The 576,716-nt window shown below is 42.5% G+C and overlaps 2 protein-coding genes and 1 pseudogene across 5 annotated transcripts; all 3 read left to right on the forward strand.

Moving 5' to 3' along the window:
* The first annotated feature begins 40,321 nt into the window (after positions 1-40,321).
* On the forward strand, positions 40,322-379,586 carry LOC126354265 (glycoprotein-N-acetylgalactosamine 3-beta-galactosyltransferase 1-like). Of its 4 annotated transcripts, none has more exons than XM_050003793.1 (9): positions 40,322-40,557; positions 213,396-213,472; positions 321,345-321,480; positions 335,554-335,663; positions 348,343-348,495; positions 350,592-350,730; positions 353,016-353,239; positions 371,663-371,820; positions 372,416-379,586. In XM_050003793.1, exons 2-9 carry the CDS (start codon positions 213,454-213,456, stop codon positions 372,626-372,628), a joined length of 1,152 nt encoding a protein of 383 aa, XP_049859750.1. In that variant the 5' UTR covers positions 40,322-40,557; positions 213,396-213,453; the 3' UTR covers positions 372,629-379,586. The 4 variants fall into 4 exon arrangements, with proteins under 4 accessions (XP_049859750.1, XP_049859753.1, XP_049859749.1 ...); XM_050003796.1 differs by having other exon boundaries at positions 335,557-335,663; XM_050003792.1 differs by lacking the exon at positions 40,322-40,557 and adding an exon at positions 211,806-212,240.
* On the forward strand, positions 135,412-135,529 carry LOC126357283 (5S ribosomal RNA; annotated as a pseudogene).
* Positions 379,587-498,299: 118,713 nt separating the features above from the next.
* Positions 498,300-561,576, forward strand: LOC126355375 (uncharacterized). The gene is made up of 4 exons (XM_050005670.1): positions 498,300-498,405; positions 523,774-523,970; positions 550,987-551,147; positions 561,325-561,576. Exons 2-4 carry the CDS (start codon positions 523,823-523,825, stop codon positions 561,574-561,576), a joined length of 561 nt encoding a protein of 186 aa, XP_049861627.1. The 5' UTR covers positions 498,300-498,405; positions 523,774-523,822.
* Positions 561,577-576,716: the final 15,140 nt, after the last annotated feature.

The following is a 576,716-nucleotide window of genomic DNA, read 5'->3' on the forward strand; positions in this document are numbered from 1 at the left end:
GTTAGATTGGACTATTTGGCCACACCTCTTTTATGTGAACTTTCTGGAAAGAATTCTAATTGGTGTTGGGATGAGGAAGCTCAATTAGAATTTGAACAACTTCGTGATGCTTTCGTTGCTGCTCCACTTCTTCCACACTCGGATTTACCTAAAGATTTTTGTTTGGCAACTGAATCATCTTACAAAGGCCTAGGTGCACACTTATTTCAAGAGAGAGAAGAAAACGGCGTTGTAGTACAGAAAACTATTGCATTTGGAAAATCGTGTTCTCTCAAAATCAGAAAAGAATTATTCGATCACAGAACTGGAAGCTTTCGCTGTTGTCTGGGTTTTCACAAAATTTCGCATCTTTTTGTATGGCAGACATACTAAGGTTTACACCGATCTTCGACCTCTGGAATTTCTTATGTCAACAAAATTAACTCATGGAAGATTATCACGATGGGCACTGTATCTACAGGAATTTGATTTTATTATTGCTTGCATTAGAAGAATCTAATATTATTGCTGATGCTTTATCACGTGCACCTATGGGTTTGAAACAAAGTGCTGAGGAAGACTGCAAAGAAAACAATTATTGTTTGCTGTATATTCAAGGTGTTGCGTTTGAAAATTTCATTTCATATTCGCTCCAGGACATCACTAACGAGCAAAACAAGGATCCAGTCTGGAAGGACATTAAGGAGAAGTGGCGGAGAAAGGAAAGCGTAGCGATTAGACAGTATTATTTAGTTCATAATGATATTCTTTTTAAACGAAAATCGGTTGACAACTCTGGTTAGTTTGCATTCCTGATGAGGGGGTTAATAAACTGATTTGGTATACACATTTGAGCTATGCACACTTTGGTACTAAAAAATACTTTCATAAATTACGAGAAAATTGTTACTTCAGTAATATGGAAAAACGTATTACATTTTTTCTTGCCAAATGCAAATTATGTCAAAAGGCTAAGCCGCCAACTATTTCTCACAGAGAACCATTGTTTCCTATCATTCCAGCAAGATTAAAGGAGATGGCTGCAGTCGATATGTTCGGTTCAGTGGTTCGTTGTACTAATGGTTTAGCGTACATTATGGTAGTAGTGGAATTGACATCAAAATATGTATGTTTTGCACCTTTACGCAAAGCAACAGCTCGTTCAGTATCTAATGCTTTCATCAAACATTTTCTTAAAGAAGTGGGTCTCGTTGATGAAGCTATATCAGATAGTCGATCACAGTTTCGCTCTAAAATTTGGCTTCGTACTCTACGGCTTCGTAAGGTTAAACCAATTTTCATTTCACGTTTTCACCCTCAATCTAACACGTCAGAGAGATGGATGAAGGAAATTAATAAATTGTGTCGTCTTTATTGTCATCATAATCACAGAACATGGGATCAGTATCTTCATATTTTTCAAAACATTTTGAACGAACTCCCTAATGATTCAACTTCTTTACCGCCTATACTGATATTAGAAAATAAAGCACCGACAAACGTTCTTTTTCGACCTACACAGAAACTGCGGCATTCTGAAGCTGTCAACCTGGCTCTAGAAGAGAGAAATCATCTAAACGTCCTGGTCGTTTAAAACTTTGTCAGTTGGTCAAAAGGTGTTAATTAAGTCTCATCGTTTGTCCCACAAAGGGGAAGGCTTGTGTCGCAAATTTTCTCCGCTTTATAACGGTCCATATAAGGTTCGTAAAATTATCGATGATAACGCTGTTGAAACACAAACTCTTAAATCACGACGCTCTAAGGGAATACATCGTATATCGAACGTTAAAATTTTTGTGGAATGACGTACTTTGAGAAAATTAACAGTTACACGTAAACACGTAGAGAACATAGGGATATCGCGCCGTGTTCTAGCGGCAGCACATACACAAAGCGACAATCAGTCCGCGCACCGCACAAGGGAACCATTGACCGCAAAAAATTACTTCCTACCTCACGCCTACCTACAGCTGATCGAGGGCTCAGTGCAAATGCACTGACAGCCGTAAACAAATACACAGTCTAATTTCTACGGTTAAATTCAGTATAAAGCTATAGTGATTTGATAACTTATCATGTTATTAATGTCCAGTTTTTCCAGGATACAGTTGTATAAAATCTTTTAAGAACTGCAGGTAAATTCTCTGTGTGTCAGACATTAAGAAGAATTGCTATCGAGAAAGTTTCAGGAAGAATGTAATTTTTAGGAAGAAAGTAATAAACTAAAAAGGTAGCAATAAATTGAGTTTATTTTTCAGCTAACATATTTCTACTTCGGTATGTACTTCATACGTAATTTGCTGCTCGCGATTACGTAATTCATACTTTATGTTGAATTTTATGCCCTATGGATTTACTTGTGAAGCGACATGTTTGTGTACATTTGCTGATTTTGACAATGTTTTATTAATGAACAGGGTTGTTACTTGTGTATATTATGCATCGCTTGGCTGCTATGCTTATTCACTGATGTCATATTTTTCATTACGTGCCTGCTGTGCCTATTTATTTAAATTATATTTGTCACCTGATTAGTTGTGCTGATATAGTTATGTATGTAAGTTATACTTTGTGGTTTATCTGCTTGCGCCTTCATGTTTACTTATTAAGTTTACATATGAACATTTATTTGCTTATGCTGATATGATGCTAATGACTTATTTATTATGTAAGATATATACTTGGTGCTTTGTGTATGGATTGCATATTTACACATTTTTGTTTTGTTGTCATAACTACTCTTTAATTTAGTATATTGAAATGCTTATATACTGTGTACGAACATAGAGTTTAGGTTACACTATGGTATTAATTATAGATTATTCGTTTGGCGGAGCCTCGTTGTAGGGACTGTGCTGCATCCACTTGTTGACATTCTGTTCTCTACTGGAATATTTACTCGCTATTGCATGTTTTGCTTACGCTCAGCGCTTTACATGTTAAGTTAAGAAAATGAACTGCTATAATTCTACGAACTACATGGGTACTTAAACTTCATTGAAGTCACATGAACTGGAGGTTTTATAGAAGCTGTATAAATTCATTATTATAGAAAGGAAGCTGACGACATGAAATACCAACACTAGCTTTAGACTATTGACATTTATTACACTGCATTCTTCTTAAGCAATTGAAATAACAAGTAACACTTGACACAAAGAAATACTCCACATGTTTGCTACTGTTTTGCCATGATTCTTGAAGTGGTGTACGCACTGTGAAATATTACGATTTATTCATTCAAATTCTTATGTGATTATTAACACTATATACTTACACCTATTTACTAAAAGTTATTCGAACTGAAGGCCGTTAGAGGTCATGTATGCATTTCTTTTGTTTTACGATGAACAAGGTAACTAAACTATATTTTATAATTCATAATGAGTGGAAGATTTGGCTCACGTGGATTAAACAGTGGCTGTATGTGGACATTGTGTCTTCGGATTGTATGGGATGATAAATTGAAGTCTGCACTAGGATTTTATCTGTACTTGTTCGAGGAGACTGACTAGAAGAAAGAGTTGTTATGGAAGTGAAGTGATATTGGTGATAAGGTTTATACACTCCTGGAAATGGAAAAAAGGACACATTGACACCGGTGCGTCAGACCCACCATACTTGCTCCGGACACTGCGAGAGGGCTGTACAAGCAATGATCACACGCACGGCACAGCGGACACACCAGGAACCGCGGTGTTGGCCGTCGAATGGCGCTAGCTGCGCAGCATTTGTGCACCGCCGCCGTCAGTGTCAGACAGTTTGCCGTAGCATACGGAGCTCCATCGCAGTCTTTAACACTGGTAGCATGCCGCGACAGCGTGCACGTGAACCGTATGTGCAGTTGACGGACTTTGAGCGAGGGCGTATAGTGGGCATGCGGGAGGCCGGGTGGACGTACCGCCGAATTGCTCAACACGTGGGGCGTGAGGTCTCCACAGTACATCGATGTTGTCGCCAGTGGTCGTTGGAAGGTGCACATGCCCGTCGACCTGTGACCGGACCGCAGCGACGCACGGATGCACGCCAAGACCGTAGGATCCTACGCAGTGCCGTAGGGGACCGCACCACCACTTCCCAGCAAATTAGGGACACTGTTGCTCCTGGGGTGTCGGCGAGGACCATTCGCAACCGTCTCCATGAAGCTGGGCTACGGTCCCGCACAACGTTAGGCCGTCTTCCGCTCACGCCCCAACATCGTGCAGCCCGCCTCCAGTGGTGTCGCGACAGGCGTGAATGGAGGGACGAATGGAGACATGTCGTCTTCAGCGATGAGAGTCGCTTCTGCCTTGGTGGCAATGATTGTCGTATGCGTGTTTGGCGCCGTGCAGGTGAGCGCCACAATCAGGACTGCATACGAACGAGGCACACAGGGCCAACACCCGGCATCATGGTGTGGGGAGTGATCTCCTACACTGGCCGTACACGTCTGGTGATCGTCGAGGGGACACTGAATAGTGCACGGTACATCCAAACCGTCATCGAACCCATCGTTCTACCATTCCTAGACCGGCAAGGGAACTTGCTGTTCCAACAGGACAATGCACGTCCGCATGTATCCCGTGCCACCCAACGTGCTCTAGAAGGTGTAAGTCAACTACCCTGGCCAGCAAGATCTCCGGATCTGTCCCCCATTGAGCATGTTTGGGACTGGATGAAGCGTGGTCTCACGCGGTCTGCACGTCCAGCACGAACGCTGGTCCAACTGAGGCGCCAGGTGGAAATGGCATGGCAAGCCGTTCCACAGGACTACATCCAGCATCTCTACGATCGTCTCTATGGGAGAATAGCAGCCTGCATTGCTGCGAAAGGTGGATATACACTGTACTAGTGCCGACATTGTGCATGCTCTGTTGCCTGTGTCTATGTGCCTGTGGTTCTGTCAGTGTGATCATGTGATGTATGTGACCCCAGGAATGTGTCAATAAAGTTTCCCCGTCCTGGGACAATGAATTCACGGTGTTCTTATTTCAATTTCCAGGAGTGTATTATCGACGTATTGAAGAGGTATTATTGAAGTACTGAGATTCTGTGATGCTGATGATTATTGGAGTTTTTGTGGATAAGAGGTAAGGTAAGTGAGAAGCATGTATTTTTTGTCGTTGTTGTTGGTTTATATGGAACAAGAAGGATGAGGATGGCAGACTAGAACACTCCAGTGCAAGGAAGATTGTCTAAGATTGTACACACCCATTGTTAAATCAATAAGCAGTATTTGCGTATGTTGGCAAACTGACAGCTGTTCAGAAGCCGTATATTTTGATGTGGCTTGGCAAACATTGGTCTTAACATGATGACTATGACGTTGACTAACTACTAATGGCTATTATACACTGCTGCCACTACTAATCTTGATACACATGTTACACATGAAATTTTGACAGAATTTACACAGTTAACACTATTCAATTACACAATAGTACTTAGTATGTGGATGAAAGATGAGTGAGTGTGTTTTGTGTGTTTTCCTTTCCTAACCCCAAATGATTGGTACCGACTACCTCCTAAATATTATTTTACTTATTTGTTGTGGCTTGTACTGACACCCATAAATATTATAAGTTTACTGAAATTTTTGTATTTGTAATAATTAATATGATAATTATCTGATATCATTTGTGCGTTTATTATAATTTGTATGTTTAGTGTAAGAGCATTGATAATAATTTTGTAAAAGCAATTGTGTGTGCATTCAAACTGTTGTTCGTGCTTACACCTATTATCATTTCTGGGTGCCACTCGGAAATGTTTAATTTTCTGCTGACGAAATGTGATGAACTGTTCAATTTCTGCTGATGGAATGTGATGGACTGTTTATTTTCTGCTGGTGAAATGTGATGGACTGTTTAATTTCTGCTGATGAAATGTGATGAACTGTTTAATTTCTGCTGATGAAATGTGATGGACTGTTTAACTATTGCTGGTGAATATTATGGACTGTTACCTGCACCTGCTCGCCATTGCTGGGTGCCACTGTTGGAACTGTTTGATTACTATTGGTGAATTTTATGGGACTGCTGTCTGCACCTGCTCTCCACTGCTGGGTGCCACTGCTGGAACTGCAACTGTTGGTGTGACGTCACTCATTCTTGCCTGCACCTATTCGCCATTGCTGGGTGCCACTGTTGGAACTGCTACTACTGAGATGGTGTAACTTGTTGCTGTATGCACCTGTTCAACATTGCTGGGTGCCACTGCTGGAATTGCAACTATTGATGTGATGACACTCATTTCTGCCTGCATCTGCTCGCCAATGCTAGGTGCCACTGTTGGAACTGTTCAAATACTGCTGATGAGATGTTATGGGACTACTATTTGAACCTGTTGACCATTGCTGGGTGCTACTGTTGGAACTGTCAACTACTTGTTTATTGAAATATTGAAAAGATTTTATGTGAATATTTGTGTAAACTGATTTATTGTGTATTTACTGTTTATGAAATGTTATGAGACTTTTATCTGCACCTATTCGCCATTGCTGGTGCCATTGATTGAACTGTTTAACTACTCTGAGACGTGATACTTGCGCAACCTATTATGTAAAATCACATGTATGTAAGCATTTGTATTCCTTACTGTATTTTTGTAATTATGTTAGGTTATTGAAGGGTCAGTGAAAGGCCAAAATTTATTTAGTTATGTGACACTTACTTATTAATATCTTCTTTTATTTTTGTCTGTGTTTTCTGGACGAATTTGGTGGTATTTTCACCACCATTTCTGGCAAAAATACCAACAAATTCTAGCCCGTGGAGGAGGGGCATGTGAAAGGTGGCTACACTGAGTCACAGCCCCAGGGATTGCGCCAAAGATTATTATACTGCCTCGTCCACTGGCGCAGTAGGAGTTCAAAGGATGTCGAGAGCAGTCGTTGTTCTGTTGGGCGAGAGAGTAGACGATCTGTGTGTTGACTGAAATGTTGTACTGTTCGGTTGGTGTAATGCATAGATGGAAGAAGATGCAATTGTAAGAATATATTTGAGAAAGGATATGGGATTTTGATTTATGATGCTGGTGTAATGGAATATTTTCGTCAATATATAGTGAGGTAAAAAGGTATTACAGTTTTTTTAATAACAATCCCTCTTGCTCACAGGTACAGTCAACAAAGCATCTGACTCGTGTTCATTTATTAGACTTGTAATTCTGGTTTCTATGTGCGATTATGGTATTTCGGGTTTTTCAATTAGTTTATTGTAAATGGTGTTTAAAATATTTTGTCGTATTGAGGAAGAACCGAGTCAGATACAGGAATGTTGAGTCACACACAGAAAAGTTACACTTTTCCTTTGTTGTTTCGTAGCTTTTATAGTTGCAGGGGCTTTAATTAATCAATTGTGTTAATAGAAATTCTTTGTCATTCTTTATTTTTATTTTATGCAGTCAGATTGCGTGCTAACACCAGTCAGGGCCAACCGGTTACGAGACTTCGTAATCGGTCACACAGCTAGTAAAATTGTTGCATTTATTCATTAATATTAGTCTTTTCTTTTTAATTAAGACCCCTTGTAATATTAGCAGTGCGTGTGGACTCTCGAACTAGCATCTCCAGCCAGTTCTCGGAATACATGTTCAAAAGTACTGCACAAGGCTGCTGTCCGTACCCACTGCAATGAATCCGTGTATACGTCCCACGTCCACATTGGGTAAGTTAAAGTCGCCGCCAATCAATATTGCGTGACCTGGCTATGCTCTAAAACTGCCTCGGCGGAACTGAGTGGAAAGTAAAAACATCCAGCAATTAACTTGGTACCACATAGACTTTTGTACCAGTCCAGATAATACATTGAACACTTCCGCTCCTACGGCCAGTAATCTGTCTTTTCGATAATCGTTCCATGACTCCCTAAATATTTCAGAGCTTTCTAACTCGGGTTTCAGCCCGTTCTCTTTCCGAGAATAATTTAAGTGCGGCAGATTTCCTGAACAGCAATAAAATCGGTAACTTCGATACGAATTCTGCGAAAATTTACTGATAATTTTGACATTCGAAATGTAGTTACTCGGAACGCTGTCTTGTTTCGCATCACAGTACCTCTAAGTACCGCCTTGCCTAATAAAAATCCCATGTGCACTCCACAAGTGCTCTGCACCCGAGTAGCTGCTTCCTTTGTGTAATTTGCCCCTGACGTACAAAGGTGTGTCCATAAATTCTCCACCCGATAACTCAGGCCCAGAAATCTTCAGCCAAGAGCGTCACAGAGAGAACGAAGCCTTTGGCTAAGATCCTCCCCTTGGTTCAGGAAGGCAACATGGGTCATTGATGACGCTGCGAGTCACAACTTGCAGACGTCTGCACCCGGCACGCTCGATAACGGCAGACATGGCACCCTCCGCACCTCGGATGACGTCCCCGGCAAACATATCGATGGCACATTGGCGTTCGTTCGGCCCTGAACGCTATTTTTCCAAGCGACTCCGTAACGTGCATAACACTGTGGCTCCCGTAACGAGCAGACCTCTTCCCCCGTGTGCTTGCTCGGACCTTGCTGAAGGAGCGGCCATCTGTCCGTCCGTTGTGTGAATGGGAGAGGCCAGACTGTCGTTCTTCACATTCCACCTCGAGTGGTGAGTGCTGATCCAACGCATCGAATACATTGGAATGTGCCTCGTCAGCAGAGGCCATGCACAAAGCAAGCGATACCTGAGTTGTACCATGCGGCGCACCTGTTACCCCGCCACCGCTACCCTCTGAGGCAGCAGCCTGAAGGTGGCTGATAGTAGCCAAAAGCGTCTTCAACTGTTCCTGAAACGCAGGCAATCTCCTCCAGCGTGTATACATAACTGCACACAGAGTTCACATGTCCTACCCAAGAACTATAAAAGCACACAGAGAAACCTATATGCAACTTGCTACCATCTGCTCTCTCCCTCCCCCCCCCCCCCCCCCCCTTGCCCCGAGTTGTCAACAAAGGAGGTGGACACCTTACTGAACTTGTGTAGCCGGCCGGTGTGGCCGTGCGTTTCTAGGCGCTTCAGTAAGGAACCGCGTGACCGCTAAGGTCGCAGATTCGAATCCTGCCTCGGGCATGGATGTGTGTGATGTCCTTAGGTTAGTTAGGTTTAAGTAGTTCTAAGTTCTAGGGGACTGACGATCACAGATGTTAAGTCCCATAGTGCTCAGAGCCATTTTTTGAACTGTGTAGCTGGTTGTTAAAATGAACTCCAAAAAAAAAAGAAAGAAAAGAAAGAAAAGAAGAGAAGAGAAGGAGAGAAGAGCGCCTAGAACCGCTTGGCCACCGTGGCTGGCTCCGAGTTTACAAATCTACATTTAAGAATTAAACAAATGGGAATTTCTCCGATGATATAGAAAGATACAAGCGGAATTTAAGAATAATACTACGAAGAAAACACAGAAAATGCTAAGTAAGTGGTATGCTAGTTTGCTGGTACATAGCAACCGAGAGCTGAAGTCTAACTGACAGACTAGGCTCAAACAAACGGTTGTGGGCTCTTCAAAAGTAACAAACGTATAACAGCTTCGCTGCAGACCGCCTGAATCTAAACTTTACAGTTACAAAAACGCAAGATTGCACTCTTAAATTGAAAAATATGCGAGATCGCCTCTCTCAAATTGGAAAAAAAAACATGCTCGGAATTTAAGAATTAAACTACGCGGAAAACACAAAAAGGTACATTCTTAACTTTGTGGTTTGCTGGCGCGTAAGAGGCGAGAGCTGGAATCTCAAGCTCCTCTAGCGTTACAGTGGGATTTCACACCAGCTTGCTATTGAGTAAAATATAAGTTGCTTTATTGGCAGGTACTACAAGTTCTTATTGTGAATACCATGCTTGGATTAAATGGAGTTCGTCAAAGGATCGGTTCTCATAGGCTCGGTTCTCTAGCTTTTTTCTGGAATCGTGATATGCAACCACCATTATGTCAACAGCATATGTCATCAGCGAATGAAGTATCTTTAACAGCTGTTCTGTTGTGATATTCCAAAAAATTAGGCCACACATTGAGCCCTGTGGGTAAACTTTCGCAATTCTTCACGTATTTTTTTCTGTGTTTGTTTCCCACTGCATTGCTCTGTCTTGACAGTAGTCCGTAAAATTACAGTAGAGGGATGTAGGAACAACAATTTCCCTATAATTACCCGGCCGCTGTGGCCGCGCGGTTCTAGGTGTTGAGTCCGGAATCGCGCTGCCGCTACGGTCGCAGGTTCGAATCCTGCCTCGGGTATGGATGTATGTGCTGTCCTTAGGTTAGTTAGGTTTAAGCAGTTCTAAGTCTAGGGGACTGATGACCTAAGATGTCCAGTCCCATAGTGCCTAGAGCCATTTGAACCATTTGAACCCCATAATTATCGAATTCTCTGGCTGTATCTCTTAAGATTCCAAGCACATATTTTACCCCTGTGTTGTCAGTATCAGTCGTGGCTAACTAATCGCATACCTATAGGTTTACCTTTCCTAGCCAAGATAGATACTACGCCAATAACCACACATCAACATAAATTTCGTCCATCACTGAGTGGCCAACGCCGCAGTATGCCATACAACGGGGCACGGGCTCAATTCCCGGACGGGTTGAAGATTTTCTCCGCTTGGGAGACTGGGTGTTCTGTTGTTTTCTTCATCATTTCATCCTCATCGGCACGCAAGTCGCCGACGCGAAGTGCTGTCAACTAAAAAGACTTCCACAAGGCAATCAGTTTACTCGACGGGAGGCCCTAGCCAACACACAGTTACACTTTTACATAAATTTCCATGCTTATTAGTTCCTCAGATGATGAGGCTGAAAGGTTCTATGACGAGATAAAAGAAATTGTTCAGATAGGTCAGGGAGACGAAAATGTAATAGTGATGAGGGACCAGAAATATGCTTCCCTTCTTGTGCCTCTGCTCCGCACCAGTGCAGGGTCGGCATGGTTATTAATGAATAGGACATGGTTAATGTAAAGGGTGACTGGATGCTTTTACTGTCACCACACTTTTATCCACCGGCACTAAATACTTGTACCGACGAGACGTGAATCATGTGAGAGTGAGTGAAAGTTTTCTAAATGTTTGCAGATGGCGGGACTTCGGTACTGGCCTGGTATTCACATAGTCGGATGTGGAAAACCCTCGAAAACCCACATCCAGGCTTGGCCCGCACATCGACCCTCGTCGTTAATCCGCCTGGTGGATTCGATACGGTGCCGGCGCACTTCCCCACCCGAAAGCGTTGCTTTAAAACGCACTACTATCCAAGCGGGTGTAATGAGAAACTGAAATTCAATAGCAGAAAACAGAAGAGAAGAAAAATACAGTCATGGTCACAAAAAAAAGAACAGAATACTTTGACCGACTAGAGATAGGTCATTCATATTCACAGGAAATATAAATTGATACGTTTTGCAGAAATGATTAGCATTTCAGTTACTTCGGTTCAGCGTGTGTCCTGTTGCCTAATAGGCACAGGATCCGCCATGAGCCCTGATGTGATGGCATCGACGTGTATAATGCGCGAATGGGTTCCTGTGGAACAGCCGTCCATGCTGCATTCACATGGTTCAAAAGTTCAACTGTGGTGGTTGGCATTTGGTCACAATGCCGCACCCGTCGATTCACCATATCCAACACGTTTTCTGTTATCGACAAGTCTGGTGATCTGGTGGGCCAGCGCAAAAGGCTAATGTAATGTGACTCGAAGACGGCCGTTGTTGTTGCCTTTTGCGGATAACGTTCTTTTCTTTCTGTTTGTTTAGGTGAAATGAGTGCACATCATCGCTTAGACGACGGTATGAGATGGAGAATCGTCAGTCAGGGTGCAAGAAAACTGGAACACCAAAAGCCATCTCGAATTTGTGGAAGCAGTTTAAAACCAGTGGAACAGTTACCAGTAGACCAGGACAAGGTCGCCCGAGAGACATAACGGCCAATGACGACTGGTATTTGGTGCTTTAAGCCAAGCGACAGAGGACATCTACGGCCACACAACTCTCCCGTGACCTTACTGCTGCCAAAGGAACATCAGTCTCAAGAAAGACGGTTCTCAGAAGCTCCATGACACGGGGTTGCATGCCAGATTGCCGGTCGTATGCGTCCCACTCACCCTCTCCCACAAAACTGAGCGTTTACAATGGTGCATACAACACAGACAGTTCAAAATGGCTCTGAGCACTATGGAACTTAACATCTATGATCATCAGTCCCCCAGAACTTAGAACTACTTAAACCTAACTGACCTAAGGACATCACACAACACCCAGCCATCACGAGGCAGAGAAAATCCCTGACCCCGCCGGGAATCGAACCCGGGAAGCGAGAACGCTACCGCACGGCCACGAGATGCGGGCACACAGACAGTTGACACAGCTTCTGTGGGCTAATGTTCTCTTCACGGATGAGTCCATATTCATTCTACGACGTGATTCTCTGCGAATCTTCATATGGAGGGAACTTGGGATGCAATACCACTACCGCATCAGGGAAAGGGACCCATGTGATGGTGAAGGGTGCTGATTTGGGCGTGGATCATGCACGATGCAGCACGTCGCTCCATCTGTTTGGCACTGGCTCCGTGAAAGCCCTGAGGTACGGGCAGGAGATCTTAGAGCTCTGCGCAACTTTTCAGGGATACTGTCGGCCCTCAGTTCATTTTTATGGACGACAATGCAAGACTACATAGGTCCCGACTGGTTAATGAATATCTGTAAAGCTAGGATATTCACAGTGTGGCCTGCCCGGCTAAATCACCTGACCTGAATCCTATTCGACATTTCTGAGACGCTCTTGGGAGGGCAGTTGAAGCACGCTACCCCCCACCCAGAACCATTCAGGACTTAAAAATCGCGCAGGAGGAGGAGAGGGTTCGACTTCTGGAGGCACTCCTGAACTCGCTTGTAGGCCCACTTGTCCGTGCTGTGTGTCTGTCCGAGGCGACCACACACCATACCAGTCACGTTTTCACAGCCATTTTGTGACCTGTGATTTGGAATCTTGGGGGCATTGCTCATGCTAATCGATAACATTTGAACTGTTGTTTTCTACAAATGATTGCCATACAATAAACTATATCCTTACCTGTTTTCATGTATTTGTCTCCAGTGTTGCCCTCGATATTAGGGTAAATGTTACCTCTCTCTTAATTTTGTTCACCAGTGTAGTTAGAAATATAAAATCTGCAAGAGTTGCAATGGCACTCATCAATGAAGAACAGGCTTTCGGTGAGAATTCCTTTCGTTTATTCTGAATTTTACACGGTTGATGTTTCTTCTACCAGTAGTCTTCTGTTTCTTCTAAAAAGTTAAATAACCGGTCTTTCAGTCTACATGTTCCCTGTTTTCATTACCATGTCCTTGTAAGGTGTAGTCGAAATATAGTTGTTTGTTTTTTGCTGATGCATGTGTTCCCTAAATTTAATGTTGAAATGTCATGAGAGCGAAATGCTATCAGAATTTCTTCCCGTCTGTTCAATATAAAATTTATCACAGTTATTGCAATTTTTTTAGAAGAGGCCAAATTTTGAAAAATGTATTGTGTTTCTTGCATATATCGCACCTAAACCGAAATTTCTGAGTACTAGATATTTGAAAGCTGCAGCTGGCGGTTTTGTTCTTAAATTGTATCTCCCTTTGTCGAAACATTTTTACATAATATATCATTAGGACAATGTTCTTGTTTTCCGTTGATATCGTTTGTGTTCCTGATTATATTTTACGGGATACGGAGAAACAATGGCTTGTTTTAAATGGCGCTCTTTTGTTCCTAGAGAGCAGTGGGTAGTGTGGTTCAAAGCGTTACCAGTAAGCATGAGTCGTTTTTCAAATGAATGTCTTGCGTTCGCAATTGAAACGTTTTTCAAATGTGGTGATAGTGTTGTACGAACGCCGCGTTTTTTTTTCTTTTGGCAACATTTTGTCACTGGTCGTTGTTGTGTTGGTACTGGAGGTGGCCAATAAACATAATCAGACATCTGCAAAAAGATAAAAAATTAATATGTTTATTTACACTATATACGCTTAATACCTTAGTTGCATTTAACTTTGAAGGCTATAGGTTCCTCTGTGGTAGTGAGGTATACAGGGTGGTCCATTGATAGTGACCGGGCCAAATATCTCACGAAATAAGCATCAAACGAAAAAACTACAAAGAACGAAACTCGTCTAGCTTGAAGGGGGAAACCAGCCGGCGCTATGGTTGGCACGCTAGATGGCGCTGCCATAGGTCAAACTGATATCAACTGCGTTTTTTTAAAAATACGAACACCCATTTTTAATTACATATTCGTGTAGTACGTAAAGAAATATGAATGTTTTAGTTGGACCACTTTTTTTGCTTTGTGATAGATGGCGCTGCAATAGTCACAAACGTATAAGTACGTGGTATCACGTAACATTCCGAAAGTGCGGACGGTATTTGCTCCGTGATACATACCAGTGTTTAAATGGGCCGTTTACCAATTGCGGAAAAGATCGATATTCTGTTGATGTGTGGCTATTGTGATCAAAATGCTCATCGGGCATGTGCTATGTATGCAGCTCGGTATCCTGGACGACATCATCCAACTGTCCGGACCGTTCGTCGAATAGTTACGTTATTTAACGAAACAGGAAGTCCTTAGCCACATGTGAAACGTCAACCACGACGTGCAACAAATGATGATGCCGAAGTAGGTGTTTTAGCTGCTGTCGCAGCTAATCCGCACATCAGTAGCAGACAAATTGCGCGAGAATTGGGAATCTCAAAAACGTCGGTGTTGAGAATGCTACATCAACATCGATTGCACTCGTACCGTATTTCTATACACCAGAAATTGCATGGCGACGACTTTGAACGTCGTGTACGGTTCTGCCACTGGGCAGAAGAGAAATTACGGGACGATGACAGATTTTTTGCAAACGTTCTATTTGGCGACGAAGCGTCATTCACCAACAGCGGTAACGTAAACCGGCATAATACGCATTATTGGGCAACGAAAAATCCACGATGGCTGCGACAAGTGGAACATCAGCGACTTTGGCGGGTTAAATTATGGTGCGGCATCATGGGAGGAAGGATGATTGGCCCCCATTTTATCGATGGCAATCTAAATGGTGCAATGTATGCTGATTTCGTACATAATGTTCTACCGATGTTACTACAAGATGTTTTACTGCATGACAGAATGGCGATGTACTTCCAACATGATGGATGTCCGGCACATAGCTCGCATTCGGTTGAAGCGGTATTGAATAGCATATTTCATGACAGGTGGATTGGTCGTCGAAGCACCATATCATGGCCCGCACGTACACTGGATCTGACGTCCCCGGATTTCCTTCTGTGGGGAAAGTTGAAGGATATTTGCTATCGTGATCCACCGACAACGCCTGACAACATGCGTCAGCACATTGTCAATGCATGTGCGAACATTACGGAAGGCGAACTACTCACTGTTGAGAAGAATGTCGTTACACGTATTGCCAAATGCAATGAGGTTGACAGACATCATTTTGTGCATTTATTGCATTAATGTGGTATTTGCAGGCAATCACACTGTAACAGCATGCGTTCTCAGAAATGATTAGTTCACAAAGGTTCATGTATCACATTGGAACAAACGAAATAAAATGTTCAAACGTATCTACGTTCTGTATTTTAATTTAAAAAACCTACCTGTTACCAACTGTTCGTCTGAAATTGTGAGCCAAATGTTTGTGACTGTTACAGCGCCATCTATCTCAAAGCGAGAAAAGTGGTCCAACTAAAACATTCATATTTATTTACGTACTACTCGAATATGTAATAAAAAATGGGGATTCATATTTTAAAAAAACGCAGTTGATATCCGTTCGACCTATGGCAGCCCCGTTTAGCGGGCCAACCATAGCGTCATCTGGTTTCCCCCTTCAGGCTAGACAAGTTTCGTTCTTTGTAGTTTTTTCGTTTGATGCTTATTTCATGAGATGGACCCCCTGTGTACAGTTACAGTAAAGTTCTCGATTGTAAGAAACCGTCTGGAACACTGAATATTAGTAACGTTAAGTAGCGCCGTGTTACATTGGTGTACTGTCCTTACTGCTGTCTTCCGTACTAATGTCTTCAAGTCTATATAGTAATGGAAATTAGCACAAATGCATGGATATCTGTATGAAAATTAACATTTCGGTTGGAATAGTTGTGCACAGTGTATATGCGATAGTATGAAGTCCAGTACACCGAAAAATGCAGTCAAATGGTATCTCATGTGCTGTAAGTAATACAGTACATAACAAGAGACTTTTACGACTCAGTTGGTAGAGGGTGGAACTCACTATAAAGGCAGCCGGCACTGTGCAGTGTCATTGCGTGCATAGGTACGTGCCTTTAGTGCAGACAGGAAACAAACAGTGAGTATTGTGTACATAAAGCACGATTGTGACACTGCGACCCGGAAAATAGATACTATGTGATGAAACAGCCGAAATCGGCACGTGTAAGGAAATGGGACTCTCTACTCGTCAAATTGCCATGAAGTTGAACTGTTCAAGTACAGCTATTGATGATTTCATTGAATTGGGTGCACTATATGGACTCAACGGAAAATATATGCAAAGTAGTAAATTATCTGAGGCATCGAAACGGCTACTTTTGTTCATAGCAAGGGCTACGAAGCGTTACTGTTCTCAACTTTTTGCTGATTTACTATTTCCAGTAACTGACGGATGCGAACGACAAATTTTGTCACATGAAGGTATCTTGCTTTCAAGGAACGACGCGAAACATAAACAGACTAGATTGGAGTTTACTGCACGACATATGTCGCGTACTTAAGAATGGGATCCTCATAGATGAGAATATTAATTTAGATGGGCAGGCCAGATTTCAGTATTATTGGCAGGATCTGAGAACACACCAACAGAATGAACAGAAATTTTGGGGATGAAAGTGTTATGATTTGAAAAACCTTCTGCGCTAAAGGCAGTAAATCATGCATTGGTTGACAGAACATCAGAATTTTACACTGAGATACTAGAGAGAGAACTGATTAGAATGTATGAGGACACAGGGGAACGAAAGTCTAATATTTCAATAAGATAATGCATCTGCATATGTTTCTGCTACATCCAAAAAGTGGTTTGAGGATAAAAGGTATAGATGTCTTTCCCTGGCCTACACTTAGCTCGGATTAGAAACCTGTGGAAAATCCTTTGGAAATACTTGCAAGTCGGATTTATCGCAATGGAAGGCAATTTTTAGGCCGTGTGTGAGCTGAAAAGAGCGACACAAGAAGAATGGCGACAGTTTCACTGCAAAAGCTAACAAAATCAATCAAGAAGAGAATTTTTGAGGTAATTAGGAAGAACGCAGGTTAGACAAAGTACTAGCAGTGTGTAACATCATACCTTTTGTTGATTCATTTAGCTTTCTGTTTTTTCAACATCCCATCGTTGACCTCCTGTAATTAGTGTATGATTAATTCAATACTGCAATGAAGTGTAATCTCTGTAATATGCACAATATGAGCAAATGATATGTTTTGTCTTTCTCTCATAATCTCTTTGGTTGTCTTTAATTTTATTTAAATAATTTTGTGTAGAACTACCAATATATGCAAAAGTTCTATTTTACTTAAAATGTTTGTTTGCTGTTATGTAAACTGCTGACCTTCACTTAGGGTTCTTAGTTATTTTGTATGTAAAAGGTGTTGTGGTTCCCCTCGGAAGCGGAACTGTGTAGCGCTCACAAATTGTGGTTGGCCTAGGTAGAAAAGGTGGAACAAAGAGTCAGTCGGGGACGAGCTACCAAACTACACTCCTGGAAATTGAAATAAGAACACCGTGAATTCATTGTCCCAGGAAGGCCTGAGAAAACATATAAGAAGAATGAAAATACAAATCCAAAAAGATAGTTTAAATGAATCCCAGATATATGAACCAGCTACGCCACACGTTCATGATGTGTTGAGTGACATATGCCTCCCTGCTGGAGAAAACATGCCAGACACAGAATGACGCAGAAAGCAGTTTTAGTGAAGGAATCTACACTCCTGGAAATTGAAGTAAGAACACCGTGAATTCATTGTCCCAGGAAGGGGAAACTTTATTGACACATTCCTGGGGGTCAGATACATCACATGATCACACTGACAGAACCACAGGCACATAGACACAGGCAACAGAGCATGCACAATGTCGGCACTAGTACAGTGTATATCCACCTTTCGCAGCAATGCAGGCTGCTATTCTCCCATGGAGACGATCGTAGAGATGCTGGATGTAGTCCTCTGGAACGGCTTGCCATGCCATTTCCACCTGGCGCCTCAGTTGGACCAGCGTTCGTGCTGGACGTGCAAACCGCGTGAGACGACGCTTCATCCAGTCCCAAACATGCTCAATGGGGGACAGATCCGGAGATCTTTCTGGCCAGGGTAGTTGACTTACACCTTCTAGAGCACGTTGGGTGGCACGGGATACATGCGGACGTGCATTGTCCTGTTGGAACAGCAAGTTCCCTTGCCGGTCTAGGAATGGTAGAACGATGGGTTCGATGACGGTTTGGATGTACCGTGCACTATTCAGTGTCCCCTCGACGATCACCAGAGGTGTACGGCCAGTGTAGGAGATGGCTCCCCACACCATGATGCCGGGTGTTGGCCCTGTGTGCCTCGGTCGTATGCAGTCCTGATTGTGGCGCTCACCTGCACGGCGCCAAACACGCATACGACCATCATTGGCACCAAGGCAGAAGCGACTCTCATCGCTGAAGACGACACGTCTCCATTCGTCCCTCCATTCACGCCTGTCGCGACACCACTGGAGGCGGGCTGCACGATGTTGGGACGTGAGCGGAAGACGGCCTAACGGTGTGCGCGACCGTAGCCCAGCTTCATGGAGACGGTTGCGAATGGTCCTGGCCGATACCCCAGGAGCCACAGTGTCCCTAATTTGCTGGGAAGTGGTGGTGCGGTCCCCTACGGCACTGCGTAGGATCCTACGGTCTTGGCGTGCATCCGTGCGTCGCTGCGGTCCGGTCCCAGGTCGACGGGCACGTGCACCTTCCGCCGACCACTGGCGACAACATCGATGTACTGTGGAGACCTCACGCCCCACGTGTTGAGCAATTCGGCGGTACGTCCACCCGGCCTCCCGCATGCCCACTATACGCCCTCGCTCAAAGTCCGTCAACTGCACATACGGTCCACGTCCACGCTGTCGCGGCATGCTACCAGTGTTAAAGACTGCGATGGAGCTCCGTATGCCACGGCAAACTGGCTGACACTGACGGCGGCGGTGCACAAATGCTGCGCAGCTAGCGCCATTCGACGGCCAACACCGCGGTTCCTGGTGTGTCCGCTGTGCCGTGCGTGTGATCATTGCTTGTACAGCCCTCTCGCAGTGTCCAGAGCAAGTATGGTGGGTGTGACACACCAGTGTCAATGTGTTCTTTTTTCCATTTCCGGGAGTGTATCAACTGCTCATGTAAAAATTGTGTATTGTGTTGGTTCCGACAGAGTCTTTTCCTGACGCTTTTCAGTGCTTCGGATGGATGGATAAAGAGCCAGAACTATTCTGGAATTGATACCTATTATCGCCACCAAGAAATGACAGAGTCCAGCAATTCTGCCTCCAAATCCACCTACCAACATGCAATCGCCATCACACTGCGCAATCACTGTAATAGGAGTTACTGTAATGCACAGGGAGAGATCAGCTCATTGGATGTGTTGGTGTACTCAAATATAAGCTAATTTATAACTGAATTTACGTACCTAGCTTGATTTTTTTCTTATCATAACACCTCTCAGGTTCCTCTCCATTTGAACTAAAGTGATTGCCGAGTGTCCTTTATTGAAAGCATATTAAAATTAATACGGTAATAGTGCATTTTGTTATCTGTTATATGTATGCAAATAGTTTGTTCTGATCTGTTAGCTCCAATCTTAACGTCAACATACTGTATTCAGGAGCCAGAGTTCATTGCACTCTCGTGTGGCAAAGTATAGGCGGCGTTTGTCCATTAAAGTTACTCATACCTATTTTCTTGAGCGATAATGTCAATCATTCTCTTGACTAATTAGGCTGACGACCGTTTTCTTTATTCTTTGAACAGTGTAGCTAGGTAAAATATTGTTTGTTACTGATTAAATATTTACGTAATTCTGACTTTCACTTCCGATAATCCACCTCCTTTAGGTATATCACGGTCAACATAACGAAATTCCTCTCAGAGGGTAACACTGCTCTGTTGCTTTATACCACAACTGCTTTAACAAAATAATTTTATTATGCGAAATGCCTCCAACTTTAAGGTTATGGTATAGCAGACGATAAGTGTTATACGTGGCTTTTCCGTGACAGTACTATTTGTTCTGTTGGGGCATGGTACGTAATAAACCAAATTTGGCATTTTATTACATAAGTTACGTAATGCAATGTTATGAGTGCAATAATACAATATTACAGTGAGTGCCTTTGTATCAATTTACAGCCATGGAATGTAAACTCCTTATTTGTTACTCGTGTTATGAAAAAACTAAATAATTCCGGAATTATTGTTCATGTCTTATATGTATCTACTACATTCATAGTAAATTCGATACAAGTATGCTTCAGACATCGTACTATTACTTTTGAGGAAACCTACCTTAATACTGATTACCACCATTGTAGATGCACTGAGTGCGGCAGCTTAAAAACATGCGCTGATCAGTCAGAGTCGCACGCAGTGAGGTCACGTGATTTTAGCGTTTTCTGATAGCATGTATGTGTGAATCAAGAGCAAACAGCGGGTGAAGGTAGGGCGGTCTCGCCCTCGGCGCGCTGTCAGGATGTTCAAAGGTTCTGGCACCCGTGTAGCTGCGGGCGGCGCCCCGTGTGTGGTCGATGAAGATGCCGTCGATACCGCATTCCTCCTGTCCCCTAATCCCCCACCCCAAGAAACGCGCATCATCGTCGCGTAGTGAGGGTGCAGATGGCAACGCTGTTGAGGTCTGTGCCTTGGTGCTGCTAATGGGGTGGAAGATGGCACCAACAAGCTCGTGTCCGTACATTCGTCTTGGGAACCAACAGCAATATCGGCCGAGAAAGCCGATGGTTCAAATGGCTCTGAGCACTATGGGACTCAACTGCTTAGGTCATCAGTCCCCTAGAACTTAGAACTACTTAAACCTAACTAACCTAAGGACATCACACACATCCATGCCCGAGGCAGGATTCGAATCTGCGACCGTAGCAGTCTCACGGTTCCGGACTGAAGTGCCTAGAACCGCACGGCCACCGCGGCCGGCGGGTAGAGCACGTTTCCGGACTGCGCGAGAAAGCGGATGTAGGAGTCCGTCCAAATGATTGGAAAAGAGCACAGGTAGTTCCAGTTTTCAAGAAGGGTCGTCGAGCAGATGCGTAAAACTATAGGCCTATATCTCTGACATCGATCTGTTGTAGAATTTTAGATCTTTTTTCCTCGCGTATCGTGTCATTTCTGGAAACCGAGTATCTACTCAGTAGGAATCAATATGGATTCCGGAAACAGCGATCGTGTGAGACCCAACTCGCTTTATCTGTTCATGAGACCAAGAAAATATTAGATACAGGCTCCCAGGTAGATGCCATTTTCCTTGACTTCCGGAAGGCGTTCGATACAGTTTCGCACTTTCGGCTGATAAAGAAAGTAAGAGCCTACGGAATATCAGACCTGTGTGGTTGGATTGAAGAGTTTTTAGCAAATAGAACGCAGCTTGCCATTTTCGATGGAGAGACGTCTACAGACGTTAAAGTAACCTTTGGTGGCCGAGAGGTTCTAGGCGCTCAATCGGGAACCGCACGACTGCTACGGTTGCAGGTTCGAATCCTGCCTCGGGCATGGATGTGTGTGATGTCCTTAGGTTAGTAGGTTTAAGTAGTTCTGAGTTCTAGGGGACTGATGACCACAGATGTTAGGTCCCATAGTGCCTACTGCTCGTGGTCATGCGGTAGCGTTCTCGCTTCCCACGCCCGGGTTAGGTTTAGGTAGCTGTAAGTTCTAGGGGACTGATGACCACAGATGTTAAGTACCATAGTGCCTACTGCACGTGGTCGTGCGGTAGCGTTCTCGCTTCCCACGCCCGGGTTCCCGGGTTCGATTCCCGGCGGGGACAGGGATTTTCTCTGCCTCGTGATGACTGGGTGTTGTGTAATGTGCTTGGGTTAGTTAGGTTTAAGTAGTTCTAAGTTCTAGGTTACTGATGACCATAGATGTTAAGTCCCATAGTGCTCAGAGCCATTTTTAGACAGAATTTGGCACTGTATTCCTCAGGAGGGTATCCAACAACTCTGTTAATCCATGCTAATCCTAATAACTGCTTGCCAAGAGGCATAGCTCAGAGCCAAAGTAACCTCTGGCGTGCCGCAGGGGAGTGTTATGGGACCATTGCTTTTGACCTAGTAGGTAGCGTCGGAAGTTCCATGTGGCTTTTCGCGGATGATGCTGTAGTATACAGAGAAGTTGCAGCATTAGAAAATTGTAGCTAAATGCAGGAAGATCTGCAGCGGATAGGCACTTGGTGCAGGGAGTGGCAACTGACCCTTAACATAGACAAATGTAATGCATTGCGAATACATAGAAAGAAGGATCCTTTATTGTATGATTATATGATGGCGGAACAAACAATGGAAGCAGTTACTTCTGTAAAATATCTGGCAGTATGCGTACGGAACGATTTGAAGTGGAATGGTCATATAAAATTAATTGTTGGTAAGGCGGGTGCCATGTTGAGATTGATTTGGAGAGTCCTTAGAAAATGTAGTCCATCAACAAAGAGGTGGCTTACAAAACACTCGTTCCACCTATACTTGAGTATTGCTCATCAGTGTGGGATCCGTACTAGATCGGGTTGATGGAGGAGATAGAGAAGATCCAAAGAAGAGCGGCGCGTTTCGTGACAGCGTTATTTGGTAAGCGTGATAGCGTTACGGAGATGTTTAGCAAACTCAAGTGGCAGACTCTGCAAGAGAGGCGCTCTGCATCGCGGTGTAGCTTGCTGTCCAGGTTTCGAGAGGGTGCGTTTCTGAATGAGGTATCGAATATATTGCTTCCCCCTACTTTACCTCCCGAGGAGATCACGAATGTAAAATTAGATAGATTCGAGCTCGCACGGAGGCTATCCGGCAGTCGTTCTTCCCGTGTGCCATACGCGACTGGAACAGAAGAGGGAGATAATGACAGTGGCACGTAAAGTGCCCTCCGCCACGCACCGTTGGGTGGCTTGCGGGGTATAAATGTGGATGTAGACGGGCGGCTGCACATTGGCGCTGGTGTGGATGCAAAAGTCTGTACTGGTGGTGTAGGCTCGGTGTCCGTGATTGCCACTGTAGCGAATGGCGATCGACGCGGAGCGGCGGCTGCAGCAGTGGGCGCTAAGGTGGCAGCGGCGGCGTAAGAATGTAGACGTCAACCTCCATGGCAGTTTCATCGGAGGATCCATGCGCCTGAATGTCAGAAACCTGCAAGGGGTGGTCGTAGCCAGCAGGCTGGGTTGTGGGCAGTGTATCTGAAGAAACGGAAATCAATGGTAGGATCACTATAATTATGGAAACGAAGTTGATTACAACGCTGTATTCCCAGTTGTGAGGCTTGTTATAAAAACATAGAACACTTTTCCCTTTGTGCGGAACTTGGTTGCGAAGTTAGGCTTTTAAAACGACTGGCGAGGATAAAAGGGATGCAGCAAAGTGCAGTGACGACGGCCATGTAAGAATTCTGTTGGCTAAGTGTCACGAGCAGGCGTAGTGCCATAGTTGTTCAGCAACAACAATAAAGTATTTTTGCTCGAACGCAAAGCATGAAGTTTGCACACATGAGACTTGTAACTACGAACGAAATGTTCGGCTTCGCCCTTCGATTGAGGCACCTGCTCGTGAAAACTGATCAAAACCTAATAAAAAAATTTCTTTCTAGTGTATAGAAAAGGGCATTTCATGTCGATTACAAAAACGTATGTTTAATGGACATTTTCATTTTCCTTTTGTTCATAAATTTAGTTGAGACGTTTTTTGCACAGGTGTTTCGCCCCTTTGTCACTTTAAAGGGCAACAAATTGCTGTTGTATTCTTTTTTACATAGTTTTTTCAGCTTTTAGATTTATTTATTTAATAGTATGGTGATTTTATACAATATACAGTTGATATAAGGCAAATGATTTTATACAATATACATATGATATAAGACAAGATTAAACCTTAAAGTCCGTGTTTCCAAATAGTTAATTAAGCTGGGCGTGAGAGTGAACAAGTCATCAGGAATTCCAGTGTATGAATGAAGTGTACAGCGTTGGACTAAATGTTCAATTGTCTGTTCTTCTTGATGACATTCACACATTCGTTAACTGATCCAGCCCCCTTTGTATCTGAAATAGCTACAACAACCATATCCAGTCCTTAACCTGAGAGGCGGCATTAAAATTTCCTCGGTAGGTCAAAACCTTTTGCCCTATTTGTGGTATCAAGGTGATGGGCTCAAGTTCCCAATGTTTCAGTTGACCATTCATGTTTCCAGCTTTCATTTAGATCAGAACCATCCGCGATGAGTTGTCCTGCAGTAACACTTGCTGGTCTTCTTGATCGCGATCGTTGCTGTGGCGGATGACAGAACTCCTGGTGCAGTGGTAGAGGAGGTGATGCAGAGATTTTCTCGGCCTCCCTCAGTAGAGCTTGTTTCCGCCTTAAGTTAGGTGGAGGGAAGTAAGTCAGTACAGGTAACCAGTGGCATGGGGTTGATTTGCTGGAACCAGTAATGCAGCGCATTGTGTCGTTAAGTTTTGTTTCTACCTTCTTAACATGTACACTTTCCACCCAGACATGTGCACGGTACTCGGCAGCAAAGTACACAACACTGATGCCAGTTAACGATATGCTTTTCGATATGGGTTGGAAACACAAATTGCATTTTAGAAGGCTCTGACTACCGCAACCCAAGTACAGGCTATCTAGAAGACAGTGGCTTAGTTGCAGCTAAAAATCTGTTATCTTTTTCTTCTTGCTTTCGGGATTTGAAACTCGTGTGCTTCATACTTACTGCTGTCTTATTCTATAAATTCTTATACATTCTCTGTGTTATAAATGCCGAGAATAAAGCAGTTTAACACCAAACGGAGGTTCAAGCAACCAGTTCAAAGCGACGCTGAACAATTCACAACATTTGGTTCAGCAGTCACTACAGAAATTGGGTGCTGTCTTTCCAAACAGCATTCTTTGCTGTTAAGAAGGCAATTAAGTCTAAATAAAAGGGTATGGCAAATACAAATCTTCTTAAGAGATATCTCCACAGTCTCTCACAGAATTGCAACGAAAGCTTCAAGAGCTGCATGCAGGAGTGAGTACTGAAAACTGTATTTGTCTAGCTGTCAGTGTTGAAGATAGTGCAATGCACGCAGTAATAACTTTCAGTGATAGTGCAATTTCTAGGATCAGATATCCAGACTAGAAGGAACATAGTTTCACCACTAACAGTTATTTATCCGCTATGAGTAACCGAAGCGGAGAGAGCTGTACAGGCGGCTGCCAGTGAGGCTAGGACAAATACAAGAATGAAGAGAAACAGTATGCAGGATACAGGGAAGGTGACAATAGGAATATGCAGCTTGAATGTTCTAAAATTACACATTTGTAAACTAATGGGATGGTACATCGTCTTTTGCGATTTAGCAGAAAACGGAATTTTTATCATTCAGGTACAATTTTCTCATAAATGACAGACACTAACCCTTTCAGAACATCGTGCTACAATTGTGTAGATTAACTTTTACTGTGGCTTATCTTCAACAGAAGTAATTTTTCCCAAATGGAAACCTGAGCTACACCTTTGTGGATGTTCAATCTTTTCATCGTGCGCAAGTGCTGCCATCTGTTGGGCATCACTATGAAAATATCAGCAAGTCAATTAGCTGTGAACAGCAGCTCATGACCACCAGAATACACAGTTTTGGCTGGTTCGCTATGTTCCACTGTATAGCTGTATATTGTATATTGTTATTTTGCGTGGTAATATTGAATGATCATTTTATTGATTACAATAGTGATTGTTTCATAATCAGTTATTCTAGTCCATAAAATGAAGCCAAGCGTACAAAGTATGTTTTGAAAATGGGTACACATTTCTAAACAAATCATGCATCTAAAAATCACTAAAAAATAACTTAAGAGCATTACTACGTAAAAACTTTTCCTTCCTCAAGGAAAGAAATAATGTCTGAAAGGGTTAGATTCACCAAAATTGGCACTTATAATCAAAATGACCACTACCTGCCTTTCCTAAAAGTTTCATAAAACTAAAATATTATGATGTCTGTGATTGTTGATCTAAATTTTTAAATATATTTTTTACTGATCTGTATCAGAAGAGGAAATTGAATCTTTCCTGTAGCCAGACTTTTTTTGATCAGAGCAGTCAGCGGTACGATAGAAAATGGTACTTCAGTTAAACGGGGTCTGTCTTTAGCTGTTTATAAATAGTTTTTCCAACATCAAAATATAATAAATATGTAACTGATTTTCTCAGAAATCTTTTGACTAATAACCCTAACTGCGTGTACAAATTTAGAGGTGCCTCTGCTTTATAGATCAGTAATACCATGAGCGGGCTGAGAATTCCAAAAACGCATCCCGTTCAGGGACACTTCCCCTTGAGGAGAGAACGGTGCCGCTCGAGTATTTTGAATTCCATTGGTAAAAAATTCCACCGTAGAAAATTACCGACCATTGTCTGAAACAATTGTTTGTGGTTATCCTTCTAAACAAAGTACGTAACGGGTGCTTAGATAGCTCTAGCACTAGTAGTCAAATGGAGTGGAGTGACAAAAGAATGTTAGCTGCATGCATCGATGGTAATTAGCCATCTTGTGTTCCATAAAGGACCAGCAAAATCAATATGGATACGTTACCAAGGACCGTCAAGTCGAGACCAGTTGAAAAATCCTGGTGCAGTGCTGTCTGATAGTGCAAGGATGCATGGCAACGGGCGATCTTCAGTCTCTTTATCCAGCCCGAAGCATGTGCAACGCTGGTGCACTAGGTGATTTGTTGTGATTAATTCTAGTGATTCCCCCAATGTCCTCTATGTAATAGTTGCAAAACGTTTTGTTGTAGAGATTTGGGAATCAGCACTCGTGTTTGTTTATTGGAAAAATGCTGTAAGATTACACCATGCTGAAAGGAGAGGTTGTCTCGTTGTGTATGGTATTTGCGTACTGCTGTCTCTGAGAGCGATATCGGATTATGAGGCCAACCCATCCGAATTTAGTACTCGAGCTATCATAGTGACTGATCTTGTTCAGTAGCCTGTGTGGTACGAAGAAAATCACTGGGATAATCTTGCAGTGCATCCGAATCACATTAATCAATTTGCAGACAGAAGATGCTGATGCATCAAATTCCGCATCACTTCCCAGAGGTAAGCGACGCAGTGTGTCGGCGTTTGCATGCTGTACCGTATTGCGATAAAGAATTTCGTATTGATAATTGAAAAAACGTAGTAACCAGTGTTGCAGATTATCTGCTGCACGATCATTACCTTTCGTTGGATGTAAAAGAGCAATCACAAGGAAGAATCTTCTACCAGACATATGCTGATGAAATTTTTGTAACACCGTAAATTGTGACTAAAGTTTCCTTTTCCATCTGACTGTAGGTGACTTGGGCCTTGTGCAACCTCTTAGACACTAATTCTACGGAGCGTTCCCTTTTGTGAGATAAAAAGTACCCCTGTCCCATGTGACGATTTGTCAACTGCAAACGCTACTGGTTTTTGCGGTCCGATTTGCGTAAGACATGGACCACTAAGCAATGCGTATTGCGATTTCAGAAAAGATTGTTCGCATTCTCTAGTCCCTTTAAAAGTAACGTTTTTACGCTGGAGGCGTTGGACTGGATCGGCCCCTTGTGCTGCGTTTGGAATGAAATTTATGAAGCATATCAGTTTTCCTGATTGTTGCCAGCGTCATAGAATGGGATAGGAATGATGATGGAAATAGGATCACATTTGAGGAAGTGGAGAAAATGGTCAATAGATTGCAGTGCAATAAAGCAGCTGGGGTAGATGAAATTAAGTCGGAACTCATCAAATAAAGTGGAACGTCAGGTCTTAAATGGCTACACAGGATAATTGAAATAGCCTGGGAGTCGGGACAGGTTCCATCAGACTGGACAACAGCAGTAATCACACCAATCTTTAAACATGGAAACAGAAAAGACTGTAACAACTACAGAGGTATCTCTTTAATCAGCGTTGTGGGTAAAATCTGCTCAGGTATTGTTGAAAGGAAAGTGCGAGTATTAGTTGAGGACCAACTGGATGGAAATCAGTGTGGGTTTCGGCCTCTTAGAGGTTGTCAGGACCAGATCTTTAGTTTAAGGCAAATAATGGAGAAGTGTTATGAGTGGAACAGGGAACTGTATCTATGCTTTATAGATCTAGAAAAGGCATATGACCGGGTTCCTAGGAGGAAGTTAAGGTCTGTTCTACGAGATTATGGAATAGGAGGCAAACTTTTGCAAGCAATTAAAGGTCTTTACATGGATAGGCAGCAGTTAGAGTTGACGGTAAATTGAGTTCATGGTTCAGAGTAGTTTCAGGGGTAAGACAAGGCGGCAACCTGTCTCCACTATTGTTCATATTATTTATGGATCATATGTTGAAAACAATAGACTGGCTGGGTGAGATCAAGATATGTGAACACAAAATAAGCAGTCTTGCATATGCGGATGACTTAGTTGTGATGGAAGATTAGATTGAAAGTTTGCAAAGTAATATTTCAGAACTAGATCTGAAATGTAGGGACTATGGTATGAAGATTAGCCTCTCCAAAACGAAAGTAATGTCAGTGGTAAAGAAATATAAACGGATTGAGTGCCAAATAGGAGGAACAAAGTTAGAACAGGTGGACAGTTTCAAGTACTTAGGATGCATGTTCTCACAGGCTGGCAACATAGTGAAAGAACTGGAAGCGAGGTGTAGCAAAGCTAATGCAGTGAGCGCTCAGCTACGATCTACTCTCTTCTGCAAGAAGGAAGTCAGTACCAAGACTAAGTTATCTGTGCACCGTTCAATCTTTCGACCAGCTTTGTTGTATGGGAGCGAAAGCTGGGTGCATTCAGGTTACCTTATCAACAAGGTTGAGGTTATGGATATGAAAGTAGCTAGGATGATTGCAGGTACTAGCAGATGGGAACAATGACAGGAGGGTGTCCACAACGAGGATATCAAAGAAAAACTGTGAATGAACTCTATAGATGTAGCAGTCAGGACGAAAAGGCTTAGATGGTGGGGTCATGTTACACGCATGGAAGAAGCAAGGTTACCCAAGAGACTCATGGGTTCAGCAGTAGAGGGTAGGAGGAGTCGGGGCAGACCAAGGAGAAGGTACCTGGATTCGGTTAAGAATGATTTTGAAGTAACGGGTTTAACATTAGAAGAGGCACCAATGTTAGCTCTGAATAGGGGATCATGGAGGAATTTTATAAGGCGGGTATGCTCCAGATTGAACGCTGAAAGGCATAATCAGTCTTAAATGATGATCATGATGATGAAGATGATATCAGTTTTCGAAGAACAGTTTGGAGTTCTCGCCGGCCGCGGTGGTCTCGCGGTTCTAGGCGCGCAGTCCGGAACCGTGCGACTGCTACGGTCGCAGGTTCGAATCCTGCCTCGGGCATGGATGTGTGTGCTGTCCTTAGGTTAGTTAGGTTTAAGTAGTTCTAAGTTCTAGGGGACTAATGACCACAGCAGTTGAGTCCCATAGTGCTCAGAGCCATTTGAACCATTTGGAGTTCTCGTGTTGGAGAAGGTACTTTCCGCATGGCCTCCAAATGCTTAGTTGAGCGACGAGTGCCGTGGGCGTCAATAACATGTCTCATATATTTGATTTCAGTATTGGAAAATGAACGTATCTGTAAATTACACTTGAGTCCTGCATCTGTTAAAACTTGAGAAAGAGACTACAAATTTTTGAGAGAGAATTATGTCATCTAGATTATTTGAATAGGACTGAACTTTTCACGCAACTTATTCAAGAAATCAATAAAACCATACAGGAGAAGAAGTGCTTCCGATACAATATGACGTGCGTGTTAACCGCCACAAAGTTTTCTGTTCCTCTTTCGGGGGAAGCTGAAGATAAACATCGGCTAAATCAAGGGTCGAAAAGAATCGTCGACCTGGATGACCTAGGTCCATGAACTCGTAAATACGTGGAAGCCGAAGGGAATCACTTCCAGTTCAAACTTTAAATGTAGCTTTAATACCTGCACAAAGTCTGAAATTCACAAGGAGAGATGACCATTGACTTACAGAAGCATGTTCCAAAGCTCCGATTTGTTCTACTCTGTTGAGTTCAGGAGCAAGTTCATCGTGATCGGCTTCAGGTGTCGAACGAGCATGGTAAAAGAGCGTGCTAGAAGAAAGTACAGATTAGGTTTTGCATTGTCCCTGAGCGTAATGTGCGCCTGAAAATTCTTTGCATATCCGTGTGCTGTCGAACAAATGGCCATATTTTTCACACAGATGATGAATTCTGCATGGGGCAGTTGCGTATCAGTGTCAGGCACATTGTCCTGAATATCTAAGCCAAATAAATGAAAAGCATCCACGGCAGAAATTTGGGGACTAGAACGTAACTGAATGACTCTGAAAGACACTGATGTAGCCGTATTTTTATATTTTGCTTGCAACTGCACATTCCAACTACAGAGATACTTTCGCTGTTATAGGTCGTGAGGTGCAGGCGTCATATGTACAACTGAGGGCGCACGAGTTGTTCATAACTATTAAAATAATAATGAGCGAAACACCAGTATCTACATCTATATCTACATTTATACTCCGCAAGCCACCCAACGGTGTGTGGTGGAGGGCACTTTACGTGCCACTGTCATTACCTCCCTTTCCTTTTCCAGTCGCGTATGGTTCGCGGGAAGAAACACTGCCGGAAAGCCTCCGTGCGCGCTCGAATCTCTCTAATTTTATTTTCGTGGCCTCCTCAGGTGGTATAAATAGGGCGGAAAGCAATATATTCGATACCTCATCCAGAAACGCACCCTCTCGAAACCTGGACAGCAAGCTACACCGCGATGCAGAGCGCCTCTCTTGCAGAGTCTGCCACTTGAGTTTGCTAAACATCTCCGTAACGCTATCACGCTTACCAAATAACGCTGTGACGAAACGCGCCGCTCTTCTTTGGATCTCCTCCGTCAACTCGACCTGGTACGGATCCCACACTGATGAGCACTACTCAAGTATAGGTCGAACGAGAGTTTTGTAAGCCACCTCCTTTGTTGATGGACTACATTTTCTGAGAACTCTCCCAATGAATCTCAACCTAGCACCCGCCTTACCAACAATTAATTTTATATGATCATTCCACTTCAAATCGTTTCGTACCCATACTCTCAGATATTTTACAGAAGTAACTGCTACCAGTGTTTGTTCCGCCATCATATAATCATACAATAAAAGATCCTTCTTTCTATGTATTCGCAATACATTAAATTTGTCTATGTTAGGGTCAGTTGCCACTTCTTGCACCAAGTGCCTATCCTCTGCAGATCTTCCTGCAGTTCGCTGCAACTTTCTAGTGCTGCATCTTCTCTGTATACTACAGCATCATCCGCGAAAAGCCGCATGGAACTTCCGACACTTCTAATTGAAGTGGTACAGATTAATTGCAAATTAGCAGTCATATCAACAATTTGCGGTTTGCCCTATGAATGTGATCATCCATGGTGACTTTCGGAAGACTTTCTTTGCCTAAACTGTTACTGACAAAGCGTTCAGCTTTACGTCCGTTAGAGAAGAACTGGTTAGAACGAGGCAAGACTTGCACTATGCATTTCGCTGTGCGATTACATTGCTTTCGCCCACGGTTTGCCAGGAGAAGTGGGTACATGTTTAAAATGACAGATCGTATTTATTTCCATCTTCTCGAGTGTTACGTTCAAAAGAACTTACTTTGCGTTGCTTTCCCTTGCACATTTGCTGTGTGTTTTCCCGATTGATGGCAGTGCCGGCATTCCGCTTGGTGGGGAAAGCGCTTTTTGTGTTCATGCGTCACGCAATATTTCACACAAGACTTCAGCGGCTTGTAACGAGCCGAGGAAGCAGTTGCGCATCCCGCTCTGTTTTTACGCTGTTGCTTATAGCTGCGGTTGTCGCTCGCCATGCTAAACTGGGGCCGCTGCGGGTTATCCGCAGTCAGCGTTGCAACACGCACATAAAAATCAAGTGCTGCGAAGTCTTGAACCTCTTGAGCTTCGATAACTTTAAGCACGCCACTGAGACTGGGCCTGCGATGCTTCAGAAGTTCAACCCGCACTTCGTTATCAGCAAGGTTCTGAGTAATGCCATCGCGAAGGACTTCATCTTGAAATCAGGCTCTACAAGGGCAGTTAAATTTACGGTTCCTAATCATGCCCCAGAGTTCAACGATCAGTTCCTTCTAATATTGATTATTCTGATGACGTGTACGAAAAAGTTTGAAATGAGCAGGAGCTACATGAAACTGTGCTTCGAAGAAACCATCTAATGCTAGAGTAATGTCTTCATAGGGTAGCTTTGGGCTGTAACTGAGGGAACACTTGATACACAGTAGAAAAATATACACAGCTACCCACAAAAAAGAGCTTCGTGAGCCACCCGATATCTCGTATGCAGCGAAGTGTCGATCTGGCTGCAGGCCGTACTCTGTTCAGTCCTCTTGTGCGTCAAAACAGAGGAAGGGTGCAAAAGGCAGCACCTGGCCATTGACATTCTGTGCTTCAGCCGTTGGTGTTTGCTGAGGTTGTTCTGCTTCCACCAGTCTGCCAACAGCTATTAGTAATGATCCAGTTTGTTGACTCTGATTCAAAATGGTTCAAATGGCTCTAAGCACTATGGGACTTATCATCAGAGGTCATCAGTCCTCTAGACTTAGAACTACTTAAACCTAACTAACCTAAGGAGACCACACACATCCATGCCCGAGGCAGGATTCGAACCTGCGACCGTAGCAGCTGCGCGGTTCCGCACTGAAGCGCCTAGAACCCCTCGGCCACAGCGACCGGCAGAGAGTAACTATAGGATTATTCGAGACGAGTTTGCACATGGTGTAGATTGTTCAGAGCTGTTCATTGTGAATGAGGAGAGGCGGAAATTTGATGAATTTGTAAAGGGTCCTTGCGGGAAAAAGTAAACGGATGCAGAAAGCGAAGCGGAGTGCATGGCGTTCCCGGATCTGAAGGGACGTATAGAACTTGGATGGGGTGACGAAGCTTAAAAAAACGCGCTGGCCGTTCGGAGTCGCACGTAGTGCGGTCAGGTGATTGTTGCTTTCTTTGATGGTGTGTTTGAGTGGCGTCACCTCTCGGACAACGGCGAGGGAAAATAGAGCAAGCACATCCTCTGAGCGTTTTCGGTAGATTCCAAGGTGCCGTCTCCCCTCTAGCTGGGAGCGACGGGCAGCGAGCAACGTGCGTTACCATTCCTGAAGTCGATTACGAATGCGACTAGAGGTAAGAAACTGAGCGAGCACATGATTAATGTTGCGGGCTGCATACCTAGGAAGTCAAGGCGCTGTTAGTTCTTAGAGGCTTCCTTCGTTCTCACTGCAGTTCCACAAGAACGGCGAGTCTGAGAACTATGGCGCTGCGGTCACTTCATACTCGTCGAACTGTTCTCTTGCTGGAGCGTGCGGGAGTGTAAGGATGGTCGTGACTTGTCAATACGTTAGATGAGTATACGGTCTTGCTGCTGCAAAGTAGCACTGGCAATGCGAAATTACCGATTGTCGGGATCAGATGGTCATTAACAAAGCTGTGTTTTGCGACACTGTGGAGAGTTTAAGACGAAATTTAATTGAAAAACTCAATTGCAGATGTGTTCCATTAGATAAAAAGTGCTATTTGGAATAATTTTCATGTTGTATTTTGCTTATTTTCTTCATTGTTCCACACAACTTCTTCCTGTTTTCTCGATTGATCTGTGTTCAGTTCTTCAAGGCCTATCCACAGTGCCAACTTATGACTAAATCTGAAGGGGGGGGGGGGGGGTGATGGGAAGGTTCCCTTGTCAGGAAATTCATGATGTCAGACGAGACCCACTGCCGGCCGCGGTGGTCTCGCGCTTCTAGGCGCTCAGTCCGGAACCGCGCGACTGCTTCGATCCCAGGTTCGAATCCAGCCTCGGGCATGGATGTGTGTGATGTGCTTAGGTTAGTTAGGTTCCAGCAGTTCTAAGTTCTAGGGGACTGATGACCTAAGATGTTAAGTCCCATAGTGCTCAGAGCCATTTCTTTTCGAGACCCACTTTAATTTATCGGTCTATGTAAACAACCAAAACTTTAGCCACTGGGCACCCATCAGTCCTCATCAAATGCATGAAAGGCCACTCCAACATGCAAAAACTGCATCATAAGAATATCCATATGCAGTGGTTCTGGTTCAAGTAGGACGATGCAGACAGCCTTACGCTGAACGTTTCCGGAATGTCTAGTATCCCGCTTTGATGATGTCAACTGGTCCAATTAATCGGTTTTTTTTCTGTGATGATTTCTGAAATCCAAAGTGCCCGCAAACAGACTAATAATTATTGAGGACTTGAAAAATCATCCACGCCAAAATTGGGGCCGTAATAAGCTACACTCTTCGCAAGATTATGGCGAGTGTGAGTGTTCGTGCCGGAAATTGCATCGCCAACAATGGTGTACACATAAAGAACATAATTTATAAAAAGTGACGTGACTACTAAGAAACGGAATAACGCAGTATGAAATCTCGTTCTTTCGGATTTAATGCACATAGGTAGCTGTATATCTTCACGGTTAATAAGAAGTTTAAAACAAGTCATTTTTTTCTGCCACACTTAAGTTGTATTCTCTTATGCAAAATTCTAATACCGCTACCGTTGTTGATGTAACACTTAGCAGCCAAACCTCTTCATTTGCTTACGTTGCAGCTGCAAGCACAGTACACTGACGATGACCCTGCTACGTATCGTTCGCATTTGTCATGGTTTTGCTATGTTCTTACACACATACATCAACGAAAGTTTTGCATCAGCCCTTTATCTGAAAATTAATAGAACAGGACACAAAAATTGGGTCTGAGGCTACGTAGTTTATTTGCAAATTGTCCAGATCACCAGATCACAAGAACAAATAGATCTGCAATTACAGAATCGTCTATTTCCCATGGGAGGTTTTTCACACCTAAACAGAGTCAATATGTAGTTGAACGTTTACTTGCTCGTAAGCAGGCTTGAATGCTTCGTGGCATACTATAGATGAAATCGACAATCCAGCCCTGGTCCGAATTGTCCCAATCTAGGATGGTGATTCCGCATAAGTCACGAAAAATACTGGGGTGTTATGGACGTGCAAAAACATCTCTTTTCAATCGGTCTCGCAATTGTTCGATTGAGTTTATGTGTAAGGAACAGGTAAACCAATCTATTCTTGTGATCCTAGCCTACTGAAGGGACTTGTTCACGGGAACGCCACGAGGAACACGCAAGTTATCATCCATCGAGCTGAAATTGTCTCCAAAATGTTGACGATAAGATACCATTGCTGGTTGCAGAATCTCATCCCTGTACCGCAGAACAATGAGATTGCCCTCAGCAACCATGGAAGGTGAACTGTGGCCCCATGCAATGCCACCTCAGAATATCACTCCACTACCAGGTTGTTACACATGTAGGACAAAGCGTTGGAAGCGTTCGGTACTACCGGATTGTCTCCAAACAGGTTGTATGCTATTATCAAGGTACAAACAGATCGGAATCCGTCCGTAAACAAAACCAAAGGGCACTCCTGGCTCGTCCATTTTGCATTATTTCTTGCACGTCTGTAACGGAGTCCACAATGTTACGGTGTGAGCAGTGTGTCAGTACCCTCCATTACATTGATTAAATATTACATTGAGTTTCGAAAACAATGCAACCAACTTAAGGCCATTCTTTGGATTATGTAAGATATGCCTTCAGTGATGGCAGGTCTTACCACACTCAAGACCTGACTTCATTTAAAGATTTAAATGCTTAACTACATCTGAAGATGGAATTCAAGGCAAAATTCGCAAGCATAGCGTGAAGCGCAATTGCTGGGTTAGACCGCGCGGCCTAAGGCGCATTGCGGCCTCCCCCGTGGGAGGTGCAAGAAGTCTCCTTATCGTCCAAATAATAATAATTATTCTTCACATCTAATTTATAAATATGCTGTGTTTATTAAATGTTAATGTAACTTTGAAATTGAAATAATTTGTTAATCTAGCACTCATCCATTATTGTTACTTATACAGTCACTGTCAAGCATTTCGCCATTATTAATACCTTTCAAACTATCATTGGTCAAGATGATTTCTGAAGTTTTTAATTAAACCCAATTTATGAAATCCCATGTTATAAGTTATTTAGTCGTAAACAGGACCCAAGCAAACTCCTTTTTATTAAATGCATTCATAGTAACAATAAGCTTTAGCCGTTGCTGCTGCGTGGTGCTGCGAATTAGTGTAAACCACTTGGAAAAAGGCAGTCATCTAAAGAAGTGAGTGCAAAACTTAGGGCTGAAACAGAGACAGTGACACACCACAACATGTCATGTCCTCTAATCCAGTAAATTCCGTTGCACAAGCCAGATTCTGAATCATTTGTAAATTATTATTCAAATACGAGGATTGGAACTTTCATAGTGGCAACTATCACTTCTGTCTCTGTGCTGTTCATTTTTGGAACACAACTTACAACCAGCGTAGAGACAGACGTGATGACACTTTCTGCAGAACCTGATTATCATTTTGCACGACATTGCTCAAGCACGTACGGTGCAAGCTATTACTGATTTGTTTGACTGATGGGGCTGCTAAGTGCTATACCACCTACTGCACCCCTCTGACGTAAGCCCTCATGAGTTCAGCTCGATTTATAAACTGAAGAAAACACTTCACGGCTTTCGCTTCAGAACTGTTATAAATTCGTCGGGCAACAGACAGCGTCGCACGAACTGTCAACACAGTTGGCACTGCTAAGAGTATCCTACGACTTCCACATCGCTGTCAACGGGTTATGCACAACGCTGGTGACTACTTTGAAGGTCAGTAAAACTTTGAAACACGTATCTATTTTGTACTAGTTGTAAATAAATAGTTGCCACTATTAAAGTTCCAAACCTCGTAAGCAGTCAGATAGCTTAGGTATTCATTGTTACACGTTCATTTGTTCCTGTAGTTTTTCATATTCAATACGCAGTCAGATAGCTGATCCAAATGTTAGCTTTAAGTTTTTCATGTAAAGATCTGTTGAGGGCTTATTTGACAGTGAAACTGACGCTCATACAACACGCACATAGTGTTATGCGGCTTAGATTCCGATTATTGGGTAAGGTGCTTACCGAATCCGTTTTCACAGACGAACTGTCATTTGTTGTAGGTACGTTACAACGATATACGACATGATGCTCGCCATGGTCATCGTGATTGGCGACACCCATCATGCAATCGTCTGCTAACAATATGATGCGACAGGCTCTTCGAAAGCCGAACTGATTTCTGGAGAACTCAGACCAAGCTTCCGTTCAATAAAAAGTCGCAGATATCAATCATCCTGTGCACCTGTCGACTGTGGACGGCCTATACGGAGTAAATCCTCAACACTGCCCATCTACTGGAACCAATTCCATCGCCGCACTCACTTTGACTCCTGTGTAAACGTCGGGAAGCTTCACTGCTTGACAATCATTCTGATCGTATGTGATGATACGGGCACTGTCATTGGTCACAACAGTCCTTCGTGTCATGATGGATATTCACTCTGAGGTTCCACAGACGTCTCTCGTTCCTTCCTACGTGCGTTTTTTCTTTCAGCTGAAATGCCCCAGTCCATTTGCGTGCGGCGTTCTACCCGCAAGTAGCACTCACAGTAATTATGTTTATATTGACAAAGAATGTCAGGGATTACCTTCGGGGCCGTCCAGTAACAATCACTATAGCAACACGCGTGCACGACGTACGAGGATGGTGAAAACTTTTGTTGATGTCTATATTGCGACGGTGCCTACCGTGGCTACAAGTTTTTTGCGTTTTGTTTACTAGTTTAGGAAGACGAGTACCGGGTAATCAAAAAGTCAGTATAAATTTGAAAACTTAATAAACCACGGAATAATGTAGGTAGAGAGGTAAAAATTGACACGCTTGCTTGGAATGACATGGGGTTTTATTATAACAACAAAAAAAACAAAGTTCACAAAATTTCCGACAGACGGCGGTGGGCAGTAAAACGTCAGTGATTGCGCATGACAATCTTGTATAAAAGGAGCTGTAATCAGAGAGAGAATCAGATGCGCCAGCAGTCGCAGCATGTTGACGTTACCTGAAAAATGGTTCAAATGGCTCTGAGCACTATGGACTTAACATCTGCGGTCATCAGTCCCCTAGAACTTAGAACTACTTAAACCTAACTAATCTAAGGACACACACACATCCATGCCCGAGGCAGGATTCGAACTTGCGACCGTAGCAGTCCCGCGGCTCCGGACTGAGCGCCTAGAACCGCGAGACCACCGCGGCCGGCCGACGTTACCTGAAAAGGCGCTTTTAGTGAAGCTGGATTATGAGAATGGGGAATGTGCTAGTTCAGCGTTACGATCGTATCACTATAGGAAGGGGATCCGAAAGGGGAAACGGTCTGTTGACAAATGCAGCTGTGGCGAGAATGATTTCTAAGTTCGAAGCCACTGGTTGTTTAGACGATAGACCCCGTAGTGGCCGACCGAGCACAAGGCGTAATGCTGCTGAGAAAGTTTAGGAAGAAATGGACACTGTAGTGGGTTCGTCTATGCACGGGGTAGTCAGCGCTCGTGCAGTCGCATGTCGCACCGGCATTCCATACACTACTGTTTGGTTGGCACATAGGAGTACCCTCTGATGCTATCCGTACAAAATCCATCGCCATCATCAACTGTTACCTGGCGATTTAGTGAAGCGGAGGGCATTTTGCGGTGTGGGCGTTTCAAAAGATGGCGGAAGGTGACGATTGGTTGAGTAACTTGTTGTGGACCGACGAAGCTCATTTCACGCTCCGAGGGTCTGTCGACGCGCACAACTGCAGAATTTGGGCTACCGAAAATCCTAGGACTGTCGTGGAAACTCCATTGCAGGCCGAGAAAGTCACGGAATGGGTTGGATTTACCACATCTACCGTTATCGGGCCTTTTTTCGTCGAGGAAATGCCTGATTCTGGTTTTTTAACTGCTACCGTGACGGGTCAGAGGTACGCCGATATGTTACAGAGTCGCATCATCTCCAGCCTGGCTGATAAACACCTGCTGGAACGTACGATGTTTATGCAGGATAGCGCTCCACCCCATATTGCTAGACGTATGAAAGGTCTCATGCGCGCGTCGTATGGTTATGATCGTGTGCTCAGCCGCCACTTTCGTCATGCTTGGTCTTCCAGGTCCAAGGACCTAAAAAAAAAAAAATGGTTCAAATGGCTCTGAGCACTATGGGACTCAACTTCTGAGGTCATTAGTCCCCTAGAACTTAGAACTAGTTAAACCTAACTAACCTAAGGACAGCACACACATCCATGCCCGAGGCACGTAGCGGTCTTGCGGTTCCAGACTGCAGCGCCTAGAACCGCACGGCCACTTCGGCCGGCCCCCAGACCTCAGTCCGTGCGATTATTGACTTCGGGGTTACCTGAAGTCGCAAGTGTATCGTGACAGACCGACATCTCTAGGGATGCTGAAAGACAACATCCGACGCGAATGCCTCACCATAACTCCGGACATGCTTTACGGTGCTGTTCACACATTATTCCTAGTCTACAGCTATCGTTGAGGAATTATGGTGGACATATAGAACATTTCCTGTAAAGAACATCATCTTTGCTTTGTCTTACTTTGTTATGCTAATTATTGCTACTCTGATCAGATGAAGCGCCATCAGTCGGCATTTTTTGAACTTTTGTACTTTTTTTTCCAGGTATGTGTGTCAATTTGTACCTCTTTATCTACATTATTCCTTGATTTGTTCAGTTTTCAAATATATACTGACTTTTTGATCACCCGGTAAGTTGCCCTTTAGCTGCTTCTCAGGTTATGTACGTAATTGCTACTACCAATACTGTTATATACCATCGCAAAACTCTCATTAATAAGTTTGCACATACCTTTTATCTTTTCTAGATGCTTTTGAAGATCACATAGAACGAAACGGGTCATAAAAGAAAGAAATAAAATTAGAACTGAGACTGTTTTAAATTCTACAAATTCTGCTATCGGCAGCTGTATTTTAGGCAGTAGTATCGAAAGAGTCGCAGCATGCACGATCTGGCTTGTAAAATAGCTGACTACTGCCCAAACGGCGCAGGTCGGCAGCTCGACGGACCTTGTACTCGTCGAAAACTGATATCTCCGTCTTACACAGCAAGAGCTTGGCAGAAGCCGCGGCGGAGCGGCTTTCACGATATGACACGCTTAACGGCCAGCGGCATAAAGACCGCCTTTCAGTATTCGCAAAGTTACATCGGGTTGCGATAGTTTTTGTGTGCTCAGAGTAGCTTACAGTTTCTGAAGTTCTCATAAAGCCTGCCGGACGCTTCCAGCAGCGCAGACATCGATGTAGTAGATGTGACGACTGGAGACACCTTAGCCGGCACATGAAGAGATTGATACTATTTTGAAGCTGACAGGTAGGCTTAGCAAGCGCCGCTTTTGCCTAGAGTTGCACTTATCGATCTAGTTAGCTACACATTGGAGACAGAATCTGCTGCTGATTGACGTTTCTGTTCGCATTTAATGATTGGTTCCTTCTGAAACGAAGGAAAGAGAAAAATTATATGTACGGAGAGGTAGATTCAGTCTCCTAATGGAAAGGGTAATATTCTTCTACCAACAATCCTTTTTCTGGCCGCGTGTGAGAGCTGCTTAAACGTCTGTCAGCATGGAGATACTATCGAAGACAGTGCTGCCAAAGCAGAATTACTAAACACAGCTTTCCGAAATGCCTTCACAAAAGAAGACGAAGTAAATACTCCAGAATTCTAATCGATAACAGCTGCCAACATGAGTAACGCAGAAGCAAATATCCTCGGAGTAGTGAAACAACTTACATCAGTTAATAAAAGCAAGTGTTCTGGTCCAGACTGTATACCAATTAGGTTCCTTTCAGAGTATGCTGATGCATTACCTCAATACTTAACAGTCATATACAACCGTTAGCTCGACGAAAGATCCGTACCCAAAGACTGGAAAGTTGCACAGGTCACACCAATATTCAAGAAAGGTAGTAGGAGTAATCCACTAAATTACAGGCCCATATCGTTAACGTTGATATGGAGCAGGATTTTGGAACATTTATTGTGTTCAAACATTATGAATTATCTCGAAGAAAACGGTCTATTGACACAGAGTCAACATGGGTTTAGAAAACATCGTTCCTGTGAAACACAACTAGCTCTTTATTCACATGAAGTGTTGAGTGCTATTGACAAGGGATTTCAGATCGATTCCGTATTTCTGTATTTCCGGAAGGCTTTTGACACTGTACCACACAAGCGGCTCGTAGTGAAATTGCGCGCTTATGGAATATTGTCTCAGTTATGTGACTGGATTTGCGATTTCCTGTCAGAGAGGTCACAGTTCGTAGTAACTGACGTAAAGTCATCGAGTGAAACAGAAGTGATTTCTGGTGCTCCCCAAGGTAGTGTTATAGGCCCTTTGCTGTTCCTTATCTATATTAACGATTTTGGAGACAATCTGAGCAGCCGTTTATCGACTAATAAAGTCATCAGAAGGCTAAAACAAACTGCAAAACGATTTACAAAAGATATCTGAATGGTGCGAAAAGTGGAAGTTGACCCTAAATAACGAAAAGTGTGAGGTCATCCACATGAGTGCTAAAAGGAACTCGTTAAAGTTCGATTAAACGATAAATCAGTCTAATCTAAAAGCCGTAAATTCAACTAAATATCTAGGTATTACAATTACAAACAACTTAAACTAGAAGGTACACATAGAAAATGTTGTGGGGAAGGCAAACCAAAGACTGTGTTTTGTTGGCAGGAGACTTAGAAAATTTGACAGATCTACTAAGGAGACTGCCTACACTACGCTTGTCCGTCTTCTGTTAGAATACTGCTGCGCTCTGTGGGATCCTTACCAGATAGGAGTGACGGAGTGTATCGAAAAAGTTCAAAGAAAGGCAGCACGTTTTCAATTATCTCGAAATATGGGAGAGAGTGTCACAGAAATGATACGGGATTTGGGCTGGGCATCATTAAAAGAAATGCGTTTTTCGTTGCGACGGAATTTTCTCACGAAATTCGAATCATCAACTCTCTCCTCCGAATGCGAATATTTTGTTGACACCGACCTACACAGGGAGGAACGACGAGCAAAATAAAATAAGGGAAATCAGAGTTCGCACGGAAAGATATAGGTGTTCCTTCTTTTTGCGCGCTATACGAGATTGGAATAATAGAGAACTGAGAAGGTGGTTCGATGAACCCTCTGCCAGGCACGTAAATGTGATTTGCAGAGTATCCGTGTAGATGTAGATGTAGATCCACCAGTTGTCGAATATGTGTGATTTAGTCTACACGTTTCGATACTACGTTATCCCATTTTCAAGTTCGAATTACTTCTCACTATTGCGGATGCTAACATACGTGTAATGGAAGGGGCGTTCACTAAATAATGCAACACATTTTTTCTGAAAGGAGGTTGGTTTCGTTAGTGATTGCAGTGCACCATATTTTTCCGCACTGTGTTTACAACAAAACTTTGTTTTTCGACATAATCTCCGTGTAATGCGAGGGCCTTACGCCAGCTTACTGGGAGGGCCTTAGGCCCGCATGGTACCACGTCACTGCTAGTCGTCGGAGCCAACGGCTTGTTACAACAATAACCTCCTCATCATCCACGTTCTGCTTCCCGCGGATTTGGTCGATCACCCGGAATGAGAGTGTCCGTGCGTTTCAGCATTGCAAGAGTCGAAGCCGTGTGCGACCGGCCGGCGCACTAGAGATCGGACGGGTTAGCGCGACCTTGTTACGATGATGACAAACGCCTTGCCCAACGACTGACGGTGCTTTTGTTTACTTCCAGGGCTCCGTAGATATTCTGTAGGTGCCTAAGAATATCTGCGATGCTCACGTTTTCCACCAAAAGAAACTCAATGAGAGATCTCTGTTTAGAGCGAACCTCCGTTTCAGACGTCATTTTGGAGGCTACATATAACACCGCCACCAATTGGAACTTCATCAAACAGTATGGGCTGAAGCGGGAGTATTCCACGGGAAATTCCACAGTGTCAACAGAAACTGGCTAAGAAAAAAGTTGGGTTGCGTTACTTATTGCCGGCTAGAGCGGCTGAGCGGTTCTAGGCGCCTCAGCCTGGAACCGCGCGACCGCTACGGGCATGGATAGGTGTGATGTCCTTAGGTTAGTTAGGTTTAAGTAGTTCTAAGTTCTAGGGGACTGATGACCTCAGCTGTTGCGTCCTATAGTGCTCAGAGCCATTTGAACCATTTGAACCATTACTTATTGGGCGCCCTCCGTAGATCTACTTACCTTACAATTAATGTGGCATTACGTACACTCAGAAATAATAAGGAAGCAGCAAACTTGCTTTATCAGACATAGAAGATAGGTATGGTGTCTGTTCTGTCGGACATGCATGTCTGAAGGAACAGATTGTAATATACGCCTCTGATGGCATATCAATATTTCAGTACAGATACACAGTAAGACTGTGAGCGAAGAGGAATAATGGATAGAGGCTACTACTATGTAGTCTGCGGCATGTGGAGATTTGGGTCTGACGAGAGAGGTGCCTGGGTAGACGAAGCGATTAAAGGCAACCGCTGGCTTAAAGCGAGAAATCGGTGTTCGAATCCCGGTCCACAGCAAATTTTCATCTACTTATGGAATATCGCCTCAGTTGCGCGACTGTTCGTAGTAATAGACGGAAATTCATAGAGTAAAACAGAAGTAATATCCGACGTTCCCCAAGGAAGTGTTATAGGCTCTCTGTTGTTCCTGATCTATGTTAACGACATAGGAGACTGTCTCAGTAGCTGTCTTAGATTGTTTGTAGATGATGATGTCATTTACCGTCTTGTAAAGCCATCAGATGACCAAAACGAATTGCAGAATGATTTAAATAAGATCTGCATGGTGCGAAAAGAGGCAATTGACCCTGAATAAGAAAAAGTATGAAGTTTTTCACATGAGTACTAAAAGAAATCCGATAAATTTCGATTACATGATGTTGTTGTTGTTGTCTTTAGTCCTAAGACTGGTTTGATGCAGTTCTCCATGCTAATCTATCCTGTGCAAGCTCCTTCGTCTCCCAGTACCTACTGCAACCTACATCCTTCTGATTCTGCTTAGTGTATTCATCTCTTGGTCTCCCTCTACGATTTTTACCCTCCACGCTGCCCTCCAATACTAAATTGGTGATCCCTTGATGCCTCAGAACATGTCCTACCAGCAGATCCCTTCTTCTAGTCAAGTTGTGCCACAAACTCCTCTTCTCCCCAATCCTATTCAATAGCTCCTCATTAGCTATGTGATCACCCATCTAATCTTCAACATTCTTCTGTAGCACCACATTTCGAAAGCTTCTATTCTCTTCTTGTCCAAACAATTTATCGTCCATGTTTCACTTCCATACATGGCTACACTCCATACAAATACTTTCAGAAACGACTTCCTGTCACTTAAATCTATACTCAATGTTAACAAATTTCTCTTCTTCAGAAAAGCTTTCCTTGCAATTGCCAGTCTACATTTTATATCCTCTCTACTTCGGCCATCATCAGTTATCTTGCTCCCCAAATAGCAAAACTCCTTCACTATTTTAAGTGTCTCATTTCCTTATCTGATCCCTCAGCATCACCCGACTTAATTCGACTACATTCCATTATCCTCGTTTTGCTTTGGTTGATGTTCATCTTATACCCTCTTTGCAAGACACTGTCCATTCCGTTCAACTGCTCTTCCAAGTCCTTTGCTGTCTCTGACAGAATTACAATGTCATTGGCGAACCTCAAAATTTTTATTTCTTCTCCCTGGATTTTAATACCCATCCGAATTTTTCTTTTGTTTCCTTTACTGCTTGCTCAATATACAGATTGAATAACATCGGGGAGAGGCTACAACCCTGTCTCACTCCCTTCCCAACCGCTGCTTCCCTTTCATGCCCCTCGACTCTTATAACTGCCATCTGGTTTCTGTACAAATTGTAAATAGCCTTTCGCTCCCTGTATTTTACCCCTACCACCTTTAGAATTGAAAGAGAGTTTTCCAGTCAACATTGACAAAAGCTTTCTCTAAGTCTACAAATGCTAGAAACGTAGGTTTGCCTTCCTTAATCTTTCTTCTAAGATAAGTCGTAAGGTCAGTATTACCTCACATGTTCCAACATTTAAGTCACACAAATCTGAAGGCTGTAAATTCAAGTAAATACTTTGGGATTACAATTACAAATACCCAAAATTGGAACGATCACATAGATAATGTTGTGGGTAGAGCCAACCAAAGACTGTGATTCATTGGCAGAACACTTAGAAGGTGCAACAGGTCTACTAAAGAGGCTGCTTACACCACGCTTGTCCGCCCTATTCTGGAGTACTGCTGTGCGGTGTGGGATCCGCATCAGGTGGGACTGACGGATGACATCGAAAAAGTACAAAGAAGGCAGCTCGTTTTGTATTATCCCGAAGTTGAGCAGATAGCACCACAGACACGATACTTGAACTGGAGTGGCAATCATTAAAACAAAGGCATTTTTCGTTGCGACGGGATCTTCTCATGAAATGTCAATCACCAATTTTGTCCTTCGATTGCGAAAACATTCTGTTGGCACTCACCTATGTAGGGAGAAATGATCATCACGATAAAATAAGATAAATCAGGACTCGCACAGAAAAATTTAAGTGCTCGTTTTCCCCGCGCGCCGTTCGAGAGTGGAACGGTAGAGAGACAGCCTGAAGGTGGTTCATTGATCGCTCTGCCAGCAACTTTATTATGAATAGCAGAGTAATCACATACATGTGGATGTAGATGTACTTGTACTGAGTTGTATCAATGCAGCAAAAGTTGGGAATTTCTGTCGTAAGGTATAGATAACTGTTGCTTACACATCTCAAGGTGACGCATAGCACTCACTTACGGCTACGTTTACTAAACAATAGTCCACTGTCAGTCAGCTACCAAAGACTGTACTATGTTGTATAGTAAACAGAGCTATGTGTGTATGCTACGCTCTACGGTGAGATGAAGGAACTGTGTTTATATGTTTGGCGACACATGTTGCAGCTCGGTCGGCAAACAGCAGTTCGCGAATCACATGTGGCTCTTGGGTGCCTTTTTTGTGGTTCCTCTACAACATGCCACGAGCGGGCGAGCACGTACAGTGCGAGTGAAACTTTGTGGCCCAAGTGCAGGTTCCCGGCCTGGCGAGTCTACTTCGATTTGGCGTTCGACGGGGGTGTAGGTGAAATTACCATTCTCTCTCGGGACTCAGGCCGCTTTTACTACTTGTGACGACGTCTTCGGAAGTGGGGGTGAGTAATGCTTCGAAGTCAGGCCCGTTAGATAATTTTTAACGCGCTGAATTAATGCAAAATGGAGAAGCGTAAGGATAAGTTCTATTGGAGAGTGTGGAACTGTTTCCCGTGAAGTACGAAAAAATGCGTACAATCGGGAGAAAGGAGAAGTAATTATGTTGAAAATTCACTAACAAGGGATCATTTGCAAAGAGATTTTATAAGAACTCTGAGTTCTGTGTCGGAAATAATAATCACGTTTGTTATTTCAAAACAACAGTTTTGATATGAGGAAAGCTTTCCGCAACAGGTTTCAGAAATTTAGAAATAGTCAAACGACGTTAGCTTTTGCTTTTTAAAAAAAGCTTTGTATTGCTTCTGTGACAGAATTAAATTTTTTCCCCTTCAATATTGACACTGGAAACTTTGGAATGCAATTGTTGGCTTTAAAACACCAAGAATTGTGACGCTCGAAATTTGAACATCTTTGTGCTGAGATAAAAGTATCGAGGAAAAACAAATGTGAATTTAGTTCACAGCACAATTGTTGCTCTTTGAAAAACCTAGAGAAGGAAGATATGTTGATTTTGAACACCTGGAATAGCATTCCTGACTCACGTAATCGGTTGAAAAAATTAGCATTTGCAGTGCTTTCATTATTCGCTGATCAACACAGTCACGTGAAAAATCATTTTGTAGCGTCAAATTTATCAAGAGAAAATAGAGAAGTCGTCTCATTGATGAGAGCCTGGTATCGTGCCTAGTGCCTAAAACTAAAAACAATAACATACAAACATGACTTACCAAAACACAAGGTCAAAGTATACATTGGTGTTCGTCAGTCATTGTCATTAATTAATTTTTTTGATACCTTGCGATTTAACTCTATCAATAAATAATATTGTTGTTAAGTACGATATCAACTTTTACTCAACGTACCTGTAATTTAACTAACGCTTAAAACTTTAAGCAAAATTTATTAAGTTCATTTTAGCGAGTGTTGCGGAATGAAAGAAGATATAGAGTCGAATACTTCGAAAGGTGGGTTAAGATAGTTTCGAACTACGTCCAGGATGAAAGAAAAGAGACAGTCGAAACAAGTATACTACGTGAATATGGGTGGGAGGGTTGAAAGAGGTCGACTTCAGCGAATGTACCTAATTCGGATTCAGGACCTTTTCAGCAAAGTCAAACTTAGGAGTATCATAATTAAGTTAATACAATGTACCTACCTTATAGTTCAAACAATGTGACTCTCAAAAGAAATGCCAATCGTTTTACTCTTGGTACTTGACTCTACTGACTGATGAGGCTAATTGTAAGATACGTAATACTACATGACAATGTAGACAGTTTTTCATTTCGCATTTGCTGGTATGTGTAGCAATTAGAAGTAATGATTTGAATTTTCTTGTTTCATAGAATATGATAATGGGATAATCTAGCCACAAAGTGTGTTGTGTCAAATAAATCGCACATTTTCAACAACTAGTGCTTAATAATCTCAGAGCTGATATCGTGATATAGTTACACGACGGCACCGCACTAGATTATATGAATCTGTTGAAGAGCACGTGACTAATGGACGTGTTTGTAGTGTGGCGTCATGTTTGTGTTGCATGATGATGACAGAACGGGAGACCTGTATACCACCACGTCTTCTCCTCTTCCTGCACAAACTATGGTGATGAAAGTCAGGATCTGACCCGGTTATTCTCGAGCCAAACGCAGCTCAAGGGCGTTCGTTGGCTGCCACGGATACTGAGGCTGGCTGCCACTAAAATGATTACAGTTAACTCACCTGTAGATTACTAGCTGTGAAGGTAGCGAATTTGTTAAATTACAGAGATCATATTGGGAGAGAAAGGAGTTAAAGTTTCTAGCTGTCTATTCTGAGTTACGTTAATCCGTGATTTCAGAAATTGTCACAGACACCCCATTTTGGAGTGAGTACTTGGAATGAGCTACTGCCGCTTTCTTTCCTCATTCTGATACAATCTGTGTTAGTATTCCATCTTTCATGAAAATAACTTCGACAGGACGTCAAAACTTAATCTTTCCAAATTTTGGACTAGGGGCATGTTTATTAATAATGCTTTGTCTTCAGTCATAGAATTTCAATTTTTTGATTACTGTACAACGCGTTTCTGAGGTACAACTCCACTTTCAAGGACTGTATAGACACAATGGGCGTTACATCTACTTCAGATTTTTACTTAACAGTAAGAGAACGACACAGTTGTTAGATTTAACGAGATAACTGTCTCAGGAGAGATTATCAACAGAAACGCTAGAAAAATGAGAGAAATGAAGTGCTGTAGCGTCTTACGTGCATTTGCCGACATAACATTCGTCTTCTGCATAGGTGAAAAACTTCCACTTTTCCACTCATATTTTGAGCGATTTAAAATGCTTCCGACGGCACTACATGATTCAAATGACGCATACTTAACGGATATTATGATGTGATGGATTATTGAATTATTTATTATTTCCATTTACATCGATTAACGAAATAATAAAGAAAATTACAAAAATACTCATAAGAGTGGTAGTTAACAATTTTAATTTTTACATTCCTCTATCTTCAAGAAGAGAGTCGCTATCCTTATTAACGCACAACCTGTGTACCGGCTCATTTTAATGCCATAATTTTTGAGCTGATCGACTACTTTACAATACCTCTTGTGTAGTTTCTACTAGTTCAGGTTCTAACATAATTTCATTAGGAAGAGACAGTCAGTCAGAGAGAGAGAGAGAGAGAGAGAGAGAGAGAGAGAGAGAGAGAGAGAGAGACTAGGGTGGGTGGAATGAGGTAGAGATAATAGAGTATGTTTATGTTTGAGAGAGGGGTAAGGAAACTGTGTTCATTGCTTCTTGTGAGGGTGTTGTTTTAACAGACAGTCATTACTATCTACAGAAAATAATTTGTTGTATTCACTACCTGTTTCTTCGTTCAACACGTCAGTTGGTCAAAAAATCTCTTGACTGTGTATTTGTAGTGAACCTTCTAATTGAGTCTTGTGCCTGAGCTTTGTCTATGAAAGATGGTGACATCTCTATAAATGTCTGGAAGGCTGTGTTTAATATCATAAAGGTGAGCTGCATTGCAGATTCATGATGTACATTTACACTTAGTGCTGACATGTGTCCATTATATCGCATGGCAAATGAGTACTTATCAGGGTGTGCATTGTGATATTGTTAAAACCTGGTTGCTTATGTTTATGCTTAGTTGCAAATGTGAGGAACGACATGCTTTATTTTATTACCTGTGTACCGGCTCATTTTAATACCATAATTTTTGAACTGATCGACTACATTATAATTAGCTCTGCCAGTGAATGAAGTGAATGTCTTATTTAACAAAGAAGAAATTCGCCAAATAGCGGTCCAATTTAGAAGTTATTTAATTTTCACTATCTGTATCGGCAGTTCATTATGCCGTCTTCAGCCACCATATGCACCTCTCCAAAATAATTCAAATTAGCATACTGGGGCCTTATGTTTCTGGACGTTGTGAATTCGTACCTCACTTGCTGCCCTCGAAGACTTGACTGCAGTGCTTTATGGCCTTAGTGTCTGTTGGTAACAAGCGTAGGCAACGGCCTTGCCGCAGTGGATACACCGGTCCCCGTGAGATCACCGAAGATAAGCGCTGTCGGGCGTTGTCGGCACTTGGATGGGTGACGATCCAGGCCGGCATGCGCTGTTGCCATTTTTCGGGGTGCATTCAGCCTCGTGATGCAATTGAGGAGCCACTGCACCGAATAGTAGCGGCTTCGGTCAAGAATACCATCATAACGACCGGGAGAGCGGCGTGCTAACTCCACGCCCCCCTATCCACATCCTGCACTGAGGACGACACGGCGGTCGGATGGTCCCGGTAGGCCACTCGTGGTCTGAAGACCAAGTGTTGGTAACAAGCGTGTTGGTTCATGTCTATTTTGTTTCTTTTTCATGTTATTATTTCCTTTTTTCGTACCGTGCCTGAAAGAGGTGAGGTCTTTGTGGCTGCATTTGTACCTCAGTTAATCTCGATGTACAGAAAGTGCACTTTTCAGGGTGTCCATTATCCTTGCAAATTATCTGTGAATAGCTCGGTAGTTTTGAAAAAATAAAAAACGAAATCTGATATCTCCTGGTAGAACGAATGTTCTCGTTTAGAATACGAATTTCCGGTTGTCAAGATGAAGATGACAAAACCGTCCGCGAGTAATAGTGATGGCTACGAATTGGGATTTGAGCACCTAAGTGACGCTCACGTCTAGATCACTGAAGGGAGAACCCGTGGCACATTCGTAGTTGCACGCTGCCTAAACTAACAGCCGTCAGGGGCAACAAAAATATTTCTCAAATACGAAACTGTTTTCAATATTTCATACTGTTATTGATCGAATATAAAAGTTTCGTTAGAACTACTGATAGCCTTGGGAGAGCCAGCCGTGACAAAACTCTACCATCTGGTGAGCAAGATGTATGAGACAGGCGAAATACCCTCAGACTTCAAGAAGAATATAATAATTCCAATCCCAAAGAAATAAGGTGTTGACAGATGTGAAAGTTACCGAACTATCAGTTAAATAAGCCACGGCTGCAAAAAACTAACACGAATTCTTTACAGACGAATGGAAAAACTGGTAGAAGCCGACCTCGGTGAAGATCAGTTTGAATTTACAGCCTTCAGATTTGTGTGACTTAAATGTTGAAACATGTGAGGCAATACTGACCTTACGACTTATCTTAGAAAATAGATTAAAGAAAGGCAAACCTACATTTCTAACATTTGTAGACTTGGAGAAAGCTTTTGACAATGTTGAGTGGAATACTCTCTTTCAAATTCTAAAGGTGGCAGGGGTAAAATACAGGGAGCGAAAGGATGTGTACAATTTGTACAGAAACCAGGTGGCAGTTATAAGAGTCGTGGAGCATGAAAGGGAAGCAGCGGTTGGGAAGGGAGTGAGACAGGGTTGTAGCCTCTCCCCGATGTTATTCAATCTGTATATTGAGCAAGTAGTAAAGGAAACAAAAGAAAAACTCAGATGTGTATTAAAATCCAGGGAGAAGAAATAAAAACTTTGAGGTTCGCCAATGACATTGTAATTCTGTCAGAGACAGCAAAGGACTTGGAAGAGCAGTTGAACGGAATGGACAGTGTCTTGAAAGGAGGATATAAGAGGAAAAGCAAAACGAGGATAAAGGAATGTAGTCTAATTAAGTCGTGTGTTGCTGAGGGAATTAGATTAGGAAATGAGACACTTAAAGTAGTAAATGAGTTTTGCTATTTGGGGAGCTAAATAACTGATGATGGTCGAAGTAGAGAGGATATAAAATGTAGACTGGCAATGGCAAGGAAAGCGTTTCTGAAGAAGAGAAAGTTCTTAACTTTGAGTATAAATTTAAGTGTCAGGAAGTCGTTTCTGAAAGTATTTGTATGGAGCGTAGCCATGTATGGAAGTGAAACATGGACGATAAATAGTTTGGACAAGAAGAGAATAGAAGCTTTCGAAATGTGGTGCTACAGAAGAATGCTGAAGATTAGATGGGTAGATCACATAACTAATGACGAGGTATTGAATAGAATTGGGGAGAAGAGGAGTTTGTGGCACAACTTGACAAAAAGAAGGGACCGGTTGGTAGGACATGTTTTGAGGTATCAAGGGATCATAAATTCAGCATTGGAGGGCAGCGTGGAGGGTAAAAATCGTAGAGGGAGACCAAGAGATGAATACACTAAGCAGATTCAGAAGATTGTAGCTTGCAGTAGGTACTAGGAGATGAAGAAGCTTGCACAGAATAGAGAAGAATGGAGAGCTGCATCAAACCAGTCTCAGGCCACAACAACAACATACTGTTATTGATCGAATATAAAAATTTAAAATGTTGTTATAATCTACTCATCAGGCGTTATAATTTTATGTTAAAATTTCAACACAGTAAGACAAGCATTACAGTTAGAAACAGTGCATACATCTTGACAGAGTGTAACTCACGGCATGCGAATTATTCAGACTTCATTCGTCGATTATTGGAGAACAGAGAACTTAACTATACACATAATTTCAACCATATTGGAAACTTTTTCTCTCTGACACTCCTCACAAAATAATGAAAGGAAAAAAGTTTATCTCTCACTATATATTCGCTGTTCGTGACGTAATCCTTTAGCTCAAATGGCTCTGAGCACTATGGGACTTAACATCTGAGGTCATGTGCTCATGAACTTAGAACTACATAAACCTAGTCCTCTAGAACTTATAACTACTCAAATCTAACTAACCCAAGGAAATCACACACATCCATGCCCGATGCAGTATTCGAACCTGCCAGCGTAGCAATCTCGCGGTTCTCCGGACTGAAGCGCCTAGAACTGCTCGGTCACCACGTCCGGCTAAGACTTTAGCATCAGGCATGATGTTTTAGTTTATTAAATCGTTACTAGTAACTCTATTAGCAGTACAATTCGTAGACACTGTCCCCATCTATCACTGAAGGCGCCTGCAAACTTATATCATTGCACAACATACAAACCAGGAGGAATGAAGTCATAACAGTTGAGCTGTGTAAGAAACTAGCCTCCCTTACAATAAAACTAAAATCACCAGGAGTGATGCTCTGGTGTGCCATCTCATTTCATGGCAGGACCCCTCTGCTCGTCACCCGCGGCACCGTTACAGCACATTAATGCGGTATTATGCGCCCCTCTTTGCCGCACTTCATGCCAAGCATTCTCGGGCTTACATTTCAGCGAGATAATGCCTGGCTGTACATGGCGAGGGTTTCTACGGCTTGCCTTCGTGCTTGCCCAACCCTAACGTCGCCAGCAAGGACGCCGGATCTCTCTCAAGCTGAGAACGTCTGCAGCATCATGAGCAGGGCCCTCCAACCAGCTCTGGACTGTACAGATTTAACGCGCCAGTTAGACAGAATTGTCTAGCGGTTCTAGGCGCTCAGTCCGGAACCGCGCGACTGCTACGGTCGCAGGTTCGAATCCTGCCTCGGGCACGGATGTGTGTGATGTCCTTAGGTTAGTTAGGTTTAGGTAAAGTTCTAGGGGACTGATGACCACAGATGTTAAGTCCCATAGTGCCTACTGCTCGTGGTCGTGCGGTAGCGTTCTCGCTTCCCACGCCCGGGTTCCCGGGTTCGATTCCCGGCGGGGACAGGGATTTTCTCTGCCTCGTGATGGCAGGGTGTTGTGTGATGTCCTTAGGTTAGTTAGGTTTAAGTAGTTCTAAGTTCTAGGTTACTGATGACCGTAGATGTTAAGTCCCATAGTGCTCAGAGCCATTTTTAGACAGAATTTGGCACTGTATCCCTCAAGAGGATATCCAACAACTCTGTTAATCAATGCTAATCCCAATAATAGGTGGACCAACGCGTTATCCATTCGCTCAATTTATGAAGCTTTTCTTTTAAATAAGCAATTATGAAATTGTAATCATTTGTTTGTACATACACAACATTTTTACCGATTTTCGTCCCATTCGGCTAATTAGCTCTTGGTACTTCGTTTTCTTACTTTTGTCTTAAAGTGTATTTTCGATTGTCGGGGTCTTTGTGTTATCCGAGCAATCTCTAGTCTGCGTATACCCGAATAACCGGGAGCTAGCAGCATTAGGTATTTGACTGCAAAGTGACAAAGTTATGTATACAGGGTAATCCACTGATCGTGACCGGGCCAAATATCTCACAAAATAAACGTCAAATGAAAAAACTACAAAGAACGAAACTTGTCTGGCTTCAAGGGGGAAACCAGATGGCGCTATGGTCGGCCCGCTAGATGGCGCTGTCATAGATCAAACGGATATCAATTGCGTTTTTTTAAAAATAGGAACCCCCATTTTTTATTACATATTCGAGTAGTACGTAAAGAAATGTGAATGATTTAGTGGACCACTTTTTCCGCTTTGTGATAGATGGCGCTGTAATAGTCACAAACATATGGCTCACATGAAACTTCCTGGTAGATTAAAGCTGTTTGTCCGACCGAGACTCGAACTCGGGACCTTTGCCTTTCGCGGGCAAGTGCTCTACCATCTGAGCTACCGAAGCACGACTCACGCCCGGTCCTCACAGCTGTACTTCTGTCAGTATCTCGTCTCCTACCGCCCAAACTTTACAGAAGCTCTCCTGCGAACCTTGCAGCTGTGAGGACCGGGCGAGAGTCGTGCTTCGGTAGCTCAGATGCTGCCGGCACGGTAGCTCAGCGTGTTCGGTCAGAGAGCCAGTTGGCCTCTGCAACCACCGAACTTGAACAGGATGTCTTGTGACGTCCGCAACGACCAAACACAACGAACAAAATGAAAAGAAATAAAAGAAAAGAAAAAATAATAATAAAGCTGAAGGACTTTAAAAAATAAATTAATTTTAAAAAAATGGTAGAGCACTTGCCCGCGAAAGGCAAAGGTCCCGAGTTCGAGTCTCGGTCGGGCACATAGTTTTAATCTGCCAGTAAGTTTCATATCACACTCCGGTGCAGAGTGAAAATCTCATTCTGGATATGGCTCACAATTTTAGACGAACAGTTGGTAACAGGTAGGTTTATCAAATCAAAATACAGAACGTAGGTACATTTGAACATTTTATTTCGGTTGTTCCAATGTGATACATGTACCTTTGTGAACTTATCATTTCTGAGAACGCATGCTGCTGCAGCGTGATTACCTGTAAATACCACATTAATGCAATAAATGCTCAAAATGATGTCCATCAACATCAATGAATTTGGCAACACATGTAACAACATTCTTCTCAACACCGAGTAGTTCGCCATCCGTAATGTTCACACATGCATTGACAATACGCTGACGCATGTTGTCAGGCGTTGTCGGTGGATCACGATAGCAAATATCCTTCAACTTTCCACACAGAAAGAAATCCGGGAACGTCAGATCCGGTAAACGCGCGGGCCATGGTGCTTCGGCGACCAATCCACCTGTCGTGAACTATGCTATTCAATACTTCCATCATGTTGGAAGTACATCGCCATTCTGTTATGCAGTGAAACATCTTGTATTAACATCGGTAGAACATTACGTAGGAAATCAGCATACATTGCACCATTTAGATTGCCATCGCTAAAATGGGGGCCAATTATTCTTCCTCCCACGATGCCGCACCATAGATTAGTCAGTCAAGGTCACTGCTGTTCCACTAGTCGCAGCTATCGTGGATTTTCCGTTCCCCAATAGTGCATATTATGCCGGTTTACGTTGCCGTTGTCGGTGAATGACGCTTCGTCGCTAAATAGAGCGCACGCAAAAAACTGTCATCGTCCAGTAATTTCTTTTGTTCCCAATGGCAGAACTGTACACAACGTTCAAAGTCGTCACCATGCAATTCCTGGTGAATAGAAATATGGTGCGGATGCAATCGATGTTGATGAACCATTCTCAACACCGACGTTTTTGAGATTCCCGATTCTCGCGCAATTTGTCTGCTACTGATATGCGGATTAGTCGCGACAGCAGCTAAAACACCGACTTGGGCATCATCATTTGTTGTGGTTGACGTTTCACATGTGGCTGAACACTTTCTTGTTTCCTTAAATAATGTAACTATCCGGCGAACGGTCCGGACACTTGGATGATGTCGTCCAGGATACCGAGCAGCATACATAGCACACGCACGTTGGGCATTTTGATCACAACAGCCATACATCAACACGATATCGACCTTTTCCGCAATTGGTAAACGGTCCATTTTAAGACGGGTAATTTTATCACGAAGCAAATACCGCCCGCACTGGGGGAATGTTACGTGATACCACGTACTTACACGTTTGCGACTATTACAGCGCCATCTATCACAAAGGGGAAAAAGTGGTCCAACTAAAACATTCATATTTCTTCACGTACTACACGTATATGTAATAAAAAATGCGGGTTCCTATTTTTAAAAAACGTAGTTGATATCCTTTGACCTACGGCTGCGCCATCTAGCGGCCCAACGATAGTGCCATCTGGTTTCCCCCTTCAAGGTAGACGGATTTCGTTCTTTGTAGTTTTTTCGTTTGATGCTTATTTCGTGAGATATTTGGCCCGGTCACTATCAATGGACCACGCTGTGTGTGTGAGTTATTTGTAATTAACGTATGACAATGCAGCTTTGTCTTTTCTGGCAACAATGGTGCATATATATTTTTAACAGCCCGTCTTTTCGAAGTATCGGTAAGTTTTATTTTATGATCAGAATCAGCAGCCTCGGACGTGATCTGTTCAGTTGCCATGAAGGCTATCTCACTGAGATAATTACTAAGCGTGATATTTATACAGGCATGATTGCTACCTTATGTACAAAGTCTGATTCGTCAGTGTAAACCAAATTGGTGCACTTGAGGTAGTCAAAAGTCACGACCGCAGAATAATTAATCACCCAGCCACTTCTCTATCGTAAAATTTTGTGTTCCCAGTACTTGATTTGTTTGCGTGTCATAAAAATTGAGTCACATATGTTCTATAAAATACTAGAAAAACGCTATTAAATATGCACATTACTAGTACAAACGATTTACAGATTACTGCAGCAACCTTACGGCGAAGTTCTCTTTTAATAAAGGAAAAAGTACATGTAACACGTGCATGCCTAAACACCACAAATTACTCTGAAGTGATTCCTCAAAATATCGTGTCTGTTCTTCTTTTACTGGCGTAGTGCATCATCTGGACATGGCCTGGACTCAACAAGTCGTTGGAAGGCCCCTGCAGAAATACTGAGACATTCCGCCTCAAGAGCCGTACATAATTGCGGAAATGTTGCGGGTTCAGGATTTTGTACAAGACATGGTTTTTGGATTAAGTCCCATAAATATTATACGGCATTCACGTCGGGCGATCTGGATGAGCGAATCATTCGCCCGAATTGTCCAGAATATTCTTCAAACCAGTCGTGAACAATGGTTGGCACATAGTCATACTTAAAATTCCACCGTTCTTTGGGAACATTATGTCCACGGATGGCTGCAAGTGGTCTCCAAATAGCCGAGGGTATCCATTTCCAGTCAATGATCGGTGCGGTTGGACCAGAGGACACAGACCATTCCATATAAACACAGCTACCAACAGCCCCAACCACTGCCTTATTGGCAGCTTGGGACCATGGCTTCGTGGGGCCTGCGCCACGCTCGAACCCTACCGTCAGCTCTTACCAATAGAAAGCGGGACTTATCTGACTAGGTCACGGTTTTCCAGTCATCTAGACTTCAACCGATACGTCCACGATCCCAGGAGAACGCTGCAGGCGATGTCGTGCCGTTAGCAAAGACACTTGCGTCAGTCGTCTCCTTCCACAGCCTATTGACGCCAAATTTCACCGCACTGTTGTAATGGATGCGTTCGTCGTACTTTTCACATTGATTTCTGCGGTTGTATCAGTGTTGCTTGTCTGCTAGCACTAACAACTCTAATAAAACGCCGCTGCTCTCGGTCGTTAAGTGAAGGCCGTCAACCGTTGCGTTGTCCATGGTGAGAGGAAATGGTTGAAATTTTGGTATTCTCGGCACAGTCTTGACGCTGTTGATCTCGGAATATTGAACTCCATAACAATTTCCCAAATAGAACGTACCATGCGCCTAGCTCCGACTACCATTCCACATTCAACGTCTTTTAATTCCCGTCGTGCTGCCTTAATCACATTGGAAACCTTTTCATATGAATCACCTCAGTAAAAATGACAGATCCGCCAATGCTCCGCTCATTTATATCTTGTGTAAGCGATACCACCGCCATCTGTATATGTGCATATCGCTATTCCATGACTTTGTCACCTCCGTGTATAGTAACATAGTTAGCTTTGAAGGAGAGGAGACTGTCTCCTACAAAGGCGTCAATCTCTTTTTTTAAACATCGATTATTTACTTTTACTTTTGATGGATTTAGATGTTGCAGTGGTCAGTCTTGCTACAACGACCTTGTGATGTCTATCCCATGCATCTGACATGATGCTCTCAATTTGCTCCTGATTTCTTGTTGCTAAGAGATCAAGTATGTTTTTGTGGTCTTCTGAATTAATTGCTCAAGTTAATACTTGGAGAAAGTATTCAGCCAATTTCTGATGGTGTTTCACGCCTACAACTCACTTTGAGCATGTATTTTCGCCAACATATCGAAAGTAGATTGAAGTCACCACCAATTATAATGGTATGAATGGGATACCTATGTTTGGTGAGACTCAAGTTTTCTTTGAATTGTTAACAACTATATCATCATTGTTGAGGAATCGGTAAAAGGAACCAATTATTAATTTATTCTGGTTGTCAAGTATAACCTCTACCCATAATAACGCACTTGAATCGTCTGCTTCAATGTCACTGAAAGATACTATTAACAGTAACAAACATGTCGTCACCAACTGTATCTAATCCATCCTTTTGGATCACAATTAGGTCCTGTGTGTAAATTTCGGCTGATCTTTTCATTCGCTTTAGCCATTATTCGGTACCTGTAACTATTTGAACTGCAGTGGTTTCTACTGGCTCTGAGCTCTACTTCTTTCCCAATACATCTATGGCAATTTATAACTATAATACTGATTGTTGCTATGTCTACCGTCTTCCTGTGTTTATCCTGAACTGTTGGGACTAAAGCCCGCGCTGGACTTTCTCGAGATCCTGTAACCTAAAAAACCGCCATATCCATACCACACAACCCCTGTTATATGTGGCCGCCTCCTGCCTGTAGTGGACACCTCACCTTTTAAGTGGAACCCAAAACCTCACCACTCTATGACACAAGTCGAGAAACCTGCGACCTTCACGATCGCAGAACCGTCTAAGCCTCTGATTCAGACCCTCCATTCGCCTCTGTCATCAGTGCTACAGACGGTGACCTCTGCCTTCATCCCACAAGCAAGACTGTCCGTCTTTACCCCTTCAACTAGCCACCAGAAACCAAAGAGAATCTCTTCTGACTCAAAGCGACACAACGTTAGTACCGACATGAGCCACCACAACAGCTGGCTGCACTCTCTGCTCTTCATGGCATCCGGGAGCACTCTGCCCAAATATGAAATGACACCTCTCGGTAAGCTCACAAAGTTCTTTACTGGATTTATTCCCCTCATTGGAAGCCATATCCCTAAGGGGACCCATTACGCTCCTGATAATTGACCCTCCAACTAACATTAATCCCACCCTATGTGAATGCCTAGATCTTGTAACCGAGAGGCTTCCTCTGAAGCAGGACGAAAGTTCTTTGTCACAGATAGCGCTCGTAATCTGATCAACAGATTTACCGTGGTAGCCCTTCGATCGGCCCCCTCTGTAAGTCTTTCACTGCGTGCCACACATTTGAACAACCTCCCGCTTCGCCACGGATGAAAAGTAATCCTCAGTGTGTGCAGTAAGCCGGACGATCGCGGTAGTTGACCGATCGGGTGACCTGAGACACGTGCTGGATGTACATTGCATGTCCCCCCCCCCCCCCCTCCCCATTCCACGGCGATGCTCAATCGCAACAGCCTCAATCTTCATCATCGTAACCAGCACCGCTTGGAGCTGTGAACTAAGTCAACAACTCAGCTCGCATACCGATAGTAATAAAACGTAAGTCGCTTCTAGTTCTTAAAAGCTCGTTACAACACACTAACTAAACACTGGACTCTGACGTGCTGCTGACTGTGTGGAAGCTGCCGCCCAACCACCAAGTTGTACAATTGATCTTGTGCCCTGAAACGTTCATCTTTCTCACTGCTTATCGAACAAACGTCAAGAGAATTCTTTTCCAGACGAAAAAGTGGTTCAAACGTTGCTTCGCGACATCTAATTCCGAACGTCGAATCGACAAGTACTTGAGCATTTTCAGAAGGCTATAGGCGAAGTTAGGGGATATATCCTTGATTAACTTCTACTTTGACTACTGTGTCAAGAAACAACTTTTTATGATTTATTTTAGATAGAGAACTGTAATGGTTTGCTCTAATATCACGTCTCTTTTATGACTAGGAGGAGACTCACATAGTATATTAACTTGAAATACTGATGACTTAATTGAAAGGAATCCATAGGAAATGTCTCTTCTTTTGTGTTTCTTCCTTGCTTGTTACTTCCTTAGCTGTTCTCCTACTAGCCTATATCTATACGGACGTACGTAAATGTTTACCTTATTTATGGTATAATGACCATCAAATACACATATCACATAGCACTTTTCATTTTTTCTGGCATTAATGATGCATATACATTTTTAACAGCCCGTCTTTTGAAAGTTTCGGTAAGTTTTATTTCATGATCAGAATTAGCCGGCTTGGATGTGATCTGTTCAGGCTACCTCACTGAGATAACTACTGTGGTAATTATACAGACTCTGGTTGCAACATTACGTACGAAGTCCGATTCACCAGTGTTAACCAGATTGATGCACTTGAGATAATTGAAACTCTCGGACGCAGAATAATTAACCAAGCCGGCTATTTCTAAATCGTAGTATTTTGTGTTGCCAATATTTGATTTCTACGTGTGTCACAAAAAAGTTACACTTATTCTATAACCTACTGGAAAAATGCTATTGAAAATATGCACTGTACTAATACAGATGAATTACGACCTAATGCAATAACGTTACGGCGAAAGTCTATTTAAGTAAAACAAAGTACATGCAACACGTGCGTGCCTAAACAACACATATTACATTGAGGTGATTCTTCAAAATATCGGACCTTCATTTTCCGCACCACGACGTGATCTGGACTCAACTAATCGATGAAAGTCCCCTGCAGAAATACTGAGCCATACTGCCGGAAGTGTTTCCGGTTCAGGATTTTGTATACGAACTGGTTTGTCGATTGAGTCCCATAAATGTTAGATGGTATTCAAGTCTGGCGATCTGGGTGGCCATATCATTCGGTCGAATGATATGTAGAGGGAGACCAAGAGATGAATACACTAAGCAGATTCAGAAGGATGTAGGTTGCAGTAAGTACTGGGAGATGAAGAAGCTTGCACAGGATAGAGTAACATGGAGAGCTGCATCAAGCCAGTCTCTGGACTGAAGACCACAACAACAACAACTCCAGTCTTTGCCTTCCTCTACATTTCCTACCCTCCTACCCTCCACGTGTCTTAAGCAATGTTGTACCATCCTGTCCCTTCTTCTTGCCAGTGTTTTCCATATATTCATTTCCTAACCGTTTCTGCGGGTAACTTCCTCATTCCTTACCTTATCAGTCCACTTAGTTTTCAACACTGCTGTGTAGCACAACATCTCTGATGCTTCTGGTCAATTCTGTCCTGGTTTTCCCTCAGTCCACGTCTCACTGCCATACAACACTGTACTCCAAATTCCTGGCTCAAATTAAAACCTATATTTGACCCTAGAAGACTGCTCTTGGCCAAGAATGCACCCTTTTGCAGCGCTAGTCTGTTTTTTATGTTCTCCTTGCTATGTCTGTCAGGGTCTTTTTCTGTCTAGGTGGCATTATTCCTTAAGTTCATCTACTTCGTGATCACCCATTATGAACTTAAGTTTCTCACTGTTTTCATTGTGGTTTTGTGACGAGGATGGTCAGTGAACAAGGAACAACTAATCTCGTCTTTTACGATGCGATAAGCTACACTGTTCTCACAAATATGAACAGTAGAGATTATCGAGATTATTTGGAATTTCCTTGTGGAATGACCTTCACAAAACCATGAGCTGATAATCCGACGGCACAACTTAACTAAAATCACTGAGATTATTCAATGACAATGAAAATAAAATATCAAGTGACTTTAGAAAGATAATTGTGTGCGATTCAGGAAGGCACTCGACGATCAGACAACTGCCAAAGATGTTCAGCATCGTCGCCAAATTTCAGTTATAGTAGAAGCAGGAAAATATGTTTCCTAGCCGATGTAATCCTTGAGAGAGTTCATAAGTGAGCACAGCTTGCGTCTTAAATAAGTGGGCGCCGAGGGCCCGAATGCCCAAAGTATATTAGCTTTAGAGATTAGAGTGTAGTTAATAACAGTACTCAGATGAAATGATTGCAAACTCAACGTGTAAATCAAAAAGTCACAATTAGTTTTGATTTTCTGAAAACTGAGAGCTCATTTACCAGAAGTGATTCAAGTTTTTGGGGCTGCTCTAGTGGTTATACTGTTATGATCATGAGTAGACAACAGATTTTTTGATCATTACGGACGTAGAAAATGTTCTTTTTAAGAACGATGTCATTGGCAGTGCGTGGTTAACTGCAAAGTGAGCAAAGTTTAAGATGTCATACGATACGTAAAAAGATAATTTACGAAACGAGGCGCACAAAGAATCATAACACGTGCAGAAAAACTACTAAAACAGGCGATATGAAGTGTAAAGCCGTGTTGAGTAGTATTATTATTCACAGTAGTACCTTATTTCATGAAAAACTGCATCTGCAATCTGTAACCATGCGTTTGACTAATCTGCAGTATATACAGGGTGTCCACAATTAGTCTTTCACCTTTAAAACGCGAGCCACAGCTCAGACTCATGTCAAATTTGAGCAGCATATTATCGGCGCAGGACGGAAAGTCGGGCGAAAAAAGAAAAAAGAGAGAGAGAGTCTTTTGCACACCTCCGTCATTCCAACTTTTCAGCGTGGATCATTTTTATGCAATATGGCGTCCTCCGCACTTTGCACAGTCAGTGAAGTGGCTGCTGCAGAGGCGTTGCTGAAATGCTAGAATTATCAGTCATCAGATCGCTACAGCCTGGCTGTCCAGATCACCTTATCTTAATCCGTAGGGCTTCTGGCTGTCGGGTTATCTGAATCAAGTTGTGTTCACTGTACTGATTACGAACGTAGCTGAATTAAAGGCAAGCATTACGCAACGCTAAAGCGACTCCCGGGACACATTCCAATCTGTTGTGGAACATGCTGTTTCTCGATTTCAAGTTGTGGCGGAAAACGGTAGATAGCATACTGAACATGTCTTGCGCCAGTCTCAAGATGTCGTTTTGAATTTTATGCAGCTTTTGGCCCCAGAGCAATTAAAAGCCGATGTAGTTCTGCTGTTCATGCGGTTTCTGTCCTCAGGATAATTAAAAACCCATTTTTTCCATCCCATGTGGTGCCACCTTGTCGTGGTGGTTGCCCTTACCTAACTAACAGTGAGACAACTGTTGACTGCCGAACTTGTGCACTCGTGCAAAACTGAACAGTGCGTATAGCGTAATGTGCAACTGAAACCATAGCCGTTTCTAGAGGATCCCATTTACGTTAAGGCGTTTACAGCGCCATATTTTGGTAAAATTTTCGTTAATTTTATTTTATTCCATGATATTTCTTATTGCGCCATGTTATGCTGTTCAAATTTGACGCCGTTCTCAGCACTGGTTCTCTTTCTACAGCGTTTTGAAACTCGAGCTTTAATTATGCACATCTTGCTCTTATTGCATGGTCACAAGACAAATTTTATCTTTGACAGGTATTGGCTGGACGTATCATCCTCCATGTACTGTGTGGTAGCTTACGTAATATGTTTGTACACGTACACTTATCCGCCGAAATATTTTGACCTCCAACCTATTATCGATATAAAACAGTACAGGCGATAGCAGTGTCGCCTAGTGAGGAATGACTGCTGGTCAGACACACGCACGGTGCATGTAGTATCAGCAAGCGTGCTGTCCGTATGTAGAATGGGCAAGGCGCGCGATCTATCTGAGTTTGCCTGTGGGAAGGTTGTGATAGCCCAAAGGAGTGCTGTGGTGTATGTCTTCATCATGTGGTGAAACAAAGGTGAAACGACATTTGGTTGGGAGGCCACCCCTCATCACAGATGTCGGATGTTGTTGGCTGTGCGGACTGTTAAAACAGGATGAACGGCTAACCGTAGACTTTAATGCTGGGCAGAGTACAAGTGTGTCTGTACACACAGAGCAGCGAACACTCCTAATGATGGTCTTCCGCAGCCGATGACCTGTGCAAGTGCCAATGTTAACACCACGGCATCGGCAACTACGACAGAAATGGGCAACTGACCATCGGCACTGGACAATGACGCACTGGCAGAGCGTTGCATGGTCTGGTGAGTTCCGATACCTTCGACGTCATGACGATGGAAGGGCACACCTCTACTGCGGAACGGAGACAGCAGTTTCTTATGCTCTGGAGAACATTCTCGTGGGCGTCCATAGGTCGAGTGGAACTCGTGCAAGGCACCATGACGGCCAAGGAGTATCGTACACTGGTGCAGACCACGTACACCCCTTCATGGTAATTATGTTTCCCGACGGCAGTGGCAGTGCGGCATGTCGCAAGATCAGGAGTGTGATGGAGTGGTTCGAAGAGCAGCGGCGAGTTCCAGTTCATGTGCTGGTCCCCAACTCGCCATTACTGGTCCCGGTGGAACACATCTGGGATGTGGATGAACGTGGTATCAGAGTCCATCACCCCTCTCCCTGCAATTTACAGTACTAGGTCAGTTGTGCGTGCAGTTGTGGTGCCAACTCCCTCCGGTGACATACCAAGGCCTCATTGCTTCCATGCCACGGCGCTTCGCCCGGTGCCAAATGTGACCATACCCTCTATTAGGTAGGTGGTCATAATGTTCTGACTGATCAATGGATATTGGGCATAATGAACTTTAGGCGTGCTTTTTTCAAAAATGTGGAGATAGTTACCCAAGACTATCTTAGAGCCATTCATTTTAGTAGCCTGACAAATATGAACCGAATAGGTTGGTCCTTTTCGAGGTCTTACCCTTGCCAGGGTAGCGGCGAAACCCTCGACAGACTGCACAGTGCTTTCAATGAGCAGAAGATGCTCAGGCCCCATCGTGTGGAAGTGGCGTTTAGTCCCCTGGACGCCTTACCGTGCTCACATTAAGTACTGCTCCCCTCCTTGCTGCACCACGTCCACAGTTCAATGACGATGCAGTTTTGTTAATTGTCACCTCCATTTAACACTTCATAAACGGATCTACATACCTTCGGTTTAACACAGTGGCTATCCATTCCAATCAAAATCCGCACAGTTATAGGAGCTTAGGCTGTGCTGGCTACATTCAGCTATCCCTTCAGTCCCGTTCCCACTTTTTCCGGTAGTCTGAGCTCTGATGTTCCGAACTGTGTTCACGACGAGGAAGTGACCACGGGTGACAGAAATAGGAAAGCCGTCATTTGTTGTATAGTCGCAGTTACGTTGCTTATTTAATTTTGTCCGAAAAGCGAATTAAAAAGAGTTGATTATTTTATTCACTATAACATCACCTCACCCAGAGGATTCATTTGATCTACTAATACACCGAAAGCGGCCGCATTTTCAACACAGTCACAATTATGTTTTCAAATGTTACATTACTAAGGAAGAAACACATATACTGCCACAATTTACTTCTCGGGCCTCTGCAGAGATGCGTGTTAGATATTGTCACGTAAGAACACTCAAGTCCAAATCCAAAACAAGAGTCATCAACAAAGCAATGTGCTATAAAGCGTCTCGTCGACGTCTGTGAGCCGTGTCGGCTCGTAACGATTTCTCTTCCGGGCGTATTGTTGTGCTTATTTCTCCGCCGGTGGCGCTGCAGCCGGGTCGCGGCCGGTGGGCCGAATTTTCACGGTGTGCGAGACTCGTTTGGAGAGCACTGGGAGGAAGTTGGGGCTCCGAGCTGAAGCGGCAGGGATGACGGTTTGTCGATTCTGCGGAAAGTGACCAAAGGCTCCATTCCTCGAGAGGCCGATGGCTATTGGTTTTCCATCGAAAGTGTGTTGCCGCCGCGGTCCATTTTGTTGCTGTCCGTCGTAGTGATCTCTTGGTAACAAGCTGTCATTTGGCGATTCACCTGTAACCTTTTCCCTTGCTTGTGATCTTATCAGGAACGACCGTCGGTTGGTCGGTCGGCCGTCTCAGCAGACGTCGTGTATTGGGTCTTCTGGCCGCTTCTGGGTTCTGTGTGCCCTGTTTACTTGCAATTCGTCCCACTGGTGCATAGTGACTAGTTTTGCAATTGTTGGAGTTGCTTGTGGTACTTTTTTTTTGTGCATCTGTGAAGGGCTCCAACTAATAGGAGTCCTACTGGAACAGACACTCATTTTTCAGTTGTGCTTTAGAATTATATTGGCCATCCCATGAGGTGTCCGTTAGGCCAAACCGCTAGGGAGACGGCTGACATGTAGCTGGCTGGCACTATGGACGGTTGATGAATGCCCTACATTAGTAAGTTGCAGTATTTGTATCTAGAGAAATTTTTGAATGAACAGTCAATCTTAATGCTGTCCGATAGCTGGATTTGTGGAGGCAAGTTGTTGCAATTACCTTGGATTAATCTTGTGTTTAAATATTACCCTCTTGTTCTCCTGTTTAAATATTTGTCAGTACACATATAATTTTCAGTCTTCTGGGGACAAATAATAGTTTTAATGCAATTATCTTTAAGTGTTATAATCTTATTTAAGTATTTGTCTTCTTTCTTTTTTTTAAAAAAAAAATGAGGGGAGCAAATCTGTGGAGTGTTCAGGTGGTGAATTACTCTTGAGTGTGACGTGGTTATTGTCTACGTCTATCTGATACTAATATCAGGTTGTCAGTTTTGTGGGCAGTATATTGAATGCTGCCACAGCTGCTGCTTGTCCGACCGGCCAGCAAACTGTTGCAGTGTGTCTCATCATTCGAACTACTTGCGGTTCTGGGCGAAGGCTCGTGGTAACACTTCATTGGGACCGCTATTCCGTGCCCTGTTGTGTGTCGTCAGTCGCTGAAGTTAAGTTCTTATGCTTATTGCGACGCTCTGCCCAGGTATTTTCTTAGTTTCCCTTTCCTCATTAAATTTACCTTTGCGTGTCTTCCCCTCCTGAAATCAAGCCTAAAAATTGTGGAATAGGAAAATACACACACGTGTGTGTGTGTGTGTGTGTGTGTGTGTGTGTGTGTGTGTGTGGTGAACTAATATATATTGACTTGGTGCCAATTTACCAAACGTTTGTCCTTTGGGAAAATTGTAAAATATTTTGATAGGTGTTGTCTTCTTTTTAATTTTGTTGAAGGAAACATCTCTACGCCTTCTGGCGCTCTGTACTAATCTCGATCTTATTGTAATACTTAAAAATTTCAAAGCAATTTCTAAGACTTCTGGTGCTTGGTGATTATTGATTTTGATCTTGCTGTAAAGTTTTTTTCAAGGGAGAATATTAAAGTAAATTCTAAGCCTCCTGGCGCTCTGTGGCATTGTTGTTGATCTTGTTATTAAATTACGAGAAAAATAGGGGAAACTTACAAAGCAAACGTTTAAGCCCCTCTGATGCACTGATGTTTTTGGTTGTTGTGAACTGACTTTTCGGTTCGTTCCGTTGTGACAGAAAATTTTATATATTTTCACGAAATAACCAGAAGTGATGTTGAACTTAGAGCTTGGGCCTTCCATTATTTCCTGCCGCCACTGATGAAAGTACATATGTAAGTCCTGCCCTGGAGCTCATATTAAACAAATTGTGCAAGCAGCGGTTAACAATAAAAGCAAAAGTATGCCTTTCTCATTTGTGTGACTTTTTCTTCCCACATCCCGTTTCCAATGAGTTACATTGCTGTGTTTCTGTCTTGCATTAACAGCGCCAGATTTGTACCTTGTGGCGAAAATTGGAACTAGGTTTTTCCAATGTGAACTGGTTCCGCATTAACGCATAAGAATATATACCACGTTTCGCTGTCACATGATAATTAAAGCCCGCATTGGATCTCTGCGAGCTGCTGCGCTTTAAGTATAACCAACCAGTACCAATGAATTCACATGATCGTGTCATTTCATATAATTTCATTGAAAGAGATGATCGTATGTCGTTATTAACCGGGAGACCTCTTGTGGCGTATTTCAGCCGCATGGTTATTTGACGCCACTTCGACGGTCCGCACAGCGATGAAAATGAGACGAAATGGCAGAACTATAAAAACACTCAGTCCCCGCACGAAGAAAAACTCCGACCCAGCAGGAAATCAAATCCGGGACGCCCCATCCCAGATGCAACGGAGGAACTACTAGACCACGAGCTGTAGTCTCCTAGGTATTTAAGGTGAAAGGGTCCTGAAGCTTAACATTAGTTATAGGGGAAACTTACAAAGCAAACGTTTAAGCCCCTCTGATGCACTGATGTTTTTGGTTGTTGTGAACTGACTTTTCGGTTCGTTCCGTTGTGACAGAAAATTTTATATATTTTCACGAAATAACCAGAAGTGATGTTGAACTTAGAGCTTGGGCCTTCCATTATTTCCTGCCGCCACTGATGAAAGTACATATGTAAGTCCTGCCCTGGAGCTCATATTAAACAAATTGTGCAAGCAGCGGTTAACAATAAAAGCAAAAGTATGCCTTTCTCATTTGTGTGACTTTTTCTTCCCACATCCCGTTTCCAATGAGTTACATTGCTGTGTTTCTGTCTTGCATTAACAGCGCCAGATTTGTACCTTGTGGCGAAAATTGGAACTAGGTTTTTCCAATGTGAACTGGTTCCGCATTAACGCATAAGAATATATACCACGTTTCGCTGTCACATGATAATTAAAGCCCGCATTGGATCTCTGCGAGCTGCTGCGCTTTAAGTATAACCAACCAGTACCAATGAATTCACATGATCGTGTCATTTCATATAATTTCATTGAAAGAGATGATCGTATGTCGTTATTAACCGGGAGACCTCTTGTGGCGTATTTCAGCCGCATGGTTATTTGACGCCACTTCGACGGTCCGCACAGCGATGAAAATGAGACGAAATGGCAGAACTATAAAAACACTCAGTCCCCGCACGAAGAAAAACTCCGACCCAGCAGGAAATCAAATCCGGGACGCCCCATCCCAGATGCAACGGAGGAACTACTAGACCACGAGCTGTAGTCTCCTAGGTATTTAAGGTGAAAGGGTCCTGAAGCTTAACATTAGTTATGTTAAGCACAGTGTGTTTATAAAAAATGCTCCCAGTTTCATTCCAGATTTTATCTTCTAGATGAATGAACATACATTGACAGAAAAAAGGTACAACACCACAAAATAATTAATATACAGTAATGAAATTTCGTGAATACATTTCTCTAGGTAAAATGCAAGATCACAGGTTAATGCAAGCGCAAGATAAGCAATTGTAAACGTGAAATGCTGGTACATGAATAACCTGTGTGACCGCCAGAATGTTGAACGCAACCATGCAAAGGTGATGTTATAAATGTGCTTGATGAGAGTGAAATCAGATGATCAAGAGGGCGAAGGCAACATGTCGACACTCTGTAGAGCATGTTGGGTTACAACAGCGGTAAGTGGGCGAGCGTTATCCTGTTGGAAATCTGTCCCTGGAATACTGTTCATGAATGGCAGCACAAAAGATCGAAACTCCAGATCGACGGACAAATTTGCAGTTTAGCATGTGAGATTACCATGAGAGTGCTCCTGCTGTCATACGAAATCGTTCCACGGACCATAACTCCATATGTAAGTCCAGGGTGTGTAGCACTCAGCCATCTTGGTTGCAGGCTGTCAACTGGCCGCCTTCTAACCAAAACAGGGCTCTCACTGGCCCCTAGACTGAACCAGCTCTTATCAGAAAACACAGCAGACCTCACTCCTGCTTTCCGATGAGCTCTTGCTCGACACCAATGAAGGCGCAAATGGCGGTGGTTGGGGAGCAGTGGACTGCACGCTACACTACGTCTGGCGTGGAGACGAAACAACGGATTTGTAGCAGTTTGTTGTGTCATTGTCGTGCCCACTGCTGCCCACATTGCTGCTGCAGATGCAGTACGATGCGCCAGAGCCATACGCCGAAAACGTTGGTTTTCCCTCTCAGTAGTGCGACGTGGTCGTTCGGAGCCCGGTCTTCATGCGACCGTGCATTTTCGTGACCACCGCTGCCAGAAATGACGTACAGTGGTTTCGTTCCTGCCATGTCTTTCCGCAGTATCGCAGAAGGACCATCCACCTTCTCGTAGCTGTACCACACGACCTCGTTCAAACTCAGTGAGGTGTTAATAATGGCGCCGTTGTCGCTTTAAAGACATTCTTGACTAACCCTTGGCGTTACGATTTTTTCCATTAGTGTACAGTTTGGGATAAATTTTAACTTATGCGCTGAAACTTAAAAATAACATAGCGAAAGATGTAAGTTTTCGCTTGGTGTGGTTACTGGTAGGCGATCCCTGGGACGGCTATCTCTGTCCCAGCGTGCGTCGAAATGGTGATAACACTGCAACAAAACTCGTGTTACTTCTCCGTTTTGACAGGTGCAATGCAGTGACAACCGAATACGTAAACTCCGTCTACAGTTCCTGGCAGACCCTCTGTACAGACCGACCACCGTGCTATCCTCCACCAGTGGCGTCATTAGATGCGGTATGTAGGGAGGTGCGGTCAGAACACAGCTCTCCAGGTCGTTTCGAGACCTAGTGTCGCTGCCAATCACTCAAGGAGCTTCTCACTTGGCGCCACGAGGCTGAATGCACCCCGTTCCTGTCCCTCCACTAAGGATAAATCCTTGGCAGTATCGGGAATCGAAACCCAGCCGCACTCATCACTTAGCTTAAAATGTAGTATCTACGTATTTTCGCTGCCTCGAGACTAAATCGGTCGTGAGCTGCAGTGGAGTTTCACATTTAGTCATTCGCCTCCAAGGTCGCTGCATCTCATTTTGTGTGGCCTTTCTGTGGCATTTTGTGAAATATTCCGTCCATGCGCTTCAGTTGCGACAATTTTGGACGAAGCACGACACAACAGAGAAAAGCAATGAAAGCAGTAAAATCAGACATGCTCGTAAGATGAACGAAATGTATTCGCAACTACAGATTTCAGCTGTGCACTTGATTAGTGACAACGAAAATTTGTACCGAATCGACACTCGATACCGGATTTCCCGATTATTGTGAGTGGTCGCCTTGACCTTCGGCTGTCCGAGCACAACTCCAGAACGATACACACTTCCATATGTCACTGTGTGTGTCTCCGTTGACCACTAGCACAGTTGCTGTGCGTGTCTGAAGGACGTTGTATATATACACCTTGTAACACAGACACTGCACCTAGTATGATCGTAAGAGTATGGGACGAGTTTGACTATCATCTGGATGTTTTTCATGCGTCCAGTAAGATATACGGTAAGCATGTGTGAAAAGCAATTAAAGATCCTAAATGTTATTGTAAAAAGTAACTTAAAGTTGTTTGTACCTTAGGCTAGCTCTTATTTACCAGGTTTCATTTTTTATTTTTGCTACCTCTTAGAGTCTATTAAGCGAAAATCTGAGGTTGCGCAATTTGAGCTGCATGGAAAAGGAAACATGTGTATCCCTAGGAATCTAAATTTGGAAAAAAACGCATGATCACGTAAAAATATCATTTACTTTTTATCTGGAAAATATTAAACTGAAGTACCTGATTACTCGATTAGTCGCAACTCAAGTATTAAATTTTGTTTTATGTCTATAGACTGAAGCTGCTACCGAAAATTTGTACTCCTCCCCCCCCCCCCTCTCCATGGCGGGAATCGAACCCCAGTCTCCTGCTTACTAGGCAAGCGCATTAGCCACTAACCCACATTGGCACAATAGTTCACACAACTTCACATGTTACCCTGGTGCACATCTCTCCTCGATCCAAATCCTTACTGTCGCCCCAGTTTACTTAAATTTAGTCATTTCATTTGTGTAAGTACCTGCTCGTGGGTTTCAGGGTGGATCACCCATTTACGCTCGATGTTGAGGTGCTATTCGAGAGCCGGCCGGAGTGGCCGAGCGGTTCTAGGCGCTACAGTCTGAAACCGCGCAACCTCTACGGTCGCAGGTTCGAATCCTGCCTCATTCATGGATGTGTGTGATGTCCTTAGGCTGGTTAGGTTTAAGTAGTTCTAAGTTCTAGGGGACTGATGACCTCAGAAGTTAAGTCCCGTAGTGCTCAGAGCCATTTGAACCATTTGCTATTCCAGAACGTGGAGATCCTCAGTAATTCTGGACGTGCTTAAGGGGGAATTTGGATCGGAGAGGGAGGATTGATAGAGTGATCCATGTAGTTCCGTGAACCGCTGCACGAATGTGATCTAGTAGCTAATGCGCCTGCATAATAAGCAGGAGAGCGTTTCAATTCCCAGCCTTGGAACAAATTTTTACGCGCCGTTCTTGTCTGTAAGAGACCAGTTAATTCACTCAAACTGTGTTATTTCATTTATTATATTTGATGTATTAGCTTTAATGATTGAATTAGTGACAGTATTATGTATAATATTTCTGAGGTGACTATGGTGAGAAAATGAAATTATATTTTTTACGTCAACGACACTTTTACGTCAATCTCCGATACAACCTAAACCACATATTGTTTCCGTTTCTCTCTTTTTCTAAATAATTTATTGTATTTAGTTCACAATGGGACTGATGCTTCTTTCTGCCGGATCGTTTTCAATTTTTAGGTTATTCACTAATTATAGAGCGATAATGAAGTCTTCATTTTATTACTTTACGATGGATCTGGATTACGACACTTGTCACTCAAACCAGGTAAAAAAAATTCTTTTGTTTGAAAGATACTGTTCGACCTCTTTTTGGGCTTTAACCGATTCCTGCTTGAACCCTTCTAATATTTTTGTGTTACAGTACCGACTCATAACCCAACTCACTGGCCACTTCATTTTTGAATCAGAAGGCGGATTGGCATAAAATCGTGGAAAGGCGAAAGGATCAGGGGACATGCCCCATAAATGTTTTTTCATTTTGTGAAAAGCCATACGAGAAACATGACAATCGACAAACTGATATTTGCAAAGCCGTGAAAGAATTCTGAAATCTAGCTACGGTGCTTTGGCTGCAGAAGTGACACAGAACCACGATTCTACACGTACAATGACAAGGAAAATACGAATATCACAAATTGCATTCTCTTGTTGTGGTGATAACTCATCAAGAAACAAAAAGATTTTCAAGTAATAAATTCCTTTCGTTATCGGCCTTACCTCGCAGATAACTGATGGAACACGGAAAGATACTTCACGATATGAAGTTTCCCCAAGGAAGATCGCTATTAACTCTAAAAATTTCCTATAAGCCTCACTAGAAAGATACTTCACGAGATGAAGTTTCCCCAAGGAAGATCGCAAATAATTCTAAAAATTTCCTATAAGCCTCACTAGGTTGATATTCTCTTGAAGAATCTCGAGCACAATAGAGAACTCGAAACACATCGACGTGATCCAAGTGCTCCTTGAATTTTCTGTACTGGATTCCAGATCAAGCGTTTTGAAATATTTTTAAGATTCTTACAAAAATGGTTCAAATGGCTCTGAGCACTATGGAACTTAACATCTGAGGTCATCAGTCCCCTAGAACTTAGAATTACGTAAACCGAACTAACCTAAGGACGACACACACATCCATGCCCGAGGCAGGATTCAAACCTGCGACCGTAGCGGTCGCGCGGTTCCAGACTAAAGCGCCTAGAACCGCTAGGCCACTCCGGCCGGCCAATATTCTTACACCCCATCTTTTCCTCAAAATACTTTTTTGAGAATGAGTTGATATATGTGGTGCCTGCAGGTTACAAACGAGAGATCTGTGTCTAAAAAGTATTCAGTCAAAATTCAAGCAGCTTTAATAGTTCCTTGATTTGTTGCTGTTGCGCAGAAAACTAATGTTTGAACATAGCGCTGAGGACGACATTCACTTGAGGGTTCCATACGAAGTCCGCTCTCTTCCAGTCGCAGACGGCAATGCAAGCACTCCAAGAAGTTACTCGCACTGCAATTTGAAATAATCATAGGAAGTCTTTCTGTCCGTCAATAACGGTAGTATTCACCATCCCAATGGACATCAGCAGCCCGAAATTTCTTATCCTTAATTTGGCCCTTGATTTCAGTAGTCATTTTTGGCAGAATTTGTCTCGGGACTTGTAAATACAGTTCCTGGTAACTGCAACATCTTTGATATCTCGACCGAGCACTTCGATTGTTCTATCAGTATGTGAACTGCCTACCTGTCACTGATACTGCGCTTATCAAACCTAGGTTCAAGCTTGGGATTCATTACCTCTCTGATATCAGCTGACATTCTTAGAGTTTCTTCAAAATCAGGGAACTGTGAATCAGCGTTAATGGAACATTCCGTCATAAATTCGGTGAGTAGGTTTGAGATAAGATGATAATAAACATCTGAAAGATAGCAAGTTAAACGATCGAAATACGAGAAAGCACTGAATGAATAGTGGAAGTTTCCTTTTCTTTTATTTTAAAATGCATTTCTGTATAACATTTATGTTAAAAATTCATAAGGAAATCACTTACGGAATTGTTGAACTTCATATTCGCTTCGCTTCGCTCTCGCCTCTTCCTAGCTGTCTCTGCACACTCAAATGCTCTTCTTCCCTCACCAGACAGCTGCTAATCAGTTCCAAGTATGAACCCTTACCCTCGTTTCAGCCGATGGTTCATCAAAAACTGTTATCTTCTTCAACAGTAATTATGTTTAATGCTGTGGCAAAAAATCATCAAATTATTTTAACACGGTTTGCTTCCGTTTATCAACATCGGATGACCTTCCACCATGCTTGTGTATTTCCCTCCATTTTTGACACAAAGGTTGAAATTTTGGTAGGTAGTTTGTGAAGTGCTGTGTCGAAATTCGTGCCTTTTTCAATAAATCATAGCTAGTGTGGCATTTTGACGCGCAGTTAATTTACACACCCGCAAATTGTAAAACAAAACCTGTAACTAATTATGAATAAAACACACACAATATACTACGATATTTATTATTTGTTACACGAACCCGTTTTCAGCTGTTACACCATCAGGTACAAGGATAAGTATGTGGTGCAGGAAATGTTGTTGCATCAGAGATTTTAAACTAGTGGATCTACGAAGTATCTTCATTTCCAGAGATGAAAAATGTTAATGTTAGAATTAGGAATAAAACAAGACAGATTATATCAGTGTAAATGCGATGTAAGGTTATTTTTAACTAAGATAAAATATGTGACACATTAACTAATGAACTCTAAACAAATTACAACAGTTGTACATAGAAGAAAACGATTGAACAATAAACTTTGGTGACATATTCCAAAGATGGGTCTGAACAAAATAATTTTATTTTTAATAGGTCCTAAATTGCATACAATTAAGATATAATAGTGATAGCACGTGAGTGAAGCAGCTGTGATTATACAAAGTAATTTTTTTAACACAAGGAGAGAAATTATAGTAAGTGAAATAAAGAAAAATGGGACGTGTGAGAAAGAGGGTAAATTTACAACATGGCCTGGATGGGACTATAAGTACTATCTGCAGTTAGGAATGGCGAGTAAGGGAAATGTGTTCGGTCTTCAGTGCTGAGCTTGGGTTGGTGGACATATGTTTATTAACTCCCATTATTTCAAGATAGTTCATCTTCCTTCCTTTATGGATGTGATATAATACTTCATATTTCACCTTGTAACTAAGGCCTACTTTAAGAAGGCGGTATGCGGAAGCAGAGTCTCCATTTATAAGTTTCCAACTTCCGTGGTGTTCATTCAAGCGGGTATATGTTGCCCTGCTAGACTGACCTGTATAGAATTTATCATTGTTACAAGTAATTTTATATATTGCACTCTTTTCCAAAGCTGGAGTGCTCTCTTTACCATTGGGCAAAAAGTGTCCAATAGTATTGTGCACATAAAATGATGTTTTATGTTCCTAGAGCTAATATTTCTGGCTACATCCACTAAGTATGGAATTGTGCACCATTTATTGCGTTCTTGAGGTGGTAGGTCAAGGACAGGGTAAAGAATAGAGAGTACCTGTTTTTTCTGCTATTTGTGCCTTATGGAGTCCATAAACCGCAATTGTGATGGGCTACAATCCGACCTTTATCAAAGTCGGAAACGTGATGGTACGTATTTCTCCTCCTTGCACGAGGCATCACAACAACGTTTCACCAGGCAAACGCTGGTCAACTGCTGGTTGTGTATGAGAAATCGGTTGCAAACTTTCCTCGTGTCAGTGCGTTGTAGGTGTCGCCACCGGCGCCAACCTTGTGTGAATGCTCTGTGATGCTAATCATTTGCGTATCACAGCATCTTCTTGCTGTCTGTTATATTTCGCGTCTGTAGCACGTCACCTTCATGGTGTAGCAATGATAATGGCCAGTAGTGTACATACCAGAATTCTCTGATATTTGGTTTCCGTGGCAACTACATTCATGTTCAGAAAAAAGAACACCTTGAACGCGTAGAAATACGACTTTAATTTTGACAGGATATATACTTCAGTATCTTCTGCAGAAATGAGTAGTTTTTGAAGTACGCCAACCGATATTGTGGTGCAACAGCACCTAGGTAAAATACGTCTGTGGCTCTCGTTATCGCTATCAATCGAAAGTAATGGATCAGTGTGACTTGGGCAGACGTGCAAGATGCCTCGCAGACGTATACACGAACCGCACCGTCAAATCAGTGAGTTGAAAAAGGGCACATTGTTGGTATGAGAGAATGTGATGCATCCATCCGCGAAATTGCTGCTCGTGTTTCAGCAGTGCAACGGGTGTGTGCGGAGTGGTTCACTGAAGGCCGTAGAACACGAGGAGATGGTTCAGGTCGCACCACCCAGTCCGCCCTCTCCCCTGCCCGGCAGAAGACCTTACGGTGTTGGGTTCTATTGGGTGCAACGACAAAACACAATTGGTGCCTGTCCAGGGCGTTATAACTAGTATGACTCGTAGCCACACCCTTGCTACACAACACCCGAAATGCCGCGCGGAGTGGCCGCCCGGTTTGAGGCGCCATGTCACAGACTGCGCGGCCACTCCCGCTGGAGGTTCGAATCCTGCCTCGGGCATGGGTGTGTGTGTGCTGTTCTTAGGATAAGTTACTTCAAGTAGTGTGTAAGTCTAGGGACCGATGACCACAGCTTTTTAGTCTCTTAGGAATTCACATACATTTGAACACCCGAGATGCCATTTTTCTTCAATAGACGACCATATTTTGCTCCATGAACATGTGCCTTCTTCGTGTCAGCCTTTTCCCCTGACCTCCCAGATCACCAGACCTGTCGCCAATCGAAAATGTGTGGGATATGATGAAACAATGGGTGTAGCACTGTGACCCAGTACCAACGACCACAGATGAACTTTGGAATCATTTGAATCCAGCATAGATGGCTGTATCTGTAGAGGACGCCATTCCCGCCTCCCATGAGTCAAGGCCATCACGCTTGGAACAAGTTACACTACTGGCCATTAAAATTGCTACACCAAGAAGAAATGTAGATGATAAACGGGTATTCATTGGGCAAATATATTGCACTAGAACTGACATGTGACTACATTTTCACGCAATTTGGGGCATAGATCATGAGAAATCAATACCCAGAACGATCACAACAGAACTTGGATGGCGTGTACAGGTACACCTGGCCATGCAGCTTCAACACGATACCACAGTTCATCAAGAGGAATGACTGGCGTATGGTGACGAGCAAGCTGCTCGGCCACCATTGACCAGACGATTTCACTTGGTGAGAGATCTGGAGAATGTGCTGGCCAGGGCAGCAGTCGAACATTTTCTGTATCCAGAAAGGCCCGTACAGGATCTGAAACATTCGTTCGTGCATTATCCTGCTGAAATGTAGGGTTTCGCAGGTATCGAATGAAGGGTAGAGCCACTAGTCGTAACACATCTGAAATGTAACGTCCACTGCTCAAAATGACGTCAGTGTGAACAAGAGGTGACCGAGACGTGTAACCAATGGCACCCCATACCATTACGCAGGGTGATAGGTCAGTATGGCGATGAAGAATACACGCTTGCCTTGTGCGTTCACCGCGATGTCGCCAAACACGGATGCGACCATCATGATGCTGTAAACAGAACCTGGATTCATCCGAAAAAATGACGTTTTCCCATTCGTGCACCTAGGTTCGTCGTTGAGTACACCATCACAGGCGCTCCTGTCTGTGATGCAGCGTCAAGGGTAACCGCAGCCATGGTCTCCGAGCTGATAGTCCATGCTGCTGCAAATGTCATCGAACTGTTGGTGCAGATACTTGTTGTCTTGCAAACGTCCCCATCTGTTGACTCAGGGATCGAGACGTGGCTGCACGATCCGTTACAGCCATGCGCATAAGATGCCTGTCATCTCGACTACTAGTGATACAAGGCCGTTGGGATCCAGCACGGCGTTCCGCATTACCCACCTGAACCCACCGATTCCATATTCCGCTAACAGTCATTGGATCTCGACCAACGCAAGCAGCAGTGTCGCGATACGAAATACCGCAATTGCGATAGGCTATAATCCGACCTTTATCAAAGTCGGAAACGTGGTGGTACGAATTTCTCCTCCTTACACGAGGCATCACAACAACGTTTCACCAGGCAACGCTGGTCAACTGCTGTTTGTGTATGAGAAATCGGTTGGAAACTTTCCTCATGTCAGCACGTTGTAGGTGTCGCTACCGGCGCCAACCTTGTGTGAATGCTCTGAAAAGCTAATCACTTGCATATCACAGCATCTTCTTCCTGTCGGTTAATTTTCGCGTCTGTAGCACGTCATCTTCGTGGTGTAGCAATTTTAATGGGCAGTAGGATATGTGGCGTATCATGTGCCTACTAAGCAGTTGGACATATGATGAATCGAGGTGACTGAAACGCTAATGATTTCTGTGGAACATACTAATGTTCATGTCCTGTGAATAGGAATGTCCTACCTCTAGTCATTCAGGGTCTGTTTTTACCTGAACATGGGTGCACTTAGGTCTAAAGATGATCCTGAGTGATCGAAACGTATAATCTAACCAAAAATGTGCAAGAGAGACTGAATAATAAATGAGAACTATCGTAAATATCAGTATAGTAACTGACGCTCACTAGACGAATATGTCGTCCAAGCCGAAAACCTTTAACGTCCGCTGGCAGATGGCAGCTTCCTCTCATGTATTGGATAGGTAAACAAACTGTCGACAAAGACACTGTCCTTGATACGGCTAATATCTTCCCTCGAAAGCGAAATGGTTTTGGGGATGGTTCGGCTTGAGTAGAGACAGTGGAGCGGCTTAGATTGGTCTGTCCTGCCACTACCCATTATGGCGTTACTGACGCTTCACGTCACCCAGTCAATGCGACGTATGACTTGAGAACGCGTTCAGTTAAGCACACTAAAATAAACCAACTGCCTACATCGGGTAATGAAAGAATTTTGTAGTGCGGCAGTAACATTTTGCGAAGGTGATAGTTCTGTTTTTATGGATTTTCCGATTCTGAAGGCCCAGTGAACCTATTACACTTATCTTAGTGACACCAAATTTCACACATTGTTAATAAAGGAAATAAATTTCCAGTATTTGTAAGCGATCATTGTGAATATTTTGTGACTAAAACCGTCTAGATCGCTTAATTAAAAAAGATTAAAGTTTTAAAAGTTAAAAATTATTTAAGAACTTCACTCACATAAAATCTTACAATTTACTGAACGAGGTTCAGAGTCAGTATTAAAAACGTGTGTCTAATCAGGGCGTCAATTAACAGCTTGGTTCAAAGAACGATACAAAGATATAAGATCTAGCCGACATATCGCGTTAGTGCGGAGGGCGTTGCATTCAATTTTCATTTTATTTTATTTATATTTACCTCTTCATACTTATAAACATTAGAATCCTTCAAAGACAAATTACAAAACCTGATTAAAATGACTACACCTGCATACTCATAAAATTTGCTTTTTGAATGGCACCAGTTAGTGAATGCGGAGTTTAGCTAAACTTGACAAGTAATCAATGAATCTAGTAACCAACAATACTATACAATAGCCGCATGAAAGTTACTATTAAATGCGAATTGCATTAACGTAATGTTACGACCGTAAATTCGGCACTTGCTGTTGGGCTATAGCTGCAGGTATCCAATAAGTGGTAATGAAACGACTGCCTTTTATATGTATGAACGGGGAAAAATAACTAAATTAACCAAATTTGAATGCAACGTCGTCAACACTAGTTGCACATGTCAAGTAGAACTTGCATCTTTGTATAATTCTCTTGTTGTTGTTGTGGTCTTCAGTCCTCAGGCTGGTTTGATGCAGCTCTCCATGCTACTCTATCCTGTGCAAGCTTCTTCATCTCCCAGTACTTACTGCAACCTACATCCCTCTGAATCTGCTTAGTGTATTCATCTCTTGGTCTCCCTCTACGATTTTTACCCTCCACGCTGCCCTCCAATGCTGAATTTGTGATCCCTTGATACCTCAAAACATGTCCTACCAACCTGTCCCTTCTTTTTGTCAAGTTGTGCCACAAACTCCTCTTCTCCCCAATTCTATTCAATACCTCCTCATTAGTTATGTGATCTACCCATCTAATCTTCAGCATTCTTCTGTAGCACCACATTTCGAAAGCTTCTATTCTCTTCTTGTCCAAACTAGTTATCGTCCATGTTTCACTTCCATACATGGCTACACTCCATACAAATACTTTAAGAAACTACTTCCTGACATTTAAATCTATACTCGCTGTTAACAAATTTCTCTTCTTCAGAAACGCTTTCCTTGCCATTGCCAGTCTACATTTTATATCCTCTCTACTTCGACCATCATCGGTTATTTTGCTCCCCAAACAGCAAAACTCATTTACTACTTTAAGTGTCTCATTTCCTAATCTAATTCCCTCAGCAACACACGACTTAATTAGACTACATTCCATTATTCTCGTTTTGCTTTTGTTGATGTTCATCTTATATCCTCCTTTCAAGACACTGTCCACGTTCAACTGCTCTTCCAAGTCCTTTGCTGTCTCTGACAGAATTACAATGTCATCGGCGAACCTCAAAGTTTTTATTTCTTCTCCATGGGCTTTAATACCTACTCCGAATTTTTCTTTTGTTTCCTTTACTGCTTGCCCAATATACAGATTGAATAACATCGGGGAGAGGCTACAACCCTGTCTCACTCCCTTCCCAACCACTGCTTCCCACTCATGTCCCTCGACTCTTATAATTGCCATCTGATTTCTGTACAAATTGTAAATAGCCTTACGCTCCCTGTATTTTACCCCTACCACCTTTAGAATTTGAAAGAGAGTATTCCACTCAACATTGTCAAAAGCTTTCTCTAAGTCTACAAATACCAGAAACTTAGGTTTGACTTTCTTTAATCTATTTTCTAAAATAAGTCGTAGGGTCAATATTGCCTCACGTGTTCCAACATTTCTGCGGAATCCAAACTGATCTTCCCCACGGTCCGCTTCTACCAGTTTTTCCATTCGTCTGTAAAGAATTCGAGTTAGTATTTTGCAGCTGTGACTTATTAAACTGATAGTTCGGTAATTTTCACATCTGTCAACACCTGCTTTCTTGGAATTGGAATTATTATATTCTTCTTGAAGTCTGAGGGTATTTCGCCAGTCTCATACATCTTGCTCACCAGATGGTAGAGTTTTGTCATGACTGGCTCTCCCAAGGCCGTCAGTAGTTCTAATGGAATGTTGTCTACTCCCGTGGCCTTGTTTCGACTCAGGTCTTTCAGTGCTCTGTCAAACCCTTCCCGCAGTATCGTATCTCCCATTTCATCTTCATCTGCATCCTCTTCCATTTCCAGTACATCGCCCTTGTATCAACCTTCTATATACTCCTTTCACCTCTCTGCCTTCCCTTCTTTGCTTAGAACTGGGTTTCCATCTGAGCTCTTGATATTCATTCTTCTTCTACTGTATTTCTTTCCTCCATTCCTGTCAATTGTTCCCTTATGCTCTCCCTGAAACTCTCTAGAAACCTCTGGTTCTTTCAGTTTATCCAGGTCCCATCTCCTTAAATTAGCACCTTTTTATAGTTTCTTCAGTTTTAATCTACAGTTTATAACCAATAGATTGTGGTCAGAGTCCACATCCGCCCCTGGAAATGTCCACATCGCCCCTGATTCCTAAATCTCTGTCTTACCATTATGTAATCTATCTGATACCTTTTAGTATCTCCAGGATTCTTCCATGTATACAACCTTCTTTTATGATTCTTGAACCAAGTATTAGCTATGATTAAGTTATGCTCTGTGCAAAATTCTACCAGACGGCTTCCTCTTTCATTTCTTCCCCCCCAATCCATATTCACCTACTATGTTTCCTTCTCTCCCTTTTCGTGCGACTGCTACGGTCGCAGGTTCGAATCCTGCCTCGGGCATGGATGTGTGTGATGTCCTTAGGTTAGTTAGGTTTAAGTAGTTCTAAGTTCTAGGGGACTAATAACCACGGCAGTTGAGTCCCATAGTGCTCAGAGCCATTTGAACCATTTTTTTCTCTCCCTTTTCCTACTGACGAATTCCAGTCACCCACGACTATTAAATTTTCGTCTCCCTTCACTACCTGAATAATTTCTTTTATCTCATCATACATTTCCTCAATTTCTTCATCATCTGCAGAGCTAGTTGGCATATAAACTTGTACTACTGTAGTAGGCGTGGGCTTTGTGTCTATCTTGGCCACAATAATGCGTTCACTATGCTGTTTGTAGTAGCTTACCCGCACTCCTATTTTTTTTATTCATTATTAAACCTACTCCTGCATTACCCCTATTTGATTTTGTATTTATAACCCTGTATTCACCTGACCAAAAGTCTTGTTTCTCTTGCCACCGAACTTCACTAATTCCCACTATATCTAACTTGAACCTATACATTTCCTTGATTAAATTTTCTAACCTACCTGCCCGATTAAGGGATCTGACATTCCACGCTCCGATCCGTAGAACGCCAGTTTTCTTTCTCCTGGTAACGACGTCCTCTTGAGTAGTCCCCGCCCGGAGATCCGAATGGGGGACTATTTTACCTCCGGAATATTTTACCCAAGAGGACGACATCGTCATTTATCCATACAGTAAAGCTGCATGCCCTCGGGAAAAATTACGGCTGTAGTTTCCCCTTGCTTTCAGCCGTTCGCAGTACCAGCACAGCAAGGACGTTTTGGTTAATGTTACAAGGCCAGATCAGTCAATCATCCAGACAGTTGCCCTTGCAATTACTGAAAAGGCTGCTGCCCCTCTTCAGGAACCACACGTTTGTCTGGCCTCTCAACAGATACCCCTCCGTTGTGGTTGCACCTACGGTACGGCCATCTGTATCGCTAAGGCACGCAAGCCTCCCCACCAACGGCAAGGTCCATGGTTCATGGGGGGGGGGGGGGATTCTCTTAGCGAAACTATTAGCGGGCGTTCCCACTAGGCGTAAGTTTTAATACTCACACTGAATCTTGTTTAGGATGTTGTAACTCCAAACCCAAAGAAAGAAGGTGTTAAGAGATGTGAAATTACCGAACTATTAGTTTAATAAGTCACGGCTGCAAAATACTAACGCGAATTCTTTAAAGACGAATGGAAAAACTGGTAGCAGTCTACCTCGAGGAAGTTCAATTGGGATTCCGTAGAAATGTTGGAACTCGTGAGGCAATCTTGACCCTACGACTTTTCTTAGAAAATAGATTAAGGAAAGGCAAACCTACGTTTCCAGCATTTGTAGACTTGGAGAAAGCTTTTGACAATATTGACTGGAATACTATCTTTCAAATTCTGAAGGTGGCAGGGGTAAAATACAGGGAGCGAAAGGATATTTAAAATTTGTACAGAAACCAGATGGCAGCTATAAGAGTCCAGGGGGCGAAAGGGATGCAGTGGTTGGGATGGGAGTGAGACAGGGTTGTAGCATATCCGCGATGTTATTCAATGTGTATATTGAGCAAACAGTAAAGGAAACAAACGAAAAATTCGGAGTAGGAATTAAAATCCAAGGAGAAGAAATAAAAACTTTGAGGTTCGCCGATGACATTGTAATTCTGTCAGAGACAGCAAAGGATCTGGAACAGCAGTTGAACGGAATTGACAGTGTCTTGAAAGGATGATATAAGATGAACATCAACAAAAGCAATACGAGGATAATGGAATGTAGTCGAACTAAATCGGGTGATGCTGTGGGAATTAGATTAGGAAATGAGAGGCTTAAAGTAGTAAATGAGTTTTGCTATTTGGGGAGAAAAATAACTGATGATGGTCGAAGTAGAGAGGATATAAAATGTAAACTGGTAATGGCAAGGAAAGCAAGCAAAGAATTGAAGAGAAGAGAAATTTGTGGCACAATTTGTCTAGGAGAAGGGATAGGTTGGTAGGGCATATTTTGAGGCATCAAGGGATCACCAATTTAGTATTGTAGGGCAGCGTGGAGGGTAAAAATCGTAGAGGGATACTAAGAGATGAATACCCTAAGATACAGAAGGATGTAGGTTGCAGTAGGTACTGGGAGATGAAGAAGCTTGCACAGGATAGAGTAGCATGGAGAGCTGCATCAAACCAGTCTTTGGACTGAAGACCACAAGAACAACAAGCTCTTTAGTGGGTGAATTTTTTGAAATATTTTTAACTTTTCATTTTATCACCTTTTGTATCTTCATGTTATATAATAAACGTCGTCGCTGTTTATGTTCCTATAATCTTAATTTCAGGTGTCTGATGGCAGCAACAGTCGAAACGAACGAACTAGACGGTTTCATGCACAAATATCGACACAGAAAATTTTTTATACGAAATGTAACCAAACCGGATGGCAGATAAAGAAATATTATAAAAATGCCAAATGACAGCCACCCTAATGTGCACATGTGTAAAAGATGTGCCCTCGTAAAATTATAAGGTACCTTTGAAAATAAATCTTCGTTGCCCTATGCGTAAGTTAAAACTGAACCCACGAGTTTTCGTCTTCATTCATGTAGAAGGTACCTACGTGTATATCAACAACATAACACGTGCCCAGCCAGGTTCTCCGTGGTTTCCCCAAATCGCATCAGGAAAATGACGGGATGGTTCCTTCGAAAGGGCACGGCCTACCGACTTCCTTCCGTAATCCGGTGGGACCGATGACCTCGTTCTTTGGTCCCTGCTCCAAATCAACCAACCAACTAATCAACATCATACCCAGAACGCCACCTACTGGTGTGCGGCAGAACATACATCTGGTACCACCAACTGATCGCCCCATCCCTGTTCCAGTCACGAATTTTCTCATTGTGGTCATTATGCGAGATGTACGTAATATATTGTCCGACTGTTGCCAGAAAGTGCTCTCTCGAAATTTCAATAGCAGACCTCTCCGTGATACGCAACGAATCTCTTTGTAACGTCTAATAATGGAGTTCGTTGAGCATCTCTGTAATGCTCTCGTGCATGCTAAAGGACGCCGTTACGTAATGCGCCGCTGTTCGTTGGATCTTCTCTACTTCTTCTATCAGTCCAACTTGGTAAGGATACATATAATGAACAATACTCAAGAATTGGTCGAATGAGCACGTTATAAGCCACTTCTTTCGTGGATGAGTAACACTTCCTTAAGATTCTTCCTACGAATCTCAGTCTAGCATCTGCTTTCCCTACTGTTTGTTTTATGTGGTTGTTCCACTTAAGGCCGCTCTGGATAGTTACTCTACTACTACTACTACAGCTACTACTACGTGATCAGGCCCAGTGGACCGCACGCATCTACAAGTTTCCTCCTCCACTGTATTGTGTTCATTGCTGCTATCCGCCATCCGTTCACATCTATTGACACTTGGTTTAAATCGTCATGGAGTCCATCCCTCCAACGCTTCTTGGGTCTCCCTGGCTGTCTCTTTCCTGTAGGTGTGAAATGCAGGAGCTTCCGAGGATCTGTGATTCTCCGCGCCACCGCTACGGTTGCAGGTTCGAATCCTGCGTGGGGAATGGATGTGTGTGGTGTCCCTAGGTTAGTTAGGTTTAAGTACTTCTGAGTTCTAGAGGACTGATGACCTCAGATGTTAAGTCCCATAGTACTCAGAGCCATTTGTAATCCTCCATTCGGGCCACATGGCCGGTTCACTACATTCGTTTGGCTTTGACAGTTCCTGCTATGTTGAGCTGCTGGTATAGTTCTTCAAGCTCTTGATTGTATCTGATCCTCCATTCTCCTGTATCTGCATCCAGAACCGGACCGAAGATCTTCCTAAGCACTTTTCTCTCAAAAACAAGGATCTTATGGAAGCCCTGTTTGCGGATACTCCATGTCTCACAGCCATATAGAACAACAGGCTGGATCTGGGTTTTGTACAGTCGAATCCTTAATTGTCTGGAGAGATATGTGCTAGGCTGTGGTAAGATCGGTTTCCTGCTTATATTCTGGCATTGATCTGTGCTTCACATGACGAGTACTCAGTGAAAAGTGCCCCTAGGTATTTGAATTCTTGCACTCTCTTGTAGGACTGGTCCCCAACCTCCAGTGATTGTAGATGACCAGCAGTCTGACAATGACCACGCGTCATAACGAGGTACTCCTAGTCTTGTAAAATCTCTACGAAACACCCCGCACATGTGGCCTGTCCAGCAAAACCTCACGACGCCCCACTTGAGCACTGCGTACGTTCTGCAGACAGAAGTCTGCAGGAATGCTGTACGCGAGGTTTGAGGTAATGAGTGTATGTGTGTGCGAGCGCGCGCGTATGGTTGCTTCCAGTGCGCAGCACAGGCGCGGGTTCACGCGGGTTACGCAGTCGCATCAGCAGCTGATAACGCCCACGCGCAGCGTGCGTAGGAAGGTTCCCGGCGAGCAGCTAGGCAGCCGGCCTGCTGAGATCAGCTGCCACAGGGACACGTCTGCTGGAGCTGGAGCAGCAACCGCCGCACCGTTTCGCCACTCCCGTTGGTCGCTTCTGTGAGGGCATGCGGGCTCCAGAGAGCTTCTTCATCTACGTTTTTAGCCATGCTCCGCAAATCACAGTGAAGTGCATGGCGAAGTGTGCTACCCATTGTACCAAGTACAAGTTTAAGAGTGTAGAAGCTGCTATGTTTGCTTCAATACTGGTTGTAGAACTAATTCGCAATTAACAGGTACATTTAGCTTTATCTGCCAATTTACCGCGGCCACCAAAGGACTACACGTCGTTGGGGTTTCTAATTGCTTAAGGCGCCAACAGGGGAATTATGAAGTCCGACAAATCGAAAACTGCACTTGTTTTCCTTTTCTTTTTTCTTTATCTGAGTCTTCAGTCTTCTGGCTGGTTTCATTCAGCCCACGAAAAAATCTTCTCCTGTGCCAATCTCTTCATCTGAGAATTGATTTTGCAACCTACATCCTCAATTATTTGCTCGGTGTATTCCAGTCCCTGACTTCCTCTACAGTTTTTACCCTTTACAGATCCCTTTAGAAGTATGGAATTTATTTCCTGATGTCTTAACAGATGTCCCATCATGCTGTTCCTCCTCCTTGTCAGTGTTTTCAAATGGTTCAAATGGCTCTAAGGACTATGGGACTTAACATCTGAGGTTATCAATCCCCTAGAGCTTAGAACTACTTAAACCTAACTAACCGAAGGACACCACACACAGCCATGCCGAGGCAGGATTAGAACCTGCGACCGTAGTAGCAACGTGGTTCTGGACTGAAGCGCCTAGAACCGCTCATCCACAACGGCCGGCCTCAGTGTTTTCCATAGACTGCTTTCCTCGCCGATTCTCCGAAGACCCTCCTCATTCCTTACGTATCAGTCACCTAATTTTCAACATTCTTCTGCAACACCATGTCTTAAATTCTTCTACTCACTTCTGTTCCGGTTTTCCCACACTCATATTTCACTGCCATACAGTGCTGTGCTCCAAAAGTAAATTTCTTCCTCAAATTAAGGCCAATATTTGATACTTCTATACTCACCTTGGCCAGGAATTTCTTTTTCGTCAGTGCCAGTCTGCTTTTTATGTCCTCCGCGCTCCATGCACCATGGGTTATCTTGCTGCCTAGGTAGCAGATTTCCTTATCTTCATCCACTTCGTGATCACCAATTACGACTTTAACTTTTTCACTGTTCTCATTTCTGCTACTTCTCTTTCTTCGATCACTCTCAATCCATATTCTGCATTCATTATCTGTTCATTCCATTCAACGAGTCCTCTAATTCTTCATTTTCACTGAGGCTTGCATGGTCATCAGCCAATCTTGACATTTATATCCTTTCACATTCAATTTTAATCCCACTCTTGATCCTTTCTTTTATTTGAGTCATTCCTTCTTCGACGTTAAATCGAACAGCATGGGCGAACGACTACATCTTTGTCGTATATCCTTTTTAATCCGTGCACTTCGTTCTTGGTGTTCCACTCTTACTGTTCCTTCTTTGTTCTTCTACGTATTGTAAATTACCCGTCTTTGCATGTATGGCTCTGAGCACTGTGGGACTTAACTGCTCAGGTCATCAGTACCCTAGAACTTAGAACTACTTAAACCTAACTAACCTAAGGGCATCATACACATCCATGCCCGAGGCAGGATTCGAACCTGCGACCGTAGCGGTAGCGCCATTCCAAACTGTAGCGCCTAGAACCCCCCGGTCACACCGGCCGGCGTCTTTGCATATAGCTTATCCCTATTTTTCTCAGAATTTCGAACATGTTGAAGCATTTTACATTTTAGAACGCTTTTTCCAGGTCAATAAATCTTATGAACATGTGTGTATTTTTCTTCAGTCTTGCTTCCACTATCAACCGTAATATCAGAGCTCCCTCTCTGTCCCTTTTGTCTTTCCTACACCTAAACTGATAGTCATCAAACAGATCTTCAATTTTCTTTTGCATTCTTCAGCATATTATTCTTGTCAGCAACTTGGATTCATGAACTATTAGGCTGATATTGCGATAACTCTTGCACTTGCCGGCTTTTGCAATGTTCGTAATTGGGCGGATGATGCTTTTGCGAAAGTCTGATGGTGTATCGCCAGTCTCACACATTCTACACAACTACGTGAATAATCGTTTTATTTCCACTTCCACCAACGATTTTATAAATATCGATGGAATGTTATCTGTCCTTTCTGCCTTATATGATTTTATGTTTTCCAAAGTTCTTCTGCTTCTAATACCGGATGCCCCACCTCCTCTCAGTGACGTCTGATTCTTCTTCTGTCCCCCTCCTAGAGGCTTTCAATACACTCTTTCTACCTATCTGCTCTCTCCTCTGCCTTTAACAGTGGAATTCCCACTGCTCTCTTAAGGTTACCGTCCTTGCTTTTAATTTCATCAAAGGTTGTTTTGACTTTCCTATATGCTGAGTTAGTCCTTCCGACAATCATTTCTTTTTCGACTTATTCACATTTTTCATGCAACCGTTTCGACTTAGCTTCCCTGTGCTTCCTACATATTTATTTCCTAAGTGACATGTATCTCTGTTTTCCCGAAATTCCCAGAAGATTCTTGCATACTTAAAGCATTAGTTAGCCGTGACTGTACCACCCACACATTTCAGTGGACAGGAAGAAAAATTATGAAGAACTGTGAAGAGTATAACAGCTCAGATGTTGGTGAGAACATAACAAGTCAGGTATCTGGATTCACATGGATACTGCACGAAACGGTAGTAACGTAGGCTACCAGATATCATAAAAATCATGTGATGCTAAAGCATTACACTTCGAAAATTTGGAGCACTAAACAGCGAAATTTACAATTCGCACCCATAATAACATAATAAGTTACGTTTATTTGTGAATAAACAAGAATGACAAATTACTTGTAGTAACTGAAAAAACATGATAAACAGTGACTGGTTACCGTAGTTACATAGTCTTGTAGTTACATACTCAAGTGAGACATTATGTTCGTGACGTAAATCGAGTAGAACGCGTTATAAACCAGTTGACCACCGCAATAGCCGCCGTGGTGCTTTTCGTATTGCCCGCTGTTCACAGAAGATCATCTACGGGACTGTGGAACCCAGTAAATTATTCACTGTGAACGAAAATAAGCTCACTCAAGACGCCACAACGCGATTTCTAACAGAACAATCACGCCTCTAATAAAATTTCGATTCGTGCATAGTTTAAGCAGGAAAAGGTAGGTCAAAGAAAGGCAGTTTGGCAACATTGTAATCATATATGTGAGAAGTATACCGACGGAAAAGAGCACAACACCAAGAAGGAAAATGGTTCAAATGGCTCTGAGCACTATGGGACTCAACTGCTGTGGTCATCAGTCCCCTAGAACTTAGAACTACTTAAACCTAACCAACCTAAGGACATCATACACATCCATGCCCGAGGCAGGATTCGAACCTGCGACCGTAGCAGTCGCACGGTTCCGGACTGCGCGCCTAGAACCGCGAGACCACCGCGGCCGGCTACCAAGGAGGTGTGTGACATAAACTAAAGTTGGTAGGCGTGTTTCTACATCTGAAAGATGATGTCTGTTCAAATTTCGTGCCAGTTGTATAGGAATGTCACTAGTAGCACCACTATGAGGATAAAAACCGGGTTTGCTTTAAATACGAGTGTTCGCCATAATGTTACCTTTAGTTGCCTCTGAGATCGGAGGTGGGTACCTTATGTTCATGAAGAATGCCTTTAAGGCGACAAAGGAGCCATTGTCAACACTTCACAGAGTTTGTACGAGGTCGTGTAATAGGGGCTACGAGAAGCTGGATGATCCTTCTGCGATACTGCAGAAAGACTTGCAGAAATGTAGCCACTATACTTGATTACTGGCAGCGGTGGTCACGAGAATGTACGGTAACAAGAAGACCGGACTCTGGACGGTCATGTGGCACTACAGAGAGGGAAGACTATCGTCTTCGCCTTATGGCTCTAGTTCGTCGTACTGCATCTACGGCATCATTTGGTCAGCGGTTGGCACCACAGTGACACAACGAACTGTTACAAATCGGTTACTTCAAGGATAGCTACTAGCCAAACACCCTGAAGCGTGCACTCTACTGAACCCAAACCATCGCCATTGGCGACTTGATTGGTGTCAGACGAGAGCTCATTGGTGGGCAGGGTGGAGGTCTGTTGTGTTTTCCGATGACAGCTGGTTCTGCCTCGGTGCCAGTGATGAGCGTGTGTTGGTAGAAGGCAGCCAGTCGAGGATGTGCAACCAATCTGTCTGTGTGCTAGACACACTGGGTCGACATCTGGAGTTATCGTTTGAGACGCGATTTCGTATGCCATCAGGAGAACTCTCATGGTTATACCATACATCCTAATTGCAAATTTGTGTTGGCCGCTGTGACCGAGCGATTCTAGGGGCCCCAGTCCGGACTGCTACGGCGCAGGTTCGAATCCTGCCTCGAGCATGGATGTGTGTGATGTCTTTGGGTTAGTTAGGTTTAGGTAGTTCTAAGTCTAGGGGACCGATGACCTCATATGTTAAGTCCCATAGTGGTTCAATGGTTCAAATGGCTCTGAGCACAATGGGACTTAACTTCTGAGGTCATTAGTCCCCTAGAACTTAGAACTACTTATACCTAACTAACCTAAGGACATCACACACATCCATGCCCGAGGCAGGATTCGAACCTGCGACCGTAGCGGTCACGCGGTTCCAGACTGTAGAGCCTAGAATCGCTCGGCCACTCTGGCCAGCTTAAGTCCCATAGCGTTTAGAGCCATTTGAACCATTTTCAAATTTGTACGTCAGTTCGGTGATTCGAACTGTTGTGCTGCCATTCTTGAACAGCACTCCAGGGGGGTGTTTTAGAACAGGTTAACGCCCGACCACATGTCGCTGTTGTAATCCAACATGCTTCACCAACTATCGACGTGTTGCCTTGGCCTGCTCGATCGCCAGATCTTTATCCAATAGAGCACGTATGGGACATCATTGGTTGACAACTCTAGCGTCATCCATAAACAGCATTAACGGTCGCTGTATATTTCGACCGAATACAACAGATATGGAACGCCATCCAACAAACATCTGGCACTCGTACAACACAATGCATGCACGTTTACATGCGTGCATTCAGCATTCTGGCATTTGCACCAGTTATCGATGTACACATTTGCAAAGGCTTATCTCGCGCTTACATTAACCTGTGATATTGTTAAGTTAATCACTTAAATATGTTACCTAGACAAAACTGTTCATGAAATTTCTTTACTCTACATTAATTACTTTTTGATGTTATGATTGTTTTGTCAGCGTATATACACTTAATATTGTGCGGCTTTGTTGTCCAATTAGTGTAGAGTTATAGAGTTTTATATTCGAATGCGCGAGTTAATTCGATTCCGGGTCTAGGTGTATTTTTCTTAATTTTCTAATTTTTCACTATGTGGTATAGTGACTGGCTACTTTATTGTAACACAACAATTACAGCAGGTCTTACACAAGACACCTGCAGTTATTTAACGGAGATAACAGTAGTAAGCATTATAGTTGGTATTAATCGATAGGACCAATGGTAGGCGCGTACACGGAAAACTTTCGAATTTAGTTGATACAGTCCGAAATTACACTTAAGACGGTTTGGCAGTGTGATATGCATGATTGCAGGAAAGCGATACAGCATAAAAGGATAAGGGCTAGACAAAGAAGGAAGGGGTTGAATCCCAGTTCCTTTTCCTTTTGCAAAAGGACATAAATGAAGAAAAGGAAACCAATGTTGACATTTCATGACGGCATGCATGGTGGGCTGTAGTACGTCGAAGAGAACAGAATAAACTTTTAAAGGCAAGACACATCCTTCAAAGTGCAATGATAAACCAGTTGTACTCTAGTTTCTTCCTTGGTATTAAATAATTTCCTGTTTTTTGTGTACAACTTGTTGTAATTCCCATATGACAATTAAGAGGACAGATTCCATATCAAGCAGTCTGCAATTAGAATACCAATTCCGTCTGTAGTCAGTATTCAACTCTTGAACTTGAGTATTCTAACGCAAAGCATTATACACTGAACTAACTGTGCAGCACATCTATACAGTATTGAATGGAGATGTTACTACAGAGTTGCCAAACAGCCTTTGTCTGAAGTCCATTTTCTACCAAAAGTATACACGTAATAAAATTTTTTAGAGACATTTTTGGACAGTCAGTATGCAAGGGACCACACTATGGCGTCTGAGTGCGTACCTTTTGTCCAGCTCCTACTTTCCTATAGTGTGAAGTTTGGAAAGTAGGAGATGAGGTAATGGCGGAAGTCAAGCTGTGAGGACGGGTCGTGAGTCGTGCTTGGGTAGCTCAGATGGTAGAGCACTTGCCCGCGAAAGGCAAAGGTCCCGAGTTCGAGTCTCGATCCGGCACACAGTTTTAATCTGGCAGGAAGTTTCATATCAACGCACACTCCGCTGCAGAGTGAAAATCTCATTCTTGTAACATCCCCCAGGCTGTGGCTAAGCCATGTCTCCTCCATATCCTTTCTTCCAGGAGTGCTAGTTCTGCAAGATTAGCAGGAGAGCTTCTGTGAAGTTTGGAAAGTAGGAGACGACGTACTGGCGGAGTCTTGCTTGGGTAGCTCAGATGGTACAGCACTTGCCCGCGAAAGGCAAAGGTCCGAGTTCGAGTCTCGGTCCGGCACACAGTTTTAATCTGCCAGGAAGTTTCAATTATAACTCTAATCATTTACGTAACTGTCGATGATGAGTACACGTAAGAAGCTACATTGACATCCGACCATGCCTTTTGTGTGTTCCACTTTTTTGTCAGTGTATTTTTAACGAAATTACAGGACAGAACGACAAAAATAAATGCCACTTTGTCTTTGATTCATAGATTCTGAGAAAGCTTATGACAGAGTTCTAACAAAATGCATATAAACAGTGCTTAAGAAACGTTGCAGTGATCCAGCATAAATTATGCTAGTATACTGAAGAATACGCCCATCGTCCAAAGAGTTCCGAGACTGACTTTATTCCTGGCATGTAAGAACGTCAGCCTGTTAAGTACAGTGGCAGGTTGTGTAACATCTCGTATGCTTTCCGCCTCCCATCAAGATCAGGTTTTACATTCGTAAAGTTTTTAAGAAAATGTCAAGTAATTATTCAGCGATTAACGTCAGCTTGAGATAATGTTAGCCATATAGATAAGATAGTGTACTCATCACTGCCTACCTCCTTCTCAGCTCACTTGAAGACAAGAAAAAAAATTATGAAGTATCAATCTTGAGCTATCTATAACCAGAGTTATCTTAAGAGTCAGTAGAGTGTTTACCAAAAGCTACATTTCGCCATCAACAAGAAGCATATGTAAATGATAGTCGGAAAATATTGTAATAATTTATTTCTGGACCTGTTCTAATGGATGTAGAAAGATACGAGGGAAGATCGGAAAGTAAAGCATGATAATTCTGTTGCCAAAAAGTTTAATAAGTAACAAAACAAAAAATTACAAATGGACTTACATCTTTTATCTGATTTTCTACATAGTCACCAACGTTCTCACCACATTTCTCTCATCGTGATACCAGTTTCAATATGCCCTGTTCGTAGAAGTCCATTTGGTTGGAGTATACTCATCTGCGGACTGCTGACTTCGCTTCCGCATCTGTCGGCAAAGCGTTGGCCGGCCGGGATTTTCTTCATGGGACCAAACAGATGAAAGTCCGACGGTCCAAGGTCCGGTCTGCGTGGTGGATGCTGGAGCATCTCTCACCCAAATTTGGCAATTTTCTCACGAACAGGAGCAGCAACATGGGGGTGAGCATTGCCATGAAGAAGTTTGACACCGTCATCATTAATGTTGTGGCTCTTGTCGCAAAGGTCACGACTGTAATTTAACTAAATTTACAATGTTCAAATGGTTCAAGTGGCTCTGAGCACTATGGCACTTAACTTCTGAGGTCACCAGGCCCCTAGAACTTAGAACTATTTAAACCTAAATAACCTACTGACATCACACACATCCAAGCTCGAGGCAGAATTCGAACCTGCGACCGTAGCGGTCGCGCGTTTCCAGAATGAAGCGCCTAGAACCACTCCGCCACTGAGGCCGGCTAAAGTTTCAATGTAGTCTGCAGCATTCACAGTGGTCCTGTGTTCAGCAAAGTCCACCAACAACACACCATGCATATCCCAGAACATTGTCACAAGAAATTTATTAGCAGATTGAGTTACTTTGAATTCTTTCGTGGTGGGGAATCAGAATGTTTCCACCCCATAGACTCCTGATTGGTTTCTGGCGTGTAGCGGTACGCTCACCAGTGAAGATTCTTTTCAGAAAGTGATGCCTTACTGCGGCGTAGCACATTAAATGGTCCAAGTTTCTCATCATTCGCTGTCCCATGTGGTAGTCTGTCAGGTTCTTTACTAAATTCAACAAATCATGAACAGTTTCGTACACCGCATTATAGGAACAGCTGCGATAGGCTTCACAGCTGCATACACCGGTTGTCCAAAATTGCTGCTTCAAGAGTTCCGACATTTTGCGGAGTTGCAGCTGTTACCGACAGCCCGGAACGTAGCGAATCACTGAGGTTCACATTGCCCTCTTGGAGCAACGCACACCATCTGCAGACACTGCTATGCTCCATACAGTCGTACCTATGCGTACCACCCACGTACCTGTAAATTTCACTCGTTTATGCCTTTTCGTCCACAAATATCGAACTGAAAATTTAAAATTTGGCACGACTATCCTTACTCTCCCGCACGCTTCAGCAAGAGAGAACAGGTCGACGAGTATGAAGTGACTGCAGCGCCTTAGTTCTCAGATTCGTCATACTTGTGAAACAGCCGTGAGAACGAAGGAAGCCTCTGAGAACTAACAGCGGTGCCTTGACTCGCGAAGTATGCAGTTCGCAACATTTGTTCTGTGCTCGCTCAGTTTCTTACCTCTAGTCGCATTAGTAATCGACTTCATGGATTTTTTTTATTTATTTGTGGTAAGATCTTATGGAACCAATTATTGAGGGCATCGATCTTACATGTTACGTAATCTGACTTAAACTAACTTCCGCTGAGCACAACACAAACACCCATGCCCGAGGGAGGACTCGAACCTCCGGCGGGAGCAGCCAGGCGAACCGTGCCTGAGACCGCACGGCCATCCCCCGCGGCTATATAGAATTACACTTTGCTGCATCTCACAAGTTAATGACAGTAACATGCGCGCCACGTTTGTTTCGTGGCTCAGGCTTCTCTCGCTACAGCTGCACATGAAGACAAAGTACCCTCGGAAGCGCAAATCTCAAACTATATCATCGTGAAATTTCAATATTCCAGTTGCAATACCAAGGGAGAAAAAAATTATTGTGCGTTAGTTTCCGAGCCTCCCTTGTAAAAAGTTTTACACATTGCAACCTCGACCCTTTTGTGCGAGACAGAAACTAGTAAAAATAAAAGAAAACTGTATATTTATTATCATTATTTCTTATCAAATACTAATCCATCTAAAGTTGTGTTCCCTGGCGCAGCAATCCGTCTCAACCCCTGCAACGTCTCTAAATCAGCTGTTCAAGAGATTCTCCAGAATGTTTTGAAGTGAGTACAAATTTCGTCGAGCACACCTTGACTCACGAACAAAAACGATGGTGCTTGGGTGCTTGCCGCTACTTCATTTAAGTGCAAAACACGGAAAATTCTTTTCCCGAACAAATCATCACGGGTGATGCGACTTGGTGTTATCAACAGTACCAAGTGACAAAGTCCAGAAATTCACATGAAAGGTTAACGCTTTGACAACATAACCTACATTCAAGCTAATGTGGCGCGCGAGCCGAACATCACGAAGAAGAACGTTTCTGACAGTTTTACACGGTTGTATGAACGTTCTTTGCGCCGTACTCAAGTGAAACCATCTGGAACGCCTGAAGCATTACAGCCAGCGTCTTAACGCTTATCTGTTTGTTGTTAATTCAGACTCAAAACGTTTTGGACTGTCAGATGATATGTGTGTCAGAGCTGAAGCTTTTAGTAAAGTTCATAGTATAGCGAGAAAACAACATTCAATGGTAAGCCTGCCAGAGATAACCTATATCACTATCAGCAGAAGTCCCAGAGGAAAAATCCTTGTGATGGCATACCACGACCACATTACTCCATCTGATATGCAAAGCACGTTCAAATTTAAATAAGAATACAGTAATTCCAATTCCAAATAAGGAAGGCGCTGACTGGTGTCAATATATTAAGCCATGGTTGCAAAAACTGATATGAATTACTTCCAGAAGAATGAAAAGACTAGTAGAAGTCGACAGTGGGGATGATCAATTTGGATACCGTAGAAATGCACGAGCTCACGAGTTAATACTGAGCCTAGGAGCGAAAAAATGAAACGTAACAAAACAACACATTACCATGTCTAACACAGAGTTGGAAACCCACTGTCATCAGTCTTCTGACTGGTTTGAATCGGACCGCCACGAATCTCTTCATCTTAGAGTAGCACTTGCAACCTACGTCCTTAATTATTTGCTGGATGTATTCCAATCTCTGTCTTCCTCAACAATTTTTGCCACTTACAGCTCCCTATAGTACCATGGAAGTCATTCCCTAATGTCTTAACAGATGTCCTATCATCCTGTCCTGTCTTCTTGTCAGTGTTTTCCATATATCCCTTTCCTCTCCGACTCTGCGCAGAACCTCCTCATTCCTCACCTTATCAGTTCACCTAATTTTCAACATTCATCTGTAGCACCACAACTCAAATACTTCGATACTCTTCTGTTCCGGTTTTCCTACAGTCCATGTTTCACTACCATACAATGCTGTGCACTAAACGTACATTCTCAGAAATTTCTTCCTCAAACAAAGGCATATGTTTGACACTAGTAGACTTGACTGCCCTTTTTATCATTTCTAGTCTGCTTTTGATGTCCTCCTTGCTCTGTCCGTCATTAGTTATTTCACTGCCTAGGTAGCAGAATTTATTAACTTCATCTACTTCGTGACCATCAATCCTGATGTTAAGCTTCTCACTGTTCTCATTTCCGCTACTTCTCATTACCTTCGTCTTTCTCCGATTTACTCTCAAACCATACTGTGTACTCATTAGACTGTTCATTCCGTTCAGCAGATCATTTAATTCTTCTTCACTTTCACTCAGGATAGCAATGTCATCAGCGAATCGCATCCTGCGACACCTGACTTTAGTGAAAACCTACCCTTATGCAGAGATGGCAGTAGACCTTTTGAGTTGGCCATCATGCCGGTGTGGGCGTGGAGGGGCTCCACCTCTGTTGGAAAAAAAAAGTTAGTTTGACTTTCCTATATGCTGAGTCAATCCTTCCGACAGTCATTCCTTTTTGGATTTCTTCACATTTTTCATGCAGTCATTTCGTCTTAGCTTCCCTGCGCTTCCTATTTATTTCATTTCTCAGCGACTTGTATTCCTGATCTTCCCGGAACATTTTTGTACTTCCTTCTTTCATCTATCAGTTGAAGTATTTCTTCTGTCACCCATAGTTTCTTCGCAGTTACCTTCATTGTACCTATGTTTTTCTTTCCAATATCAGTGATTGCCTTATTTAGAGGTGTCGATTTCTCTTCAATTGTAATGCCTACTGAGCTGTATCTATAGCCTTAGAGAACTTCAACCGTATCTCGTCTTTCCTAAGTACTTCCGTATCCCACTTTTTTCGTATTGACTCTGCCTGACTAATGTCTTAAACTTCAGCTACTCTTCATCAGTACTACACAATTATTATTGCAAAATAGTGCCAAGTTCAAGTAACGATGACGGAGGTGGATAGCGATCACCCTATGTCCAACGTAGAACACAGAGTTTCAACAATATTGAGATCTGGTGACTGTAGCGGGCGGGGAGAGATGCCACAATTCATCCTTGCGATCAAAAAATCAGTTATGGACGTGAACAGGACGCCTGTCGCCTTTAAACACAGCTTCAGTATTAGGGCACAAACATTGTACCATGGGATCGACCATATCGGCCGAAATGGACACATAATCCTTGGGACTCATGCGACCATGAAGAATAACACGGGACCCATTGAAAACCACAATAAGGCTGCCGAAATCGTCACTGAACATCGTCATGTTTCACTCTTGTGCAGTAAGCTCGCCAGAAGTTGGAAACAACGTGAAAAAAGGCTCATCCAACCAAATGACATACTTCCATTGCTCAATAGTCCGGGTTTTATTGCTTCGACACTTCGCTTTCCGGCTATGGGTATTTGCACCACTGACGAGTGGTTCTGGAATTCCAGCTTGCTCTGCAATTCCCATCTTAAGGGTGGGAAGAATTAATTAGAATTCAATCAAATTTTGACATCATTTCATTCATATTTCGGACAGTTTCTAAAATATTTTTGGATAATTTCAGCCAAAAATAACAAAGTTACGCTGTGATAGCCGCTGAAGGTTATGAGTATAGTTCTCCAGTTGCGTGCATTATAGCCATTTCAAATTTCATCTGAAATCAAAAAGGTTTTGATTTAAATAAAAATGGTTCAAATGGCTCTGAGCACTATGGGACTTAACATATGAGGTCGTCAGTCCCCAAGACTTAGAACTACTTAAACCTAACTAACCTAAGAACATCACACACATCCATCCCCGAAGCAGGATTCGAACCTGCGACCGTAGCAGCAGCGAGGTTCCGGACTGAAGCGCCTACAACCGCTCGGCCATAACGGCCGGCTTGATTTTACATTAATAACTTATTTTTTAAGAATATGAACCTCATATCAGGTGAAAATAATAAAAATTAAAAATTTTGCAGGCGCTGGAACACTTTACTTCGATTTTCACAGTGTTTTCGCTAATTATGCAAAGAAAAATACCCTTAAAATTCATGATATCATCTCACAAGTTGGTTCATATAATTCCTAATTTTATAAAGAATCGTATATCAATTTTCATAATAATCGGTTCTATACTTTTTGAGTTAGACTGCAGGCAAATGTGAAAAACGTCATTTTGAGATAAATGCGTTTGAAAAATAAATTCTCGGAAACTAGAAATGGAAGGAAGTTAACAATAATGTAAAATGCTTACCGATTAATCTGCCATTCCAGCACCACATAGTAATCCTTCATCTTCCTCATAGGCTTCGTTTTGAGCTTGCAGCAGTGCTTTCCGAGCTTTCCGACCTTCCTTCGATTCCAATGAACTACGTCGATTGTGCCGGCTCACGCACTGGTTATCCATTTTTTCGGCATAATTGAAGCTTTGCGTGCCTACTGCAATTCCTGCCTCGTTCATGACCATAAGAAGGGATGAATTCCCTTCATGAATAAGCCCCCTGCTAAATACGATGCCAGTTTAACTACTTTTAGTCCGGAGTGCAAGTGCTTAGGAGCTAATCGCCAAATAGTGGAATTAAAACTTTCGGTCGCATTTTGTGTGTGGCCACCTAAACATCTCTCCAGTAATTCATCCCTTGATAAATCTTCATATATTGGAAGAATTTCCTTCTGTAGGTCGAGGTGCAATGGAGTAGAGTGCGGTTCATGTTCCATTCCAAGGGCTGTTCGTTTCTGCCACTCGCACTACCTGTCTTCTCCCTCTGGGCAACACTCGTGTTGGGGATTCTTGTCCGTGGGGATCACATGATAGTACATCGCCATAATTGCTTTTCTCATGTCTTGCACAGTATCTACACTCCTGGAAAAAAGAACACATTGACACCGGTGTATCAGACCCACCATACTTGCTCCGGACACTGCGAGAGGGCTGTACAAGCAATGATCACACGCACGGCACAGGGTACTCACCAGGAACCGCGGTGTTGGCCGTCGAATGGCGCTAGCTGCGCAGCATTTGTGCACCGCCGCCGTCAGTGTCAGCCAGTTTGCCGTGGCATACGGAGCTCCATCACAGTCTTTAACACTGGTAGCATGCCGCGACAGCGTGGACGTGAACCGTATGTGCAGTTGACGGACTTTGAGCGAGGGCGTATAGTCGGCATGCGGGAGGCCGGGTGGACGTACCGCCCAATTGCTCAACACGTGGGGAGTGAGGTCTCCACAGTACATCGATGTTGTCGCCAGTGGTCGGCGGAAGGTGCACGTGCCCGTCGACCTGGGACCGGACCGCAGCGACGCTCGGATGCACGCCAAGACCGTAGGATCCTACGCAGTGCCGTAGGGGACCGCACCGCCACTTCCCAGCAAATTAGGGACACTGTTGCTCCTGGGGTATCGGCGAGGACCATTCGCAACCATCTCCATGAAGCTGGGCTACGGTCCCGCACACCGTTAGGCCGTCTTCCGCTCACGCCCCAACATCGTGCAGCCCGCCTCCAGTGGTGTCGCGACAGGCGTGAATGGAGGGATGAATGGAGACGTGTCGTCTTTAGCGATGAGAGTCGCTTCTGCCTTGGTGCCAATGATGGTCGTATGCGTGTTTGGCGCCGTGCAGGTGAGCGCCACAATCAGGACTGCATACGACCGAGGCACACAGGGCCAACACCCGGCATCATGGTGTGGGGAGCCATCTCCGTCTGGCCGTACACCTCTGGTGATCGTCGAGGGGACACTGAATAGTGCACGGTACATCCAAACCGTCATCGAACCCATGGTTCTACCATTCCTAGACCGGCAAGGGAACTTGCTGTTCCAACAGGACAATGCACGTCCGCATGTATCCCGTGCCACCCAACGTGCTCTAGAAGGTGTAAGTCAACTACCCTGGCCAGCAAGATCTCCGGATCTGTCCCCCATTGAGCATGTTTGGGACTGGATGAAGCGTCGTCTCACGCGGTCTGCACGTCCAGCACGAACGCTGGTCCAACTGAGGCGCCAGGTGGAAATGGCATGGCAAGCCGTTCCACAGGACTACATCCAACATCTCTACGATCGTCTCCATGGGAGAATAGCAGCCTGCATTGCTGCGAAAGGTGGATATACACTGTAGTAGTGCCGACATTGTGCATGCTCTGTTGCCTGTGTCTATGTGCCTGTGGTTCCATCAGTGTGATCATGTGATGTATCTGACCCCAGGAATGTGTCAATAAAGTTTCCCCTTCCTGGGACAATGAATTCACGGTGTTCTTATTTCAATTTCCAGGAGTGTATATGTATTCGAATCACTAGTCCATAATAGGTGTTGAGATTTTGCACTAATGACTCTGTGAGTTTGGCTTTTCCAGCAGGTATACAAAGCGACTGTGAGGTTGAACCGGTCAATCCTACCTGAGGTAGTGCTCTGCCCTACCTGCGCTCGAGCCTGTACCCGATGTGCACTGGGTTCTAAGCTCATAAAATCTAAACGAATGCGAATTTCGCTTTGAAATTTTAACAGCGTATTCTTCGATAATTAAGCTAACGATTTATGCAGTTAAAAAAGATCTTTTGAACCTCCTAATGTGGCTGACGACGAATGGAAAAACTGGTAGAAGCCGATCTCGGGGTAGATCAGTTTGGATTCCGTAGAAATGTTGGAACACGTGAGGCAATACTGACCTTACGACTTATCTTAGAAGCTAGATTAAGAAAAGGCAAAACTTCGTTTCTAGCATTTGTAGACTTGGAGAAAGCTTTTGACAATGTTGACTGGAATACTCTCTTTCAAATTCTGGAGGTGGCAGGGGTAAAATACAGGGAGCGGAAGGCTATTTACAATTTGTACAGAAACCAGAAGGCAGGTATGAGAGTCGAGGGGTATGAAAGGGACGCAGTCGTTGGGAAGGGAGTGAGAGGGTCGTAGCCTCTCCCCGATGTTATTCAATCGGTATATTGAGCAAGCAGTAAAGGAAACAAAAGAAAAATTCGGAGTAGGAATTAAAATCCATGGAGCAGAAATAAAAAGTTTGAGGTTCGCCGATGGCATTGTAATTCTGTCAGAGACAGCAAAGGACCTGCAAGAACAGTTGAACGGAATTGACAGAGTCTTGAAAGGATGATATAAGATGAACATCAACAAAAGCAATACGAGGATAATGGAATGTAGTCGAATTAAATCGGGTGATGCTGTGGGAATTAGATTAGGAAATGAGAGGCTTAAAGTAGTAAATGAGTTTTGCTATTTGGGGAGAAAAATAACTGATGATGGTGGAAGTAGATGGGATATAAAATTTAGACTGGCAATGGCAAGGAAAGCGTTTTTGAAGAAGAGAATGTTGTTAACATCGAGTATAGATTTAAGTATAAGGAAGTCGTTACTGAAAGCATTTGTCTGGAGTGTAGCCATGTACGGAAGTGAAACGTGGACGATAAATAGTTTAGACGAGAAGAGGATAGAAGCTTTCGAAATGTGGTGCTACAGAAGATTGCTCAAAATGGTTCAAACGGCTCTGAGTAATATGGGCCTTAACATCTATGGTCATCAGTCCCCTAGAACTTAGAACTACTTAAACCTAACGACATCACACACATCCATGCCCGAGGCAGGATTCGAACCTGCGACCGAAGTCAGTTCTGTGTATCATTTATTACTTCATGATCTATGTAGCTCTTAAAATCTTTCTGCAGCATCAAATTTCAGAAGTGGTTGGAAACTAACCATCTGTTTTTTTTTCCTCACGTCTTGAGCTACAAGAAAGAGGAAAATCGAAAAAATTGCAACTTTTTTATCGTTTACTCATTTCCTCTCAAAATTGGCACATGCATGGCTGTGTCATTGGTATGTAGGTAGTTTGCAACAGAACCATAATTTTAAATTATTAAACGTAAAAGTGTAAGAAATCTCTGAAACGACACACTTGTTGGCCGTCTGGTCTTTCTGGAGACTCGCTAGACTTGAAAAAGGTTGTACTAGGCCGTCCGAGCATCGTAACTTGAAACCTCTGTGAATACCTTAGAGCTGCCAACAAAGCTAAAGTTAGAAACTGTGATATTTTTATGAGTCCACCAGATTTTACATTTTCACTATTTCAGGTAGAGTGGGTATTCGAAATTTATAGGCAGTGAAAGGTTATAATGTAACCAGAAAGTGTCACCAGTTAGACTCTGTCACGGTTTAATAATTTTTTACTGTTGAATCGTGTTACATTTATTTATTTTTCGATTTTTTAAAATTCATATTGACTAGTCAGGCCGGCCGGAGTGGCCGTGCGGTTCCAGCGTTGCAGTCTGGAGCCGGGCGACCGCCATGGTCGCAGGTTCGAATCCTGCCTCGGGCATCGATGTGTGTGGTGTCCTTAGGTTAGTTAGGTTTAATTAGTTCTAAGTTCTAGGCGACTGATGACCTCAGATGTTAAGTCGCATAGTGCTCAGAGCCATTTGAACCATTTGACTAGTCAGCACTCTTACATCAGTACAAAATTTCGCGAACTATACAAAATAACCATCGGAAATAAAGCAAACCATGGTGTTTCTGATTAGCATTGTGGATTGGTTAAAAGATCTGAGAAGTAATTGTTATATTATTTAATGAAGATATTACTGTAAATACACATTTAAAGTGAGAAAGAATGTCTTGCAAAATATGAGCTCTGCAAATGTAGAGCTACATACTTTAAGTTAGATAGCGTTTACTTCAATGCAGTGTAGTTCTGAGTCATTCTACGAAAACAATGAAGTGAAATTGGAAGAAGAAAGGATCTTTGGTCAGATAAATCAGCAGTAGCAGACAACGGTGTAGGATTAGTTGAAACAGAAGAGAGGGCCAAGAGTTAGTTGAGTGACAGAATTATTTTCATCAGACTCAACAGCAAATAATGCTAACAACAATAGTTCAAGTATATACGCCGATGTCGCATGCAGAAGATGAAAAGGTAGAGAGGGTATGAGAATATTAAAGGGAAGCCCAGTATGTAAAGGGAGATGAAAATCCAATAATCATGGGGGACCGGAACGCTATAGTAGAGGAAGGAACAGAAGATGGAATTATGAGAGAATACGGCTTCGGTAGTAGGAATGAGAAAGAAGTATTCCTTGTGTTCTGCAATAAATTTCAGCTAATCACAGAAAGACACTGCTGAAGACCCGCAAGACAACGAAGTATACTCGTACTTGGAAAAGGCCTGGAGCCACGGGAAGAACGTAAGGCAGGGATGCAGTCTTTATCCCCCACTTTTCATCCTGTACTTTAAAGAAGCAATGACAAAAAGGAAGATTCAAAAATGGGATTAAAATTCAGTCTGGGTGGATTTACTTCTTAAATTGCCATCCTCAGTGAAAGCGAGGAAGAATTACAGACCTGTTGAAAGGAATGAACAGCCTAATGAGTACTGATCAAAAGAAAGCCTTTATTAATATTACTGGAAATGAGATTAGTAATAAACGTGACATCAAAACTGTAGACCACTTAGTAGAGGAAATTAAAGACGTCTGATACATTGAAGAAAAATGATGCGTGACATGTGAAGCTAGGAGGTCCAGTCAGAGAGGGCATTTATCGCTAAAGAAGTCAGTATCAAAAAGAAGCCTTAACGTGAGAAAGAAATTTCTGAGAATGTATGTCTGAAGCACAGCATTGCATGAAAGTGAATAATTAGGTGTGGAAAAACTGGGAAAGCTGCTCGTGGAACTATTTGAGATGTGGTGTTACAGCAGCGAGTGGAAAATTAAGTGGAGTGTAAGACAATAAATGATACTCTGCAGAACCGTTTAAGAAAGGAATGTGAGGAAAATACTGAATAGAAGGAGGATAGGATAGTACGGCAAGTGATACGTCATAAGGGAATGATATCTGTGGCATTAGGAAGGAGAGCAAAAACTGTAGGGGAAGGCACTAAAGGCAGAGACCGGAATATATTCAAAGAAGTAACTGAGTTCGTAGTGCGCAAGTGGTACTCTGAGATGAAGAGGTCGACACAGGAGTGTTGGTCTGCATCAAACCAGTCAGAAGACGGTTGACTTCCCCCTTCCCAACCCCTTCCCTCCAAACAATTACTAATAGCATCTCGACCGTTACAGGATGAAAGGAAGCAAGTAGGACACAGTGTAACTCACCGTCGACAGTGAACTGATTAGAGACGGAGCACGAGCTCGGACTGGGAAAAGATGAAGAAGAAACTCGGGCGAGCCCTTTCAGACAACCCACCCCGTCGTCCTCCCTAAGCGGTTCACGAAAACCAAGGAAAACCGAAATCTCGACTACCCGACAGAGATCTGAATCGACGTTTTCTACACTACAGGACTAGTGACTTAACGAAGCGCACCCTCGCTTGGTGGGACCGATGCAGATCTCCGCCAGAGCGCATGCCGTCCCTGTCTTTAAAATTCCGAGTTATGGTGGGTACATTCCACAGAGGCGGACAGAACGTTGCGTAATGGAGGGTTCGTGCACAAACACCTGCTGTGAAATGTACACGGTCGTTGCAATGTAAATCATGTCACGTGTACACACCTGTTTATTTACATATTCATTTCCACCACCGTCACGCCTGCAGTTCCTGCATAAATTATTGCCCGTTCCGCTACCATATGTTTAGCCGAAAACATATGATGCTTGTCGTCTTCTACACTGTTCCCATGAAACACTATGCGAGGGCGCTCTTTAAATAATGCAATACATTTTTTTTCTGGGCGCATGTTGGTTTTGCTCAGAATTCCAATACATCATATTATTCCGACTCTTTTGGCTACAAAACTCTATTTTGCAACACGATATCCTTTCATTGCAAACGACCTTAAGCCCACTTTACTGGGAGGGTCTGTATGCCCACATGGTACCACTCTGCTACACTTATGCTCATAAATTAAGGATAATTGCAGAATGCGGAGCCACACAACGTGGCACTACACAAAACTGGCGCTAATACCATAGGCACATAGGAAACACACACGACACAGATCTGTAAGTCCACGGTATTGGTGATAAGTTGAGAAAACCTTCCCGAAACACATGTGCTACAAAACGCCACTGTTTCCTGTGCACGTACCCCGACATCAATACGGGATATGATCACCATGCACACGTACACAGGCCGCACAACGGGTTGGTGTACTATGGATCAGGTGGTCGAGCAGCTGCTGGGGTATAGCCTCCCGTTCTCGAACCAGTGCCTGTCGAAGCTCCTGAAGTGTCCTAGGGGTTTGAAGACGTGCAGCGATGCGTCGACCGAGAGCATCCCAGACGTACTCGATGGGGTTTAGGTCTGGACAACAGGCAGGCCACTCCATTCGCCAAATTTCTTTTGTTTCAAGGTACTCCTCTACGATGGCAGCTCGGGGGGCCGTGCGTTATCATCCATCAGGAGGAAGGATGCACCACTGAAAAGGCGGACATACTGGTGCAAAATGACGTCCCGATACACCTGACCTATTACAGTTCCTCTGTCAAAGACATGCAGGGGTGTACGTGCACCATCAAACAACGACCTCCACGCAGGTCCCTTTCAAGGGCACTAAGGGATTGATATCTGCTTCCTGGTTGACGCCAGATGAAAACCCGGCGAGAATCACTGTTCAGACTATACATGGACTCGTCTGTGAACATAACCTGGGACCACTGTTCCAATGATCATGTACTAGGTTCTTGAAACCAGGCTTTACGGGCTCTCCTGTGACCAGGGGTCAGTGGAATGCACCTTGCAGGTCTCCGGGTAAATAAACCATTTCTCTTCTGTTGTCTGTAGACTGTATGTCTGGAGACAGCTGTTCCAGTGGCTGTGGTAAGGTCCCGAGCAAGGCTACCTTCAGTACACTGTGGCCGTATGCGGGCACTGATGATGGTGAGATATCCGTCTTCTTGTGGTGTTGTACACTGTGGACGTCCCGTACTGTAGCGTCTGGACACGCTTCCTGTCTGCTGGAATCGTTGCCATAATCCTGAGATCACACTTTGTGGCACACGGAGGGCCCATGCTACGACCTGCTGTGTTTGACCAGCCTCCAGTCGCCCTAGTATTCTACCCCTCATAACGTCATCAATATGTGTTCTTTGAGCCATTTTCAACACACAGTCACCATTAACACGTGTGCACACTTACTCGCTACACCGTACTCTGCCATGAATCAATACACCTCTGCATATGAGGACTGCTGCCAGCGCCACAGTGCGACGACCGCAGGTCAAATGCACCGCATGGTCATACCGCGAGGTGATTTAAACCCGCAAACCGCCCACCAGAGCGTTGTTTCACCATGCATCAGCATTAATCCTTAATTTATGAGCATGAGTGTAGCAACGCCGGAACCAACCTCTTGCTGCGTCATTACCTCCCCATCATCCACCTACTGCCTCTTGCAGTTAATCCCTCATTCGGAAAAACTAATGGTGGAAGACGGGAGCTGCGAGATCCCGGCTGTAGGAAGGGTAAGGAAGAACAATCCATTGAAACTTTGTAAGCGCCTGTCAGGTGCGTAGCCTTGTGTAAGACTTTGTTATGGTGAAGGAGACGTTCGTTTGTATCTTTGTGGCGACGAACACACTGAAGTCGTCTCTTCAATTTCCTGACGGTAGCCCAATACACTTCAGAGTTGATCGTCGCACCATGAGGGAGGGCATGAAACAGAATAACCCCTCCAGAGTTCCAGAAATCCGTCACCATGACTTTACCGGCTGAGGGCACGGCTTTGAACTTTTTCTTCGTTGGAGAGGTGGTGTGGCGCCACTCAATGCATTGCCACTTTGTTTGCGGTCCGCAGTGGTAAAACCATAGTTGATTACCTGTGACGATGGTCGACAAAAAAAAAAAAAAAAAAAAAAAAAAACTCGTCAAGATCAGCCTCGTAACGCCCAAGCGTTTGCTCACAGATGGTCCTTCGTTTCTCTTTAAGTTCTTCTGTTAGGCGACGAGTAACCCAGAGTGCACATGCCTATGGCTACCACAACGGGCGGGCGAGTGTGTCAGCACTGCCAACAAAAATGTCCACTTGTGCTGCGAGGTATTTAATTGCGATTCGTCGATCACCTCGAATGAGTGTGTCCGCACGTTCCAACTTTGCAGGAGTGGCAGATGGGTGCGGCCAGCAGGCACGCGTTAGATTGGATAGGTTTGCGCGACCTTGCTGCAATGATGACAGTCGCCTCGCCCAACAACTCACAGTGTTTTGTTCATTTCCTGGTCGCCGTAGACATTCTACAAGCGCATATGAATACCTGCGGTGCTCTGATTTTCCGCCAAAAGAAACTCAGTGACAGCTTTCTGCTTGGTACGGACCTCCGTTACAGACTCCATTTTAAAGGCTACATATATCGCCGCCACCGATCGGATCTTTCATGGAAGCACAGGGTCTGAAACGGGAATATTCCACTATGTCACGCAACAAACTCCGCGTTTTTTCAATCCAGATTAGCGTATAAAAATGTCTTTCGTTACTTGTGTTATTTGTAAGTCCTTAGATACACGGTATCCGCTTTTCACAACAATGCTGTAAGGCACTGACAAAAGATTGAGGCAGACAAGATAGACTTACCAGGGGACCATCAAACGTGTCACTCACGGATTTTGATGAGTCTCAGGTACGTTCTACATGCATCTGTCCCGAGTACCTGGCTAGCGGCTTTTCGTGGGGTGGTCCTTATTTTCTGATAAAATCGATGTTGAAATTTTATGCGCATCTACTATACCCGGAACGGTAATCATCTTCTAACAACGTGAGCATAGAGCACCAAATAAGGTTCACGGCAGCCATGGTCGAGGTACAAGTTCAAATCATGTTCAAATACTTAGTTTCAGCGTCATCGTAAAAAATATGATTAAATAATAAATGTTCAAATGTGTGTAAAACGTTATGGGACTTAACTGCTAAGGTCATCAGTCCCTAAGCTTACACACTACTTAACCTAAATTATCCTAAGGATAAACACACACACACACGTCTGAGGGAGGACTCGAACCTCCGCCGGGACCAGCCGCACCGTCCATGACTGCAGCGCCTGAGACGGCTCGGCTAATCCCGCGCGTCTAAATAATAAATGCCATGCAAATCGCATAGCAGTCTTTACGTGTATTGACGGTATTAGTGAGTTCGCCCTTCGATTGATCATCACATTCCTCTACATCTACGCGTAAGTACTTATTCTGCAAGCAGCCGTACGGTGCGTGAAGGAGGGCACCCTGCACCACTACTAGTTGTTTTTTTTATTGCTCCAATCGCAGAGAGAGCGAGGGAGAAACGACTGCTATATGCCTGCGCATGAGTCTTAATTTCTAGTTTCTTACCTTCGTGGATTTTACATGAAATACACTCCTGGAAATGGAAAAAAGAACACATTGACACCGGTGTGTCAGACCCACCATACTTGCTCCGGACACTGCGAGAGGGCTGTACAAGCAATGATCACACGCACGGCACAGCGGACACACCAGGAACCGCGGTGTTGGCCGTCGAATGGCGCTAGCTGCGCAGCATTTGTGCACCGCCGCCGTCAGTGTCAGCCAGTTTGCCGTGGCATACGGAGCTCCATCGCAGTCTTTAACACAGGTAGCATGCCACGACACCGTGGACGTGAACCGTATGTGCAGTTGACGGACTTTGAGCGAGGGCGTATAGTGGGCATGTGGGAGGCCGGGTGGACGTACCGCCCAATTGCTCAACACGTGGGGCGTGAGGTCTCCACAGTACATCGATGTTGTCGCCAGTGGTCGGCGGAAGGTGCACGTGCCCGTCGACCTGGGACCGGAAAGCAGCGACGTACAGATGCACGCCAAGACCGTAGGATCCTACGCAGTGCCGTAAGGGGACCGCACCGCCACTTCCCAGCAAATTAGGGACACTGTTGCTCCTGGGGTATCGGCGAGGACCATTCGCAACCATCTCCATGAAGCTGGGCTACGGTCCCGCACACCGTTAGGCCGTCTTCCGCTCACGCCCCAACATCGTGCAGCCCGCCTCCAGTGGTGTCGCGACAGGCGTGAATGGAGGGACGAATTGAGACGTGTCGTCTTCAGCGATGAGAGTCGCTTCTGCCTTGGTCCAATGATGGTCGTATGCGTGTTTGGCGCCGTGCAGGTGAGCGCCACAATGAGGACTGCATACGACCGAGGCACACACAGCCAACACCCGGCATCATGGTGTGGGTAGCGATCTCCTACACTGGCCGTACACCTCTGGTGATCGTCGAGGGGACACTGAATAGTGCACGGTACATCCAAACCGTCATCGAACCCATCGTTCTACCATTCCTAGACCGGCAAGGGAACTTGCTGTTCCAACAGGACAATGCACGTCCGCATGTATCCCGTGCCACTCAACGTGCTCTAGAAGGTGTAAGTGAACTACCCTGGTCAAACTGAGGCGCCAGGTGGAAATGGCATGGCAAGCCGTTCCACAGGACTACATCCAGCATCTCTACGATCGTCTCCATGGGAGAATAGCAGCCTGCATTGCTGCGAAAGGTGGATATACACTGTACTAGTGCCGACATTGTGCATGCTCTGTTGCCTGTGTCTATGTGCCTGTGGTTCTGTCAGTGTGATCATGTGATGTATCTGACCCCAGGAATGTGTCAATAAAGTTTCCCCTTCCTGGGACAATGAATTCATGGTGTTCTTATTTCAATTTCCAGGAGTTTATGTGTTGGCGACAGTAGGATCATTCAGCAGTCAGCTTCAAATGCCAGTTTTCTAAATTTCCTCAATAGTTTTGTTTGAATACAACGTTGCCTACCCTTCCTTTTGAGTCCTGGAACTATCTCTGTGTTAATCAAACCTACCGGTTGCTTCGATGTCTTCTTTTAATCCGACCTGCTGTGGATCCCAAACACTCGAGCAGTAGCCAAGAATAGGTCGCACTAGCGGCCTACATGTGCTCTCTTTACATTTGAACCACACGTTTCTAAAGCTCTCCCAATAAACTGTAGTCTACCATTCGCCTTCCCTACCACATTCCTCAAATGCTGGTTACATTTCATTTTGCCTTGCAGCGAAACGATCAGATATTTAAACGAAGTGACTGTGTCAAGCAGCTCACTACTAATGCTACATCCGAACATTGTTGGTTTGTTTTTCCTATTCATCCGCATTACCTTTTATTTTTCTACGTTTAGAGCTAGCTGCCATTCATCACACCAACTAGATATTTTGTTTAAGTCAACTCCTAGCATGCTGCAGTCACTGATGTTGAGCACCTTCCGCTACACCACTTCGTCATCAGCAAACAACGGCAGGTTGCTGTCCACTCTGTGCGCCGAATCTTCTTTTGGCTGTCTTTCTGCAGAAACGTTTGGAGCTTCAATTTCACTCCACTGTTTTGACACACGCGGCACTTGACGATGCGTTGCGAACAACTGATGCTGGCGACAAATGCGAACTGGCGTTTTACAGATTATTGGGAATTTCGTAACGGTCCGTGAGGAGAAGAGGACAAAAAGAGACGAGGCCACGTCTAGGAAACTAAGAAAGCGAATGTTGGCCCAATATTTGGAATTTTAACTATGAATCACAAACGGAATACACATTGAAGACAGTGTGCTGTAATAATTCATTTATTAGTGAAATGACTTCTGCGAAAATGACTAGTTTGAATAATTTTGTTTGACCATACTATTTCCATCTGAATCTATATCATAGTCCACAAATCACTAACAGTGTATGGCGCAGTGTACTTCGGGTTAACCCCTCTTCCTCCTCTTTTACTGTTCCAGTCGCGAATGGTGCTGTAAGATTGATTGTCGGTAAGCAACAGTACTAGATCTACTTCCTCGAATTTCTCGACGTGGTCATTTCGTGAAACGTATGGGATAGGAATTATAATGTTGTCCGACTCTTCCCGGAAAGTGCTGCCTCGAAATTTCGGTAGTAAATATCTCCGTGACGCAGCTCGCCTCTCTTGTTACGTCTGACGCTGTAGTTTGTTGAGCATTTCTGTAACGCTCTTGCACCGACTAAACGAACCCGTTAAGAAACACACCGCTGTTCGTTGTATCTTCTCTGTACGTCTAAGGCGCTGCAGTCATGGGCTGTGCGGCTGGTCCCGGCGGAGCTTCGAGTCCTCCCTCGAGCATGGGTGTGTGTGTTTGTCCTTAGGATAATTTAGGTTTAGTAGTGTGTAAGCTTAGGGACTGATGACCTTAGCAGGAAAGTCCCATAAGATTTCACGCACATTTGAACATTTCTCTGTACGTTCTATCAGTCGCACCTATACCCATGCTCATAAATGAAGGATAATGCTGATACATGGAGAAACAACGCTCTGGGGGGCGGTTTGCGGGTTTAAATCACCCCGGGGTGTGACCTTGCGGTGCATTTGACCTGCGGTCGTCGCACGGTGGCGCTGGCAGCAGTCCACATATGCAGAGGTGTGTTGGTGTATGTCAGAGTACAGTGCAGCGAGTAAGTGAGCAGACGTTTTCAGACGTGCTAATGGTGACTGTGTGTTGAAAATGGCTCAAAGAACACATATTGATGACATTATGAGGGGTAGAATACTAGGGCGATTGGAGGCTGGTCAAATACAGCAGGTCGTAGCACGGGCTCTCCGTGTGGCACAAAGTGTGATCTCAAGATTATGGCAACGATTCCAGCAGACAGGAAACGTGTCCAGGTCCTACAGTACGGAACGTCCACAGTGTACAACACCAGAAGAAGGCCGATATCTCACCATCAGTGCCCGCAGACGGCCACGGAGTATTGCAGATAGCCTCGGGACCTTACCACAGCCACTGGAACAGCTGTTTCCAAACACACAGTCTACAGACAACCGAACAGACATGGTTTATTTGCCCGGAGACCTGCAAGGTGCATTCCACTGACCCCTGGTCACAGGAGAGCCCGTAAAGCCTAGTGTCAAGAACACAGTACATGCTCATTGGAACAGTGGTCCCAGGTTATGTTCACGAACGAGTCCAGGTATAATCTGAACAGTGATTCTCGCCGCGTTTTCATCTGGCTTGAACCAAGAACCAGTTAGCAATCCCTTAATGTCCTTGAAAGGAACCTGTATGAAGGTCGTGGTTTGATAGTGTGGGGTGGCATCTACTTTTACTGCAATTTGGTTTATGTGGTCATTACGCTTAAGGTCGCTCTAGATGATATTTCGCACGATGAAACTGAAAAAAAAGAAAAAATCGTGCGGAATTTGAATCTCTACCGCCAGCAGCCATACGCGGCAGTCATGAACCTTGGCCGCAGCGCTACGAACTCTTTATTGAAACGATGTTAACGTTACGCTCCCTTGATTGAATCGAGATAACGTTGCTGATAAAGAAGATAAGCATATAATTTCAACATCGATTTTCTCGGAAACTAGGGACCGTAGTATGAAAAGCTCCTAGCCAGGTACTCAGTACAGGCCCCTTTTACAGCACACCTAAGACTCATCAAAATCCACGATTAACAGATCTCATGGGCCGTTGTTAGTGTTACACCATTCTTACGTCAAAGTGACTCTAAATTTGGGTGACGGATAGCTCGCATGGACATAGTGCAAACAATGTAACGTAATTTATCATGAGACTTTCACTTCGTTGTTGTGCACGTTGTAGCTGGTTCACTACTTATGAAACTGGAAATCTAAGCAATGATGAGAGATAATGGGAGGCGGGTCAGAGGTTCAGAAAGCAAATCAGAGCTGATGCGATAGAAGGCCACTTTCACAATCAATATATGCAAAAGAAAGTTTCCGTTCTTCAACTTAGAAAGCCTGCTGTGACAGACTATGGGGAGCAAGCTTCCTCTCTTACATCAGAGGACACTAAAACGATTATCATTGCGCCATCGGAGTATTTTATTCATTATTTCATCAGATCTTTTAACGTCGTCTGTCCTAAGTTCAGATTTTGTGAATGAAAAGTGTAGACTGGTAGTCAGTGTGTTGTTCTGGGACAGGAATTAAGTACTAAATTTAAAAAATTGTTGTGACTCACGGAAATGTTAGGACATGTACGATACGTGCTACATCACGACGCGAATAGGTTTTTTTAATCCTAGTAATGATAATAACGAACATAATTAAATGTTTTCATGGATTATTTTGAGGGATTTTATTTATAAACTAACAACTAAAAAACAAAAAATGTATGTACAAGTTGACAAATATTGAACTACATGGAAAGAAACGTAAATTTATTACAAACTACTTAATTCGACATGTAAACTTCGTTACAGATATTCAGATTTAGGTTATGACATGTTCGATATGCTTGCCTTGATTGGCGGTGATGTGGCGCATTCGAATAGCGAAATTCTGCACAACCCGCTGACGTGTCGGAATATCGATGCTGTTGATGACCTCCAGAATGGCTGTTTTCAGTTCAGCAATGGTTTATGGCGGCGCGGAGTGGCCGTGCGGTTTAGGGCGCCATGTCACGGAATGCGCGACCCCTCCCGCCTGAGGTTCGAGTCCTCCCTCGGGCATGGGTGTGTGTGTTGTTCCTAGCGTAAGTTAGTTTAAGCATTGCGTAAGTTTGGTCTCTTAGGAATTCAAACACATTTGAATATTTTTTGAATGGTTTTGGGGCTATTGCTCCATACCTTGTCATTCAAATAGCCCCACAAAAAGGAGTCGCACGTGTTCAGATCCGGATAATACGGCGGCCAATGGAGGCTCATGCTAGTGAGCTACCCGAGAGCCAGAACGCGGTCCGCAAAGGAACATCACTTCCCGCGGCCAACCGTGCAGTTTGAACGTCCTAACGCAAACTGTTCACAGGTTATGACGATTTTATTTCATATAGTTCAATAATGTCTCCCTCTATATAAGTACAACAAAATGTTATTTTATTATTGTATCTCATAAAACAATCAGGAAATTTTTCAGACGAGAGGACTTTAAAATGTAAGTTACACATTACTATGGCAGACCAACTAACTTTTATTGAATGCTGCATTATATTTCAAAGTGACACCGAACGAGAAACTATTTTTTAACATTGTCACCAAGTCTCTGTAAACAGCGGTAGGACCTTTCTACCAATTTTTCGATTCCTTGACGACAGAAATCCGCTGGTATGTCACGGAGCCATTCGAGAACTTCTGTGTGAACGTCCTCATCTCTGGAAAATCTGCGACTGTTGCGAATCAATTCATCGATTGTTTCGACAGTAACATCTATGGTCCATGTCGGAGTCGCTGTCAATGGCCTTCTTTCCCGATAAGCGTCACCAACGTCAGTGCGGCCTTGACGAAATTCTATTTTTTCGGAAACTGACATTTTGAGACCGTGGCTGTGTACAAAAACATTGGTTGACTCTTACAGAGAAGATAACGCAACCAGCCACTTTTTATAATGCTATTTATTTATTTAAATAGCGTCGTTACCCGTTTAGAACCGACAGGTTCGTACTGCGTCAGGTATGTTGACTGCAGTCAGCAATGGAACGTAATTGCATGATTTTTTCAAAGTAAGTAACCAGAACATTTTCCCATTAATAATTTCTTTACATCGTTTAACATCGTTGTGAGCGACATTCATAGTTACACAGACGTTGTCTCACATCTCGTTTTGGTTGTACGGCACCACTACCCCAAGAAAATTTCATCATTTGGGAAAACAAAAAAATCTAAAATGTATCTTGACGAGAACGAGCCGTCTGAAGATGAACCTGTCGGTTCGAAACCGGTAACGGTACTATTTAAATAAATAACCAGAATTACGGGAAGTGTCTGGTTGCTATTATCTTCTCTGCAAATGTCAACCCACTACGCCTGGACGTGACGTGCATTTGGTCCATATACCGCCAGAATTTCACGGTGAATCTGTGTGCAATTTAGACGTTTTGCCCACAACCCGCATTTCTGTCCTTCCACTTTTGCCAGTCAACCGTCATGTTAACATCTGAAATGTTACGTGAACTCGGAATGCGTAGCGAGCAGAAAATAAAGCAACACATTACTGTGAATGGTATCTGACGCTTCTTGATTGGAATGAACAGAGTATTAAACGTAAGTTATAAAGTAAACATCAGTAAGAGCAAAACAAGGCAATGGAGTGTAGTATAGTTACGTAAGATAATATATTTTTTGACACAATCTCATGAGCATTCAATCTTGCCGTTAGTAGTTTCCACCGGCTCGACTATCGTCTTATCAAATAATTTCTATTCGTTCTCGGTACTGCTTTACTGATCTCTTCTGTCAACTTAACTGGGCTGTTATCCCTGAGTGAGGACGGTATGTCACTAATGTGAGGATAAGTTGGTAATTTGCGTGGGTGAGAGGCCGTGTCCGGATGGCCGAAGCAGTTAACGCTCTTAAACCAGGTTTTGTGTCCCGGTATGGTTCAAATTTTCAACGTTCCTTATTAATTTATATCAAGGCCAACAAGCAATCGTTGTCTGTCTTTCCTTCGATCCATATTCCCATAACTCTGCAGGATTGAACAAACCTGTCTGTTATACAGGGTGGTCCATTGATCGTAACTGGGCCAAATATCTCACAAAATAAGTGTCAAACGAAAAGACTGCAAAGAACGAAACTTGTCTAGCTTGAAGAGGGACACCAGATGGCGCTATGGTTGGCACCCTAGATGGCGCTGCCATAGGTCAAACGGATATCAATTGCGGTTTTTTTTAATAGGAACCCGCATTTTCTATTACATATTCGTGTAGGACGTAAAGAAATATGAATGTTTTAGTTGGACCACTTTTTTCCCTTTTGGCAGATGGCACTGTAAATAGTCCCAAACATTTGGCTCACGATTTTAGACGAACAGTTGGTAACAGGTAGGTTTTTTTTTAAATTGAAATACAGAACGTAGGTACGTTTGAACATTTTATTTCGGTTGTTCCAATGTGATACATGTACCTTTGTGAACTTATCATTTCTGAGACGGCACGCTGTTACAGCGTGATTACCTGTAAATACCACATTAATGCAATAAATACTCAAAATGATGTCCGTCAACGTCAATGCATTTGGCAATACGTGTAACGACATCCCTCTCAACAGCGAGTAGTTCGCCTTCCGTAATGTTCGCACATGCATTGACAATGCGCTGACGCATGTTGTCAGGCGTTGTCGGTGGATCACGATAGCAAAGACCCTTCAACTTTCCCTACAGAAACAAATCTGGAGACGTCAGATCCGGTGAACGTGCGGGCCATGGTGTGGTGCTTCCACGACCAATCCACCTGTCATGGAATATGCTATTCATTACCACTTCAAACGCACGCGAGCTATATGCCGGACATCCATCATGTTGAAAGTACATCGCCATTGTGTCATGCAGTGAAACATCTTGTATTAACATCGGTAGAACATTACGTAGGAAGTCAGTATACGTTGCACCACTTAAATTACCATCGATAAAATGGGGGCCAATTATCCTTCCTCCCATATTGCCGCACCATACATTAACCCGACAAGGTCGCTGATGTTCCACTTGTCGCAGCCATCGGGGATTTCCCATTGCCCAATGGTGCATATTATGCCGATTCCTGGTGCATAGAAATATGGTAGAGGTGCAATCGATGTTGATGCAGCATTCTCAATACTGACGTTTTTGAGATTCCCGATTCTCGCGCAATTTGTCTGATACTGATGCGCGGATTAGCCGCGACAGCAACTAAAACACCTACTTGGGCATCATCATTTGTTGCAGGTCGTAGGTGACGTTTCACATGTGGCTGAACACTTCCTGTTTCCTTAAATAACGTAACAGTCCGGCGAACGGTCTGGACTCTTGGATGATGCCGTCCAGGATAACCGAGCAGCATACATAGCACACGTCCGTTGGGCTCTTTGATCATAATAGCCATACATCAACACGATATCGACCTTTTCCGGAATTGGTGAACGGTCCATTTTAGCACGGGTAATGTATCACGAAGCACAGACCGTCCGCACTGGAGGAATGTTGCGTGATACCATGTACTTATACGTTTGTGACTATTACAGAGCCATCAATCACAAAGCGAAAAAGTGGTCCAACTAAAACATTCACATTTCTTTACATACTACATGAATATGTAATAAAAATGTGGGTTCCTATTTTTAAAAACGCAGTTGATATCCGTTTCACCTATGGCAGCGCCATCTAGCGGGCCAACCATAGCGCCATCTGGTTTCCCCCTTCAAGCTAGACGAGTTTCGTTCTTTGTAGTTTTTTCGTTTGATGCTATTTCGTGAGATATTTGGTCCGGTCACTATCAATGAACCACCCTGTATATAGTGAAGAAGAAATTACATACATAGGGATTGGCCTGCGATTTCTCATCCAGATTCAAAACAAAACAAAAACTAGCAAAATCATATCGGATGCATTTTAAAAACACATGTGTTAAAACGAGGAGCTGGCAACACTGTCCGTCGTACAGCGCATCGGAATGTACAGAGGAAAATGCATCACCCTACACCACCGCAGCCATCGAAGTTCACTAAGTAGACTGCTGTCCCATCAAACACACATCCACCATTGAGCTGTGGTTGGAATCTTCGTAAGGTGCCTTTTCTTTAGCTTTTAGACGTTCGTCACCTGGTTCTCGTTGTTTATAGGCAGGACTTTAATTTGTCACATGACAACAGCATGCATGTTTCTACTAAACGCACACTGCACAACCATAACTGGTCTAGTTCATGCAGTGTGGCTTCCCAATGGAGTGCACAGACGATGAATACGGCGATATTCTTTTGGTGCAGCGTGCTTCCGATAACCAAGCTACTAGTGCTGCTGCCCGTGCATAGATGCACGGACCCTCAAAGGCGCCATCCCGATGAGGATGTTTTTTCGTCGCCTGGGGCAATGGCTTCGGAAAACCGGTACTCTTCGTCCGCAAGTATCGGAGAGAGGTCTTCCAAGGACTAGACGTACTCCACAAACAGAGGACACGATTGGTTCAAATGGGTCTAAGCACTATGAGACTTCACATATGAGGTCATCAGCCCTCTAGGCTTAGACCTACTGAAACCCAACCAACCTAAGGACATCACACACATCCATGCCCGAGGCAGGATTCGATAAATCTGTGGGCTGGCGTCTTGGGAGGAGTACTTTTGGGTCCTTACCTATTGCCGGACAAGTTGAACGCTCCCCTGTATAGTACCTTTCTTTGCAGAACCTTGCTTGACGCATTAGAAAACGTTCCATTTGGTGTTCGGCGACAGCTATGGATTCAGAATGCTGGAGCACCGCCGCACTTTGGAATGAATGTGCACAACTATTTAAGTAAAGCCATTCCAGGGAAATGGATCGCTCTTGGAAGCCTAATGTTCAGGCCTCCACGTTTCCCAGAACTTAATCCAGGGAGATAAGGGAGAGAGGGTGCCCTGGAGGAAAAACACAGGGAGAGGAAGGGGAGGATCAAAGTTGTTAAGAGGTGAGATGTGAAAGTACAGGCACAGCAGTGGACGGGAGTGGGAAAGTATGGGAGAGACAAGCGGGTGAGGGAGATCAAGTTTGCGGGAGGTGTAAAGGATCCGTATCCGTTCGAGGAAAAGGAGGAGGTGTGGGAACAGAATTAAGTCATACAGGATCTGCATGGGGGAGGGGAGGCGGATGCGACAGGCGAGGCAGAGCGCATGGCATTCCAGGATTTGAAGGGATTTGTAGAAGGTAGGAGGGACGGCGATCCAGGTGGTATGGGCATAGCAGAGGATAGGGCAGATGAGGGATTGGTAGGTGTGGAGGACAGTGGAGGGGTCCAGACCCCATGTGCTACCAGAAAGGAGCTTGAAGAGGTGGAGTCGGGAGCGTGCCTTGGCTTGGATCATCTGTAAATGGGGGGTTCCAGGAGAGGTGACAGTCAAGGGTGATGCCAAGGTAGTTGAGGGAGGGGTGAGGTTGATAGGACAGCCATAAATAGTGAAATAGAAATTGAGGAGATGGAAGGAAGCGATGGTTTTGCCTACAATGATCGCCTGTGTCTTGGAAGGATTGACCTTGAGCAGCAACTGGTTACATCAAGTGGTGAACCAGTCAAGATGGGATTGCAGAAGATGCTGGGAGCGTTGCAGGGTGGGGGCAAGGGCAAAGAAGGCGGTGTCATCGGTGTACTGGAGAAGGTGTAAGGGAGGTGAAGGCGGCGGTATGTCTGCCATGTAAGGAAGGTAGAGAAGGGGGGAGAGGACGGAACCTTGGGGCACACTGACTGAGGGGTAGAAGGTGTAGGAATCCGTGTTATGAATGGTGCCATAGGAAGGACGGTCAGACGGACTTAGTTAATAGGAAGGGTGAAGGTTTGGAGCTTGAAGAGGAAACTGGAATGCCATACACGGCACATTCAAGGTCGAGGGAGAGGAGAGGGGAGGAGGTGAGTGAGGTGAAGGAGAAGGTCATCGGCAGAGAAGGAAGGTCGAAATCCACATTGGGTAGTGGGGAGGAGGCGGTTCTGGCTGAGATGCTGGTGGATGCGTCGGGTGAGGATGGATCTCAGAACCTTGCTGAAGACTGGGGTAAGGCTGATGGGATGGCAGGAGTAGACAGTGGCTGCAGTTTGTCGGGTTTGAGGAACATCATGATCTGGGAAGTTTTCCATAGGTTGGGGTAGAAGCTGGTGGAGAAGACTACATTATATAGTCTGGCAGGGTGGAGAGGAAGGAGGCGGGAGCTTCACGGAGGTGACGATAGGTAACACAGTCGTGACCGGGAGTGGTGTTGCGTTTCGTGCAGAGTGCAGATATGATATTTTGAGTAGTGATTGGGGCATTGAGTTCGGTTTGTGTAATGTTGTCCAAGTACTGGAAGCCAGGAGCGAGTGGAGGGGCAGAGGTGTCAGTTCGATCGCGAACATCAGAGAAGAGGGAGTAATCGAACTGGGGATCGTCAGGGAGGGAAAAGATATCGGAGAGGTAAGAAGCAAAATGGTTGGCCTAACTGAGTTTAGGCATAGTTATAAAATGAAAGATTTTGACAGAGAATAAACAATGTATTTACCTTAATAATGTTCAAAAGTCATCATATATATATATATATATATCAATTCATGGCATCCATCTATACAAACTTCCTTTTTCTGGCGGACACACTTTCTGATCGTCTGCTTATAATAACCTCTCAAAACCCTGGCATTTCTCTCTCCATACCCACCACTGCTGGCGGCTCACATCCAACTGCCCAACACTACAATAAAGAATATTCCAACAATGCAACCAGCCACAGAGAGCACACAGCACAGTCAGTGATTTTCATACAGAGTGCTACGTGGCTTTACCAACATCGAAACATAAACAGCCTACTCATATCTTGTGAAAGTCTTTAAACTACATCTTAGGGTTTATTTGATACATGCCTAGTATCTGGTCCCTGCTCTGCTTTCCCCAGTACACCTCGGAATTTGATGTATAAAATGTTTTACTGTCACATATTACATAATATTTCAGTCCATATTTCGCCGGTTTGCTAGGCATATACACTCCTGGAAATTGAAATAAGAACACCGTGAATTCATTGTCCCACGAAGGGGAAACTTTATTGACACATTCCTGGGGTCACATACATCACATGAACACACTGACAGAACCACAGGCACATAGACACAGGCAACAGAGCATGCACAATGTCGGCACTAGTACAGTGTATATCCACCTTTCGCAGCAATGCAGGCTGCTATTCTCCCATGGAGACGATCGTAGAGATGCTGGATGTAGTCCTGTGGAACGGCTTGCCATGCCATTTCCATCTGGCACCTCAGTTGGACCAGCGTTCGTGCTGGACGTGCAGACCGCGTGAGACGACGCTTCATCCAGTCCCAAACATGCTCAATGGGGGACAGATCCGGAGATCTTGTTGGCCAGGGTAGTTGACTTACACCTTCTAGAGCACGTTGGGTGGCACGGGATACATGCGAACGTGCATTGTCCTGTTGGAACAGCAAGTTCCCTTTCCGGTCTAGGAATGGTAGAACGATGGGTTCGATGACGGTTTGGATGTACCGTGCACTATTCACTGTCCCCTCGACGATCACCAGAGGTGTACGGCCAGTGTAGGAGATCGCTCCCCACACCATGATGCCGGGTGTTGGCCCTGTGTGCCTCGGTCGTATGCAGTCCTGTTTGTGGCGCTCACCTGCACGGCGCCAAACACGCATACCGACCATCATTGGCACCAAGGCAGAAGCGACTCTTATCGCTGAAGACGACACGTCTCCATTCGTCCCTCCATTCACGCCTGTCGCGACACCACTGGAGGCGGGCTGCACGATGTTGGGGCGTGAGCGGAAGACGGCCTAACGGTGTGCGGGACCGTAGCCCAGCTTCATGGAGACGGTTGCGAATGGTCCTCGCCGATACCTCAGGAGCAACAGTGTCCCTAATTTGCTGGGAAGTGGCGGTGCGGTCCCCTACGGCACTGCGTAGGATCCTACGATCTTGGCGTGCATCTGTGCGTCGCTGCGGTCCGGTCCCAGGTCGACGGGCACGTGCACCTTCCGCCGACCACTGGCGACAACATCGATGTACTGTGGAGACCTCACGCCCCACGTGTTGAGCAATTGGGCGGTACGTCCACCCGGCCTCCCGCATGCCCACTATACGCCCTCGCTCAAAGTCCGTCAACTGCACATACGGTTCACGTCCACGCTGTCGCGGCATGGTACCAGTGTTAAAGACTGCGATGGAGCTCCGTATGCCACGGCAAACTGGCTGACACTGACGGCGGCGATGCACAAATGCTGCGCAGCAAGCGCCATTCGACGGCCAACACCGCGGTTCCTGGTGTGTCCGCTGTGTCGTGCGTGTGATCATTGCTTGTACAGCCATCTCGCAGTGTCCGGAGCAAGTATGGTGGGTCTGACACACCGGTGTCAATGTGTTCTTTTTTCCATTTCCAGGAGTGTATTTGACAAAACCACATCTACCTCTAAATGCGAACAGCATCTCGTCAATTGTTGTGAATTCACCATGACTGTAATTATTCCTATAGTTGGCCAAAAACCTGTCATAAATATTGCGGACAGTTGCGAACCTGTCATTCTTTTCTCTCTCCACTGTTGTACACAGATAATCAAACCTCATTGATCGAAGCAAGAACAGGAAGCGCTTGTAACTGGATACCGCCCTTGTGATCATCATACCTGTTCCATCATATTTCCATTGCTCTCTACTGTTCGCAAGATTCCCATGCTTCATTCCAACTTGGAATAACAGACCCAAAATACACATAATCTCATCCCGTGAAGTGTCCTTAGAGTACTGATCTCTGGAGTATTTTACTTCGTCCCTTTTGATCGCAATAAAAGCGTTGGTACAGTGTACAATTGTATCAATAACGTCAAGACCTATAAATTTGAGAAATACGTCAACGGTTTTCGGAGTATCCTTGCAAATCTCCTTTGGGCTAGGAAAAATTTTGATGATATTCTTCGCTGGTACTCTTGAAGCAGCTTTCACTGGGTGTTTGCTGCACCAAATGGTTTCCTTGTCTTTTTCTATGTAGAAAAAGAAATCCACACCAGTATCATCAATCTCCATTTCATCTGTTCCGTATTCAGAAAGCACTGAACCGCTGTCACGCTCATGTACTTCTACGACCTCTTCCTCATCCTCAACATCTGAGCCGTCTATGTGTTCTTCACTATTCTATGTCCTTTCTTGAACCCGCCTCTTCTCTTCAGCGTCCAAATGCTCAATAAGTCGCCTGATCTCGAGGATATGAAGTGTCAGGTTTCGCCCTAGATACAACATACGACGTTGAAGACTAATAGACATAGATAGGTAAATATAAATAGCAGGTGCACTCATTATAAGGTAGGTAGGTAGTAGGTATACGTATTTGCATAACACTGCTGATATGAATGTAACAGTATATGGATAGATGAAATAGCTAACCCAGCATATTGTATCTTGATTTGCATGAAAAACGTTAATCTGCATACGTACTCCTATTAAATAATTCACGGTAAAAATGTTGTACCACAACAAAAACAATGAGAGCCAAAGCCTCTCACAAAACAATAAGCCCTCACCAATATTCGAAAAGCAGATTTACGTAGATAAGCGGCCGCATGCTGCACGCAGTGCTGCTGAAGTGGAGTACTCGCGTTCGACCTTGGCTGGTGATTGCTACAAGGAAGGAAAACGAAATCTGGCACATGGATTGTGTTGACAGTATAGCCGACTGCAGATACAGTATGTCCCTAGATGATTCAGACACCTTCACTATGTAACGATTCAGGTTGAATGTTACTTAAGTTTCTTCTGCCTGGTCCACTAATGAATGAATGCGAAATTTTCATGTTTCACAAAATTTATTCACATTAATTGACATCCGAACTGCACTCTCGTCATGTAAACAAAAAACGGACAGATTTCACTGATCTATTTGACTTCCAAAAGTAACTTCAAAACTGACTCCTCGCAGCATCGCTGCATCGCTTTATATAGAATTTAACAATAACTTCCAAAATAAAGCATTATTGATTTTGTACAATTTTGATGTTGCAATTAAAATTTACAAAACGTAAAGAAACTGATGTTACAGTCGAATAAGGTATAAAATACAATATTCACTGGCAATCTTTTAAAGTAATAGCTTTAGTTTTCCATAAGGAAATCATTCTGAACTTTAATTAAAATAATGTCTGTTGTATTAATTTAGTTACGTAACTAATTACAGTTAGGATTTGGTTACTAGTATTCAGTGGTAGTACAGAGCTCGTTCTTTATCCGATTACATATATAAGATGCACAATTAAGGCCTCAAATTCTGGAGTTGGAAAACTGTGAGATGTAAACAGTTGTAGAGTTAATTAGAAATGTAATTACAAACAATATGAATTACAGAGGAGGACACAAAAATAAATGACAAATGAAAATACATCGCTTGCTAATAACTTTTAAGCTGTTTCTCAAGATAGTGAGGTCTTCTGTTACCGAATTTTTAGATTACCATTTTGTTAATTAGATGCATTGATTTTTCATGCTAACATCTCTGCTGTCTCTAGTTCTTTATTGATAACGACTTATTACTTCAATTTTTTTATTAGTTACTTAATTTAGTATGTGTACATAATTTAATCAACGACAAAAATCCACCTATAATTATGACAACGCACGTACTTCCAAAACATCCCACACGCTATCGCAATGAATATCAAGTTGTTTATCAAATTGGACAGAATGCTATATATATATATATATATATATATATATATAGACACACATACAAGACCTTAGGAAGCACTGAATTGTCCGGTAAATACCCGGATCAGTATGAAAAAGGTAGTGTCAGATATTTCATATAAATTTCGAGAAGGCTGTATCTTTATAACTACCACTTATCACATGCGCATCAACGTGACAACACGGAGTGCTGCCATGAGCCCATCGGAGGGTTAAGCAAAGTGCTTATGTACTGTACAGTATCGATGGCTCGCTTGAGAGAAAAGGAAAGTAAACATTTGTGTTTGCTGGTAGCCAAACAACATAATGGACTGTGAAGAAGAGATTTATTTGCTCCAGACTTCCCACGTAGCGCAGAGAAACAGTCAGTAATACGTTTTGAGACTACATCAGTTAACAGTTGATCTTCCTTGGCACTTAAACACGGACTGTAGTTCTTTTAGCACGCCTTCTACAGTTTTGTACACTAACGTTGCCAGAATTTCAGCAATTGTTTCAAACAGCGTACAACCCATTACACTCGTCCAAAACCAACTGCCGTGTCACCCCTGACGTACAGCACTAGTGCACTGCCGGAAAACACATTCACGATCACAGTCGAAGGGACGATCCACAACGTCGGGCGAATTACGTACGTTGTTTTTTTTTTTTATCATCAGTCTTCTGACTGCTTTGATGCAGAGTAGGACTTGCAACCTACGTCCTCAATTATTTGCTGGATGTATTCCAATTTCTTTCTTTCTCAAAAGTTTTTGCCCTCTACAGCTCTCTCTAGTACCATGGAAGTTATTCCTTCATGTCTTAACAATATCATCCTGACCCACCTTATCAGTGTTTTCCACATATTCCTTTCCTCTCCGATTCTGCGAAGAACCTCCTTATTCCTTACCTTATCTGTCCACTTAATTTTCAACATTCGTCTGTAGCACCACATCTCAAATGCTTCGGATCTCTTCTGTTCTGGTTTTCCCACAGTCCATGTTTCACTACCATACAATGCTGTACTCCAGACGTATATTCTCAGAAATGTCTTCCTCAAATTAAGGCTGATATTTGATATTCCCTTTTTCAGGAATGCCCTTTTTACCATTGCTAGTCTGCTTCTGATGTTCTCCTTGCTCCGTCCGTCAATGGTTATTTACTGATTAGGTTGCAGAATTCCTTAACTTCATCTACTTCGTGACCATCAATCCTGATGTTAAGTTTCTCGCTATTCTCATTTCTACTACTTCTCACTACCTTCGTCTTTCTTCCATTTACTCTCAATCCACGCTCTGTACTCATTAGACTGTTCATTCCGTTCAGTAGATCATGTAATACTTCATCACTTTCACTCAGGATAGCAATGTCATCAGCGAATCGTATCATCGATACCCTTTCACCTTGAATTTTAATTCCGCTCCTGAACCTTTCTTTTATTTCGATCATTGCTTCCTCGATGTACAGATTGACATTAGGGGCGAAAGGCTACATTCTTCTCTTACACCCTTTTTAATACGAGAGCTTTGTTCTTGGTCGTCCACTCTTATTATTCCCTCTTGGCTGTTGTAATGTTGTACATAACCCATTTCTCCCTATAGCTTACCCCTACATTTTTCAGAATCTCGAACATCTTGCACCATTTTACACTGTCGAACGCTTTTAACAGGTCGAGAAATCCTATGAACGTGTCTTGATTTTTCTTTTGTCTTGCTTCCATTACTAACCGCAACGTCAGAATTGCCTCTCTCGTGACTTTACCTTCCCTAAAGCCAAAGTGATCGTCATCTAGCGCATCCTCAATTTTCTTTTCCATTCTTCTGTATATTATTCTTGTAAGCAACTTGGATGCATGAGCTGTTAAGCTGATTGTGCGGTAATTCTCGCACTTATCAGCTCTTGCCTTCTTCGGAATTGTGTGAATGATGCTTTTCCGAAAGTCAGATGGTATGTCGCCAGACTCATATATTCTACACACCAACGTGAATAGTCGTTTTGTTGCCACTTCCCCCAATGATTTAAGAATTTTCTGATGAAATGTTATCGATCCCTTCTGCCTTGTTTGATCTTAAGTCCTTCAAAGATCTTTTAATCAGAAAAATCTTCCCCCTCATAGAGGTTTTCAATGTATTCTTTCCATCTATCCGCTCTCTCCTCTGCATTTAACAGTGGAATTCCCGTTGCACTCTTAATGCTATCAACCTTGCTTTTAATGTCACCGATGGTTGTTTTGTCTTTCCTTTATGCCGAGTCTGTCCTTCCAGTAACCATTTCGTTTTCGATGTCTTCACATCTTTCCTGCAGCGATTTCGTCTTAGCTTCCCTGGACTACCTATTTATTTCATTCCTCAGCGACTTTTACTTCCCTATTCCTGAGTTTCCCGGAACAGTTTTGTACTTCCTCCTTTCATTTATCAATTGAAGTATTTTGTCTGTTACCTATGGTTTCTTCGCAGTTACCTTCTTTGTACCTATGTTCTCATTCCTTACCTCTGTGATGGCCCTTTTTAGAGATGTCCATTCCTCTTCAACCGTATGAGCTATTCCTTATTACTGTACCTATAGCCTTAGAGAACGTCAACCGTATCTCGTCATTCCTTAGTACTTACGTACCCCACTTCTCTGCGTTTTGATTCTTCCTGACTAATGTGTTAAACTTCAGCCTACTCTTCATCACTACTACATTATAATCGGAGTCTGTATCTGCTCCCAGATACCTCTTACAGTCCAGTATCTGATTTCGGAATCTCTGTCTGACCATGATGTAATCTAATTGAAATCTCTCTGTTTCATCCGGCCTTTTACAAATATATCCCCTTCTCTTGTGATTCTTGAACAGAGTATTCGCTATTACTAGCTGAAACTTGTTACAGAACTCAGTTAGTCTCTCTCCCCTCTCATTCCTTGTACCAAGCCCACATTCTCGTGTAACTTTTTCTTCTTCCCCTACAACTGCATTTCAGTCTCCCATGACTATTAGATTTTCATATTCCTTTACATACTGTATTATCCTTTCAACATCCTCATACACTTTATCTCTCCATCTTCAGCTTGCGACGTCGGCATGTATACCTGAACTATCGTTGTCAGTGCTGGTTTGCTGTCGATTCTGATAAGAACAATCCTATCATTGAACTGTTCACAGTAACCCACTCTGCATTACCTTTCTATTCATAACGAATCCTACTCCCGTTATACCATTTTCTGCTGCTGTTGATATTACCCAGTACTCATCTGACAAGAAGTATTTGCCTTCTTTCCACTTCCCTTCACTGACCCCTACCGTATCTAGATTGAGCCTTGAATTTCCCTTTTCAGATTTTCTAGTTTCCCTACCACGTTCAAGCTTCGGACATTCCACGCCCCGACTCGCTAGAACGTTATCCTTCCGTTGATTTTTCAGACTTATTCTCATGGTAACCTACCCCTTGGCAGACCACTCCCGGAGATACGAATGGAGTACTATTCAGGAATCTGTTACCAATGGAAAGATCGTCATGACACTTCTTCAACTGCCGGCCGTTCTGGCCGAGAGGCTCTAGGCGCTTCAGTCCGGAATCGCGCTGCTGCTACGGTCGCAGGTTCGAATCCTGCCTCGGGTATAGATGTGTGTGATGTCCTTAGGTTTAAATAGTTCTAAGGGAACTGATGGCCTCAGATGTTAAGTCCCATAGTGCTTAGAGCCATTTGAACCATTTTTGAACTTCTTCAATTACAGGCCACATTTCCTGTGGATACACGTTACGTGTCATTAATGTAGTGGTTTCCGTTGCCTTCTGCATCCTCAAGCCGTTGATCAGTGCTGATTCTTCAGCGTTTAAGGGAAGTTTCCTATCCCTAGGACCAGAGAGTGCCCTGAACTTCTGTCCGTCCTCCGCCCTCTTTGACAAGGCCGTTGGCAGACTGATGGGTGACTTCTTATGCCGGAAGTCTTCGGCCGCCATTGCTGATTATTAATCAAAATTCAAGCAGTGGCGGTATTCGAACCCGAAGACTTTTGATTATAAATAAAAGACGCTCCCTAAACCACTGAGTGTCTACGTACTACGAGGCGCAAAACTTCTGCTCCTAGGAACACCTGGCTTTAACAATCGCTACCAAGGTGACAGACGTACTTCTACACTGCTATTTCTTCGACAGGAAGGTGATTTGCATTTTCAGCAGGACGTTGCAGGTACACATAAGGCTGTTGCAAATCACTGTGTTCTTCGCGGTGTACTGCCCTGCTGAGGAAGATCACCAACTGAACACATGTGGTACATGGTTCAAATGGCTCTGAGCACTATGGGACTTAACTTCTAAGGTCATCAGTCACTTAGAACTACTTAAACCTAACTAACCTAAAGACATCACACACATCCATGCCCGAGGCAGTATTCGAACCTGCGACCGTAGCGGTCGCGCGGTTCCACTGAAGCGCCTAGAACCGCTCGGCCACTCCGGCCGGCTGAGGTACGTGATGAAGTTGGAACTCACACTTTCTCCAGAGCCTACAAGACTCGTTGCCGAATTGAACGAAAGTTTTCCTCGGGAAAATTTATACAGGGTGCTATTCGTCACTTTATGGCCATTTGCATTTGACAATAAAAGCCTGCGTTGCCACCAGAGGGTGCTGTAGGGGGAGGGGGGGGGGGGAGTACTCTGTGTATTTGGACACTCTCTACTGTGACATGTGTGTTACATTTGGTCTGAATTTGCTATCATATTCTCCTACAACTATGAATTATGTGACACATCAGTTGTCAATAAAATAACCTTGTCCTTGAGGGTGCTGAATTTTTTCAGCAGTGTATTTGCACGATAATGCTGCTAACTTTTTTCACTGGGATTATTGGGATTAGCGACCTTCACTCTTTCCATAAATGTGTCACATACTAAGAAGCGAATCTCACGCATCCTAATAATATACACTCCTGGAAATTGAAATAAGAACACCGTGAATTCATTGTCCCAGGAAGAGGAAACTTTATTGACACATTCCTGGGGTCAGATACATCACATGATCACACTGGCAGAACCACAGGCACATAGACACAGGCAACAGAGCATGCACAATGTCGGCACTAGTACAGTGTATATCCACCTTTCGCAGCAATGCAGGCTGCTATTCTCCCATGGAGACGATCGTAGAGATGCTGGATGTAGTCCTGAGGAACAGCTTGCCATGCCATTTCCACCTGGGGCTCAGTTGGACCAACGTTCGTGCTGGACGTGCAGACCGCGTGAGACGACGCTTCATCCAGTCCCAAACATGCTCAATGGGGGACAGATCCGGAGATCTTGCTGGCCAGGGTAGTTGACTTACACCTTCTAGAGCACGTTGGGTGGCACGGGATACATGCGGACGTGCATTGTCCTGTTGGAACAGCAAGTCCCCTTGCCGGTCTAGGAATGGTAGAACGATGGGTTCGATGACGGTTTGGATGTACCGTGCACTATTCAGTGTCCTCTCGACGATCACCAGAGGTGTACGGCCAGTGTAGGAGATCGCTCCCCACACCATGATGCCGGGTGTTGGCTGTGTGTGCCTCGGTCGTATGCTGTCCTGATTGTGGCGCTCACCTGCACGGCTGACACTGACGGCGGCGGTGCACAAATGCTGCGCAGCTAGCGCCATTCGACGGCCAACACCGCGGTTCCTGGTGTGTCCGCTGTGCCGTGCGTGTGATCATTGCTTGTACAGCCCTCTCGCAGTGTCCGGAGCAAGTATGGTGGGTCTGACACACCGGTGTCAATGTGTTCTTTTTTCCATTTCCAGGAGTGTATATACACCACAAACCTTAAATGACTAACAAGAAGAACCTAGATAAGAATTCCCATTTTTCTCAGTGGGCCACAGCGTGCATTTCCCTTAACAAACATTACATGCTGTCCTGCGCTCAAATTCAAAACCAACCACTTTTGGATCTGTATGAACTCATTTGCGTTTATGTACTCCTTCCAGTATCACACTCTACAAGTTTACTTTAACAACTTGCTACCTGTCTTTCAGAAATATCAAGTAGAATATATGTTCTGTTGACTAGTCCCTTCGTTAACCTATGGAGAATACAACTGGCCTACGCAAACTGAAATGTCCATGCAGTGCCGTGTTCTTTGGCAGTACTGGCCTGTGTGAATTTTGCAGCTTGGGCACGCCTCTTGTACCATATTTTATATCTTAGTTTATTCTCACATGAGGTGGTTATGTTTTCGTTATTGGTAATATTTATTGGAATACTTCAAACTTGAGAAACTTACCATCTGTTGTTAGAAGAATTTGCAGTGAATTAAGAGTGCGAATTGCGATTGCTAATGTTTGGGAAGCAAGTCCTAAATTGTTTTCATACTTCAAAATGCGTCACTCAACCATCTGTGGAAGTATATCGAAATTTTGTGTATTAATCCGCAAGAAATTTCTGAATCCTATCCAAGAAAATAGTGCCCATATCTTTATGGTCTTTCAAAGGCCTAAATCTCAGTAAAGATATGTTAACAGTCTTCTGCACAGTTTGAAAAGCGTCCAGACAAATAATATCTTTTGCCCCATCACGAACAGAATCATGTTCGCATCTATGTTTGACTCCAGGAAAGCAGAAAGCTGGAAGTTGAATGACAGGCCACGTTGGTGTAAAACTTTCTTTCTGTGAACGAATCAAAGCTGCATGCCGTGCAAGAACTGGGAACTACTTTCTTTTCATACACACTTGTTCTCAAAACGATTGCAATCAACTGGGTATCACTTAGGCGACTTGCACTGCAATGTTCTTACTCTGTCACAGTAACCAGCCCGCAGAAGACCTACAGTGTAAACGTGAAATCCGACCAATGTTTCATTTCTTTCCAATCTCCACATCATTAGGTGAATGTTAGGTTGAAATAACAGAGTGAAAAAAAATTACCCAGCCAGTGCTCGATGCTACAACCTTTCGTTTTTTAGCTAGGCGTCCACCGCTTTTATTTCTTCATTTTGTTCGACCGTGTTCTCATCAGTTACTATGGGTGGACGTCACATGACACCCCTTCGAATCCATCACTCTTTTTTCAGGTTTCTGGCCGAATACGCTGAGCTACCGTGTCGACACCGATAGACCACTAGACCAGATTCAAATTTTGTCTTGGCCCATGTACTCTCGCAACACTGCAGCTCTCTTGAGTCATGGCGCCTGTCCACTAGGTGTCGACGGCGTCATTTTCACAACTTGCCTTTAATCCATAATAACTGAGACAATTTGTACGAAATATTTGTAAATTATATACAGAAACCTTCCTGGCGAATCAGTGTTTCTGTTTGTCAAAACCGTTCTGTTTGTCAAAACCGTATCAAAATTCCTGCAGCAAATTTCTGAGGCTAGTATGCACATAAGGAAGGAGGCAAGAAAGCGACTTCAGTTTATATATTTAAGTTGTATTGAGTTGTAGTAAGATTCATTAATACAGCTCTAATTCAGAGCAGTAGTTCATGAACAGAGCTATTGACCACCAAGATACTACGTACTTACATGTATGCCGTACTGTATTTTCCATTTTTCCAGTTTCCTCTCCATTTAATATTTCCTAACTTTTTCCTTTCTCTCTTTTAAGCGCCGAGGAGTCACTTGTCCTCTGGGGCATTGCACCAGTGGCTCTACCTTCTTACGTCCCTGCTTTGTATACTTGTGACTGCGTCACATGTCATAATGCTGCAAGGGCATCTTTTAGTGTACACGTTGTCGTATATCACAGTTTCACTTTCTCCTGTTACGCTTTTTTGTGGGTGTTATCTACAGTGTACATGACTTTTATGTCTGTTATCTTTGGCGACAGACTACAAGGAGGTACCGTGGCGTAGTTGTATCTCGGGGTCAAGAAGGAAAGAGAAGTGCTTCCTTCACAGATAATGGACGAGTGTTTGTTGTTTTCTTTTTTCCTCTCTCTTTAGAAGACTCGTTCGTTTTTATCGGAGAAATTTTCTGAGAATACTTCACCGCAATGCGAAGTGTTTACTCTGGCACAGGTAATCAGCGCGCAACGTTGTTTAGCCAACTCTTCAGCGTAAGTAATATTTATGCGATTATTTCGGTAGTGATTAGCGTAATGAACAAAGAGGTCCCTCTAAATAATTTGACAGTATTATAGCATGGCAATGAGCTATCATTTTCACTAAGATAGATTACTAGCACTTAATGTCACAAGAATATCTTTCGTGGTCCATGTAATTTTTACTGTCTACCGAATTACGAGCTCTATTACGCTCAGGCCCGGAAACTATGATGGTGTTTCACACCGTTCAAAGACTGCGATAAAAATAAGACATTTGACAGCTGTTTGTTGCTAACTAGATGCTTTAGCTTTAGCTGCCTAAACATTCTGTATAAGTTCTTAAGAACTTAATAGATTAGAACCAAAGATTGCATCTACTAACAATTCTTTGAAGAACATTATAGCTTTCCCTGTTGCCGCCTCTGTAGTAATGTTAATTGTAACTCTTGTGTTACGTGCGGAAATATTAACAATTAACATAAGTTGGTGAATGACGTTTGTTGTCTATGTGCAACCGTCTCATTTTCGCGCGTGTCCTCGTAATGGAACAAAGGAGTGGACGTGTTCAAAATTGTTCAAATGGCTCTGAGCACTATAGGACTTTACATCTGAGGTCATCAGTCCCCTAGAACTTAGAACTACTTAAACCTAACTAACCTAAGGACATCACACACATCCATGTCCGAGGCAGGATTCGAACCTGCGACCGTAGCAGCAGCGTGGTTCCAGATTACAGCACCTAGAAACACTCGGCCACAGCGGCCGGCAATGGACGTGTGACGCTGTGGTCTTCGTGCGTCGCTAGATGAACAACAGAGGTAACACATATGGGCCTCGTTAGGCGAAGGTTTGTGCTGCAAGATCAGCCAACGTTTCACTTACTGCTAGCCGTTGCAACACCAAACAAACTTGCGAGGGGATCTTATAAAGCTACAGCACGAGACTACACCATCATTTGTCCCACCGAGCAGTTATGAAGTGAAGGATTTGAAATAAAGCCTCATCGTGAGCATATAGCTGTGAAGCTTAAAATCGATCTGATTGTTTTTACAACAGAATCTGTAGCGTTCCGAAAGAGCATTATTACTGTTGTGAATTTTTTTTATTTTTGCTGTTGTAACTGCCTCTCTGCGTCAAGGATTACAGAACAGCTCACTCTGTTCTGCAAACGCCGTTCAGTCTCGAAAAACAGTCTAAAATGAAATTCAAAACCAGATTTTCGCTACAAAGTTATTTCAAGAACTGAAAATAGATGTGTTGTACATTCACGTCCAAGGCCTCTTTGAGATCCACGAGCCTATATGAAAGTACATCTACACCTGCTACGTCAGTACTATGCAGATCACGGTGAACTCCCTGAAGAGTGTGGAGGAAGTGGTCCAAATTTCGGCAATGGTCTTAATATGAGTTAGCCAGATATTTGGTACTGAGAGGTGTGGCAACCTAAGAGAAACAAAGTAAAACAGCGCTTCAGACCATTCCAGTTGTTCTGTAAAACGGCCACGACAGTTCATTTTCCCATGCGATTATAGCCAGTGGCTGATACAGGAAAACCTCAAGGAAGGGGCGCTAAAGATATCTTGAGCTACCTTTACTTGTGACATAGTAAAAAATGAGAAGTCACAAGCAAAATATAAGAAAGTTTTACTTAAACTGATTATACGCATCTACGGCACCGGCCTTGCCGCAGTGGATACACCGGTTCCCGTCAGATCACCGAAGTTAAGCGCCGTCGGGCGTGACAGGCACTTGGATGGGTGACCATTGGGGCCACCATGCGTTGTTGCCACTTTTCGGGGTGCACTCAACCTCGTGATGCCAATTGAGAAGCTACTCGACCGCATACTAGCGTCCCCGGTCGAAGAAAACCATCATAACGACCGGGAGAGTGCTGTGCTGACCACATGCCCCTCCTATCCGCATCCTCAGTGAGGATGACACGGCGGTCGGATGGTCCCGATGGGCCACCTGTGGCCTGAGATGGAGTGCTACACATGTACAATGCCAACGGCCTTGCTGCAGTGGTAACAACGGTTCCCGTCAGATCACCGAGTTAAGCGCTGTTGGGTTGGGCTAACACCTGGATGGCTGACCATCCGGTCTGTCGAGCGCTGTTGGCAAGCGGGGTGTACTCAGCCCTTGCGAGGCAAAGTGAGGAGCTACTTGATTGAGAAGTAGCGACTACGGTCTCCTTTAGGAGCGTGGTGCTGACAACATGCCCCTCCATATCCGCATCCAGTGACGCCTGTGGGCTGAGGACGACACGACGGCCGGTCGGTACCGTTGGGCCTTCCAAGTTCTGTTCGGACGGAAAGGAGAAGAGGAAGAGGATACACATATACAAGACAATGCCATCTTATAAAAAAGTAAAAACTGCGGATCTCTTCCTTAAGTGATGAATTCTATGCACCTGTTCTTCCCGGAAAATTGGTTAATTACACCGTCAAAAGGACAATCAATGTCAGGGCGAGTGTTCAAAAGAGCTAAGCCATTAAGTCGATCCTCCTTCACTGTCGACCTCACTCATGTCTTTGTTCACCGCAATCTTGAAAAACTTCTTTCTGATGTAGCAATAGATGCAGGTGAACAAGCAATTATTTTTTACGGCGTAGTCAGTTCTAGGACAAAGAGACAACGCTTGCATAACAGAATCACAATCATTAAAGGCGTTTATGCACGTTTGCTTCTCTATTGAAAAATATCTCCCATGAGTGTGCTACATAGGGAAGTACAACTACTCGATAACTCGATTCAGTTGAGTCCACTGACGAAAGAAACGAACGAATTGTGTGCGCGCTGACTGGCGGGAGCAGCGCGGGTCGCAATGTGGGCGTCCTCGCAAGGGGGGGGGGGGGGGGGGGGGGGCGGTCACAGACCCCCATCCATATGTATGACCCACTGATTGTAGCCAACATAAACTCAATTTCGATCATCTTAAAACGTTTGCAGGTATGTATGCATTATTTCTTTCATACAGTGTCTGCGTCTGCGAATAATCTTCTCTCTACCACACCGTTCTAAGAGCAGTCTTAACAGTAAGGATGTCCTCAGCTTTAAAAGCTTCTATTCTTCGTTGTTTTGTAATGAACCTAAAAATTACGTAGTAGTGATGTTCTAAATTCGGGCCATTAAGTACGGTCTAAATTTGGGTTACTCCCAATTTTGGGCTGTTTTGTCTTTATGACTATCCTGTCCTCTAGAATGCCGAGAACAAAACGAAACTACTGCATATCCAGCAGGGAAAGAGAAAGGAGCGGAACGAAACAGATGTGATCAAGGTGGTTCGTGCAGCCAGAGATAAAACTATCGAGGCAACCTTGCAGTTCCTCCCGTCTCCGTCGTTAATCCTATGCTGGGAAACACCTGTTGTGTCAGCCCCTCTATTCATTAGCCTCATCCCAACAGGTTTACCTCACCCGCAGTTAGGCTTTACAACATTGCATCTGATCTTATCGCAAACGAAGTAAAAGGCAACAAAGGACGTAAAACGATAGCACCTCTCCTGATAAATGATGCTACTTGCAAAGTGATGTTACAAAAGTTTGCTACTGAAGAAGAAATTTCAAGTAACCCCGCCATCCCCTCCCCCCCCCCCCCCCAAAAAAAAACCGCTGTAAAAAAAAATGAAGTTTGAAGAAGAGTTTCAAATCTCATCCAAAAAAATGTGAAGCCTGAGAAAAGATATAAGAAGAATGAAAATACAAATGCAAAAAGATAGTTTAAATGAATCCCAGATATATGAACCAGCTACGCCACACGTTCATGATGTGTTGAGTGACATATGCCTCCCTGCTGGAGAAAACATGCCAGACACAGAATGACGCAGAAAGCAGTTTTAGTGAAGGAATCTACACTCCTGGAAATTGAAATAAGAACACCGTGAATTCATTGTCCCACGAAGGGGAAACTTTATTGACACATTCCTGGGGTCACATACATCACATGATCACACTGACAGAACCACAGGCACATAGACACAGGCAACAGAGCATGCACAATGTCGGCACTAGTACAGTGTATATCCACCTTTCGCAGCAATGCAGGCTGCTATTCTCCCATGAAGACGATCGTAGAGATGCTGGATGTAGTCCTGTGGAATGGCTTGCCATGCCATTTCCACCTGGCGCCTCAGTTGGACCAGCGTTCGTGCTGGACGTGCAGACCGCGTGAGACGACGCTTCATCCAGTCCCAAACATGCTCAATGGGGGACAGATCCGGAGATCTTGTTGGCCAGGGTAGTTGACTTACACCTTCTAGAGCACGTTGGGTGGCACGGGATACATGCGAACGTTCATTGTCCTGTTGGAACAGCAAGTTCCCTTGCCGGTCTAGGAATGGTAGAACGATGGGTTCGATGACGGTTTGGATGTACCGTGCACTATTCAGTGTCCCCTCGACGATCACCAGAGGTGTACGGCCAGTGTAGGAGATCGCTCCCCACACCATGATGCCGGGTGTTGGCCCTGTGTGCCTCGGTCGTATGCAGTCCTGATTGTGGCGCTCACCTGCACGGCGCCAAACACGCATACGGCCATCATTGGCACCAAGGCAGAAGCGACTCTCATCGCTGAAGACGACACGTCTCCATTCGTCCCTCCATTCACGCCTGTCGCGACACCACTGGAGGCGGGCTGCACGATGTTGGAGCGTGAGCGGAAGACGACCTAACGGTGTGCGGGACCGTAGCCCAGCTTCATGGAGATGGTTGCGAATGGTCCTCGCCGATACCCCAGGAGCAACAGTGTCCCTAATTTGCTGGGAAGTGGCGGTGCGGTCCCCTACGGCACTGCGTAGGATCCTACGGTCTTGGCGTGCATCCGTGCGTCGCTGCGGTCCGGTCCCAGGTCGACGGGCACGTGCACCTTCCGCCGATCACTGGCTACAACATCGATGTACTGTGGAGACCTCACGCCCCACGTGTTGAGCAATTCGGCGGTACGTCCACCCGGCCTCCCGCATGCCCACTATACGCCCTCGCTCAAAGTCCGTCAACTGCACATACGGTTCACGTCCACGTTGTCGCGGCATGCTACCAGTGTTAAAGACTGCGATGGAGCTCCGTATGCCACGGCAAACTGGCTGACACTGACGGCGGTGCACAAATGCTGCGCAGCTAGCGCCAATCGACGGCCAACACCGCGGTTCCTGGTGTGTCCACTGTGCCGTGTGTGTGATCATTGCTTGTACAGCCCTCTCGCAGTGTCCGGAGCAAGTATGGTGGGTCTGATACACCGGTGTCAATGTGTTCTTTTTTCCATTTCCAGGAGTGTATTCTGGTGGCCTGCAAGGAGAGCTGTGTGTTATGAGCGTCATGCGTAATCCGTGAGCACACTGTGAAGGTGCATGTGCTGATAAAAACATTTACCTTTGCTTCTTTTGTCAAAAGAACGGAATGTTTTACATTATGTGACCACATTTTTTGTCAAACCACTGGGATTTAAAAGTGAAAATTTGCTTATAATTTTTCAAATACTAGGGTAAGTGGGATAAATCCGACCTACTAATTTCTTGTGGCCATAAAACGCTTATCCGAGGTCGGATCTTAACGTTATATAAGTTAAATAATAGATAATGTGAAGGAGCAACTGTTTGCTAAGTATTTTTATTATACCAGCAATAGTTTTTGAGATATCCGTATTTTAAGAAACGTCCATTTTCTGCCATTTGCAAAATGGTGGGGTAAATCCGACCCCCTATTTGTTTGGCCGATTTTGCACAGAAATAGTTCTAAACGAACGGTTTCTTTAAGAATATTTATAAGCAATTATGTTTCTTACATAAATGAACAAAACATATTCAAAAAATAACAGTATTTAGAGTACTAAATATACTGAAAGTTATATGAATGAAAATTTTAATTGAAAAAAGATAATTTCATTGCACGGCGGTGCAACAGCAAGGTCGATCTCGGAATGTTAAAATCATGAGCGACAGCTTGTAAAGACATTTCCATTGGCATTGCAGCTACTACTCGGCGAATATCGTTTTGATTGCGTTTTGTCGTTTTTCGTTTGTAATTTCGTACCATTTTCCTGAAAATAAACAAAAATTCACTTTGTTTCCACAAATAAATAATTCCGTACACATAAACGATAAAAAAAATATGCGGTCGGATTTACCCCACTATTTAGCGGTCGGCTTTACCCCACAATGCCATTTTTCATTTAACACACATAGAAACAATTTACACGAAATTTCCAACAAAAACGATACATAGACTGAATAGTCACTAAATGCATTACAAAATCACTTACCGTTTGTTTTGGTTCAAATGGCTCTGAGCACTATGGGACTTAACAGCTATGGTCATCAGTCCCCTAGAACTTAGAACTACCTAAACCTAACTAACCTAAGGACATCACACAACACCCAGTCATCACGAGGCAGAGAAAATCCCTGACCCCGCGTTTGTTTTGCGATCGTTTATTTAATAAGGTAAATCTATTGTTGCAATTTGCACAAAACTTAAACTGAAACAATTGAAAACGCACTTGTTGTCTTTTGAATGTCTAAAAGTCAAATGCGGCAAAGCTGTTCAAAATGTTCAAATGTGTGTGAAATCTTATGGGACTTAACTGCTAAGGTCATCAGTCCCTAAGCTAACACACTACTTAACCTAAATTATCCTAAGGACAAACACACGCTCATATACCTGTCTAGGTGACATTTTCGTTATTTAGAATGCTCTATATGGTAACATTTATGCGAAATCGCACCACTTTGCCGTTTCTCACAAATAGAAGGCGGTCGGGTTTACCCACCCGGTCGGATTTACCCCACCTTACCCTACATACAATGTTTCGAATATCGTATTCTATATAAATTATTTTTCTTTCTTTTACTCAGTTGTTTCAATGACATCTCAATATTTTTAGGTCCAGCCCAGATTTAGACCACACCATTAAGTTATGTCAACTTGCCAATATTTTTTTATAAATCCAAAAAAAGAAACAATAGTGATAGTACGTTACTTTTGCCTATAACGATCTAAAGCAGGGCATTTCAGAGTATTGTTTATTGCAACACTCTTTAATTTATTTTCAATAGAACGTGAGTTATGTCTTAAAAGTAAATGGCAGCCCAAATTTAGGATACTTCCCACAATTTCCATGGTACAGCAAAGCACGGTTTGTACCCGTCACAGACCTGATTGATGCGCGGGAAGAAATAATGCTTAAATGTCTCTGTGAGCTCTCCAATAAGTCAAATCATGCCCTAGTGGACTCCACGCTTTTCCATGAATCAAACAAACCTGTGACAATTCGTCTGCCCTTCTTTGCATATGCTCAGCATCCCCTGTTGGTCCTATTTGGCAAGCGGCTCATGCAATTGAGTGATATTCTAGAATGGGTTGCTCGAGTCTTTTGTAAGCATTCTTTATTGCACTACTGCATGTTTCCAGTATCCCACCAATGAACCAAAGTCTGCCACTTGCTTCACCTACGATGTGGCCCGGCGATAATGCGTGCATTACGTAATATTCTTTCAGCATGCCGATATGTGACGCATTAGTACAAATAGAAGTCATATCGGGAACCGGTCTTGTGACATGACAGGCACTTAGTGTCTTCAGTTACAAATTATACTGAAGAGGCTGGAGATGTGAGCTTAAAAAAAAAAAAAAAGGTTTGAATTTTCCGCTGATATGTGTGTGTGTGTGTGTGTGTGTGTGTGTGTGTGTGTGTGTGCGTGCGTGTGTGCGGGCGTCATTTTTAATCGCTCTCGTATTTTTATTTTGCATTTGAAGGACACTGCTCTACACTGTAAATACTTGGTGAAGGTTCTGGGCCTCATTTTTTATTCCAAATTATCTTGGACCTGATGGAAAAGACCCAGAAAGCACTTAATATCTTAAAGTGCCTTAGGGGAGCGGACAGTGTGCGTCTGCTCTAGATTTATAGAGCTTTCGTGACGCCACGGATGGACTATGTGTGTACAGCGAACTGATGAGCGAGACCTTATTACCTGAACTTAATTGATGCTATCCACCATGACGTGATCCGGAAGCCCAGGGGTGCTCACGCGACCAACTCCACATCCGTGTCTGTGGTCAGGCTGGGCGAACCGCCATTCACCATTCGTCGGCAACAATTCATGGTACGTCAGGCATGCAAGTTCCACGCTGCCCAAGTTCACCAACTTACCATACTGCTTCGTCTAGAATATGGAAGTCTTTTCTAAAATCTTGCGGAGCAACAAGAACTTTTGGGATCCGTATGAAGCGGGTGTTGGAGGCACTTGGTGTGGGACAAGTACAAATCTAAATTAAGGTTTTGACCGACTGTCAGTCTGGTTACTGCAGACGCGCAGAATACAATTAGATTTAATGGAGCACAGAAAAGGCTGCACTTGTGAATCTGCTTTTAACACACCAGAAGAAAAAGAAAAGTAAACGGAGTAATATTGCCGTGGGCGGAGATACTGTAGTACGCATTTCCACCGCTTGGCGTGTGTAGCGCAACTAGCCTCTTCAGTGCCGTCTGGGTTGCCGACCTGGCTTATTCTGTTCATCTGCTGTGATGGTTTTAGCTGATGCTGTTTTGTTCTTGCTTCGTTTCTTTACGGTGGCCAGTTTAAGAGAACAACGTGCAGGTGTGAACTTTTGTTTTCTGTTCGGTCAAACTGCTGCTAAAACTGTTTTCAGGTTGAAAGCAGCTTACCAAGATGATGCTATGGGGAAAACTCAAGTGGACGAATGGTTTGCTCGATTTAAAAATGGCGACATGTCGATTGGCAACAAACCTCGTTCTGAACGTCCATCAACTGCTCGAATCGACCCAAATATTGAGAAAGATTAGAGAGCTTGTGCTCACAGACCGTCGACAGATAAGTGATCAACTGTCAGAGATCAGTGGGTTATCTAGGCACTCGGTTCAGCGAATTTCAACGGAAATACTGAATTCGGTCTTCCGAATTTTTTTCATTGCGGAGATCGCAGCACTGTCCCTCCCTTCAATCGTCGTACAAACATCGAAATGGCAGATATTGATATAACCCATCGCGGAATTGAAAAGCAGCTACCAATCGCTTAGTAGAGGTAAGACGTCAGGAGCAAATGAGATACCTATAAGATTCTATAAAGATTATGCGAGAGAACTTGCTCCCCTTCTAGCAATAATTTATCGTAGATCGCTTGACCAACGGAAGGTACCTAACGATTGGAAAAAAGCGCAAGTCATTCCCGTTTTTAATAAAGGCCGTAAGACAGATGCACACAATAGTAGACCTATATTGTTGACATCAACCCGTTGTAGGATTATGCCCTTAAATGAAAAAAAGTGCGAGCTTACGAAGTATCGGAGCAGACCTGCGATTGGATTGAAGACTTTCTTACAGATAGAACTCAACACGTCGCTCTTAACGGAACTAAATCGACAGATGTAAAGGTTGCTTTTTGCAATATATATATAAATGATCTTGTAGAAAGCGTCGGGTGCTCTTTAAGGCTATTCGCAGATGATGCAGTTGTATATACCAAAGTAGCAACGCCAGAAGATAGTAAGAATTTGCAGAATGACCTGTAGAGAATTGATGAATAGCGAAGGCTATGGCAGTTGACCCTGAACGCCAATAAATGTAACATATTGCGCATACTTAGGAAACGAAATCCACTACTGTACAGCTGCGCTATTGATGACAAACAGCTGGAGACAGCGTCCGCCGTAAAATATCTAGGCGAAATTATCCAGAGCGACCTTTAAATCGAATGACCATATAAAACAGATAATAGGAAAAGCAGACACCAGAGTCGGAAGACTCTTAAAGAAGAGTAACTCATCCACGAAAGAGGTGGCTTATATGGTGCTTGTTCGCCCGATTCTTCAGTATTGTTCATCTATTTGGGATCTCTATCAGGTAGGACTGACAGAGAAGATCCAACTAAGGGCGGCGCGTTTCGTCAAGGGGTCGTTTAGCTGGAGAGAGAGCGTTACCGGATGCTAAACAAATTCCACTGGCAGACGTTAGAAAAGAGGCGTAGTGCATCACTGAGAGATTTACGATGGAAATTTCGGAGTAGCACTTTTCAGGAGGAGTCGGAAAACATATTACTTCCCCCACATACATCTCACGTATTGACCATGAGCATAAAATTCGAGAAATTAGAGCCAATACAGAGTCTTACCAGCAATCATTCTTCCCATGCACTATTCGCGAGTAAAAGAGAGTTGGAACGAAGAGATAGTGGTACAGAAAGTACCCTCCGCCACACACCATAAGGTGGCTTGCGGGGTATGATGTAGATGTAGAAGATTTGGGAACGAAAAGGGTTGCTGCTAAGGTGTTCTTTGGGTACTGATAGACAGTCAAAAGGAACGTCGTGTTGAACATCTCGTGCTATGCAACAGCAGCTTGAAATATCCAGATTTCCTGTCAAAGGTCATTACTGGTGACGAATCATGGTGCTACGGTTACCACCCAGAAAGGGAGTAACATTCAAGCCAATGGGACACGTCATCGTCACCCTGTCACCCTGTCCAAAAAAATGTCGTCATGCCAAATAAAAAATCGAAACAATGTTGACTTGCTTTTTTGATGCCAAGGTCGGTTTCATTCAGAGTTCATTCCCCCCAGATCAGACCATCAACGAAACCTTATATTTCAAATGTTTAAGAAGAATGCTCAACAGTGTTGTGGCAGACAGGAGACTGGCTCTTCCACCACGACAACACGCCTGCACACACAGCCATCTCTGTTAGACAATTTTTGGCTACAAATGTATGGTTCCGCTGCCCCCACGCACCTTACATGCCTGATCTGGCTCCTTGCGACCTTTTCTTATTTCCACGCATGAAGAGGAACATGAAAGGATACCGATTTGACAAAAATGAAGAAGTCAGGAAAGAAACGAGGGAGGAGCTGTCAGCTGTTTCTAAAGATAAGAAATATTTCGAACAGTGGATTACCGGTGGAACAAATGTGTTAGTTGTAATGGCGATAAGGTTGCTTTGCAAACAATTTGAAAACATTTGACTTTTAAAAAATAATTTCTGTTTTTTTAGGTACACCCTCGTGTACATGGATGTGAACAAGGAGACCGAGGACACTGCGTGCCCACCACCCTCTACAACACATGTGCTCGGCAGATAAAAGTAATTCAAGATACCCAGGACTCCCTTCTCCACACACAATATCTGGACAAGGAGGTGTCCTCCTCCTGGGTGCCAGGGCACATGGGTATTAACGTAAACGAAATGACGTGTGTAGCAACCAAGGAATCGTGTCGCGATGATCAGACAGTTCAGTGTCCCATCCCACTACATGTCACTGTTGAGGTATAGAATGATGCTTAAATGGAACGAAGCGTGGCTGGAAGTGACAGACAAGAAGCTGCGTTCAGTGATGATTTATTCCTGTCTTGGTGTATCTCCTTCCACCCAAGCAGAGGGGATGACATCATCACATAGGACATAGCCCTATGACACATAGCTTCTTGGTCCGTTGAGAGGACCCTCCAATTTGTAATGCTTGTGATGTATAAATTACACTAATGATTTAGTAAAGTGTCTCTTATAGTCTACCAAGAGGCAGCAGTTATTTTACCACAGATTTGTCCTCTAATTTAACTGAAATCAAATTAATATGGTATGACTTTGAAAGATTTGTGAGATGTCCAACCTCTTTCCTAAAATTTTAGGCAGAAGTTTTTAATATATTATCAGGATGGCTGGCTCATCCATGATTTTTGTAGGTGATCAGTCAGTCACAATTCTCTGTGTGATTATTTCATTTTTCCTCTTGCGTTACATGTGTCCTATTGCGAATTTAAGAACATTGTCCAATTTTAAGTATCTGAAATAGTGTGAATTTGCGTGTCAACGTAAGGATGGAAGTGAGTGAGTGCTACTCGCTTTGAGACATTTTAGACATTTTAACCACATTCTTTCCACACACACACACACACACACACACACACACACACACACACACACACACACACACACACACAAAGGACTTAGTAAATACGATGAGAACAGGATGGAAGATGAGAGTACTGCAGAACATAGGAAATACCTGAAAAGATCAGTATTTGCAAATCGGATGTTGCCTGACATAGATGACATAACAATAAAAACTGTCACACTTGCTTAATTTCGTTCGACAATATCTCATAGGAACAAATTCTGGGGTAACTCACTGTACCAGTCGAAAAGCATGTAATTTATTTATTTATTTATTTTTTTGAGTCATCAGCCTTCTGACTGATTTGATGCGGCCCGCCACGAATAACTCTCCTGTGCTAACCTCTTCAGAGCAGCACTTGCAACCTACGTCCTCAATTATTTGTTGGATGTATCCCGGTCTCTGTCTTCATCTACAGTATATGCCCTCTACAGCTCCCTCTAGTGCCGCAGAAGTCATATTTTGATGTCTTAACATATGCCCTATCATCTTATCCCGCCTTCTTGTCAGTGTTTTCCATATATTCCTTTCCTCTCCGATTCTGCGCAGAACCTCCTCATTCCTCACCTTATCAGTCCACCTAATTTTCAACATCCGTCTCTAGCACCACATCGCAGATGCTTCAATTCTCTTCTGTTCCGTTTTTCTTACAGTCCAGGTTTCACTGTCAAACAATTCTGTGCTCTAAATGTACATTCTCCGAAATGTCTTCCTCCAATGAAGGCTATGTATTAGTAGTAGTAGTAGACTTCTCTTAGCCAGGAATGCCCTTTTTGCTAGTGCTAGTTTGCTTTTGATGTCCCCCTCGCTCCGTCCGTCATTGGTTGTTTTGCTGTCTAGGCAGCACAATTCCTCAACTTCATCTACTTCGTGACCTTCAATACTGATGTTTCTCATTAGTTTCGTCTTTCTTCGATTTACGCTCAGTCATATCTGCACTCATTATACTCTTCATTCCGTTCAGCAGGTCATGTAATTCTTCTTCACTTCCACTCAGGATAGCAATGTCATCAGCGAATCGATCTCCTTTCACCTTGAATTTTAATCCCACTCCTGAATCTATCTTTTATTTCTATCACCGCTTCTTCGATGTATAGATTGAACAGTAGGGGTGAAAGATTACATCCCTGTCCCACACCCTACTTAATCCGAGCAATTCGTTCTTGCTCGCCCACTCTTATTGTTGTACACATTGTACATGACCCGTCTCTCTCTTCAGCTTACAACTCTTTTTCTCAGAATTTCGAACATCTTGCTCGATCTTACACTGTAGACGCTTTTTCCAGGTCGAGAAATCCTATGAATGTGTCTTAATTTATCAACCGCAATGTCAGAAGTGCCTCTCTCGTGCCCTTCCCTTTCCTAAAGCCAAACTGATCGTCATCTATAGCATCCTCAATTTTCTTTTCCATTCTTCTGTATATTATTGTTGTAAGCAACTTGGATGCATGAGCTGTTAAGCTGATTGTGTGGTAATTCTTGCACTTGTCAGCTCTTTCCGTCTTCGGAATTGTGTGGATGATGCTTATCAGAAAGTCAGATGGTATGTCGCCAGACTATTATATTCTACACACCAATGTGAATACCCGTATTGTCGCCACTTCCCCCAGTGATTTTAAAAATTCTGATGGAATGTTATCTATGCCTTTGTCTTATTTGATATTAAGTCCTCCAAAGATCTTTTAAATTCTGATTCTAATACTGGATACCTCATCTCTTCTAAATATACTCCTGTTTCTTCTTGTATCAGATCAGACAAATCTACCCACTCAGAGAGGAATTAAATGTACTCTTTCCACCTATCCGCTCTCTCTTGTGCATTGGACAGTGGAATTCCCATTGCATTCTTAATGTTACCAATCTTACTTTTAATTTCACCAAAGGTTGTTTTGACTTTCCTTTATGCTGGGTCAGTCCTTCCACCAAACATTTCTTTTTATATTTCTTCACATTTTTCATGCAGACATTTCGTATTAGCTTCTCTGAACTACCTATTTATTTCATTCCTCGGTGACTTGTATTTTTGTATGTCTGAATTTCCCTGAACATTTTTGTACTTCCTTGTTTCATCGATCAATTGAAGTATTTCTTGTGTTACCCGTGGTTTCTTCGCAGTTACCTTCTTTGTACCTATGTTATCATTCCCTACTTCTGTGATGGCCCTTTTTAGAGATGTCCATTCCTCTTCAACTGTACCGCCTACTGAGCTATTCTTATCCATAGCCTTAGAGAACTTCAAGTGTATGTTGTCAACCTTTAGTGGTATTGTATCCCATTTCTTTGCCTATTGATTCTTCCTGACTAATCTCTTACACTTCAGCCTACTCTTCATCACTACTACATTATAATCTTAGTCTATATCTCCTACTGGGCACCTCTTACAGTCCACTATCTGATTTCGGAGTCTCTGTCTGACCTCGATGAAATCTAACTGATATCTTCCCGTATTTCCCGGCCTTTCCCAAGAATACCTTCTCCTCCTCTACTGATTCTTGAACAGAGTATTCGCTATTACTAGCTTAATACAGAACCCAGCTAGTCTTTTTCTCATTTTTGTCCCAAGCCCATGTTCTCTAGTAACTATTTCTTCTGCTCCTTCCCTTACAACTGCATTCCAGTCCCCCATGACTATTATACACTACTGACCATTAAAATTGCTACACAACGAAGATGACGTGCTACAGACGCGAAATTTGACCGAGAAGAAGAATATGCTGTGATATGCAAATGATTAGCTTTTCAGAGCATTCACACAAGCTTGGCGCCGGTGGCGACACCTACAACGTGCAGACATGTGGAGAGTTTCCAACCGATTTCAGCAGTTGACCGGCGTTGCCTGGTGAAATGTTGTTGTGATGCCTCATGTAAGGAGGAGAAATGCGTACCATCACGTTTCCGACTTTGATAAAGGTCGGATTGTAGCCCATCGCGATTGCGGTTTATGGAATCGCGACATTGCTGCTCGTGTTGGTCGAGATCCAATGACTGTAAGCAGAATATGGAATCGATGGGTTCAGAAGGGTAATATGGAACGCCGTGCTGGATCCCAATGGCCTCGTATCACTAGCAGTCGAGATGACAGGCATGTTATCCGCATTACTGTAACGGATCGTGCAGACACGTCTCGATCCCTGAGTCAACAGATGGGGACGTTTACAAGACAACAACCATCTGCACGAACAGTTCGACGACGTTTACAGCAGTATGGACTATCAGCTCGGAGACCATGGCTGCGGTTACCCTTGACACTGCATCACAGACAGGAGCACCTGCTATGGTGTTCTCAAAGACGAACCTGGCAAAACGTCAATTTTTGAGATGAGTACAGGTTCTGTTTACAGCGTCATAATGGTCGCGTCCGTGTTTGGCGACATCGCGGTGAACGCACATTGGAAGCGTGTATTCGTCATCGCCATACTGGCGTATCACCCGGCGTGATGGTATGGGGTGTCATTGGTTACACTTCTCGGTCACCTCTCGTTCACACTGACAGCACTTTGAACAGTGGACGTTACATTTCAGATATGTTATGTCCCTTGGCTCTACCCGCCGGCCGCGGTGGCCGTGCGGTTCTAGGCACTTCAGTCCGGAACCGTGAGACTGCTACGGTCGTAGGTTCGAATCCTACCTTGGGCATGGATGTGTGTGATGTCCTTAGGTTAGTTAGGTTTCAGTAGTTCTAAGTTCTAGGGGACTGATGACATCAGATATTTCCATAGTTCTCAGAGCCATTTGGCTCTATCCTTCATTCGATCCCTGCGAAACCCTACATTTCAGCAGGACAATGCGCGACCACATGTTGCAGGTCCTGTACGGGCCTTTATGGATACAGAAAATGTTCGACTGCTGCCCTGGACAGCACATTCTCCAGATCTCTCACCAATTGAAAACGTCTGGTCAATGGTGGACGAGCAACTGGCTCGTCACAATACGCCAGTCACTACTCTTGATGAACTGTGGTATCGTGTTGAAACAGCATGGGTAGCTGTACCTGTACACGCCATCCAAGCTCTGTTTGATTCAATGCCCAGGCGTATCAAGGCCGTTATTACGGCCAGAGGTGGTTGTTCTGGGTACTGATTTCTCAGGATCTATGCCCCCAAATTGAGTGAAAATGTAATAACATGTCAGTTCTAGTATAATATATCTGTGCACTTGTCCAATGCATACCCGTTTATCATCTGCATTTCTTCTTGGTGTAGCAATTTTAATGGCCAGTAGTGTATTTTCACCTTCCTTTACGTACTGCATTACTCTTTCAGTATCTTCATATTTCTCTATCTCTTCATCTGCAGCTTGCGACGTCGGCATGTTCATCTGAACTATCGTTGCCAGTGTTGGTTTTCTGTCGTTTCCGATAAGAACAGCCCTATCACTGAACTGTTCATGTACTCTCTGCGGTACCTTCCTATTCATAACGAATCCTACTCCCGTTTACCATTTTCCACTGCTGTTGATATTACCCTGTGTTCATCGGATCAGAAATCGTTGTCATCTTTCCATTTCACTTCATTGACCCCTACTATATCTAGAACGAGCCTTTGCATTTCTCGTTTCAGATTTTCTAGCTTCCCTACCATATTCAAGTTTCTGACATTCCTCTCCCCGACTCGTTGAACGTTATCCTTACGTAGGTTATTCAATCTTTTTTTCATGGGCGCGTCGCCCTTGCCAGCCCCTCCCGGAGATCCGAATGGGGGACTATTTCATAGTCTCTGGCCAATGGAGGGCTCATCATGACACTTTTTCAACTACAGGCCACATGTCCCGTGGATACACGTTACGTGTCTTTAATGCAGTGGTGTCCATTGCCTTCTGCATCCTCATGCCGTTGATCATTGCTGATTCTTCCGCCTTTAGGGACAGTTTCCCACCCCTAGGACAAGAGAGTGGCCTGGACCTTTATCCGCTTCTCCGCCCTCTTTGACAAGGTCATTGGCAGAATGAGGATAATTTCTTACGCCTTCCAGCGTATGTATGTTAATGAAATACGTCGTATGTAATGTATATGCTTTTCCAAACTAACAGCTCAGTTCACGTAATCAGTTCTAGAATTATGGCGAATCTACCATAACTCATTTCATAGAATCAGTTTCTAGAATTATGGCAAATCTACATAAGGATGTGAAGTCACTTTTGTCTGGTAAGGGGTACAGGGTTATATATTTTGAATAACTTGTCAGTAAGCATAAACCGTTCAGATACTAATAAAGTATAAGAGGGTCTAAAACGCTCTATTGGGCATGAACTCCTTCTAGTCCACTGACCAATTTCTTAGTAGGAGCAATTACAGTGCCCGTTACTAACAATACTAAATAATCAATACTAAATAATGCCAGTTTTGCATAAAATCTGTCTTCTGTCAATACTCAGTGCAGTAAGGTGGTCAATGCAAGTAAGTGTTATAAAATTATTTATACACTTTACTGTGCAAACACTTACATGTTTGTGACAAGGGCCGGCCGCGGTGGTCTCGTGGTTCTAGGCGCGCAGTCCGGAACCGTGCGATTGCTACGGTCGCAGGTTCGAATCCTGCCTCGGGCATGGATGTGTGTGATGTCCTTAGGTTAGTTAGGTTTAAGTAGTTCTAAGTTCTAGGGGACTGATGACCACAGCAGTTTAGTCCCATAGTGCTCAGAGCCATTTGAGCCATTTGTGACAAGGTTGATATTAAATCCTAAATGAAAATATGTCTCACACTTTTTACTTATTCTGCTTCGTAAGAGTCGTCGTTTCTCACGTACACACATACCCCACAAGCTGTACAGGGCATGGCGGATTTTACTTCGTACCAATACTGCCTCTTTTCTATCCTATCCTATACGCGTGCCGGCCGGAGTGGCCGTGCTGTTCTAGGCACTACAGCCGCTACGGCCCCAGGTTCGAATCCTGCCTCGGGCATGGATGTGTGTGATGTCCTTAGGTTAGTTGGGTTTAATTAGTTCTAAGTTGTATAGGCGACTGATGACCTCAGAAGTTAAGTCGCATAGTGCTCAGAGCCATTTGAACCATTTGAGACCATACACGTATGGATTGAGGAAAAAATTGACTGCCTGTATGTTTCTATACAAGCAACAAACTCCTCATGCAGTTCTCACGATCAAAATGTGAGATATTCAGCGTGGTTGTAGTTATATGTTTGCTACTTGAGAGGGCTTCCAAGAAAAACGAGTGATCGTAGGACAATGAAACTTTGTGGAAACATTTGTGAGGATATGCGGAAGAAAAATGGCGAATTAACAGTTGAAAGAAATGCATTTTAATTTCCCACAAGACGGAAATATTTGTTAATTGCGCACCATGATTATGTTCCATTTGCAGCCACGACAGGCTGGAGCCGCACTAGAGATACCATTTCATAATTGTTCTCATGACTTTTTGAACGGTTAACCGTTAAGCTGTTCTGACACAGCTCCTGCAATGCTTGAAGATCGCCGGTTTTTGTGTATCATCACCATGGACAAATGCAATGAATATGGGTGATATGATACTCTATGGTGTTCTGCAGTTTGAATTCACTGTTTTTTTTAGCAGTTGCATTGATTTGATTTTGTAAATGACACTGACAATATTATACACATGTATAAAGCATTCTTCATACTACAACTTCTCCCGGATAATTATTTTGTTCAAATTGCACAAGAATTCCACCTGACGTAGTGTAATAATGTTGACTGTAAGCTGTGTTCATATCACTAAAATTACATATCGTACATCAGAGAATTTATAATTTTTGTCTTCGATGGGTTTAATTATTCTTAGCAAATTGATCATGAAAGCGAACCACAGAATACCACCCGCAAACAACACTGACGTATGCTACCAGAAATATTTTTCTCCGTGATTCGTGCGTAGTTTAATTTTGGCCTCATACATCAGCAATGAAATCTTGTTCAACAATAAATACCATCAGCACTGTTCTTAGAAAATGCAGTCTGATTTGATTAATTTTTTTCTTTTATAAATAGAGTTCAGTACCGCCGGTGCACATTTATTTCTTACACATTGGAATATTGTTTGCAGTTTCAGGTAATTTTAATTTGCCGCTGTGATAAAATTTTAGATGACGGCGAACAAAAGATTGATGCTACCAATAAATTGTTTTGCAAATTAGTTTAACACAAACCCATGCTATTTTCAACTAAAAGTACAGACAAAGTTGCTATATAATCGTAACTAACAAGGCTTGCGCTTCTTGCAGCTATGTTAAAACAATTAATACAAAATTATAATTAAAAGAAGAAGTGATTTTTCAATAATTAATCATAAATAGTTTTAATGCATTTGGCTCTATTTGTTTTTACCAGCAAATGAACATAAAAGCACAATATTTTTACATTAAATGTTTTTCATTCAACAGACCTCAAATTGATTCATGTCTTGGGTCGGCGACATACATCAGAAGAAGATGACAAAAGAGTACAAAACAAAAGAAAAGAATGACATAGATTAACAACGAATATGAGACAAATATTGTCTCTGTTTTACATAATTACCATCTTTTTAAGAAATAATTACATAATTGAATGAATATTATCCACACGTTCATATTCCACTCATAGATGTTATACAATGCGTCTAGCATTCTCACCCATGGCGACACTTAGCACAAAGTGAGACGCGTATAGCACGTGTGAGGTGACACGACACTACAGCGTGACACGCATGTTAAGCACATCCCGCGATGGCCCTGTGCACATTGCGGCGCGTACACATACAGCGGGGTGACATACGGGAGACGCATGATTTTGATGTGCGTAGTACTGAGGGCGCGGTGGTCGGAGGTGGTCGTGGTTGGGATTCTGATCCACACAAGACTCCATTTCATTTACTCAGTCACTATGGAGCAGTGGGACTTGCAACGTCGAGTGTTTGTCTACAACAGTTTCGCGAAAAGTGGTGAGTCTATTATTGCTGCACAGCGAATGTTTCGTGTGCAGTTTAATGTCGGTCGACATGGAGCTGTTCCGAGCCATAATACAATCCTCAGATGGGTGGAAAACTTCAGATCAACTGGAAACATACTGGATAAGAAGCATCCTGGCCCGAGACGCAGAGTAACAAGACCAGAAAATTTTGAAAGGGTAAGGCAAGTCAGAAGCCCAGGGTGGTCAGCTAGACGTCATGCTAGTGAGTTACGAATCAATCGTGAATCGGTTAGACGAATTTTGCATAAAGAATTAAAATTCCATCCCTACAAAATGCTCATTGAACAACTTAAGGAAACTGAGTTTGCTGTATGAGAAGACTTCGCAGGGGATTTTGTGATCAAATAAAAATGAAATTTTACTGATGAGCGATGAAGCTCATTTTCATTTAAACAGGACGTAAATAAGCAAAACCTACGTTACTGGGATCCAGCGCATCCACACCTTATCCACCGGTGTCGTCTACACTGAGCAAAAGTAACAGTCTGGTCTGTTGGCATTATTGGACCTTTTTTTTTTTTAAGAGAACGGGGCCACAGTTACTGTTAACTCGATTCGTTACATTTGTATGCTTGAAACATTATGGAAACTAGAACTAAGAAGACAACGAATCCCTTGAAACGTCCCCTTAGAACAATTTAGACACAACTGTGCTTAAGCTGACACACAATATTTTTAGCGCAACGCAACTTCCAAAAATCCCTACGAAAGAATGGCCCTGACTAACATTAACAAACCATTTTCTTATAGCTTCTCAATGCTTTTCTTCCAATTCGTCATAGTTCGTTTCTTATATAGTCTACCCCCTCTTAAGCTAACTTAAACCTACTGAGCTCTGATGCTAAACTAAGGGACGAGGCAATGCAGCAGCACAAAACAATTAATACAAACAACAATGAAATAAAATGGAAGTTGTCAAAGAAGCAGCAATATTAAAACTAATATAAGGCAATGCACAGCAAACAAGAAAAATAAATCCGTAATAAAACTGGCTTAACAGAGTAATACAAAGAGAAATTCACTAGCACTATGCCTGGCACACAGCAGAAGCAAATGCAATAACTTTTACCTAAACATGACAAAGGTCAAGCAGAAAAAATAGTACACTGAAGACAAGAATACAGATAAGGGAAATGTCTATTCACATCTTAATGTCTATGTCATTAAAGTGGTGTACCACAAATTTTTCTACCATAAAAATTACCAAGTACTTGAAAAGAAAATTATGTATGCAGTTCCTGTGAAGGGAAGTCTTTTTGTGCTCCTTCGTTTTTTTAAGTACATCATAAAGTTATTATTTACTGGATCTGTAGGCATAAAATATCTATATTAGTGCTTCCATTAAATTTTATTGTAACCAATGCTGCAGTGCAGCTAGAAACTAGATATTAAACAAAATAGGCGAAGCAAGGCGTGAAACGTCATTCACTAGCCATAAGTCATTTCATAATGCAGTAAACAATCTTCCAACTAGCAATACAATAGACATGGAATGTTTCTCATCATTTCATTTCAGTAAATATCATAAATTAAGAACTCCAAAGTGTAAACATATGTTTTCAAGTTTGAGCGTGTCGTATTTGCGACGCTTTCTACAAAGAAATGTCAATAGCGAGGATAATGCCCCCCACTTTTTTTTTTTACCTGTGCCTCTGAAAGGCACACACTAATGGCGTTTTTCCCAGGCGACTGTCGCACAGCTGGGTGCCCACGGCGATTACGTGCAGGTGGCCACTTACCTTTCTTACTGAAAAATTTACGACAGCAGTTTCCGCTACAGTGACAGTCTCATATAAAAAAAATTCACAGGTCAAGAATTTGTGTTACAAATATGTAGAAACAAAATCCTATTGATATAACAGTGTCCAAAAAATTTTCGTCGGCATTGTAATACATTCAAGTGGTGGACGTGGGGAGAGAGACAGCGGAGTTTTGAAATTTGTAAGAATTGGTGTCACGAACTGATATATATATATATATTATGACTATTAAGGTAAATACATTGTTTGTTCTGTATTAAAATCTTTCATTTGCTAATTATGCCTATCAGTAGTTAGTGCCTTCAGTAGTTTGAATCTTTTATTTAGCTGGCAGTAGTGGCGCTCGCTGTATTGCAGTAGCTTGAGTAACGAAGATTTTTGTGAGGTAAGTGATTTGTGAAACATACAGGTTAATGTTAGTCAGGGCCATTCTTTTGTAGGGATTTTTGGAAGTCAGATTGCGTTGCGCTAAAAATATTGTGTGTCAGCTTAAGCACAGTCGTGTATGAAACGTCCCCTTAGAACAATTTATACACGACTGTGCTTAAGCTGACACACAATATTTTTAGCGCAACGCAATCTGACTTCCAAAAATCCCTACGAAAGAATGGCCCTGACTAACATTAACCTATATGTTTCACAAATCACTTACCTCACAAAAATCTTCGTTACTCAAGCTACTGCAATACAGCGAGCGCCACTACTGCCAGCTAAATAAAAGATTCAAACTACTGAAGGCACTAACTACTGATAGGCATAGTTAGCAAATGAAAGATTTTAATACAGAACAAACAATGTATTTACCTTAATAGTCATAATATATATATATATCAGTTCGTGACACCAATTCTTACAAATTTCAAAACTCCGCCATCTCTCTCCCCACGTCCACCACTGCTGGCGGCTCACCTCCAACTGCGCAACGCTACGCGCTGTTAGCATCCAGCTGCAGCTGCCCGACACTACAATGGCAGACAACAATGCAAACCAGCCACAGACTGCACACGGCACAGCCAGTGATTTTCAAACAGAGCGCTACGTGGCGGCGGCGTTACCAATAAAAAAACCTAAACAGCCTACTTACACCCTTTAAATCGCATTTGGTTCCAGCAGGATGGGGCAACATCACACACCACAAACACTTCAATGACAGGTCTTAGACGCATGGCGGGATTATCTTAGGTTTTGGTAACGTTCCTTGGCCTCCCAGGTCTCCCGACTTGTCAGTACGTGACTTTTTTTTGTGGGGGTACCTTAAAAACTGTGTCTATAACCACAGACCACGAAATTTCAACGAGTTGAAGAATGCAATCATTCAAGAAATTGCTGTCATCCCTGCAGAGATTTTAGTCCGTGTGATGGAGGATTTTGAGAAGAGACTTGTCCTGGATTCAAAATGATGGACATCACTATGATGACATTATTTTTCACAAGTAACTTTGTTAACTAAAATGACAAATAATGAGCTTTGATTTTGTGTAAAAAAACATGCTTTAATTTTAAAGTTGGCTGAGTGTTATTTCATTAAAAACCGTCCGTCTCCCGTGTGTCACCCTGTACTTCGCACGTGCCGATTGGCGACGCTCTGCACTGACAGAACTGAAGCGCGCTCGCTATAATCTTTCTCAAACGATTTTACAGAAATAATTGAGTGAAAATATTTGATTTTTGCCTTACTTGTAGCCTTATATGTCAGCTTCGTGTGGAACTGCCCATCATCTCGTTGAAGGTCATATTTATTGTGATATACACATTTTAGTAAGACACTGCGCAGAATACTAAAAAGTTTGCAATGAAAAGTGGGGGTCACTATGGTTTTGCATTGGTGCACAATACACAATATGTTACTGCACATGAAATTTAGGTAACACATTGACTTATTCTTTAGACATGGGAGGAGGTCTCTATGTCTCTCCGATCTCGAGAAACTGGATCCTATGTAGCGCATTCACTCATCTCCTAAACCTCTCGAGACATTGAAACGAGATTTCGGTGAATGGTGGCACACAAGGAAGAGAGTACTTTAGACAGTTCGTAAACACACTAAACTTCCTTATCTATGACGGTGTATCAGAAGTTGTACTTTCTATTTAACGTTTTCATGCCAGTGACTGTAATTCTTTAAGAGTTGTTGACAGCTAGTGAAACAAGAGTTACCTGGTATGAAAATAAACATGAAATTTCTTCTCTTATGTTACCTCAAACCGACATAATGAGGTTTCTCGTAAGGTATTGAGCTTTCTGTTCGCCAATTACTTATTATTGAGATACTTGTGAAGGTACTATCCCCCGTTACTAGATGAATAGGTCAAGTATGCAAGGATTGCTTTGTGGACAGCGAGCACGTAACATGGTGCGCCATTCACGGAAGCGCGTGGCGCGCCCACGTGAGATTTACAACGTGTCGGTGGGATGCCTCAACCGCCAGGCGGTCACGTAGCTCCGCAGTTTGGGCCACAGTTTGATTTTTCGCGCATTACGCGAAAACTGTGTAGCTTACAAACTTACAGTGAAGACCGATGCGGCAGTGGATTGAGGTCAGCAATATACACCTTCTGAAACTACGATCTTTATTTTAAGTCACGAGACGCAAAAGTTATAGTAACTTGAAAATTGTTTAATATCACAAATACTGAAAAATTAACAAAAATAGTAAATAACAACTTACAGAGATGAGCGAGCGCTTATTAAAAACGTCTCGTCATAGCGGATCGATTGCCGTAGTCATATGTTAAGGTTCATAAATAATTAAGCTCGTAAAGAGCAATAAACAAAGTCTGATGTGAAATTGTTTATAGAATTCAATAGAAAATTAATGACCTAAAGAACGGCACTATATAATACTCTGGGTGGCATCACATGTATTTTTTACTAGTTAAGTTATACTATACACTTAATTTGCAATAGTTTTCATTGTTTGCAAATTATTATTAACATTTATCGCCTATAATTAATTAATTATTATAGATATGAAGATTTTGAGCAGCGCAATGTGTAGATCGCGATAGATTACGTCTAAAAACAGTGCTATATGCAGTTATATGTTAAAACTTTGCAGCACAGGTGTAAACAAACAAATCTGCGCTAAGTGGAAAATTTTTGCAAAAAACTAAAACTTGATTTACGGACGATACAATAATCCTAGAAATTAATGTAACACAGCAAATAAGATCTACTTTTCAGCACAGTTCCAATGGTGTACTTATTTCTGTTGAGGGAAGTATGTGGCAAAATTTGTAACCTTAACTGGTGAGACGTACTTGCATAGCCAGGGGGAGGAGGGGGGGGGGGGGGGGATAGACATCCGAGCCTATGTAAGCGAGTGGCCATATTGGCCAGGGGGGGGGGGGGGAGGGGGCAGTCGTTCGGCAGTTGGTGAGCGTGTAGGTGGTGGAGTTGGCCGGTGGGTGGCGAGCGAGCCCCACTTGTGGGTGGCCCATGTGGTCGTTTGAGTAAGAATTTTTCGCACCGTATTGTTTAATAGTGCAAGTGTGAAAGCATATATTTGGGGAACTGGAAGTGCTACGATTTTTTATGTGAGTACGAATTATGAGGTATACATCGGCGAAAGTGAACATGTGGCGATTTGTGATTTCGCTTCAAAACTGCTAGAACAAAGAGGACAGTGGGACTTGTGGTTCTGTTCGATTTGACTGAGTAACTTTCGATTATAGCAGCCTACATTACTGCCGTTGGGGGCTCAGAGTCAAATTATTATTAAAGTAAAACTGTAAACCTTCTCACCAGTGTTAATTTCATTGTGTGAAAGAAAAGAACGACGGCAATAAATAGTGATGATAAAACTTAATTGAACTGTGTTGTGAAAAATGATTTTGCTATAATAATCACCTAATTTTTGTTCCCTAGCATAAACTGTACTCATGTCTGAGTGAATATTACGAGGGTCACTCCAAAAGAAATCCGCACTATTTCCTTTCTTAAATCCATATTTTATTCTACATGTTTGAAAGTTTTATAGTATATAGATACATCCTTTAGGAACAGTATTTTCATTTCTCCACATAATTTCCATCCCTCTCAACTGCCTTACGCCATCTTGGAACCACCGCCTGTATACCCACACGGTAAAATTCTGGACCACCCTGTTGTAGCCACTGTTTGGCAGCGTGCACAAGGAAGTCATCATCTTCAAATTTTGTTTCCCAAAGAGATGATAGTCACATGTAGCCAGGCTGAACTGTAAGGTGGGTGTTTCAGTGTTGTCCATCCGAGTCTTGTGATTGCTTCCATGGCTTTTTGACTGACTTGTGGCCGTGCATTGTGGTGCAACAGCAAACCATCCTGCTTTTGCTGATGTGGTAGAACACGGCTCAGACGAGCTTGAAGTTTCTTCAGTGTTGTCACACATGCATCAGAATTTATGGTGGTTCCACTTGGCACGATGTCCACAAGCAAGAGTCCTTCGGAATCGAAAACACCGTAGTCATAACTTCTCCAGCAGAAGGTGCGGTTTTGAATTTTTTTTTCTTGGGTGAATTTGCATGATGCCACTCCATTGATTGCCTCTTCCTCTCTGGTGAAAAACGTTGGAGTCATCTGCCACAATACTTCCAAGAAATTCATCTCCCCCATTCTCGTACTGTTCCAAAAGTTCGCTGCATACCGTTTTTCTTGTTTCTTTGTGAGCCACTGTCAACATCCTGGGAACCAACCTGGCACAAACCTTTTTTAACACCAACACTTTCAGTATTGTGCAAACACTTCCTTCCAACGTAGCGTGACAATTCGTTCACTGTGATGCGTCTGTCAGCAGTCACCAATTCGTTAACTCTCTGCACATTGTCTGGAGTGTGTGCAGTATGAGGCCTGCCGCTGCGAGGACAATCCTCAATATAGCTGTGCCCGCTTTCATTAGGTAACTTGCTTGCCCACCGACTAACTGTACTGCGATCTACAGCAGCATCTCCATACACCTTCTTCAACCTCTTGTGGATATTTCCTACTGTCTCCTTTTCACAGCACAGGAATTCTATGACAGCACATTACTTCTGACGAACGTCAAGTGTAGCAGCCATCTTGAAGACATGCTGCGATGGCACCACCCACGGGAACAGGATAAAGTAAGTTTGAAAACAAGCGGGAGGGATATATCTACACACTGAAAACTTTTACACATACAGAATGAAAACTATATTTTTACAAAAATAGTGTGCATTTCTTTTGAAGTGACCCTCATAATTCAAAAACTATAACTAATGCGTGGGTGTGGAACATTGTACTAACGCACCAAGTGTGGAAATCATACCCTGAGACTTACGTGAGAGCCAAAATCTGCAATAACTTTTTTTAACAAATATTTGTATATGCACATTCGTCTGAACTCTTTAACGGCACTTACTTTCCGCCCCGTCACATACTGTTTCAGAATTCTGTCACAATAGCTGCTGCAAAAATGAGTTTGTGCAAATTATGCTGTGTTTTGGCAAAAGAAGCACAATTACACCTGTCGACAAGAGAAATGTGTCCATTATTTATAGCCGGCCGCGGTGGTCGTGCGGTTCTAGGCGCTCCAGTCTGGAGCCACGCTGCTGCTACAGTCGCAGGTTCAAATCCTGCCTCGGGCGTGGATGTGTGTGATGTCCTTAGGTTAGTTAGGTTTAATTAGTTCTAAGTTCTAGGGGACTGATGACCACAGCAGTTGAGTCCCACAGTGCTCAGAGCCATTTGACCCATCCATTATTTATAAATGGTGATGCTTCTTCGAATGAGAAAAGGTTAACAATTCACACCAAAAGTAATCGCCAATTCTGTTGGAATTTTCGTTTAATCCCATAAACCATCGTATTTTTGACACTGGGCAAGTGGAATGAAAACTTCCCAAAGGATTTTATTCCTTTTCTTCATCTGAGCAGTATTAAAATAATGACGAGCGTACCTTTCAGTTGGAATGACACGTACATGCCAGATGCTGGTTATTCACGTACTCCTTGCCAAACCGACAACATGTGATTCGTGAATAAAATCGTTGTTAATGAGAAAAGTAAACAATTAAAATGTGGCACAACACAATGGTCAGTGTATTGTCAGCAGCTGTGAACATGCGCACGACAGGAATGAAGAGGCTAGCCAAGTGTGCTTTGCGGGAGGAGGGATTCACGCTGTTCGAAAAACATTGTCATGAAAGTAGTTCTCCCTCTATCAGCAATACATTTCAACAAATTCAATATATCAGATCAGCACACTTTTTCAGGATACTCATACTTTCGGAATAATACCGACGACTACTTGATTTGTGTAGTCTGTTGTATAATTAGTTTATTAATGCTGATAGTATGTACACAACCATTGAAATGCTTTTTCTCCTCACGACAAGCCGATTTTTTTTAAAAAAAACATCGTTACTCGAGAGGGCTTCTCGACTGTTTCTAGCTTACAGTGGAAATGTAATGTCCACATGTAAGTATTATAATGTCTCTTATACAATCCACATCCAAATAATGAGCGAAAATTTGGAATTCATGTTTCAGACGCTATTTACCAGGAACACAAAGGGGCCATACCTGTGGAAGTTAAGCCTTTTCCACTTCTTGCAACAGATCGTAGAGATAGTCAGCATAACAGGCGGCAAGTACATAACCTTGTTACACTTTCATGCCTTGCTTCTAGACCACGTGATTTTATAATATTCCTTACTTCCTTATTTACTATCCTCTCGATGAATCCTCTGTCCCTTCTTAGGATCTGGAAACATTGTGGAGGCAGAAGATATACACGACTGGCCATTAAAATTGCTACACCACGAAGATGACGTGCTACAGACGAGAAATTTAATCGATAGGAAGAAGATGCTGTGATATGCAAGTGATTAGCTTTTCAGAGCATTAACACAAGGTTGGCGCCGAGGGCGACACCTACAACATGCTGACATGAGGAAACTATCCAACCGATTTCTCATACACAAACAGCAGTTAACCGGCGTTGCCTGGTGAAACGTTGTTGTGGTGCATCGTGTAAGGAGGAGAAATGCGTACCATCACGTTTCCGACTTTGATAAAGGTCGGATTGTAGCCTATCGCGATTGCGGTTTATCGTATCGCGACATTGGTGCTTTCGTTGGTCGAGATCCAATGACTGTTAGCAGAATATAGAATCGGTGGGTTCAGGAGGGTAATACGGAACTCCGTGCTGGATCTCAACGGCCTCGTATCACTAGCAATCGAGATGACAGGCATCTTATCCGCATGCCTGTAACCGATCTTACAGCCACTTCTCGATCTATGAGTCAACAGATGGGGACGTTTGCAAGACAACAACCATCTGCACCAACAGTTCGACGACGTTTGCAGTAGCATGGACTATCAGCTCGGAGACCATGACTACATGTTACCCTTTACGCTGCATAACAGACAAGAACGCCAGCGATGGTGTACTCAAAGACGAACCTGGGTGCACGAATGGCAAGACGTATATTTTCCGGATGAATCCAGTTTCTCTTTGCAGCATAATGATGATCGCATCCGTGTTTGGCGACATCGTGGTGAACGCACATTGGAAGCGTGTATTCGTAATCGTAGTACTAGCGTATCACCCGGGGTGATGGTATGGGGTGCCATTGGTTACGATCTCGGTGACCTCTTGTGTTTACGGCTCTTTGAACAGTGGACGTTACATTTCAGATGTGTTACAACCCATGGAAAATTATCACCCGTGGTCTAAGGGTAGTCCGCTGTTAGCAGCGGTGGGGCAAGGTCGCCGTGCCTGTGTCCCCCTGTTAGCGCACCGCGCGCGAGTGTTTACTGTTTACCTTCCGCTGCGGCGAGTGTCACGCGTCCGTGTCTCGGTAGTGCCATGGCGCACTCGTATCGCAAGTCCACAATTAAAATCACATTTCAAGCGGACTACGCAAGACCTCGAGAACTTGACGTTGAACGTTTCATCCGAGAAGAACTTCGTATTGCACCTCAAGACATCATTGGAATCCACTTTTCTATAACACAAAGTGTCGTCTACATAAAAATGATCAATGAAAAGGCGTGCACTGATGTTATGTGCCGACACGCTCGTGGACTTAAATTTAAGCATTCTGATGGTCAAATAGGAACTGTCACGATCGACCACGCTGGATTAGGCCTTCGCACTCTGAGGGTCTTCGAGCTGCCATTCGAAGTCCCACCAGATGTTGTGATGACAGCTTTCAAACCGTACGGTAACGTGCTAAGCCACTTGGCTGAAAAATGGCAAACGTTTGAGACGTACCCCGTCTTAAATGGAGTTAGACAAATTAAGATTGAACTGACGAAGCATGTGCCATCCTATCTAGTAATTGGAGGCTGCAGAGCCATTGTCATGTACGACGGACAACCGCGTACTTGCGCCGGCTGTGGCCAGGAAGGACATGTCCGATCGGCCTGCATTCAACGCCGACTGACTCAGACACCGGTTGGTGAAGTTCCATCCCCGGCGACGCCTACTTCACTCCCCATCACGTATGCAGCGGCTGCAACCGCAACAGCTGTTCCTGCCCAGGATCGTAACACAATATTGCAGTCAATGGTCGATGACAGTGTGGCGGACAGCATATCCCCCTCTACGACGCCTTCGGCAGACTTGCCTCAAGACGGTGATCAATTGTGCCACCAAGACGATCCGATGAAAGTAGAAACTAAAATTGTCCCCACCTCTGTCTTCCTACCAATGGAGACCGCATCAGATGAATGTCGCCCGCACTCTGACACAGAACAACATGTCCAGAAACAGCGGTCCCCTCGAAAACGCAAGAAACGGCGCCATACGCCGTCCGATGATTGCCTGCTTCGGATGTGTGACCCAGACGAATATCCGACGTCGGACGACGCTCAGGACTCTACCACCGTAACTCAACCTTCCCATCACGATGCTACGGCGGATACAATTTCTCAGCCTCGGTCTGACAACATCACTTCTGCTACAGAACATACGCGCAAGCGCTCTACTGACAGCACTAATCAACAGTTACCAATTACTGCATCTGATTCTTGGGCGGATGATGTCGGGGATGAGCCACAGCACCAGGAGGATGCCGAAGGAGAGATGCTCCCTCGGCTGTACCCAGCACCAGCCAACAACAGTGACTACAGCTGTATCGTCAGCCTCTGTGGGGCCGCCCCTGCCGCCCACACCTGGCCTCCTACACAACCCAGTTGCCGACCTGGCTGACCAAACATACCATCTAGCGACGATTAACATCAACAACATACGTGCCCGACATAAACTAGCGATGCTACAGGATCTACTCAACGCAGCAGACATCGACATTGCGCTCCTTCAAGAGGTGTATGTCGCCGACTTCAAGGGACCCTATGGCTACCAGACTTGGGTCTCACATGCATCTGCCAATGGCAGTGGTGTGGCGATCCTCCTCCGCGACGGTATATCCGCAGAAGACGTCGAGTATCTCGCTGACGCCAGAGGCATGTCTCTTACTATCCAAGGAGTCAAACTTACTAACATCTATGCACCGTCAGGATCTGGTCGGCGTCGCGAACGATCCACCTTTTTCGCTCATACAATCACGCCCCTCTTTATGGGCCGTCAGGACGCCTTGATAATGGGAGGGCACTTCAACTGTAGCCAAGCACCTAAGGATCAGTTACCACATCATTCTCCCTGCGCAGAACTTACGACAATTATAAATAATCTTCAATTGGTGGACTCGTGGGAACATGTTTGTGGCGATCGGCCCGGATTTACTCACTACACCAGCCATTCCTCCAGCCGCATCGACCGGATTTACATCTCGCGCTCCATAGCTGTGGGGACAAGAGCTGCCGAAGTTTGGCCCACAGCTTTTTCTGACCACGACGCCTACATCTGCGCTATTACCCTCGGCCGCCAGAAGATATGGCACAGCCGTGGTCCTTGGAAGTTGAACGTCGCCCACCTAGCTTCTCAGGAATGCCGCCGCCTTATAGAGAACACGTGGGACTCTTGTAGCCGCCGGCGTGGCACCTACCGGTCTACACTGTCGTGGTGGTTACTCTGCGCCAAACTAGCCCTCCAGAAGACCTTGATAGGCTACGGCCGAGATGTTGCAGCATGGAAGAGACATACCATGGACTTTTACTACAGCATCTTAAGGGAATGTGCAACACTGCCGTACTCACCTGCGTGGCAGGTGACGGTGAACCGTGCCAAGGCACAGATCATCAGATTAACACGTTGCCACCTTGAGGGTGCGATCGTCAGAGCGCGCACTCAAGACAGAGTGGCACAGGAGGAACCGTCTATGTACCACGTCATTGCAGAAGAACGGCGCCGACGCAGGACACTTATCCAAGCTATCACGACGGAAGACGGACGACGCCTTGATACCCAGCGCGACATAGGAAACGCCCTTCATGCTCACTACACTATGCTGTACTCGAAACATCGACATCCCCCAGAGGTGATCGCCGAAGTCTCTCAACTCACTTATGGCTCGATCTCTCCGACAGCTGCGACGGATTTGACTGCAGATGTAACGGAAGAGGAAATTATTGAAGCAATACAGGCTGGGGCTGCTCATAAGTCCCCGGGACCTGATGGCCTTCCTCTGGAATTTTACCGGACGTATCAACAATTGCTGGCACCAGCGTGCACTGATATTTGCCGCGATCTTATGCATCCCACGACGCAGATACCTGGGGCCTTCCTAGAAGGACTGATTGTGCCCATACACAAACCACGAGGCGGATCCAGGATTAGTGACTATCGGTCCTTGACCTTACTCAACAGTGACTTGAAGATTTTCACCCAGCTTCTGGCGGCACGCCTAAAGCGATCAGTACGATGTGTTCTGTCGCAGGACCAGGCATCGTTAGGTGGTGACCATAATATTCGCACTGCATTGTGCCGATATAGAGATATGATCGCGCTAGCCAAAGCTCGCCAACTGCCAGGAGTTTTGGCCTCACTCGACTTTAGCCAGGCCTTTGACAGAGTCGACCACACATTTTTGATGGAGGTACTGCGACACATGGGGTATCCGGACGTCATAGTTAATGTACTGATGCGTCTCCTACGCGGCGCGACGTCCAAGGTGTTATATAATGGCGGCCGTCTTACACCGCCGATACAGATCCAGCGATCGGTGCGACAAGGCTGCCCTCTTTCGGCGATATTGAACGCCCTCGTCTTGGAACCACTCCTCTGCGGCCTCCGACAACGCCTGACCGGGATGTCCCTTGGTGGACTCAGTTTCTGCTGCACTGCCTATGCAGATGATCTGGTACTCCTTCTTCGCAATAATGACGATGTTCGTGCAGCACTGGCGTGGATGGCGAGCTACGGCGCGGCATCGGGGAGCCATCTCAATCTCCACAAATCACACGCTCTGTCTATAGGCAGAGGCCTACCCGGCGAGAGCGTTGCACCGCTACGAATCAGTGACACAATCCGCTGTCTGGGCATTGATTTCACATCTGACATGAAGCGTTCAACAGCCCTTAACTACAGGCGTTTATTGAATCAGATGAGAGCAGGAATAAGTGACCACCGTCTGAGACACCTAGACCTCCTGAAACGGACACGATATGCTAACGGCTATTTGGCGTCACGTATCCCCCATTATGCACAGATACTCCCCATACCACCTACTCTGGCTCACCGTATGTTGGCGGTTTTGGGATCCTTTGTTAATACGGGCATGTTATTTAAGATTAGTTACGAGTCCCTAACCCTCCCTAGGAGCAGAGGGGGTTTAGGCCTTTGTCATGTTCAGAACAGAGCGAAGGCCCTGTTCGTCAGCTGTCACCTGCAACTGTGGCGACGCAGTCCGACGTGCCTCACAAGTCTCTTACCGGAAGCCTTACGACCAATCTCACTCGCACCCCCTGTGATGATATCGGACATCCCAGCACCTTTCGTCTACATTAGCCAATTCTTCCTTGCATTAAGCTACATCCGCACTGCACTACTACCCACACGCTTGATGATGACGAGGGCGATATATGCTGCCATGCAAATGAACAGGACGCCGAATGTGATTGAAAGCAAACACCCCAGTACAAAGTGGCGTGCTGTGTGGCAGGCAGTGAATGACACCACCCTTGATACTGACGTGCAATATGCATGGTACGTAACTGTTAATGGGAAACAGTTGTGCCAGTCCCGCCTACATCACATCCACCTCGCCCATTCACCCTTGTGTGCCACATGCCAAGTTATTGACACAGATGAACATCGTTTCGAATGCGGGTCGGCAAAGGACGTATAGTATTTGGTGCGTCAGATATTGGCTTTTCTCACACGCACGGCTCCTGACAGGATAACTACCCGATCACTTCTTTTCCCCGATAAGATTTATTTCCCAAGAGCAAAAACGAACTCTGTGGCGTGGATCAGCGGCCACGCTGTTCACTACCTCTTCGGTAATGTCGAAAAGACAGTACCCGATTTTTGGTATTACCTCAACGAACGACATTGTGCGATCGTCAAGAACCCTAAATATAGGCAATATTTTTCTAATTTCCTTTGGAGCGCATTCCATAATCCGCCTCGCAGCTGGATTATCGCTGACATGAGATGATAACGATAGCACCTCAACCCAGTTCCTTTTTTATGAGATTTGAACAAACAGCGGAAACAACACAGCAACGAGAAGACGGTCATCGAAAATTCGCAGCGGGCTATAGTATGGAGCATCCTTTGTCGTAACGGGACGACTTCCTATTATTCTGTTTATGTAGCCGAAGAGGAACGGCCTTCCTTTTATGCATTTGTATAAAAATAAAATGAAATAAAAGTAAAAAAAAGCAGAAAAATAAACCTTCCAATATCCTCTTTTTTCATTTTTGTTAAAAAAGTGGCTAAGAAAAAAAAAGAAAAAACAAAAAAAAGTTGGAAAAAAAAGGTAGCGTCTTTGATTCATAATCAAAAGGTCTTCGGTCCCGGGTTCAATCCCCACCAATACCTAAATTTTGATAAATAATCAGCATTGGCGGCCGAAGACTTCCAGCATAAGAAGTCAGCCTCATTCTGCCAACGGCCTTGTCAAAGAGGGCGGAGGAGCGGATAGAGGTTCAGGGCACTCTCTTATCCTAGGGGTGGGAAATTGCCCCTAAAGGCGGAAGAATCAGCAATGATCAACGACATGAGAATGCAGAAGGCAATGGAAACCACTGCATTAAAGACACACAACGTGTATCCACAGGACTTGTGGCCTGTAGTTGAAGAAGTGTCATGATGATCTCTCCATTGGCAAAAGATTCCGGAATAGTCCCCCATTTGGATCTCCAGGAGGGGACTGCCAAGGGGGAGGTTACCATGAGAAAAAGATTGAATAATCAACGAAAGGATAATGTTCTACGAGTTGGGGCGTGGAATGTCAGAAGCTTGAACGTCGTAGGGAAACTAGAAAATCTGAAAAGGGAAATGCAATATAGTAGGGGGTCAGTGAAGTGGAAGGAAGACGAGGATTTCTGGTCGATGAGTATCAGGTAATATCAACAGCAGCAGAAAATGGTATAACAGGTGTAGGATTCGTTATGAATAGGAAGGTAGGGCAGAGGGTCTGTTACTGTGAACAGTTCAGTGACCGGGTTGTTCTAATCAGAATCGACAGCAGACCAACACCGACAACGATATTTCAGGTATACATGCCAACGTCACAAGCTGAAGATGAACAGATAGAGAAAGTGTATGAGGATATTGAAAGGGTAATGCAATATGTAAAGGGGGACGAAAATCTAATAGTCATGGGCGACTGGAAAGCAGTTGTAGGGTAAGGATTAGAAGAAAAGATTACAGGAGAGTATGGGCTTGGGACAAGGAATGAAAGAGGAGAAAGACTAATTGAGTTCTGTAACAAGTTTTAGCTAGTAATAGCGAATACCCTGTTCAAGAATCACAAGAGGTGGAGGTATACTTGGAAAAGGCCATGAGATACGGGAAGCTTTCAATTAGATTACATCATGGTCAGACAGAGATTCCGAAATCAGATACTGGATTGTAAGGCGTGCCCAGGAGCAGATATAGACTCAGATCACAATATAGTAGTGATGAAGAGTAGGCTGAAGTTCAAGACAGTAGTCAGGAAGAATCAATACGCTAAGAAGTGGGATACGGAAGTTCTAAGGAATGACAAGATACGTTTGAAGTTCTCTAACGCTATAGATACAGCGATAAGGAATAGCGCAGTAGGCAACACAGTTGAAGAGGAATGGATGTCTCTAAAAAGGGCCATCACAGAAGTTGGGAAGGTACAAAGAAGGCAGCTGCGAAGAAACCATGGGTAACAGAAGAAATACTTCAGTTGCTTGATGAAAGGAGGAAGTACAAACATGTTCCGGGAAAATCAGGAATACAGAAATACAAGTCGCTGAGGAATGAAATAAATAGGAAGTGCAGGGAAGCTAAGACGAAATGGCTGCAGGAAAAATGTGAAGACATCGAAAAAGACATGATTGTCAGAAGGACAGACTCAGTATACAGGAAAGTCAAAACAACCTTTGGTGGCATTAAAAGCAACGGTGTAACATTAAGAGTGCAACGGGAATTCCACTGTTAAATGCAGAGGAGAGAGCAGATAGGTGGAAAGAATACATTGAAAGCCTCTATGAGGGTGAAGATTTGTCTGAAGTGATAGAAGAAGAAACAGGAGTTGATTTAGAAGAGATATTGGATCCAGTATTAGAATCGGAATTTAAAAGAGCTTTGGAGGACTTATGGTCAAATAAGGCAGAAGGGATAGATAACATTCCATTAGAATTTCTAAAATCATTAGGGCTTAACAGCTCATGCATCGAAGCTGCTTATAAGAATAATATACAGAAGAATGGAAAAGAAAATTGAGAATGCACTAGGTGACGATCAGTTCGGCTTTAGGAAAAGTAAAGGCACGAGAGAGGCAATTCTGACATTATGGCTAATAATGGAAGCAAGGCTAAAGAAAAATCAAGAAAGGTTCATAGGATTTGTCGACCTGGAAAAAGCGTTTGACAATATAAAGTGGTGCAAGCTGTTCGAGATTCTGAAAAAAGTAGGGGTAAGCTATAGGGAAAGATGGGTCATATACAATATGTACAACAACCAAGAGGGAATAATAAGAGTGGACGATCAAGAACGAAGTACTCGTATTAAGAAGGGAGTAAGACAAGGCTGTAGACTTTCGCCCCTACTCTTCAATCTGTACATCGAGGAAGCAATGATGGAAATAAAAGAAAGGTTCAGGAGTGGAATTAAAATACAAGGTGAAAGGACATCAATGATACGATTCGCTGATGACATTGCTATCCTGAGTGAAAGTGAAGAAGAATTAAATGATTTGTTGAATGGAATGAACAGTCTAATGAGTACTCAGTATGGTTTGAGAGTAAATCGGAGAAAGACGAAGGTAATGAGAAGTAGTAGAAATGAGAACAGCTAGAAACTTAGCATCAGAATTGATGGTCACAAAGTCAATGAAGTTAAGGAATTCTGCTACCAAGGCAGTAAAATAACCAATGATGGACGGAGCAAGGAGGACATCAAAAGCAGACTCGCTATGGCAAAAAAGGCATTTCTGGTCAAGAGAAGTCTACTAATATCAAATACCGGCCTTAATTTGAGGAAGAAATTTCTGAGGATGTACGTCTGGAGTACAGCATTGTATGGTAGTGAAAAATGGACTGTGGGAAAACCGGAACAGAAGAGAATCGAAGCATTTGAGATGTGGTGCTATAGATGAATGTTGAAAATTAGGTGGACTGATAAAGTAAGGAATGAGGAGGTTCTACACAGAATCGGAGAGGAAAGGAATATGTGGAAAACACTGATAAGGAGAAGGGACAGGATGGTAGGACATCTGCTGTAGAGGGCAAAAACTGTAAAGGAAGACAGAGATTGGAATACGTCAAACAAATAATTGAGGACGTAGGTTGCAAGTGTTACTCTGAGATGAAGAGGTTAGCACAGGAAAGGAATTCGTGGTGGGCCGCATCAAATCAGTCTACTGACTGATGACAAAAAAAAAAAAAAACGACCCGTGGCTCTACCCTTCATTCGATCCCTGCGAAACCCTACATTTCAGCAGGATAATGCACGACCACATGTTGCAGGTCCTGTACGGGCCTTTCTGGATACAGAAAATGTTCGACTGCTGCCCTGGACAGCACATTCTCCAGATCTCTCACCAATTGAAAACGTCTGGTCTGTGGTGGCCGAGCAACTGGCTCGTCACAATATGCCAGTCACTACTCTTAATGAACTGTGGTATCGTCTTGAAGCTGCATGGGCAGCTGTACCTGTACACACCATCAAAGCTCTGTTTGACTCAATGCCCAGGCGTATCAAAGCCGTTATTACGGCCAGAGGTGGTTGTTCTGGGTACTGATTTCTGAGGATCTATGCACCCAAATTGAGTGAAAATTTAATCGCATGTCAATCCTAGTAGAATATATTTGTCCAATGAATACCTGTTTATCATCTGCATTTCTTCTTGCTGTAGCAATTTTAATGGCCAGTAGTGTAATTCCAGTGTCTAATGGCTCACTTGTTATTGAAATGTGCATTGTTCTTGACAAAAGAACAAACAAAACAAAAAAGTATACAGTTATAGGTAGCCGAAAACAATTACGTAATAACGGAAAGAGATGGAGCGCTTAAACGCCGAAAAACAAAACTCCACTCAGTGACAATAAATTTCAGTATACTGTAAGGCTGAATTTTCGGATGGGCTATCCTTTCACTGTCTATATGCACCATGCCGAAGTGAGCATATGGCAGGACTGCCTTCCCACTCCCCGCCTCACCCCTCCCACAGTGCTCGACTAACGCACAGAGTGAGAAACTGTACCACAACCACAACGGCACGCGACCTGGCGCAGACGCGTGTCGCGTCCCAGTCGCGTCGCGTCGCGTCGCGTCGCAATTTGCACTATCCCATTTGAACCTGTGAAGTTACAAAAACGCACGCTGCGCTGCGCCGCGCCACACACGCTATACGCGTCTCAATTTTCACCTAGCCTCATATGATATACACATTTTAGTAAGGCGCAATGCACAATTCGAAAAGTTTGCATTGAAAAATAGGGGTTGCTATGATTTTGTGTTTTGTGCCTATTATACCATATGCTGCTGCGTATGAAACTTAGCTAACATATTGAATTTTTCTTTAGACCTAGCAGGAGGTCTCCATCTGCCTCAGATCTCGAGAAAATGGATACTATGTACCACCTTCACTCCCGATCTCACGCCCACGAGAATGTAATACTCACAACATCCCTCATACCTCCTAAACCGCTCGAGACATCGAAACGAGATTTTGGCGAGTAGTAGCACGTAAGGAGGAGAGTATATTGCCAATTCGTAAATGCACGGAACTTTCTTATCTATTGGGATATATCAGAAGTTATACTTCCTATTTTATTTTTTTCACTCCAGTGACTAATTTTTTAAGAGTTAACGACAACCAGCGAAACAAGACTTTCCTAGTATGAAAATAGACATGAAATTTCTTCTTTTATGTTACTGCAAACCGTCACAATGTGGTTTTCCGTAAGCTATTGAGCTCTCTGGTCGCCAATTACTTATTTAATGAGACACTCTGTTTCAGAATTCGCTCGCAACAGCTGCTGCAAGATGCGTTTGTGCAAACTATTCTATATTTTGGCAAAAGAAGTACAGTTAAACCTGTCAACAAGAGAAATGTAGCCGTTACTTCTTCGAATGAAAAAAGGTTAACAAATCATGCAAAATAAATTCTGTTGGAATTTTGTTTGAATCCCCGTATCCTGCTATAGTTTTAATATTGAACGACTGGAATTGGATTTTATTCTTTCTCTTCATCTGAACAGTGTCCGCCCCTCGTAGCTGAGTGATCAGCGCGACGGAATGTCATGTCTAACGGCCAGGGTTCGATTCCCGACTCAATCGGAGATTTTCTCCGCTCAAGGACCGGATGTTGCTCTGTCCTTATCATCATAATTTCATTCCCATCGACACGCAACTCGCCAACGTGGCGTCAACTCGAGAGACTTGCACCAGGCGAACGGTTTACCCGACGGGAGGCCATAGCCACACGGCATTTATTTACAAATGGCTCTGAGCACTATGGGATTTAACATCTTAGGTCATCAGTCCCCTAGAACTTAGAACTACTTAAACCTAACTAACCTAAGGACATCACACAATACCCAGCCATCACGAGGCAGAGAAAATCCCTGACCCCGCAGGGAATCGAACCAGGGAACCCGGGCGTGGGAAGCGAGAACGCTACCGCCCGACCACGAGATGCGGGCATTTATTTACATCAGAACTGTATTAAAATAATGACAAATGTTCCCTTCAGGCAGAATGACGGGCACATGCCACATACGGGTTACTCACCTACTGCTTGCCAAACTGACAGTGTGTGATCGCGAATAAAGTATTTGTTATTGAAAAAAATAAACAATTGATCTGTCGCACAACACAATGGTCAGTGTATTGTCAGCAGCGAAAGATAATGCGCGTGACAGGAATGCACAAGCTAGCCATGTGTGCCTCGTGAAATTGAGTTCTGAAAACATTGTCATGAAAGTAGATCTGCGTTTGTCAGCAGCACATTTCAACAAATATATCTAATCATAACACTCTTTTAAGATATTCCTACTTTCGTAATAATACCAACCATTTACTTCATTTGTGTAGCGTGTCCTTGTATAATTAGTTTATTAATGCTGAAATTTCCATACATCAATTGAAATGCTTTTTCTCATCGCGGCGAACGAATTAAAACATTGTTATTTGTGACTGCTTTTCGACTGTTTCTAGCTTGCAGTGGAAATATGTTGTTCACATGCATGTAGTACAGTGTGTCGTATTACATTATTACATCCATATAAGAGTAATCACAGTGAAACTTCTATAGTTCAGATCTTGGACGCTTTTTACCACAAGCACAAAGGGATCACACCTGTGGAGATTATCCCTTTCTAAATCGTACAGATACACTAGCTTACTAGGGAGCGAGAATATAACCTTTTTTTACTTTCCTGCCTTGATTCTTAATCACATGATTATATAATATTCCTTGCTTCCTTATTCACTACCCTCTGTCCCTTCTTGCGATCTGAAAACATCGCGGAGGTATATGGTGCAATTCCAGCGGCCAATGGCTCATCAGTTACTAAAGTATACATTTTTCTTGACAGAAGATAAACAAAAAAAACTAAACTATGCAGATATAAATAACAAGTATAACGTGCTAACGAAGGAAGCTGGAGCGTTTAAATGGCGAAAAACGAAACACAACCCAAAGGCAATAAAATTCAGTACACAGTAAGGCCAAATTTATCGCATTGGCGATACTACCACTGCTGATATGCGCCGTTCCGATGTGAGCATATGGCCGGGCTACTTTTCCGCTCCCCGCCTCAAATTTCCCACGGTGCTAGCGAAGCAAGCGCGACGCGCGGCGCGAGAAACTGTGCCTCAACCACAACGCCGCGCGACCTGGCGCAGGCGCGTGTCGCGTCCCAGTCGCGTCGCGTCGCGTCGCAATTTGCGCGGTCCTATTTGAATCTGTCATGTTACAAAAACGCGCGCTGCGCTGCGTCGCGCCACACGCACTATACGCGTCTCAATTTGCGCCTAGCTTAAGATGACCTTGGTTTGCGTAAGGCTGGTGTCTATCGTATTCCTTGCAGTTGTGGCGTGTCATATATTTGTCAGACAATCAGGACTGTGGAAGACCGGTGTATTGAACATAAGCGTCACACACGCTTACAACAGCTGAGCAAATCCGCTATTGCAGAACATTGCCTTGACACCAATCATCCTATAGAATACAAGAACACTGAGATTCTGGCTTGCACGGCCAGCTATTGGGATAGTGTCATTAAGGAAGCTGTTGAAATCAAACTATCAAGCAACCCTATAAACAGAGATGGTTGATTTTGTCTAAATGCTGCTTGGTATCCGGCTCTGTCTCTCATCAAAAAACAGAGGGACAGAATTAGGGCTACCTGACCTGTTGATTAATAGTCACTATCGATATTTCTGCCGGCCGGTGTGCGAGCGGTTCTAGGCGCTTCAGTCTGGAACCGCGCGACCGCAATGGTCGCAAGTTCGAATCCTGCCTCGGGTATAGATGTGTGTGATATCCTTACGTTAGTTAGGTTTAAGTAGTTCTAGAGGACTGATGACCTCAGATGTTAAGTCCCATAGGGCTCAGAGCCATTAGAACCATTCGATATTTCTGTTGTTGGTTGTCTTTGGTTGTGTGTTGACTTTGCGGTTACTTGTTCTGTGTGTGGTATCTTCCTTGTTTCTCCTCTGTGAACCGAGATATTAAATTCCCTTTCAAATTGCTTCCTCCTTGCAGTTGTGCCTTCAGAATGGCAGGATGTGCTCCTGCCGAAATATCGGCGGTAGTCTACGACGTCACCCGGCAGCAAACCCGTAAATTATTTGAACATGCCTGATGATGTTCACTCTACCATTCTTGGGTTTCTTGAACACCTCTTTTACACGCGAAAAAAAAGAACAGCGGTAAAGCTACCGAGTATTCTTCGAAATAACAATGATCTATCTTAACCGCATTCCGGATAACAGTATATCGTTTCGTATTCCGTGAGCTCTATATCACGGCAGGTAGATGATAAAGGGCAATTTATGCATTCAAGCCACACCTCTTTCAAGATGATTTTCTCTTATCGCACGAGGAGAGGAACTCTTTATGAACAAGTATTTTTCTCGCTCTAGTGTACGTTTAAGTGCCTGCTTTCTGTCATCAGCATCATATCGCTATTTTCTATTCATGCACCTACGGAGTAAAGTAGTAACGCTGCAGTTATAACCTTCCAGCGGCGGTTAAGCACGATAAGAAGCAAGTAATTCTGGAAGGAGACGAAGGTGAAGTAGAGGAAGAGTAAAATAATCAACCGAAGCTTCGCTTTGTGCGTCAATGTAACGCGTCTCTGTTTATAAAATAGGGTTATCGTCTTTTGTAACACATGGTACAAAAACTTTCGTCATGATATTTTCTGTCAGCAACGGCCTGTAACACCTCCGTTTTTATCCTGAAATGATCTGATCGAATAGCAGACCAATATTTATTATTAACATGACCATGAACCTAATGGGGCTGGAAATCGTAATTGACTGCTACGGAAGTTGTTACTTTCCATTTCGTCCTGTTGAATACTATAATACTGAATGTATGGTAATAAGGAACACCAACACAGTTTTACTAATTACGAACTTATATTCATCTCAACACAAAAACGAGACAGCCACTGCCTTCGTCATACATATCTAATTACGGCTAATCTCAGCACAGGCTTTCTTCATTTGCCATTATCGTCACACGCTAGTCCATCACTGCATCCAACACTGCAATCCAAGGTTAGGTCGGCGCGGTAGACGCGAAACTAAATATCGGCATTAGTAACGTCACTGCTCACTTTTATAAAGATACTTCATCACTTTCCCAGTATTCATTTATTATTTAGGGGTCTAACCACTGCGATGGTGACACCCTTCTCAGTTAAAAACCCTGTATTCCAATAATGGCCTCCACACACACACCATTCCCACCAACCACTCTGGCGCATCTCGACACTCGCTCTCTCAACACGTCACAATCGATTGTTCGCCCTATCGACCTGTGCCGAGTGCAAAGTTATAGTAAGGGCTTACGGACCCCTTACAAACCCTTCTTGACTGTTGCCGAATCATTTAAGTTTATGACATCCTAACACAAGATGGAAGTAAGAAACAATTTGTTTGCAGATTGTTGCTGAAGAGTGTGAAAAATACGCAACTACTAACAAATCCTGACACAGCAGAAAATATTGGTTAAAATCCATTTGCTCGCAATATGCTCTAACAAATGGTGTAAATAACAAAGACTTTATTTTTTTATTTTTTCGTCTTTAGTCACTATTGATTCAGTATGTTTTAACCCTCCCGTAGTTAAGTTTTCTTTTACCAAGTGACATATGACTACCACAATGCAGTTTTGTAATTTAGTGTAATACATCTTTTTGATTCTGTTTATTACAATGAATAGCCTGATTTAGTACTGGAGTTTTTCAAATTATTATTAGTGCTGAAACTGAACGTAGATGCAAAGTACAATAAATTTTATATCATTCACAAGAGAATTTAAATATTTGACACCTGCAAAATTTGGGTGTCTGTGTAGTAAACTAATATTTGGAATCAAAATAAGAAATAATATTTTTTAACTGTTCATTCAGGCACATTTTTGTGCAGCATGCATTTCACAATAATAGTCTCTTTTCTCAGTATAACACAAATAGATTTCTTGTACATTATACAACAGAATCCTATTTTGCGATCTTTGTTCTTCTTGCAATATTGACATCGAAATGGTATTGGTAACTTGGAACACTGAGGTTATTTCAAAACCTCATGGTTTCAGTGCATATTTTACATCCTTAAGAAGACCGTTGATATTTCTTGCTCTTTCCTGCATGTTGCCTTTTCTGAGCCTAAATACTAGTTCAATCATAAAGAGTTTGCATCAGTTTCAATTATTCTGCCACTCAGAAAGCCTTTGCGTGTGTGGAATATATGCATTCACTGTTGCAGTGTCTACCAGCTCCATGAAAATTTTTATCGGCCACCGTCTGGTTCCTCTAAACACCCGTACTCTGGTCATTTTTTCTCTATCTCAGATTTTGTTGGAGTGAAGTATGATTTCAGAGTTTTATTCATTTTCTTCACCACTCACCCTCTCATAATGCCGAGCATAGAGTAAGATTACCTACTTGACCCTTTTTGGAATACAGGAAATCACAGTCAAGTGATTTGTGAAACCGAACACTGAAGAATGAACCTTTTTTCCGTCGGGCAAAAATTCCTTCGTACTTTCTTTCTTATTGGAACTCTACAATGGAAAAATTAAATAATGAAGATGAGTGAGTCTCGAGCAGCCGCTGATGAAGTGTCAGTGAAGCAGCAATGCAGCAGCGGTGCAGTAGCAAGTCGCATATTTAGCTTTCATATTTGTGTTGTAGTTTGATTCTTAATTTCTTTCCGAGTGTTTGTGCGCTTGATATTTAATTACACAAAATCCTTGCGTGTTCTTGTATTTGAGAGGAGTAATATTTTCAAATCAGAAATGGGTAGTATCAAATTTTAATAACGGTAGAGTGTAACATCGCTTAGGCGGTTGTCATTTGTACCAAGACAGGGGTGGGATTGCATTGTAATATCTATATAGTAGCGTTTTCGTGGTCATTTGATTGCTTGGTTCGTAAGTAATTGTTCATATATCGCAGCTCAATCTGGCGCTGGTGACGCAACTGTGCAGAGTCACATATTGCTGTTTTATTTGTAGCAACTCTATACATCCAGATATTAGCAGTGGGATGGATAGGGCGTGTGCGTGCTGTGTGCGGGTGCAGGAGGAACTGGCCGTGGTTCGCGAGCAGCTGAGCGTGCTGTTGGCCATGGTCAGCCGCCTTCAGGCTGCTGCCTCGAGATGCAGCGATGGAGGAGGGTCTGGCGCATCACTTGAGACACTCCAGGTGTCGCTTGCTGCGTCCGCTGACTCAGCCGCCGAGGCACCTTCTAGTGTACCCGGCACGTTGGGACCGCCCTCACTTCAGGGTGAGTGGCGGACTGCAACGTGTTCCCGTCGCTAGAGGCGGCAGGTCAATGTGGAGGCTGTCCGGCTGGCCTCGCCCGTTCATCCTGTCAGTGGGCAGGTGACTGCTCCTTCAGCAGGGCCCGAGCAGGCACACGGGGGCTCCAACGTTGGGCGGGCGATGGGGCCCCTTAGGGAAATAGCATACCGGGCTGAAAAGAATTCCAAAGCGCACTCGGTTTGTCTGCCGGGAGGCCTCATCCAAGATGTGGAGGCGGCCTTGCCTGCAGCTATCGAGCGTACGGGGTGCAGTCGTCTGCAAGTAGTTGCTCACGTCGGCACCAATGATGCCTGTCGCTTGGGTCCTGAGGCGATCTTCAGTTCGTACAGGCAGCTGGCGGATTTGGTGAAGATCGCTGGCATCACACACAGGGTGCAAGCAAAGCTCTCTATTTGCAGTATCATTCCAAGAGTCGATCGGGGTCCTTTGGTTTGGAGACGAGTGGAGGGTCTCAACCAGAGGTTTCGTCGGTGACGGTCTTGGCTGCAGATTTCTAAACTTGCGCTATTGGATGGGGAATGTACGACGCCCCTAGATAGGTCAGGGGTGCACTACACAAAGGAAGTGGCTACTTGGGTAGCAGATTACTTGTGGCGTGCACATGGGGTTTTTTTAGGCTAGACAGCAGTGCGAGATGTCCTGATGTACACTTACCAGTCGACGTGCAGGCAGGGAAAGCAGGACGCGCTCAGTGTAAAGACACTTCAGCTATCAAGATATTAGCACTAAATTTTCAGAGTGTTCGGAATAAAGTTCCTGAATTTACTGCCCTCCAGGAAGGATGTGGCACACAAATTATTCACGGTACTGAGACCTAGCTGAACCCTGAGATAGAAAATTCTGAATTATTTGAGAGGTAGCATGAGCCCCCTCTCATATTTCTCTGCGTAATTCGATCTTCCTCTCTAATTGCATGCGGTGAAAAGTCGCTATTCCTTCACAAGCCAACTTGCCACGCAGCATCTCTCGTCACCCGGGTAGTCCGGTGACAGGCGGGCTTTGCTAATCTTGAAAGGGTTAAGCCGATGGGTGTGAGCGAGTCGAGTGAATGCTTTCCAGACGCCGACATTGTCATAAGAGCGGCGGCAACACGCCCACTGGGGCCTGACGGAGTGGCTGGGCTAGAGATTCCGTTACTTAGCAGAAACTTTGTGAAAATCGTTTCTGGTGGGCTACCGGCAAGGCATGGAAAAGACTTGTGTTCCCAGGCAGTCGTGGCGGGCAAATTCCCGCGTTTTCTGCAAAATCGTAACTGTGATTGGCTTGCTCAGGGCATAGCACCGTGACGTAGCAAAATCGGCGCAGAAATTGGCGCCAAGAGTATCCATTGGCGGAAAGGTAGTGCTTGGCAATAGAGTGGAATTTTCCGCAGGTTTTCGAGTTGCTGATTGGAACGTTTAACCACGGCCACTGTCGTGGGGGCGGGAATGTTCTGTGTTCGGTTTGTACGGGTGCTCTTGTGAGAGTCGAGTCTCGCTTTTCGGTCGGAGTAGGTTACAAGACTGAGCTCTCGCTATTCTGAACAGCCTGCCCTCCATTGGCTGTCTAACATACTTTTATTTAATTGTAACTGTTTGAGTAGTTGCTGAAGTTCCGACTTCAACGTAACTTCCCGTGTACAGTTGCCAGTTGAGCGTTCTGCGTACAAGCGGCCTATGTTGAGCAGTTTTGGTTAAAGTTGACTGTATTGGAGTTACTCTGTGACTTCGCTTGTTAAAATCAATCACTGTACCGTAAGTGATTGTGTGGCGAGCCTTCTTCGTCTCCCTCAGAGGCGCATTTGTATTGCTAGGAAGTCTTTAGTCTGGAACAACCAGACCAGGATAATTTGTTTCGGGCTATACTCGCGACATTATCATCACCACGACGGGACGTCGAAGCTACCAGCCATCGCCTCCGGTACGCCAGATCGTGTTCTTGCAGTTAAGAAGAGAGCTTGGTAATGTATGTGCGCAGCACCGGCAGATTAGTGATTTTCCTAGGTGATAATCAGAGCTCAGCAAAACGCGCCTCTTCGTCTTTTTCTAACTTTGTTCTGTCTTGGGTGTTCATTGTCTGAGTTCTCACTACTGTAGCTGTGTGTTTCTCTTAAGATTTGAGTTGCAAGGAATTTGCTCCACGTACCACTCCGTCATAAATGTCACAATATACACTCCTGGAAATGGAAAAAAGAACACATTGACGCCGGTGTGTCAGACCCACCATACTTGCTCCGGACACTGCGAGAGGGCTGTACAAGCAATGATCACACGCACGGCACAGCGGACACACTAGGAACCGCGGTGTTGGCCGTCGAATGGCGCTAGCTGCGAAGCATTTGTGCACCGCCGCCGTCAGTGTCAGCCAGTTTGCCGTGGCATACGGAGCTCCAGCGCAGTCTTTAACACTGGTAGCATGCCGCGACAGCGTGGACGTGAACCGTATGTGCAGTTGACGGACTTTGAGCGAGGGCGTATAGTGGGCATCCGGGAGGCCGGGTGGACGTACCGCCGAATTGCTCAACACGTGGGGCGTGAGGTCTCCACAGTACATCGATGTTATCGCCAGTGGTCGGCGGAAGTGCACGTGCCCGTCGACCTGGGACCGGACCGCAACGACGCACGGATGCACGCCAAGACCGTAGGATCCTACGCAGTGCCGTAGGGGACCGCACCGCCACTTCCCAGCAAATTAGGGACACTGTTGCTCCTGGGGTATCGGCGAGGACCATTCGCAACCGTCTCCATGAAGCTGGGCTACGGTCCCACACACCGTTAGGCCGTCTTCCTCTCACGCCCCAACATCGTGCAGCCCGCCTCCAGTGGTGTCGCGACAGGCGTGAATGGAGGGACGAATGGAGACGTGTCGTCTTCAGCGATGAGAGTCGCTTCTGCCTTGGTGCCAATGATGGTCGTATGCGTGTTTGGCGCCGTGCAGGTGAGCGCCACAATCAGGACTGCATACGACCGAGGCATACAGGGCCAACACCCGGCATCATGGTGTGGGGAGCGATCTCCTACACTGGCCGTACACCTCTGGTGATCGTCGAGGGGACACTGAATAGTGCACGGTACATCCAAACCGTCATCGAACCCATCGTTCTACCATTCCTAGACCGGCAAGGGAACTTGCTGTTCCAACAGGACAATGCACGTCCGCATGTATCCCGTGCCACCCAACGTGCTCTAGAAGGTGTAAGTCAACTACCCTGGCCAGCAAGATCTCCGGATCTGTCCCCCATTGAGCATGTTTGGGACTGGATGAAGCGTCGTCTCACGCGGTCTGCACGTCCAGCACGAACGCTGGTCCAACTGAGGCGCCAGGTGGGAATGGCATGGCAAACCGTTCCACAGGACTACATCCAGCATCTCTACGATCGTCTCCATGGGAGAATAGCAGCCTGCATTGCTGCGAAAGGTGGATATACACTGTACTAGTGCCGACATTGTGCATGCTCTGTTGCCTGTGTCTATGTGCCTGTGGTTCTGTCAGTGTGATCATGTGATGTATGTGACCCCAGGAATGTGTCAATAAAGTTTCCCCTTCCTGGGGCAATGAATTCACGGTGTTCTTATTTCAATTTCCAGGAGTGTAGTTTAGGGACAACTTCACCTTCACAGCATTTATTTGAGTATCCAATTTGAGCCAATTTGATGCATTGTAAATGTTTCATGAGTTTTGTTTATTATTTTGAGTTTAGTCATAATAAATCATATTGTTATTTTGGACAGAACTGTCATTCTGTTAATCGGTAGAGCAACCCTTTCATTTCTCACTACGTTATTGAAACTTTCCTTTATTTAACTTATTTATGAAATTAAATTATTGCAGGTGCCAAACTCATTTCTACTCCACTTGCAGGGTCGATTACAGTCAGTTCGCGTTTCTTTTTAATCCATGTGCAACAGCAAAAGTCGGAGCTAGAACGGGGGGGAGAGGGGCTTAGAGCATCATTTATATATGAAGATTCTAGAAGGATTTAGTCTTAAATACATTGCTAGTCCCGGCACCTCGCATATTTAGTAAGCGTTGCAACGTGTATCGGAAAAACAGATTAGACACCGTAGGAGGTGGTGTCTTCATTGCAGTTGACAAAAATATTGTGTCTACTGAGGTCGAAGTAGAGTGTGATTATGAAGTTATCTGGACACGTTTAACACGGCTAAGAGAAATGAAGTTAATTGTTGGGTCTTATGAATGGCCACCAGGTTCCGCCGTGACAGTTCTAGAATAATTCAAAGGGAGTCTACACTCTGTATCGCAGAAGTAGCCGGATCATGCTATATTAGTCGAAGGCGACTTCAACCTTCCTAGTATAGACTGGGATGTCTATGGATTCATTACAAGTGGTATAAACAAGCCGTCGTGTGAATTACTTATGAACACATTATCCGAAAACTGTCTTGAGCAGCTAAATCGACAGCCAACGCGTAATGGAAATATTTTAGATCCGGTAGCCACGAACAGACCAGACCTCATCGACGGTGTCGGTGCTGAGGCAGGGATTAGTGATCATGATGTTGTCACTACGACTATGGCTACGAAAGTTAAAAAGTCGGTCAAGAAGGCTAGGAGAGAATTCTTACTAGCAAGAGCAGATAAGCAGTTGTTAGCACCCCACTTAGTAAATGAATCGACTTCATTTACTTCCGGTACGACGGACGTGGAAGAATTATGGGCAAATTTTAAACACATTGTAAATCACGCATTGGAGAAGTATGTGCCGAAAAAGTGGATTACGGACGGAAAAGACCCACCGTGGTTTAACAGCGCAATTCGGAGAATGCTCAGGAAGCAAAGGCAGTTGCACTCGCGGTACAAGAAAGATCGGGAGAATGAGGACAGGCAAAAGTTAGTAGAGATTCGTGCTGCTGTAAAAAGAGAGATGCGCGAAGCATACAACCACTACCACCGTCATACCTTAGCAGAAGGTCTTGCTGAAAACCCAAGGAAATTCTGGTCGAAGGCTTCCATCCAGTCATTCATTGATCAGTCTGGCCCGGCAACGGAAGACAGCAAAACGAAAGCTGAAATTTTAAATTTAGCATTTGAGAAATCTTTCACGCATGAGGATCGTACAAACATACCGCCGTTTGAGTCTCGTACAGATTCCCATATGGAGGACATAGTGATAGATATCCCTGGGGTTGTGAAGCAGCTGAATGGGTTGAAAATAAATAATTCGCTAGGGCCTGATGGGATTCTGATTCGGTTTTACAGAGAGTACTCTACTGCATTGGCTCCTTACTTAGCTTGCATTTATCGCGAATATCTTGCCCAACGTAAAGTCCCGAGCGACTGGAAAAAATCCCAGGTGACGCCTGTATATTAGAAGGGTAGAAGGACGGATCCTCGAAATTACAGACCAATATCCTTAACATCGGTTTGTTGCAGGACTCTCGAACATATTCTCAGTTCGAATGTAATGAATTTCCTTGAGACAGAGAAGTCGCTGTCCATGCATCAGCACGGATTTAGAAAGCGTCGCTCTTGCGAAACGCAACTCGCCCTTTTTTCACATGATATCTTGCGAATCATGGATGAAGGGTATCTGACGGATGCCATATTCCTTGACTTCCGGAAAGCGTTTGACTCGGTTCCCCACTGCAGACTCCTAACTAAGGTACGAGCATATGGGATTGGTTCCCAAATATGTGAGTGGCTCGAAGACTTCTTAAGTAATAGAACCCAGTACGTTGTCCTCGATGGTGAGTGTTCATCGGAGGTGAGGTTATCATCTGGAGTGCCCCAGGGAAGTGTGGTAGGTCCGCTGTTGTTTTCTATCTACATAAATGATCTTTTGGATAGGGCGGATAGCAACGTGCGGCTGTTTGCTGATGATGCTGTGGTGTACGGGAAGGTGTCGTCGTTGAGTGACTGTAGGAGGATACAAGATGACTTGGACACTATTTGTGATTGGTGTAAAGAATGGCAGCTAACTCTAAATGGAGACAAATGTAAATTAATGCAGATGAATAGGAAAAAGAATCCTGTAATGTTTGAATACTCCATTAGTCGTGTAGCGCTCGACACAGTCACGTCGATTAAATATTTGGGCTAACATTGCAGAGCGATATGAAGTGGGACAAGCATGTAATGGCAGTTGTGGGGAAGGCGGATAGTCGTCTTCGGTTCACTGGTAGAATTTTGGGAAGATGTGGTTCATCTGTAAAGGAGACCGCTTATAAAACACTAATAGAACCTATTCTTGAGTACTGCTCGAGCGTTTGGGATCCCTATCATGTCGGACTGTGGGAGGACATAGAAGCAATTCAGAGGGGGCTTCTAGATTTGTTACTGGTATGTTTTATCATCACGCCAGTGTTACGGAAATGCTTCAGGAACTAGGGTGGGAGTCTCTAGAGGAAAGGAGGCGTTCTTTTCGTGAATCTCTACTGAGGAAATTTAGAGAACCAGCATTTGAGGCTGACTGCAGTACAATTTTACTGCCGCCAACTTATATTTCGCGGAAAGACCACAAAGACAAGATAAGAGAGATTAGGGCTCGTACAGAGGCATATAGGCAGTCATTTTTCCCTCGTTCTGTTTGGGAGTGGAACAGGGAGAGAAGATGCTAGTTGTGGTACGAGGTACCCTCCGCCACGCACCGTATGGTGCCTCTTTTTTTGTAGAAACTACCATTGGACTTGTGAAGATCCTTCATACCACGAACAATAGACACGGGACTTGTGAACATCCTTCATGCCACGAACAATAGGGTAAAAGCGCTGACACCATGCTGTTATGCCGACAGAAAAACGCCGCACCGCAATGCTAAATGAAATGTCACGTCGTTCCGAATACATCTGAGAGGTACCGAGCAAAGCCGAGTGACAGGTCGGGCCTTGGCCCGCCCGCGAACCACACAAGGTTGCGCGTGTGAAGTTTGTCACGCCATGGCCGGCCCTGGTCTAGAGCAGCCCGTGAATGGTCAGTGGGCTCAAGTCAGGGATTCGAGTTGGCCACTCTACAAGCGTGATGTCCTCATGCTGCAGGTGCCACTGTGCTACTCAGACAAGCTTTATGAGGCTTGAAAATAAGTTTCCATTCTTCTTCTTCTTTCGAACAACCCATTTGGAGTGTACTATGAATCAACTTTCATTGCATTAGATTTCCTTAGTTTCCAAATTTCCTTCATCCTTTTTGAGTGTTGTTCCCTTTCTTCTTGAGTCCACTTTCGTCTAGTTGTTTTCTTTCTCTCCTGTAACTCTGCCTTTTAAACTGCCTTTCTGAGATATGCTCTATTTTCTATTGTGGCTATTGTAATTCCAGCGTTTTCCATGTCCTTTTCAGTCTCTATGAACCATGCCGGCTTGGGTTTGTAGCTATTGAGTAATGTGAATATCTGGTTGGTTAGTCTGTTGTTATCCATTCTAAATGTATGTCCTAAAACTGTAGTCTTCTCTTCCTCATTACATCAGTTAGTCAGTTTTCAAGTACAGCTCTCTGTTTTGTCTTAACCTGTATTCAACATTATCGTTTCTCCCAGTATTTTTCTTAAAATTCTTCTTTCGACCGTCTCTATTTTCTCAAGATCTCCATTTCTTGTTATTTTAAGTGTTTCTGCCGCATACAGAGCTTCAGGTCTGGCCACTGTTTGGTAGTGTCTTAATTTCATGTTCCAGGACAAGGATATTCTGTTATAAACGTTTTTGGTCATATGAAACACACTTTCCATTTTGTTTCAATAGCTGTCTTTTCTTTTGCATTGTGTGTAATCCACTCTCCCAGGTATTTAAAGGAATCTGTTTTGTGTATTGTATTGTTGTCAACTGCAATATTTTGAGGAGCATCACACATGTTTGTCATCAACTTTCTTTTTTCAAAGGATATTTGTAGTCCTACTTTGGCTGCTTGTTTTTGCAGTTCTCTTCTTTGTTCTTGGGCATTATCTAGCAAATCTGCAATCAATGCCATGTCAGCTGCGAAGGCTAAACAGTCGACAGTGATCTTGTTTGGATTTCTTCCTGGTATTTCTTCCTTTAGTATTGATGGCCTTTCTCCATTCTAGACCTACCTTCTCTAACACACAGTTGAAAAGCAGAGATGACAAACCATCTCCCTGTCGAACACCGGACTTTATTTCAAACGATTTTGAGAACCCTGCCCTAAATTTTACTTTATATTTTGTATTTGTCAATGTTGCTTTAATTATTTCAGTTGTTTAAGTATCAAGTCCCAATTCTTTTAAGATATCAAGCAGTGTATTTCTGTCAGTTGAATCAAAGGCTTTTTTAAAGTCCACGAAAGTAATTACATATTTTAAGTTCCTGATTTTCCTCATTTCTATTAAGTTCTTGAAGTTTAATATTTGTTCTGGACATGACCTTCCCTTCCTAAATCCAGCCTGATACTCTCCTAGCTCTTTGTCAAGTAGTGGGTGTATTAGTGCAGATGTCCATTCTGGTGGTAAGCTGTGTGTTGTCCAGATTTCTTTGAGTTTTTCTGACAGACGTTGTATCATGTCACTAGAGTACTTCCATAGTTCAGCAGCTATATTATCCTCTCCATGTGCTTTATTATTTTCAAGGGGTTTCTTGATTTCTTTTATTTTTTCTGTAGTTGGCGGCGTTTAGTCCGATGGTATTGGGTTTACAATATGGAAATTAAATTTTTCTTTCGCTGGATCACAGTTATGTAGTCCTTCAAAGTATTCAGCAAATATTCTAAAGTTCTCTATGCTATCGTACGCAGTTTTCTGCGTTTTTCGGTCCATGAAAATAGACTAGGTGGAGTGTATTTCTCTAAGTTACTTTTGAAAGTTTTGTAAAAGTCCCTAGCATTGTTCTGTTTGAAGTTGGAGTCTATTGATGGTAGTTGGTCTTTCATGTATTGTACTTTGATCTTTTTAAAGCCTTTTGATGTTTGCTTCTGGGCTTCTTTTAGGGAGTTCATATTTTTATCATTTTTATTTGCTTTCCCTATGTTCCAAGCTCGTTGTCTTACTAGGATTAGTTTGTCACACTCATCATTTCACCAGACATGTTTCCATTTTTGGTAAGAAAAATGATTTCTTCTTCTGTCTGTACTATGTCTTTTTGCAGTTGTTCCCATGTTTTAGGTGTTCTCTTTTCCAAAAGTGTCCTGAAATTATCTTCCATAGTTAATTTCTGATTGTCAAACTTTTTACGTTGAATGTTGACTCTTCCTTTTATATATTGACCTAATTTTGAATTTAACGATAGATAGATAGTGATCTGAATCTAAATCTGCACTCTTGGCAACTTTTACATTGAGTATCTCTGATGTAGACTGTCTGCTTATAGCAACATTGTCAAGTTGTTTCTCCCCACACACTGGATTCGCGGATACCCACGTAATTTGTTTCCTAGGGATTTTTTTTGAAAAATATAGACTTTAGAACTATGTCATGTTCTCTGCATAAACTAATAAGTCTTTCTCCATATGCATTGGTTCTTTTATGTGCAGGGAATTTACGTACTATGGATCGGTATGCCGTTCTTTACCGATTTGAGCATTAAAGTCTCCCAGCAATATTATTGTATTTTTGTATGAAGTCTGGTCTAAGGTGTTTGACAGTTTCTGCCAAAAAAATTCTGTTTATTCCTGTTGTGTTCTGTTTTTCTCATTTATTGGTGCATGTGTATTTACAATGGTATACATTTTGTCTACTGATTTGAAGGTTAATGTTGAAAGTCTTTCATTGACAGATTTAAATTCTACTATCGAGTTTAATATATTTTGGTTTACAATGAATCCTGTTCCAAATCGGGGTTCATTCTTCATAACTCTTTTTCCCGGCTTCCCTTTGAAGATTCTGAATCCCTCTGAATCAAATGAATGCTCATCAGTATACTTTCTTTCTTTGGGTGCTGTTATCATTATATTTTTTCTGTTTTATAAAATTTATTAACGTATTAAGTTTTCCTGTTTTTAGAAGTGAGTGTACGTTGAAAGATACCAAATAGTTTGTATATTTGTGTTTAATTTTATTTGTTGCTTGCTTAAGGCAGGTTTCAGGATGCGCATTGCTGTAGGCTCCCAGTATCCGAATGCCTACTTTTATTAATTTCCTTAGAAATTGGGGGCTGGTTATTCCCTGGGCTAAAATTTCTTACAAGGTGCGTATCCATTGTTATTTGTTTGTTGGGTTAGGGTAACAAGTAACCTGAGGACTCTACTCGAGGTGGTTAGCTCCGAGGTATGGTTTTCAGCGAGACCACTGGTGGTTTCAATTATCATCATGAAAAGTAAAGTTTCGTCATAAATTTTTTTGTTTGTTTGCAAGTATGTGCCTGCAGTCAATGTACACATTGAAATCCTTGTCCAACGGTAGCGTATCACACTGTTAAACAAACCACTACAGCTGACAGCTGAAGTGGTGTAGTGTATGGTAATCAGTTTTCTGCATTTCAAGGGGAAAGACGAAACAAAGACACAGGCTGCACTGGTGGAAAGGCACGACAAGTATGACACAATAGTTACGTGCTGCAGACGCTTCCAGTGTTGTCAAACAAATCTGAATGGCAGAGGATGAAGTGGAAGATCATTTCTCTGTGAATAACATGGCTTCGCAAAACAAGTTAAGGCTCTGGGCCTCAAAGATCGTTGTGTCAGAGTGAGGCGATAGTGAGAAAAGCGAAGAAGTGTCATTGGTCAATTTTCACCATCCTGAACGACGTTTTGAAAATTACGAAAGGTCGCCACTCCGTAGTTTTCATGACACCCATTCAACGAGCCCACCGAGCCGAGGCAGCAGTGGAAATGTTGCAGCCGCTCCGGTCCAGTCGACTTTATTAGCCCCCTGGTCACCATGGACAAGCGGTGGGTGTTTCACTATGGCCAAGAGACAGAAGAGCAAAGCAAGCAGTGGGAACTTGTGGAGTCACTGATCCTGATAAAGGCCATCATTGCCGTGTGTTTTTTTGGAACTGCCATGGTTTGGCGCTAACAGATTATACTCGCAAGTACGCAATCAATCAAATGAACATACTACTGAAGTCTGCTGATGAGGTTACTAGAGGCTACGAAGACGAAGCGTCGCAGGAAGCTGTCCAAGAGCGTAATTTTCCCCACAGTAAAGCCTAGCTCATCATGCACAAAACACAGACCCACATGCTGCTTCTTTGGACTATCAAATTTTGCCTCGCCTCTCCTCTCTTCCTACGTGTGCTCCTGACATAGCAACGCGACTCCTTCCTTTTTTTCTGGGATGAAGAAAACATTGAATGACATGCATTTCCAGAACGACGACGAGTTTGAGTCGGAACGTTTCTTGAACAGCCAAATTGAAGACTTATATAGCTAAATTGATGACTGACACCACTACGGTCTGTGCCAGGCTATTCATCGCTTGGGAAAATGTGATGCATTGAAAGTGAATATGTAGAGGAGGCACACCATCTAAAAGTTTCGTGATCGCAACTTGATTTTTTTCGAAGTGATGATTACATATACTCTAACACTGTAAGATAAAAAAAGAAAAGAAACGACACCACATCAAGAAATTATCCAAATTGGATGGAAATCGGTAGGTGTGATGACATGTACAGGCAAACCAATGACTAAAATTCAGAAAAATTAGATGATTTATTCAAGAGAAAAATCTTCACAAATTGAACAAGTCACTATTGCACTGGTTCACCTATAGCCCTTGTGCAGGCAATTTTCCGGCTTGGCGCTGAGTGATAGAGATGATAGATATCCTCCTGAGGGATATCATGCCAATTTCTGTCCAACTGGAGCATTAGATCGTCGAAATATCGAGCTGGTTGGAGAGCCGTCCCCACAACACTGCAAATGTTCTAAAGTATGACTTGTCAGTCATGAAGACAAGTGGTAGAAACATTCGCCGTGTGCAGGAGGGTATTGTCTTGCTGAAATGTAAGCCCAGAGTGACTTGCCATGAAAGGTAACAAAACGTGGCCCAACGCCATTGCAAACGGTCTTCTTGGTGTCCAAAGATGAGCTCAGATCCTTTCTACGAGCCTCTTAATAATGGTCCTTGTGGTCAATGATACACAGGTTGCAGGTCGGAATTATGGTAATGATGAATCCGAGGCTCTGAGTGCCTCTCTGACTATTGCCCTGTCTTCACGTTCTGTCGTCTGTCTAGGTCGACAGCTTCCTTCTTGACACTGTGTTCGGCCATGATTCACCCATTCCTGCCAACATCGACGAATAGTGGCATCGCTCTTATTCTAATATGGATCTATTAGCCGATCATTCCAACCGGCTTCTTTGTTCCCAACTGCACTACTGACCATTAAAATTGCTACACCAAGAAGAAATGCAGATGATAAACGGGTATTCATTGGACAAATATATTATACTAGAACTGACATGTGATTACATTTTCAATCAATTTGAGGGCATAGATCCTGAGAAGTCAGTACCCAGGACAACCACCTCTGGCCGTAATAACGGCCTTGATAAGCCTGGGCATTGAGTCAAACATAGTTTGGATGGCGTGTACAAGTACAGCTGCCCATACATCTTCAACACGATACCACAGTTCATCAAGAGTAGTGACTGGTGTATTGTGACGAGCCAGCTGCTCGGCCACCATTGACCGGACGTTTTCAATTGGTGGAGATCTGGAGAATGTGCTGTCCAGGGCAGCAGTCGAACATTTTATGTATCCAGAAAGGCCCATACAGGACCTGAAACATGCAGTCGTGCATTATGCTGCTGAAATGTAGGGTTTGACAGGGATCGAATAAAGGGTAGAGCCACGGGTCGTAACACATCTGAAATGTAGTGTCCACTTTTCAAAGTGTCTTCAATGTGAACAACACGAGACCGAGACGCGTAACCAATGGCACCCCATACCATTACGCCAGGTGATACGCCAGTATGGCGACGACGATTACATGCTTCCAATTTGTGTTCACCGCGATGTCGCCAAACACGGATGCGATGATCATGATGCTGTAAACAGAACCTGGATTCATCCGAAAAAATGACCTTTTGCCATTCGTGCAACCAGGTTCGTCGTTCAGTACACCATCGCAGGCGCTCCTGTCTATGATGCAACGTCAAGGGTTATCGCAGCCATGGTCTCAGAGCTGATAGTCCATGCTACTGCAAACGTCGTCGAACTGTTCGTGCAGATGGTTGTTGTCTTGCAAACGTCCCCATCTGTTGACTCAGGGATCGAGAAGGTGGCTGCACGATCCGTTACAGCCATGTGCATAAGATGCCTGTCATCTCGACTGCTAGTGATACGAGGCCGTTGGTATCCAGCACGGCGTTCCGTATTACCCTCCTGCAGCCACCGATTCCATATTCTGCTAACAGTCATTGCATCTCGACCAACGCGAGCAGCAATGTCGCGATACGATAAGCCGCAATCTCGATGGGCTATAATCCGACCTTTATCAAAGTCGGAAACGTGATGGTACGCATTTCTCCTCCTTACACGAGGCATCACAACAACGTTTCACCAGGCAACGCCGGTAACTGCTGTTTGAGTATGAGAAATCGGTTGGTAACTTTCCGCACGTCAACACGTTGTAGGTGTCGCCACCGGAGTCAACATTGTGTGAATGCTCTGAAAAGTTAATCATTTGCATGTCACGGCATCTTCTTCCTGTCGATTAAATTTCACGTCTATAGCACGTCATCTTCGTGGTGTAACAATTTTAATGGCCAGTAGTGCACATATCCTTTCTTAAATGCTGACATCTATGTATATTGTTCACGCTCCTGTATGAGAAGCGTAGTTACTACCCAACTGAGTACATGAAATGAAATTCACAAAGACTTTATGCCCTGATACTGGCATGTCGTCTGTTTGCTATGACTGCCCGCTGCGCGGTGAAAATGTGTTTCTGCGTCACACATTCATCCAACGGCCGCCAAAGTTTACAATTTTGCATTTTCCGAAGATACCTGTATGAATGTCAATTTGTGATCAGTTTGCGTAACTCCTTCGTAGTGCGTCTTTCTTTTTTTCTGTTCTTTTTTTTTTAATTACCTCTCCTATGTACCCGTAACATTAAGGAGAGAATACTGACGCCGCCACACCAGCGTGTTTCTATAAATCGTCAGAATTATAAGTTTTTCCAGGGTCGCACCACGTGGAAGTGTAAACAGTACTGGCATAAAACCCTCCTTGTTATTCTACTTCAGGTCGATCACACACAGGACATCACGATAGAAATTTTCAGCGAATTACGTGATACAGTGTATTTCAGAGTATTGTCAGCAGGCCATTATTTGAATAACTACACGGAAGTAGCGATCAAAAATGGTTCAAGTGGCTCTGAGCACTATGGGACTTAACGTCTGAGATCATGAGTCCCCTTGAACTTAGAACTACTTAAACCTAATTAACCTAAGGTCATCACACACATCCATGCCCAAGGCAGTATTCGAACCTGCGACCGTAGCGGTCGCTCGGTTCTAGACTGAAGCGCCTAGAACCGCTCGGCAAGTAGCGACCACGTTGCAGAGTTGCGTTAGTAAGTACTTGTTAAAATATAGCCATTCATTAACTCACTTACACTCACAATATGTATAACATAGTTCTACAATTGCTAATATTAACACAGGGTATTCATACACTGAAGAGCCAAAGAAACTGCTACACCTGCCTAATATCGTGTAGGGCCCCCTCGACCACGCCGATGTGGCGCAACACGACGTGGCATGGACTCGACTAATGTCTGAAGTAGTGGTGGAGGGCAATGACGCCATGAAAGATCCGTAAGAGTACGAGGGGGTGCAGATCTCTTCTGAACAGACGTTGCAAGGCATCCAAAATATGCTCAATAATGTTCATGTCTGGGAAGTTTGGTGGCAAGCGGGAGCGTTTAAAATCAGAAGAGTGCTCCTGGAGCCACTCTGTAGCAATTCTGGACTTGTGGGGTGTCGCATTGTCCTGCTGGAATTACCCAAGTCCGTCGGAATGCACAATGGACATGAATGTATGCACGTGATTAGACAGGATATTTAAGGAGGAGCAGGAGATTAGTATTTAACGTCCCGTCGACAACGAGATCATTAGAGACGAAGCACAAGTTCAGATAAGGGAAGGATTGGGAAGGAAATCGACCGTGCCCTTTCAGAGGAACCACCCCGGCATTTGCCTGAAACGATTTAGGGAAATCATGAAAAACCTAAATGAGGGTAGCCGTCGTCCTCCCGGATGCGAGTCCAATGTACTAACCATTGCGGCACCTCGCTCGGTGGGATGCACGTGTCACCTGTCAGAGTCCTATCTAGGCGTATCAGGGAACCCATAACACTCGAACTGCACACACACCACATCAATGCAGAGCCTCCTCCAGCTTGAACAGACCTCTGGTGACATGCAGGGTCTATGTCCGCAGCTCACGTTGATGCCTCTGGGTCCCAGGGTCCCAGGTTCGATTCCCAGCAGGGTTGGGGATTTTCTGTGCCCGGGAACTGGGTGCGCCAGCCGGGGTGGCCGAGCGGTTCTAGGCGCTACAGGCTGGAACCGCGCGACCGCTACGGTCGCAGGTTCGAATCCTGCTCCGGGCATGGATGTGTGTGATGCCCTTAGGTTAGTTAGGTTTAAGTAGTTCTAAGTTCTAGGGGACTAATGACCTCAGAAGTTAAGTCCCTTAGTGCTCAGAGCCATTTTTTTTTAAAACTGGGTGTCTGTGTCGTCCCCATTAATTTCATCATCATCATCATCATTCGTGACAGTGGTTCGATTGGATTGCGTGAGAAATTGGACTAGTTAAAAACTGAGACTTTGTATGGGCGCTGATGACCACGGAATTGAGCGCCCAACAAACCAAACCTTATCATCACCATGCAGGGTCTATGGATTCGTGAGGCTGTCTCCATACCCGTACATGTCCATCCGCTCGATAGAGTTTGAAATGAGACTCGTCCGAATAGGTAGCATGTTTCCAGTCATCAACAGTTCAATGTCGGTGTTCACAGACCCAGATGGGGAGTAAAGCTTTGTATCGTGCAGTCATCAAAGGTACACGAGGGAGCTTTCGGCACCGAAAGCCCACATCGATGATGTTTCGTTGAATGGTTCGCTCGTTGACACTTGTTGAAGGCTCAGCACTGAAATCTGCAGCAATTTGCGGAAGGGTTGCACTTTTGTCACGTTGAACGATTCTCTTTATTCGTCGTTGGTCCCGTCCTTGCATCGATGTCGGAGATATGATTTTTACCAGATTCCTTTTGTTCAGGGTACACTCGTGAAATGGTCGCACGAGAAAATTCCCCTCTTCGTCGCTACCTTGGAGGTGCTGTGTCCCATCGCTCGTTCGCCGACTTTAGAACCACGTTCAAACTCACTTAAATCTTGTTAACCTGTCATTGTAGCAGCAGTAACCGATCTAACAACTGAGCTAGACACTTGCTGTCTTATATAGGCGTTGCCGACCGCACTGCCATATTCTGGCTGGTTTCATATGTCGGTTTTTGGATACACATGCCCATACCAGTTTCTTTGGCGCTTGAGTGTATTTACACTACATGGCTGCCAATCGGACACTGACTGTCACGCTGGCGACTTAATGCTCAACAATGTTGTGAATAACTGTGACTTATTAACTTAATACAGATGATGACAGTGCGGGGTTTCCCCTATACCTATTTATATGCTTGGGTCGAAAATTGTCTACAAACCGATTACAAAATGATAAAACTAGCTCATTTAAATTTTCAATAATAAGATAAAAAGAGAATTACAATGTTTATATACACTCAGAAATTAAGGTTTTTCGTTTTCACTATTTTCCAAATACTGATTAACGAGATATTATGGTCGGTGCTACTCCCAAGGGTGGATTGATAGACGTAAGGATTTTTTGCACGTTTTCCTTTAAAAACTACCAAGGTTATTCCACGAAGATATTTCCACACTTCAGATGTCTAATTAAGAAACCCATTTTCTGATTAATACATTTTTCCTAAAAGAAAAATCCGCATACTTATACACTCTACGAGAAAAAAAAAAAACGATACACAATGAAAAACTTTTACAAATAGGTCACAAATCGATATTCATACAGGTATCAACAGAAAATACAAAACTGTGAACTTTCGCAGTCGATGGATGAATGTATGAAACTCTGCCCAGTTTCACCACACAACTAACAAAGCTCGCAAACAGGAGACATGTCGATACCATGGCATAAAGTCTTCGTGAATTTCATTCCTTGTACTCAGGTGGACAGTAACAATGTCTCTTACACAGGTGTGTGAAAAATATTTGCAGATGTCAGCATTTGAGAAAGGACGTGTATGTGGGCTCAAAGATGCTTGATATTTGAACAGGAGCGATGCCACTATCCGTCAATGTTCGCAGGAATGAGTGAACCATGGCCAAACACAGCGTCAACAAGAAAGGAATTGAACTAGAGAGACGACAGAACGAGTGGAATGTGCAATCTGCAGAGACGCACATCATTGTCATCGATCCAGCGTGCAACCATTAATAGGCGGCTCTTAGCAGGGGGTGAACTCACGGATCTGCTTGCGCCGACTACCATTGACCTCTGAACGCCAACAAGCCTGGTTGCAGAGGTGTGGGGCACATTCGGCTTGGAACATCATTGGCTGGAGTACCTCTTCGAACGGAGTCCCGATGACCAGGGAAGACGTGTCTAGAGAAACCCTGGGGAGTTGTAGCGCTCCTTTTGCAATATTCACCATTATCGAGGTGAAACATAAATAAAAATGACTGTATGTGACTCAAAATGAACTACAAACATCGATTTATCTGCTAAAGGTAATAACACTAACTGTAAAAATATACAATATAGATAGATAGATGCATAAAAGACATTATTTTTATTGTATGAGATTATAATGTGTAAGTAATTAAAAGAAGTATTATTATCTTTGTAAGAGTATAAAGCACAATGCAATGCTCATTCTTCTGTCTAGTCTGTTTTGGTTCAAATGGCTCTGAGCACTATGGGACTTAACATCTATGGTCATCAGTCCCCTAGAACTTAGAACTACTTAAACCTAACTAACCTAAGGACATCACACAACACCAAGGCAGAGAAAAATCCCTGACCCCGCCGGGAATCGAACCCGCGAACCGAGAACGCTACCGCACGACCACGAGATACGAGCTCTAGTCTGTTTTGTTCTGTTCGTTCTGGTTTTAGCTGGAATACGGTACGCAAGCTATTGTACTGCGCTAGCATTTGTTTCTGTCGTAACGTAATTGCAAATATTTAATGGTGTAAACTGTGTCCTAGTAAGAATATATTAGTATAAAGTGATCTCCGTGTGTTATTTCAAGAACCTACGCCACATTTATCTTATGAAAATAATATTTAATGAAAATTATTTAGCATGTTTCCAGCTGCTAGGGAGCGAGTAACAGTGATCTCTGACTGTTAACAATCGGTTCAAATGGCTCTGAGCACTATGGGACTAAACTGCTGTGGTCATCAGTCCCCTGGAACTTAGAACTACTTAAACCTAACTAACCTAAGGACATCACACACATCCATGCCCGAGGCAGGATTCGAACCTGCGACCGTAGCACTCGCACGGTTCCGGACTGCGCGCCTAGAACCGCGAGACCACCGTGGCCGGCTGACTGTTAACAATTAGCCGCCATTACGCGGTACATTTTAAAATATTTTTTCGCAGCACAATGTCTGATAGCCGGAGCGGAAGAAATTATGCAAAAATATTCAGTGAGATTAATTGAAGGAATCCAGTGAAATAATGTTGTTAAAACTTGTTTATTTTCTGTAATAGTAATAATTACAGATTAGTGAACTGGAGCTGAGTAATACTACGCTATTGCATTTACAGTAATCTGTAGGGAGCCTGGCGCTCGATAAAACCAGATACAATACGTAATTGGCTACCTACGAATTTTTTTTACTTTGCTTATTATATCCCTTTTGTATTTTTTTGAAAGCTAAACGTAAAAACTAACTTCTCTAAAAGTCAGTAACAGATCACAATAAATCAAAAGACAAACAAATTCACTAGTAGAGTGTTTCCTCTAAATAAATAGTTATATTATACAGATGTAATACAGTGTTGGAATATCAACGTGCCCGACAACCTGGAGTATGGCCTGGGTTTCATTTCATAGCAGCACCCTTTTGTTGACATCCGCGGCAGCTTTGAAAACAGTGGTACTTCGAGGATAGTTTACGTCCCGTTTTGCTGCCCTTCATGGCAAGCCATCCTGGGCTTACATTTCAGCATGGTAATGCCCACCCACGAACGGCAAGAATTTCTACTGCTTGTCTTCGTGATTTTCAAGCCCTGCCTTGGCTATCAACGTCACCAGATCAATCCCCAATTGAGAACGCTTGGGGCATTATGGGTAGGGTCCCTCAACGAGCTCGGGGTTCTGATGATCTAACGCTCCAATTGGACGGATTCTGGGACGTTATCTCTCAGGAGGATATCCAACAACTCTATCAATCACTGCAAAGCCAAATAACTACCTGCATAAGGGGTAGAGGTGGACCAACACCTTATTTTGCTCAATTTATGGTGCTCTTTCTCTTAAATGAATCGTCCAAGTTTTCTGAAATTGTTACTCCATATATTTCTGGACATGTACATCATGTTTTACAATTTCCATCACATTTGGATTATTTCTTCGCAGTGAAAAGTTTTTTCTGTCTTACAGTGGTTTTTACAAATTGTGTAATCTTATTCTTACAAAAACCGTGCTTTAACAAATGTTTACAGAGGAAAAGTAGTCTTTAAAACAATGCCTGTAAATCTTGCAACATGTACATTTTGGTGGGGTCCAAATTTTGTGTGCTCTAGGTCTTGCTGAATCTTAATTTTTGCATATTCCCTTAAATAAAATATACCTATGAAGGCTTTTATATAATAATATTCAGTCCAATTAAGGTTAACTTTAAACAACGGAAATAAGAAAAATTCTGCTAGTAAAAGAATATTACCTTTACAAGTCACTATTGTACATGGTTATTCAAAAAGGAGTAGATTTGAAAAATTTATTTCTCACAAACTACAAAGAATAGAAAGACAGTTGCAAAGGACACAGAAAGGTTCAAATGTCAAGGCTCAGACGGAAATGCAATGACCATGCAAGAGGTGTATGGCCAACAACATTGCTGCCTCAGATTGGTCAAAGTCGATTTTTTTTTACACTGCTGAGTCTGTGTCAGGGTGAAATTGTTTAGAGCTATTCTATACATCCAAACTTCAACTGCTTGTTTCACAGTGTACAGTGGATAATGAAGTGGTGGTCATGAGGAGTTGACAACTGGAAGCAACGAATTAGCTCAGCCTGTGATAGTTTTTTCAACAGTTGGATTACACCCTCAGGTAGCTCAAGCAGGAATTCCTGGAGGGAAGACGATGTTCTTTTCAAGGAACATTACTGAGAACTGACATTTGATTCTGACCACAGGAGTATTCTACTGCGGGCAACAAAACCTGCTTCTGCTGTTCATATGTATACAGAAAAGTCTGTTTCAGCATATACTGTAAGAAATGTGCTTTATGAAGCTGGTTGTGAAGGCCAAACAGCCCGTAGAAAACTATACATCAGTAAAATCAACAGAAGGAAGCGAGTAGCATTTGCAGGAGAACATGAAATCGAAGGGTTCTATTTCTAAAAGATTGTAGTATTTACTGACGAGAATCGATTTGAGTGGTTTAAGTCAAATGGCCGAGAAATAATCTGGAGAAAAAGAATTGTGACTTTGAAGCGACGAACAAAACAGCCTCAATTAAACAGGGAGGAGGTTCAGTACTTGTCTGGAGCTGCATGAGTGCAAATGGTGCACGGGTTATGTTTATGGAATTATTGAGCAAAAGGTTTACATAAATATCCTAAAAACGCATCTATACAGAAGTGTGAATAATACAGTGATAATGATGCGAAACATACAGCTCTAGAGCTCTAGATGCAAAGCTGTGGCTGTTGTATAATACTCCCCATGGGATGCCGACTCCACCTCAATCCCCACACATTAGTCCTATAGAGTACTTGTGGAATGGACTTGACACAAATGTGAAGAATCATCAGATATCCGATAGAACTGATGTAAAGATCGCTCTACAAGAGGACTGGCGTAAAATTACAGTGCAAACAACAGAATCACTGATGATATCCAACGCCACCAGAATGCAAGAGATTATAAAGAGTTCTAACCGTAATATTATTGTATTCTCCTTTTCACTGCTCAATAAACAAACCGATATCCCTGCTGTACTTTTTTCTGACAATTGTCCACTCTATATACTTTCACAAACAGACTCGTGTATTAGGCGAAAACTTCTCGGACGAATTCTATCCACAAAGAAAGGGACCAATGTGTGCAGAGGAACAATACTGTTTCTGAGTGACATCAACAACACCGCACGATGTAAACGACATACACATTATGGCAACAACTTTGCCTAATAGCAACTGGGGTATCATTCTCAGTGCATGCATGTACATCGACTACTTTATGGAAGCCCGAAGGGGAAAAAAATAGAAGTGGGATACGGCTATCTCCAAGCCACTGAAGAGGTGTCTGTTTTTCAGGTATTCACAGACATTAATATCGAAGTTGGTAGTTGCACTGCTGGGTTAAAACCAATCCCATCGCGCCCAACAAGAGCTATAGTCTTCCACAACAGTGCCAGTACTTCTGCACTGAAAGCCAGGTTGCATGCACCATTCAAATGGGTTGACGCAAAGTAACGATATAAAACCGTACCAAGTGATCTGAAACGAGAGTGCAATGTGTCGCAACTGGGAATACCATCATAGTTAGGAAGACCATGTTCTAATTCTGTGGCATGCCAAATGCCAGTTATTAAACCTTACCTTGTTCCGGAAACAATCTGACGTTCTGTTGTTGAAACGTGTTCTAGTTTCTTGTTCCGTTTAACTGGTTTACTAGTTTGTTCTATTGTGACCAGCTATAGTAACACAGTCATCTAGCATCCTTTACTTCTAGTATGACATGTGGCGCCTTTAGTTTTGACAATAAGAGTTTGGAAAAAACTTTCTTAGACAATTTTCCTTCCCTGATTCAAATCGCAAGCGAGTTGTACAGGCACAAAATCACATGCTTAAGAAGATGAAAACAGATTAAGACTGCTCGAACTGAAAGTGCATCATCGAAGATGTGAGGCTCAATCGTCACTCGGCAAACGATATCCAAGGGCAAGGGCGTTCCACCTCCGACAAAGCCATGCTTACCTCGTAAAGCAATCAATCTACGAGTTGATGGCAATTTCCCCTGTTTAACCACGAATTATATTCACATGACTGAAAGAACAATCAAACTATCTTCTCTTACTTCACTAATTGTAAATTGACAGATTACATGCTGGTTTTTATAAGTATCACTTTATCTTGGAACCCTATGTAATGTGTGAGAGAAGCCTGACTGGTTCATTCTGCTTGTGCTGGACTGCCAAATGGTCCCACACCAAACAGTATGAGATTCGCACTTGAAGTGTTTGCCTTTATGCACAGCAACGAAGAGCAGATAAAATCGAAAGACACTCACATCGCATAGAAATTTCCACACGATTCACACAGTGCATACTCATTGGGATGAACGGTCTTCGAATCCTCACCTAATCATATACAGGGTGTTTCACAATTCATGTTTCACACTTCTAGATGTTGTAGAGGGGTCTAAATAGATCATGTTTTACGTTGGAACTCGTGTTCGGAAACATCCAGCGACGCTACAAAGTGTCAAAGTTATAGGCGCCAGCGCCTGTAAATGTATGTATACAAGGTGTTTCCATTAGAGCGCGCAAAAATTTAACAGGACATAGAGGAGGCTCCACTGAACAATTTGAGGTAGGGGACCTGGAGTCGGAGAATACAGCTTAAAGGAGATAATAGGAATAAAATCACAGTACTGTATAATTTTTTATTTACATTAGTTACAGTTAACTGCAAATACCATCATTGACACAATAAAATAAAATGTGTGACTAGGGCCTCCCGTCGGGTAGACCATTCGCCGGGCGCATGTCTTTCGATTTGATGCCACTTCGGCGACTTGCGCGTCGATGGGGATGATATGATGATGATTAGGACAACACAACACCCAGTCCCTGAGCGGAGATAATCTCCGACCCAACCGGGAATCGAACCCGAGCCCTTAGAATTGACATTCTGTCGCGCTGACCACTCAGCTACTGGTGGCGGACATTGACACAATGAACCTGCCATTTATACAGTATCTCACAAAATGTGCTGGAACTGAGGACCATCAGCCTCAGTGCAAGCACGATATCAGCGAACAAGATTCTGATGCACCCTGACAAATATCCGAGGTGTGTTTTGAATCACATCATAGGCAGCTACAATTCTGACAACTAATTCTACCTACGTATCCACTGCTCTCCCGTGCATAACTGGGTTTAGATATTCCCATAGGAAATAATCAAGGGAATTTAGGTCAAGTGACCTCGCAAGCCATGGAATGGGACTTTCCCTTCCAATTGCCTGTTAGGGAATCATTCCCTCTAGAGATTTTCTGCAGCGAGATCATTGCAACGTGCTTTCCCATGCACAAGGTGCATGTCAGTGAGTTCTGCAAAACTATACTGGTACTGCTCCATCGTATTGTACCGTACGTCTTGAATAACACTGAGTAAGGACTGGGCCTGTCGTTGATTCATAGCGCATTCTGTATTAAGACAATGTAAATGCGATACAACAGAACCACCTTATGAACAAGTAAAGTAATCGAAACCTACATCAGGACTTTGTAGTAATAAGGCTCGTCCTCCTTATATGTATTGTATTGTATGTTAACCGGGGACCTAGAAACGACGGAGAGTCTCCGTCCCCGCCGCAGCCGCAGCGGTCCACAACCCCACGACGACTACCGCAGTACACTTCACCCCTCCCCCGCCCCACACCGAAGTACTCTTTCAGGGCCGTTGTGCGGTTCGGCCCCCGGTGGACACTCCCCCCCCCCCCCCCCCCCCCCCCAGGGAACGACTCACACCAGACGAGTGTAACCCCTATGTTTGCATGGTAGAGTAATGGTGGTATACGCGAACGTGGAGGACTTGTTTGCGCAGCAATCGTCGACACAGCGTAGCTCAGGCGGAATAAAGGGAACCGGCCCACATTCGCCGAGGCAGATGGAAAACCGCCTAAAAATCACCCACAGACTGGCCTGCTCACCGGGCCTCGACACAAGTCCGCCGGGCCGATTCGTGCCGGGGACCAGGCGCTCCTTCCCAATCCGGAAAGCCGTGCGTTAGACCGCTCGGCCAACCGCGCGAGCCTCCTCCTTGCTTACTTGCAGAAAATAAACAGCACAATGAGTGTAAACTTGTGCGTATGTTTGTTGTAAATAACGTGGAAAACAGTAATAATAGACAATGCAGTAGACAAGTTTACTTCCACATCTCCTTAAGCTGGCTTCTCCGACCCCACGTTCCCTACCCCAAATTGTTCAGAGGATTTTATGTGTCGTATTACATTTTTGCACGCTCTTAAGGAACACCTTCACGATGTTACAAAATTTCAAGCATGACGGAGACAGACAAATGTATCATTTTGAGATAAGAGTTCCTGGGTCCAAAATGAACAAGCCGAAAGTTACAAGTGAAAATCGTTTTTATACCTCTGACAGTGGAATACATATATCAGTACTGTTGTTGCTAAGACTGTAGAGGTTACATGGGCCACTTGTAACTTTCTACTCAATCATTACCCAACAAAGAACTCTTTACCTCAAATCGATATGTTTGCCCGTCTCCATCATTCCAAGTTCGTAACATCATCACTGAATCACACTGTATATACACTCCTGGAAATGGAAAAAAGAACACATTGACACCGGTGTGTCAGACCCACCATACTTGCTCCGGACACTGCGAGAGGGCTGTACAAGCAATGATCACACGCACGGCACAGCGGATACACCAGGAACCGCGGTGTTGGCCGTCGAATGGCGCTAGCTGCGCAGCATTTGTGCACCGCCGCCGTCAGTGTCAGCCAGTTTGCCGTGGCATACGGAGCTCCATCGCAGTCTTTAACACTGGTAGCATGCCGCGACAGCGTGGACGTGAACCGTATGTGCAGTTGACGGACTTTGAGCGAGGGCGTATAGTGGGCATCCGGGAGGCCGGGTGGACGTACCGCCGAATTGCTCAACACGTGGGGCGTGAGGTCTGCACAGTACATCGATGTTGTCGCCAGTGGTCGGCGGAAGGTGCACGTGCCCGTCGACCTGGGACCGGACCGCAGCGACGCACGGATGCGCGCCAAGACCGTAGGATCCTACGCAGTGCCGTAGGGGACCGCACCGCCTCTTCCCAGCAAATTAGGGACACTGTTGCTCCTGGAGTATCGGCGAGGACCATTCGCAACCGTCTCCATGAAGCTGGGCTACGGTCCCGCACGCCGTTAGGCCGTCTTCCGCTCACGTCCCAACATCGTGCAGCCCGCCTCCAGTGGTGTCGCGACAGGCGTGAATGGAGGGACGAATGGAGACGTGTCGTCTTCAGCGATGAGAGTCGCTTCTGCCTTGGTGCCAATGATGGTCGTATGCGTGTTTGGCGCCGTGCAGGTGAGCGCCACAATCAGGACTGAATACGACCGAGGCACACAGGGCCAACACCCGGCATCATGGTGTGGGGAGCGATCTCCTACACTGGCCGTACACCTCTGGTGATCGTCGAGGGGACACTGAATAGTGCATGGTACATCCAATCCGTCATCGAACCCATCGTTCTACCATTCCTAGACCGGCAAGGGAACTTGCTGTTCCAACAGGACAATGCACGTCTGCATGTATCCCGTGCCACCCAACGTGCTCTAGAAGGTGTAAGTCAACTAGCCTGGCCAGCAAGATCTCCGGATCTGTCCCCCATTGAGCATGTTTGGGACTGGATGAAGCGTCGTCTCACGCGGTCTGCACGTCCAGCACGAACGCTGGTCCATCTGAGGCGCCAGGTGGAAATGGCATGGCAAGCCGTTCCACAGGACTACATCCAGCATCTCTACGATCGTCTCCATGGGAGAATAGCAGCCTGCATTGCTGCGAAAGGTGGATATACACTGTACTAGTGCCGACATTGTGCATGCTCTGTTGCCTGTGTCTATGTGCCTGTGGTTCTGTCAGTGTGATCATGTGATGTATCTGACCCCAGGAATGTGTCAATAAAGTTTCGTCTTCCTGGGACAATGAATTCACGGTGTTCTTATTTCAATTTCCGGGAGTGTACATACATTTACATCCGCTGGTGCCTATTACTTTGACACGCCTGCTTAGTTGGGTGGTAACGTTCTCGCCTCCCATGCATGCGGGCCCGGGTTCTATTCCCGGCCGGGTTGGAGATTTTCTCCGCTCGGGGACTGGATGTTGCGTTGTCCTCCTCATAATTTCATCCTCATCACCGGCGCGCAAGCCGCCCAATATGGCGTCCAATGAAATAAGACTTGCACTTAGCGGCCGAACTTCCCCGAATAGGGACCTCCCGACCAACAATGCCATGCGCTCATTTCATTTCATTGCCGTAGCGTCGTCGGACAGCGTCTCCGGATGTCAGTTCCAATGTAAAACTTGATCTATTTAGTCCCCTTTACATCTAGGAGTGTGTAACAAGAATTGTGAAGAAACACCCTGAACATGTCATCGATTTCTTTAAGCTCCCCAGAATAGAGGATGCTTCAGCAGAGACGGGTCGCAGACGTGGAAATCCACATAGATAAGAGACTTAGACAAAGGAGAGATTAATATGGCCTGACATCTGGGAAAGAGCATCTCTCCAAACGGCCCACCTCGTCAGCAGTTCTTGCGCTGCTGTCGTGAGCATCTGTGTGAAGTCTGAGAAACTACTACACAAAATAGACAGTATACAGAAAGGAGAGGGCGGGTCCTTTGATTTGTATGAAGTCAAGCGTTGAGCTCGACGTCATAATGAAACCGAGTAAACGTGAAAGGATAACTGCTTACTGCTACAGCTGGAAGTGGAAGTTGTTACGAAACTGGAGTGATGAAACAGACTGAATGGAAACTTTTACAAAAGGAAATGCTAATGAAACGAGTTGTGATAAATCTTTAGTTAAATCAGCTTCAAATGACAACTAATCTACTGTAAACTCTCGATTATCCGCGAGCGGATTACCCGCTTTCTTTTACCAGGGAGTGCTCGCCGGTGAATGAAAATGTCACATTACGGCCCGAGTGTAGTAAACAATGTGCTAATCGAACACCTCAAGCGCTGGACTGTGGTGTTGCGGTGGATACTGTAGTCACTGGTTTCTGTCAACAATGTCTGAAAAGTGAAAAATATGTTGTGCTGACGATACAGTAGAAAATGGAAATAATTCACATACTCGAAGAAGGCAGTATTGATGCGCTGAATTTGGTACTGATTTACAATGTGGGTGAAACTACGATTCACGATATTCGGAAAAACAAAGACAAAATGCAAAATTGTTAAGGCTTTTCGTGGTCACTTGTTGACGAACTGCCTATTGGCTTCTGTCTCAGGTTCTTCGGCCGATGTTTGTTTGGTATTTTCTCTGACGTTTCGCCAGCGTGAGTGGCTGGCATTGTCAAAGCTTCACCCTCCTCTGCTGGTGGCAGACTGGAGTCGAGCTCGCGGCAGCAGGTTACATGTACCTGGCGCTCACTGGAAATGACCACGGAAAAACTCTTGGACGTTGGCGCGCCAGGAAAATATCTGCGGTCGCGACCTTGACTCCAGTCCACCACCAGCAATGGAGGGCGAATCTTCAACAATGACAGCCACTCATACTGGTGAAACGTTAGAAAAATCGTCAAACAAACGTCTGCCGAAGAACCCGAAACAGAAACCAACAGGCAGTTTACCAACGACAAAATAATTGAATTTGCTAGCAGTTCTGACTCATGTAAAGGTTTGTCAAAGCGGAAGGCTAAGACAATGCCTACATGTGCACAACCGGATAAAACCATGTTGGAATGGTTTAAGCAGAGAAGATCAGAGAGCACTCAAGTATCTCGCCCAATGTGTGCCAAACAGGGCCAGTTTTTCTCCAAAACGTAGGGATTGAAGGAGATTTTAGATTTTAGTGCATCTTCTGGATGGCTATCAAGATTTAAACAGCGCAATGGTATCCGGGAGACTGCCATCCAAGGAGAAAAGGTACGTGCAGATAATAAGGCCATTTCTCAACTTTTTTACGTGTCCGCCAACAAAGACTTTAGCTCTCGGGACAAAGTGTAGTGCGCCTGGTTATAGATCAAGTACGGAAAGGATAACTGTGTTGTGTTATGTTAATAGAACGGGATCACATAAAGCTAAGCTTGGTCTAAGAAGTAAATAAAAAAAACGCGCTGTTTCAGAGGAAACGAAATACGCAATTGACCTGTCCAATATTTTCACCATAAAGCGTCCTGGATGGACTGTACAATATTTCAAAGATGGTTCCATAACAGGCTATTTTCCTATGTTAGAAATATGGTTCGAATTGTTGTTGCCGCGCGGGATCAGCCGAGCGGTCTTAGGCGCTGCAGTCATGGACTGTGCGCTGGTCCCGGCGGAGGTTTGAGTCCTCCCTCGGGCATGAGTGTGTGTGTTTGTCCTTAGGATAATTTAGATACAGTAGTGTGTAAACTTAGGGACTGATAGGGACTGATGACCTTGGCAGTTAAGTCACTTAAGATTTCACACTTCGATTTTTTTTTTGTTTTTTGTTTTTTGGAGCCTTAATTTACCCAATGGATCAGGGATTTGCAGAGGAAATCTGCTACAAAAATTTACTAATGAGGAGAGCAGTCTTCAATCATTTTGGAAACTATTGACTGTGCTAGAGACAATTTATGAAGCGTCGAAGATTGGATTAAGGCAAAACAATCAACCATAGCCAAGTCATGGATGGAAAACCATTAATCCTAAAATTGATGAAATCAGCGATTCCGATGACGAAGAAGATTGCTCGTTAGCAACGTTAGCTGCTGTTTTGAAAAGTACTCTACGGTGTGAAACTGTTCACAAGGAAAATATTCCTGAATGGTTTGACATGAACCGCACTGAGCCAGATCACGAGATGTTGAGTAGCAGTGCTATTGTTCAGCAATTACAACGACAGTGACTAAGATGACAACATTCCTCTAATTCCAGAAACAACAGTAATCAGTCATGCACCAGCACTTCAATGGTACGAAACTTTACCGGACTGTCCGGCATAGCAAGAAGATGCTCCCCTTTCCGACAAGTTGTGTTGCTTAAAATTCTTAGTGCGATATGTAAAAGACAAGCTACCTCACTGAGACAGGAATCAATTCAAGACTATTTTATTTCAAAGTAGTGTAGGCTAATGTGAAATTAGCTTGCACTCTATTCCTTGTAAATATTTTATTCTCACACATAATACGATGAATACAGTAGAATTTACTACAAACCTTAGTTAAGTGATTTTAATCATAACATTGTAATAAATTTTTGCATTTGTTCAAATATAAAACGTTACCGTGTTCTTTAACTGTGGGTTATCCGCGGAATTCGATTGTCCGCGGTTTTCAAGTCTCCAATTACCGCAGATAATAGAGTGTGCACTGTAAATTGTTTTGCAAGTATTGTTTTTTTTTGTTGTTGGAGCAATTTTATAGTACTTCTTGATTTTTCTTTTCTGGGACTGTGAGCTGATAAATCAAATTCATTTTCAGTAGAAACAGATGTTACAGGTCTCTCTGCAGGAGCGCCAGTGTTGTATCAGTGCTGGAATTTTCAATCATGTGTCTAGCTTTAAAGTAACACATTTACTTGCGTATCTGGATGAACAGCCATTAATGGCGATTGAAAGCCGTCCAAAATTAATTCAAAATAAATTGGCGTACAGGGATAGCCGAAGCGGCTAAGGTTACCGCTTGCGATAAGCAGGAATCTGGGCTCGATTCCTAGTCCGACACAAATTTTCATATTCCGCCAACAGGTAGCATATCTGTACCTAACGTAGCTGATTCCAAGTATTCGCAGTTAGCGAATTTATTTCGAATTAACTTTAGGTGAAGACAGAAGGCGGCATTAAAAGTTAATTTATCCAAATGTTTTAAATTAGGCCCGGATCTATGAATTCAGTCTAACTTATTATGTAATAAGAATCATATTAGTGCTACAAATGATTACTGATAAGTTTCGCAAAAAAAAATGCCATGTTTTGTCCTGAATTTGAGATGTGTTTCAGCTTTTCCATTTGTAACTGTTGTTGCGGAATGTCTCGTTAGCATTATCTTCCGGCAGTAAGTAGGGCCTACAACAATAAATCGCAATCACTAATTTGACAAACCTGCATCTTCCTGCGGGAGCTGTTCGTGGCTGAACTTCTGGTTCCTTGCACGTGACACCATCAGGCAGTACGCTCAAATAAAATACTTTAACTTCGTATCTTTCCATACGAGAGTGAGAAGTGGCTTCCCTTTCAGCCTAAAAATCAATTTAGATTGTTAGCTGCATTTAGTACACAGCAGTTCATCACCTAAAATGAACCGAACGTAAAGTAGCCAGTGCGCAGACTTTTCACTGCATACCACCCAATTTTTTGCCGCAGATTACTAAGAAATCACAGTAACTATGATCAATATCGAAGAAATAGGCTCTTCACCATTGAATTGTGATATAAAACTATAATATACGAAAGAAATCAATTTCGTGCGCCAGTTAGTTTCCTCAGAGTCGAAAGAGAGGTAACACAAACAGGAAGAGAAAGCGCACATACGACGAAAAATTAGTTTTTAATCTTTTAAAGGAAAAACGAACTGCAGGAGTTGATGTAAGTTTTCTTTATTTACATTTAGTACTTTTTAAAGTTTAATTAGCCTTTATTGTTTACAGCAAGAAAATATGAAAATTCTGTCTTCTCGTGTACAGCTATCAGCCTCTTTGTGGGAACCCCTTTTTACTTTCCTGTGTGGCCTTCCCTCTTACTTCTGCTCATTACATATTTATAACTTTAACGGTACACCAAACAACTGTTTACTTGTACGTGAGCCCAGCAGCTAAATTGCGAAACTTAATAAAATAAACAAAACGTATCCGCTCACTTTTGGCTTCAAAGAAAGCTGTTCACTCGGTTGCAATATGGCAGGCTTCGCGCATGCGCACAACATTTTGCACATGGATTGTAACAGAGCTTCCATTCGGTATACACTACTTCTGTGACCACGAGTAGTGGACAAGGTGTGGTTGAGCAGACGATTCAGCGCACTCTGTTAACAAGGAGCTTTGCAGTTGATGTCCACTACGTGTTCCCATGTTGACCCAAAGGAACCGCTATTTACCATTGTAGTCGGCACGGGATCTTGTAGACTGGACCGTGGATCAATGGACAGTTGTCGCCTGGTCCGGTGAATCACATTTCTTGTTAACTGACTGATGTTCGTGGACATCACAAACGCAGGACAAGTGGGTGCAGTATTATGCTGTGGGAAACATTCACTTGGGCTTCCACATGGCCTGCAGTAGTAATCGGAAGCAATATGACAGCTGTGTGCTAATGATCGCATGGCCCACAGCTGTCATAGTGCTTAAGATTACTACCACAAGTGTTGTGGAAGCCCAAGTGAGAGCATTATCCTGGACCACTTCCATCTCTTCATGCTGAAGGTCTTCCCTGACAGCGTTGGCATTTTCCAGCAGGATAACCGTGTCACAAGGCTAGAATAGTTCTGCAGTGATTTGAGGAGCGCATGGTAGTGAACTCACGATCTCGGCCACCAAATTCGCCAGATCTAAATCCAATGTAACATGTAAGGGACTCTTATCGGGCGCCATTTCCGCTCCTACAAAAGAAAGTTTGTGAGTGAAAACTTGCCCCTAATTATTTAGCATAAATAAAACAGTGTTCACTTAATTAGCATGCAAAGATAGATAATACAAAGCCAGAACGCTTTAATATTTCGCCCAACACTGAACTGAACACACTTACGTGACAGTACAGTACATGAAGCATTTAACTGGCAACGAGATATATACAAATAATTTTGTCGAAGGAAGGGTGGTTAGGCTTTAACGTCCTGCCGACGACATCATTAAAGATGGAGCCAGAAGTTCGGGATAGAGAAAAAATGGGAAAGCTGCTGATTTAAGCACATTTAACAAAAAAGTGCCTCACGGTTGGGCAAGAAACGATGCATCCTGCCATACGTACAAAGTGTCGCTGTCATTGGTAACTACCGGAAGCAGACGAGTCACGACAAAACCACTAGTTTTCAACAACACATTTGACGACATTGCTTCACCAAAGAATGCGGGAAGTCTGTCCATTCACAACAGCAGGTTAAGCACCGCGAATAACAGTAGGTAAAATAAGGGAGAAAGAAAAGCCTTTCGAAAGTAGGCGACACACTGCATATATACCTTTTAGTTTTCCGTTACAATCGCCGTGGACTCTGGAATACCATTACTGGATGATATACAGCAAGCGAAAAACTGCATGATCTCCTTAATACTATACCAAGGGCTAAAAACTGCATTTCCAATTTAGTTAGCAGTCAATTACAATCGCCGTGGACGCTGGAATATTAGTACTGGATGATATACAGCTGGAAATGATTTACTTTTTCAGGTGATTTAAACATTCTGATGCACCACGCTGATGGTCATCTCAACCACTGAATCACACACACGTTGTAGGCAGCAAACAGCTTGGCAGTGGTGCTAGAGGAATTATATTAGGCCTTCCTGGGCTCTTTCGTTGTTACAAAATAAACCACGAACTTATTTGGGTATTCCCATCTATTTGGACAGGTTCCTCTTAGGCACGCCACTCATTCACTGTTCATAATTTTCGAGTTGTATGGTAGTCCGGTATTCTTCACTTGCCTGCTTTTTACGAAAAAATAGTATCTTCTAAAAGAAGACAAATGAATTCATTTTAATAACTGAATCATGAAACAATTAACATAAAGAGCTTTTGGTCTGTTGACCACTATATCGTTCGCCAAGTGCGGAAAATCGGCAGCCAAAATAACTGGGTATATCTTTGTAGATGACGTGGACAAGCAGCGAGATTGGAATCTTGAGGTTGATTGATTGGTAATGTGTGTCACTGTATTTACATTCTAACTTAGATTCATCACTGTAAAGATATCAACGTTCTTGGAAACGATATTAGGCACAAACTAAAACTATCAGCAGACAGTGGCTGCATTGCGTCACGAGAAACCAGACGCAACATTACTGTATCTTTGCGTATGAATATCTTTGACTACAGCACGCACCGGCAGAAAATTGATAGGATGCAATGGGAGCGGAGTGCAGTGCGCGAGTGAAGATTGTTGACAGAAGTAATGAAAAAAGTGATCCTATTTATTATTCTCACTCAACAGTTAGCTGTGAACCAGTGAAACAAGTCCATCGTTTTTTTCGTCAGTTTTAGTATTTTAATGTGGTGACTACTGATTTTTTTCATAACACTAAGTGGTAAACAGTAGCGGATGCAGCAACATGTGCGAGAATGAACACAACGCGGCTCCACTGTTGTTTGGTAAGTAAACATTAGTTGTTTAACTGACGATAAAAGTGTCACAAGTCAAGATATGAATGTGCAGAATTTCAGTACAGAAATCAGGGAACTTGACCTACAGAATGCTACTGTCAAAGCGGCAAGGAAACTGCCTAAATTGTAAAATATTCATTGAAACAAAATTAACGAGAAAGCGGGAATCTACTCTGCAGCTTTTCTTTTAACAATAGTACTACAGAAAGTCTTTCTTTTGTTGACATTTTATGAGACTGAAATCCAACAGCAGCCGTAAACTGCAAGATATAATGTTATGATTTGAAATTTAGAGAAAAAATGTTATTTGGGAGTTTCTATTCTTTTGAGAATGAGAATTGACGTGAATCGTTAATATTGTGCGCCGTGTAGTTTAGCTGCAGTTGGTAGGGCAGTGTGAGGTGAGATGTTTGCTTTTTGGTTTACATTTTTTAAAATACCCAACGAAATGCTGATTCCTGCTACCGTAGGCTATTTCCTGTGGTTTGTTCATTTATTAGTCTATATACTATTCAGCTCAACAGTATCGGAAATGCCAGATACATTACAGAAAAAGTATGTACATGTATGAAACATATACAAAGTAGGACAGAATTATGCAAGGTTAGGGCAGGAAGTCTCCTATGGCCTTATCAATGATACCGTAGATGTGTTCTATTATCTGATACGACCTAACAGTTCGTGCGGAGAACTGACCATCAACACAGACACACACTCGGCTATTTTGACCCACCAAAAACTTGCAAATGTTCGTACAAAGTCACAGATTTTTTTATACTCCAGATTGGAACAACTTATCAGTTGTCAATCGCAAAACCAAAGGGACAATTCCATAATTACATATAATGATTGCAAAATATGAATCTTCATGCTACAGATGTGTTACTTACTTTTCAATGTATCTCATAACAAAGATTGACAGACAACTGATTGTGGGATATACATATTTAGTTACAGTCTGTCTATAATTTTGGTTTTCTGGAGTAAGGAATATTTGCATTATCAACTTAAAATTTTTGGGTATGTGCTGTTTTTCTGTTTGATTAAGAAATCTCTGCAGAATGACAGCAGGAGCTTCAGCTGAAAGTCTTCAACCATACTACTATTTTGATTGGAATGTTTATTTTTCTTTTTTATCTGCAGATTTCGAGTTGCATGCTGATTACTGCATATCCAGCCTAGCACCCATCGCCTTCTAAACATGGGACATCAAGACGCAGGTTTGTCGGTGTTATTAGTGGCTGCCTAAAAATTTCTTCTTATAATTAATATTCATTGTGTAAAATTATGATCATAGAGTGACCATTATTTACGTTGGTTTTAGCAGTAGTAATTAATATTTGTGAATTTTGGCATTGTTGTGTTTTCTGGGTGATACTGTCTGCATGAGAGATTATTTCAATAAAAAAATTAAAGTAATAAAATCTACAAACGAAAAATGAGGAAAGGCAACTACTCACCTGCATGTGGATGATGATGGTACATACCTACACTTTAAAGCTTTAACTCTGTTTTATTGTAGTAGACCGATATGTGCAAGCAAGTCACCCGCAATCTCCCCTCCTCCTCCCTCCATGCCCCCCCCCCCCCCCATGTGCACACTCACATAAACATAAACACTTTTCCAAAATATGTAGCACAAAACTAAGTTAATGTGATTGCTTTCAAATTATTTAGGTGGATTACACAGTAAACAAATAAAAGTCTATATATCATATTTATATAAAATTTCAAACTTCTAATTTTAACTTCTTGCAGCTGCAGAGACACAAGGAAGAGAGCAAGAGTCATCTTGAAAATCATTGTTGTTTGTTTTTAATTGTCATGCATATGACACTGTTGTATTTTTTTCTTCTTTTGATCACTATGATGTATTTGTAGAAGTTCCAATAAACAGGAATTTCTGAAAAGTGTGTAGATACTACACACAATGAGAGTGAGAGTGTGATCGTGTATCAGAGAGATATTTTCCTTCATAAAGCTTCGTTGTTTCCCAGTGAACGACATGTATGTATTTTTGTAGCCTGTGTTCCATCATCATATTCAAGAACATTATGGATCATTTTCTGCTAATTAGGTAATCAATGTGTAAAGGCTTAAAGATAGTTGTCTATTAAACTATTCAGAGTCCACTTGGAATTTAAATTAACAAGTATCTATCCTGAAACTGTGCTGTATTCTTGCTGTGGGATTTCAATCAATTTTTTTTATAAAAACTACAGCACTAGGTGATGGGTGAAACTTCTTTTTTTACTTTACTGTGTTGTTCATCCAAAGTAAAGTTTCATATTCTCACCAATATAGTGGATTAACGAAAAGATAATGGAACTGCAATGAAATAATAATGTGATCTGTTATGTCTCAAAACCATTTTCCTGTGGTGTAGTCATTTAAATGCTGTCTTGAAGAAATGTACAGGGGAGGTGATTCATCAGATCTGGAAACTAGTATTATTTCATTTGTGTTTTAGCCAGTAATGTTGCTTGACTGCTTTTGTATTTTACAGTACTGGGTGCCCTTAGTTAAGGAAAGGAAGTAAAGGACCTCCCTCTCCCCGCAATTTTGTGTGCCAGTATAACTGCAGGGGCTTCCCAAGGTACACAGGGAAGCCATTCCTCTAAGATACATAGTTAGTAATCGTGACACATCCATCTACCAATTATTAAAATACCAGAAGTAGATTCTTGACCAATATACAGGAACAACCCATTCAAAACTCTTGGATTTGTGCATCATCCTGATCATTTGTGGCTTGGGATATGGATATTATGTTGAGTATTGTCTCACTCGTCAAGGGACATTGATTTTTGAAACCCTTAGATATAATTGGTGAAAAGTGAAGTCCTTGTGCATTTTCTCACATCAATCTATTTCCATTCTGATAGAAAATATTTTGAACAAATTGTTGTGGTAGTACATTACCTCTTGTTATAGTGAAGCTACAAGCAGAACAAGAATTGCAAAGGCAAATATTGAACTTCACAGTAAGTGCTGGCAGCCAAAACAGTTGCAGGATAAAGATTTATTAAAATTTGTGACCACGGTGGGGTATAACTAAATATACCTTCATCAGACGTAAAGTACACCTGAACAGGAAGACACCTTCATTAGCAAAAACTTAGCAGCAGAACTGAGGAAGAAAAAATCACATCCTGCAATGAAGATCCGTAAAACAGTTGTGCCAAAGGCGTCGTCAGTAGTAAAAACATCATCTCTGTTTATACAACATAATTATGGACAGAGGGTCGACGTGAATACAGCTTAGCATCAGTACTTTGCCTACTTGTGCCTGTAATACTCTCGTAATTTTACTGTTACTTAAGCTATAGCGTTTTTTCTTTCTCAATTCCGATGCTAAGTTTTTGCTAATGAAGATGTCTTCCTGTTCAGGTGTATATTACTTCTGATGAAGGTATATTTAGGTATACCGTAGCTGTGGTCAATATTTTTAATAAATCTTTATCCTGCAACTGTTTTGGCTGTCATCATTTACAGTGAAGAATTTCAACAGTTGCTGTTTGAGCCATGTTTAAAATCATGAAATATTGAACTTGCTGATACCAGCCATTATGTCAATGAAATAACAGACATAAACAGCTCATGAGAATCCGACGTGAGAAAAGTGTACGCCATAACAAGGATTACAGTTAGTCTTATGACATGTTATTCTTTGACTTTACCTACTTACAACCAAACGGCCAACTTTCTACCTAGCCTTGACCTCTGTTACTAATCAGTGTGTCACATTTGTTGGCTTCACTAACTGACAAACAAACTCTCTCATTCAATCATTGTAGTAGTAGTTTTATTTAAATTGAGCTATGGACCACTTTAACCAGGATATTGGGCATGCCATGACATTAAAATTTAAGAATAACAAAAATTATACTTAATATATATATATATATATATATATACAGCCATTTAATACTTTCATTTCTAGTCTGACAAGTAAGTGGTTTGTAGTCATTCATAGCTTTACAGCAGGTGTCATCACAATGTGTTTTCCTGAAGTAATTTAGAGAAGCCACAGAACTACCAGTACTTACAGCCCAAAAAATAATTTAGAATCAGTATCTTCAGTCATGTGGGATATTTATTTTTATTGTTTGCAAACTTTAGTTAGTGGTCAATGTATTTGCAGTGGTGGCGGACAAATGTTGGAGCCACTGTCATGTATACAAGACCAGTCTGTTAAAAAAAAAAAACAAAACACAATCTCATTAATGTAATTCCATCGTGTAGGAAATAATAAAATAATAGAAAAAATTGTTCCATAAAAATTATTCCAAGAAAAAAAATTTTATAAATTTACAGCTGTTGATATCTGTTTGTCCTAAATGTACAATACTGTTTTCTAATATATTCTATCAAAGAAGTTATTTAATAATGTAAAAAGCTAGTGTGACATGGAATTCTCAGTACTGATAATTACAAACAATGTATATACATTATTTCATAAGGCAACAAACATTACACATCCTACTAGCAGACTTCAGGATCATTACGACAATTTTCAGTTTGCATTTTTGATTCCGCAACTTCCCATTTGTTTTTCTGAAAAATTGAATCAACATTCCTCTATAATGAGTGAGATGTTGAGTACACAAACAGGTTAAGATGTTAATATTATCCATTTCAGATCTTCGGTATAAAGGTTTTCCAGAAAAAAAATGGAAAAAGTATACATTATAGTGCAAAAAAGTCTTATGAAATATTTTTTAATACCAAACATATACTGTGGTATTTAAGTAATCCTTCACTGTATGGAAATGATTAATTACCAGATAACCTTTTGAGTATTCCTTTCAGAGTCGACCTCCCTGCCGCATATCGGTACCTATATTCCAAAATATAATATAGAATCAAAATTTTTTATGCATATATATTGTTTGTTCCCATTGTTTTCTAACTTGTTGGTGATATATTTGCAATGAAATTGAAGCAGCTTTGGGAATTTCATCAAGGACTACCAGTGAAAACCTCTCTGCCAATATGAAGGCATGCTGACTTCACCAGATCATATGAGAGTATGTTGGAGATTGAAGGGTGGAGCTTTTGCTTCAAAATTTATAGAAGAAATGAAAACCAAGCTACAGTCAGTCAATAGATTTGGATTTACAAAATATATTTTTTTTGCTATTTTAGTTTGCAACATGAAATCATTATGGTTTCATTAAAACATACCTATCATGACTCACTCTAATCTATTCCTACATGACATCACATGTCACATCATCATATGTCATGAGTACGAGCTGATGTCCAGTATGATAGGTTCAGTTGACATGTACTAAGTCCAAACCAACATGTTTCTGTGAATGAGTGGGTGACAAATTTGTGGTATTGTCTCAGGGAATGGGCAAATTTCATGGTTTCTTAAAACACTCAAACACTGTCCATATGGACATTAAACTCCCAATTTTATTGGAGAAAAGGGTGCCTTTCCCTGATGTATTAATTAAGAGATGGGAGGGCAGAAGCATTTGTCACAAAATGCATAGAAAATCTATGCACACACACTTCTGATTGGAGTAATTGAGGCTACCTTCATTCGTTTGGAAGAAAAGCTACTAAAACATTGCTCCGTAGAACATGCATAGTATCAGACAAAGGAGAGCTTTGATGGAGAACTAACTGGTATGAGTGGTGTTCCATGGGAGTGGATACTTTCATCAAGAAATTGAGTAGATGTATCGGGTGAAATTATCAAAGCCCTAAAACAGGAAGAACTTGTCTGTCCTGTTTTCTACCAATCTCCAGAAAAATTGGTCCCCTATAGAAAAACAGCATCCTGTCATTTTCATTTCTACCAACAAAGATTAAAGGACTGCTTTGTAATCTTAAAAATTATCTTGACCTTTGTGAACTGAATTGGAAATGATATCCTTCATCAAATTTTGTCAAATATGTGAGGCACTTACCCTCAGTAGGTGTCATAATGGAGAAAGAAGACTGCAAAAGTTGTTAAGATTTCAACAAGGTGCAGAGATTGGCAACTTGCACTAAATGTTCAGAAATGTAAAATTTTGCACTTCACAAAATGGAAAAAAAGTATCCTATGACTATAATATCAGTGAACCACTGTTGAAAACAGCCAGCTCACACAAATACCTGAGTTTTAACACTTTGTATGGATATGAAATGGAATGGTGACATAGGTTCAGTTGTGGATAAAGCAGGTGGCAAACTTCAGTTTATTGGCACAATATTGAGCAAATGCAATAACTCTACAAAGGAGATAGCTTACAGATCACTTGTGTGACCAGTTCTAGAATATTGCTCATGTGTATGGGACCCATACCAGATAGGACTATCAGGGGATATTGAACATATGCAAGAAGGGCAGCATGATGGGTCACAGGTTTGTTTAGTATGGGGTAGAGTATCACAGGTATAGTGAAGGAGCAGAACTGCAAGACTCTTGAAGATAGATGAAAACTATTCCAATAAAGTCTATTAACAAAGTTTCAAGAACAGGCTTTTAATGAAGACTCTAGAAATGTACTACAACGCCTTACACATCGCTCTCATAGGAACTGTGAGGATAACATTGGAATAATTACTGCACACACAGTGAATGGAACAGGAAGAAAACCTCTTGACTCATACAATGAGATGTACCCTCTGCCATGCACCTCACAATGGTTTGCAGAGTATAGATGTATATGTGAGCAGTTGTGCCAGTTCAGTTTTTTCTCAAAGACTGGCATATTTGTACTTGAAGGAAATAGAAAAGTGCTTGGAGAATGCTGTCTCTCAGCACTCATTTATTCAGTGCAGATTTTTCAGATAGTCACCATCAGTGGAAATTTATCATGTACGTGTACTGTTTTCTATGTACACTGAGATGACACAAGTCATAGCGATGTGCGCACACACACAAGGTATAAAAGGGCAGTGCATTGGCAGAGCTGTCATTTGTACTCAGGTGAGTTGTGTGAAAAGGTTTCTGAAGTGACTATCACCACACAACAGGAATTAATATACTTTGAACAAGGGATGGTGGTTGGAGTCAGATGCATGGGACATTCCATTTTGCAAATTGTTAGAGAATTTTAATATTCTGAGAACCAGAGTATCAAGAGTGCGCCAATAAACCAAATTTCAGACATTACCTCACACCATGGACAGTACAGTGTCAACAGCCTTCACTTAATGACCAAGAGAAATGGTGTTTGCATGAAATAACCACAGAAATTGATGTGGGAAACGTGATGAACATATCCCTTACCCGTTCAGCTGAATTTGCCATTAATGGGGCATGGCAGCAGATGACTGAGGTGAGTGCCTTTGCTTACATCATGATATCAGCTGTAACACCTCTCCTGGGGTCGTGTCCATTTTGGTTTGACCCTAGATGACTGGAAAATAATGGTCTGGTCAGATGAGTCACAATTTTAGTTCATAAGAATTGATAGTAGGTTTCGAGTGTGACATAGCCGCAGACTCCCATGAAGCCCTTTACCCAAGTTGTCTACTAGGCACTGTGCAAGCTTGTGGTGGCTTCATAATGGTGTGGGCTGTTTTTACGTAGAATGGACTGGGTTCTTTGGTCCAACTGGACCAAACATTGAGTGCAGTTAGTTATTTTCAGCCATTCATGGACTTCATGTTCCCAAGCTATGATGGAATTTTCATGGATGGACTGCAGTATTTCACTAGGCCACATATGTTTGTGATTGGTTTGAAAAACATACTGGACAACTTGAGTGAATGATTTAGCCACCGAGATCACTCAACATGAATCCCATAAAACATTTATGGGATGTAATCGAGAGGTTAGTTCGTGCACTGGCAACAGTTTTGCAGTTAAGGATGGCTGTAGAGGCAGCATGGCTCAATATTTATGAAAGGGCCTTCCAGCGACTTGTTGAGTTCACCTCAAGTTGCTGCTTTATTCCGGGCAGGAGGAGGTCCGACACGATATTAGGAGGTATCCCATGACTTTTTCTCACCTCAGTGCATTTGTCTACTGTCACAACTGATGGACACGGATTAAAACAAGTATTTACTGATTACTGATTGATGGATTACAAGTTCTTACATCTGTGCTGTGAGACGTATTGCAAGAAAAATAAATATATATGCTCACTGTGCAGCTGATCTGATCTTATTCGCCATTTTTGAGAACTGCTGCAAGTAAAAACATTCCTGTTTACTGCCATTACAACATGCTCTTGTATTGCTTGGTATTGTGGATGACGAGGTATCGGGCATTTTCCTGATCAGTCAGAAATTAAATTTCTCAAAGCACCACATGGTGCTTTCACGTTCATTTTCCAACCCAGTTTCTGATCTTTCGTTATTTACTTTTTTCAGTTTTTTTACAGAAATTCGTTCAGAGCAAACTGAATTTCTCTTGGGCTCAGCAAGAACAGCTGAATATTGTGCAATATTGCCCTTACATGGTACAATACATTGAGGGAACATCAATATTTTTAAAGCTCTGCATTCTTCACAAATATGCAGGTTGTATCTAAAAGAATCATCTGATTTGACACATCTATATTTCTGAAGCTAATAAAAATATGCAATGAATTTTATTTTCTTATGAACGGGTAACTCAAAAAGTGCTTTTTTTGCCCCATGGGAGTTCAGTAAGCCCACCCTTGAGATGCACGGCATATCTCAGTATGGTATTCAGATTGTTACCACACTGCAGTGGGCATATCTTGAGTTACAGCTTCCACAGCTGCTGTCATGCGATGTCTCAATTCATTCTTTGTTGTTGATAACTGAGGCACGTAAACAGAGTCTTTTATAAACCACCACAAGAAATAACCACATACAGTCATGTCCGATGACTTTGGAGGCCAGTAATGTAAGGCAGACTCATTTGGTCCAGTGTGAGATTCATCATTCAGCAATCCTTTGACTTAAAAATTCTTGCACTTCCAAATGTCAGTGCCCCAGCCTGTTGTTATATGATGTTAGAATCGGTCTCCAACTGTGAAAAAAGAAAGCTCTCAAGCATATCGAGATATGTGCTTCCTGTAACAGTGTTCTTGGTAAAGAGTAATGGACCTTACACCTTTTACCATGAAACTGCACAGAACATATTAAATTTTGGAGAGTCCCACTCATATTGTACAACTTAATGTGATTTTCATACCCCATAGTCTCACATTATGATGGTTCATCTTGCCATTTAAATGGAATGTTACCTTGTCCCTGAACTGAAAGTGTGGAAGAAAACTGTCATCCTCCATCTTGCCAAGAATGAAATTACAGAACTCCACACATTGTTGTTTGTTACCTTCACAAAGAGCTTGCAGTAACTGAATTTTGTATGATTTCATGTGTAACTGTTGATGGAACAAACACCAGATGGACATCGGGGGTATGTTGAGCTGTCAAACTGCATGCTGAATGGATTTCTGTGGACTCCTGGTGAAACTAGGCAGATGCATTCGATGTCTGCGTCAGACAGTCAGGGGCGCCCCGGGGATTTGCCTTTGCATAAATAACCTATTTCTCAGAATTGTTCGTGCCAATATCTAATGCTCTGTGCTCTAAGAGGATCCACACCAAACGTAGTACAAAAGTCACACTGAACAGTTATTACTGACTTGAAATGCGACAAATGTAGAGAACAGAATGCTCTCTGTTGTCCTGACACTATTTTTACTAGAACTGAAGTGGGCTCACACTGCTGCTACCTAGCGACAACCTGTAAAACTTGAGAGTTTGCTCATTCCAACAATATGTTTTTCATGCACATATCTCAGATGACATAATAGTTATGATTTTTTTTAATTTGATGATTCTTTGTGATACACTCTGTGTTTTGCACACTGTCAATACCAATCCTAGATGATCGAAGTTATTGCACAGTTCTCTGTATTGTGCAATAAATATTGAGGTGTTAGGGCGCTGCAGTTTGCACAGGTCTGCAAGACAACATAAAATTCAGAATGGCTTGTTATTTGCAGGTACTAAACACATTGTCGGAAGGACCTAGGGCAATTTGTATCTGATAGGGCTAATAAATGCACGTTAATTACAGTGTGTGTTGTACACGTCAGGATTATCATATTTGTAATCTGAATGTACAGGGGCCATGATGATAGTACCACGCACATGGTACGTCAAAGTACAGTAACGTTCATACAACCCATATCCTATTACTTATAATGTAATAGAAGCCCTAACTACAAAAGATGTACCACACTTATGATGTCATTATAGGATTATATTTGGTACTTGTGTAAAATTGTTTACAACATGCATGGTACTCCAACATTCTGCTTTGATACACCACTTAAGTGGCATTGATGAGACAATTACTGTAGGATCAAATAATGAATATAATGTTCTTGATATGTATTATGACACACACTGAACAAGTTTTGAAAGTAACCTTGCAGTAACATTATGTCACCAGTTAACAGTATTAACAGGAAAAGCAAATGAAGAAACTTTTCTAAAGCTCGAAAACAATCTGAAAAAAGATTGCCATAAATAACTCTCCTCTACTGCACGAGATAATTTAGGTTCTAACGCTTTTTTAGCAGATAGCTTACATTTTTTAGAGACATTTTCTGAAACAAGTTTGACAAAATTCAACTTTATCCAAGATCACCAACTTTTTTGTCATAAACTCCCTAAATATAAATGTTCAATAATAAAATTTTGTTAAACATAAATAATATGCTGAGTTACTAGTGTGTTGAATATATTCAAAGTGATATTTCTCTAGAGATACCTATATGTGCTGTTATCAAGCAACTTAAGGGAAAGGGAAACTAAATGGTAGTACAGAATTACTGCCCATCTCATTACTGTCAGTATTTTCAAAAATTGCTGAGAAGATAATGTATATACACCCAGTACAGGGAAACATATTTAGCAGCAAACAGTTTGGACCTTGAAAAGGATTGTCAACTGAACAAGCTACATTTATCTTGATGTGTGATATAATCAGTAAAGTAGAAATTACTATCATTACAAATATTTTTCAACTGAGTTAAGGTTTTGATTGTGTAAAATGTGATGGTCTAATGCAATAGTTAAAATATTACAGTATTCTAGGCACAGCAAGTACATCATTTTTATCTTATCTCAATGACAGAAATCAATATATCACTTCCATGAAAATCCTTTAATGAAGGCACTCAGAATTAGAAGCAGTCAACCATGGTGCATCAAAGTTTTCGATTTTGGGTCTTCTGTTGTTACTGATATATGTAAATGATCTTCCATTCACTGATCCAGAAGATACAAATTGTGTACTTTTTGCATGTGATTAAAGTATAGGAAAAAAAGTAGTGCAAGCCCCTTACTGGAAAGACAACTAATGAAATATTTAGAAACATCAACAGGTGGCTCAAGGCAAATGGATCACAATCAGATTTTGACAACACTCGGCACATAACAATTCAGTACTTCTCACACAGCTCTAAAAGCTATAAAAATAAGTTTCTGACGCAGTGTAATACAGTAAGTAGAAACAGTCAAGTTTTGGGAACTACAAATAGACCACAACCTCAATTGGAAAACCCTCTGCAAGAGTTGTAGACTCATTTTCTGGAGAAATTCAAGTTACAAGAATAGTATTTTCAGAATGCAGAAGGATGTTATAAGCATTTTATTTGGTGCTAATTCAAGAACATCATCCAGAAATCTCTTCCTTTTTCACAATAGGTATATTCATTAATGGCATTCATCATTACCAATATTTCTCTTTTCACAAAATATAGCGAAAAGCATGAACGTAATTCGTGGACCAAAAACAACCCCTACAAAAATCACAATTGGTAAACATTAGTACAGAAAAGACTTGGATACATAGGTACACATGCGTTAAACTGCCTGTCAGAATACCTTAAATTCCATACAGACAGTGCAATGGAGTTTGAGACTGTATATAAGAACTTTCTAGTGGACAACTCATCTACTCCATAGAAGAGTACCTTCACAGAAACTCCTGAATTTTATTTTTCAAGTTAACATATAATTGATATTAGCATTGTAGTGTCATTTCACTGTTTTGTACTTTGACTTCTTCCCACACCCCAGCCACACTCTCTGTGGATTGATGGAATATGACTAATGTAATGTATAAAAATAAAATTATACAATTTTGTGCTAATCTGTATACTAATTGTAGAATCACTCCATAAATAAAGTAAAAAAATGACAAAGTTATTACCATTCAGAAAAACATTCATGTCTCACTAACAGTTCATTCAGAATGGTTTCTCTCACTCCCTAGCCAAACTGAGCTCCTGCACCGTCTGTCCTGATTATGGTAATGATGCAAAACCAGGATTCAAATTCCCTGCTTAGTAATTGACATTTAAGTTTTTTGTGATGTCACTTACTTACATCAGATGGTTGCCATAATAATCCATCCAGGAAAGCAATTGCAAACTCTCCCTCCCCACTCCCCCAGCATACTTCTAAGAGTGACATAGTGTAGTGCTCCTCAGTGATCAAAACCTACCTATTTGCTCCCAAAAATAAATGGTTCAGTTGTGATTCTGCTTAGAGTTTGAGTGGGCCAGAAATGTTCAACGCAGAAAATGCTTTGCAGAGAGAGAGGGGGGGGGGGGGGGTATTAAAATTTGCCTTGATACAGGTACTTATATAAGAGTGTCTTCTATTCAGATGTGTATATTGGGTGATAGTAAGCTGTTTTGTGAAATTTTGTGTGAAGCTATCTGGATGTACAGAAATACTGCATGAATGAGACTGCACATCAAGATGACATGGATCAATGTGAGTCTTCAGATTGATTTGCCCTGGAATCTAACGTGATACTCACTGAAGGTGTTTATTCTGCATTGTAATTATTCATAGGCCCAGTTGAAAACTGTACAGATTGAATGTATTTGTCCAGATTTGTAGTTCTGAGTCTGTACTGTAACAATAAGCGTTTCCCAAGGGTTCAACAACTAAAAGATATGTTCAAGGTTGTATCCACTTCCAGTGTCCTTCAGTAGCTCTTTAATATTAACTATTTTAGCTCGAGAGCAGTATTGCACCAGTGTGTTAAAACTACTCAACTTTGCATCCTATGTATTCACCACCATTGTTTTGCTGGAATAAGGAAAAAAATATCAAATCCACTGAGTTTCTCGGAATCTGCTTGTCAGAGTTGCGTATTAGGTTGATGGTACCATGTTGACAGAAATGAGCCCGTGGTTTATGCAGCTATAGCTTTGATTCATCATATGCCATGATACTATTGGTGGTGGCTGTACTTGGTAAGGTACTGGTACTATTGACAACAGTCCAGTTCCCTTGTTATTTTTCGCTTGGTTGGACTCAGTATTATGTGCTGTTTACTTACGAAATATTCGAGTCCTGTTTTTTCGCCATTGACATCATTCTTTGAAGCTATTAAAGATGTGTAGATTGCAAAATGATCTGAACTAGCGCTCCGGAGACTACATCAGGAATCTGTTTACAATTACCCCTGCTGGCTTACTTGCAAGCCCTTAAGCCTATTAAAGCGTGGAGACAAAACTATGAAGTGAAACGAAAGGAAATCACAGAGCCTTAAATAAATTTTACTTCTCGATCATTTCAATTTGATATCAGAAACATATTAGTTACTTGTGTTGGTTGACGGTATGGTTAGCCGGCCGGAGTGGCCGAGCGGTTCTAGGCCATTCAATCTGGAACCGCGCGACCGCTGCGGTCACAGGTTCGAATCTTGCCTCGGGCATGGATGTGTGTGATGTCCTTAGGTAGTTCTAAGTTCTAGTGGACTGAAGACCTGAGCTGTTAAGTCCCATAGTGTTCAGAGCCATTTGAACCATTTGACGGTATGATTAATTGTATGTAAATTAATCTGTTCTTCTAAAATAAATAAGTATATAAAAATCAGAAACAGAGAACAAATTGACATAATAGGTTTTCCAGGCATCGTACTGCGTCATAATGTAATAACCTATACTGGAGAAACCAACGTTTCGGCTACGGTTGCAGTGGCCTTCTTCTGAGTTGTTGATGTAACTGTGGCCGAAAGGTTGGTTTCTCCGGTATAGTTTTTTAGTTTTTTTTACATTATGACGTGGCACTGTACTCAGAAAACTTTTGTGTCTACATGTAAATATATGCAGATTTGTAGAGAAAAAGGGATTTTTACTTTAAAATAATAAAGTTAACATTACTGCCGTTATTGCTTAGTTTTCTCAAACAAGCTTAACCAAAGTTAGTCGTACTAATGAAAATGGACGAAATGAAAGTTAAAAATTAATAGGGGCAGTCGATTGAATCAAATATGTGTTCAAAGCTTCTCACAGCTGGATTCACAGCTCTTTTACAGAATTAGCTAAATTAATCATTCTCTTACAGAGGAGAATGCACTTACGACATCGACAGATTTTCATTGCGTGCTGCTGTTGGTATTCGTCAGCGCGAAGAATGATATGAAGTAAACGCGACGAGTAATGTGTCAAAAGTAGATATCTAGTGAGATTATCGTTCCTAATATCCTTTGCAAAAAAGTCAGCTGGTATTCTGTTACACACTCAGAAATTTACGCTAAGCTCTTAGGTTCTCCTACCTAACCACTTCAGAATTCGTGACATGTCGGAAAAAATGCAATGTATTTGTGACAGCCAAGACTATAAATATGATTGCTGATCGTTTCACTTGCAGAAATTTACCCTGTGCTGTTAGGTCCAAAACTAAATGCAACCTTTGAAATCGTGATATGTCCGGAAAGAATAAGGCCAAATATTTGTGATAAAAAAATTATAAGATTGAGCGATTCTCATTGGCTACCGTATAGCATCACTTGATTGGCCGCGACCAATGATAGCGAATTTCCACGCAACGAAAATCCGCCTACACCCTAAGTGCGCTTCATTTAAGAATGCAGCAGTGAGCGAGCTGAAAGCAAAAAGCTCGTCGGCTGTAAGTGACAGTGGGATACTGTTTAAAAATGGTAGCTGAATTCTGAGGTCGGGCTTCGTCTGAAAGAACACTCCTCGTGATATGATTTTTGCAGAATAAGCTAGAGATTTTAATGAAATGCAACCAGCATGAAAGCAGGGAAGATCGCATCAGCATTAACCACATTTACCACCGATTGAGATTTGTCTTGTTTGTGCAACGTCGATGAAATTTCGTCAGCCTGGTATGTTGAACCTTCACTGTTGTTTACCCATCACCTTTTCTTGTCGTTTCCCCAATTCGTTCCTGAAGCCTTGCATGCAGTATCTTTTCATCTGTAGCTAAGGAAAAAGTTTGTTTTTCTGTCTCATACGAGTCGAAAGATCTTCATACCCTTAGATGTATTTGATAGCGCTTATAGGAAGAACATCATTTCTGTGGTACACTCGCCCAAAGATGATGTGCGGTATTTCAACTGACGGACTCGTGTCCTCGAAGTGAATTTTCTGTGCGGAAGCGCCTATCGCCAGCGACGGTGCTGTAGTTAAGTATAATGAAGAGTAATATAAACGGGCGAGGGATCAGCGAATACCGTCCTTGAATGTCAGGGTTTCGCAGTCACAGCAGCGTCGCTTCGTTCCGCAATAGCACGTCGGCTGTTTGAAAACATGGCCAAGCAACTTTGTGAATCAAAAAACGGTACCTGAATCGTCGCTTCCTTCTAGTATCTTTTGACACTTCAGTATCCCCTGCGATTCTTTAAGAATACTGAACTTCGCTATGAGCTACTTTCCCAACACACCTTATTAATATACTGAATCTTCATGTGAAATGGTGTGTACTTGTCGTCATCGCCATCATCAGCCAGTTGGAGCACTTAGCGATGTGGCCTCATTGAGTCGGCGTGCCACCTAGGATACCCGCAGGTTCTTCCAGTTCTGCCTATCTAGAGCTTTCTGTTGCCAATTCAGTCCTGCTGTCTTAAGCTTCTGTCTCATCTGTACGGTAGTTTTCCCCGTAGTCTTCTTTGGTAAACTAGACTCCCTTCTAGTACTTGACCATATGCTATCTTTTCTTCGAGCGACATGACTAGCCCACAGCCATTTCAAGGCATTCGTTCTTTCCACTAAATCACTTACCTTTGTTGTCCGTGAGATGTCAACTACTTTCTTTCTGTCTTTCTTAGTGTAGTCTATCATTGATATTTCCAGTTCTCCTTGGGTAACGATTAGTTTCCTAACACTTGGTCAAAAATTGTCAGTCGTCATCTTAGACATCAAAACTGAAGATTATCCTTCGCAATCTTGTCAGTCTAATTAAATACGCCGAAATACTTTTGGTTTTACGTATTCTTTCATATTTACAAGTTGACATAGATAAACATTCTGTGACCCTTTGCAGCTGCGTACTTCCAACAGATACATTTCCCTCCATTATCCATTCATTTATCGTGATCTTGGTTTTATCATAAGTCACTTTTTGACCAATTTCAGAGGGGACTGAAGCAAGTTCGGTAACCAATATTTGAAGTTCTACTATACTGTGCATGTAAAACAATATCATCAGCAAACCTCAGATTATTTAATCTCTTTCCCAGAATTTTGATTTCATTTGTTTTCCAATCCAATTTAGACATTGTTTTTTCGAGAACTGCTGAAAATAGTTTCGGAGATGTAGAATCGCCTTGTTTTATACTGTTTTCAATGGGAAATTCGTTGGTTTCTTCAACAATACTCACAAATAATGTGGAGGTTTGGTATATGCTACATAAGACTTTAACATAGGCCCATTCTGTACCTTGTTCTGTCAGAGCCTCAAACACAGCTAGGTGACTGATCGAGTCGAATGCCTTTTCAATATCTATAAAGGCAACGCAAATAGATATGTAGTCGTCATCTGTTCTACTAACTGTATCGCGTAGAGTGATGATATGATCAGTTTTACTAAACCCTGCGCGGGACCCATCTTGCTACACGCATACGTGGTCGAAGTCGCTAACGCACACTTGCGCGGCGCCGCTCGATCTGGGGATAAACCGGTTCGAATCCTGGCCGTCATCATCCAACATAGACGTACATTACACTAGCCTACATTAAACACACACACACACACACACACACACACACACACACACAGCACATACATGTAGTATTACAAATATTGTAATGGAGGCTGTTGTAAACAAAAGGAAAAGGAAGCCAGGATGCTCAGTGGGTCGGGACAGGTCAAGGTCAAGAATAGTGCTCAATCTGGTAATCAGAGACCTAGTAAAAGCTTTGTACGGTATTGGCAGGAGGCTGATAGGGTGACAGTTCTTTATGTCTTCAATACTACTTTTCTTAAGTATTGTATTATTTTAGCCGCATTCCAATATCTTTGTAATTTCATACAGTGCAAAAATCTTTAAAATATTGTAACTAAATGCTTTGTAGATTCCTCACCCATCAGCTTTGAAATGCAGGCTGAGAGGTCATCCGTACCTGGAGCAGTGCCTATTTTCGTCTTGTCTGTAGCTTGACTTCTGCGAGGAGTATTTTCGGATTTCTGAAACAGAAGCACCCAGTTCGTCTCGTATTTAGTGATAATTACGAAGAAATGTGCCGGGTGAGGTGTCTGACTTTTCGACTTCAGATGCCCATCTACGTCTACATCTACAAGGATACTCTGCAAATCACACTTACGTAACTGGTAGAGGGTTCTTCGATTCATCTTCTCAATAATTGTCTATTACTCCAATCTCGAACAGCGCGCGGACTAGACGAACACCTATATATTTCCGTACTAGCTGTGATTTCCCTTATTTTATTATGATTGTCGTTTTTTCCTGTGTAGGTCGGTGTCAACAAAATATTTTCGCATTCGGAGGAGAAAGTTGGTGATTGAAATTTCGTGAGAAGATTCGGCCGCAACTAAAAACGCCGTTGTTTTAATGATGTGCACCCCAAACCCTGTAGCATGCCAGTGACACATATTCCCTACTTAAGAAAATACAAAACTTGCTGCTCTTCGTTGAATTTTTTAGAAGTACTCCATTAATCCTATCTGGTAAGGATCCCAAACCGCGCTGCAATGCTCGAAAAGAGATAGGACAAGCCTAGTGGGGTGGGTGATTTGAGGAGAGGGGATCAGACAACGATATCATCGATCCCATCCGATAAGGGAAGGATGGGGAAGGAAGTCGGCAGCGCCTTTTCAAAGGAACCATCCCAGATTTCGCCTGAATCGTTTTAGAGAAATCACGAAAAACCTATATCAGGACGGCTGGACGCGGGTTTGAACCATCGTCCTCCCGAATACGAGTCCAGTACCACTGCGCCACCTCGCTCGGTGCTGGCGTAGTGTAAGCAGTCTCTTTAGTAGATCTGATACTTTTTCTAAGTGTCCTGCCAATAAAACGCTGTCTTTGGTTTGCGTTCACGACATCTTCTGTGTGTTCTTTCCAATTTAAGTTGTTCTTAATCGTAATTCCTAGGTATTTAACTGAATTTATGACCTTTAGATTTGACTGATTTATGGTATTACATCACACTTTTCATTATTTAGGATCAGTTGCCAATTTTGGCACCACATTTTGCAATTTGTATTGATCTTCTGATGATTTTACTAAACGACGAATGTCTGCATCATCTGCAAACAACCTAAGACGGCTGCACAGATTGTCTCGTAAATCGTTCGTATACAGACATCAAAAAAAGTTCTGCATCACCTCGGTTCCGAGATTTCCGGAACCTGTACAGAAAATTGAAAGAGAGATCAAAATAAATATTTCCGCCCTATTTATTGCTCATGAAAACCACACATTGCATGTTGTACCACCATACAGCGATACCTTCAGAGGTGGTGGTCCAGATTTCTGTACACAATGGTGCCTCTGATAACCCATTAGCACGTCCTCTTGCATTCATGCATGCCTGTATTCGTCGTCGCATACTATTCATAAGTTCTTCAAGACACTGTTGGTCCAGATTGTTCCACTCCTCAACGGCGATTCGGCGTGGATCCCTCAGAGTGTTTGGTGGGTCATGTTGACCATAAACAGCCCTTTTCAAGCTATCCCAGGCATGTTCAGTAGGGCTCATGTCTGGAGAACATGCTGGCCACTCTAGTCGAGCGATGTCGTTATACTGAAGGAAGTCATTCACAAGATGTGCACGATCGGGGCGCGAATCGTCGTCCATGAAGACGAATGCCTCGCCAATATATGGTTGCACTATCGGTCGGAGGGTGGCATTCACGTATCGTACAGCCGTTACAGCGCCTCTCTTGACCACCAGCGGCGTACGTCGACCCCACATAATGCCAGCTCAAAACAGCGGGAACCTCCACCTAGTTGAACTCGCTAGCCAGTGAGTCTAAGGCGTTCAGTCTGACCGGGTTGTATCCAACGATTGTCTGATTGGAGGCATATGCGACACTCATTGGTGAAGACAACGTGATGCCAATCCTTAGCGGTCCATTCGGCATGTTGTTGGGCCCATCTGTACCGCGCCGCTGAGTCGCAACACGACGTCCTGTGGCTGCACGAAAAGCATTATTCAACATGGTGGTGGTGTTGTTTGAGTTCCTCCGAGCCATAATCCGTAGGTAGCGGTCATCCACTGCAGTAGTAGCCCTTGGGCGGCCTGAGCGAGGCATGTCATCTGTCTCTCTGTATCTTCTCCACCTCTCTCTCTGTATCTCCTCCACCTCCGAACAATATTGATTTGGTTCACTCCGAGACGCCTCGACACTTCCCGTGTTGAGAGCTCTTCCTGACACAAATTAACAATGCTGACGCGATCGAACTGCGGTATAGACCATCTAGGCATGGCTGGACTACAGACTACACGATCCGTATACCTCCTTCCTGGTGGAATGACTGGACCTGATCGGCTGTCGGACCCCCTCCGTCTAATAGGCGCTGCTCATGCATGATTTTTTATATCTTTGGGTGGGTTTAGTGACATCTTGGAACAGTCAAATGGACTGTGTCTGTGATACAGTATCGACAGTCGATGTCTATCTTCAGGAGTTCTGGGAACGGGGGTGATGCAAAACATTTTTTTGATGTGTGTAGATAAGGAACAGCAGAGGGCCTATAACACTACCTTGGGGAACGCCAGAAATCACTTCTGTTTCACACGATGATTTTCCTTCAGTGACTACGAACTGAGAGTTCTCTGAGAGGAAATCACGAATCCAGTCGCGCAACTGATAACGATATTTCATCAGCACACAATAAGCTGCTTGTGACATACATGTCAAAAGCCTTCTAGAAATCTAGAACACGAAATCAATTTGAAATCCCTTGTCAGTAGCACTGAACACTTTGTGTATGTAGAGCTAGTTGTGTTTCACAAGAACAATGTTTTCTAAAACTGCGTCAATTGACCGTTCTCTTCGAGATATTTCATAATGTTTGAACACAATATATGTTTCAAAATCCTGCTGCCTATCGATGTCAATGGTATGGATCTGTAATTTGGTGGATTACTCTTACTGCCTTTCTTCATTACTGGTGTGACTTTCGGCATGTTAAACATTTGTCACTGTAATAGGCCCTCATAGAACAGTAGTATTTTTGCAACCTTGTTTAACTATCGAGACAAAGTCATCATCACTGTTTGTTTGAAATGGAACTGTGCTCTTTCGCTGCTGCAGAATATTAATTATCGAAGTACTGAATGGTTATAATTAAAATGCTGCTAGTCAAAAGGCCCAGTATGGGCTTGTAATTATCGTAAGGCAACGAAACTGGTAGATATTCTAATGTGGTAATGCGTGGCCGATTTACGCTGAAAAAAAGAAAGTTCAAATTTTGGTCATCAAGTGTAAATCTGGCGCTGTGAATGGAACAAAGATGCGTAGAAATGTTTCCATATGTAATGGATTGGTAACTTGACATATACAAAACAAGTCAAACAAGTGAAAGAGGCCTAATGTAGATTTTTTTATGAACTGCCTCTTACCCAGTTTGTTCAATATGAGCTCTGGAGACATTAGCGAGATGCTGTAGGGCGCCAGTTTTGGAACTGGTAGCCAAAATTGGAACAATTTTTTCCAGTGTAAACTGGCTCCGCATTAACGCACTAGTATATCTTCCAAGTTTCGCTGCTATACGCTAATTGCAGCCCACACTGGACCTCTGTGGGTAGCTGCACTTTAATTAAACCATGTAATTGTACGTTCAGTTTTTGACCCACATTAAACATGTAATTGTATTGACCTCTGGTGGAGATCGTGATATCTGGTTTTCGTGGGAGTGTACCATCCTTTGTATCCTTGATAAAATCTAGTGTCTTTCGTTTTATTAATTACGTCATCATTGGAGTTAAAGCTGTCATCGAGCAAGAGGATGGTTTGAACATATAATGTTTTACTAGACATGTTGTTGTTAGTAGAGGTGGTACGCTGTTGGCTTCCTCTGACCTTTGAACTGATTTATCCTGTCAGTTTACTGTATTTGAATGTGGATTTCGAACCAATATACTGCTTGGCATTTTGCATGTTAATGAATATGTCAGAAGTGAAAAGTAAAAGACTCAGGGCTCAGCAGGGACCGAATCTGAGACCTCTGGATGGATAGTCTGGCACTGATCCATCGAGCCACGACATCACTGTATGGAAGTTTTGTCAGTGTGAACAGAAATGTTGGTCAAAAGCTGTTTGCAGTAAGATTTGCTTCTACCCAGAACATTTTATACTTTATTATTCACTTCCTGTCTTGAATCTGTAGCAACTTGTATCGCCAAACAAATCGGCTTTAGAATTATATACCACATCTGTTGGTAAGTTGTTAATGTATTGGGTTCGTGCATAAGTTCTTAGCGTTTTTCCATAACTTAAACATACATGACAGATATACATAACAGAGACTTAAGTCGTCAATAATATATTCTCCTTCACTATTTACAACAGTCTAAAAAATCTGGGAAATTTTTCGATTCTGCAACTGTACAAATCATGTAATTTTGAAACGAAGAACTTCTCGAGCTATGTTCGGAGCGCATTTTCATCTGGGAATGAAGTTTCTTGAAGGTTGTTCGATAGTGTGTGCAAAATGTGAAAATCTGAGGCGCAAGATCAGATGAGGGAGGTGGGTGTGGAACGACTTCCCAACTCAACTCCTGTCAGTATTATTAATACTAAACAATGCGAAACCCAGGATGAAATGTAACAATATTATGAGAAGGAAAGTTGCTACCCCACCATATAGCGGAGATGCTGTGTCGCAGATAGGCACAACAAAAAGTCTCGCACAGTTGCAGCTTTCGGCCTTTAAGACCTTTGTCAGCAATACACACACACACACACACACACACACACACACACACACAGTCGCATCTCTCACACACGACAGTCTCAGGCAACTGAAACCACATTGCTAGCAGCAGCACCAAGTGCATGATGGGAATGACGACTGGGTGGTGGTAAGGAGGAGGCTGGGGCAGGGAGAGGGAGGGATAGTATGGTGGGAGGGGGGGGCGGATAGTGAAGTGCTGCAGGTTAGATGGAAGGTAGGAGAGAGGGGGGTCGGAAGGGGGGGGGGTAAGTAGCAGAAAAGGAGAGAAATAAAAACTCTGGGTGTGGTGGGTGGAATGACAGCTGTGCAGTGCTGGAATGGAACAGGAAAGGGGCTGGATGGGCGAGGACAGTGACTAACGAAGGTTGTCCTCACCCATCCAGCCCCTTCCCTGTGCCATTCCGGCACACGATCTTCCTGAACGTGAAGAATCACTAATATCAAAACGATCCTCTTTAAAACTAGAAAACCACTTTCTTGCCGTGCTATGTTCACTTTCTTTAGTCCACAGTTCCACTCATTATCTCCAAATGACAAAATGACAATAGCAGTGAACTACAAATAAACACACAGCAACCGGAATACCAAAGTGCAAAACAAAAACGGTACTAACTTGTGCACCATCTAATACGCCCAGAGAAGAAACGGCCTTAGCATTGAACCATAATAATCGAATTTGATTGTCCATAGCATTGTTAATCTAGTCTTCAAAATTTCTTTGTAGTTATTTCTTCACACGATTAAAAACTCTGCCTTTTTTATATAAAATCAAATCAATATTGTAGTCGTTATGCGGAAAGATACACTTTTTTGACCTGACGATCATCATAACCATTACTTACATTATGTGCATCACCGGGCGGTTTCATAGCCGAAGTCAAGAGTGTGCTTCCACCGTAATGCGCTGTATGACTTGGGAATTTAGGTCGAAGTATCACTGGAGCTGATTTAATGTGGTACTTAAGTGTTTTATTGTCATTTGGAAACTTTTCCCTTCAAGGCAACTCATTACTTTAACTTTTAAACATCCTTTTAAAAACACATCCGAAAAACTTTAACTGCCTTCTCTGCAAACTGACTTCACAGCTTTACCAACATTATTTACATCACCCTAACGATCGCCCTTTAGCATTAATACAGTAGAAATAGTAAATGGACCATGTTCGTATGGCCTACAATGCGACGACGTAACGACCGTTGTCGTACACCAGCAAGGCTAATTGCAATTTTTAGGCGGTTTCTCACGCTGGCTTAGGCAAATTCTGGGTGGGTTCCCAAATCGCCTTTCAGAAAATATGATACACGAAGAGTTAAAGTATCATAACACAGAGAGCAAAGATTATGCGTTTCACAGACCGATGGTGCGCACTACTTCCTTGACGACTGTGGCGTCAGGCAGGGCATACGGATAAAAAACTAAAAGATGTGAACTTGCCAAATGAATCGCTTATTTCTAAAAGGGGACAACTCCCGATTAATAGATGAGAAGACAGAAAAAAAACATTCCGAACCAATTATTTAATAATTTAGTGGCCGATTTCATTCTTCCGTTTGAAACAGTTAATTTTCTGCACTGTATAAGGCTAAACGGTATTTCGAGTGCAGTTAATCTAATATAAACTGAATATGTCTTGGACATACTACCACACAGAAAAAAATGCGTTACTGCCGTGTATAATCGTGTTGTGAAATACATTTAAATTATAACCAAATAACTTATTCTTTTTCAGTGCTTTTGCCCCGTAATTGGTGAACGTATTCAATATTAACTTTATGTCTCTTAAGTGTTCCGAAAACTGCCCGAAATTCATACAGAAATGAGATACAATATCTGTAACAAAATATGATCGGCCACGTGTTCACGAAACTGTCTGCAGTTCATACGAAATTATGCTTTGTTTGTTGGCTATGCTGTGATTTTTATCACGTAGAGTATGTCTTTAAAGTAACAAATGGATTAAGGTTAGGATGGGCCTCATTAACTATGTTACCAAAACATTCCTTATTACAGCTCAATGAAAATTTCTGGTACACAAAATATAGGAAAATACAACTGTATAACGTACTTAAAAGTAATCACCTTTGCCGTTCTTTCGTTTTGTGTTTTTTCATCATTATTTGAAACTTCAAACTCAGAGTTCCTCATCTTAATATTATATGTGGAATAGATAAAGTTTACAACAAAGATACCAATTTGTTCAGCATGATTACAGGCCTGGCACACGTTCGTCAAATATGTCAACTTCAGTTGTGTCGTATTAGAAACAGTTTCAGTTCTTCAGTTCATTTAATTTATATACCATCCTTGTATATAATGACATACAACGATACGGGATTTGGCATACACAGTATCATGTAGATAACAATACATGAAAAAATTTACAATTATTTGTTAGCTAATAAAATGTTATGTACAAGTGGAAACCACAAACATAATATATCAGAGTATGCTAAATTATAATAATAAAAGGATTTTTATTATATCTGTTCAAATACATTTTTTTCAGTTTACTACAGTGAAGAAAATAAGCTGCTCTACTCTGAATATTCATAATACAAGCATTCTCTGATTCGTGTTTGTTTTGCATGTTGGTATTTCATTTGGTATGGGTTTATTTACTGATTGTATTTTCATTTATTGTTCCTGTGGGACCAAACTGTTGAGGTCATCGGTCCCTAGGCTTATACACTATTTAAGCTAACTTAAACTCCACACACACACACACACACACACACACACACACACACACACACACACACACACACACACACACACAAACAGCCGTCTTCACACGGGACGAGGCAGCTAACGTTAAAGTGGACAGAGTTAGGAAAGCCATCCTAACGAGGCATATTGACTGCGCCTCAAGAGCCGTGCTGGTTAACGTGAACTGCGAATGTAGCGCTCTCCAGCGGCTTGTAAATTACACATTTTGTTTATGAAAATGGACATGCGTGAAATTCCTACGTTACCTCTATAAATACACACATTTCCTCACATGTCCATATTGCAGTGGTGTTGCTCTGTCTGTATTATATAAACAAAAACTTTAATATCCATGAATACTGTATAAGACAGGAAGAAAAGTTTCATATCCAGTCAGCTTACAAAAATTCCTAAAATCCCACAAATTCACGCCTGAGAGCGAGCGCATTTATATATATATACATATCATCGATAATTCAAAAATTATATCTATCAACCTATTAACGTAACAAGAAAATCCCAAAACATTTTACAAAACGCAAGCAGAAAAAAAGCGGCTCTGCCTTCAGTAAAATGCGAACCCGCTACACATCGTTTCGCAGTTCTCCCCTATACCGACTACGTATGCAATGCTACGATCTTCTGAAGACATTTGTCGCCAATATGTGATTAGGACGGAGGAGCGGACAGAGGTTCAGAGCTCTCTCTTGCCCTTGCGTTGGGAAACTGCCCCCAAAGTGCGGAACATTCAGCCATGAGGATGCAGATGGCAAAAGATTCCGGACTAGTCCACCAATCGTATCTCCGGGAAGGAACTGCCAAGGGGGAGATAATCATGACAAAAAGACTGAATAATCAACGAAAGAATAATGTTCTCCGAGTAGGGGCATAAAATGTCAGAATTTTGAACGTGGTAGGGAAGCTAGAAAGTCTGAAAAGGGAAATGCTAATGCTCAGTCTAGATGTAGTGGAGTGAAATAGAAAGAAGACAAAGGTTCCTGGCCAGATGAGTGTAGCGTAATACCAACAGCAGCAGAAAATGGTATTACCGCAGTAGGATTCTGTTATGTGTAGGAAGGTTGGGCAGAGAATGTGATAGGGTTGTTCTCATCAAAATCGACAGCGAACGCAACACCGACAACAAAATCAGGTTACGTGCTGTCGCCAACTGAAGTGAGAGAGAAAGTGTATGATGATATTGAAAGGCTAATGAAGTACGTAAAGAGAGATGCAAATCTAAGTCATGGCGACTATAATGTGGTTGTAGGGGAAGTACTCGAAGAAAGCGTTATGGGAGAATATGGGCTTGGTAGTAGGGATGAGAGAGGAGAAAGACTAGTTCAGTTGTGCAATAAATATCGGTTTGTAACAGGGAATACCCTGTTCAAGAATCACAAGAGGAAGAGGAATATTTGGAAAAGGCCTGGAGATACGGGAAGATTGTCATGGTAAGGCAGAGATTCAGAAATTAGATACTGGATTGCAAGGCGTACCCAGGAGCAGATATACATTCAGGTCACAATTTAATAGTGATAAAGAGTAGGCTGAAGTTTAAGAGACTAGTCACTGAAAAAAAAGTGATCGGGAGCACTAAGGAAAGAAAAGATATGCTTGAAATTCTTTGAGGCTTAAGATACTGCGATAATGAGCAGCTCATTAGGCAGTTCAGTTAAATAGGAATGGACATCTCTAAAATGTACAGTCACAGAAGTTGGAGAGAAAAGCGTAGGTACAAGAAAGGTAACTGCGACGAAACTGTGGGTAACAGAAGAAATAATTAAGTTGATAGATAAAAGAAGGAAGTACAGAAATGTTCAGGGACAGTCCGGAATACAAAAACACAAGTCACTTATGAATGAAATAAATAGGAAGTGCGGGGAAACTAAGGCGAAATGGGTACATGAAAAATTTGAAGAAATCGAAAAAGAAATGATTGTCTGAAGCACTGACTCTGCATATAGAAAAGTCAAAACAATCTTCGGAGAAATTAAAAACGCGGTAACATTAAAGAGTGCAGCGCGAGAATTCCATTCTTAAATGCAGAGGATAGAGCAGATAGGTCAGAAGAGTACATTGAGCGCCTCTGCGAGGGAAGGAACCTGTTAGATGAAAAACTTATCTGATGACGTATAGGAAAAGAAACAGGAGTCGACAGGAAGAGAGAGAGGATTTAGTATTAGAATCAGAATTTAAAAAAGCTTTTAAAGACTTAAGATCGGCATAAGGCAGAAGAGATCGGTAACATAACATCGGAATTTCTAAATCATTGGGAAATAACAACAAAACGATTATTCACGGTGGTATGCATAATATATAAGACTGACGATTTGCCGTAAGAATTTCGGCAAAACATCATCCACACAATTCCGGAGATAGCAAGAGCCGATATATGTGAGAAATGTGGCACGATCAGCTTAACGGCTCATTCATCGAATGAGCTGTTAAGCTGATAAAAGGAAGATTCAAGCGTGGAATTAAAATTCAAGGTGAAAGGATATCAGTGTTAAGATTAAATGGTGACATTGGTACCCTCAGTGAAAGCGAAGAAGAATTAGAGGACTTGTCACATGGAATGAACAATTTGATGAGTGCAGAATGATTAAGAGTAAAGTAATGAGAAGTAGCAGCAATGAGAACAGCGGCAAACTTAACAACGTAATTGGTGATCATGAAATAGATGAAGGTAAAGGAATTCTGCTGCCTAAGCAGCAAAATACCTCATGTCGGACAGATCAAGGGCAGTATAAATAGCAACTAGCATTGGCATAAAGCGCATTCCTGCCCAAGAGATGTTTACTAGTATCAAAAATTTCGAACAGAAGCATTTAAGATGTGGTGCTGTGGAAGAATGTTGAAAATTTGGCGGAATGATAAGGCAATGAATGAGGAGGTTCTCCGCAGAATCTGCGAGGAAAGGAATGTGTGGAAAACACTGACAAGAAGAAAGAACAGGTTATCTTAAGACATCAGGGAATAACTTCGATGGGACTAGAGGGAGATTTAGAGGGTAAAAACTGTAGAGGAAGACAGATTGGGATACATCCAATAATTATTTGAGGACATACCGCAAGTGCTACTCGGAGATGAAAAGATTGGCCCAAGCCAGTCAGAAGACTAAAAACAAAACAAAAAATAGAGAAAACTCCTCCGAACAGGCCATGAACGCCCAACGGTACTGACCGGCCGCCGTGTCATCCTCAGATCCTGGGCGTCAATGGATGCTGTTACGGAGGGGCATGTGGTCAGCACACCGCTCTCCCGGCCGTGTGTCTGTTTCCGAGACATGAGCCGATACTTTTCAATCAAGTAGCTCCTCAGTTTGCCCCACAAGGGCTGAGTGCACCCCGCGTGTCAACAGCGTTCGGCAGACCGGATGGTCACCCATCCAAGTACTAGCCCAGCACGACAGCGCTTAACTTCGGTGATCTGACGGTTACCGGTGTTACCACTGCGGCAAGGCCGTTGGCAGTCAGAAGACTGATGACACAGATAAAAAGACTATTCGTTGATATTTAACTACAACAAATCTTACAAGAGCGTTGCGGTTTTGATTATTCTTCAGTGGACCATTGCCTTAGAACGTAGCAAATTTCGTAACACGCGAGCTATAACACGAAAGTAACTAAATATGACAATTCCTTTTTAACCACCAGTATGACGTTTCCCGTCATTTCAGTACAACAAATCGTACCAACAACGACGCGTTTTTGAGATGTGCTCAATGTGCAGGTCATAAGAAACCTCATTTATATCCACAGGGTGTAAATTTTATTATAATAAGTACCAAATATGGACTTCGGTTGAAAACAAGAAATACCGTATGGTGTGTCGCAAGTTCTGCCTCTGAAGTCTCAGAGTTGTTTTATCTTGTTGGTTCTGCATTACATGGTACGTTGCCGAAATATCGCAGAAGTTATTTGGTGTTTCACATGACGAAATCACTGAGCTCACAGGACAAAATGGCTCCTCAATGAGAAATATCAGAAAGTGACGTCACAGAACTCATACAGCTCCACTCCAGCGAAAGCTAGCTTGTTCCGTGTAAGCACGGCTTAAGAGTGAAATCAGCGTGCTATTGTGTGCTGCAGTGCTACGTGAATCTTATAGTGATGTGATGTAAGAGAGTTTCAACGCGCGTCCAAGCATTTGAGCGCAGGATCCTTAGCTGGCATGACACAGTTCTGCCACTGCTTGACATTTGGTGGTTGCGCGTAGCGTTGTCTGGCGCAGTTATGCTTTCGTCAGCCACCTTCGGCGTAGGCAGTCTTCGGTCTCTTCTCAGAATGACACCCAGCCTTATGCTTGTAATTTCACCGTAATTTTGTTTCTCATGTTAGCGAGAAAAGTCCCCTACAGCAGTGGATTCGACCGGAGATACTCCCGGTGAGGAACTTCAACACTGCTGTTACTTTGTCAAGTGAGTCACTAGTAAAACCCTTCTCTTTTTGTCTGTGTCTCTTTTAACTCCTTCAGTGATTATACAGTTACCTGTATGTGACCCGAGGTATGCACGGAACTTCGCTATCTACTATTGTACAATATAAACCGTGAGACTGTGCAAATTTTTCTTCAGCGATACAATATTAATCTAATATAGTTTGATATCTGTAACAAGTTGGCTGTCTACTATTTCTTAAGTATTGCAGTTATAACTACAAGCACGTATTTTTTGCATCACACAGTACTTTCAGGAATCACAATGTGCAACTACCTGGTGGTTATAATTAAAGTGCAGTTACTCACAGAGGTCTAGTGTGGGCTGTAATTATCGTATGGCAGCGAAGCTTGGAAGGCGCCACCAGGTTCAAATCTGGCGCTCTGAATACAAGGTACACGTATAGAAATGTTTTCGTATATTGTGGATTAGGAACGAGACGTGGGCAGTAAAGGTCAAAGAAGTGAGAAAGGCATAATATTGATTTTCTTGTTAAACGCCGCTTACGCAATTTGTTCAATATGAGTACCGGATACGTCGACGAGATGTTGCATCTGTAATACGACGTGACGTTATTAACAGTTGCTCGGTGCAGTTCAGGTGGAATCTGAGCAGCGTGTTCGTGTATATTGGCTTTCAGATCAGGTAGAGGCCGAAAGTGTCCCTGTTTTAGATATTTCCAGAGCCAAACGTCGCATCGATTCAGATTAAGTGATCTTGCGTGCTATGCATCTGGAAACCTCCGGAGATTACACGTTGGGGGACGGTTGCTTTAAGCAGATCTTCCACTGAGCGAGCGACATGAGTTGTAGTCAAATCTTGCATGAAAACAATGGTTTCCACACAGCTGCGCTCTTCCAAAGCAGGATTTACATATCGTACAAAAGTCTCGATGATGTGCAAACGTCACAGTACACGTAACAGGCCCTCTGAGTGCATTCCCTTCAAAAAAGAACTAACCGAGAACAAAGGTGCTTGTGACCCCATAGTACACAGTCACATATGACGAGTCCAGTGGCTCTTCGTTCACAACACGCGGTTTAACATTACTCTAAATTCGGCAGTTCTGTGTATTCAGTGTGTTCTATAGTGTTAAATGTGCCTCGTCACTCTACAGAAGTTTGTCCGGCCCCATGTCATCAACTTCGGTCCATGCCAGAAACCTAAGAGCGAATACAGAATGTTGCTGCGGATCATAAGCTTACAGTTACTGCACTGTCTGGATCTTGTACGGGTACCGTTGTAAAATAGACGGCAAAACTCTCCATACAGTTGACCATAGGGTGGACAATTCTCGTGATACTGCACGAGAACTATCACTACCGGGGCACGTGCTGCATGGTCAGTTGCAGCAACGGCAACCTCGTCAAGAACTTCCACCGGGATACCGTAGTTGAAATCAGCACAAAGGCATGGATATTTGTAGGAGGAGGAGGAGATTAGTGTTCAAAGTCCCGTCGACAACAAGGTCATTACAGGCATAGCACAACCCCGGATTAGGGAAGAATGGAGAAGGAAAGCGGCAGTGCCCATTCGAAAGAACCAATCCCGCATTTGCCTTAAGAGATTGAGGGAAATCACGGAAAACCTAAATCAGGATGGCCGGACGCGGGTTTGAACCGTCGCCCTCCCGCATTAGAGTCCATTGTGCTAATAACCACTGCGCTACCCCGCCCGGCGGTATTTGTAGGAATATTAAACATTGTTGGCTTGAGTAGTTGTGCACGCCGCGTATGCTATAGTATGAGATCTAGTATACCGACAAATGCAGTAAAATGGTATCTCATTTGATGTCAGTATCGCAGCACATACATCACAGCATATATATCAAGACGATTCAGGTGGTAGTGGGTGGAACTCGGGTCAAAAACAAGCGGTTCTCTGCGGTGTGAGTTTGCGCGTACGTGCCTTTACTGTAACAGGCACCATTGTGTCAGTGCGTGTTGTGTGCAAAACCTACGGTTTTGACAATGCCACCCATAAAACAGTTATCACACGAAAAATCCAAAGTCTGTGATCGTCAAATCGCCAAGAAGATGAACCGTTCAAGTAAAGTGATTGGTAATTTCGTTAAAGTGGGCACGCGATGTGGACAGAACGGAAAATATGGGCAAAGCAGAAAATTATCTGAGACATCGAAACGGTTACGTTACTTTTGCACAAAGCAAGGGCCACAAACCGTTATTCTTTTACAGGTGCCGGTAAACGACAGACGTGTACGACAAATTTTATCAACTGACACATATCCTTCATGCAAGAAGCGGCTACAGAAACCTGCTCTTACACCTAAATAGGCAAAATTGGAGTTTGTTGAAAACATATATATGGACTTCAGAACGAGATAAAGTGATCATAAGTGATGAGAAGTAGTTTAATTTTGAGGGAAGGGATGGGTTTCAATATTATTTGCATGATGGGCAGCCTTCTGCGCTAAAGGTAAATCAGGCATTGCTCGGCTGAACCCGAGAACGAACGCTTAACATGTACATTGAGATGCTAGAGACATAATTTATTACAATTATGAGGACCTAGGAGACGAAAGTCTAATGTTTGAACAAGATAATGCATCTGTGCATGTTTCTGCTACAGCTAAAAAGTTGCTCGAAGATAAAGGTACCGATGTCGTCCCGTGGGCTGCAACACGTAGCCCGTATTTAAACCTCGTGGAAAACCACTGGGGAATACTTGCAAGGCTTAATTTTCGCAATGGAATGCAATTTGAGGCCACATGTGAGTTGAAAGGAGTGATACGGAGACTGGCGGACAATTTAACTGCAAGAAATATAAACGCTTAAAAAAAAAGGCAATGCCGAAGACAATTTTTGATGTAATTAGGAAGAACTGAGGTTGGACATTGTGCTAACAATGCAATAACACGGCACGTCAATGAATGTCTTTATACCTGTTTCCATCGAGGACATGCAAACGTCTTATTTTGTCACTCGTGTTATGAAATAAGTGTAATTCCATCACGATTTTTTATATCGTATATGTGTCTACTACTTGCATAATAAATTTGATACGTATATGCTTGAGACATTGTACTATTACTTTCGGAGGTACCCTGCCTTTGTTCTGATATCCACTATTGTAGGACGCATTCTTCCTCCAGGTGCGACACCAAACTAACTCGTGTTTTCGAATTTCATCATCATCATAATCATCATCTTCATCTTCATCTTCTTTAAGCCATATAATGACATCGGGTCAGTCGTCTGACTTTCAGTCGGTGATAATCTGTCAATGCAGCATTGTAATTGCTGCCGTTCAGGTAAAACACTTTCAGTACAACGCGCAGTCTCTCTTCTTGGTTGCCTTACTGTTCACTCACGTTACAGCTTATCAGCGGACATTATGGATATTATACCGTCAGATTTGCACCTGATGGCCAAAATTGGAACAATTTTTTTCCAGCGTAAATAGGTTCCGCATCGACGCATTAGCATATTTACGAAGTTTTGTTGCTATATTGTAATTACAGCCCACACTAGACCTCTGTGAGTAGCTGCATTTGAATTATAACCACCGTGTCTGCAGAAATTCGTAACATTTCTTTTAGAAAGGAGAATTACACTCTGTTCTATTGTAGCGTCGTTTTGTAGTTCTTAGTTACACACTGTCATCTGTGTAATGCATTTTGATAGCACACGACAAACGAAACACGCTTCGCACGATTTCAGAATGGTGTAAACATTCTCAACTTGCTTCAAATGTACAAGAAATGTAAAGTTGTGCACATAACAAAACGCAAAAAAATCGTATCCTGTGAATATAATATCAGAGACACGGTAGCAAGCAGTGCACTCGTACAAATCACAGGGTGCAACAGTTCGTGGGGATATGAAATAGAATGACATCACAGCCTCAGTCGATGGTGACACATGTGACAGATTTCGGTTCATGGCAGGATACTAGGGAAATTGCGGTAGTCTACGAAGATGACGGCTTACTAACTTAAAAAAAAAAAAAAAATGATGGATGTCGGCTACCTGGCCGGTCAAGAAAGAGCGGTTTAACAAAAACTACTCAACTAACGGGAGGTATTCCAATATACGGAGGCTGCCTCCCAGTAACACGTAGTTACCACGAATTGTATCAGTCGTCAATTTATATCCAGTTTGCAGTGTTGAATTAACAATGGTGGTATATGAACGCAGTCGAAGAGGAGTATCACAGTCAGAGAAATCTTTCACTCAAAGGAGACCGACATTTCAGTGGTGAAAATCTTGAATTGCCAGACGCTTGAGATAGATCCACTTTATCCCGGGAATACATACTACTAACCGAGCGAGGTGGCGCAGTGGTTAGCACACTGGACTCGCATTTGGGAGGACGACGGTTCAATCCCGTCTCCAGCCATCCTGATTTAGGTTTTCCGTGATTTCCCTAAATCGTTTCAGGCAAATGCCGGGATGGTTTCTTTGAAAGGGCACGGCCGATTTCCTTCCCCATCCTTCCCTACCCCGAGCTTGCGCTCCGTCTCTAATGACCTCGTTGTCGACACAACCTACATACTACTAAGTGGCAAGAATCAGTATTCAACTCTAGAAGACTAAAGGGGGGAGATATGAAATTGTTACTAACCCACCATAAATTTTACTTTTCCATATTGTATTCAAAGAAAGTCATGTGTATAATTTATGCACTACGTAGTTACAATTATAAAGTTCCAATGGTATGTCACTTACAAAATAAGTACAATATGCCCTGTTTCACACCGTATACTGACAATATCGGATTGTTGGGAACCGCAAATTGAAACCATTTGAAATCTTAAATTTTATTAGAGTTTAGTAATCTAGGGTTAAGTAAAAGCTCTAGAAATAAAATTCAGCTCCTCTTCATGCTGCTCACGTAGAGAAGTTTCCGGAGTATTAGGTAAATGTAGGTTTACTGCTGGTACATTTGAATGTTTATTGCTGCTTCGTTGGAACCGAAAGTGATCGTATGACGTCATAAATGAAGGCGATGGTACAGGTCGTATGTTCATTGAAACCAGTTTTTTTAATTGAACGATAATTTTGTATTAACTTCCCGCTGTTAACCACCTTTAAATGAGCAGTATTTCGCAGCATCTCTGATGAACATTTGGGGAAATGCTATGGGTTTTGCTGGGTACTGTGACTCTCAATGTATTTGAGACATTTCCGACATAGTGCAACTTGCTAACGCATGAAAATTATACAGAAATCACTCTCGTAAAGACTATCTCATGTTACCTCATGCACTGACTAGAGAGATGTACGTGTGATGCAAAGATCAGTGTTACACGAAATTCAGTCGGCAGCAGCGAGCCATTGATCGAAAAACATGTACTGTTATGCTTTTGATATCAAAAGGCGCGGTATGAGCTTTACAGTGAGTTTGGACCAAGTAGAGTGATCGGGCTTCAAGGTAATGGTTTTATCACAAAGCTTCATTGCGGCTACAGCGACAGTGATATGTTTGTAGCGCCAGTCGATAGAACATTGTGCGCAGCGAAGAGCGGGTACTGGAAAATCCAGTGTGGCCCCTGCACCGGACGACTGCTATCTAGTCCACGTGGGCGCAAAGGACCGTGTAACTTCGTTCACACAGTCGGCACTCGCTAGAACATCGCAGCGATTATAGTGCCCGACGTCTTCTGTGGCCTAGAGTGATGGAACGCCTGCTATTTGATCAGGCGCCGGTTGTCCAGTAGCAGACATGCCGCACATTATGGTGGGCACATGAACGCAGCTTTCATCAATCCCAAATTAAGTACTTGAATTTCAGACGAGCCCACTGCAAAATCTACGCAACAATAACACACAAATTCGTGTTGAAAATCCTGACGTTATCAGGGGATAAAAGACTATGTTGTCCATAACTTGTACAGCACTCATATTGCTGTTACAAGAGCCTAAGGACGCGAAAGGAAAGCAGAGGGTAAGGAGGATTGTAGCTTATACCCGGCGTTATTCGATGTGTAGCCACATTAAGCAAGCTGTGAAGGATACCAGAGAGAAATTTGGAAAGGAAAATAAAGTTCAGAGAAAAGAAATCAAAAGCTTCGTCGAGGATTGCTGATGATACTGTAATTATGTTAGTGAAAACAAAAGACATGGAAGAAGAGCTGAATCTGGTGGATAACGAGTTTGTTTCCGTGGGCGTCCTCCGCAGCAAGCACAGAAATAGTTGTTTTGTAGATAAAAAAATTGCTTCTGTTGCTGCACTGTATTTTATTCTTCCAAGCGCGTTTCGCCTTTTTTCATGTTAAGGCATCATCAGTGGGATCTATAACTATACAGTTATGATGCACCTTTGTTTTAATGTGTTATTCGTAGATTATAAAACAGTTGACTTCTTGCTTTTTTATATAAATAAGTGGTTACTTACAGTTCTTCCCGCCTTTGGTTGAAATCTGCGTTTCCTCTCATCTGGTCATATGCTGGAGATCGCAATACCGTTCTATTTCGAAATATAGCTTTTTTCTTCCTATTTTTACCGTTTTCTTCACCCTTGTTGTTGTGATGCACTATCAGTCTTCTGTCACTATTATAGACATCTGAACAAAAACTGTGACTTCAAATCGTAACTACTTTGAGTTTACTGTGTATCTCATCCAGTTTGGTCTGTTTACGTACATGTTGCCAACCTACGCGCGCGCGCTGCGCGCTCGTGTGTGTGTGTGTGTGTGTGTGTGTGTGTGTGTGTGTGTATGTGTGTGTGTGCGCGCGCGCTCTACTAATCGATAGTGTGTTGAAAAGAGGTTACAAAATGAAAATCAATAAAGAAATGAATTATAAAATCTAACTGAAATTAAAGCAGGTGTTGCTGGCGGTGTAAGATTGGGAAAACAGGCACTACAAGTAGTTGATGAGCTTTGCTGTTTAGGAGCAAAATAACTGAGGCTGGTAGAAGTAAAAAGTATATAAAACGCAAAGTATTCGTGCGTCGCGCGGTCTCAGTCGCTTTTTATAATAATATGCATTTAGCAACGAAGAGCGTAATCCAATAAAGTCAACTGACGTTAAGAGATTCTTAAGAGTGTAGTTTTCCTTCTCAGTAACAAACAAAAATACTTACAGAAACTAATAAGAGACAGGCTGGTAAGTAGCGTGCTCACTGTGGGTTACAGGATGTGAGAGGCGGAATGTTATCTTCCACTGCTGTCTACTCATGGGGGTACAGGGATCCGCGAATGCGCATTATAGAGCCTGCCACTTTCAAGTGTGGTACATGTTTGTAGCGAGGAATATGGAGTTAAATTAAGACGGTTGTAATGAATGGCAATGAGTAGAAGGAAAAAGGCATTCAAAATATATATTGAATATTAGTTATTGTGTCTAATAATGCATTCAAATATAAGTGCAATTAGTGTTATTAATCGATTAATTATCCGCTCGCAGAGGCGACACAACCCTTCGCCCAAGCAGTTACAATGTCACAGCTGTGGCGTCGATGAGGCGGGCAGCAACCTGAAACAGAGAACAGTTGACACAAAGTATTCGTTATAATGCCGCCTTTTAACAATTAGAACTCGTGGGGGGGGGTTTAATGATGAGGAGGACGGTCAACTTATCGCGCCCCTAATATAGCTAGTGTAATGGGAGCTCATAACATACTAAATTACAAATTAATAGTAAGGTCGATGCATATGCAGCCCCAAGTGTCGCCCCGTAACATCAGCATTGCTACACCACGAAGATGACGTGCTACAGACGCGAAATTTAACCGACAGGAAGAAGATGCTGTGATATGCAATTAGCTTTTCAGAGCATTCACACAAGGTTGGCGCCGGTGGCGACACCTACAACATGCTGACACGAGGAAAGTTTCCAACCGATTTCTCATACACAAACAGCAGTTGACCGGCGTTGCCTGGTGAAACGTTGTTGTGATGCCTCGTGTAAGGAGGAGCAATGCGTACCATCGCGTTTCCGACTTTGATAAAGGTCGGATTGTAGCCTATCGCAATTGCGGTATATCGTGTCGCGACATTGGTGATCGCGTTGGTCGAGATCGAATGACTGTTAGCAGAATATGGAATCGGTGGGTTCAGGAGGGTAATACGGAACGCCGTGTTGGATTCCAACGGCCTCGTATCACTAGCAGTCGAGATGACAGGCATCTTACCCGCATGGCTGTAACCGATCGTGCAGCCACGTCTCGATCTATGAGTCAACAGATGGGGACGTTTGCAAGACAACAACCGTTTGCACGAACAGTTCGACGACGTTTGCAGTAGCATGGGCTATTAGCTCGGAGACCATGGCTGCAGGTTACCCTTTACGCTGCAGCACAGACAGGAACGCCTGCGATGATGTACTCAAAGACGAACCTGGGTGCAAGAATGGAAAGACGTATATTTTTCGGAAGAATCCAGTTTCTGTTTGCAGCATCATGATGATCGCATCCGTGTTTGGCGACATCGTGGTGAACGCACATTGGAAGCGTGTATTCGTAATCGCCATACTAGCGTATCACCCAGCGTGACGGTATGGGGTGCCATTGGTTACGCGTCTCTGTGACCTCTTGTTCGTATTGACGGCTCTTTGAACAGCGGACGTTACATTTCATTTCAGATGTGTTACGACCCGTTGCTCCACCCTTGATTCGATCCCTGCGAAATCCTACATTTCAGCAGGATAATGCACAACCGCATGTTGCAGGTCCTGTACGGATCTTTCTGGATACAGAAAATGTTTGACTGCTGTCTTGGCCAGCATATTCTCCAGATGTCTCACCGATTGAAAACGTCTCGTCAATGGTGGCCGAGCAACTGGCTCGTCACAATACACCAGTCTCTCCTGTTGATGAACTGTGGTATCGTGTTGAAGCAGCGTGGGCAGCTATACCTGTACACGCCATCCAAGCTCTGTTTGACTCAATGCCGAGGCGTATCAAGGCTGTTATTACGGCCAGAGGTGGTTGTTCTGGGTACTGATTCCTCAGGATCTGTCCACCCAAATTGCGTGAAAATGTTATCACATGTCAGTTCTAGTATAATATATTTGTCCAGTGAATACCCGTTTATCATCTGCATTTCTTCTTGGTGTAGCAATTTTAATGGCCAGTAGTGTAAGTTTGACGACCACTACTATAGAAGAATGCTGACGATTGAATGGGTAGACCGAGTAACTAATGGGTTGGGGAGAAACTAATTTTATTCCATAAGTTGACTAAAACAAGGGATAGATTGATGGGATCCATGCTAAGGCATCAGATAATAGTTAATTTCGTAATGGAGAAAAGCGTGGAGAGAAGATTGTAGCTGGAGATCATTATTGGACTAATCGTTATTGGACAAGGACTGACTTGAGCTGAGACCTGCCTAGAGGTAGTTTTCGAATTTAAGATCACAACAACATTTATTCGACGCTTGAACGCAACGGAAAAGTCGGCAGATGTCATGTATGGTGGTTGGGTCTCCGTCGAATACAATTTACTGTGAGTTGAGGACAATACAAGCAGCAACCGATCACCAGGGAGATTTTAAATTATTGTCTTTAAATAACCTAGCACTACAGCGCGACAACTCTCGGTCACATACGGTGAGGAGCGTGCTACTATTGTTGAAAGCACGACGGCACATTCTTGGCCAAAGTTCTGCAGCAAGAACTGTTGATGATACGTGGGTGTGTGTACAGCCCGATTGTAGGAAAAGCATGCCCTGGATTTGTTTTACTCCATACCGTAGTGAGTCTTACCGTCAGAAAACGTGCACAGGTCTCTAATACCAACTGTCTGCGTAATTTCATTTAGTATGTAATCATCTGTCGTACAATGTTCACTGCAGTCACATGTAACCGCTAGGTGTCACATTGTTCAGGTATTTATCGACTTTATTTTGTCGTAATTTTACAAAAATTAAAGGAACTATCTAAAATTTGTTTTTGTGTATGACATGTGGTTCTTTCGATCTGTTGTAGCCAAAGGTGGAGAGAATTCTCAGAGAGGGTGATCCACATTATTCAGCGTTCTCTTTTCCGCCATTCCAAACATTTAGTCGCCATATTGTACATCGTCATTCTGGAACTTTATTTTTTTATTTTATTTATTTATTTTTTTATTTATTTTTGAAAGCGAGAGGATTTGTGTACAGTTTTGGAGGTTAGTGACTGCTATAATTAGAGAATTTGTTTTTGAAATAATGTCTGCCGTGTTTCAGTGTATAACTGCACACATATAAGCAATAAAACTATGAATATTTATTATTTTTTCGATTTCGGATTTTACCCATATAACACACAAACATTTTCTTTTTCAAATTCAAATCAGCTTTGACCACATACTTTTTTATTACATTTCCTTTCATCTCTGTGTCCTTTCGTGAAATTTTTGGGCTACACATTATCTTCTATGCATTTCGGTATTCTTCTGTACTGAACACATCTTTTGTGCAGAATAGAATGTACCAAAAACACACAAGGCCTGATTCTAAACTGAATTTTTCGGACCGTTTCTTTTCCTTTTGACAGTTAAGCCATTGAGCGTTTGGTATTCCTGTATTAATACTGCTGGCATTGCCGAGAAATGAACTATATCAAGAATCCATTAGCTGGTATCATGTGTAATTTCGTTTCTGGCTGTAACGGCCAAACATTAACATTTGGATATTACTTGGTCGTTACCTTACGCCATTGTCTTTTACTATCCTGCACGACGTAAAATACGGCGGAGCTTTGGTCAGTTGACTTCACTATCGTTATGATGTTTCCTCCCCAGTTATGTCTTCTAGTACAGCCAATAATGTATCGTTGCATGTACCAGACGCTGTTGATGCTACTGCTCATAAAATGCAGGCGATACTGTTGCGTCTGCTGCTACGTTGTTAGGACAGCAGTTCGTGGATGTTGACAACTGGGCAAGGTCGGGAGGTTTTTTGAGGGCGTAAAAACTTCACGTCCTGCCCATCGGATGAACACGCTTGCCGAGGAATGCCTCCTGACACGCAGCCTCGTAGAATTCGCAATTCTATCTGTCGACGCAGCAGGGCGTCGTGATGAGTGTGCTTGCTTTAAAATTTAAGTTATGATAGAAAACGGTATTCACTGCATAATCGAGTTGTTAATTAATAGTGGTGTGGCAGCGCAGGCCCAGATGAGCGTTAGCGATTTATTAGGTGCTTAAGAACAAGAACAGGCAAAAACGGGATGATATCGTGCGCAACAGGTAAAATGCAGCTTCTTACAATAATTAACATATTTTAAGGCGACAAGAAATAAACGGAAACATTTGAAAAAAATAAGTCAAATGTTTTGTGAAATGATTTGGCTAAATGTAAAAGATTATATTAGAGAAGCGTTTGTTGCTCATTTTGAATGTGCTAGAAATCATGCGCAGTAGCTGATGAGACGCTCATACGTTAAGTGGCGTAGGAAACTAGTGTGTGAAATTCCACTGGGCAAATTCCATCTAGAAGTCTTTAAAATTTTAAGCTTCTAAGTTAAATATGGACCCTATTATTCTGTCAGCACCTCATTTGCTGTACATGATTTAGAGTATTGTTCAAAAGCTCGTCAATTGCTTCTCTAATATTTTTTATTTCTTACATTTTGCCAAATCCTTTCACAAAATATTTGACCGGTATTTTCAATTTTTTATTCTCAAGTTTTGTTCAGAAAACATGAAATACAATTATTTGGTTACTGATAAATATTTATTATTATTATTACATTTTCTCAGACATGTCTGGTTAAAAATGGAAAGTGATGCGGACCTTGATCAAGCGTGACTTCCTTTTAACTGTACGTTATATGTTACATTGCATTTAGGAACTTTCGGGTAATTGAACATGTATCAATAATTACAGATTTCTGTAGTTGTATATATACGTTTGGATGTAGCTGTGTTGCGTCGATGTACTGGTGGATATTGTGTGGTATGACTCCTGTAGTTGATAGTATAATTGGTATAATGTCAACGTTATCCTGATGCCACATGTCCTTGACTTCCTCAGCCAGTTGGATGTATTTTTCAATTTTTTCTCCTGTTTTCTTCTGTATATTTGTTGTATTGGGTATGGATATTTCAATTAGTTGTGTTAATTTCTTCTTTTTATTGGTGAGTATGATGTCAGCTTTGTTATGTGGTGTTGTTTTTATCTGTTATAATGGTTCTGTTCCAGTATAATTTGTATTGATCATTCTCCAGTACATTTTGTGGTGCATACTTGTATGTGGGAACGTGTTGTTTTATTAGTTTATGTTGCATGGTAAGTTGTTGATGTATTATTTTTGCTACATTGTCATGTCTTCTGGGGTATTCTGTATTTGCTACTATTGTACATCCGCTTGTGATGTGATCTACTGTTTCTATTTGTTGTTTACAAAGTCTGCTTTTATCTGTTGTGGTATTGGGATCTTTAATAATATGCTTGCTGTAATATCTGGTGTTTATGGTTTGATCCTGTATTGCAATCATGAATCCTTCCATCTCACTGTATATATTCCCTTTTCTTAGCCATGTGTTGGATGCGTCTTTATCGATGTGTGGCTGTGTTAGATGATATGGGTGCTTGCCATTCCAATTTACTTTCTTCGTATCTGTTGATGTTATGTGATCTAAAGGGTTGTAGAAGTGGTTATGAAATTGCAATGGTGTAGCCGATGTATTTATATGAGTGATTGCTTTGTGTATTTTGCTAGTTTCTGCTCGTTCTAGAAAGAATTTTCGTAAATTGTCTACCTGTCCATAATGTAGATTTTTATGTCAATAAATCCCCTTCCTCCTTCCTTTCTGCTTAATCTATATTTGTGGCATTGTGATCGTGTAAGTGTACTGAGTGCTTCTAGATCTGTGATACTCCATTTCACTACTCCAAATGAGTAGGTCAATATTGGTATAGCGTAGGTATTTATAGCTTTTGCCTTGTTTCTTGCTGTCAATTCTGTTTTCAGTATTTTTGTTAGTCTTATTATTATTATTATTATTATTATTATTATTATTATTATTATTATTATTATTATGCCCTGTGATTTGATATTGTTTGAGGCGTAATTGTAACAATTAATAGCAGTTCTTCATGAAATATTTCAATTTTCCAAATCAATGTTTTTCTTGATTATCCTGATTAATTTGAAGCAACTAAACCTTTTTTTTGCAACACTAGGTGCCATGTTGGTCAGTTTGATACCCGACTTGACCATTTCGCACTCTTAGTTTCGCTACGAAAATTCGAGCAAAATCCACTGTTTAGTTCTCTCTCAAGTATTAAATACTTCTTAATCACCCAAAACTAGGCCTAGTGCTAGTCAATTTGATGGCCATGAAAATCCGGACAAAAATCCTTTGTGTAATTTCTAGAGAGTTTTGTTTTCGCTTTGCTCAAACGTTTGACTAAACACATTTTTACTCGTCATCTTTAAAGGTGACGAAAAAAATAAATTCGGGGTCAGATCTCTGTTTTTTCTTGTTCACTCCTTTGAAACATCACGTAGGACACCTGCAATGGACGAGGCAATTCTTCGTGCAGTTGACGATAACCCTAATGTCTGCGTCAGAGAAGTTGCTGCTGTACAAGGTAACGTCGACCACGTCACAGTATGGAGAGTGCCATGGGAGAACCTGTTATTTCCGTACCATGTATAGCGTGTGCAGGCACTATCAGCAGCCGATTGGCCTCCACGGGTACACTTCTGCGAATGGTTCATCCAACAATGTGTCAATCCTCATTTCAGTGCACATGTTCTCTTTACGGATGAGGCTTCATTCCTACGTGATGAAATTGTAAATTTTCACAATCAACATATGTGGGCTGACGAGAATCCGCACGCAATTGTGCAATCACGTCATCAACACAGATTTTCTGTGAACGTTTGGACAGGCATTGTTGGTGATGTCTTGATTGGGCCTCATGTTCTTCCACCTACGCTCAATGGAGCACGTTATCATGATTTCATACGGGATACTCTATCTGTTCTGCTAGAACATGTGTCTTTACAAGTACGACACAACATGTGGTCATGCATGATGGAGCTCCTGAACATTTCAGTCGAAGTGTTCGTACACTTCTCAACAACAGATTCGGTGACCGATGGATTGGTAGAGGCGGACCAATTCCTTGGCCTCCACGCTCTCCTGACGTCAACCCTTTTGTCTTTTATTTATGGGGGCATTTGAAAGCTCTTGTCTACGCAACCCCGGTACCAAATGTAGGGACTATTCGTGCTCGTATTGTGGACGGCTGTGATACAATACGCCATTCTCCAGGTCTGCATCAGCGCATCAGGGATTCCATGCGACGGAGGGTGGATGCTTGTATCCTCGCTAACGGAGGACATTTTGAACATTTCCTGTAACAAAGTGTTTGAAGTCACGGTGGTACGTTCTGTTGCTATGTTTTTCCATTCCATGATTAATGTGATATGAAGGGAAGTAATAAAATGAGCTCTAACATGGAAAGTAAGCGTTTCCGGACACATGTCCACATAACATTTTCTTTCTTTGTGTGTGAGGAATGTTTCGTGAAAGTTTGGCCGTACCTTTTTGTAACACCCTGTAGAAAGTGAATGTGATGTAAATGCGACAGGAAAAGCAGCTTCTCATCACCGAAACAGTACCAGATTGTCGACAGATAATCGTACATTAGACGGCCTATTGAAATAATGTTCCTCGTGATGGAGGTACTGTGTAATTCTCCGACTCGCGTGGTCAGAATAGAAATATATATTACCCATTGACTTTAAACGTAATTTAGCTAGGGGTGGTAACTGCACGCCACTTCATGCCTTTGAAATAGTTTTCATTGAATACGTTATTGGACGGAAAAGTCTTATGAGCAGGTGAGGAAATGGACAACGATGCTAGGAAATGGCAGGCGACGTACGAGTACAGATGTGGTCTGACTTTATTAAACTTCAAAAATGTGGCACTTATTTCGAAGTGTAAACTATAATATCAGTGGCAGCAAAAGGAAAAAAGAAACAAGCTGTTAAGTCTTTAATAAAAACAGCATATATAATGGGAAAAAAGGGAAACCCCTCGATGAGGTCCTGAAGACCACGGGAAAGGCGACGAACCGCTGTGTCATCCTCACTCACTCATCATCAGATGCAGTATGGTGGGGCATACAGCCAGCACCCGGCACTCCCGTCAGTTGTCCACGTTCCGACCTTGGAGCAGCTACCTCTCCATCAGGTAGCTTCCCAATTGGCATCACAATGCTGAGTGCATCCCGGTCCAGCCCTCACACCAAGGAAAGATTCCTGGCAGTACTGGGAATCGAACGCGTCTTCCCCACTTGAGGGTATGTCGCACTGACCACTGGCGGAGGCTGACATAAGATACCTATTTTGGTGCTGCTGTGTTTATTGGTATTTAAGGTAGAATAGGGACTTTGCAGTTATGCCACAACGCAAATGATTTTTGTTCAGGGTAATCCAAATAAAATTGGCTCGATAAATATTTACAAGAAGATTGGTGGAGGATTGGCCTTGGTTAATGAGCATCACAGAAGATGTTGGAAGTGGCCATCGTTGATGTCATTGCAGCGGTGACATAGAACTGCGAGACACGCGTAGTAGCTATACACACAAGATGGCAACAATAGCATTCTCCGTGTTCTGCTGTATCTCTTCCAGTACATGAAGATTATTCGTGTACAATTGATGCTTCACTTTGCCCCACAGGTAAAAAGATAGGCGGAGAGAGATCAGGCGATTGAGGTGGCCAGGAGGTTGCACTGCCTCTGCTGATCTTCTCACGCACGCTATTTGTGCTGTTCAGTCTTGCTGAAAGTATCCAGACATTCGTTCATTTTTTCTGAGTTGATCCACACATGGATTAAACAGTTTCTGGACACACAGGTAAGCATTAACAGTTCAGTGAAAGAATCATGTTACGATACGGACACGAGACACTGTGCACCAAAACACCATTTCTGAGATAGAGCGATGGCTGTTCGAAGTACTGATGAGCATTTTCAGATGAATAATGACGCATGTTCTGTGAGTTAGCATACCCTGACAGGCTGAACAGCGCCTCGTCTGAAGAAATGAGAAACAGAGGATCCAGAAGTCTCAATTCCATTGCATTTAGAAATAAACGGCAGAACTCAACACACAGAATTTGCTCTGGACACTTTAACTCATGTACAGCAGTAAATCTGTAAGGATACACACACAGGTCCTTTTTTTGATAATGTTTCGACACGTCGATCTCTTAGTTCTCTCTTGCACAAATAAAAGGCTTTCAGACTTCGTCAGACTTTGTTCTGGGCTTTTGTTCGCTGGATTCCCCCTGCAGGTCCGGTGGTTTTCAGCCTTCATGTGATGGTCCCCTGTAGGATTTGACATCCATTTTTCAAAATTTTCCCGAAGAGCGAGCCAATTCGGGAAGGGCGCCTTACATGGTGCATCGTGTCCATTGTGCATTGAGATCTTTATCCCACTTTCTCGTCCTCACATTGCAGTCCCGCCCATTCTCCATCTCTTGGGCGAGGACACCTTCCTGGGTGCGTTTTCCAACATGCACTATGCAGTGTCACTTTCTGTGCCGACGATGACCTTGGACTTCTGTGCACTTCACATCCAGCACAGTAGCCAGTCCATTGTGGTGGGGCCACCATGTACCTTGTTAGTTGTAGCCCCCTGCCAGCACAGGGATTGCTATGATGATGCCTGTGCCGTAAACTCCCCATGTATGCCAAGGAGTAGATGCCCGTCACCGTGGGGCATCGGGACTCCCAGCAATGGCCAACCTGCCAGGCCATCCGGAGTGGCCGAGCGGTTCTAGGCGCTACAGTCTGGAACTGTGCGACTGCTACGGTCGCAGGTTCGAATCCTGCCTCAGGCATGGATGTGTGTGATGTCCTTAGGCTAGTTAGCTTTAAGTAGTTCTCATTCTAGGGGACTGATGACCTTAGTTGTTAAGTCCCATAGCGCTCAGAGCCATCTGAACCATCCTGCCAGGTGACCTTTTCTATGGCTAGGTGGCGCTCTTGGGGTGGGCTCCTTGTCAGAGTGGATGGCATCAGGGCGGATGACACGCCATGAAGTGTAGTACATTATCTCTTGCTGGTGGTGGCCGAGGCAGAAATGTCGAAATTTTACTGTCTCAGTTCAGTACTGGTGCTGCCACACATTTCAGTGTGGCTTGAGGTAGTTACTTGGCCACTGATTTATCAATTTGTAGCTCAGGACTTCTCCTATCTATCCATTGGAGAGCACATGACGACCTGTGTGATAGTGACCACTTCCCATTTTCCTGTCACTGCCCAGCATCAGGCCCACTGACGCCTGCCCAGATGGGCTTTAAACAAGGAAGACTGTAACTTTTACCTGTGATGTCACCGTTGACTCTTCCCCACATGGTAAAATCGATGTGGTAGTTGAGCAGGTGACTACCACAATCGTTTCTGCGGCAGAAAACGCGACCCCTCGCTCTTTAGGGTGCCCCTGGCGTAAGACAGCCGGAAGTTGCTGAGGCAATTAAAGAGCGTTGGCGAGCTCTACAGCGACACCCTTGCCTAGAGCATCTGAAAGAATTTGAACAGCTCTGTGCCCGTGTACGACAGCTTATAAAACGACGGAAACGAGTGTTGGGAGAGGTACGTGTCGCCCATTGGATGCCATACATAACCTTTCCCAGTCTGGAAGAAGATCAGACGTCTTTTTGGGTACCAGACCCCAACAGGTATCCCTGGCATTATCATCAATGGCGTGCTGTGTACAGACACAAACGCGATTGCCGAGCACTTTACTGACCGCTATGCTCGAGCCTCTGCGTCGGAGAACAACCCCTCAGCCTTTCACACCCTGAAACGGTGGATGGAAAGGAAAGTCTTCTCGTTCACCACACGCCACAGTGAACTCTATAACGCCCCATTTACGGAGTGGGAGCTCCTCAGTGCACTTGCACATTGCCCCAACACAGCTCCTGGGCCAGATCGGATCCACAATAAGATGATTAAACACATCTCGTCTGACTGCAAGCTCCATCTCCTCATCCTCTTCAACCGGATCTGGTGTTTTTCCATCTCAGTGGCGGGAGAGCACCATCTTTCCGGTGGTCAAACGCGGTAAAAACTCGCTTGATGTGGATAGCTATTGGCCCATCAGCCTCACCATCGTTGTTTGTAAGCTGCTGGAACGTATGGTGTGTCGGCGGTTGGGTTGGGTCCTTGAGTCACGTGGCCTACTGGCTCCATGTCAGGGCGGCTTCTATCAGGGGCGCTCTACCACAGATAATCTTGTGTTCCTCGAGTCTGCCATCCCAAACTCCAACACCTTGTTGCCGTCTTTTTTTTTATCTCGGAAAATGTGTGACACCAGCTGGTGACATCATATCCTTGCCACGTTATACGGGTGGGGTCTCCGAGGTCCGCTCCCGATTTTTAACCCGAATTTCCTGTCGCTCCGTACTAGGTTCCTCCCATATCCAGGAGAATGGGGTCACGCAGGGCTCTGTATTGATTGTATTACTATTTTTAGTGGCCATTAACGGTCTAGTAGCAGCTGTAGGGCCACCCACTTCACCCTCTCTGTATACAGACGACTTCTGCATTTTGTACTGCTCCACCAGTACTGGTGATGCTGAGTGGCGCCTACAGGGAGCCATCCGCAAGGTGCAGTCATGAGCTCTCACCCACAGCTTCCAGCTTTCGGCCGCTAAGTCGTGTGTCATGCACTTCTGTCGGCGTCGTACTGTTCATCTGGAACCAGAACTTTAACTTAATGACGATCCACTCAATATAGTGGAGACATATCGATTCTTACGACTGGTTTTCGACGCCCGATTGACTTGGGTTCCTCACCTTCGTCAGCTTAAGCAGAAGTGCTTGCAGCACTTCATTGCCCTCCGCTCTGAGCAACAGCAACTGGGGTGCAGATCACTCTACTCTGCTGCAGCTCTACAAAGCCCTTGTCCAATCCCACCTTGACTATGGGAGTCTGGTTTATGGTTCAGCAGCGCCCTTAGTGTTGCGTGTAGTCGACCAAGTGCACCACAGTGGCGTTCGCCTAGTGACTGGAGCTTATACAACGAATCTGGTGACCAGTTTTCTGGTGGAGGACGGGGTCACTCCATTGCAGATCCGACGTACACAACTGCTCGCCAGTTACGTTGCACATATTCGTAGTTCTGAGCATCCGAATTACCGTCTGCTTTTTCCACCCGCAGTTCATCTCCCGCATCGGTAGCCCAGGTCAGGGCTAACGATTGCAGTTCGAATGTGATCCCTTCTGTCTGAACTGGAGTCCTTCCCTTTACCACCTCCCATCCAGTTCTGTCCACATACACCTCCACGGTGTACACCTAGGCCGCAGATTCGTCTGGACCTTTTGCATGGTCCTAAGGACTCAGTTACTCCTGCCACTCTCCGCTGTCGCTTCCTCTCGATTCTTCACATGTTCTAGGGCTCTGAAGTGGTTCACACCGACGGCTCGATGGCTGATAGTCATGTTGGCTTCACCTGCGCCCACAGAGGCCATTTTGAACAGCATTCCTTGCCTGATGGGTGCAGTGTGTTCACTGCAGAGCTGCTGGCCATCTCTCGTGCATTTCAGTATATGCATTCATGTCCTGGGGAATCGTTTCTTCTGTGTACTGACTCCTTGAGCAGCCTACAAGCTATCGGACCAGTGTTACCCTCGCCATCCTTTGGTAGCGTCCATCCAGGAGTCAATCTATGCCCTGGATCGGTCCTGTCGTTCAGTGGAGTTAGTTTGGACCCCCCGGGCACGTCGGCATCCCAGGCAACGAACTTGCCGACAGGCTGGCCAAACAGGCTACGCAGAAACCGCTTCTGGAGATGGGCATCTGTGAACCTGAACCTGCGTTCTGCCTTAAGCCGTAGGGTTTCTCGGCTTTGGGAGACGGAATGGCATAACAGTACACACAGCAAACTGCGTGTCATTGAGGAGATTACGAATATGTGAAGTCTTCCTTGTGAGCCTCTCGCAGGGAATCAGTAGTCCTGTGCCGGCTACACATTGACCACGCTTGGGCGACCCACGGTTACCTCCTGCGCCGTGAAGACCCGTCTGAGTGTCGGTGCGGCGCTCGGTTGTCAGTGGCCCATATTCTGGTGCACTGTCCCAGTTTGATGCCCAGAGGCGAAATATTGGATTACCGGACCGGTTGCCGCTGATTTTCTCTGACAACGCCTCATCGGCTGATTTAGTTTTACGTTTTATTCGTGAGGGTGGGTTTTATCATTTGATCTAAGTTTCTGCGCATGTCCTTTGTCCCTCTGTGTCCTCCACCCTGGTGCTTCTACGGTGGAGGTTTTAATATGTTGCAGATCGGCTGGCTTCTCCTTTTTTATTCTCATGGTCAGCCAGCCATGATAATCTGCTTTGTTACTTTAATCTTTTCGTGGTCGTGCGGTAGCGTTCTCGCTTCCCACGCCCGGGTTCCCGGGTTCGATTCCCGGCGGGGTCAGGGATTTTCTCTGCCTCGTGATGACTGAGTGTTGTGCGATATCCATAGGTTAGTTAGTTAGTTCTAAGTTCTAGGGGACTGATGACCATAGATGTTAAGTCACATGGTGCTCAGAGCCCTTTGAACCATTTTTTTTTTTTTTTATCTCTTCAGCTCGTTTCTTGCGGCTCTGTGGTTCTCTTGTCCCCTTTTGCTCGTTTACATGTTTGTTGTCCCTCATCGTGCTTGTGATTTTTCCTTTACTTCCGTTTTGAGTAGTCAGTTTCGTTCGTTTTATTCTCACACTTATGGCATTGTTTTATTGGGAACAAGGGGTAATGTCCTCGTAGTTTGGCCCCTTTCCCCCTCTTTTATTCCAACCAACCAACCTTCCGGATAGTTACGGATTTGATACGTCATTCCTTTCGATACATCGAAATTAAACACATAACCAGTTTGTAGTTGCCAAACACTTCTTCATTACAAACACATGCTGTTAATGAAACCAAGAGTAACACGATTATAATAAAAGGCACTTGGCCTACAGAGCCAGCAGCAGTACCCAGATTGAACCATTAATGGTTTTAAATGTGACAGGCCCAGATTTTTTCAAAATTCACTAATTAAAACAATGTTCATAAAACCCATTCATAAAATTGAACTGACATAACTGAATGCTTCATGACGTACATAGCATCTGGCTTCCATATCAAATTCTAAAACTGTTTCCATGGACTGATTTAAAGCAATTGTAACAAATTAAAGGTAATATCAGATTAATACACTAGACTACGCTCCTCTTCAGTATTAATCACAGGTACGAGGCTCACATACATTTCATGGCCAGAATATAATAATAGGATATTAAATAGTCTTAATATGCAGCCATTACAATTTTTATGTTGAAAATTAGTGATGGACGCGAGCAGACTGAAAGGTGCTACCAGATGGAGATACACGGACGAGAAGGTAAAATGGGCTACAGTTAAGCTTCCAGAAAACCACAACGCTCCACCGGAAAGATGGAATTGCAGGACACTAACAATGTAACCACAGACACCCATACAGGTCCTTAAATTTACCTCTTCCACCGTGATATCCCAATCGGAGTTTGCTCGCGTCAACCAATGCCAATTATCTGAAACACAAACACATCAGCGGCAGACAACATTCTGGCGCATGAGATCGACCAGCATATCTCCCCAACTGGTTATAAATAAACCTTTAATGGAAATACCGTGTGGCTAGGGCCTCTCTCGGGTAGACCGTTCGACTGGTGCAAGTCTTTCGAGTTGACGCCATTTCGGCGATTTGCGTGTCGATGGGGATAAAATGATGATGATAAGGACAACACAACACCCAGTCCCTGAGCGGAGAAAATCTCCGACCCAGCCGGGAACCGAACCCGGGCCGTTAGGTATGACGTTCTGCTGCGCTGACCACTCAGCTACCAGGGGCGGACAACATTTAATTATAAGCGGCACCAGTAAACCCAAGTCTGACTAACCTAGATAAGCACTTGCCCAGTAACGGCTCTCAAATTTTGATTAGCCAGTTCTCTAGAACAAATAAATAAATAAAATAATAACATAGGAACAGGAAATAGGAAAATTATGTTGGCCCGCTCTTGAACGTCAGGCACAGACTTAAGTACTGTTTTGCATGACCTCTAGCTACGCATTAAGCACGACTTCATGTCTATTTGTTGTGCGTAGCTAGCAGTCCCTTAAATACCATCAACATATCAGGCGCCCAGACCAAGTACAGTGACAAATAACTGAAACAACCACGATAGTTTTCAGCGCACCCGGGTATTCAATTAACGTGAACAGAACCCACCAAGAAACAATTCGACGACTCCAGTTCGTTCACTTTGAGTGACATGCAACAGACGCGAAGGAAATCTGCCCTTCAAATCTCCACGTAATCCCAATCACCATTGACAACGGATCTGCATTCAAACGGCCAAACACGCTGCAGCAGCTGCCCACGCTCCTTCGTCGTACCGATTCGGCCACTCGCCAGCGCCATACGTCACTGTGACTCACACAGCTTATACCTGAACGCCAGCCCCTGCAGAGCGCGCGCGCCGGAAGTAAATAGCCATCCGCCAAAAATGCGAAGAAGACCAGCAGGCATCGAAAATCGACTCACAACGATCGGGATGACAATCGATGGAGACTGGCACCAGCTCAGAATTCATTCGCTACAGAGCCCGTTCCGCGTTATTTTTCCATTCAGTTTTGTATTGTAGACTTTGCCCGAGGTTTTGCCAAAACATTTCGAATCCAGACATCACGAATTTCAGACTCTTGTGCAAACAGTTCCGCCCACATCTTCCACGAATAACACTCGACAGTTAACAGGCGCTGTTTTATCGCGAGCACCACTTTGTGTTGCATTCAACTGGTGTCAATATACAAGTGTGCTCCTCTCACTCACCCAAACGTAAAGACGCAGGTAAGTACTCGCGAGGGACGCATATGTGCGAGATGTGACCGCTAGCGATTGGTGCATTGAAATCGCGGCTGCAGCATTTTCTGTGATGGTCAGTTTTCCTGGTCATTAACATGCGATAAATCCGTGTCTGTCTTACAAATATTTTCGGAGTATTTTATTTTGCTCGCAGTGAAAATATATGTAGCTGGAGTAATGATAGGTGTAGGCGATGAAGTGAAAATTTTGTAGATCTTCAATTAGAGTGACAATGTACTGGGTGGCGCACGAAATGTGTTAACATTTTGTTTTTGAATATAAATTTCATTGTCAATACAACCTGAAAGGAACATATACTACAATGAAGAGCCGTCCATGGAGATATGTTCTAACTCAGCACATGTTCAATATGTCCACCATTTCGTTTCCTAACATCCCTCACACGAACACTGAAGTTAGTGATTACCCTACGGCACATGTCTTCCGTAATTTCACTGCAAGCTTGAAGAATAAATCTTCTGAGCTCCATTAAATCACTTGGACGCTTTAGGAAAATTTTTTCCTTTAGGTACCCCCAAAGAAAAGAGTCACATGGATTGAGGTGTGGACTATTGGGGGGCCAATTTTGTCCGTCACTGAAACGACCTGAGTGAAATGATCCGCATGTCGAAATGCTCGTGTAAAAACTCCAACACAGTGTTTGTAGTATGTGGCCTTGCTCTATCTTGCATGAACCACTGCGTGTCGAAGGGCAAGGCAGTAGCAAGAAGCTATGGAATGAAGCTATTGCGAAGCATGCTCAAATAACGCTCGCTGTTCACAGTTTCTTCAAAGAAAAAGGGTCCAATAAGTCCGTGACTGGAAATTGCTGCCCACGCTGTAATCCTCGGAGCATAATGTTGTCGTTCATGAAGTACTTTTGGGTTTTCAGTGGCCCAAAAGCGTACATTTTGTTTATTAACCATACCGCGTAAATGAAAAGGCGCAACGTTGTTGAGAGTTTCTTCCCTATCCTCCGCCCACTGAGCAAACAGTAGCCCCTGTGCTGCTTGTGTTCTTCAGTGAGCTGTGCACAGGTCATCTTGTATGGGTACATACGGAAGTCACTTTTAAGAATGCGTTGAACGGAGCGTCTGGATATTCCCAGTTGCGCTGCTGCCTTTCTACACGATTTCCGGGACTTCTCTGTACAGCAACTCACACCGCTTCAGTATTCTCCGGCGAACAAACAGGCTTAGGTCGAGGTCGCTTCGCTTTCAATACTGTTCCTTCCTGTACAAATTAATCGTACAACCTGTGGATGGTCTTCTAGCAAGGAACCCATCGTATCTTAAACTGTTGTCAAAAACGCCTCTGAGTCACAACAAGGCTTTTCGTTTCATCAAAAAGTAACACAGTTGCCGATCGTTGCGGTCTCGTCAGTCGTCCATTGTCAGCCATTGCTTCTTACTAGTCTACTAGGGGCAGTATCGTGAATTACACGTCATTTCGTAACTCATTTGTTTTTCCAAGATCTGCTGGTACTGCTGTACAGATCCCAGCGGGATATCTCATATGCGTCGTAAATTATGAAAGAAACAATTGGTAACACATTTCGTGCGCCACTCTGTATTTGCCTTCCTTGAATAAACATTGTCATCCCATTTTGTTAAGATTGATCCTATTTTGTTAAGATTGCTCTACAATCAATGAGTCACATAGTCAACCACATCTACAACAGTGAAGGATGCCGAGGAGAGTAGTACGTGCATCGGCGATACCAGACGGACACCAGTTCAGGGTTTAATTCAAGTAAGGACGTAACGGCAGACAGCAGCTCCCTGTGTGGGACACACTGACGTGACGAAAGTCGTGGGAACTGTCATTGATACTCAGGCGATACATGTGGAAAGGTTTCCGACGTGATTATGGCCGCACGACGGGAACTAGCAGACCGTGAACGCGAAATGGTGGTTTGAGCTAGAAGCATGGGACATTCCATTTCGGAAGTTGTTAGTGAATTCAATAATCCGAGATCCAAGGTGTCAAGAGTGTGACGAGAATACCACATTTCAGGGATTACCTCTCACCACGGACAACGCAGGGGCCCACGGCCTTCACTTTAAACGACTGAGAGCGTAGAGTTGTCAGTTTTAACAGACAAACAACACTGCGTGAAACAACGGTAGAAATCTGTGTGGAACGTACCCCACGAAGCAATGGACTCATGTCGTCATCAAGGCACTGTGCAAGCTAGCGGTGTCTCCATAATGGTGTGGGCTGTGTTTACATGGAATGGATTGGGTCCTGCTTATGTTCGGATACTTCAAGAGCATTTGCAGCCATTTATGGACCTCATGTTCCCTGATAACGATGGAATTTTTATTGATGACAGTGCGCCAGGTCACAGTGTTCGCGATTGAGTTGAAGAACATTCTGGACAAATCAAGCGAATGGTTTGGCCTTCCAGACCGCGCTACATGAATCCTATCGGCCACAATTCTGCAGTTATGGACAGCTATAGAGGTAGCATGGCTAAATATTTCTGCAGGTGACTTCCAACGACTTATTGAGTCCACGCCGCGTAAGTTACTGCAATACGCCGAGCAAACTGAGGTTCGATACGATATTAGGAGGTATCCCATGACTATTGTCACCTCAGTGTACTCACCACAACAGTTATATGGTAGTGTCTGTACATCCTGTGGGTAAAGAGGTAGGGCAGATTTATGACCGACGACGGAGGTAGTTTGCAAAACAACAACGTTACGACTCACTAGCCTACGTTAGTAAAATTACAGCGTGCCCCAAGCAGAATGGATTTTTGGTAATCGCTTTCTTCTGTTAATCATTACTGCTAGTATGCAGCGAATATCCTAATTTTCTTTTGCTGAATGTTATTAATACCAGGAAATTGGCTCTCTTCTACTGCTCTGTAGATAACCTTTGATCTATGCGGCCTTGTTGGCCATTTATCTGAGTTTTGCAACACATCGTTCCATTATAGTAGAAAAGCGAAGCATTTAATAGAGATAAGAAGTCCATGAACGAACTATGTCATTTAATAATGCACTGAAGTTTGTAAACATCCAAATTCTTAGGAGGTGCTAGAGCGATCTCTCTCTCCTGTGAATCTGGAAAGGTCAGTGTTACACAAACGGAGTGGAGAAAGTGCCAATATATCACTTTGTCGTCATCGAGTCCTGAACGATCGTTTTCAGAGAAATAAATTTTTTCATACTGTTCCATTTCGCCATGTACAGCGTTGCTGCTATGCCACTGACGGGAATAAGGCTGTAATAGTGTGGAAGATGGCCAGTTACCCCAGGTCTCGAGCATAACTGGTATAGTTTCTTTTCTGGGAATAGCGTTAAGTTCCATTTCTCACTATTGAGGGATTGTGTGCATCAATCTTCAGGAATATTCTGCTTGTTCTGGATGCTCAAGGTCGCTTTTCATCTTCCGGATGAATGTTTATACTAATAAATACAAATACTGTACCGCTTGCTATGGACTGAGGATTTCGCAATTGTTTATGGGTTTTCTGTGTGACATTCTTTCTCGAAATATTTTATTAGTCTGCAGTGTCAGTACTTTGGCCAGATAATCAGATTACTACAACTGATTAGGTAATTCATTTATTTTTGTTCGCCATCTTTAATGTCGTACAAATGGATGATACATTGCTAATAAATTGTGTAAGTTTCAGCTAATAACTTTCTATTTGTGTGTTACTGTTTTCTTTTTGCACGGAACACATGTTGATGCTGCACCATACATTCGTCCACAAATTTCTCCTTTTGTGTGTCAGTGAACAGTAATTCTATTGATCGTTTTCGAAGAACGGACGCCAACAAAGTTACTCATAAGTTCAGGTCACATGTCCGTATGATTTATGTGCGTCAGTTGCGAACCAATACCTCTGGTAAGGAACAATTATTGCAAAATTTCCTGATGACATTCTAAACAGAGAAACTTCAGTCATTTTCTTTGATACCACAACCATCCTTAGCACTGAGGTATGGCATGTTATTTACTGTCTCTCAGATGGGCGATAGAAGCCGATTCACTGCTTCAGCTGGGACTCGTGTACTGCGTCAGTTATCACCCAAGTTTTCACCCCTTCTGGTCTATGTACAAACTGTTACAGCAGTCGCACATAACTTTGTAAGTAAATTATTTCGTTGTGACGCAGAGAGAGAGATTCCTTGTGCTGTTTTTGCCTAAACTGATTGTTGGTCGTATAAAAGTTTACCCGAATGTTAATTGTTTTTTTTTTTTTTTTAAGCATTGTACCTGTTTCGTTCATCCCAGAAAAGACAGACCAACGAACTCTGTGTTCCTCACCCCTTTTCCTATGTCAGCGTCATATCCTTGGGTATTTTGTGCCTTTTATTTGCGAACGTTCCTATATATCGTTGCTTTGTTTGCGGACAGTCCTATGTACATGTCACTAGTTAAGCATTACTAAATTTAATGCTTCGTTTGGACAACGTTTCTGGCGGACATTATTTTACCTTATTTTGTTTATTTTGTTTATGTATATTGTACCACTGTGTAGTGTGTGTGTGTATTGTGTATTGAACCGGGGACCTAGAAACGACGGAGAGGCTTCGTCCCGCCGTAGACCTCAGTGGTTCACAACCCCACAATAGGCCACAGCAGTCCACCCGCCCCACACCGAATTCAGCCCCTCCGGTGGACCCCCTCCCGAGAACGTCTCATACCAGACGAGTGAAGCCTCAAATGTTTGCGTGGAAGAGTAATTATGGAGTACGCGTACTTGGAGACAGTGTTTGCGCAGGGGAACCAGCCCGCATTCGCCGAGGCAAATGGAAAACTGCCTTAAAAACCATCCACAGGCTGGCCGGCACACCGGACTTCGACACTAATCCGCCGGGCGGATTCGTGCCAGGGACCGGCACGCCTTCCCGCTCGGGAAGCAGCGCGTTAGACCGGGCGGGCTATATTGTACCATGTAGGTTCCTGTTAGAAATTTAATGAAGCGTTTATACTTCATACTCATGTTCTGGTATGTGGTAGAAGCTGTTCATTCTTGAGAAATTTTCGGATACGATACAGCCTATTGCTCAAACTGGAATGAGATAATCTCTATAGCTATTTATTTAGGCAATAAGCTTAAATAGTTACCATTATAATATTGAAATTTTAAGGTGGAGTTTTCAGCTATCTTTTGTAGACCTGGGCACTAGGGAATACCAAGCATGCTGAAACTATGGTTTTGATTGTAAAGAGTATCGAAGACGTATTTTTGTAGACACGCATGGTGTGAACAGTTTATAGATTGCATGAACCGTTAACAGCTGTAGAGATGGACGCCTAGGAAGCACAAGTGCGCGTGAACTTGATATTTTATAGACACAAAAGGCAGTTTGGTTGTAATGCATAAAATAGCCACAATGAATAATTAATTACCATATACAGGTATTCAAAACACAATGCGGATGCGTGGTTGACTACAGCCCTTTTGCACGGGCTTAAATTATGTTACATTGTTGAAGAGAATACCTAACATGATTTGATATGGAGACCATATATATTATGCTAGGACAAAAATTTTAGGCTAGGCTTTCACTGACACTCATGAATATTAGTTGGAATACATAATAGAATTTTCACTTCGTAGCGGAGTGTGGGCTGATATGAAACTTACTGGCAGATTAAAACTGTATGCCGGCCCGAGACTCGAACTCAGGACCTCCGCCATTCGTGGGCAAGTGCTCTACTGATTGAGCTACCCATTCACGACCCGTCTAGTTCTGCAAGGTTCGCAGGAGAGCTTCTGTGATGTTTGGGAGGTCGTGAGTCGTGCTTGGGTAGCTCAGTTGGTAGAGCACTTTCCCGCGAAAGGCAAAGGTCCCGAGTTCGAGTCGCTGGCCGGCATACAGTTTTAAGCTGCCAGGCAGTTTCAGCTGGGATACATAATTGTACCAAAGTGTAACAAATCGCATTTAATAAAAGAAAGAGAAACCACCTTTTAGGAGAAACAGAAGTGTCACATCGGCAGTGAAATGTAATATACATATGCAATGCACATTCACAGTTATGAATGGTAAAGAAAATTGCTATGCTTACATGTACAGTTAAATTGAATATGATGTAACATTTAACTAAATTTTGGTGTAGTTTGAATAAAAATTCCCTAGGAACACCGTGACTAGCGTTTGTTGAATAAGAGATATTGTTGTCAGAGTCATTAGTGACGAAACTTATAGGAAAACTTCAGCAGCAGGATGTGGTGCACCTCCTTGTTGATGACAGCAGCAAAATTTTGTTGTTTCGTGTTGAGAATTAGTGCAGAAAGATCGAATTTATTTACATACGCCGAACAAATCTTCGTTCAATACCGAAGATACAGAGGCAACTAAATTATCTGATTCACCGTAAGAATTTTCTAAACATCAACGTTTTCATACATATACTGCTTAGTGTCTTAATATTGAATCAGTATCTGTACTTGACTTAGTAACAGTCCTAAAATATTAACACCTATGTTGTGTGAAATAAGGACGTAACAGATAAAATAGCATTCCGATTCTGATATAACAGCATAACAAACGTTTTACAAACATATTTGAAGAATCGTTTGACGGGCAACTGCTCCTTACTGCAAGGTCCCACTCGCGTTATTGGAACTTCGCTACCGTCATGAATTGCGCAGCTAAAAATAATAAAAAAAACATCTTCATGGCATTACATTCCATTGCACATTGTAACTCTAACACGAAAAACATACAATGCCACAAGTTGAAACTTTTTGGTATTATGGCAAGTCGCAGACAATGAAACCGCGTAGTAGCAGTTGCGGTAATTCCTGAAGCTGAATTTTTTGGCAAATGACTTTTCTATGGCTGACAGAAAATACTGAATTTCGTCTCAGTTGTTATCCTGTGAGTGATTCCACTCCGAAACAATAGTAAACAAAATACCTCATTTTATGATATTAGAAAAGCATTGGAGCGCACTGGTAACTTCCCACCACGTCCAAACAGTCCGCGCTTTTCAATATAGCATACTTGATGTTACCACTTTTGTCTCGTAATTCCCTGAAAGTCACCACAGTACTCTGAAATAATCTGAATAAAACTATCGTAATCACACTTATGCACTGTGATTATGAAGCGCGTATACAGCTCAGAATTGAGTCTTTTCTACAAATTGACTCACCTCTCCTTGTGAATACATTAACCGAAAAAATTCCTTAATAGGCTATTCGGTCTAAGATAAAATTAAGACTCAGCTCAGGTCAATCTGCAGTTTGCAATTTTGGCGTACAGTATGTATATCAATATTATTTAAATTGAAAAGAAAGGGAAAAAACATTAAAAATGACAGGTTAGATATATTTTTCACCTCTCTCTCACAGAGCTAAATTTTTACTTCTACAACTACATGTGCCCCAAGTTACATAAAGTTCTTGGTATTCTTCAAAACAGCATGTCATTACAGTCTCAGGATTATTAACTTTAGAGAAAAACTCAGTGTCTTTTACAGTAAATAAGTAAAACGTAATTCATTGTTAGTAAGAGCGAAGCGAAACATATTCTCTGTAAAGTTAATAAAGAGAGAGAGATCGTGTTTCATCTCTGCTATAGCCAATTTCATAGACGACATTTTGAAATATTATAAATCCAGATAAACATCTGACTAAATTAACAGTAAAATAAGTCCATCGTGCTTGCGCGTTTACAGCGTGCCTTCTGCGTCCCAGCACTACAAACATATCACCACTGGATTGAGTTCAACAGCGAACATAAGGCGAAGGTGCTGCGGATGAAATGCAAAAACACAAGCGCTGTCATCGTTCAGATTGAAATTAAAAGTATATCCCAAAACGGTGTAATATTCGTTATTAATCTTAGTACGTGAGGAAAATATACGCAGGAAAAACTGAAAAACACGCAAAAACAAAACAAAAACTGTTTTAAAGGACAGTCTCAACATTTTCGCCCTGTGCACAAAAGAAAGAAAGAAAGCAAGAAAGAAAGAAAGAAAGAAAGAAAAAATACAATTTCACGATGATACCGATGTTTTGCTGCCTTCTTCAGTCTTTCGTGATTGATGAAGCACATGCAGATTTTAGCACAAAAGGGGAAGTTTCCCCGGAGAAAAAAATAATTCTAATGTATACAAAAATGGTATATTTAGAACAATGTAAACACACTCTTTTATACTTGGTTTGTTAACCTTTTCCCTGGGACATTGATAAAACGATAACTGTCCATTAATCTTGAGGATTTCGCAGAAATTATGTTAGCTGTAGTGATTCACATCAAGTCAATGTGTTAGGCTGCGCCTGCCGGGGTGACCGAGCGGTTCTAAGCGCTACAGTCTGGAACCGCGCGACCGCTACGGCCGCAGGTTTGAATCCTGCCTCGGGCATGGATGTGTGTGATGTCCTTAGGTTAGTTAGGTTTAAACCTAGTTCTAAGTTCTAGGGACTGATGACCTCAGAAGGTAAGTCCCACAGTGCTCAGAGCCATTTGTTAGGTTGCTCAGTTGTTGGTGCTCGGATCGCAATAAATGAGGAAAACGTTGACTGTCAGTTCCACTTAACAAAGCACGTTGTATTAGCGAAAAGCAGGCTCCGCGTTTATTCCACTGGTCACGTGACGTAGGTGTTCGTTTCAAAGAAGACCACGAAAGAGGGAGACGCGTGCGCAATCTGTATGTATGTATGTATGGTATAAACATTCCATCGCCATCATCCTCTTAGCGTGACATTTGCAAAAGTAGATTGCGAGTCAAATGAATTTCCTAATCAATTGGAGAACACTAAAAAAAACCCAACAAAAATAAATATCACGTCACAAGACGAAACTTTGCATTCGACGCCAGGCAAGTTGCGTTGTTACGCTATTTGTAAGAAACCGCCAAAACTGTATTGACAAACATTTATGATATCACTACCGATTTTGTTCAAAACAACTTTACCAGGTTTTACTGCAAATAGTCTTCGTAACAAAGCCCCACAGAGTTGTGCCAATATCTTGACTTACGAATTCCAGTCATCGAACTTCACTTTAAAGGCAGATTGTGGAGTATGATGGTCATATAAACACTCCGTCAACGTCCTACAGAAGTACGGCGAGCAGCATTTGGCATACTGTGTACACTAATATTCTTTACACAGTGTGGCATTGGGGACCCCTCTTCCGGTGGTAAAGCATGAGTGAGGTGTATAATGGTATATTCGAAACGAAAATATTCGTCGTAATTGTAACAGTAGTTACGTTAATTTTTTCCAAAAATCGCCGAACGGTGCACGGAGAACAGCAAACTGGATAATCGGGAGTTTGCTGTGCTTTAATTGAGGCTAGCGCGACATATTCTGAAGTACTGTCTGAGAACTAGAGACCCTAATCAAGTACGTCTGACAGCAGACGTCGAAGGAATCCAGAAGCGCGCTGGATGGATCATAACACGACGGTGTAACTTTCCGAAAGCAGAAAAACTATCCCCAGGCACCTAAAAATTTCAGTCGTTAGCTTGCAAAACCCTGTTGGCTGAATATAGAAATAGATTGTCTCCACCGTAGGTATCAGAGAGAGAGAGAGAGAGAGAGAGAGAGAGAGAGAGAGAGAGAGAAATTGTAGTTGTAACTGCGATAATGTGGGGCAGAACGACTGCTGTAGCAGAAATATTGAGTGAGAAGTCTTTTTAAGCTTTAACTGGGCAACAAATTGCTATCCCTGCAAACTTTCATAAATGTATTGAAATGTGGCTGCATCGCGGAAAATGAATGGGTAATTTTGTCTTAAGCTCTGGCCCAGTAGAAGCGCTAGGATGGTTTCAAGGTAAGCACTGTGTCGCAGCGTTATCTGTGGGTAAACTTCTCCAGTAGCAAACTTTACACACAGCGGTGAACAAGCGCCAGCTTAGTAGCATTCGCTCATTACATACTATCGCCATATTCCCGAAATGCGTTGACGCTTGCAAGTGACGACACCTATCCTCATTATACTGCATGCGCCAGTGTGATACCTCGTGTTTCGCCCAAGTGAAAATTACACATTATTTCCCAAACTACGTATGCAGAAATAAGCTCATACATACTATCGTTCCCCCAAATCGGCTCTTGTTTGTGCTGCCAGATGAGAAAATTCATTGCCATAATTAATTAATCGTTCGTAATGGTTGATGGCATATTAATAAAATGGGTAGCGAACATAACAGTAGCAACCGGAGGAAACTACAGTAAAATAATCACAACCCGTAATCAGCTCACATTCACAACCTGTGAAGTACAGAACACATCAGCAAAATGATACTGCAAACCTCGAACTACATGAAGTAGAAGTGCTGTAATGACACATTTGTCAATGGACTAGAAAAAGAAAGCTTTTACCGAGCGAGGTGACGCAGCGATAAGAAACTGGACTCGCATTCCGGAGAATTATAGTAATTCCCTTCCGGCCATCCAGATCTACACTGCCTGATAAAAATGTGAAGCATCTACAAGACGTCAGTGGGTATGTAAATGACGAAAGATACAGTCCTCTGTGACAGATAAAATGGCCACTTAAGTGCATTTGCGTTGTTTCAAGGCCTGGTGACGGGCATGTCAGATGTTGGTGGTCATTGGGAAGGGCACAGAGATGCCACGTACTCCTGTGAGACAGAGTTATTAGCATCTAACCGAGTTCGAAATGGGCTTCATTGTGGGCCTGCATTTTGCCAGGTCGTCAAATCTTCCAATATCCAGATTTTGGGGGCGTTCAGATGCAATAGTGGTCTGATGTTGGACTGTTTGGGAACGTGAGGGCGTGTGTACTCCAAGGTTGCGGTCGAACACTCTGAGCACCACAAGGGAGGAATGGCGTATGTGACCCAAGCATATCTAACCCTTTCTCATCCGCACCTGCCATCCAAGAACAAGTAATGGACTCTGCTTCATCCCGTACCATTGGTCGGAGACTGCCATTCGGACTAGGGAATTACTGTCCCATGCTTACTCTGCTGTATGCCCGAAATCCGAGAACAACTGATGGACTCCCTGCCACAATCTGCTTCGTCCCGTACCATGCCGTCAACAACACAACACAAACGGCTGCGTTTTGTGTGATGCAGGGACCGGGAAGCATGGAAGGTTGAAGAAAGGCCTCACATTGTATTCAGCAATGAATCGCGGTTCTGCAGTACCTTGGATGACCGTCGTCGTCGAGCATGGCGGCGACGTGGGGAGAGGCCCAGTTCTTTCATTGTTTTTGAGAGGCACAACGGTGTTAGCTCAGGTGCTATGGTGTGGGGTATTTACGGTTATGACTTCAGGTCGCGGCTGTTAGTGATTGAGGGAATTCTGGCATCACAACGGCACGTCACGGACTTCCCGGATCCTCGTATGTTACGTCTCATGCGACGGTATCACGGTGTTTTTTTCAGCACAACTATACTCGTCCACACATGACAGCTGCCTTCATTAACTGTCTGATGCTAAGATACCCCCACGACCAGCAAGATCCCCAGATCTGTCCCCGACAGAGCATGTCTAGAACCAGCTCGCTCATTTAACTCTGTTCTAGTGCCAGTGTCCAGGATATAAAGTACCGGGCATAACAAATGTAGGGCAGCTTGCCTCAGGAGAGGATACGACGGCTTTTACACGCTTTACTCAGATCCAGGCCAGAAGAGGTGTAACATCATGCTGATAAGTGGGCTCACATTGCCAAGCTCTTTGTAAATGCTTCACTGAATGCTTCACTTACTTTGTTGGCTGGTGTATCTTTCCCATGATTTCCCTAATTCACTTAAGCGGCAATAATGGGATGGTATCTTTGGGACTGACCAATCTGCTTTCCCATTCTTTCCCAGTCCGATCGTGTACGCCGTCTCTAGTGACATCGCCCTTCCTTTTAGAACCTAATTTCTGAAAAAGCAGTCGTTAAGACAGCTCCACCATATAAATACAATCTGGAACTGATTTTATTTCCAGAACTTACCTATTATTGAAAAACGAAAGGTAAATTTTATTTTTAGTTAGTAGCTAACTATATGTGCATCTCAACCAACAAAAAAAAGAACTATTAGTGTGACGGTGATTGCTGGTACTACCCAACCCCACGTTACTATAAAACTGGAATTCCACAGTCGATTAACGATGTTGAGCACAATATAACAAAGTGCCGTATTTTGATGCATTTATTTCCTGCGTGTTTCACTAAAATTGTTAGTTGCTTAATTGTTTTATGAAAAAGAGCCAAAGCATTAGAAATTAGAACGCTTCATCTGTCACCTTGAAATTTACGAAAACACGCTTTTGCTGTATAGCGCATTGCAGTGAAGAGAGAGAGAGAGAGAGAGAGAGAGAGAGAGAGAGAGAGAGAGAGTTACTCTGGAACACTGAATATTTGTCTGTTTGAAGTTTTGCTGACGTTTAATGGCCTCCGCAGCGTCGCGTCCAGTACTCACTCCCGTGGTCTGTGCCGTACTCTCCAACACTCTTCATCCGAACTCGCTTCCATCCAGTCTCCCCATTCACGAACGCTGTGACTGGCTAGAGCGCACGCGCCATGTCTTCATGCCAACGCACCCACACAAACATAATGAAACACATTAGAAGTACTGGATTTACATTTAAATAACTTGAAAAGTTATAACTATTTCTACTGCTGGACCATAAACACGCTCTATCACACATTATTAGACACATAAATTAAATAAACATAAAAAATGGTTCAAATGGCTCTGAGCACTATGGGACTTAACATCTGTGGTCATCAGTCCCCTAGAACTTAGAACTATTTAAACCTAACTAACCTAAGGACATCACACACATCCATGCCCGAGGCAGGATTCGAACCTGCGACAGTAAATAAACATAGGCCTATATCAAAGGAATAGAACAAAAAGTAGGCCGGTAGCCTAATGTCTCTGTGCTTTCTGTAACACAGTAAATATTTAACCAATTTCTTCTTGAATGGTATATAATGGGTATAAACAAAGACATAGATGAATAAAAATATTTATAAGCATGCTGCTACCGTTTTTTCGTGTAACTGTGGAGTACTTAAGGCCTGACGCCATCGATTGTAATCGGCCACTTTGAGCTCCAATAACTAATGTATTATTCAAGTTATATGCCTGTAATTCATACCAATTCAGGTTTATACTAATAGCTTTATGTAGACACGTAGATCGACGAAATCGGATGAACCGTTTATATTTTGGAAATTCGTTGCTGGGTGTTACTTGTATAATTTACCATCAAATACTAAACTTTAAACTAATAAAGGTATTGAAAATCTGTTTACAACATCAGAATCGTCGTGCAAATAATAGTAATGTGCATGTTTCTTTTTGAGGTAGCATGATTCATCTGGCTACTATTAATTTCTATACGAACTGTGAAATGTCTGCCATGATGGTTTCAAAGTCCGCCATATATTTTCAGGGCGCCACAATTCGCCCGTTACCACACAGACTCTACAATAAATCGATGTCAAGGATAGTGGAAAGTAGTTTTGTGGATCGCTTCTACTACCCTTCTTGTAGGCTGGTGTGATCTGAGCTTTTTTTTTTTTTTTTTTTTTCCAAAAACTGGGCACAATTTTTTGCTCGAGGGATCTATGAAGGATTAAAGTTAGATGAGGGGCCGACTCACCCGCAAAATTCAGCATAAAATCTGACAGGTATTTCATCGGGCCCTGGAGCTTTGTTCCATTTTAACGATTCCAGTTGTTTCTCAACACCATTGACACTAATACTTATTTCATTCATCTTTTCAGTGGGATGAGGGTTAAATTGGGACAGTTGTCGTGGGTTTTCTTTTGTAAAGGAACATTTGAAAACGGAGTTAAGCATTTCAGCTTTTGCTTTGCTACCCTCAATTTGAGTTCTGCTACCCTCAATTTGAGTTCGTGTCTCATTCACTGGGGACGGGACAATAAATTTGTTGCTTCGAAAAGTCTTTACATGTGAGCAAAATTTCTTAGGTTCTGTAAAAGATCATTTAACAGTATTCTGCTACGATAGTCACTGAAGTCATGTCGCATTACTCTCTTGATATTATTAAGCATCAGTCAAATACCACAGTCTTTCTTTCACACAACCAACACCGAACTAGAAATCAGAACGAAGATTAATGCTGTAACGCACTATAATCTTCAAGAATATTTTACCGGCGATGCGCATCATATTTCACTACCTATTTTTGGAATGTTCCTCTTCAATTCAAATCCAACATTAATGTGGTAAAACTTGGACTAGCGGAACGTAAAGTATTACGTCAGTCATTCAAGCACACATAGGCAAGACGGGCGTTTTGCAGTATTCATTTTAAATCGTGCGGAGCAGCACAGGCGTCCCAGGTCTCCGTGGTGGCCGGTGCGTTGTCGCCCTCACACACACACACACACACACACACTCTCTCTCTCTCTCTCTCTCTCTCTCTCTCTCTCTCTCTCTCTCTCTCTCTCTCTCCAGACCTGGTGCTTTTATCTCCCCCAGCGCTTCCGGATTCTGCTTGGCGTAGCAAATATTGTTTCTACAACAGTTGTGTAGCATTACGCATATTGAAAGAAACACAAACAAATGGGAATATAATGTGTTGAAATGTGGTAAAATTGATTGAGAGTCAAATTTGCTTCGTTATTGTAATCTCTTGAGACTGGTACAACCGGTTTAGTACCATGCACGTACATCCGAAGGTGTATCTTTGTGTAAAAATTTTATACAAAATTTTACAAGAGCACGTACTGTTGTTGTTGTCTTCAGTCCTGAGACTGGTTTGATGCAGCTCTCCATGCTACTCTATCCTGTGCAATCTGCTTCATCTCCCAGTACCTACTGCAACCTACATCCTTCTGAATCTGCTTAGTGTATTCATCTCTTGGTCTCCCTCTACGATTTTTACCCTCCACGCTGCCCTCCAATGCTAAATTTGTGATCCCTTGATGCCTCAAAACATGTCCTACCAACCGATCCCTTCTTCTAGTCAAGTTGTGCCACAAACTTCTCTTCTCCCCAATCCTATTCAATACCTCCTCATTAGTTACGTGATCTACCCATCTAATCTTCTGCATTCTTCTGTAGCACCACATTTCGAAAGCTTCTATTCTCTTCTTGTCCAAACTAGTTATCGTCCATGTTTCACTTCCATACATGGCTACACTCCAAACAAATACTTTCATAAACGACTTCCTGACCATTAAATCTATACTCGATGTTAACAAATTTCTCTTCTTCAGAAATGCTTTCCTTGCCATTGCCAGTCTACATTTTATATCCTCTCTACTTCGACCACCATCAGTTATTTTACTCCCTAAATAGCAAAACTCCTTTACTACTTTAAGTGTCTCATTTCCTAATCTAATTCCCTCAGCATCACCCGATTTAATTTGACTACATTCCATTATCCTCGTTTTGCTTTTGTTGATGTTCATCTTATACCCTCCTTTCAAGACACTGTCCATTCCGTTCAACTGCTCTTCCAAGTCCTTTGCCGTCTCTGACAGAATTACAATGTCATCGGCGAACCTCAAAGTTTTTATTTCTTCTCCATGAATTTTAATACCTACTCCAAATTTTTCTTTTGTTTCCTATACTGCTTGCTCAATATACAGATTGAACAACATCGGGGAGAGGCTACAACCCTGTCTCACTCCTTTCCCAACCACTGCTTCCCTTTCATGCCCCTCGACTCTTGACTGCCATCTGGTTTCTGTACAAATTGTAAATAGCCTTTCGCTCCCTGTATTTTACCCCTGCCACCTTCAGAATTTGAAAGAGAGTATTCCAGTCAACATTGTCAAAAGCTTTCTCTAAGTCTACAAATGCTAGAAACGTAGGTTTGCCTTTTCTTAATCTTTCTTCTAAGATAAGTCGTAAGGTCAGTATTGCCTCACGTGTCCCAACATTTCGACGGAATCCAAACTGATCCTCCCCGAGATCCGCATCTACCAGTTTTTCCATTCGTCTGTAAAGAATTCGCGTTAGTATTTTGCAGCTGTGACTTATTAAACTGATAGTTCGGTAATTTTCACATCTGTAAGCACCTGCTTTCTTTGGGATTGGAATTATTATATTCTTCGTGAAGTCTGAGGGTATTTCACCTGCCTCATACATCTTGCTCACCAGCTGGTAGAGTTTTGTCATGACTGGCTCTCCCAAGGCCGTCAGTAGTTCTAATGGAATGTTGTCTACTCCGGGGGCCTTGTTTCGACTCAGGTCTTTCAGTGCTCTGTCAAACTCTTCACGCAGTATCTTACTTCCCATTTCGTCTTCATCTACATCCTTTTCCATTTCCATAATATTGTCCTCAAGTACATCGCCCTTGTATAAACCTTCTATATACTCCTTCCACCTTTCTGCCTTCCCTTCTTTGCTTAGAACTGGATTGCCATCTGAGGTCTTGATATTCATACACGTGGTTCTCTTCTCTCCAAAGGTCTCTTTAATTTTCCTGTAGGCAGTATCTATCTTACCCCTAGTGAGATAAGCTTCTACATCCTTACATTTGTCCTCTAGCCATCCCTGCTTAGCCATTTTGCACTTCCTGTCGATCTCATTTTTGAGATGTTTGTATTCCTTTTTGCCTGCTTCATTTACTGCATTTTTATATTTTCTCCTTTCATCAATTAAATTCAATATTTCTTCTGTTACCCAAGGATTTCTAGCAACCCTCGTCTTTGTACCTACTTTATCCTCTGCTGCCTTCACTACTTCATCCCTCAGAGCTACCCATTCTTCTTCAACTGTGTTTCTTTCCCCCATTGCTGCCAATTGTTCCCTTATGCTCTCCTTGAAACTCTGTACAACCTCTGGTTCTTTCAGCTTATCCAGATCCCATGTCCTTAAATTCCCACCTTTTTGCAGTTTCTTCAGTTTTAACCTACAGGTCATAACCAATAGATTGTGGTCAGAGTCCACATCTGCCCCTGGAAATGTCCTACAATTTAAAACCTGATTCCTAAATCTCTGTCTTACCATTATATAATCTATCTGATACCTTTTAGTATCTCCAGGATTCTTCCATGTATACAACCTTCTTTTATGATTCTTGAACCAAGTGTTAGCTATGATTAAGTTATGCTCTGTGCAAAATTCTACCAGACGGCTTCCTCTTTCATTTCTTAGCCCCAATCCATAATCACCTACTATGTTTCCTTCTCTCCCTTGTCCTACTGACGAATTCCAGTCACCCATGACTATTAAATTTTCGTCTCCCTTCACTACCTGAATAATTTCTTTTATCTCATCATACATTTCATCAATTTCTTCATCATCTGCAGAGCTAGTTGGCATATAAACTTGTACTACTGTCGTAGGCATGGGCTTTGTGTCTATCTTGGCCACAATAATGCGTTCACTATGCTGTTTGTAGTAGCTTACCCGCATTCCTATTTTCCTATTCATTATTAAACCTACTCCTGCATTACCCCTATTTGATTTTGTATTTATAACCCTGTATTCACCTGACCAAAAGTCTTGTTCCTCCTGCCACCGAACTTCACTAATTCCCACTATATCTAACTTTAACCTATCCATTTCCCTTTTTAAATTTTCTAACCTACCTGCCCGATTAAGGGATCTGACATTCCACGCTCCGATCCGTAGAATGCCAGTTTTCTAGAGCACGTACTAATGACTCAATTTGTTCAGAATTATTAATATTAAAAAGTTAAAGTTGTAGCAACCGAGTTAATAACAAAACGCATGAGCCGCCATCATAAAATTGCTTCCGAGTTCTTAACCCCCATGTTGTTTAAATTGCGTAATGCGTTTTCCAATGTGCAGTGAGGAGCACTGAGGTTATAATTAATAATTTAACAGTAACGGTGAGCAAGCTCCAAGAGCGGCTAGAAATAAACCCAAACGAAAGAATAATTAAAACAGTAATGTCGAACTCTCACTGTCACAACACTTTTATTTCAGGGACGTCTGGCGCTCTCCGAACGTAAATTATCAATAACTGGCTTTATTAAGTTTGACTACCGTTGGTGGTTGCGTCAGTTTATGCTGTCATTACACCTTGGAACACGCATTAAGCCAATTAGATAGTATGGGACATCAGACCGCGTACCTAATTTTATGATTGCGGCTCATGCCTTTTCTTATTAACTCGCGTGGCATGACTTTAACTTTTCAGTATTAAGAACTCTGAACGTAGTGAGTCAATAGCACGTGCTGTTGTGAAATTTTATGTAACGTTTTTAATCAGAAATACACCTAAGAATGTGCCTGCATGGTACGAAACAGGTTGTACCAGTTTCTGTGCGACACCGTAAAACAGCTAACGAGGCAAACTGGAGTCTTAATTTTACTTGCATTTCAACACCTCAACATATTTCAATTTGTTTGAGTGTTGCATTCAGTATGTATAATTATTTTAGCTGTGGATGCCCTGCTTATAGGACTGCTGTTTTGTAACAGTTTAGCAGAAGATAAGTCCACATGTACGTCGCTCAGCAGTATATTTTCTAGATTCTCCTATCATTTTATAAGGGGAATAAAATTGACGTACTACCGGTCGTCTTTGGTGAACTGTTACAAACTTCGTAACGAAACTATTACAAACTTCGCAGCGAAACTATGCTGTGCTAATTCGGCAGCGGTGCATTTTTTCTTAGTGTCTACTAGAAACCGAATCCTTCCTTATGTGAATACTACTCTGGTCTCAAGGTCTTTGTCCAGAAGGAAATATAATATTTTGTGTGTGTGATGGGGGGGGGGGGGGGGGGGGGAGAAGGTATCATGAACCGAAAAATACCGGCTGATTCAAAAACAAGAAACAGATTTCAGTTGTTCCGTAAAAATATAAAAAACAGAAACACCTTGCCCGTGTCACTGCAAAGAGGAAGGTTCAAAGTTTTGACACAGAGGCGCTGTTGTATGTTTGTAGCAACATGCCGACCACACCACAAGAGAAATCATATTGTGTACTGGAATCTGCGCAAAATCAGTCCGTTGTTCCAGTGCGTCGATTCAGCAAGAAGCCGCCTCTGCACAAGCAGATTTATGACAGGCATACAAAAGCCTTGGAAGCTGGTTGCTTATGTAAAGAGAGAAGCACTGGTCGGCTATGCATGTCTGAAGAAAATGTCGAGAGTATTAGAGATGAGTTCACACGGAGTACACAAGACAGGTAGGCCACGAACTTCAGCTTCCTCAAACAACTGTATGGCGTGTTCTGAAACTACGCTTGCATATGAACGCTTAAAAGTTGCAGTTACTGCACCAATTGCGATCCAGCGACCGTAACAAAATATACGAATTTGCGATTCACTTCTCCAGGGTATGGCAGAAGAAACTTACTTCTGAATGACTCCTCTTTTCGGACGAAAAGCATTTCATCTATCAGTTAATGTAAATCACCATAATGTAAAAATTTGGGCGTCACAAAATTCTGCCGTCGATCATGAAAGAGACTCACTAAAATGAGCGTCTTTTTTAACGTTTACGTTCTCAAAATTTGACTCTTTTTGCGAACGAAAATGTGACAGGAATGTCATACCTAGACATACTGCAAAATTGGTTGTTTCGTCAACTTCATGAACATTCCAACATTATGCACGACGATGCCCCCTCTCACTTGGAGATGTTTATCTTAACACCACCTTTCCATAACAGTTGATTGGAAGATGTGGCGAAATAAATAAAAAAATTAAATTTATTGATTTTTTTGAAAAGAGAAAAAATTATGGATATGGAACTTTAACTTTGGAATTTTTGAAAGGCCTTTTTACGGGCTATATTGACCGGCTTGAATGTGAAATTTGCCTGTATATAATTTACAATTCCGATTAATAACATTTTTGAATTCTACGTCATTGTTGATTTAATCAGAATTCTCACCTTAGACGTAGAATTAGTCCTTTTGCCACAATATTAATTCATTAGGCGCCATCGATGTTCTTCTCTTTGTTAGCCGTGTTTATCTTACTTAAGTCGGCATCGGTTTAGTTCACGAAGACAGTGGGAACCAAGGAATACAATGCTACGTCGCTTTTAATAGTTCTCTTAAAACTTAGATATTTTCACTATTTTTTATTCACAAGACAATAAAACTTGCTTTGCTTGTCGCACAAACCATAAATACTAGCAACATGGCTGCCTTTCCGCCCACACCAAAAATTACGTACATCCCCTACAAGGTAAGGAGTATGAAACAAAAGAGAATCCAATATGAACATTACAGAGATTATATTCTACATTCCTCTCAGTTTAATCTTTGGCGCAGACTTTAAGGTATTATATGTCTTTGCGTCGGAATTTGTCATCACAAAGAAGTGGGCAACAACATCTCGTTCCTTTATTATGGGCTCCCGGGTCACCAGACCTCACACCTCGCGATTCTTTTGTTCTGTGGGGGTACATAAGACACATTCTTTGTTTCACTTATGGCAGCTACTCTTCAAGAGCTGGAAAAGCGAATTGTTGAAGCTGCCGATTCAGTAAATAAGGATCTATTGATTTCGTGTGTGGAATGAAATGAACTACCGTTTCAGTGTTTCGAGCAACTCATAGTGCTCATATTGAGTGTATTGTCTGTGCGAACATAAAACTTTATAACTGTCTACTCATTCGCATGCGCAGTGTGCTTCTATCTTTCTTAGTTTGTCTTTAATAAACAACTGTAGTCTGTTCTTTCTTTTTGAATTGCCCTATATTATTACTCTGTAATGAGCCACTGCAGGGAACGAGGAAATCTCCCTGAATTACCTCCGAAATTTTAATGGGTGGTTCGGGTTCACCCTGTACATTAGTTTAATTGCAACTGTTTGAACAATTTTTCCCTCACGGTCAGTGATTCCATGCGCATAAGGAACAAGAGCGGTGCGAGGTCATCCTACCTACACGTCTTTTTTTGTACGCGTTCGTTGTGGATTCGATTTTGTTGATGGATTGTGTAGGCGCCGTGATTCGACGAGTTTAGCTGTGAGTACGGTTTAGTTTAGATCGGGGAAAAGACGAGGTAACTTATACCACAGGGTTTATTGAGCAGGAGCTTCACATACAGCTCATACCGTATGGTACAGCTCTGTGAACACACTGAACTGCAAGGGACACGCTTGCTAGCTTGGCAACCAATTATCTTCAAAAGGAAGATACAAGAGGCAATCGAAGCACGATTATGGTTACATGTTTCCATAGTGTTTGCTGTTAGCAAAAGTTCTTTGAAATTAAGAGTAGCAGAATGGCGCTGGAGTACTTTCAAGTTTTTGATATTGCTGTATTTGGGTCGAAAGTATGAAATATAGTGTTATAAGCTTAGAATGGAGATAATGCTGAATCTTCTGAGAACAGAAAGATCGTTTTGTTTCAGTGTTCAATAAAGGGTTTATATATAGACATTAAATTGTATAATGAAAAGTACCTTGTGAACTAAATGAAATAAGTCTGTTAATTAGTTGTGATTCTTGAGTTTCTCCCGGCGTATTTGATAATCAAAAAATCCGCGGGTGTAGTGCCGGTCTACAGTGTCCAACGGGCACAATATTTCGGCGATCATACATGTCGTCATCATCAGGTGAACTGACGGACTGAGCTCCTGTGAACGTGCCGCTACGTAGATCCGTACGCTATGGCTGCTCAGGGGGATCTGGGTTCGTGGCTATAATCTTAGCAAGGCTTGGGAACCAGTGATTGGGTTAATCAAGAGTAAATCGGGCAAACGTATAGTTGTGACGACCACGGCGGACAGAGCCATCACACCGACGTCATCTCAGACGCCATCACAATCTGTTGCACCGCGTGACCGTGGCACGGAGCGCGGACGGCTGAAGGAGTGCGCCGCGGGCTGAGGGTATTTAAATCGGCTGCCGCCGCGACCGAACCCAGTTGCCCCTGAGCAACCATAGCGTACGGATCTCCGTACCTGCACGTTCATAGGAGCTCAGTCCGTCAGATGGCGACATGTATCATCGCCGCAATATTATGCCAGTTGGACACTGTAGACCGGCAGTACACCCGTGAATTTTTTTGATTGTTAATCAGTTGTTCTTCAGGATGCATCGGCCGAATTTTGTAGCGACACAATGTATTTTTATGCTTGATGCGGGAATCTAACTCAACATCTCCTTTTTAGACAGACACCATTCCTGCCAGCCATTAAGCTTTCTATGAATTGAGGTGGATATCGGATGTTCCTCGACTCTGCGAAAATACGCCTGCCGGAACTGAATAGCCACAATTTCCCGCATTGTCGTGTGACCCTTCGGAAACTGATGTCATTTTCGTGGTGTTGCAAAAATGCTCGCAAATCATTTCCGTAATGCTCGTTTTGTTTTCGTCACGTGACACCTTCACTGACTGGAAATGAGGCCCTTATGTTGCTGAAAAACGAAAAAAAAAAAAATGTAACTCTTATGAGGCTCTAGCTTTAGGAATTAGATTTACGATGCTGTTCCCATCACGTTGTGCACTTAACACATCCCTCACTTCGCCGTATGTGCTCATGCACTGGATACCGTGGACAGTGTAAGACCCTTCTAACGTGACCAAGTGCAACGGCGCGACACCCGCTAAGAGCAACTTGGCGATCGATTCTAGTAGAGTGTTTTTTTCAAGGCAGGGAGCTATGGGTGTGGTGTTTAAAGTAGACACTATCAAATTTATTCGAGAGGGAACTAATGACGAGGTTGATATTACATAAATGTTGAAATGCTAGAACATGTGCAAAGCATTAAAAACATCGCAAACAGGGTAGAAAGCGAATGGAGGTGCGGCACATAAATAAAAACCTGGATAGCAATGGCGAAATATAAATTGTCTAAGACAATGAGAGTTTTTTTTACAGCAATATGGGCTAAGATTCGACGAAATGGCTGATAGTGTTTTGTATGGAATGTCCTCCAACATGATGCCGCGACGTGGAAAACAGGGACGTAACAAAAAGGCTGGAGGCTTCTGAGATGTAGACATGGTGACATGGTGAAGGATGGTCAGAATAAGTTGGATGGAAAGTGTTAAAACTGGGGAAAGTTGGAGAGAAGATAAGATTGCTTGAGTGTAATAAAAGGAAGAGAAGTAAACTGGGTAGGGCACACATGAAGAAAGGAGGGAATTATAAAATCAGTCGTACTAGGGGCTGCGTGGAAAGGCCCTATTCGATTTTCTTCATACCTGCAGGAGCTGAAAGTGGGTGCGCGGACATGTTTCCTGAAGCACTTCTGAAAAACACTGCAGAAGATCGACTTTCAAGATTCCCAAGCAAAAACAGTTGTGATTATTGTAACAGAGACGTCTTTACTTGTGTGGAAAAAGTTCTTGTCATGTAAATTGCATGGTCAGCTTAATTTATTAGGAATACTTGCATTCTTATGCAGTTAGTGATTAAATAGAAAAATGTTAATTTTTATTAAAAAAATTATGATCAAAATTTCATAGTTGCATCAGTTTGATTATAAACATGCGTTAGAAATAAAGTAAAAGTAAAAAAAAAAAAAAAGAAAAATTGCGTCTAACGAGAATCGAACAGCATACCTCGCGATCAGAGAACTAGAATGCTACACACGTAGCTACTTATTGTTGATTTCAGGTACACGTTCTACCCAAACAGCCGCAGGAATACAAAATAGTATTAAAGTCATCTTTCTCATCGTAATGCACAAATATCTCGTAATTTCCCCTGGAAAGCTTTAAAGCAGTTTTACTTAGGAACAAAACACAAAACACTACATTTCCCATATCTGACTGTAGAATACCCGAGTGGTTATTCCCATTAGTTCCGCATTCATGCCATCATATTGAGGATGCGTCGAAAACGCGTCGGTTTTGGTACTATTTGTTATACTAAATGACTGGAAACTACGTATTAGTAGTTAAAAGCATCTTGTATATCCACACCATCATATGTCCTTTGTCAGATACAGGACCTGCTGCTTTCTTCCCAACAGGTTGCGTTGCATACAATGATGGTCTACCAACCTTTATTTTCCACTCTGCAGTCAAACCCTTTGTCTCCCTCAGTACTGTCATCATTGCAGAGTCAAAGCACTGCTTGAACCACTACAGTGGTGGATTGCCAATACAGTCTGATGAAACATAAAAATCAGTTGTTGAATCTGAAGAAATGTATTCTATTATCCAGTTGTGTGGGTAAATTTTTCTTACCCTCTTTCTTAGTTTTGTCGTCCATCACTGAAAGATCGGCTTCAGAATCAAGTCACTTTCGGATTCTGACCTCGGCATTGTGTCAGGTAGTTGCCTACCTCCAGTTGCTTCTGGGTACTTTGCAGGTTTTCTCTGTAAAGGTACGTTTTTAAAATTCTCAATAAATTTTGGGCGGATACCACCGAGGGTTGTGCTGAACTAAGGTGTCTTAGAGGTACTGTTTGTCGTTTTATTCTTGCATCTGTCAGTGTCACATCCCTCTGTGATGACACCAGAGGGGGGCATAAAATAGCACCTGAAAAGCATAAGTAGTGCCCTTTGCTGCTTCGGATCACGTTCAGATTTCGTCGTTGAGTGGTTTTGAACTGCCTCCAGTGGGTCCAGCCTGTACACCAGAGCAGAAATTGTGGTCGCACTGTACTCAAAGTGGGTGAGATCATGTTCAATAGGGCTGCAGTCCAGTGATGTACTTCGAGAAGGGGTGAATCGCCTAGAAAGCGGCAACAATGCCAAAGGTTCTCAAGAACGTCGTTCTTTTGGTCATCGTACTGTGAAATGCCGTTTCAGATCTCTAAATGTGTTGGAATTAACCTCTCAAAGAAACGAGTAGCTTGATTGACGCCCCTTATTCCACTCTCTGAAGCCTTTTCGTTTAGATTCTGAGCCGGCAGCGTTTCTGATATGTTTTCGTGCGCGACCCATGAAAAAACAGATTTCAACTTTGGCTGTTGTGGTCGTGACCTCCATCGCAGAGGCGTCAAAAGACGGTATGACATGTGGGTAAGAGGCTCTGTGTCGGCCTTCCCATCGTATGACACGTCCACGAGTTGGTTATGGTGAAATTTGGTGCCAATCTGACATCATTAACCCACTTTACCCGTCACGTGGACTTCTGAACTCTGTCCACACCACGCTTTTTGAAGCGTCGTCAAACGCGAGGGAGAATTCGTGGAGCGCCACGCTTTTGCACCATTACAGAGGAAGGTAGTAAGCACCTTTGAGCTTAATTTCAAACTTACTCGTTAGAATGGGAGATAATTACGAGGTTTCGAAAAATTCCCCTTTTAATTTGTTGCGCAGAGTAGTTTCCGCGCGCCCAGTGTCGTGAACAAACTGTGTGCCTTGTGCGCCAGTTGCAGCAGACAACTGCTGCTAGCAAGCACTGCCTCTCAAAGGCCGATTAGGAGCACATTTCGTGAGACATAGCACGTCATTCCAGAGCCTGCAGTAACCACCGGATACCAGGTCTGGCGTGCTTCGCGTTGAGAAACACGTTCCGTGGGAGAACGGCTGTCCCTTGTTAGAAGTGTGTGTGGGAGTGAAGAGGAGGAAGGGAGGAAAAGATTTTTGGTCCTGGATGATGTGTTGGACGATGGCAATGTACACAACAGCATTTCTCTGGTTTGATATTTAACTGTCAAGAAGTTCAACTGCTTGAAATTAATAAGGATAATTAAGAATGACTTTGTGAGTTGAGGGAGAATTGAAATAATTCTGGAACAACTGCTGCTATCTATGAAAATGAAGTGTCATGAAGTTTATCTTTTCAAGGTCTAGTTATACTAGACATAAAAAGTTACATTTGTGTGATATTTAACTGCCAAAAAGCCTTCTTTCGAATCAAGTAATAAGTTTAAGACATTTTGAGAACAGAAGACCCTAGGACCTTATTTAAGGTCAACTTTTTAAAGTAAAATAAATTAAAAAATGTCAGCCAGTTGTTTCGTGAAACGAATGGCTAAAAGTAAGAAATAAAACAAATTAGGGAAACATTTGACATCTTTTCAATGATGTCCGAAATCGTGTACAGCAAGAGAGAGGCAGCAAATGTTTCTCTAATCGATTTTATTTCTTACTTTTACACAAATCGTTTCGCAAAACATTTGACGGATTTTTAAAAATATTTTATAAATTATTTATACAAACTATTTAGATTAATGGAAAACCTTTTTCTTGGCACTCACACTGATTGCGGATGTGTTATGTTCTCGACAATCAGCACTCACCAAAGTTTCTTGGTTGTTCAGTGGGTTTTAATAGGAATGTAATGCCTCTGATAAAACCTTTGTGGAGGTAGTAGTTTCAGATTTCTCGCTACCCCAAGGAGCCTAGACTAGTGATTCCCAAGGGGGAAATGAAATTTTCTGAGGGGTAAAAACTAAACGATTCGATTCTGTTTCAGTCACAAGACTAAATTATTTTCAGAAAATCGGTACTATTATCACAACAACTGATTATATAAGTCATCAGTAATTGCTTTTTTCTGAATATGTAGCATTAATTTGGTGGAGGTTATAGGTTCCTCACATAGTCCACCCACTATAGACATACTTTGTGCTTTGTCCCGTGCATCGCTGATGATAAAAGTGAGCCACAAACCAGGGTGTATACGGCCCGGGACAACCGGGAAAAACCTGGGAATTTTTTCATCCGGGAGGAAACAGGGAAAAACCCGGGAGTTTTTTTAGAATTCCGGGAATTTTTTGATTGTTTTAGTTTTCTGTTAAATTTTTGTAATTTTCACTGGTAAGAACCGATACTCCAACAAAGGATATTACTGTATCCCGCTGTTGCACAATAACACTTCAACAATAAAACATAAATGTGAGAAAGAAAACAAAAAATAAATGTAAAAGGAAATGCGCCACATACAACAACGATACACGGTACTCATGCAAGCGTGTGCCAACATCAGATTGTGTCAAAGCCTTTAGGAAGACTATGCAATGCTTCATAACAACAAATCGCCTCCGATGAGTGTGAAGTCACAACTGTTTACATTAGATTCTGTTTAGCAGAACGAGCGGGCTCATGCGCGTGTGCAGTTGAGTGGCTTCAGGAATGTGGCTGTTGGCTGTGCAAGCAGTCGCAGCAAGCAGCTAGATGCTACCGGGAAAAGGGGGCGCCAAATTCATATTCTTGAGGGGGGAAAAAACTTGTTTCATAAAGCACTTAGCATCCAGCGCACGTTGGTATATAGATTATTCATGATTTTGAAACGCATCCCTGTTGCTTTTTGAACACATTTTAAGTTGATTTCTGAATGAATCATAAGTTGATTTATGAATGCGTGCGTAGTGTACGTGATGACTCTGTCAGGAGAATCCTCGTCGCATCTAGAAATAAACTTCCCGCAGACAAAAGGGCATGGGGCTATACGAGCTGAGCGGAGTAAAGCCGAACGGATGAATGCCAATCGCTGCCAGATTATGTGGTTGATTGGGTTTGCGAATGATCAGCATTGTTGTAATTACTACCGAAATCCATATATTCAGACTACCAGAATAGAAATAAACGACTAACAGGAATAACAGGTGAGAAAGATTACATATTATCTTCTCGATGTATCCAAGAAAATGAAATTTTGACAGAACATTTTTGGCCAGATCGCTACGCTGGTAAGGATGGTTTTACACTCCCCGGCTAGCAGCCGCTTAAGCTCTATTCTGGAAGTAACGCGGAAGTAACCGGAGAATAATCGTGAAATAACTAAACACGTGATTCTGGCAGGGCTAGTGAAGTTAACCGGCGACCAAATTTGGATAATGGCAGTACTAGCTACAGAATTGGTGACGACAAGATTGTTTGTTAGAACGAGGTAGGAGAAAAAACGGGGACATCACACACATTATGGAAGAATAAGAAGATTCCAAATTTATATACAAATTTCGTAATACTACTTTTCGATCTCGTGCTTGAGAAACTGGTGCGTATGAATGAAATGTGAAACTATTTCTTAACATGAAGCTTTATGCTTGTAGTAGGCCTAATAGGCATTTGATATTGGTACTTCGTGAAGTATATTCTGTCGTGTTATAAAAATGACCATTTATGCTAAAACAGCCACCTAGCAGACAGTGACAAAATAGACGTAATCGGATTTCGCTTTTTTCATGTAGCAATGGGGAAGTACACGTACGAACATACAGGCTTCCTACGTCATGGTAGCTGCGCAAGCGCGGTGTCGCCTGTTATCTGCGCGCTCTGGCAACTGCTGAAACGAACCTATTTCTAACAGGTCGCGGGGAAATATTGCGAATGGTGGTTTGAAAAGCGTTACTTTCAAAGTAAATATCCTTTTACGTAAGTTGAACTATGTGCGAGAACCTACCATAAATTTCTTAAATCACAGACCTTTTGACTCTTATTTAAAAATCAACACTTTGATGACGAGCCATTTAGAAGAATTTCGAAACCTGAAGATCAGACATTTACGTCATTATTCAAAATTTTACTGGCACATTTGTGTGATATCTTAAAGTGTAACACGTTATATGCGAAAGCTTAGCTTCTCTTGGAGCTTATTAACCTTAGAGACCAATATCGTATGTGAACTCTTTGCTTGTCTTGTAGCAAGACTATGTTTATTAATTGAAACTATTAACTTTCCCTGTTTGTGTGTTCGTGCTACTTAACAGTGATGTTGCTGTTGGCTGACTACATCACGTGTCTTATGCTCTGAATATCTACTGTCATCGGCTGGCGAGTTCACGTGACATTTGTATGACTGGATTACAAAAGCCCATCGCAATCTCGATTTCAGTGATTCGGATAGTAACATGCGGTGTTTGGTGGAATTCCAGTGTATACTTTCGGTAATACGAAAATACGTAGAGTACATGTTACTGCACATCAAAGATATTTCCAAAACGTGTCTTTTTCCCTTAGTTTCGTTTTCTAAAGTGCCGGGAAATTCAACGCCCGTGTATAAAATCATAACCATTCAAATAATTGATGTGCTTTGCAGGGAAAATATACTGTCACTTAATACGGAAAAAGTGTGTTTTCATCCGGAAGAAAGTGTATTTTTAACCGGGAAATCCGGGAATTTTTTTCCTTGTCCGCGTATACACCCTGCATACACAACAAAAGCTAAATAGTAAATAAAATGTCTTCTCCAAGTTGTAGATATACCTGCACTAGTCCAGAAATTGCTTCGTTACTCGGTTCGAAACAGCTAAATAAATTATTTGGCTGGACGACACAACAATAATTACATAAGGGTTACTATAGTGCTGTACACAGTTTTTTTTATTATTATTCTTAGAGTGGCCAGACACAGAGCATTAACATTCTGAAATATTCCAATTTCTGCCAGTACATTAAGTATAGTGCACAATCTGAACTTCTTTGATTTTACTCGTAAATGGGGTTGCAGTGTGCAGGTCAGTCAAATGCCGCAGTGGATGTGAGTCATGGAGGGGAAGCATGTTTGTAACAAGTGTGTACCCTCACTATGGACAGTTAGCTTTCTCTTTTGAGAAAGAGATGTATTAGTACTTGCGATGCACCACAGATTCCTTCACAATTCATTCTAAAACACACACACACACACACACACACACACACACACACACACACACACACACACACACACACACACACACGCGCGCGCGCGCGCGAAATATCATTCATCGTTCCTGATCCTAGAAATAAAATTATTCCACGAAAAGTCTTTCATTTTACAGTTTCGTTAGGTGCTGAAGTTGGTGATAATGTGGGGACGGTAGGCAACGTATAGCAGGGGAGGGAGGGAGGGGGGAGGGCGTAATGGCCTAGAAAGGCTGGGAACACTGGCCTAAACCAAGAGCCCCTTAATGCAATGTACAGTCATTCATCCATATTAAGAGCTGCTGAAAGTTCGTGGTCACATAAGAAGTACTCGTCTTTAATCCAGTGATGAGATAGTCAAACACATCTGTGATCATTCTCGTGTATTCGAAGAATTTGGCTGGTGATCTTCGTAATTGGTATAACTGATAAAATTCTCCATGAATATTAATACACAGCGCTTCTTTTTGTCGCCTTATTTATATAAGTAAAGCTAATTTTGCATCCGTACCCTCGAGCAGCAAAAGAGCGAAAACTTTTTTTCGGTTTATGGTGTGTTTTTTAAAAGTTGGAACGTCGCCTACCCAGACGTTGCGCTCTGTCGGCCGCCACTGTCGCTCATGTAGGTCGCGGCCTAGGTAACAGTGTGCTGCAGTTGTGTGCTGTACCACAGGGCTTAGAAGGGCAGCGACGGACCGTCAGAAGTGTAACGCAAAGAGGATCTAACGTAGCAGAAAACTGGTTATAATGAGACAGCCTTGGTAGCATGGATGCTGAACTTGAGTGGATTGAAAAAAATTGAAGCGATAAATAGAGTCCCATTTCGCAGTATGCTCTTTACATCATATTACTTCCGCTGTGTGGACCATCGAGTTTCGTGTAACAGACTTCACAAAACTTCGTGTACATCTGACTTACCGATTTACTTGACAGTTCGGTTCACAAAGCGTCAAGCGAACGTGTTCACAACTAAATAATTCAGCTCAATTAGAGAGAACTGGAGGTTACGCTTTTTCTTTACTGCAGTGTACATTAACCCCAAAGTTACTTTGTTTATAAATGTGTAAAGTTCTGCCCTCATTTTTTATGGGAATGAATGAGGGAGAGATTAAAGTGTAAATAATTCCAAAACTCATTGAAAAAGTTGTACCAACTATTTTTCCAAATATACCTTCATCAACGCCGAAATTCAGACGACTTGATGATTTACAAGCAGAAAAGACGCTGAAGACAGCCAGCATTGAATCCAGTAACCTGTATATTGAGCAGTGTTCATTAAGGTGTCTCAACAACATAAGTTTATTTTAAGAAACTCTGAAAACTACTTTCAGAAGATGGTAGGTAGTTAGAAAGGGCGAGTTGCCATTCTAGCAGATGAATTAAAGCAGTAGCTGATTTATGTTATGTCCTATGTCCTGTTACAAAACACAAATACATTGAGGATCTCCCGAAAATGCGTCTCTATAGGTAAAAATGTTATAAAATGACGAAAAACGTCATATTGTCGGCTAAAGAGATACTTTGATTGAAGACGTTCTTATCAGGAAAAGAAGAGTCCTAAAAGAACTAGCTCCCAAATTTTGATTTGAATAGTATAGATGGCTGAAACGAAGTCTCTTTTAATTCTTTTGCAAATACACTGAAATGCCAAAGATACTGGTATAGGCATGCGTATTCAAATACAAAGATACGTAAACAGGCTGAATATGCCGTTTCGGTCGGCATCGCCTCTATAAGACAAGTGTCTGGCGCAGTTGTTAGATCGGTTACTGGTGCTACAATGACAGGTTATCAAGATTTAAGTGAGGTTGAACGTTGTGTTGTAGTCGACGCACGAGTGATGAGGCACAGCATTTCCGAAGTAGTGAATTGGGGATTTTCCTGTATGATCATTTCACGAGTGTACCGTGAATGTCATGAATCCGGTAAAACATCAAATCTCCGACATCGCTGCGGCCGGAAAAAGATCTTGCAGGAACGGCACCAACGACGACTGAAGAGGATCATTCAGCGTGACAGAAGTGCAACCCTTCCGCAAATTGCTGCAGATTTCAGAGCGGGGACATCAACAAGTGTCAGCGTGCGAACCATTCAACGGAACATCATCGATATGGGCTTTCGGAGCCGAAGGCCCACTCGTGTACCCTTGATTACTGCATGACACTAAGCTTTACGCCTCGTCTGGGCGCATCAACACCGGCATTGGATCGTTGATGACTGGAAACATGTTGCCTGGTCGGACGAGTCTCGTTTCAAATTGTATCAGCGGATGGACGTGTACGGCTATGGAGACAACCTCATGAATATATGGACCCTGCATGTTAGCAGGGGACTGTTAAAGCTGGTGAAGGCTCTGTAATGGTGGAGGGAATGTGCAGTTGGAGTGATATGGGACCATTAATACGTCTAGATACGACTCTCACAGACGACACGTACGTAAGCATCCTGTCTGATCACGTGCATACATTCATGTCCATTGTGCATCCTGACAAACTTGGGCAATTCCAGCAGGACAATTCGAGAACCCACACGTCCAGGATTGCTACAGAATGGTTCCAGGAACACTCTTACGAGTTGAAAGACTTCCGCTGGCCACCAAACTTCCGAGACATGAACATTACTGAGCATATCTAGGATGCCTTGCAACGTGCTGTTCAGAAGAGATCTCCACCCTTCGTAGTCTTACGGATTTATGGACAGCCCTGCAGGATTCATGACGTCAATTCTCTCCAGCACTACTTTAGACATTAGTCGAGTCCATGCCCACGTCGTGTTGCGACACTTTTGCTTGCTCACGGGGACCCTACACGATGTTAGGCAGGTGTACCAGATTCTTAGGCTGTTCTTTGTTTAAACAAAGGCTCGTTGCATCGAACGGTACCAAGCAACTGAAATCACTCAACAGAGGAAAGTCCACTGGACCTGACGGGATATCAATTCGATTCTACACAGAGTACGCGAAAGAATTGCCCCCCCCCCCCCCCCCTTCTAACAGCCGTGTACCGCAAGTCTCTAGAGGAACGGAAGGTTCCAAATGATTGGAAAAGAGCACAGGTAGTCCCAGTCTTCAAGAAGGGTCGTCGAGCAGATGCGCAAAACTATAGACCTATATCTCTGACGTCGATCTGTTGTAGAATTTTAGAACATTTTTTTTGCTCGCGTATCATATCGTTTCTGGAAACCCAGAATCTACTCTGTAGGAATCAACATGTATTCCGGAAACAGCGATCGTCTGAGACTCAACTCGCTTTATTTGTTCATGAGACCCAGATAATATTAGATACACGCTCCCAGGTAGATGCTATTTTCCTTGTCTTTCGGAAGGCGTTCGATACAGTTCCGCACTGTCGCCTGATAAACAAAGTAAGAGCCTACGGAATATCAGACCAGCTGTGTGGCTGTATTGAAGAGTTTTTAGCAAACAGAACACAGCATGTTGTTCTCAATGGAGAGACGTCTACAGACGTTAAAGTAACCTCTGGCGTGCCACAGGGGAGTGTGTATGGGACCATTGCTTTTCAAATTATACATAAATGACCTAGTAGACAGTGTCGGAAGTTCCATGCAGGTTTTCGCGGATGATGCTGTAGTATACAGAGAAGTTGCAACATTAGAAAATTGCTGCGAAATGCAGGAAGATCTGCAGCGGATAGGCACTTGGTGTAGGGAGTGGAAACTGACCCTTAACATAGACAAATGTAATGTATTGCGAATACATAGAAAGAAGGATCCTTTATTGTATGATTATATATTAGCGGAACAAACACTGGTAGCAGTTACTTCTGTAAAATATCTGGGAGTATGCGTACGGAACGATTTGAAGTGGAATGATCATATATAATTAATTGTTGGTAAGACGGGTACCAGGTTGAGATTCATTGGGAGAGTCCTTAGAAAATGTAGTCCATCAACAAAGGAGATGGCTTAAAAAACACTCGTTCGACCTATACTTGAGTATTGCTCATCAGTGTGAGATCCGTACCAGTTCCAGAAGATCCAAAGAAGAGCGGCGCGTTTCGTCACAGGGTTGTTTGGTAAGCGTGATAGCGTTACGGAGATTTTTAACAAACTAAAGTGGCAGACTCTGCAAGAGAGGCCCTCTGCATCGCGGTGTAGCTTTCTGTGGAGGTTTCGAGAGGGTGCGTTTCTGGATGAGGTATCGAATATATTGCTTCCGCCTACTTATACCTCCCGAGGAGATCACGAACGTAAAATTAGAGAGATTCGAGAGCGCACGGAGGCTTTCCGGCAGTCGTTCTTCCCACGAACCATACGCGACTGGAACAGAAGAGGGAGGTAATGACAGTGGCACGTGAAGTGCCCTCCGCCACACACCGTTCGGTGGCTTGCGGCGTATAAATGTAGATGTCGAAAGCAGTTCCCGCGGTCTTTGATAGAGCGTGTGTGTGACGTCAAAATAAATTCACGTGTGTACGAAGTCTTGTGGACCGTGTGTTAGCCTCGAGTGTGAGTTCCGGTGGCGCCGGCCGCTGACTGGGTCGACACCTGCAGACGCCGCATGCGGCGGCATTTGGCTGGCTCAGCGGCGCGCGCCGCCGCCCACCTCAGCAGCTGTGGCGACCCCAGCGAGGCGTCGCCCGCGACCGCCAGCTCAGCACGGCGCCCCCCTCCCCCCCCTGCGTCGTGCCATTACTGATGGCCGCTACTTCCCCATTCCAGGCGCTCCTTCCTCCTTCCTGGCCGACACTGCCAGTGCTGAGTAGCCAACCGCCACGATGGCAGGAGGACAAGTCGCGGAGCATGAGCATCCAGAATTTTTCCTGCGTAGTATCTCTTTCCTGACCACATTCCCATTTAAACTAATTGATATTTTACCGGCCACAGGCACATAGAGGGTACAAAAACTGACCCAATGAAAAGGATGATAGTTTAAGAATTAACCAGAAAGTGCGCGAGTTTTCTCACCCTCGTTTATCTATTTTTTGCCTGCAAAAAAGTAGTGTTTTCCTCGGCCTGCAGCTGTAAACGTACGCTTTCGTCACAGTTTCGTTTCGTCCAAGTAGCATTGTAAGGAAACCACTACTTCAGATGTGGTAACAGTTTGCACAGTTGTCGCGTACATACCTCGCACGTGTTCGACATTGCGGTTCTTGCTGCTACTTTGCTGTGGTTCTGTTTGATGTTAAATAGTGGTGGACAAAGTAGTTCTTTTTACGGAATCGTTACTTTTGATATAGTTTTTCTTATTCAACTACTGTAGTTCGACGGAGTAATAGTAAAACTCCGGTAACCGAACTCGAGTTATCCGAAACGCCCCCGAAAAAAAAAAAAAAAAACCACCTGCACAGCACGAAAATAATTCGAGGCGAGAAAGTGCTAGGACAGCTGTTAGATGAGAGATATGAACGCCTGACAATGAATTGCTTCCCGACCCAACGACTCACCAGTCTAAATAAAGCTGCACTGCCGACAATAGTGCATTCGAATTGTTGTTTCTTTCTGTTGTGTGTGTGTGTGTGTGTGTGTGTGTTGAAACCTCCCCTTAGAACAATTTGCGAATGAATGTGCTGATAAACCCCTTACGTTATTTGATTTTCAAACAGCTGAGCAGAACTGAACGTACTCGGACATTTCTCTCTTTACTTATTCTGATCAACTGTTAACTTACACACAATACTTTTTTTAGCCTAACTCAGTCTGACTTTCAATAATCCCTACAAAAGAATGGCCCTAACTAACAATAACCTATACCTTTCATGAACCACTTACCTCACAAAAATGTTCGTTATTCGAACTACTGCAATACATCCAGCACCACTACTGCCAGCTAAATAAAAGATTCTAACTACTGAAGGCACTAACTACTGATAGGCATACTTAGCAAATGAAAGATTTTGACAGAGAACAAACAATGTATTTACCTTAATAGTGTTCAAAAGTCGTAATATGTATATCAGTTCATGACATCCAGTCTTACAAAATTTACTGTCGCTGATGGACACACGTCCAAATCATCTGCTCTCAAACCTCCACCATCTCACTCCCCACATCCACCACTGCTGGCGGCTCACCTCCAACTGCGCAACGTTACGCGCTGTTCACATCCAACTGCCGAACACTACAATAGCGAATATTGCAACAATGCAAACCAGCCACAGACTGCACACAGCACAGTCTGTGGTTTTTATAAAGAGGCTATGTGGCGTTACCAACCTAAAAACCTAAACAGCCAACAGCCTACTTACTGTGTGTGTGTGTGTGTGTGTGTGTGTGTGTGTGTTTGTGTGTGTGTGTGTGTGTGTGTGTGTACTTTCGTTGATAATTCAGTTGCTGTCAGTTAAGTTGAAACAGAAACTTAAGTTAATACTGTCGGAGCGCTAATTGCAGAGTTGGTATTTGTACCGTTTCAGAATGGATGAAGTCGAAACCCCAAGTTCTAGAGCAAGCTCTGGAAAAGCATAAAAAAAACACAGAGAATATCCGACTTGCTGACGAAGCTCTTGTCATTGGTGCACCCAACAACGAGAAAAAGGTATACCTTAACTGGCACGATATTGCAAGGAAAAGCTACAAAGTTACCTGAGGTATTAGTCAGGAAATAAAAGATTTCTCTTCAAGCTCTGGGTAGTTAAACAGGTTTAAAAACAGATACGATATTTGGCAATTGAAAGTATGTGGAGAAGAATTATATGCCTACCCAGGTGCAGCTGATGTTTTTAAAACAGAGTTTGAAGATTATACCCAAGGGTATACTAAGAACTAAACTTAACAATGCTGATGAAACAGGAGTTAATTTAAAGTTGTTGAGTACAAAGTCCTTAGCTTCTTAAAATAAATGTCATTTTAACTTAACAAAGAACATAAGCGTAGCTTACAAAGAGATTTTTGAATTCGTGTGACCCATATTTTAAACAATACTTACTGTGTTACAATACAAAACGCTGTAGTACGTACTAGATGTTCATGGCTTAACAAAAAAACTGTTATCCGAAACGGCTTCCTTCCCTTTCGTTACATTAACCGCGGTTGTAGTGCAGTTCAAATTCATTTTTAATGTTAAAATACAATAAATAAGAGTACTTAAAAAACACTTGAACTAATAACTCGGAAAGCAAAATTTTATTGCCTGGAAAGATTGAATGAGCTTTAGGAACAAACCCAGTCTGCATATTCCTAAAAACATTTTTTATGCAGTCCTTTCGTTAGTGCGGACCGAGTGCTTTTAATTTTAACCCAATCCAGATTTGGGAGTCCGGGAAGTGCGAACCACTACTGGAAAGATTAAATTATTCCCATTGTTAAAAGCGCATTTATTTGAACCCTAGTTCTTTTTCTTATCTGACAGGGTCTGGAAATAGTGCTGCATACAGTTACCGCCAACCTGCGCGACCTAGTAGCAGTTATCGTTTTATAAACTAGCGTCCTACCAACACGTGTACTCAAGGTCGAGCTAAGTGAACTAACGATAAGCTCGCCCTGTTAACCGAGCGGTCTAACGCACGGCTTTCCGGAATGGGAAGGAGCGCCTGGTCCCCGGCACTAATCCGCCCGGCGGACTTGCGTCAAATTCCGGGGAGCCGGCCAGTCTGTGGATGGTTTTTAGGCGGTTATCCATCTGCCTCGGCGAATGGCTGCTGGTTCCCCTTATTCTGCCTCAGCTACACTATGTCGGCTACCCCTGTTATTGACAGTTATGCTGTGTTCGTCGTGATTATAGACGTGAAAGCAGACCGTTGATTGTAGCTGTCTTTACAACACAGTAAAACACAGCAATTAAAACCTGATTTCAGTGACAAACAATGAGTGTACTTCTCTCAATCCAAGAAAATCCAAAGTAAAATTATAATAGAAACACAGTTCTTTGAATGGGATATTTTTTAACTCTTAATTAAACCCATTTTATTTTATTTCCAATAGTTTGTGTATCATAATTTATGGAGAGCAAATAAAATCAATTTTTCATTATCCATGACTTTATTATGCATACACCAAAAACAGTGTACAGTAGCTGCCACAAATCATAAGATACAGATTTCCGTTTTACTGTCAGTTTCGTTAAAAGTTTGAGATTAATATTTTATTTGCTACAATGATTCATTTAAGATGTTGTGTGCAGTACTTTTCGTCAGTATATTCAATATTGCTTCATTTGTGTTCGACCTGCTTGCGAAATCATAAAATTCGCCGAATCATCCACATGGAAAAATTGCAGAAAGATGGTTTTAGGGGGGGGGGGGGGGAGGCGGTTGTGTCATCCCGTTACGGGCCAGCATTTCACAGCAAGCGGGCCTGCTGCATCTGTCCGATCTGAACTAGGACACTTTTCCCGATACGAAAATTTCGCCATTTCTTGAAAGAAACAAAACTCCGGCCCAAGTTAAAATTACGGACAGATTTGTGACGTTCTTAGAGACTATAGTGAATTACAGAATTTTTGTACCAAATAGAAACTTGTGCTTGTTTTGAGTCGAGTGTTAACAAAAAAAAGTAACTTTTCGAAGCTTATTCACAACAAATGCTGTGCTTTACGAAACGTGGGAAAGCTCTGTTGCAGAGCCACGTGTTATAGTAATCTGCGAAAGCAATGCGTTTTTCAGTAACTCCAGTAGTTTTCGACATAGGTGATAAGTTTGAAATTATACCGTAAAGAGCGAAATTTCATCTCTTTCACAAACGAAAACAATGTCTAGCCCTACTACAATGAACAACACATTTTTGACTTGCTAAGAGCCTCTATAAACATCTAACACAATTTTTATGTTATTTGAGGCGGATATAAAGACTAAAGCAGAGCAGAGCTCTGTGGCGGTTGTCTGCAGACAGCACTTCAAACAATGTCCCAATTTCGGAGTCATTTAACATTTTAGTGATTTGCTGAAGTGTGTCAGTCAAAATGAAGGTCAATCGATCATAATGCTTGAAATTTTTGTGCTAATATCACTCTTAAAACACGAGAGATAATTTGCATTTTGGCTCGTAACTAGCCTCCATCATCTTCATGTCAATTTGTGTTAATATAAAGGCATAAGAACACTAAAAAATTTGAGCCAGAATGGCAGTGTTCATGACCGTCCGCAGAAATTTGTACAAAAGGGAGCAAGTTTCTCAAATTTCCGTTTTTTGATATCAGAAAATATGAGCAATTATTATTATTAACAAAATAAGCAACAGAAAATATCACTGATTAATACTCGTCAGAGTGAAAAAAAGTGAAATAAACCTTAAAAACACTTATTGAACGTATGGTGCTTACAACACTGTCGCTTACAAAAATTCACATCTGATCATGTTGATGCATTTGTTGCATTACTTTCATGCCTTAAACTGTTTAAAATTGTCTGGCGTACCTAATGATGTCCTTTTAAAGCTACATTGTGTGGATTATGTGTAACCTAGGACATCATTCGATGAGTTGTGTGGGAAACCTACCACAATAATCACAGACTGCCCGAAATTGGAGCTCCGCACCGAGATTTTTCATACAATTTTCCTCTCGTATGGCGCGGAAATGCTGTTTTCGTGTTTCAGTTGAAGCGTTTGAGTCCATGGATGAAATACAGATGAACACACCAAGTGTACGATAGCAAGGTCGTATTCTTTAGAGCCTACTACTATCACTCTGCGACTGATAAAACTAAATTGTGTTTCAGCAAAGCCGTGGCGGCTCTTCTTTAACAACAGGCAAATGTCAAACTAGCTGCCGGCCTTGTAACACCGGTTACAGTCAGATCGTAGTTTAAGCGCTGAAGGCTAGGCTAGCACTGGGATGGGAGTGCCGAATGCTGGTGGCAAGTGGGGTGCACTCAGCCCTTTTGAAGCCAGTTGTGGAGGTACTTGATTGAGTAGTGGCTCCGGTCAGACACTGGTCGGAAGAGCGGTGTGCTGACCACAAGCCCTTCCATATCCGCATCCGATGACGCCTATGGGCTGAGGATGACGCGGCGGTCGGTCGGCGATATTGTTATGACAGTTGTTCAGCAGAAGGTGGAGGGGATGCTCTTGTGGGAACTGCGGACGGATGATGGGCAGGTATACTACAGCCATGTTAAAATAACTGAGAACAGGCACAGGATTGTGTGCGCCAGCGTGTTTGGAATGGTCCCTTTCTTGAGATCGATAATGGATTTATGAGGAAGGTACAGTGAATGTTTTGGGGACTTGTTTTGGCAATGTTCTGTGTATCCTCACTACGACCTTGAAGGCTGGAAAACGTCGAAATCACCGCTGTGGCAAAGAAAATCCTAAATTTTCCTTGAACATCCTGTGTCAAAAGTCTGTGTCTTGCCCCCTCCCCTCGCGGGCGACTATGACAGTGTCAGAAAATAAACGAGTAGTTCAAGATAAAACTTGAAGAGGACAAATATTGTACGTGACCTATATGGTGGGGTCAATCTCGGCTTAAATTTTTGGGATTCCACTCCAAAATTGGCAGTCTATGCAGATGATCTGAGAAAATGTTCTCCGGAAGAGACAAAGTTTTTACTCAACGGAGTTTCATCCAAACATTCAGAAGGTACATACCTGAAAGTTTAATAGATCTTAAAATATAAAACCCAAGAATTTGGATTTCTGCTCAAAAAATCACAATATTTCAAACCAAATACACTGCACAACAAAATTAAATGATCACTTTTTCGAAGCCCCATAATTGTCTCCCATTCCGAAGCATGCATTTGAAATTTGGCCCACAGGTGCCTACAACCTTCTCCTGCAACTTCACCCTCGGCCTCAGCAATGCTTCAAACAACAAGGGTTTTGACACATGCGAAAAAACGGACACAGTTCAGTAGTTCATGTAAGCTTTAAGGTGATTAGTGACGTTACATTGGCCAAAATTTAACCCCAATTCTGCCCAAAGCCATCGTGGACGTGTTGCAAGATGAGAAGGTCGTCACACCCCCTCTGACCTACATTTAACCCCTTCTTTTAACGCCTCTGGGGTGGGGGCCACAACGGCGACATCCAGTGTTGAAGTCACTCGATTTTCTGATGGGTGGCGGATCGAAACATTTCAAACACGTCGCCACTCAGAATCGACACAAAAAAGCCTCAGGGGGTGGCAACATAAAGGGCGTCAGTGAAACCACCCCTTCCCTTGGGGCGTTTATTCCCACACATTTCACCGTCGAAAACGACAGTTTTGTTGTGCGATGAGCAACAGGACTTAGTTCTTGACAACGTTCGACACTGTTGCCAGCCCCCTGGGCATTTCGACCTACTCTAAGGGCACACCGTGGGACTGCAACCCCACTGAAGGTGATCTGACATCTTTTGAGTGTGGTGCTCTGGTATACAGGGTGGAATCACAGTGGACCATTCAGAACCATTCGATGAAATTTGTACGTAATCTGAGCAGCAAAGGGGCGTTAGGCTTTTTCATTAGCGTTTCTGATTCGTTCTCACCTGTGGTTTGATCACGGTTGGGGGTGGAAATGGGGGGAGGGGGGCTGGTGTTACATTATCATGTGCGTGAATAAACCGGCGAAAGGTCCATCTGAGAATCTCTCAACCCCGCTCCCCTCCCCCCCTCCCCTTTCCCAGTTCTGCAACACGCTTGGTAGCACCCACGCACCTATGTTGATCACTGTAAGATGCACTAGTCGGAAGCTTCGACACCAATTTCGTCTCGCGGCTGCTCTAGCCCCTGAATGTAGGTGAAATGTCACCACAGATGTGTTGAAGGGGTTGCCTAACCGTCGGGCATTAGAACAGCCGCGAGACCAAGTCCGCGTCGAAGCTTCGAAAATATACATATTTAAAATGCGCAACAAAGGTGCGTGGGTACCACCGAGAGTTTGCTTCCTGGGGGATCTTAGAGAGACCCTTTGCCGTTTTATTCACCCACATGATAATGCAGTAACCGCCCTCCCTCCCCCGTCACAAGAGAGCGCAAGGCAGAAGCGCTGGGAAAGCATAAAATCCCTTTGCAGCTTCTGATCACGTTCTGTCGATAACATCGTTTACCCACCTTAAACCTCACATTAACTTCTGAGTTGTGGCTTTTTTTTTTCACGTCGACCCCTTTTTGTTTGAAGCTTCGATGAGGCCCAGGGTGACGTTGCAGATCACCACGCTTTTGCAGGGAATGGTTGTAGGCACCTTTGAGTCTAATTTCAATTTTAGAAAGATATTTTCACTCTGCAGCGGGGTGTGCGCTGATATGAAACTACCTGTCAGATTAAAACTGTGTGCCGGACCGAGACTCGAACTCGGGAGAGCACTTTCCCGCGAAAGGCAGAGGTCCCGAGTTCGAGTCTCGGTCCGGCACACAGTTTCAATCTGCCAGGAAGTTTAATTTCAATCTTGTGCGTCGGAATGGGAGACAGTTACAGGGTTTCGAAAAAATGATCCTTTAATTTTGTTGCGCAGTGTATTTAGAAAAATGTTCCTGAAGATTTAAGGGACAGCTCATGCCAAGGCCTTAGAAAAATACTTCAGAAAAATTAAACTCTGAAACGATGCTTGGTAAAATCCTGTTAATTATTTTAAAAATAAATGGTTAAGAGCTTACAAAAATGTTACTCATAGTTTCTTAAAAATGGCACCTCAAGAATGTACTTAAAACTTTCAAGAAATGGTACTTTGACAGTTCAGAAAATTAGTTACAATGAGGCGGGAAATTCGGGACTTAGTCACAGGAGAAAATGTTGTGGTTGTCTAAAGGAGGAACAACTGTACACCCATAGTTAGAAAATTAATGTGTTACAAAAACAAAACAAAAATTGTTGGTTGGGAGGCTCCATCCGGAGAAGTTCGGTCGCCGAGTTGCAAGTTTTATTTCTGGGGACGCCACTTGGGACAACTTGTGTATGTGTGTGTGTGTGTGTGTGTGTGTGTGTGTGTGTGTGTGTTACAATTTGGTAGACACGACAGGCGTGGTGGTTTAATGAGACGTTCGCTTTAACAAATAAATGTACTAGCCTCATCTCCTAAAACAATACTGGAGTGCAAGAATCAGTATTTTTTTAGCAGATTGAGGTAATAAGCTTGTATTATTGAGGTAATAAGCTTGCTCATTTACGAGGGTCACTCCAAAAGAAATGCACACTATTTTTGTAAAAATACAGTTTTCATTCTGCATGTGTGAAAGTTTTACAGTGTGTAGATACATTATTCCCCCTTGTTATCAAACTTTGTTCAACCTGTTCCTGTGAGTGATGCCGTCACAGCATGTCTGCAAGATGGCTGCTACACTTGACGTTCGTCAGAAGCAACGTGCTGTCATAGAATTCCTGTGCTGTGAAAACGAGACAGTGGGAAACATCCACAAGAGGTTGAAAAAGGTATATGGAGATGCTGCTGTCGACCGCAGTACAGTCAGTCAGTGGGCAAGCAGGTAATATGTCGAAAGCGGGCACGGCACGGATTGTCCTCGCAGCGGCTGGTCTCGTATTGCACACACTCCAATGTGCAGAGAGTTAACGAATTGGCGACTTCTGACAGATGCATCACAGTGAACGAATTGTCACACTACGTTGGGATAGGGGAAGGAAGTGTTCGCAAAATACTGAAAGTGTTGGCGTTAAAAAAGGTTTGTGCCAGGTGGGTTCCCAGGATGTTGACAGTGGCTCACAAAGAAACAAGAAAAACGGTATGCAGCAAACTCTTGGAACAGTACGAGAATGGTGGAGATGAATTTCTTGGAAGAATTGTGACAGGTGATGAAACATGGCTCCATCATTTTTCACCAGAGACGAAGAGGCAATCAATGGAGTGTCATCATGCAAATTCACCCAAGGAAAAAAAAAAAAAAAATCAAAACCGCACCTTCTGCTGGAAAAGTTATGGCTACGATGTTTTTCGATTCCGAAGGACTCTTGATTGTGGACATCATGCCAAGTGGAACCACCATAAATTCTGATGCATATGTGACGACACTGAAGAAACTTCAAGCTCGACTGAGTCGTGTTTGACCACATCGGCAAAAGCAGGATGTTTTGCTGTTGCACGACAATGCACGGCCACATGTCAGTCAAAAAACCATGGAAGCGATCACAAAATTGTGATGGATAACACTGAAACACCCGCCTTACACTCCTGACCTGGCTCCATGTGACTATCATCCCTTTGGGAAACTGAAAGACTCTCTTCGCGGAACAAGGTTTGAAGATGATGACTTCCTTGTGCACGCTGTCAAACAGTGGCTCCAACAGGTTGGTCCAGAATTTTACCGTGCGGGTGAACAGGCGCTGGTTCCAAGATGGTGTAAGGCAGTTGAGAGGGATGGAAATTATGTGGAAAAATGAAAATATTGTTCCTAAAGGATGTATCTGCACACTGTAAAACTTTCAAACATGTAAAATAAAGGATGGATTAAAAAAAAATAGTGTGCATTTCTTTTGGAGTGACCCTCGTATTTAAGTTTAAATGATCCAGTTTAATTTTAAATTATCTATATATTGTACTACAAAAATTTGATGTTCGATTTCCTGTTTATTTCTTCCATGACATCATTTGTAATGTTGTACATGATTCTCCCTGAAGTAAAGCTTTTATTGAAGCCAAATACAGAACCAGTCAACCAGTTTTTCTCAGAAAAATAGGCCAGTTTCATCAAGGCGTAATTTCTCACATTTGTTTGAAAAGTGGAAGGAATAAGATGGATTTGCAATGAGGAGCAATTGGTAGATATGAATTGCATTAATACCCAAGTCATTCTTTCAGGATCTCCACGGTTAGTCTTTGACTGATTACAAACACACGTCAATGAGTCTTTTATCCCGTCAGTACAAAACAGTTAAACTACGCTGCAGTCTTTGTAGGTAAAACCTTCATGGCCTTTCAGTAATCAAATGATAATGTAATCTCTATACTACTTATATATTTCCGTGCACCTACTGTAATAACTTCTTTTCCCATAAAACCTATACCAGAAGTGATATTACTGAACCTTGCACTTCACACATTTACGTATTATTTACGAAAATAAAGTACTGTATCATTTCTGCCACTCTCCTAATACACTTTTCAGTCACATTAATGTGACCACCTGTGAAAAGCCCGAATAACCACCTTTTGCTGTGCGGTCCGACTCGAGACTTGCAGGAAGAGTCAGTGAGGTTCTGGCGGCTGGTCCCGGCGGAGGTTCGATTCCTGCCTCGGGCATGGGTGTGTGTGCTTGTCCTTAGGATAATTTAGGTTAAGCTTAGGGACTGATTACCTTAGCAGTCCCATAAGATTTTACACACATTTGAGGGTCTGGAAGGAGCCATGGCCACTCGACTGCCATGGTCAGTTGCGCTAGGTTTCTCCGTTGAGGGTCCATGTTGTTTACAGTCAGATGGAGTTGGTCCCACGGATTCTGGAGTGGATTTTAATCCTGGGAGTTTGGTGCCCAAGTGAGTACGATAAACTCATTCTGGTGTTTGAATCACGTATGTACACTGCGAGCTGTGCGACACGATGCATTGCCCTGTCGGTAGATGCCATCCTGCCTCGGAAATACAAAGTGCGTGTAGGGGCTGAGTTGGTCCCCAAGGTTAGATGAATACTTGTGTTCATCCACTGTGCCTTCCAGAATGACGAGATCACCTAGGCCAGTGATGGGCAAACTCATTAATCCAAATAGTCAAAAATATCAATTTAAAAATTACTCAAATTTCTTTTGAGAGCCAAATTTTTTAACTTAAACTATATATGTAACTACATTGTTAGTTAGGGCACTTCCTAAGTTTGCCTGTGCTAAAAACATCCTCATTCTTCTTGTGATACTTTCGCAGGGATCGACCTCTCTTAACTCTCCAGTCTGTACTCATATACTAGTTTTTTCCGTAATAGTTATAAGTTACAGGAATAAGTAATCCACTAATGGGTGTAATCGTGAAGAATAAATAAATGAAAATACTTGATTTGCATATTTCGTTTCGTTCATCCTCTGTATATGACCAAACTAATTCAACATACTTTTCTAAATACCCGACAGTACATCTTCATCCCCTCCATAATGCTGTCTAACGTTAACTAAATAAACGTTAAGTATTAAGTCTTAATTAAACTATAGGTATGTTGAATAAAACTTCATATCACATTTAACTACTATGTTCTTTATAGATAAAATTAAATAATGACATACTGACAAACACTAGTGTGAACAGTGGTCTTTCATCACCTTGAAAGTTTCGGTAAGCCAAATTTCTGTGTAGTTTATTAATTCACCCTTGACAAGTTTCATGCTTGAAAATGATTGTTCACGTGAATATGTAGACACGAATAAGGAAAAACAGTAAACCCTAGTTTTTTTTGTGAGCTGATTATATGCATCAGGAGTGCTATTCCAGGCACGGCCACCGACATTCAAAAATTTCTGTGGGTGTCTATCAATGGTAGAATGTAGTATATTGTTTACTAGGGAGTCTCGATCTTTTTTAAAATGATCTCTTTTCATTTATAATGTTTTATGAGCACTGCCTGTGTCATAAAGATGTGTTTGGTCCTATAATTTACTGGATAAATCCTTCTGGCATTCATTTTGAAGAATGACTATGAGATTGTGAATCTTTTCATCGGAAGCAGAATTTATAAATTTTGGGAAAATAATTTTGAAGAAATGGTTAACATTATGCATACCCTCATTTTTGCTCTTTTACTTGGCTACAATGATGTCCAAACAGCCATTAAAATGTTCCGTACTTTGCCAAAGATTTAGCTGATGACATTGGTTCCAAAAAATTGTGTCGGTAGCAAGAAAAATTATCAGCTGCATCTGAAAAAGAGAATACGCTTTATCAAGCTCTACATTTTCCGATTGTATAATTTCAGTTGCTAAATTGCCAAGCTTTGACTGCAGTGATATCTGAAAAATAAATTCACATTTCTGTAATTGGTATTTCAAAACAACAGCATGTTCCTATTTCCCTGTACTTAGATGTCAATATTATTTTTTACGGAGCCTTAAGTAGCCTAATAGACATAAGCATAACGAAGGGCTTATACAGACTGGTATCTCGAAGACATCTTCATTGTCTTCTTGTAGCGACTGAAACACCTCTAAGCGCTTTGGTGAATGTCTTACAAATGATATTAATTCACGAAGAAAGTCTCGCACATAACTAAGGCCTTGCATCGCATCTTGTACTACCACATTCAGGTTATGCGCCGAGCAATGAGCAAATATAGCTCTCGGATCCAACTGAGTAATCCTACTTTGCAATCCGACCACGTCAGTATTTCATGTCAAGGGACAAACGTCTTGTGACTTCCTGACGACTTCAAACAATGTCCTAGAACTTGTTGAAGCTACTTTATAGAAGCCCATAAAAACTTCAACTTGAAGATTTCCATCGACATATCTGAAACATTTGCATAGTTGTTCCTTCACTAATATATAGGAGTCTCATCTACAATAAAAGAAAAATATAGTGCCTCCTTAATACATTTCACAATGTTTTGCTGTATATTGGACACTGTCGATACAATTTCATTCGAGATATCGTGAGAAACCCACTTATATGAAGTTCGCTGCAACCAAGATAGGGGCATATTCTGCTCTAAGTAGCAGCAACTGATGAACATTTGATGCTTCATGGGTGTGACGACGAATTGCTGTTCCTTGCTGACGTGAAAACTGGGGGGACGTTATTATCATTGAAACCGCCTTGCGTGCATTTACTCGTCTTCTAATTTATATGTTGTTTCGTCGTTGCCAGAGCAGTCACGGACGAACGGTGAAGTGTACATTTGTCATGAACTCCGAAACCTTCAATTGCCTTTTGCCAATTGTCGCGTAATTCCCCACCGCACACCCGTTTTTACTTTGTATGTAGTTTTTATGGCATAAAATTTTAATTAATTTTATATTGCTTATTGTTGCGAGCATGACAGATGAGCTACGATTCTCACTATTAGTTTCTGCAGTTGAAAATATTTTAACTTTATGCACTTTTACCTATTTTGTGGGGATACGCACAACACTGAAAGATTTCCTGCTGTGGACGTACGATCTTTAATTTGCAAACTATTTTTATATAACGCTGATCTGGCTTGTTAGATATGGAACATGGTATCATTACTGTAACTAATTATGGAATAAAAAATGCCCTTCGCTACTTTCATCTCTTCGATGTACAGAAAATTACTCTTAATAACCTGTACGGAAGTTACAGTATGTTATGTTCACTAAACGTAAAAACAGCAGTGGATTTTTTAAAAAAAAACATATGAACACTATTAAATGCCACGACTAACATGAGAGCATGAAACTAAAAAAAAATGAAATTTGATTTTTGTTATTAGCCAGAACAGGTTTTGCACAGCAGTCTTTGATCACATACAAGTAAAATTTTATCACTCATGAATTATTTACGTAACTGATAACATAACAGTATCTGCCCATGTCCACCTGAAAATGACATAATAAAATCCACAATTTCCCTCTGAAGTCTCCAGGAAGCTGAAAGAGATCATTTTAATGTACCGTTACCTGGCCACTATATTGCGGGAAAGCTGCTTTCATTTAATTTCATTTGAATTTGCCGCGGCAGCGGTCCGCGATCGCTGCACGGCTCTGCGTCATGAACAATTCCTAATATCCTGAAAACTGCTAAGAATGTGGAATGATATCTTGGGCAAGCTAGCAATAAATTATTACAGGTAATAATTTTAACAATTTCTATATTCAAAACATCAGCATAACTTGAACGTACATACCTTTTATAAATATCAGCCTCCAATGGCGTCTCTCTCGATCAAAGGACAAACGAAGGCAAACTAAGCATTCAAGCGAGCGTCACGGGCTCTTAAAACTGTAACGGCTACAAGAAGACAGAGAGAGTAATGTTTTAACCTCCACTATTTATAGGCAATTTAATATGCATCTTTGTTATCTCTTTGAATGATATTGTCTGCTTCGATACATACAATCGCCGACCACAGACGTTATTTGTGAAATATAAATACATAAATATTGCACAAACAAAAAAATGAAAAATTGTTATTTCTTTTTATACATAATCTACAATCATTGAAACAGTACTGAAATAACAATAATACAGATAAATGTTTATTTTTTATTATTATTTTTTGTATATTCTAACGATTTTGTAAATGTCTTGCCAGGAGACGTCACACAATGGAAAAATCCATTCAGCACTTGCCGACGGAAGAACTATACTGGAATCAAAAGCGTTTTTACACACATTACAGAACACTTTGTCCAATCCTTTGTCGTAATAAATCCAGAGAAATGCGATTTTTTCCATCCTTCGTGGTACGGAGTGCCTGACGGTTTCTGCATACTTCTTGCGGATGTACTACATGACATGGCAGAAGATACAATCGCGGGTCCCTTGTGTTTTGCCTGAACCTGCTTTTAACTATTGTCGGTGTTAGTAATATCCACATATGATGACGACGACAAACGTACGACGAATTTATCCATAGCGAATAGGAAACTGTTAGAATTTGAAAGTATGTATAGAAACAATACTCAGTATTGCGTTTCAGCATTCCACACTCGTCCAGCAATCGCGCAGCGTTTGAAAACCGCGAAAATTATTGCCTGGCGAATAGTTTTTGCCCCACGCATCCCGTCAGTAGTCCCTCTTCTTTGTACTAGCTACCAATGCGGTAAAACCCCTTGTCTACAATATCAGCTTCCGCGTCCTTCAAAGCCATTGTCTCAACAATTACGTGGAAGCAGTTTCACTGAAATCTTAGCTATTGAGGTAGTCTGCAACAATCGGCTTCCTTGTATCTCGGATTATCCAGTATTATTGCTCAATATTGGCAAACAAATATTTAAAAACAATTGTTGACGAATGGCGTGGGCATATTGTACCGTGTTATTTGCAAGGAAACATGAAAGCTTGGTAAAGGCAAGTGAGAAATATTTATTTTATTTTTATCTAACTGAAAATTTTGCGGATGCGGCACACACTCAAGATGATGTATGTGGGTGCTCGATTCCCGGCCCACCCACGTAGTCGCCGCATGATTCTAAGTGTTAAAAATTAACATATATTTCTTTCCTACGTCTTTCAAAGCAGACCACTTGTGCTCTATATTGAGTTCACATTTGCGTTTCTTCAATATTTCTAAACCAGTACGAAGAAGTTAAAATTTCGAGCTCCACAATTTTTTATTTTTAGTTCAGCAATTGTATTTCCCAGTCACCAATGCCCGTAATAAAGGAATAAAAACTTATTGCTGTTGCAGTAGCGTTACGAGGTCTTTTTCTTAAAAAACAAATGCTAAAGTCTCTTTGCTATTTCTGTATTTCTGAAACCTGTTGAGAAAATAGCCCCTCATTTTTAAAAAGTGATGTTTTGCAATAGCAAATGAGACTATCTGAATTACTTTGTCGTCGATGTTTCAACAGGCTTGGAAAGCGAATCAAAGTTTGTCTTTCAAAATCTTGAGTAAAAAGAAATAATTTGTTTAGGAATGAAGTAACCTCTGACATCGAAAAAATTGTTTCGTCCCTTCGTAGTTTACGATTAAGGTAATTTAGATGAAACGTCACGTCTACCATGAAATTAAGTTTTTGGATACACTGATCGTTCGTTTTTTCTGGATGGTGAGCAGACTTCTCAAGAAGAAATGCTTTAATTTCTGTTAATAAGGGAGCGAAACGTTTCAAAATGTTTCCTTTTGACAACCAAATTACTTTGTTATGCAGCAAAAGATCGAGATAGGCCTACTCACTCTCCATTACAACTGAAAATTCATTAAAATACCTATGACTTAGTCATTAAGTTATAATGGAGTTTATATTTTATTAATCACGAATTCCATAATTTTCCAAATTTCTTCTGCTGATATCGGCCCAAAAAGAGCTTCTTGAGGAATGAGGCAGGCAATTGTGTGTATCTTTTGTTTAATATTTTTATTTAAAAATAGCATCACAACCTTTTCTTTTACGCAGGTAATGCCTTCCGCGCGGTCTGTTGAAATGAATACAGTTTCATCGAATGGGCTGTGATATTTTTCAGTGCAATCAGTTACAGCATTTATTATATCCTCTTCATGTGTTACACTCTTGAGCGGCAATAATCCTAAAAGTTGTTCTTTCTTAAATGTAGATTGAATAAGAAGCGAAACTTTCACTGTAATACTTGTGTCACAAGGCTCACGAACTACTATTTATAGAGCTGAAAGCGATTTAAGATCTTGCTGGTTGGTTACATTTGAAGACATTTTGGCTCCACCATCTTTCATAGTTTTAGCAGGCAGTACTAACTCTAATATTTTTAGAATATCAGCGTTGTCCCTAAAATCGCAGAATTGCTTATACGAAGGGACTTAAAAAAAGTAATTGGCACATTATTAATGGAGGCCAAGTAACATTTATTTAACGCTGCACTACGCTGCAGAGTGGTACAGGTTCGTCACACTATTTTTGGACATAGTCACCAAGTCTCTCTAAAAAACGGCCGTAACGTTTTACCAATCGTTCAGTTTTTCGACGATAGAAATTCGTCCCGTGGTCACAGAGCTATTCGACAGATGCTGTTTGATCCCTGAACGTAGGAAAATCTGCAGTTACTGCGACTCGATTCCTGGATTTAATAGACGTTGTCGTCTGTGGTCGTCGTCGTTGACCTTCCTTTCCGATCAGCATCATCCACATCTGTGCGGCCTTGGTGAAATCGTTGGCACCATTTCACTGGACGCGACACTGCATTTAGTTGATATAGTGCCAGAATTTCACGGAGATCGGTGTGCAACTTAGACGTTTCGCCCACAGGAATTGTACTGTCACCATAGCACACTCTGACGCATCTTATACCTGTACCGCAGCAGAACTGTGTCCTCAGGAAGCATAAAGAAAGTGGGATCACATGTCCATTTCCCTGTTATTTCTAGCCCCATAAAATAGGGCATCAAAAAATGTATCCCCTTTTTTAATAATGAAGCAGAATCGACAAAATCGTATAAGTAGAGAGAAGACTAACTAGAACATGCATAAATAAAAAACATCGAAAAGATGGACAGTGGCGGATAGTGACAAATGAAGTGATGCAGAGTGAAGTGGCCCTATGACAGGTACTATATGGAAAAATAGGATCTCTCTAATTTTTTTTTGTCTCATTACAAGGGCACTAGAAACCAGATTACAAAGAAAAATTATAGAGAAAGTTTGGAACATGAAGCAACAAGTAAGCTGAATAAAGGAAATCCTGGGGGGATAAGAAAGAACTAAAATTAACCATGGACGATTTGCAAAACAAAACAGAAAATTTAAAGGAACTCACATAAAACTAAGATTTAAACCAAAAATAAACCAAGAACGAACAGTAAAAAGGGGCATTTGCAGATGACGAATGACATAAAAGATCAGAACAAATGAAAAGATGCTGGGCAATTCTGAAAGAAAACCAATTGATGAAGATATCCAGGAAATCATTGACAGAAGTAGTCCAACGAGGATGTAAAAGAAGCAGTAGAAAGAGGAGTAGAAGAAGAAGAAGAAGAAGAAGAAGAAGAAGAAGAAGAAGAAGAAGAATGAAGCCACTAACAGATAACAATGCTAATTCTTACAGTGATGACAAAAATACATATTTTGTTTGCAGCTAATGGAAATTATTTAGGCCTAGGTAACCTTATGCGTCGAGTAGGTACTTTTGTCATCCACATGGGATGTACAGATAACCATTGCACAATGAAACTACTGTTGCCTGGCTCACTCAATTCTTGGATAAATCATGCAATGCCCCCCACCCCCACCCCCGCCCCACCCTGAAGCATGGAGACTGAATGAAATTTGCTGGTCTCTAAATTTGCAGAATGGCAATGAATGAAGAGAAAAGTGCCACTGGTTGAAGAACCTACCAGGGGTGGCAAAGCCCTTTGGACAGAAGCAAGTGGAATTGCCAGCAGCAGGGGTGCAGATTTTTACTACAATTGTAATATCTTTTGCAGGTACATGCAATCAGAAGTGAAACATTGTAGAATATGACACAAAGATAGGACTCGATAACGTGTGTAGGTGTGTTATCTTTCTGGAAATGTAAGTGATCACACACACTTGAGAAGAGCCACAATGTATGGCCCAAAGACTCACATATGGCTTGCGAGCTCCAGTTTCCCAACTGCTGACCCAGGGAATGCCACAAAACATTCCCCAGAGCATAACGTTTCCTTCTCCAGCCAGGACCCTGCCAACAAGTGTTGCAAGGTGTTTCCTTTCGGATCTTTCACCTCATTGGGCGTCCATTTGTAGTACTTGCTGCAAAGTGCAGCCTTTGTTGCCGATGAAAAGCAGTCAGTGTGGTACGTGAACCAGGTGTCTGCTGTGGAGGCCTATATGCAGGAATGTTTGCTATTGGTAGTCCCTTTGTTCATCTGGGTGGTCAGTTTCCCAACAGTTGCATGCTGTTCACCCATACACGTCTCAAAAGCAGTCATTCACCCCTGTCATCTATGGCCTGTGGTGTACCACAGTTGCCTCAGTGCGACTTTTGGATAGCACCATTTTTCCATGTACCTTAACCACAGCGGCAAGCATACGGTTTACAAATCTAACCATTTTGGAAATGCTTCCACCCTTGGCCTAACAGCCAATGATAATGCCCTTTTGGACATCAGATAAATCGCTCCATTTCTGCATAAGGACGATGACTGCACTGTTTTCTGCATTCCCCCATACGTACTATATATCCCCCATCTTGCGAGTACTGCCACCCAAATCTGTGAATGGTTGTTGCACGCTGATGTCGATTATAGGTGGTGGTCACAGTAATGTGACTGGACCCTGTACTAGTATAACGCATGTGACTTTTTTCCTTAATGCTTTCCTTTCCAGTCTAATAGGCATTTTTTGACCCTTATGGAAGTGAAACGTGGATGATAAATAGTTTAGACAATAGAATAGAAGCTTTTGAAATGAGGTGCTACAGAAGAATGCTGAAGATTGGATGGGTAGGTCACATAACTAATGAGGAGGTATTGAATAGAATTGGGGAGAAGAGAAATTTGTGGCACAACTTGACTAGAAGAAGGGATCGGTTGGTAGAACATGTTCTGAGGCATCTCGAAGGATCACAAATTTAGTATTGGAGGACAGTGTGGAGGATAAAAATCGTAGAGGGAGACTAAGACATGAATACACTAAGCAGATTCTGAAGGATGTAGGTTGCAGTAGGTACCAGGAGACAAAGAAGCTTGCACATGATAGAGTAGCATGGAGAGCTGCATCAAACCAGTCTCTAGACTGAAGGTGACAACAACATTTTCAGAATGCTCTGGCTTTGTTTGTCTGTGTGTTGTTGTTCACTATGTAGTAATAGACATCTCTGGTATAGAGAAGAAACTGAAGGAGTTGAAAACAAATAAGTAGCCAGGTCTGGATGGCATTCCAATTGGGTTTTACAAAGACTACTCTACATTGTGTATCTCTCACGCATCACAAAGTTCCCAAGTGACTAGAAAAAAGCCATTTGGCTCCTGTTATAGGAAGAGTAAAAGAAAGACCCACAAAATTACAGACCAATATCTTTAACATCACACAGTCATATTGATTAAATGTGTAGGTGTAACGTTTGAAAAGCGATATGAAGTGGAACGGCATGTAAGAATTGTAGTAGGGAAGGTGAATGGTGGTCAGCTTCGGTTTATTGGGATAATGTTAGGAAAGTGTGGTTCATCTGAGAAGGGGACTACATATAGAACATTTGTATGACATATTCTTGAGTGCTGATCAGTTGTGTGGTATCCGTACCAGACCAGATAAAAGAAGATATTGGAGCAATTAAGATGTGGGCTGCTAGATTTGTTACCAGCATGTTCGAGCAACATGCAAGTATTACAGAAATGCTTCATGAACTCAAATGGGAATCTGCTTTCCTTCTCATCCTGTCTGATAAGTCTTCCCTGACCCAGGGTTCTGGGTGTCTTTCCTTAATTCTACCCTTTTCCTAAACTTCTCCAGTCCTATTCATTCTCACCTCTTCTGCCAGGAGGAGGAGTCACTGGCTCTGAAAGGTTGTGTATGTAAAACATTTTTTTATATGTGTGTTCTCCTACTGCTGCTTCATGAGTATATTTCTTTATCCATCCAATTGCATTTTATTGTCAAAAATTGATTATTTTCATAGTTATGGAAGCTTAGTGATTTCATCTTCACCACAGATACCCCCAGAAAACTTTTTTAATGACACAGGAAAGCATTTAGTATTACAGTACCTTTATTGTCCCATTTGTTGGTGTAGAGAAAAATGTGCCTTTTTAATTCATTTTCTGTGAGTTCTCCCGAGTCCACATTTTGTACCAGCATCTCACATTTTGTACACCCACAATGAAGTTTTGGACTTAACATAAAGACTTTGAAAAATGTACTTCCTATCGAAATACCACAATCAATGGAAAGCAATGAGCTAGAACATACATGATTATGGTTACACATAACTTCACGAGATAAAAGTGACAGTTCCACTGCTGAAACTTCATTGTCTGTAGAAGAATATTGTACACTAAAAAAAAATTTGCAATCCATTTACTTTTGGAACGTGATACAAAAGAAAGTTTATCTTACTCTCTTGATATATTCTTTTTCATGGGCCCAATACTTTCACTTTTTGCTGAAAAAGGGGGTTGGGGGGGCAGGAAACACTATACAGATTATCATCACTTTGTCATTACATTTAGCTAACCATCTCTTGAACTGTTTATGCTCTGACCATTCATTAAGGTCTCTGCACATTCTTTTTTTTTTCCATCACTACATTCACAGCAACTGCTATTTGTGTTTTCACTTAATCTTCTGAGCATTGTAAATATAAACTGGACTCCACAAAACACTGAACTCACCATACTATTAACAACATTTTGCTTTTAAGAAACAGTGAAGGAATGAAAGATTTCAATAATCCTTTTAATTGACCACTCCATAAATACCACTGCTTACTCGACACTGTTATGAAAACGAAGCAGTGAAACAGTTGATTTTCAAACCCATTCGCCTGTTACTAATTTGTATTTTACACATATTGGCCTTTGTTAACAAAAATAAGATGTTAAACAAAATAATATGAAATTAAAAATTATGCATCATGATATTAAAAAAAACTAAAACTGTAAAATTAAACCAAAAAAGTAGGGATTTGAGAGTGTCCCATCATATTCCTCTTGGGACATGGGACAGTTATAGAAAACTAGGGACAATCATCACAAAATTCGGACCAGTCGCAACCCTAACTTGTGTACAACCATTGCATATAGAAATATTTTTAGGTTCTGCATGATATATTTCATTTTATGTTTATAAGTGTTTATAGTGTGTTGATAATAACAAAGAAGTGATTCACTTGGTAAATGTATCTTTGTATTGGATTTACAGCTCAGAAACATAATACAAGTTGTCTTCATTAGAAAAAACCGTAACAGTGGTGTCGCAACCTGCACAGGAGTTATCACATAATGACAATAGACGTTTGAGAATTGCGCCAGCAGATTGAACTAATTTTCAGCTAGGCTGTGGCGCGAGTTGTCAAAGTTAAATTTTTAGTGAAAGACAATATTGAGTGATTTATGATGCTACGTATTTGTCAAAGTAGTTTGTCGTATTGAACATCTTTGATAAATGTTTGATATTTTAAGTGCTGAGTATTAAGTCTAAGTAATTTGATGTAATGAATATTTATTCATGAAAGATACCATTTATTATTTGTTAATGTATGATATGTGACCAAAATTGTTTTGTTAATGAAAAATATACTGTAAAAGATGATGAAATTACAATGAAATCCAGACCTTTAGCTGCTTACAGGCGAAAATATCAGTGGGGACAGCTGAAGATGTGTGCCCCGACCAGACTTGAACCCGGGATCTGCTGCTTACATGGCAGGCGCTCTATCCATTTGAGCCACCAAGGACACAAGAGGATAGTGCGGCTGCAGGGATTTCTCTGTAGCACACTCCCCATGAGGTCTGGATTTCATTGTAATTTCATTATTTGAGAGCTGCAAGCTCACCAATGGTATGTGTTCTTTCAGACATGTCTGAAAGAACATATACCATATTCATATAGATAATGCTTACCAGTCAATGATCTTCTTCAGTGCGGATGCACTCACATTGCCTGAACTCTTATGGGAATCAGTAGATTGACTGCCGTGAGTAATGAGTATAGTGGGCAGGGGCACTACAAATGCAGTATGTGGATAGTAAGCTGAAAATGTCGCTCTCATGGGGAGCGTGCCAGAGACAAGTCCCTGTAGTCACACTATTCTCTGTGTTGTTGGTGGCTCAGGCGGATAGAGTGCCTGCCATGTAAGCAGGAGATCCCGGGTTCAAGTCCCGGTTGGGAGGCACATTTTCAACTGTCCCCGTCAATATTTATCAATGCCTGTAAGCAGCTAAAGGTCTGGATTTCATTGTAATTTCACTCTTTGAGAACCGCAAGATGACCAGTGGTATCTGTTCTTTCGGACATGCCCTAATGAACAGATACCATCCTCATATATGTAAAAGATCATGGTTGTGACCTGTTTACTAATGGAGAAATCAGTGAATGTTCATTTTTGATAGTACATCTAAAAATTCCCTATGAACTTAGATTCAAAGTAGTCAAATGTAGCTTCAGGATTTTTAGTTGCTGATGCAGAACAATGTAGGAAATAACCAAGTTAAATTGAAACATTCATCTTACAGTGATATATTTTTTTGTAAAGGTTGCTGTAGTGAGTAATATATTATGCAGTGATTGCTTGAGATTACACAGTTTCTTGTTAACATTATTTGCTTGCCGTATTTGCACTACGAATTCTCCATTCATTTCAGGTGTTTTCCGGCCGAAGGTTGGTCGCACCTTTGTCTTGACATTGGCAATGGGTATACTGTTTGGATTCAGCTTTGCATATATATTACTTGCCACAAGCCGTGTGGCAGTGGGTGAATTGAGCCTTTATCCTGTTAGGTGAGTATGAGAAAACATTATTTTTGAAATGTATTGTGTGTGCATTTTCATTAACTTCTGGCTTGATGATGAAGAGACCTGTTACACATAATTTTAAGCTTCGTTACTCATATATCATATTCATGATGTCCTTCTGTATTGAGTTGGAGGACAAGTGTTATGTTTGCAATTTTTTCAGGGTTGTTACTTCCTATGCATAATTAACATTTTGCTTATGTCTCTGGCTAGATGCTGTTCCCTAAAATCATAGTGCTTGTGGATTTTTCAATATTTTCTGTCATGATTAGATTATGAGGTGGACTGCCCACCAATATTTTTATCTTCAGATACCATGAATTAGGTTACACTTTTGCAGTTAGGTTACCTTATAGATGCATTTTTGTTGTGTGTAAGAAATCAAATATAATATTCAATTAAACACCTGCATGATGTATCAAGAAACTACTGTCAAAGAGGGGAAGTGAAGATATTATTGTAGCATAAATTACTTACAATGAATAGATGTGTATGCCTTTGGTCAAAAGAGAAGCAGCTCTATAAATATCAGGAGCTCAGATGGAAAACCACTACTAAGCACAGAAGGGAAGGAAAGTGTAGGGGTCCATACAAGGAATTTAACTTGAAGGCAGTATTATAGAAAGGGAAGAGAACACATGAAGATGTGAAAGGGGAGAAGAATTTGACAGAACAGTGAAAGACCTATGTAGAAACAAAGCCGCTAGAGTAGATGACAGTTCCACAGAAATACTGATACCCTTTGGAGGGCCACCCATGACAAATCCATTCCATCTGGTGGGAAAGATGTATAAGACATGGGGATATATCCTCAGACTTCAATAAAAATGTTATAATTACAGTTACAAAGAAGTCAAGTGCTGACAAGCATGAATATTACTGAAGTGTCAGTTTAATAAGTTATGGTTGCTTACAGAAGAATGGAAAATGTGGCAGAAGCCAGCCTTGGAGAAGATCAGTTTGGGTTCCAGAGAAATGTAGGAACACACAAGGAAATACTAACTCTATGTCATAATCTTAGAAGGTAGTTCAAAGAAAAGAAAACTGTGTTTATACCATTTGTAGACTTAGCAAAAGCTTTTGATGATTTTGACTGGACTTTGAAATTTTGGGAGTAGCTGGAGTAAAATACAGGAAGTAAACGGTTATTTGCAACTCGAACTGAAAGCAGAGTTGAATGGTATGAAATGGTTGAGAAGGGATTGAGATAGGTTGTTAGACTATCCCTGAAGTTATTCAGTCTGTATGTGGATCATGCCATGAAGGAAACTAAAGAAAAATTTGGAGAAGGAATTAAAGTTCAGAGAGAAGAAATAAAAACCTCAAGGGTTGCCAGTGCCATCGCAATAATGTCAGATACAGCAAAGGACTTGGAAGAGCATTTGAGTAGAATGGACAGTGTCTTGAAAGGACATAAGATGAACAACACAAGCAAAATTTGAGTAATGACGTGTAGTTGAATTAAATCAGGCAATAAAGAAGGAGTTAGATTAGTATATGAAACACTAAAAGTAATAGTTGAGTTTTGCTATTTTGGCAGTAAAATAACTGATGTTACAAAACAGAAAAGATTTAAAATGGAGACTGGCAGTGGGAAGAAAAGAGGTTCTGGCAAAGAGTAATTTGCTAACATTTGAATGTAAATTTAAGTGTTAGGAAGCAGGTTACAAAAGATGACAACAGCCGGGAAAGCAGTTTGCTGATCCCCCATGCTCCTCCTTACTGATTCCAATGATGGCATTTCTGGGGGATAAAATGGCAGACAGTCAATGTTGATGGGCCCACTAGGACATGCAGATGGAATTTATGTTTTTCTTAGGAAGTCTTTTCTGAAGATATTTGTCTGGAGTGTAGCCTTGTCTGGGACTGGAAGTGTGCGATAAGCGGTTCAGACAAAAAGAAAATAAAAGCTTTTCTTATGTGGCAGTAGAGAAGAATGTTGAAGATAATGGTTAGATTGAATAACTATATGAAGATGTACAATTTCAAGGTAGGGAAGAAAAGAAATTTATGGCACAATGTGACTAAAAGAAGGGACCAGTTGATAGAACACAACTAATGAGGAAATACTCAGTGGAACTAGCGAGAAGAGAAATTTGTGGAACAACAACAATGACAACAACAACAACAACAACTCTGAGTAAAGTTAATAGTATGGAGTGTTTTAGGAACAATCTACCCATGGTGTTAGATTATACAGTCAGTGTATTGATTTATATGTGTCTATGTATAGGTTAATGATAGAATTTAAGAAAACTATAAGAGTGTAAATGTAATTCCCACATGAATGCAGATGAAAGTCCTTGGCTCAGCTGTGTTTTCCTCAGGTTAAAAATCAACTGTTTCACTGCTTCATTTCCAGAATAGTGTTGAACAGGCAGTTGTGTTTATGGGGTGAGCGAGTAAAAGAAGTACTGAAATGTTTTATTCCATCACTGTCCTTTAAGAGCAAATTGTTGTTAATAGTATAGTGATTTCAGGGTTTTCTGGAGTCCGTTCATATTTAAAATACTCAGTATATGAAGTAAAATGCAAATAGCAGTTGCCATGAGTGAAGTGATGACAGTTGTGACAGTTAGAATGCAACACAAAAGACAAAACTGAAAAGAATGCGCACATTCGTTACTGAATGGTCAGAGCATAAACAGTTCAAGTGGTGGTTAACTGAATGTAATGACAAAGGGATGGTAAACTGTATACGGTGTCCTGCTTTTTCTTTCCCCCAATAAAAAAGTGAGGGTATTGGGGCCATTGTAAAATATTCTTCTACAGACAATGAAGTTTCAGCAGTGGAACTGTCACTTTTATCTCATGAAGTTATGTGTAACTATAATAATGTGTGTTCTAGCTCTTTGCTTTCCATTGATTGCGGTTTTTCGAAAGGAAGTACAATTTTCAAAGCCTCAAAGTAAAATCCAGAACTTACTGTGGGTGTTCGAAATGTGAGGTGCTGGTACAAAATATGTTAGCTCCGCATTCGGTAGAACTCATAGAAAATGAATTAAAAAGGCACATATTTCTCTATATCAACAGATGGTACAAAGAAAGGTACAGTAAAATTATACACTTTCCTTGTTTGTCACTTAGTTACATTTTAGAGCAGAAGACTCTCTCCAACATTTATCTCTTCATTGAGCCATACTTGTTTCGTAGCTACAACTTCATTAGATGTGAAAGTAAGTGGGTGGTTAATATTATCAAATCTGATGTATATGGTAGATGCTTCAATGGTGAATAATTCCTCCCAATGTTTTCCTCCTTTTTTTCTCAGTCCAGGACCCCTTCCATGTATTTCTTCATCCAGTTGACTTAGATGACTTGTGTAGTCTTTGTCACTTATGTTACATTTTGCAAGATAAACAATAATCCATTTTGCATCTTGTAAACTGCCATACAACTGATCATATGCTGGCCACTTCTGCTTCAGACATAACATCCATAAGAAACAGGTTGTCTGCTCCACTATCGCATGCCCTCCACCACCGGAGACAGCGTGCAGTGTGGAAACATAACATGCCTGTTGACCCTCTGTCCTCTAGCTGACACCACTAGAGGTCCAACCTCACTCATACAGAGTGTGCATCAATGAAAGTGGCACTGCCATCACAGGGTTTACAACATATCCACTCTCACATACTCGCCTGCCGCCTGCTGCATATATAGAGGAACTGATCAACAGGAAGCAATTGGCAGTACACTATCTCATTCTTTTGGCCATGCTCCAGGCTTGATGTTGACCTCAAGGCCCATGATTCAGAGCTCACACCAACCGCACCAAGCTGATTCGCCAGTAGTTGCTTTCAGAGCTTTTGCCTTTCCAACACCGCCATTGCCTGATCCAGTACTCCAGAGGCCTCCACAGTTACCATCATGACCTACATCACTATGGACTAGTGCCTTGACCTAGGACAGGACATCATCGGGACCCGAACTGCAGCAGACTCTTTGCTACACCACATTACTGTATCAGTCAAATCCCTTTCAATTGTATTATTCATCAGAAGCTGCATTGTGTTAAACCTTCTTCTATCTGTGATATGTTAGTTACATGTCTCCCATTTATTGCATACAGCCTGACACTCAGGATGTGCAATGAGGATTAAGTTATATCATTATACCATCCAGTCTCTTCCACAATTGAGGGTTGCTTAGCATTTTGTGCCCTTAACTGCTCTGGGTTCCATATGGCAGCGCACGGGAGCCATTGCTCCCTCTCGTCTTTTGACAACTCTTCCACTGATCCTCTGGTAGAATTAGCACACAACATGTGGCTCCTACACCACTGTGGCCCCATCCAATTGTGGCCTTCCTTGGCCAAGTCTGATGCTGCCCCTGTGCTTCATGCTTTTGCCTTAGAGATGCAGCCATCACAGAAGAGTCGCAAAACTTACCTTCCCATAGCTCTGGGCCTCCTTACCAGTACTCCTTTGTCTGTGCTCCTGCACACATTACTTCCATTGACGGAATTCTGGGCTTTGCTACCAGCACTCCTCCTTCTGCTTTCCTACGCACACTGTGGGGACAACCTTCTCACCACTCCAGGGCTCTCTACCAGATGCTTCTTCATCTGTGCTCCTGTGGGTACCACAAACAGTGACGATCCTCCTACCACTCTGGGATTCCCTATGGCCCCCTCCTTCTGTGCTCTTGCACACATCATATATGCCAATGATCTTCCAACCACCCTGGACCTCTCTCTTTGCCCTACTTCTTCTGTGCTTGTGCACACATTCCACCAGTGATGACATTCCCGTAGACTTTCAAACAGCCCTACCTCATATTGTCCCCCCCCCCCCTCCCCCCTTGCCATCCTCCACATGATGTTGATAATAACTGTGGCTCCAGCTGTACCCCTCACTGCCCATGCCTCACATCTCCACCCTCTGGGTGCAGTTCCCTTTCCTTGCTGGTACCATCACCTCACCTACCACCCTCGACCTGCACCTTTCATTACTCCCACACATTGTGCCTTCCCCAAGTAATGGCTGACAGTGACACTGCATTTCATGCTATCATAGCATCCACAAACCTGCAGTTTTTGCTCTTGTTTCAATCAGTGTCCTTCACAGCCAAAGCTAGATCATCCACACCACCTGCAGCAACCACTTCACTACCTCAGATCTCAGATTCTAGGACAGGGTCATTGCCGCGACCTGCTCTTCACACCCTTAGGGTTCCCATGTTACTTTGGGGTCCACCAGTCCATGTGGGCACTCATTGGCTCCACTCTTCCTCATTCACTCTGCTACCTCCCACACAGGCTCTGTGGCGAGCATTAAATGGCTTCACCATCTTTCTCCTTAAGGGGAAAGGAATGTCATATACTTTGCCATAGACTAACCACTTCTGCTTCTAATAGAATGCCCAAAACCAGCAGATCGCCTGCTCCAGTACTGCAGGTTCTCCTCCACTGGAGACAGTCATGTGCTGAGCGGCACTAGTACACTGCATGTCAAGGAAGCATTATTGCAGACAAACCATAACACACTTGTTGACACACTGACCTGTACCAAGTGCCCACCAGGCAGACCAGCCTTGCTTTCAAGCAGCATGCACATTAGTAAGAGCATTCCTGCCATTTCAGGAATTACGTTGCATCAGAATCATGTGCACATAGAGTGCCAAGTGATGTTCTTCTGCCTGCAAATATGTTGCTCGACCACAAGTGGAGTGCAGCATACGTTCTAATAATCTGGACTCAATGCCCATCACTTGGAGCTCACACTAGCTGTGTCATGCCAATCAGCCAGTTTTCATTTTTGGAGTCCTCGCCTGTCTGATACTGGCTTTTCCTGGACTTGGCACCTCAGTAGCCATCGCAGTTACCATCACAAACAACATCATGATGGACTAGCTTCATGGCTTCTGTCACGACATCATCATGACCCATGTCACGATAGTGTCTCAGCTACGCTACATTACAAGATCAGGAAGATCTCTTCCAGTTGTATCATTCAGAAGCTTCATTATGTTAAACCTTGTTCTTTCTGTGCTGTGTTAATAAAGTTTGTCTTTTGTGCTACTTGGATCTTATAATTTATTGTGTGCAGTCTACCTCTCAGGACATTAAATAAACCCCTACACTTTTTGTCAGGCCCTTGGAATATGATTAGTACTTTGTTCCTACAATAAAGTGGTAAACCAATGACTCACACTCAGTAAGAAATTGGGAAGAAAAAGAAAATGTAGCTTTTTAATGACACAACTGTAGCTAGGCTTTTGCTCTTGGCCAGCATTCGATACATGTGGCACTCTTCTCACATGAAAGTTTCTTACAGTTAATGCGTGATGTAAAATGTGTTATATTCTTTTTTTCAACAGCTATCTCAAACACATTTACTCTCAGGTCAAGCAGTATCATTTCTTGCCCTTTCTTCGTGGATTCACCTTGGTTATAATTTTGGAACATATCTCACCTAGCTAGTAACAAGGTCATGTTTGAATTCAATTGTCCATTTCTTGATGTTTGAAAATTAAGGCGTCAACTACCTAGAAGCATTCAGTAGCAGTGGATGAGTATGTGTAGATGATAAATTGTTCAAAATAAAGAATTTCATTACGGTACAGTATTATATTGTCCACCTCTGCAGCTGCGTGGTCATCGTGACTGACTGCCATTAGGGATTTTTCCCTTGGTGGGAGTATTTGAACAGAGTGCACAAAACCTTGTGATGCCAGTTGAGGAGCTACTTGATGAGTGGTAGTGGAACCAGGTCTGCAAAATTTACAACAGCTAGGATAGGGGTGTACTGGCTCCCACTCCTCCATACCACATCAAAATGATGCCAATAGCAGAGGATGACAGGGCAGTTGGTCAGTCCCAGCGGATACATCTGTGGACAGAATTTCAGTGGTTATTTGAATGAAACGCACACGAGATGAAAGCTTCCAAGAACTGTATGAACAGAATAATTTATAGATGTACATTACTCTGCAAATGAACCAGACTTAAATAATCTCACTCGGATACCAGTGCTAAATTTATGTCATACCAAGACTCATCAGTAAGCATGTGAATGTACCAGAATGTAAGAGGAAATGACATACATTTTGCAGTTCATTATTAAGCGGTCAAAACAGGTTTGGGTGATTTGGAACAATACCTTTCTCTGTGCCCAATGCAATAAAATTATATTTTGCTAATGCCGTTAGAGACAATATGATGCAAGTGCAAGTTTGTTTAATGGAAGTAACAATCAGCAACGATAATTTCAATGGAAGTTAGGTGTTTTGGGTGAACAAGGCTTGGGGTTTACATATGCATTGTTGGTTTATATGTGGTCTGTATAATCACTTTTGAGACAGTGCTATTGCACTGAATTATGTTGTTGTTGTTGTTGTTGTTGTTTTTTGTTGTGATCTTCAGTCTGTAGATTGGTTTTGTGTAACTCTCCAGTCTTGTCTGTCCCATGCAAACCTCTTCAGCGCGGCATAATTACTGCAATGTGCATCCATTTGCCCCATGTACTGTATTCATGCATGTGTCTCTCTCTATAATGTTTACACTCTACGCTTCCATCTATTACCAAATTGCATATTCCTTGAAGCCTCAGGGTGTGTCCTATTAACTAATCCCTCCTTTTAGTCAACTTGTGCCATAAATTTATTTTCTTTACAATTCAGTCCAGTACCCCTTCATAGCTTATTGGATCTTCCCACATAAAATTCAGCATTTCACCACATTTCAGAAGCATCTATTCTTTTCTTGCTTGAAATGTTTGTCATTCTTGTTTCACTTCTGTACTAGACTCCAGTCCAGTCAAGTATCTTCAGATAAGACTTCCTAACACTTAAATTTATATTTGATGTTAACAAATTCATCTTCTTCAGAAATATTCTTTTTATTGCTAGTCTTTTATATCCTACTTCAGCCATCATCACTTCTTATGCTGCCCAAATAACAAAACTCATCTACTACTTTAGTCTCTCGAATTATTTCCCTCAGAATTTTATGATTTAATTTCACTACATTGCATTTCCTTGTTTTACCTTTCATTGATCATTATCTCGTATCCTCCTTTAAAGACACAGTCCATTCTGTTCAGCTGGCCTTACAAGTCCTTTGCTGTCTCTAACAGAAATACAATGTCATCAGCAAACCTTAAAGTTTATTTCTTCTCCATGAACTTTAATTTCGTCTCCAAATATCTCCATGCTTTACTCTAAAGCTTGCTCAGTGTACAGATGTAATGACATTGGGAATAGATTGGGATAATTACAACCCTTTCTCACTCTCTTCTCAACTACAGCTTCCCTTCCATGAACTTCAGCTCTTATAACCATAGTGCCATTTCCGTGAAAGTTATATGTGATCCTTCACTCCCTGTATTTTATCCCCGCTACTTTTAAAATTTTGAAGAATTTGTATAGTCAGCATTGTCGAAAGCTTTCTCTAAATCCACAAATGATACAAATGTTAGTGCCAACGGCCTTGCTGCTGTGGTAACACCAGTTTCTGTCAGATCACCAAAGTTATGTGCTACCAGGCTGGACTAGCAATTGGAGGGGTGACCATTCAGTATGCCAAGTGTTGTTGGCAAGTGGGGTGTACTCAGCCCTTGTGAAAGAAACTGAGGAGCTACTTGTTAGAGAAGTAGCGGCTGTGGTCTGGTAAACTGGCATACGGCTGGGAGATGAGTGTGCTGACCATATGCCCCTCCATAGCTGCATGACACAGTGGATGGTTGGTACCATTGGGCCTTCATGGCCTGTTTGGGCAGAGTTAGGTTAAGTTAAGTTATAAATTTTAGTTTTCCTTTCTTCAACCTATCTTCTAAGATACAGTGTGAAAGTGAGCACCACTTCTGGCATTTTATTCACCTTTAATCATAATAAAATTTCTATCTTCTGCTATTATTTGAGTTCACTTAATTCCCCCTCCTTCAGGTAATAATAAATTTTTATTTTATATGAGATTATGAATGTCCGACTTGAGCATTGACTAAGCTCACACTGAAATTAAAGGTTTTATATGAATTCACATTTTACATGTACACAGTCCAGTCACATTAATGTGACTGCCAACTATATTTATTTGACATCAGTGTGCAACACCACTCACAGATGGTGGGTGGCAACACTAGCAGTGGAGGGAATATAAAGCATGTCGGCAGGAGGGGGACCGGGGGGGGGGGGGGGGGGACACAGAAAAACAGTGCTGTCAGTGCTGCAATGCATCATTGGCCAATGGTGTAGACATTTCCAAAATGGCCAAGTCTGTAAACTACATGTCACTATTTAAGTGTACCATGCATGGCAATATGATGATCCAAATCCTCTGGCAAGGCACTTGTGGTACACCACAGGCCATAGGTGATAGGGGTGAATGGCAACTGCTGAGATGTGTACAGGTGAATAGACATGCAACTGTTGAGCAACTGACTGGGAATGAATCAAGGGGCTGCCAACATTGATCCCTCAATAACCATTCAGTAAATGTTACTACGTATGGGCCTCCATAGCAGGTGCTGGTTCATGCTCCCATGATGACTGTTGGTCATTGGGGATGAGAGCTGGAATTTGTGCGCTTATACCACAACCAGATGTCCACTGAGTGCTGACAGATGGCCTTTTCAGATGAATCATGTTTTATGATCCATTGGATAAATGGCCCTCCAGTAATCATCATAAAAGTCCAGGCCAAATGGGAGAGCATTATGGCCTTGGGACTGTTTTTGTGGCATTCCATGGGTTACTTCATCATTCTGGAAGGCACACTGGATCAACACAAGTATGTTTTTATCCTTTGATGCCATGTCCACCATATAAGCAGTTGTTTTTCCTCAGCACAAAGGCATTTATCAGCAGGAGAACACAATCTGTCACACAGCTCATAGAGTACATGCGGGATTCAAAGAGCACCAGGACGAATTTACCATACTCCGATTTAAGCCTAGTCAAGAATCTGTGGGACCACCTTGTTTGGGCTGTCTTTGCCATGGATCCTCAATCGAAAACTGTAGTGCAACTGGTCATGGCACTGGAGGTGACTTGGCTCCATAACTCTGTTGGTACCCTCCAGAACCTCACCGACTGTCTTCCTGTCCACACTGCATAAGGTGTTATTCAGGCTTTTGATAGTTGGTCACATTAATGAACTGGGCCGTTTATGTTATCGTTTTTGTTAACTAGCTCCTCCGTGGTTAAGCATAGAATATAGTATTCTGACATCCTCCGTGACACTCCATGAGTTATTACTAGCCACATACAGCACCTGCTGTGACGGAGTGATATCTGCTGGCGAAATCTATCCACTGCTCACTGCCCAAGGAGTACCTAAAACAAAAATAAAATACAAAACAAATATTTGAAATTACACAGGCTATTATCTACATACAAATAACTTTTAATTTTGAAACTATAACAAAACTACTTTTGTACATGCTTGCTCATGTATAGAAGTCAAGGGTACATAAAATTTTGCAACGCTAACTTTGTGATCAAATTGTGGAATTTAATTCACCCAAGTTCCATTCCTTCACAGATGCAGGATCAGTAATTACATCACATGCTCTTACATTTTTCTAGAATCCATACAGATCTTCCTCAAGGTCAGCTTCTACCAGTTTTTCCATTCTTTTGCAAATAATTTGCGTCAATATTTTGCAACCAGGGCTTATTCAAGTGATTGATTGGTAGTATTCACACCTGTCAACACTTGTCTTCTTTAGAATTAGATTCTGAAGTCTGAAGGTATTTATCCTGTCTCCTATATCTTCCACACTAAGTGGAATAGTTTTGTCATGACTAGCTCTCTCAAATATCTGAATTATTCTAAGCAAAAGTCATCTAATTGAGGTATCCTGCTTCCACTTAGATTTTTCAGAACTCTGTCAAATTATCATCGCAGCATTATATCTCTCCCATCTCATCTTCACTTACTTCCTCTTCTCTTTTTATAATATTGTTGTCACAGTTGTTTTCTTGTGTTGATGCTCTACATTTTCCCCAATCCTTTAGTTATCCTCTCTTTACTTAGTACTGGCGTACCCTCTGAGCAGTTGATATTTATACAGCTGATTCTCTTTTCTTCAAAGATAGCTCTTAATTTTCCTGTAGGTGACAGCTATCTCTCCGCTAGTCATGCATGCAACAGCCTTGCAATTGTCCTCTAGGCATTTCTGCTTAGCCATTTCGCACTTACCCATTTTGCACTTTCTGTCAATTTCGCTTTTGAAAAGTGTGTATTTCCCTTTGCCTTATTCATTTGCTGCATGTTATATATTCTTATTTTGTCACTTAAATTCAGCAATCTTCTGTGTTATCTAAGGATTTCTACTAGGCCTTGTCTTTTTTGCCTATGTGATCCTCTGTTGCATACACTATTTCATCTCCCAATACTTCACCTTCTCTTGTATTGCTTTCCCCAGTTCCAGGCAGTCACTCCTAATACTGCTCTGAAATTCTCGCTGTCTGCCGGTTTCTTAATTTCTCCAGGTCTCATGTCCTTAAATTTCTACATTTCCGTAATTTCTTCAGTTTAAATCTGCAGTTCATTACCAATAAATTAAGGTCACAGTAATTATTTGCCCTTCAAGGTATATAACAGTTTCAATTGAGGTTTTGAAGTCTTTATTCTACTTCTATAAAATCAATATAAAACCTTCTGCGATATCCAAGCCTTTGCCATGTATACAGCTTTCTGTTGTGGTTCTGAAACCAAGTGTTAGCAATGTTTAAATTATGCTCTGCAGAAAATACTACCTTGCGGTTTCCTGTTTTAGCCCCTTTCCCCAAATCATTTTCTCCTGATATTTTTCCTTGTCTTCAGTTTACCAATCGTGAGTTCCAGTCCCTTATCGTAATTAAGTTTTCCTTTCCTTTAACTGTCTTAATAATGTCTTTCACCCCTCCATACAGTCTTTAAGTCTCTTCTTGAACTGCAGAGCTAGTAGGCATATTAACTTGTGTTACCGTGGTGGATATTGGCTTCGTATCTGTCTAGACCACAATAATGTTTTCACTATACTGTACATAGTGACTTACCTGCATTCCTATTGTCTTATTCAATATTAATACCACTCTTGCATTTTGTGTTGATAACCCTGTACTGACCTGACCAGAAGATTTGTTCTTCCTGAAACTAAACTTCACTAATTCTTTGTATATCTATCTACAGTTTACACATTTCTCTTTTTAATTTCTGTGACTTACCTACCCGATTAAGGGATCTAGGTTACCATGCTTTGACTTGTATATTGTCATCAGTCTTTCTTTCATCAGTTGAAGATATCCTTCTGAGTGGTCTACAACTGTAGGTCCAAATGGAGGACTAGTTTAACTCTGTAATAATTTACTTGGGAGGACAAAAGCTGTACAGAGAGCTGCATGCCAATGGGAAAAAGAAAATAATGGCTGTGGTTCCAACTTGCCTTCAGCTGTTCACAGTACCAGCACAGCATACCATGTTGGCTAATTTTACAAGGACATCATCCAGACTGTTGCCCCTTCAACTGCTGGAAAGACTACTGCCCCTCTTAAGAAACCATGGGTTAGTCTGGCCTCTCCACAATCACCCCTCTGTTGTGATTGCACCTACGGCACATATATTTGTATTTTTCAAACACAAAAGCCACCCCACCTCAGCAAAGTCCATGGTTCATGGGGGAATTTTCCTGAATTTGTGAAATATCATGTTATCTATTATGCAATGAAAATGAATCCGTTGCACAAATGCTGCCTGGGTGAAGGCTTGGGCTACTGGCATGTCCTGGTCTTAAGAAGCTGCAGTGGGTGGTGGTTCTAGATCAGGACAAGGCCAGTGGTTGACCTCTCAAGAGACATTGTTGTGACATCTTGGGGGTAGATGTCTGTCTGATGCCCAAAGGTATCTGTAGATCAATATGACAATATTTAAAATTTATTGTCCACAGAGTACAACAGTTGGTATATTGATAGCACAAGTGGGAGAGGTGGCAACGTTCCACTGTGAAATGTGTGGGTCAGCACTTGATGCACAGTTGGGCAGCATGCTGACTCAGTTACATGAGGCTGGTGACATCACCTGTGTTAGTGGGCAGACACGTCCACACCAAGCAAGGCTGTTCTAGCTTCCCAGAGAAGCCAGGGTTCCCATGACCCTGTCATATATGTCTGTTGGCTCTTCTAGTAGCATGTGGAGCTGTGCAGAGAAGTGCCATGGCCACTAATCAGGTGAGAGAGACTGGTACTATCAGAATATGCCACAGGAATGGTGGTGGGTGGCAGCAATTGCACGCCCTCATGACGACAGATGACAATCTACTGCCAGATCCTTCTAGTTAGGCCTTCAGAAGGCCTGCAGTTGGTGATGGCCACAGCTTCCATGAGTCTTGACTTGGTAGATGGCAGTACAGCTCACAGTGACCAAGTTCCTCCAGACAGGACTTCCTACTCCATGGAAGGCTGAAGGCAACTAGCAGAAGATCAATTGACTTAGGCCTCCTCCCTTGACAGGGTAGCTGCAGACTGAATGAACAGTGCTCCTTCAAAACAGAAATAGTATTTTTGCTGGGTTGGCTTCTGTGCTCTGGCGTGATGACGTGTCAATGAGACATCCTTCATCCTAGTTTTCTTGTTTGGTCAGTTCTCTTGGTCACTTTAAGATTTCAGTTGGGCAGCATGCTATTGCTGCCATGTCAATAAAGTGAATAGTTTCTCTTGCATCTGACTTGAGCTATGTTGTGGCACTTTGCACATGCACCATTGTATTGATGTCCTTCTGCTGCCATGATGTCATTTTGCTACATTGCTGGACCTGGAGCTCAGCTTGTTCAGGATGATGCAATAGCTTCGATGTTCACTGCTTCTCCATGAGCGGTCATTTCTCATTGGTATTTGAATTGGTTGTTGATCCATCCTGATTTGCCTCTGACATTGTCAGGGATGAATTTTGAAGTTTTCTGCCTGCACCATATTACTCTGCTGTGTGACATGTTGTTTGATTGTGTGTTTTTTTTTTTCTGCTTGTGCAGAAGAAACATCGTACAGTTAGCCAGATTAATATAATTCCAAATCAGAATGTTTTTACAAAAAATGAAGAATATTATATCAGGGTAATGATAGATGTTATTTTTTTAGCAGGCCAATGTACTCTCATGACCCACATCATCACAGTGATTTGGACAATATCCAAGGACCGGACATTGGCTCATTTGGTGTCCACAGCCACGAAGAAGAGTTTCACAAAGGTCAGTCTATCAACTGACAGCATGTCTGCACGCAGTTTTGGCTCTTGAAATATTTCAAAAGTTTTGTTTGTGTATTTGAATCGCAACTGCCTTTATAGAAAGTATATAATTTTATAACTTTTAAGTGCAAGTTCACCTGACAAAGCAGTTACAGTTTTTCTTCTCTGTAGACTAGAGGCTCAATGTAAGTGTCTCTAACAACTGTGGGATTTTTCTGTGGGTTGAATTCAAACCATTATAGACTTATTTTTAATTTGCTTTTTGCAGTTTGTAGTGCAAATGAAACTGTATTTCTTTTTGTGAAAAAAATTAATGAATCTTGCAAAGCACGTTTTCTGAGTTTTATAGAACATTGTCTTTAGTTGGAGAGTGCAATACCAAAATGGGTTTCAGTGATGACATTATAAAAGTCCTACACATAGATCACATTAGAATAAAACAGAGCTTTTTGTGAAACATCATCCATAAATTGATGTGATTTGTTTTATGTTTACCAGCCTATTGCGCTACCATTTCTAAGCTGTTGTGTGTCAAAATTGTGTCTTTCATTTACTGATCCCTTACAGCATTTTAATAGTGATTTATGTCTATGAAAGCTTGTTGTGTAGGATCTGGACCCTGTCACTCTCATCAGTGGCATCAAAACAGCAATGTTTACAGCTACAATAAAAGAAATTGGCATTTAGAATAAACAGAGGAAACATCTACATGTACTTCTACATCTAAATCCATACTCTGCAAACCACTGTCAGGTGCATGGCAGAGGGTACACCCCATTTTACCGCTTATTAGAGTTTCTTCCCATTCCAGTCACATATGGAACGTGGAAAGAAGGATTGTTTGGATGCCTCTGTGCATACAGTAATTATTCTAATCTTATCCTCATGATCCGAATGCGTGCAAAATGTAGGGGTTGTAGTATATTCCTAGAGTCATAATTTAAAGCCAGTTCTTGAAACTTTGTTAATAGTCTTTCTCAGGATAGTTTACGTCTATCTTCAAGAGTCTTCCAATAAAATTCCTTCAATATCTCTGTGACACAGTCCCACAGATAAAAAAAAAAAAAACGTGTGACTATTCATTCTGCCCTTCTCTGTATATGTTCAGTGTCCCCGTCTTATTTGGCGAGGTTCTCACACACTTGAGCAATATTTTAGAACTGGTCGCGTGAGTGATTTGTGAACAATCTCCTTTGTAGATTAATTGCACTTCCCCAGTATTCTACCAATAAACCGAAGTCTACCACTTGCTTTACCCACAAATGTGTTACATGATCATTCCATTCCGTATCCTTACAAAGTGTTACACCCAGGTATTTGTATGAGTTGACTGGTTCCAACAGTGACTTGTTGATATTATAGTTGTAGGACACTACATTGGTTCAAATGGCTCTGAGCACTATAGGACTCAACTGCTGCGGTCATCAGTCCCCTAAAACTTAGAACTACTTAAACCTAACTAACCTAAGGACATCACACACATCCACGCCCGAGGCAGGATTCGAACCTGCGACCGTAGCAGTTGCACGGTTCCGGACTGCGCGCCTAGAACTGCGAGACCACCGCGGCCGGCAACACTACATTTTTTCATTTGTTGAAGTACACAATTTTATGTTTCTGAACATTTAAAGCAAGTTTCCAATCTTCGCACTACTCTGAAATCTTACCGAGATTTGACTGAATATTTATGCAACTTTTTTTAGACAGTACTTCATCATAGATAATGGCATCATCTGCAAAAAGTCTGAGGTTACTATCAGTATTGTCTGCAAGGTCATCGATATACAACATGAGCACCAAGGCTCCCAACATACTTCCATGGGGCACACAAGAAGTTATTTGTATATCTGATGATGACTCTGCAGCCAAGATAATATGCTGCATCCTCTCTACCCAAAAGTCCTCAATCCAGCCTTAAAACTCACTTGACACCCCATATGACCGTCTTTTGACAATAATCCTAGGTGTGGTACTTAGTCAAATGTTTTTCAGAAATCAAGAAATGCTGCATCCACCTGACTGCCTTGATCCAAAGCTTTCAGTAAATCAAGTGAGAAAGTGCTATTTGAGTTTTACATGATAATTGTTTTTGGAATTCATGCTGGTTAGCATTGAGTAGGTAATTCTGTTCAACATACCTCATTATGTTTGAGCTCAGAATATAAGATTCTACAACAAATTGATGTCCAGAATATGGGACTGTAGTTTTGTGAATCACTTCAACTACCCTTCTTGTAGAAGGGTCTGACTTGTGGTTATCCTTTCCCCAAGAACTGGGCACGGTGTTTTGTTCATAAGCTTAATGTATTATTATGCAGGGTCAGGGTGAGTCAAAAAGGACTTCACAGCTTTGGAATGATATAGAAATTGTGACTCTTCAGGGTTTCCCGGCGGATATGTTGTAAATAGTCTTCACGGGTGTGCCGCTGGATGACATTGTGCAAATCCCACAATATTTCTTCGGAGCAACTGTCCGACATCATCAGGTGGTTGAACCTCGCTGGTGGCTAGGTACGACTGGCCTAGCCATCAGCAAGGTTCAACCACCTGATGATGTCGGACAGTTGCTCCGAAGAAATATTGTGGGATTTGCACAACGTCATCCAGCGGCACACCCGTGAAGACTATTTACTACGATATAGAAATTTATTGAGATAACTAACAGAATTGGCAGATGTGTAATTTTGTTGCACACAACCTTAAGTTTGATTCACATAGTGCATTAGTACCCCATTCCACCACCAGTAGTGCCAGTGTAGTGCACAGTTAAAATGGCTAATTTCACTGGTGTGGAGTATGCTTGCTGTGTGTTTTAGTTTCATGAAATGAACTCTGCAACAATTGTTCAGTGTAAATTTCCCACTGAGTGTGCTGGAGAATCTTCTAGCAGACTTACCATCTATTCTTGGCAGAAGAACTTTATTGAGATGGGCTGTTCACTGTGGCACTGTAAATAACCATTTCACCCACGTGTTGATGATTATGTTGGACAGGACAGGGAGAACTTTGCCCACAGTCCACAAAAATCAACGCAACATGCATCTTACTAGACTGGCCTTACACAAAAAACTGTTTGATGAGAACAGCGGAGACATTCACACTTAAAACCATAAAGATTAACAATGGCATGTCGCGTTAATGATGCAGATAAGGTTGCTTCTGGGGATTCTGTGCGGAAATGTTGCATCATATACAGAATGATGAGGAGTAGAAAAGAAGGGGAGCAGAGAAAGTGAAAAGACTGGTGGATGTGCTGGTAGAGAGTGATGAACAGTGAGGATGAGGGAACGTGAATTGGGAAGAGGTTGTAGGAAAGGGATGCAGAAACTTTTGGGTGGAGCAGAGCGTATGCGGACAATAGATTACAGTAGGTTGAAGCTAGGATGATTTTGAAAGAGGAGAACATTTGGTAAGGATAACACCTATATGTGCACTTCAGGTAAGTTGGTGGTGGAGGGGAGTATCTATATGGTCTAGGTTGTGAAGCAGCCATTGGAATCAAGCATGTTATATTAAGCCGAATGTTGTGCCACTGAGTGGTCCATTTTGATCCTGGCTACAGTTTGGCAGTGGCCATTCATTCTGGTGGACAGCTTGTTGGTAACCATACCAGTAAGAAATGCTGAGCAGTGATTGCAGCAGAGCTGGTATATGACACAGGTGCTTTCACAGATGGACCAGCCTCTGAAGAAGTAGTACAAACATCAAAAAAAAGTTTTACATCACCTCGGTTTTGAGAATTCCGGAACCTGTTCAGAAAATTGGGATAAAGATCAGCATAAACATAATTTCTGCCCTTTTTATTGCTCAAAAAAACCACACATTGCATGTTGTATCACGATACAGCGAGACCTTCAGAGGTGGTGGTCCAGATTGCTGTGAACACCGGTAACCCTAATACCAGTAGCATGTCCTCTCGCATTGATGCATGCTTGTATTCGTCGTGGCATACTATCCACAAGTTCATCAAGGCACTATTGGTCCAGATTGTCCCACTCCTCAATGGCGATTCGGCATAGCTCCCTCAGAGTAGTTGGTGGGTCACATTGTCCATAAATAGCCCTTTTCAATCTATCCCAGGCATGTTCGATAGGGTTCATGTCTGGAGAACATGCTGGTCACTCTAGTCGAGCGATGTTGTAATCCTGAAGGAAGTTATTCACAAGATGTGCACAATGGGGATGTGAATTGTCATCCATGAAGGTAATTACCTCGCCAATATGCTACCAATATGGTTGCGCTATTGGCCTGAGGATTGCATTCACATATTGTACAGGCATTATGGCCCCTTCCATGAGCACCGGTGGTAGACGTTGGCCCCACATAATGCCACCCCAAAACAGCAGGGAACCTCTACCTTGCTGCAAACACTGGACCAGTGTGTCTGAGGCATTCAGCCTGACTGGGTTGTCTCCAAACACATCTTCGACAATTATCTGGTTGAAGGCATATGTGACACTCATCGGTGAAGAGAATGTGGTGCCAGTCCTGAGCGGTCCATTTGGCATGTTGTTGGGCCCATGTGTACCGCTCTGCATGGTGTCATGGTTGCAAAGATTGACCTCGCCTTGGATGTTGGGAGCAAAGTTGCACATCATACAGCCTGTTGCGCACAGTTTGTGTCATAACACGATGTACTATGGCTGCATGAAAAGCATTATTCAATATGGTGGCGTTGCTGTCAGGGTTCCTCCAAGCCATAATCCATAGGTAGCAGTCGTCAACTGCAGTAGTAGCCCTCGGGTGGCCTGAGCAAAGCATGTCATTGACACTTCCTGTCTCTCTGTATCTCCTCCATGTCTGAATAATATTGCTTTGGTTCACTCTGTGACGCCTGGACACTTCCTTGTTGAGAGCCCTTCATGATACAAATTAACAATGTGGAGGCGATCGAACCATGGTATTGACTGTCTAGGCATGGTTAAACTACAGACAACATGAGCCGTTTACCTCCTTCCTGGTGGAACTGATCGGCTGTCAGACTCCCTCCTTCTAATAGGCACTGCTCATGCATGGTTGTTTACATCTTTGGATGGGTTTAGTGACATCTCAGAACAGATTGTGTATGTGATAGTATCCACAGTCAATGTTTTGGGAACCGAGGTGATGCAAAACCTTTTTTTGATGTGTGTTTGTGTATATGTCTGTGACAGGACTGGAATAGGAAGTGCTGGGTGGGTGGATTGGGCAGGTCTTGCACCTTGGTCTTCCACAGAGAAATGGTCCCTGTGGCAAGGAGTTGGGATTGGGAACAGTATAGGGATGAAGTAGGATGTTGTGTAGTTTGTGTGGGCAACAGAACACCTTTTAGGAAGGATCTTGGGTTGGATGTCCCTCATTTTAGGGCTTGGTGATAGATGGTCAAACCCCTGGTGCAGGATGTGGGTTTCAGTTGGTCCAGTATAGGATGGTATTGTGTAACGAAGGGGGCACTTCTTTGTAGTTACTTCTTTGGAATGGTGGGAGGATTGGAATTGTGTGGGGATATGGTACAGGAAATCTGTTTGCACACAAGGTTTGGAGGCTAGTGCCTGCCTATGAAGGCCTTTGAGAGACCATCAGCATACTGAGCAAGAGAGTACTTGTCGCTGCAGATGCGCCTTGTCCACGTGTCCAGGCTGTATTGGAGGAATTTTTTTGGTGTGGAAGGGTGGCAGCTGCCGAAATGCAGGTCCTGTTGGTGGCTATAGACAGATTTGTGGAAGGAGAAGGTCAACATCCAGGAAGGTGGCATGTTGATTTGAGGAGCAATGAGTGAAGTGGGTGCAAGAGAAGGTGCAGTTGTGTGGGAATAAGAGTAATGTATCATGGCCCTGCGACCAGGTCATGAAGATATTTTCAATGAATCAGAACAAGAGAAGGGGTTTGGGTTTTGGGGAGCCAGAAGGTTTTCTCTAGATGGCCCATGAACAGGTTGGCACACTAGAGAGCCATGAAGGTGCCCATGGCTGTGCCATGGACTTGTTTGCATAATTTTCCTTCAAAGGAGTAGCAGTTGTGTGTTAGAATAAAGTTATTCAAGTGTATGGGGAATGACATAATGGGTTTTGTAGTCTGATGGTTGTTCAGAGAAGTAGTTTTCAGTAGGGAAGCAACATCAACAGTGATGAAAAGTGATAGAGGAGGTAGAGGATGGTGGAGAGTCAGTGAAGGAACTGGTTGGTATCTTTGATATGGGAGGCTAGATTTCAGGCAGTTGGTTGGAGATGTTGATTAAAGAGGGCCAAAATTAATTTAGTGGGAGCACAATAATCAGCTAAAAGGGAATCTGGGATTGTTGGGTTTGTGGAACATGGAGAAGGGAGGTGTGCAGACTGTCATAGGGGTGAGGAGGAAAAAGGATTCAGGAGAGAGGTTCTGGGAAGGGTGTAAGGCTTTAAGTGGGGATTGGAGGTTATGTTGAACTTCTGGGATGCAATCACTGTGGCAGAGTTTACAGTTGGAAGAATCAAACAATTGGCAGAAGATTTCTGCTAGGTAGTTACTATGATTCATAATGACAGTGATGGAACCTTCATCTGAAGGTAGGGTGATGAGGTCAGGATCTGTTTTGAAGCTGTTTGCACCTATAGTTTCTTCTGCTGAAAGGTTGTTAGTTGTTGTCCTGAGGGAGGGACTTGACCAGGAAGTTGAGGCCAAGTTGTGACAAGGGGCAGTTAAGTGGGAAGGGGAACAATCACAGTTGGATTGTGATTATGAACTGGGAGAGGCAGGGTTCAATGTTTGGATTAGCTTGGAGGGGTTGGTGAGAAAGAAGTATTTCTGTTGCAGAAATTGGGAGAAGAAGAAAAGGTCTTTGTCAAACATGAAATGGCTAAATGTGGGTGTAGGGCTGAAGATGATGCATTTGGATAGGACTGAAACGTTGGTGGGGGTGAGGATTTTGGTGGAAAGGTTAACAACAGTGTTCTGGCTTTATTGTAGCTTTGGATTTAGCGAAGTGTTGGTGGACAGTTTTGAGGGATGTGGCAAGTCGAAGAGGTCAGCTAGGCAAAGTCTGGATGCTATAAGGAGTTGAGGAGGAGGAACACTGTAGGCAGGATTGGGGTCAGATAGTGGTGCTCCAAGGCAGCAGTAGGATGTCAGCAGGCTGGATAGCTGAAGGAGGTGGTGTCTGGAATTCTCTTTGAGGTTGTGGAGTGCAAGGTATTCAATTACAGAGATGTGATGTATGTAGTAGGAATTGCACAGCACAGTAGCAGTGTCTTGTGGAGGAAGCAGAGGCATTCAGGAATGCCTGGACCATGGAGATGTGTTTCTGCAGTATCAGGTTTGTGAGGGACACAGACTTGTGGAATCTGAAAAGGTGAATGCCATTGTCAAAGGAAGGGTAGGAACCAGAGAAGGAAATTTTATGGTTAGGCTGTTGATGGGATTCCATGATGTAGGCAGCATTTAAGGAACTCGATGTGAGACTGGGTTTTAGTCAGGGAAAGGGTACTTTTTTGAACTGGTGCTGAAAGATGGCGCAGGGGTCTGTTGTGGCAGGGATGGCATTGGGTAAACGGCAAATGAAGTACAAAATTCCAAATGAAGAGGTATTTGGCTGTGAGGGTAGCTGGATAATGGAAAAGATGCATAAAAGTACATACAGATATGCACAGTATGTGAAAATACACACAAACATGCACAAATAGATAAAAAATGGATGAGGTATGGAAATATGCAGATGTTGGGATAAGGGAGGAAGGGGGGGAAAGAGGTGGGGGACTAGTTTGGTTGGGGTTCTGAAGTTCGTGTGGCACAGGTAGGTGTGGAAAATAACATGTGAAAATACACATGGGTGAGGGAGGAAATTATGATCAGTAGCGGGGGGGGGGGGGGGGGGGGGGACGACTTCGTAGACACAGTAACCATGGCTGTGGCTAATTGCCTTTTGGATTAAGAAGCTGCTTCAGCTATATTTAATCTCTTTATTATAAGATCATAACTGGGGTGCATGGCACTGCAAACCACATCCTCAAGTGAAGTACACAACAATGAATCATGAATCCTAAAATACCCGCTAATATTAAAAAAATTTGAAGCAAATTTTAAAATTGTGTTAAATAGAGAAAATGTAGTCATGTAATTAAGTCACAAGAGCTAACTAGCTCAGAACATGGAATGCATCATTCATTTTCTGACCAAACTAATAAACTGCTAAATGATGGTACATGAATGAAACAAAATCAGTGGGACATAGGGATCCAAGTCCAAAATGGTCAGTGGAGCCTACACAAATTACATCATAGAAATTCTATGCTAACATGAAGATACATCAAAAACCATACAAAGACCTGGTGAGTGGCTTGTTTAAAGATCAGAGGGGGAACTTACAGCGAAGTGATACAGTAGCACAGAAAGCTGGGCATTGTATGTCAACCAAGTGGCTTGTTAACAGAAAAGGAAATATATATAAAATAAACACATATCACAACTCCAGTCTAAGCGCATTCCAAGAACATGGGATGTAACCATGCATTGTGAAATACTGACACCATGAAAGTAAACAACCAGTCCATGGAGGGCTCATGAAAGTGCAAATGATGCGCTGGTGGAACCTAAAAGTCTGTGATCTTTTGGAATGTGCGAATAATCAGTTACAGTAGAGCATCAATTATCCGAACTCATTGGGAGTGATGGGTGTTTGGAAAACCGGTTTATTCAGACAATGCACTTTGTCCTTATGTTTACCAGTTTATCAATAAAAACTACATACATGTATAATAACATGTATATATTTTATTTTTAGAAGGACAAGTACAGTTGGAATTTATGTAGGACAGCCTACGAAACAAAAAAAAAAAAAAAAATGTTGGGTAAATATATATCTAATAAACACTTGAAAATCCTTGATTCTGGTTTATCGAAGCAAGTGTGCTTGATTATGTGTAGGTAAGTCACGCACTTGTTTCAGCCAGATATCTGATACTAGTCACTTTTGTCCTGAGCTTCAGACCATTGCAAGACAGTTCTAAGATGTGAATGCTTCAGAAATAGTCAGCACATTTTCATCTTCATTTTCTGGACTATTGGTTTATGAAATACTGGTGGTGTCAGCTTTATTAGTGATGAGATTTGCAATTTCGCTCTGCTGCATGATTTGGTGTCCTGGATCTGCATTGTCAGCACTCGTCCATTCTTGAACGTCTTCTTAATCACATTCATGGCAATTGAGTTCTCTTAGCATTTGAGCATTTTGAACATAACATTTTGGTTGTCATTCTCAATTACACTTTGAGAACTTTCTGCCATACCAAAAATTTTATTACAGGTGTTTTTGAAATTGTTCCTTTTCACTATCCCATGCTGCTCCGATACATAGGACACATCTTTCAGATCAATATTTTTATGGCTTCAGACATTTTTCTCCCTACTCTTCTCTTTATAATAATTACTTACATAACAGTTCTTTTTTGTAATGCTGTTTGAAAGTACCATTAATACTTTGATTCATGGGGCTATAATAATAGGGTTACATTAGATAGAAAAATACCACTTTTATGAAGGCATCCTTTTTGTCTCCGGTACATCACATAATAGATAAATTGATGCATTGTCAAGGAGCAGTAATGTTTTTGCCCATTGGCCATTCTTTAACTGATGAGCTTTTGTATGTCCAGGTGCTTTTCTGTGAGTTGTAAACTAAGAAGAAACACTATGAGGTAGTTATCAGGATGAGATGGAAATTGGTAGAGGTGCTGTACATGTACAGACAAACAAATGATTACAGTCACAGAAAAATTGGATGATTTATTCAAGAGAAAGGGCTTCACAAATTGAGCAAGTCGGTAATGCTTTGGTCCACCTGTGGCCTAATGCAAGCAGTTATCATGGTATTGATTTGCTAGAGTTGGTGGATGTCTTCCTGAGTGATAGTGTGACAAATGTAAGAGAGTTAAAATCATGAGCTGGTTGGAGTGCTGTGCTCATAGTACTCCAAATTTTCTCCATTGGGGAGAGATACGGTGACCTTGCTGGCCAAGGTAAGGTTTGGATACCACAAAAGGAAATAGTAGAAACTCTTGCTGTTTGTGGGCAGGCATTATCGTGCTGAAATGTATTCCCAGAATAGCTTGCATGGAAGGAAAAAAACGGGCGTAAATATCAGCAATGTACTGCTATGCTAAGGGTGCTGCAGGTGACAACATAAGGGTTCCTGCTATGAAATGCAATGACACCTCAGACCATTACCCTCAGCTGTCAGGCCATATGGCAGGTGACAGTCAGGTTGGTCTCCCACTGCTTCCCGTAGAGTCTCCACACACATCTTCACTGGTCATCAGAGCTTGGTTTGAAGCAGGCCTCCTCACTGAAGATAAACATACTCCATTCAATGAGCTTTCAGGTCGAAGACATGCTTGGAGGTGCCCCAGACAGCAGTGGGATACTAACATGATTGTCACCCGTCACCCACCATGTGGCCCAACAACCAGGTGTGAGGGTCTGGGATGCCATATCATTTCATAGCAGGACCCCTTGGATTGTGCAGCTTACGCAGATATTATGTGTACAGAAGATACAAAACTGATGAAGAGTTTACATAGGAAAGTATTGCCATAATTGCATAGACTTTTATGTGGAGATACATATAACAAGCAATGAGAAATTGTTTGCTATATATATCTCCACATAAAAACTTTTTTTACCCCTTTTCCTATAGTTAATGTAATTGTTGTAATAATTCCCTATGTAAACACTGTGTCACTTTTGTATTATTCTGTACAAACAATATCTCTGTAAGTCACACATCATTTTTATTTGTGTTTGCGACATTCAGTTGTCTCCTGAAGATGACCTGAGAAGCTGAAAGCTAGTTCATGATCAGATGAATATAATTTTGTATAACATTAGTAAGTATTTTACTTTTTAGTATTATTATCATGTTCTGCCAAGCTCTGAGAGAAAATTAAGTTAATGTTAATAATTATAACTATTAGCAGGAAGAATTAGGGGCATAGATGGTACAACAACAATCCACAAACTCACATATCTGTGTGTTTTGCATGGACAAGACCATGGTACAGTGTGGTTTGGAAGTCAGAGTGTGTGTGGTTTGGGATGAAAAAACACAAAGAAGAACAGAAATAAATGAATAGATTAATTCTTTAGAGAACAGGAACAAAGGAAAACATTTCCAAGTTGTGGGGGGAAGGAAAGTCATTATGCAAAATTAGACAATGAAAAGGCCTTTTGTTAAAAGAATAGACTGCTGCTCACCATAAAGATAAGTTAAGTTACAGACAGGCACAATGAAAAGACTGTAACACATTGAGATTTCAGCTAAAGCCTTCTTCAGAAAGGAAACAAGCACACGCACATGCACACGCATGCGAGCTCGCTCGCGCTGCGCGCACCACGCACACGCACACGCACACGCACACGCACACGCGCGCGCGCACACACACACACACACACACACACACACACACACACACACACACACACACACACACACACACACACTTACACTTTCACATTTACATTAGCTAGCACATCTCATACACATGACCATTATCTCCAGTCATCGCGTTTGCAACATTGTCGCAGAACATGCAGATGAATTAATATAACATATTTGCTTCCAATGGCTGCTTCTAACCTGGGCCATCTTGAACCTCCCCTCTGCCACGAGCTTTTCTTAACTGTACAGATAGATGTTATCCTTACAACACATTATCCCCTCCCAAAATCATCCTGTCCTCAACATATGATAATTTACTGTTGTCTCACCGTTCAACCAACAGTTTCTGCTCCTCTGTCCTATCACCTCCTCCCAAACCACATCCCCCACCCTCATTATCTGCCACTCTTGGCCAGTGGACCCACCATTCTTCCCCCTTGTCTGCACCTTTCATTTTCTTCTCCCTTCCCCCTTCCAGAACATCCCTCCCCTACAACCTCCCGACACTGCATCTGTGCACTTGGCAGACTTGTCCTGCCACCATCTAGTTCCTGAATGCTCCACCAGGCAGTGCTCACTTCTCTCCCCCACCCGTACCCTGATATCCCTCCCCCTTTACTGCTTCTGTTCGATGTAGTTGCATTCTGGCCAGATGGGCCGGGGATAGTGGTCATTGTGTGTGTGTGTGTGTGTGTGTGTGTGTGTGTGTGTGTGTGTGTGTGTGTGTGTGTGTGTTGCATTTCTGAAGAAGGCTTTGGTCAAACGAACGCTCAATGTGTAACACTCCTTTTGTTGTGCTTGTGTGCAACTCAGTGTGCTACCTTTATGGGCAGTAGCAGTCTTTCCTTTCCATTAAATTGTTGATATTCCAACTTGAACGTCCCATTGTTTCATTTGGACTCATAACATTGTCATATCAACAAAATATTTTGACAATGAGTTTCTTGCCTTTAAAAATAGAAACTCATGATGTTTTATCGGAGATAAATGTTGCTACAGATGGAAAATGCAAAAGTATTGAAACCTCAATTAGTGTAAAATTGGGCTGGTGAGTCTTTCACAATAACTGTTTCAAATTTATATACACAACATTCATTCTATGGTTCACAAAGAGAAATCATCATTTTCACTGTGAAAATATCTAATAAGTTATTAATGCCTTCAGTTGTTGTACATAGTAAAATCCATTTTTTGAATGTTGGCTCCTGAAAATTACTACAAATAATGTTTTATTGCTTACCAGCTCCCTTTCACATATGTACTAATTAAGCAATTCATTCTTTCCTTTTAACAGATGAGGACAAAGTAGCCCGTAAACTGGCGCAGAAAGTCAGAGTGCTCTGCTGGGTGATGACTTCCCCAAAGAATCATAATCTGAAGGCACGTCATGTCAAAGCAACTTGGGGGCATCGGTGTAATAAACTCCTTTTCATGAGCAGCACCAATGGTAAGTGTTGGCTATCTGAAATACTAGTGCTGTCACTTAGAGGGCTAAGAGCACCCCCCCCCCCCCCCCCCCCCCCCACACACACACACATACACGCACACAACTTGAATATAAATGTTCCTCCTTCATTATATGTTCCTGTAATAAAACTTGTGCACACATACAGCATCAAATGAATGCACACAACTGAGAATTAAGTAGGAGATCATCTTTCCAAATTGAGGGACAATCCATTGAGCAAAATACTGAAGAGATTGTAGAAATAATACTGTAAAAAAATTATCAATGTCCTTGTGTGAAGAAACAAGCTGCAGAACAAAAAATGGAAAAAAACAACAACACATTGCCAGCAACAGGATTGATTTCAAAAACTGAGAAATACAAAATTTGGCCACATTATCTGTTTTCAGTTGTCAATCCACAACATATCTTGTTCTCTGAGGTTCATTACACATCCTATTAGACATCTCTCTCTTTTGCAGTGTTCCATTTCTGCAGATTGTCCTTGGATCTCTTTAGTCCCATTCCCAATTATTGTGATTATATAACATTGACTCATTCAGAATATAAATCTTATCATGTGCAGTTCATTGATTGATTTGTGTTCTTATATTCTTGAATTAATAAGGAAAGTTCTGGTGTAATGTAGATATTTTTGGAGTAAACAAAACCATTCGGGGGGGGGGGGGGGGGGGAGGAGGTGGATAGAGGGAGGAAGAGATATGAAGCAGCAGGAGGACGGGTTGGGGAGGAATAGATAGTGGCTTGGAGGCAGACAGCAGATGTGCACGCCCTGAGTGCAGGAGGGATGGGTGGCAGTTGCATGGGCTAGGGATGCGACACCAGGGCACTGGAGCCAGTGAGGTGTAATGCATGATGATGACGATGATGATGATGTGAAGGAAAACTGTTGCAGAGAGGGTGTGGGAATGGTGAGTTAACGGAGATTGAGCCAGGAGGATTATGGTAGCAAAAGATGTATTATAATCATAACTCCCATCTCCATATTTCAGAAAAATTGGTGCTGGAGGGAAGGATTCAGGTGACACAGTCTGTGAAGCAGCCATTGAACTTGAGCATGTTGTGTTTTGCCACTGGTTGGTCAACTCTGCTCTTGACTGCAATTTGCCTGTGGTCACTCATTACAGTGGACAGCGGTCAGTGGTCATGATCATGTTAAAGGCTTCGCAGAACATATGACATGGCACTTTCACTAGTGGCTGTGCCTCTGATGGAATAGGATAAGCCTGTGACAGGGCTAGAGTAGGATGTGCTGAGTGGGTGACTCAAGCAGATCATGCACCAGGGTCTTTCATAGGGATATGGCCCTTTTGCTAAGGGACTAAGAGTGGGAGTGGCATAGGGATGGGAAAGGATGTTGTGTAAGTTGGGGGGGGGGGGGTGATCTTCATCATATGCAGCACCTCAGCACCTCTAGTTCCCAGGTGTCGCATGCACAACCTGTGCAACTACCCCCTCTCTCCCGCATTTTCATCCTGCATGCCTCTCTCTGAGGTGTAAGCTACCGCTCTCCAACTGCTCAACCTGCTTTCCACCTCCTCCCTTCACCCACCTCAACTGATACAGCTCCCATGCAAATCCACCTGTCAAGCTGCAGTCTCAGTGTTTTGTGTCCAAACAGCACATTGTAGGTGCACAGGTGTGTGTGTGTGTGTGTGTGTGGGGGGGGGGGGTCAGTTACTTGTGCAACTGATTCCTGATTGTTTGACTAACCATCCAGCCCTTTATATCATTACCTCCATCTCTTTCTTTATCAGTTTAAAAAGTAAAATTCTTATATCAGCCACAGCATCAATTCTCTCATTGTGTCAAAGATTCTAATTTCAGTAGTGTTTGCTGTTCTTCTAGATACCCTTTGTAAAGCAGTTCAGTCTAAATGTGTCCATGTATTCTGTTCAGTTTAAATTACTGTTTGTCCATTATATTTTCTTCACCCATCAATTCCTTTGTCATGTACTACATACTACACAAATGAAAAAATAATATAACATGAGTGGGATGCTTAAATACCATTAATGCCATTATGTAAGTGTGTATTTCTGTCTAAGTGCTGTTAACTACATTTTTTTTAACAGATACATCATTACCAACTGTTAAGCTCCCAGTGAAAGAGGGTAGAGATCATTTATGGGCCAAAACAAAAGAAGCATTTCGTTATGTGTATAATCATCACCTAAATGATGCAGACTGGTTTATGAAAGCTGATGATGACACGTAAGTTTGAATTCCTTGCTGTTTGACTATGAAAATATTATGGAAGCTGATACTGACAAAATACTTAACTTGGGGGGAGAGAGAGAGAGAGAGAGAGAGAGAGAGAGAGAGAGAGAGAGAGAGAGCCCTATTTACATTTCGAGAGCACTATTTACATTTCTGAAGGCAAAAGTCAGTATCAAAACAGCCATGTTATGAAACTGTAATGTCATTCACTAATATGTGTGGAAGAATTTTAACATAGCCTCTTACATAATTTTATTGCAGTAACTGTAACTTTCAGTCTTGAGAGTCACTACTGAGAAAAATCTTACTGATTCATCAAACCCTAATGAAGCTTTTCTATTCCACTGGAATTCTTCTTGGGTTGAGACATTGTCATGATGTAATGAAAACTACTGACATTTCAACTGCTATATGGAAAATCCAGGATGGAATGTAACAATACTAGAGAAGGAAAGTTGCTACACTCTCCATATAGCAGAGATGCTGAGTCGCGATAGGCACAATAAAAAGATTCACACAATCATAGCTTTTGGCCATTAAGGCCTTTGTCAGCAGTACACATGCACGCGCGCCCACACACACACACACACACACACACACACACACACACACACACACACACACACACACACACACAAGCGCAACTTGCACACACATCTGCAGTCCCGGAGAGCTGAAACTACACTGTGTGTGCGTGTGTGTACGTGTGTCTACTGCTGACAAAGGCCTTAATGGCCGAAAGCTTTATTGTGCCTATCACTTCCTCCAGATGATTTACCTGTGATTTGTGGTTGGTGCTTTGTACATTATATACCAGTGGTTGTCATACTCATTAGTCAACAGAGCCATATATCAACAGCACAACAATTGAAATTTCTTTTGAGAGCCTTTTTTTTAACTTAAACTATATAGAAAGGTACATTGTTATTAATTTACTAAGGGTACTTCTAAGTTGGCCTTCGCTAAAACTATCCTCAGTCTTGTAGAGGTACATTCACTGAGGTTGACCCCATCCTACTCACCCATCAGTACTCATCTTGTGTAATTGTTTTGTGTGTCTCCTTTTGTTTATTCCCTTTGTAAGTCCAAACCATCTCAACATACCTTCCTCAATATGCACACCTTATCTTATTTCACTCCACAATGCTCCCCAAAACTACCTTAATAAACTAATAAAGTTTAATGTCTTAGTTAAACTATGGGTACATTGAATAAAACTTGATGTCATATTTAATAACAGTATTATTTATTGGTAAAATTAAATTGTACTGTATATATAAAATTAAATGACAACAGTGACTGACAAATAATGCTGTGAACAATGGCTTTACATGTCCTTGGAAAGTTTGATAAGTAAAGTTTGTATGTTGTTGTTTTCAGTTTTACACACAATTCTAGATTCTCATCAACAAGATGACTCCTCAATTTACTCTTGATAAGGTACACACTTGAAAATAATTTTTCACATGAACATGTGGATCCGAATAAGGAAAGAAAAGCAAACACTGGTTTATTTTTCAGCTGATTGTATGAGTCAGGAAGTCTAGGTGTTAAAAATAAACATATATTCCTTCTCTAGATATTTCAAAGAAGACCACTTATGGTGTGAACTAAATTAACATTTGGTTTTATCCAGTATTTCTATATAAAAAAAAATCAAATCTGACCTCTATAGTTCTTTGCTTTTTAAGTCCAGCAGTTGCATTTCAAAGATGCAATTGTCAGTATTAAAGGGAGAAAATTGTAATGCTTTTATAGTAACATTAAGAGTTGTTATAACAATGGGTAACATCACTTTGCCATTTCTAAATCCCTGAAACCTGTTGTGAAAAGCTTTCATCATATTTAAAACTGTTGTTTTGAAACAGCAAATTGCAATATCATAATTATTGTTTTCGCATGTTCTCTACAGAATAAATTTGAAATACTTGTATAGGACAGATTACTTGACAGATATGGGACAGTGTTGCATTTTCTAGCTTGATGCTTTTTTTTTCTCCGGCACATCTACTTTGCAATCCAGATTCTCAGCTTTCATTTCAATATATCTGCTAAAGTTATAAGAAAACAGTTAAATTTAGCGTTTGTTTTGAAAATACCAAATTCTTATTTACAATCAAAAGTTTATATATAAAGCTACAAAATATTGTCATTTATCCATTAACTGTAAAAGGGCTTATTAGAAGAAATTTCAAAATGTAAAAAAGTATCCATAACTGTACTGATCTTATTTTGTGATTAAGTAACATTCAATAATACTAATGTTGTTTTTGTTTCAGGTATGTGATAGTAGAAAACTTGCGCTACATGCTTTCTGCTCATAAACCTACTGACCCATTGTACTTTGGTTGCCGATTCAAACCATATGTAAAACAGGGTTACATGAGTGGTGGTGCAGGTTATGTTCTGAGTCGAGAGGCAGTGAGATTATTTGTGGAGGATGGACTTCCAGACAAGAAAAAATGCCGTCAAGATCATGGTGGAGCTGAGGATGTGGAGATGGGTATGTAGTGGTACATTTTATACATTTACTCTGAAGTGCACCAAGCACGAGCAATGGCTGGCAATGATTCAAGGCATGGACATGCAGTCACTTCATATATTTCACATTTGTGGCAAACCGCAGCAATCAGCCGCTTACTACTTGGCAATCTCAGGCAATCTGATGGATCGCAAGTGATTTGTGCATGCAATATGGCTGCCTGACTGTTTAGCAGCAATATATGGCAATACGGCTGCCTGGCTGCTTGCAGTTTCTCTACTAATTAAGTGTGGTTGATTAGTTTTGCTTCATTTTGCTTTGACCATGTCGAGGAAGAACTTTACAGTTGAATTTATAGTTGTTCAGGAACTACGAAGCACTCTTGAGAAGTGAAGTAGAGGCCAGAGTTGCCATTTGTATTAAGAAATAATACAAAATATACCCTTTATTTTCAGTGTTTAACAGTTTGAAGCATGTACTGTTGAAGTAGAAATAGTGAGAAGTTCATAGTTTAAATATTCAGGCAAGTCTATTATATAGCTATACTCCATTCCCTTTTCATTTCATATAATTTGACTCTTCCTCGTACAGCTGAGTTGAAGTATTTTCTAAATTTACTTATAGTTCCCAAGAAGAGCTTTTCAAAACAGTTTCAGTAAAATAAAATTCCTGTTTTATTTATTTATTTTTGTAAGTGTTCTTGGGGACAAGGAGATCAACTACAACTGCTGTTAAACATAGGAGTTCATTTTACACACTAGAACTTCTCGACACAGTGGAATCCATAATACAGATTTAAATTGCTGTGAAAACTGCTTGAGTGTGGTGGAGTCAAAGCAACCAACCGATTGCAGCAAAATCGTGTGACATGGATTGTTGCAGTCCATCACTTGGGTGGGGGACCTTAAGTATTTACACAATATTTGAACATATTACAACTAAAACAACAGTACAGTAATGGAAATTCCAGTAAGAAAAATAATACATCATCATTAAAATAATAGTAAACTGCTTGGAATCACAGAAATTTGAGTCAGATATTACAAGACTAAGGAGGAAAATGAGAATAAAAGTTGTATGAAAATGTAAAAAGTTAGTACCGTAGACATTTTATTTAGTGCCAAACTAATATAGGTAACATGGAATTACTGACAACAGCTGGCAGAGAAGTCCCTAAATGTTGGATTTTCAAATAAAGTTTCCTTTGTTTTTCCCTAGGTAACAAGCTGCGGAGGTGAATGTTTGTCAAGATTAAGAATTAATTATTGTGAAGTATGTGGAACACTTGTTGGGAGGGACATTCAGCTTTGAATACGATCTATGAATTGTTCATTCATTCACATGTTGTATTCCATAAATCTCACCATATAGATATGTTCTCAGGGACATGAAATTCGTCATCTTTTACATCAACATAAAAGGACGCCACTGTAGGCTGCTTCTGTAAAGTATACTAACAACTGATGGTGATGATGATGATGATGATGATGATGATGATGATGATGATGATTGTTAATCTGTTCACGCTGATAATTATCAAAATTACAGCTAGATATTAGGAGAAAAAAAGCCGCTTTGAAAAGAGCTTATATCCATGACATGTGTACATCAGATGCTGGATAATAGTATTTGACCAAAACCAGTTGGACAGTAAAGACTAAACTGAACAGCAGCACTGCTCAAATGCTGTTTTGGATAAAAAGAATTAATGTGACCTTACTCAAGTACTCGCCATCTATCTTGGCAAGTCCATTACCTGTTTAATACAAACATTAGTGTTTATTTATGTCAATTAACATCTCGAAGTCCAAGTTGAGTTAATAGAAGATATAGAAAGATTGTAGCTGCACAATCCAGCACACGTTTGATCAGTTAGAGCATCATAGAAATGCCCAAAATACTCCAGCTGAGTGAATCACAGTATCTAAAATTTCTTGTGCACTCTGGGGTAAAAAGTTAAAAGGGAATCAAGACATGGTTAAACTAATAAACCAACTCAGTTCAGTGTGTTATCTTTTTAGAGGAATTTGTCATCATGTTGACCTAAAGATAAATGTGTTGGCTCATTTTGCATACCATATATATGTAAATCTAATGCACCATTGAATGTAAAGTGCTCTTCAACTCTTCAATTTTGGAATTTAAAATCGCAAAAAAAAAAAAAAAAAAAAAAAAAAAAAAAAAAAAAAAAAAAAAATTTGTTGGCACATCAGTAGTAGGCTAAATTTATTTCACACAACAATGAATGGATACAGAAACTATCAAAACAACAATAAATTTTAAATGACCCATAATTAAGTGATTCAGGCATTATTAAAAAACAGAACCTAACTTTATTATCTACATGACATGCAAACAAACATTCAATAAATTACGAGCATTACTCATTGTTATTCCCTAATGCCATCATTACTGGTATCCTCAGAGGAGTCTGCATCAGAAAAATATTCTTTTCCTGATTCCCAATCATCCATGGTGTCGTTCCAGAGCACATCATCTGCAGCTGCCATCCAGAGTACTTAGAACATACCAGTTCTTGAATGATTTTACGATCATTAATGCTTTTATGTTTTTCGAGGCAGCCAAAATCCAGAGGACAATAATGTGGAGTGAAGTACACTTAATTGTCCCTTTCAGAGCCAGTTCACAGTTTGGCTTTCATACTGTTTCTGAATGTAACCTTTGAAATGTTTATGTTTTTATAGTAGCACCCAGCGGGTTGTACACAGAAGTCATTCCTCCAGGAATAATGACAAGATTACTGGCAAGGCTTTGGGTCTTTTTTATGTTGTCAGTAAGATGACTGTGAAATGCATCAAGAGAAAGCATTGGTGGTAGTGTGGAAAGCCCACCAGATAGGAATTCCCATACGTCAAGCCAGTCAAGCATTAAAACTTCAGTCATCCATCCCTTCTCTTGTTTTCAAACAATGACATCATCAGGGAAGAACTTTTCATTTTTATGAGTCTTGGGACTTGTTTTCTGCTTGAAGATTGAAAAAGGACAATTTTGCACCCATCTTCACCCATCACTACTTGGAGGCATCTTATCATCAGGCAGCTCCACGGATGGGGTTTTCATGGATGTCTTCCCAATTTTATTTGGTCCTTCCTGTTGCCACGTTATTTTCGGTACCAAGTCGGAGACGTACTGTCTAGTCGCTTTGAACAAGAGAACGGTGTCCCTCAAGGTAGTGTTTTAAGTGTGACAGTCTTTGCTACTGCTATTAATAGTAGTACGTCTGTTGTGAAAAGTCCTGTGCAGTGTTCCTTGTTTGTGGACGATTTCTCTGTAGTTTGCTCCTCTTCAAGCCTTGCAACGACGACTCGTCAGATGCAACTCACTCTCCGACGTTTGGATGACTGGGCACAGAAGAGTGGTTTTCAGTTTTCAACTGATAAGTCGGTGTGTGTTTTTTTTAACCGTTCTCGTTCCATTTTTGACTTGCCTGAGTTGAGGATGAGGGACACCGTTCTGAATTTTAAAGACACGGTGAAGTTTCTGGGCCTCACTTTTGATTCTAAGCTTACGTGGCTGTCACACATTAAGGAACTGAATAAATGGTCTCTTAAGGCGATGTCTATTTTAAAATGTCTTAGTCACCTCACATGGGGACCAGACAGGACTTGTCTGCTCTGGTTTTACAGAGCCTTCGTGCAGTCCCGGCTTGATTATGGATGCACGGTGTATGGGTCTGCAAGACCCGCTTATTTGAAGCTGTTGGATGTGGTGCACCATGAGGGGATTCGGCTGGCCACTGGGGCGTTCAGAACGAGCCCCATACCGAGCCTGTGTGCAGAGGCAGGTGAACCGCCACTTCACCTCCGGCGGCGTCTACTAATGGTGCACCAGGCCTTTCAAACATTATCCACACCATACACGCCTGCATCCCACACTGTTGCTCAGCCTCCACTGGAAAGGCTTTTTCGCAACCGGCAACGAGCAACAAGGCCCTATGGGATTCGTGCAAAGGACTGCATTTTAGAGATGGGTGTGGCTGGTTTTAATGTTTTATGTCGAGGTTGGAGCAGATACCCACCTTGGCTCCTCCAAAGGCCCAGACTGATATTAGATTTGGCAAATTTTAAGAAAGACAGTACATCAGATTTTACTTTCAAATCTTTATTTTTTAACATTTTAGATAGGCATCATGATTTTACAGTAGTATACACTGATGGATCCCAACAGGGGGATTTTCTTGGCTGCTCAGTAGTGTTCCCCGAACGTGTCATCAGGATTCGCCTTCCCCTGGAATACACTGTTTTTTCCGCAGAACTTCACGCGATCCTGAAGGCATTGGAGCAGATACGGTGTACTCAGGGCAAAAACTTTATAATTTGCTCTGACTCAATGAGCGCATTACAGTCACTGCAGAATCTGTACCCAGCGGAGAAGTTGGAACAGCTGATTTATGACCGACTGTACATCCTCCAACGACAGGGCAAGCAAGTGTCCTTTTGCTGGGTGCCAGGGCATGTGGGCATACGGGGAAACGAACAAGCTGATAGAGCTGCCAAGGACGCCTGCAGATTACCGGAAGTGACAAAATGTTCTATTCCTTTGCAAGGTATTTTTTCTGTGCTGCGGCAGAAGTATATGCAATTGTGGGAGGAGGAATGGCTGGCGGTGAGGGAAAATAAGCTGCGATTGGTGAAACCCACCATCCAGCCATGGTGTTCCTCGTGCCGGTCACCTAGGCGTGACGAAGTAACCCTTACACGTCTTCGCATAGGGCACTCTCCCCTTACGCATGCCTTCTTACTACGGTGAGAAGAACCCCCACTCTGTGATGCCTGTGGCGTACGAATCACTGTACGCCACATTTTAGTTGAGTTTGATTTATATCATTCTGTCAGGGCGGAAGTTAATATTAGTGGGGATCTGCCCTCGATTCTAGCCGATGACGAGGCGAGTGTCAAGAAAGTTTTAAGGTACTGTCATGTTTCTGGGCTTCAGCCAAAAATTTTTGGTTGGAATTTTTAGTGTGTTGCCAAGTGGCTTACCACTCCTTTTATACTTGTAATAGGCCAGTTCCAAACATGTGCTATGTGTTTCATTTTAACCCTTTCACCTACGTTCTCTTGCAGTTATCCTCTTTATGTGCTGCATTCCACTTTACAACTGTTGGCGTGCAAACTGCCTATGTAGCCTTTCACCTTTAATTTTAGTCCTATTTTAGCCCTTGCTGCATTTTAGTGACACTTGTCCGTTGTTATTTCTGTTCGGGCGCTAAAGACTACACTGTTGAGCGCCCATTTCCACCATATCCATCCATCCATCCATCCATCCATCCATCTTCCAGGTCCTTTGCTGTGTCTGACAGAATTACATTGTCATTGGCGAACCTCAAAGTTTTTATTTCTTCTCCATCGATTTTAATCCATACTCCAAATTTTTCTTTTGTTTCCTTTACTGCTTGCTCAATATACAGATTGAATAACATCGGGGAGAGGCTACAACCCTGTCTCACTCCCTTCCTAACCACTGCTTTCGTTTCATGTCCCTCAACTCTTAATTGAATACTAACTATGGTAAAAAAAATGTGCACATATTAGATTTTTGTAAATATGATATTTTCACTCCTTGTTGTCTTACAGAACGATATTCTGGGATAGTGCACTTAAATTAAATAAAGGGCTTAAAAAATCACAGAAGGTTGCAATAAGGGTGGTGTGTGAAGTAGATAACTGTACATATTGCAGAAGATTTTTAAGAATCTTGGCATTCTTACTTCACTTGCCAATACATTTACTTCTTAATATTTATTGTTGCTGGCAGTAAAAATTAATTTCAACTGAACAGTATTCCACGGTCGCAATGAAAAGACACAACAACATTTTCATATACGCTTCACCTCATTGTCCAGGGTTCAGAAGAAAGCTGCAATAGTACCCCTTTTTAATGAATCTCGGGAGACTGAAATATTTTTTCCTTAAACAGAGGTTTTCCTTAAACATAGGGTTTGCTCAAGTACATGGAACGAATGACCCAGCACTATAATCCATATATGTTTAGGTGACATAAGTGCTACTTAGTTACCGAATTTCAATATCCTGTGCTACAAATTTAACTACAGTGCATATATAACATGCGGAACACATCCGCTATCTTTTTTAATCAAGAAGAGATTTTTGTTTTATCCTTTCAGCATATTGTAGCAAAAGAAGTTGTTGCTCCACTTGACATCTATTATAAGAAGTGGTAAAAACTTTCTGTTTGAAGGCCGAACAGTTCAGAATTGGGTCCCAATTTGGCAAAACTACGATGAGCATTGAGGCAACCATCCCACCAACAGATGAGGTTCAAGATTTTCATTGGGTAAAACACTGTGCTTTGCTGCATGGAGAAGTCAATAACTTCCTGCTGCAAATGCTCTTCTGACAGGTATCATCGACCCTCCAAGGCCTTCTCCATACGACCGAAGGCATGATAATTGCTTGAGGAGAGTTCTTGACTGCAGGGTCAGTACTGAAGTGCCTTCCAATTGTCCATAATTGATGAAACTGGCCTCTCAAATCGACCAGTGTCTTGTGCTGAATCATGACCAGCGCGAAACTTGGCACATCATTCCACAGTGGTGTTTTTTGACAGACATGTTGGCCCATACACATTCTTCATTTTCCAGTGGATGTCTACTGCTGTTTGCCCTTCAGCAGCCAAGAAAAGAATAACAGCATGTTGGTCCTGTTTGGACGCCTTTGGTAATGCTGTTGCTATGATTCATATTTCTGCATTTGCTGCATGCAAGTCGGAAGGACATGGATGTCACACTAATCCCTCACTTACATGTCTCTGCCTATATACTCAAATCATAGTTGCACTGTGTTGCATGTAACTGCAACTGTGTCTCCAAACAGAAACTTTTTGATCACATGTTCCAGGTAGAATTGATTCATCTACTTCAAATGAAGAAAAGAAGTTCCTTACAGATTCAGTTCCTTGCACAGCAGCAGTGAAACATGGGGCAATACCCCCCCCCCCCCCCCCTTCCTCCTCCTTCTCCTCCTCCAGCAGCCGATGTAACGCAGACAACCTTTGTGAAACAATTTAACACAGTCTGTTGTGTTATAGAATTCCTGGTAGTTTATGCACAGCGTATAGAACGCTGTAGCCTGTCGTGGGGCTGTGAACCACTCAGAGCTATGGTGGGGATGAAGCCTCTCTGTCATTTCTAGGTCCCTGGTTCCATACACAATACGCAGTACACAAGACTACACTTCATTTGCTATTGATTGCAATGTTTGTATCATTGGCAAACAGAAAAACCTGACACCTGGTAATGTTACTGATAAATGGCCATTGATATAATCTAGGGTCCTAAGATGGAACCTTGTGGGACCCCACATGGAATTAGTTCCCAGTTGGATGATGCCTAATAGCTTAATACATATCTCTTTCCGAATAACACCCCTTGTTTCCTGCCAGAGATATCAGATAAGAATCGGTTTGCAGCATTTCCTGTTACACCATAATATTCCAATTTTCTTAGAAGGATATTGTGATTTACAGTCAAATGCCTTTGACAGATCACAAAGTATGCCTGTTGCCTGCAATTTTTTGTCTAATGAAGTAAGTGCATTTTTACTATAAGTGTAGATAGCCATTTCAATATCAGTAGCCTTTAGAAAATCGAACTGCAACTTTGAAAGTTTGTTATTTGTGATAAAATGGTTATAAAGCTGAATGTGCATTACCTTTTCTAAAATTTTTGAGAATGCTGGCAAAAGTGAAATTGAATGGAAATTTGATGCTATTTTTTATCTCCCTTCTCAAACAGTGGCTTAACTTCAGCATATTCCGACCATTCAGGAAATATTCCACTGATAAATGACTGGCCCACATCAGAACTGTTTTGGATTGACATATACAGTTTTCTTCTTTTTGTTTTACAATATATCTCTATTCCTTGAGTAACTCATGGCTTCTTTGTAGACTTTGCTCTAATGTCGGTTAGTTTTGGGGAAAGATTTCTGACATCATACAGGCACTGCTCTTGTAGTCATTAGTATAAGGTAGTGTTCCTATCTTTTGAAACATGTGGGAGTTTTAAATTTTCTAGCCTTAATTAAGGCAATTTGTCACATCCATTGCTGTACACACAAAATAATATCATCATCATTTCTTTACTTTCTTTTTCCTGCATGCCATTTTCCTTCCTTAAGAAAATAGGTCTGTGCAAGAAGTAAATTGTGAAGGATGCCAGTCTCATGAGCGATGGAAATTTCTCAGAGCTCATAACCCTGTATCAATTGTGGCAATGTAATGTTCTTCCAATACTTAACTTTCTACATACTCAACCTCATTTTCTCCATTTAAATTTTTAAATGACAGATTATGACACTTTAAAAAATTGATCCAACCGGCCTTTCAGTGTACTGAAATTGTTTTTGCTGAATTATAATCTTTCTGTGTGTGCAGGCCACAAAGATTACTTTGATACATCATTGAACAAATACACTTTCCGCACTCTGTAGATCATAGGGCTGTGCAAGATATTATGTATCCGTTGCAAATCTCAGTCACTGAGAAGTTTTCACAATAACAGCTTTACTGTATCTGGCTGTGATTTTAGTCACAACTAGAAGTCACAAATAGGAACAGAAAACAACATTTAACACTCAATGCAGTGTGCCAATTGTTGGCCAACATACATATTTCATACCTCATGTCTCGCGCAGTGGATGTACTCGATGTTTTAACATATTACAACACAGAACTAATTACTTCATGAATACCAAACTTGATAGCATTAATGTCCAGAGTATGGGGTGCATGATTTCTATGCATCACAGCACCACTGCAGTTCCAACTATGGCCACCAGGTGCTGTGCTCAGTCATTGTGATTCATAGTCTCACAGACCTGACCAGTTGCAGTGCATTTGTTGACATGTCAACATGAGCTTGGAGAAAAGGAGCAGGACATTATTGGTAAAGCTCTATTATCAAAACAATATTAATGCTGCAGCTGCATTTCGAGAGTATCAGTGTCTGAGTGGATTATGGAAGAGTCCTCTTTCTCCACCTTTTGTGCCGAGTATGCTGCAAAAGATCTTGTTAACTGGAGAACTGGGCGTCACTCTGGGAAGAGGCCAACGACCAGTTGTACCAAAGGTAACTGTTGTTATGGCAGACAAAGCTGCATGCAATTCATGATTGTCAGGCAGTACGTGTGCTGTGTTACAACAGTTGAACACCCCGTTTCAAACCATTCTCAAATGGTATCCGTACAAGACCCATATTGTACAGCAGCGTGCACCACAGGACAACATGCAGATTTTGCTCTCCTGTTTCTCACAAGGATTGAAGTTGGCAAGGGCTGACCCTGGACCATCCTAAGGACAGATGAAGCTCATTTTCCTCTGACAGGTGAAGTGAACCCAGAGAACTGCCAAGTGTGGGGGTCTTCACCTCGAGTCAGTGTGCATGAAGTTCCTCTGTATGGTGAATGCATCACCATGTGTGGTTTCACTGCTACATTCATCATTGGCCCATTCTTTTTTTCTACAGGTTGGCACTCAAGGAGCAAAGATGTGCCATGTGACTGGCCACTGTTACTGTAATATACTTTGCCAGCATGTTGTACCCTACGTACAGAAGAGACACACATTGAACTCAACAGCTTTCATGGAAGATGGGGCCCCACCACACATTGCTCGTGGAGTTTACCTGCTTCTCTGAAACACATTTGTATATGTTCGAATTATCAGCCGATTGTTTCCAAATGATAGCCAGCATGATCACATGATCTCACTTCCTGTGATTTCTGGTTGTGGGGCAACCTGAACGACAGGGTTTACAAGCGGAACATTCACCCATGTGTTGATGTAAAGCACAGCATATCAAGAGAGATAGCCAGAATACGTACGGACATGCTTCATTCTGCTGTGCAGAATGCAATCCTACACCCTCAGACTCTTCTGGGCACTGATGGGTGCCACATTGCACCCCTTTTGTAGCAGTAATGGTACTGGTATGCAATAGTAAGGTGTACTGTAGCAGCACATTAAAAGTGTTTCAGTTTAATTGATTCTGTATTATTTCTCTTCCCCATGTCCTTGACATTATTGCTACCAAGTTTGGTGCATGTACGGTAATTATTTTCCATGTTATAATGTGTTAAATAGGCAAAGTGTAACTATAACCATCTGCTATAACCTATTTCTGGTTGGAGAAATGAACCACAAACTAATGTGTTCTAAGGAAAATTTTACACTTGGTGTTTCACCTTGCAGCAACACTGATAAGTTTGACTAGAGTGTGATATTAGACCTCCCCCCTTTCCCCTTCTTAAATCAGCAGTGTAGGTTGAGAGGTGATGATTCAATTGAGATTCATTGAATACCAGGTACAGGTTGTGGTAACAGTTTGTCCTATAGTGTAGCTTAGTATTTACATTTGTGCCATATTTAAACACACACAACTCATTTGTCATCATAAAAACTAAAACTGTAAAGTGAACTCGGAGAACGTATGTTAGATACTCTTACAGGGCTCTGATGAGTATTTGATGCATGTATTGTACTTTAACTATGAAAAATGCAGGGTGGGGGTCCACTGTGTAACTAACGGATATTTTTTCAACATTATAATACACAGGTAAACTTCCATGTGTATCTTCAAGTACAGTCATTAAACTATTCCTGATGTCAGCTTTTCACCGGAAGACCTAATATACTCACCCCTCTTTTCACTTTCATGTCATCAACCTTAAATCACATACCCAAGACTTTATCATTTTGGCAGAACATTTAGGGACACAAGACAGCTTCAATAAGGGGAGAAATGGAATGTTCATTATTTAATCACTGTCTGTTTCACATTTAGTTATCATTCGTTTCAAACTGCATGATCACCTCAGTGACACATTGTTGGAATACTCAGTTTGCACCAGGCCCTGATGACCACGCAGTTGAGTGCCCCACAAACCAAACCTCATCATCACACTCAGTTTGCACGCTTTACAAGTAAGAACAAATCTCTTCTGTTGCACTGACGTCAGTTAACGGATGTACTTGGCAGCAACAGTTGGTTGCTACGTATGATTAATCGCACTGTAACACCTACCGTGATAAACTGCAGAAGTTCCAGAAATCACAGAAGTTGCAGCATGGAGGGGTACAGGTTGTGTATTCTTGAACTGTGATTTTAAACAGTGAAAACTCACAACTAAAAATCACAGTTACTGAAAAAGCAGCATTTACAGAAATGACTGATATTGGGAAGTCACAATTAGCCCAGTCCAGGTAGACTCAGTGACTGTGATTTCAGATCACATGACCTTGAATCACATGTTACGCAAGATAGAAATCAATTTCTGATTCATTCAGCAAATATTATTATATCTCTACAAGAAAAATAACATTATTGACCAAAAAGATGACGATCTAAGTCAATCAAGGGAATCAATTGCCATCTGCTGTTGTCACATGACATGGAAGTACAATGTGTATGGAAGTGAAGGAAATCAGGAACTCCTTGGACATGTTAGAAATTGTGTAAAAACTGGATTGTAAATTGCAGAAAGTTTCATGTTTATTCATAAAAATGGACATTTTCTTAAAGTGGGGGAGGAATAACAATGTTCTTAAGGGAGTTTTGCCAGGACCGATGGAAATGTTTGTTAAAAGTGGGTTTCTTAATTCAGGGTTTTACTGCATATACTCTGGTGGTAAGATATTCAGTCAGCTCCCACCTAGCATAAAGCAAGAAATTATCAATTCAAAAGAAAATTAAAATTGTATTTCATTAACCATTCTTTTTACAATTTATCAGAATATCCAGATTCAGTGATTGGTAATTCTGTTACCTACATGCCTGATTGGTAATTCTGTTACCTACATGCCAGTTACCATTTTTGTTATAAAACTGTAGGACAAGTAATAACATACTATAAATAAGAATCTAAAAATGCAAAAAGATTTAAAAAATATTTTCTTTGAACAATTCGATTCTGCTGAAATGTCCCACAATAAAGTCACTTTTTACCACAATAAGACAAGATACATCTCTTAAGGGAAGTGTTCTGTCATTACAGTACCTATTCCCCAAGTGTATCAGTTTTTTTAATTTCCGTGTATTAGACATTTTTTTGTTTATAATCAACGTGTCTGATATTTATTAGGTGGTGCAAAACAACAGATTACAGGAAGGTGGCTTGTGGAATATTTAAAAATACAGAGTAAACATATGTACTATATAAATAAAATAAAAAAGTACCGTGAAGAGGGTAGACCTGTCATACATGTCGATGAAACATACATTCACAATTTGCAAGCAACACCGAGTGACTGGACAGACGGATCAAGAGAGGGAGCATAGGTGCCAATTTTGAAAGGGCAGCTTCTCATTACATTCCAGCTTTCAGAAGAGTTTGCTATATAAAATCAGTTTTCTCGAGACTAGTGACAAGAGACCACATTCCAAGTATACAGAAGAATTTAATATGTTAGCTAAATTTCATCCACAGCAAAATATGATGTAATATGCAAGAAACATAAAACCATAGTGACCCCTATTTTTCATTGGAAACTTCTCGAATTTTGTGCAGTGTGTTACTTAAATGCAAGGTATCACAATAATTGTGATCATTAATGAAATGATGGGCACTTCGTCATATGCTGACATACAAAGTTACAAGTAACGAAGGAAAAAAAAATAATAAAAATACGACTCAGGACAACCAGGAGATCTGGGAAAAAACCGGGAATTTTTGCATTCGGGAGAAAACCGGGAAAAACCCTGGATTTTTTTGAAATTCCAGGAGTTTTCCAATGTTTTAGTTTTCAATTAAATTTTTGTGATTTTGACTGGTAAGAACTGATACTCTTGCTACTGCAGGATAATACTTCAACAATAAAACATAAACGAGAGAAAAAAATGAAAATAACTTAAATAGCAAAGGAAATGCACCATAAACAACGACGACACACAGTGCTCATGCAAGCGTCTGCCAACTGCAAAATGTGTCAAAGGCTTTAGGAAGATTGTACAGTGCTTCATAACAACAAAGTGCCTCCAATGAGCGTGAAGTCACAACTGTTTACATTAGATTCGTTTTAGCCGTTACAAGCGGGCTCATGCGCATGCCCAGTTGAGTTGCATTTGAGTTGTAGATTCTCCCACTTTTGGCTACAGGAATGTGGCTGTTGGCTGTGCAAGCAGATGCAGCAAGCAGCTAGATGCTACCGGGAAAAGGGGGCGCCAAATTCATTTTCTTGAGGCAAAAACATGTTTTACAAAGCACCTAGAATCGATTATTCATATGATTTTGAAACGCTTCCCTGTTGGTTTTTGAACATTTTTGAACCAGTTTTAAGTTTATTTCTGAATGAATCATAAGATGAGTTTGAATGGATGCATAGTGTACGTGATGTTTCTGTCAGGAGAATCCTTGTCGCATCTAGAAATAAACTTTCTGCAGACAAAAGGGGACGGGGATGAATGCCAATCGTTGATTGATCATATGGTTTGGTTGGGTTTGTGAATGATCAGTGTTGTTATAATTACTAGCGAAATCCATATATTCAGACTACCGGAATGGAAATATATGACTGACAGGAATAACAGGTGAGCAAGATTACCTATTATCTTCTCGGTGTACCCAAGTAAATGAAATTTTGACAGAAAATTTTTTGCCAAATTGCTACACAAGTAAGGACCAGCAGTACAGTCCCCGGCTGGCAGCCGCTTAAGTTCCATTGTGGAAGTAACGCGGAAAACATGTTGTACGAACACGTAATAATGCCTAACTGGAAAATAATTGTGGGATAACTAAACCTGTGATTCTGGCAGGTTTGATTCTGGAAGGTTTAGTGGAGTTAATCGGCGAACAAATTTTGACAATGGAAGGAATAGCTACATAATTGGTGATGGCAAGATTGTTTGTTAGAACAAGGAAGGAGAAGAAACGGGGACATAACACAAATTATGGAAGAATAAGACTATTCCAAATTTATATAAAAATTTCGTAATACTACTTTTTGATCTCATGCTTGAGAAACTGGTGCGCATGAATGAAATGTGAAAATATTTCCTAACATAAAGCTTTTTGCTTGTAGTAGGGCTAATAGGCATTTGATATTGGTACATCGTGAATTACATTCTGTCGTCTTATAAAAATGGCCATTTGTGCCAAAACAGTCTTGTTTATTTAGTGTGTGTTACAAAATTGCTGCCATATTAGAAAGGGCTATTTTGTTTTATCTAGCAGACAGTGACAAAATAGACGTAATCAGATCAAGACACCACACCAGACTTGGGTATTATTTGTGTTAAAAGCTTTTTCAGTGTTAGATATAGACATTTTGATTTTTCATGTAGCAACGCGTTTGATCAGAAAGGAAAGAACGCCATGTAAAGCTGTAACAGGATTAGAGAGAAAAAAATGCTAGGAGCTAAGGATTGATGAAATGTGTAATTTTTTGCTTATCTCTTATCTTTATTTGTTTTATGTATCGTATATTTAATTTTATGTCACACAAAACACAAATTGTTAGCTAATAAGCAATACAGAGTTCAAATTTTCTGAGTAGTTCTTGTTCTTCCGATTACAAATAATCCCATCTGCTATTAAGTGCTAGATTAAAAAAAAAAAAAAAGGGGGGGGGGGGGGGCAGGCTGTCAAACCGCCGACTGGGAGCAGGAGAGGCACCACAGGAAATTTCAATTTTCACTGCCCTGAATATAGTTCGAAGGCATCTATTACAAAATATACATTTTTCAATTCCACAAGCGAAATACAGTGACGTGCAGCAGTAGAAGAATGCTTTATGAAGAGGCGTGGCACTGCACTTTTGCATACTTAAGACCAAATAATATGTCTTACATTTCCTCAAACACATATGTTTCAGACTTTTCAGAAAGATGTGCGCTACAAGGTGAACATATTTTTGAAAATTCAAAATTTTTTTTCTTAAGTATTGACCCGGTTCGCGAATATCATAGATCCGGGGGGCTGATCCGCAGAGCAGTTATAGTGGGTAGTCTCCACGTGACCTGTGTTTACATTTAGTGATTTTGGTTTCCTCTTCATTTATTCTCACGTCAAATGAAACAAAACGGAAATCTGTGGCCGGGAGCTATCAAGTGAATTAAAATACATTCACATAATTATGGAAGGCTAAAATATGTCATTACTTTCAGATTTTATATAATTTCTACTTTTCTGACAGTCAAGCATTAATGGCCTTCAGAACAATGAAGTTATTTTTGTTTGTTTGCTAAAGAAATTTGACTTTTATTAACCTTTTCCGCAGAGGCAGTGAATGTATTTAAAACAATATGTTTAATTCCACAGTACTGGCTAGTATAACTGTTCGCTGCATTTCAAGTGCACATTTTCATTTTCTGTCACGTATGTCATTATATCATAATAAAGAACCAAACATATTATAATACAGTACTGGTGCTCCAAGAAAATTTACATCCCGAAAACCACACTGAAAAGCTTAATATCAGGTTAAGGTCTACTTCATTGGGAATCTGGACATACGAATATGCACTATGCACTTTAAATGTGCATGTTTTAATATGGTTCACGAAATTCAAATGCTCTTGGAGTATCGTCTGATGTATCTTTTATGACATAATGTTTTACACGTACGTACGTACTTACTGTCTTCCTTCATCATGAAAACTGCACATTACGCCTGTTATCTGCGCTCTCTGGCAACTGCTGAAACGAACCTATTTCTAACAGGTCGCGAATAGTGGTCTGAAAAGCGTTACTTTCTAAGTAAATATCCTTTTACATAAGTTGAACTATGTGCAAGAATGTACCATGTATCTCAGAGCATTTGACTCTCATTTAAAAATCAACTCTTTGATGACGTACCATTTAGAAGAATTTTGAGCCCTGAAGATCAGACATTTATGTCATCACTAAAAATTTTACTGGCACATTTGTTTGATGTACCTTGAAGTGTAACACGCGCTAAAAAGATCAAAATTATATGCGAAACCTTAGCGTCTCTTGCAGCTTGAGACAATATCATATGTGGAAGCTTTGCTTTTCTTGTAGCAACACTATGTATATTAATTTAAACTATTAACTTTCCCTGTTTGTGTGTTTGTGCTACTTAACATTGATGGTGCTGTTGGCTGACTACATCACGTGTCGTATGCTCTGAATATCGGCAGTCATCAGCTGGTGAGATCTCGTGTCATGAGCTATGACTCAGTACCAAAAGCGCATCGCAATCGCGATTTCAATGATTCTGAAAGTAAAATGTGGTGTTTGGTGGAATTCCAATGTATATTTTCGTAATACAAAAATACGCAGAGTACAGGTTGCCACACATCAAAGATATTTCCAAGACGTGTCTTTTTCCCTGAGTTTCGTTTTCTAAAGTGCCGGGAAATTTTACCCCCATGTGTAAAACCATAACCATTCAAGGGATTGATAAGGGAAAATATATTGTCACTTCACAGGAAAAAGCGTGTTTTCACCCGGGAGAAAGTGCATTTTTAACCGGGAATTCCGGGAAAAATCCGGGATTTTTTTTCCTTGTCCACTTATACACCCTTTAAAATCAAAAACAAAAATATCAATTAAAAAAATACCCAGTAGTTTCTGTAAAATTATTTGAGAAAGATGGCAAGATGTGCACCTGTCAGTGTTGGAAGTGGGAAAACAATGTCTCGTAGCACTCAGCATCCCCTCCTCCCCTCCCCCCCCCTCCCCCCCCCCCTTGCAGCTCTCACCACTACCACTCTCCTCACACTTGCACAGCCAATAGCGCATCTACTGGCCATATTATTCTGCATGTGCTTAATCACAGTTGAAACACTAGTTCTACATTTGTATTAGAAACTTTCCCACCCGTTCCTACCCAGCTGTGGGCGACACATCAGTAAGCTAAGTATTTGGTGAATCTCATTATAGGCCCTATTTACTGTGCAACTAATATACGTTTCCAGTGACTAGTTGTTTGCTTCTTGTTGAGATTGGGAATGTCACTCCTTAGCTTGTTCAGACCAGTATAAAAAAGCCACTTCTTGTATTTGGTGCATAGATGCAAAGGCATGTGCTGTACAATATCTTGTAGAGTATATAGATACAGAATGATATGGGAAGAAACTGCAATCAGAAGTCTTGGAACTCCATATACAGTTCCACTGAATCTGCTATAGGCTAGGAGCCAGCCAAAAGGATTTAAGGAGCAGTAGAAGTGCTCTATCTGTAACTAAAGTGCATTTAAGCAGATGTCACCATACTATGGTGCAAACAATTAACCAGACAGTGTGTGGAATATTTGCTGCTAACGTCACCTCTTAACTTCTACTCATTTAATTTGCTTGTCCATACAGGGATATCCTGAAAATTTACTAGCTTACATGCAGTCAGTTTTGGAAGTTTTAAGACCATCCTTAGGCAACTAGTGGCTGTCAATAACTGAACTCAAAATCTCAGTGCTAATAAAGACTCCCAAGTCTGCATGAAACACAGGACCATAACAAAGCTATCTGACAAAGTGACCAACATATGAATTCGAGAGTGCCTAATAAGATCAAACATAGCACACTGAAGTACGCCACTCTAAAGATCGAGCTAATGCATCTACCATTAACCATTAGTCTTGTGATATGTATAGGCTAATCTTTATTGGGTCTTTGCTAGTAAGTTGTATAGTCAAATAATTGAATGGTTGTCGATAAGGCCATTTACCACTTAAACCCACAACAGTCAGGTTAGCAACATCTGCTCTTTATTTGGGAGGTGAGTTTCGCAATATCTTTAATTTGGTTAATTTGTGGCACTGCATCTAGTATTATGGTGATTCATTAAGACAGTGTAACATCCCACAAGGCCGGGTGCTGATGGCTGCTAAGTTGAGCACCCTACAAACCAATCATCATCATCATCTCACAAAGCATGTAAAAATGTTTCTCACAATGAAGAAAAATTTCAGTTCTGTGTCATTTACATGTAATTTATTGTATTTTCTATTTTAGTTTTGATAGTAGGTACATGCTTTTCATTAATGTACAGTACATTTAATTTTGTAAGGTAAGGCTCTTTACAATGCCCATTGTCAAAATGAGGCAAGAATCTTTTAAACTGGGTGACAGTGAAGAGAAAAAGAGGGATCAAATTGTCAGTGGTTAGGAAAAATAGTATACTCAAAAGTGACATGCCCTGGCTTTGCACAGTATCTACAGTTGGATGACTTGTCAGTCAAACTGTCCATTAATGAAAGCTGTATAAAAATCCCTACAGTAGTTCTTGAGACTGGCCTTTATTTACTGACAGAAAAATGGAAAGGGGCACTTCAGTTTAGTCATATGTATAGATACACAGTAGTTAATGTTGGCTTTGAAGTGGCCATTGTTTAATACAGATAGCAGCCAGAGTAATTGGTTTGACTATGCATTATGCTGACTTTCTTTTCTGTTGACTGTGTCATTTTAATGTGTGTGAGGATTTAGAGTTATTTAATTTACAGGTAAATGTCTAGAAGCTGTGGGGGTTAAGGCTGCTGATTCACGAGATTCTCTTGGTCGAGGCAGGTTCTTTCCATTTGTTCCAGAACATCATCTTATTCCTGGACACACTGACAAGAACTTCTGGTACTGGAACTATATTTATTATGAATCAAAAGAGGTAAATTTCAATAATATTATTTCATTTCTTAAAGGTTAGAAACACATGATATTCATATAATTACTCAAACTATTGATGTTTAAAATGCGCCAAAAAAAAGGGGGGGGAGGGGGCAGTGAAGATATAGAGGATGTGTTGTGAGATTGGTAGACACATAAGCTAGGTCTCTGAACAATGTAATTCAGCTTTTCAGCTTTCAAACTTGAATTCCTTATCATAGAGCACACTGTGGCTAGTATGGCCACTTTCCTCCTCCTCCTCCTCCTCCTCCTCCTCCTCACTCCCCCCTTTTGTGTGTGTGTGTGTGTGTGTGTGTGTGTGTGTGTGTGTGTGTGTGTGTGTGTGTGTGTGTGTGTGTGTGTGCATTCCCACATACACAGCCCATCTGGAAATCTTGTTTTTATATTAATATTTAGTAAAATGCTAAGAACAATGAGAAAATTGCTTATGTGCAGTGTTTTACAAAAATTTGATAAAATGAATACATTGAATGTTCATAAATAAAGTACATTGTCACAATGACAATAATACACTTTAAATATGCATTACATTGTTATTTTAATATTTGGTGGTGCTTTCATGTCTTGTTTTACAGGGCCTGGAGTGCTGTTCTGACAGTGCAGTCTCCTTTCACTACGTTTCACCTAATCACATGTATGTGCTTGAATACCTTATTTATCATCTACGCCCTTATGGAATTACTCATTATGTGGAAGAGCAGGTTTCTTCAGACGAGCCCATAACAGAAAAAGCATCTGACAGTGGAACATTAAAACCTACAAAACGTGAAATCAAAAATACTCATTGAGGAAGTGGAGATTCATCAAAGGTGATACAAGATGTTAGTTTGGAGTTCAAAACATACTTACAGTTACCTGTAAATGGTTGAAAAGCATATGTGGAAGGCCTTGTGAAACCAAGGTTCTTTTATTTCCTATGAATACCTCTGATACGTGTTAAAGCGATTTCTTAAGAGTAAGAAATAACAGAACATTTTTACTGTGTTTTCAATTTTAAGCAGAAAGAAAAATTTCAGATGTGACTGAAATGAATCACGTTTTAGTGTTCCGAGATTTTGTATGTTCCAGGGTTCAGTATTCTTAAGCCATAGATCTGCCATTAATATGAATGTGTTTAGGTGGTAATTCAGGAACTGATTGTAGTTCAGTGTCATGTTTCAATTTTTAATTTTGGCTGTCTTAATCAGCTTTTGAAGTCTGACTATGATACTGAGTTTTTTGCCAGTAAAGAAACTATTGTGAAAATTTTGAGTAGTTAAAAAGAGACAGTGTTGACTCCTTGAGAGCTAATGACTAGTCATGTTAGATTTTTGCCATGGGTGAATTCATGCACTCTTCTGTCTGTGATAATAAGAAAAGGATTCATAACACAGTATTGTTGTGACAATTTTGTACAAACTAGGTTGCTCATTAATGATTATTCCTGGGATGAAAGACTCCAGTCGCTCTGGTGTTTGAGGAGCAACAGTAATGTATACTGGTGAAATTCTTGTGATCAATAGATTTTTGATTTTGTGGAGAAAGATTTGTACATGTATGTGAGTTTAATTTGTTTGGTAATTGATGTATGTCCTCTTAGCAGCAACTGAATAATGAGGAAAATTTGTGGATTACTACAGATGTCTGTGATTGTGCCACATCAGGACTTCTGTATAGGTTTAACAGCTTACATATCTTAAATACAACTTTGAAGTTTGTAGTTTCTTTTATCCTGTGTGCATTTACTTGTCCTTGAAACAAGCTGAATTAAAAAAAAAAACTAAATAAATAAAAGCAGGACACTTGGCCAGCTGTTCTCATTGTGTGCATTGTTTAATGGCCACCAGTGTCTAATTTAATGCTGGCTAATGCATAACTTACTGTATACGGTAAATAGAGTGCACAGTAGTGTAGTGGCTGTATCTTCAACAAAACATTTAGTCTTATGATTAAATTTATATACTTTTTCAATTCTTTTGATACCACTCAGCACCTAGTAACAATATCAGCATCTTAGGTCAGTTAGCATATAAATTTTTTGGATATAAGGTAACTGTGGAAGAAAAGACTGATATATGATATTAATGAGTGAAATCACACTGTATTTCTTGTATTTTTACAGAATCTCTCTCTCTCTTTAAAATTCATTTTTGCTTTGCTTTCCTGTGTGTGAGGTTAACTATTGTAAATCATCTCATATGCTTTGCTTGTGAATTTCACTTGTTATGTTTAGACAGTGAAGATTCATTGTTTTTAATTCTGAATTCAGTCTGTAGAAAATTTTAATGTAAACAGTTATTTGTTTAACTAGAGAGTTTATAAGATAAGAGTCTGCAGCAGCATTTAATTTCTGTGTATTGTGCAATGGTCCTACATATAGTATTCACAACATATTTTCATACTCTAAGAAGAACATTTATTCTGCAATTGTTCTTTTTTGTGCTGCTTATAGTGTTACTCTTCCTTTTATGTATTTGTAGTATAGAAGACTATACAAAAGACTAGGAGGGAAACTAAACCCATTTTTCATTCTGTGTGTTATGTGATGTATTAATTGGAAAGTTGACACCTTCTTGGAGTCATCTTACCACATTGTACTGACCTCCAGCCTACAATGAATTTAATTAAAACTATTGAGCACAAATTTGATAATCATAATACACCTACAAACATATTGATATTCGTTACATTGAATTAAAAAAATGATGTCTAGTATATTTTTTCAGCTGATACACATCAACAATATTCTGCACTTGTAGATATGGAACTATGGAAGTTTGCTTTATTTTTGCTCTGTTCTTTAGTTTTTATGTCCTGTCTTTTGTGTTACATTGGAGAGTAGTCAGAAGTAAGGATAATAATGTGATATTTCAATATGTTTCATATGAATTACTCTTTGATGTTTGACAATCAACCAACATAATAAAAAAGTTTAAAGTTACATTATTTTTCTCCATTGCTCAATAAAGTATGCTAATTATATAACAGAACATTGAAATTGTAAATATCTGAATGTTACATTTAATAACTACTCATGTAATTAAATACAAGACACATCAGTTCCACAGTCACCTAATGGATTTTTTGTATGAATTTTTCAACAAATATTTTATTTCATGACTTGTTGGCTCCTCTTTCTTCAGTCACTTGTCTCCTATTTTCACAAATTTTTAGAATGTTAATATCAGGAATTTTTGGCCTTAGATGTTTGTTTTTTAAATAATACACTCTTCAGTATAAACTTGGCAATAGTGGTCCAGCGGAAAAATAAACAGTTATACCGTTGTGTAGAATCATAAAAAGATGGTATATTGAGCATTGGCTGTGAAGAGTGCAAAAAGTATCGACCATCACATCACCATGTATGCAGTTCCAATTTTTCAATGATGTATTTGTAGAAATATACATTTTTATGAAGTGATTGTGTTCTTTGGTTAATTTAGATACACCCAAATGAAAATTTATCCATAGTGGCTAGAGTTTTTTGATTGTATTGACAGCGCACTGGTGGCAGTAGGCTGTTCATCACTTGAGATTCACCATTTATTTGCTTCATCACTAGGTTTTTTAAGGCTTTCCAAGATTCATATATGTTTGGCATTGTGTCAACTGTTGGGAACTATCTGAATTGTTAATTATTCTTAAAAATCAAGTTTGCTTGGATCATTTGTAAATCTTTTTATTTTTACAAGAAATCTTGGTGAACCTGTTTTTTAAGAATAATATTTTGAGGTTTATTATTTTATAGATTTCTCTGAAATTTGTTCAAAACAAATGATATCTCTGTGCAGATTTCATTGTAGTCCACATACAGGCATACTTAAATTACTATAGATTGCATTATTAGTGTTTTGAAGAAGAAGAAAATTAGTTTCTGAACCAGAAAAGACATTTTTATCTTATGTTGGACATTTCATCATCTTCATACTTTTGGCTTTTAATTATTGAGAGAGATTCTAACTGGTATGAGAAGCTATTTTCCTGCATCCAATTGTCTTCATTTTCAGCTGTGTATGACTGACTGTGAAATCTGAAATAACTAGTGAAACTTTCTTGTGACAGATATATGTGCCACAGTGTACTACTTGAAATGTAGATAGTAAGATAGTTTTCTTGAGACCTGAATGTTGGTGAATGTAAATATATTATGAAGTGTAAGTGCTATCAACTCACAGACTACATGCATATCATGTGCCCGGTGTCAGAGAAAATGCTGACCAAGATTATAAGATGACAAAAAGCCCAAGAACAATAGACAAATCTGGGAGATTTAAGAAAAAAAAATGCTGCAATCCTAGTGACTTCATGGGGTACATTCCACAGTGATTTTGCTTTCTGTGATCTTGCTTAAGCTATCTATTCCAGCAAATGTATTTGTTTTCCTGCATGTTGTTCTATCATTTGTATTAATTGGTTTCCAGAAAAAAGTCAGTGCACTCTACTTTATTATTCCACATTTCCTTTGCAAACTAAAACACTGTGTTAACTGCTTCTCTTGATAGAACATTGTAAGATGATGATTTTTTAAAACTATGAATATCTGAAGATATACTGTTATTTGTCTTTCTACTATTGGTCCTCATATTTCCTGTAGATGTTTGGAAAGAAACTGTGATTTTAGTTTAAGAAATCTGAATTCATAAAGGGCTTTGTAAGGAGGATGCTTTTACAGCAAAATGAACAGAATGATATATTTTTTCCAATTTGATATACCAAGACATTTTTGTTTTTACTGTCAAGGGCGCCCATACCGAGGGGGCTAGAATCCTCCCCTCCCCCATCCCCCCCCATCCCTCCCCAGCTTTCAAGGAAAATAAAAAATATGGTGTAGTCAGGTTTTTCATTTAAAAAAATGATTTAAAAGTCAGTATTATGCAGGTTTTTAACAAGGCTAGAATTGGAACTTTATAATGGCTACTTATGAGTCACCTTTCATCTTCCAAAATGTTAAAAATGCTTCTTGAACTATCATATGGGCATTCTTGCTCACTATTATCATTCTTTATGCTGTCATCTTTACTTGAGTTATTCAGGTAATCATATCAGTGTTTAACTATTTTTCTACCCATGAGTAAACCTAATTGGTGTTAAATGTAACTTTATCCCTTACATGTAGAACAGTTTATATGATTTGGTTCCTTATATAACTTTTGGGGCAGACTACTAGTTTGTGTGGGGTCTTGCCCACTCGTCTCGTATAGGGTGCCTAAAGGATGCTGCATTCTCGGAATGCTGTACAACAGTTCAAGCAAATGACATTAGTAGTTTTATTTCAATAAAGCAGATTGACAGTACTCAACTTGTATTTACAGCAGTCTCGCAAGCGATGGACGACATGCAACATAAATCAGAGTCTTTGGCTATATACAGAGTTCATGCAAGTGTGACACACAGTTTGTGGATCACTAATAACTGCTATCGTAGCACTCTCAGCTAGACCGTGCTAATACTCTGTGAATACTTTGCGCTAATTGTCAGCCGAGGCTGGCAGGAGCGGTGCTTATATTCACTTCGGTTAGATGCCACTCTTAACATGGCGATTTTGTCTCACTGCCTTCTCTGGTTTTGCACTCTTCTTCTTCGTTCCGGCACTTTTGTTTATACCAGTAAAGTTTGCATTTGTCATGCCATGGCAGAAATTTTCTATATCATACAACTTGTATTTACTTTCAAGCCTACTTTTGCTTTTATTGTGCAATAGTCAATATGTTAGCAATTTATTGGAAAATGTCCATAATAAGAAACTGATGTATTTGTTATACAGGTCATTCCATTCCTGTTTACCGAACAGTATGCTCAGGACTATAAAGTTTAAAGTTATTTTAATTTCCAAAATGGATCTTTCCATTTTTCAGTTTATTTCTAATCTTAATTTATTTATTTTTTCCCCCGTTTATTCAGAACTGTATTTAGTTAACTCTTTCATTTTACAGCAGAGAATTCAGATAAGAATAAATTACTTAGACAAGTAGATGCACACATGATTCTACTGATTACAAACGGTATTTTATAGAAGATAGTGTAAAGTTAACCTACCGTCTGGGAAACTGTTGAGGTGCATATTGTGTGTAGATAAGTCTGTAAAATAGATCACAAGATGAATGTTTTCTGTGAATGAATTTCAGTTTGATCAGGAATATTGTACAGTTAATTAATGGAAGACATTGAAAGTGTCAGCATTATGTTATTGTTATTACTATGTAAATTGACCAAACATGGCATTCGATGAGAATCTGCAGAGTTAATTTTTCACCTTTATGTACAGAAGTTTTGATACAATCCAGTTATAAGTTTATCATTGAATGTTTTTGAAAAAATCAGATACTTCCAATTCCTTCATCATCATTGTAGTGCTCTGCAATATTTAATCATAGTTTCATGTAGGTGCTATACCCAACTTTTATACTTTAGTCTTGTTGTTATCCAAAGACTCCTGATGTGCCAATAGCTTTCTGTGGTTATTTTGTAAATATCACTGTTATTGTAACACTAATTTCCATGCTGCAATTTTAAAATAGGCTGTATGAAATTACTTTATTGTTGTGAATGTTGAGATTTTTATCAGTTTTTATTGTTTTTATTCAAATGTTTTTAAAGTGGATGAAATCTAGGCAGTTGGGAGATTACGGTTCATACTTTCAGCTACCTTTTTTTTTTTTGTTGTTAGATTGTGTTTTATAATTCTTTTCAGTTAAATACAAGTGGTAACCAGTTTGCATTCCAAAGTATTTAATGATACATATTTCTATTATACCTGTTGGTTGTTGTATCCTACAACTCAGTTGTTTATTGATGTTCACTTTGAGAAACACTCATTTCATTTTGGATGGAACAATGAGAGAAAAGATGGACAAGTGGGTAGTTTGTAACAAGTATGTCAAATTTGTATCAACTGTTACCAAAGACCATGAGAGCAAAATGAATAAAACAGAATGCAATGATATTGATGATCTATTTGGCCAAAGAATGTGTCACTGAGATGTATAAATGTAAAGTATTTTTTAACAAACAGTGGAAAGTCCAGTTTGGAATAACAACAACATGGAAGGATAGATTGCTATTCACTGTAGAGAGGAGATTTTGAGTTGCAGACAGGCATGATGAAAAGGACTGCTACAGTAGAAAACACACACAAACACACAGATAGTCAGGCTTTTGAGATTGTGTGAATGTATGTGTGTTTTTCACTGCAGAAGAAAGTCTGAGAGCTTGAATATTTTAGCAGTCTTTTTACTGTGTCTGTCTGCAACTCAATGCCTCCTCTACATGGTGAGACTCAACGCCACCTCTATAAGATGAGTAGCAATCTATCCTTTCTGCATTGTCATTGTATTTTTTAGTTATAAAGAGAAATGATGTGTACATAAAAATCAGATGCTGGCATTTGAGATGGAAGTGTAACTTGTCTCTGGATAGACGTTCGTAGCTTCTTAGTATATACATACAATTTCCATGTACTGAGATTATAGCAGTGTTTTTAATGTTCATTTGTTAAAGAATTCCTAATTTCTTGTTGTTGTACATACTATTCAAATTTGTACAATTATCAAAATGCCGATAAAAATGCAAGCAACAAACACAACAACACATCTATGTATTTAACAAAACACAAATAACTTTACTTTATAAATAGTAATTTTCAGAGCTTAAGAATAACATTATCATTATTTCTTGTTAGGGAAACAGATTTGTTTCTGATGCCACTTGTATTATGGTTTAATCCACACATGGTGTGCGTCAAATAAAAAAATTGACATTTTCAAAAAATGTTATTGTCTTTATAAAATTTAAAAGTATGCATCAATAATACGCTATTTTTTGCTCATTTGTATTTTGTTTCCATCTTCAGAATCTCACTATTTCACAGAGCACAAAATATAATTTGTCTGGAAATGAAGTGAGGAAAAAATGAAATAAATAAATTTCAAAAAAGAAAAATGGCTAATAGTATGAAAATAGTTACGGGAAGTCCTTGGTGAAACATTAACAGTGGAAGCAGTAAACTGAACAGTACACTATACAGTTAAACGGTTAAGTAGTCAGTAGCCACATAAAGAAGAATGAAAGTATTCCTAAGCTTTGGACAATTTCCTCCTTCTGACCAAACTAAAAGAAAAAAGAAATATAGTTCTAATCATATAAAAGTGAATCCACAGCCATAAATTTTTAGTGGAGACCATCTCAAAGGCAGTTACTAACATATGACATGAGTGCCTAGCTTCTTTCTGTATCACAGTTCTTGTCATTTAGATACTCTAGTACTTTTACTCATATTGAAGTTCTAATGGTGTGTTGGCAACTATCCATTATTGTTAGTTGCAGGAGCAATCTTAGGTTGGACAGGATGGCATAGCCACTCTCCCATTCTCCCATCCAGGCACTGTGGGTTAGATAGCATGCTTAGGGGGACAGGTGTCTGTCAGAGGTGAGGGTGGCCACAGTAAGGTAGTTGGAGTTCAGGAAGACTCTTTATTACCCACCAAGCTAGAACACAGGTGCTTGCCCTTGTCTAGTATGTGCAGCCTGTTGTCGATTCCCAGTGTGTTCGTACCAGTGCAGAAGAGAGTATTGTCCCCGAAGGTCTTATATACTGCTGACAAGGTACTGAATGGCTCAGCAGTTGCAGTGGCCACAGCAGCCAGCTTAAGCTAGTATAGTATTCTGACAGGCTAAAGCAACTGCACTTATCACAGCTGGTGATGGCTCGGTGAAGGCTTCCCTGAAATCTCTACACTGTCCGTTGGCATCAAACCTTGGTGGGTGGCTGGCTGACTCAACACATGGGACTGCTGCAGACTGTTACCGAGGTCCTGTCTACCTCTTCGTACAAGATGGGTTGATGATGACAACAACTTTCTGGCAAATGCTGGGTCATCCAGCAGCATGATGGCTCTCTAGTTACAGCCATTGGCTCATACAATGCTCCATTATAGAGTTGTTACCAGAGTCTCGCTAAATGTCAATGTAACATTTGGGGCAACTTGCAGGTCATTGTGTCATCAGCCGTGTGTCTTCGGCACACTGAGTGGATCAGTGGTTTCTGAATATCTTTGGGGTTGCAGTATTTCATCCATATGGCGACATACCATCCCTCTTCAGAGAAGTTCAGTCCCCACATTTAGGGTGCTCCCTCCCTGACGAAAGCTAGCTAGAACACACATATGGACACATTTAGGAACAAGTCTGTCCATAGTTTTTATTGTTCTAGTCACTGGCTGGTTCTGAAAAGCTATGCACATGTGCGTGAACAGACACTAGGGTTGTTGATAAATTTATGCACTTTGACTTAAGTGGTTGCTTTTGTCCACCTATTCATGCTCAGGTCCACTTCTCTTACAGCCCACTTACTTTCTACACTGTTCCATGAAGCCTCTAGGCAAAGCTAGTTCATAACACATTGAAAGTCCACAAAATTCCCTCATCCACTCTGCAACCATGCTGACCAGCTCTTTGGGATAGGATTCTGTGTAAATATGTAATTTGTACATCATACCCATTTGACCCAAATAAAAGTACAGAATTATATACTCACTCATATTTTCTAAATATTCTCTTTAAATACATACCCATCATCATCACTGTATCTCTCATTATCAATATGTTCATCATCTTCCCCACATTGTACATCATCCTACTAACCAATTACATCTCATTATTGTCTTAAAATCTGCTTCTTTAAGTACAAGGACAAGAATTTGGCCAAGATGACCCAAAATATAAACTATTTACAAGAAAAATCCATGATAGTGGTGGTGGTGTTTAGTGTTTAACGTCCCGTCGACAACGAGGTCATTAGAGACGAAGCGCAAGCTCGGGTTAGGGAAGGATTGCGAAGGAAATCGGCCATGCCCTTTCAAAGGAACAATCCCGGCATTTGCCTGAAACAATTTAGGGAAATCACGGAAAACCTAAATCAGGATGGCCGGAGACGTGATTGAACCGTCGTCCTCCCGAATGCGAGTCCATTGTGCTAACCACTGCGCCACCTCGCTCGGTCCCATGATAGTCACTAATGTCACATCACTGACCATAACAGTAGTAGAACTATTGCCCAATTCTTACATCTTCATCTCTCATTGCAGAGAGAACCATTCATTGTATCATGCTCCACAAGCTCTATGATATTACTGACATACTCGCTTAGCAACAGGTGTCTACCAGCTTCAACCTGTGCTACTTTATTTTGACTCCTGTTTCATAACTAGTACTTTTCATCAACACATTTTTCCCCTAGTATCTCACTGGGTTCTACCATATGACATCTTTTACCTTTCGGCCATAACTCTCTGCACTGGTTTCAGGTACGTTCTTTGCTGTGAGCTGTGAGGGGTCGGGAGTGGGGAGTGATTTAGTGATGATGATGTGGTAATGACACATCTTGAATCTGTGTGGTATCTCAGAACTAACTATGCTGTTCTGAGACAGATGAAGCATGATGCAAAGACCAAAATTATACCACAAAACACTGTTGCAACTGTGATGTATTTGTTGAGACACTGGTCTATGGAGTACAGTGGCTTTTGCAAGTACAGTGGCTATTGCGTACCTAATTATAGAAAAGGATCACAGATAGAAGCAGGAGTGCAGTGCTGAAATGGAAAGGAAGTGAAAAAACTCTGCACGAGTCAGGCATTCAGTGGATGTCAAACAACAAATCTGCTATGATGGATCCCTCGAGGACTCTTAAATATATGACTTACATAACAACACTACTTTCACTAAATTACACCTGTACTTCTTTATTTACACTAACCTACACCCATCTTCATACTGAACACGTTGCCTATGATATATTAATACAGAGGAAGAGGACATCCACAAAGCCAGGAACAATAGAAATAAGAAACCCATCTGTCAACACTCCAATCCCAGATGAAATGGTGATTGTGACATCTGACTCTTGTGAAACCAGCAGTGGTACTGTCAGAAATTAATGACAAATTCTTTTTACACGTGTGCCTTTCCACTTCTGTCACCAGTTGTAATGGTGCAGTGACAACAGTCTGTTACTGTAAAGTGGGGGAGCATTTCTTTGATTGGTCAGAATGCTGTAATTGCCCTCCCATCTGGGCTTTGTGCATTTGATGGGCTGGTGAGGGAGACATATGACCATCTGAGGTGAGGATGACCACGGCAAGGTAGTCTGGATTCAGAAAAACACTTTATTATACCCAAGCTAGAGCAATTACAGTTGCACGTGTCTGGTGGGTGCAGCATGGTGTTGAGCCAAGGCATCTTCCTTCTGGGGCAGTAGAGGTTGTTATCTCACTTCATCCTTGCTTGCTGCAGTGACTGTGCTTAGCTCACTGAGTGATGATTAAGCAAAGCCGTCACTGGATTCCATGGGCAGACTACCAGTGTCGAACTCCAGACCTCAATGTGTGGGGCTGGTGGCTGGATGCGGAACCCTTCTAATATGACACATGAATCTGGTGTACTCTTATGGTCAAGCTCTTCCCTGACCCCTTCATACAGTTGGTGGCCTGATGACGAAGGTGACTGCTCAGCAGATGGTGGAGTGTCCAGCATAACAGTGGCCATCTGACTATGGCTATTGGTTCAAATATGCCTGCTGGCTTGATTATGCCTGCTGGCTTGATTGCTTCATGTAAATGATGATGCAGTGAGTGTTAGTGTGGTTGCTGCAGGCGGCAATTGCATGCACTGGTGACTTGACACAATGCTGCATTGATGTTTGTTAGCGGAATCCTATCACACATCGTTGTAACATGGGGGGTGGTTTTTCAGGATGCTGTGTCGTCAGCCACATGCCTCCAGAACAGTAACTTGATCACTATGTCTCAAAATTCCTTTGCATCATGGTATTTCATCCATATGGCCCAAAATGAATATCAGCACACAATAATGATAACCCTTGGAACTTGAGATTTTTTAACAAAGTGCCATTTATCACTTACAAGTGTTAGTTAACATGTCCAGCTTCAAGAATTGCTACTTTCTTTTTCCATACTACTACTGACTTCAAGTTCTCCAAATTGCCGCAAACATGATATTTTTTCCAGATTGTATGGGGAATCTTGACTAATCCAACCAACTGTTTTATCCATCACACATTGCACAATTCAGACTAATTTAAAATTGTGAGCACATAGTTGCCTTTTTCGAATATAATGTAGTTATGTTTCTTGGATCAGCACAAACAATGAGATACTGACTAATTATGGCTGGGAATTGAGTGGGTACTCTGAAAACTGTTTTGACAAGTGTGTGAGCTGTTGCATATCAATCATTTTGAACTGCTATAAGACTTAGTTCAGAAGTGCTTATCTTGAACAGTGACAGAATTGTTTTCAGATGTCACAGCAAACATAAACATAGCCAAAGCCTTGCAGACAAACAAAAATTACGTGAAGCGAAATGTAGTGTGAGGAGGGCTGTGCGAGAGGCGTTCAGTGAATTCAAAAGTAAAGTACTATATTATGACTTGGCAGAAAATCCTAAGAAATTTCGGCCTTATGTCAAAGCGGTTGGTGGATCAAAACAAAATGTCCAGACACTCTGTGACCAAAATGGTACTGAAACAGAGGATGACAGACTAAAGGCCGAAATACTAAATGTCTTCTTCCAAAGCTGTTTCACAGAGGAAGACTGCACTGTAGTTCCTTCTCTAGATAGTCGCACAGATGACAAAATGGTAGATATCAAAATAGACGACAGAGGGATAGAGAAACAATTAAAATCGCTCAAAAGAGGAAAGGCTGCTGGACCTGATGGAATACCAGTTCAATTTTACACAGAGTACGCGAAGGAACTTACCCCCCTTCTTGCAGCAGTGTACCGTAGGTATCTAGAAGAGCGAAGCGTTCCAAAGGATTGGTAAAGGGCACAGGTCATCCCCGTTTTCAAGAAGGGACGTCAAACAGATGTGCAGAACTATAGTCCAATATCTCTAACGTCTATCAGTTGTAGAATTTGGGAACAGGTATTATGTTCGAGTATAATGACTTTTCTGGAGACTAGAAATCTACTCTGTAGGAATCAGCATGGGTTTCGAAAAAGACGGTCGTGTGAAACCCAGCTCACGCTATTCGTCCACGAGACTCAGAGGGCCATAGATACGGGTTCACAGGTAGATGCCGTGTTTCTCGACTTCCGCAAGGCGTTCGATACAGTTCCCCACAGTCATTTAGTGAACAAAGTAAGAGCATATGGACTATCAGACCAATTGTGTAATTGGATTGAGGAGTTCCTGGATAACAGAATGCAGCATGTCATTCTCAATGGAGAGAAGTCTTTCGAAGTAAGAGTGATTTCAGGTGTGCCACAGGGGAGTGTCATAGGACCGTTGCTATTCACAATATACATAAATGACCTGGTGGATGACATCGGTAGTTCACTGAGGCTTTTTGCAGATGATGCTGTGGTGTATCGAGAGGTTGTAACTATGGAAAATTGTACTGAAATTTCAGGAGGATCAGATGCATGGTGCAGGGAATGGCAATTGAATCTCAATGTAGACAAGTGTAATGTGCTGCGAATACATAGAAAGATAGATCCCTTATCATTTAGCTACAAAATAGCAGGTCAGCAACTGGAAGCAATTAATTCCATAAATTATCTGGGAGTACGCATTAGGAGTGATTTAAAATGGAATGATCATATAAAGTTGATCGTCGGTAAAGCAGATGCCAGACTGCGATTCATTGGAAGAAGCCTAAGGAAATGCAATCCGAAAACAAAGGAAGTAGGTTACAGTACGCTTGTTTGCCCACTGCTCGAATACTGCTCAGCAGTGTGGGATCCCTAGCAGATAGGGTTGATAGAAGAGATAGAGAAGATCCAAAGGAGAGCAGCGCGCTTCATTACAGGATCATTTAGTAATCGCGAAACCATTACGGAGATGGTAGATAAACTCCAGTGGAAGACTCTGCAGGAGAGACGCTCAGTAGCTTGGTATGGGCTTTTGTTAAAGTTTCGAGAACATACCCTCACCGAAGAATCAAGCAGTATATTGCTCCCTCCTACGTATATCTTGCGAAGAGACCATGAGGATAAAATCAGAGAGATTAGAGCCCACACAGAAGCATACCGACATTCCTTCTTTCCACGAGCAATATGAGACTGGAATAGAGGGGAGAACCGATAGAGGTACTCAGGGTACCCTCCGCCACACACCGTCAGGTGGCTTCGGAGTATGGATGTAGATGTAGATGAATGCTTTTGTTAACTTACTACAGTTTTATTTCTGCATTCTGTGGGGGGACAATGTTAGTTTCAGGGTAGGAAGTGGGTTCTATGAAATTTCCTGTAACATAGAAATCCTAAGATAACCCATGAAAATGTTGAAGTTATTTGATGAAAGAAAAATTTTAAAAAATGCAACAAATGAATAGGGTGAAAATGAATAATGTGCCTAAAAAATGAGAATGACAGAAAGTGTAAAGTGGCTAAGCAGGAGTCGCTAGAAAACAAATGCAAGACTGTAGAAGCATGTAGTACTCGGGATAAAATAGATGTTGAATATAGGAAAATTAGATATTTTGAGGAAAGCAACACAGCTATATCATAAGCTCTGATGGCAAGCCAGTACGAAGCAAAGAAATGAAAGCAGGAAGCTGGAAGGAATACTTGTTATAGGTTGACTCTTACATAGAAGATAACAGCAACCAGCCACTTTTTACAATGCTTTTTATTTATTTAAACAGCATCACTATATAAATAAGTAGCATTGGAAAAAATGTCTGGTTGCTGCTGTCTTCTGTGTAAGAGTCAACCTATACTTTGTACCCAGTCATGGGTTCAGAATGTTTTCAACAAAAGAGCAGGAATACATAGATAAAATACTGCGAAAAGAATTTGATGCAGACCTAAGTGGAAACTAGACTCCTGGAGTTGATGGCATTTCCTCAGGATTATTGAGAATATTGGAGACCCAGTCATGACAAAACTATTGCACGCGGCATGCAGTTTAACAAAATACCGCCAGATTTCAAGAACAATGTAGTAATACCAATTCTGAAGAAGATAGGTGCTAACAGTCATATTACTGAAAACATTGCACCAAATACAGGTAGTGACAAAGACAGTCCCTCAGTTTCATTATTGTGTGGTCATTCCATATGTAATATTTGCTCCCAAAAGGTGGTAAAAGGTATTTTATGCACAGAATGCAAGTGTTGGTATCATGATAAGTGTGTGAAAATAAATCTCAAATTCATAAAAAATGAAGATCAGTGGCAGTGCTGTACATGTATAGAATATTTAGTAGAAATCAATTTAAAGGAATTCCTAACACTGTAAGAAGAAGGCAATAAAAACTGTGAAAGATCATCTTGTGGCGATACGCTCTGAACATGAAGAACTCATAAAGAAACAAAAAACAGTAATGAAAAAACTACCTGCTGAGAGCTTAGTTGTAAGTAACCTCAAAGTTCTTTTGGAATCACAGGATGAAGAAATTAATGCACAGTTTGCTACAACACATTCTGAATATGAAGACCACATGAAGAAATTCGAAGAAGTGAAGATAATATTAAAAACGGAAAGTGATCAACACACAGATCATGTACTGTGTGCGACCATTTCCTGTGAGTAAAAGAAAATAATAATAAGCTTGTTATTATAAACAAGGATCCTAGTGCTTCAGATAAGACCTCCTACCGGAATATATATGTAAGTGGAGAGATGCTGAATTAAATGTGTGTGACTGTTAAGAGAGCAATGCATGGTGCCTCCAATGACTATTGTACCAGAATATTGCCAAGTGATCTTTCACAGAAACCAAAGAAATTCTGGTTCTTGGTAAAGGCTGTTAGTGGTATTTAACTCAGTGTCCAGTCCCTAGTGAATGAAACAGGAACTGGAATTGGGGGTAGCAAAGCAAAAGCTGAAATGCTTAACTCCATTTTCAAGTGTTCCTTACAAAGAAAAACCTAGGAGAATTGCCCCAATTTAATCCTTGTACCAGTGAAGATATGAAGGAAATAAGAATTAGTGTCACTCATGTTGAAAGACAGCTGAAATCATTAAAACTGAACATAGCTACAGGGCCCTATGGAATCTCTGTCAGATTCTATACTGAATTTGTGGCTGAGTTAGCCCCTCTTCTCACTGTACTCTATCATAGACCCCTCAAACAAAAAACATTGTCCAGGTCTTGGAATAAGACAAAGGTGACACCTGTCTACGAGAAGGGTAGTAGAAGTGACCCGCAAAACTACCATCAAGTATCCGTGACAATGATTTGTTGTGCAATCTTAGAGCATATTCTGAGCTCAAACGTAATGAGGTATCCTGAACAGAATGACCTTCTCAATGCCAATGAGCGTGGATTCAGGAAACATCGATCATGTGAAACCTGACTTGCCGTTTTTTCACGTGACATACTGAAAGCTTTGGTGGATCAAGGCAGTCAGGTAGATGCTGTATTTCTCGATTTCTAACAAGCATTTGACTCAGTACCACACCTACACTTACTCTCCAAAGTACAATCATATGGGGTATAAAGTGAAATTTGTGACTGGGTTGAAGGTTTTTTGGTAGGGACGATGGAGAGTCATTTTCAGGTGTAGGAGTAACTTTGGGTGTGCCCTAGGCAAGTGTGTTGGGACCCTTGCTGTTCATGTTGTACATTAATGGCCTTGCAGATAATATTAATAGTAAAATCAGGCCTTTTTTCCAGATGATGTATTTATCTATAATGAAGTACTATCTGAAAGAAGCCGCATAAATGTTCAGTCAGATCTTGATAAGATATCAAAGTACTGCAGAGCTTGGCAGCTTGATTTAAATTCAGAAATGTAATATTTTTCGATTCACAAAATGGAGGGGAAAAAAAAAGAACAACGTAGAATGCTATGATTGTAATATCAATGAGTCATTGTTGGTATTGGCCAACTCATACAAATACCTGGGTGTAACACTTTGTAAGGTACAAAATGGAATGATCACATAGCTCGGTTGTGGGTAAAGCAAGTGGTAGACTTCGGTTTATTGGTAGAATACTGGGGAAGTGGAAGCAATCTACAAAGGAGATTGCTTACAAATCTCTCATGTAACCCGTTCTAGAATATTGCTCAAGTGTGTGGGACTCGTACCAGATAGAACTAACGGGGGATATTGAACGTATACAGAGGAGGGCAGATTGAATGATTAAAGGTTTGCTTAATCCATGGGAGTGTGTCACAGAGATACTGAAGGAACTGAACTGGAAGACTTTTGAAGATAGGTAGTCTATTAACAAAGTTTCAAGAACCAGCTTTAAATGATTAGTCTAGGAATATACTACAACCTCCTACGTATTTCTCACATTGGGATCGTGAAGATAAGATTAGAATAATTACTGCATATACAGAGGCATTCGATCAATCGTTCTTCCCACACTCCATACGTGAATGGAACAGGAAGAAACCCTAAGAACTGGTACAATGGTACATACCCTCTGCCATGCACCTCACAATGGTTTGCAGTGTACAGATGTAGATGTAAAAGTCTATGTAGATGTTTCCTCTGCTTATTCTACATGCTGATTCCTTTTATTGTGGCTGCAAACATTGCAAACATTGCTTGATGCCACTGATGAGATAAGCAGAGTCCAGATACTGGTAATATTTGAGGAATTTGGGGCCAAAGATGTAGATAATGTGTATATCACCAGTGACAAGTAGCCAAGGCAAACATATTGTTGCAAAAGCAGCACAGATACTGACTGCAGTGTTGATAACTATGGCAATTAATGATTTTCTGAACAACGGAAAGCTTAACTGCTGATTAAAGACAGTGTCAGTTCAAACAAAAATCCATGAAGTAATTAATAGGCAATGTGATGTTTTTGGCTGAGAGTCACAGCAGGAAATTAACTAATGTATGAAAGGTTGTAAACCGTGGCATCGTAGCCACTGGAATTGTCAAACAGGGAGCAAAAATGAGTGCTACTCAAAAGATGTCAGCCAAAAGAAAATAATGCTAAAAACCGACCATGTTGTGTATGTACATGACTGGAATGATGTGTCTTGTAATAAAGCAGATGCCTGTATTACAGGTAGAAAGAAGTTTTTAGGACATAAACAACAAAAAATTCAATTGTTGTGACAGTATCCCATAGATATGATTTAACTGCAAGTTCATGTGTCAACGGAGAAGTAAACAAGACAAACACCTAGACCATACAGCCTTGTTCACAGTATGATTACTGTGACGTTATATGAGGGGCGTTTGAAAAGTCTGTGCAAAGTCTGAAAGATGGCACCACTAGCGCATAACGAGGTCATGTTCAGTTAGTAGTACCTTTGGAAAGAATGCACACCAAGTTTCAGCCATATTGGTCTATTTCTTTGTGTTTGGCATTCGAATGAATCAAGAAAGTTGAGTGATTGTCAAAAAATGGACGAAGAATAATTTCATGTGGTGATTTGTGAAAGGCAAAACGCCTCAGGAGACTAAAGAGAAGCTTGATAAACATTTCGGTGACTCTGCACCTTCAATTAGAACAGTATATCAATGGTTTCAAAATTTTAGGATGCTGAACGTTCTGGACGCCCTGTGGAGGTTACAACTCCAAAAATCATTGATAAAATCCATGATATGGTGATGGATGACAGAAGAGTTAAGGTGCATATGGGCATCTTGAATGAATGGGTTCCGCGATTGCTCACGCTTGACCAAAACGGAATCATGTGAGGTGTTGCAAGAATGGTTTGCAGATGTTCAGCAAGAATCTGCAGGACTTTAAGTGTCATTTCGTCACTGTGGATGAAACAGATGCATTACTATACCCCTGAGACTAAAGAACAATCTAAACAGTGGGTTCCCAAGGGAGAATCAGCATCAAAAACGGTGAAGACCAGTCCTTCGGCCACAAAGGTTATGGCAACTGTCTTTTGGGATTCACAAGGGATAATCCTCATCTACTATCTGGAAAATGGTAAAACTATTACAGGTGCATATTATTCATTGTTATTGGACCGTTTAAAAACTGAGCTGCAAGAAAAATGCCGGCGATTGGACCACAAAAAAGTCCTTTTCCATTACGACAATGCACCAGCACACACCACAGCAGTTGTGGTCGCAAAATTAATGGAAATAGAATTCCAGATCATTTCACATCCCCCCTATTCTCCAGACTTGGCTGCCTTGGACTACTATTTGTTCCTCAATTTGAAGAAATGGCTGGTGGGACAAAGATTTTATTCAAACAAGGAGGTGATTGCAGCAACTAATAGCTATTTTGCAGACTTGGACAATTTGTATTATTCAGAAGGTATCAACAAATTAGAACTGCATAGAAAAATTTTAAGACTCTAGCTATAATGAGTCCAACTCATAAACATTTTTAAACTCATTCAGATCATTACATTTACATTATGCTAAGAATAGTCCAATACGTGGGAAGTACTGTTTGGAAAATATTACAGTTAATTTCTCAAGAGACCTACATGCTGTTAAAATAGCAGATGAATGTTTTGCAGATCATGATCAACTACTTCCCACATACAACTATACACAGCCAGATAATGATTATGTGACTACAAATAAGAAAGTGTGCACTTTGTGAGTTAGAAGTCAGGAAGAGAAATGTTTTCACAGACTGCCTTAGAAACACAAACTGGGTCTTTGTTTATGAATATGATGAAGATTAATCAGCTGTTGAAACTCTCTTTAATAATTTCTTGAAGCCGAAGGCTCCATCTCCACAGGGTTGTCCTACAGTGTCATGATGACATCCTCTGGCGGCTGCTGTGACTATGCTATCCTTGGGATCCACGAATCTGGGGGAAGAGCTACAGAAGGATCACCATGCCCATGACAGTGGTGAATTTGATTATGATGTTGGCACTGTAATCCATCTGGGCTTGAAATGAGATACATGCATGCACAACTGGACAAAGGATTTCACCTTGTGCTCACTGTCTGCTGCCACTAAAAACCTTGAAAACACAATATCATTCGGCATGAAGCGATACTTGCAGCCTTCCATAGGTTCCAAATGTTGAAGAAGGTGGAGCAGAGTCCAATGGCAGAGGCCATGAAACAATTCCATCGGCAATGGTCCATCTCCTCGATGTGACCAATAGAAGGTGAGAAACAGTTGCAATGCTTGATCTATGGTGTGTGTAGTGCAAAGTTTGGCTACCTGCTGCTTGAGGGTTCTGACAAAACATTCCGCTTCTCCATTGGACTGTGGATGGAATGGTGCCCTAGTTGGATGCCGTATGCCATTGTGTCCACAGAATGTTTCAAATTCATTTGACGTGATTAGAGGGCCATTGTCCGACACTATGACTTCAGGCAAATCTTTGAGGCAAAAAATAGAGGACAACGCGTGAACTGTGCTACGTGACTTTGTTTAGTTAACTGACACAGCAAAAGGAAACTTGCTATAAGAGTCTACCACAATCAGTCATGCATGTTCCAAAAAGGGGACTTTTTTGGAACATGCATTGACTGATTGCAAAGTCTGTGTGCACTCATTGCCATGGTGATTGCGACTTAACCAAGCAGAGAATTTTTGTGGTGGAGCAGACTGATTTTTCACACACGCATGATACTATGATGTCATTTGTTCTATTTGGGCATCCATACCCTGCCAAGTACAGTGTCAACATGCTAACTGTTTTGGATGAACAGTCTCCCAGTGTCCTTGGTGAAGTAACTGCAACACTTCCTTTTGCAAAGATTTGGGGATCAACACACATGATTGTCCACTGTCATTCTGAACAAGAATCACACCTTGATGTATAGTGAGGCTATGCCAGTGTGCAAAGTATCGGTGCATTACAGAGTTCTTTATTCTATGCAATGAGCAAAGCAAAGATGTGCAAATGTATTTTAGCAAAATGTTCAAATCTGAATCAACTTCCGTGGCCTGTGCAATTTTCCTATAGTTCAGAGGAAAGGATTGAAGTAATTCAGAATCCTGAGCATTGATGTGTCAATAAGGCGCAGCAGGAGCATCAAAGTCTGCATCAGGGCTAATGGGAAGATGTGAAAGTATGTCTGCCTTACCATATTGAGCCGTTGGACGATATACAATCTCGTACTGGTACTGAGACAGCAACAAAGCCCATCTTTGCAATTTTTGTGCAGTTCATTCAGGAACCAGCTTCATTGGATGAAACAAGGACTGAAATGGCTTGTGACCCATTACTGAGTAGAATTTTCTGCCATACAGATAGTGGTAGAACTTGCTGACACCATACACAATAGCCAGTGCCTCTTTCTCTATTTGTGAATAGTTACCCTGAGCTTTGGACAACACTTTTGATTCGAAAGCAATAGGCCTGTGTTTATCACCAAATCTGTGCGATGGCACTGCACCAATTCTGTAAGAGGAAGCATAAACTTGCAACACAACTGATTTGCAGGATCAAAGTGTACCAAGCATCAATCACTGAGCAATGCATCTTTAAGATTTTGAAAAGCTTCTTGGCACTCATCTGTCCAAACAAAGGGGACATTCTTGAAATGCAAGTGATGAAAAAGAGCTGTGACTACAATGGAGCTGCACTTTGGGCAGCATTCATTATGAACCTAATATAATAGTTCATTTTCGCTATGAGTGACTGCATTTATGTGACACTGTGAGGAATTGGCAGGTCACGTATGGCTAACACATGTGATTGAAGAGGAGGTACACCTTCACTGTTTATGACAGGGCCAATATACTGCAACTCAAGTTTTTTTTTTTTTTAAAGTCACACTTGTCAATGTACAATTTAGTCCTGCATCAAATAACACATCAAACAAAGTACATACATTTGTAATGTGCTCTTCAGATGTATGGCCTGCTGTGACAATATAGTTCAAATAGTTTGAACAGTTTGGTACTTGAGTAGTCAGCTGTTTCAAGCACCATTTGAAAATCACTGGTGCAGAAGCACTGCCGAAAGGCAAATGCAAATATTCAGACAATCCCAAATGAGTGTTCACAACACACATGGTTTGAGATTCTTCATCTTGTGGGATTTGAAGATATGCGTCACATAAATCAATTCTGGGAAAGTAGCGACCAGCTGCTAATCTGTCTGTGAGATCCTCTGAGCATGGCAATGGATAAGTATCATTCACAGTTTGTGGGTTGACTGTGGACTTAAAGTCAACACAGATGTGAATGTGACCTGAAGGTTTGTGGAGCAAAACCAGTGGACTTGCGAACTGACTAGCAATAGCTCCGCGATCTTGCAATTCTTTAAGTTCAGCAGCAACTTTGTCCCGTAATGCAATGGGAACAAATCTGGCCTGGCAAAATTTCGGCTGAGCATTGTCTTTCATGGTAATATGTGCAACAAAATTATTAGCCTTGCCTAAACCTTCAGGGAATCTTTTTCTGCAAGCTAGCTACACTGTCTTTTGCATGGAGTGCAGACACTGACAACACATTGTCCAAATTGTTAAAGCCAAACAAATCAAATGAATCAAGACCAAATATGTTCTCACAGTCGTGTGATTGTAGTACCATAAAAGTCACTGTTCGCGTATGTGAGTGATATATGGCAGGCAAAGTACATTTTTCGAGAATGGGAATGTCTTGTCCATTACAAGCCGTCAGGTACGGATCCCACACTGATGAGCAATACTCAAGTATAGGTCGAACGAGTGTTTTGTAAGCCACCTCCTTTGTTGATGGACTACATTTTCTAAGGACTCTCCCAATGAATCTCAACCTGGTATCCACCTTACCAACAATTAATTTTATATGATCATTCCATTTCAAATCGTTCCGCACGCATACTCCCAGATATTTAACAGAAGTAATTGCTACCATTGTTTGTTCCGCTATCATACAATCATACAATAAAGAATCCTTCTTTCTATGTATTCGCAATACATTACATTTGTCTATGTTAAGGGTCAGTTGCCACTCCCTACACCAAGTGCCTATCCGCTGCAGATCTTCCTGCATTTTGCTACAATTTTCTAATGCTGCAACTTCTCTGTATACTGCAGCATCATCTGCGAAAGGCCGCATGGAACTTCCGACACTATCTACTATCTACTATCTTGGTATGTGTGCCATGAATAGCACCGAGGGCATGACTTAATTCTATTCACTGATGTAGCTGCTTATTTAAAGAACTGTTTACACAGCTTGGTGCATGCATGCTGTAGATACCTACTGGGCCAGTTGTAAGCAAGGGACAACTCATCCTGACAAATTGGTGGCTGTTCAAACTTATTGGCAGCTATAGTACCTGAATCAAGCTGATCTAGAATTTGCACCATGTGATGATAAATGATGGATCTGTTTCACAATCTGTTCTCCAAGTGCGATATTAGTTATGTTGCACATTATCACATCACGCTACATGACATCTGAATATAAAGCACCACAGGCACATATGAATTTGTATTTCCTTGACATACCCTGCAAATCTATTACCCTCAGTTATAGTTAGAGAACCTACAATCTGATCATAGGAAAGTCCACTTGGAGTGGTGGGGAACAATTTCTGAATGAGGCAAAAGACTGCATTTCCCACTGTTGACAAAAAGTAATGGGAGTGGTATTATGGAACAATTTCTGAACGAGGCGAAAGATTACACTTCCTGCTGCTGACAAAAAATGTAGTTTCACAGTACCTGATAATTTGTGAACAAGGGTGTGGGCTTCATATTGTTGCAACTACTCGAGCCATTCCCCTACTTTTTCATTAAACTGGTGAAAAGGCAGTGTGGCACTTGGAGCTACAGTTGTTGCATGCTGGTTGGGTGGTCACACTGCATTTGTTGCTTGGTTGGCCAGTAACTGCTCTGCTGTGTTTAGAAGGGTTACAGTCTGCTGTGCCTGAAACTGAAACATCTGTGTTAGCTGTGTTGCTAGCTGAGGCACCTGAGCAGGGGGTTGGAGAAGTGGGTTGCTCATTTTGGAATAGGCAAATGCAATAAACAGACAATGCAAGCAATGGAAATAAGCACACAAGCATAGAAAATTTTTGCAATGACCACCTGAAAACACTGAATAAAAAAAAACACTATCAGAGACACTGTTAAAACATCTAAACATACACCTGCAAAGAAAAGACAAGGTAGAAATAAGGCACCAGCAAAACACAAAAGCCCACAACAGAACAAAACAGCTACAATCTGTGGCAGTTGGTGGTTCTGGGTTCAGCATATTAATAGGTTGTCACTATGTTATTGCTCCTATATTGTCGACACCATGTAATTTGAACATCTCATTGTCACGTTGTTGTATCTAGGAATCCTGCATACTCAGTTTGCTAGACAAACAACCAACTTGCATTAACGAGTTTTATTATTACAAGACAAGTACAAATACTTAACTTTGACATGAGAATTCTTGTAGTCCTTTATACATGATGATCCACAAGTGCAGTGACACAGATGTGTCACAAGCAATGGGTGACATATAAAATAATCAGTCTCCTTCGGAATAGATGCACACAAGTAACACTTCTGGTCCTAGTGACCGCTTCTAACAAAAGTATGTCAACTGAACTGCTAATCTCCAACTGTGCTACTTAGAGATTGCTAATGAAGAAGCTATGATGCGTTGGCTAACGAAGTGGCTAACGTTGAGGCTGCTATCGAAATGGGCTGCCACCAGTTGGGTGCAGCGTATATGTCGTCTTCACCTAGGAGCCGATTATGTCATTTTGTCAGTCAGCATGTGGTTGGTTGACCTCTTCTCACAGCCTTCTCTTCTCTATCGTTCCTGACTGGCATGCCGGTACTGACTTTATGCTGTAAAACTAACTACACAATGAAAAAACAAGAAGACAATTCACCTTATTTTCAAACCACTTGCTTTTATTGTGAATAAACACCTTGAATTTGGAGGTTTCCTTGACCAGCTAAAAATTTCAAAAGTTATACCTATATACAAAAATCAGGGAGGAGCATCTCCCTGAGGACTAAAGGCCAGTGTCTATTGTTACAATCTTTTCCAAAATATTTGAAGCAATTTTTTGTATACAACGTAGTAACTACTATGAAAAACATAACTTTCTTTGTACAGGGTGCCCCACAGACATACAGTGCCATAAATTACAGTTAAAAGGCTTTGCATAAAAATCAGGAAATGAACATGTCATACCTTCTAAATAATAGGGAAGTAAACGTGCATCACAAAAGGTAGTAAATGCAGTTGAACACGACACTGCAGATTCTCAAATGTTATTGCCAGAACCTCTAGTGTTGCTGAGTGGATTTCATGGATGATGTTCTCTCATAAATTGTACAAGTTGTGTCGTTTGTTACTGTAGACCGTTGGTATGAGTTGTAGGTAAGTTCTTCTTTGTCCAACTGGTCAGCAAATTCCCAAAACATTTTGATGTAAACTTCACTTGTCACAGCAGACTCAAAAAAATTGGTCCACTGGTGTGACACTTGCTATTGCATTTTTATTTTATTTTATTTATTTATTTATTTTTTTGTTGGTCATTAGTCTACTGACTGGTTTGATGCGACCCGCCACGATTTCCTTTCCTGTGCTAACCTCTTCATCTCAGAGTAGCACTTGCAACCTACGTCCTCAATTATTTGCTTGACATATTCCAATCTCTGTCTTCCTCTACAGTTTTTGCCCTCTACAGCTCCCTCTAGTACCATGGACGTCATTCCCTCATGTCTTAGCAGATGTCCTATCATCCTGTCCCTTCTCCTTATCAGTGTTTTCAACATATTCCTTTCCTCTCCAATTCTGTGTAGAACCTCCTCATTCCTTACTTTATCAGTCCACCTAATTTTCAACATTCATCTATAGCACCACATCTCAAATGCTTCGGTTCTCTTCCATTCCGTTTTTCCCACAGTCCATGTTTCACTACCATACAATGCTGTACTCCAGACATACATCCTCAGAAGTTTCTTCCTCAAATTAAGGCCGGTATTTGATATTAGTAGACTTCTCTTGGCCAGAAATGCCTTTTTTGCCATAGCGAGTCTGCTTTTGATGTCTTCCTTGCTCCGTCCGTCATTGGTTATTTTACTGCCTAGGTAGAAGAATTCCTTAAGTTCATTGATTTCGTGACCGTCAATCCTGATGATAAGTTTCTTGCTGTTCTCATTTCTACTACTTCTCATTACCTTCACCTTTCTCCGATTTACTCTCAAACCATACTGTGTACTCATTAGACTGTTCATTCCGTTCAGCAGATCATTTAATTCTTCTTTACTTTCACTCAGGATAACAATGTCATCAGTGAATTGTATCATTGATATCCATTCACCTTGTATTTTAATTCCACTCCTGAACATTTCTGTTATTTCCATCATTGCTTCCTCGATGTACAGATTGAAGAGTAGGGGCAAAAGGCTACAGCCTTGTCTTACACCCTTCTTAATACGAGCACTTCGTTCTTGATCGTCCACTCTTATCATTCCCTCTTGGTTGTTGTACATATTGTATATGACCCCTCTCTCCCTATAGCTTACCCCTACTTTTTCAGAATCTCGAACAGCTTGCACCATTTTATATTGTCGAACGCTTTTTCCAGGTCGACAAATCCAATGAACGTGTCTTGATTTTTCTTTAGCCTTGCTTCCATTATTAGCCATAATGTCAGAATTGCCTCTCTCGTGCCTTTACTTTTCCTAAAGCCAAACTGAACGTCACCTAGCACATTCTCAATTTTCTTTTCCATTCTTCTGTATATTATTCTTGTAAGCAGCTTCGATGCATGAGCTGTTAAGCTGATTGTGCGATAATTCTCACACTTGTTAGCTCTTGCCGTCTTCGGAATTGTGTGGATGATGCTTTTCCGAAAGTCAGATGGTATGTCGCCAGACTATTATATTCTACACACCAACGTGAGTAGTCGTTTTGTTGCCACTTCCCCTAATGATTTTAGAAATTCTGATGGAATGTTATCTATCCCTTCTGCCTTATTTGACCGTAAGTCCTCCAAAGCTCTTTTAAATTCCAATTCTAATACTGGGTCCCCTATATCTTCTAAATCAACTCCTGTTTCTTCTTCTATCACATCAGACAAATCTTCACCCTTATAGAGGCTTTCAATGTATTCTTTCCACGTATCTGCTCTCTCCTCTGCATTTAACAGTGGAATTCCCGTTGCACTCTTAATGTTACCACCGTTGCTTTTAATGCCACCAAAGGTTGTTTTGACTTTCCTGTATGCTGAGTCTGTCCTTCCAACGGTCATATCTTTTTCAATGTCTTCACATTTTTCCTGCAGCCATTTCGTCTTAGCTTCCCTGCACTTCCTATTTATTTCATTCCTCAGCGACTTGTATTCCTGATTTTCCCGGAACATGTTTGTACTTCCTCCTTTCATCAATCAACTGAAGTATTTCTTCTGTTAGCCATGGTTTCTTCGCAGCTACCTTCTTTGTACCTATGTTTTCCTTCCCAACTTCTGTGATGGCCCTTTTTAGAGACGTCCATACCTCTTCAACTGTGTTGCCTACTGCGCTATTCCTTATTGCTGTATCTATAGTGTTAGAGAACTTCAAACGTATCTCATCATTCCTTAGAACTTCCATATCCCACTTCTTTGCGTATTGATTCTTCCTGACTAATGTCTTGAACTTCAGCCTACTCTTCATCACTACTATATTGTGATCTGAGTCTATAGCTGCTCCTGGGTATGCCTTACAATCCAGTATCTGATTTCGGAATCTCTGTCTGACCATGATGTAATCTAATTGAAATCTTCCCGTATCTTCCGGCCTTTTCCAAATATACCTCCTCCTCTTGTGATTCTTGAACAGGGTATTCGCTATTACTAGCTGAAACTTGTTACAGAACTCAATTAGTCTTTCTCCTCTTTCATTCCTTGTCCCAAGCCCATATTCTCCTGTAACCTCTTCTTCTACTCCTTCCCCTACAACTGCATTCCAGTCGCCCATGACTATTAGATTTTCACAGTAACACATCCGCTGCCCTGCCTTCCTATTCATAATGAATCCTACACCTGTTATACCATTTTCTGCCGCTGTTGATATTAGCCGATACTCATCTGACCAGAAATCCTTGTCGTCCTTCCACTTCACTTCACTGACCCCTGCTATATCTAGATTGAGCCTTTCCATTTCCCTTTTCAGATTTTCTAGTTTCCCTACCACGTTCAAGCTTCTGACATTCCACGCCCCGACTCGTAGAACATTATCCTTTCATTGATTATTCAATCTTTTTCTCATGGTAACCTCTCCCTTGGCAGTCCCCTCCCTGAGATCCGAATGGGGGACTATTCCTGAATCTTTTGCCAATGGAGAGATCATCATGACACTTCTTCAACTACAGGCCACATGTCCTGTGGATACACATTACGTGTTTTTAATGCAGTGGTTTCCATTGCCTTCTGCATCCTCATGTCGTTGATCATTGCTGATTCTTCCGCCTTTAAGGGAAATTTCCCACCCCTAGGACAAGAGAGTGCCCTGAACCTCTATCCGCTCCTCCGCCCTCTTTGACAAGGCCGTTGGCAGAATGGGGCTGACGTCTTATGCCGGAAGTCTTCGGCCGCCAATGCTGATTCTTTATCAAAATTTAGGCAGTGGCGGGGATCGAACCCGGGACCGAAGACGTTTTGATTATGAATCAAAGACGCTACCCCTAGACACTGGGTTACAATATGATATTGCATAGAACACACCAGTCGTTTTTGAATGCAGTAGCTGCTCGACAAGTGCATGTGGATTTTCATTATGACACAAATGTGTCTTTGAGAGTTTACATAGCCAGAGAGATGGAGCTAAACTTAATCACTGAACCTCTATTTCTGGCCTTTGAGCAATAAATAGCTGAAACCAATGGCAAAATGAATGTAATTATCTTTGTCATTGCCATCCAGTTCCTGAACAACTGTAAACCTGTATGGATAAGAGCTGGTTCTCTTCACAGCTCTGTGACATCTGCTCTGTAACATTCCACATTCCTGGGATAAATGTTGAACGGACTTTGCAGAAGAGGCCAACAATCATCATTTCATCGGAGTCACTTTTTTCCGATAATGGCAGCTGTCCTGCATTGTGAAGGTCCAACACTGTTCAACTCCTCTCCATCTTGTTCACTAACTTTTTTATGCAGCATTTAGACGGTATATGTTGGTCACCAAATAGTTCAACAAACATTTGCTGACAGGCCTTAATGGAACAGTAATCCAATATTGTTTCACAAGAAACACATGCTCTTTGACAGAATACTAAGCTCCAGCCACAGCGATGTGCGAAAACACACATGCATCAAACGATTTTGCAGAGTGCAGTTGTCATGTCAAATGTTAGAATTTACACAGTGCGATGTTTGTGCGACCTCTTTTGAGTGGGACAGCCTGTAATAGACAGCATTTTTTTTTGACAAGGAAAAAATACCAGTTCTGCTGTCCTTTGAAAATGTTAATCAGACGTTAACTGCATTTGAAAATAAGATTACGGTCTCTCTTGATCTATGTGATTTGAGTAAGGCTTTTAACTGTATTCCGTATGACAGCTTACTAACCAAACTACAGTACTATGGAATAAATAATAACGCATTAGAAATAATTCATCCTTATCTAAATAACAGGTGGCAACTTGTGTCAGTATTCTTCCCTGAAGAAAGTTACATCTGTATTGCCCCAAGACTGTGTGTGCCCTTGAACCGTTCTTCTTCATTGTTGCAGTTAATGATGTGCACATTATGTTGGGCTTCATTCGATTATCTGCTATGCCGACAACACAACTTGTATCACCACAGATCAAGGTAGATTAAGTTTTTGCCAGAAGTCACAGGATACACTCTCCTTAACACTAAACTGGTTCACATCTAATAAACTACTGTGCAATCCAGAGAAAACTCAACACCTACTGCTGGACTAGCTAAAGACATAGATGCAGAATCTGTAAAAGTGTTTGGAATATGTATTGATTCCAAGATAAACTGGCAACTCTATATTAATCACATCTGCAGAAAGGCATCAACTATGTTACCTGAGATAGTGTGAAATGAGTATCTTAGGATAGCTTACTTTGGACTTTTTCAGTCTCTCATATTCTATGGGCTGTTGTAATGGGGTCACTCATATCATGACAGTGATTATTAGTGGTACAAAAAAAAAAAAAGTTGCTAAGAGTAAAATGTAAGGTTGTTCCAAGGGAATCCTGCTGTCCTTTATTCCCTAAGACCATAATAATGACACGGATAAATCTTTATATCTATGCATCATTGATATATGCAGAAAACAACATATCAGAGTTTGGCACTAGAGAGAACATATATTGTCATGACACCAGAAATTAGACAAGTACTGACAATCCTAGACGTAAGCCAACAAAAACAGACAACGCTCACAAAGTGAACTGCTTGAAATTTTTTAATAAATTGGCACATTCTGCAATAAATTCACCTTCCAATAATTTTAAAAGTAAGTTGTGTAAATGGTTAATAAGCAATCCATTCTACAGTTTATGAGAATTCTTGGATGCTAGTAGCATAGAAATTGAGTTTTAGGACTAGCATTATAATTCTGTACAACAGGTTAATGTAGGATAAACTATTTATACATGCTATGTGAACAGTAATTAATATTGTGTTTACTATTTTATATCAATGTAAAGCCCATTCTGCTTCATGTAGTCAACAGCTAATAACGAATCTGGTTCAGTTTAATAATTCATGGTTGCAAAATATTGACACAAATTATTTTGAGAAATATGGAAAAGCTGGTATAATCCAACCCCGAGGAAGATTAATTTATGCTCTGGAGGAGCATGGCAACATGAGGTAGTACTGACCTTATGAATTATTGTAGAAAATATTCCAAAAAAGGCAAACTTATGTTTATAGCAGGTGTAGATTTAGGGAAAGCTTTTCACAGTTTTGATTGGACCACACTCATTGAAATTTTGAAGATAGCAAGGACACAGTACAGGTAGTGAAAGGTTAGAGAAAACAGACTGAAGTTATAAGAATTGAAGGACATGAAAGGGGGTGGCAGCAACTGGGAACCCACGCACATGACTTGGAAGAGCAGTTGAAAGGATGGTCAGTATCTTGAAAAGAGATTATAACAGTGCTCACCAACATAGTCCGACAAATCCGTATCAACCAAGGCCAAACCTCTTTGTAGTACCTTCTCTCCACCTGCAAAATTCTCCTGCTATGCAAACCCAAATTCCTGGAAACCAGAACACATATTGAAACTCTTGCCCTGCAGGAACTTGAGCAACATGTATAACACCACCTCAAAAAACTCTCCATCCTACAAACTTGCTACTCCCACGTCAGATACCACTGTCCACCACCTCTACAGCAATCTCCAAACACCCCCCCCCCCCCATACCCTCATAGCTGACAAACCATGTCTGGCAGACCATCTACAGTTACCCCACCCTCCAAACCTCCCTCCCACCACTACACAGAATACAGAACCTAAACAGACCCACAACACAGTCATGAACCTTTCCTCTAGAAGTCTAAGCCCCACAGACATATCAGTTCTTTCCAGAGGCCTCACCTTTTGCCCCACTCCCAAATTCAATCATGCAGGACTTGTTAAAAAACTTCTCTCCTTTTCCCAGTCCCTACAGTGGAAATAGTTTTTGCCACCATCCTTACCAATCAGACTCAACCCAAAAACCAAATTTGAACCCCGCCTAACTCAGTTCACTCCTCCATCCAACCGTCATCCACCTCTCCTGCCCCCAAAACACCCCCTTTTAACTTCCAAGAATTTCCCAAATTCCTCAACATGCAAACTAACCTTACATCCACAGAAAGAACTGTAGTCCACCATTTAAAAACTGATCCTGACTTTATAATCCTACCTGTGGACAAAGGCTCCACCACTGCCGTTTTGAACTGCAAGGATTACCTGATGGAAGGACTCTGCCAGCCATCAGATACTTTCATCTTCAAACCTTGCCACAGTGACCCCTTTCCAGTAATCCAGTAGGATCTCCAGTCACTACTTAAATCCTTAGACCCATCCCAGAAACTCTTCCCGGAGTCTATCTATCTGCTCACCCCTACCACTCCCCACACTCCTACCTTCTACATGCTTCCTAAAGTCCATAAACCTAATCCCCTAGGACAGCCCATAGTGGCTGGTTACTGTTCCCCCACTGAGAGAATCTCTGCTCTCATAAACCAACACTTCAGCCTATTACCTGGAACCTACCCTTCTTTATACGAGGCCTGTCCGTAAAATTAGGTTCCGATGGCACTACAGTCCTGAAAAGTGCTGTTACAGTGGATCCCGCAATTCAGTAGTGTACCTTGGTTCCCCCATTCCTAATCCCCTCCTTAGGGAGCTGCCTGTGGAGCTCAGCCTTGGCTTGGCAGCTGTATGTGATGGATCTCCCCCTCGCTTCACCCACCAGGTGTGAGCTGCGCTCAATGATCCATTTCCTGGCTGCAAAAAAATTGTGCTGTGTGCTGGCAGAAATCCAGCTATGCAAAATCTATGGAGACAAGTGTATTAGCATAAAACACACATGCAAATGGTGCAGAGATTTCAAGAACAGGTGTACTGACGTCCGCGATGAGGAACATTCCAGACATCCATCTGTTTCTGACGAAATATTTGCATCAGGATAACACTCGAATGCACACCACTAAAGCTGCCAATGAGCTCATCGCAAAATTTGGGTGGGATATTGTCAAACAAACACCCACCCTACCGCCCAGACTTAGCCCCAAGTGATTACTATCTATTCCCTGACATGACGAAACACCTGGGTGGAATGCATTTCGGCGACAGAGAAGAGCTGGAAGAAGTGGTTCTCAGGTTTCTGCGCAGCTTGGCGGGAGGTTTTTTTGACTCGGGCATTCAATAGCTCATACACTGCATGTAAAAAATGTATTGACCTCAGTGATGAATATGTAGAAAAATAGGTTAAAGTCTGAACTTTCCAAAAATGTATGCATTCATGAGATAAACATGTGAAAAAAAATTGGAAACCTTATTTTATGGACACTTCTTGTAAAGATACCAACCATTTCCTCCACAAATTCTCCACAGTTCCAGTCCCTCTACCACAGTCACTATTGATGCCACTTCCCGGTACACTAACATCCCTAATGCCCATGGCCTTAGTGTTATTGAACACTACCTTTCCCAACACCCAATGGATTCCAAACCAACAACCTTCTTCCTTGTCATCATGAGCAAACTATATCCTCACCCACAGTTGCATCTCCTTTGCAGGCATTACCTACAAACATATCCGGTGTACGGCTATGGCAAACTATATCCTCAGCCACAATTGCATCTCCTTTGCAGGCATTACCTACAAACATATCTGCTGTACGACTATGGAGACCCGCATGGCACCATCCTATGCCAACCTATTCATGGGCCATCTAGAGGAATCATTCCTAAAAACCCAGAATCCTAAAACCCTAACCTGGTTCAAGCAAGAAGTCCCTTCCATATAGCCTAGCCAACTGTGGTCATTGCATCTCCAGTGATGAGCAGTCCCTCTCGAAGTATACCAAGGGTCTCACTGAAACCTTCTCTGACCATAATTATACTCCCAACCTTGTACAAAAACAAATCACGTGTGCCTTATCTTTACAGTCACCCACCACCTCCCAAGGTCTCATCGTCTGGCCACAGAGGAGCATTCCCATCATAACTCAGTACCACCCAGGACTAGAGCAACTGAATTACATCCCTCACCAGGGTTTCAGTTACCTCTCATCATGCCCTCAAATGAGAAACGTCATGCCCACTATCCTTCCCATCCCTCCCACAGAGGTATTCTGCTGTCCACCGAACCTACAAAATATACTCGTCCATCCTTACACAACTGCTGCTCCCAATCCATTATCTCATGGCTCACAACCCTGTAATAGCCCTAGATGCAAGGCCTGTCCCATACATTCTCCCATCACCACCTACTCCAGTCTGGTCACTAACATCACCTGTCCCATCAAAGGCAGGGCTACTGGTGAAGCCATTCATGTAGTCTACAAGCTAAGCTGCAGCCACTGTGCTGCATTCTTTGTAGGCATGACAACCAACAAGCTGTCTGTCTGCTTGAATGGCCACCAACAAACTGTGGCTGAGAAACCAGTGGACCACCCTGTTGCTGAACATGCTGCCCAACAGATATCTTTCATTTAATTGGCTGCTTCACAGCCTGTGCCATATGGATCCTTCTCACCAACACCATCTTTTCTGAATTACACAGATGGGAACTTTCCCTGGAATACATCCTATGTTCTCATAACCCTCCTGGGCTCAATCTTTGTTAGTCACTGTCCTCAGCAGCCCCTTCCCTGTTTGCATTCCAGCATTAAGCAGCTATCATTCCACGACCACACCCAGTCTTTTAATTTCTCTCCTTTTCCGTTACTCCCCCCCCCCCTTCCCCAACCTCCACTCCCCTGGCCTCAGTCTAATCTGCAGCACTTCACTGTCCGCCAGCCCCATCACTATCCCTCCCCCTCACTACTCCAGCCTCCTCGTTACCCCCATCCAGTCGCCACTCCCATCATGCACTGGTGCTGCTGCTGGCAGTGTCGTTTCAGTTGCCTGAGATGCATTTGTGTGTGTGTGCGGGTGTGTGTGTGTGCGTGCGCGCGCGCGCGCGCGTATGTGGGTTGGGCGGTCGGTGTGCACATGTATGCGCTTATGTCTGTCTATTGTTGATGAAGACCTTAACAGCTGAAAGCTATAATTGTGATAGTCTTTTTGTTGTGCCTATCGTGACTCACCATCTCTGCTATATGGCGAGTAGCAACTTTTCTTCTCATAATGTTGTTGCATTCTATTCTGGACTTTCAATTGTTTGATTTTTACATTGTTTAATAGATTCACACGAGGGTTCAATTACATTTACATTAATACTTGTTCCATAGATCATGAATATGTAATTTTGTAATGATGTGGAACACATCAATTTAACATAAGGTTTAAAAATTACTACTTCATTCCTAAGAATTCGTCTACTGCATAGAAGGAGTTGTCAGATTTTTAATGATGTGTGCTAAATGACTAAAGACTTTTTTTTCAGCATAATTCACCCTTTTCTGTCCCAAACTTTGATTTAACCCAGAATAGTGAAGATCACCCTTTCCTCTAGTGTTGTAGCTATGCAGTTTGTTATTATTTTTGAAGTGGGATGTATTATTAATAACAAATTTCATAAGAGAATATGTGTATTGTGAAGGTACTGTGAATAACACTGGTTCCTTAAATAATCTCTTCAAGGTGATCTTAGGTGGGCTCCAACTATTATTCTGACTACAAGCTTTTGTGCAATGAATACTTTATCTCTTATTGATGAATTACCCCAGATTATGAAAGCAGTGAATGGAAGTAGGTATAGAAGGCTAATTTACTGATATGTTTTTCTTCAAAATTTCCAACAATTCTTTAGCATAAGTAGCTGAACTCAAAAGTTAATTTCACCCTTCTGCATTCTTCCTGTTGAATGTGAAATAAACCATTTGTGCACTGTCCCACTCATAGCACAATACTTAAGCTTATCTAGAAGAATTTCATGATTCACATAGTCAAAAGCCTTTGAGAGATCACAAAAAATCCCAGTCAGTGATGTTCGGTTATTCAGACCATTTAATATTTGATCAGCGAAAGCATATGTAGTATTTTCTGTTGAAAAGACTTTCTGAAAACCAAACTGCCATGTGATAGCACTTCACTTTTATAAATATGTGAAGTTACTCTTGAATACATTACTTTTACAAGATGACGCTTTGGCTGTTGAGGTTTTGTACAAATTTATTTTGAACCAATCCAAAGGTAGGGGCTTAGCAAACGCTACTTGCATATGAGTACGTTTGAGATTTCCTGATACGCTGAAGTGTTCGGTACAGTATTGACCCTTGCTCGAACAATCATGTGACATTTGACTTGCGGCACTAGTGCAAGGAATACACTAGAAACTATGAACTAGCCACTACAAAAGTCTAAGGCTGTACCCTGCCCCCACACTGCGGTGTTACACTGTACCTAACACTGATCAGGCCATTGTTAGAGTACGCTGCTGTGATGTGGGGCAACGCGGCCGACTCGTCAATCGCCAAGCTGCAGACGGTCCAGAACAAGGCGCTTAGGTTAGCGCTTCACCTGCCACGAGATTTCACCTGCCACGAGATTTCAGCACCGGAGAACTCCACAGAATAGCCGGAGTACCGCTGCTCACACACCGATTCCGGCAAGCGGCGCATCGATTTTATGCGGCCGCGAGGACTTCGGAGAACGACCTCGTCCGCAACCTGGGCAACCAGGTGCACTGGCTCCCGACCACAAGGTGGCCAGATCTGTTGCTGGCGTAAATATACGCCACAACACGAGCTAGAAGAAAGAAAAGCAACAACGCAACCGAGCATAAGATCCAGAAAAGAGGAAAACAACCATCAACCCGAGATCGAAGTAGGAAAGGCGTGATCCGCTCACCCTACGACACACCAGAGCATGAAGCTCTGTGAATTTGCGAGCGAGCGAGAAAAAGAAGGCCCCAGTTCTCTCCAGACGCTGATTAGCGCGCCACCTGTGCCGGGGGTCGCGTAGCGTCGTTATCATTGCTATAAATAGCCTCGGATGCCGTAATAAGTTACTCGGGATACTCGTGACCACGAAATCGTTTTCGAGTGAAGTGTTAATTCTGGGATGACTTTAATGATCTGTCTTCAGTTTGCGTATGTCTTATTTTCACGTGCCGCCACAGGACAGACATTCTACCATTATTTAGCGTGGCGTTTGATGAACATTATCATCAAATTATGGCGAGCATTCACTTAAACATTTAATATGAACAGTTCTAGTTGCATCAGCGCATTAGACTCTGAACTGCTCTAGTAGTTGGATTGTGTGGATTCTTTTGGTCTGTGACTTTCAGTGAACATTTTAGAGAGAATGGTTTTTTGATTATGAATCCCAGACAATCTCCTAATTCCTCAGAGCTATAAGCTGTAGCTATAAATGTATTTCTCCGATGAAGTGGGCACTAGGAATTCTAATTACAGGCTTCACGTTTTGCTAATCACTTTCTGGTTGCCAATATTGTAGTTAGAGAGCCAATGTTGAGAACAGCAAACACCATAATTAAATAAATAATAGGAACATTAACAATTATTCCACCCGCCGCCCCACACTATCACCAGAGTAGAAGAATCACCAACCGGCACTAACCCCCAGGGCACGTAACTGGGTTGTTAGAGGCCATCAGGCAAGAAAAATTACCGCTGGTTGAAGTTAAACTGTAACAAGTCGAACGCTGTAAATAGTAATAAGAAGTCGAGGAAAGCTAATCAGATCCGCTTACCCCAAGCACTCCACTCGCTGCCCTTCGCTCGGCAACACCATGAGCAGCAACACGGACCCAGGTCATTGGAAAATCGTGAGCTATCACAATGGTGGAGGTTTCTCTACTTGGATTAAAATACACTCATCTTAAAGCTTGCTGGATCTGGTTTACGATGAGGTCGTGCATCCTCGTGACCACAGCCCTTCCATCCGGCAGTCCAGGTGTGCCACCAGCGGTCCCGGTGTGTTCTCACACTGTGCGGACCTGTCTCCTCCTGAGTTCCCAACCGAACTGGCCCACTCACACCACCCAGAAAAATAACTATGTCGCCCCAAAGACAGGGCAACAGTTGCTACATATCGGTAACCACCTCTGCTGCCATGAGCGGACAGGCAGTGCTTGCGAAACAGAGTGGGGCCAATCAACACGAGAAGAAGACAACCAACTGCAACCATGCCAACTAAACGATACCGTCTGATCTCCAAGAGAGGGCGGAAACCTACAAACAGCACCAATGTGAACAGCACAGCCTCTCCCTCTCGAGGACAAACCCGGGGAAAAATCCAACTAGCGGCCCAACCAAACTTAATTTGATTAAGATGGACGCACTATTGCTTACCAGTATGGTTGTCTTTAACTAGAAGCTTAACTGGGCCTAAAATCCGCATAATCGTACATGGACCCAGAAAACAGTGAGTAAACTTACCAAGGTTGCCAACACGCACCTCCCTCCCTGGAAAATTATGGACATATGCTTGATCTCCCAGCTTACCCCTGAAGGCTCGTTGATTACGGTTATAACGACAAGCTTGTCTGTTGTGGGCCCTGAGAATATTGCACCTCGCACGATTCCAATTTTCTTTGATGACCTGTAGGGTGATCTCCACAGGAATTTGATCTTGAATTCCCAATTGAGGGGAGGAATTAAGAGAATAAGCAAACATAAAGGAAACTGGAGTAGCCTTCAGAGCCTCATGGCTGGCGGTATTGAAGGCAAAGCTAAGCCAAGGCAGACTAGAACCCCACTTACTGGAAGACTTCTGATGAAGGATAATCAGTGCGGATTTAATTAAGGTTATGATTGACCCTTTCCGCAAAGGACCCCTGCAGATAATACGGAGTGGTAGTTACATTCTTAACACCGCTTTGAAAACAGAAGGCCTTGCAGAGAGCGGAAAGAAATGCCAGAGCATTATCAATAACTATTTGCTTAGGAGGTCCAAAAACACTAAATACGTCAGTTAAATGCGCAATGGTCGTGGCAGCATCACATTACGACTCGGAAGAAGTCAGGTAAACCTGGAAAACGCGTCATTGATAACTAATACATACCAATGACCTCTTTTGGTGCGAGGTAAGGGCTCCACATAATCCATATAGAGTTTGTCCACGGGGCAAGATTCGCGCTCAGAACTAAGGAACCCCTGTTGAAGAGCGTTATTCGGTTTGGGCACACGACACAATTGACACCGAGAAACCATTTCTCTAACGTCTCGGTCAATAGACGGCCATGTCAGAGGCTCCTTAATCTTGTGCAAGGTCTACTAGGTTCCTAAAGGACCGCTAATCAACGAGTTGTGAAAATAATGGAAAACCAGGCACACTAGGGTGCCTGGTAGACAGATCTTGATCTCCTTGGTGCGTCCCACCCTTTTACACAAAGTGCCTTTCCTGATAATGTATTCATCCAGACGCTCCTCCACCGAAAGCCGTTTCTTAATGGGTCCGCAGGTGGGGTCCTAATCCTGATGGTCGGCAACGTCACTAAACACATGAGGAATACCGCCTAACATGACACAACTAAGATTGCCTTCCGAAGCTTCTTGGGCGCCTTCACTGGATGGTCCGCGAGCACATTCTCAGTGCCTCTAGCGTGCTTAACCTCGAACTGAAACGCCGAAATGCGTACCGTCCACCTCGCGATACGGCCAGTTTTACGCGGCTTGGCTAGCACCCAGCTTAAGGCTCTCTAGCTGAAATACTCTATGTCCGAGATAAAACCGGTACTTATCCAGAGCGAACAAGACGTCCAATGCCTCACATTCGTAAACAGAATATTTAAGCTCGGTGCTGGTTAACCGACGAGAAGCGTATACTAATGGTTTCCTTTGACCCTCGATCTCCTGGAGGAGGACTGCCGAAATTCCCGCATTAGATGGGTCGGTTTGGACAGTAAATTTTTTATTAAAATCAGGCACTCCGAGAACCGGAGGATTGGCTACAGCCACCTTAATGTGCTCAAACGTGGCCTCTTGAGAAGGTCCCCACTCAAAACGCACCACTTTTCGGCCCAGTTCATTTAAAGGAGCCGCCAACTGAGCAAAATTAGGCACAAAACGCCTAAAACAACTCGCCATCCCTATGAACCTGGCAATCCCTAGCTTATCACTGGGCGGCGGAAGGGCTCTCAAGGCCTTAGTCCACTCCTGATGAAAGCGAATACTCTCGCCTGATACTAGGTGACCTAAGAAGGGCCGGTCGAGCGGTTCTAGGCGCTCCAGTCTGGAACCGCGCGACCGCCACAGTCGCAGATTCGAATCCTGCCTCGGGCATGGATGCGTGTGATGTCCTTACGTTAGTTCCGTTTAAGTAGATCTAAGTTCTAGGGGACTGATGACCTAAGATGTTAAGTCCTATAGTGCTCAGAGCCATTTGAACCATTTTTGAACCTAAGATGGGTACCTGCTGCCTGCCTGGGTTTCACAGTCAAACTGGCCCCCTGCAACCTAGCAAAAACTTGCTGGATATGTTCCAAATGCTCTTGAAACGAACGACTATAAATTACCAAATCGTCCAGATAATTGTAAACACAGACTAATTTCAAGTCTCCAAGAATATTATCCAGCAAACGAGTAAGGACGGCTGCTCCATTAGCCAAACCAAAGGGGGCCCTATTAAACTCAAACAGATTCCAATCACTACAAAATACTGTAACGTGCTTACATTCTTCAGCTAAGGGAGTCTGATAATAAGCTTGATTCTGGTCGAGTACAGTTGAGCCGTGGCTGAATGTTATGCGATGGATTAAACCTTGGTTGCTATTCAGTGTTTAGTCTCCCGCGTTATCGCGATTATGCTGTTATTCTGTCTCTCCGCGAGTGCCAACAGCGGTGTGTATCGATATTCGCACCTTGTACTATATCTGGCCTGGCGTTTATAGTTCCGGCTGTGCGGTGTGCGATGGGTAGTTGGTCGGTTGGCGTGGAGCAGCGAGGAAATGCCCGTGGCGCGTAGTTTGGCCAAGGCCGCTGGGAGCGTTCACGCGCGGTCGGAGTGTGTGCTGCTGTTCCCATTGCTACGAAGTCCGTGGCTCAAAAATGGTTAAAATGGCTCTGAGCACTATGGGACTTAACTTCTGAGGTCATCAGTCCCCTAGAACTTAGAACTACTTAAATCTAACTGACCTAAGGACATCACACACACCCATACCCAAGGCAGGATTCGAACCTGCGACCGTAGCGGTCGCGCGGTTTCAGACTGTAGCGCCTAGAACCGCTCAGTCAACCAAAGACCGGCGAAGTTCGTGGTTCACTGATTCTGGACACGAAATTTGAGTTTCGATTTAATCTACGAGCGAGTCACGACTGTTCACATTGTGTCGTTTGCATTTTGTTGTCGACTATTGCGACATTCCCGCGAGCAACAACGCGTGTATTCAAGTTGGCAAGTTTTAGCCACCCTCTGGTGGAGTTTAACTGTACTTAGTTATTTCGAATTGAAGTGTACTAAGTGTACTAGCGGAATGACATCGACAGGAAGTGCAAAATGGCTAAGCAGGGATGGCTAGAGGACAAATGTAAGGATGTAGAGGCTTATCTCACTAGGGGTAAGATAGATACTGCCTACAGGAAAATTAAAGAGGCCTTTGGAGAAAAGAGGACCACTTGTATGAATATTAAGAGCTCAGATGGAAACCCAGTTCTAACCAAAGAAGGGAAAGCAGAAAGGTGGAAGGAGTATATAGAGGGTCTATACAAGGGCGTTGCACTTGAGGACAATATTATGGAAATGGAAGAGGATGTAGATGAAGATGAAATGGGAGATATGATATTGCGTGAAGAGTTTGACAGAGCACTGAAAGACCTGAGTCGAAACAAGGCCCCTGGAGTAGACAACATTCCACTGGAACTACTGACGGCCTTGGGAGAGCCAGTCCTGACAAAACTCTACCATCTGGTGAGCAAGATGTATGAGACAGGCGAAATACCCTCAGACTTCAAGAAGAATATAATAATTCCAATCCCAAAGAAAGCAGGTGTTGACAGATGTGAAAATTACCGAACCATCAGTTTAATAAGTCACAGCTGCAAAATACTAACGCGAGTTCTTTACAGACGAATGGAAAAACTAGTAGAAGCCGACCTCGGGAAAGATCAGTTTGGATTCCGTAGAAATGTTGGAACACGTGAGGCAATACTGACCCTACGACTTATCTTAGAAGCTAGGTTAAGGAAAGGCAAACCTACGTTCCTAGCATTTGTAGACTTAGAGAAAGCTTTTGACAATGTTGACTGGAATACTCTCTTTCAAATTTTGAAGGTGGCAGGGGTAAAATACAGGGAGCGAAAAGCTATTTACAATTTGTACAGAAACCAGATGGCAGTTATAAGAGTCGAGGGACATGAAAGGGAAGCAGTGGTTGGGAAGGGAGTGAGACAGGGCTGTAGTCTATCCCCGATGTTATTCAATCTGTATATTGAGCAAGCACTGAAGGAAACAAAAGAAAAATTCGGAGTAGGTATTAAAGTCCATAGAGAAGAAATAAAATCTTTGAGGTTCGCCGATGACATCGTAATTCTGTCAGAGACAGCAAAGGACTTGGAAGAGCAGTTGAACGGAATGGATAGTGTCTTGAAAGGAGGCTATAAGATGACCATCAACAAAAGCAAAACGAAGATAATGGAATGTAGTCGAATAAAGTCGGGTGATGCTGAGGGAATTAGATTAGGAAGTGAGACACTTAAAGTAATAAAGGAGTTTTGCTATTTGGGGAGCAAAATAACTGATGATGGTCGAAGTAGAGAGGATATCAAATGTAGACTGGCAATGGCAAGGAAAGCGTTTCTGAAGAAGAGAAATTTGTTAACATCGAGTATAGATTTAAGTGTCAGGAGGTCATTTCTGAAAGTATTTGTATGGAGTGTAGCCATGTATGGAAGTGAATGATGGACGATAAATAGTTTGGACAAGAAGAGAATAGAAGCTTTCGAAATGTGGTGCTACAGAAGAATGCTGCAGATTAGATGGGTAGATCACATAACTAATGAGGAAGTATTGAATAGGATTGGGGAGAAGAGAAGTTTGTGGCACATCTTGACCAGAAGAAGGGATCGGTTGGTAGGACATGTTCTGAGGCATCAAGGGATCACCAATTTAGTATTGGAGGGCAGCGTGGAGGGTAAAAATCGTAGAGGGAGACCAAGATATGATTACACTAAACAGATTCAGAAGGATGTAGGTTGCAGTAGGTACTGGGAGATAAAGAAGCTTGCACAGGATAGAGTAGCATGGAGAGCTGCATCAAACCAGTTTCAGGACTGAAGACCACAACAACAACAGCGGAATCTTCTGCCTGGTGGCTGTTAACGTTCCGGGTACCTGCTCTGGCCGTTGACGTGATTTCAGGCAGTGTATTTTCCACATCGTGTTGTCGCTGTCCAGTAAGGTGTGTAGTTTGTATAATTGGTTGTGGGTGCCAATACCTTCTACGTTGTTTCATTGAACTACCTGTTGTGTGCTGGTCGGGTGGAGCGAAAGTTATCTTGTCGGTGGGTCCGTTGACTGTGTCGGTTGGGTCGACTGATTGTCTCACCTAAGCTTGCGTTAGTGTTTGAATTCCAGGGCGACCCTTGGAAACTTGTGAGCGCCGTTGGGTGTACTGCCTTTTCTTATTATAGAGAACGAGCGCATAAGGATCAAATATAAGATCAAGGGCGCTAACTGTGAAGAACTAAGAAGAGTGTTTCAGTGTCATGGAAGTCCATCGCAGGGTGATAGCGTAGACGTTAAATCGGAAATACTGGGAGTGGCTACACACAGAGCAATGGAGGCATCGATACCTGTCAGCAGACGTCATGCTGAAGGAGTGCCTTGTATATGGACCGAGACGCTGCAGAAATTAAGATGCGAAACGAGAAGAGTCAGGAAGCTATATCAGAGCAAGATGACCCAAGAAGAAAAGAGTCCAAAAGTTGCATAAATACAGATATGCTCAAAATTTTTTAAGGAAGAGTTGTGGAAAGCAAAAGTGGAACGACAGAAGTAGTTTGTGGAGGCTAACTTAGAAACCTATCCCTGGAGTGTACCATATAAAATAGTCTGCGAGAAAATAGATCACCAACAGTCTTATCCTCGCTCAAAAGGAAAGATGGGACGCTAACAGAGAGTTGGGAACAGTCAGCTGGCACGCTAATGGAAGCACTAATTGGTGATAATGGAGAAGAAGTCGCGTCGGACGATAAGCGTAGGTTACGGGAAATGTTATGGGAAGAATACAGAAACAATAAACTTGTGTATCCCTTCGCACAAGAAGAAATTTAGGTAAATAATTTTATGGCTGAAAAAGAAAAAAGTCTCCAGGACCGGACAAGATCCCCACCGAAGTAATATAAACCTTATGCGACCAATTAGATAGCTTCTTCTGCGATCTGTACAAACAGTATCTCCTGCAAGGAAGGATCCCTGCGCCGTGAAAGAACGCTGAGATGGTAATAATTAGTAAAGGGCAAGATAAGGGTCCAATGATATGTAAATCCTGCAAACTCATTTGTCTTTTAAATGTTCTCAGCAAGATATTTGGAAAACTATTATGCAAAGGATTACAATATCACAGACTGTTACACGGGATGAGTCCTCAGCAGTACGTGTGTAGGAGACGCAAGTCAACTGAAGACACAATTAATAAGGCGATTTCGCTAGCGACAGATACTCATTCTAAATACACTCTAGTAATGATAACTGATATTGCTGGCGTTTTCTACAACCTGTGGGCCGGCCGGAGTGGCCAAGCTGTTCTAGACGCTACAGTCTGGAACCGCGCTACCGCAAAGGTCGCAGGTTCGAATCCTGCCTCGTGCATGGATGTGTGTGATGTCCTTAGGTTAGTTGGGTTTAAGTAGTTCTAAGTTCTAGGGGACTGATGACCTCAGAAGTTAAGTCCCATAGATCTCAGAGCCCTCCAATAACCTATGGTGGCCGTCTATCTTTGGTTGTTTTAGTGTTTTGGAGTGCCCAGAAGGTTTGTCTAATTGCCTGAGAGATTATTGCCACGAGCGACACGCTTCTTTAACATGCCCAGGAAAGAAAATAACGAAGCCAATAACAAAAGGCTATCCGCAGGGGTCAACGAGTGATCCAGAGTTTTGGGAAGTAGCACTAGAGATGGTACTACAGAAATTACATGACAACGGTAACATAAGCGGACTGGCGGCGTTTTGGAGGTGACGTGCTGTTCGTTGTAAGTGATGACCTCAGAAGAATTATAGAAGTCAAATGTAATTGCGGCCTTCCACGAACTAGAGGGCTGGTGTCGAAGTGTTAAAATGTCACTAGCACCTCACAAAACAACGTGCCTCCTGCTTAAAAGAAACCTAATAAGAAACCCCGAAATAAAATTAAATGATGTAACTATTAGGAGAAGTGCAGTAACGAGAGATCAAGGGGTACTTCTGGACAAACGTCGTAACTTTGCCCATCATGTGGAGGAAGCAGGCAAAAAAAGATACAAACGTGGTGAATAAAACCGCAACCATTGAAATAGGCAACTTCGGCTTCCACTGAAGACAATCAGAGCTTACCACCAGTCTATATTAGCATCAGTCGTAAGGTTTGGTGCAAGCGTTTGCGCTCATAGATTGCAGCTAGTGAAGCCACCCTCAGTAGTGAGAACAGATCAACGAGGCGTGCTACTATTCCAGTTCCCTTAATTTACAATCATTCCAAAACTAATGCAATATTAATTCAAAAGCAGAAATGTTTTTAAAATCATTTTTAAAGTTGTAATCACAAGACCTGTTTACGTACAGGATAAGCAGTCATTTTGTTATATATTACTTTCTAGAGCATGCTAAAATGTAAGTTTTGGACAATGAACTGTATTAATGAAATGGATTGACACTCAAACATGTTTTCTCGAAGTTCAGACTTTAAAATTTTTGTAATTTAGCGTGTGAATTGAGATGATGAACGGTGCCATTTATGAGTCATTAAATGATCTTAAACAATGTTTAATATGTGTGACAGTAAGAACATAAAAGTACAATTTATGTAGACCTAATATTCAAGTAATTTCAAAGTATTGCATAATTCATTTGAAAAGTTTATCGCCTACTCCTATACGAATCTGTTATTGGGTATTTCATTGTGTAGCTCTCCTAATTTAGTAATTACACCTCAGCCATGAGTATCTCTAGTTGAGGACGTGAGGTGGCATCACATTCAACCTCCACATTGATGACAGGAGGCACCATTGACTGTTAAAAATAGTGGTATGGGATATACGGAGCACTGTGCAGCATGAAACTCACCAGTTTGATGTAGAACAATAGCAAGTGAGAAGTTGTGGTGTACAGAATAACCATCTCACACATGTAGCTCTGTTCACTGTGTATTACAGGGAACAGAGATTAAATGGCCAGGGCCATCACCATTTGATGCTTGAGGATGAAAAGAATTACCTAGACCAATGTGTTACTATGAAAATTGGTACACACCGGTTGCAGGGTAGGAGTAAATTGGCAGGTGAGTGAAGACAGATATCTTGGTTACCAACAGGGTAGTGCTCGATTCTGTCTTGGGTTTGTTCTTCTAGCAGTCTTAGTTGTATGTTAATAGTGATACACAGCTGTATGCATAAGAATACTGATGAAGAGTTGGCGGATTATATGGGTTTACTCGGCTTTGCCGCAGTGGTAACGCCGGTTCCCGTCAGATCATCGAAGTTAAGCGCTGTTGGGCTGGGCTAGCACTTGGATGGGTGACTGTCTGGTCTGCCGAGCTCTGTTGGCAAGCGGGGTGCAGTCAGCCCTTGTGAGGCAAACTGAGGAGCTACTTGATTGAGAAGTAGCGGCTCCGGTCTCGGAAACTGACATACGTGTACGGCCGAGAGAGCGGTGTGCTGACCACATGACCCTCCATATCCCCATCCAGTGACGCCTGTGGGCTGAGGATGGGGTACCGTTGGGCCTTCGTGGCCTGTTCGGACGGAGCATATGGATTTACTGAATACGTCGGAAAAGTGGCACAACAACGCTATGCCGAGCTTTTCCTGCACCTATGGCAACCACTTCATATTAGAACGTTTCTTCTGAGGTTTGTCGAATTACTCTGTTTTACCTGGTGTACATTTTGATTATTGTATATTATAGGCTTCTTCACTGTTGTGATGGTATTTTCACAAAAATGTTGCACAGCAAAATAGTTTTAGAGTGGAGCATAAAATCTTTGTACCGTTTGGGATGTTGTCCGGGCATAACGTGCCTGGCCAGTATGCATTGGTTGCGCAAAGAGTATAAATATTTAGGGGTGCCAGAACACAAACAATCAAGGAGCACATTGCCACAGACTGTGGGAGAGAAAGCATCAGGAACACCTGATACTGCACGATGACATCACTGCAAAGGAGGCATAAATATATTGTGTTAGTGGATTACCTTCAACTCAACACTTTGCAAGAACCTATTTCCAGGCTGCAAACCTTGCATAAAAGAATGCTCTGAAGCTAAACGTCCTGCAGAGAATGCTGACCGGCCAGAGAAGCCACCCACATGTGGGAATCACATCATCAACCAATATACAAGGCTCCCCTCCCTTTCACTCAGGCTCAGTCTGGTCATTCTGTTTGCATCACTGATATCAGATCTGTTTCTTGCAGGATAACCTGTTGACATACTAAAAATAGTTGACTGCCGCTGTCAGTTTGGAATCTACTTTTGCGAGTCTGCAGCCTCTGGCTGTGAGGGGAGGAGACTTTAACTCTGAGCCACCATTGCTGCCGGTCACCACAGTGACTGACTGAAGCAGAGGGGTTGGGCAAATCATCTGTGGATGACGAATTGAAATGTCCTTCTGCAAGCTGTTGAACTTGGCAGCAGCTCCCTGGTGCCGCCATTCCTTAGAAGTGCATGTACCGCATTACCAGCTGAACACAAGGAACATTTTTCAATATTTTTGAATGGGTGTTGAAAGTTTTGTTAATTACTTCGTATTTTACCTGCATTAACATAAAAAAATCGAATAAGAGAGTGTCTGTCCGAGCTGAACACAAGTTGTCCCAAGAGCATGAAAATATTCAGCTGATTTCTTCCAAACCATTAATTTTAATACTTATGCCTGACTAATCCTTCAGATTTTTGCCGAAAAGTGTTGGTCTTTTTTACAATTCTTCTACACTTAACAGCCAAAGAAACTGGTACACCTACCTAATATCGTGTAGGGCCCCGCGAGCATGCAGAAGTGCCGCAGTACGACGGGGCATGGACTCGACTAATGTCTGAAGTAGTGTATGAGGGATATGACACCATGAATCCTGCAGGTCTGTCCATAAATCCAAAAGAGTACTAGTGGGTGGAGATCTCTTCTGAACAGCAAGTTGCAAGGCATCCCATAGTTGTTGTTGTGGTCTTCAGTCCTGAGACTGGTTTGATGCAGCTCTCCATGCTACTCTATCCTGTGCAAGCTTCTTCATCTCCCAGTACCTACTGCAACCTACATCCTTCTGAATCTGCTTAGTGTATTCATCTCTTGGTCTCCCTCTACCATTTTTACCCTTCACGCTACCCTCCAATACTAAATTGGTGATCCCTTGATGCCTCAGAACATGTTCTACCAGCCGAGCCCTTCTTCTAGTCAAATTGTGCCACAAACTCCTCTTTTCCCCAATGCTATTCAGTACCTCCTCATTAGTTATGTGATCTACCCATCTAATTTTCAGCATTCTACTGTAGCACCACATTTCGAAAGCTTCTATTCTCTTCTTGTCCAAACTAGTTATCGTCCACGTTTCACTTCCATACATGGCTACACTCCATACATATACTTTCAGAAACGACTTCCTGACACTTAAATCTATACTCGATGTTAACAAATTTCTCTTCTTCAGAAACGCTTTCCTTGCCATTGCCAGTCTACATTTTATATCCTCTCTACTTCGACCATCATCAGTTATTTTGCTCCCCAAATAGCAAAAGTCCTTTACTACCTTAAGTGTCTCATTTCCTAATCTAATTCCCTCAGCATCACCCGATTTAATTCGGCTACATTCCATTATCCTCGTTTTGCTTTTGTTGATGTTCATCTTATATATCCTCCTTTCAAGACACTGTCCATTTCGTTTAACTGCTCTTCTAAGTCTTTTGCTGTCTCTGACAGAATTACAATGTCATCGGAGAACCTCAAAGTTTTTATTTCTTCACCATGGATTTTAATACCTACTCCGAGCTTTTCTTTTGTTTCCTTTACTGCTTGCTCAGTATACAGATTGAACAACATCGGGGAGACGCTACAACCCTGGCTCACTCCCTTCCGTGTCCCTCGACTCTTATAACTGCCATCTGGTTTCTGTACAAATTGTAAATAGCCTTTCACTCCATGTGTTTTACCCCTGTCACCTTCAGAATTTGAAAGAGAGTATTCCAGTCAACATTGTCAAAAGCTTTCTCTAAGTCTACAAATGCTAGAAACGTAGGTTTGCCTTTCCTTAATCTAGCTTCTAAAATAAGTCGTAGGGTCAGTATTGTCTCACGTGTTCCCACATTTCTACGGAATCCAAACTGATCATCCCCAAGGTCGGCTTCTACCAGTTTTTCCATTCGTCTGCAAAGAATTCGCGTTAGTATTTTGCAGCCGTGACTTATTAAACTGATAGTTCCGTAATTTTAACATCTGTCAACGCATGTTTTCTTTGGGATTGGAATTATTATATTCTTCTTGAAGTCTGAGGGTATTTCGCCTGTCTCATACATTTTGCTCACCAGATGGTAGAGGTTTGTCAGGACTGGCTCTCCCAAGGCTGTCAGTAGTTCTAATGGAATGTTGTCTACTCTCGGGGCCTTCTTTCGACTCAGGTCTTTCAGTGCTCTGTCAAACGCTTCACGCAGTATCACATCTCCCATTTCATCTTCATCTACATCCTCTTCCATTTCCATAATATTGTCTTCAAGTCTTGTACAGACCTTCTATATACTCCTTCCACCATTCTGCTTTTCCTTCTTTGCTTCGAGCTGGGTTTGCGTCTGAGCTCTTGATATTTATACAAGTGGTTCCCTTTTCTTCAAAGGTGTCTTTAATTTTCCTGTAGGCAGTATCTATCTTACATCTAGTGAGATAAGCCTCTAAATCCTTACATTTGTCCTCTAGCCATGCCTGCTTATCCATTTTCCACTTACTGTTGATCTCATTTTTGAGACGTTTGTATTCCTTTTTGCCTGCTTCATTTACTGCATTTTTATATTTTCTCCTTTCGTCAATTAAATTCAATATTTCTTCTGTCACCCAAGGATTTCTGTTAGCCGTCGTCTTTTTACCTACTTGATCCTCTGATGCCTTCCCTACTTCATCCCTCAAAGCTATCCATTCTTCTTCTACTGTATTTCTTTCCCCCATTATTGTCAATTATTCCCTTATGCTCTTCCTGAAACTCTGTACAACCTCTGGTTTAGTCAGTTTATCCAGGTCCCATCTCCTTAAATTCCCACCTTTTTGCAGTTTCTTTAGTTTTAATCTACAGTTCATAACCAATAGAGTCCACATCTGCCCCTGGAAATGTCTTACAATTTAATACGTGGTTCCTAAATCTCTGTCTTACCATTATATAATCTATCTGAAACCTGTCAGTATCTCCAAGCTTCTTCCATGTATACAATCTTCCTTTATGATTCTTGAACCAAGTGGTAGCTATGATTAGGTTGTGCTCTGTGCAAAATTCTACCAGGCTGCTTCCTCTTTTATTTCTTACCCCAATCCATAATCACCTACTACGTTTCGTTCTCTCCCTTTTCCTACTGACGAATTCCAGTCACCCATGACTATTAAATTTTCATCTCCCTTCACTATCTGAATAATTTCTTTTATTTCATCATACATTTCTTCAATTTCTTCGTCATTTACAGAGCTAGTTGGCATATAGACTCGTACTACTGTCGTAGGCGTGGGCTTCGTGTCTATCTTGGCCACAACAATGCTTTCGCTGTGCTGTTTGTAGTAGCTTACCCGCATTCCTATTGTTTTATTCATTATTAAACCTACTCCTGCATTACCCATATACGCTCAATAATGAACATGTCTTGGGGAGTCTGTCGAAATGCACAAAGGACGTGAATGGATGCAGGTGATTAGACAGGATGCTTACGTACGTGTCACCTGTCAGAGTCGTATCTAGACGTATCAGTGGTCCCATATCATTCCAGCTGCATACGCCGCACACTATTACAGAGCCTCCACTAGTTTGAACAGTCACCTACTGACATTCAGACTCCATGCTCCATGGATTCATGAGGTTGTCTCCGTAACCATACACATCCATCCGCTCGATACGATTTGAAAGGAGACTTGTCTGACCAGGCAATTGTTTCCAGTCATCAACAGTCCAATGTCGGTGTTCACGGGCCAAGGCGAGGCACAAAGCTTTATGTCATACAGTCATTAAGGGTACATGAGTGGCTCTTCGGCTCTGAAGGCCCACGTCGATTATGTTCCGTTGAATGGTTCGCAAGCTCACAATTGTTGATGGCCCAGCATTGAAATCAGCAGAAATTTGCGGAAGGGTTGCACTTCTGTCACGTTGAACGATTCTCTTCATTTGTCTTTGGTCCCGTTCTTGCAGGAATTTTTTTCGGCCGCAGCGATGTCGGAGATTTGATGTTTTACCCGATTCCTGATATTCACAGTGCATTAATGAAATGGTCGTACGGGAAAATTCCCACTTTATCGCTAACTCGGAGATGCTGAGTCTCATTGCTCGTACACCGACAATAACACCACGTTCAAACTCACTTAAATCTTGACAACCTGCCATTTTAACAGCAGTAACCGATCTAACAACTGCGCCAGACACTTGCTGTCTTAGATACGCCTTGCCTATCGCAGCGACATGTTCTGCCTGTTTACGTATTTCTGTATTTGAATATGCATGCCTACACCAGTCCTTTTGGCGCTTCAGTGTATAAGGATACCATTATCGATATCGTCTTCATGCACAGTCACGTTGTGTGAAGACGTAGATGCAACGCTTGCGTGTCACAGTATCGATGGTCGGAGAAAGCATGGAGAGTGACAATTCTGTCACCCGCGGCTATGGCAGTTTTGTCACGGGCATGTTCACAGGTTGGCAGACAAAACTATCAACCGGTTATTGCGTCATAACATGCGCGCGACGAAACAGTCACGGTGACAAAAATCACCTGTGCGCACTAGCCGTAAGGTGTTCCTCGACATTGTTTTCCTTTTATCACACAATTCGATAATTACAAAATCTGCATCGATTTCGAACTTACGTGAGCATTCATAGCCATGCGACCCTTACTTGACAATGCTATGGATTGAACCGACAACGTACTTCGCTGTAGAAGTAGAATCAAAAAGATCTATTTGTGCGCTAGTGGAAGACATTCGGTGTGATGAAATACTTTGACAAGTTTTGTTGTTCGGTCGCTATAGTTGGCGAAAGAAATTAGGATTATGACAGGCAGAGGGAATAGGAGAAACAAACCCCACTTCCCTCCCTCGGAGTAGACTATCGACAGTCGCGTTCTGTGTTTCTGCGAAAGCAGAACTGACAATAATAAACCATCTGTTAACGCCTAACGCAAAGCATTGGGTAATGACTATCGCGCAGTTGCTTCTTGACATGAACGACCTCTATAACGGTTTTTGAAGCAACCACAGTTCAAAACACCCGCCACCTAAAACTGCAACGTTAAAGTGTCTCACTGTTCAACTTTAGCTAGAAGACAAACGTACCCGTTTCTTTGGTCTAAGGTGCTAGGCTCCATGGATGAGTGCTACATCGCATTATGGAGCGAGTATTTTATACAGATCGGTCAGCTACCCACAGTTGACGTGGCACCAGAGATAATATGAGATAGATTAATCTCAGTTCTCTCTGGTGGTTTCACTGGTGAATGCTGTGAAAGTGTGGTCTCTGGTTTGCCAAGACTTGATGGTTAGTTTTCCTTCAATCCTCTCTTGAACTTACAGCATAATGCATTGGGACTTGTTGCTGTTCTGTTGCATACACAGTTTTTTAGTACTACCTCTAAATACACTACGTGATCAAATCAAAGTGACTTCCAAGATCGTGGCGCCCTCCATCGCTAATGCTAGAATTCAATATGGTGTTGGTCCAGCCTTAGCCTTGATGACAGCTTCCACTCTCGGAGGCATACGTTCAATCACGTGCTGGAATGTATCTTGGGCAATGGTAACTCATTCTTCACGGAGTGCTGCACTGAGGAGAGGTATCGATGTCCGTCGGTGAGGACTGGCACGAGGTCAGCGTTCCAAAACACCCCAAAGGTGTTCTATAGGATTCAGGTCAGGACTCTGTGCAAGCCAGTCCATTACAGCGATGTTATTGTCGTGTAACCACTCCGCCACAGGCCGTGCATTATGAACAGGTGCTCGATCGAGTTGAAAGATGCAATCACCATTCCCGAATGGCTCTTCAGCAATAGGAACCAAGAAGGTGCTTAAAACATCAATATAGGCCTGTGCTGTGATAGTGCCACGCAAAACAACAAGGGGTGCAAGCTCCTCCACGAAAAAAGACGACCACACCATTACACCATCCCCTCCGAATTTTACTGTTGGCACTACATACGCTGGCAGATGACGTTCACTGGGCATTTTCCATACCATGACATCGGACCGCCACTTTTTGTACCGTGATTCATCACTCCACACAACGTTTTTCCACTGTTCAATCGTCCAATATTTACGCTCCTTACACCAAGCGAGGCGTCGTTTGGCATTTACCAGCGTGATGTGTGGCTTGAGCAGTTGCTCGACTATGAAATCCAAGTTTCCTCCCTTCCCATGTAACTGTCATAGTACTTGCAGTGGATCCTGATGTAGTTTGGAATTCCTGTGTGATGGTCTGGATAGATGTCTGGCTATTACACATTACGACCCTCTTCAAATATCGGCGGTCTTTGTCAGTCAACAGACGAGATTGGTCTGTACGCTTTTGTGCTATATGTGTCCCTTCATGTTTCCAATTCACTATCACATTGGAAACAGTGGTCCTAGGGATGTTTAGGAATATAGAAACCTCGCTTAGAGACGTATGACACAAGTGACACCCAATCACCTGACCACGTTCGAAGTCCGTGAGTTCCGCGGAGCGCCCCTTAGTGATCTCTCACGATGTCTAATGACTACTGAGGTCGCTGATTTGAAGTACCTTCCAGTAGATGGCAGCACAATGCACCTAATATGAAAAACGTGTGTTTTCTGTCCGGATACTTTTGATCACATAGTGTATCACGTTGTGATGTGTTTAAGATTTTCACCACTAAGCTTTTAATCGGATAGTGTCGAATTGTTTATCTCTGTTACAGGCATTGTGCTGCACTGAGCCACCTTTAAATGTACCATTTATCACACCAAGTGAAAATTTTCTCCAATTCTTTTTCCATTTCACTTACTATATTTTCCCGCAAACAACAATGTCGTTAGCGAACAGAGCTACAACGTACGCATCGTATCTCATAAAACGTTTACCGTATATTTACTGACAACTCTCGGCTTAATCAGGAGTATGTTGTAGCCGCGGTGTCTTGTCACGGTTTGCGCGGCCCACCTCCCCTCGAGACCTCCCTAGGGCATGGGTATGGGTGTTGTCCTTAGCGTAAGTTAGTTTAATTTAGATTAAATAATGTGTGAGCTTAGGGACCGATGACCTCAGTAGTTTGGTCCCACAGAACTTACCACCATCACCACCACGTTAATCCACATAAAACCATTCTTCCGATCTAAATCTGGATTGAAAACTTGGTCCTATGACTAACTGTCCCTTACTGATTGGACTATACAGAACGACTATTGCGTGATGGCCATTGACAACGTCAATAAAATGTTTCCTGGTATGTGACCACTTCGTCATGTTTATAAAACGAATATATTGCCACTGTTGCCATTTTGCCTTGGTTATGTAAGCTATATGATGGGGACATCTATTAGTGGACATTAATATGGGGTCTTGCCGACCTTTTGACGACTTGAACTGTGCTGGGGAAACTTTCAGTGAGTTGTCTGAATCTCTATTGAGGAATGGAAGCCCACTCTTTCTCAACAGCCGAAACCAGACAAGGTAATGATGTTAGATGCTGAAGTCTGGAGCGAAGTCGTCGCTTTAACTCATCCCACAGGTGTTCCATTGGGTTCAGGATGGGACGGTGGGCAGGCCAGTCCGTTTGAGGAATATTGTTGTTCACAAGCCATTGCATCACCGATGTTCCTTTACGATAGGGTGCAATGTCGTGCTGAAACAATCATCGTCTCTGAACGTTTCCTATAGTGTTCCCTCGAAGTCTTTCGCAGCGGCATGTCTGAATAAAATCTTCTCGATGTTCAAGCCGTGTCAGTTCGAATGAAATTCTCGAACTTTCGATGGCTATCTCCCCCATCTTTGTCAGGAGAAAAGCCACTGACTGTCGGGGCTGTTACTGTTTCCCTTTTATATATGGTGAACATCAATAAAACTGACAAACTGTAGGGACGGATTCATAGCTGGAAATAGAGGAAAAAAGGTGTATGAACATGTGTCCGGAAATGGACAGTGGGTATGCAAGGCAACAAATCGTCCTGGAACACAGTACGGAACTGCATCGCATCGACGTCATAACAAAAGTTCAAAGTGGCCACCATGGGAATGCAAGTGATAGCGATAGTAGCGGTTGTTATGCGCTTTGACTTATACCATTTGGCGGTTCACTTGCCTGGAGCCTGTACTAGGGTTCGTCTCAGTATCCTGTAGGCGCGGTCCTCCGAATCTGATGTACACACAGCCCTCCACGTCCGACAATTTTCGTCTGTATGAAAGGACGCACGATCACACAATCGCCCAAAAAAGGTTGGAAATATTGTGTGACGTGATTGGTGTCTTTGAGGGTACTTGTTTTGGTTTAGATGTGCTGCCAGTCCACCGTTTCCACCTGCTTGGCCGTACACAAACACAATCTCGACTTGTTACCGACTTGGATACCGGACCATTCTGCTGCTTACATTACGCTGCATCAGTCAGACAGCCTGCGACACACAACTAACACAAGTCACGTGGTCAGAGGAACTTTCTTTTGTCAGCATCGACGCATCGACTCATTTTCGGACACACATTTCCGGGCACATATTCATAGGACCTCTTTTCTTCTATTTCCAGTTAGAGAGGGCTCTCACTAGACAGAAACAGACATGGAGTGAAATGCTATAAATTTTACCAAATACACAGTAAACTTGGAGGTTATGTGTACAAAGCCTGAATATGGCACGCATTCTTGACTTGACCGACTGTACCAGTGTTTCGTCAGAGCTCATATACAGGGTGGTCCATTGATAGTGACTCGGCCAAATATCTCATGAAATAAGCATCAAACGAAAAAATTACAGAGAACAAAACTCGTCTAGCTTGAAGGGGGAAACCAGATGGCGCTATTGGCCCGCTAGATGGCGGTGCCAGAGGTCAAACGGATATCAACAGCGTTTTTTTAAGAATAGGAACCCCAATTTTTTATTACATATTAGTGTAGTATGTAAAGAAATATGAATGTTTTAGTTGGACTACTATTTTCGCCTTGTGATAAGTACGTGGTATCACGTAACATTCCGCCAGTGCGGACGGTATTTGCTTCGTGATACATTACCCGTGAAAAATGGGCCGTTTACCAATTGCGCAAAGGTCGATATCGTGTTGATGTGTGGCTATTGTGATCAAAATGGCCAACGGGCGTGTGTTATGTATGTTGCCCGGTATCCTGGACGACATCATCCAAGTGTCCTCACCGTTCGCCGGATAGTTACGTTATTTAAAGAAACAGCAAGTGTTCAGCCACTTGCGAAACGTCAACCACGACCTGCAACAAATGATGATGCCCAAGTTGGTGTTTCAGCTGCTGTCGTGGCTAATCCGCACATCAGTAGCAGACAAATTGCTCGAGAATCGGGAATCTCAAAAACTTCGGTGTTGAGAATGCTACATCAACATCGGTTGCACCATATTTCTATGCACCAGGAATTGCATGGCGACGACTTTGAACGTCGTGTACAGTTCTGCCACTGGGCACAAGAGAAATTATACGGGACGATGACAGATTTTTTGCAGGCTTTGTATTTAGCAACGCGTTGTATTTACCAACAGCGGTAACGTAAACCGGCATAATGTGCACTATTGGGCAACGGGAAAAGCCACGATGGCTGCGACAAGTGGAACATCAGGACCTTGGCCGGTTAATGTATGGAGCGGCTTTATGGGAGGAAGGATAATTGGCCCACATTTTATCGATAGCAATCTAAATGATGCAATGAATGCTGATTTCCTATGTAATGTTCTACCGATGTTACTACAAGATGCTCCACTGCATGACAGAATGGTGATGTACTCCCAACCTGATGGATGTCCAACACATAGCTCGCGTGCAGTTGAAGAGGTATTGAATAACATATTTCATGACAGGTGGATTGGTCGTCGAAGTACCATACGATGGCCCGCACGTTCAGCGGATTTGACGTTCCCGGATTTCTTTCTGTGGGTAAAGTTGAAGCATATTTGCTATCGTGATCCACTGACAACGCCTGACAACATGCGTCAGCGCATTGTCAATGCATGTGCGAACATTACGGAAGGCGAATTGCTCGCTGTTGAGAGGAATGTTGTTACACGTATTGCCAAATGCATTGAGATTGACGGACACCATTTTGAGCATTTATTGCATTAATGTGGTATTTACATGTAATCACGCTGTAGCAGCATGCGATCTCAGAAATGATAAGTTCACAAAGGTACATGTAGCACATTGGAACAACCGGAATAAAACATTCAAACATACCTACGTTCTTTATGTTAATTTTAGAAACCTACCTGTTACCAACTGTTCGTCTAAAATGAGCCATATGTTTGTGATTATTACAGCGCCATCTATCACAAAGCGAAAAAAGTGGTCCAACTGAAACATTCATATTTCTTTACGTACTACACGAATATGTAATAAAAAATGGGGGTACCTATTTGAAAAAAACGCAGTTGATATTCGTTTGACCTATGGCAGCGTCGTCTATCGGGCCAAGCATAGCGCCGTCTGGTTTCCCCCTTCAAGCTAGACAAGTTTCGTTCTTTGTAGTTTTTTCTTTTGACGTTTATTTCGTGAGATATTTGGCCCGGTCATGATCACTGGACCACCCTGTATGTGGTGTCTCTTGTGACATATCTCCACCTCATATTATTTTTCAAAGGGTTAGTTAGCGGTCGCAAATTTAATAGAGGCCGTTGGAAATCATCTCAGTTGTCTGGGAAGAAGCATGTCTGACCCGGAAATTCTTATAAAATATGCGTTGGTGCCAGAGTGATTCCGGTTGGTTTCTACCCTAAATTAATAACTATTCACATTAGTAGAATAGTGCTGTGTGGATAAAAATGCGTTGTTCTCCATTTATTAAAATTGGTTTAATACTATTTGCAGAGATAAATGTGTCTAATTAAGTCTTCATTTATACAGATTTATTTTCTGTTAATGCTGCTGATACACTATGATTTATTTTTGTTTATTTGTAATTTTATTGCTTTAATTCTTTGTTTTTAACGATACTGGCGTTTGGGACATCATTAGAACATGAGAGTTTTAGGTTGCATTCATATTTGTAAGGGTCCTAATAACGTATGATCTTTCGGTATTCATCGATCTTTCAAAGATGCCATTAATTTAATCTGTAAGGACTAAACAATTCCTATTGTATCAAATGATTTACCTCAGTACTTTTCATCAGTTTTTAAACCACAAATTCCTTAATTGTTTGGTTATTTTTCTCTAATTTAATGATGTAAGTTCCTTTCCTTATTGAGTTTTCTATGTCGTTCTGAGTTGACCACCAATGTCAGTTTGTGCTTTACTAGGTTCTTTACATTCTGTTGTTTCAACTATTTCATGAGAAGTCAGCTTAGCTTTATATTACCATTTTTAATTATTTTAATTGGTGAATCGAAAATTAATCTTTTATAGATTATCAAGTTTATTATTGTTTATTTACTACTTCTTTTCCTATAGTTTTAGCTTGTTTGGCTTCCATTTTAGTACAAAGAAACCATACTCCTCTTGATTTTGCCAAAGCAAATCTTGGTAGGTATCAGGTTTTAATGATGAGTGAATTGGAAGAACATTTTTTGCTGAATATTTTGAAAGTTTTTCGTAAGTGTACTTTGGCTTTTATTTTTTTAATGATGTGATTTTCTAATTTAATATTTTTATTAAGTTTTCTGTTATCTTTTGGTTTTATTCGGTTTGATGGCTTTTTATCGCTGTCCCATTCTTGTCTTTGTTGTTATCGTCGCCTTCTGTCGAAAGACTGGTTTGATGCAGTTCTCTGCGCTATTCTATCCTGTGGTAACACCGTTTGTATGTCAACTGCTAACGAAGGCAGTGATGAAGTTGAAGGTGAATGCCCTGCCTTTGGTAAGCTGCATTCATCTGATACCTACGGAGAGAAATGGATTCGTTGCACGAAATGCTTAATTTGGTATCACAGAGCATGCTCTTCGTCTATGCAGATAAAAATTCACACGTGAATCATGTTTAGAAGGCTGAAAATAACAATATTGTCCCTTCATGATATTTGTGGTTCACAATAGTGGAAGTGTTCGATAGTATTAGATTGGAAAAATACACATAAATTAAATGTGTTTTTGAGAATTTTTGTGGGAGACGAAATTGCAAACACTTTTTTTGTATTTATGTTTCTACAGTGTTGAGGTATATGTCAAGTACTGGCTGTAGTATAACAGAGTAGGTGTAAACTGCCAACAAATAGAGAATAAATTCAGGAACATATACCTATACCAATTTTTAGCTTTGTCCATTTAGGGTGTTTATACAGGCCTTAACCTACTAAGGAGACGAAATTTGGACTAACTTATTAATTATTATAATAAATGCGAGTTTAGCTCCCATTTCTATGAGTTTCATCACAGTAACGCCAACGTCAGCATATGGTAAAAAAAACTACGATTGTTGTTTTTTACGATTTTGACAGCCGCTATTCTGTGAGCACCTCAAGGAAGTAAGTATAGAGAGTAGAAGCTCGGTTTCTTGTATGAAACCGGCCGTACCCTTCTAAAACGAACCGTGCCGTTATGTTTCTAAAGCGATTTAAGGAAACAGTAGCAGACGTAAATCTGGATGACGACAGCACGAGGATAGGAACCAGCGCCATCCAGAATGCGAGTCCAGTAGCTAACGAGTGCGCCAGCACCCTCACAGTCAGTCTTGAGCGGCTGAATGGCAGCTCTTAAAGGCTGTGACGTAGCAGACGTGCCACGTGGCGGCAGCGGAGCTTCCGGCACTTGTAGTGTACGTGACCACTGCGCGCCCTATCGAGCGGCTGCCATGGTGACAGCACAACAAAACACGTGGACATCCCGGCGGCGCTTCTCCCGACACGTTTCTGCTGGTGAAATCTGATTCCTGCCGCTGGTCTGCCCCCAGTAAAATAATAACCTACTTCCAAGAGGCAACAGGAGTCTGACCACGAGCTGTAGCCGAATCACAGGCACGTGTGCTATCTGCGTCTACATCCAATACTACGTTTCGGAGCGTACTTCCCATTGCATCGGTTACTAAGGCTTTTTCCGGTTCCATTTACGGAAATAAGTTCAAGAAGAATGCTTCCGTGCGATTCGTAATTATTCTAAACCGTTCGTTGCGTTCGTTTCAGGAACGACTTGTAAGGGGTTTCAGTGTATTCATAGATTCATCATTTGAAGTTGGCTCCTGAAAGTTTGTAAGCAGGCGTTCTCGAGATAGTTTGCGTCTGACTTGCCAGTTCAGTTTCTTCGGTATCTCCGACACACTGCGCTTCTCTGTACACGTTCACTATCCTCTGTTAGTCCTATTTGGTATGGGCCTACACACTTGAGAAATATTGTAGACTGGCTTGATGTGTTTTGTAAGACACCTCCTTTGTTGATACGACGGGCGTTTCAAAAGTCCCTGCAAAATTAAAAACTATTTAACGTGTTTGGGGTAAACCTTTTTTTCCCACATAGTCTCCTTTTAAACTTATACATTTCGTCCAACGCTGTTCTAATTTGTTCATCCCTTCCGAATGATAGGAACTGTCCAAGTCTGCAAAATAGCTATTAGTTGCTGCAATCACCTTCTCGTTTGAATAAAATCTTTGTCCTGTGAGTCATTTCTTCAAATTGGGGAACAAATAGCAGTCCGAGTGAGCCAAGTCTGGAGAATAGGGGGGATGTGAAACGAGTTCAAATCCTGTTTCCATTAATTTTGCGACCACAACTACTGAGGTGTGTGCTGGTGCTTTGTCGTGATGGAAAAGGACTTTTTGTGGCCCAATCACCGGTGTTTTCCTTGCAGCTCGGTTTTCAAACGGTCCAATAACGATGAATAATATACACCTGTAATAGTTTTACCCTTTTCCAGATAGTCGATGAGGATTATCCCTTGCGAATCCCAAAAGACAGTCGCCATAATATTTTCTGGTGCAGATTCTCCCTTGGTAACACAGTGTTTAGATTGTTGTTTGGTCGCAGGAGTATAGTAATGTATCGATGTTTCATCCACAGTGACGAAACGACACTTTAAGTCCTGCGGATTCTTCCTGAACAGCTACAAAAAATCCTCGCAACACTTCACATGATTCCGTTTTTGGTCAATCGTGGAACCCACCTTGCGGATAGTATTCTTACGTCCAAATGTTTATGCAAAATATTATGTAAACTTTCATTCGAGATGCCCACAGCACTAGCAATCTCACATACCTTAACTCTTTTCTCATCCATCATCATATCGTGGATTTCATCAATGATTTCTGGAGTCGTAAGATTCACAGGACGTCCAAAACGTTCAGCATCACTTGTGCCTATATGGCCACTCCGAAAATTTTGAAACCACTTATAAACTGTTCTATTCGAAGGTGCAGAGTCACTTAATGTTTATCAAGCTCCTCTTCAGTCTCCTGGGGCGTTATGCCTTTCATAACGTAATGTTTAATCACCACACGAAATTCTTTTTCGTCCATTTGTTGACAATCACTCGACTTCCTTGATTCAGAAAATGCCAAACGCGAAGAAATAGATCAATATGGCTGAAACGTAGTGTGTATTCTTTCCAAAGATGCTAATAATTAAACATTACCTCGATACGCTCCGGTGGTGCCATCTCTCGGACTTTTCAAACGCCCTTCCTAGACTGCATTTCCCTAGTGTTCTACCAATGGAACACCTGCTTTACAGTGATGGAAATCAGCATAAACGCATCGGTATAGCCAGGAAAATTAATATTTTCGGTTGGAATAGTTGTGCACAATGAAATCCAGTCAAATGGTATCACATTTGATGTCAGTAGTGCAGTACATAACAACACACCAACGGATCAGGCAGTAAAGGATGGAAATCGGTATAAACAAAGTCGGCTCTATGCGATGTTAGTGTGTGCGTACGTGCCTTTTACTTTATATGGGAAACAGACACCATCAGCGTTGTGTACATAAACCACGATTGTGGCAATGCCACGCGGAAAACAATTATCACGTGATGAAAAAACAAAAATCGGTGCTAGAAAGGAACTGGGTCTCTCTAATCGACAAACTGCCAAGAAGTTGAACTGATCAGGCACAGTGATTGATTATTTCTTTAGGTTTCTTACCTATTTCAGTGTTGTACCACGAGAAGGACTTGTATATCACTGCTGAATCACGAAATTCTTACGAAAGGCATGTTGCACGCGCACGATAGATTCGCCGTAGCGAAAATAGCACTCCACTGCCAGCGCACGATATTAGTACGACCAGTGATACACGATTACTGGCCTGTGTATAGGATGAAGCATGATGCCCCGCACTAGTTATAGACGGTGACACCGTCGCTGTATCTTGTTTTTAGCGCGTATTACTCAAATCTGAATTCGTCATAACGTTGTGAAAGACCTTGTATCATAGGAAGAAGACAGCATATTCCCACACACGAACTTATCATTCTCACTCATACGCTCTCTTTTCCTCCGACCAAAACAAAACAGACAAGCCTCTACAATGCGAGATGGAGAGCCAGGAACACAATTACAACAGATGGTTGCCTACCTAACGGCAACGAGGGGCATCAAAATGTTGTTTTTAGTTGTTATTGGTCAAATTAAAAAAAATTAACAATGCTGTCATAATCTAGTCTTTAAGAGGTATAATCTTAAGTTAAAGGTTTAATACAGTAATACACATATTACAGTTAGGAACCGTGTAGCCCTACATGTCTTGATGCGGCTATACTCACGGTGCGCAAATTATCCAGACTGTATTCATCCAGTATTTGAGAATGAGAGCAGTTAGCGACTTCCAATATATTTTCGCTGTTTCCGCAGTAAGACTTCAGCATCAGCCATGACGTTTTAATTTATTACTTCATTACTACTAATTCTGTTCGCAACACATTTCGGAGACACTATGTTCATGTATCAGTAAATGTACTTCCAAAATTATATCTTTTTACGACACATAGTTCAGTACATATGACGTCATTAACCTTGAGATGCGTGAAAAACGAGTCTTTTTCTAAAACGGAAATTAGATTACCCAGACAACACTTATCCAACCACTTAGCGATTTCCAACAAACAAAAAGTATAATGTACAACTTCTCTAAACTTTTTTTTACTTATATGCTTAACGTCAAATGTTAATGGCGTATAGCCGCTCGGTCTCGGGCGCCTTGCCACGGTTCGCGTGGCTTCCCCTGTCGGAGGTTCGAGTCCTCTCTCGGGCATGGGTGTGTGTGTGTTGTCCTGAGCGTATGTTAGTTTAAGTTACATTAAGTAGTGTGTAAGCGTAGGGAGCGATGACCTCAGCAGTTTGGTCCCATAGGAACCTACCACAGCACACTGGACTCGCATTCGGGAGGACGACGGTTCAATCCCGTCTCCAACCATCCTGATTTAGGTTTTCCGTGATTTCCCTAAATCGTTTCAGGCAAATGCCGGAATGGTTCCTTTGAAAGGGCACGGCCGATTTCTCTCCCAATCCTTCCCTAACCCGAGCTTGCGCTCCGTCTCTAATGACCTCGTTGTCGACGGGACCGTTAAACACTAACCACCACCACCAACCTACCACAAATTTCCAAATTTTGCGCATTAACTCATTTGTAAAGTAATCAGACGTTTAAAGCTGTTTTATACAAGAGCGTTCGACTCTTTAAAGATCTGGTCGGGGGGGGGGGGGGGGGGAGGCGTTGCTGGTAATAGTATATCATAAATCAAAATATTAAGTACTGTCAACATGAATTGCTTTATTATCAAACAGAACACTTATCCAACCCGATATTGCAGTGCCTGTGTATTCTGATTACGGCGCAAAGTTCCTTTGGACAGGCAAACATGTTCAAAGAAATAGACGCTGCGGTAACTACAGCCCTTATGAAAGACATTAGATGTATTCACAATTGCGGATAATGACAACCATCGGCCGTACTTTGCATCGTAATCAGAATAACACAGGCTCTGCAGTATCGTATTTCTCTGCCGATACCGGGCAAGCGACATCAAAGTACAGCGTCTGACCTGTACGTGAATATACATAATGGATGTACGAGTCCAGGTCGTACACCCATGGTTGACGACAGATGGAAGTTGGGATGTGGCCGTGAGTCGTGCACGGATAGTCAAATGGTAAGGCGACCGGGTTCGTGCCCCGGTCCGGCACAGATTTTCATTGTCGTCATTCCACTGTACAGCTGAGAGTGGTCATTATTTGCAATTGCGAATACATTTAATGATTATCCAATCCGTTCTACATTTAAGTAGAACTATGGTTGCAGACACGACATCGATGTTACAGTATTCTACGGTAACTAGTTCATACGTACTGTCCTCTGACGGGATCGTGTGTGCAATGGGAGTCCACCCCCCTCAGCGTCAGTTATGGCCTGGAGATCGGTGTACTGAGTCATCGAAACTGGCTGCAATGTATTTCAGACTGCTGCCACACCACAATTGTGCCCCTTAGCAAACCTTGTCACTGTAACAGAACTTGTCATACAAGCCATGGTCAGCATCTAAATGGCTTAGGAAAGTCACTTCTAAGAAAAAAAAAACTTGGGATTGTAAGAGAAAAATTAAGCTCTGCTAATAAAGCAATTTATAAGCTTCAGATCAAAGATATGGTACAGGGAAATTCCCAGTAGTGAGCATATCTAACACAAGTTGAATTTGGTCACAACAGTTCGCAAGGGACAGTAAAGATAATGCAACAGAAAAAGCAACAAGTATTCCTCCCAGTAACAAAAGCGATGTAATGTTATTTCATATTAGTGTACAATCCCTAAGACATAAGGTTAATGAGTTACAGTACTTGGCAGACAAAATTAACTGTAGCATACTGTGTATTAATGAGTATTGATTGCATGACTCAGAAATAGATTTGTGTGTACCTTATGGCTACATATTAGCCACAAAATATTGCAGAACAAATATTGCACACGGTGGAGTTGCAATCTACAACAAGGAAAACTTAAATCTGCAGCATTCAGTGATAGACCTACACAAACATTGCATTGAAGGTGTATTTGAGGTAGCAGCCATAGTATTGCATACCCAAAAAATTATCATCGCTTCTGTGTACTGTACACCTGCCTCTGATGAGGAAGTTCTTATAGATAAACTAAATGCACTACTCAAATTATTCACTAAACACAAAAATCACAAAATTTTTATTGCAGGTGACTTCAATATAGATATAAGGGAAAGTAGAAAAAATGTAAATGACATGGTTAACAGCCTAATGGCACTAAACTGCTACTGTATAAATGGAAAACCTGCTAGACTAGATGCTTGCCTTGACAATGTCATTAGTAATGTAAATCAGGATCAACTAAAGCATGATGTGATTAAGTTAGAGTTATCTGATCATGGCGGGATATGGGTCAGAATAGGCAGTATGAACCCAGAGAGAACTAAACAGTCAGTCACTTAAGGAATACTAAAAGAGAGCAATATTGTACAATTGAAACACGAACTGCAGGTGGTAGATTGGTCAAATACACTACACAATATAAAAAGTCTTTATGAATGTTTCTCTATATTTTTATATATCACTAAAAATACAGTAGTCACTGCCCACTTATCACAAAAAGATACACCCCTAACAACAGAAAAAAAACCTCAGCACTCTAACAAGTGGTACACTCCAGAGCTCAAGCAAATGAGGACACTGCCACTTACACTAAAAAGTAATAGTGATAAAATTGAGGAAACCAGGAAACACTGTGTGACCCTTAAGAAGTTGTACAAATATGAAATAAAATCAGCTAAATGTAAAGTAAATGATGAAAATATAGCAGGCTCAAAAATGCCTGTCAAGCTGCTTGGAATACAATAAAAAGTGAAATCAATATGAACAATCAGGAAGCCACAGTGCCTATAGTTTGCAACATCCTTAACGAATGTTTTATAAATTGTGCCAGCTCTCATTCTTCTTCTTCTTTTGGTAAAAATAATTCTGGTAATATTTCAGCTGCTGTAACCCTTCTTAAACATCAAGCACCAGCAACCAAGAAATTCTCTTGGTCAAAAATCACCTCTGGCCACATTATAAAATTTATAAAGAAACTTAAAAACTCAAAAACAGAGGACTATTGCGGGCTTAGTAACAGTATTGTTAAACACATAGCCACTGAAATCTTAATGTCACTAACATATCTGACGAACCGCATACTTGAAGAAGGAGTATTGCCCGACTGTCTGAAAATGACAGTTACACTCCCAATCTATAAGAAGGTGACAGAAAAATGCCAAACAATTATAGACCTATATCAATAGTTCCCATTATATCAAAAGTAATAGAAAACTGCGTGCATATCCAAATTTACAATTATTCTGAAAGTAATAAATTATTGAGTAAGAACCAGTTTGGCTTTCGATCTGAACTATCGACAACCAAAGCATTTGAATGCCTCCTTAGTAATATATATGAAGGATTTGAAAACAAGAAACTCACTTGTACTACACTGTTAGATTTAACAAAAGCCAGCGACTCAGTTACCCATGAAATAATGAAACCAGAACATTATGGTATTGTAGATAAACCATTACAATTTTTTCAATCATACTTACATCCAGTAAAAACAAACTATCAAAAGTCAGCACACATGAAAGTAAAGAGAGGAATTCCACAAGGCTTAGTGCTTAGCGCTTTCCTGCTCATTATTTACATCAATGACTTCTCAAATTATATGCCATGCAACAACGTACTGTATGCTGATGATATGAAACTAATAACACATGGAGAAAATCTACAAGATTTCATAGAATAGAACAAAGTAGTAACTGAAATGAGCAGTGACTGGTGCAGAGCCAAAATTTTATCAATAAACAAATTGAAAACTCCACCCTGAAACCAACTGAACAGAATACAAAAAATGTTAAGTTACTAGGTTTACATATACACTCCTGGAAATGGAAAAAAGAACATATTGACACCGGTGTGTCAGACCCACCATACTTGCTCCGGACACTGCGAGAGGGCTGTACAAGCAATGATCACACGCACGGCACAGCGGACACACCAGGAACCGCGGTGTTGGCCGTCGAATGGCGCTAGCTGCGCAGCATTTGTACACCGCCGCCGTCAGTGTCAGCCAGTTTGCCGTGGAATACGGAGCTCCATTGCAGTCTTCAACACTGGTAGCATGCCGCGACAGCGTGGACGTGAACCGTATGTGCAGTTGACGGAATTTGAGCGAGGGCGTATAGTGGGCATGCGGGAGGCCGGGTGGATGTACCGCCGAATTGCTCAACACGTGGGGCGTGAGGTCTCCAAAGTACATCGATGTTGTCGCCAGTGGTCGGCGGAAGGTGCACGTGCCCGTCGACCTGGGACCTGACCGCAGCGACGCACGGATACACGCCAAGACCGTAGGATCCTACGCAGTGCCGTAGGGGACCGTACCGCCACTTCCCAGCAAATTAGGGACACTGTTGCTCCTGGGGTATCGGCGAGGACCATTCGCAACCGTCTCTATGAAGCTGGGCTACGGTCCCGCACACCGTTAGGCCGTCTTCCGCTCACGCCCCAACATCGTGCAGCCCGCCTCCACTCCACTGGTGTCGCGACAGGCGTGAATGGAGGGACGAATGGAGTCGTGTCGTCTTCAGCGATGAGAGTCGCTTCTGCCTTGGTGCCAATGATGGTCGTATGCGTGTTTGGCGCCGTGCAGGTGAGCGCCACAATCAGGACTGCATACGACCGAGGCACACAGGGCCAACACCCGGCATCATGGTGTGGGGAGCGATCTCCTACACTAGCCGTACACCTCTGGTGATCGTCGAGGGGACACTGAATAGTGCACGGTACATCCAAACCGTCATCGAACCCATCTTTCTACCATTCTTAGACCGGCAAGGGAACTTGCTGTTCCAACAGGAGAATGCACGTCCGCATGTATCCCGTGCCACCCAACGTGCTCTAGAAGGTGTAAGTCAACTACCCTGGCCAGCAAGATCTCCGGATCTGTCCCCCATTGAGCATGTTTGGGACTGGATGAAGCGTCGTCTCACGCGGTCTGCACGTCCAGCACGAACGCTGGTCCAACTGAGGCGCCAGGTGGAAATGGCATGGCAAGCCGTTCCACAGGACTACATCCAGCATCTCTACGATGCCTTGCGCTTGGATGCGTGTGATGTCCTTAAGTAGATTTAAATACTTATAAGTTCTAGGGGACTGATGACCTCAGAAGTTAAGTCACATATGCTCAGAGCCATTTGAACCATTTTTGAGAATGCATTTCACCCTTGAGTCCCGTTTCGTTGTAGTCTCATCACAAACCCGGTAGCACGTCGAAGGTGTGTGTATGTCAACGTTATTGCGTATATACAGTCCTGGAAATTGAAATAAGAACACCGTGAATTCATTGTCCCAGGAAGGGGAAACTTTGTTGACACATTCCTGGGATCAGATACATCACATGATCACACTGACAGAACCAAAGGCACATAGACACAGGCAACAGAGCATGCACAATGTCGCCACTAGTACAGTGTATATCCACCTTTCGCAGCAATGCAGGCTGCTATTCTCCCATGGAGACGATCGCAGAGATGCTGGATGTAGTCCTGTGGAACGGCTTGCCATGCCATTTCCACCTGGCGCCTCAGTTGGACCAGCGTTCGTCCTGGACGTGCAGACCGCGTGAGACGACGCTTCATCCAGTCCCAAACATGCTCAATGGGGAACAGATCCGGAGATCTTGCTGGCCAGGGTAGTTCACTTACACCTTCTAGAGCACGTTGGGTGGCACGGGATACATGCGGACATGCATTGTCCTGTTGGAACAGCAAGTTCCCTTGCCGGTCTAGGAATGGTAGAACGATGGGTTCGATGACGGTTTGGATGTACCGTGCACTATTCAGTGTCCCCTCGACGATCACCAGAGGTGTACGGCCAGTGTAGGAGATCGCTCCCCACACCATGATGCCGGGTGTTGGCCCTGTGTGCCTCGGTCGTATGCAGTCCTGATTGTGGCGCTCACCTGCACGGCGCCAAACACGCATACGACCATCATTGGCACCAAGGCAGAAGCGACTCTCATCGCTGAAGACGACACGTCTCCATTCGTCCCTCCATTCACGCCTGTCGCGACACCGCTGGAGGCGGACTGCACGATGTTGGGGCGTGAGCGGAAGACGGCCTAACGGTGTGCGGGACCGTAGCCCAGCTTCATGGAGACGGTTGCGAATGGTCCTCGCCGATACCCCAGGAGCAACAGTGTCCCTAATTTGCTGGGAAGTGGCGGTGCGGTCCCCTACGGCACTGCGTAGGATCCTACGGTCTTGGCGTGTATCCGTGCGTCGCTGCGGTCCGGTCCCAGGTCGACGGGCACGTGCACCTTCCGCCGACCACTGGCGACAACATCGATGTACTTTGGAGACCTCACGCCCCACGTGTTGAGCAATTCGGCGGTACGTCCACCCGGCCTCCCGCATGCCCACTATACGCCCTCGCTGAAAGTCCGTCAACTGCACATACGGTTCACGTCCACGCTGTCGCGGCATGCTACCAGTGTTAAAGACTGCGATGGAGCTCCGTATTCCACGGCAAACTGGCTGACACTGACGGCGGCGGTGCACAAATGCTGCGCAGCTAGCGCCATTCGACGGCCAACACCGCGGTTACTGGTGTGTCCGCTGTGCCGTGCGTGTGATCATTGCTTGTACAGCCCTCTAGCAGTGTCCGGAGCAAGTATGGTGGGTCTGACACACCGGTGTCAATGTGTTCTTTTTTCCATTTCCAGGAGTGTACATATATAATTATTCAGGGTGAATCAGAACTCCATCGATATATTTCCAGTGGCGGTAGTATGGACCAAAACAAGGAAACAAAATCCAGTAAACATTGGCTAGTGCGCGCCTAAACAGCTATGAACACTTTCTCATCTTCGCTACTGTGAAACACGTTTCCTCTATCAGTCATGTGCTCTTAACTCCTAAAGACGCTTCGCAGAGTCCATGTTTCCCGGACACTTTTTCGTGTTTTGATCCATACTACCTCCTCCCAAAATATCGAAAGCAAAGAGCTTGTGGTAGAAGAGGTGAACAAGACTCATAGCTCTTAAGGTATGCATGTTAGAGCCCATGCTTATTAGTCATTTCTGTCTTGTTTTTGTCCATACTACCACATCTGAATTTTGTTGCTGGTATTTTCGGTCCTCTCTGTATGAATATACTGACGGAAAAAAATCGCAGCACCAAGAAGGAGCTGTGACATACGTATTTCTGCATCTGAAAGGTGATGTCTATTGAAATTTTGCGACAGTCACGTAAGTGGCGCTAGTAGAGCCGCTACGAGGATGCAAATCAGGTTTCTTTAAAAACGCGCTGTAACGATCGTGAGCGTTAGTTACCTTTGAGACTGGACGTGGTGAGCTGACGTTAGTCAAGAATGCTTTTAAGGCGACCAATACGCCAATATCAGCACCTCATCGAGTTTGAACGAGGTCATGTAGTAGGTATAGGAGAAGTTCGATGTTGCTTCCGCGATATTGCAGAAAGACTAGGCAGTCATGAAGCCAATGTAAATGGCCGCTGGCAGCGGTGGTCACTAGAATGTACGATCTCAAGAAGACAGGGCTCCGGACGGCCACGTGGAACTACCGAGAGAGAAGACCTTCGTGTTCGGCGTATGGCTCTGACACGTCACACTGCATCTGCAACAGCAATTTGAGCAGCAGTTGGCACCACAGTGACACAACGAATGGTTACAAATCGGTTACTTGAAGGACAACTCTGAGGCAGATGCCCTGTAGCGTGCTGAGTGGAGCAAGCGAGAGCTTATTCAAGGGCACGGTGGAGGTCTGTTGTGTTTTCTGATGAAAGCTGATACTGCCTTGGTGCCAGTGATGGCCGTGGGTTGGTTAGGAGGACGCAAGATCTAGGCATACTGGTCCTACAACTTGAGTGCGATTGCGTTTGACAGTAGGAGCACTCTCGTGGTTATCTCACTCACCCTGGCCGCAAATCTGTACGTCGGTCTGGTGATTCTACCTGTTACGCTGCCATTCATGAATAGTCTCCTGTGGTTAGCAGACTCTAGCATTCGGGAGGACGACGGTTCAATCCCGCGTCCGGCCATCGTGATTCAGGTTTTCCGTGATTTCCCTAAATCGCTTCAGGCAATTGCCGGGATGGTTCCTTTGAAAGGATACGGCCGACTTCCTTCCCCATCCTTCTCTAATCTCATGAGACCAATTACCTCGCAGTTTGGACTCTTCCTCCCAAATCAACCAACCAATAGCCGTCTGGGGGTGTTTTCCAACAGGATAACGCTCGCCCACATACTGCTGCTGTAACCCAACATGCTCTATAGAGTGTCGAGATGTTGCTTTGGCCTCCTCGGTCACCAGCTCTGTCTCCAATGTAGCATATATGGGACATCACGAGATGACAACTCAAGCGTCTTCCATAAGAAGCACTAACCGTGACTGTATTGACCGACCAAGTGCAACAGGCATGGAACTCAATCCCACAGACTGATATCGGCACCTGGACAACACAATACACACACGTTTGAATGTTTACGTTCAACATTCTGACGGTTACAGCAGCTATTAAATGTACCAGCATTTTACATTTGCAATGGTTTACCTCACACTTATATTGGCTTCTGATGTTGTAATGTTAATCATTCTAGAATATTAGCTAGAAAAATGTATTTCAGAAATTTCGTTACTCTACATTAATTATTTTTTGGTGTTCCCATATTTTCCCGTCAATGTATATATGTACATACAAATGCATACATACACTGAGGTAGCAAAAGTAGTCATGGCATAGCGATATGCCCATATACAGATGGCGGTACACCACATATAAAAGGTTAGTGCAATGGCGGAGCTATCATTTGTACTCTGGTGGTGAAACCTGGTAGTCAAGGGATTGTGGACGGGGCTGTAATCCGTTACTATTGGTTGCCTTTTACAGTTACACACAATTTATTTTAAACCAGTAATTCCAGATCCAACAATAAATAAAAATACCACAAGTTACTAATGAAGGAACAAACAACTGTGTATATAATAGTGTTTTCAGTGTGTTACAATTTAGCAAATCAACATCAAACACAGAACAGCAGATAATGTTTTAAAAGCAAGCTACTGTGATCTGGGCAGAAGGTTTTACACGCCAGGAATGGCAATAAATTAAGAATTGTTTAAAACTCGCTGTAACTTACCAATTACGTATTGAAATATTAAAGGCAAGTCACCACAAACACAGCCGAAGACATCAGATGCAAGGAATGGCAGTAAATAAGGTTTTAAAGGCTTACTGCGTAAATACAAATACCAAATTAGAATTTTAAGGCAAGTGACCGCAATCACGGCTGAAGGCCTTACACGCCAAGAATGGCAATAAATTAAGGATTATTTAAGAACTCGCTGTAGTTGACAACTTATAGGTATTGAAATATTAAAGCTAAGTCGCCACAGACGCAGCAGGAGGCATCAGACGCCTGGAATGGCAGTAAATAAAGTTTTAAAGCTTACTGCTAAAATACAAATACCAAAATAGAATTTTAAGGCAAATTACCACAATCAAGGCTGAAGGCCTTACAAGCAAGGGACATCAATAATATTAAAAAATTAGAAACCGGCTGTAAAACAGCAAATACAATAGCAAAGGTTAATTAAAAAACACAAGCAACTGATCACCAAACGGATGAAATAAGATGATGGTAAACTTTGTAACACAACCCGTAACATCCACTGAACACTACACTGCTAGATAGATTCCAGGAGGTGACCATAACTATTAACTAGACATATATAAGCTTTAATGTATGCATTACAAGGTATTGTGATAAATAATACAATAATAAAACAAACACAAGGACTAGTACATAAATCCTTGAAGGGCACTGAGGCTGATTATACCAGCAAAAGGAGTGGACTGATGGATCGTTACACTGAACTATTGGCCCTCAGACCTCCTTTTAGAAAAAATATGTCTTACAAGAACCAAGGGGCTACAGACGGTGCTCCAGGAATCGACCTCTGAGAAGGTCCGGCAACAAACACTTTCGCGAGTGATTAGATAGGCAGCCAAGAGTAGCATTCACTTCACAAGATGGTAACTCAGACTAGTGGCAGTCTAACGAATGTCTAATGATTGTTGAAGCTGCCTGACGTCCAATGCACCAAATGCAACGATGGAACAATACGCCAAAGCTGGAACCGGCGGTCTGGACTACGTCCTCAGAATACTGTGCTTAGAGCACCCTGAACGAGAAGGGAATCACTACCACCAGAGTAGAAGAATCACCAACCGTCCTACAATCAAGAAAGCTGTTAAAACTACACCCCTTTCTGGAAAGCAGCGGTAAGGCTCGGAAACGTACACTGCCGTTGCATACACTTACCCCCAGGGCAGGTAACAGGGGTGTTAGAGGCCACCAGGCAACCAAAATTACCGCTGGTTGAACTTAACAAATCGTAACAAGTTGAGGCCGGTTGGTGTGGCCGAGCGGTTCTAGGCGCTTCAGTCTGGAACCGCACGACCGCTACGACCGCAGGTTCGAATCCTGCCTCAGGCATGGATGTGTATGATGTCCTTAGGTTGGTTAGGTTTAAGTAGTTCTAAGTTCTAGAGGACTGATGATCTCCGATGTGAAGTCCCATAGTGCTCAGAGCCATTTGAACCATAACAAGTTGAACGGAATAAATAGTAATAAGAAGTCGAGGAGAGCTAATCAGATCCGTGTTCCTCAAGCACTCCACTCACTGCTCTTCGCCTCGGCGACACTACGAGCAGCAACACGAACCCAAGTCACTGGAGAATCGCGAGATATCACAATGGTGGAGGTTTCTCTACTTGGGTTGAAATGCACTTATCTTAAAGCTTGCTGGATCCGGTTTACGACGAGGTCGTACACCCTCGTGACCACAGCCCTTCCATCGGGTAGTCCATGCGTGCCGCCAGCGGTCCCGGCGCGTTCTGGTACTGCGTGGACCTGGCTCCTGCTGAGTCCCCAACCGAACTGGTCCACTTTCACGACCCGGAAAAACGTCGTCCAAAAGATAGGGTAACAGTTACTACATATCGATAACCGCCGCTGCTGCCACTAGTGGACAGGCTACGCTTGCGTAACCGAGTGGCTCCAGTCAACACGAGAAGAAGAGAAGCAACCCCAACCATGCCAACTAAACGACCGTCTGGCCTCCAACAGAGGGCGGAAACCTACAAAGAGCGCCAACGCGAGGCGCAGCACGGCTCAGGTGGTTCATGCGTAAATTTTTCCAAAGTGATTGTGGCCACACGACGAGAATTAACAGACTTTGAATGCGGAATTGTAGTTGGAGCTAGACACATGGGAAACTGCATTTGGGAAATCGTTAGAAATGCAATATTCCGAGATACAGTGTCAAGAGTGTGCCGAGAATACTAAATTTCAGGCACTACATCTCATCACAGAGAACGCAGTTGCTGACGGCCTGCAGTTAAAGGTCGAGAGCAGCGGCATTTGCGTAGAGTTGTCTCTACTAACAGACAACAAAACTACGTGAAATAACCACAGAAATCAATGTGGGACGTACGACGAACGTATTCGTTAGAACAGTGCGGCGATTTTTGGCGTTAAGATGCTATGGCAGCAGACGTCAGACACGAGTGTCTTGCTAACAGCACGACATCACCTGCAGCACTTTTCCTGGGCTCGTGACCACATTAGTTGGACCCTAGAGAGATGTAAAACCGTGGCCTTGTCAGATGTGTGCCGATTTCAATTGGGAAGACCTGATGGTAGGTTTCGATAGTGGCGCATTGGTCCCAAGCTTTCAACAAGCACTGTGCAGGCTGGTGGTGGCTCCATAATGGTGTGCCCTGTGTTTACATGGAATGAACTGGGTCCTCTGTTCCAACTGAACCAACCATTAACTGAAAATGTTGATGTTCGGCTACACAGAGACCATTTGCCGCCGTTCATGTACTTCATGTTCCCAAACAACGATATCATGTCAGCGAGGCCATAGCTGTTTGCGACTGGTTTGAAGAACATTCTGGACAATTTGACCAACAAGTGTCCCATCGAAAATTTATGGGTCATAATCTAGAGGTCAGCGTGTGCACAAAATCCTGCCTGGCAACACTTTCGCAATTATAGACGGCTATAGAGACATCATGGCTCATTATTTCTGCAGGGGACTTCCAACGACTTGTTGAGTCCATGTCACATCAAGTTGCAGCACTACACCAGGCAAAAGAAGATCCGACATCATATTAGGAGGTATCCCAACACTTTTGTCACCTCATTGTACATACATATTTATGCTCGTACATATAGTACACACACACACACACACACACACACACACACACACACACACACACACACACACACATACGTACAGAAATAGGCACAAACACTTTGTTGTATTCGTCGGTAAATGAGGTGACCAACGTAAAGCTAACGGGGAGTGAAACTGCCTGCTACAGAAATGAAATGAAATGATCGTGTGACATTGTTGGCCGGGAGGCCAAATCTGTGGATGTTGGCCACTGGGTGCAACTCTTATTTCAGGTGACGCCGTATTGGGCGACAGGAGCCTCGGAGAAGATGGGATGATGATGATGGGAACAACATAAGACCCAGTCCACGAGCGGAGAAAATCTCCAATCCAGCCGGGAATCGAGCAGACCCGCTACACGGCAGGCAAACACGTTACCACTCAGCTAAGTAGGCGGACACTGCTACAGAGTTGGAAAGTGGCGTTCATGGATGCTTACCACGGTCATAGCATAGAGCAACACATATAAAACAGAGTAACTGTGGCAGTGCAAGAGAAACAAGAGCAATCATTTATTAAAATTATATACATTGAAATATACTCAGCTTTGGGTCTGTGGATAAGGCGTGGCACTGATGTAAAGCGCGTCTAAGTTCTAGCCAGAAACTTTGACTATCATTTTAACTAATCTTCGACATGCGGCATTAACTGTTCGATGACTGGAACTGGTCGGCAGCTGTAGACAACTTGTAAGCAACTGGAGGGATGACTGGAACTGGAATTGGCAGAGTGTCGGCGTGCTGCCGCGCAATTATTATATTCAGATTAGTAATGAGCAGATGCGACCTATTTGGTGTCTGCATCAAACGGTTCCAAGTTTCAGCACACTCTGTAGTGGCGGACGTAACTATTGGGGAATGAGTGGACTATTTGAATGTCCTGGTATGAGCGCCATTTAGGAGGTGACTAAATATGCTGTATATGAGGTGTCAACCTGAGACTGCCCGTAGAGCGGTGACCCCTGAAGTCTAGAGCTATATACCGTATCTGGTGGAGACATAGCATCTCTCTTTTTGGGAGGGGGGAGGAGGGAAGGTGGGGGGAGGAGAGGGTGTGAAGGCTGATGAAGCTGGCTTGAGTAGCTTCTTGCTTCTTCGCTTTCCGACATGTGAATGTGGTCGGTGCACGTATGTTGCCCCCCTTGGCATTTGCTCGCAGCCCCGTGAAAAACCAGCACAACACCATGAAGAAGGGATGGTCGGTGAAGGATTGGACACATCCAGGTCCGTAGACTTGAAATCTGTGGGATGAGGTGCAATGTTCAAGTCCGTCGGGACGTCGCTGGTTGGCTGCAGCTTGGCCACGCTGCCGGCGACAGTATCTTTAGGTCCCCCAAATGACTTGCTGCATTGAGCTCTGGCGAGTCTGAAAAAGACTCCTATATGTGTGTAGAAGTACGCTGAGGCCTTATTTGATTTCAATGGCACGTTGTGACACCATGACAAGTTTGGATTGTAAACATTTCGTTGTTGGGCTGCTGAACGACTATGCCTGGTACCCAAATTTCTTCCCATACTTGTGTCACGTAATGAGTACTGGATAATTTATGGTAAAAAAACTATTATCTCTGCTGTTGTCGATGCTCGGGCTGAGGATGCAAGAGTGGCTTCGAAATTAAATTAGGATGTTGGCCCCCATGCAGTCTTTCAGCAGGCAAGTTGGCACGATATTGTGTGGCCTTGTACTGAGATAGATCTATATTGCTGAGTGATCTTTGTAGAATGCCACTTGAAAGACCGCACAAATCTTGCTGCAAATCAGGTCGCTTCTGAATGAAATGGTGCACTTTTAATGTGGTAAATAGCATTTGTTTCACAAAAAAGTTTGAACTCTTGAGAACAAAATTGGGTGGCAGTGTCGGCAACTCTTCAATGGGGAAAATCCTTGACAAAGTCTGAATGGTATTCAGAGACGTAATCGATGATGTTTGTATCAGGGAAGGATATTTTGAAAATACGTCGATGATGAGCCAGTGGCTTCCTAAAAATGGTCCCAGATAAGTCGACGTGCGAGCATGAACAGGATTCTGACATCTCTGACCACACGAAATATTTTCGTCGAGAAACTGACTGGTATTTTTGATGTAAGTGGCATTTAGCCAGCAGTACTTCTACAAGGGGCAGTTAAATGACAACGAGACAGTTGAGAAAAGTAAGTAAACTGTTTATTATTTCAAAATTAATCTCCATAACTGTTAATACATTCATCCCACTAAGAAACAAAATGGACAATGCCTTCATGGAAAAATGTTTGCTGTTGCATACGGAGTCGTTATTGTACCCGGGCGTCGGCCTCTTCTTCCGAAGCAAGTTGACTGCCACTTTCTTCAGGACTCCAAAAATATGCAAATCACATGGGGAGAGATCGGAACTATATGGAAGATATGTAAGGACTTACCAACAAAACTTCTACAGCCAAGTCGAAACAAACTTGGTAACATATGGGTCTGTCAGTTACTCAATGATCCTGACGATGGAGGTAATCGTTCAAAGCATGAGGGTTTATCCTGAATTGACGCTGCACGAAGTCCCATAATGTTTTATACAACAAGTGTCGTCGCGAAAGACTTCGTACTCACATAACATGTGGGAATATTTTCCGCAGTGTCTTGACTTTCTAATAAAGAAATTCATCTGCTAAAGAATCAAAATTTTTATCCTGCCCCTTTGACAGTCTTGAGAGCAAATCTGGATATGTATGCTGTACTAAGAACGTGAAAGTTATTTCATAGTTATAACTGAAGAAAAGTAGCGGCAAGTATTGCAATCGCTAACCAATCCTGGAAGGAACTATTATTTGGTCCAAATCTAGCTACCAAACGCTTGTGGTCCATAAGGAGAATGAATTTACGGCTGTAAATGTATTCTTTAAACTTTTTCACAGCGAAAATATTCGCACGTGCGTCTTTCTCACGAGGCAATACTTCCTCTGAGCAACTGTCGGTGTTCATGACGCAAACGCTACTGGTCATTCAAAGTCGTGTTGTTAACGCGACAAAATGGGACTGATTCCCTATTTTGACGACTGACCTGCGGTTGACAACCTTTCATGTCGGTGATATGTCGGCAGCCATAGGACATCTAGCAAACTTTGTTTCAGTATGTCGGAAACCTACTGATATTCACTGTTACGGTTCTATTCTGTGTCTTTGTATAATAATTCCCGAATCTGTTTGCTTATGGATGCTGCTATTACGAGGCAGTTTGCTCCAAAACTGCTCTGGAACCTAACGAATAAGCCATATTAATTGAAATACTACAGACGCATGTAACTGAAAAGTGCCATCTTGATCTCTCCATTGGCAAAAGGTTTAGGACTAGTCCCCGAATAGGATCTCCGGGTTGGGGACTGCCCTTGGGGAGATGGCTGTGAGATAAAGGTTGAGTAGCCAACGAAAGGACAACGTTCTACGAGTCAGGATGTGGAGTGTCAAACGTTTGAACGTGGTGGGGAAGCTAGAAAATCTGAAAAGAAAATACTAAGGCTCAATCTAGATATAAAGGGGGTTGGTGAAGTGAAATGGAGAGAAGGATTTCTGGTCATTTGAGCACAGGGTAATATCAAAGTAGCAGAAAATGTTGTAACGGGAGTAGGATTCGTTATGATTAGAAAGGTAGGGCAGAGAGTGAGTTGCTGTGAACGGTTCAGTGACAGGGTTGTTCTCATCAGAATCGACAGCGAATTAACACCGACAGGGTTCAGGTTACATACCGACGTCGCAATCCGAAGCTGACGAGATAAAGTATATGAAGATATTGAACACGTAATTCAGTACATAATGGGAGATGAAAAACTAATAGTTATGGGGGATTGGAATGCGGTTGTAGGGGAAAACGTAGACTAAAGTGTTATTGGAGAACATGGGCTTGGTACTAGGAATGAGAGAGGAGAAATATTGAGTTCTTCCAAATATTTCACCTAGTAATAGCAAATAATCTGTTCAAGAATCATAAGAGGAGGAGGTATTTGGTAATGGCCGTGACATACGGGAACATTTCAGTTAGATTACATCATGGTCAGGCAGAGATTCCGAATATTTCACTGAAAAAATACGGCAACCAGCCACTTTTTAATGCGTTTTTTTATTTACGCCAATATGCATTTCGGGTTTGCACCCATCTTCAGCTGACAAAATAACATGGATCTTCAGTTACTACAGTAGTACAATCTCGACAGCAGTTTGGATGCTGCAGCAAGCCTGTGCAAAGCAACGACTCCAATCAGTTACTTCAATTTCGCGAGTTTAAAGTCACACACTATCAGCTGTAAAATGAACAGCTGATAGTGTGTGACTTTAAACTCGCGAAATTGAAGTAACTGATTGGAGTCGTTGCTTTGCACAGGCTTGCTGCAGCATCCAAACTGCTGTCGAGATTGTACTACTGTAGTAACTGAAGATCCATGTAATTTGCCAGCTGAAGATGGGTGCAAACCCGAAATGCATATTGGCGTAAATAAAAAAACGCATTAAAAAGTGGCTGGTTGCCGTATTTTTTCAGTGAAATATCATTATCCACGGCCACGGAGCTCAACAGTCCAAATAAAATGGACAAATTGTTAGAGATTCCGAAATCAGATATTGGTTTGTGAGTCGTATCCAGGAGCAAACATAGACTCATATCATAATTTATTACTGATAAAGAGTCGCTGAAGTTTAAGAGACGAGTCAGGAAGAATCAATGCGCAAAGAAATGGGATACTGAAGTACTAAGGAATGAAGAGGAACGCTTGAAGTTCTCTGAGTCTATAGGTAATGCGATAAAGAATAACTCACTAGGCTGTTCAGTTGAAGAGGAATGGGGATCTCTAAAACATGACCGCTACAACTTGCGGCCGCTGCGCAGACGTGACATTGTCTCGTGTGATCTGTTAATGGAACTTACACTACACTGGCAGCTATCTGTTGATGACATTTGCTTTCGTACCTGATTGCGCGTGGACTTTAATACTGGGCGGCTACCTTCTGTTTATGTAGCACGAAACTTACGAGTAATTATATCATCTGTGTACCTCTACTGTGTCAGTGTATTTCTTCCAATAAATTGTATTAGTAACAGCAGACATCAACAGTAGGGACTAGTAATTCAGAACTCGTAGTGCACCGATATATTAGGCAAAATTTACCCGGAATTTATGAAGCAGTGGCTTCTCCAGCTGCAGAAAAAACGTCAGCTTGACTGGAACTACTGGAACAACAGCAACAGCAATTGTCTTTACTACAGCAGCAAACCACAGCGTTGTCGATCATGAACGAGACGACTTCGGCAGTTCCTTGGTTTCTTGACGGCTTACAAACTATCCAATTCAGATCGGTAACGGCCATTTTTTCTTTCGTGGTATTCACGTAGTACGTTGGGTATGTTCTATAAGTTGTCCCCACTAAAAATCCTGATAGTTTGTCTTTTGATGACCTTTGTAAACCGTTGTCGGATCATTAAGGGTGACAAACCCGTGTGACATTTGCTAGATTGAAATTTTACTGGCGCTGTAAACGAACGTCGGAAATCTATAAAGACAGGGTCACTGACCTTCGGGGTCTTAGTCGCCGCTGTGACTGCGTGTTCTGAAGAATAATGCCACTGGTTGTAAGCTGATTCTTTTATTCAGGACTTGATTCTCCAGAATTCGCCCGACAAGGAAGCGCGCGCACAGGCTTTGCGGCATTCGGATACTTACATAGATGAAGTCCTTAAAATTACTCAGGCTTTCCAATTCGCAGAGGAAACAGAAAGCCAATGGGAGGCTCAGTCCGCAGTGTTCGCCATCACCACTGGTTCGATGGCAAACACTTGCCATAAGCACAATAGGAATTAAAACACTCTTGTTGGCCGCTCCGGTATGCATGTTACGCCGCGCCACCACATCGACCGGAGACATGCGAACAGGGCAGCGACACTTTAAGTGTCTTCGAACGATCTCTCTCTCTCCCTCGCGCAGTTCTATTTGAGAATCTTTTCTGAGTTTTACCGTCTCGACGGAACTACAATCCACACACTTTACCCTCTTGTCCTCAGTGTTCTCACCGACAGCCACATCTGTTGGCCAGTTGTTTTTCGTGCGGCATTGAGGGCCACATTAATGGTGTGTGTCCGTCGCCTGACACCCGCCAACTTAGGTAGGATGCGGAGTCTGGTTCTGCCATTCCCTCCTAAGTTGGAACTCGTCAGTGCTTTCCTAATGAAGAAACATTGACTCATCCTGATAGAGGTAAACCTATCAAATTATTAATGCTACAAGCGAATGGTTGGGAAGTTCCCTTTCAGGTGGATACGGACTCGTCCTCTTCTATTAATATACTTTGCATTAGATGATCCTCCGCTACAACCTTTTCGTAGGAAAGTAACGGCATATGGTGGCCATGATATACACGTGAAAGATGTTCTTGCTGCTATAGTCTCTTATAAAAATATTTCAAGGAGTGTGTCTTTTTTTGTTATTACTTCTCGTTATCCAGAAATGGTTAGATGTTTCCAAACAGTCTGGGTTTCTATTTTGGAAAAGGTATATTTGGTAGTCATGGCGATTCCATTTTAAGATACTGAACAGTTCATATTCAGGTCTGTTTACCCCTGGGTGGTGACGGGCTGTGATGTAGCAGTAAACCATCATCTTCGCCATCATCATCTCCTTCCAAGGAGTAGATGTTGTAATCATCTATTCCGGTCTCTGTCATCCATCAATCCATCTCCTATGAGGTCTTACTAAATCTCTCTTTCCACTATCTTATTCGCAGCCTGTTTTATGCCTTTCTATCAACACGATCATACCATTTCATTCTATTCTCTTCTGTCACATTAAGTGAAAAGATTTTTAGATCTGATCTTATTGTTTCATTCCTAAATTTATCCATTTTATTACAGCCTCTTACATATCTCATGAACTTCATCTCTGCTGCTTGTATACTTGAGTTTTCTTTCTTTGTTACTGCCCATGCACTGGAACCATATACAAAAGTACAGCAATAACTGTATAGACCTTAACTTGTGTTTCTTTCCTTGTTTTTCTTGCTAAATTTCTTTCACTTGTTCCGCAGATATCTTGATATTTATTAACCTTCTTCTCGATGTTTTTGTCCTAGATAGCTGAAGTGGGATACTTCGTCCAAATTTTTTTCATTTGCAATTTTTTTCGACTTGACTGGATTCTTTCCTTTGAAACCCATTATCTTTGTGTTACTTGCAGATATAATTAAGTTGTAATATATTGCGTTTTGTCTCAGTCTGTATACTGCAGCAAAAATTAATTTAAAATCAGAATAACTGTCTCGCTTCTCGCGAGCGTACCCCATCCCGCACGTCCCGAAGGACGATGTGACGGCAAAACTACACTACTGGCCATTAAAATTGCTACACCAAGAAGAAATGCAGATGATAAACGGGAATTCACCGCAGAAATATATTATACGAGAACTGACGTGATTATATTTTCACGCAAGTTGGGTGCATAGATCCTGTGAAATGACCACCCAGAACAAGCACCTCTGGCCGTAATAAAGGTCTTGAAACGCCTGGGAATTGAGTCAAACAGAGCTTGGATGGCGTGTACAGGTACAGCTGCCCATGCAGCTTCAACACGATACCACAGTTCATCAAGAGTAGTGACTGGCGTATTGTGACGAGCCAGTTGCTCGGCCACCATTGACCAGACGTTTTCAATTGGTGATAGATCTGGAGAATGTGCTGGCCAGGGCAGCAGTCGAACGTTTTCTGTATCCAGAAAGGCCCGTACAGGACCTGCAACATGCGTTCGTGCATTATCCTGCTGAAATGTAGGTTTCGCAGGAATCTAATGAAGGGTGGAGCCACGGGTTGTAACACATCTGAAATGTAACGTCCACTGTTCAAAGTAGAGTCAATGCGAACAAGAGGTGACCGAGACGTGTAACCAATGGCACCCCATACCATCACTCCGGTTGATACGCCAGTATGGCGATGACGAATACACGCTTCCAATGTGCGTTCACCGCGATGTCGCCAAACACGTATGTGACCATCATGATGCTGTAAACAGAACCTGGAAAAAATGACGTTTTGCCATTCGTGCACCCAGGTTCGCCGTTGAGTACACCAGCGCTGGCGCTCCTGTCTGTGATGCAGCGTCAAGGGTAACCGCAGCCATGGTCTCCGAGATGATAGTCCATGCTGCTGCAACCGTCGTCGAACTGTTCGTGCAGATGGTTGTTGTCTTGCAAACGCCCCCATCTGTTGACTCAGGGATCGAGACGTGACTGCACGATCCGTTACAGCCATGCGGATAAGATGCCTGTCATCTCGACTGCTAGTGATAGGAGGCTGCTGGGATCCAGCACGGCGTTCCATAATACGCTCTTGAACCCACCGATTCCATATTATGCTAACAGTCATTGGATCTCAATCAACGCGAGCAGCAGTGTCGCGATACGATAAACCGCAGTCACGATCAACTACAATCCGATCTATATCAAAGTCGGAAAGTGATGGTACGCATTTTTCCTCCTTACACGAGGCATCACAACAACGTTTCACCAGGCAACGCCGATCAACTGCTGTTTGTTTATGAGAAATCGGTTGGAAAATTTCCTCATGTCAGCACGTTGTAGGTGTCGCCACCGGCGCCAACCACGTGTGAATGCTCTGAAAAGCTAATCATTTGCATATCACAGCATCTTCTTCCTGTCGGTTAAATTTCGCGTCTGCAGCACGTCATCTTCGTGGTGTAGCAATTTTAATGGCCTGTGTCATGGAGCCAGTGGACTTCAACTCTTGGGATCTACATCTACATGACTACTCTGCAATTCACATTTAAGTGCTTGGCAGAGGGTTCATCGAACCACAATCATACTATCTCTCTACTATTCCACTCCCGAACAGCGAGAGGGAAAAACGAACACCTAAACCTTTCTGTTCGAGCTCTGATTTCTCTTATTTTATTCTGATATCATTCCTACCTATGTAGGTTGGGTTCAACAAAATATTTTCGCATTCGGAAGAGAAAGTTGGTGACTGAAATTTCGTAAAAAGGTCTCGCCGCGACGAAAAACGTCTATGCTGTAATGACTTCCATCCCCTATAACGTGATAATACAAAACGAGCTGCCCTTTTTTGCACCCTTTCGATGTCCTCCGTCAATCTCACCTGGTAAGGATCCCACACCGCGCAGCAATATTCTAACAGAGGACGAACGAGTGTAGCGTAATCTGTCCCTTTAGTGGACTTGTTGCATCTTCTAAGTGTCCTGCCAATGAAACGCAACCTTTGGCTCGCCTTCCCGACAATATTATCTATGTGGTCCTTCCAACTGAAGTTGTTCGTAATTTTAACACCCAGGTACTTAGTTGAATTGACAGCCTTGAGAAAAACTGGAGGGATCTTCCGATGATGTGGCAATTTGAGACCGTTAATGCCCCTAGTCTTCGTCGATTCTACACTCAAGCGCATAGGCATGCGTATTCAAATACAGAGATATGTAAACAGGCAGATTACGACGCTGCGGTTTGCAACGCCTATATAAGACAAAAAATGTCTGAGGCAGTTGTTAAGTCGGTTACTGCTGCTACAATGGCAGGTTATCAAGATTTAACTGAGTTTGGACGTGGTGTTATAGTCGGCGCACGAACGATGGGACAGCATTTCCGAGGTAGCGATGAAGTGGGGACATTCCCGTGCGACCATTTCACGAGCGTACCTTGAATATCTGGAGTCCGGTAAAACATCAAATCTCCGACATGGCTGCGGCCGGAAAGAGATCCTGCAAGTACCGGACCAACGACGACTGAAGAGAATCGTTTAACGTGACAGAAATTTTGCCCTTCCGCAAACTGCTGCAGATTTCAATGCTGGGCCATCAGCAAGTGTCAGCGTGCGAACTATTCGACGGAAGATCATCGATAAGGGCTTTCGGAGCCGAAGGCTCACTCGAGTACCCTTGACGACTGTACGACACAAAGCCTTACGCCTCGACTGGGCTCGTCAACAACGACAATGGACTGTTGATAACTGGAAACATCTTGCCTGGTCGGACGAGTCTCATCTGAAATTGTATCGAACGGAAGGACTTGTAACATGGAGACACAATTAATAAAATATCCCGGGCGATTGGTCCGTGGTCTAAGGTATTTCACTTCAAAACCCGACGTTTCGTTCCCATTTGCGGAGGACATTTTCAAGGGAGATCGTAGCTATGCTGAACGTCCGATTCACACCCTGGCTCGCTACTGACTACAGCAAAACAACGCTTCCGCGAGCCTCCGTACAGTGGCGTGACGTCACATGGCGGTGTCGACTGCCGTCGTCCGCTGTTTCTATCATTACACGGTGGACTGATACACATCTTCTTCAGCACCGGAATCCAAATTTCATTCTATTTGACGCCCTCCTCCTTCCTGTTAAAATTCGGGGGTTTTTCACAATCCCTATAGGTTTTCGTGGTAGCCGTCTGTGGCTGCCAGTACGTCAGTCCGGTCAAAATGAATGTGATTGTCTCTTGGCTGTAAAGCATGTTCCGCGACAGCTGATCTGTCAATCTCCCCTCTTCTGAAATTGCCCTTGTGCTCTTCGAGTCGCTTTTTGACAGTTATTTTTGTAGTAGCCACGAACACCTCCCCACAACTACACGTAATCCTATAAACTCCACCTTTTTCCAGCGGTTGGCGTGCATCCTTGGCTGATTTTAAATGATCTTGTGTCTTCCATGTGGGTGTGTAAATTACCGCAATGTTCTGCTTTTTCAAGATTTTTCCTATGCGGTCAATCACGCACTTAATGGAGACAACCTCATGAATCCATGGATCCTGCGTGTCAGCAGGGGACTGTTCAAGCTGGCGGAGGCTCTGTAATGGTGTGGGGCGAGTGCAGTTGGAGTGATATGGGACCTCTGATATATCTAGATGCGACTGACAGGTGGCACGTACCTAAGCATCCTGTCTGATGATCTGCATCCATTCATATCCTTTGTGCTTTCCGACGGACTAGGGCAATTCCAGCAGGAGAATACGACACCCCCCACGTTCAGAATTTGCTACACAGTGGCCCCAAGAGTACTCTTCTGAGTTTCAACACTTCCGCTGGCTATCAAACTCCCCAGAAATTAACATTATTGAGAATATCTGAGATGCCTTACAACTTGCTGTTCAGAAGAGATCTCTGACCCCTCGTATTCTTACGAATTTATGAACAGCCCTGCAGGATTCATGGTGTCAGCTCTACCCAGCATTACTTCAGACAGTCGAGTCCTTGCCACTGCGTGTTGCGGCACTTCTGCGTCCTCGCGGGGGCCCAACACGATATTAGGCAGCTGTACCAGTTTCTTTGTGAAGGTGGTTCGATGAACCCTCTGCAAGGCACTTAAATGTGATTTGCAGAGTTTTCATGTAGATGTAGATGAAATATTTTTCAAGTCTCTTGACCATGCTTTTTATTATTTCCGAAATTGCATTACTTGTTCCGGAAATCCGTCATTTTGAAAGGCAATGTTATTTCAGTCACATAAAATTGTTCAATAGATACATTGTATCCCCTCAACATTCTCAGTCACGAGCCAAGTGTAATAAGACTGTTGACGAGATACAATGTGTCTATTGATCAATTTTATGCAATTGACATAACATTGCTTTTGAAAACGACGAATGTCGAACCGCGTTAGGCGCTATTGCAAATAATAAAAGCGTGGTCGAAATATCTGAAAGTGCACGTCTAAATGGCTGCTTCGTGTCATATCATTTTCATTTAGATTCCAGCCTCCATTCTTTTCCAATCCCCCACCCGGAAGAATTGTTTTCCAGATTACAAAACGGTGTCTGTTATACTAAGATTGATTTGTCAGCACCCCGAGATCTGTCTGTGCTCGACACACCCTTTGGCCTCTAGCACTTTAGCAGACTGCCCTTTCTTATTTACAGCGCCGCAGAAGTCTTTCAGCGTTACTTGGAGCAGCTGATACAGAACATTCCTTCGTGCTGCAATTATTTAGATGACATCGTATTGAGAATGGAATTAACCGATCAATACCTTCAGAAATTACAATCATTCTTCTCTCAGTTAATCGAGGCTGACTGGCATCAAATACAACCTGCAAAACTGTAAATTTTTCCAATAGTTCGTTGAGTACCTTGGCTTTGATCAGCAAATAGGCCACCTGTCCTACCAAGCAGCATCCCTGAGCCATAGAAAACATTCCGCAGAATGTATGGGAAAAATTATTTATTACAGGCGTTCCATTCTCCATTTCGCAAAACCGTCCAATACCCTCAGCACATTTTGGTAACAGTGATCTTAATTCCGATGGTCTCCAGAATGTGACGCAACGTGTTTCTCATGTGAACGAGCCCTCCGATCAGCACCGTGGCTAGTTCCGTTTTCATCGGAGAAACCTCATCTTCTTGCCACAGTCGGCTCGCAGTCTGGAGTAACGTTAAGCGTATGTAGGCGAGCTATCAGCCGCCTAGAATTAGTAGAAGGTAAGGTGAATTTGTTTTGCGAAGCTGTTCGGCCCAGGGCCGATAGAATGACTCGACCGGGCGGGCTGACATGACCGCTCGAAGCGAGCCTCGTGCGTTAAGCAAAGGACCGCACTCCGTCTTTAGGCCACGAGTGGCCTATCGGGACCATCCGACCGTCGTGTCATCCTCAATGGAGGATGCAGTTAGGAGGGGTGTGGGGTCAGCACACCGCTCTCCCGGTCGCTATGATGGTATTCTTGACCGAAGCCGCTACTAATCGGTCGAGTAACTCCTCAATTGGCGTCACGAGGCTGAGTGTACAACGAAAAATGGCAACAGCGCATGGCGGCCTGGCTGGTCACCCATCCAAGTGCCGACCACGCCCGACAGCGCTTAACTTCGGTGATCTCACGGGACCCGGTGTAAGCAAAGGACCGAATGTTGGGAAAATCTCCAAGCTGGGAATTTGGACGGCTGCTACTTGCGTGTCCTTCGTGCAGGAGATGCTCCAAGAAATGGCGGAGTATAAAACTATCTTAAAGATGGCTAAGTCACAGCTCTTCGAGATTCACTCACATCCAGTATTAATGCAAATCTGAACACATTTGCAATCTTAGAAAAGTGAGGCACATCCAGTGACACAACAGTATTTCAATATCTTTGGAACTACAGGAGTTAACATGTCATTCCGAATACACATTTTCACAATGAGCCTCTGAATTAACAACTTCCAATCGCGTCATGCGATTTCAACAAACGGGAGCATTGCACTATAGCTGTCATCACTGAAATCATTGGATCTGCATCTATTTTATTTGTTGATTTACGACGTTTTTTTACATCTTCTTCATTATGCAAATGCTTGTCAGAATATTGTATTCACCTCATTTACACAGCAAATTAATGCAGCATGAATGCCTCATATTTTGTTATACTTGTGTTTTTATTTAGTGACTAGTTTACTAGTTTGCCAGTAACTTTATTTAAATGTTGACTGCAAGTGCTGTTAAAAAACAGCGCTAATTTAAAAGTGGTCAGTCCCCTTTGTAAAAGAATGCCAAAAGACACTTCTGACAAGCAGGTGTAAATAATTAAAGTTTTAAACATGTCTGCGTAGTCAGCGACAGTTCACAAATAGAAGTTAAAAATGGTTCAAATGGCTCTGAGCACTATGGGACTTAACATCGAGGGTCATCAGTCCCCTAGAACTTAGAACTACTTAAACCTGACTAAGGACATCACACAACACACAGTCATTACAAGGCAGAGAAAATCCCTGACCCCGCCGGGAATCGAACCCGGGATCCCGGCTAAAAGTTAAAGCAATTACAGCCCTCGGTCCCAAAATTTAAGAATTTGACATGGTTTTGTCACTTCACTGGACCGAGGGCTTTAACTTTAAGGTGTAAATAATCGTTTAAACTATATTCAATGACAATTCATTGTCACTTAACGTGAGCGCATTTGCACAAGAATGCTACCTTATTTATTTATGACCCAACTATTACTTTTATGGATTATAAAACGTCTAATTGTAACCGAATGATTATAACATTTCTCTTATATAAATATTTTTATAATATATTAGTTTAGTTAAATCAAAGCATGTCAGTAGAGCTTGACAACGATGTATTTTTGGTGGGGACACAGCGGAGTCAAGTGGAGGTGGGGACTTTCCGAGTGAAGAGCTCAAGGGAGCGATTCGGAGCACTTTATATGTTGGAAGAAGACAGTCCTGCCTATGGTAACGTGCGTGATTCAGTGGTGTAGATGATTGGTTCTGGGCGTTGAACGGCCGCTACAATAGCTTTTGAAGGAACTCTAACTCACGAGAGATCTGAATCTGCTCCGCTTATGTTACGGAACTGAGGACAGACGGAGTATGGGTTACTATTCTTTGTATCGCTAATGTTAATTTATGAATCATCATGTTGAACTCTGAACTGTTTTGAGCTAATGATTATTTCTTATACTGTGATCACAATATTGACCTAGTTTTCGCTAGTTTTTGATGGCTGTTTAGTTTGGGGATTTTGGTACTATTCTCGTATCGCTCTCCATGTAACTTTACTGCAGTTGATAAAGGTATTTCTGTCTGTATTTTAACGGAATATCGTAGGACCACTTCCTGTTTATTTGAGATGTCTTTTTTTGAATGAACATTATTCAACATAATTCTCTGTCACCTACATCAATCACAGACGTTAGAATAGAACCCTTGTTATTAATTTATTCGTTTAACTTTTACATTGTATTTTTGCGTATTTTACTAACTCACAATTCTATTCAGTGCCTAGACTGTTGGACTGCAGGTATCACAGATACAGGTTATTATTTGTAGCTAAAGAGGAGCGGGGCATGAAAGCAGACGTGCGCGGCTCCACCTTATGACTACATCGAACTATTATTCTTTTTAAACAGAACCGTGCGTAGCCCAAGTACCTAAAGTACGAGTAACTAAAGGTAAAAAAGCAACTGGTTTGCTGTTTAGGAAGAGCAACTGCTGAGCAATAGCCGTTAGGTAGTGTCGCATTTGGAACTTCGTTCGGGATATGAGCCTAATCCCATTAGAACTGCGATCGTAATTCTAACTCGTTACAATATTCTGAAATCTAGGTCCCAAATCTGCTACGTGATAGACGGCTTGTGTGGGGGTCAGAGCATCCGTGCTTGAGAATCGGTAGCAAAAGTTAGCTGTGGGGAAGTTAGCAGCAGAACTTTAAGAAAGAAGATGGAGTCTGCCCCTAGGAGTCCTGAGTTCGAGTCTGCAGCAGCGGAGATCTAGACGGCGGCATAGCGGCAGTGGCGGTCATGGCAACGCGTGCGACCGGCGGTGACTTCGAGTTCATTGACAGCGTCTACATTTTAGTTAGCAGCAGTATCCATTAGGTACCGTCGAAGCATCCTACTGTGTTGGCGTTCAAGACGCTCAATGCTGCACAATTCAAGAAGCATTGGCCATCGTTTACACAGTAAAGAAATTTCACACCTATCTATATGGCGTCAAATTCCAGCTGCTGACTGACCACAAATCACTACTCGCACATTTTGGACGCATTCTAGCCTCCTGGACAGGACGGCGCAAAGGCTGCAAAGATGGGGATTGTTATTATCAGTCTATACCTGTGACATCCTCTATAAGCCGGCCAGCCGCCGCGCGAACGCCGATCCATTGTCCTGGCTTCCAGTGGACCCAGATCCGGAATTTGATGTGCAGGAAGTGGTTATATTTCAGGTGGACCCTGATTCTGCATCGACTGTGCACGATTTCCCCCTTGATGATACTTTGGTCGCGGCCCAGGCAAAAGAGCAGACCCTTCTTCCTGTATGGTTGGTTTATATCAGCGAAGGACAACGGACTCCTCAAAACGTTCTTTCCTTTTCAAAGAACAGCCTCTCCCTCCATGATGACATTCTCCTGCTGCAAACAGAACACAAACAGCCTTAGTGCCGGCCGCGGTGGTCTAGCGGTTCTAGGCGCGCAGTCCGGAACCGCGCGACTGCTACTGCCGCAGGTTCGAATCCTGCCTCGGGCATGGATGTGTGTGATGTCCTTTGGTTAATTAGGTTTAAGTAGTTCTAAGTTCTCGGGGACTGATGACCACAGATGTTAAGTCCCATAGTGCTCAGAGCCATTTGAACCATTTGAACCAGCCTTGGGTCGTTATTCCCCCAGCTCTGCGGCCCAGGGTTCTTGAACTCCTACAGTTGGGTCACTGGGTACACTCCATATGAAACAACTGGCATACCACCACTGATACCACTCGTCCGTCGACGAGGACATCAGGTCAATGGTCTGGTCTTGCACTGCATGTGCTCAGCCACAGTTTGCACCACCAAAGTGTTTTCGTCGTGGGACCCTGTCAGACCCTTGGAAGCGCCTCCATAAAAACTTCACTGGTCCTTTCTTGCATCAGATGTGGTTAGTTGCGATAAACTCATACTCCAAATATTTGTGTATGGGCCTGTGGTATAAAATTGGTATCATCTCACAAGCATTCTACAGTTGGTAAAGGAATTGCAAGTTTCCGTTAGAGCCGATAGTGGTCATGTGGGATCTGGTGGACCCAATTGTGTGTGCCTTCTGAGCCACGACTTCAGCGGGTCTACACTATGAACGCCCTCTTCTTCTGCAGTATAGGATGGCCAGTGGCATACACGCAGCCCACTTGCACTTGGGGCCTCATCGCTATGACACCATGTTCATGTTAACTGCAGCTAGCCTCATAGTAGTTGCAATTTTATGAGTTGGATTAAAATTCTTGTTGCATTATTTGTAATGAGTCTAGGTTGCTGCGAGAAATACATGTCAAGTAACCTTTTGTTTATTGTGCTAAGTTGTTCGCTAATCATTCTTGGTCCTTTCCAGCTTTCCTATGACGACAGTTTAGGCACCACTGTGTAGTCCATCTCTGCTTGCAACTGATAATGAAGTCACACACGACACGGCCCCTTGGGCTTCAAGGCAATGACGAATCTGATCAAGGCCCTGTCGTAAATCTTTGCCACGGAAGGCCATATTCAGGCCATCGTCTCTAACAATGGCCCCCGATTCACCGCTGCCATTTTCCTATTTCTGTGACGAGTAAAGGATACAAGACCCTCGTATGGCTCTGTTTCACGCCCAATCCAAGGGGAGGTGGAATGGTTGTTGCTGACTTTCAAAAAGAAGATGGGGGTCCTGGTAAAATCTACCCTGAGAACGAAGTCTTTCGCGACGGCACTTATATGTAAAACATTTTTGGTTTTCTTGCCACGTCAGTTCGGGATACAATCTCAAGCTTTCGACGATAGCCTCCATCATCAGTCAGTTGCTCCTGACGGTGACGATGGAGGCTATCGTCGAAAGCTTGAGATTTTATCCCGTATTGAGGCGGCAAGAAAACCGAGAATGTTTTACACATCAAATCTACCATATCAGATGATGCCCTCACCTTTTTCTTGGCCACCACCTGACACCCCTCTCTTCCAGTACCAACTGCAACAGATCTGCCTTCCACAAGTACCGTAGACTTTGGCGGTACGTGTCCATGCAGCCTGAAGTCCTCGAGAGAGAGATCGAGGAGCGTCCAGATTCGGCTCCAACGATGGCCTCCCAGATCCAGTTCCATAGCCCCAGGTGAAGCTGGCACAAGCTGGGGAATGGGGCGGTACCACATCTATGTGCGAGGGAAGGTGCGATATGTAACTGTCCCACTTGTTGGAACTGTCACTATCTGAACTGGTGGTGTTGCGCTCTACTAGCTGTCTCCACAATCATCGTTCTGGATAGAGGCCACACCGCTGCAGCAAAAGTCACATCTCCTAGCAGGACCCCGTGACCACTGACTGGCTATAAGCATGAGCCCGCCGTGCAGAGGTGGCATTGTCTCGTGTGCTCTCTTGAGGGAAATTTCACTTTACTGGCCGCTACCTGTTGACGACATTTGCTTTGGTTCAAGACTTCTGATGGACTTTAATATTAACTGGCTATCTTATATTTGCGTAACACCAAACTTAAGATATTATATTAACTGTGTAGCTCTACTGTGTCACTGTATCTCGCCAAGTAAACTGTGCTCATAATTGCAAACATTGCACCCTGAGTGCGTGAAAAATTTATTTTATATTTGTGGCAACACTGCGTGTCTTTATTGTAAGATCGTTCGATTCCAGAATTGGTAATCCATTTTCTTTGTAGTAACATTTTGTGTATACTGTAAATTGTTATGAGCATATATTTCAGACATGGCCCAAATGGAATTTGTCCCACGAACAGTTCTAAACACAGTGCAATAACTGTCAGCAACATAGGAGATCTTGGTGGTGTGCTAGGCCCGACTTGAAGAACACAAAGCATTCGATCGGTAAGTGGAGTCCTGCAACAATTATATCCAGCGACCAGAATAACAATAGCCCTCACATTATATATCAGGTGATGTGGTAAGAAAAGAATTGTTATTAGCTTACGCAGGCCCCGCTGTTTTTCATCTTCTTCAGATACTATCACCTACTTGTGAACAAGTGACTGTCGTAATCTGACGTTAATGAATGGCTTGCAACATATTTCCACTCGAAAGTTCAAGTTGCTGCTGACATAGATTCTTCAATGTTTCTAGAAGTCAAATCAAAGCTATAAAGACTGGATATTAAATTACAGAGCCGGGTATAGGAATGTAAATTTCATTGTAAAAATTATTAATGTAGAAATTTTTATGCCGACTCACTAATTCGCGGCATGTGTATCATGAACGTCCCTGAGAATAAATTAAAGAAGGACCTGCTTAAACTAACAAACCCATAATTACAATATTGTTTGCCATTGATCTGGGCATACGAACAAACCCATGTATCTGCGGAAGCGATAGAGTGCGACGATGCTGACGTATTCATTACACTTCAACATCCGGCATTGGCAAACAAACAGGACAGACCTGGAAATCAGAGTGTGCATGCTACTCGAGGGAAACAGGCAGGTGTGGCGTAAACCGCAGAACAGACGATTGTTAGTGTCGCAACATATTTTGTAATTACTGTAAAACGACTGGACATAAGAATGAAAAGTGCAAAATGAAGGCAACCGTCAGAAACAGCAGCTTTCAAACATACGTCATGCAAGAACTGAAAAACTTTCACAGAACGAAACGTCACTTGAACGCCACCTTTGCAAGCAATAACAAGTCAATATGTGTAACTCATAGAGTTGACAAAACCCGATCAATTTTCAAATTGACACATGGTCGTCAATATCAATTTTTAACAAGAGCGCACTTCGAATATTATGGATACCAAACTTTCAAAGTTCGCTGTTCAGTTACTGCACTCAGTAGATGCCGGTCAAACAATAATTTTCAACAGATTGGTAAAAAATTCGTAGTTGGAAGGTCAAATGAATCGACGAATTTAGTAGGACTGAACCTTTTCAATGCTTTGGTATTCACCATTCACGAGGGAGCGAATCAAATTCAAACTGACATCCCGAATACAAAGTTAGCTTTTGTACATCTACATGACTACTCTGCAATTCACATTTAAGTGCTTGGCAGAGGGTTCATCGAACCACAATCATACTATCTCTCTACTATTCCACTCCCGAACAGCGAGCGGGAAAAACGAACACCTAAACCTTTCTGTTCGAGCTCTGATTTCTCTTATTTTATTTTGATGATCATTCCTACCAATGTAGGTTGGGCTCAACAAAATATTTTCGCATTCGGAAGAGAAAGTTGGTGACTGAAATTTCGTAAAAAGGTCTCGCCGCGACGAAAAACGTCTTTGCTGTAATGACTTCCATCCCAATTCGCGTATCATATCTGCCACACTCTCTCCCCTATAACGCGATAACACAAAACGAGCTGCCCTTTTTGGCACCCTTTCGATGTCCTCCGTCAATCCCACCTGGTAAGGATCCCACACAGCCTTGAGAATTGTACTATTTATCGAGTAATCGAATTCCAACGGATTTCTTTTGGAACTCATGTGGATCATCTCACACTTTTCGTTATTTAGCGTCAACTGCCACCTGACACACCATACAGCAATCTTTTCTAAATCGCTTTGCAACTGATACTGGTCTTCGGATGACCTTACTAGACGGTAAATTACAGCATCATCTGCGAACAGTCTAAGAGAACTGCTCAGATTGTCACCCAGGTCATTTATATAGATCAGGAACAGTAGAGGTCCCAGGACGCTTCCCTGGGGAATACCTGATATCACTTCAGTTTTACTCGATGATTTGCCGTCTATTACTACGAACTGCGACCTTCCTGACAGGAAATCACGAATCCAGTCGCACAACTGAGACGATACCCCATAGCTCCGCAGCTTGATTAGAAGTCGCTTATGAGGAACGGTGTCAAAAGCTTTCCGGAAATCTAGAAATACGGAATCAACTTGAGATCCCCTGTCGATAGCGGCCATTACTTCGTGCGAATAAAGAGCTAGCTGCGTTGCACAAGAGCGATGTTTTCTGAAGCCATGCTGATTACGTGTCAATAGATCGTTCCCTTCGAGGTGGTTCATAATGTTTGAATACAGTATATGCTCCAAAACCCTACTGCAAACCGACGTCAATGATATAGGTCTGTAGTTAAATGGATTACTCCTACTACCCTTCTTGAACACTGGTGCGACCTGCGCAATTTTCCAATCTGTAGGTACAGATCTATCGGTGAGCGAGCGGTTGTATATGAGTGCTAAGTAGGGAGCTATAGTATCAGCGTAATCTGAAAGGAACCTAATCGGTATACAATCTGGACCTGAAGACTTGCCCGTATCAAGCGATTTGAGTTGCTTCGCAACCCCTAAGGTATCTACTTCTAAGAAACTCATGCTAGAGATGAAATTCTGGAATATTCCATTCGTCTTCCCTGGTGAAGGAATTTCGGGAAACTGCGATCAATAACTCCGCTTTAGCGGCACAGTCGTCGATAACAGTACCATCGGCACTGCGCAGCGAAGGTATTGACTGCGTCTTGCCGCTTGTGTACTTTACATACGACCAGAATTTCTTCGGATTTTCTACCAAATTTCGAGACAATGTTTCGTTGTGGAACCTATTAAAGGTATCTCGCATCGAAGTACGTGCCAAATTTCGCGCGTCTGTAAATTTTAGCCGATCTTCGGGATTTCGCGTTCTTCTGAACTTCGCATGCTTTTTCCGTTGCCTCTGCAACAGCGTTCGGACGTTTTTTGTGTACCACGGGGGATCCGTTCCATGTCTTACCAATTTATGAGGTATGAATATCTCAATTGCTGTTGCTACTATATCTTTGAATTTGAGCCACATCTCGTCTACATTCGCATAGTCAGTTCGGAAGGAATGGAAGTTGTCTTTTAGGAAGGCTTCTAGTGGCACTTTATCCGCTTTTTTAAATAAAATTATTTTGCGTTTGTTTCTGATGGATTTGGAAGAAATGCTATTGAGCCTAGCTACAATGACCTTGTGATCACTAATCCCTGTATCAGTCATGATGCTGTCTATCAGCTCTGGAGTGTTTGTGGCTAAGAGGTCAAGTGTGTTTTCGCAACGATTTACAATTCGCGTGGGTTCGTGGACTAACTGCTCGAAGTAATTTTCGGAGAAAGCATTTAGGACAATCTCGGAAGACGTTTACTGCCGACAACCGGTTTTGAACAAGTATTTTTTCCAACATACCGAGGGTAGGTTGAAGTCCCCACCAACTATAACCGTATGAGTGGGGTATTTATTTGTTACGAGACTCAAACTTTCTCTGAACTGTTCCGCAACTGTATCATCGGAGTCTGGGGGTCGGTAGAAGGAGGCAATTATTAACTTAATTCGGCTGTTAAGTATAACCTCCACCCATACCAATTCGCACGGAGTATCTACTTCGACTTCACTACAAGATAAACCACTACTGACAGACACAAACACTCCACCACCAATTCTGCCTAATCTATCTTTCCTGAACACCGTTTGAGACTTCGTAAAAATTTCTGCAGAACTTATTTCAGGCTTTAGCCAGCTTTCTGTACCTATAACGATATCAGCTTCTGTGCTTTCTATTAGCGCTTGAAGCTCAGGGACTTTTCCAGCGCAACTACAACAATTTACAACTGTAATTCCGACTGTTCCTTGATCCAAGCACGTCCTGTAATTGCCAAGCACCCTTTGACATTGCAGCCCATCCCGCACTTTCCCGAGGCCTTCTAACCTAAAAAATATGATATTTTTTCCGACGCAACGAGAAGTGTCGAAGGTTACAAGGCATACGTTATACTGAAGCCAAAAATGCTGTTCCGAAATTTTGCAAAGCATTCAGCATATCTTTTGTGTTAAAAGATGAAGTGAAGCAGGGAATGAAAATGACGAGAATGATGTTACCGAAGGTATAAGATCTACGTCTACATATGAGCCGTGGCGAGCTGGCGCCAGTGTTATTTTGTTCATGTATCGTTGAGATCGATTGTGGTTGAGCTTGGTTATCTTTGCTTTTCGCGTGTCTTATCTTCCGGGTTGGCGGGCGAAGCCAGTGGGATGTTAGCATTCGACGGGTAACCATCGAGATCTCGTGATATTCGATGGGAAACGAGTATCAACGGCTGCCGAACGAGCGTGATGACCGTTACACGTTGTTGCGTGAAATTGGTTGGCCGTTTTGCAGACATGGACAGTTTGGAGATACAAGTTCTGTGACTTCGCTGGGAACAAAATTTAAAGTAAAGCTGTGGAACCCGCTCCCTCATATTGTGTACCCGATATGGTGTAAGTCGTCGTAATTGTTTGTTCATCGACGCACTCAGAGATTTTAAATTATGGTGAGACTTTCATAGTCGAACCTTAAGACGGTGTGGAAGAGTTCAGTTGGCCTAGTTAAATGGTGGCCATTATTTGAAAATTTTCTCAGAAGTTTTACTAGTGCTTTGTGTCTCTTGTAGTCAAATAATTTTATGTTGCTGTTTTTTGAACATGCAACCGATTAATACATTTGTCCATGTGTGACTCAAAAGTTCTGTCGAGTGTTTCTATGTTTCATAGTTATTGGAATGTCACTGTGACTCGGGCAGGAATGTTTGAGTGTACCAGCGCCTTGGCAGGGAGTGAAATGTCAGCTAACACCTGGCAATGTTTAAGAACCTGGCCACAATCTAAGTTGTCCACATATCGCCTTCCAAAGTTTAGTATTAATCTTCCTTCCGTCAAGGGGGGTTAAACTGGGGACTGGCAACAGGCTAAACCTTAAACTGCAAAGCATCCGCTGAGTCCCTTGTGCAGCTTTTTCCAGTAATTTTGTATTGCCACGTCTGAGCACGTGAACATTTATTTTTTAAAGATCAATGTTCCTGTTGTAGTTTTTTATTTAAGTTGTTCTGTCATGTTATGTAATGGGATCTTAGCTTGGCACTAGTGTTCAAGTGTTATTAAGTCACCCTTTACCTGTGATTGTTATCACTATATCTGTTTTAAGGGAAGTCCTATATGGGAGTTTGAAGTTCTCATGTTTGTCAGTAACCCTGTTTCCTTAATTTGGAATTGTTTTAGTAGTGAGTATGTTGGGTTTCAAAATGTATTTGCAATGTTTTATATAGTGGCTCGTGCACAATTTGTAATTGTCAAATTTTTTAAAAGGTATAATGTCAATAAACTGTCTTTATTATAAATCGTGACTACCAACAATGATTCCACCCCGCTTCCTCTTTTATGGTATTTAAGAAATGGTGTGTAAGTGCGGTACGAGTAAGGAATCACGTATCACATCTACGTACATACACGGCAAGCCATCGAACGGTGCGTGGCGGAGGGTACCCTGTACTACTACTACTACTTGTTTCCTTCCCTGTTCCACTCTCAGACAGTGTGGGCCGTAATATCACGTGTCTTATCTTGTTGGCAGTAGCATGATTCTGCACTTAGTTTTCTGTCAATTTTCTCAATAGTCTCCATCGAAAAGAACGTCGCCTTCCCTCTAGGGATTCCCATTTGAGTTTCCAGTGCATCTGCGTATGTTATTCGAACCTACCCCTAACAAATGTTGCAGCCTGCGTTTGAATTGCATCGGTGCCTTCCTTTAATCCAACCTGGTGCGAATCCCAAACATTCCTGCAGTACTCAAAGACAGTTCATGCTGGCGCCCTGTACGCTGTTTCCTTTACAGATGAACCACACTTTCCTAAAATTCTAGCAATAAACCGAAGTCGATCATTCGCCTTCCCTACAACAGTCCTCAAATGGTCATCGCCTTTTATGTCAGTTTTACCTCCAGATATTTAAACGACGTGAATGTGTCAAGTAGGACATTACTGATGGTGTATCCGAACATTATGGGTTTGTTTTTCCCACTCATCTGCAGTAAGTTAAATTTTTCAGCATTTAGAACTAGCTGCCATTCATCACACCAACTAGAAATTTTGTCTACGTCATCTTGTATCACTTTCGAGACTTTCCCGTACGCCACAGCATCATCAGCAAACAACCACAGATTGCTGCCCACGCTGCCCAGCCATTTATCTATATAGAAAATAATAGCGGCTCTATCACACTTCCCTGGGACACTCCTGACGCCACCCTTGTCTCCGATGACTATCTCTGATGAACACTTGTCGTCGAGTACAGCATACGGGTTCTGTAACTTAAGAAGTCTTTAAGCCACTCACATATCTGGGAAAGTATTCAGTGTGCTCGTACCTTTTTTAACAGCGTGCAATGAGGTACCTTGTCAAATGCTTTTTGGAAATCTAGAAATATGGAATCTGCCTGTTGCCCTTGTAATCTTATTCTCCCTCACATCACCTGTTGATTATCAGTCATTTCCTAATTAATTTCTTTTAATAAGCTTCGAGAGGACTAAGATTTACAACTAAGCTTTTTTACTTAACTTTTGTTCTGGGAATTGGCTACAGTTCGCACGTCTATGGGTTGATTCTTAAGGCTGAAATTTTTGACATTGTAGGTTCCAAAGGACATGATAATGTATCAGTAAGCCTGCTCCATAATTTCTGTTCTTGTAATGTTTATTATGTCACATTTTTCTATAACACACCGTCTTTACAATTTCCACTTCAATTTCAAAAATTGTATTTTTATTGCCAAGCATAAAAACACGTATGATCACATCAGAGATATGCCCACTACTACTCATTTTACGATACTAACAATGTTCCAAAGAGTTTACAAACAAAAAGAGTTTACAAACTGTTTTGACAAAAGAAGAATCTTCACCAACTTATATTATTATTTTTAATAATTACTTTCAGATTGCGTAATTAATAATAGAAGTTTTAAGTGTGCCAGCTCTTTCGTAATTTCAAATGTTTCCAGAAGAAGAGTAATTTTAACTGTACATTCAGAGTTAATACATATCGATTGTTATAAAGTAATAAAACAATTTTTATACAGTTTAGCCTGAAATATAATACATCGTATACAAAACCATATCAAATTCTTTCAGCAAAAAAGCTAAGATAATATTAATCTATACAAGATTACTTCCTTTGAATAAAGGTAATGTTAGAGGGGTGTATCCCTTTACACCCTTCATCCATAGTTCGTAATATATCATGCGAAAAGAGGGCGAACTGAGTTTCACATGAGCGATGATTTCTAAAGCGGTGCTGATTCGTGGACCAGTAGTCAATGGCAGACGTCGATTGTAGTTGTACTGAAACTGAACTGCTCACTTCACTTCTGCGGAGATTTCAAAGCGATCGTTAATTCTCAGTGTATTATTGTTACAAATCCTATTACCTAGCCAGTAGAAATGATTCAAAATAAGCTGATGGTGAGTACTTAGCCACGCTACACTTTAATGAAGCATTTTTGGAAAATCTTTCGGACGAAGTCACTCAGATTTACGGCGGTAGATACTCCATTTGGTCTCTACCGTTACAAACGGTTACCCTTCGGAATAGCCAGCGTACCGAGTTTGTTCCAGTTGAGTTGAGTTGTATTTAGGTCAGTTAGTTTGGAAAGCTCTGAATGCCGTTAACTATATTGATGCATTGTTGTTTCAAGTGCAACTCCACGGGAACTCCTGTAGAATTTGGAATAAGTTCTCAAAATACAGGGCGTTTCAAAAAGAATGATTTTGTGTGATAATAATTACGAAACATGAGACATGATAGCAAGGAAATGTGTGTTGTTTGAAGGGACGTGGCCTGGAGTTACAAAAAATCTCCTTTAGATGTCAATCTATGCGTCTTCTCAAAGTAAGAAGCCGTTTTGTGAGCTCCAATTTGCAAAGACTGAGTCAGTGATTTCGGTCTAGAGTGCTTTTCATCAACGTTTTTGCATCGATCCGCCTGCATCCAAGAACATTCGTCATTGGTACCGCCAATTAGAAGAGACAGTATGCTTGTGGAAAGGTAAGAGTGGAAGGAATTCGGCAAACATTTCAGCAGAGTCCCTGATTGTCTATTCGCCACGCAAACAGAGAATTGGCAATTACTCATACGACTGTCTGGCGACTGTTACGGCGTTGTTTAGTCCATAAACCACACAGACTACAATTAGTGATAAAAGGAAACGTATTGACCTCAGAATATGTCCTGCTAGAGTACATCGAAGACGATATTTTTACCAAAATTAATTTTCAGTAATGAAGCAACATTTCGTATTAAAGGTAAAGTAAACTGGCACAACGGGCATGTATCGGGACTGCAGACTCCTCACGAAAGAGGCTTAAGTAAAGAGAACTTTTTTGTGCTGTTTCTTGTGAAAAGTGTAGGGTTTCCTGTTTGTTTAAGTTAATCACTGTGACTGGAATGAGCTGTCTTCAAACGCTGCGGAAATGACTCTTTCCACAACTTCAGAAGGACTCTGATGACTTCATTTTCAACAGCGTGGAGCTCCACTACAGTGGCACAACAACATACACCAATTTCTCAATAACACTCTGCCTCAACGCTGGACAGGGCATACAGGATCCCGAGACACTGCCCTGTATCCTGGACCTCAAAGATCCCCAGACATGACCCTCCACGATTTTTTCTTGTGGGAATATGTGAAAGGAAATGTGTTCATTTCCCCTTTGTCTCTGACATAGAAATGAAGAACAGAACAACAGCCGCCATAAATGCTGTAAAATTAGATACATTATGTAACGTTTATGACGAATTTGCTAAAGCCTGAAATAAGTTCTGCAGAAATTTCTACGAAGTCTCAGGCGGTGTTCAGATGAGGCAGAATTGATGGTGGAGTGTTTGTGTCTGTCAGTAGTGGTTTATCTTGTGGTGTAGTCGAAGTAGATACTCCGTGCGAATTGGTATGGGTGGAGGTTATACTTAACAGCCGAACTAAGTTAATAACTGGCTCCTTCTACCGACTCCTAGACTCCGATGATATAGTTGCTGAACAGCTCAGAGAAAATTTGAGTCTCGTAACAAATAAATACCCCACTCATACGGTTATAGTTGGTGGGGACTTCAACCTTCCCTCGATATGTTGGCAAAAATACTTGTTCAAAGCCGGTGGTAGGCAGAAAACTTCTTCCGAGTTTGTCCTAAATGCTTTCTCCGAAAATTATTTCGAGTAGTTAGTCCACGAAACCATGCGAATTGTAAATAGTTGCGAAAACACACTTGACCTCTTAGCCACAACAAACCAGAGCTAATAGAGAGCATCATGACTGATACAGGGATTAGTGATCACAAGGTCGTTGTAGCTACGCTCAATACCGTTTCTTCCAAATCCACCAGAAACAAACGCAAAATAATTTTATTTAAAAAAGCGGATAAAGTCTCAGTAGAAGGCTTCCTAAGAGACAATCTCCATTCCTTCCGAACTGACTATGCAAATGTAGACGAGATGTGGCTCAAATTCAGAGATATAGTAGCAACAGCAATTGAGAGATTCATACCTCATAAATTGGTAAGACATGGAACTGATCCCCCATGATACACAAAACAGGTCCGAACGCTGTTGCAGAGGCAACGGAAAAAGCATGCGAAGTTCAGAAGAACGCGAAATCCCGAAGATTGACTAAAATTTACAGACGCGCGAAATTTGGCACGGACTTCAATGCGAGATGCCTTTAATAGGTTCCACAACGAAATATTGTCTCAAAATTTGGTAGAAAATCCGAAGAAATTCTGGTCGTATGTAAGGTACACAAGCGGCAAGACGCAGTCAATACCTTCGCTGCGCAGTGCCGATGGTACTGTTGCCGGCGACTGTGCCGCTAAAGCGGAGTTATTGAACGCAGTTTTCCGAAATTCCTTCACTGGGAAGACGAATGGAATATTCCAGAATTTGAAACACGAACAGCTGCTAGCATGAGTTTCTTAGAAGTAGATACCTTAGGGGTTGCGAAGCAACTCAAATCGCTTTATACGGGCAATTCTTCATGTCCAGATTGTATACCGATTAGGTTCCTTTCATATTACCCTGATACAATAGCTCCTTACTTAGCAATCATATACAACCGCTCGCTCACCGACGGATCTGTACCTACAGATTGGAAAATTGCGCAGGTTGCACCAGTGTTTAAGAAGGGTAGTGGGAGTAATCCATCGAACTACAGACCTATATCATTGACGTCAGTTTGGAGTAGGGTTTTGGAGCATATACTGTATTCAAACATTATGAATCACCTCGAAGGGAACGATCTATTGATACGTAATCGGTGTGGCTTCAGAAAACATCGTTCTTGTGCAATGCAGGTTGCGTTTCATTGGCAGGACAATAGCTCTTTATTCACACGAAGTAATGGCCGCTATCGACTGGGGGTCTCAAGTTGATTCCGTATTTATAGATTTCCGGAGCTTTTGACACCGTTCCTCACGAACGACTTCTAATCAAGTTGCGGTCCTATGGGGTATCGTCTCAGTTGTGCGACTGGATTCGTGATTTACTGTCAGGAAGGTCGCAGTTCGTAGCAATAGACGGCAAATCATCGAGTAAAACTGAAGTGATATCAGGTGTTCCCCAGGGAAGCGTCCTGGGACCTCTGCTGGTCCTGATTTATATAAATGACCTGGGTGACCATCTGAGCAGTTCTCTTAAGTTGTTCGCAGATGATGCTGTAATTTACCGTCTAGTAAGGTCATCCGAAGACCAGTATCAGTTGCAAAGCGATTTATAAAAGATTGTTGGTGATAATTCTTCCGGGTTATATAGTCGTGGTCCATGGAATACTTCTATTCTAGGAATAATTATCAACAACAGTACCATCCGATCGTGAAAGCCTTCATTGTATGATTAGAAAAGATTGCTGTATGGTGTGGCAGGTGGCAGTTGACGCTAAATAACGAAAAGTCTGAGGTGATCCACATGAGTTCCAAAAGAAATCTGTTGGAATTCGATTATTCGATAAATAGTACAATTCTCAAGGCTGTCAATTCAACTAAGTACCTGGGTGTTAAAATTACGAACAACTTCAGTTGGAAAGACCACATAGATAATATTGTGGGGAAGGCGAGCCAAAGGTTGCCTTTCATTGGCAGGACACTTAGAAGATGCAACAAGTCCACTAAAGAGACAGCTTACACTACACTCGTTCGTCCTCTGTTAGAATATTGCTGCACGGTGTGGGATCCTTACCTGGTGGGATTGACGGAGGATATCGAAAGGGTACAAAAAAGGGCAGTTCGTTTTGTATTATCACGTAATAGGGGAGAGAGTGTGGCAGATATGATACGCGACTTGGGATGGAAGTCATTACAGCAAAGACGTTTTTCGTCGCGGCGAGATCTATTTACGAAATTTCAGTAACCAACTTTCTCTTCCGAATGCGAAAATATTTTGTTGAGCCCAACATAAATTGGTAGGAATGATCATCAAAATAAAATAAGAGAAATCAGAGCTCGAACAGAAAGGTTTAGGTGTTCGTTTTTCCCGCGCGCTGTTCGGAAGTGGAATGATAGAGAGATAGTATGATTGTGGTTCGATGAACCCTCTGCCAAGCACTTAAATGTCAATTGCAGAGTAATCATGTAGATGTAGATTTAGAATTTAACTATCGTCTGCATGTCGTTCGTACTGCTGCTGGTGGACGCACAGGGCATTTGTAATAGCATAGCTAAAACTTTTAAGATTTTGTGACTATTTTGCAACGCATCCTATGTTGGTAATATGTCTTTGTCAATAAATATGCAGTTTTTAAATCAGATCATTGTTTTTGAAACATCTTGTGTTGCAAGCAGCACTTTTGAAATACAACGAAGATAACTGCATCTTTTTTCAACGGGAAGTGCAGTACTTTGGACACATACTGTGAGCATACGACATCAAGCCAATGCCACAACATACTGACGCCATTGGAAACCTTCCGGCTCTCAAGAAAATCGAGTAATTACGTTCGTGTTGGGACAAATAAATTATTATCAGAAGTTTATGCCTCATGCAGCTTCCATCGGTGAACCGATGCAGAAGTTGTTATATAATGGCATCACATGGAATTGTAACAGTGAATGCCAACATGAGTTTACAAATTGAAACAATGTTAACTTGACGCCAAATGTCTTACAACATATCATCCGAGCAAAATGCATAAAATTACTGCAGATGCCTTAGACTAAGGAATAATCACTGTTCTGCGACAATCGTTCTGTCACATGGACATCATGGTTTTTAATGACTAACTGAGCCCGCTTCAAATACTCTGATAATGGCACCAAATGTTTCTGCTGACAAAAAGTTTCATGGTTGTGTTGACGGATGTAAATTTGTTCTTCTCACAGATCATAAGCCTTTAGTGGCTATGTCTGGACCGAACAACTTCTCCAACACGGATCGCTCAACGTTAGCGGCACTCGGCGCTATTTCTGTCGAATTACGACAATATACTCAGATCCACAGCACAACATGCGAAGACAGGATCTGCTTTCGCGTCTGCCAGTAAGGTAGGGCAATATGTTTGACTCAAGATTGACGTTTGTTTTTCAGCAGACATCAAAAGTTAAGACGACCTGAAATATTTCCCAGGATATTAAAATTTAATTGCCAAGTTTGAGCCTAAATATCCTGTTTGTCTAAGATCAGACAATATATTCAGACGGTGTGCTCTAAAATAAGAAGTTACTTAATAAACAGGAGATTAAATATTATTCGATTATGACGCATTCACTTACAATGTACAAAGGTGTCATTTTGGAAAGTTCAAAAACAGGCAAGGCATGAGCGGTTATTCCTGCGTTGCTTAAACCTAAGGTATTACAGATAGTATATCAGTGTCATTGGGGCATAGTTCGCACCAAATACAGAGCATTGCTGCTGGAAATATATTGAGAAAGACATTGAAATTGTGTCGGCTAAATGCTGCCTACGCCAAAAATACCCATCAGCTCCTTCTTGACAGTGTGGTCCGAGGCTACAGGCGTCAGAACTCTGATCGCGCCAGTAAACTGATTTTGGCTTTGCAGCTACTGCTTCATCCTCATCAACGCTGTCTCCATATGTGTATTTGTGATACAGATGTCATCGGTATCTTCAGCGACGACTATTCAGCCTTTGTCAAAGGTCTCTCTATCGGAGGACTGTCGCAGTCTATTACCACTGGCAACAGCACACAATTTTCTTCTCAGGAATTTAAACTATTTTTTGAAAATAACGGCATTGCGGACGGGGGACTGCGCTGTTTCATCTTGAGGTCAATGGACACCCTGAAAGATTCATATGGACTTTCATGTAGCACGTGACGAAGCTGGTTCACCAGTGCAGTAAAGATAATACTTTACTGAGCTTCCTGTTTCAGGACAGAGCCACTCCACATGGTCCACAGTCTCCAACGGAGAAATTCCGAGGAGGACCGCATCGAACATTAATATCAATTTAAAGTCACTCGTGCATCCACAAGCTGGCCCCGATACCAGTCGAAATATTTTTCAACTGAATGATTCGGTACTCATTTCAGTGTACAAGGATAAGAAAAAGACATGGATACCAGGCATATTCATAGAACTGCTAGGCAATGCTATGTATAAGATTAAATGTACGCATAGAATCGCAATGTGACACAAAAAGCAAAGCAGGCCACACAGCGTTCGCATGCATATAGATATAACTCCTAAGGGGACGTACTTAATTACGTTAGTTCAAAATGAAGGGAACGAGTCTGGCAAAACGCACGAAATCTCATTTAAAAATCATGTAGGCTGTTTAATTCAGAGAATATATATTACTATAATGGATAATATTAAAGTTCTCACCAATCCCTATGGCCTCTATGAACTGAACTGAATGCTGCACATATGTGTATACACAGGATTCCCCGATTTGAAACAAGTGCTGCACAAGTGTCACATTCCATTCGATGAGATCCCTGCCGCACCATTAAAAATCATTGCGCGTTAGTCAGTGAGTCAGCTGTGATATTCTTGAACGCATATAAAGCCTATATTACTGTGTTGAAGGTGAATTAGTATCAAAACTTTTACAACGCATATGCGAAGCTGAATGCTAGCAAGTCGAAACACATATGGGAGCAAGAAGTTAATCGTTTGTAGAAGGAAGCTAAACTGAAGTTCACGAACAAGAATTGTCTTAGTGATCATATAAATCAAGAGACTGAAAAGCTATGCCATCATACGGTTCAAAGGAAGTTACAAACAATGTTGTCTTTCATCTGCAAAATAAGTAAATGTTCAATGACTTTTTTGTCATCAGTCTACTGACTGGTTTGATGCGGCCCGCCACGAATTCCTTTCCTGTGCTAACCTCTTCATCTCAGAGTAGCACTTGCAACCTACGTCCTCAATTATTTGCTTGACGTATTCCAATCTCTGTCTTCCTCTACCATTTTTGCCCTCTACAGCTCCCTCTAGTACCATGGAAGTCATTTCCTCATGTCTTAGCAGATGTCATATCATCCTGTCCCTTCCTCTTATCAGTGTTTTCCACATATTCCTTTCCTCTCCGATTCTGCGTAGAACCTCCTCATTCCTTACCTTATCAGTCCACCTAATTTTCAACATTCGTCTATAGCACCACATCTCAAATGCTTCGATTCTCTTCTGTTCCGGTTTTCCCACAGTCCATGTTTCACTACCATACATAGCTGTACTCCAAACGTACATCCTCAGAAATTTCTTCTTCAAATTAAGGCCGGTATTTGATATTAGTAGACTTCTCTTGGCCAGAAATTCCTTTTTTGCCATAGCAAGTCTGCTTTTCATGTCCTCCTTGCTCCGTCCGTTATTGGTTATTTTACTGCCTAGGTAGCAGAATTCTTTAACTTCATTGACTTCTTGACCGTCAATCCTGATGTTAAATTTCTCGCTGTTCTCATTTCTACTACTTCTCATTACCTTCGTCTTTCTCCGATTTACTCTCAACCCATACTGTGTACTCATTAGACTGTTCATTCCGTTCAGCAGATCATTTAATTCTTCTTCAATTTCACTCAGGATAGCAATGTCATCAGCGAATCGTATCATTGATATCCTTTCACCTTGTATTTTAATTCCACTCCTGAACCTTTCTTTTATTTCCATCATTGCTTCCTCGATGTACAGATTGAAGAGTAGGGGCGAAAGGCTACATCCTTGTCTTACTCCCTTCTTAATACGGGCACTTCGTTCTTGATCGTCCACTCTTATCATTCCCTCCTGGTTGTTGTACATATTGTATATGACCCGTCTCTCCCTACAGCTTACCCCTACTTTTTTCAGAATCTTGAAGAGCTTGCACCATTTTATATTGTCGAACGCTTTTTCCAGGTCGACAAATCCTATGAACGTGTCTTGATTTTTCTTTAGCCTTGCTTCCATTATTAGCCGTAACGTCAGAATTGCCTCTCTCGTGCCATGTATACCTGAACTATCGTTGTCGGTGTTGGTCTGCTGTCGATTCTGATTAGAACAACCAGGTCACTGAACTGTTCACAGTAACACACCCTCTGCCCCACCTTCCTATTCATAACGAATCCTACACCTGTTATACCATTTTCTGCTGCTGTTGATATCTGACCAGAAATCCTTGTCTTCCTTCCACTTCACTTCACTGACCCCTATTATATCTAGATTGAGCCTTTCCATTTCCCTTTTCAGATTTTCTAGTTTCCCTACCACGTTCAAGCTTCTGACATTCCACGCCCCGACTCGTAGAACATTATCCTTTCGTTGATTATTCAATCTTTTTCTCATGGTAACCTCCCCCTTGGCAGTCCCTCCCGGAGATCCGAATGGGGGACAATTCCGGAATCTTTTGCCAATGGAGAGATCATGATGACACTTCTTCAACTACAGGCCACATGTCCTGTGGATAAACTTTACGTGTCTTTAATGCAGTGGTTTCCATTGCCTTCTACATCCTCATGTCGTTGATCATTGCTGATTCTTCTGCCTTTAGGGGCAATTTCCCACCCGTAGGACAAGAGAGTGCCCTGAACCTCTATCCGCTCCTCCGTCCTCTTTGACAAGGCCGTTGGCAGAATGAGGCTGACTTCTTATGCCGGAAGTCTTCGGCCGCCAATGCTGATTATTTATCAAAATTTAGGCAGTGGCGGGGATCCAGATGTTTTGATTGTGAATCAAAGACGCTAAATTTTTTTTAAATCTCGTTTTGTTCGCTTTTGTTCGTTGCATCTGCTCGGGGCGGACGTCGTAAGACATCCATTTATGTTCGTTGCTGATCGATTTACTCAGTTTTTTTATTACAGAGGGCGCGTAACCCTCTGACCGAAGACGCTGAGCTACCGTGCCGGCTATCTTTCAGCTGATTCTTTAACAAATATTGTACACTTTTTTTGTTTTCTTTTGTTCGTTGCATCTGCTCGGGGCGGACGTCGTAAGACATCCGTTTACGTTCGTTGTTGATTGGTTAGCTCAGTTTTGTATTACAGAGGGCAGCTAACCCTCTGACCGAACACGCTGAGCTACCGTGCCGGCTGTACGGGTACGGGTCAATGACGTACAATGTATATAATATTCCAATAAATCTCAGTTTTTCAGGGGGTCTGTCAAAATAGTTAATACTACTTTCATGGAGCCTTTTTTGTCTGTCTGCCTCTGTCTGTCGTTTGTCTGAATACTACTTAGGGTTAAAAGCACTGTTCAAATCACTTTGTACATAAAACATATTTTTCTTAAAGTGTCTTAATCAATCTCTAAAACAAATAAAAAACACCTTTTTTTACGTATAATTAGCCAACTGTGGGGTAACTCTCACATGAGGGGGAGGAGTTCCCACCACATATCACGGGGGAGGGGTCCAATCACATCTCACCAAATGGGGAGGAGCACATAATTTAAAAAATACTCCTCGTGTAATTAATGAACGTCCCCTAAGGCTGTTTTCTTATAGAGAATCAGGAGAGCTGATTGAGGGATCTTCCGTTGCAGCCGGCAGCCATCCTTACTAGGGCTTCCAGTAAAGGGACCCAGCTGCATCGACCCTGCAACGAACTAATGGAAGCGGATGTCACGCCTCCCATCTTAGATCAGCCTACTGATGTCGATAAGGCGAGAGCTTGACCGGCTGCCCCCTTACTATGGTACTGCCTGGGTTTCTGTGGCGCCACAGGCGATCGCCAAGGACAGCAATGTATGTTAACCAACCAAATACACACACCGGCAAACAGGAAAGCAGGACGCTAATGAAACCAGCTGGCTTCATCAGCTTCCCCCCCCCCCCCCCTCCCCCATCCACAAGGGTGGCACGTTATGTACCAGGCAGAAGGTAGACTACAAATTCCGTGAGAGACCGCTACCACCTAGGCACAAGTACTCGCATGGTGTCTCATTTACGTGTAGCAGCATCCAGATGGTGCACAAACCGCTTTCTCTGCCTACTTCCGCACCACTTCCTTCTGGGCATCGTGTACACCCACCGACAGTGTGGACAGAGAATAGACAATGCTGTCAACTACGAACTATTTCGCTTTCGTCTTGCTCTGGCGGACATTAATATTCTTCTGCCGACGGGCTGATAGGTAGATTAGAGCTCTAACACAACTACAGTTTGGTTGTTTTCGTGCAGTACATAAGTGACGTAGTAAATGGTAGGATTACTGGTAGTATTGGTAGCATTGGTAGGAAAATAAACATGAATGAATGTCTGCGAGAAACTGGAGTCGACGGCATCTCCTGTTTTTGTTTTGCACATAATTAGAACCGCACATCATTCAGTGTTAGACTGTTGTGTCTATTATATCCCTACAAAGTATAAATTCCATTTCATAAATAATGAAAATTAGCTGATCGCGTGACTTCTGCACTCTTATACAACCAAAGCAATTACTGAATAACAGTAACATGTGTTATAAAACATCTACCCAGCATTGAAGCTGTATTTGCTTTGATTTTGTTTTGCGTTTTTTTCTAAATTTTATTTTTATTTGATTAATTTGCATTTTCTAGTGCGATATGATGAATTTGTATTGTTTTTCTTTGTTTATACTACAACATCCATCTGTTTCACGTTACAAATCAACTATTTTCGAGTAAAATCCGAATTAAACATTGACAATTTCAATTTTTCTATGAAATTCTGTTTATTTTTAAGTGACAGATAGGAAGATAACCATGTAAGAAACTTGTTTTTCTCTAAATTTTGCTTTTATTTGATTGATTTGCATTTTATAGTGCGATATGATGAGTTTGTATTGTTTTTCTTTATTTATGCTATAACATCCATCTGTTTCAAGTTACAAATCAACTATTTTCGAATAAAATCCGAATTAAACATTGACAGTTTCAATTTTTCTATGAACTTCTGTGTATTTACAAGTAACAGATGGGAGGATAACGATGTAAGAAAAAAATATTCGGAGGTTATGCGGCTGTTTATATATGCTCAGTCAGTTTCTAGATGGTTCACCGTTTCCAGTTTCTAGGTTGTTCTAGTGAGACAGTGCATACACAAAAATTGGGATCAATAAGTGGTGACACCCGATATGTATGCAGTACACCTAATATGCAGGTAACACGGTTACGATCTTGACTGGCCAAAGCTACTAAGAAAACTACCATAGTCTACCACTATTGGTGATAGTCTACGGTATCCTATGGTAGATTTACAGCTCTACCCAGAACACAATGTGCCATGGACACTTGACAGTTCCACAACAGCAATAATGGATTAATGTTCAGTGCCTGCAATTAGCTCAATACAATACTATTAAGAGTACCGACTTAGCAGTCGCTATTTACGAAGAACTACAACGGATAACACAGTGTCTGCAAACATTAAATTTAGTTATAGTGACTTAGGTATTGAACGTCTATCTGTTTATAATTTATTTATTTATTGCAAATTTATATACCTATTAGCTGATTTTTTAAAACAGGTAATAAATACACTCCTGGAAATGGAAAAACGAACACATTGACACCGGTGTGTCAGACCCACCATACTTGCTCCGGACACTGCGAGAGGGCTGTACAAGCAATGATCACACGCACGGCACAGCGGACACACCAGGAACTGCGGTGTTGGCCGTCGAATGGCGCTACCTGCGCAGCATTTGTGCACCGCCGCCGTCAGTGTCAGCCAGTTTGCTGTGGCATACGGAGCTCCATCGCAGTCTTTAACACTGGTAGCATGCCGCGACAGCGTGGACGTGAACCGTATATGTGCAGTTGACGGACTTTGAGCGAGGGCGTATAGTGGGCATGCGGGAGGCCGGGTGGACGTACCGCCGAATTGCTCAACACGTGGGGCGTGAGGTCTCCACAGTACATCGATGTTGTCGCCAGTGGTCGGCGGAAGGTGCACGTGCCCGTCGACCTGGGATCGGACCGCAGCGACGCACGGATGCACGCCAAGACCGTAGGATCCTACGCAGTGCCGTAGGTGACCGCACCGCCACTTCCCAGCAAATTAGGGACACTGTTGCTCCTGGGGTATCGGCGAGGACCATTCGCAACCGTCTCCATGAAGCTGGGCTACGGTCCCGCACACCGTTAGGCCGTCTTCCGCTCACGCCCCAACATCGTGCAGCCTGCCTCCAGTGGTGTCGCGACAGGCGTGAATGGAGGGACGAATGGAGACGTGTCGTCTTCAGCGATGAGAGTCGCTTCTGCCTTGGTGCCAATGATGGTCGTATGCGTGTTTGGCGCCGTGCAGGTGAGCGCCACAATCAGGACTGCATACGACCGAGGTACACAGGGCCAACACCCGGCATCATGGTGTGGGGAGCGATCTCCTACACTGGCCGTACACCTCTGGTGATCGTCGAGGGGACACTGAATAGTGCACGGTACATCGAAACCGTCATCGAACCCATCGTTCTACCATTCCTAGACCGGCAAGGGAACTTGCTGTTCCAACAGGACAATGCACGTCCGCATGTATCCCGTGCCACCCAACGTGCTCTAGAAGGTGTAAGTCAACTACCCTGGCCAGCAAGATCTCCGGATCTGTCCTACATTGAGCATGTTTGGGACTGGATGAAGCGTCGTCTCACGCGGTCTGCACGTCCAGCACGAACGCTGGTCCAACTGAGGCGTCAGGTGGAAATGGTATGGGAAGCCGTTCCACAGGACTACATCCAGCATCTCTACGATCGTCTCCATGGGAGAATAGCAGCCTGCATTGCTGCGAAAGGTGGGTATACACTGTACTAGTGCCGACATTGTGCATGCTCTGTTGCCTGTGTCTATGTGCCTGTGGTTCTGTCAGTGTGATCATGTGATGTATCTGACCCCAGGAATGTGTCAATAAAGTTTCCCCTTCCTGGGACAATGAATTCACGGTGTTCTTATATCAATTTCCAGGCGTGTATTACAGTTTTAGTTTATCATCTTTCTTATCGTTTCTTGTTTTGTTTTTAATTGCGATATTTGACACAAAATAAATACTTAAAATAAAAAGATGAATGATTTAAGGTTAAAATGTACAGGGTGTTACAAAAAGGTACGGCCAAACTTTCAGGAAACATTCCTGACACACAAATAGAGAAAAGATGTTATGTGGACATGTGTCCGGAAACGTTGAATTTCCATGTTACAGCTCATTTTAGTTTCGTCAGTATGTATTGTACTTCCTCGATTCACCGCCAGTTGGCCCAATTGAAGGAAGGTAATGTTGACTTCGGTGCTTGTGTTGACATGCGACTCATTGCTTTACAGTACTAGCATCAAGCACATCAGTACGTAGCATCTACAGGTTAGTGTTCATCACGAACGTGGTTTTGCAGTCAGTGGAATGTTTACAAATGCGGAGTTGGTAGATACCCATTTGATGTATGGATTAGCACGGGCAATAGCAGTGGCGCTGTACGTTTGTATCGAGACAGATTTCCAGAACGAAGGTGTCCCGACAAGATGACGTTCGAAGCAACTGATAGGCGTCTTAGGGAGCACGGAACATTCCAGCCTATGACTCGCGACTGGGGAAGACCTGGAAAGACGAGGACACCTGCAATGGACGAGGCAATTCTTCGTGCAGTTAACGATAATCCTAATGTCAGCGTCAGAGAAGTTGCTGCTGTACAATGTAACGTTGACCACGCCACTGTATGGAGAGTGCTACGTGAGAACCAGTTATTTCCGTACCATGTACAGCGTGTGCAGGCACCATCAGCAGTTGACTTGCCTCCACGGGTACACTTCTCCGAATGGTTCATCTAACAATGTGTCAATCCTCATTTCAGTGCAAATTTCTCTTTACGGATGAGTCTTCATTCCAACGTGATCAAATTGTAAATTTTCACAATCAACATGTGTGGGCTGACGAGAATCCGCACGCAGTTGTGCAATCACGTCATCAACACTGATTTTTTGTGAACTTTTGGGCAGGCATTGTTGGTGATGTCTTGATTGGGCCCCATGTTCTTCCACCTACGCTCAATGGAGCACGTTTTCATGATTTCATACGGGATACTCTACCTGTGCTGCTAGAACATGTGCCTTTACAAGTACGACACAATATGTGGTTCATGCACGATGGAGCTCCTGTACATTTCAGTCGAAGTGTTCTTACGCTTCTCAACAACAGATTCGGAGACTGATGGATTGGTAGAGGCGGACCAATTCCATGGCCTCCACGCTCTCCTGACCTCAACCCTCTTGACTTTCATTTATGGGGGCATTTGAAATCTCTTGTCTACGCAACCCCGGTACCAAATGTAGAGACTCTTCGTGCTCGTATTGTGGGCGGCTGTGATACAATACGCCATTCTCCAGTGCTGCGTCAGCGCATCAATGATTCCATGCGACGGAGGGTGGATGCATGTATCCTCGCTAACGGAGGACATTTTGAACATTTCCTGTAACAATGTGTTTGAAGTCACGCTGGTACGTTCTGTTGCTGTGTGTTTCCATTCCATGATTAATGTGATTTGAAGAGAAGTAATAAAATGAGCTCTAACATGGAAAGTAAGCGTTTCCGGACACATGTCCACATAACATATTTTCTTTCTTTGTGTGTGAGGAATGTTTCCTGAAAGTTTGGTCGTACCTTTTTGTAACACCCCGTAAATAAAATTTTGTTGTTTTAAGAATAATGGAAAAATATGATAGAATAGAGGAGAGATTTGTTAGTGTCATGCCCTCGGAATGGTTTTGTCGAGTTATTGACTGCCAATTACAACAAAATAATTTATAGTTAGTAGCAGAGAAATAATGTTGCTGATGCTATACGTTAATATCAGATATTCATCCAGGTACAACGCCGGTTACTTTCTTCGTAGCTAGATTGCCAGCACCTTACACTACGTTTAGTATTCGTAGTCCTTAACTATTATTTGACTGATATGTACAATTTGTCAGTGCATTTTGGCATGTTGTGTCTGATTTATAATTGTAGGTATCGTATTTACTGTTACATTCGATCTTCCTCCTCTTCAGCCTCTTGAGTGCCACTGCTGTCGTTGCCACTGTGGATGTCGCTGTCCATCCTCTGGAAATTGTTGTTATGTTGAATATAGGGGTGTCTGTTAGGCCGTGTCAGAAGGTGGTCTTCAAGTGTTGTTTTTGAAATACTGTCTGTTAATGCATTTAATTGTGCCCATTGATATTGGTCCCTTATTGCTGTGTATATATATGCATTTCTATTTCTGTGCAGTCTAAGTGTAAGGTATGTCTGCTGTTCGCGTATTGCCCACAGAAGAACACAGTGTGTTTTGGGGAACCTTCCTTCCCGCATGTGCATGAAAGTGTCTGTCTCAGAGTCACACAGTTAAAGAGTATGGGATGAGGTCTATGTCCACTTAAGAAATGCACTATACCGTGGCTGGGATCGATATGTTCCATTCTCACCGCCCCTTATATCAGGGAGAAAGTTGTGCCGTCTACATCCCTTATCACTTACTTCGCACTCACTTGCCATGTATTCAAGTGCCTACATGTCAGCTAACGTATCGTCTGCATCGGTACACCAGTCATTGTTTGTAACGTATCTACAGCGTGGCGCACGAAATGTGTTACCAATTGTTTCTTTCACAATTTACGACGCACATTAGATATCCCGCTAGGATCTCTACAGCAGTACCAGCAGAGCTTGGAAAAACAAATGAGTTACGAAATGACGTTTAATTCACGATACTGCCGCTAGGAGACTAGTAAGCAGCAATGGCTGACAATGGAAGACTGACGACACAGCAACGATCGGCAATTGTGTTACTTTTTCGTGAAACGAAAAGCCTTGTTGTGACTCAGAGGCGTTTTAGACAACAGTTTAACACACGATGGGTCCCTTGCAAGAAGACCATCCACAGGTTGTACGATAAATTTGTACAGGAAGGAACAGTATTGGAAGCGAAGCAACCTCGGCCTAAGCCTGTTTGTTCGACGGAGAATACTGAAGCGGTACGAGCTGCTGTACGGAGAAGTCCCGGGAAATCATGTAGAAAGGCAGCAGTGCAACTGGGATTACCCAGACGCTCCGTTCAACGCGTTCCTAAAAGTAACCTCCATATGTACCCATACAAGACGACCTGTGCACAGGTCACTGAAGAACACAAGCAGCAGAGACCACTGTTTGCTCAGTGGGCGGAAGATAGGGAAGAAACTCTCAACAACGTTTGGTTTTCAGACGAGGCGCATTTCCATTTAGACGGTGTGATTAATAAACAGAATCTACGCTTTTGGGCCATTGAAAACCCACAAGTGCTTCATGAACGGCAGCATTATGCTCTGAGGATTACAGCGTGGGCAGCAATTTAGTCACGGACTTATTGGACCCTTTTTCTTTGAAGAAACTGTGAACAGCGAGCGTTATTTGAGCATGCTTCGCAATAGCTTCATTCCACAGCTTCTTGCTACTGCCTTGCCCTTCAACACGAAGTGGTTCATGCAAGATGGAGCAATGCCCCCCCCCCCCCTAATAGTCCAGACCTCAATCCATGTAACTTTTTTCTTTGGGGTATCTAACGGAAAAAGTTTCCCGAAACGTCCACGTGATTTAATGGAGCTCAGAAGACTTATTCTTCAAGCTTACAGTGAAACTACGGAACAAATGTGCCCTAGTGTAATCACTAACTTCAGTGTTCGTTTGAAGGAAGTTAGGAAACGAAATGGTGGACATATTGAGCATGTCCTGAGTTAGAACAAATCTCCATGGACGCCTCTTCACTGTAGTGTATGTTCCTTTCAGATTGTATTGACAATAAAGTTAATATTCAAAAACAAAATGGTAACACATTTCGTGGGCCTCGCTGTAGTATCTATAGTGATATCTATCGGGCGTATTCCGAACACTACACATTGTGCATCCACTGAGGCGGTACCGAACGCTCCTGACAGTCTAAATGGGACACTTCCCTGCCCTTGTCTCAGCAATGCTTTATTCGTGGTCAGGTTTAGTGTGTGCCTACGTGCTAGCTGCAAAGCTGAGTACCGATTCAAGGAGCGCACAGTGGTATGTCCGTATGGCTGGTGGGAGTAGTTCGTACAGTTTTGGATTAACCTCACCAGTCTATGCAGCATTTTTCCTGCTTTGTCTGCCTATAGCCTTACGTGTTCGTGGAAATTGAATTACTCATTTATGTGTGTCCCAAGATAATGTGTTACATATGCTCAATTTATGTTCGTGTCCCCTAATTAAACTGGAGGATTGTTTTGGAGTGATCCTTTCAGTAACGTGTATGTTGTTCTGTTTTCGGCCATCCTGAATGTGTTGTTGTGACACCACTGTGTAATTGTTTGTAGTATTCGACCGGCTTTCTCTTCTAGCTGGGCCCTGTTGCTTGCAGTAAATACAAATACTAGGTCATCTGCGTAAGCGACAATTCCGTCTGACGTGTCAGACCCATCTAGAAGTTGCAGGTTTTGAATACCATTACCCCACGCATAAAACTGTACCAGAGTACCATTTTGTGACATCCTCTCAATAAATGTTTTTTGTTATTTCTTATTGTGTTGCCGCATCATTGTAGTGTCTCCCTACCAAACAAGTTTTTATTAGCAAGCGTGCAAATCAGCCACCATCAAAGAACCGTAGCAGGGAAATGGTTTTCTGCTACGGTGAATGTTTGGACTGAATTAATAGTAGCATTCAGTTACTACATTTATAACGGAATGAAACCTCTGTACCTAGGTTCCGAGAGGGGCAAGGTAGGGTTGGGAAAAACCGACTGGTTGAAACCGATACCGATATTTTAGTTCTGAATAACCGGTATTTTTCGGCATTTATTTGGTCTCGGTTATAACAGGTATTTTGTTTTTTACTGACAAACAGTTAAAAACTGTTATATCAATTTACGATGGCAGTGGTGCTAAAATCTTTGATTTTTAAATAACACTTTTTTAAAAAAGAAGTTTGGTAGGAAGTGCTGTGGATTGTCAAAGATTCGTATCGTCTTTGAATAATGTTTTTTTTCCTATTAAAGGAGTCAGTATACAGATCAATACATAAGAAAACGAGTATTTATAAACCAACTGGAGGATACATATTGGCCAATGCTTTAATTCATTGTTGAAATTTTGTCATGTAATCGCTTCTCGTGAATGTTATGCTTTGCCTGTTACCTAACTTATTCGTTTGAGTATTCTGAAAAAGCATTTTTTCTTTTGCTAGTAAAAAATTTGTTGCACTTAAGTTCCTATCAAGTAGTATATATATATATATATATATATATATATATATATATATATATATATATATATATATATATATATATACTCCTGGAAATGGAAAAAAGAACACATTGACACCGGTGTGTCAGACCCACCATACTTGCTCCGGACACTGCGAGAGGGCTGTACAAGCAATGATCACACGCACGGCACAGCGGACACACCAGGAACCGCGGTGTTGGCCGTCGAATGGCGCTAGCTGCGCAGCATTTGTGCGCCGCCGCCGTCAGTGTCAACCAGCTTGCCGTGGCATACGGAACTCCATCGCAGTCTTTAACACTGGTAGCATGCCGCGACAGCGTGGACGTGAACCGTATGTGCAGTTGACGGACTTTGAGCGAGGGCGTATAGTGGGCATGCGGGAGGCCGGGTGGACGTACCGCCGAATTGCTCAACACGTGGGGCGTGAGGTCTCCACAGTACATCGATGTTGTCGCCAGTGGTCGGCGGAAGGTGCACGTGCCCGTCGACCTGGGACCGGACCGCAGCGACGCACGGATGCACGCCAAGACCGTAGGATCCTACGCAGTGCCGTAGGTGACCGCACCGCCACTTCCCAGCAAATTAGGGACACTGTTGCTCCTGGGGTATCGGCGAGGACCATTCGCAACCGTCTCCATGAAGCTGGGCTACGGTCCCGCACACCGTTAGGCCGTCTTCCGCTCACGCCCCAACATCGTGCAGCCTGCCTCCAGTGGTGTCGCGACAGGCGTGAATGGAGGGACGAATGGAGACGTGTCGTCTTCAGCGATGAGAGTCGCTTCTGCCTTGGTGCCAATGATGGTCGTATGCGTGTTTGGCGCCGTGCAGGTGAGCGCCACAATCAGGACTGCATACGACCGAGGCACACAGGGCCAACACCCGGCATCATGGTGTGGGGAGCGATCTCCTACACTGGCCGTACACCTCTGGTGATCGTCGAGGGGACACTGAATAGTGCACGGTACATCGAAACCGTCATCGAACCCATCGTTCTACCATTCCTAGACCGGCAAGGGAACTTGCTGTTCCAACAGGACAATGCACGTCCGCATGTATCCCGTGCCACCCAACGTGCTCTAGAAGGTGTAAGTCAACTACCCTGGCCAGCAAGATCTCCGGATCTGTCCTACATTGAGCATGTTTGGGACTGGATGAAGCGTCGTCTCACGCGGTCTGCACGTCCAGCACGAACGCTGGTCCAACTGAGGCGTCAGGTGGAAATGGTATGGGAAGCCGTTCCACAGGACTACATCCAGCATCTCTACGATCGTCTCCATGGGAGAATAGCAGCCTGCATTGCTGCGAAAGGTGGGTATACACTGTACTAGTGCCGACATTGTGCATGCTCTGTTGCCTGTGTCTATGTGCCTGTGGTTCTGTCAGTGTGATCATGTGATGTATCTGACCCCAGGAATGTGTCAATAAAGTTTCCCCTTCCTGGGACAATGAATTCACGGTGTTCTTATTTAAATTTCCAGGAGTGTATATAACAACACGGGTTTTTATTTCGAAATAATCAAGGAAAAGGAATGTTACAAACTTAACACAGACGCCATTATTTGTCCGTCATTTCTATGAAATAATAAAAGAGCAATGAAGTCATGGGATCAGTAATAATTTAAGAACTTAGCAATTCATTAATTTTTCAAATAAAAATAGAAAGTAGCTGATCTGCTACCTACGTCTAAATACTGTGCCTTTATCTGCGTTTAGCCCTTGGAAAAACACACAATTTAATACGGAAAATATTCTTTAAACACAATTTTCACTCTTGAGCACTAACCATTCGTATGGGTTTTGAGACGAGATATATAAAATTAGAATCTGTGGGAGAAAACTGTTTTACTTTACGAGAAAAGCAGTAAACGATGGATGGAATACGTTTTCTTTCTTTTTTTTTTCTTTACTGAGTTTCGATTCCCCCCGAAGGGGTCGGGCTGACAGCAGCTTACTATGCCGCTCTTCAGCCTACAGAATTTGTATTAAAAAGATGAAGACAATAAATAATAAAAACAGGCGATAAAATCGGAGACTTAAATGGTAGCATGACGGAAAATCGTTGAGCTTAAAACATAGAACAAAGGGATGATGATGCGTATAAAATACATATGAAGCAGACAGGTAAAATAATAGACAGACAATTAAAAAACACGGCGACAGGCTGGTTTCTGTTCGCAAGAGACATAAAACTGACACCCAGCGACAGCATGATTTCTGTTCGCGACACATTGGAAAGACGAGCAACACTGAACATTCACTTGAACACTGAACTAAAAAGTTGGCAAATATGACATACCACAGGCGAGGGCAGATGGGGGGAACCTGGACAGATGATGGGAAATAAAAAGGCGTGGGGGGGGGGGGGGAGGAAAAACGAAGGGGGGAGGGGGGGAAGGAGTCGATCGAGGATGAGGACACATAAGAGGGGAAGGGTGTTGGTCAGACACGATAGGGAGTGGGGAAAGGGAGAGCAGAGGAGGGGAACAGAAAAAGACTCGGGGGGGGGGGGGGGCGGGATACGTTTTCTATTTTTTTCTTTATTGTCATTTTACACCTTACACAAGGTGGGCTGGCAGCGGCAACAGTACGCCGCTCTTCAGCCACTGGCAGTACATCTACATCTACATGACTACTCTGCAATTCACATTTAAGTGCTTGGCAGAGGGTTCATCGAACCACAATCATACTATCTCTCTACTATTCCACTCCCGAACAGCGAGCGGGAAAAACGAACAGCTAAACCTTTCTGTTCGAGCTCTGATTTCTCTTATTTTATTTTGATGATCATTCCTACCAATGTAGGTTGGGCTCAACAAAATATTTTCGCATTCGGAAGAGAAAGTTGGTGACTGAAATTTCGTAAAAAGATCTCGCCGCGACGAAAAACGTCTATGCTGTAATGACTTCCATCCCAACTCGTGTATCATATCTGCCACACTCTCTCCCCTATAACGCGATAATACAAAACGAGCTGCCCTTCTTTGCACCCTCTCGATGTCCTCCGTCAATCCCACCTGGTAAGGATCCCACACTGCGCAGCAATATTCTAACAGAGGACGAACGAGTGTAGTGTAAGCTGTCTCTTTAGTGGACTTGTTGCATCTTCTAAGTGTCCTGCCAATGAAAGGCAACCTTTGGCTCGCCTTCCCCACAATATTATCTATGTGGTCCTTCCAACTGAAGTTGTTTGTAATTTTAACACCCAGGTACTTAGTTGAATTGACAGCCTTGAGAATTGTACTATTTATCGAGTAATCGAATTCCAACGGATTTCTTTTGGAACTCATGTGGATCATCTCACACTTTTCGTTATTTAGCGTCAACTGCAACCTGACACACCATACAGCAATCTTTTCTAAATCGCTTTGCAGCTGATACTGGTCTTCGGATGACCTTACTAGACGGTAAATTACAGCATCATCTGCGAACAGTCTAAGAGAACTGCTCAGGTTGTCACCCAGGTCATTTATATAGATCAGGAACAGTAGAGGTCCCAGGACGCTTCCCTGGGGAACACCTGATATCACTTCAGTTTTACTCGATGATTTGCCGTCTATTACTACGAACTGCGACCTTCCTGACAGGAAATCACGAATCCAGTCGCACAACTGAGACGATACCCCATAGCTCCGCAGCTTGATTAGAAGTCGCTTGTGAGGAACGGTGTCAAAAGCTTTCCGGAAATCTAGAAATACGGAATCAACTTGAGATCCCCTGTCGATAGCGGCCATTACTTCGTGCGAATAAAGAGCTAGCTGCGTTGCACAAGAGCGATGTTTTCTGAAGCCATGCTGATTACGTGTCAATAGATCATTCCCTTCGAGGTGATTCATAATGTTTGAATACAGTATATGCTCCAAAACCCTACTGCAAACCGACGTCAATGATATAGGTCTGTAGTTAAATGGATTACTCCTACTACCCTTCTTGAACACTGGTGCGACCTGCGCAATTTTCCAATCTGTAGGTACAGATCTATCGGTGAGCGAGCGGTTGTATATGAGTGCTAAGTAGGGAGCTATAGTATCAGCGTAATCTGAAAGGAACCTAATCGGTATACAATCTGGACCTGAAGACTTGCCCGTATCAAGCGATTTGAGTTGCTTCGCAACCCCTAAGGTATCTACTTCTAAGAAACTCATGCTAGCAGATGTTCGTGTTTCAAATTCTGGAATATTCCATTCGTCTTCCCTGGTGAAGGAATTTCGGAAAACTGCGTTCAATAACTCCGCTTTAGCGGCGCAGTCGTCGATAACAGTACCATCGGCACTGCGCAGCGAAGGTTATTGACTGCGTCTTGCCGCTTGTGTACTTTACATACGACCAGAATTTCTTCGGATTTTCTACCAAATTTCGAGACAATGTTTCGTTGTGGAACCTATTAAAGGCATCTCGCATCGAAGTACGTGCCAAATTTCGCGCGTCTGTAAAGTTTAGCCCATCTTCAGGATTTCGCGTTCTTCTGAACTTCGCATGCTTTTTCCGTTGCCTCTGCAACAGCGTTCGGACGTTTTTTGTGTACCACGGGGGATCCGTTCCATCTCTTACCAATTTATGAGGTATGAATATCTCAATTGCTGTTGCTACTATATCTTTGAATTTGAGCCACATCTCGTCTACATTCGCATAGTCAGTTCGGAAGGAATGGAAATTGTCTTTTAGGAAGGCTTCTAGTGGTACTTTATCCGCTTTTTTAAATAAAATTATTTTGCGTTTGTTTCTGATGGATTTGGAAGAAATGGTATTGAGCCTAGCTACAATGACCTTGTGATCACTAATCCCTGTATCAGTCATGATGCTCTCTATCAGCTCTGGATTGTTTGTGGCTAAGAGGTCAAGTGTGTTTTCGCAACCATTTACAATTCGCGTGGGTTCGTGGACTAACTGCTCTAAATAATTTTCGGAGAATGCATTTAGGACAATCTCGGAAGACGTTTTGTGCCTACCACCGGTTTTGAACAAGTATTTTTGCCAACATACCGAGGGTAGGTTGAAGTCCCCACCAACTATAACCGTATGAGTGGGGTATTTATTTGTTAAGAGACTCAAACTTTCTCTGAACTGTTCCGCAACTGTATCATCGGAGTCTGGGGGTCGGTAGAAGGAGGCAATTATTAACTTAATTCGGCTGTTAAGTATAACCTCCACCCACACCAATTCGCACAGAGTATCTACTTCGACTTCACTACAAGATAAACCACTACTGACAGACACCAACACTCCACCACCAATTCTGCCTAATCTATCTTTCCTGAACACCGTCTGAGACTTCGTAAAAATTTCTGCAGAACTTATTTCAGGCTTTATCCAGCTTTCTGTACCTATAATGATATCAGCTTCTGTGCTTTCTATTAGCGCTTGAAGCTCAGGGACTTTTCCAGCGCAACTACAACAGTTTACAACTATAATTCCGACTGTTCCTTGATCCAAGCACGTCCTGTAATTGCCAAGCACCCTTTGACATTGCAGCCCATCCCGCACTTTCCCGAGGCCTTCTAACCTAAAAAACCGCCCAGTCCACGCCACACAGCCTCCGCTACCCGTGTAGCCGCCAGCTGAGTGTAGTGAACTCCTGACCTATTCAGCGGAACCCGAAACCCCACCACCCTATGGCGCAAGTCAAGGAATCTGCAGCCAATGCGGTCGCAAAACCGTCTGAGCCTCTGATTCAGACCCTCCACCCGGCTCTGCACCAAAGGTCCGCAGTCGGTTCTGTCAACGATGCTGCAGATGGTGAGCTCTGCCTTCATCTCGTAAGCAAGACCGGCAGCCTTCACCAAATCAGATAGCCGCTGGAATCCAGAGAGAATTTCCTCAGATCCAAAGCGACACACGTCATTAGTGCCGACATGTGCCACCACCTGCAGCTGGCTGCACCCTGTGCTCTTCATGGCATCCGGAAGGACCCTTTCCACATCAGGAATGACTCCTCCCGCAATGCACACGGAGTGCACACTGCATTTCTTCCCCTCCTTAGCCGCCATATCCCTAAGGGGCCCCATTACGCGCCTAACATTGGAGCTCCCAACTACAAGAGAAAACAATGGAGACACAGAATGAACGTAACATAATGGTGGACAAAAAAGAGTAGACACAGTAACAAAAAAACATGAAGCTGTTCACATGCGAAGAAAACCAAAGAAACTGTTAGCACTGTACACGAACACTGATGATGGAGATGACACACGTGAATGACAGAGCGTGGGCGGCGAAAGCACTGAAGCACAAACACAACGGCACACACAAAACCGATAACGATGATCTCCGGCGATCTAATGTCCACTTTAAGTATGCGAGGCTGGGGACCTGCCAAAAGAGAAAAAGGTGGGGGAGGAGGGAGAGGGGGGAGCGGAGATGTCAGTGGAAGAGGAGATGGGGGGAGGAAAGAAGGTATTGGTGGTAGGGGAAGGCCAGGGGGAGGAGGGGGGGAGGAACGGAGAGAAGGGAAAGAGGGTGCTCTGAGGAAAGAAACACAGGAAGTGGAAGAAGAGGATCAAAGTTGATAGGAGGGGTAGATGGAGGGGGTGAGGGCATCATCAGGCAGGGGGAGCTGGTGGAAGCCACCTTGGGAGAGCATAAGAAGAGTGGAGAGATAGAGAGCAGGTGGGACATGGGAATACAGGCGTGGCAGCAGACGAGGCTGGGAGAGGATGGGAGAGACAAGCGGTGAGGGGGACCTAGTTTATGTGAAATGTAGAGGATCCGTATCCGTTCGAGGTAAAGGAGGAGGTGTGGGAACGGAATACGGTTGTACAGGATCCACGTGGGGGAGGGGAGATGGATGCGATAGGTGAGGCGGAGAGCTTGGTGTTCGAGGATTTCAAGGGATTTGTAAAAGGTAGGAGGGGCAGAGATCCAGGCAGGGTGGGCGTAGCAGAGGATAGGGCGGATGAAGTTTTCTTTTATTTAGCTACTTTATTTGATATTTTGAGAGTATGCTTATTGCGAGCGAATTTAAGTATTTTTCAGTCTTTGTTCGATGTCTACGTTTAATGCTGAAATAACAGCAACAAAAAAATAAAAAAGTCGGTTATTTCAGCAACCGGTTGTTTCGTACGGTTTTACCATTCACGTTAAACTGGAGGTGGAAAGTCTTCAGCGATAACCGCATTCCCTAGAGCAAGAGCGCCCTCTCGCCTCCGTTGCTGACGCCTCTGCCTGTATAGCTGATCGCTTGGACGTGCACTGCCGCGTGCGTGTGTAGGAGCTTGCGTTGTGTGAGACGGCAGACGCGAACGGCGCAAATAAGCAGGAATCAGGTCAGGTAGAAAGATATGTATAGTGCAGCACAGCCATTTACAGCGAGGAGCGAGGCTGTCCGTCCGTCCGGGCCGCTGCGTGACTGATTCGGCGCCCGGGCCTGACAGCGCTTAAGGCGCACGCCGAGCACCTTTCGGGGCCGACGGAACAGGGCCGTACACATCACGCCCGGCTGAATAATTGAGCGGCGCCATCGACCGGAAGCGGGAAGCGCCATCCGAGTGGCTGGCGGCCAGTGCGACGACCGACAGCGCCGTGGGAACACCCTGCCAGCCTGCCAGCCTGCCTGTCTCGCTGCGTACGCCGACCGCCGCGGCTCTCCACAGCGCCGCTAGGGGACAGCGCCACTGCCACCCAAGTCACCACGTAAGGCGCCGCGCTCCTCAGAAGGTTCTGAACCGAGTGAAACATCTTCATAGAATTACTACTGATTAGCAAACATTCCTCACATACAAAGAAAGAAAATATGTTATGTGGACATGTGTCCGGAAACGCTTACGGTGAAGTTAGAGCTCATTTTAACATTTCTCTTCAAATCACGTTAATCCCTGAATGGAAACACACAGCAACAGAACATACCAGAGTGACTTCAAACACTTTGTTACAGGAAATGTTCAAAATGTCCTCTGTTAGCGAGGACACATGCATCCACCCTTCGTCGCATGAAATCCCTGATGCGCTGATGCAGCCCTGGAGAATGGCGTATTGTATCACAGCCGTCCACAATACGAGCACGAAGAGTCTCTACATCTGGTACAGGGGTTGCGTAGACAAGATCGATCCAATGCCCCAATAAATGAAAGTCAAGAGGATTGAGATCAGGAGAGCGTGGAGGCCATGGAATTGGTCCGCCTCTACCAATCCATCGGTCACCGAATCTGTTGTTGAGAAGCGTACGAACACTTCGACTGAAATGTGCAGGAACTGCATCGTGCATGAGCCACATGTCGTGTCGTACTTGTAAAGGCACATGTTCCAGCAGCACAGGTAGAGTATCCCGTATGAAATAATGATAACGTGCGCCATTGAGCGCAGGTGGAAGAACATGGGGCCCAGTCAACACATCACCAAAAATGCCTGCCCAAACGTTCACAGAAAATCAGTGTTGATGACGTGATTGCACAATTGCGTGCGGATTCTTGTCAGCCCACACATGATCACGTTGGAATGAAGCGTCATCCGTAAAGAGAACATTTGCACTGAAATGAGGATGGACACATTGTTGGATGAACCATTCGCAGAAGTATACCCGTGGAGGCCAATCAGCTGCTGATAGTGCCTGCACACGCTGTACATGGTACGGAAACAACTGGTTCTCACGTAGCACTCTCCATAGTGACGTGGTCAACGTTACCTTGTACAGCAGCAACTTCTCTGACGCTGACATTAGGCTTAGCGTCAACTGCACGAAGAATTGCCTTGTCCATTGCAAGTGTCCGCGTCGTGCTAGGTCTTCCCCAGTCGCGAGTCATAGGCTGGAATGTTCCGTGCTCCCTAAGAAGCCGATCAATTGCTTCGAACCTCTTCCTGTCGGGACACCTTCGTTCTGGAAATCTGTCTCGTTACAGACATACCGCGCCGCGTGGGATTAGCCGAGCGGTGTTAGGCGCTGCAGTCATGGACTGTGCGGCTGGTCCCGGCGGAGGTTCGAGTCCTCCCTCGGGCATGGGTGTGTGTGTATTTGTCCTTAGGATAATTTAGGTGGCGTGGTGTGTAAGCTTAGGGACTGATGACCTTAGCAGTTAAGTCCCATAAGATTTTTGACACATACAAACGTACCGCGGCACGGCTATTGCCCCGTGCTAATCCATACATCAAATGGGGATCTGCCAACTCCGCATTTGTAAACATTGCACTGACTGCAAAACCACGTTCGTGATGAACACTAACCTGTTGATGCTACGTACTGATGTGCTTGATGCTAGTACTGTAAAGCAATGAGTCTCATGTCAACACAAGCACCGAAGTCAACATTACCTTCCTTCAATTGGGCCAACTGGCGGTGAATCGAGGAAGTACAGTACATACTGACGAAACTAAAATGAGATCTAACATGGAAATTAAGCGTTTCCGGACACATGTCCACATAACATCTTTTCTTTATTTGTGTGTGAGGAATGTTTCCTGAAAGTGTGGCCGTACCTTTTTGTAACACCCTGTATACACTGAAGAGCCAAAGAAACTGGTAAACGTGCCTATTACCGCGTAGGGCCCCCTCGAGCACGCAGAACAGCCGCAACAAGACGTGGGGTGGACTCGAGCAATGTCTGAAGTAATGGTAGAGGGAATCGTCACCATGAATCCTGCGAGGCTGTTCATAAATCCATAAGACTACGAGGGGGTGGAGATCTTTCCTGACCAGCACTTCGCAAGGCATTCCAGATATGCTCAATAGCGTTCACGTCTGGGGAGTTTCGTGGCCAGAGAAAGTGTTTAAATTCAGAAGTGTGTTCCTGGAGCCACTCTGAAGCAATACTGGACGTGTGGGGTGTCGCATTGTGCTGCTGGAATTGCCCAAATCCGTCGGAATGCAAAATGGACATAAGTGGATGCAGGTCATCAAAAAAGATTCTTATGTATGTGTCACCTTTCATAGTCATACCTAGACGTATCAGGGACCCATCACTCCAACTGTACACCCCCCAAACCATTACATAGCCTCCACCAGCTTGAACAGTCCCCTGCTGACTTGGAGGGTCCTTGGATTCAGGAGGTTGTCTCCATATCCGTAGACGTCCATCCGCTCGATACAATTTGAAACGAGAGTCGTCCAACCAGGTAACACGTTTCCAATCAACTGTCCGATGTCGGCGTTGACGGGCCCGGGCGAGGCGTAAAGTTTTGTTTCGTACAGTCAACAGAAGAGAGGCACAAGAGTGGGCCTTCGGCTCCGAAAGCCCATATCGATTACGTTTATCTGAATAGTTCGCACGCTGACATTTGTTGATGGCCAAACATTGAAACCTACACCTATTTGCGCAAGGGTTGCACTTCAGTCACACTGAACGATTCTCTGCAGTCGTCGTTGATACCATTCTTGCAGGGTCCTTTCCAGCTGCAGCGGTGTCGCAGATTTCATGTTTTAGCGGATTCCTGATATTGACGGTATACTCGTGAAATGACCGTACGGGAAAATCCCCACTTCATCGTTACCTCGGAGATGCTGTTTTCCATAGCTCGTGCGCCGACTTTAAAACCACGTTCAAACTCATTTAAATCTTGATAACCTGCCATTATAGCAGCAGTAGCCGATCTAACAACTACATCAGATACTTGTTATTTTATGTAGACGTTGCGGAACGCAGCGCCGTATTCTGCCTGTTCACATGTCTCTGTATTTGAAAACGCATGCCTATGCCAGTTTCTTAGCCGCTTCAGTGTAGTTTCTTCCATTACTGGTCATCTTCAGATACCCTCACGGAAAAAAATCGGAACCCCAAAAAATAAGTAACATAGGGTAATGAAATTTTAGGAATACATTTGCCTTGGAAAACATTTTTAAGCGATTAACATTGCAAGATCGCAGATTAATGTAAGAATGAAATAAGCCATTGAAAAAGTGAAATGATGGTACACTAATAACAATTGTAACCACCAGAACGTTAAATACAAGACTGAAACGTGCGTGCATTGTGTTGTACAGGTGCCAGATGTTAGTTTGTGGTATGCACTTCCATTTCTGTTGTACTTGGTCGGTCAGTACAGGAATAGTTAATGCTGTTGTGGATGACGCTGGAGTCGGATGACATCCAATTTATGGTCCATTGGAGACGGCACTGCTGATAGAGTAGACCAAGGCAACATGTCGACGCTCTCCAGAGCACGTTGGATTATAACAGTGGTATACGGTCGAGCGTTACCCTGTTGGAAAAAACACCCTCTAATGCTATTCATAAGTGGCAGCATAACAAGTCGAATCACCAGATTCACGTACAAATTTGTAGTCAGCGTGCGTGGGATAACCACTAGAGTGCTCCTGCTGTCATACGAAATCGCACACTAGACCATAATTCTAGGTGTAAGTCCAGTGTGTCTATGACGCGACATGTTGTTTGTAGACCCTCAGCTAGCCTCCTTATAACCAACAAACGGTCACCACTAACACGGAGGCAGAATACACAACAGACCACCACCATTCCTTCCAATGTGTCCCCGCTTGACACCATTGAAGTCGCAAATGGCTGTGGACTGCAGACAGGGTGCCTGTACCGGAGCTGTCTTTGATGTAGCCGATTTATAAGTTCCTTGTGTCACTGTGATGCCAAATGGTGCTCAGATTGCTGCTGCAGATACAGTACGATGCACCAGAGCCATACGCCGAACACGATGGTCTTCCCTCTCGGTAGTGTCACTTGGCCGTCTGGAGGCCGGTCTTCTTGCGACCGCATTCTCATGACCAACTCTGCCAGCAATCATGTACATTGGTACATTCCTGCTAGTATTTCTGCAGTATCGCAGTATTCAGTTTCTCGTAGTCCTATTGCACGACCTTTTCCAAACTCAGTGAGTTGCTGATGATGGCGTCTTTGGTGTAGTGAAGGCAACTCACCACGTCCAATCTCAAAGGTAGCTCACGCTCATCATCACCTTTACAGCGTTTATTTGCATCAGCATTACTAGCGCCACTCTTATGTTACAGGCGCGAAATATGAACATTTATCATCTTTTCCGGCCGGCGTGACCGAGTGGTTCTAGGCGCTTCAGTCTGAAACCGCGCGACCGATACGGTCGCAGGTTCTAATCCTACCTCAAGCATGGATGTGTGTGATGTCCTTAGGTTAGTTAGGTTTAAGTAGTTCTAAGTTCTAGGGGACTGATGACCTCAGAAGTTAAGTCCCATAGTGCTCAGAGCCATTTGAACCATTTTTTGAACTTGAAACAGTCGAAATGCGAGAAGTTTTCAGTAGAAACTTATGGCATTGAAAATAATACAAAGCCAGATAAGGCTCTGGAATGTCAGGAACAACAGGCTCAATCAATGCATATACGCCATAAATTTAGTGAAGATAATGTAACATTTAGTGTTCATGAGGTTGGGTGCAACAGGTCTTGGCATCTGAACACTTTTCTTTGCATGTACCTGACGTACTATAATGTTACATATCTCAGGCGTTGAATCGGAAAGGGAGGTCCAATTGAATGGCAATCTCGCTCCTCTGATCTGACACCATTTGATTTTTGAAAAAAAACCACATTCCGAGTGCAGAGACTCTGATTGCCTTCCTGTAAGGTATTTTTATTTTTTATTTTTGACTCAGTAACTTTTTATGACACAATCATAACCGGTTTAGGCCTTCAAAACACATGAACACTTGTTCATCAAATGCTGCCCATAGGATTAGAAGATGGTCCTTGATGGCCTAAAATGGTTATCACGGTATCACAAAAAAGTGATTGAGTCAAAAGTAAGAAAGATTCTATTTGTTATCAAAAACCTCGAGAACGTGACAAAAATTTGCGGCAAAGAAACACTTCATCTGATGAGGTTCGTAAATGAATGGTGTATTTGACACAGGGTAACAGAATTTTATGCGAAGGCTTTATGCCAGTACTGAATGTGGCAGTCGCCATTCTGAACACCTTCGTACATTACCTTCGATGAACTTGTTCCTGACACTCCAGAGTATGTAGGATGTTAAAAAGATCTATACCATATTTTGGTAGGTGGTGGTGTGGACCGAAAAAAGACAAAAATGTCCAGTAGGCGTGGTGCCTAATCTGCATACTTTAAGAGCTATTAGCACTTCATCTTCACTATTGCGAATCACCTCTTGTACTGAACAAGTGGTCATAGCTCTTAAGGCATGAATTTTGCAGCCTATGTTTACTGGACATTTTGTCTTGTTTTAGTCCATACTACGTGTCTCGCAGTACAGAACACTTTTAAAAAAAAACTCTTTTAATATAATCCCATACATTTTGACCACCCTAAAAAACTTTTTGTCGAGAAGTAAAATAAAAAAAATGTATCAAGCAAATACTCTTTAGCTGCCAGGTTGACATGGCTCTCTTTCTTGTTCGTTTGTTTATAACGAAGAGGCGAACAGCGGTAAGACTTTTTTTTATATATCATCTTGCGTTTTTTATTCGGTAGCCCACTTAGCCTCCTCACATATTCATATAAATCAATACTCAAATTAATAAGAAACAGATACAGGGATCTTTAATACCATTTTGTAGTGCTGCAATCCACTGTGGGTACAAAAGGGGGTAGAATATTTTAAGGCGCCCATACTATTGACCATGGTCTGTCACACACTGCCCCACAAATTGGATGAAAGAATTCACTGCTGTTTCCGGCGTTGGTGCTGAGGTGAATTACAAACAAGGATAATAATTTCTGTACTGAGCTGTTGCAGTGTCGTGGAACACAGCGTCTTTTAAGCACCTTCAAAGAAGGAATTCCACATGTCAGGGTGTCGAGCATGCCAATTCACTATTCCTCCAATCTCTATCAATCTGGCAAGATATCTTCCGTTCAGATCACGACGTGTATACAAAGCAATTTTTCTGGCCATCCATCGACTTGGCACCACATAATCATTCTGAATCTTAGTAGCACTTCACTCAGAAAACAAGTATGAATTTATGTGTGAAAGATGCACATATGCCCTTCCAATTAGGTTCCAATTGATGAATTGGGGGCCAGTAATTGTATTTCCAAGCATACCACACCAGGCAAACTCCCCATTACGGATGGTGTTCCAGCCACAAGACATCATTGGTTTTCGCTGGAACCAATAATACATGTTCTTTGTCTTTGCCTGTCCTTTATTCGAGAAGGAACATTCATCGGTAAAAATAACGTCGGAGAAGTAGTTCTGGTTGACGAGAACTTGTTGCTGTGCCTACTGACAAAGCTGTACACGATTCTGGAAGTCATTCCCATGAAATTCTTGATGTAAGTGTACATGATAAGGATGGAAATCATGAGGTGTCACAGTGCGATGTACACTCTTTGACATAAAACTCGACCGGCGGCCGGCACTTGCAGAGGCTAAGTCCGCGCCGATCGGGACATGGGACAAATAAACTGACCAACTCGCTAATTCTCTAAGTCCGGCCATCTGCACAATCTGACAACACTGTAGCCTGCGGCACTTCCTGGAGGAAGTCTTGTGCCATTTTGGAGAAAACATGGTCTAGCGGTAGCATGCGTTCTTTCTGTTTACAATATCTGTGGATCGAGACCAGCTGGCGCAAAACATTTTTATAGCCTCTTCTGTTTGGAGGCTAAAGACGTGAATTAAACGGTAGCGCAGGTTCAATCTCTTTCACTTCCTGACACACCGATAGCAATTTTTATCCAGTAACCATTTTGTGGCAGATCTCTCGCAGACTGTCCTCCTCTGGACATCGTATGCGGTAAAGCTCCGGGGTCCACTTACCGGCTACCGGCAGCGGTTGTGGCGACGGCAGCGGCGCTGCACTCCCCCGCTCTTTATTCACTACATTCGATGAATTTATAAATGCTTCATACCTCGTTTATTTTTCTTTCAAATTCAGTTATTTGTGCAACTTTAGGCCAATATTCGATTGTTTTCGTCAAGGCAGAGTGAGCGTCTGTGTCGTGAAGTATATTACAGTTTTTCTTACATTCCTTGTGATAATTCTATGCGATAAACTGTGTGAATACCTTGCAATGCATGCTCTGTAGCAGTGCAGGAACACTGCACACTTGGAGTTCCATGTATGGATTCATGAATTATTCAACGTTGATCGGAAGTGATAGTAAAGGTCACCAGATTTAAACCAGAAAAAGTTATCATTTTTGGAGTTTCAGAGCACGGAAAGGATTTGCTAACGCCGGTGTCAGAAAACCTCTACAGTTAAATGCTATTGCAAAAATTTAAAGTATATTTATCAACTTGTTCACTTCATAAGCAACTTCCATGACATATTAGACCTATATCACGAACAAAGCTCAAATTCTTATCGTTGACAGTCGATTTGAATCTTTTCAGAAACTAGTTTACAGTGATACGTCTTGGCAGTTGCAAAGCAATCATCCGTGATATTAACATAATTTACTAATTCGAAATTGCACGAAGATTTGTGAGTAAAGGCATTCTGCAGCTTTCGTATATGGAATTTTTACTAGCAGTTTGCAACTCCACTAATTAAAATGGAAAATAAAAGGTCGTGTTCTCAAGCTTTCACCGACATTGGAACTGCCACCTCATATAGCACCAGCGTCGTAACACGTAAGGGAACCACTGAGCTAATGACACGCTAGCGATAAGAGGCGGCCTAAAGTCATTGAGATATTGACTGAGCCTCAAAACGCAACATTAAAAACTCAAACAGGTGTTACTTATGTGAAGAACGCCGTTCTTGGAGTCCAGAAATTAAATATTCTTTCTAAGTGTCTCATCTTATAGTGGATTATATCGTATGAGTCTTCAATGTGAAAAACGAATGCCAAGTGAATTTAGCGAGGTAAAGCCGTGCTACACCCGAAGTAAATGCACTATCACAGTGTTGACAAATACTTGCTACGATGCTGTCAATTCTCAGCTCTCTTACGAGGCAGCTCTACAGCGAAATGATTGTCGCGATTGTCCGATACGGTTGTTCAGACGGGAGACGCGCGCGAACGTTTGGTTTTTGTGCGGCGTTCTCCCCTGATAGTTTCTGACGTCACCTTGTGGGCTATGTATACTTTTGACGCATTGAATAATCATTAATCCAGAATGATACAAGTTTCAGCTTCCGGCGGGGAAGAAGAGTGTTGACACCGACATTATATCATTTCAAAGTAGGGAATTCTAAACGGATGATTCAGTGTTTCTCATTCAGCATAAACCATGTGAAATAATTTTCCGCAACGTTCATAATCACCTCAAAATACAGAAGAAGTAAAAATACATCGAAAGCTAATTTCAGTTGAATATAATGTAACATATCAAACGCTTACACCTCGATGTGAATGTGTCCACGTGCAATCTTTTGCAGCATACATATAGAATGTCACGATTACCACGTGAATGAAGAAATATGTTTGTAGGGACGGAAGCAAGAAGAGACAATCAACAAATATTCAATTTCTCATGGAATTCCTTTCATTTGAGATTTAAGAAGAGGTAAAGCGGGATATTACATTCGTTAACACGAAAGATATGCCGCACATATGGATAACGAGGAAGTCTGCGTCTTCATACGTTTAATCGTCGAAATCTGTATGTTCTATTATATACTAAGTAGCCTGATAATTGTTTCCATATGTTTCCTTTGTTTGGCCCCTACACGGTAAATAGATTCCAAATGCATGTCTCTGAATGAAAGTAGTTGTTCGATCCCTTTTTGCGTTGTTTTTTGTGCTTTTTTTGGAATTCATGAAGCAGACCTCCCTCCCCCCTCCCCCTCTTGAGGGGTAGTTCTCAAAACTAAACCATTTTTTTATCCACGGGAATAATTTATTCAGACAGAATCAGCACAAGACTATCAAACAAAGCCTTCCATTTACTGTTGCATCACTCTGATCAGCAGCTGATCAAAGGATAATTCACGGTCATGGTCCGAAATTAGCAGCTCTCTGCTACAGCGGCAAGTTCCAGAGTTGTGCCAGCTTATCTGTCCTCCCATTATCAACTTTATGTCTCTCACTTCTCCTGTAGCGTTGATCACGAGGTGCCGAAGTAAAGGAGTGTATTCTGCACGACTTAACATTCAGTATTCCCTTCTTCCGTGGCCAATCTTCATGTGCATCGATACTAAATAGGGATGTGAAAACTCTTGCGAGTAAGAGAATGACAGCAATAATCGCAATAAGAACAAGCAAACAATGTGTGAAGTTCATTGCAGTGCAAACGAGAATGGCTGTGGAAAAAAAATCTTAAAAATTGGTTGATCGCTGAGTTAGCACAATGCAAATATCTTCTTAGCATTTTATTACTGAATTTAGTTCTGGATGTTTGCAGGAAAAAAGGAAAATTCGGTACTTCTCGCTAGTGTTATATAATGCGAACCTGCAACTACCCTTTCCTTAGAACACGACTCAAGCAAGTCCCCAAGTAGCAACCAAGACATTGCTGTATTCTGCTCCCTGACATTATTCTGATGACGGTTAATGCAGATAGTTCCGATTACGAAATGCAAAACGTATTGAAGGTTAGTTCCTAGGATCGTAATATTAAATTTGCGATGTACATGGCACATGAACGTGACGACTATCTAGATTACTCGCCAATGTAAAAAGACAATGTTATGGGAATTGAACATTGTTCCACGGCACCAATGCTGAAAGAGAGTGAATGACCACAGGCGTGCCCAACACTTTCAAAAGGTCTGCCAAGTACCAAAGACAGTAGCAATATGAAGAAAGCATTGGACAGATCAGAGAGGCCTCACTGCTATCCACAGCCTGTTTGTGTCAGCCCCAGTGGAGCTGCGCTGACAGACGCCAAACCGATAGCACATTACACCACTGAAATCTACGAATGAATTGTGTACTTAAGCCGATCAGCTCCAGTGAAATTTGTTATACATCACTAGAATATCAGATGTTATTATGGATAATAGTCTAACACATCGAAATCATTTGCTGGATACTCAAACAAAAATGTATTGTGAGAGTATTGAAGAAGAAAGGAAACAATGGGAAAATGCGCTGATGTGCATTTTCATACGTCTTATGTTAATAGCTGCCATAGTTAATACATCAATAATAACCTCGTTTATTGCTTCAGTTACTGTTAACTTCTTGTTTGACACCGAGATGATATAAACAACACAAATTAGTGTCACTGACAGTTAATTCCTGTCTCTTCAGGGACTTCGTCTTGTTTTGTTGTTGATGTAAATTGTTATTCGCGAAGAATACTATTGTCGCAAATCCTCAGAGGTTTCCAGAACACATATGAAACGGAGGGTTAAGAATAGTCTCTTAGTTGTGATCTTTAGAATCACAGTTGCCGCGCGGGGTGGTCACGCGGGCTGGGGCGCCGTGTCAGATTTCGCGGCCGCTTCCGCCGGAGGTTCTAGTCCTCCCCGGGCATGGATGTGCGTGGTGTCCTTGGAATAAGTTAGTTAATGTAAGTAGTTTCTACGTCTACGGACTGATGACCCTAGCAGTTTGGTTCCTTAGGCATTAGAACTTAAAAAAAAAGAGCAGTAGCGGAAGGAATTGTTAAGAATGGAATGAATACCATCAAAGGGGCTATAACGAGTGGAAAAGAGGAAGTGGCTGAGGGACCAAGCTAAATTCCAATAATATTATCTTATATTGAGGAGTAATCTGGATAGTCTTCACATGGCAAATTTAATATTGCAATCCTAGGAACTAACCTGGAATATTTTTGTATTTCAGAATCGGAGCTATCAGCATTCAGCGTCGTCAGAGCAATGTCAGGGAACAGAATGCAGCAATGCCTTGGTCGTTACTTGGGGACCTGCTTGAGTCGTGGTCTAAGGAAAGGGTAGTTGCCGGTTCACAAAGTACCGAATTTTCCTTTTTCCCTGCAAACATCCAGAACTAAATTCATTAACAAAATGCTAAGAAGATATATGCACTGTGCCAACTCAGCGATCAACCAATTTTTTAGATTTTTATTTTCACAACCATTCTCGTTTGCACTGCAATGAACTTCACTCATTATTTGCTTGTTCTTATTACGATTATTGCTGTCATTCTCTCACTCCTTATTTTAAAATGATATAATGTCGGTGTCAACACTCTTCTTCCCCGCCGGAAGATGAAACTTGTATCAGTCGGCCGCGGTGGTCTCGCGGTTCTAGGCGCGCAGTCTGGAACCGCGCGACTGCTACGGTCGCAGGTTCGAATCCTGCCTGGGGCATGGATATGTGTGATGTCCTTAGGTTATTTTGGTTTAAGTAGTTCTAAGTTCTAGGGGACTGATGACCACAGCAGTTGAGTCCCATAGTGCTCAGAGCCATTTGAACCATTTGTTTGAAACTTGTATCATTCTGGATTAATGATTATTCAATGCGTCAAAAGTATACATAGCCCACAAGGTGATGTCAGAAACTATCAGGGGAGAACGCCGCACAAAAACCAAACGTTCGCGCGCGTCTCCCGTCTGAACAACCGTATCGGACAATCGCGACAAGCATTTCGCTGTAGAGCTGCCTCGTAAGAGAGCTGAGAATTGACAGCATCGTAGCAAGTATTTGTCAACACTGTGATAGTGCATTTACTTCCGGGTGTAGCCCGGCATTACCTCGCTAAATTCACTTGGCATTCGTTTTTCACATCGAAGACTCACACGATATAATCCACTATAAGATGAGACACTTGGAAAGTATATTTAATTTCTAGACTCCAAGAACGGCGTTCTTCACATAAGTAACACCTGTTTGAGTTTTTAATGTTGCGTTTTGAGGCTCAGTCAATATCTCAATGACTTTAGGCCGCCTCTTATCGCTAGCGTGTCATTAGTTCAGTGGTTCCCTTACGTGTTACGACGCTGGTGCTATATGAGGTGGCAGTTCCAATGTCGGTGAAAGCTTGAGAACACGACCTTTTATTTTCCATTTTAATTAGTGGAGTTGCAAACTGCTAGTAAAAATTCCTTATACGAAAGCTGCAGAATGCCTTTACTCACAAATCTTCGTGCAATTTCGAATTAGTAAATTATGTTAATATCACGGATGATTGCTTTGCAACTGCCAAGATGTATCACTGTAAACTAGTTTCTGAAAAGATTCAAACCGACTGTCAACGATACGAATTTGAGCTTTGTTGGTCATATAGGTCTAATATGTCATGGAAGTTGCTTATGTAGTGAACATGTTGATTAATATACTTCCTCTCCTCTAAATTATTGCAATAGCATTTAACTGTAGAGGTTTTCTGACACTGGCGTTAGCAATTCCTTTCCGTTCTCTGAAACTCCAAAAACGACAACTTTTTCTGGTTTAAATCTGGTGACCTTTACTATCACTTCCGATCAACGTTAAATACTTCATGAATCCATACATGGAACTCCAAGTGTGCAGTGTTCCTGCACTGCTACAGAGCATGCATTGCAAGGTATTCACACAGTTTATCGCGTAGACTTACCACAAGGAATGTAAAAAAAACTGTAATATACTTCACGACACAGACGCCCACTCTGCCTTGACGAAAACAGTCGAATATTGGCCTAAAGTTGCACAAATAACTAAATTTGAAAGAAAAAGAAACGAGGTATGAAGCATTTATAAATTCATCGAATGTAGTGAGGTGGTTTAATTTCGTCCCAGTCTATAAAATAATTTCGGCCATACTCAGCTCTTGCCGATTAATGTAATACAGTAATCTCCGTTGCTTTCGAGCGTGAATGGAAATAGTAGAAAGTTTTTGCGGGGCAACATTTAATAATAATAATAATAATAATAATAATAATAATAATAATAATAATAATAATAATAAAGCGTTTTAAATTATCAAAAGCGATGAACGGCAGCAGGCGCTTTCGATAAAGAGCGGGGGAGTGCAGCGCCGCTGCCGTCGCCACAGCCGCTGCCGGTAGCCGATAAGTGGACCCCTGAGCTTTACCGCATACGATGTCCAGAGGAGGACAGTCTGCGAGAGATATGCCACAAAATGGTTACTGGATAAAAATTGCTATCGGTGTGTCAGGAAGTGAAAGAGATTGAACCTGCGCTACCGTTTAATTCACGTCTTTAGCATTCAAACAGAAGAGGCTATAAAAATGTTTTGCTCCAGCTGGTCTCGATCCACAGTCATTATAAACAGAAAGAATGCATGCTACCGCTAGACCATGTTTTCTCCAAAATGGGACAAGACTTCATCCAGGAAGTGCCGCAGTCTACAGTGTTGTCAGATTGTGCAGATAGCCGGATTTAGAGAATTAGCGAGTTGGTCAGTTTATTTGTCCCACGTCGCGATCTGCAGCGGCCGGCCGCCGGTCAAGTTTTATATCAAAGAGTGTACACTGATTTTAGGAATGCGAATTGCCTGTTCGAGATGTCGTATGCTGACGTGTGCATTCACTTCAACAATACGAAGATTGCAATGTCTTGGGTTGAAACTACCCGTTTTCTAAAATATCACCACAAGACAAGTAAACAACCGTCGAAAATGTGGATTATTTTCGAGTTTCTCTGCCTCAGTAGCATTAGGCTTACATTCATCCACAACAAAAATAAATTAATGATGAGGCAGTTTTTAATCAGGGGCTAGCTTGACTGTGAATACTTGTGACATATTGTTCAAAAGTACTTGAGCACTTTACTACCTGTGCCTGTAGCATAAATAAGAACACGATGGCAATTACTGTTTTGCTGCCTCACATTCATCATGTACAATGATTTTAGCAATACGAATCCCCTGTTCAAGCTATCGTATGCTAAGCTGTGGATTCATTGCGACACGACCGATAACATTAACTCTGGCAACTTCGTCTTATGATTGTGTTGTCTTGGATTGAAACTTCCCGTTTCCTGAAGTATCACAACAAGACTAGCAGACAACCGCCGGAAATGTGGGTTCTTGTAGAATTCCTCTGCCTCAGTAGCGTTAGGCTTATATTCAACATTTATCTTCTTTTCGATGATCTACATTGTTCTCAGGCAAATTGTCAACTGAAAACAAAGGACGGAATGACCAGTGAAAGTTTTCCTTATGTTTTCATTTGTCTACTGTCAACACCAGCGTTATGGCCGATCGGTTCTAGGCGCTCCAGTCCGAAACCGCACTGCTGCTACGGTCGCAGGTTCAAATACTGGCTCGGACATGGATGTGTGTGATGTCCTTAGGTTAGTTAGGTTTAAGTGGTTCAAAGTCTAGGGGACTGATGACCTCAGATGTTAAGTCCCATAGTGTTTAGAGCCATTTGAATCTATTTTTTTTCAACCCTAGCAAGTCGACGAGTAATATCCCCCTGGGCACCTGTAATGAATGATAGCGTAAGAGTCAGTAACGTGTCTGGTTTTTAGTATCGTCAAGTTTACGTGAGTGGTGCACTGTGATGAGCTTTTAACATATTCGAGGAGAGGAGGTGGATTATCGGGTAAAAAATGTAGGGTTATGCTTAAAAAAGACGTGCTGCTGTTCATATCTTCTCAACGAACAAGAATACAACAAAGGCGATCATGCCGGTTGAGGGAGAACGTTCATGAAAATTTTCACAAATACAAAATAAACTGAAAATTCACATTATCAGTTTACTTTGTATTTTTGAAATTTCTTGGTGAAACCTTCTTTATTCCTAAAGTTTCAATGATGAAATCACTTGAAAAATAATTTAATATATGATGTGACCTTCCTGCCACACCCACTTCTGTGAACAACGATTCTGGGATCCATCTAGAAGGCTGTGATATATACTCTTTAGTGTTCTAGATCATCTGTGACTCTTGCCTGTGATATGAAGGGCAAGAAGTTGGAAGGAGAAAAGGGCATTGGTGGACACAACAGACGCTCAAAGAAGATTATATCGCTCTTCAATTGTACTATGGCAAGGCTATCAGACTGAACCTATCCCGTGTAAATGACATGGAAAGTGGAGTGTGGGCTATATATTTCCACATGATGTTATCAGATAAACATCCCGTTCATAATCTGTGCTGGTGTAAATATCTGCAGGCTCAGAGCAATAACAGCCCCTTCACTCACAAGGAGAGGCTTCCAAATTGTATCCTGGACGCTGTCAACCCCACTTACAGGTTTCTGGCCGCTCCTGAACTTCTAAAAATGTGTGTTCATGCCAAAGCCTAGAACCAAATGAGCTTCTAAATCCAGTGGTATAGAAACGGTGCCTTAAAACAAATTTTCTGCTACAGTTATCAGAATTGCAACTTATGATGCAGTTCTTGTATTTAATGATGCCAAGGTACGGAGGATGAAGATATTAGGAAGAACACCCTTTAATATAGCAAATTTCACTCAAAGTATCTTGAGAAAAATAGATTTACAGTGCTTCAATGTCAGTTGAATATCTGGTAAGGGAAAGAAGGAAGAAAACAGGAAACCAGAAGAGAAGCCTTGAAAGAAATGAGGACCTGAGTACAAAGCTGGGGCCCCCTGAAGAGACGGCATTAAAAAAACGTTACGTTCAACTTTAAATTTCGCTTTCTGAATTTTTTAAGTTTATGTACCTTTTTCTCAGAATCTATGAAGACTAGAATTATGAATTGTGTACAGTTATTTCTGCAAACCCAATAAATGTTGTCTCAAGAGTAAATTTTGAAATTCTGAGTGTAAGCTGATATATAGGGGAAGAGTGCTTGGAATTTCACATATATTTTATAATATACTTACAGAATTATAATTAAAAATTATTAAAACTTTCCTATAATATGTATTCACAAAAACCTCAAGAGAGAAGCTTACCCTTTGCAAAAAGACTGAACAGAGAAAATTTTGTAGCAATCTCTTGAATACTTTATGATAAAAGGTACATATATTATTTTTGGAAATAAAATTTTAATTCCATAAAGAAGTTAAATATATGTAATGCATGGAACTTAAAAGTAAATATGTTAGTTTAATATAAGCATGGTACAAAATTCTTTGCCGTATCTTCAAACTTGTGGATTTGGTGCATCTTTTAAATAGTATGTGTTTTTCATGAAAGTCCCTCTTTAACGTCGCATTGGTTGCTAAACATTATTTGCCTGATACATTTTTTTTTAAATTTTGTTTCTGGGTTAATAGTTATTTGGGGAGGACAAGATAAGTGGGACATACCGCATATATTACATGCTTAATTTACTTAATCTTGTACAAACTCAGATATTGACGCAGGTATGGAGTTTTGAATGGATATGCTCCTTTTACCGGCATTTGGAAGCTCTTGCAAAGACAAGTATAGTGATACAATAGTTGCTGTACACCGATGAGCCAAACCACTATGAGCAACTGATTAATAGCATGTTGGCTCACCTTTGAAATGCAGTTCGGCAGTGGTTGTGCGTGACGTGGATTTGACAAGTCACTAAGGTTTTCTGAGGTATGTGTCACCACATGTTTAGCACGGGTCACGTAGTTAACGTAAATCACGCGCCGATGGTTTGTGCAAACGCAGCTGGCTGGCGTCCTACAGCGTCCCAGATGTTTTCCACCAGGTCCAGATCACGTGAACAGAGTGGTCCTCAGACCACGTAGCCCGATTCTGGCCTTGTGACACAGACAATTATCCAGCTGTAAGATGGTATCACCATCGGGGAAGATAAAAGCGGGAAGAGATGCATGTGGTGCACAATAATACAGGGTGTCCCAAAAAGAATGACCCGATTTTAACGTCTAATAATACTGAGACAAATGTCACTAGGTAACTGAAACAGCGCAAGATGTAAGCGGCATGGTCTAGAGTTTCAGAAAAAATCCGCTAGATGTCGCTACGAGCCCTGACGTGAAGCGTGCAGCCAGTCTCGCGGAATATGGCGTCCGTGCAATAGAAGGCGTATTGTGTTATTGAATTTAGTCGTACTCAATAAGTGATCGCAGTTCAGTGGGCGTTTCATATTCGATTTCGTGCTAAACCACCATCACCAAAGAACATTCGATCGTGGTTTAAAGAGTTTGAAGAAACAGGATGCCTCTGTAAAGGCAAAAGTCCTGGCCGGCCACACGCTCCTGGACAAAAAGTGGAACAAATCCGACGAGCATTTGAGCAGAGCCCCCGCAAGTTTACGCGTAGTGCTAGCTGAGAACTTGCGTTATTGCACATAACAGTGTGCGCGTGTTACTGCGTCGTTTAGCCCTCAAACCATACCGATTACGACTGGTACAAAATATTCGAGATACTGACAAAGTGAAGGAGTGGACTTTAGCAAAGCTATTCTAGTGGAAATGGAAGATGACACTTATGTCACGGTTGATATTCAGTGATGAGGCAACTTTCCATATTAGCAGTAAGGCTCACAGTCATAATGTGCGTATATGGGTGCTCGAAAATCCTCATGAAGCAATTGAACACGAACGTTATTCACCAAATGAATGTTTATTGCTCTGTTACGCAAAGCAAGGTTTATGGACCCTACTTTTTTGAGAAGGAAACCGTAATAGGACAATCATATCTTGAAATGCTATGGAACTGGTTATTCCCACAACTTTACTCTGACAATTTCATCTATCAGCAAGTTGGAGCACCACCACACTGGCACAACAATGTGCCCAGTTTCCTCAATGCTAACGTGCCTCAATGTTGGATAGGACGTACAGGACCGCGAGACCGGGCTTTACACTCTTCGCCTCCTAGGTCCCTTGACTTAATAAAATGTGATTTCTTCCTGTGGGGATATGTTAAACAATGTGTTTACATTTCTCCTTTACCTAGTGACATTGATGAACTAAAAACCAGAATATCAGCTGCTGTAGCTTCAGTGACAGAAGACACCTTACGCTCAGTTTGGGATGAATTTGGCTATTGGCTAGATGTCGTCTGTGCAGCCAGTGGAGGATATATTCAACATTTATAATGGATTTTTATAAACTTCTGTCTTTTCTGAGTACTTTAGTATGCAATTTGTTGGTGTTAAGCCCTTCTTCCTAACAAATAACTCTATTTAAAATCAGGTCATTCTTTTTGGGACACCCTGTATCTATGTAATAGACAGCTGTCATGGTACCGTCGATTATTACCACATGTCCCATGAGAGACAAGGTTAATATCCCCAAAAGCACAATACTGCCCCAACAGGCTGCGTCCGCGGCGCAGTCCATGTTTCGAACAGTCATTCGCCTGGATGACGACACATCTGGATGGGACCATCGAGCTGGTGTACCAAGAAATGTGATTCATCTGGCCAGCCGAAACATTTCTATTGACTCACGGCCCTATCTTGATGGTGTCGCCAGACGTACATGGAAAAGCGTAGGGGTTGTCTGCTGCGAAGTGTCTTATACTACAAGGTGCGCTTCTATGGTCTGCTCCAAAACAGTTGTGCCTGCACCTGGATTGTACACTGTCGTCAATCAGCAACAGATCGCCTCCTATCCGCGTTTGCCTCCTCGACCAATACCTTATTACCAACTCGTGATTTTATGATGCTTCAACCACTTTACATACATGCTCAAGAATGCGCACGCGAGTAGCCAATCAGCTTCATCGTTTCCGAGACGCTCGTTTCCGGGCGCCGGGCAATCTTACCATCGCCGAGGTCTCTTCGTGGATTTACCCATTTTTAGACAGTCCTTTCATTGGTTATTTAATTTTTTTCTGAAGGCCACCTCTCCCTTGGCAGTCTCCTCCTGGATATCCGAATGGGGGACTATTCTGGAATCTTTTGCCAATGGAGAGATCATCATGACATTTTTTTCAATTATAGGGCAGATACAAAAACGATCTAATGGAGAGAGTGAGTAAGTCTATGATTGATTGATAAAGACGCTGTGGTGAATGGTGAAAGTATCGGAGTTCAGTGATTCTTGGAGGATACAGAATGACATGGATAGAATTTCTATTTGGTGGGATAAATGACAGCTTCCTTTAAATGTGGAAAAATTTAAATTAATGATGGAAAGTAGGAAAAACAGTCCTTTAATGTTGGAGTACTGTAATAGTAATATGCTGTTTGATAATAAAGTCGATAAAACATGTAGGCGTAACGTTGCAGAGCGACGTGAAAAGGAAGAAGCACATAATGGTCCAAGATGAGTTGGTGTTTGTGTTGTCCTCATCGTTTCATCGTCATTCATGAAAATGGCGAGATTGGACTGAGTAAAGTTTGGGAATTTGTAACGGCGCTGATAACCGCGCAGTTGAGCGCCCCAAATCCGAAACATCATCATCGTCATCATAATGGTTCACCTCATTGGGAAATTTCTAGGAACGTCCAGCTCGTCTAAAAAGGAGACCGTATACTTGTGCGATCCTTTCTTGAGTACTATTCGAGTGTTTCGGTTCACTACCAGCTAGTATTATAGAAGACATCGAAGCATTTCGCTGGCGTGCTAGTGGATTTGTTACCGGTTGGTTCGATGAACACGCGAGAACTCAAATGGGGATCCCTGGAGGAAAGAAGACGTTCATCCCGAGATTCACTATTGAGAACCTGCATTTAAATCAGACTGTAGAATGATCGGACTACCGCCAACTTACTTCCGGCGCAGGCACTGCGAACACAACATAAGAAAAACCAGGGCTAATATGGAGACATACATAAAGCCATTTTTTCATACCATATTTGCAGCTGAAACAGGAAGGGGACGACTAGAGGTGTACCGTATGCAGATTACAGAGAGCGTATGTAGATGTAGAACGTCGTAAGATTTCTCAAATTCGCTGTCTGGATACAGCTGGTTGCTTGAACGTTGTTACAAGAATCTGACGATTTTCAAATATTGCTCGAAACCAACCAAGAAAATAAATCTGTAACTGAGGTAATAAATTAAAACTCTGATAGAGTTCATTGGAGGAAGTGGCAGTAAAACGACTATTCACGTTGGTGTGTACAATATATGAGACTGGCCACATGCCATCGAACTTTAGGAAAAATTTCATCCACACAATTCCGAAGACTGCAAGAGCTGACAGGTGAGAGAATTATAGCATAATGAGTTTAACAGCTCATGCATCCAAGTTGCTGACAAGAATAGTATACAGAAGAATGGAAAAGAAAAAATTGAGGATGTGTTAGATGACGACCATTTTGGCTTTAGGAAAGGTAAATGCACCAGAGAGGCAATTCTGACGTTGCGTTTGATAATGCCTAAAGAAAAATCAAGACACGTTCCTAGGATTTGCCGACCTGGAAAAAGGCTTTCGACAACGTAAAATAGAGCAAGATGATCGAAATTCTGAGAAAGTAGGGGCAAGCTGTAGGGAAAAACGGGTAATATACAATATGTACAAGAACCAGGAAGGGATAAAAAGAGTGGACGAACAAGAACGAAGTGCGCGGATTAAAAAAGGGTTTGAGAGAGAAATGCAATCTTTCGCCCCTATTGTTCAGTCTGTACATTGCATAAATAATTATGGAAACAAAAGAAAGGTTCAGGAGTGGAATTAAAATGCAAGGTGAAAGGATATCAATGATGCGATTCGCTGATGACATTGCTATCCCGAGTGAAAGTGGAGAAGAATTACATGATCTGGTGAATGAAATGAACGGTCTATTGAGTACAGAATAAGGGTTGAGAGTATACCATAAGAACTCAGAATTTCCAATTGAACATATCAATAATGTGCCCTGTAATCACACCTGCATTTTACATAAAATTTATGTGCGAGCTGTTTTAAATCGAAAATCAGTATCTTTCGTGAAATAGGACACCCCTCAAAAATTAATTTAAGTAGAGATGACTTTCATCTAATAGCCGGCCGGTGTGGCCGGCGGTTGTAGGCGCTTCAGTCTGGAACCGCGCGACCGCTACGGTCGCAGGTTCGAATCTTGCCTCGGGCATGGATGTGTGTGATGTCCTTAGGTTAGTTAGGTTTAACTAGTTCTACGTTCTAGGGGACTGATGACCTCAGAAGTTAAGTCCCATAGTGCTCAGAGCCATTTTGAACCTTTCATCTAATAAAATGCGAGGAATCCTGATACGATTTCCCTGAAAACTCATGCATGTAAATTGACCGTTAACTGAAACCAAGAATGTTTACTTTCTCCCAGGATCAACTGAATATTACCCCCAAACTCGCAAGAAAGGCTCATAAAAATATAACATGTAGCGTATTCACGCATCTGCCAAAAACAAAAAATTCCCGGTACTAAAGTACTTCACCAAACATATTGGCTACGTATGATTGATTGGTGCCTTCTAACTTAATGCCGGACACTGCGAAATGCACGAAATGATTCAGCCAAAGCCGATAATTCACTTGCGTATTGGCACAAAAACAAATCGATATGCAAATGCGAAAGTAACACAGGAAACAACATAAGTACGCACATGTGGTTAAAAACAGATAATAAAAATAAAGAGTGATTGACTTTAGTCTCACTCATAATAACAGTAATTATTTACAACAATATGGACTGTGTTTGAATTTAACAGGTTTGCAGATTTATGAAGTTCATAGCAAAAACTGGTTTAGTGAAAGAAAACACTTATAATTATTATTCTGAATGTTACTGAGGAAACTGGTTTAAAACTGCGTGTCATTTACCTGAAACACAGTCACCAAAAATAAAATTTGCATACAAAATTCTTTTCGCTAGTGTTGAGCTTTTGCGTGATAAGTCACTCCTCACTTAGTGTTGTTGGCAAGTTGTCAACGACCATGTTATTGGTCCATAATCCTTAAGCGTGTAGTCCAGTGGTTGGCTTGCTGAATATCTTGATCATAGCAGCTCGTTTTGAACGCGGCAGGAACGCGGGAGATGATTGTAGAACCATCTCGCGCAGCTACATGAATCGATGAAAGCAGAACACGCATCATTCAAATGACGCGTGACGTATCCCGACATTATAATGCTTGTTATCAGTTTCTAGTCACAGTTTTAGATTTATAGTTTTCCTCTCGACCGCTAGTCAGCAGAGTTCACAGTACCACCACCCTCAGTAAGAAAGAAGCTGAGTATAACATATTTGTAATTTGAATTAAAAGCATGCGGTATGCATCATACAATCCGTACTGTGCGCAATAGTCATCGTACACTCACATACACTATGTGATCAAAAGTTTACGGACACCTCCAAAAACATACATTTTTCATTTTTAGGTGCATTGTGCTGCCAACTACTGCCAGGTACTCCACATGAGCGACCTCAGTAGTCATTAGACATCACGAGGGAGCAGAGTGTGGCGCTTTGCGGAGCTCATGGACTTCGAACTTGGTCAGGTGATTAGGTGTCACTTGCGTCATACGTCTGTACGCGAGATTTCCACACTCGTAAACATCCCTAGGTCCACTGTTTCCAATGTGGTAGTGTAATGGAACCGTGAAGGGACACGTACAGCACAAAAGCGTACAGGCCGACCCCGTCTGTTGACTGACAGACTGCAGAGTTAAAGAAGATCGTAATGTGTAGTAGGCAGACATCGATCCAGACCATCATACAGGAATTCTAAACTGCATCAGATCCATTGAAAGTACTACGAAGGCTAGTGTGAGATGAGAAAACATGGATTTCATGATCAAGCGGGTGCTCATAAGCCACACATCACGCCGGTAAATGCCAAACGACGCCTCGCTTGGTGTAAGGAGCGTAAACATTGGACGACTGAACAATGGGAAAGCGTTGTGTGGAGTGACGGATCACTGTACACAATGTGGAAATCCGACTGGAGGGTGTAGGTATGGCGAATGCCCGGTGAACGTCATCTGCAAGCGTGTGTAGCGCCAACAGTAAAATTCGGAGGCGGGGGTGTTATGGTGTGGTCGTGTTTTTCATGGAGGGGGCTTGCACCCCTTGCTGTTTTGCGTGGCACTATCACAGCACAGGCCTACATTGCTGTTCTAACCACCTACTTGCTTCCCGCTGTTGAAGAGCAATTCTGGGATGGCGACTGCATCTTTCAACACAATCGAGCACCTGTTCATAATGCCTGTGGTGCAGTGGTTACACGACAATAACATCCCTGTAATGGACTGGCCTGCACAGAGTCCTGATCTGAATCCTATAGAACACCCTTGGGATGTTTTGGAACGCCGACTTCGTGCCAGGCCTCACCGACTGACATCGATACCTGTCCTCAATGCAGCACTCCGTGAAGAATGGGCTGCCATTCCCCAAGAAACCTTCGAGCATCAGATACGTTCAGTATGCGTGCGAGAGTGGAAGCTGTCATCGAGGCTAAGGGTGGGCCAACACCACAATGGAGGGCGCCACGAACTTGTCATTTTCAGTCAGGTGTCCGGATACTTTTGATCACACAGTGTAGTTGTGCTATGATCCGCACACCGTGCATCCAAGAGTAAAACTATTAACATTAGATCACGACAAGAAAGTGCGTTACCATATTTCCGTTTAACTCTACGGTCCGCGGTATGCACTAAAGAGTATCTGCTGTTTAGAATCAAAACCATGCACTTACAGCATTCACCCAGCTCCGTCGTCGGCAGATCATAGTTCTTAAGATTAACCTGCGATGGGCAGGTCAGACAAATAAGCAACGCGATAGGTATGGCTATTATTTCTGTCTATAAGGGACACATATATATCACAAAAACTTATCACTGATGAAACAGTTAATTTGCCTCGCCTACGGCAAACGGTGCACTCGCACCCGCCTGACACGAGAATGAAATTCATGCTATAGCTCCAGACTCTTTGTTAATCAACAAAAGCATTTTGAGCCACCAGCTCTACATACATATAAACCTTTATTCTCGGCTGGTATCAGTTTTAGCAAACATTATCGTGCAGATAAAGCCGGCCATAAATTAAGTTCAAATAGGTTTCTGTTGCATGTCCAGTACAAATTTGCTCCATAATAATAAGTGTACGCTCAATAACCCTCTAGGCACCGTCAGGACGTCTTTGGCTATAGTTTTCTGTATCGACCTATCGATATCTTTCTACATCACTCAACACTTATTATTCCGCACTACACCGAGTATTACGATTTACAGTTTCATATATAATTACCACATCGCACTATTCTGCGTATGGAAAATGAAATTAAACATCCTAATAAACGCACGAACACACAGCATAAGGAAAAATGATAATAGCAGTAACATTCACGACAACTGTTTTGTGTCCCGCCTGGATAGGCGGCGCGTTGATCTGCTCTTGTAAACTGAAGTGTAGGCCGAATGTAGGAAGCGAGTAGGAGGAGGGAAAGGTGAAATACCGTGGTGCTGCGTATAAGTTAAAATTCTTTTACTGTTTTTTTTTCCTTTATTGAATTTCAATTCCCCCCGAAGGGGGCGGGCTGGCAGCAGCTTAGTACGCTGCTCTACAACCTACAGACTTTTTAAAAACGGAAGAAGAAAAGAAACGAGAAAAACAGGCGATAAAACGGCGACTTAAAGTGTAAAATGGCGGAAAATTGCAGAAAGTTAAATCAGAAAGCAAAGGGGGTGGCAATGTTAATAAAATACACAGGAATCAGACAAGTAACATAGTAGACACACAATTAAAAAAACATGGCGACAGTCTGGTTTCTGTTCGCAAGAGATAAAAAATCACACCCAGCGACAGTATGATGGCCGTTCGCAACACTTCCCAAAAGACACACAACACGGAACACTCACTGTAAATCACTCACTGTAAAACACTGCACGAAAATGTCGGCACAAAGATGACACTCCCTAGCCAAGGGCAGATGGGGGGGGGGGGACCTGGAGGAGGGGGAAAACAAGGAAGGAGGAGAGGAAAAAAGGAAAAAAAGGGGGGGGTTGGTGTATGAACATGTACAAATTATAATATTACTTGTCTTTGGCTGAGATGAGCGGGTAGGTGCGAAGCCGTACAGGTATCAACGCTAAGAGCTACTAGTTGTGAGACAAACTATCATTGAAGTAACTGAGGTAGCAAAGACTGTAATGACTAGCTCCTTAAGAAGTAGAAACTAAGTTGCTTGGTTGTCGACTCGGAATCAAATGGGCTGAATCTAGAGCGGTGCTGGTAGAGCTGCACAGCGCCGGCTAGAGGGCGCTGTCGTCGGTGTCTGTCGTACTGCCAACCTAAGAATTTGCACCTATGCCGTGGCATCGTAGCTATCGATACCACAAACTGCTTGATGGAAAGAGAAGTTGTACAAAGAAATGAATTTACACAACTCGTCGTATAGAACTCTTTCGATCAATCATGAAGATAAATCGGAAAAAAGGAGAAAGGAAATGCAGGAAAGAGGAAAAAAAGTTATATATTGTCGTAACGTTACCTTAACACTGCAATCCAATATAACGCAACATTCCAACGCTGTGCAGGTGCGTGTGTCCGAGAGGCATGTAGATCGCTGAGCGGCAGACCGGCGAGATGGCAGCGACGGTGGCGGCACCGGCGGAGATGAGGCGCGAGGTGCGCCAGCAGCGGGCCAAGATGTCGCTGCGCCGCAAGAGGGCGCTGGCGCCGCTCCAGCAGCAGCAGGTCAACGGCCTCTACGTGCACTCCAGCCCGCCCAGAGGTACGCCCACGCCCACGCCCACGCACGCTCACCGCCACCACCACACGGAGGCAATGCTGCTCAGCTACGGATACGAGATGGGGGCGCCACGAACACTGCCAAAAAAGGGAATGTAGTGTACTTACCACTGATATAAACGAGCGTCCCATTTACATTGTCTGACAAAAAAGAAACACCCAGAAGACATGGTTGGATTTCACTGTATCTTCGTTCACGGTGCGCATGTAAGTGATTGGAGGTGCAATTCTCTGTGCGTGTAGAGCAGTCGTCATAGCGCACTAGCGTTGGTGGTGGTGCTGTTAGCAGGCGTGGTAGGGTATACACGATGAGTCACTTAAAACTTGAACAGAGGACATTACGGAAAAAGAAAAGTATTACGGGCGTGCGGTTTTCGCAGAACTGATTGGTACTCTGGGACTTGTGCTGTCAGCCAATAAATATATTGTAATAATACTTAGAAAGAGCAATTTTGGAAATTTGTAGTAAGATCTTATGGGACCAAACTGCTGACATCATTGGTCCCTAAACTTATACACTACTTAAACTAACTTACGCTAAGGCCAACACACATAGCCATGCCCGAGGGAGGACTCGTACCTCCGAAGGGGGGGGGGGGGGGGGCAACGTGAATCGTGACTGACAGGACACCCTTAGACCGCGCTGCTAGGAAGAGTATATATTGTGCGAAAATATACTTTTGTAAGTGGAACAATGGTTACTGATACTAACAAACTAAAATCAGGGAAATTAGAATGTCAGTGGTGTTTGTAGCGTTACTACAGTGCGAACCGTTTACGAGATGTATTTTCGAAAGTTTCCACACCGACACTTGTTTGTAGCATTCGACCTGCGTAGTTTCTAGGTACAATGTTATTGTATCTGCTCATAGTGTGCTTGTGTGTTCCTTGAGTGCACTGCGACTTGCTTGACAGTGTTTGTTGGAAGATTCTAGTGCGAGTCACTTACGCGATACCGTATTTTTATACGTTCTCCCACCGACACCTGTTTGTGCCATTCAAACGGCAAAGTTTATAGGTCCGATGTTGTTATGTTTGCTTACAGTGTTCTTGTCTGCCTTGAGTGCACTGCGACTTGATAGTCTTTTTTTTTAGCGTGTGACAGTCCGAGCAGTAGGTCGTGAGTAGACAATGAGATTTACCAATGCACGAAAAGCCGACATGTTCACGGTGCAGACAGTGAGTAGGAAGAATGCAGTTCGCTCTTGTATGGTGTATGCGGCAAGATATCCCAATAGACGTCAACTATCGCGGATCCCGGCAGATATTTATCAGCCCCTTCAACCAGTTACGGCAAAGTGGTAAACACCTAGAAAGCGTAACGGAAGGAAACTAGTGACAACGAAGAAAGGGAAATTAATGTTCAAAAATGGTTCAAATGGCTCTGAGCACTATGGGACTCAACTGCTGTGGTCATTAGTCCCATAGAACTTAGAACTACTTAAACCTAAATAACCTAGGGACATCACACACATCCATGCCCGAGGCAGGATTCGAACCTGCGACCGTAGCAGTTGCACGGTTCCGGACTGCGCGCCTAGAACCGCGAGACCGCCGCGGCCGGCGGAAATTAATGTACTTGCTGCTGTTTTAGTTGGTTCGCACGTTAGCTCCAGCGCAATCGCACGAGGAAGTGGCACGAATCAGGCAAGTGTCCTGCGCACTCTCCATGTTCATAGGTTTCATCTTACCACATCTCTCTCTATCAAGAGCTCTATGGAAACGATTTTGAGAATCGTGTTAACCTTTGCACATGGGCATTAAGACAGCATACTCCAGATATATCATGTATTTCGTTTTCCTATCGTGGCAACTTAAACCGCCGAGACATGCACTATTGGTCTGTTCATAATCCTCGTTAGCTTTGACAGGTGGAACGTCAGCGTTTATGCAGCGTAAACGTATGGTGTGGGATAGGGAGCCATCGGCTCATAGGCCAGTGTTTCATAGACGGAACACTGCACAAGTATCCCAGCCTCCTAAGAGACCATCTTCCACAGACGCTAGAAGGCGTTCCTCTGTAAACTAGGAGGAACGTGTGGTACGAACTTGATGACTGTTCAGCCCATAGTGCACGAAGTACTACGGCATTTTATCACGAATTTTTGCCAAATCGTTGGGTTGGAAGCAGAGGACCTGTGCCTTAGGCGGCTTGTTTACCGTATTTGACGCCTGTAGAAGTCGTTGTGTGGGGAAAGCTGAAAGACGCTGTCCAAAAGGTCTTACCAACTATGCTCGGTGATATGCAACGACGTACTGCTGCAACCTGCTCGGATATCTCTGCTGAAATGGTAGCACGTGCGCAGCAGCCATTCCATACCAGAGTGAAAGCATGTATTCCCGCTGTCCGTGGTCATTTTGAACACAATCTGTGATTGCCAGTTGTGTCGTCACTGGTAAGAATGCACGTAACTAGCGTATGCACTAGCGTTGGTCTTTCGCGTGTGCTGTCACAGGTGTTGTACAGGTGTTTGCGCCGGAACTTTTCAAATTAAGATGTCTCGTAAACGACTCGCACTGGAATCCTGCAACAAACAGCACTGATATTCTAGTTTGTCCTACATTTAGTTTGTTCGTGCCAACATGCAATATTCCATTTACAAAGTGTATGTTTGCACAAAAAATACACTTTCCAAGTATTATTACAATCTGATGACTGGTTTACGAGTCCCTGTCGACCAACCCATTTTGCGAAGACCCTGCATCAATAGCACTCTCCACTTTCACAATATTTGCGGTGCAAGTTTTAGGTGATTTTCCCTGTATAAGTGGCACGAACAGCGTCAGATGTTAACTGACCACTGTGGAGGACACGGAGATGCCATATACTCGTAGTTACATGAAACAGCTTTTTTCAGCATTTGACATATTGTAGTTTGAAAGGGATCTCAGTGTGGTTGTGATAGAGGTTTGCAATATCCAGATTTGTGCGGCATTCGGATGTGACAGAGGCGCGATACTGGACGGACTTTCAACGTTAGGATAGATGTACTCGACATCAAGGTTCCAGTCGAGTATGACTGACCACCATAAGGGAGGATCGAAGTATTGAGAATGAAGCACATCATAGCCTTGTCACACGTACGCCTGGAATTCGAGAAGAAGTAATTGAGTACCTGCAGCACTCTGCGTAATCCCGCGCCATTGGCTGGATACCAGCAGCAGCCAGATTATTACAGTCCCATACGTGGCCTGCCATTAACACTACAAACATCTGTGTTTGCAGAGGTGCTGTGACGGGCATGCATACAATGCTGAGATACACTGAGGTGACAACAGACATGGAATAGCTTCTAATATCGTGTCGGTCCTACGTTTTCCCGGCATAGTGCAACAGTTCGACGTGGCACAAACTCAAAAAGTCGTTGGAAGTTTTCTGCAGGAACACTGAGCCATGCTGCTTCTTTAGCAGTCCCTAGTTGCCAGGATTTTGTGCTCCAAATAACTTCTCGATTATGTCCCATTAATGTTCAATGAGATTCACATCTGACGTTCTGGCTGGGCACGTCATTCGCTAGAATCGTCCAGAATGTTTTTGAAACCAATCGCGAACAGCTGTGGCTCGATGGCACGACGCATTGTAATCTATAAAAATTCCGTCGTTGTTTGGGAACATGAAGTCCATGAGCGATAGCAAATGGTTTCCAAGTAGTCAAGCATAACCATTTCCAGTCAATAATAGATTCAGTTAGATCATAGTTTTCAGCTCATCCCATGTAAATACAACACAAATCATTACTGAGCCACCACCACCTTGCACAGTGCCCTGTTGACAGCTTGGTCGTTGGCTTCTTGGGGTCAACACCACACACGAACCCTACCATAAGCTATTACCAACTGAAATTGGGACTAATCTGATCAAGCCACGGTTTTCTAGACGTCTAGGTTCCAACCGATACCGTCAATAGCCCAGGAGAGGCGCTGCAGGTAACGTCTTGCTGTTAGTAAACGCATCCGCGCCAATCGTCTGTGACCATGGCCCATTAACGCCAGATTTCGCCGCGCTGTCCTAACGGATACGTTCATCGTACATCCCGCATTGACATCTGCTATTATTTCGGACAGTTTTGCTTGTCTGTTAACACTGACGACTCCACGCAAACGCAGCTATTCTCGGTCGTTACGTGAAGGCCGTCGGCCACTGAGATATGCGTGGTGAGAAGTAATGCCTGAAATTTGGTATCCCCGGCGCACTCTTGACACTATGTATAACGGAATTTGAACTCCCCAATGATTTTCGAAATAAAACGTCCCATGGGTCTACCTCCAACTACAATTGCGCGTTCAGTATGTTAATTACTGCCGTGCGGCCATAATCACAATGGAAACCTTTCTACATGACTCACCTGAGTACAAATGATAGTTCCGCCAATGCATTCCTCTTTTCTACCTCGTGTACGTGATACTAACGCTATCTGTATAGGTGCATATCGCTATCCCATGACATCTATAACCTCAGTGAATGCCATCGTATCGGGGATGAGTCGTGGTCTTGCACTATCCCGGATGACCATTGTCGGCCGGTATGGCGGCGACCTGGGGAGACATTTCATTCTTCCAGTGTTTTGAAGAGGCACAGCGGTGCTACTCCTCGTTCAAAAATAGCACTATGGGACTTAACATCTGAGGTCATCAGTCCCCTAGAACTTAGAACTACTTAAACCTAACTAACCTAAGAACATCACACACATCCATGCCCGAGGCAGAATTCGAGCCTGCGACTGGAGAGGTCGCGCGGTCCCAGACTGAAGTGCCTAGAACCGCTCGGCCACAGTGGCCGGCTTACTCCTGGTGTCAAGGTGTGAGGAGCCATCGCGTATGGCTTTAGGTCACTCCGATGATCTAAAAGTACATCACGGACATCCTCCATCTTCATGTGTTACTTCCTATGCTACAGTATCGTGGTGCCATTTCCCAACAGGACAACGATTGTCTACACATGTGTCCTGTCTATATGAACTGTCTGCATGATACTGAGGTATTCCTGAGGCCAGAAGGATCCTCAGATCGGTCCCCAACAGAAAATGTGTAGCACCAAATCGGACGTGTGCTCTCTCCTAGTGCCAGTACACAGGATGGTGAGGACCCGTTACAACAGTTGTGGGCAACCTTGCCTCGTGAGAAGCGGCACATCGGGACGATCCGAGCGCCGTGTCGTCCTCAGCTGAGGATGCGGATGGGAGGGGCGTGTGGTCAGCACACCGCTCTCCAGCTCGTTAGGATGGTTTTCTGTGACCGAAGCCGTTACTATTCGGTCGAGCAGCTCCTCAATTGGCATCACGAGGCTGAGTGCACCCCGAAACACGGCAGCAGCACATGGCGGCCCTGATGGTCACCCATGCAAGTGCCGGATACGCCAACAGTGCTTAACTTCGATGATCTGACGAGAACCGGTGTATCCACTGTGGCAAGGCCGTTGCCCAGATCTTGGTATTATGATACCCTTCAAAACCTAAGCAGTGCATGCAACAGGCCAGACGATATGCTACGTGATCTAAGTGATCTCGTGTTACCACCTGCTTCCTAAACTTGACTCGATTTTTTTATCACTGAAATAACATCACATACCCTCTCAACCATTCCCTTTGCGTGCTTCTCTTTCTTTGTCAGGCAGTGTATATTTACGAACCGTAATAACTTTTTGTGCAGAAGCAACATAAAATACTTATTACCGTGTACCGTTCACGTAAACATGGCGTTACTAGAAACATAACACAGTGCCCGTGGTAAAGCAACTCGTCCATTTGCTGGAGATAACAGTAAAGAAACTGATACGCAAGGAAAATGCACACTGATCACTCAGTCAACGTCTTTAGTTGAAGGTTTGCGTGAGTACTCGTTCAATATACAGCAGCGGAGAGAAGGTTAAATGCAGTTCATCGATGGAGAATATATGTTTGACAACACAATGTTGTCAGTAACAAATGTAAAGCATTTGTTAAAAAGATTTATGTTGCCAAAGACATCAGTTACAAATCTACAGGGTGTAGCAAAAATAGCTGACGCATTTCAAGTGTAAATAAATTCCAAATAAATTATATGACAACTTTAATTTCTTTCTCATCTGAAAGTACATAAAATGTCAAAATGTCATTTTTGTTTCAGTATCCACTTCTTCTTAAAAATAATGGCCGTTAACTGAGTGCCGTAGTTGCGTACATACTGATAAAGGCGTTCACGAAAGTTGTCCATCACTCGGCTGATCACTTTCTGTGAACTGGCGGCCACTTCCTGTCGAATTGTGTGTCTTAGTTGTGTAATGTTGGACGTAAAATACACTTGAGATATTTGCTTCGGCACTGTAGTGAGCTCTAGCAAGCCCAGATTTACTACTGCCACATGGTCAAGGGTTCTGGTGGCCCGAGGTAACACAGACTGTTTTGTTTCAGTGCGGATCCAGTATTACGAAAGTTGTTGAACCATCGGAGTATGTTTCGAACAAGTGCGGCGTCTTATTGACCAAGCCCAAAGTGCACTCGAGAAGCTCTCTCAGCAGTGGTCATTGATTCGTTGTTTTTGATAAACGTTTCCACAACAAAAGCGCGATGCTCGCCTGTCAAGTTCATGATGACGACTCAAAGCAGAATATTACCCCCTCTCCAGTGCTCCCTCCTTTTCGCTACTTCCCTCCACCGTGCAGCCCCTACTCAGCGAGCACACATTAAAAAACACCTCAGTGTGTACGCAAAAACGGCACCCATGTAATGACATTAACCCTTAACTCACGAGGTGTGGTCTCTCAGAGCGATCAAAACGCTTTCCTTGCCATTGCCACTTTATATCCTCTCTACTTTGACCATCATCAGTTATTTTGCTCCCCAAATAGCAAAACTCATTTACTACTTTAAGTGTCACATTTCCTAATCTAATTCCCTCAGCATTACCCGACTTAATTCGACTACATTCCATTGTCCTCGTTTTGCTCCCTCTACTCTTCTTAAATTGTGAAGCGTACGATCTTTTCTTGTCGGTTACGTTATCGCCTCCTGTGTTTATTGATTACTGTGTTACTGATAGGTGCTGGCGTCTCCTAGACCGCGCCTCGTGAATTACGTACCTTTTTTCTTCAGTACGGTACCGTATAGCTCAAATTTGTTGGCACGAATGAGTCATTTTTAAGTTTCCTGATTTTGATTAAATTGTTAGTCGGTTCATGGTGGAAGGAGTCAGTGATATACAGGGTGTTACAAAAAGGTACGGCAAAACTTTCACGAAACATTCCTCACTCACAAAGAGAGAAAAAATGTTATGTGGACACGTGTTCGTAAATGCTTACTTTCCATGTTAGAGCTCATTGTACTACTTCTCTTCAACATTAATCATGGAATGGAAACACACAGCAACAGAACGTACCAGCGTGACTTCAAACACGTTGTTACAGGAAATGTTCAAAATGTCTTCCGTTAGCGAGGATACATGCATCCACCCTCCGTCGCATGGAATACCTGATGCGCTAATGCAGCCCTGGAGAATGGCATATTGTATCACAACCGTCCACAATACAAGTACAAAGAGTCTCTACATTTGGTACCGGGGTTGCGTAGACAAGAGCTTTCAAATGCCCCCATAAATGAAAGTCAAGAGTGTTGAGTTCAGGAAGCGTGGAGGCCATGGAATTGGTCCGCCTCTACCAATCCATCGGTCACCGAATCTGTTGTTGAGAAGCGTACGAACACTTCGACTGAAATGTGCAGGAGCTCCATCGTGCATGAACCACATGTTGTGTCGTACTTGTAAATGCACATATTCTAGCAGCACAGGTAGAGTATCCCGTATGAAATCATGATAACGTGCTCCATTGAGCGTAGGTGGAAGAAACTAAAATGAGCTCTAACATGTAAATTAAGCGTTTCCTCAAGACACATGTCCACATAACATCTTTTCTTTATTTGTGTGTGAGGAATGTTTCCTGAAAGTTTGGCCGTACCTTTTCGTAACACACTGTAGAACAAAAAATAATCGAAAAAGACGACGATTTTACATTATCTAGTGACCACAGTTCTGCTTTCGAACAGGAGTATCATTCAGAGGAAGAACTTCAGGAAAGTTATGATGCGGATCTGTCTGTTTCTTCAATGGAGTACGTAAAGTTAAAATCGTACTATTAAAATCTAATGTGTTCTGAGTGGTGATAAAAAAAAAACGTAGCTCCCAGCAATGAATATCAATTTGGCAGACTTTCTTTTTGTACCTATCGGGTGGAATTTTTATGCGCAGATTTACGCCCTGGAATTTAGTTTTATTTGTAAATTTATTTGCTGCAGAGATTGTATAATTTTTCAGAATGTAAAATTCAGTACTCTAACAGTCAATTCATGTGCAGTATATAAAAGAACCACAAAATTATTCGCTTTTGTGTGATAAATAGTAAAATGTTGCGGGTTTTGTTTAGTGCAATAACATAAACTAGAAGCATTTAAACAGCACTTAAATAATTGTAAAAATAAACGTTATATGGCGAACCATGGACCTTGCCGTTGGTGGAGAGGCTTGCGTGCCTCAGCGACACAGATAGCCGTAGCGTAGGTGCAACCACAACGGAGGGGAATCTGTTGAGAGGCCAGACAAACGTATGGTTCCTGAAGAGGCGCAGCAGCCTTTTCAGTAGTTGCAGGGGCAACAGTCTGGATGATTGACTGATCTGGCCTTGTAACACTAACCAAAACGGCCTAGCTGTGCTGGTACTGCGAATGGCTGAAAGCAATGGGAAACTGCAGCCGTAATTTTTCCCGAGGGCATGCAGCTTTACTGTAAGGTTAAATGATGATGGCGTCCTCTTGGGTAAAATATTCCGCAGGTAAAATAGTCCCCCATTCGGATCTCTCGGCGGGGACTACTCAAGAGGATGTCGTTATCAAGAGAAAGAAAACTGGCGTTCTACGGACCGGAGCGTGGAACGTCAGATCGCTTAATCGGGCAGGTAGGTTAGAAAACTTAAAAAGGGAAATGGATAGGGTAAAAGAAAATTCGGATTAGGTATTAAAATCGATGGAGAAGAAATAAAAACTTTGAGATTCGCCGATGACATTTTAATTCTGTCAGAGACAGCAAAGGACTTGGAAGAGCAGTTGAACGGAATGGACAGTGTCTTGAAAGAACGATATAAGATGAACATCAACAAAAAGCAAAACGAGGATAATGCAATGTAGTCGAATTAAGTTGGGCGATGCTGAGGAAATCAGATTAGGAAATGAGACACTTAAAGTAGTAATGGAGTTTTGCTATTTGGGGAGCAAAATAACTAATGATGGTCGAAGTAGAGAGGATATAAAATGTAGACTGCCAATGGCAAGGAAAGTGTTTCTGAAGAAGAGAAATTTGTTAACATCGAATATAGATTTAAGTGTCAGGAAGTCGTTTCTGAAAGTATTTGTATGGAGTGTAGCCATGTGTGGAAGTGAAACATGGACGATAAATAGTTTGGACAAGAAGAGAATAGGAGCTTTCGAAATGCGGTGCTACAGAAGAATACAGAAGATTCGATGGGTAGATCACATAACTGATGAGGAGGTATTGAACAGGATTGGGGAGAAGAGGAGTTTGTGGCACAACTTGACTAGAAGAAGGGATCGGTTTGTAGGACATGTTCTGAGGCATCAAGGGATCACCGATTCAGCTTTGGAGGGCAGCGTGGAGGGTAAAAATCGTAGAGGGAGTCCAAGAGACGAATACACTAAGCAGATTCAGAAGGATGTAGGTTGCAGTAGGTACTGGGAGATGAAGAAGCTTGCACAGGATAGGGTAGCATGGAGAGCTGCATCAAACCAGTCTCAGGACTGAAGACCACAACAACAACAACAACAACAACATGGCATAAATTAGAAATTTCATGGGAGTTTTGCCTTAAATCTCTGTTTAAACATAGGGGTCCCAGAGACTCCACCTCGTGGTATACGTTACAGAAATGTCACCTCGCTAATTATGGGTTAAGTTTATATACGAGGAAGTAATAACTGTAAATATTTCATTTAATTTCAGAATAGAATGAAATGAGCCTTGTCATGTGTTTGCGTTGGAATTTATTTAGCCTGAAATATCTCAGCAACTTAAATTTCCTTCTCTCTGGCTCTATCAGACTTCTCTTTAGTTGTATCCCGTATTATTTTTAATTAGTTTCGTGATGTAACCACTGCATCTGATAACGCGTTTCCTCAGATTACTTTCTTCAATATTTTGCGGAATTCGTTGTGTTGAGCTATGCCAACAACATAGGTGTTCAAGGCTGGCAGATGTAATCCCCTTCCAATCTTGTAAGATACTGTTATTCCCAGACTAATAAGTGCCTATTTTTTCAACCTTTCTATCTGAATTATTTTTTGCTCATTACAATTAACAATATGATAATTTTAGAAAATAATCTGTTGACTTTTATTCATATTATGTAAATATCACATATCTTCGAATGTCTATAAGGACACACCGTTTTGGATTATTGGTTACAGTCATGTACTAAAATTTAATAATCAACTACGTGCAACAACAGTAAATTTCTCAACTTTCCAGTAAAATTTTCCTCATAGGAAGTATGCGGAGGTTATTCAGAAGCATTCTCCAAGATCCTCTGCTCATCTCCCGAAACATCAGAAATTTACAGCTCTTTACATATTTGATAATTGTGTCTCCAAACAGAAGGCATACTGTATTTATCTGTAGCGATTTTTTTGTGTCTTTCTATACCGTGTCTTGTTTTGGTCCATAATTGTATTATTTTAATTTCTACAAAGGTCTATTGGCATCTTTTACAGTTGGAGGAAGTTTTGTTTCTACTTGCTTGATGAGTGTGTCTTTTTTACGAGTGAAGTGTCATCTACATATGTTGTTACATTGTCGCCTACTTCAGAAGAAGTGATCTGAAAGGGAATACTATACTTTATCAGCGGTAAACTTCTGCTCGCACCTTACTACAACCTATTTGGACTTTATTTCTAGACATTCATTTCCGTTTTCCACAAATTATTTTGTCATCTCTACCTTACCCCTTATATCACAAGAGCGCGTGCGTGTATTAGTTTTCGTAGGAAACACGACCACATGTGTTTTAAAACTGGAGGAACGAACCACACAATTTTATTTGCTTATCTGGTCTTGTTATAACATGAGCTACGAAACATGTTGTTTCTGCACTGCTGGAGCTACACATTGCAAAGCTTTCTGTCTTATTCAAAACGTTATTTTCACTCTAAAAAAAATAGTTTGTGCTCTTCATAACTCTTGCTGTTTTCGATAATACCTATCGAAACAACTCCGCCAGCAAAACCACACGTAAATCGCCTTTTTAATTCTATACAATTAAATACAGTTCTTTTCATCTCTTAGTAGTATCGCCAAATATTTTTAATTATTTGAAATTTGTGCTTGAATCCAAGGCCATCAGAAACCGACTGAAAGAAGTCATGCATCCAAATGTATCGTTTGACAGTTTCAGCGTAACGGTCATTTTGAAGTGCTCGTGTACACATAATCATACGTTTCACTATTAGCAGAGCCGCGCAGAGTGGCCGCGCGGTTAGAGGCGCCATGTCACGGATTGCGCGGCCTCTCCCACCGGAGGTTCGAATCCTCCCTCGGGCATGTGTGTGTGTTTGTGTGTGTGTGGGTTGTTCTTAGCATAAGTTAGTTTAAGTAGTGTGTGAGTCTAGGTGCCGATGACCTCAGCAGTTTGGTCCCTTAGGAATTCACACAAATTTTCACTATTAGCAGTTCGTACTTTGGGGAAGCAAGTATCCGATGGAAGCGCTAATTGACCTAGAATGCGCTGCGAACAGGACACTAGACAAGAAGTGTCGCTTGCAGTGAGAGATAGAGTAATAAAACATCAGTATAATCGGTGTTTGATCGATTCAAATTCTTGTGACTTTCATTGCCGATGTATGTCAAAGTAAATAATACCAAGTTTGACATAATTTTACGAAGTATTTCTCGAGATATTTCATTTTTACGCAAAATTTAGAGCCACTATAAACAATACCTGCAAACTCGAAATTCACAGAGCATGTGTCTTTTAATGTGAAACCATCATACTAACAGGAATATTCTCCAAATTATTGTCAGAATGCGATTTTATACTATAAACATATGAAATATCGTAGGTCAACTATTTGTTGGTATTCGAATACAGCTTAAAATTTACACCACCATTTCCAGTTATGGAATTAATAAAGCTGTGCCCAATTTTATAACATTTTAGGGTATATAGAATTTTACACTTACTCTGTTGGAAGTGAAGGTGTGTGATGCAGCTTGTGTGATTCAGCACTAATTTAGTAACATTTATTGGACGAGAAGAATGGAATTTTTATGGTGAAACGTCCCCTTAGAACAATTTATACAAGACTGTGCTTAAATTGACACACAATATATTTTTGGCGCAACGCAATCTCACTTCCAACAATCCCTACGAAAGAATGGCCCTGACTATCATTAACCTATACGTTTCACAAATCACTTACCTCACAAAAATCTTCGTTGCTCAAGCTACTGCAATACAGCGAGCGCCACTACTGCCAGCTAAATAAAAGATTCAAACTACTGAAGGCACTAACTGCTGATAGGCATAGTTAGCAAATGAAAGATTTTAATAGAGAACAAACAATCTATTTACCTCACTAGTCATAATATATATAGCAGTTCATGACACCAATTCTCACAAATTTCAAAACTCCGCCATCTCTCTCCCCACGTCCACCACTGCTGGCGGCTCACCTCCAACTGCCGCAACGCTACGCGCTGTTAGCATCCAGCTGCCGCTGCTCAACACTGCAATGGCAGACAACAATGCAAACTAAACACACACTGCGCACAGCACAGCCAGTGATTTTTCATAGCGAGCGCTAAGCGGCGTTACCAGTAAGAAAACCTAAACAGCCTGCTTACAATGGCTTCACTGGGAACTAGTTCAGAAATAAAATACGCCGCTTTAGCAAAATTCCGAATCGATAAGTTATAAACTGGAGGCATTTGTAGCTACGAGCCAAGTCACGGCCGTACTTATAAATGTTGAGCCACATGCCATCTGTTCCTGTTATGCCTATAGGAACACTGCGTCTATAGGAGCACTGCGTCTCGATTTTACAATGCACGACAGCGTATGAGAAACCTTCAGGCCTGGGATGACGGTATCAGAGTTTATTGTTTGACAAGCTGAGACATGGTCGCGAATAAAGTTAATCATTCATGAACTACCGAATTTCTTTAATTCTAGCCAACGATCACAAACAAATTGTCAGATTATTTCTGCCCCTAATGACCATCTCATATCTCTCTTGACAAATGAAGCGTAATACAACTGCTGCACAATACACTTCCTGTAAACAAATAATTATAAAATAATGAAAAGTATTAATTTCATATATATAAGAAATTCATACCGAAAAATATGATGACACATACCTGAATAAAATAAAAGAACCCTTATCTTACCCTAATATGATCAAGCCAAAGTGGTATTGTTGGAATAAACAGCATTAGCTTGGTGTTGTTCAGCAGGTATAATACAGTGCAAGCCAGACCAAAATGCCAGGAAAATCATAATGTGAACGGCTTGGTTCTCGCAGCAAAGAGGGGCACAGTTGCGACGAGAAAAATGTCCTCGGAGTCTATCACGGCGGCAGGTTCGAATAAAATAGTCCCGGTTTTTAAGCCGCGTCAGTTCATACAAAATACTAGAGCTTACGCTGGCTGTCTCCGCTATCGTCGTCAGGAATAAAAACCACTGATAATATTGAGATCTTGTGTTTGTCGCGACTAAGGGAGGTGGGGCAATTCATCCTTCTGCTCAAAAAAACCAATCCAGAACGATGTGAGCTGTGTAAGCCGGAGCCCTGTCGTTTTGGAAAACAGCACCATTGGATTGATCTGATCAGCCAAAATGATAACATAATCCTTGGCGGTAAATCGACATTGCGGAGCAACAATGGGACGATGGAATACCACAATATGGCTGCACTTGTTTCATTCTTGGAACGAAAACTCGACCAGAAGTTGGAACAGTTTGCAACAAGACTCATCCGGCCAGGTGACTTTCTTGCATTGCTTCATAGTCCTGGTTATATGGCTTTGGTTCTTCTTTTTCTGGGATTTTCATCACTGGTGATTGATTTTGGAATCCCAGCTTGCAATGAAATTTCCAACTTATGGAGCTTCGTTCATGTTTTGTTGGTGCTGAAAGGGTTCGCGAGTGCGACATTCAGTTCTGCAGAGACTTTTGTAGTTGTCGTCCTCTTCAATGACCGTCTGTCTCGATCACTCAACACACATTTCCGTCCGCGATGTGACTTAGCGGATGTTGTTTTTCCGATTTCCCTGTAAGAGATATAAGTTTTCGATTCGGTGTCTCTTGAAACAAAAGAGTTCCGCTCTCATGGTTGCGAAAGCACCTACGTACGAGCACGAAGAATTTGCCCACTTTCGAATTCAAACAGTTGGGGTATAATATACATAGAACTACACAACTAACACTTGTAATATATTGAGGACGTTCCACATATTCCGTTCGGGGTGAAACACAATTGCGAAACCTAAGGGCCTTGCTAAATCTGCATGTACGTCCAAGCACGCCTTTCTCGAGGTGATTCCAAATTTTTGTCTATCCGCAATATACCTGCATCCGCAACCATGCCCTGTAAAAACCTTGAAGTGCACCATTCAAGCGTGTAGTGAGGGAAGAATGATTGAACGCCTCTATGGGTTCTATAATTAATCTCATCTTGTCTTTGTGACTACCACGTGAGCGACGCACGATAATTTCCTGAAAGAATAAGACTTCCACTCTGCAATGGACTGTGTGTTGATATGAAACTTCCTGGCAGATTAAAGCCTTGTGTCGGACTTTATCGATCGTAGGAAAGTGCTCTACCGACTGAGCTATCCAAGCACGACTGATGACCCCTCTTTCACACTTCCGCCATTACCTCGACCCCTACCTTCTAAGCTTCACAGAGATTCTCCTGCGAAACTTGCAAGATTTGCACCTCTGGAAGAAAGGATATTGCAAAGACACGGCTTAGCTATAGCCTGGGGGATGTTTCCAAATGAGACTTTCACAATGCAGTGGAGTGTGCGCTGATATGAAACTTCCTGGTAAATTTAAACTGTGTGCCGGGCCGAGACTCCAACTCGGGACTTTCACCATGTCTGCGCAATATCCTTTCTGCTACGAGCCCTAGTCTTCCAAGTTTCGCAGGAGATTTTCTGTGAAGTTTGTAAAGTAGGAGACGAGGTACTGGCGGAAGTAAAGCTGTGAGGACGGGTAGCTCTGTCGGTAGAGCACTTGGCCGCTAAGGCCAAAGGCCCCAATTTCGAGTCTCGATTCGGCACACAGTATTGATCCCAGGAAATTTCGTATGATTCCTGAAATTTTGTAAGGAGGCTTTCAAGGAAAAGTTTGCCTCTTTCTTGAAGCGTCTGCCAGTTCAGTTTCTGCATCGTTTCCATGATACTCTTCCATAGTCAAACAAACCTGTGATAATTCATTCTGTCCTTCTCTGTATATCTTCAATATCCTCTATAAGTCCTGTTTGGCATGAGTTTAACGCACTTGAGCAATAAAAGAATGGGTCGATGCGAATATTTAGTAAGTAATCTACTTTATAGATCCCTGTATTTTCCCCTCTACCCTATCAATGAACTGGTCTGACAACTATCTTCCTAAGGCTGATCCTATGTGATTTTTCCGTTTCACCTCTATACAAATTGTGACACCATGTTGAGAGTATCATTAACCGATTACAATTCTGACTCCCTGGTTTTGTACTTATAGGGTACTACGTTTTTTTCGTTTTTGTGAAATGCACAGTTTTTTATTCCTTAATATTCAAAGCAAGTTACCAATCTTTCCAGCACTTTGAAATCTTATCAAAATCTGACTGAATACATGTGCAGTTTTCCAGGCAGTATTTCATTATAGATAAGTGCATCATTTATGAAAAATCTGTCGTTAATGTTAGTCTCCAATGACTTTAATATACAATATGAACAGGAAGGATCCCAGCACACTTCGTTGGGACATACCCGAAACAGCTGCTGCATCTATCAATGACTTTTCATCCGAGAGAACAAGCTACGTTCTTTTTACTAAGAAATATTGAACCCAGTCATAGTACAACTAACGTACTTTCAACGATAAGTATATGTGTGGTACTGAGTCGAATGCTTTCCGGATGGCAGGAAATACTGCATCTACCTGACTGCCTTGATCCATGGCTTTCAGGATAGAAATGTGAGTTGGTTTTTACATGATCCATTTTCGGAATCCGTGCTGCTTGGTATGGAGGAGTTTATTCTGTTCGAGATAGCTCATTACGCTTGTAGTAAGAATGGGTAACAAGGGTAGTTTGTGGCAGTTTTGTGGATTAGTTCAGGTATCCTTCTTGCATAAGGACATCGTATTTTGCTCGAGGTATCTACGATATGTCATTATTTAAAGAGGGCCAACAGCTGTAAGTTAGGTGTAGAAACTTATAAGAATACCTTCAAGTCTATGAACTTGGCTGTAGTTCAGCTGTTTCTCAACACTACTGACTCTAATATCTACATTACTCATTTCTGAATTACTGCGAGGATAAAACTGGGGCTGTCCTCCTAGATTTTCCTGTGTAAAGGAGCATTTGAAAATCGAAGTTCAGCAGTACTCTCCACACTTTCAGTTCCTGTCTCATCCAAGAGTATCTGGACACTAGGCCTGGTACCACTAACAGCTTTTACAAATGACAATAATTTATTTGCGATCTATAAGAGATTTTTAATAATACACTCCTGGAAATTGAAATAAGAACACCGTGAATTCATTGTCCCAGGAAGGGGAAACTTTATTGACACATTCCTGGGGTCAGATACATCACATGATCACACTGACAGAACCACAGGCACACAGACACAGGCAGCAGAGCATGCACAATGTCGGCACTAGTACAGTGTATATCACCTTTCGCAGCAATGCAGGCTGCTATTCTCCCAGGGAGACGATCGTAGAGATGCTGGATGTAGTCCTGTGGAACCGCTTGCCATGCCATTTCCACCTGGCGCCTCAGTTGGACCAGCGTTCGTGCTGGACGTGCAGACCGCGTGAGACGACGCTTCATCCAGTCCCAAACATGCTCAATGGGGGACAGATCCGGAGATCTTGCTGGCCAGGGTAGTTGACTTTCACCTTCTAGAGCACGTTGGGTGGCACGGGATACATGCGGACGTGCATTGTCCTGCTGGAACAGCAGGTTACCTTGCCGGTCTAGGAATGGTAGAACGATGGGTTCGATGACGGTTTGGATGTACCGTGCACTATTCAGTGTCCCCTCGACGATCACCAGAGGTGTACGGCCAGTGTAGGAGATCGCTCCCCACACCATGATGACAGGTGTTGGCCCTGTGTGCCTCGGTCGTATGCAGTCCTGATTGTGGCGCTCACCTGCACGGCGCCAAACACGCATACGACCATCATTGGCACCAAGGCAGAAGCGACTCTCATCGCTGAAGACGACACGTTCCATTCGTCCCTCCATTCACGCCTGTCGCGACACCACTGGAGGCGGGCTGCACGATGTTGGGGCGTGAGCGGAAGACGGCCTAACGGTGTGCGGGACCGTAGCCCAGCTTCATGGAGACGGTTGCGAATGGTCCTCGCCGATACCCCAGGAGCAACAGTGTCCCTAATTTGCTGGGAAGTGGCGGTGCGGTCCCCTACGGCACTGCGTAGGATCCTACGGTCTTGGCGTGCATCCGTGCGTCGCTGCGGTCCGGTCCCAGGTCGACGGGCACGTGCACCTTCCGCCGACCACTGGCGAAAACATCGATGTACTGTGGAGACCTCACGCCCCACGTGTTGAGCAATTCGGCGGTACGTCCACCCGGCCTCCCGCATGCCCACTATACGCCCTCGCTCAAAGTCCGTCAACTGCACATACGGTTCACGTCCACGCTGTCGCGGCATGCTACCAGTGTTAAAGACTGTGATGGAGCACCGTATGCCACGGCAAACTGGCTGACACTGACGGCGGCGGTGCACCAATGCTGCGCAGCTAGCGCCATTCGACGGCCAACACCGCGGTTCCTGGTGTGTCCGCTGTGCCGTGCGTGTGATCATTGCTTGTACAGCCCTCTCGCAGTGTCCGGAGCAAGTATGGTGGGTCTGACACACCAGTGTCAATGTGTTCTTTTTTCCATTTCCAGGAGTGTATTTTGGAGCGATAATCTTTGAGGACTTCACACGCTGCCCTCCAGGCAACCAAACGCGCTTCATTCAGCATCACTGTCTTAGTCCTACCCTTTGTTTTACACTGCGGTGACAAAAGTGATGGGGTAGTGATATGCACATATACAGATGGCGGTATTATCGCATGCACAAGGTAGAAAAGGGCAACGCATTGGTGGACCTGTCGTTTGTTCTCAGATTATTCACGTGAAAAGGTTTACGATGTGATTATGGCCGCACTATGGTAATTAACAGATTTGGAACTCGGAATGGTAGTTGGAGCTAGACGCATGGGACTTTTCATTTCGGAAATCATCAGGGTGCTCAACATTCTGCGACCCACAGTGTCAAGAGTGCGCCGAGTTTACCACATTTCAGGCATTTCCTCTCACCATGGACAACACAGTGGCCGACGGTCTTCATTTAACGACCGAGAGCAGCGGCGTTTCTATGGAGTTGTCAGTGCTAACACACAAAGGACAGTGTGGCGAAATTATGGCTTAATGGGCAATGGCAGCAGACGACCGCCTTTGCTAACAGCACGACATCGACTGCAGCGCCTCTTCTGGGCTTCTGAACATACCGATTGGACCCTAGACGCCTGGAAATCCGTGGCCTGGGCAGATGAGTCACGATTTCAGTTGCTGTGAACTGATGGTAGTGTTAGCGTGTGGCGTAGACTCCACGATGACATGGACCCAAATTGTCAAAAAGGCACTGTGCAAGCAGGTGATGACTTCATAATGGTGTGGGCTATACCGAATGGACTGGGTCCTCTGGCCATTCGGCTACTTGGAGGCCATCTGCAGCCATTGATGGATGTCATGTCCCCAAACAACGATGGAATTTTTAGGGGTAACAGTGGGTCATATCACCGGGCCACAAATGTTCTCGATTGGTTTGAAGAACATACTGGACAATTCAAGCGAGTGGTTTGGTCACCCAGATGGCCAAATATGAATTCCATCGAACCTTTATGGGACATAATCGTGAAGTCAGTTCGTAAGCAAAATCGTGCACCCGCCTTACTGTCGCAGCTGTGGACGGCTACAGAGACAGCGTGGCTCAGTGTTTCTGCTAGGCACTTCCAACGACTGGCCGTGTCCATGCCACGTCGAGCTGCTGCATTACCCCAGGCGAAAGGATGTATCCCATGACTACTATGCATTAGTCTGTGTTTCTTTAGAAGTTCCTTTGCAGTGACTGTGTATCATGGAGAGTATCTCCCATCATCACCTGCCCTACAAGGTACATATGTATCAAGTGCTTGGTGAAATGCTCTTCTACCCTTGAGCCACAGTTCTATTTTATGCTCATGTCCTGAGCTAAAAGTTTCATGTTCCTCAGTGGGATATGAAACTATTGGCTTTTTATCTATTTTATTGAATTCATTGTTTCTGATAATGCATCAAGGTCACTGATACTAGTTTCGATGTGGAAGTCCTGAAAAGGTCAAATGTGTTTGTCCTTCTGGAGCCAATAAATTAGTCATGAGTGGGCTTCTCAACTATCTGTTCTAATTAGCTTTCAGAGAAAGCATTAGTAACGTTCCGCAGGGCATATTGTCAAGCTCACCACCTACAAAACTTATTTTCCTAATTGAATAATCATCCAACAAAGTCTCCACTGAAGGCTTGTCCAATGGCTGTAGTATGGCTAGAGAACTTACGTACTAGCGGAGGTTTTCTCTCAAATTTTTACTTGCACTTAGAAGTCAATCTGATGGTCATTAGAAGGATCCTGTTGCAAGTTTATGCCTATACTTGATACTGTATCTTGCCCAAATTATCTCGAATACAATTTCAATTCGTAGCTCTGTGGATTTGAGCTTCTTGATTACGATGAAAAACTCGATATACCCTTCAATTGTCCTCAAAAATTTCACTGCCATCAATTCTGGGTTTTAACCAGCTTTCTGTACGTAGTTTCGTCTCAATTCCACTACTTTTTAAGAGCATTTCAAAATCTGGCACTTTGATTTGAATTCTTCGTCATTTAAGTACTAGGGCTTTAATACTTACGAATGTACGGAGAATTTCTTCCGATCTTACGCTCTTACTTCCAGGGCTCCTATAGCAGTCGTTATTTGCACTGGGAGAAGAGCGGCCTAATCTGAAAAACCCCTGTGTGCATTACACACACACACACACACACACACACACACACAGTAAGATATCTGAATAGCATCCTCTAGTGTGTGCGCAGCTGACCCATTTAGGAGGACTCTACAGTTGTCAACCCTACCACTAAAGGCTAACAAGTTGCAGTCTAGCTAGTCACAGACTCTTCGAAGTCTCTGTATAAAGCCTTCCGTTCGACTCAGAACCACGGCATCACGATCAGTTCTGGGAACAGTGTTGAAGACTGTGAGGTTCATTGAAACCGTGAACAAGGCTGATCTTCCCATCTTTCTCTACCACTCACTGGCATGTCTCAAGTCTGACCTCGGAGACGATAAGTAGTGTTTCAACATGCGCCAAAATCTGCAATCAATTTTGCATTTTCCATGTCTTGGCAGGCGCTACAGAAAGTGAAATTAGTCTCACTGATACAGTCACGGTTTTACTGGATGACAGAAATTCGAACTTTTTGATTGGGGGTTTTTATATAATACCCTGAGTTCACCTTTTTCTCACCTTTACAGGGCGCCTAGCCCTACCTCTTATGGGCCACTCATAGTCAAGTGAACAAGTAGTGATAAATTTTCTACTTCCTGTAGATGAGACGAGATCTGCATGAAAGTGCAGCAGAGGAGCTACTTGAAATTTATTTGCCGTCTCCGGTACAAGTCTCTACGGCGGCCTTCCAATACGACCGTTTTCAGCTGCTTCAAACCATTTGTCAAGTCAGGGCGATTTCCAGTTGCTTACGAAAGTCAACTAGCTGAACCCGTGTTCGAGAACAACTTACACAGTTAGGTTGCATTGTCATCGGTGCAAAATTTTACACAACACTAAATAAGGAACTTTAACTTAAGCTTGCTAATTCTTCTGTTATTTCCCGATCTGTTAAAGTAAAAAATTACCAGTTCATTTAAGAATCTAGGCAGTTTATATGCAAAACGAGATTTAAGACAACAGAAGGAAGAGGGCAAAAGTTACTGATTTCCTGAAACACATTTGGTCGCTAACGACCTGTAAACAAACGTAAATTTACTGCAAATGCAAACACTATAGATTCCTGTTGAAAGGAAGAAACTAAATTTAACACGATATGTTTGTTCTAATATGTGTTACAGCAACTAAATCACAAACGCCCGTTTCTGCGGAATATGTTAAGCATAACAGTCTTAACTTCCGAAAATTCTAAGACATTTGTTTTGATTCACATATATATACACTGAAACTTAAGAAGAATGATGTTTTTTAACATCTACTAAAGATTGATCAAGCACAAGTGTTGATTTCAACTGATGTTACATCTGTATATGTATATACTAGTCGTTCTCTGTGGCTTTGTCCACATACACATTCAACACATACACTGAACACACCTCCTCCTTCCCTCTCTGTGTCTACCTCTTCCTCCTTCTGTCCACATCATCCTCCCACCTCTATCTTCTCCTCCACACTCTGCCGATTTCCTCCGCCTTTCTCTCTTGTACATATCGTCCTCCCCCTTTCCTTTAACCATATCCTGGACCTCTCTCTTTTCATTTCTGCTTCCCCTCTTCTTTTCTATCTGTCCATTACCCCTCTACATTTTACACCTGATCCATACACCCCACCTCCTTCCCTCTCCCTGTCCATTGCCTTCTTCCCCTTACTTTGTCCATCCCCCTCCTCTATCCAACTCAGCCTGCACCAGACATGCTCATTGGCACATGCAGCAATATAGTACAATAAATCAGGCCATTACTACTCCCACTACATGTCTCTCATTAAGGGCAGGGTATACATCATGGTCTTGAAACTCATTTATTTGCTCCTGACGTACAGGTTGCCATGCAAAGCAGGTCTATACGGCGGGCCATAATATCCCTGTCATGGAAGTCAGTCTGCATGTCAGCTTCTGGAAAGCCGTTTCTTGCCCCTGACGTGTAGGCTGCCCTGCAAACCAGGTTAACCGACAGGCCGTTACTGTTCCCACGCAACATGCCCGTCATGCAGTCTGCCGATACCTCCGCTCCTATTGGAGCTAGAAGGCTATAAAACCATAGTGCTGACGCTTCTGAAGTCTGCTGCTAACGATAGAAAGCGAAGTAACAACCTAAGAAAGGATAAATAACTGAGTAGAATCTTGGAGAGCTGTTTTGTCGCACCACAAATGGTTCAAATGGCTCTGAGCACTATGGGACTCAACTGCTGTGGTCATTAGTCCCCTAGAACTTAGAACTACTTAAACCTAACTAACCTAAGGACATCACACACATCCATGCCCGAGGCAGGATTCGAACCTGCGACCGTAGCAGTCGCACGGTTCCGGACTGCGCGCCTAGAACCGCGAGACCACCGCGTGTCGCACCACAAGGAACTTTGTAGAATGACTTGTGTAACACTTCACCTTTATGGAATCGTGCGACAATTTCAGTTATCTGCCTATGAGATATTAGTAATTTTATGTGTTTTACTGTGTGCTTCATTGCCTTGTGGCAAGTGGAACTTTATGAGGATGAAATATCCATGTAACTAATAGTGAAGAGAAAATACTGAAGGTATGTTGCAAGAGGAATGGTCAACTTTCAGGGATATGACAGGAAAGATCATTTGAAAAAAAAAAAACTTCATGTGAACATATGCCCTACTTCGAACTGGTGCCGAGATAGAACACATTTAAAGCCCATTGTTATTGATTTTCTATTTTATTGCATACGTCGTCACGTTTATACATGTACAACAGTTAGTAAACGTTACAATATGCGTATTACAAAGTATAAATTAAAAAATACGTGTATTTAATGCATTCACTTCCAAGCATTCTCGGACACATCGCATCAGAGCTGTTGTACAGTTTACAAAAAACGTCGACTTCAGTGCATTTTTGCACTCTGGGGAAAACATGTGTTGCTTGTCAGAGTGCCTCTGGATGTTCTCTAATGAGGGCGGCAGCGTCTATGATACGACTTTGCAGTTTATCTCGCGTATTCACCTTTTGTTCATACAAAAGGTGAATGTAACCCCACAAAAAAATCTATGGTAGTAACATACGACGATCTTAGTGCCCAGTCAGTACTGCTACGATTACTCCAGCGATTAGGGCAAGTGCGGGTGTGATGTTCCCTCAAAGATCTGGTAAATTGTGGAAATGCTCCGTCATGCTGGAAATACATCGCAGTGGCCAAAGGAACCTATGAAGGTGTTCAACAAGGGAAAATTTCCAAGAACTTCAAGTAACTCTGTCTCGTCATTTGCTCGTTTAAAATGATTGGACGTATAGGCACGTTGCCGACAACGCCGCACCAAACGTTAGTCGATAAACGAACTTGAAATTCGGTTTTCACTATAGCGTGTTGATTTTCCTGCGATCATCGATGATTATTACGTGTTTTGTTGATTCCACTCCGTGTAAACGTGGGTTCATCAGTTAACAGTACTAGTGTAAGCAAATAAGCAAATGACTATTGTCATCTATCCATTGACAAAATTAAAATGGTGTGTCATTGTCTCCAATGTGAGGATTGGAGACACGCTATATGTGAAACGGGGACAAGTTTGAGCGTGTCATGTTCGCCATACACGGGTCATGGGGCATTGATACGTGCATAAAGTCGCCGCCTGCTGGCAGTAGGAGTACGCTGCACCATTTCAACAATGTCTCGCTGTTCCTGCTCAGGTTGTAGAGCTACAAGTTCAGGAGAAAAATGATAACTTGAAAGAATACCTGGTTGAGCATTTTGCTGAAAACTCTGATAAACTCTGTACGATCAGGAATTTGACATGTCGGAAATGTCCGACGGTATTCTTCGATAGCAGCAGGAGCATAAACATCGAAGAAGCCGTAAGAATATATAATGTCTGTATATTCTTCATTAGTGTAGATGTCTAGCATTTTAGCCAGCACGTGTACAAACACAGTTAACAGACCTTCTCTCTGGTACAGTCTCAGCTCCTCGTACTACTTTCCTCACAGTACACCATGAACGGCTGCGCTCCAATATGTTAATTTAATGGCAGAAAGATATACGGAGCAAAAAGTTTGAAAACGTAAGATGGGCAGAACAAACCGTCACAGAAACTGGGTGGACAAGACACATACTCCTCTAGCCGAAAAGCGAATATACATTAAATGTGTTGTATCTCGGAAATCATTCGGAATAGGGCATATGCCCACATGAAATTTGTTGCTTCATATTATTATTTCTCCTGGAATACGCTGTATTTGCAACATAATTTCGACATTTTCTCTTTATTATTCGTAACGTGGATATTTCATTCTCGTGAAATTCCATTTGCGACCATGCTAGGAAGAACACAGGAAAACTCATAAAGTTACTAATATCTTATAATGTGTTAGTCGAGATTATAACATGGTTCCTTAACGGTGTTAGACACAACATGTCATTCAAGAAGTTCTTCGTGGTAGGATATGACAGTTTTATACGAAATGTCACAGTTATATTTCCTTTTATAGATTGTTAGCTCTTTCGGAAAGTGGCTGAGATGAAACTGCACCCTCCGACAGCAGCAGTTCGGGTTTGAAACAGGATGCCATTACCAAAACTTGTTCCTCGACTCTGGTCGCTTTCAGTTAACTGTTAAAATTCCGAGACGAGTCACCCAGAATATTGCTTCCTCTGACGTATGCCTTGCGAAAAAATTATAAATTTAGAGAGTTCTGAGTTCCCACGGAGGCTTACCAACCATTATTTCCATGAACCATTCGCGACTGGAATAGTAAAGTCGAAAAATGACGGCGGTATGCTTCAAATGGCTCTGAGCACTATGGGACTTAACATCTGAAGTCATCAGTCCCCTAGAACTTAGAACTACTTAAACCTAACTAACCTAAGGACATCACACACCTCCATACCCGAGGCAGGATTCGAACCTGCGACCGTAGCGGTCGCGCGGTTCCGGACTGAAGCGCCAAGAACCACTCGGCCACACTGGTCGGCGACAGTGGTACGGGAACTACCGTTGCTACATACCATAAGATGACTTGAGGAATAAAGATGTAGATGTAGGATATTTTTATCAGCACTATTTTTACCTGTGTTAAGTGGCTGCAAGTGGTACATCACTTATTGTAGTCGCGTTGAAGAATCCGCGTTGACACACCAACATATCTGGCAGCTTCATTCATGATGTGGTCATGGACAAGCCCAAATAGTTGGTTGGTTGTTTAAATTGGAGGAGGAGACCGAAGAGCGAGGTCATTGGTCCCATCGGATTAGGCAAGGACGGGGAAGAAAGTCGGTCGTTTCCTACCAAAGGGACTACCCCGGCATTTGCCTGAAGTGATTTTGGGAAATCACGTGAAACCTAATTCAGGATGGCCGAATACGGGTTTGAAACGTCGTCCTCCCGAATGCCAGTCCAATGTGTTAACCACTGCACCACCTCGCCCCGTAAGTCCTAATACGATCGCTCGTTTCTGTCCTCACGTCGCCCCACCCTACTTCGCTGGTTCCTAGAACTGATGGTACACATACAAAACTTCATTGCCATAACTTACATCAGCCGTGGTGTGTCACGTGACCGACTGCTAGCAAAGCTACACCATCTACGTTGATCCGAAGCGATCAGTATATTCTTTTAAAGGAGTGACAATTTATCCGGTGAGCTTTAATTATTCTGTACAGTTGCGAGTCCAGATTGAGAGTCTGCTAGCATGCATGTGATAGGAGGTACATGTACGCTTGAAAACTGACGTTTGAGAGTCGCTAGCAATGGCGATAATGAAATAATATGATTCAAATATGCAGCCTCAGTGGAATCCAATTACTTCCCAATATTTTTGGTCAACTTTTTGATACAAGTGAAAATTTTTTATGATTTCTTGCATCGCTTCTAAACATATTTGTCGTGGATGCTATGCACTTAGACTTAATGGCAATAATGACGTTATTCAGTCTGCACTATACAGGGTTTCCCGAAAATAACTATTCATGAAACATGTTTAATATAAAAAAGACATATCTATTCAACAAGGACCATATAAGGCATTAGAAGTCATTAAAGTTCAACGTGGGCAGCTGGTTGGCAACACAAAGAGACACCCTTCCTACAGTAGGATTGAACACGTTCCGTAGTACATCGTGTGTGATGCTGTTAGCCGCCTCCAAAATCCAATCACACAGCTGATAAAAGGATCTCATTTAACCCTGTGCACATGGGACCTGATGTAACGCCAAGCAAACCTCTATCGACCTACCACCCAGAAAACGTGCTACTGACGTAATATCGAACAATGAGATCAAAACTGATAGGACCCCGTCCTGCTGGCACTTAACGGAATTCAGAATTCCATTACACTCTAGCTGCGGTTCCAGGAAAAGCTCAAGCATATCAGGGTAACTGATAACTGTTCGCCTGCAAATGAAATGAAATGATCGTATGACATTGTTGGCCGGGATGTACCAGTTGGATTCGGCCGCCAAGTGCAAGTATTATTTCAGTCGGCGCCACATTGGGTGACTTGCGGCCAATGATGGGGATGAAATGATGATGGGGACAACACAACACCCAGTCCCCGAGCGGAGAAAATCACCAACTCGGCCGGGAATAGAACCGTATATCTTTAGTTTTGGGGCGCCCTGTATTAACATGTTGTATCACTTGGGTGAAATACCCAGCCTCATCACACAATAATCTAATGTGTACAGTGATGTCGAAGGAAGGCAGGCAGTTTGGTGATTCGAGGTGGTGTGTTGCAGTCGTACAGATGAACCCGAGCACAATCCGGCAGTGGCTGCGTGGCGGCGACCTGGAGCGGCTGGAACAGGTGGTGCTGGAGGGCCACGGCCATCGTCTGGTAGGGGAGTACAGCCCGGAGCCCAGGGTGCGAGCCTTCCTCAAGACCGTGCCGGACTACATGGTGAGGCACACACACACAATTACTTTTTCTCTAAAAGGGGTCACTCTTATAGGATAACGCATGAAGAAAGCTAAATTGTGATTTTAACTTACAACTCAGTAACTCTGATTACACTTTATTTCTAGATTTCCTGAACGCTTCTGACGCCGTTCCTCATACGAGGTTTATAATCAAGTTGCGTACCTGTACAGTATCGTTTCGGTCGTGTGACTTGTTCCTGTCCTGTCTGTATAAGGGACTTGGGAGACTGTTTATGGGCAGCCTTCTTTCGCTAATGAAGTTGTAGATTAGCCTCTAATAAAGCCGCCAGAAGACCGAAACGAATTAAAAAATATTTTATATATTTGTACAGTAGCTGAGAAGTCAGCGAGCCTGACTACCATTTAGAGGATACGGGTTCGCTTGCCAGTACTGTCAGGGAGTGTTCCTTGGTGGGAAGGACGGTATGGGGTGCACTCAGCCTCGTGAGACACTCCATACCGGATCAGATGGTTCAAATGGCTCTGAGCACTATGGGACTTAACATCTGAGGTCATCAGTCCCCTGGACTTAGAACTACTTAAACCTAACAAATCTAAGGACATCACACACATCCATGCCCGAAGCAGGATTCGAACATGCGACCGTAGCACCAGCGCGGTACTGGACTGGAGCGCCTAGAACCGCTCAGTCACAACGGCCGGCCAAACCGCATACTATGATGTCGCTGGCAGAGGATGGCTTTGCGGTCGGTTGGCCAGGGCAGCAATCGAACATTTTCTGTAGCCAGAAAGGCCCGTACAGGACCTGCAACATGCGGTCGTGCATTATCCTGCTGAAATGTAGGGTTTCGCAGGGATCGAATGAAGGGTAGAGCTACGTGTCGTAACACATCTGAAATGTAACGTCCACTGTTCAAAGTCCCGTCAATGCGAACAAGAGGTGACCGAGACGTGTAACCAATGGAACCCCATACCATCACGCCGGGTGATACGCCATTATGGTGATGACGAATACACGCTTCCAATGTGCGTTCACCGCGATCTCGCCAAATACGGATGCGACCATCATGATGCTGTAAACAGAACCTGGATTCATCCGAAAAAATGACGTTTCACCATTCGTGCACACAGGTTCGTCGTTGAGAACACCATCGCAGGCGCTCCTGTCTGTCGTCAAGGGTAACTGCAGCCATGGTCTCCGAGCTGATAGTCCACGCTGCTCTAAACGTTGCCGAACTGTTAGTGCAGATGGTTGTTGTCTTGCAGACGTCCCCATCTGTTGACTCAGGGATCGAGACGTGGCTGCACGAACCGTTACAGCCAGCGGCATGAAGACCTGGAATGTTATTTCAGGGGGGTACTGCCTGCGTATGACGGCAGACATACTGCTGGTGAAGATCACGATCATGTAACACATGTCTCCGGCGTGGAACTCTGGGACAAAACTGCTAGTACTGCCAATTTGTTGCACTGAGACTGAGCTACTGATGCGGTCGGCGTAGTGCATAACTGCGATGGTCTAAATAGTCGGCGTAGACGGATGCCGGCGTGGCGCTGCGAGGGCGCGTGACCTGGCGTAGCAAAATACTACCCTGACAGCACTCTCTGCCGCGAATTTGGCGCTCCCAGACGCCTTGAAGGCGGCGTGTAACCAGGCCATACAAGGAAAATATCTCTGTATTATACTGAGGTATTAAAGTCATGGATACTTCCTAATACCGTTTCGGACCTCTTTTTGCCCGACATAGTGCAGCAAATCGATGTGGCATGGAACTCTCCTGCAATATTGAGCCATGCTGCCTCTATAGCGTCCATAATTGCGAGAGTGTTGCTGGTGCAGGATTTTGTGCAGAACTATTATGTCCCATAAATCTGATAAACAACTGAATGTTCTTCAAACCCATCGCGAACGACTGTTACCAGGTGACATGGCGCATTGTCACCCATAAAATGTTCATCGTTCTTTGGGAACATGGCATCCATGAATGGCTGCAAATGGTCTCCAAGTAGCCTAATGTCCATTGGACCGCGATGTTCCATATAAACACAGCCCACACCATTGCAGAGGCACCACCAGCTTGCACAGCGCATCATTAACTTGGGTCCATGGCTTCGTGAGGTCTGTTCCACATACGAAACCTACTATCAGCTATTATCGACTGGAATCTGGTCTCATCTGACCAAGCCACGGTTCTACAGTCGTGCAGGATCGAGCCGAGATGGTCACAAGCCCAGGAAAGGCTCTGCAGATGATGTCGTGCTGTTAGCAAAGGGCCTCTCGTTGGCCATCCGCTAACACAGTCCATTATCGCCACATTTCGCCGCATGTCCTAATGAATACGTCCGTCGTACATTCCGCATTGATTTATGTGGTTATTTCACGCAGTTTTACTTGTCTGTTAGCACTGACAACTCTACACGAACTCCGCTGCTCTTGGTCGTTAAGTGAAGGCCGGCGACCACTGCACTGTCCGTAGTCAGAGATAAATCCTGCAATGTGAAGTTCTCGGCACACTCTTGACACTGTGGAACGCGGAATATTGAATTCCCTAAATATTTCCTCAGAGTCTGTTCATTCCCGTCGTGTGGCCACAAACACGCTGGAAACGACTTTCGACACCTCTGTGTTGATTAGAGCCGTTTACGAACTTCCTCCTGGCGGGACGGCTGCTCGCTCGACCTGCGTGGTGGGTGGAGGGATCGTCCTGTAGAAGCGGTAAAATTAATGACTCACAGTGAAGTTCAACGAATTTTGTAATTTGTAAAAAGAAAGATGTGTTAATAAAAAGTTTGAAATTGTTTTTTACCCTTTCGCACATATCTGGAATGTGGCAACTAAAATCAAAACATACACCGAAGGTAACACGAACCTCCTGGAGTACCATTGCAACAGTCATCAGACCATCAGCTTTAGCTCTTTGATACTCAGTCGAAGAATAATGCTGTTTCATTGCCTGAACACTGTTTACACTAAAATATTGGCTGACAACTGTTAAGGAATATATGTCAACATCGGGTATATTCATACCACGTACACACACTGGTTGCTGGTTCTTACGAGAGGATCACAAGTGCCATTACCCGATTTACTAGGAACCTCGTTCAGAGGAAGAGGAATCAAAATAAGCGAACACTATTTTCGGCTTATCCGTAGATACTCGACCGTTTCTGTAAAAACGACGGCCAAAGTTTTCGAGGTATTTTAGAGGTATCTTAAGTGACTCTTAGCTCACGATATGTTCAGACAAAATGATGACTCGGTGTTTAGCGTCGCGGAATGTTAATTTTCCGCCACATTTTCAAACCCGACTACTGTTTTAGTTTATTTTATTTTTAATGTTTTAATTTATCTCTCCAAGTCCGTAGAAGGTTAACTATTAATTACATGAATGGTTGTTACCAAATTAGGGGTACAATGAGCTTATATTAATTGTATAATTTCAACTGGATTGCAAAATACGTGTCACATATTTATTATGGAGTATGTGTCAGCCTGCTTAGCACGTCACCCATGAAAGTGGGCCCGGGTTCGATTCCCGGCCGGGTTGTCCTCATCATTTCATCCTCATCAGTGGCGCACAAGTCGCCCAAAGTGTCGTCGCCTCAAATAAGAGCTGTGCTTGGCGGCCTTAACTTCCCTGGATGGGGCCTCCCGGCCAACGATGCGATACGCTCGTTTCCATTTATGTGTGTGCTCTATGTTGACGGGCTACAATATTTTTAAATTCTCATATTCTGATGTTTCTTTCTCATATAAAGTATTATATTAATGCCTATATTTATTCATATGTTGATGATACTGATCGTAGAAAAGATCGAAACGCAGATATTCCGAGCACTACGAGCAGAGCACGGAGACACATCTGCCACAGTGACATTTCTTCGTATGAATCTTACTCGAGAAAAAACACCAGTAACATTGGTGAAGACTTTCGCGCGCTGGCAATAACTTATCGGCGAATTTTGCATAACGGATCACTTTTCCGAAAACTTGCACTTGCAACTGATTATGAACCAAGATATACTACAGGAATTTCACCGAAAACAATTTCAAATGATTTTCTCATTTTTTTTTTAAATTCATTCATCTGACATGCAGTTACTAGGTGAATAAGGACAGCTTTGTATCATTGTACACTGGAAATATTCGTGTAGTAATCTTCTACCAGACATGGCTATATGGTTGAAAAACAAAAATAAAAGGAATAATCGGGTTTCGATCATGGGAAGCGAACAAATAAGTCGCGACGCTGAGCATTGTGTCATCATTTTGCCTGACGGTAACGTGCGGTAAAAGACACGTAAAGGACTTCAAAGAATATACTTCGAAAACTTTGACTGTCGTTTTTTCAGAAACGGTCGATTATCTTCGGATAAGCCGAGTCAAGGGTACGATTATTTTGACCAATCTTCCACTGATCGAGGTTCCTGAGAAATCGGGTGACGCCGCTTGGCGTGTTCTCCTCGTAATTAATATTCCACCATGCTCCTTAAGAATATCACAGTCATTGCCGAACATTTGGTCAAGAACAACACATAATTACCACTTCAGTCAGAATTTTCATTAACAGAACCTAGCGAATGATGTCTAGAAGACCACTGTGGCGCACAGCTGGCAGTCTGCAGAAGGGTCATTTCAACATGCAAGACACCTGGAAGCATCAAAGGCAGAATCAAACTTCCTTGATGCGCCACCAGCTAATTAAAACTTCCTGGGAGTGATCAACAGATTCTCCTCTACACCGAAAATGGCGCGTACTGCATCGGATTAGACCTGGCTGGGACATTGCTGCAGCCATGGTGGCAGAAGTCTTCCCTCAATATTAATACGGCGAACAGCAGGGAATTGTACAACATGTAAGATTTGAATGTTCCCTCACAGCAATCGACGGGACAACGGAAGAGAAAAGACGTTTACAATTTGTCCGCAGAAGCTTCCGAGTTGGCTTGGGACTTTGAACTCACTATCAACTTGTGATTGCGTATATGTGTCTAAATGTATATTTTTCTTGTAACAAATCGTTCAGTTGTTGAAATGAATTCTTTATTTGGCGTATAAATGAGAAAAACTGCATCTGACGACTCCAATACGCACAGCGCACAATGATTGAAACGCGACTTTTTGATATGTCACTTAATTGAGACGTTGAACAGTTAGTGGTGTAAATAGGATATTGTGAAACCCCAGTATATCTGGAAAAATCTATCGATGCAGGAACTTCTGGTAACACATTCTTGATAAGTTGCCACGCCACCTGGAGTGCTCCAAGTTTATCACTCCATCATCTCGTCATTTTATTGGCTCATTTTTAGTCTTCCAAATGATTTCGTTTCGTAGTTAACGGAAGTTGGTTCCATCACACTATGCGTCTCATTACGACTTCCCGTGCCTATTGGACTCTTTTAATTGCGTTGCAGATGTGTTGCCCGTATTCTGGTTGTGTTCTGCAATACTGTTTTGTTTGATATGAAAGAGAAGCTGTTTTCGTTGCATGGTGTTCTATCGACTTACGTGTATGTGTAACCGCTTACGAATATGAGTATGAACTGCTCTATCTAAATGCCTTGTAAAAATATTTCACTAATTTTACGTTATTTTTGTTTGCATCCGTTTTCCATACTTTGTTGCATTTAATGGAGAACTCCATGTTAGCAGATTTTGACAGTATTAGTATTCAGTTTTACTATATCCTGCCGCCAAACGAGTATGTAATTCTCCTTCGAATTGTCTTTCTTCTTGCCACTGAATGTCGGGCATTTCAGAGTGTCTCACAGAAAATGGATGTATGCAGATGGATAGGCCATGCTTCGCAGTCTTGGTGACTAGAGCATTCTTCCTTACAGATGATAAAAATGCGACGGCAGTTACGCAAATGTTTTCATATGTTGTTAACAGCTGTTACAAATAGCACCTTTTAGTAGAAGTTAGCGGAAATTTCGGTGGCCTCCATTAAAGGCGAGAGTATGGAAAGTGGAAGATAGGAGTTCTGTTCGGAAAGTAAGGTCCGATCGGTCGTGAAATGAAAACCACACTGAAAATCAAAAAATTTTTATTCGCAACAGTTAGCCACACCTTCCAGCTACCACTCTTGTCGTGGTGTTGTACAAAGTTTCCAGTACCCTCGTCACAGAAATCAGCCGCTTGTGCTTTCCGCCAATTCTCTACGCTGGTCTGTCTTTCGTTGTATGTGCCAAAATGTTGTCTTAGTAGCCAGCGATTTATGTGAACAGAGATGAATAACGGAGGAAGCCAATTAAGGGCTGTATTGTGAGTGATCAAACACTTCCCATCGAAAACGCTGCAGGAGCATCTTCATTGCCCCTGCAGAATGCGGCTGAAAATTGTCTTGAAGAAAGAAATGCATGACAGTTATGTTATGTGGGCTGCATAGCTTCAGGCGAAATCATTCACCCAATCCCCATACTTGGTGGGAGACGCTGTTGTTTTAGGCCTTTCTACGTGATCACTTTGCGCTCTGAACTGAAAAGAGCGACATGAAGCGATCGACAGGCACACTAAGTTCCACCGGTTTTTCACAGTGGTTTCCAATTCGAGCCAAATCGGACCTTACTTACCGCGTATGCCTGGTAACAAAAATAGCGTAGCATATCAGCAGTATACTTACAGTGTATTTGAATCTACATCTGCATCTACATGTATACTCTGCAAATCACATTTAAATGCCTGGCAGAGGGTTCATCGAATCACACCTTCACAATTCTCTACTATTCCAAACTCGTATAGCGCGTGGAAAGAACAGACACCTATATGTTTCTGTACGAGCTCTGATTTCCCTTATTTTATCGTGGTGATCGTTTCTCCCTATGTAGGTCGGTGTCAACAAAAGATTTTTCGCATTTGGAGGAGAAAGTTGGCGATTGGAGTTTCGTGAGAAGATTCCATCACAACGAAAGACGCCTTTCTTTTTAATGATGTCCAGCCCAAATCCTGTATCATTTCTGTGACATTCTCTCCCATAATTTGCGATGATACAAAACCTTCTGCCCTTCTTTGAACTTTTTCGATATACTCCATCACTCCTATCTTGTAAAGATCACACACTGTGCAGCAGTATTCTAAAAGAGGGCGAATAAGCATAGTATAGGCAGTCTCCTTAGTAGATCTGTTACATTTTCTAAGTGTCCTGCCAATAAAACGCAGTCTTTGGTTAGCCTTCCCCACAACATTTTCTATGTATTCCTTCCAATTTAAGTTGTTCATAATTGTAATATCTAGGTATTTAGTTGAAATCACGGCTTTTAGATTAGTCTGATTTATCGTGTAACCGAAGTTGAAAGAATTATTTTTAGCACTCATGTGGATGACCTCACACTTTTCGTTATTTAGAGTCAACTGCCAATTTTCGCCCCATTCAGAATCGAGCTGTTCACACTCAGATTCGTAATCAATGATAGATATACATAAGTTCTCAGAACACCATGCAGCGAGAACAGCTTCTGTTTTATATGAGACAGAAACAAATTTGGAATGGTTTACTCCACCCAATATAACGGACGCGAGAAGAACGCAATCACAATATGAGTAACATATTTACAAAGCATTCAAAGAGTGCAATAGCATAAGATCATCGTAATCAGGAACATAATTTCCACTTAATAATAGACATACGGTCGAAATTGTATTATTGCCATCGACAAATAAATACACAGTACAACCAAGTTACCAGATCTACCCATAAAGTGTTAATGAAAAATGCTATCGTCTAGTAACAGTATTTCGAAAAACAATAAAACGGATTTCTGCGCCGTATTTCTCGTATTCAAGTTCAATGCCACGTCACTTGGAGCGCTGCTTTCCTCTGTTTCCGTGTAGTAACATGGGCATTGCTTTTCTGATATGTTGGTGTTCTGGTTTGGGAACTAACCTGTGAGGAGAGATACAAGCTAGGTGAACCAACACCACCTAGACTACAGGCCTGCGTGCACACTTGTAACGTCACATACTGATGGCTGGGTCTGTATCGGAACGCTCCTGCTAAGCACTCTGCAGCTATACGAACATCATGAGTTTTAGAGCTGAGACCGCATAGGGATTCTCGTGCTTGTAGCCTTTTAATGAAAGTATGGAAATGTATATCATTGCTTAAAGTAACTGAACAAAACTGCTCTATGATATTTCAAGATGAAAAATTATTTTGACGATTTACCTTAAATACGCGTTTCTAGGCTCGAATACAAACTGTAATTTTAAATTCTGTCTTTCACCTGAGGAGCTATGTTTTCTTGCAGTATAAAATCGGCAATATGCAATAACAAGCAGACGTTTTCGGTTTTAAATAAAGCAGCTGGAGCTCCTACAGAATTTATGAATTTGTTTCCCTGGTTATTTTCGTAAATTTTCCTCTCCACTTCAAAATTTGCTGACCTCACACGAAACTCAAATCATTCGACGAAATGAAGCACCTCCTGACGTAATGTTTAATAAATCAAAAAACCCGAAAAAATATTTTATTTCCTACAGAACTTTAGAACCTTAAACATGAAAAGATTTTCTCCTATATCCTTGACTGAAATTCGTGTCACAGAGTGCTGTTAATCTAATCACAATGCACTTACATCGAAATTCTGCTTTCTATGCTGCTTAATCTGTCGAACACTGAATTCGTTAAAGCAATCTGAACAAATTCTTGTGTAGCTCTTCCAAATAAAAGTACTGGGAACTCAATAATCTGGTAGGAATGATGAGGAATACTTAACATTTGCGAGCCACACTAATTAATATAACTATTCTGTGTGACAATAGTTGCTTCGTATTAACCTCGCAGCGATGGCCCAGAATTAAGGAACAAATTATACTGGTACATGATACATAACTGCTTTTAAAAACAGTTGGCAAATGTGGTGCAATGGAAACAAATAACACGCTATAAATTTTTTGTAGTTTACTTACCTTTGAAAGATACGTAGACACAATTTCCTCTCTGGGAATAGCAGCAACCCAGGGATTTCTGAACTTCACACATTTGGGAAATCGAAACATGTGCACTTTCATGCCTTTTTGGGATGTATAATTTCCCTGGCAAAAGGAAACGCAACACTTGTATCCCATACTTCGAAGAACTGTAGGCGAATACTTTATGAAATATACAGGGTGATTCAAAAAGAATACCACAACTTTAGGAATTTAAAACTCTGCAACGACAAAAGGCAGAGCTAAGCACTATCTGTCGGCGAATTAAGGGAGCTATAAAGTTTCATTTAGTTGTACATTTGTTCGCTTGAGGCGCTGTTGACTAGGCGTCAGCGTCAGTTGATGCTAAGATGGCGACCGCTCAACAGAAAGCTTTTTGTGTTATTGAGTACGGTAGAAGTGAATCGACGACAGTTGTTCAGCGTGCATTTCGAACGAAGTATGGTGTTAAACTTCCTGATACGTGGTGTATTAAACGTTGGTATAAAAAGTTTACAGAGAATGGGTGTTTGTGCAAAGGGAAAAGTTCTGGACGACCGAGAACGAGTGATGAAAATGTAGCACGCATCCAGCAAGCATTTGTTCGCAGCCCAGGAAAATCGACTCGAAGAGCTAGCACAGAGCTGCAAATTCCACAATCAACTGTATGGAGAGTCCACATTGGCACTTATCTGTCCGTAACTACCTGAACGTCAACTATCCGAGGCGATGGATCGGCCGCCAGTGAGCCCGTGACAGAGCACTTCATCACTGGCCTCCAAGAAGCCCTGATCTTACCCCTGCGATTTTTTCTTATGGGGGTATGTTAAGGATATGGTGTTTCGGCCACCTCTCCCAGCCACTATTGATGATTTGAAACGAGAAATAACAGCAGCTATCCAAACTGTTACGCCTGATATGCTACAGAGAGTGTGGAACGAGTTGGAGTATCGGGTTGATATTGCTCGAGTGTCTGGAGGGGGCCATATTGAACATCTCTGAACTTGTTTTTGAGTGAAAAAAAACCTTTTTAAATACTCGTTGTAATGATGTATAACAGAAGGTTATATTATGTTTCTTTCATTAAATACACATTTTTAAAGTTGTGGTATTCTTTTTGAATCACCCTGTATATCACTTTCACGTGGCACACACTTTCAACACAACATACACGCCAACAGGACTGCAGACTACAGATAAGATGGCCAACAGTTCGTGACGTCACGTGCCAATATGGCCGCTGTGCGTAGGCCTTGTATCCGGAAGGCTTTGGGTGAACCCGCAGGCGCGGATCGAGCTGGTGCACGACGCAGCGTCGCGCGGTGACCTGGAGGAGCTGCAGGCGCAGCTGGCGGAGGCGGGCGGCTTCCGGCGGCTGGCGCAGAGCAAGGACGCCGCGGGCCTGGGGCTGGCGCACAAGGCCGTGCTCGCCGACGACGAGCGCATGCTGCGATGGCTGCTGGACGCGCACCCCGCCGCCGCCGGCGTCAAGGACCGCGTGAGTACCCGCCTCGCCGCCGCTGCTCTGCCAAAATAGTAGTGGCTGACGTGAAGAGTTACTAGCAAGTAGAGGAAACCGACTCTTTGTTGCACAGAAACCTGTAATAAGTTTTGTAAAGCACGGTCGCCAATTTTGTAAAGGCCTCGTCGCTACTGTTATGGGGGCCGTGTTGCCACTGTTCTTTCGGTAGGCGGAGTCTGTGATTTCGTGAAACGGCTTCTGGTGCAGTTCACTGCTAAGACAGTTTCTCCCTGCCGCTATTACTCAGCTATGACCCATGTTGTGTTAACCGGGGACCTAGAAACGACGGAGAGGCTCCGTCCCCGCCGCAGCCGCAGTGGTCCGCAACCCCACGACGACTACCGCAGTCCACTTCACCCCTCCGCTGCTCCATACCAAACCCAGGGTTAATGTGCGGTTCGGCCCCCGGTGGACTCCCCAGGGAACGTCTCACGCCAGTGTTACACACGAGTGTAACCCCTATGATTCTGTGGTAGAGTAATGGTGGTTTACGCGTACGTGGAGAACTTGTTTGCGTAGAGTAGCTGCGGCGGAATAAGGGGAACCGGCCCGCATTCGCCGAGGCAGATGGAAAGCCGCCTAAAAACACCCACAGACTGGCCGGCTCACCGGACCTCGACACAATTCCGCCGGGCGGATTCGTGCCGGGGCCGGCGCTCCTACCCGCCCTGAGAGCCGTGCGTTAGACCGCACGGCCAACCGGGCGGGCAGCTATGACCTATGGTCAGGTAACAGGATAGGGGAATGAAGGTTCTACAGCACTCCAACAAATTAGTAGCAAAGTCACACAAAAGAGTTAAAAGGTTTACTTAACTACGTGACTAGTTGAATAATGAAGTCTGCGACCCTGCTTGTAATATAATACAAAAAACGCTCTCGGTGGCTAAGTACAAGTGATCGTAGCTAAACATCACAGTACATACCAAATATAACTTACAACAACGGTCTGTTCATTTCTAAGAGTTCAACAAACGACGTTCCCTTTCTAAGTCAGCCCTGGAAAATGATCTATAACCAAGTGGGCGAGAACTGTTCTTCTATCTTCCGAGTAGGCTTCTGTTCGTTGTCGTCCGGTCGCTGATGGATTGTACTCGACCGATAGTTGGCCGAGGTGCTGGTGGAACTAGCGGAAGTAGTAAGTCTCTATGGCAACAGCACTAGCTAGCGTCTTTTCGCTTGTGGTGCTTTCGCCCTGGCTGTATCTTGATAGGACGACACAGCCTGTACGTGGTATCAACTTAGCATATCCCAACTTCACACTACTTTTCGAAAGATTAGTTAGCGGTCGCAAATTTAATCGAGATCACTGAAAATCATTTTAATTGTTTGGGAAGAAGCTTGTTTGACCTGAAAATTCTTAGAAATCTGTATTGATACCAGCGTGATTCAGGTTCGTCTCTATCCGAAATTACTAAATATTCACATTAGCAGAATAGGGCTATGCGGAAGAAATGTATTGTTTTCCAATTATTAAAATTGATTTAATGCTACTTTGAGAGATAAATGTCTTTAATTTAGTATTCATTTATAGAGATAGATTTTCTGTAAATGCTGCTGATATGCTATCATTTACATACGTTTATTTGTAATTTTATTATTTTAATTGTTTGTGTTTCAGTAATATTGGCTTTTTTGACATTATAACAACACGAGATTTTAGGCCGTATTCATATTTCTAAGGGGCTTAATAACATACGATTTTTTGGTATTCCACAATCTTTCAAAGATGCCATTAATTTAATCTGTAAGGAGTAACCAATTCCTATTGTGTCAAATTATTTACCTAATTACTCTTCATCAACTCCTAAATCACAAATTCCTAAACTGTTTGATTATTTTTCTCTATTTTAATCATGTAAGTTCTTTTCCTTATTGAGTTTTCTATGTCGTTCCAAGTTGACCACCAAAGTCAATTTGTTCTTTACTAGGTTCTTTATATTCTGTTGCTTCAACTATTTCATGAGAAGTCACCTAAGCTTTCTATTTTTAATTATTTTTATTGGTAAACTGAAAATTAATACTTTTATGGATTACAGTTTTATTATTGTTTAATTACTATTTCGTTTTCTTTAGTTTTAGCTGGTTTGGCTTTCTTTTTAGCCAAATAAACAGCAATGCTCTTGATTTTGCTGAAGCAAATTTTGGTAGGTAACAGCTATTAATGTTGAGTGTACTGCAAAAGATTTATTCTAATTTTTTCTGAATATTTTGAAATTTTTTCATAAGTGTACTTCAGATTTAATTTTTGATGTTGTGATTTTTCTACCTTTACATTTATTAAATCTTCTGTTACCTTTTGGTATCATTCGTTTTTATGGCATTGCTTCAATGCCCCATTCATGTCTTTGTTGTTGTCATCGCCTTCTGCCTGAAGACTGCTTTGATGCTGCTCTCCATGCTAGTCTATCCTGTGGAAGTCCCTTCATCTCCGAATAAGAACTGCAAACGACGTCCACTTACTTATTGTATTTATCCCTTGGTCTCCGTCTTCTGTTTTTACGTCCGCACTTACCTCCAGTATCAAACAGACAATTCCTTGATGCCTTAGAATGTGTCAGAACGACGATCATGCTCTTGGATTCATATAACTGCTGTATGGTTTCTGTACAAGCTGTGCATATCGTTTAGCTCCCTGTATGTTATACTTCCTGCCAATGTATTCCACATAAAATTGTCAAAAGCTTTCTTTAAGTCTAAAGATGCTATAAAAATAAATATACCATTCGAATGGGCTGCATTTGATGTAAAATTTTCTATAGGTTATTCTATATGGAAGCTCACATTACAATAAAGATGTAGTGTGGGTTTTAAGAATTTGCTAGGACCTGACATATAACATTCAATGATTGTACGATATACAGTAGCATCACTACCACTAAACTGCTCACAATGACTCACTCTCTGCCCTACCTCCCTATTTGTAACGAATCTACTTCCGTCATACCATATTCTGCTGCTGTTAATCTGACCCTATACCCATCCTTCAATTTCACGTCGCTGACCACCACTATATCTAGGTTGAGACCTAACATTTCCTTTTTCAGATTTTCTAGCTTTCCTACCAATTTCAGACTACTGACATTCATGTCCCGACTAATAGAACGTTATCCTTTTGTTGGTTATTCCACATTTTTAACATGCTCACATTCCCTTGCAGTCCCCTCCTGGGGATCCGAATGCAGTACTAATCCGGAATCTTTTGCCAATGGAGAAATCTTTATGATAAGTTTTCAATTACGTGACACACGTTCTGTGAGTAGCATTATGTGTCTTTAATGCAGTGTTTTGTATTGCCTCCTGCATCCTCTTGCAGTTCATCATTGCTGATTCCTCCACCCTTTAGGGCAGTATCCCACCCCAAGGGCGAGAGAGCACCCTGAACCTCACTCCACCTTTGTCCACTTTGACAAGGCCATTTGCTGAACGAGGGTCACTTCTTATGCCGGAAGTCTTCGGCCACCATTGCTGACTTTTATGCAAAATTTAAGCAGTTGGGCTTGGGGGTTTCGAACCCGTAAACGAGGACGTTTTAATTACTATCCAGAGACGCTATCTCTAGACCGCGGGTGCTACCGTCTGCTGACTAAGTCATCAAAATATTCTTTCCAAGCCTGTAATGTTTCCATCGATGTCGTGAAGACGTGCTGTCGATTGTTGATATTCGTTCCTGATGTAACTTACGGTTCGATATCCTTTGTGAATGTTGCATTCCTTCTGGTCGTTGTCAATACTCTCTATTTTGTGCTTCAGGCACAGCCTCTTTTCTCTTCGTAGGGTCTTGTTCGTTTCCTTCTGTCTCCCTGTAGCGCAGTTCCAATTCTTCCTTTTTCCTGTCCTGCAGCTGTGCCTCATGGCTGCAATGCTAGCTTTTACTATCTTTTTGCACGTATCTTGGAACCATTTATTTTTCTGTGGTTCTACTTTTGGCAATGAGTTTTCGGCTGACGGTTGAAATCCGCCAGATTTCATTTATGTCTTTAGTTTCAAGTACTTGTTATTTGTTGCTCACTTCATCTACATCTACATCTACATGACTACTCTGCAATTCACATTTAAGTGCTTGGCAGAGGGTTCATCGAACCACAATCATACTATCTCTCTACTATTCCACTCCCGAACAGCGAGCGGGAAAAACGAACACCTAAACCTTTCTGTTCGAGCTCTGATTTCTCTTATTTTATTTTGATGATCATTCCTACCTATGTAGGTTGGGCTCAACAAAATATTTTCGCATTCGGAAGAGAAAGTTGGTGACTGAAATTTCGTAAGAAGGTCTCGCCGCGACGAAAAACGTTTATGCTGTAATGACTTCCATCCCAACTCGCTTACCATATCTGCCACACTCTCTCCCCTATAACGCGGTAATACAAAACGAGCTGCCCTTTTTTGCACCCTTTCGATGTCCTCCGTCAATCCCACCTGGTAAGGATCCCACACCGCGCAGCAATATTCTAACAGAGGACGAACGAGTGTAGTGTAAGCTGTCTCTTTAGTGGACTTGTTGCATCTTCTAAGTGTCCTGCCAATGAAACGCAACCTTTGGCTCGCCTTCCCGACAATATTATCTATGTGGTCCTTCCAACTGAAGTTGTTCGTAATTTTAACACCCAGGTACTTAGTTGAATTGACAGCCTTGAGAATTGTACTATTTATCGAGTAATCGAATTCCAACGGATTTCTTTTGGAACTCATGTGGATCATCTCACACTTTTCGTTATTTAGAGTCAACTGCCACCTGACACACCATACAGCAATCTTTTCTAAATCGCTTTGCAGCTGATACTGGTCTTCGGATGACCTTACTAGACGGTAAATTACAGAATCATCAGCGAACAGTCTAAGAGAACTGCTCAGATTGTCACCCAGGTCATTTATATAGATCAGGAACAGTAGAGGTCCCAGGACGCTTCCCTGGGGAACACCTGATATCACTTCAGTTTTACTCGATGATTTGCCGTCTATTACTACGAACTGCGACCTTCCTGACAGGAAATCACGAATCCAGTCGCACAACTGAGACGATACCCCATAGCTCCGCAGCTTGATTAGAAGTCGCTTGTGAGGAACGGTGTCAAAAGCTTTCCGGAAATCTAGAAATACGGAATCAACTTGAGATCCCCTGTCGATAGCGGCCATTACTTCGTGCGACACTGTCAAGTTCCAGGACTGTAACTCAGTGATTGAACTTCATACTGCATTGTCCGTCCTTGGTGTGATTTGTTTTCAGCTTGACTTCCACAGATGCAGCAACCACGTTATGGTCAGGGCCTATGTGGGCTCTCATATATACGAATACGAATATCGCTGATGGGTCTCCTGTATGTGCTTGAGAGTAATATAGGGCAGGTTTGGTCTGCTGTCTTCACACCGGGTGTATATCAGGTCTCTTTGTATATATCTTTGTGCGGAAACATTGTACATCCAACACTCATGCTTCTTGATTCAGCGAATGAGAGCATTCTCAGTCCGTTTTCATTGGTTTCCTCATGGAGGTTTCCACTGCCTATCGTCGATTACAAACGTTCTCATTTCCCTACCTTGCCATTAAAGTCTCCTACTACCATTTTGACGTACTGCTGCCGGCTGCCATACAAATTCTCGAGCAGTTCGTAGAATTCTCTTTTACAGCATCTTTTTGTAGGTGTATGAACATTCACAACAGATACATTGGACTATCGAATTTTCGCTCACGCGTAGCACATTCTTTCATTAATTGCCTCAAATGTTATGACAGTTTCAACCATATCTTTTCAAATGAGAATTGCTATTCCAAATTTGTTTGTATACTGCCATTAAACATAAAATGTTGTCTGAGATTCTGTTGGTATTCTCCAGGAAATCTTGTTTCTTCCACTACAGCAGTTGTTACATTGTATTTATCACTTTCGTCTTGCAATCTTTGCATCTACCCAGGTTTCCACAGACTCCTTGCATTCCTTGTACCGATTTGTAAATCCACTTTTCGTTTGCTGTGTCGTCATAGAGGGTTGTTTCTTAAATTGTTGCGAGGCGTTAATGAGGAATTTGCAGCAATTTGTTCTTGCATGAAAGGGTTGTTAACTCTTAGATAGCCCCAAACTGGAGGACCAGGGACCGTTCTGTCGGAGTTACCACAACGTAGCCAGGAAAAGATGGTGAAGAAATAACTAAGAACAACGGGAAATTAAGAGTTCCTTCGTTCACCAGTCAGCTCTAGCACATAAGGAAATGACAGGGAATGACAAGTTGTTGCAAGACGTTCTTCGTTTGGCTCGTCAGTTAGACAAAAACTGAAAAATATTTTTTGACATAAAACACAAAACAACAACACAAAAGGCAATTTACATCACGAGCATTCTTTGTCTTTGGGTAATGGTTATCATTCTGACAAGAAGGTTGATACAAGAAAACGACATGGAAGGATTAAATTTAAAAAGAAGCAAAAAAATTAAATGATGTGCGAAAGATTTGAGGTTGGTGCACTAATCTTTGCTCAAAACTGCCTCATACGCAGAGCAACGTTACGAACAATAGTTAAAAATAAGTAGTTAAGCCTTCATGTCACTCAGTTGTTGAAGAATGTACATGAATGTTAAGTGACCTAGAGCGTCCATAAAAGGTTACACTAACCGGCGCACACATCCGTTTGGCTTAGACGCAGCTTAAATCGCACACAGACTGGGTGTGTCCTTGAGATCACGGATGAGAGCGTTCTTCTGAAGGTTACTTGGGGGACAACCTGAAAAGACCGCCGCACTGGAAGGTGTCGATGACGGTACAGCATTCAATAGCGACACAGCCAGTTATCTCCGGTCTCGATTCTGAAGGACTGTCGATGCCGCCCCAACAGCATCCTCCACGCCAATTTCCTGCAATGCAATCAGCCAGGTTCATCTGCAAACACGGTGACCCCACATAGTTGCTGATGACAACCATCACAGAGGAACAAGTCAGTCATGTGGATTCTGTGAGACCTGACACGCAATGGATGGCCGCGTCAGGCCGGCCGGGGTACCCGAGCGGTTCTAGGCGCTACAGTATGGAACCACGTGACCGCCACGGTCGCAGGTTCGAATCCTGTGTCGGGCATGGATGTGTGTGATGTCCTTAGGTTAGTTGGGTTTAAGTAGTTCTAAGGGACTGATGACCTCAGAAGTTAAGTTCCATAGTGCTCAGAGCCATTTGAACCATTTGATGGCCGCATCATGACTCACGACGTCTTCAGACTGTCACAAATACAACAACTGGTGTCAACAGTCACATTGTTCAGACACCACAGTAACCAAAACGTCGCATTAAGACAGTCACACTGGTGAAACTTGACACACGGATTGGTGGTATTGTCGCCACTCATGACGTTTTGGCATGGCAGCTGGTGTTAAAATTAAATTGTCCGTACTTCGCACTGAGCACAATATTAGCACAGATATGGCATGTAAGAGACCTGACATGCAGAGTGGTGGGTGTATGCCCTCTCATGATTTGTTGGCTATGTGACAGGTATAGCAGCTGATATTAAAATTAAATTGCCCAGACTCCTCACATACCACAGCATTTGAAAATGTCTGCCATATTGATGGCAATAAAATTAAATTATTCAGATACCGCATTGACCATGGCATCGGAACACACGTTCAGTATTGATGGGACATGAGGACTGGTGGGCGCGTCCGCTATCATGTATGTAATCCTTTTCAGACACCATCAGGAGAATGACACATAAGCTCTTTATGTTCTTGATATTAGCGTGTAAGTTACCCAATAAGCAACATTGTCCACTATGCTACATTTTCTACCATTCTTTACATTCCTGGCTGCATGGGGTCGATCTCGTTTGGTTCCTTTCTTACGTGAATACTCACTCTTGTGAAACTTTGTAGACTGAGGTTCCATATTTCTCAAATTATTGGCCGTAGTGACTTAACCTGTTGATACGATTGTTTGCAGACTCGCTAGCTGTAGTTTGCAAGTTATTCGGGATAGACGTATGTACATAGATTTCAGGTGACTATCTGTACCTCCCAGCCGTATGGTGGTCGTGCATCACTAACATTGTCCTTTCTCCTAATGCGCTGCTATGGACAAACTTCAATAAAGACGCTACCCAAGAAATGTTTGGCGCCCTTCTAGAAAGTATAGAGACAAAACTGTAGCTCCAAAACAGTGCATTTCCGCCATATGGTTAAATGGAAAATTATGCTCGGTTCAATATTATCATTTTGCTGTGATCTTATTATCAGGTTCTTTCTCAGTCCTCTTTATAAGACTAGTAAACAACACGATCCAAGCCGCAAGCCATAACTGAACAACATGTTGTTATTGTTGTGGTCTTCAGTCCTGAGACTGGTTTGATGCAGCTGTCCATGCTACTCTATCCTGTGCAAGCTTCTTCATCTCCCAGTAACTACTGCAACCTACATCCTTCTGAATCTGCTTAGTGCATTCATCTCTTGGTCTCCCTCTACGATTTACCCTCCACGCTGCCCTCCAATACTAAGTTGGTGATCCCTTGATGCCTCAGAACATTTCCTACCAATCTTCTAGACAATTTGTGCCACAAACTCCTCTTCTCCCCAATCCTATTCAATACCTCCTCATTAGTTATGTGATCTACCCATCTAATCTTCAGCATTCTTCTGTAGCACCACATTTCGAAAGCTTCTATTCTCTTCTTGTCCAAACTATTTAACGTCCATGTTTCACTTCCAAACATGGCTACACTCCATACAAATACTTTCAGAAATGACTTCCTGACACTTAAATCTATACTCGATGTTAACAAATTTCTCTTCTTCAGAAACGCTTTCCTTGCCATTGCCAGTCTACATTTTAAATCCTCTCTACTTCGCCATCATCAGTTATTTTGCTCCCCAAATAGTAAAACTCCTTTACTACTTTAAGTGTCTCATTTCCTAATCTAATTCCCTCAGCATCACCCGACTTAATTCGACTACATTCCATTATCGTCGTTTTGCTTTGTTGATGTTCATCTTATATCCTCCTTTCAAAACACTATCCATTCCATTCAACTGCTCTTCCAAATCATTTGCTGACTCTGACAGAATTACAATGTCATTGGCGAACCTCAAAGTTTTCTACGAATTTTTCTTTTGTTTCTTTCACTGCTTGCTCAATATACAGATTGAATAACATCGGGGAGAGGCTACAATCCTGTCTCACTTCGTTCCCAACCATTGCTTCCCTTTCATGCCCCTCGACTCTTACTGCCATCTGGTTTCTGAACAAATTGTAAATAGCCTTTCGCTCCCTGTATTTTACCCCTACCACCTTGAGAATTTGAAAGAGAGTATCCCAGGCAACATTGTCAAAAGCTTTCTCTAAGTCTACAAATGCTAGAAACGTAGGTTTGCCTTTCCTTAATCTTTCTTTTAAGATAAGTCGTACGGTCAGTATTGCCTCGCGTGTTCCAATATTTCTACGGAATCCAAACTGATCTTTCCCGAGGTTCGTTTCTACCAGTTTTTCCATTCGTCTTTAAAGAATTCGCGTTAGTATTTTGCAGCTGTGACTTATTAAACTGATAGTTCGGTAATTTTCGCATCTGTCAACACCTGCTTTCTTTGGGATTGGAATTATTACATTCTTCTTGAAGTCTGAGGGTATTTAGCCTGTCTCATATATCTTGCTCACCAGATGGTAGAGTTTTGTCAGGACTGGCTCTCCCAAGGCCGTCAGTAGTTCTAATGGAATGTTGTCTACTCTGGGGGCTTTGTTTCGACTCAGGTCTTTCAGTGCTCTGTCCAACTCTTGACGCATTATCCTATCTCCCATTTCATCTTCATTTACCTCCTCTTCTACTTCCATAATATTGTCCTCAAGTACATCGCCCTTGTATAGACCCTCTATATACTCCTTCTACCTTTCTGCTTTCCCTTCCTTGCTTAGGACTGGGTTTCCATCTGAGCTCTTGATATTCATGCAAGTGGTTCTTTTATCTCCAAAGGTCTCTTTAATTATCCTGTAGGCAGAGTCTATCTTACCCTTCGTGAGATAAGCCTCTACATCCTTACATTTGTCCTCTAGCCTTCCCTGCTTAGCCATTTTCCTGTCAATCTCATTTTTGAGACGTTTGTATTCCTTTTTGCCTGCTTCATTTACTGCATTTTTATGTTTTCACCTTTCATCAATTAGGTTCAATATTTATCCTGTTATCCAAGGATTTCTAGTATCCCTCGTCTTTTTACCTACTTTATCCTCTGCTGCCTTCACTACTTCAACCCTCGAAGTATTTACACTTCTGAACAACATAACGCATTCAAAACACAAGACTTGGAAGTATTGCCCCCAAAGGGGAAAGGAAGCACGACCCGAGATTTACAGATAAAAACATCCCAGACGCGATCTAGATGACTTCCGATGACTGGCGTTGTCCACCTGACCCATTTTGTTTCCCAATGTGTAGGGTATTCCCCTCTAGCATCAGGCCTGGTCAAACAATGTAAAGAGTCGACCGGTGGATGACGTCGCAGGAGGGCCGCACGGCGCTGCACTACTGCTCGGGCTGCGCGGACCCGCGCGGGATGTGGTCGCTGGTGGAGGCGGCGGGGGCGGACGTGGGCGCCGTCGACTCTGCGGGCCACACCGCCTCCTTCTACATGCAGCACCCCGAGCAGGCGCCCGCCAGGCCCGACCGCAGCGCCGACGACGACGCCTCGCACGCGCGCAAGCTCACCACCGGCAAGGAAGGTAGGGCCGCCTGCTGTACCCTCGTACGCAGTCGCAGGGATAGCCGGTAAAACAAGTTGCACGCTACGGAGATTTCTACAACTACACTTTTCGGGCTACTGTACACTGCACATGTTAGCGTACGTCTTGTTATTTAGTTTCTCGTCGAGCACTTTATTTTACATGTCCGTCTTTATCACATAAATTTTTATACTTCCCTGTTACCGGTTCCTGTTACTGCCATCTTCAGATCTGTTACAAACAAAAACAGGGTGTACCCAACCAAGTTCAATTTGCTGACGTTAAATCTATAAAAGGTCTGGGGCTACATTAGAAGGATAAAAAGTATTTACAAGATTAACAGCATGCTTACCAGCCACACATACCATAAAATATTGTGATGTAGGTATCAACTTCAAGTTATACGTGTATTTACATAGTAAGTGCTGATGATGATCAGGATGCGTCGGTATTTATACAAATAACTCAGGCCAACACAGAGCACTATAGCTAAGGTACATAAGTAATCAGTATCGGAAATTTAATTGTTAAAATGTAGTAAGCCATTAATTGAAATTACTTCACATGCCGAAATAAGCAACTGACAATAAAACATGTACTGACATACAATACATACTATTAGATCCATACTTAAAATCCACATAACAAGTGCAAATAGCAATAATGGGATATTCCTAGCCTTTCAAAGTCAAACATACAATTGTGTAAAATCCAGTATAAAAAGTTTAATAATAAAATCACCTCTGTAAAACGAAATCTTCCAGCTTGACAAAAGAATTAAACGGTAACCGTAAGAGTAAGATAATTAACGGAAAGGGACTATTAATTAAAAAGTCGATAATACATCCGAAGTGGTATCTCAGTGGCGCTGCCTCGTGACTTCTCTGTATTACGTTCCTGTTTTTCTGTGGCGGAACCCTCGGAGGGAGGCCCAGTCTCCTCGTTGCTGGCGGCCGGCGCACACGACTGCACGCCAAGCAGTTGGGGCCCTCTATGTTGCTCAATCTAGAAGGTTTCTAGATACATCAAAATATGCAGTCAGATTAAAGTCATTTCGTTCGTTCAACATCAATTCCGGCTGCAGTTTTCTTTGTACATAAATCTTCTTTTCCTCGAGTAGGTTCAGTAATTACCCCTTCGGCGCCCTATGCGATGCTTTCATATTTTTCTCTATGTTTCCTCTCGAATGTTTGTCCAAATGTGTACCGAACTGTTCTTATTTTGTAATACGTATGATCTGTAACACGAGTCTTCAAATTCCTTCCCATCTGATCGATTTAATAGATCTGAAGATGGCAGGGTGTCGAAACCGGTAATAGTGAAGAGTAAAGTATAATCACGGACCCATTTACGCCTTCGATTGATAAATCTTGGCCAGCGCGTGGAACATGATCGTGCAGGGACCGCAGCTGTCGTAATTACTTGGAATGAAATAACAGCACCAGCTGCACTTTTGTGTTCGATCATCATGTGCAGGTTGGTTCTCCAAGACTGTTTTCAAGTGGTTGTGAGTCTAGTGTCGTGGGAGTATACTTACAAACTGTCTGTGAAGTGTTGGTCGTAACCTAGGTATTATTAAATGAAAAATAAAGAGAAACACAATTCACCCTAATAGTGAAAAATCTTGGGAATCGAAAGAAATTAAGCTCGATTCGTTAAGCACAAACAGTCTTTCAACCCTTGGAACGACAAAACATAGTGTTACAGGTACGAACTGTGTTTCTCCTAGCAAGGGTTGAAAGACTGTTTGTGCTTAACTAGTGCTGAACTATCTTAGAAAAGGAAAAACGCAGGTGAAGTCTTCTGAATCGAACATAAAAAGAGCCCATCTATCTGGCAATGAGGAAAACAATGTACGAGGGCTGTCCAGAAAGTAAGTTATGATTGATCGCGAAATGGAAACCACAGTGAATATCAGAAATATTTTATTTGTTATAGATAGCTACACCTTCCAGCTACTTCTCTACATAGTCGCCGTTCTCACTGAGACATCTGTCGTAGCGTTGAACCAACTTTCCAATGTCTTCATCATAGAAGGCAGCCGCCAGTGCCTTCCGCCAATTCTCTACGCTGGCCTACAGCTCGCTGTCTGTGCCAAAATGTTGTCGTCATAGCCAGTGGTTCATATGAGCAGAGATGACAATCAGAGGGAGACAATTACCGGCTGTACTGTGGGTAGTCAAACATTTACAATTGGAAACGCTGCAGGAGCATCTTCATTGCCCCAGCAGAATCCGGCTCAGAATTGACTTGAAGAAGAAACAGCATGACAGTTATGTAATGTTGGCTGCATAGCTTCAGGCGAAATTTCTCAGCAAGCCCTCGTACTTGGCGGGACACACTATTTTCTAGACATCTTTACGCGCTCACTGTGAGCTCAGAAATAAGACGACCGACGTGATGCTACCCAGGGTCATACTAGAGACACTGCCCAACACAACTGTGCAAAGCTTTATCGGTTTTTCATAGTCGTTTCCATTTCGCTATCAATCGTAACTTACTTTCTGGACAGCCCTCTTAATACTGGGCCCAGGCTCTAAAAGATAGAAAAACGACTCTGGTCATTCACTTGAGGTTAAGAATGTCAAAGCAAAGTTTTTGAGTCACTTAGAAAACTAACTAATTCTGTTCAAGTTAACAACACATTTACGATAATGACAAAATCCGATATAAATTCAAAATCTGACAACACAGACCGGTAGGGAAAACTTAGAGTGTAAGTTTCAAACAAGAATGCTCCATGTCCAGCGACTCCAACAGTAGGCAGTGACAGAAATATTACGAAATCAAGAATCAGTCTTCCGATCTACTGTTGAGCGGCCATGCTGAAGGATCCAGCGCGAGGAGGCTGGCTCGAGCAGCGATTGCAGCGTAGCGACGACCACAAAGTGAGCTCCTGATTTTGGAACCGCAATAACCATTCGGCGCCCTGCCCAGAAAGTTAACTCGGAGGGCTCACGGGCTCTAAATACAGCCCTCGGCACCAGGATACGTTTAGTCTTGCTTCCTGTCACGTGGCGCCAGTGATCCCTGCTGACGCTTTGGTCACCATCTGGTGGTTAAGTGTGTCGCGGCAGCCCTCTAACATCTTCTGCAGTAAAGCAGGCTGCCTGCTTAACTATGATATAGTATGGATTGTAGGCTGGGTGGCGCAAGACTTACCAGTAGAATTCTGTATAGTTATTACACTGAAGAGCCAAAGAAAGTGGTACACCCGCCAAAACAAATGCTGCCTCTTAGAAAGTGCACATCTTCAACAACTGTAAAATTGAAACATCCTACTGCTTACCGTTCAGTATCGTGTTGCTCCAACCTTTCAACAGTAAAATAACCTCACTAGCATGATGTGAACAATGTTCAATTCTGTACTACTGTTCAACGGAGACCATCACAAGGGAACTGTATAATGTGACATGCCGAAACCATCGCTGAAATTTTTTGTATGAGAAGAATACACCGAAAGAAATACTAGACCGAAACTATAGCTGCTAATACACACTGCCAGTATTTTAAAGAACGACGCTGAAATTTGCCAAATTCATAGTTCGCCGGACGGCTGGAAAAATGTACACTGCTGCCGAAGCTGTAACAGACAGCGCATGCGCAACAAGGCAGGAATATATCCTTGGCTGGCGGCACATCGGTAAATAGATAAACGGCACAACACGTCCGTATTTTGTAAAGCAAATTTCAGTTTTCACTGATAGTTTTTCCTCCACAATTGTTCAGAGTTAGTATTTCTCGGATTTGCAGATCATCTGATATCCATAGTACACTGAAGAGCCAAAGAAACTGGTACACCGGCTTAATATCGTGTAGGTCCCCCGCGAGCACGCAGAAATGCCGCAACAAGACGTGACATGGACTCGACAAATGTCTGAAGTAATGATGGAGGGAACTGACACCATGAATCCTGCAGGGCTGTCCATAAATCCGTAGGACAGCGAGGGGGTGGAGATCTCCTCTGAACAGCACGTTGCAAGGTATCCCAGATATACTCAATAATGTTCGTGTCTGGGAAGTTTGGCAGTCAGCGAAAGTGTTTAAACTCAGAAGAGTGTTCCTGGAGCCACTCTGTAGCAATTCTGGACGTGTGCGGTGTCGCATTGCTCTGCTGGAATTGCCGAAGATCGTCGGAATGCCCAATGGATATGAATGGATGCAGGTGATCAGACATGACTCTTTCGTTCGTGGCACCTGCCAGAGGCGTATCAAGATGTGTCAGGGGTCCCATACCCCTCCAACTGCATACGCCCCACACCATTACAGAGCCTCCATCAGCTTGAACAGTCCCCTGCTGACATTCAGGACCCATGGATTCATGAGAGTGTCTCCATACCCGTAAACGTCCATCCGCTCGATACAATTTGAAACGAGACTCGGCCGACCAGGCAACATGTTTCCAGTCTTCAACAGTCCATTGGCTGTGCTGACGGGCCCAGGCGAGGAGTAAAGCTTTGTGTCGTGCA

Source organism: Schistocerca gregaria, chromosome 3 (genome assembly GCF_023897955.1).
Source record: "Schistocerca gregaria isolate iqSchGreg1 chromosome 3, iqSchGreg1.2, whole genome shotgun sequence".
NCBI classification, from domain to species: domain Eukaryota; kingdom Metazoa; phylum Arthropoda; class Insecta; order Orthoptera; family Acrididae; genus Schistocerca; species Schistocerca gregaria.

Bases quoted from the DNA above. Each gene is read 5' to 3' on its own strand.
- LOC126355375 (XM_050005670.1), top strand. From the start codon at position 523,823: ATGGCAGCGACGGTGGCGGCACCGGCGGAGATGAGGCGCGAGGTGCGC. The intron at 523,971-550,986 runs GTACGCCCACGC...GGTGTGTTGCAG, and splicing joins GCACTCCAGCCCGCCCAGAG to TCGTACAGATGAACCCGAGC. The intron at 551,148-561,324 runs GTGAGGCACACA...GTGAACCCGCAG, and splicing joins AGACCGTGCCGGACTACATG to GCGCGGATCGAGCTGGTGCA.
- LOC126354265 (XM_050003793.1), top strand. The intron at 335,664-348,342 runs GTCAGTCTATCA...TCCTTTTAACAG, and splicing joins CGAAGAAGAGTTTCACAAAG to ATGAGGACAAAGTAGCCCGT. The intron at 350,731-353,015 runs GTAAGTTTGAAT...TTTTTGTTTCAG, and splicing joins ATGAAAGCTGATGATGACAC to GTATGTGATAGTAGAAAACT.